General features: G+C 56.9%; 1 protein-coding gene and 3 long non-coding RNA genes across 12 annotated transcripts; 2 read left to right on the top strand and 2 right to left on the bottom strand.

Annotated features, from left to right (window-relative positions):
- Nucleotides 1-72,273: 72,273 nt before the first annotated feature.
- LOC147578776 (uncharacterized) lies at nt 72,274-74,841 on the bottom strand. Its single transcript, XR_015254352.1, has 2 exons — nt 74,312-74,841; nt 72,274-72,892 (listed from the first exon to the last, which is right to left on the bottom strand). It is a non-coding gene; the product is annotated as an uncharacterized LOC147578776 (long non-coding RNA).
- Nucleotides 74,842-203,298: 128,457 nt separating this feature from the next.
- On the top strand, nt 203,299-209,470 carry LOC147578775 (uncharacterized). The gene is made up of 2 exons (XR_015255658.1): nt 203,299-206,586; nt 206,822-209,470. It is a non-coding gene; the product is annotated as an uncharacterized LOC147578775 (long non-coding RNA).
- A 28,352-nt stretch (nt 209,471-237,822) lies between these two features.
- On the top strand, nt 237,823-525,825 carry HDAC4 (histone deacetylase 4). Of its 9 annotated transcripts, none has more exons than XM_086720110.1 (27): nt 237,823-238,063; nt 275,264-275,488; nt 379,178-379,249; nt 415,238-415,482; nt 434,039-434,189; nt 443,702-443,822; nt 447,799-447,920; nt 457,280-457,411; nt 460,657-460,769; nt 465,743-465,859; nt 466,002-466,149; nt 472,107-472,327; nt 475,291-475,548; nt 477,360-477,546; nt 480,619-480,752; nt 483,146-483,266; nt 489,954-490,000; nt 493,677-493,784; nt 495,659-495,714; nt 497,461-497,548; nt 499,812-499,931; nt 500,708-500,805; nt 509,737-509,855; nt 511,350-511,483; nt 524,056-524,140; nt 524,571-524,712; nt 525,089-525,825. In XM_086720110.1, the coding sequence occupies exons 2-27, from the start codon at nt 275,467-275,469 to the stop codon at nt 525,126-525,128; spliced, it is 3,201 nt and encodes a 1,066-aa protein (XP_086576236.1). In that variant the 5' UTR covers nt 237,823-238,063; nt 275,264-275,466; the 3' UTR covers nt 525,129-525,825. The 9 variants fall into 9 exon arrangements, with proteins under 9 accessions (XP_086576236.1, XP_086576235.1, XP_086576234.1 ...); XM_086720109.1 differs by having other exon boundaries at nt 237,825-238,063; nt 465,951-466,149; nt 475,306-475,548; XM_086720108.1 differs by having other exon boundaries at nt 237,826-238,063; nt 465,951-466,149; nt 483,146-483,251.
- On the bottom strand, nt 371,833-374,811 carry LOC147578774 (uncharacterized). The gene is made up of 2 exons (XR_015255657.1): nt 374,293-374,811; nt 371,833-373,618 (listed from the first exon to the last, which is right to left on the bottom strand). It is a non-coding gene; the product is annotated as an uncharacterized LOC147578774 (long non-coding RNA).
- Nucleotides 525,826-564,041: the final 38,216 nt, after the last annotated feature.

The following is a 564,041-nucleotide window of genomic DNA, read 5'->3' as shown; positions in this document are numbered from 1 at the left end:
CTTCCATATGTATGACACCTCACCACTTTCTCCTCCGTGTCCCTGTCTTCTGGATGCCGAAAGTGCTTCCCCAGGTTATTATGCACATCGCTGGTTTGGTTTTCCGCCTTATCAAACTGTTTTTGTACCTGATAGTCACTTTGTTTCCTATAATTTTTGCTTTTATTACGTCTTTTGTCTAGCCATCACCCCCCAGAGCATCGGACGACCTCTCTCTTCAGGATTGCCTGTGTCTTCCTAAATTTTGGGACGAGATGGCACAGACTTAAAAATGTCCTCTGCTTTCCAAAGAAACTTTGTTTTAAGTATGGTTTTTCTTTAATTCTTAGATGCCTGTCGGTGTCTCTAGGGCTGGCTTACTTGCTGACTAGTTATTCCCCCTGAATGAGAACAATCCTGGCCAGGCCTGGTCTTTCTACGGCAAGAAAGACCTGGTGTGTCCTCTGTGGTCTCTGTCACTTTCGACCTGTCTTCTGTTAGAAGAGCTTCACATTTTTAAGCCGAAACTCTGGTAGCCATGAATGCGTCTCTCCAGCCCCGGGCGGGAGGACGGTGGCACCGTGGGTCCCTGCAGGAGGAACTCAGACCTCCGAACCCTCCCCTGTGGCCTCAGCCTCTGCCCCCCCAGCCCCTCCCTCCAAGGAGACTTCCTCGAGGCTCTGTCCGGACACCCCGTCTGGCGGGTTCCCGTCCCGGCGTGTCCGCCCCGCTCAGGCCTCCGTCTACCACGGTCCATCAGCATGACCCTGGGCAGGAGCGCCTGGCGTGGGGACGGCACCGTCCCTGAGCTCCCACGCCCGCCGGCAGTGCCTGTTCCGTCTGCAGTGTCGCTGCCTTTGACCTGGGGACGGGACAGGCTCCCTGCTCACTCGCGTAGACCGTCTACACAGGGTGATTTCCCAACAGCTATGCGTTCTTCCTTCTGGCCTGGGGAGCACTCATCACCTGCTCCTGCTCCTGCGGCTGGGGGGCACTTTCTGGGCTCCCCTCAAACCCTGTTTCTTAGACTTGGTGTGATGAAGTCTTCAAACACATAGAAGTAGAGAGAGTCCACCCCAAAGGAAGAAAGCACACACCTGTACAGAGCCCCGCTCACACCCCCTGACCGCGGCCCCGTGTGGTCTAGCCGTGGCTGGCACAGCGCACTCCCGTGGGCTGGTGAACAGGGGTGTCCCCCCTCCCCCAAGCAGGTGGGCAGCTGCTGAGCCCCTGCCGCCTCTGCTGAATTCATTTACTTCGACAAGCGACACTTTCTGGCCATTGTTACTATGGGTGGTCTATTAGGCCAGTCTGTACCAAACCAGAGTGGCTCCAGAAAGGTCTTAAGTAAGCGGGCACCCGAGGCTCTAGGCCGGGCCTTGAAGCAGGCTTTGCCCTCCAGGCCGTCCCCCTGGGGCTCATTCTGGCCCGCGTGCGTCTTGGAGTAGGGGCGCATTTGACCTGCTCCTGCAGTGTCCCCCTGTGACGGGCGGGCCGGGGTCAGGCCCCTGTCCCCCAAGATGTCTTCACTGGAGCTGTGGCCACCTCGGCACCCACGCTCCAAGAAGACCTGCCGAATCCCTTAGCTTGGCTACGTGGGGTCTGGGCGTCTGTCCCGAGTGGGGTCAGACACCAGCGACAGCGTGCCTCCCCCAGCACCCACCCCTCCCAGCCCACACCGCTGACTTAGAGAAGGGCCTCACCTCTGACACAACGCTTCTCTCAATGTTCCTTCTGCCCCACCCGTCCCATAATAGGAGTCATACCGCTCTCTCTGGGACACCTGCTGCGTGCCCCGTAGGAGCGAAAGGATTGTTCTCTGGGATACCACCTCGGCTCGTGGGGTGGGGGAGGCTCTGACGAGTGGCCGGGGAGGGGCTTCGAGGAGAGCTGACCTGCCAGCCGACACCGAATCCCCCACTCTTCTGAAACGTCCAAGTAGACACGCTCTGGTCATCGGCCACCTAACCCTGCACGCAGCTTGACTGGTCCTGTCCCGTGCGTCTCTCCTCACCCCAACCTCCCCGAGCACAGAGCCTGGTGATGTTTGTTTTACCGGCCCGGTCCCGGCACCTGGACCAGCGACCTGCCCATGGTTGTGGACACTCAGGGTGGCGTAGAAGGAGGAGACGTCCAGGGCAGGAAGCACATTCTGGAGCCGGGAAGGTACCACGGGCGGGGTGATATGTTGACAGTCATGCCTCCAAATGTTTTTGCGAAGTTTTGCAAACAAACAGAAGCATTGAGAACATGTTGTAACGAACATCCAGAAAAAACCCAGCTGCTGTACCCGCATCATCACGTACCAACCTGCCCGTCCGTCTGTCTATCCCTTCATCAACCCGTCTTCTAGTTTATGCACCTTGAAATAAGTAACAGACCTCAGTCCCCATCTCCCCGAGGATTTTTGCATGATTAGCATTACCCAGAGCTCAATGACTGGTCATGGGTTTTTGTGCAAGTCCTACAGACAGTGAAATGATGTCTCTTTTCTTCTTAGCTGGTCTGGCTGAAGACTCGTCTGCCCACTTTCTCCAAGAGCCGACTTCTGGCGTTGCTGTTGTGCTCCTGCTCCAGTCATTCTGTCCCCTTCCTCCTCCGGCTCAGGGTTCAGTGTGCTCTCCTTCCTTCCGGTTCCATCACATGGAAAGTCGGCTTATTGATTTGAGGTCCTTCTTCTTTTCTCACGTAGGTGTTTACAGCTACGCATCTTCCTCTGAACACCGCCCCCGCGGCCTCCCGCAACGTGCCATTCGATGAGCCTTGACAAACCCTGGACTGGTGGAACCCAACCCCCACAAGACGCAGAGCATGGCCATCCCCCAGAAAGTTCTCCCTGACCCCTCCCTCACGGTTGAACCTCACCGGACCCCCAGAGGCGGCCCCTTCTCCGATTTGTCCTCCGCCGGTCAGTTTTACCGGCTCTAGGGCTTAACACACACGGGATTGGGCAGTATGTGCTCTGTCATGCGGGGCTCGTCCCGCTCAGGCTCGTTTCAGAGAATGCCTCACTGTTCTGTGTGCGCATGACTTTTCTCTGTGCAGCTGAGTCGTACCGCGTTGGACGGGCGTCCCACAGAACGTGATCCGCTTTCCGTCTGTTGATGGCTAACTGGACTGGGGCCAGTGCTCGGCTCCTATGAACACAGCTGTGGAACATCTTGCCCGGTGCTTTGGTGGAAATCCTGGGTCATAAGGTAAGTGAACGTTTAGTTTTACGAGTCAGTTTCGGTAACAGAGGCCATCTTGATCTCTTCTGTGACTGTCGTGCGGAAACCATTTCACCTGTTTTGGGTTTTTTTTGTTTTTTTACTTACCTCACCTCCAGACTCAAAGTCTCAGCTGGAAATAGTCGCGAAAATGATCAGAAAATCTGCCTGCTCTTCAAACATCGCCACGCGTCCCTCCACGGCAGCCCTGCAGCCCGGGCGTGGGCGCCAGGACAGAGACCCCGCCTTTGGAATCACTGAGTAGAGGCACCAAACCCGCCACTCGGGGCTGCCGGCTGAGGTCAGATCCCAGCGTCCTCAAAGTTGGCGACCACAAATGGTGAGTTTTCTGACTTTCTAGAGGCGGTGGCTCAACTCACCTTTCAAGGACATACAGTTCTTTGTCTTGGGAAAATAACCGTAATGGGCTTTTGCTTATGTGAAGGGAAAGCAAATATTATACTCTGCGGCAGAAAAGCTCTCGTCAGCAAGGAGCTAAATTGCTCTGCATAATGAGGTAAGCGGCTGTCTTCCTGGGGTGGGATGGCATCTTGGCGGATTATGTTTTCTTGAGGAAATTCCTCTTAAATATGGATTTAATCCGCACTGTTCCTGAAGATGACCGTTTGTTCTTAGAAGAGGTGAGGGTGCGTGGGTGTGTCGGCCGATGAGTGTGTGGGTGGGCGTACGGAAGCGTGTGGTGTATAAGCATGTGCAAGTGTGAACGTGCGTGTGAGCAAGTGCGTGCGTATGTGTGTACATGTGCGTGCACATGACTGTGGGTGCGTGTGAGCACCGTCCTCATCCCGCCAGTGCACAGGGACAGAGGCGCCTTCCGGACGCTGACACAGAGGCCCGCTGGGGGTCCGAGCTCCCTCCCCCTGGAAGGAGGCCCCCCCGCAGTGGCCAGGCTGGTGCCGGACGGGGCGCGCCCAGCAGAGTGGCCTGGTCTGCCCGAGCCCCCGTCTCCCAGGCCCTGCAGCACCCCCTGCGAGGGTCGCCACCTCCCCCATGCTTGTGCTGGCGTGAGCCTGAGGGCAGAGTTGCTACCTGGCACGGAAGGCCCATTCTGGACAGGACAGGTCATTTTCCCAAGGACCAGTCTTGGGAAAACACAGATCAAGGACAGAAAGAGTAGGCTTGGGACTAAGGACAGAGACCCCCGGTGTGGGCCAGGCGGGGCTTGAGCGTGGGCCGTAGGGCAGCAGGTGCGAGGCTCTCTGCTTTCCCGTGTGCACGTCCCCCTGCTCTCTGGTGGCTCCAGCAGAGTGAGGCCGGTCTGCGCTGGGCTGAGAAGCAGGAGGGGACAGGCCTGTGTCACTGGGGGTGGGGGGTGGGGCTCCCCGACAGGAGGAGCCATTGCAGGCTCGGCTTGGCAGAGCTGGCTTCCGAGAGACCCCAAAGTGGCCCAGAGGCCGGGACCACCTCTCGGAGTTGGGCCGGTGGCGGGCACCAGCCCCGGATGGACGTGTGGTTCACACGAGCCCCCCCCAGGATTCCCGGAGCCCTTGGCAGTAAACTCAGAAGGAGTCCCCGGATTTCCACCGTCCAGGTGCGGGAGCCCGCTGTCCCTGGGGCAGGCGCAGGGTCTGTCCCGGGGGCAGGCCCACAAACCGACGGGGCAGACAAATGCAGGGGGGCCAACGAGACCGGGGCGAAGGGCACCTGACCAGAGACCTGCATACGGAGGCACACGCGGGCCTGGTTGCCACCGCGTGGGCAGGTGAAGACTGCAGGGCGGTCAGAACGGGGGGCTCGGGGGGGTTCCCGATAAGGACAAGCTGGGGGGCTGGGCCGGGCCCCACCCAGGGCGCCCCTCAGAGAAGAGCTGGGCCCCTCCCATCCCATCTGGGGGCCTCTCAGAGAGACCCCTCCAACATAGCACTTCCCGCCCCACGTGAAAGGCCTCTGCTGGGTCTCCCTGGGTGGATGGCCGCCCGTCAGGACCAGACTAGCCGAGGAGCCAGGAGACGGTTCTGGAAGTCAGCACCAGGTGGACCTCCGCAGAGCGGGACCACGCGGGACAAGGGGGTGGAGCCAGAGGTGGTGTCCTGCTGGGTACAAAGGAGATCGGGGGACACGGGGACAGAGACAGAGAGAAGACGGACCTCGGCAGGCAGGTTTTCCACGGGGACTTGATCCCTCAGGAGCCGTCACTAAGTGAGCCCAGGGGGCTGGGCGCACTGGGCACGCGCACTGCGGGGGTGGGGGACGCCCCTCTGCTCACTGCCGGGTGCTGCTGGGCCGGGGGCGGGAGGCTGAGCCCCGAGGCCTGGCGGGAGGGGGGAAGGAGGTGCTCAGGAGTCCTTGCCTGGGTCCAAGGGCAGCAGTCTCCATTCTCCTGCCCCTGGGTCCCTTCAGCGCCTCGTGGACGCCCGCTCCTCGGGATGGCAGCGTGGCCACGTCGGCTTGCTTCGCATGGTATCACACTTCCTCCCTGCAGATGGGTGCTCTTCAACGTTGCCTGTTGGCCAAGCAGACGTCTCCACTCTGGACGCTGGGGCGGGAAGCTCTCGGCAGGGGGGTACCTGTGGGGGATCCCACCGGTCCCTGGCGTCACCGACAGGTGCCTCTCCCAGGGCCCAGGATGAGGGGCACCCCGACCTCAAGCGCAACATGGCCGAGCAGAGATCCAGCCCCCCGACAACTGGATGCATTGTCCCTAGAGTCCCACAGGGACAGCCACCCGCCGCCTTCCCGCCATCAGCCCCGTTGGAGCCCTGCGGAGGCTTCCTCGTCAGAGGCTCCCGCAAAGACCCGAAACCCCTCGGCCACCCAGGAGAACACCTGGGGACCTCATGCCACCCACGGACATGGCGGGCTGGACGCGGCCTCCCCAGGCAGCCGGGAGCGTGGCCCAGGCCCGGGGTGCAGCCAAGACCCCAGCCCAACTCCAGCCGCCTACAGCGCACAGCCTGAGCGGCTGGGAGGGGAGAGGCACAGTCTTCTCATCTCGCTGCTGCCAGGCCCCCGAAGGTATGTTTTATTTCTTGGATGAGGCAGGAGTGACTTGGGGGCATCGCCCTGGTGCCGTGCCTGCCTGGTGGGACAGAGGCTTGTGCGTGTCCCCCCCCGTGGCTGCACACATCCCTCGCGTGACGACGGCTCCCTCCAAGCCTCGTAAACCAGCCACTCCCCACAGACAGAGGGGCCGGCCGAACACCAGGCGCCCGAGACAGGGGAAACCACCTGTCGGGGCCGACCCCCAGCTCGTGGGGGGGCCGTTTGGGGCTGATTCCGGAGAGCCTGGCAGGGAGTTGGAGGCCAGGGATGCTGCTCTAAGCATCCTGCGGGGACTGGACTCTGTCCACACTGCCGTGCGGGCCACCAGCCTGCCGGCCCGTCCGTGCTCCCTGAAGAGGGGAAGGGGGCAGGGTCCCCCCTCCCCCAGGGAGAGCCGGCCAGGCCGGGGCAGGGCAGGCTGTGAGCCCACAGGGAGCCACAGGGAGTTGGGTCCCAGCCCATGTCACGGCGGACCACCCCACTCGGCCTGTCTGTAAAGTGGCCACGGCTTTGCCTCCACTCCGAGAGCTGAGAGGAGGCTCGGAGGAGCAGGCAGGCTCTGGTCCCCAGGCCTGCGGAAGCCGCCGACTTCGCCTCTGCTCACGACCCCTCTCCCCCTGCAGCCAGGGACCAGGCTCAGCACCTGCCTCGACTTCCTCGGGGTCCCTCCGCCGGGGGGCCCAGACACCCTGCCTGTCCCTGCCCAGCCAGGAAGGCTCGGGGACGGCTCAGGCGTCACTGTGATTTCCAAAACTGCACACACTGCATGGTGTCCCCTCTGATCCGGCCCCAAGTGCCTCCAGGAGAAACCAAAGCTCAGAGAGGTTCGCTGATGCGGCCGCAGTCACACAGGGAGTCATGTCAGCACTAAGCAGGACACGCCCTTTCCCCCAGGGGCCAAGTCTGGGAGCGCGGCGGGGACGAGAGAGGCCGGGTCCAGGCTTTTGCCCACTGGTGACAACCAGACACCTGGAAAGGGACAGATGTGTCGCTCTTCCTGCTGAGCGGTCTTGGCCCTGGAGGGCACGGGGCCCCTGCCCGGCACGGGCCGGGAGGGTTTCCTGGCACAGGGACGCGGGTCCCAGCGGCCGCCAGAGCCTCACGGCAGCACTTGCACTGATGACCCTGTGGCTGCGGACTCGGCCACGAGCCAGAATACAAACAAACAGGTGCCTGGTGAGGGGGCCCCCCACCCCTGCGCCCCAGGAGATGCTCGCCATTGCCCGAAGGCCCCACACCACCTGGAGGACCAGCCTTCCTGTCCCCCTCCTTCCCGGCTTCCACTGGAAGATTGTCCCAGCGACGCCCCCCCCACCCAACCCCGTGGGAAAGCCTCGCTGCTGATTCAAGGATGACTCAGACGTGATTTCGTGGGACTCACATCATGGGCATAAGGACCATGATGCAAATCTGCTGGCGAGCAGCGTGGGAAGGACAGACCACGTGGGCATCCAGATGTGGGAGGTGACCCCCGTCCGGAGGGAGACGGCTACGTAAGAGGGCCCACGGAGGTGGCAACGTTGGCAGTGGGCTAGAAGGACAGGCAGGACACGGGTAGAGGGGCTCAGGGGGCAGAGGGACCAGCAGAACCAGAGCCGGGTCTCCAGGTGCCAGCGGGGTGGGGGAGGGGCCACTGGGCTTGGCAGACTCCGGGCGACTGGGGTCTTTAGCCACAGTCAACACGGAGTGACCGTGGGGCAGGACCAGACGAGGAATACACATGGGAGAGAAGAGAGGTGGGGAATAATTACAAGGATGTTATCTACGTTTTCAGGCACTGATGAAGCCCCAGACATCACACCAGCCACTTTGCAGATCGCATCTGGTGGAAAGTATTATTACGCCCATTTCACAGAAGAAGAAACTGCGGCCCGGACAGCTCAGGGCAATCGCCCCAGGTCATACAGCGACTGGAGAACACAGACACTGCCTCGTTGCGGACCGCGGTCCGTGCTGGTGGAGGAGATGCCCACGCCTTTCAGGAAAGATGGCCCTCCGGTGCCCTGGGACACAGACTGGCTGATTGGACCTGGGCAAAGAGGCCCACGTGGGCAGGACACAGGAGAGTCTTGTCAGTGTTTACAGGGTCAGGCGGAGAAGCGCAGGGACGCAGTGAGGACACGGTTTCTCCCCAGGCCTTCCCCCCCGCCCCCCCACCCGCCACTCTGTCCCACGACAAGCCTCCTGCTCATGGCTCACAGTTTGGATCCCACGGCTGGGGCTGCCCCCAAAGGGGACAGGGGGCGGTGGGGACAGGTGGTTGCAGAAGTCACCAGAGGCCGCAGAATCGCCTCAGCCTCGGCCTTGGTCCCAAGACCCGGCTCTACCTAGGAGCCCCCACCCTGGGCCCCCACATCCCCATCACCCCGTGGGCTCAGTCCTACAAGCACAGAGACTGGACCCCTCCCGCACAGGGAGAGCCGAGGGCAGCCCGCGGGGGCATGAGCCCAACTCAGGGGACTGATGGATGCGGTCAGAAAGCTGTGGGGTCAGAGTAGGGACAGAATGAGAACAGCTTCATGGGCAGGCCCTCCTGTGAGGGTCACCTCCCTCAGAGAGCCCTCTCATCCCTCTGATGGGGTCAGGTGCCCTTCCAGACCTCCTTTAGTTCCCACACACCCGGCGGTTGACCGCGTTGACTGTACTGGGTGCACCTCTGTCTCCATCGGGTTGCCAGCTGCCCGATGCGGGGGCTACGCTGACTCTATCGTGCGTCCCTCATTAGCATGGCTGGCTCACAGTTGGGCTCCCCGAGCCCGTCCGGATGACCAGATACCCCCACGTCCCAAGAGGAGGGCCCCCCAAAGAGAAGCTGGAATCACGCCCACCGGGACAAGCCCTGAGATGAGCTCTCTTCATTCCAAACCCCCAGGCCCAGCATCGCCGCTTAGTTCTTTAGATAGATCAGCGTGCCTGGCCCAGCTCCGGGACAGGTTGGGGGCCCGGCTCTAGCATTCCGTGTCACCCACGGGGTCGGGCTCGACCAGCCCCGAGTCCTGGGGCAGCCCTGCCCTCTGGATGAGAGCTTGACCCAGGGTCTGGGAGAACTGGAGGGGCAGGCCCTAGCACGGAGACCTGTGACCTGTCACGGGGTGACCTGACCACGGACTGGATGGTTACCTGGTGCTGAGAGGTCCCATGTGTGTCAAACATGTCTCTGGGCTCAGGATGGGGGTACTCGTCAGAGCAAGCTGTGGGAGAACCTGGTCATTGGACGGCCAACAGAAGCGTAGTGGCCCGAGGGCTCAGCAGGTGGCCCTACGCAAGACCCGGGTAGGTAGCCCCATCTAGGACCCACGCGGGTGGCCCCGGCCAGGACCTATGTAATTGACCCCATGTCCAGGACCCAGGTAAGTGGTTCCATATACAGGACAGAGGTAGGGGACCTCATCCAGGATCTAGACAGGTGGCCCCATCCAAGACCAAGGCAGGTGACCCTATGCAAGTCCCAGACCGATGACCTCATCCAGGAGCCAGGCAGCGGGCCGTGCAGCCATGCAGGGAAAATGCTGGGGCCAACACCTCTGTGCCTGGTGTTAGGAGGGGACCCAGGTCTCTTGAGGGGCCGCTGCTGGTGGAGACAGCCCCAAGTCTACTGCTCCACTCCCCCCACCTATGCTGGCAGCTGCCTCCCCCCACTCGAGCTCAGGTTTATTCTGAGGCGACAGAACAGAGGATCCACGAGGGTGAATATACCTTCCCTTGCTCCTCGCCTCTCGGGTGCCCTCTGCTCAGTTGTCCCCGCAGCTCGTGTGGGGACTCCAGACCCTTGGAGTGAAGAAGGACCTCTCCCCTGGTGGGGGGGGGGAGCGTCCCCAAGTCCCACCTGCACTCAAGGGGCGCTGCAGGGAAGCCTTTGTAAGGCACCTGCTGTAACTGCCGTGGGCCGTGGGTGTGCCCTGAGCTCGAGGCCGCTGGCGTCTCCCCCGGCCTCTGCCTGCCTCGGCCTCTCCTGGCAGTGGGGAGGTGGCATGGGTGCCCACGCAGTTGGCAGGAGGGGCAGGATTGAGCCATTCCCAGAGACGGTTGAGGAACAATGGGCCGATCTCGGCAGCGGTTGTTTTCCCGCGCTCGGCCGACGGGCCAGCCAACGAGGGGCTCCAGCCAGGGCCCGTCGTCGGAAGGCGCAACCTCTCACCAGGCCCCCGCACCAGAGACCCCCTGCAGGGGGCGGGAGACGCCAATTAGCCTCCATTCTCAGAGGCTCCTTCCAGCCAAGTCCCTCGGGGCAAACACCTGCACGCCCACCTGTCTCCCGGGGAAGGAGCTCCCTGCTGATCCAGCCTTGGGCTTGGGATCCCCCCCACCCCGCAAGCCCCACGCCGCCCACGTCTCCTCCAGGGGAGCCGGGATGAGGTGGGGGGGGTCAGCCCTCGGCAGAGGGGAGGTGGTGGGAGCTGCCAGACAGAGGAACTCGGGGGGGGGACGTCCTCCCCGGCGAGGCCCCTGCAGCAGGCCCCGTGGGAGCCTCCGGGCAGCCCCAGCCTCGCAGAGCTGAGTGGGAACGGGGCCCCACCTGGCACCAGGGGTCGCCTGGGAGCCGGGCTTGGCCACACGCACAGCCATGTGGGACCAGCCCAGGACGGTCGCTCGGGAGCGGGCTCGCGCTCAGGCTCACAGGGGCTGGGCGCCGGGAGGGGGGGCCAGGCTGCAGCAGTCAGGGAGGGGTGCAGAGTGGGAAGGCCGAGCAGGACGCACAACCCTGGGCGGCAGCCTAGAGATGATGGGGGAGTGGGGGCCGGGGGTCCCGCTCAGCCCCTGACCCGGGAGTGTCGCTGTGGCTCTGAGTCTCGGGTTCGGGGTCCAGCGCCTCATGAGACGATCGCTGTCTTTCTACCTTAACGCCCCCTAAGGGCAGCTTCTGTACGTACGGGGGAGGGAGGGCCACTTCCTAAGGGATGCAAAGGACAGGGTGACAAGGATGTGCGTCTGCTTGGTGGGCGGTGAGTCCCGAAGGCAGTCCCCAGCCTCCTACCCTCTTGAGACACCGTGTGGCGGCTCCCAGCTCCTGCGCGGGTGTTACCACGACCCTGGCTAGGCCGCGAGGCCCTGTCCTTGGGCCCCTGCACTCTTGTCCCTGAGAGCTGATCCACGGCGTGGACACTGCGGGGCTCCCACTCTCCCTTGTGTCCATTAAAAATGTAGGCCACGAGCAGCACCTGGGTGGCTCCGTCGGTTGAGCGTCGGACTTCGGCTCAGGTCATGGTCTCGCGGTCCGTGAGTTCGAGCCCCGCGTCGGGCTCTGTGCTGACGGCTCGGAGCCTGGAGCCCGCTTCCGATTCTGTGTCTCCCTCTTTCTCTGCTTCTCCCCTGCTCACGCTCTGTCTCTCTCAAAAATAAATAAACATTAAAAAAAATGTGGAGCACGATGTCTCCACTGTGCCACGTGCCTGCCTCTCCCACGTATCCCCGGCCTGGGCCATCCACCACCTCTGCCCGACGTTCTGCTGGCCGCAGGGCAGGAGCCGTGTCGCCAGGCATCTGTCTAACACCAGGCAGGGGCCACGTCCCTCGGAGCTCCTGTGGTTCCAGGCCAGCCGCACACGGGGCCCCCCATGCTGGAGAGCAGGCCGGGGTCGAGGGGCCTCCCCTGAGTGGTGCAGCCGGGAGCTTCGGGGGCTGGAAGCCCATCCCATTCCCGCCCACTGTCACCGCTGTGTGTGCTGGGCAGGACAAGGACTCCCTGAGAGCCTGCCTGCTGGGCAGGACAAGTGGCTGTGGTCAGCAAGCACGCCCCCGCCCCTGCCCATGGCACTGGCCATCTCAGCGTCAAACCTGAATCCGCCGCCCGGCCCCCATTCGGGGCCAGGCCGGAGACTCCCCTCCGCACGCCTGTGGCTGGGGCGCTGCCGAAATGTCCAGTCCAGAGTCTGCCTGGCCGGGGCACCCAGTGTCTCCCTGGCTGCGCCCTCCTGCCCGATGGATGTCACCTGGGGTGGGTGCTCTCGCCCATGGGTCCCCCAGCTTCTTGCTTTCTCTCTGGGCCTCAGTTTCCTTATCTGTAACAGCAGAGATGTGAGCTATGGGACCGTCCGACCTCCTTCTCTCTCTAACACTGATGGGAAAGTTTCCTTTGAAAGTAACTTACAGCTTAAGCTGAGTTTCAAGAATATTACTCTGTTGCTTGGAAGCTAATTTAAAAATAAAGACGATGAGGTTGATGGGGTGGATCCTTATCTTAGGTCAGACTCTGGGGTGGGAGGTTACTGATGATTGGATCATGCTCGGGAAGGAACGGGAAGGAAGCGGGGGAGGGGGGTGGCATGGGGCTGCAGTGTGGTCACCACAGCGGCCTCGGCCCTCCGCCCCCGACTTCAGTGCTGTCCCCCCGGAAGGTGGGGTCAGCTTGGGCCTTGTGCCCTCGTCAACCAGTCATTGGCCATGGACGGCCCCCCAGGGGCATCGCCGTGGACGAGGGCATTTCCCGAGAGTCGGCAGCAGGGGCCCTGAGGGCCTCGCCCCTGTGGGAGACCAGGTGGCCTTGCTTCCAGTCGCGGACATAAGTGGACTTGGACTGAGCTGGGGGGCTGTGCACGGGGCCCCAAGTTGGTGAGGGATCCACCACGGGGGGCGGCCGCTGGAAAGCAATCCCTCTCTGAAAGAGTCACGCATCAAAAACCGAAACGAACTTGCTTTTCTGGAACGTGTCCACCGTCGTTCTGCTCTTTCCTTGTCTCCATGGAAAGGGGGAAAACCCTGGAAACGACAACATCTTCACACAGGCCAAGGATGGTCTTTAAATCAGCAAGCGCAGGGCATTAGCGTGTCTCCGCCCCCGTCCCCCCACCTTGGCCTGGAAGCCTCCCCCCTGGGCCAGCCTCCTGCCCCTGCCTCTCTGGCTCTCTCTCTCTGGCAGTAACAAAGCCCTCCCAGGTCTGGGCCCTGCTGGAGGCCCTGCGCCCACCACGGATACCGGGAGCTTCCCGGTCCCGGCGGCGGAGGCCGCCCCTGACCAGGGCAGCGCTGTGGTGCGGTCACTGATGGCTCGTCCACCGGCCCCCCGGGTCTCCCTGCAGAGCCACGGGTGGCCTCGAATGGAGAGGGTTTGCCCCGAAGTCCCCCCAGGGTCAGATTCTCCCTCTCAGGATGGAGTCCAGGGCAGGGGTCCAATCTGAATGGAAAACCTGGATGGGTCTGTGTGTTTTCCTGTTCCAGATGCATCGGCACCGGCCAGGCCTGGTGCTGGGATCCAGCTCTGGAGCCACTTGAAAGTGCTGCAAACAGGGGTGGGAAGGAGGAGGCGCACTGACCACCACGGAGGCCGTGGGGAGGGGGAGCGAGTGGGGGGATGGGGGTGGCGGCTCCTAGTTCATCCTTGGTCCTTCCAGTCTGGCCTCCGCCTCCGCAGCTCCGGACCGGGTGCTGGGAAGGAGGGCGTGTTTGCTCGGTTCTTCTGCTTGTGCTTGGTTTTCACTAGGTGTGCCCCAGGTCACCCCCCTGCCTGGGCCAGGGCTTCTGTGTTCTAGCTTCCCTTCGTCCCCAGGACGCCCCAGGAAGTGCGTTGTCCTGTCTTGTCCACAGAGGAGGAGGACAGAGGCCCCACAGCTGGCGATTCTGAGCACAGCTTTCCCGGTCGAGGATCCAGGGTTTCCTTCCCCCACCCCACCCCTCTGCCACAGCCCCTCTAGTAATGCCACTTTGCCCCGGTGGAGCACAGGGACCTCGGGTCAGGGCCGGGTGCACCTCTGTGTGCAGCATGCACATTGCCCCATGTGGGGACACGGGTTTTTCCCTCCCACTTTCAAATCTTTGAACGGGTCTTGTAAACGAGTGTGTAAAATTCACCTAAGTAATGTTTCTGTTTTCCTGAAAGATCCTTAGGGGGATGTCCTTACAGTCAGGCATCTTAAAAACCTAAGGACTGTGCTTTAGGGCTGGAAAGATCCCCTCGCGATTCGGCCCTGCTGTTTGCTCATGGGACCTCTCGGATCACGGCACCTTGCTGACCTGCCCCCATTAGCGCCCATCAGTTTCCACGGCAAACAGAACAGAGCGTGGGCGTTGGAGGAAACGGCCCCTCTGCCTCTTGCTCAGGATGCTGCTTGGCACCTGTTGTGGTACCTGGCGGGTCCTTGGAGTCCTGGGGGCCCTCCCCTCAGGCAGCCCCCCTGGGCCCCCACTTCGGGCTGGCGCCTGGGGTCATGCCGGTGGCCGGGAGCCAGCAATGAGTCCGCCTGGTGAGCCGAGACCCTATACGGGCCCCAGCGCCATCACCTGCGCAGGCGGGGGCCCCACCCTGGCCCTGCTCACTTTCCTTCTTGTGGTGCTCAGAGGGGCGAAAGTGATCGGCCACGTCCAGTCACGTGTCTGCCTGTTACGTGGTTCTTACCGTCACGGCCGATGCTGACATTGACATGAATAATCTCGGTCTGTGAGACCCTGCTTTTCCACGTGTGGAAACCGAGGTTCAGACAGTCCAGGGGTGCCCAGGCCTTGAGGCGCAGGCACGGGGCCCAGGTGGCCTGACCCCAGAACCCAGCCCTCCCTGCTGGGCCCTCATCACCAGCCACTGCCCCCTGGCTTGGCCCAGGTAGGACTCGCCGTGTGATGAGCTTCCCACAGGCAAGCCCCGCACCCGGGGCGAAGGAGGACATGCCTGTGTCCCCTCCTTCCCGTGGAGAACAGTCCCAGAGAGCGGGACCCTGGGGCGCATGGTCAAGTCACATGTGACCTTAAACCCCCCGGTATGTTTGCGAGGGGCCGAGCCCTGGCCTGGCTGCCAGGATGGCGATGCTGCTTCTGTGCGTCCAGAAAACAAGAGAATTATCACCGAACCCACTTCTTGGCAGGCCGGGCGGGCAGCTCTGATTCGAAACACACCCGTGGCTTCAGAGAGGGTAACTCAAGGGCAGCCTGGATGGCCAGGGGCAGGATCCAGCTGCTCCACTTAATGGTTTCAAGATCTCCTTTTAAAGCAATTATTGAAATCATCTGAAAGTCAAGTAAGAGTCACAAATCAGAAAAAGAATTAACAAGTAAAAAGGGGCTGTGGGATTTGATCTGGATGCATTTGCGGGAAATGGGCAGCGTCTGTTCCCATCTAGTCAGGCTTTGCCTCCCTGAAGGCCCCCGGGCCCGGGTCAAACCTTCCTTGAGCCGGGTCATGGAACTGGGCCTGACGTTTCCAGGCAAGAGCGCTAGTGAGCACCCAGCTGGCAGAGGGCAACTTGCTCACGGAGCTGTGCCGCCCTACAGGGACCCCGCCCCCTACAGGGACCCCGCCCCCTACAGGGACCCCGCCCCCTACAGGGACCCCGCCTTCCTAGAGACCCGCCCCCTACAGGGACCCCACCCCCTACAGAGAACCCGCCCCCTAGAGACCCACCCCCTAGAGAGACCCGCCCCCTACAGAGACCCACCCCCTAGAGAGATCCTGCCCCCTACAGAGACCCCACCCCTACAGAGACCTGCCCCCAGGGAGACCCACCCCCTACAGAGACCTCGCCCCTACAGAGACCCTACCCCTACAGAGACCCCACCCCCTACAGAGACCCCACCCCTACAGAGACCTGCCCCCAGGGAGACCCACCCCCTACAGAGACCCCACCCCTACAGAGACCCACCCCCTAGAGAGATCCTGCCCCCTACAGAGACCCCACCCCTGCAGAGACCTGCCCCCAGGGAGACCCACCCCCTACAGAGACCCCGCCCCTACAGAGACCCTACCCCTACAGAGACCCCACCCCCTACAGAGACCCCACCCCTACAGAGACCCCGCCCCTACAGAGACCCCGCCCCTACAGAGACCCCACCCCCTACAGAGACCCCGCCGCCAGGTCTGCGGCCTGACTGCCAGGGTCGCCACATCTTTTCAGAGCCCCTGTTTTAAAGCCCTGGGGGCCTGGGGGCCTCCCCTTCCGGCGAGTTTCCCCACGATGGGTGTCCGCCTGAGATGGGTTCGGATCCGAGGAAGGGCGTTTGCTCCTCACCGAGACCCATCCGTCAATCCCAACCCTGCAGGGCCAGGCGGTAACCTGGGAAGAGCAGGGGCAGGGGGGCGGGGGGACTCCGCGACATCTCGGTTCAGACCCCATGTCGGCAGGACCAGTGCAGACACGCGCGGAGCTCTCGTTCCCACCCACTGGCCCCTCGGAGCGCACGAATTCCCTCTCGGCTCTGACATTTATGCTGGCCTTGCTTTTAGGAGAAAGGTTTCCACTCTGTAAGATTCCCCCAGTTTCCAGAATTTCTCATGCATGCACAAACACACGCGTGCTCATGCACACACACGCGCACACACACGCAGGCATGAACTCCATCCCGGGGAACAGCCCTGGGCCCTGCCTGCCCGCTCCGGCACCGGCCACGTGGCTCCGTCACTGTGGGGAGCAGGTGTGGCCAGCAGCCGTCACGCTCTGCCCAGCTGTCCCATGGGGCTGCACTCTGGGTGTGAACAAGCGTGCTCTCACACTTGGTTCTCACCGTGCTTGATACTAAACACTCCTAAAAAGCCAGCACGTCAGGGGGTTGGCCCTGGGGCCTCGAGGACCGTCCCGGGCGCACCTGATCTGCGGCCGGCTTCCGGAACCTGTCTCCTCACACTTGAAAGCTGCGTGGAAAACCACGACGGGACGTTACCGTGGCTGATGGTCCGTGGCCGTCTGGAAAGGCCCGGGGAGGTGGGAGCAGACGGGCCCACGCAGAGCCCTCTCTTCCCAGTCTCTGGATTCCAGAAGGGCCCTGACTGGGACCTCCGGCCCCTCCCGGGGAGAGCAGCCTGTAGGACTGTTGGCACTCAGGTCCTGCCGACGGGCTGTGACCCTGGCAGACCTGCCCGCCCCGGCGAACACCTGGGGCCACTTGTGCCCTGGCAAACCTATCCTGAGGGGTCCTGTGTGCCAGTCACCCCCAGAGGGCCGGAGACACAGCTGTGGGTGGTGAGCGAGCGAGGGAAGACCCGGGGCAGATGAAGTGGTGGGCTGGTGGGACCTGCAGGGGAGGGAGTGTGAGGGCTCGTCTGGAAGGCTGTCCCGGGGCCCTGGCCTGGAGGACGGCTCCCCTGTCCCCTGGTCACTGAGCCCGCGCGGCAGCGAGCGTCCTTACGGAGGGCTGTTTGGCTGCATCTCACGGTCCCGGATGGAAGATTCGCCCTGTCCGCACGTGCTGTGCGGTGCGGGAACGTTGATGTTCACGCAGGGAAACGTGTCTGTCGCTTCCGTATTCTTCCCACGGTTTATGTTTGGAAAGGCTGTGCCCGTGAGGTCAGACACCTGTGGTGACTCCAGTCAATCTGTGATTCCATCTGCCCACGGCCTCTCTATTCTGGGTGGAGGGTACTCCGCGGGGGGACACGAAGGCCAACAGGAGGGTCGGGTTGACCAGTCACCCCGCCAGCGTCAAGCATGGGGACTCGCTGTGCTGTTCCCACCGGGCTTTGTCAGAGGCCGGTCCTCGGCAGGGCGGAGGGACGGCTGGGCCTTCACCGCGAGGTCCCTGCCACCGGCGCTGCCCTCCTTCAGCGCGGAACTCGACCGTGTCCACTGCCGTCGCCGATGCTGACGCCACCACCTTGTTTCTGCTTTGTCCTTACTTAACCCGCTTCCGCCAGTCTTCGAAATGAGGGGCGTTTGCTAACGGGGAGCAGTCTCCTGCGTCCCCTCTCCTTTGTGTTGCCTTGTTTCAAGAATCCTGTGTCTTCCTTTAATACATCTGAACACTCAGCCCAGATACGTCCTGTGTTCTAGAATACGCTTAATACGTTGGTTCCCTTTGGCAAAGAGGTAAGAAAAAGGGAAGGTCGCCAAGAGCAAGAGGGCGACGGAGGTGAATAAGCACACGAAGGCCGTTTTACCCCCACGAGAACCAGAACACAAAGTAACGTGTGAACGATTGCGGAATACGATTTCATCTGCTCTGCTGACGGATGTAGAGGGGAGACCCAACTGCTCTTGAGGGCGCATTGAGAAGGGGGCCCTCCCACACCCTGTAGACGGGCCAGCCGGCACAGCGTCGTGAGAAACAACGTGGCGATGGGGAACCACATGTGTCCTCTTTGACCCGCCACTTCCGCGTCTTGGGAATCGATGCTTAGGAAAAGCCGAAGGGGAAGATACAGCTTTAGTACGGCAGGGAACACCACCAACAGCGGCCACCCACCTCCACCACTGCCACAAAGAGCTTAGATGCCCCACAGGAACGAGACAGTCAGATGGGTCATGCCGCACCACGTCAGTGCACTGGAACGTAGGCATTAAAGATCACGTGAAGGGCTCCAAACGTGGGGGAATGGTCCTGACGTATTAGCACAGTAAATAGTGTGACCCCAGATGCACACACTCATTCTCACGGGCACACGCACTGCCCCCCCACTGATTTGGGTGCAGACGGCACAGTAAACAGCACCAGCATCGTGTTTTACGTATTTGTTTATTTTTATTGTCACGTTAGTTCGCCTACAGTGGAGTCTTGTCTTCAGGAGTAGAACCCAGTGACTCACCACCAACATACGACACCCAGTGCTCATCCCGACAAGTGCCCTCCTCGGTGCCCCTCACCCATTTACCCCACTCGCGTCAACCCTCAGTCCGTCCTCTGTATTTAAGAGTCTCTTATGGTCTGCCTCCCTCTCTGTTTTTATCTTATTTTCCCTTCCCCTCCCCCATGATCTTCTGTTGAGTTTCTCAAGATCCACAGATGAGAGAAAACCTATGATCTCTTTCTCTGCCCGACTTATTTCACTCAGCATAAGAATACCCTCCAGTTCCAGCCACGTTGTTGCAAATGGCAGGATTTCATTCTTTCTCGTTGCCAAGTCGTGTTCCATTGTACATAAACCACATCTTTATCCATTCGTTGTCGGTTGATGGGCATTTGGTCTCCTTCCATAATGTGACCATTGTCGATGGTACCATTCTCGGTCACTGGGCCTATTTTCTGGCTCCCATGGCTCCTTTGGGCTGATAGAAATGCAAATTTGATCCTGATTGTTCCTGAGGTTTGTCTCAAATAACCTGTCACCTCTGTCACCACCTAGAGACACCCACATGCCTGGGGTTCTGCAGGTCTCACGTTGTGCCATGAAGTTGGGATAGGTGGGGCTGGCCACCAGCACCCCTGTGGCGGTGGGGATGCCCCCCCGCCTTGCTGCTTGAGAAGGACCAGGGGAAGAGCCTCTGTAGTAGCAGGAACACCCCCCCACCTAGACAGGGGTCTCTAACGCCCTTCTCCGGTGAAAGGGACCCAGGCTCCTTGGCGAAGGCGGATTTCAGGAAATGCAGGATGTGGGTGCAGCATGGGGACTTCCTCCTGGAGAGCTCGGCACAGAGTGGAGGAAGAAGAGAGTAGCTTCCTGTTGGAGAAGCTGGCACACGTCTCTGCAACCAGCGGACAAGGGCCACCACCAGCAGACGTGTGTCATGTTGACAGCGTGCCCCCTGACGGTCATACGATGCGAATGGCACTTTGCCCCGTGGTCTTTCTACTAAAGACGTGCAATCCCAGTCCAACCGTGAGAAAAACCGAAGCCCAGCCCCAACCGGAAGACGTTCTGTCAGTTGCCTGGCCGGTCATCCTAGACACTTTCGTGGTCACCAAACACAGGGGAAGTCTAAGGAACTATCACAGCCGGAAGAACCCGAGAGGACACGAAGAAGTGTGATGGGGACCCTGGCTGGGGTCCTGGAGCAGAACACGGGCATCGGGGGAAACCGAGGGACTCTGGTCGCTAACGGGGCCGACACCCGTTCCCTCGCGGTGTCAAGTCACTGCATCGTGAGATGGGAACCCTTTAGACTGTCTTCGTAACCTTCCTGGAAATCTAAAACAGTTCTACAATAAGAACTTTGTTTCTTAAAAAGCCTGTAAGTGGCTCCTCCCTGATAAAATATGGTTATGCTCTCCGAGCGAGCGAGATCTACACGGAGGACCAGTGGCGGTGTGCAGCCGGAACTTGGGGCTGGAGGCTCCGCGGTCAGAGAGGGGACGGGGCTGGGGTGCTGCGTCCTGTCCGGGGTGGGGGGCACACGAGGCAGCCTGGGGACAGGGCATCGGGCCAGCAGGTGCCGGGTCTGGGAGGGGCTGTCCAGGTGGGCACTGCCGGCTTCCTCTCCAGCTCCACCTCTGTTTTCCTCTTCCTGCTCGGCTGTCTCCCCCCTGCCTCCCCCTCCAATCTCCTCCTTGTCTCCCTGCCCCTTCTCCACTCCCAGCTCCCAGAAGAACCCCCCTCCCTAAAGCCCATCCTCTCTTCAGCTGCCCTCCCCCCCACCATGACCCCTTCCCTCGGGGGCCCCTCTCTCATCCTGTCCTGTCCCATCAATGCCACCAGGGCCACCGTCACTCAAGGCGTCCCCTTCCCCGTCCTGCTCCAGGCCCCTCCCTTTCTCCACAACTGACTATACATCGGAATTTCCGTGTATTTTATTTTACTTTTAAGGTTTTACTTACATTCCAGCGAGCTAACCTACAGTGTAGTTATCAGTTTCAGGCATACAAGGTGGAGATTCTACAGTCCCTACGTCACCCTGCGCCCGTCACGCCAGGTGCCCTCCTTTATCCCGACCACCCAATTAGTGGTTCTCTGCTTGACCGAAGTTTTATGTTCTCCAATTTTATTTTTTTTTAATTTTTATTTTTTTTTAAATTTTTTTTCAACGTTTTTAATTTATATTTGGGACAGAGAGAGACAGAGCATGAACGGAGGAGGGGCAGAGAGAGAGGGAGACACAGAATCGGAACCAGGCTCCAGGCTCCGAGCCATCAGCCCAGAGCCCGATGCGGGGCTCGAACTCACGGACCGCGAGATCGTGACCTGGCTGAAGTCGGACGCTCAACCGACTGCGCCACCCAGGCGCCCCATCCATTATCTCTTTAAATACCTCTACGCTTTCATTTTCTCCCTTCTGGATTTCTGCTTTAGACACACATCACACTTCCTCACTCCCTACTTTGTATTTATTCACCTCTCTTTCATATTTTCTTTTTTTTTTTTTTCAACGTTTATTTATTTTTGGGACAGAGAGAGACAGAGCATGAACGGGGGAGGGGCAGAGAGAGAGAGGGAGACACAGAATCGGAAACAGGCTCCAGGCTCCGAGCCATCAGCCCAGAGCCCGATGCGGGGCTCGAACTCACGGACCGCGAGATCGTGACCTGGCTGAAGTCGGACGCTCAACTGACTGCGCCACCCAGGCGCCCCTGTTCTCCAATTTTAAAAAGCAAGCGAGATAAACATGTCAAACGCCGCCCCCCCCCCCTCCACCGGAGCGCAAAGGGAGGGAGATGTGTGAACATCGCAGTCGATTCTCGTCACGTGTGCGGGTGGAACAGGAGTCACCGTTTGTTTTTTTGTAAATCTACTTCATTTTCATTTTTCTTTTTCTCCTGGTTCCCATTAATATCCGTGGTTTACACAAAGATATTTATATAGCAAATAAAACTTGGTACTTTCTTCTTTTGTAGTTTAATATTTCTTTATCAGTCTGCTTTACCTTGGTGGCACACAATCTTTCAAAATATGAAAGCATTTCTTTTTTTAATATTAAATATAATTTATTGTCAAACTGGTTTCCATACGACACCCAGTGCTCATCCCAACACATACATGCCCTCCTCCATGCCCATCACCCACTTTCCCCTCCCTCCCACCCCCCATGGACCCTCAGTTTGTTCTCAGTATTTAAGAGTCTCTTATGGTTTGAAAACAACCTTGAATCACTCCCTGTCTTCATGCACCTCTCAGCAGGTGTAGAGAATGGGGACACCGGGTGGGGCGTCTCCCGCTCATTTTGGGATCTGATTTATGCTGGGACGTCTTTCAACTTACCAAGCTGCCCCTTAGGTCTGGGAGGAAGGCCTCTGAGGCAAGGCTGCGGAGCCAGGGGGGCCTCCGGAAGGGCCTGGCCGGAGCAGGAAGTGTCCCTGAGGGACAGCATCTGTGAGGGCACTGAGGAAGGAACAGGTGAGGTGCAGGTGAGGGCATCCCGGGCAGAGGCGGAGCTGCTCCAGGGCCTCATGGGCAGGAATAGGATTGAAAGTCTGGGGACGACCAACCACTTCTCCACAAAAGTGCCAAAGCAATTCACTAGAGAAACAAGCCTTTTCTTTTTTTTTTTTTTTTTTTTAATTTTTTTTTTCAACGTTTATTTACTTTTGGGACAGAGAGAGACAGAGCATGAACGGGGGAGGGGCAGAGAGAGGGAGACACAGAATCGGAAACAGGCTCCAGGCTCTGAGCCATCAGCCCAGAGCCCGACGCGGGGCTCGAACTCACGGACCGCGAGATCGTGACCTGGCTGAAGTCGGACGCTCAACCGACTGCGCCACCCAGGCGCCCCGAAACAAGCCTTTTCAACAAATGGTGTTGGGATAATGGGATATTCAGATGCAAAAAAAATTTTTTTTTCAAAGAAGTAGGACCTCTATTTCATACCACCTTAAAAATTAACTTAAAATGAAGAAAGACCCAAATTTAAGAACTAGAACTCTAAAATTCTTAAGAAAAAATTGGCTTAAATCGACATGACCATAGATTAGGTGTGACGGTCTTCAATATGATATTGAATGCACAACAACAAAAGAAAAAATAGACAAATCTGACTCCACAGGACTAAAACAACCATGGTGCTTCCAAGGGCACCATGAAGAACGGTGAAAGAAAACCCAGGGAATGGGAGAAAGGATTTGCAAATCATGTATCTAATAAAGGACTTGTATCTAGAATATATAAAGAACACTTAGAAATCAACAATAGACAAAGAGTTTGATTCAAGAACGGGCCAAGGACATAACAGACAAGGTTCCAAAGATATAAAACAAAACAAAACAGACAATCATCTCAAGATAATTGGCCATCAGGGAAATGCCAGGCACGGCCACCATGATATGCCACTTCACGCACACAAGGATGGCAATAACTTAAAAAAAAAGCAGATAATTGTAAGTGTTGACAAAGATGTAGAGAACTTGGGACTCTCACCCTCTGCTGTTTGGAATGAAAATGGAACAGCCGCTTTGGTAAATAGTCCGGCAGGTTTTCAAAACGTTAGGCACAGAGTGACCCGACGACAGAGCAATTCTTCCCCTGGGTTTTCCCGCGGGCGAAATGAAAACATGTCCACGCAAATCTGCACGTGAACGCTGACAGCAGCACGGTTCAAACAACCAAAGTGTCTGCCACCTTAGGAATGGATAAGTGTCAAGGGGACTTTTGCTCTGCAACAACTAGAAAGAGTGCAGGGCGCGGTGTTTCATACAAAAATGTTGACAGCATTATCTTCCGTGATACCGGTCACAGGATGCCACGTTTACAGGAACACCTGTGAATTACAGGCAAATCTCTAGACACGGAAAGCACGCGAGGGGTAGCCGAGGTCGGGGGCGGGGCAGTTAGGGGGAAATGGGCAGTTGTCACTAATGGGGCTGCTTTCTGGGGTGAAATGTTCTTTTTCTTAATTTTTTTTTTAATGTTTATTTATTTTTGAGAGAGACAGAGTGTGAGTGGGGGAGGGGCAGAGAGAGAGAGGGAGACACAGAATCCGAAGCCGGCTCCAGGCTCTGAGCCATCAGCACAGAGCCCGATGCGAGGCTTGAACTCACGAGCCGTGAGATCACGACCTGAGCCGAAGTCGGACGCTCAGCCACTGAGCCACCCAGGCGCCCCGGGGCGAAATGTTCTCAAGATGCACTGATGAGGACTGTGCCACATGTTGTGAGTAAGGGAAGAGCCACTGACTTGTCCACTGTACGTAGGGACACTGCACGCGAACAATGAAGCTGTTAACAAGAGACTATGCTACGCTGTTGTCCCCACTGATACAGCAAATCCCTGTGAGTTAGGAAGAAATAAGCCTCCGCTATGGTTTTCAAAGAAAACACATTGGGAACAATATGGTGGCTTTCAAAAAGGTCCTCACCAATGAGTTCAGACTCCATGAGGAAGGGTTTGCTTTGTTCAAGGAAGAAGGAAGGAAGGAGGGAGGGAGGCAGGGAGGGACGTGGAAGGACCAGAAGGGAGGGGAAGGACAACAAGACAGTTGGTCCCAGGAAGCACATGCGACACCTGTCTCATGTCTGGTATTTAAAGCACTCTCTTCCCTTCCAGAAGTTTCTGCCGTCTCCCTGTCTCCCCCTGATCTGGGCACGCCCCCTCCCCCGCCTCTCCTTTCCCCCAGCCTGGGTACCTGGACTCATGATCTGGGCACGCTGAGCCCCGCCCCCAACCTGTCTCTGCTGAGCTGGGTCACACCCAAGCCCGGGCGGCGTGCGGCCCTTGGATCCCAGTCTACACCGCAGGGCCTGCCCCGGGCAGCCGGGGAGGCAGGCGGAGGGAGGAGGCACAGCCCGCATGTGCAGAAGCCCAGCAGAGTCGGAGTAGGGAGCTAGAACGTCCCTTCCTCGGAAAAAGAAAGTGCTTGCCCTCGAGCAAGTGGTGGAGGGAGGCGGGGAGACACAAGCAGGGAGGCGGAGGGGGCGAGAGGACTTTGGGGAGACAGGAAGGACGCCTGGATAATTAGGGACTTGGGTTAATAGAAAAGTGTTAATGCCGGTTCATCAATCGTGACAAATGTAGCATCCCAGTGTGAGGTGTTCACAACGGGGGTTAGGAACTCTCTGCACTATCTTTGCGATAATTCCGTAAAATTAAACTGTTAGAAAATTCCGTTTATTTTAAGAGAGGTCTGGAAGGGAGGCTGGCCGGGCTGCCCCACTGACAGGCCAAGCAGAGGCCCCAGGGGAAGCACACGTCACCCGCAGCCGAGACCGTGTAGTGAAAGGCTGGACGCCAGAGCCAGCAGGTGGAGGCATGGCCGGGACCACGGGCTCAGGGGGTCGCCTTGGGAACCTGCAGTCTCCACGCGAGGGCATCGCACCCAGGCGAGGCGGCAGCCCCCGAGCCCAGCTAGAAAAGCAGAAGACCTGAGGTCTGTCCCACCCGGCCGGTCCCCGCACAGACTGGAGCTCAGGGCCGCCAGCTCGCGTGCTCCCCACACCGCGCCCAGGACCCCACCTGGGGACCCCACCTGGACAAACACCCAGCGGTCGTCCAGCTCAGCGAAACCAGAAGGGTGCGCGGTTCAGACCGATGGACGTGCAGAAGCTTCCCCGTCGCCCTGTGCGTCTGACGAGCGGGAGCTTTTGTCTCAGCCGCTTAGGACCCACGCGACCGCACCCCGACCTCTCCTCCATATTCTCCCGTCTGCTGTGACTTCAGATTCCACCGTGTGATGGACCCACACCCCCAGAAAGATCCACTAACCAGTGCACGGTGGCCTGGACCCTGACTGGTGGTCCCTCCAGGGCCCCTGGTGGCTTCCGGGCTCTACCTGTGAGACCAAAGCCTGACGTGGCCCACAGACCGACTCATCCGGGCAGGGCAGACAGGGGAGCTGCCTTCCTCCCCCAACCAGAGCTTCCCCGGGGGTGTGACAGCGGAGCTCACATGGCACCCCATTCCCACGGGCTTCCCGCAGCCTCCTGGTAGCCACGAGGGTCTCTGTGACACCCACGTCCCTCCCCCAGGCCCCGGAGGGCGCACGTGAAGATGAGAACCGTGCGGGCCGGTCTTTCTATGCTCCCGACATAAACCCGAACTCCAGGACCTGCCCGTCAAACTCCAGTCTGTCCACAGTCCACAGGTCACTGCCCTTGGCCTCCTCGTCGTCCTGATGGAGGGGTGAGAGGTAGAGGTCCAGACCTGGAGACCCAGGCCCAGAGGAGCAGGGAGAGGGGACCCCAGGCGCTGGGGGGATGAAAACAGGCTGGGGGCATGAATGGCAGTGAGCATGAGCCCGCAGGCCCGCGGGTCTTTGCCTCAGCCTGGGACGCGGTGACCACAGGCCCCTGTGTGCAGGAGGCTCCTGACTGTGCCACTGGCCCCGAGTACTGCTAGCCACATGGAGAATACAGGCTGCTCCCCAGGGGCCCTGGAGGGGACCCGTGTGTGGCCCGGTCTCCCAGCAGGCTGAAGCCCCTCACGGTGGGACTCGGGACCGCGGCCCTGGGAGGCCGGACCCCCTCCAAGCTGCTTCCCGAGCCAGCGGGAGCCTCCCCAGGGCTGGACCCGGGACTCAAGGAAAGGCAGAAAGGCCCCCTCCTCCTGCTTCAGGACTCGGCCAACAGGGACCCTCACCCTAACCTCTCCCTGGCTGCAGCCAACCCCAGGTCCCTGCCTTCCTGCCCCAGATCCTGAGGCCGCGTCCTGTACCCCGAGGTCCTCGGCTGCCTCGCCCCCAGATCTCGGCCTGGACGCCCTGCGGCAATGTGCGGATCCCAGTCACCGAGTCACGCTTGTCCGAGACCCAGGAGCGGCCGTGGCGGCCCAGGCAGGGCTCAGAGACTTCCTCCTCGGAGCTGGTGAGGCAGCGCGCACGTCCCCGGGGTGTGAGGGACGGGTAAAGGGCCACGCGGACGGCACGTGGACCCGTACACGGAGCTCCTACCCTCCGTCCCGGTGCCAGAGGCCAGGAGGACTGCGCTTGGGCTCACCGATGCTTGCGTGAGGCAGGGCCTCTGTGCATGGGTCTGAGAGTCCCAGGACCCAGCCTGGGGCAGGACCCAAGGACCATCCAGGCCACCACGGGGCTCGAGTCCTTGACCTGAAGGTGGTTCATCAATGACTATGTGACCAGAAGCCGTGAGAGGCCCGCTCAGCCCACGTAACTGGGTGTCCACACTTCCCCAGCACCCTGTGCTCATGCAGGGATGGGGGCTGGACAGAAGGATGTGCCCAGAAGGGGGTTGAATCTTGCCAGGAAAAGAAGCCTAGGATTTGAACACGCTGACCTGGTGTGAGACACAGGTCGGCCCTTGTTGACTTGGTGGCCCGGGGAGCTGGTTCGACCCTTCCGGGCCTGCCTCCCAGCGAGGCCTCTCCTGGGCAGCGGCAGCAAGGCTGGTCCCTGAGCAGTCCTCCCGCGGGGTGGCCGGGACACGTGAACCCAGCAGCCGACCTAACGAAACCCCGTATCTTTCTCCGAGTGTGGCAGCCAGTGCAGGTGGGCAGGCAGGCGGCCCCTGTCCGCTCTAACTTCCTGGGAAGGACCAGAGGCCCCAGCTGTCTCCCCGCTGGGAACGGGGGAGGCCGTGAAGAGGTCAGAGTAGGGGAGGGTCCCGGCCTGTCCCCACCGTGGCATCTGGAAGTGCCCCGCCCCCGTGTGCCCTGTCCCTGTCCGTGCTCGCCTATGGCGGGGACGTCATGAAATCCCACCCGTGCCTCTGCCAGCCGGCTGCCGTGGACGACAGCGGCCCAGGACAGAGGGCCGTTCCCGGCCTCCGTAAGGGACTGAGCTGGTGTGGGTCTTCATGGTCACCGGGGAGGCGGCTTTACCGCCATCCAGATGCTCCAGGAGGTGAAGGAAGTTGCCGGGTTCACAAGGCTTGTCGTGGAGAGACTGGCACTTGGGTCTAGGTCTCTCCTGTCTTTGGTACCTTGGAGCCCACACACCGGGATTCTCAGAGACCTAAATAACCACGGAGCCTCCCTGTGCAGGGAGAAAGAGTGTTGCCCAGGGGGAGAGGCAGGTGCAGGGAGGGGACATGGGGACACCTGTGCCAGTGCCCTCCAGGGACACCCAGTGGAGAGCAGACTCTGCCCAGAGTGGGACAGGGTGGCCAGCAAGCCCCCGCCTTTGCACCCCTACCTCGTCCCACTTCCCTTCTGCCCTGCAGACCACTGGACCCCAGCCCACGCGCACCATGGACACTCCGCGGTACGGACCTCACCTTCTCCCCGTCCCACTGCTCCCTGGCCTGGGCCAGAGGCAGGCCGTCCAAGAAGGAGCCGTCTCGGCCGTCCGTCTGCCCCAGCGTGAACCATCTGCCTCTTCCCTCCGGTGGCCCTTCGGACGCGAGCCCCTGCGGCCTTCCCAGCACCCCTTCCCGTGGGGAAAGTTCTCACGAAGGAAGGTGACCTCTCCTGGACGGGAGGCACCTTCCACTTTCCTCCTCCCAGACCGTCTGAGCGTCCCTGCCAGCAGCTCCACCTCCCGCCAGCGAGCCCTGATCGGCGGGCAAACAGACCCGGGCCCCGGTCCTGGGTCTGCTTTGTGGAGATGGGGGAGCGCCTACCATGGCCCTGCCCCCCAACTCCCGAGGCCGTAAAACAAGAGCAGTGCCCGTGAGCACCAACGTCCCAAAGACAGAATGGCACTACCCAGTGGACGCTGTCAGATGCTCAAAGCCAGCGCGAACACCGGGTCCTCGCAAGGGACGATGGGCAACTTTGTGGATAAAAGTATGAGATGCTTGTGCCTTAAATCCTTTCAGAATTAACCGTTCAGCTAAAACATTGTTATTACAAGGGTTAAACCAGGGGCGGAATTAAACTTAATAATTACCATGAATGTAAATCATCTAAAAGACAAAAACTCCCAGACTGGATCGCAGAACCACATCCGACTCTCAGCTGTCTACAGGACATGCACTTTTCATAAAAGATGTACACAGAACAGAAGCAAAAAGTTCTGAAAAGATATGCACGTAAACGCCAATCATAAGGAGGCTGGTGGGTCTGTTAACATCAGACACAGCAGACTCCTGCACAAAGATTTTTACGAGGAACACAGAGGAACATTTTTTCCTTCAAAGGGTTAATTCATCAAGAGGGTATAACAAATCTAAATACACGAGGCAAATCTGGAACAATTAAAAGGCCGAGGCTGCTAATCCACACATGCAGTCGAGACATCGGCATGCCTCTCACAGCAGGCAGAGGGAACAGACAGAAAATCAGCGAGGGTGCCAGGAGCTTCAACAGCCTGGCCACGGCCAGACCCACAACAGTTAATCGGCACTACCCCCAAGAGCGACGGAACACACATTCTTTTCAGGAAGGTTCTCCAACCACGGGAAGCCCGACACGGGAGAGAGACGGCCCTGGCCTTTCCCGTGGGGAAGGGATTCCGTAAGCGGTGCTGGGAACTTGTGTCCCTGCAGAGAAAATAAAAGAAAACCAGATCCCAGCTCACACAGCACCGAAAAATAAAATCCAGGTGGATTAAACACAACAGTGGAAAGTACATCTTTAAAACTTTTATAAGAAAATGTAGGGAGATATTTTGTGACTTTGCAGTAGGGAAAGATTAATTAAGGAAGTCCGAAAAAAACGCAAACCATAAAAGGACAAAAATGATCAACCTGCTTGTATTAAAAGTACAAAACTGTACATTGAAGGACATAATCACCAATTTAAGAAAACAGCGACATGTGGAAAAAGATGTCTATTGGGGTCATACCGCATGGACAGAACAGAAGGTATGTTAATGTAATATGGGTGTCATAGTCACAATATATTCTAACATATATTATATTTGTGTTATGATTACTATGTAATGTAATGATATAATATTATATACATAATTATATGCAATTGTATACAATGTATGTAATATATATTGTTGATATTCTATTACCCGAGCGACTTAGAGAATCTCCCGGTGCACAGGAAGGACTTGACGGAGCTGTTTGTGCCCATCAACACTACATCTCACTTACGGACACAGACATGTGATAAGAGTGCGATGAGGTTCATGGTGAAGATAAACGCTCAGCAGCGCTCCCGTCCTGGGGGACGATGGAGTGTAGGATCAGGGAGGGATAGAAAGGGTTGCCTGACTATATATGTAACGTGCTACCTTTCAAGCAAAAATTAGGATTTCGGCAAAACGTGTGTCCACCACCAAAAGCTTCAGAGCTCTCCGTTCTCTGCTGCGTAAAGATTTAAAGACAGGGTGATACTAGCGACTGGGATTTCCCGAAGTTGGACGATCAAAATGTCTTCCTTCGAAACGTGACATGACCCACTGAGCCAATGTTTCCCAAATAACAAGACATCATGTTACAAAACCCCGGGAGGGTAAGAGATCCACCCAATGCGTTTGGGTATAACATAGCGTTTCAGATCCACACTGCGATGAATCCTCAAGAAACTACCACCCGCAGTGTCGAAGAAGGATATCCACAATTGCCAGAAAAAACCATGAGGCGAATTTTTCTTTTGGACGACCCATCTGCCCTATTCTCGTCACACATTTCAAGCAAAATGGTATGTTCAGCTGGCGTGACAGGAACAGACGTCAGAATCTGTGGCCTCTAGCAATGCAGACCCTAAGGACGTTTGCAAAGTTATAAAGCGATACCCTTGTTTCCACCAAAACTTTTAATGGAAATAAGTTTGTTTTTCACGTTATTTATGTTAACATGCAGTTTTGTTTACAGTTATTTTTAGTGGACTGTAATTTATTAATTTATTTAGCAAATAAATAAATATTTTATTGCTCACTTTTCATGTTTTCCCCATTAATGTTTATTTATTTTTGAGAGAGAGAGAAAGAGACAGAGCAAGCAGGGGAGGGGCAGAGGGGGGGCGGACAGAGGATCTGAAGCAGGCTCTGTGACCACAGCAGTGAGCCCAACGCTGGGCTCCCACCCACGAACGGTGAGATCGTGACCTACGTCGATGTTCAACCAAGTGACGTTTAACCACCCGGGCACCCCAGTTTTAATTTCTAACATGACAAGTATTGATAGGCACAAGCCATAGGAGCGAAAGCTTTTCTTTCGAGGTCTTGGATGATTTCCGCAACCAAACAGTTGCACTCCCCTGGGACAAAGCGCACTCACGCATCACACTTCCTGTGATCGTCAACGTAAGGCTTCGCCGGACAAGTGTCCCCGGAAACACAACGAACGGGACCTGAGTTTTCTAGGAGCAGGTCCTGAGCGTGAGGGTGTGGAAATGCGTCCTCCACCGCGTGGCACACGGTTGTTTCAGGAGGGTGTGTCAGACGGCAGCAGCTTTGGTTCTGGTAGAGAAAAATTATGGGATTTCTTTTCATTCAGGGTATTTCAGTGGGAAATGCAGCCACGTGTAATCACGGCATCACTCAGTAGGCACTGAGGGACGGGCCACAGGATGGGGTCTTGGGGCCACAGGGAAGACTTTGCAAGAGCCTGGGTGGGCCACGGAGACGCCACGGAGAGGCCACGGAGACGCCCGGGCCTCGAAGCCCAGCTCCTGGGGCGCAGCGGCAGGAGGTGGGCTGGGGAATCGATGCTTGCGCCCACGCCTGCAGACGGAGGCTCCCACGCTCCCGCCTTCCTCACCGGCCCAGCCCTGAGCCCCGACCCCACACGGCACCCCGAGTTGGATGCCCACACATCCCTCTCCTCATGGGAATTCACTCTGCGGGGCAACACTCAGACGGTAAACTGCGAATGACATCATGAGATTATCAGCATCGGGAAGGAAACAGTGGATGACGGCTGCGGATGCGACTGAGGTCGGGGAAGGCCTCTCCCAGGGGCCGTCTCTGGCCCGGAGACTGGACACCCGGAGGGGGAGGCCGGGGTCCGGGGCAAATGCTCCGGGGCCAGGAAACAGGAGCTGGACGACAGGAGCGCAAGGTCAGGGGAAGCGGGTCCGCGGGGTCTCTGTGGTGACGGGAGGTGCGTTCCACCTCACGGGCCGGCAAACAGGCCTCCTCTGAGATGCACGACGCGCCGTGAGCAAAGGGGCCCGTGGTTCGTGCAGAAGCACAGCCTGCATCATGGGAGGTCCCCGAGCAAGTTCGCAGTGTTTCCAGGGACCCTGCCTAGGAGGTAGATCACCGTGCCCAGAGCAGAGTGCTGGCGGGGAGGCAGGGACGGCACCAGACGTGGCCGGACAGAGACGCCGGAGCCCTGGCATGTGGCTGATGGCCGTGTAAGGTGGTCCTGCCTTTGGCGGGGAGAACTTGGCCTTTCCTACCAAACTGAACAAGCCACTGGGCACTTATCCCGGAGAAAATAAGACACGCTCACACAGAAGCCTGTAGGCAATGCTTGCAGAGGCCTTATTCACGATGGGCCCAGCCTGGGGGCAACGCAGATGTGGCAGCAGGTGGGCGCTAAGGAGGCTGCGGTCCGTCCACACACGGAGCCCCGCCCTGCAGTAAAAAGGAAAACCACTCGCCCCCAAACCTGGGCAATCACAAGGGAGTTGTGTCACGTGAAGGAAGCGAATCTCAGGAGGTTGTGCAGAGCCTGAGACGAGGGCCGGGAGCAGGGAGAGGGAGGGCCGCCGTGGCCGTGGAGGGGACGCGGGGGCCCCACGGTGCAGCCGTCTCGGGTCCCGTCCGTGGCTCCGGATTCGTGTACCTGCGCGTGATTACCTCGTGTGACAGCAAACACCCACGCACCAGAGAGCGCACGGGGGCCTGGGGGCATCCGAATAAGGCGGGCGGGCTGTCGGTGTGGATTCCGCGGTTATGATACCGGGCGGCCTTCGGAGAAGACCGGTTAAGGATCCGGGGTATTGCTTCTTGCCACTGCATGCGATTTACAATTACCCTCAAAGTAAAAAGGTTTATTGTCTGTTTTTGGGTTGACTTTTAAAGAAGACAGAGACAAGTCAGTGGACGTCACACCATCTCCACAGGGAGTCCTGGGGGCCGTAGGGGCCCACTCGGACCAGATCTTGAAAGCCCAGCTCCAATCTGGGCATCCAGCTGCGAGCTACACTGACCGACGCCTGTCCAGAACCTTCTCGGCATTGCTGGGGCCCATCCCGGAGCCCGGAGGGAGAATTCGTCCCCGCCACCGTCTTTGGTTTGCGAAGACCGGAAATTTAACGGAGTGGGTGGGAACTGAGGACCGGCGTCCTAATTTCCTTTCCTTCCAAGAGCGTGGCCTGGGGTCAGGAGTTGAGGGAATGTCCCAAAGTGCCAAGCCACACGCACCTACAAGCCAATTTTAGACCGTTGCCAAACCCCTAAATTCCACAGAATACTCGATTTCTATTAAAGGCAAATAAAGGCATACCACGTGTGAAGGGGCTTTCGGACCCATTTCCCGGGTCCGTTCAGCGAGGCAGCGCGTGCTCCGAGGGGCTGGGGGTCGCCCCGTGCCAGCCTCCCTGACGGACCGTGCTCCATGATGCAGGAGACCCCCAGCCCTGGACCCGGGGCTGCATCCCGACGAGTGATTGAACCCTGCCAGGCCCCGGCGCCTCGTCCGTAGCGGATACAAAGCGCTTAGCGCCGGGTCTGGTGAGTAGCAGGCTTGCAGACGACCGCTAGCCCCCCGGGGCTGCCCAGGCAGGATGTCTAGAAGTTTCATTGGGAAGTTGCTCCCACGTAAAGCGCCCCCTGTGCTTAGAGCTGTGGCCTCTGTTCCGGGACATTCAAGACACTGTATTCCACGAACAGCCACGGGCTTCTGTTCTGGACAGGGATTGCTGTGTGAGTTGAGTCAGCGGGACAAGGCCCGCTCCGTATCAGCGCTGAGACCTCGTCTGGCCACGTGCCACTTGCGTGGCCCACTGTGGGTGAGGACACTCAAGGAGCCAGGCACGGATGGAAGATTAAAATGACCTCCAGTCTGGCCCTCGCCCTCAGCCTCCTCCTGCCCAGAAGGCCCATCTGCGGACTAATCTCGCCCGCCTGCCCCCGAGGGGACGTGGCCGGGGTTTGCGTTTTCTCTGGGGTCACGAATTCGGGAAACCCAGTCAGAGTCACACGAGCCTGAGGTGGCTGCTCAAACCCAGGCGGCAGCCCCCAAGGTGCCCAGGGAGGTCCCCGACGGGCCCACGGCACCCCAGCTGCCTCTCACGGCTGCTTCTCTCTGTGGGGACGCCGTTCACCCCCGGCCCAGCTGCAGAGCCTCCCCGCGTGGCCCACAGCGCTGACGGCCGTCTCCATGCTTCTGGCTTCCTGGCGTCCTCTGGCCAACCTTCTGGACTCTCAGCCCTCGGCCAATGGCACGGCTGCGGAGGTCGGTGGCGTGGAACAAGGGGAGCCTCTGGTCCACACGTTAGGGGAAGGAGAAGCTGTCCCCCCGCCGCCCCCCCCACCCCCGCCGGGGAGGAGGGTGCAGAAGATCCTGCAGATCAGAAAGAAACCCAGAAATGCCCTCTGCACACAGGACAGGAAGCGTGCAAGCATTTGTCAAACGCAAGACGCTGTATACGTCTATCTCCAGAGAAGATCCGCAGATGGCCGATAAACACATGAAAAGAGGCTCCACATCATTAACCGTCAGGGAAATGCAAATCAAAGCCACAATGAGATGCCACTTCACAGGCACCAGGATGGCTATAATCAGATGCAGATAATGGTGCTGGTGAGGGGGTGGAGGGAATCACAACGCTCGCTCACTGCGGGTCGCACAGAAACTGTGCAGCTGTTTCCGAGAGCCGTCTGGCAGCTCCTCAAAAGTTAACCGTGGAGTTTCCACACGACCCAGCAATTCCACTCCTGGGTCTGTGCCCCAGAGAAACAGAGCACGTGGACGTGAAGGCTTGTAGCAGCATCATTCACCGCAGCCCAAGAGCGCAAGCGACCCGAATCGCCCTCAGCCGGAGAGGGACAGACGGAATGTGGTCCATCCACAGGGCGGAATATTTTTTTTTAAGCTTATTTTTTATTTTGAGACAGAGAGTGTGCAAGAGAGCGTCTGAGAGTGCGAGCACACAGGCAGAGAGAGAGGGAGAGAGAGAATCCCGAGCAGGCTCCACACCTAGCGAGGAGCCCGACGTGGGGCTCGATCTCCCAGACCGTGAGATCATGACCCGAGCCGAGATCGAGAGTTAGACGCTCAACCGACAGAGCCACCCAGGAGCCCCAGAAGGTCCTTTGAGTGACCGTGGAAGAGCTCGTCGGACCCCAGGACACTGTCCTGTGTGGCCCCCATCCCCTGTCTACCTCGGCCTTCTCTCCTGTCCTGTCCCGCCAGACAGGGCCCCAGGTGTGGTCCCTGTCCCGTCCGTCCGGAGAGGTGCGGGTGCCCATCCCGTCTGTCCCCCGTCCCGTCAGTCCCGTGAGGGCCCCAGATGTGGTGTTCGTCCTGTTGGTCATGAGAGGGGCCCGGATGTGGTGTCTGTCCCGTCGGTCCCTGTCCCGTCTGTCCCGAGAGGGCCCCAGATGTGGTGCCCGTCCTGTTGGTCCCTGTCCCGTCCATCCGGTGAGGGCCCTGAACGTGGTGTCCGTCCAGTTGGTCCTGAGAGGGCCCCGGATGCGGTGCCCATCCCATCTGTCCCCCGTCCCGTCAGTCTCATGAGGGCCCCGGATGTGGTGTTCGTCCCGTTGGTCGTGAGAGGGGCCCGGATGCGGTGTCTGTCCCATCTGTCCCGAGAGGGTCCCGAAAGTGGTGCCCGTCCCGTCTGTCCAGAGAGGGCCCGGATGTGTCTGGAACCAGGCTGGTCTGCAGCTGCCTCACTCCCAAACTGCACATTTCTGCAGCTCAAGTTTCTTCTGGAAGCTTCATCCTCCTGGAGACCATCCTCAGATCTTCCCTCCTCTCAGGGACCGGTCCCAGCTCGGCCTGCATGAAGGTCACTGCAGGTCCATGCTTCTGGAAAGGACACTCAGATGGCCGGCTCAGATAGCATCCCTGGCCGCTGCTCAGGCCCGGGAGCGGCCAACTGCGCCTCAAGGCTCCCCTCCTCCACCCCGGCCCTCACTGCCTTCGATGCCTGGCCCGGCATCTGGTTGCAAAAGCCGTCACGCATCCCCTGTGAGAGAGGACGCTCCTCTTCAACCCTGCGGGCCAGAGTGGCTGACCGGGCACCACACGGGCACTCTGTGACAGCAAGCATCCCACTCAATTCTGAGAACGGTGGGTCGGACCCACGTGACCCCGGAGCTGGGACGGTCTGCAGCTGATAACGCAGCGGTGATGGGGCCTGCCTTCGGGCCCTTCTGTGGCTCCCCAGGGCTGTCGCCAGGGGAAAAGCTAAGGGTTACCTCTGCCCACCGTCGAGTGGCAGGGCCAGCCGGGGGCTCCGGGTGCCCAGCTCCGTCCTGCGGGACGCACCCTCAGGATCTGTCTTGTGCACACGCTTGGCATAGAACGTGAGGCGGAAAGATGATTCTCTGCATCTGCAATTTTTTTTTAAAGAGATGCTGATTCTTTTTCTGCTAAAGCAAAATAATCCAAAACATGACAGACCCTAATAATGTGAGACACAGTAAGACACGTGTGCAGATTCACACCCAGACCCGGCAGAGGGGCCACGGGCCCTGACAGGAAAGGCATTCTGTGCTTATTGTTTCCTTATCACTTTCCAAGCATCCCCAGCTTTTCTGACCGTTCTCACACCGGTAAGTGTGAGATTACATATATTTACCTATGTGTTCGTGCTGTCAGCTCAGCCTCAGCGGGAACCCCTCTTCCTGGTGCCTCTTTCTGCTGGAGGCCCCCGGAGCGGTGGGGCGGAGGCCAGCGGCTGGTTAACTTCTCGGCCCGAGTTACCCACGGGAGACGCTGTTTCTCCCGGAGGCCGAGCGAGCTGCGGACGTGCCCGCACTCACCCGTGTGCCGCTCAAGGTCACGTCCCGTCCCAGACGCAGGGCCGGACCCGGGCCCCCGGGGCCAACCGGGCTCCGCTGACGCACCTGACAGCCTGCCTGGGGTCCTCGAGGAGCCCGCACGTGGGGACCGCCCTCGCTCTCCCCTGACTTCAGCGTCATCTTTGAGCACACACGCGCACACGCCCGCTCACACGTGTTTTCTCCAGGATTCTTGACCGTTTCCGGCTGAGCAAGTTTTCGCATCAGCTTTGCCCATCGTGCTGTGTATAATATATATATTATATCTAATAATAAATCTAATAATAAAATATAATATTTACAAGTAGGAAAGTAAGTTTTACTTCTAAATGTATTATCTTTTCATGCCGTGTCCTTTGATGCTGGCCATCTGAGGTGTCTGGAACGGTGTCCTTGCTGGGAAGTGTGTTTCGGTACAAAACCCAAGAAGGTGCAAGAAAAGCCAAAAACGAAAGGGCGCCCGGGTGCCCTTAACCCGCTCGATGAAGGGTCTGATTTCAGCTCAGGTCACGATCTCACGGTTCACGAATTCAAGCCCTGCGTCAGGCTCCGTACTGATGGCTTGGAGCCCGGATCCTACTCCAGATTCTGTGTCTCCCTCTCTCTCTGTCCCTCCCCCACTCACGTTCTGTCTCTCTCTCTCAAAACTAAATAAACAAAATAAAAAGAACCAAAAGTTAAGAATAACCAGCAAAAGCATCTCCTTCTTAGTAAATTTAAAGTATGGGATGTTGCAATTCATTTCCAGAATTTATTTCCAGACACAAAGTTTGACGTCCCCTACCATGCTGCGCAAACAAAACACAAATGACCTCCCCCCCAATGCCGCCGCCCCGTGCACACTCCCTCAAATATGACTGTAACTGTGGCTGAGGCGGTCACTCCCCTGGATAGCTCAGAAAGGCACACGTCTCACCCCTGCACAGACACTGGGACGCACGCCTCACCCCCCGTGCAGACACCGGATGCAGCTGGAGGCCAGGTACATTGGGCCCAGATGTGGGTCTGAGGGAGCATGCCCTGACCTCCTGTGTGGGCCCAGCCCTTTCCAGTTTAGAGGGACCATTTTTAGCTGTGTGATGCTCACACCTGCACCGACAGTCAAGTCTGCCTTAGATGAGGACCCGACGTGAGCCCCTCCCCACTCAGGTGTACAAAGAACTCAGATAGACCACCCCCCCTGCCCTGCCCCAGAAGGGACCCTCAAATCAGCTATTCGGGAAAAGGAAATCTTTTCACCCACATTATTGTGGATCATATCACGTTCACTATTATCCTTAACTCTACTCAACGTACACACAGCGTTTTGAAAACTCTGTATTTGCCTACTTAATAATCCATCACACATTTGTCTTGTGACTCAATAATCCTGAGAACTATATTAAAGGCACTATAATATCCAATCCATTCAGGGTGCCATAAATTACGTATCCGTTCCCTGACGGATAGGCATCCAAGTTACTTTGTGAGTCGTATAATTCTGCAGTAAACCTCTTCATGCACAGGCTTTTGTCCATTTTTGGAATTTTCTTTTAGCACGATTTCCCGGAAATGTCACCACGAGGTCAGATGGAACAAACAATTTTACGATTCGTGTTACGTGTTGCCAAACGCTTTCCCAAACAGCTTTTGCCTCCTTTTGCCGCCCCCGGGGCACGTGTGGGATGGGGCAGGTGGAAAGGGGCTCCCCCGGAGTCGCAGATTGCTCAGAGAGCCAGGGGCGCTCCCGGTCAGGGGGTCCTAGAGGTGCTGAGGAAGAGGCCGTTGTGCAGGTCTGGGGGACGAGTCCAGCTGGCACAGAGCAGTGAGGCTTGGCGGTAGGAAGCACATGTCCCAGCTAGCCTGCTCGACCTCCAGGCTGGGGGAGGACAGGCTCCCCGTGGGGCTGAGGGAGGGGCACACCAGGAAACCAAGCAGGGAGCCCCCTGGCCTAAGTCTGATCCACTGGGATTTTATCAGGACAACTGTGAGCTCTATCACTGACCAGCCCATCCCTTTGTCCTGTGATCTCTAAGGCGTAAGTGGCCCCATTGTGAGAAGGGAGACGATTCATTTTCAGAAAGACCAAGTAAAAGCTGTGCCGTCCAGTTAACAGTAGGTTTACAACCCGTTGGAAATGTGTGTGAACCCTCCCCACAACGGAGTCCCAAACCCTTAGACGCGTCACTTCCTGGTTCTTCTTCCCCGCTGCATTTTGTGGGCACAGGTGACTTCCGGGTTGGGCTGGGACCTCTGTAGTGCTCAGCCAATGAGGAATTAGGGGAGGGACTTACCTCTGTAGTGCTCAGCCAATGAGGAATTAGGGGAGGGACTTATGTTCTGGGAGACAAATTGTCTGCTGTAACCGCCACCCAGCCCCCCCTCCCCCCCCCCCCCCCCCCCCCCCGCCACCCAGCCCCTTGCAAGAACGTTGATTAAAGCCTCGCTTCACTGTGCTTTGACTCTCCGTGTCCCTCCTTTGATTGGGCAGGTGGGCTTATTCCTCACACCCATGCGGGTGTCACCCAGGCCGTCTGTGTCACTCACACAACCCCTGGATGGCCAAATGGAGGACTGTTTGAGTGTCAACATAAATAGCAATAGTACCTGATTTTAACCCCCGGAATAAGGCAAGAATCCATGAGTTCGTGCCGATATAAAGACAAAAGAATGAATGAATGAGGGGAAGGAAAGTTCTTCCCTACAGTGGCGTGGAATGAACGAATGTGGACAGGATGGTGGAGTTCTAGAAGCACAAGTGGGTCCCCATCCTGGTTGTAAATGACTCGGACCAGAAGCTCCAAAGGCGTTGAAAGGGCTGGTTGAGAGTTGATAGGAGTCCCAGGCGGTGGCCTCACGCGTGCTGATTAGGCGGGAAGGAGCAAGTGACTTAGTGGAAAAGGCTGGGGACAGTGCTTACCACATCAGGCACACCTTGGGCCTCCTGACAGGCAGTGCCACCCACAGCCTCACCTCTGGGGAGGACGCGGTTCAAAGCCTGGGGCCATCCTGCACAGTAACTGCCCTCACTCTCCACGGGCGGTCACATTCAGCGAGGGCAGGGAGGCTAAGCAACCATTCCAGAGAAAATGACCCTGAGGACGCGTGGAATTCAAGCCAGCGTGTGATCCCTGATTGGAGCCTAAAGCGGGCACAGTACTGGGACAGCTGGCTAAAGAGGAGAAGGAACTTGGGTGTCATAGGAGTAGGATACGATTGCTTGACTTCCTGTTAAGAACATCTCTATTCTTAAGTAAAGGAGAGGATTCATCAGGGTAACAGATGGCAGAGTTGGGTCTTTGCTGTAATTCTGGGCTGTGATGTGATGGTAACTATCAGGCTTACTCCTGGCTTCTGCACCCAAGTCCAGGCTGTGCCACGCACTGACAAGCAGGGCAGGTTGGTGGATCTGTCAGAACGGGACACAACAGCAGCCTGGGGTGGGAAAAGGACAGGTGCCCGGTGGGGCGCAGGAAGAGGAGTCTCAGGGCGAGCCCTTGCCTCCCCCAAGGCACTGAGCCACAGTTCTCTGTCCGCAGCCACTGTGAGGCTAGTCAGCCTCCACTCAGTAGTTTAAAGTGGGAATCAGCAGCCCATTGGGGAAAGTTTTAAAGACAGTGCACTGCCATGGAAATAAGAAGGACAAATTCAACCCCAGAGCAGGCCCCTCCCGGGTGAGCGGCCATGGCTGACCCTTTACTTTCCCGGGCGCATTTCTGAGTCTGGGCAGAGGCTAAGGCTGGGGCTTGTCCTAGGCAGACAGACTGTCCTGGGGAAAAGGTGAGTCTGCAGGTATTTCGAAAATCATCGGGGCCAGCACAAGAGATTAATCCAGAGGAGACCAAACTGGGTGGTTGCGTTCTGCGTAGACTCCTCGTCCAGTGCCGCGTGGCGCTGGGGGGCCGGGAAGGCAGAGGGAGGCAGGGAGACCCAAGGTTGGCGATGGGACGGCCAGGTTTATGCATGAACTGCGCGGGTGAGGGTGCACAGCTGTCTGGTTACACTTTGCGTCTGGGGGTGTTTCTGGTTGAGGTTAGCATCTGAATCGGTGGCTTCAGTAGGGCGGATGGTCTCCCCAGGGGGACGTCCTCTGGTCCTCTCCAATACTTTGAGGGCTTGAGTAGAACAAAAAGGCAGAGGAAGGAGGAATCTGCCCTTTTCTTTCTGCCTCATTGCTTGAGTCAGCTCCTCACAATAAAACCTCCTTTTATGTCCCGTTGGTTCTGTTTCTCTGGAGAGCCCAGGCTACCGGAGAATCATCGCTCCGACTCAGAAAACAGAGAAGGACTAATTCCAATGTTGCATCCCCGTCCTGAACCAGCTCAGTTCCTGACTGGGCCGAGGGGTGTCTCTATCTGCCCCATACATGGCAGGGTACCCTCCGGGTCACTACATCAGCTCTAAAGCTATTATTTTCTTTCTTTTTCTTTCTTTCTTTCTTTTTTCAATTTTTTCTTTTACATTTACTTATTTTTGAGAGAGAGAAAAACAGAACGTGAGCAGGGGAGGGGCAGAGAAAGAGGGAGACACAGAATCCGAAGCAGGCTCCAGGCTCCGAGCTGTCAGCACAGAGCCTGACTCGGGGCTCCAACCCACGCGCCGTGAGATCACGACCTGAGCTGAAGTCAGATACTTAACCGACTGAATCCCCCAGGCACCCTAGTCTCTATTCCTTTCCTATTCTCCCTGTCTGGCCTCCAGTAAAAGCTCACGTCAATATGAGACCCAGGGACTTCCACAGAAAGGTGTGGAGAGCAGGGACCCTCCTGAGGGGCCGTGCCCGCCACCTATGGGGACAACAGATGGGACCAGAGCCAGTACCTGCTGGGGTTCTGGAGGGCAGGTGGCATGTTAGCCACAGAGAGGCAGGACCCGGTGTTTTGAAAGGCGATTCTGGTGGCCGAGTTGGGGACAGGACCGGAGACAAATCTGGCTGAGAACAGATGAGTGGCCAGCGCAGAGAGGGACACACAGGGGCCGTGTTCAGGGACCGGCCACGGGTGCGAGGAGGGTTCGCAGCAGAAGAGGAATCTCAGCCCGAAAGGTGCACCTGCCCGGATGCCTCCACCTGTCCCAGGACCTGGAATGCCACGGTGACCCCGGGTCAGGCCCGTCCTCCCGGCAGATGCCACAGAGAAGTGACAAGGAGCTTCAAGCCGAGAAAGTTAACGCTTGCAAGTACTTAACGTCTTACTATGAAAGTGCGCTTAGAGCCATTTGCATAGTTTTGACTTTTCGTTGCTCAAACAGGCAGAGATACGTACCCAGCAGTTGCTATAGATATGCTCTTACCAGGACTCGGTTTTATTTTTAAAAATAATTGGCTTTATTGTGCTAGAAATAGTCACGGTACATATTATATGCGTTTTTAAAGTTGGCTTGCTTCGACTTTCATGCGCCCGATAAATAAAATTAATTCCATTTTCCACGATGAACTAAGTTAATTTGTTAGGCAAATAACTGGATGAATATTTCGTGTTTAATTGCCCAGTGCTCCGCCGAGTGGCACCTCCATCCCACCCGGAACCCCCGGAGGCCAGGGTCTGGACCGTCTACTGCCCCGCGAGTGTGCACTCAGGGTCCCGGGCCGTAGCCGGGCCCGCAGGAAGCATGTGGGCTGCTCGGGAGGCCGCTGGGAGCGCGCGGCATCGCGCCACGGCTGTGCGTCCTGCGGAGAAAGGGCCTCTGACCTGCACGTCTCCCTCGTAGGATCTGGAAGACCCAGCAGCAGTCGTTCAGATCAGCAGTCAGTCTAAGCTGCTGATATGGCCCAGCGGAACGTGCCTGTGCGGATGGGCCTGGCAGATCGGGGAGGCTGCGGGCCCACGGGCGGTGGGGAGGCAGGCAGTGCAGACAGGAGACGTGATCCCGCATTCCGAGGACCTTCTCGCTCAGGGAGAGCCCCAGCAGTGATCATGGGGGCAGGGAGGAGGATCGCCCCGCTTCCCCTACACCTGGAGGTGGTTCTGGAAAGAGCTGCCCAAGGCCCAGATCCCGGGCCGGGGTACAGCGTCAAAGTCAGCACCTACAAGGGACAAGCGTTCTCTGGAGGGCATGTGGGGACCCAGTGACCATCCCAGCCCCCTTGGCATCTGCTCTGAGTGCAAGGCTGGGGGAGAGGTTCCCATCAGCCCCTGCTCTGAAGGGAGTGACCAAGGGTGTGACACCCCCAGGGGAGAACACACAAGGAACGGGGTGGTGCCTGAATCGTCTCCTGTCTGGGAGGTTGGACCCGTGGAACCAGACGGGGAGAGGAGACTGGGGTCTTCTGAGGCTGAGTCTCGCCTTGTTGACAACTGACCCCATCGGACCAGATGCCGTCTGTGGAAACTCTCAGCACGTAGCCGGTTAGCACGGCTCCTTTCCTCCCGCACAATGAGGGATATTAAAAACGCTGGTTTCGGAGCCATGGTCTTCTGTGTCCCAGAGCAGATGGCGGGCAGGGGATGGGCCCACACTTGTCTGGGTGGAGACCCGGGGCCCACTCCCGCCCTGGTGGCTTTGTTTTCTCTCCCTTCTCTTCACCGACTTCACGGAGAGTCGCTGCTCTACTGGCCAAGAAGTGCTGAAATTTTAGTCCTGTTTAAGAAAATAGTTTTATTTCCTGAGGATGGGCAGAGTGAAGTGCGTGAACGTGGGAGGGGATGCCTACATGTGTGGGTGAGGGGGCATGTGCATGTGGGATGTATGTGCATCTGCCAGCCCTGTGCATGCATGGGTGTGTGTGTGTGTGTGAGGGTGTGTGCATGTGGGGACATATGTACATATGGGGGATATGTGCATATGGGAACTATGTGCATGCATGAACGTGGGCATGTGTGCATGTGTGGGTCTGAGGGTGTGTGCACATGGGGTGTGTGCATATGGAGGGAGTCTGGCCCGTACCCATTCAGGTTTTCCCTCCCTGCTTGTCCCCTTGTGTCGCTATCCCTGACGTCCACACCTCCCACGGCGGGCCCCCGCCCAGAGATGGAACCACCAGACTGGACCTCACCTCCCCGAGGCCAGCTGTGCCGCGTAGAGGGCCAGGAGATGAACGGGCCTCAGGCCACAGCAGACAGACCTCCGCTACGGGCGGAGAGGGACCACGTGGCCCGGCAACTCTCCTGGACTCTCGCTCAAATTCCCACCCGATCGCTGCTTTTAGGAGAGGTGAGATCTCCCTCGGGGCCGAGCTCCCACTCCCTCTTGCGTGACCAATTACGCAGCAACTTCTGGGTCCTGCAAAAACCTCAAGCCCAGAAAACGTGTTCTCGGAACCAGATCCAGCTGGGAAGGGCCTTTGGACTTGTTTACTGTAAATACCTGGCAATTGTTTTTAATGAAACAAAATGCCATTGGAAATTAATTGGAGGGGTGCCTGGGTGGCTCAGTCAGTTAAGTGTCGGACTCTCTCTCTCTCTCTCTCTCAAAATAAATTAAAAAAATAATAAACTTAAAACAAAGAAAATTAATTGGAGATTATTATGTTTCCGAACCTTCCTTCTGCAGCAAGAAGGCATTCGTCCCGTCTGTGTGAATGAGGTTTGGGTGATTTGGCGGCATGGGCCCGGGGCGGGATGGGAGCCTGTGGGGCTGACCGCCACCCTCTCCCCTGCCCCGCTTCCTCAGGTGCTTTGTCAAGGTGCTGGTCACCTCAGGCCTCAGCCTACCGTGGCCCCGTCTAGAGGCTTCTCAGGATAGGTTGGCTGAGTGAATGAACGAACGAGGGAGGTGGTGAGGTGTTTCCTGGCTACAAGTCTCTTCTGGGCCAAGGGAGCCCTCGCGGCATCATGTGGCTGGCCAATAGCTCCCGCCTCTGTGGACTTTGGGACCCCTTGACTGTCCCCAAAGTTACTGGGGACCCCGAATATTCACGTTTATGTGGGTTACAGCTGCTGATGTTGACGTGATGAAAAATTAAAACGGAGAGCTTTTAGAATATTTGTAATTCATGTAGAAATAATAATAACCCCATTACATGTTAACATAGATAACACATTTTTATGATGAAAATAGCGTAGCTCCCCCCCAAAAAATTCAGTGGGAAAAACAGCAACATTTTGCATTGTTACAATTCTTTTTCCTGCTCTCACGGGAAAGACAGTATTTCTCTTATCTGGTTCTGCACTCTCTGTTGTGATGTGTTGGTTGGTTTGAACTGAGTGAAAAGAACCAGCCCCACACAGATACGTGGTAGGAAGCGGGGCCGGGGCGGGGGACACTTTAACGGCTTTTCCAGAGAATTGTGGATATTCTGCTTCGAGTCTACACCCAAACTTGACAATGGTAGGTCCTCAAAGCTACTTAGAATGTGGACGCTGAAACCATATTCGTGACTTTTTGTCCTCACTTGTATCGACATTCATGGGTCTCTCCCACGTTCTGAGCAGATCTTTTACATGGGCAGGATTCAAGGTCACCATGGATCATTTGGAAACCGTTTTGTCACGGATTTATGCAGCTTTCTCAACGTTGCTACATTTCATTATGTAATATTTAAGATGTTCTGTTCATTCCTATCACCGTCCATTCATCAGGAAAGCAAGCACTGGGGAGCTCATGGTGGGGACACCATGCTTCCCAGAATTCTGATTTTCACTTGAATTTTTGGCAACAAACATGGCCAGGTGTTTCCTTTAAGTAACAGGCTTCCTTGGCTCACTTTTGAGACAATATCTGCCCACGTCCAAGTCGGAACAGCCCTCCCCCATGTAGGTTGCTTTTTTGTGTGAAAACTGTGCCCGTGGCATCACGCACCATCGAGGAATTGAGCGCTGCCCTCCAGGCCACCGACATCTTCCACGGGCAGCCCAGGAGCCCCCCATTTTGTCCCACAGACTGTCACAAAGAGGGTCAAGATTTCATGCAAGAATTTTTATTGTTTATCGAAGACACCCTTAAGTAAAAAAAGTCTTTTAATGTTTATTTATTTTTGGAGAGAGAAACAGAGCATGAGCAGGGGAGGGGCAGAAAGAGAGAGACACAGAATCCGAAGCGGGCTCCGGGCTCCGAGCTGTCAACATAGAGCCCGACGTGAGGCTCGAACCCGCGAACAGCGAGATCATGACCTGAGCTGAAGTCAGAGGCTTAACCGACTGAGCCACCCAGGTGCCCCTGACTGACATTATTTTAAAAATGTGTGTGCAATGGCCTGGAATCCAGGGCTGCTCTGAGCTGTCACCTGGCTCCTGGCTAGGGCTGCCGGGTCCCCATCGTCGCTTTCACCGCAAGGAGAAGCAGAGAAAGGGCTTCTGCGTGCCTTTGTGGACACAGCTTTCCCGTGTGGACCCTTGAAAGGGCATCTCAGACCTTGAGAGTCTGGGCCATGGCGCTCACCGGGCCGAGGAGGGGTGCGTCTTCCAGAGTCAACGACTTCTGTCCTTTCACTTCACACAAACGTTGCAAATGTCCGCTCTGCGCTCTCCTGTGTGTTCGCATGAATCCTCCCACAGTGACGAATAAACACACGTCAGCCCATCGCTGACGCACAGGAGTGCCTCCAGGGCCTCCATGGGACCCCTGTCCTCTGCCCTGAGTCTCCGCAGAGCCCCACTCTTATCCCTGAGCCCGGAGGCTGGCGGCACGCTCCCAGGTCGGAGTGCGTGTGCGCGGGGCCCCCACCTGGCCTTCACCGGCTCTGGTAGCCTGTGCTCGTCTGGCCACGCGGGTCATCGGTGAGCACCCCCAGACCCCGGGCGAAGATGCTGCACTCTCAGTGAGCAGGGTTTATTTCCCAGAGACGTTGATGTTTTCTTTTGTTTTTAGTAAATACCTGACAGTTTAATTTCGATGGATTCTGCAAATAAAATGTTCCCAAACACGACGCGTTCTCCTGAGAAATGACTGAAAATACACAGACGTTTTCACAGCGTCTCACGCAGCTGCTGCGTGCGGACAAAGCTGGAACCGTCCACGGGCGGAGACCTCCTGTCGGTGGGCAGGGCGGTGCCCAGTGGACGTCTCCTGGGACGGGGGTCTTGCCCACGGGAGGCCAAGGCTCGCGCACCCTCTGCCCGGGAAGACCACCCACACGCCATGTCTACCCTTCCGATGGGGGGATCAGTGCAGCCCTCCCGGGCCGGTGCCCACACAGAGCGCTGGGTGTGTCCACTCTACTTCCGGAAGGCGGTGACGTGGGGGTGGACGCAGGCATAGCCCAGTGGGGGGTGAGGACGGGGTGGGGGGGGAGGGGTCTGGGCGGGCAGCGCCATGGAGGTGAGCCGGCCACACGGGGGGTTCTGCCACACCGGCCCCGGGGGCAACCAGCTGCCACAGATGTACCCCTGAGCTACACGGTGGCACCAGAACGCCAGGGGTTCCATTAAAGATGGCCAATGAAAAGATGGCCAATGAATATTTGTGGAATGAATGGATGCACAAGTGTACTGACCTCCACCGAGTGCTGTCCGGCGAGCGGCTGTCCTACTGGCCTGGAGCCCCGCGTGGGGTCCCGTCCCGCCGATGAAGAAGGGGTTCTCCTTAGCACCTGCTGTAAGAGGACACGTCTGGCCAGGCCGCCAAGGCCCAGCTGACCCGTCCCCCGCCGGACGGTACCAGCCAAGGCCCAGGCAAGGAAACGGAGAACATTCCAGGTGGTTCCAAGAAAAGGAATCCCATGGAAGGAACTGTTTCCAGCCGGAGGAGCTGTGGTCCGGACCTTGCGCCGGGGCTGGGGTGGGCGGGGGAGAGTCAGCCCTTCTGGCCCCGGGAGCCAGCCGTGGCCGGGGAGCCCAGACCCCTGACAGAGGAGCCGTCAGGTGGGAGATGAGGCCCTGGCTCCCGCCCTCATCTGCCGCGGTTGCAGCGACCCTCCTGCGGCATCCGCGGCCCGCGGCGTTCCTGATCAGCTCTCCCCGCGGCTGCCCCTCCAGACCCGCTGTCTACCCACTGCCTCCCTGCCCTGGCAGGAGGGGGGGGCCCGGGTGCGGTTCCTCCGGCCCCTGTCCACGGACTCGCAGGCTGGTGGCAGCGTGGTCCCTGTACTGGCCTCCGTCCCTGCCCGTGTCCCTCTCCTTTGCTTCCGAGCCCAGGTGACGCCCCGTCGTCGCTGGCCGAGGCTCTCCCCAGCCCTGCACACCTCAGACCAGGGCCCTTCTGAGCCTGCCTCCTGGTGTCCCGCGGGGTCCGGTCGACACCGTCCGCCGCCTGCTTCTTTCATCCACAGACGTGGCCACGGCGATCCGCACGGACCGCAGCCGGAGAACCGAAAGGGACGGTTCCGGGCTGCTGGCCTCTGGCCCCCGTGGCTCCCGCTCCCCTGGTGGCAAATCAGCTCATCTACTGGGTCGTAGCATGAACCCCCCAGCCCCTGGGGTCCGGCGTCCCACCAGGACAGGGACCCGCTCACTCCACGCTCAGGCCAGACCCCCTGCCGGCACCTTCTGTGGGTGGCTGGGGAGGTGACCGGGAGACGGAGGCCGGCGTTGGAACCGCCATCTCCGGGGTGAAGGCAGGCAGATGTCCCCGGGCCCCGAGGCCGCCGTGTACAGGGGAAGGTGCTGGGTGACTTCACGTGGCCACGTGGCCACTCCTGTCTGTGCCACCGAAGACTTGGCGACCTCCCCTCCCTGTATTTTCCGCTCAGGCAAAGGCCAAAGTTCGACTCGCCTTCAGAGAAACCTTTGTCCAATAAGCAGGAAACCTGGGCCGGAGCTAAGGAGGAGAGGGCGAGCTTCTCCGCGGCCCGACCACGCGCAGTGAGGAGCTGGCCTCTTCAGAGCTGCCGTGTCTGGCAGGATTCTGTGTGTGTGCGTGTGCGTGCGTGTGCGTGCTAGCATGTGGGGGAGGGCAGGCGCACCTGTGTGTGAGCATGTGTGTGTGGGGGGGTGCGTGTGCACCCGTGTGCGAGGGAGCATCGTGAGTGTGAGTGGGGGTGTGCATGTGTGTGGGCAGGCGTGGAAGGCTAGGCTACAGGGGCACCGTCCTGTCTTGTCCTCTCCACCTACGGGGTTTAAAGAGATTGCCTAAGCACATGGCCTGTGTCAACTCATCCCCGGGTTCTAATCGTGGGCAGGGTGTGCGTGCCAGCACTCCAATGACCGGATTTTTCCTGGGCTTAGGCAACCCGCTTCAACCCACGACTCCTTCTGGGGCGTCATCCTGGACGAGTTGGGTGAGACGTGACTTAAACCCAACAGACACCCCGTGCTGGAAAAGTCCAGGCCTGTGGGCTCCTGGGGCCTCTGATGGCTGTGGTTACGAACAATGAAATCACACGGCCGTCCAGGGGCCCAGCCAAGGCTTCTCACCAGATGGGGTGCTGCCTCAGAGCCCACAGAGGCTCCCTCTGGTTCTCCAATGGCCATGGTGGGGGAGGGGAAGGGTGGGGGAGGGAAGGGGAAAGGAAGGAGGGGAGGGGAGGGGACAGGGAAGGGGGAGGGGAGGGAGGGTCCAGAGTCTGAAGGAGGAGGCTCAGCCCTGGAGAGCTCCTCCCCTGCGGGCCCCACAGGGGCTGTTCCCAGAGCTGCGCCAGCCTTGGGAATGGTCCCACTGTCTTCATCAGAAATACATGAGCAGACACAACCCCCAGCCTGACTTGGCCGTCAGTGTTACCCGGGAAGCGAGCCCATTTTATGCAGAAAGGTTAACAGTGACCGGGGTGGTGGGTGCTGGGTCTTAACAACCTGGCAACAATAAGGTTGCTTTTTTTTTTAAGACAAAGAGCCCTGAACAGTAATTGACGATGCTGTTTTTGGAACATACAAGCTATTTTTACTGTCCCCAGAAGAAAATAGAAATTCTCTCTCTCCTGAACAAACGCCAGTGTTCTGTTTCCGCGGACCCCGTGGATACACGCTTGTCTCGAGACCCGTTCTTTAGCACCTGAAAAACCCCACACACCGTCCTTGGGTGGGGGACCGGGGCCCAGACACGGCCTGCAGTCAGAGAGCTGGCACGACACCCCCCACAGCAGCCCCCCCAGGCTTGGATTCCTCATCCACCCAAAGGGGACATCACGGCATCTGCCAGACCGTCACTGGGACAGATGATGTTTCCACTGGCCCGTGGCCCCGCACCCCAAGAGCCAGAGCTAAAACCAAATGTCCCCTCGGCTAAAACTAAATGATGACCGCCTTTACAAAAATTGATTTCAAAATTTCGTACATTTCAAAAGGCTAATGAACAAAATTCTCTTGATGTCCATTTTTTGCTCCCACTAATAAATCTGTCTCATGTCTTTCTTTGGTTCCTGCTGCGGCTCGACGCACCTGCCCCAGAGATACCGAAACGAATGGGCACGGGGCGCCTGGTGGCTCAGTCGGTTAAGCTTCTGACTCTCGGTTTCAACTCAGGTCATGATCTCACAGTTCCTGAGTTTGGGCTTGAGGCTCATAGCGCGGAGCCTGCTTGGGATTCTCTCTGCCTCTTTCTCTGCCCCTCCCCTGCTTGATCTCTCTCTCTCTCTCTCAGAATGAAAAAAATAAATAAATAATAACTTAACAGCAACAACAAAGACGACTGAGCCGGTCCCCTCGCTGCCGGCACAGGCTCTTCCCGCGGTAGAGGCACGCCTGGCTCTCAGGAGACGCGGAAAGAAGTCATTAGACCCCAGGCCACCAAGGGCCACTTGCCTCCCCCCTTCTCTGCCGCTCGGAACGGCGCAGACGCTCATCGGTGGAAACCTCCAAACCAGGGGTAGAGCTCACTTCTTTCAGGGCCAAGGCCCCGGGGGCACAGGTAGGCTCCCCTTCCGCCCACGTGGTCTGGAACGGGATGGTGTGTGGGTGAGCTCGGCTCAGGCGGGGGACACACGGGCATCCCTCCCCAGGCGCGTCTGAACAGAGGGCTGGAGAACAGAACAGATGGAGCTGTGATACGACGTCTCCTGGGGTGACGTGCCGGGCGTGTCCCCAGGCGTCCCGGAGCCCTGCTCTCCCGGCCGCGGCAAAGTCTCCTTTGGCCCCGTCGGCCCTCCTTCAAAGACCTTCTGTCTCCCTGCGAGGCAAGCCCGAGAGTGGAAGAAGGGGCGGGGAAGGCGGGGGTGAGTGAAGGGCAGGGACCCACCATGGGAGAGGTTTCTGGGTCTTGGTGGTAACAGGGTGTCCCCAGGAGCCGTCCCTGCCTTCATGCCCAGGGGCCGCCCCTGAAGAAAGCCCCGAAAGGCCAGGCGTCCGTGTGTCTCCCCCACCAGAGCGCTGCAGGGGTCCTGGAGGTTCCAGAACCCGGTGAACACCAGCTCTCAGGCAGAGTACCTGAAACCCCGCCTCCCGTCCCGAGTCCCCAGGTGTGAGGACGGGGGTGTCTCCTGAAGGGTTGGCAGGTGCACACCTGGGGTTACACCCTCATGTGTGTCCTCCTTCAGCCCCACAAGCCTGGAACCACAACTTAACAGCTGAGCACTCGGGGACTCGGACAGGGGCCGAGAGAAGCAATGAGGCAAGAACTCAAACCCGGGGCCCCACGTCCACGTCCCCGCCGCCCCCCGTGGAGTCCTCCGTCTGACAGCCAGACGGCCTGGCACTCTGGCTGCCACCCCCGAGGCCGGGCTGCCCCGAGAGCCGAGCTTGGATGGGTGCAGCTGTCTTGGCTGGAGGTGTCACAGAGAGCGAGGTGGACATACGTCCCCGTGGTCCCCGTGGGGCTGGCGTCTACCGGGAGAAGCACAAGGTGGTCAGGGCACAGGTGCCAGGGTGGAATCAAAGGTGGTGGCCGGTGTGGGCCAGCACGCCCAGAGCTCTCGCCCGGAGCTCCCCCAGGGCAGGCTGTGTCTTATGTCACCCCAACCTGATGCACTGTCTGTGGGTCTGTGGGGAGGGCAGACTGCCGTGCGCTCAAGGACTCAGCCCTAGACACGAGTGCTGAGGAGCACCCGGCCTGGGGAGGACGCCAGGACTCGCGGGTGGGCTCTCACTGTCTTCCAGGCCACCCAGGCGAGGAAAGAAGAGCCGTCACTGTGCTCAGGGAGGGCCTCCCATCACCAGGGCAAGAAACGGGCGGCCAGAACCCGCCATATGCCTGCAGGGGAAGAGGAAGAGTGAGGCTTGGAGGAAGTTCCTGGCGTTATGACAGGTTCCATCTTCCAGGGAGCCAGCCTGGGAAAAATCGGGACCAGCGGGCTGTGGGGACAAACCAAGGGCTCTCCCGGGATCAGCCTGGAGCACTCGCTGGGCCCTGGGCTACGAACCTTCTACGCGCCCGGACAGAGCACCGCACCCCGAATGGCAAAGACCATAATAAAAACAGAGCAAATCCCTCTGTGGCCGTTGTTCCTACGGGGGTGCTGCACGGGGTGATCCGAGTGGGGCTGGGATGGAATTGTGGAATCCCTGGGGGTCCCAGCTCCGCCACTACGTGCCGTGCACTTGGGGCATCGCTTCAGTGCTCTGCCTCAGTCTTCTCATTTGTCAAGTGAGGATGATACTAACGCCCATCAGTATCAAACAAGCATGTGACGGTGGTAAGCACTCAGCCCGGGTCCTGACACTTGGTATTTTTAAAAAGTCAGCTCAATGGAGACACAAGAATCCTCCAACGAATGAAGGAGGGGTTTCTGTTCTTTTTGGCCATCCCCCAAGCACTGCTGTGCGTGCAGGAACTAAGTCTAACACGGTCAGAGAGGGAAACGAAGTGACGTATCTTAGGTGCCGTGGCAGTGAGAGTCCCTTAGTACGTGGGGAATATGTTGACGCTGTGGCCTGAAGAGCACATAGGTGAAATCTTAACCCCCAAGGTGATGGCATTAGGAGGTGGAGGTTTTGAAGGCGAGTAGGTCACGGGGACGGAGCACCGGGATGGGACTGATGCCACAGAACTCCCTCGCCCTTCTATTGTATGAGGACCCAGAGAGCATCTGGTACTTTTGACCCACAAGGGGGATCTCAGCGGAGCCCAACCAGGCTGGCACCTTGGTCTGCACTTTCTGAGACTCGGAACTGTGAGAAATAAATTTCTGTTGTGTCTAAGTTCCCCAGTCTGTGCTATTTTTGTTATAGCAGCCTGAACTGACTGAGAGAGCTGAGGACCTCGGAGAAAGAGCAGAAAAGTAGAGCAGCAGAGAGAAAGAGATTCTTAGCGGCCACTGTGATGGGATAGTCCTTGGGGAAAGAGAAACAAGGAGAACGTTAGGGATCTTTCTGTAGGAAATACCACGTAAACCTCCTCTTGCGCACCTTAAAAATTTTTAATTATACCTTACATCTTAAGGTGTCTAGATTCAGATCAGTATCTTTGTCACACTATACAGAGACTGTACCATGTGGAGCCCCAGATGTATTTGGGTTGCACTGACCATTATTATTCTTTGATGGTAAGAAAATTGGAGACCTTCATGGTGAACGCTGCAGTGGGGTTGGAGCACCTGAGTCAGTTCCTCTTTATTTGTTTTAAATGTTTATTTATTTCTTGAGGGAGAGAGAGAGAGAGAGAGAGAGCATGAGCAGCAGAAGGGCAGAGAGAGAGGGAGACACAGAATCGGAAGCAGGCTCCAGGCTCTGAACTGTCAGCACAGAGCCCGACGGGGGCTCAAACTCACAGGCTGCGATATCATGACCTGAGCCAAAGTCGGATGCTTAACTGACTGAGCCACCCAGGCGACCCTGAGTCAATTCCTCTTAACTGGAGAATTTAATTCTGGTGTTGACCCTCCAGCCAACAGTAAGTGAAAGTCTTGGCTCAAGAACAGAGTCGGCATCCATCACCAAGTGGGTGAGCCAGAGACTGTGACAGATAAACTCACCAGCTTCCTGCCCTGGACGTTCCTCAGCTCACCAGAACCAGGCCAACCGGTTCGGGGCAGACTGGACAAACACCACAGAGCAGCAGCCAGATCCTTGGGCATCCAGGGCAGGTGGGCTGGGAGCCTTCAAGGAGGGAAGTGTGAGGGGGACCTTGGAAGTCAGGCGGAACATAGATGAGCAGACATGAAGGAGGGACTCGAGTCAGTGGGGGGAGAGGCGAAAGTCATCACAACACCGAAGAAGATGCTCTCCAACTTGTTCACCTTGGTAGACACCGCAAGGCTGCTTTGCTGCCTACAGCCTCTAAGGTTCACTGCCTACAGTGAACCTTACATCAGCATTAGTGAATTTAAATGCTTGACTTCTTTATTCCTAATGTGATGCCATTTTGATGCAAAGCTCAAAGCCACAGACCTAAACCGTGGTGATTACTGGAAGTTCCATGGCCCCTCTGTGATGCGCCCAGCTGGCTTCATCAGGGCTAATCACATCAGCTCAGGTTAGGGTCTCCCTCCGCTCTGCTTACGTCTCTCAGAGCACCGACTGACTCATGCTGCTTCGATTTGAGTCCACAACAGCACATGTTAAGGAATTTGGAGCAGAGAACAAGGAGTAGCTAAGCCAAGGCGTCTCAGTCAAAGGCTCATGGAGAACTCAGCCCCCAGCCTCCGCTTCCTGGTCTAGGGAGAGGCACCAGCCACACCCAGCTTCTCCTTCCTGCAAGGGATTTCTCTGAATGTAGAAGATGCAAAGGGCAAGTCCCTGCCCATGGAACATGAGCAGTCTGTGGAGACACGAGCTGCTAACATGTGAACACTTAAATGGCGGTAAAGAGCTTCGAAACAGCCCAGCCTCCTACTGGAGGACCCGTGTTGGCACTTGCATCTTGCCCATGAATTATGTGGGCAGTCAGCTCTGTGGATGTGGGTCTGGCACCTGCCTCCATCAGGGGGGAAGAGAGTGTTGTAGGTGGGGGGGGGGCAAGCATGAAGGTGGGGGCTGTGGGTCCAGCAGTGGGGGCAAGGAGCTAGTGGAGAAATGGGGGAGGGGGGCAGGGACAACTGGAGGCAGAGTCAGGGTCTCAGAAGTCAGCCCGGTCTCAGGGCGGGGGCCGGGGAGACTGCTGCACATTTATTGGATGCTGGCAACCAGAGTTTTGAGGAATCTATCTGCCAGAATGGTGTCGGAGCCTCTGGTGGGAGAGGAGGGGAGACTCAGGCAGCCAGTGTGGAGTGATGGTGGGACCCGGGCCTGGACCAGAGGGGGTGGTTGTGGGAAGAGAAAGTGGCGTCATCACAATGGATGGGGTGGCTAAACCCCCAGCATGACTGCATAGCCTGACTCATCTGGGGCAAGGAGAGGGCAGCGCAGGAGCAGAGTCCCCAGGCAGGGACTCTAGGAGAAATGAAACTGAAAAGTGAAGCTAGACTGGTCACGTTTGGGTGGATGGCAAGATGTCCAGATTCAGGGAGGAGGAGGAGTCTGCACTGCAGTTCACCAGAGCCAGGAGGAAGGAGTGTGGTTGAAGGGAAGATTCGGAGGGGGGGGGGTATATGTGGCCAAAAAGACAAGTTCCAGGAAGCCTCCCCCCACCCAGTGCTGAGAGTACCTGGATGGGGACCCAGGGAAGTCCTAGAGAATGAGAAGAAATAACCAGGTGTGATAAGAGAAAGCCATTGGTCAACCCCAAAAAAGCAGTTTTGGTACCAATCAATCAGTAAAGGATAGGAAGAAGCCAGATCCAAGAGATCAAGAAGAGAAAGAGCCAGTGAAGTGGGGGTCCTAGGGACAAGGGGCTGGCACCCCCACAGTGAGGGAAAGGTAAGAGAGACGGTGGGGCAGGAGGCCCAGTAGAGAAGCGCATCTGAGGTACCTGTAGATGGGGGTTGGGCGAAACAGAGAGGGTGAGCAGAGCTGGCCTGGCGCCCCAGCTTTGTCACTTGCTGGCCCCAAGGTCTGGGCCTTTGTACACCTGTCCTTAGTCAACATTGGATGTGGCTTCCTGGGAAAGGTGTGACCTTGGGCGATCTGGAGGGTCTTAGTGTTTGAGGGTATCTGCCTCCATCATGCCAACAGCTGGGGCAACAGTCCCTTCCTTGTGGGAGACCCAGGTGGACCATCCCCTGATTCATCAGACCAGAAAATAAAACTGGCTGTCAAAGAAACCAGGAACAACCCAACGTGCAGCTCTGAGTAGGTGCTGCGGAGAGATTTCTAAGACCTACAGAGGTCATTCTCCAGAATAGGTGGCTCAGCTCTGAAGTGTCCAATTGATGGTTACAATTGATTACTGGGAAAACCAGGGTCACGGGAGCCTCTCAAATCCATAGGGTGGCAGGAGAAACGAGGCTGTATAAGGAGCCTGGAAGGAAGATAGGTAGATGATGTTAAGAATGTAGCCCTGGAGGGGCGCCTGGGTGGCGCAGTCGGTTGAGCGTCCGACTTCAGCCAGGTCACGATCTCGCGGTCCATGAGTTCGAGCCCCGCGTCAGGCTCTGGGCTGATGGCTCAGAGCCTGGAGCCTGTTTCCGATTCTGTGTCTCCCTCTCTCTCTGCCCCTCCCCCGTTCATGCTCTGTCTCTCTCTGTCCCAAAAATAAATAAACGTTGGAAAAAAAAAATTAAAAAAAAAAAAAAAAAAGAATGTAGCCCTGGAAACCACACCACCTGAAGTCCCACAGCTGAGCCCGTATCTGTGACTGCGGGACCATGACAATGGGCTGCTTCTCCACCCCTGCCTCAGTTTCCCCTGATGTCAAGGACATATAATCAGGAGAGGAATACATGTGATAATCATGAAAAGCACTTAGAACAGTGTCTGTCATAACGAGCCTGTGATAAATATTCTTTAATTAGTGCTATTTTTAGAAGAAACTGGCTGCTGGTGCAGCTGGGTGGAGAGAGATGGTGACCGACCACAGTCAGCAGAAGAGACAAACACGAAGTTACCAAGTCTGAGATGCAGAACATGCTGTGTAAGCTGATCAGACCTCACTTCCACTCCGAACAGGAGGACCTAAGGTGTTCAGAGCAGGAGCAGAAATGAGCACCCAGGTGCTGTGAACAGGAGAGCTGGTTTTTAAAGATTGCTCTCAGGTGACATTTAAACAAGGCTGCTTCCTGCCCATTTTCCACAATATTCTTCAGCAAGATGCTCGCTGAAAGAAAGGGTCTCATTCCTATCTAAATACCAACAAAAGCATGCACACGTATCCTGTATTTTTCTCAGAAAAATGGAGGAAACAAAGATCGTTGCCATCAAAGGGCACAGGGAACACATTTCCAGAGAAGTGTGCTAGGAAAATATAAATATTTCAATAAAAAATTATCCATCATGCCAAAGAAAACTTAAAACACAGTCTTTTGGAAGCAAACACCGAAGGAAAAGATAAAAAGAATGGTAGGTCACAAAAGATAAAAATAAGTTGCTAAAGTTTAGACAAAGAAATGAAAGATACATTTTTAAATGTAGAGAAATAAAAGCCACCATAGAAGTAGAACAAATAAGAGTAGATATTAATAAAAAAAATAAAGAATATGAAAGAGCAGAATACAATGAAAAAAAAACCCCACCAATATTAAAATGATTAGAGAGAAAGTAACAGATCTGGAAGACAGACAGTAAAGGACATAACGTGCTCAAGTTGATGTTTCTGAAGACAAGAACAGAAAAAATAGAGCCAGAAGATTAAAGATGCAAAGATGTAAACTAAGAAAGGAGAAATTAAAGACCTGAATCTGCTAATTGAAGGTGCATACTATGCCCCAAGAAAAATTCAAACAGAACAAACATATCCCAGTAAGATGAGTAGGCTTCAAGAATAAAGAATCTTGTGAGCATCTAGGAATCAAATAGTAAGGTGTAACATCCAGCAGAGGACTCACTTCAGATTTCCTCCATGTCTACAGAGAATCTCTCTGGACACACTTGTTCACATGTAAGAAAATATAGAGACATTTTCAACATGCAAGGACTTGGGGAATGGTGCCCTTGAGAAACAGCCTCACATAATCCAGCAAGAGACGAGGGAAGATGTCATTAAGACACTGACAATGCTCTGAGCTGAAGGCAGAGCTATCACTAAATGTCTCTGTGAGTTTTCCTTACAGAGAAAAATCAATTTACAAATTTGCCAGTGGAGAAATCATTACCTAACAACAAAATCAGGAAATGGAGGGGGATATATAAAGCTGATAGGTCAAGTACTAGACATTTTAACATTTCACACAACAGGATAATCACAAGAAATGAAACATATAACAAGGTGAGAGCGTGAAGAGAGGGGAGCGAGCCAGGAGAAGGGATACTAAAGTAAGTCCCACAAGGACTTGGAAGAGAGGAGATGCTAACACTTCTCATCAAGAAATAGAGGATTTACTATATAACTAAAAGTTGTCGGTAACCATGAGACCATAAACAGGCAACGAAAACCCAAGCTATTCGAACGTGCATGTGTGCGAAAACACACTCAAGCAACACGAATCATTGAGCTCATACTAAACAAAGACTCTTCCAAAAGATAAATGAGAGAACTGGAAAAAATTATTTGCCACATCTTTAAACATACACAGGTAAACTGGCGTATTAATAGGGGAGAAAGGAGATCCTGGCCTTAAAACCCAAACTCACTGATTTGGTAGTACAAAAGTGTCATCTAAACACAGAGACCCAGGGGCGCCTGGGTGGCGCAGTCGGTTAAGCGTCCGACTTCAGCCAGGTCACGATCTCGCGGTCCGTGAGTTTGAGCCCCGCGTCAGGCTCTGGGCTGATGGCTCGGAGCCTGGAGCCTGTTTCAAATTCTGTGTCTCCCTCTCTCTCTGCCCCTCCCCCGTTCATGCTCTGTCTCTCTCTGTCCCAAAAATAAATAAATGTTGAAAAATAAAAAATTTAAAAAAAAATAAACACAGAGACCCAGGAGCAGGAAAGGAAAGGATGCTGGGAAAAGTCACAATGACAAGAAAAATGAAACAAAACAGAACAACCTGCAACGAAGATCGGTCAAGTTATTATTATGCCAAATAACGTAACATTAAAATGTGTAAAGCAGAAATTACAAGGAGAAGGATGCACATATACCTAACCTTCAAGAAACACTCCATTCTAATGCTCCCTGAATGGCTCCACGGAAGGTATACGAAAGGTAAATATCCAGATACGTTGTGTAAAGTTGGACAACAATAGCACCCAGAGCGAGCAGAATACACAGAAGGAAAAACTTGAGCACAATCTCCTTCATAAATATTAATGTAAAAAATAATTAGCAGGTGAAATGGAACAGAGCATTAAGAATGTGCTGCAGGACAGTCATGACTGTCATCTGAAGAACAAAGATTGATCAACATAAGGAAAGCTATTACATAATCCACTAGTAAGCAGGTCATTGGGGAAAACGCCATGTGTCTAGCCACTTAGATTTTTTAAATCAGATTTATTTTTAGATAATTGTAGACTCACACGCAAGCAACCATACCCAGACTCCCTGTACCCTTTATTCGGTTTCCCTCAATGGGAACATCTTGGAAAACCCTAGCACAGTATCACAACCAGGATATTGGCAGGAACAGGGCATTTCTGTCACCAGAGAATTGCCTTGTGTCACCTTTTATCATGACACCTGCCCTTTCCTCCCACTCGCACACCTGCCTTTGCCCCCTGGAAATCGCTAACCTGTCATGCATTCCTGTAAACTTGTCATTCCAAGAATATTATGTGAATGTAATCATATACTACGTGACTTTCAGGGTAAGATTTTTTCACTCGGCATGATTCTCTGAAGACTGTTTGTTGACACACAATTAATCCCTTTTAATTCTGAGTATTTATTCCCTGGTGTGGATTCACCAGGGTTCACTTAACCATTCGTTCCTTGAGGACATCTGAGTTGTTCCCAGTTTTTGACTACTAGGAATTAAACTGCTATGAATATCTGCGTACAGGTTTTACGTAAGTGTTAGTGTTCACTTCTCTGAGAGAAATGCCCCAGCGTGCAGTTGCTGGACTGCATGGTAGATGCATGTTTAGTTTGATAAGAAAATGCCAAACTCTTTCCCAGAATGGCTGCACCATATTACATCCCGCTGGCAGCATAGGAGTGGTGCAGTGTCTCTGCGTCTCTGTTGCTGTTTGGTGTTGTCATTTTCTTGTTGGCCATTCTGATCATTGTGCATTAGCATCCCGTCATGTTTCATTTGCATTTCCCCTATAGCTAATGATATGGAGCACCTTTCAGGTGTGCATTTGCCATCTTTAGTGTCAAGTTTTTTGCCCATTTTTAAATTAAATTGTTTACAGTTACTGCTGAGCTTTAAGAGCCCTTTATATGCTCTAGATGCAAGTCTTTTTTCAGACACGTGGTTTGCAATTATTTTCGCCCATTCCCTGGCTTGTCTTCTCAACCTCTTCAGAGAGCAAAAGTTTTTCATTCTGATGAGGTCAATTTATCAAATTTTCTTTTTTTGCTTTTGGTGTCAAATTTATGAACTCCTCACATTGTCCAGGGTCCCAAGGTTTTATCTTAAGTTTTTCTGAAAGTTTTGTAATTGTACATTTAAGTCCATGATTCAATTTGAGATTTTCTTTTATTTTTTATTTTTTAGTAAGGTCTGAGGTTTAGGTTGAGGGGTTTGGTTGTTTGGGTTGTTTGGATTGGTTGGTTTGATTGGTTTGATTGGTTTGATTGGTTGGGTCGGTTGGGTTGTTTGGTCTGTTTGGTTGGTTTAGTTGGTTGGGTTGGTTTGCTCGTTTGAGTTGTTTGGGCTGGTTGGGTTGGGGTGGTTGGTTTGATTGGTTGAGTTCATTGGGTTGGTTTGGTGGGTTGGGTTGTTCGTGTTGTTTGGGCTGGTTGCGTTGGCATGGTTGGGTTGATTGGTTGGGTTGGTTAGGTTGGTTGGGTTGGTTGGGTTGATTGGGTTGGTTGTTTTAGCTCATATTTTGCCCATGGATGTCCAATTGCTCCAACACTATGGGTTGAAAAGAGTACCTTCTTCCACTCAGTTGCTTTTGTACCTTTGCCAATAATAATTTTTGAGCTTGTAAATTGCAAACTCAAGTCTTAAACTCAAACTTAAGATTAATCAGATTGTCTATTTTCTTTTGGTTGAGTTTTGGTTGTTTTTGGTTTTTGAAAAGTTGCTCCATTTTTTTCAAGTTGTCAAATTTATGAGCATAAAGTTGTTTGTAGTATCCCTTAGAATCCCTGTAACATCTGTGGGATCTAGTGAAAACCTCTGCAATCATCCCTGACATATCAATCCTGATACTGGTGATTTGTGTCTTTCTTTTTTTAATCTTAGTCAATCTTGTTAGAGATTTATCGATTTTATTGATCTTTTTTCAAAGAACAAGCTTTTTGTTCCACCGATTTTCTCAAGTTCTTTCCTGTTTTCAATTTCATTGATTTCTGCCCCTACTAGTTCTTTTTTTCTGGTTGCTTTGGGCTTACTTGACTCTTTCTTTTCTAGTTTCTTGAGGTAGAAAACTTAGAATATTGATTTGAGACTTTTCCCTTTCTTCTAAGATAAGCATTTATAAACTTATAAAATCCTTTTTCAGCTCTATCTCATATGTTTTGATTTGTCATGTGTTCATTCTCATCCAGTTCTATGTATTTGTCTTATTTCCTCTGAAACTTGGTCTTTGACCCATGGATTATTTCAAAGTGTCTTGTTCCATTTCTGAATGTTTAGAGATTTTCCTGTTGTCTTTCTGTATTGATTTCTAATTTGATTCCCTTATGGTCAAAGAAAACATTGCCCATGACTTAAATCTTAAATATTTGTGGAAGCCCAAGATATGATCTATCTTGGTGAATGTTCTGTGGTTGCTTAAAAAACAATGTATATTCTGCCACAACCTGCAGAGTTTTCTCTGCATATGCACCCGATACCAGTGGTTGTCTTGTTCAGTTTCTCTGCATCCTTGCTGGTTTTCTAAATTCTGTCAGTTGCTGAAAGTGGGGTATTGAAGAGCCCAACTCAATTGTGGTTGTGTCTACTTCTCTGTCAAGCGTATCAGTTTTGCCTTCATGTATTTCAAGGCTCTGTGCTTGGTGCATACACGTTTGGGACTGTTATGCCTCCCTGGTGGGTTGATCATTTTCTTATGTGACATCTCTCTTTGTCTCTAGTAACTTTATTTGATCTGAAGTCTGCTTTGTCGGCCATTAGCAGGGCTGCTACTGCTTTTTTCTTCATTAACATTACACGGAGTGTACTTTCCCATCTTTTCATTTTTAACAGACCTGCACAGTCATATTTGAAGTGAGTTTCTTATAGACACACTGTTGTTGGATCATGGTGTGTGTTGTTTTTAATCCCTTTTCAGTCTTTGTCTTTTAATTGGTGTGTTTAGGCCATTTACATTTAGGTACATCATTGATAAGTTAAGGCTCAAGTCTGCCTTTTCCCCTCTGTTGATCCTTCTTGTATTTTCCTTTCCTTACTTCCTGTGGGTTACTGAAACTGGTTTTAGAATCCCATCTTGGTTTGTTTGTCGTGTTTTTGAGTCTGTCTCTTGTGTTCTTAGAGGTTACCCTAGGTGCTACAGTACACACACATAATTTACACTTTCTTAGTACCAAGGTTTTACTACTTTGAGGGAAGTATAGAAGCCTTGTTTTCCACAGAGACACCTTTCCCTGCTCCCTGCCGTAAGTGTTTCCTCCAAATGCGTCAAACACCACATCCAGTGAGGTTATAATTTTTGCTTCCACCATCAAGCACATTTAAGAGACTCACGAGAAAAAGGATTATCTATTGGATTCTCCCCTATTTTATCAATTCCAATGTTCTTCCCCTTATGAAATTTCAAGCCTTCTTCTGTCATCACTTCCTTTCTGTTTAAAGGACTTCTTTTAACCATTCGTTAGGGGCAGATTTGCTAGCAACAGATTTTCTTAGTGAGAACGTGAGAGGGTCTTTCTTCCCCCTTCATCCTGGAAGGGTGTTTTCACAGACATAGAGACAGAGGCAACAGTCTTTTCCTCAATACTTGAGAAATGGGTGCCCCTCGCTATGGGCTCCCACGATTTGAGAAATCCACCGCCACTCAAGCTATTTTCCCCACAGGGAGTGCATCACTGTCCTCATTCTGGGCAGGGGAACCTGAGTGGGCTGCCTGCTTCCACGGTGGGGTGGGAAGGGCAGGGCTGGGACGGAAGAGTCCCGTGCCCCTTGGCACTGGTTCACTGGGTGTTGGGCTGGTGTTGCTACTATTGGAATGCCCTGTGGCCAGAGGACCACACTGCTCTTAAAGCCTTTTTTGTCTATGCCTGTTATCAGTTTGGGGTTGGAGGTGATAAGGGAGCCCAGGGACTCCCTGTGTGTCATTTCTCCTGAGTTCTGAGTCCCTTGGCAGCCCACCTCCTTCCTTCCACTTTCCCCTCTTCCTGGGCCTGTTTGTTGTGCATGATGGAGATTTCTGGCTGTGACAGAGGGAACCTGGGAGGAATGGGGCTACTTCATCTGGGTGGATCGGGAGGTCTCCCCTCCTTAGATTTTGAAAGCTACTCTGTAAAGTTCAGTGCTTAATAAAACTAACAAGGAAATGCTTGGATGGCTCCTTAGGAGCAGCAGAATATTAATAATCTCAAACCAAACGCCAGAATCGTTCTTAGCAGTAAGAGAAAGTGAACGCTCTCTTTAATGTTGACAGCGAGGCTATCCCAAAGTACACATCACTTTTCCAGAAGCGCTGAGCAACGCAGGAAGAAAATGCAACGAAATCAGAAAGGCGGCAGCATCTGATTATTTGCTCTCCGCATGCAAATAGAGCCGCACATGTAATTGAATATGGTGAGAGCCTTTAAACACCTCACACGACGCCGGTCCCCTATTAATATACCAAGTTCTTCTACAAATAATAACCTATTTTAAAATACGAAGGAAGAAAGGACAAAAAAGAAAATACCCGGGAACAAATGGGACAAGAAATTGGCAAAACCACGTTAAGAAGAGTTTAACACCATACTGAGGTACAGAAAAATAGACTCGAGTACACACGGCAAGGCAGATCTGAATTTGGGGGCAGGAACTCCATTGCCAACAGAAGTGCTGCCTCCGTGATTTTGGGAAACCTTGGTGTGATCCTAACGAACTAGCAGCAGGAACCTGACAAGCGAATTCTAGAGTTTACGTGGAAAAATAAACAGGACTAGGGCCACGGAGGGTCAGAAAGGGCACAGCAGCGAAGGGTTAATTGCTCTGAGCTGCCCTTTCCCACCACCGTGGAGCAGCTGGGCTGGGTCATCTGCCCTCCCCAGACAAGCAACCACCTGGACAAAGTGTGGGAAACGGACGTGGTCAAGACCCTGGGAGTCAGGGCGGACAGGCCAGCGCTCCCCGAGGGCCGGAAACAAGGAGGGTGAGCCCTGGGACTGCCCCGGGGCCAACCTGACAGAGCAGCCCCACCGCGGGACAGGGAGCCAGGCAGAGCCGAGAGGAGAAGGCAGCACACAGAGAACATTCTGGAGAATATGCAGAGGCCACCCCCCTTGAGCTGTGAGCTAAGTACCCACTAAGGTGTGTGTGGGGGAGACCCTCCCCGCCAGAACCACCCAGAAGAACTGGGGAGGAACACGCCGGCTGCATGAGGCTGAGGGGGGCCCCTCTCCTGCTCGCCGGGTACAGCCCCCTCCCCATTCGTGGGCGTCCGGAACCCTGGGAAGGAATCTGCCTCGGGAGCGGGCGAATTCGCCCTGGATCCCACCCCCGCCACCGCCGGACAAAGACCCAAAGCATCAGACTTTCCCTATAGCTCAACTGCATGCCAGGGAGCAGCTCAGGAAAAGTTGTACAGTCGCATGAACGGAACCATTTGTTAACATTCCTGGAACCGCGAGTACTATCTCACTGTATGGTCATTTTCGAATTAAAAAATGAGGAATCTGTGAAGCGTTCCCAATTCTAGGTGTTTTTAGAAAATAAAGTGCGTGGGCGACTGACTGCAGGAGGAGGGCAGCCACAGGCAGGACACAGGGCTCACCAAGGGGCACCAGGAGCACACGGGGGGCCGACCTGCCCACGGGCTTGAGCCCAGTGACGGTTCCAGGTGCGTGTGCATGGGTGTGCGAACCTGCGTGAGTCAAATCGTGCACTTCGGTGCGTGCTTTACGCTCCAGGAAAGCTGTTACAACTGTCACGGACGAGCAGAGCTTCCAGCAAGTTGCACAGCGGCAGGGTCTAGACGTTCGTGACAACTAGAAATCCACGAGGACAGGGGCTGCGGGCTCTCCGGGCGCCCCTCGGCCGGGAGCTCGGAGCCGGCGCGTGAACCCTGAGCACGGGAGCTGCGTGTGCACACGTGAACACACGTGCACACCCACACATGTACCCACAGGACGCATCCCACCACACGTGCACACACCCCCCACACGTGTACCACACAGTCAGCACCCTTTGTCGCTGTCCTCTGACGGTCCTCACTCTTTCCTCAAATGCAATGCTTCGTGTTTCATTCCCAGCAAAGTCCAGCAAGACCCCGTAGCGAGAGAAACCTGCACACGAGGGTGCGGGGCGAGGGCGGGCGGCCAACAGCTGGTGAGCCATCGCCGTGGCCCCTGGAGGAACCGGCGGTGCGTCAGCTTACGCAGGGAACAGCATCGTGGGAAGGGCACGGGAGGGGGAAGGGGCCGTGGCACTGGGGGCTCTGGGGAAGGGGCCACGGGGGGAGGGGCCACGGCACCGGGGCCACGGGGGACGGGAAGCCACAAAAGGGGGGCCGGGGGTGGGCGAAGGGAGAGTCGGGATCAGGCTTGTGCGGGACGGCGTCGGGCCGCGGGGTGGCGGCCCAGCCGAGCGATCTGTGTGGCTCCGCGGTGTATTTAGACATCGCGATGACTTTTTTAAACAAAAAAGGAGACAGGCTTGTAATTTTACTTCGCGAACCTGGTTCTGGCTACGGTCCGAAATGTTTGTTTCACTCTGCTCCTGTTGAACAGGGAGATGAGAGAATTCCTTCTCTAATTGGCTCCTCACTGGAGAGTAATTAACCTCGAAACTGTTTACTGCCGGGGGTCGGCAGCATCTCTGAGATACGTAATTTGAAGGATGGGTATATGCTAGATTAAAAATCTTTCCGAGTTTGCCATTACCCTCTCTAAACATGGGAAGGCCCTTCTATTGAGGAGCTCAGATTTGGTATAATTAACTTTCAAGGGCTTGAACCTGTCTGGATGTGTAATTTCTTCCCGGAACATTTGGGAGCCATCATGGAGCCCATGATATCATTAACATAATTATTGTCAGCATTTCACATGGGAGCTTCTTCTTACAGCTGAAGTTGCATATACACCATCGTTTCTGTCCTCTGTTGGTCACATCGCTTCACTCCACGCCTCAAAACCTGCACGGCTTCCTATCTCCTGCAGAACAGAATCTGCTCTGCTTAGCGCGCGGCTCACCCGCCCCTCCGCTCCGGCCGCACAGAGAATCAGGCCCTCTGCTCCCACTTCTGTGATGTGGCATGTGCCCCCAGGACGCACTTCCCTTCCACCGTCCGGCTAATGCTGCCCCTCATGGCAGAGTTCAAGCGCCCCCTCCCGCAGAAAGCCCTCCAGGATTCCCACACCGTGGTTCCCGCAAGACAGAAGGGAGAGAACAGGGCTGCCCGGAGGTTCCCAGGGGAGCATCGGGATGATGGAGGTGTCAGGTCTGGGAAGAGCTGGGTGAAAGTTCAAGGTCAAAGTTCTGCAGGGTCGCAGGAAAGGAAGGGGCCCTGTCGTCTGGGAAGGGCTGGACCCAGCTCCTGCTTCCTCTGGTTCGTGATTGGTTCTCAGACAGTGTCCCTGCCACCCTCACACCGAGTTCCTGAAACGGTTCACGCTCCACGGTCGTGTTGCAAATCGGTCAGAGAAACGTTGTCGCCAAACTGGCCAAGAGACAGGGCTGGGCACCTATTTGCCAGGCACTGGCCAGGAGCCGGGCGTATATGTTTAGCTGTATTCGTGGATGGAAAACTAAAAGAGTGTGATTACTGGGGCGCCTGGGGGATCAGTCGGTTAAGCATCCGACTTCAGGTCAGGTCATGATCTCGCGGTTCGTGAGTTCGAGCCCCGCGTCGGGCTCTGTGCTGACAGCTCGGAACCTGGAGCCTGCTTCTGATTCTGTGTCTCGCGCTCTCTCTGCCCCTCCCCCGCTCATGCTCTGTCTCTCTCAAAAATAAACATTAAAAACAATTAAAATAGTGCGATTACTTGCTTTTTGGAACATCTTCTATGACTCACCAGTGTGTCCCCAATTTGCAATTTGAGGGGTTCCTCACCAGCAGAAAAATAAAAAGCTACTTTTAGTCACCGTTGAGGGTCTCTGGGAGTCTGGGTTATGAATGTTTGTAAGGTGAGGGGCACCCAGGAGGTAGCCGGACCACGTGGACAAAACATTCACCAGCCCAGAGCGAAATCCAGGGAGCAGGTGCTAAGCGTTTGCCACCAGGATGCCCCTGTCCCCACTCGTGGGCTTGGGGCACCCACCTGGACCTCTGTACGCCTTGGGGGCTCTAGGAGGTACCCGTCCGGGAGCTCGCGGTCAGCCGGTGACTGCCTGAGACGTGGCTATACAGCGCCGGCCCTGAGGACTCCCTGAGGTCAACTCCAGAGCTCTCTGCGGGATCGACCCTCACCCTAACCCCACCGAACTCCCCTCCTGGTCCCTCCCTCCCTGCCCTGCCCCTCCAGTTCCTGGCCTCTCTAGAGGGCACTTCCTAAATACACCCCGTGCACACAGGCTGCATCTCAGGATCTGCTTCTACAGAGCCCAGCCTGAGTCTCCGGAAGCCTCTGGAAGTTCCAGAAGCAAGCCCAGAGCCCAGAGTGGAGGGGCAGGAGAGGGGCGCGTCCGGGCAGCTGAAGGTGTGTGTGCCCACGACTCCCCGTTTCCCGGACCAGGTCTGAACCCACTGACCTTCCGACCCGGGGGCTGTAGGCGGGCACACGGCGCCCTCACCTGTTCGCGGCCCAGACCCTCCAGGACCGGGCCGCCCGCGTCCGACCCCATGCCTGGCAGAAGGCCGCAATGACAACGAACGTACCTCATGCAGGAGGCGTTTTAAAATAACAGATTACGACATTTCAGGTGACTACCCCCAGGAGAATGTTTCACGATGGGTAATTAGGTCTGCAATTTGAGGGCAGAGAGGACGTGTTTTCTGCGGAGCTCACTCAGGGCTGATGTCACTATCGTCCCGTCAAGGTGGGGTTTAGATGGCTCTGCTGCAGGGGCGGCGGAGGGCGGGTGCCAGGTTCCTGTGGGTCTGTGGGGGGGGGGGGGGGGCAGCGGGAACCAAGCCCACGTGAGCAGTGCCCGGTGTGCGGACACAGAGGCCGGGGCCTCGACGGGCAGACCCTCGGCCACAGCACACGCACAGCGGTTAGAGCGCCAGGGACAGCTTGGCTCTCCATCCTTCCGCACGCCGGATCCCGAGCCCCCGGGCCAGGTGGAGGGTCTTCTGACAGGGCCCAGGTTGGGGGGACTGGCCGTGAGGGCTGGGGGGGCCCCTCTGCGTTGACGAGACAGCTGGGCAAGGGCACCAGCACCTGCCCGTCCCCAGGGCCACATGCCGCACGTCCTGATGGGCACAGAGAGGCAGCGTGAAGTTCAGGAACTTCCTGCTTGTGTTCCAGATCATTCTGAGTGGCTTGCTCGGCAACCCAGGCAGACAACTCCGCAGTTCACTTTCCCACCGTCTCTCTGGGGGGGGGGGGCATTTCTGTTCCCTTTGGGTGAAGCACATTCTAGAGACAGTCCTTTCCCACCAGACACCCAGCAGCTTTTTCCCAAGACCCGACTCTGTTGAGACCCAGGCTCTGGACCATTTGCAGTCACTGGCTGGTTGGCTGTTGGCTTCTTTGTTTAACGTCCTTAATTTCTGGCTCTGCTTCTTCTGTCTTCCTGTTCTGCCTTGTAATCATTTTGATTATAGCTTTGTACCAACTTTTACGTGCGCTTTTCTCTACCATTTACAGGCGGCTCGGTTATTTCCATTGTTTAAAAAATATAATTGCCTCATCTGACCGCCAGTGGCCCCTCGGCGGGTTTTCTGGGTGTTTAGGTTCCAGGGAGGAGGGCGTGGGACCTCCTGGGAGCCAGAGAGGACAGCCCATTGCCCTCATCCGTTTGGATGTGCTGGCACTGGCTGCAAAGAAGGAGGGCCTCCACTGGGCCAGAGAGGGCATGTGCTCTTGGCCTTGGTCACCCTTGACCCTTCCCAAGGCCACCCACCTCTCTGCCTTTCCCCCAGCACCCAGGTCACCCCAGGGGGTCTCAGGCTTCATTCCCAGCCCCTAAAAATGGTGTGTCTTGGAGCCCTCCCCCGGCCCTACAGACTGCAGAAATACAGCAAGAGGCAGGTCCCTGGGCAGATCCTGAGTGAGTCACTCCTGCTTCCCAGGCAATGTTCTAAGTCCTAACTCAGAGCATTCTTTCCCAGCCCCACGGAGAGGCCAGCACTTTTGTGCACGTTGTGCAGATAGGAAAACGAGGCTTCGGGTGTGGAGCTGGGACGGAGGCGGGGCTGTCAGAAGCGGCCAGGCTGTACGACGTGCCCTGCGGACCTCGACCCTCCGATGACTGCTTGACTCTGATGCGGTGAGCTATGACTGCATCCCGTTGTTGCTGGGGCTGCGTATCAGATATCAACTGTGGCCTAACACGTTTCTTAAAAACCCAGCAGCTTGTGGGGCGCCTGGGCGGCTCAGTCGGTTAAGCGTCCGACTTCGGCTCAGGTCATGATCTCACGGTCTGTGGGTTCGAGCCCCATCTTGGGCTCTGTGCCGACAGCTCAGAGCCCGGAGCCTGCTTCGGGTTCTGTGTCTCCCTCTCTCTCAGCCCCTCCCCCACTCATACTCTGTTTCTCTCTCTCAAAAATAAACATTAAAAAAAAAATTAAAACCCAACAGCTTGAAACAGCAAATGTTCATTATCTCACAGAGTCTCTGAGGGTCAGAAACCTTGGAGCAGCCAAGCTGGGTGGTTCTCGCTCAGGGTCCCCCAGGGGCTTTCGGTCGGGCCGACAACTGGGCTGTGGTCTCATCTGAAGGCTCAGCTGGGCCTGAAGCTCCACTTCCAAGCTCACGCTCACGGTGGTCAACAGGAGGGCTCACTGCCTTGTCCCGTCGGCTTTTTCCCAGAGCAACGGATCCAAGGAGGTGAGAGAACATCTGAATAGAAGCCCCGGTGCCTGATACCTCATGTCGGAAGAGACAGGCCATCACTTCCAATCACTCGGGCGCAGTGGGGGGGAGACTGGGGGGGGTACCTGGGGGTCCTGTGGGAGGCAGACAACCACAGGCCACCTCCTGTTGAATTTGTAATGGGTTGGTAGCTCAGAATTCAGAGTATAGCTGAAGATAATCGTGGGTCACCCACCATATCACTTCACACATGGCACGAGCATGGGTCATACTGACTGCTGCTCATGCCCCAGCAAGGTGAGGTGGGCGCATCAATCAGAAAGGCCATCGCCGTCCAGCGACTCGCCCCTGGGGACCCCAGGGCCTTGCCTGCATTCCTCGGGACTCTCAGTGGTGACAGCGGGCACCTCAGCGGTAGGTGGTCTGTAAACTGGAAGGCGGGGTGAGGACCCTTCCCAGGCTCCAGCCCAAGCGGGAAGCTGAGCCTGGTGGGACCTGAGCGGTGACCACGCTCTAGACCCGCCGATGCCCCTGGCTCCGTATGTGGGCTGAGAGCTCCATCCGGGTGTGGGAGTTTCTGTACCTGACAAAGAGAAGGACCAGGGAAGTGGATCTGGGGTCCCGTGCCAAAGAAACAAGAGGAAATATCTCCGACCTGGTGGGGTTCTCAGAGACAAGGTCCCATCCCAGCCCCCAGGAGCCAGTGGCTTCAGGGGCTGATTGGTTTGCAGGAAGGGCCCTGGGTGAAGAGAAGAAGGCTGCCGTCCGCATGCCTGGAATTATAGGCCCCTGGGTGTCAGTGCGCAGGACCTCCCCGTCAGGCTGCCCGGCCCCCCATCAACACAGAGAGACTGCAGTCTGGGAGGTTAAGGGGACACCCAGACCCCATGAACAGTGAGAGCAGATCTTCATGACGACCAGACAAAGGGAAGGGGCTCCGCCTTGCACCTGTATCCGTTTGTCCCCACAGCCTCTGGGATGGGCACCCACGTCGCCTGAGTTTAAGGATGTGGGAACTCCGTCTCCAAGGTGAGCAAACCGCCCGAGAGCCTGCACAGCCCTCCGCCCCGTGGGAGGATTTTCCCACTGACTCCGTCTCCCAGTCTCCGGCCCTCTCGGAGGAGAGATCTGCTCCGCCGAGGTGGCCAGTAGATGTCTTTTCATGGGTTTATTTTCCCTTGACCCGCATCTTCAGTAAAGTGCATTTTGAAAAATGCCAACCTCTTTCCACTGAACTCACAGGAAAAGGAGACCACAGGAGAGAGGGTTAGGGGACCAGGGGAGTCCTCGCCTCAGGTGCCGCAGACCCTCACGTGTACCTCATGTATGGAAGGCGTAGGGAGCTGAGGCCCACCTTGGCCAAATCTGGGGATGGTCTTTACAGCGTCTGCCTTTGGGACTGAAGGGAAGGAGCGGGGAGGCCTCTGAATGGGTTTTGACAGGCTGGAGGGTGAGGGAGCACCAGGAGGGGGAAGGCCGAGGGCCTCCAAGGCGGTGGGGGAGGACTGGCTGCACGGAGGAGGAGCTGCGAGCAGCAGAGAAAATGCTAGAACCTCCCTTTGATTTAAACTCATCATTTTCATTCTCTCTCTGTGTCCAGTAAACCACAATGCACACTCTGCAAATTCATCAATTAAAACTAAGATGAGGGGTGTTCCAAAGCTCTTGTTTATAGGAGGCACAGTTTGGAGACCATTTTAGTACCAGCCCTGGCCCAGAAGTAGGCTGTCCAGTCTGACTCTTTACATCCATTTTAGATGTGCTCTGAAATTGTATTCAGGACAAAGGAAAGAAGCCGAGAGGGTCCAAGAGCAGGTACGAACCTTTGCACACCAGCTGTGAGCCAGGTGCTGGGCCACGTGTACCTGTTAGCTCACTGATGAAGCAGGTTTTCCTGCTGTCTCCTTTCCACCCACATGGTCTAGGGAGTAAGAACTCCTTCAGGGATGCTGGGTTTTCCTGGGAGGTGTTGAGTGCTGCTGGGGGGTTCGGGTGCTGCTGAGAAGGGTGCTAGGTGCTGCTGGGGTGTCTTTGGTGCTGCTGGAGGGTGTTGGGTGCTGCTTGGGGTTCTGGGTGCTGCTGAGAGGGGTGCTGGGTGCTGTGGGGGTGTCGAGTGCTGCTGGGGGTGCTGGGTGCTGTTGGGGGGTATTGAGTGCTGCTGGAGGGTTCTAGATGCTGCTAGGGGTGCTGGGTGCTCTTGGGGGGGGGTTTGGGTGCTTCTGGGTGCCATTGAGAGGTACCGAGTGCTGCTGGGGTCCAGGGGCTCTGGGCGGATTCTGGATGCTGCTGGGGGTTTCTGAGTGCTACCAGGCTCCAAGTATCAGATTTTCTGAGTTATCAGCACTCAAGGCCTTTTGCCATTTTCTGAGGGAATCGTGGAAGGAAAGAAGGGGAGGGGACGGAGGGACACCAAAAGGACGGAAGGATGGAGTCTCCCACCATCAGGATTAGGAGGAGACAGGGTTGTCACATCAGGCAAAATACAGTACGGGACCCTCAGTTAATGTTAATTCCAGATGAAGAAAAGATCCATGGGACATAGTGACACGAAAAACTGATTTCCTGTTTAACTTAGATACTCTTGGCAATAAATTATCTGCAGAACCCAATGGTTTTGACCCCGAGTGCCCTGACCCCGTACCCGGGCATGACCCATGGAAGGCGGGGTGTGGCGTGGCCCGAAGACGTGGGCTTTGGGCCGAGGACCTTCCGCCTGGCCCGACAGCAAGGCCAGCTGAGCCCCCGAGGTCGTGACACAGGTGGGAGGGCAAACCATTGAAGGTTTAATAAAGAAGCTTCCAAGATGAGAGGTTCTTCTGCAAGGGCCACACAAGGAAACCCGGGGGAACCGTGTGGGGCGATGCGGACCGGATCCCCCGCTGCGTCAGGAGCGTCTCGTGTTACTTGATGGATGCTACATTTTGCAGCTGTATCGTTGTTGAGCTAATAGGAGAATTACAATTCTCCAAGTCTCCATAACAGGTCTCATTAAATCTAAGCAAACATTTGGTACTTAGGAGCTCTGCATTACAAATCTAATTAAGACTCCATAAAATAAAATAATTCCAGTCTGCATCCAACCGTTCCATTATCTCACACGGTATATGATTGCTGCTTTATTAAACAACAACAAAGAAACACAAGTTCCAAGCGGATCTGTCCGCGTGTTTGGGAGAAAGAACAGGAAAGTGAATCACTCATAACAATGGGCCCCATCTTCTCGGGATTTTCAGCGGCAGCCGCACTGTGTTCTCCAAGCAGATTCTATGTGTGGGTTCCTGGAACCCCAGCCCCAAAATCACAGGCCGATGCTCCCCAGAGGCCCGCTCCGCGGCCCCACTCTGATGGTCTGGGATTCCAGAGATCCCGCTGGCCTGGGTGGGCTGGCGAGTGAAAGTGCCGCAGGTGGAAACAGCTTCACGGGTGGTTGGGGCTGGGGACGGCAGTCCTCCAGCGAACGGAGGGCAGGGGGCGCCGTGGGAGGACAACCTGAGGACACCAGAGCTGGGCCGGCTTGCTGAAATCAGTCACAGGTCCTGCGCAAAGTAAGAGCCACCTTAGCGCAAGGCCCGCCTTCCTTCCTTCCTTCCTCGGGGACGTGGCGATGGCTTCCTGGTGGTGTCCCGCCCTCCTGGGGGGTCCCCGGGACGGGTCTTGCTCCCCTGTGCTTCCCCGGCTCCAGGCACTGCCGATGGATACTCGCTGTGTTTGCAAAACAAAGTGTTTGCGACCTCGAGTTAATTTCACGAACGTCTTCACCACCCAAGCCGCCCATCGGCTGGTTCCTGCCCACGTCCAGGCAGACGTGACCTTCCACGCTCTACGTGCAACCCAACTCGAGGCACGTGGTTGAAAGCCACCTTTCAGAGGCCCTGGTCCCGCGGGGCGGGGGGGCCCACGGCAGCCTCAGCCGCCAGCAGCATGCGCACCACCGCGTGAACCGCCTGCCGAGGGGGCTCTTTCCTCGGGGCCCTGCCGAGGGACTCCAGCTGTCCGAGGGTGCTGGTCGCTACACAAGTCCGCTTTTAGGGGACGTGCGGCGGCGGTCTTTACCGTGAGTATGCACGACCACGGAGGCCTTTTCCTCTTCCCTGGCTTCCCTCACAGCCGGGGGAGAGCAGAACGGGTTACGGCGCCTTCCAACCACTCGCCATTCTGTCCACCTGCCTCTCCGCCCCGCCCCCAACCTTGGGAAGACGACCGAGCTGCCAGCTGGGATGGCTCCTTACGAATAGGAGTTTACGTTCGGTGGGACACGCTTTTCTGTTCAAAAGCAGCATGAAGTCTTTAACGGACAACCGATCGATCCGCCAGGAGCTGGGGCGACAAGTGTGCCCGCCAGTAAGCCCGGAAGCGCGTCCAGCTCCCGTGCGATAAGCTCCACGTTCATTTCTACCAGGCACATCCGGGCCAGTCAGAGCTCAGGGACGCCCCAGCCCCTGGCCGCGCACTTCGGGGTCACCCCGTGAGCCCGCCGCGCCAGCCTTCCGCTAGACAGAAGGGCTACTTAACGTAATAGTATGAGTAGGAGCTCTGGCACGTTACACCTCTACGAATGCCATTGGCTGCCTGCACCTGCTGGGTCCTTGTCGGAAAGCGGAAGGCGAGTCGCTGTGTCGAGGGCTTGTTGCTGAGATTAGCGACGAGACACTCGCCACGGTCCTCAGCCGCAGCCGGCGGTGTGGACGCTGGCTGGTTTAAATAGGAACTTGCACTCGGGGAAGCCTGAAATCGGAGGACTTATCATCCTGGAAGGCCCTGGGGGAGGGAGGCAGGGGCCACGTGGGAGGAGCGCCCCCCGGCGCGGGCTCAGCGGGAGGTGGGGACCCCAGAGCGCCTCGTCAGGGCTCCGTGTGGAGCCCGCAGGAAGCCGTGTGAGGGTTCAGCGGTGCATTGGAATGTCACCTGGTCACAGTTAGGGGGCAAGAAGGGGACCTGGGGCGGGGGCAGCCTTACCACACTGGCTGCCTGGCCACTTGGGCGGGGAGCCCGCAGCGCGTGCTTGGGGATGTCGAGGCGGCCGAAAAATAGGAAGTTTTAAAAGCGTACGATACAAAAGGGAAATGAAATAAGCCCTATAAAGTGCGGAATGTCCGCTCAGCTGGACTGCTGGAGTCCTACCTGGTTGTGGACGCCTTTCCTCGTGTCCTCAGCCAAGTTCCGAGCGCCAGTGTCGCTGGTGACCTGTGTACTGAGGCCGAGTGTCTGGAGCCCTCGGGGACGAACGTCTTGCTGGTCCGGGGGGAACCCTCTCTGCTGGCCTTTCTGGAACACCTCTAGGTGGCCCTCCTCTCGTCCTAGCGCTCTGTCCGGCCGGCAGGTGACTTCACTCCCTCGGCCGCCTTAGGTCAACCCCGCACTCAGCGTGGGCCAGAAAAAGATAAAGAATGATCCAGTATGAAAAAACACTCTGTGGAACTGCTTTTGTTTGAACTGTTCTGTTATTATTATTATTATTTTTTTTTATAAGATTTTACTTTTAAAGGGCGCCTGAGTGCCTCAGTCGGTTAAGCGTCCAACTCTTGATCTCGGCTCAGGTCGTGACCTCACAATTTGTGAGATACAGCCCCACATCGGGCTCTGTGCTGACAGCACAGAGCCTGCTGGGGATTCTGTCGCTCTCCCTGTCTCTACCCCTCCTCCACTCTAGCGTGAACCCTCTCTCCCTCTCTCTCGAGAAAAATAAACATTTTAATAAAAGATTTCAGGGGCGCCTGGGTGGCGCAGTCGGTTAAGCGTCCGACTTCGGCCAGGTCACGATCTCGCGGTCCGTGAGTTCGAGCCCCGCGTCAGGCTCTGGGCTGATGGCTCGGAGCCTGGAGCCTGTTTCCGATTCTGTGTCTCCCTCTCTCTCTGCCCCTCCCCCGTTCATGCTCTGTCTCTCTCTGTCCCAAAAAAAAAAAATAAATAAATAAAAAAAAAAAAAATAAAAGATTTCATTTTTAAGCGATCTCTATGCCCAACATGGGACCGGAACTCACGACCCTGAGGTCAAGAGCGGCCTGCCCCACTGACAGAGCCAGCCAGGTGCCCCCAAAACCGTTTTCTTATTTTTTAATGTGCTAACACGTTCATGAGAGTAAAAGGGTAAAGCCCCCCTTTTTCAGAAGCCAACTTTGAGGAGAGAAATAGGAGAAACAGCCAGCTCAACCCTCATGACCCAAGCACCACCCCTAACACCACTACCATCACCAACCCTCTGGGGGCTGGGAGCCAACATATGAATTTGGGAGGATACACGCAGACTATACCAGGGGCCATGTTGAAAACGTCATCTTGGGATGGTGAGGCCAGGGTGAGACTCCAGACTCTGTGTGGATGTGTCTGGTCCCTGGCTCGAAGGGACGTGTATAAGATAACTCAAATACCTGGATCATCTTTGGCATTGTTTCTGTGGTCTGTATTTTTTTCTTAGTTTTCTGTCATTTGGACCTATTTCCTGGCATGCTTGTAATTTTTTATTGAAAGTGAAATATTACGTACTGCCCGGGCTGGGGATGTGGGCAGGTACAGAGGGAGGACAGAGGCCACCTGCAGTGCTTCCCCTCCCTTAGCTCAGGTGCCTGTGTTAGTGTACACACATGCACACACACACACACGCACACACATGTGCACACACATGTGCACACACTCATCCTTGGGGGAAATGGGGAGATGTAGGCATCAATGCAGGCCCAGATCATTTTCCTAACCCCACCGAAGACTATGGCCAGTAACACGGAGAGCCTGTTGCATCCATTCTAGGAGGGAACAGATGAGGTTCTCTGCACACACGGGGTGGGGGGGGTCAACAGCGGTGTCACTGGCTCAGCACTTGGCTCTTTGGTTCTGGAGAAAGGCAAGGTGTCCTGAAATAGAAGCAGAGGAGTTCCTGTCTACCAGCTGGACAAGGCCATGGGAGACCTGAGCGGGGTTGGGGGTGGGCCTGCCAGCTGTGCTCGAGAAATGAGACAATGTCCCAGTTTATACATGCCTACTTTCTCACACAAAGAATCTAGCCCTGGGCAGATTCTGGTCCTAGAATGAAATTCTCTGGGACTTGGTGTCCCGATCGTCAAAATGAATATAATAACAATAGTTGATGCATAAGCTTATCATAAGAAGTGGTTGGACAATTTCTATCCAAGGGCTGTGAAAATTATCAAGGACAAACAGCAATTGTAATTCACCCAGGAGATTCAACCAGTGTTGAGAGGTCATTTATCAGAACACTAGGGAGAACAGTGTGCATCTGGAGCTTCCCAAGTACGAAATCCTGGGGAGTCAGAGGCACTGGCAGGAGGGTCTCCTCCCTCTAGAAAGATCTGCATACCCCAGGTGTTCTGCACACACCAGGCACTGCAATGGAAGAGCCCTCAAGGTCTTGTGTGTTCTCGTCAGACACTTTACTCATTTTGATTCAACAGAGACTGTGATGGGGAAACACAGATGCTGAGACACGACCCCCCTTAGGATTGTTTCTGCGTCTGCTATCTTAACAACTACCACACTGGGTGGCTCACACGACAGAAATGTACAGTTCTATCAGCTGTGGAGGCCAGAGGACTGGGATGAAGGTCCCGGCAGGGTGGTTCCTTTTGAAGGTGTGAGAGACACCCTCTCCTTGGTGTGTAGACCACCGTCCTTCCCAGCATCCTAACACCGTCTTCCCTCTTTCCATGTCCCTGCCTTCAAGTCTTCTTCCCCTGAGGACACCAGTCATGCTAGATTAGAATCCACGCCAGTGGGTTCTCAGTTTAACTTGATTACATCTGCAAATCATTACCTCCAAATAAGGTCACATTCTGAGGTGCTGGGGGCTCAGACACCAACATATGGATTTGGGGGGACACAATTCAGCCCTTGACAGGAATGCAAGCCCAAGGGTGGGAGACAGAGGCAGGTGGAGGGAAGCCAGGAACTGTGGGGGCTCAGAGCAGCTGAGATAGGCTGGCATTCCTAGAGGAGACGGTGTTTGAGCTGACAGCAAAGGGAAGGCGCACACGGTTAGCTGGTTAGTGCCCAGCAGGGGGAGTGTGTGTAAGTCTCAAAGGTACAAAATGGCTGAAATATGGGAGAAACCAGCTATGCGGACAGGGGTGAAGGTGGGCCAGCCCCCTTGCATCTACATGCCCCTACCCACTCCACACAAACTCTGACAACTGCTGGAGTTCACATGAACGAAGGAGACGCCATCCAAATGCTGAGTCACCTAGCACTGCTTTGAGACGGCAGGAGAGACACAGGGGCAAACAGATACCGTATATTCAAGGGGTGATCCATGAGGGCCGGTATCAGTTGGAAATGCTCGGGTAGAGGGGTAAGAAAGAGGACCAAGAATGAGTCCCATGTTGGAAAGATGCAGTGTGAGGTTCAGGATGTGGTGAAGATGATGGCCATGGTTGGGCCAGGTCAATGGCCAGACGCCTGGGGACACCACGGCAAGATGACGTGGAGTGAGGTTGGGTGACAATGTAGAAAGGGCATCACCAGGAGTTGAAAGTTACTGAAAGCTTGGGCTTGATGAGACCACAGGAGACTTAATTTGTTATTCACTCATTCTCTTATTTGCTCAGTTAATATTTTTTATTCTTTTTAATTTTTTAATGTCTATTTATTTTTGAGAGACAGAGAGACAGAGACAAAACATGAGCAGAGGAGAGGCAGAGAGAGGGAGACACAGAATCTGAGGCAGGCTCTAGGCTCTGAGCTGTCAGCACAGAGCCCGACATGGGGCTCGAACCCACGAACCGTGAGATCATGACCTGAGCCGAAGTTGGATGCTCAACCGACTGAGCCACCCAGGTGCCCCTGCTCAGTTAGTATTTAAGGAAAATCTATTTCCTAGAGGAGACAGTGGAGAGACCTGGCCTGGCCTCACATGGCATGGAGACTGGCGGGAAAGCCCGGGTTCGAGGATGCCCTTGGAAAGCACTTTGGCATCAGAGACGGCCACTGTAGGTGCACAACTGTGAGGGGAAGAAGGCTCCCACCAGCTGTCCTTCAAGACCAAAACATCCAGAAAAGTGGAAATGTCCGTCCAGCATAGAAGAGATCTATTACCTGTGATCAGCTCAAAGTCAGAATGCTCTCTAGCAGCGTCCAACCAAACACCAATGTGGATGGATCTCAAGGATATTATGCAACATCAGAAAGCATATATTTGGTGTGGTTCTATTTATATGAAGTTTTAGAATGCACAAAACTAGACACACACTGGGTAGGAGCACTATAAATAACGTAGTAAAACAAAATGAAACACAAAGGGGGTACTACAGAATTCAGGGTGGCAGTCACCTCCAGGGTGGGGGAGGGAAGAGCCCTGCACCTGCACACAGAGGGACTCCAGGACTTAATCTGGGGGTGGTTCACAGACAGGCAACATACTATAATTATGTCACGCACATAGATGTTAAATATTCTTTTGTATCAATTCAATATTTAAATTGAAAACCAAGTTGGTAAATATTCCCACAAATGCCTATCTAATGACACACTCCGATGGGAGCTAGAAAGGAAAAGAATAGGGTGTGAAATAATGACAAGGTGCCCCCTTCCATCAAGACACAAGGAAGGCCTCTAACGAGGTCACATGGAGCCCGAGAGCTGAAGGAGAAAAGGAGCCAACCCTGAGAAGGGAGAAGGAAGGCGCGTCCAAGGGAGAGGGGACAGTACAGACCAAGTCCCTGGAGGATGTGGAGGAGGCCATGTCAACACTGAGATTTTATTCTAGGATATGGGAAGCCCCTGGCAGACTTTAAATAGGAGGACATATGACCCCAACTCACAATTCTGCAAGGCATACACAGTCAGGTAGAGAAGCAAAACAAACTGGTTTCACTATAGAAAATCCAAGTATGAGCAAAGCAGTGTTTTTGACTGGCTCCAGGAACATGTGCGTTAGCATCCCACATCCAAATGCTGGTAGACAACAGGGGGTGGGGAAATCCCCTCTACCATGGTCTCAACAAGAATGGCACAAACACTGGTTTAGCAAGCAATCAATTGTGATCACATTGCCAATACTCGTTAAGGTAGATGCCAAACTATGGTGGGCACATGCTCTGGCCCTTAGCCAAGAACAGTGAGACTCACAAGATCACTCACTTGTGTCCAATGCCTGCCTCAAATCAACAAGTCCTTTGAGTAGATTCCTCAGCAATGGCTAAGCCAGGATAAAACTAGAAGATAGCGTGTCAAGAAAGAACACCTCAGATACCACTAATCCTCCTCCTCACCTTCTAGAAGGGGAAACAGGCCCAGAGAGGCAGTGAGATCTCCTGAGAGTGTCCTTGCAGGGTGGTGAATAGCAGAGGTTAGCAGTGAAGAACAAACAAGTACTGTGGATGGGAAGCCCTGATGGCTAAGTACAGACATGGCAAACAGAGCTCTTCATGAAACTCAACATATCAACAGTGTGAACCCCAGGGGCATGGTTGTTCTGTACATGTACCGTGATCTCTACTGTAAAGCCTCCTTTGATGGCCTTTCACTCCTGGACAGCCAAGTGTCATATGCTCTGGAGTTGACAAGAAGATAAATGGGCATTGGGGAGAACTGATATCAGTTTTAGCAATTTCTTGGGCCAGCAAAAAACAGGGCAGTACAGGAGACGTGAATTCAAAAGCCAACTTCTGGCTGTGACAGAACTGTTTGCATACTAACCCCCCTGATTTACAAAGGCTGATACATGCATGAAAGCAGTTGTTGGAAGTTTCTGGAGAACAAGCAAGGCAGCCAGGACTTTAGGGGCCAAGGTCCTGGAAGGAAGGGAAGTGCTTAGAGGTGAGGGGAAGCCCCTTGCCTCTCTGGTGTGATTGCTGGGTGGCAGCACAGGACACACAGAAGGAAGCAGGGTGGTGGCTGGAGCTTGCAGCAGTCACTGAGAAACTGACCTGGAGTTTGGGTTACCAAAGCAGCCACAGTGTGAGCACAAGATCCAGAGGAAAAAGAATCACACATGTGAGTCTAGAACACTGCAGTTTCTTTCAAAACATTTTCCAAAGCCTAAGATGCATAGCTCTGGGTGAGAACTCAAGAAACCAGTCAGACAGCGGCTTCTACGAGGTTAAGGAGCTGAATGGGGATTACAACAGTCTCATGGAGCTGGGATGACAAAAATTGTAGTTTGGGTCCACCAGAGAGGAGGGGTTCCAGCAACAACCTAAACCTTCAGTTGAGACGCCTAGAAGTATGGGCAAACTGCAAATAGATAAGCCCTATGTAGGTCATGGTGATCTTCCTAAACTCAACTGTCAAAAAATAATAATAATTTGTCTCTGGAAGTCAATAACATCTTTCAGGAGCTTACAGTTTTCATACGTAATATTTCACTTTCAATAAAAAATTACAAGCATGCCAGGAAATAGGTCCAAATGACAGAAAACTAAGAAAAAATACAGACCACAGAAACAATGCCAAAGATGATCCAGGTGTTTGAGTTATCTTATACAGAATTTAAGTAAGTATGATGAAGATGTTCAAGAAAACAGATGAAAAATTAACTTCATCAGAGAACTTGAATCTATAAAAAAAATACTGTATTGGAAATATTAGAACTAAAAAAATAATAAGATAATGACTGAAGTTGAAATTTCATAGATAAACTTAAAAGTAAATTAGAAGGGCACGTGGGAGGCTCATTTGGTTAAGTGTCTGACTCTTGATTTTGGCTCAGGTCATAATGGCACAGTCATGAGATCGAGCCCCACATCAGTCTCTGCTTAAGATTCTATCTCTCCCTCTCCCTCTGCCCCTCCCCTGTTCCTGCTCACTCTCTCTAAAATAGTAAGTAAATAAATAAATAAATAAATAAAAGCAAATTAGATATAGCAAAAGAGAAGATTAGTAAATTGGTAGAGAGGTTATTGGAAAATATTTCAGATTGAAGCATAGAAAAAAGTGGTTGGAAATGCATGGGGAGAAAAATAATTCACATAGGACATAGTGAAAAGATCTGTCACACATGTAGTTCTATTTCCAGTAGGAGATAAGACAAGGATAAAAGGGAAAGAGCAATATTTGAAGGTATAACCAGTGAGAGTTTTACAAAAGTGATAAAGTACCCTAAGCAGAAAAAAAAACTTAATATACCTACACACATCATAGTACAACTGGAGAGAAACAAAGACAAAAGAGGAAAAAGGTACATTGCCATCATAGAAGCAATAAGACTGAAAGGTAACTTTTCCACAGACATTATTGAAACCAGAATGTGATAGAATAATATCTTTAAAATGCTAGGAGAAAATTGCTACCAACAAAATTCTATATCTATGGTAGACATTCTTCAAAAGAAAAAGGTGTAGGGGCACCTGGGTGGCTCAGTTGGTTGAGTGTCCAACTTCTGCTCAGGTCATGATCTCGTGGTTCATGAGTTTGAGCCCCGCATTGGGCTCTCTGCTGTCAGTGCAGAGCCTGCTTGAGATCCTCTGTCTTCCTCTCTCTCTTCTACTTGCACGTGCCCTCTCTCTCTCCCTCTCCCTCTCAAAAATAAATAAACATTTTAAAAAGTGTATTAAAAAGTTTTTAGACAAACAAAAACAGAGAATTGATTACCAGCAGACCCTCGAGTAAACACTATAGGGAGATGTTCAGGTAGAAGGAGAATAACTCCTGGTGGAAATATGGCAATGCCAGAAGAAACTGGAAAGTGCTAACATTTAGATTAAACCTAAAGGAACATTGGGTGTTTAAAACAATAGTAGAAATGGCTTTTGGGTTTTAAAAATATATGTTGAATTCATGTTTATTATAACAATAGTACCAAAGTTGAGAGGAATAAGTTGGACTAAAGTGTTGCAAAGTACTCACATTGTCCACGAAATGAAAAATCTTCTAATTTGAGGTAGAATTGAATAATGATATGTCAAGGATGAATGCTGTAATCTCTAGGGAAACCAGTGAAGGAAAATAAAAAGTATAAATTACTAAAAAGCTAAGTGAGCCAAAAAGTGGAACAACAAGAATGATGTATCAATTCAAAAGAAAGTAATAAAAAAAATAATAAAGAACAAATTGCATAAGTAAAAATCCAATAGCTAGATGATACATTTAATCCTAAAATAGCAGCAATAGCATTAAATGTAAATGGACTATATTCTCTACTTAAAATGCAGACTATAAGACTGAGTTTTAAAAAATAATTATAAGTTGAATACGAGAGACACCTTAACTCTAACAACATAGACTAACAAAATAAACGACTAATCAAAAGAAAGCTGTAAAGATTAAATAAAATAAAACCAGAGAAGTTATACTAATATCAGGCAAAGTAGACTTTAGGGTAGGGAGCATTACTAGAGATAAAGGAGAATATTCCACAATGAAAAATTGGTCAATCTAAGACGTCAAACCCTAAATTTGCATATAACTAAAAAATAGCCTCAAAATGTAAAGACGAAAAGTGACAGAAAACACTGGAGAAAATGACTAATGTACAATCACACTTGAAGTTTTTCTCTTACTTCTCTCTGCTGAGCAACCAAGCAGATAAAAAAAAATCAGTAATGACATAGATTATTGGCACAAAATTAATTAAATTTACCTCGTTGACACATAAGACATTACACCAACCACAGTAGAATATGGCTTCTTTCAAGTGCAGCTGGGACATTTTCAACCTAGACCATATGCTGGGCCATCAAATAATTCTTACTAAGTGTCAACCGATTGAAATCATACAGAGCATGTTTCTGAATACAGACTATACACTATATCCCACCCATCAAGAATTAGGAAATGAAAATTCAAAAGTATTCTATACACATAGCAATAGCACCAATCAACATTATGTATCTGGGAATAATGATAGTATATCGTATATTACATTATTCATGTATTATATTATTATGGATTCCTGTATACAGAAAACTACAAACATTACGGGGAGAAATCAAAGACACTTTAACTAAATGTAATGACAGATTGTGTTGATTGACTGAAAGCCTCAATATTGTTAAGATGTCAACTCTTTTTCTTTTTTAAGTTTTTATTTAAATTCCAGTGAGTTGACCTACAGTGTAATACTAGTTTCAGGAGTACAATATAATGATCCAACACTTCCATACAACACCTGGTGCTCATCACAACAGGTGCCTTCCTTAATCCCCATCATCTGCCCCCCTCCACCTCTCCCCTCCCCTCTGGTGCCCAGCAGTGTGTTCTCTGTAGTTCAGAGCCTGAAGATGTCACTTCTTTCCAAAGAATTTACAGAGTCCAGGCAATTGTAAACAAAACCCCAGTAACCGTTTAGGTAAAAACTGACAAGCCAGTTCTAAAATGTATAACAAAATGTGAAATGTCAAGAACAGGCAAGATGATCCTGAAGAAGATTAGAACTGGGTGGCCCAGTTCTATACTGTAGTTCAACAAACTGCTCCAAAACTCAGGGGCTTAGAACAACAATTACTTATTTGGGGGCAAGGCCTGATGGGAATCACTTACCTTTGCTCCCAGTGTCTGGAACCTATATGGAATGACTTGAACGTCTGAAGGATAGGGTGGATGGGGACTCTGCAGGGAGTCTCAGGACCTCTGAATGTGTCCTCTCATATGGTCCCATGGGCACTGTGGCTTTATAGTAGTCGGACTTCCCATATGGATGCTCAGAGTTCCAAAGCAAGAGACAAGGACAAGAAGTTGAAGATAACAGTTTTGAAAGCCTAAGCTTGGCTCGGAAACCAGCCCAGCGTCACTGCAGCCACTTTCTTTGGTCCAAAAGGCACCGAACTTGCCAGGACTGATGAGAGAAATGTCAAATTTTCCACGGCATCACTAACCTGCCACACTGATGGACACATACTGAGTTAAAAAAAAATATTTTTAAGTCTAAATAAACATAAAAATAGAAGCACGGATAGATAACCAGAATAACAGAACAGAAAGCCCAGAAACAGATCCCCACCCATATGATCACATGCTTTATGACAAAGATCACCACAGCACAGTGAGAAAAATGGCCATTTATGCAGAAGGTGGTGTTCCGGACGGATATTCAATCTAATAAAAATAAACTTTGATTCCTACCTCACACCATACACAAAATTAAAACCACAGTGAAGTTCCACTACACATTCACCAAGATGTCTAAAACTTTAAAGATTATATATATATATGTGTGTGTGTGTGTGTGTGTGTATGTGTGTGATAAGTATTGGAGAGAATGTGGGATACTCTGCTATATGTGTGTAAATTGGCACAAGCACGTTGGGAAACCTTTTGGCCGTATTTCTAAAAACTCAGCACACACACACTCCATAACGCAATGATTCCTTCCTAAGTATATATCTGGACAACAGACACACATGTGTGAACCACAATATTCATAGCAACATTATTATAACAGGCAAACCCTGGAAACTATCCAAATGTCCTTCGATAATAGATTGAATGAACAAATTATAGTAAATTTATACCATGGAATACATCATGACTGAAAGAATGAGCCCCTGCCAAATGCAGCAAATGCACAAATATCGGAGACACAGATAATGTCGAGCAAAACCATCGAGACATAAGGCATGCATATTGTATTCCTGTATTTTTTAAATAAGATTCAAAAATGGCCAAATTAATGTATGGTGAAAGAAGTCACAACAGTGGTTGCCTTTTGAGGGGGTAATGACTGGGAATGGGCTCAATGGTTCTGGAAATTTCTATATCTTGACCGGGTACATTTCACATGCGTGTGTTTACTTTATGAAAGTACACCAGGCTGTACGTTTAAGACATGTGCTTGTTGATATGCACCTTGTATTTCAATTGGAAAAAATTATAAAACTCATATAAAAAAAAAAAGCACGAGACCTCTTCTCACAAGCCGTAGCTACAGAGGAACACTTGTGGCCTGGCCCTCTGGGAAGCAGATGCCAGGACGGGATTAGCGAGCAGGGGACATTGAGGGCCAATACCCGTGAGGGAACATGCAGAGTGTGTCCCGTGAGCCTGGCAGAGCCACCCGGCCACACGTGCGGCCCATCCCAGCGAAGGGGAGAAGGAATGAGGAAAGTTGTCCTCAAGCAGCCTGGGCTCGGCTCTAGCAAATTCTAAGACAGGGCCGACACCCTGAGGCCAGGCCACCCATCGGAGAACCGAACCCCCAGAACAGGCCTGCCTTGCACCCTCTGGGCTCAGTCATCCGTGAGGAGTGCCGTCCCCGTCCCCCGCCCTGCCGGGAAGGGCGGCCCTGGGGCCTCAAGCGAGGCGGCGGGAGGGTGGAGGTCTCCCCCCAAGGCGGAGTTCTGAGGCGCACCTTGCTACTGCTGAGGCACCTGCCCCCCGACACGGATCTTCTCTCAGGCTTGCCGGGCCTCCCTCGCGGGGTGTCGTGGAGGAGAGTGAGGCCCACGGGACGGATGGCAGTCGTCACTACGGTGGACGCGGGGCCACAGCATCTCCTTCCTCAGTGTCCATCCCGAACTCCCTTCTTCCGCAGCTCACCTCAGCAGGTGACGTGCTGTGACCCCATCCTTCTGTCCAGCGGCCATCACCCTGCTCAGGCCGGCCCGGCTGCACTGGGGGATGATGAGGAGCACCACTCGCCTCCCCCCTGCCCGCCGTGGGGTGAGGCATCCCCAGCTCCTCCTGTGCGTCAGGGTTTTCACCCCTGCATGGCCGGTCCGCTCTCCCGCTGCAGGCGAGGAGGGCCTGCCTCTGTCTGGGAGGCCAGCGCAGGCTCACGGACTCCGGCCAACGGCCCTCGGTCCCTCGTTACCCTTCCGCAGGGCCCCCACCCTCAGGGACGCCTGCCAGCTTCGCCGTCTGTGGCTTTGTTCGCCTCATCTTTGCTCAGGTGCTTACATCCCCGCACCTGCCAGGCACCTGAGGAATCTACGGCACCTGTGCGGGGGACGCCCCGGTCCCACCGAGCACCTCGCCGCCTGCCGGGTGCGGGCGAGCCGGGCCCAGACCTCCATCTGATCACCGCCTCGGACAAGCAGCACCGAGGTGGGAAAGAGCCTCAGGAGAGACACCGTAGGACCACGCCTGTGGGGGGAACGGGGTGGACACAGGCGGAGGCTGCGAGGGCTGACCTTGACCCCAGGTGCAGAGAGGGAAGGAGGAGCAGCTGGTTGGAGCCTGTCGGACCACGGTGCATCTCAAGAGGTCAGCCAGGCCAGTGGGAGTTTGCCCCCCCAGAGGAGTCCCTCGCCTGCCCTGTGTCCCTGCCATGGCCCATCCCCTGGAGCGGCCTGTGGGTACGGTGACCACCCTGCGGGTGGCATGACAGGCCGCAGCGCACAGGAGGGGGGCTGGCGAGGTCAGGGAGGCGCCTCACCTCCGAGGCCTCTGCGGCCTGTGGTCTGTCCTCCGTGTGGGAGGTCAACACAGAGCTCTCCCCTCCCTGTCACCTGTGTCCACACCCGGTGACCACTCAGCAAGAGCCTCCTATGCGTGGTGCCACTTGGACATCCTTTCCCATGCACAACAGGCCCAGTACGCTTCCCTTTCGGCCAGCACGGCCTGGGTACGATGGATCCCCGCATGCTGGGCCCTCCTCCCCACCCCAGCTGGGAAGTCTTGGCTGAGCCAGGGCGTCTGGTTCTGTATGGCCCCATCCCCCCCACCCCTGGAAACACAGAGGGTGCTGGCTTGGGATGCGCCCCTGCACGAAGCTCTTCTAGGCGAGAATCAACCGATCCCCCCAGCTCGAGCCCAGCCTGCACCCTTACAATTATTCAGCAGAAATCTGAACCCCGCCCCCACTGACGCCCCCACTGAACCCCGCCCCCACTCAAGCAAAGAGGGCGTCGCTGAACACAAGACGTCTGAGACTCCCGTCCCGGGCCGGCCCCTGCCCCCGTGAGTGGCTCTGCTGTGGCCCCGACAAACAGGACCACTGCCCACGACCACGGTTCAAGCCCGAGGGAAATAGGGTACTTTCGTCTAAGCAGAGGCCCAGAGGGATGGTTCTCGGTTCGATGATTTAGACTGTGCGCGGTCCTTCCGCGTCCAGATCAGCCCTACAGCTCCTACAGCTGCAAAGACCCACCCGAGGGGACCGGCCGGGCTGGGCTGCGGTTCTCGCTCGGGCCTTTCTGCAGCTCTCCCTTCGCTTAGCTCCCTCCGCCACTGCTTGACCCCCATGATTTGACTGGTCTGCCCGCCTTCCTTCTGCCCACGCTCCAAGGTGGGTCGGCACCGCGCTGGGCCCCGGGAGGTGGCCAGGACAGCCCGGCCCTTGGGAACCACAGCCGTGCCCCTCATTTGGCTCCTCGTCTGCCGGGACCGCTGGACAACGGCGCCGATCCGTAGTGACCAGCTCAGCATTCTGGGTGACGGCAAAGTCATGAGGTTCTTCGTAAACCAGCGGCGGGTCGGAGCCCAATGGCGAGTGTGAGAAGCAGCACTGACGGTGCCCTGGCAGGGTGAGTGGGGGCCGGTGACCCACCCTGCTGTCACTCAGCCACGCGCTCACCCCAGCTGCTCCGCGGGGACCACGGTCCTGCGAGAGGCCGCTGGCACGGTCCGCCGGGAGGCCCTGCGCCCTGCACCCCGCTCACCGAGGTCCCGCGGCCAACCTCTGCCGTCTGCTCCCGGGGCTTCCTCGGCCTCTCCACCTTCAACTTCCTTTCCTTCCTGGCTGAGGGGGTGGTGGGGCCTCGTCCCGGTCCCCCGGCCCATCTAACACCTCCCGATGTACAGTTAGTACTTCTCCCCTGGCCTCTCCGGGCCCTCAGCCGCGGCCACGACCCTCTACACTCCTAACACTTTTACACGTTTGATGAAATCCAGATGAAGAAACCTGTGCTCAAAGGGCAGTTTATGTTATCATATTCCGAGTAAATGACGGGCAGGAATCTCATGTGTCAGAATTCTAGGGTCAGTTTCAAAGAGATGAGATAAGAGAACTCTCAAAAACACATATTTTCATGAATAATCACTATCTCTCTGTTACCCTCCACTGTTAACATTTATAAATTCGCTTGTGTTGTTTTCATTTAATAGCGGAATCGTTATTAATAGTGACTCATTCATTGCCAGGAGCCATGATGTGAAAACACCATCTGCTGAACTTTGGGGAAAGAAACAAAGAGGGGAGAGACAAAGGGAGTGGGGGGGGGGAGAAGAGGAGGGAGGGGGAGGGGGAGGGGAGCAGGGGGCGGGAGCAGACACACAGACGCACAGGCGCCCACAGCCCCCAGAGCTTTGTGGTTTCCCAGGCATCCTTCCTCTTGACCGAGGTAGCGCTCCCCTGGCACCGGGGGGCCATCACCTCGTGGCCCCAGAAGTCACCCCCGCCGCCACGTGCCGTGCCCATAACTGATGGCCAGCACCTCATTTTCCCGCGCCCACCTCCTAACGCCCCTCGCCCCTCGCCCCTCCTCGTGCGCTGACACGGCACATCCTGGGCTCACTGGATCCAGAGCCCAGTGAACCAGCCACCTTCTCCCTGCCCTCAGCCCTCCTCCTTCCTTTCTCCCCAAAGTACGGGTCACGGTTCTTCCCAAAGTATGTGTCGCGGTTCCCTATTCCAGTCCCAATCACACATCTGCACTCGCCAACCTTGCCCTTGCTCCCTCAGCCCTGTTAGAGGGACTGTTCCACCTTGCCACATCCCTCCCCCACATCCCTGCACCGCCCTCCCCCACACTCCTAGACCACCCTCCCCTACACTTCTAGAACACCCTCCCCCACACTCCTAGACCACCCCTCCCCCACACTCCTAGACCACCCTCCCCCACACTTCTAGAACACCCTCCCCCACACTCCTAGAACACTCCTCCCCCATACTCCTAAAACATCCCTCCCCCACACTCCTAGAACACCTTCCCCCACACTCCTAGACCACCCTCCCCCACACTCCTAGAACACCCTCCCCCACACTCCTAGACCACCCTCCCCCACACTCCTAGAACACCCTCCCCCACACTCCTAGAACACCCCTCCCCCACACTCCTAGAACACTCCTCCCCCACACTCCTAGAACACCTTCCCCCACACTCCTAGAACACCCTCCCCTACACTTCTAGAACACTCCTCCCCCATACTCCTAAAACACCCCTCCCCCACACTCCTAGAACACCCTCCCCCACACTCCTAGAACACCCCTCCCCCACACTCCTAGAACACCCTCCCCCACACTCCTAGAACACCCCTCCCCCACACTCCTAGAACACCCTCCCCCACACTCCTAGAACACCCTCCCCCACACTCCTAGAACACCCCTCCCCCACACTCCTAGAACACCCCTCCCCCACATTCCTAGACCACCTTCCCCACACTCTTAGACAAGTTCTGCCCAAACCCCCCCACACATCCTAGCCCACGCTCATCAGACCCCTCACTGACCGGGTACAGGCCATCAGAGTGTTGTTGACCTTGCACAGCGGGGTCCCCTGCAAGGTGCTCTGTGGCTGTCACACGCAGTATGATCACAGCCCAACATGTGGTATTTCAAGGTTAGTCCATCACCGGTACCCGAAAAGTGTATAAAAATCTGAGAAAATATGAGCATGTAATTGTAGTTACAACTTGTTGCTTTTATAATTGCTTTAAGCTTTGATTTGGCCTTTTTCAAAATGTATACTTTATTCACAAGCTAAATTAGGGAAGTAAAATTTGTATCATTTTTAACCCCGCTATAGTGATTGCAAAACGATACACTCTTGAAACGCAGCGGGAGTGGCGGACCGGATGACAGTGACCCAAGTGTTGCCACAGGAAGGACACGAGAGGGTGTGGCTCGCTTTCCCCGAGCTCCGTTCTGCAGCCGTAGTTGCCGGGGAAGGGCTAACCCCGCTCACATGATTGCGGAGATTTAGCAGGAGCTAAAGAAGCAATAGAACTCTCAGCGCTTAAATGGGGGTTGTGTGCAAAACATAAACTCAGAACCAAAATTTAGTCTTTGAAAGAATAAGTACTACATTCAAAAGCTAAGAGGAGCGGATGCTCAGTATTTTCCGCAGAACTTAGTGCTTTATGAGTGTCCTGCAAAGCCACGTCCAGGGCTGCTGGGCCAGATTAGATCACCGGGCGCTGGGGAGAGACCACATCAAGGATGCTTGGGCGGGAACCCATGGCCACGAAGGTGGCCCGTCCCACTCTCCGGTGACGCCGAAGTTACATTCGGGAAACAGCTTGCGAGACGGAAGACCGATCCCTACCCCAGATTGAGCCAACAGAGTATTTTTCACTAAAATTTTACAAAAACGCAGATACGGCGAGTGGCGCAGTGCTTTGAGCATGTATGTGATTTGAAGGTGACACAAAGGAAGAAATCCGTTCAGCTCTGTCGCCGGCAAATGCCACCAGCTCTAAACTGTGCAAAACCAGGAAGGATTGCAGTGTAAACAGACAGGGAGCAGGTATGTATTGAAGGAGATTTCACCAGGATGGAAACCAGCACCCTGCTTTCTTCATCGGCAAAGTCTTGCTTGGGGGAGAAAAACACCAAACATCTGAGCTAGCTAGCGCTTAGTGGCACGGTAAACACGATGCGTTTTGTAGCAGTTGGGCACGGTGTGGCTCTGTCACAACAGCGGTTATCTCAAAGCCAGCCTGCTAACTTTGAAGGTAATCTCTTTGTAATCTAGGAGGCGGATTACAAACATCCGCTGTGATTCTTCGAATGCCGTTAAGCACCGAAGGGCAAGTTGTATCCGGAGTGTTTTATGTGTGGATTGATCACCTAGTGCCCTGAGAGATAAGAAACCAGCTTGGTCCCAATACTTTACAGAGCAGATTCGCACAGACAAACTTGTTTATTTCCATGATGCCTTTGGCATTTTTAAAAGTCCTTCCTGGGAGAAGAATGCACAGACTGAAGGAAGAAAGAGGCCCTGGCCACAGCTGTCTGTCCTCCACACGGTGGCCGGAAGGTTCCCGTGGAACGTGAGTCCGATTTAGCTGTGTTCTCTTCATAGCCTGTCCTTCCATTTGGAGAAATATCCCTACTCTTCTCTGAGGTCTCTTGGGTCCCATGGCCCAGCCCTGGCTCCAAGCCTGTTTCCTCTCCCCACTGTCCCTCCTCTGGGCCGCTCTTGAGTAAGTTCTGTGGACCTTGCCAGACAAGAGTGTCCCTGCCGCAGAGCCTTGGCACCTGCAGTCTCCTAGGCCCCGAAGGATCTCCCCAGTCCTCTGGGTGGTCCACGCTAACAATTCTTTCTGGTGTGGGCCACACCTTCCCCTCTTGGCGAGGTCCGCCACGCGGCCGCTGTCTGAACTAGAAACCCCGTGCGCATCATATTCCAAACCGCATCCTGCTTTCTTCCCTTCGGGACATTTTTCGTGGCCTGAACCACACCCACTTGCCATTTGTTTACTGTCTGGTGTGAAATTTTTTTAATGCATTTTTTTCTTGTAGCGGGGGGCAGAGGAAGAGGGAGAGAGAATCTCAAGCAGGCTCCACGCTGATCACACAGCCCGACTCAGGGCTCGATCTCACCACCGTGAGCCGAAACTGAGGGCTGGACACTCAGCCGGCTGAGCCACCCGGGCGCCCCTGTCTGGTGTGAATTTTATCTGTCTTGTTGGCGGTTGTATCCCAGGGCCTGGGGTGGGCCGGGAGCCATGGTAGGTGTTCTGCAGATCCTCCAGCATGAATAAACGAAGGAATGAGTGAATGAGTCTGCGTAATAGCTTCTGTCACCCAGACGGGAAAAATGCCTCGTTAAGAGACGACGGCCATCCTTTGGCCACAGACCGTGCTGGGCTCCACTCAAGGGCGTGCGTGTGTGCACGTGTGTGTGCATGTGTGCAAGGTGACTGGCAACGGGAAAACAGAGTTGGGCCGAACACGGCGTTTCGGGAAGCAGCTGAGTCTCGGTACCCGGAGAAGGGGGTACCCGGCTGGCGTCACCGACCTCATGGGCTGCCCATCCATTTTCTCGTCTTCGCCTTTAAAGACCCTGAGATATGTGTCATTGTCACCATAGCACGGGGCAGGACACCCGGGACATCCAGCGTCTCCCCAGGGACACAGAGAGCCAGGAGGCAGAGTCTGGGCAGAAGGAGCAGAGAGACGTCAGGGGAGGGTCTGGGGCCCTCCTGCCAGGCGGGGTGTCTGGACCGTCTGTCTGAGGGCGTCCTGCCGGCTGCGGCTGGTCCCGGAGGTTTGGCGCAAATGGAGAAACCGAGGGTGCGTAGAAGCTGGCACCTGTGAAGCAACACCCCGCGAGGGCGAGGCCAGCGTCCCGCCTCCCCCACGGAGAGCCCCCAGACCGTACGGAGCCTGCAAACCCTTTCCGAGCGCTGTGACCGGCCAGCCGTGAAGCCCGTCTGCTCCTGTAGCAGGAAGAGCAGGGCTCAGAGGGCTTTGACCCACAGGCTCCTGTTCTCGGGGTCCCAGCAGAGCCCCCCGCCAAACACACAGGGGCCAGGCGTTGTGAAAATCTCGCTGAACGAGGAACCAAGACAGGGTGGTTCCTGGGAGAAGACGGTGCTTTGCCTTTTGAGAGAGCAGCTTCTGTGCATAGGGAGCCAGCTGACCCCTGGGACGCGGGGGCAGAACGAGAGGGGACATGAAGCCCGGCCCGGACGGGCTCAGGAGCCGTCTGGAGACAGGCCAGAAACTGAGCCCAGGGTCCCTGCCCTCAGAGCCTGCCTCCACGTGCCCCATGGCGGAAACACGATTCTCTGGGTTTTGCAAACTCTGGGGGCGGGGAGGAGGTCTGGAAGGTGGCTGGGCTCTGGGGGAGGCGGGGACAGGCAGCATTCGGGGCTCACTGGGCGTCGGCCTGCACCTCGCACGTTTTGCGAGGTCTCTGGACCTAATTTCAACAGAATCTTCACATTCCTGTCTCCAGCGCCCCCACTTTACAGCTGAGGAAACTGAGGCTGGGAGGTGAGTGCTCCCGAGCCGCCAGGGCCTGCGTGGATATAGGTGACCAGAGACCCTGGGGGTGGGGACAAAGGCCAGGACACCTGAAGCTTGGTCACCCCAGGGCAGGGGGTCAATAACTGAATTTAAAAATTGGAATTAAAAAAATACATTAAAACACAGAAGAGATCATGACGAATACGAAAATCCACGCGTGTCTTTAAAAGAGATCCAATTTGAAGTTCAGAGAAAGGCTTTGCGGCCAGCAGGCCACCGGGACTGGGGTCCCTGAGTTCCAGCAGCAAAATTCCAGAGGCGGCGGTGGCCCTGGTGCCCGCTCAGGTGCCCAGGAGGACAGTGGGGGGCACAGAAGGCAGTGTCTGTCGGTGGAGGTGAGAGGGCACAGAGGGAGGAGGCCCCCACCGCGAGGCCAGCCCCTCCCCGGGACGGGCTCCATCGGCTGGGCCCAGGTCAGGCCGGCTCTGTGGCAGCTACATCCTCCTGACCCTCGGCCGTCGCCCGCCCTCTCGGCTGTGGGGTCCTCTGCCTTCCCCGCCCCCACCGTGAGGTGGCCTCCTCCAGCCTCCCCCGGGAGCCTCACTGCATCGCCCTCCTCGATCACCGGAAAGGGGAGAGAAAACTGCCCTCCCAGAAAAACCTCCGTCTCCCTTCGCCCCCGTGGTCTGTCTTGGGCAGCCCCCATGAGCCCACAGGCAGGTGCCCTCACCGTGTCCCCGACCCCCTCCTCTCCAGAAGCAGGGACGGGGGCCCGGGGGCCACTTCCCAGCTTGCTAAGTGGGCGGAGCCCACAAGAAGGAACGCTCAGCCCCAAGTCCTGCCCCGTCTCGCGATGCGCCTTCCTTGGCGACTTGGCCGTTTTGGGCAGCAGGACAGGGAGCCCGCGGCACGGGGGTCGGGTGCCCAGCACCTCCTCTCTCTCCCTGTGGACCCCCGGCCAGGGCAACTCAGGGACCGGGCTGCTGGCACAGGGCGGGGCCGCCGAACACATCGGTCCTCCTGCCGGAACCATCCAGGGGGTAGCAGCAGCCGCCAGCTTCCCTTGCCCCTGACAGAGCCCGCGTGTTAGATTGTCAACAAAGCCGTTAACGCTGCTGGCGGTTTCCAGTGACACGTAGCGACAGAAACCCCAGGGGAAGGGAAATAGGTCCTTCCCGGAAGAGGCGTCATTTCACCAGCTTGCCTTCCAGCTGTAGACAGCTTCATGTGGCCACACGTGGGGCATCCCACAGCCGGGCCGTGGAGTCGTGGCGACGCTGGTGGGAGGTGAGCGGGTGCCCACGACGGAGGTGGACCCATCACCCACAACGAAAGCGCCGTGAAACAAACACGTCTCCAAGACAGAAACATCACGTCTCTCGAGAAAGAGACGTTTTTCCAAATGGCAGGGCCCTGTCACTCCCAAGCAGGTAGACTCGGGCAGGCATGCGACGCCCCAGGAGTCCAGAGGAGGGTCGGAAGGAGTCTGTCCGTCCAGGGGAGAGCTGGCAGGACTCTCAGATCCCGCCCCTCGCTCGTGCATCCGCTGGGCAAACACACGGACGAGCGAGCGAGTGAACCCATGACGGTCCTGTGTCCTCCCGGGACAGGAGGGCCCGCCCAGAAGACAGTGTCATGATGACCGCGTGTCCCCACTGCACAGCACGCTGCGGTGGACGAGGCCCCAGACCCCGCCTGGGGGACGAAGCCATCGGGGCCGGGCCTGGAGGAGCGAGCCGTGAAGGGAGAGAGAGTCTGAAACAGACGGAGCGGTCAAACCAGAGTCTCGGAGGCCCGGTCAAGCGGGAGCACTTGGTGCAGGAGGACCGAGCAGATGTCCGGCAAAGCTGTCCCCCGACTTGGTCGGAGACAGCAAATCAGGGGGAACACAGACAGTCCGGGCAAATTCCATCACCCCTTTTGGTCGGAGCCCCTGAAGCGACCTGCATCGGCCCAATCGTGCTTTTTCTCAGCAGTTTCTCAGCGAGTGCAGCTCCTAGGCATCTGGATCCTCCCCGGGGGAGGGGGGGGCGTCTCCGGGGCTCCTGGGATGTCTTGGGTTCCAGGATACAGAGAGGAGGCCAGGCAGGGGGGTCTGGGGCACTCCCATCAGGAGACGCAGCAGGGGGGAAGCAGGCTGGGCCCAGGTGCAAGGACGGCCTCGCCTCACCGGCTCCCCGTCTGCTCAGCCCACCCCCTCTCGCCCCCTTGCTGCCTGGACCATGTCGCGTGGCTCAGCGGCAGGGGCAAGGACTCCTCGTCTCGCTGATTAAGCAACCGCCTGCTGCAAACCTAAGCCCTCCCCAGGCCCATGGTTTATTTCAGATGTTTCTCATCAAGACCCCAAGGTTCCTAAATTTTAGACGGGTTGCAGCAGAGTCATATTTACAGCAAAGAGGGGCGCCGGGGGGGGGCTCAGTCGGTTAAGCGTCCGGCTTTGGCCCGGGTCATGATCTCGCGGTTCATGAGTTCCAGCCCCGCGTCGGGCTCTGTGCCGACGGTGAGTAGCTTGGTTGGGATCCTTCCTGTCTGTCTCTCTGCCCTCTCCTCTCTCTCCCTCAGAAATAAATAAATAAAAATAATAAACGTGTTTGAAAAAAAGATGTAAACATTCACGACAAAGAAAGACTGGTATGTGTTTCTTCCCCAGCGCAGGAAGTGAGACCGTCTCACCCACGTGACCAGCGTCCCACCGCGGGTCACAAGGCGCGTCCAGACCCAGAGTCCTGCTCCTGCCTCTGTCGTGTACTTGCTGCCTGAGTTGGGTCGAGGAGTTGGTAGCAGAGAGGTTAAGAAGCGCGTTCATCTAAGCAGCGGGCATGAACCCACTCGCCTACTTAGCGTGTTGTTCTGAGAGACGTGCCGTCCGCTGCGTGCCCGCGGAGCAGGGGGGTTGTGATGGGCTCGGGTGAATAACCCCGGGGGCCGGCGGGGAGCTGCGGGCCCTCCCTGGGGAAGGAGGTCGGTGCCCTGGCAGGAGGGCTGTTCTCTCAGGAACCTCGTCCGCAGGGCGGAGCGAGGCGGGAATCTGAGGTTGGGCCATCGTGGGGGTCACCTCGTCTCACCAGCCACGCAGGGGCTCCCTGGGCACAAGCAGCACGTCCTGAGCCCCAGCCCCAGGCAGGAAGCCCGGCCAGAGAAACTCTGTCAGCTCTGGCCTGTCGGCCGGTGAGGGACGCTCCAGCTCGCTCTGGTGGAGCCTGTCCACCTTCCAGCTCAGCCACCGAGCCGGGAGCACAGGGAAGGCTTCCTCCCTCTCGGGGCACAGAGGTAAGACGCCGGGGACCCTCAGGGCACTCAGTAAGCAAAATAGAAGTCAGGGCGAATCTAGGCCCATCACCTCTATGTCGGTTTATAAACATGTATCCGTTAAAATCGCGAAACGTATCTCGGATGTGCTGGCCCACGAGCCCTGGGCCAGGCGTCTATGCCTCGACCCCAGACACGCACACGTGAACCTGGCCACGCCTGGTCCGATGCCTTTATTTCCTCAGACGTGCCAACGTGCGGGGCATGACACGGCTTCCAGTTCAGGAGGGAGGTCAGCGCGGGTGGCGGGTTAGGAGTCGTGCGCGGGAGGGGCCCGGGCGCCCCATGGGCCAGGCAGCTAAAGGCAGGCGGCCCCTGCCAGCTGGCCCAGGCCACCGTGCCCTGCTGCAGCAAGGACCCCCGGTATGGCGACTGCCCGCAAAGAGGAGAGGTCGCCCTGGTCCCCGACACCTGCCCCTGCTGCCGGTCGATGCTCTGCCACCGTGAGGGGAGAGCCAGCCGGGTCGGCGCACTGCCGGAGGGTTCGCGGGCCGCCTGGACGAGCCGGGCCCGTGGTCCGGCGCTCGGCCCGCCCAGCCCAGCGTGAGACGCCCCGCCCCGGCCGACACCCCCAAATCCACCCATGGCCACCACTGCAGCCCCAGCGGCTCCGTCCTTCGGGGCCTTCGAAGTGACCTCCTGACTCACCTCCCTTGTCACTGTGGCCCTCCTGCCGTGCGTCCGGGGAGACCCCGGGGGTGGCCCCGACCTGCCCCCCGCTCCAGAGGCTGACCCTGGCAGGACACTCAGACGCCCACCGCGGCCGAGGTGCCCGGTGAGCGGTGACGAAGGGGGCCGCCCAGTGGCCCCGGGGAGCCCTGCACGTGCCGCTGGACGGAGGCTGGAGCCAGGTGGGCGGTGGGGGCCCGGGGCCCTCCGACGGCGGCTCGCACGGCCCCGGCGGCGCCGAGCCTGGGGTTGCACGTGGGTGGAGCCTGGACGATGAGGGGTCTCCTCCCGGCTGGCTGGAAGCCGGCTACACCCGCCGGGGGAGGGGGGCGGCAGAGCAGCCAGAGAGCACCCGGAGGTGGGGTGGGGTCCCACTCCTGTGGCCTGATGCTCCCCAGCTGGGGGAGATTCAGAGATGGGACGAAACAGAAAGATGCAAAATGTGTCGACCCTGACCCACCAGCTCACCTGGGGGCGGCAGCAGGAGCCCCACTTTGGGCTTGTGGGCACTCCCCGTGAGGGTGGGCCTGGGCGCGGCCCTGGGCCCACGAGGCCGGGACGTCCCTGTCACAGCAAAGGCAGGGGCGAGCGCCGTGGGAGGACCCCACCCCTATACTGACTCTCATGTGGGGGAGGGGGGCGGCGCCCAGGCCTCCCAAAGAAACACGGTCACATTTTCCCCGGAAATTCTGTCAGGTGTTTGGAGAAATGCGGTTGTTTCTTTACTAAAACTGCCCGGGACCTAATTACAGGACGAGGAGTGCTGCTGGGCCAGGAAGGAAGAAGGTAAATGAATGTCAGGCTTCTTCTTGTGGAAAGAAACAGAAAGTGTTACCAGGAATCAGTGGGTGGGCCCGAAAGGGGGATAGAAGCCGAGGAAATGAGGCAAAGGTGGAGGCAGGGGCTCGCGGCCGAGCAGCAGAGAATGTGCTGGAAAATGCAGCAGACCGAGGCCATTCGCCCTCTGTGTCCTGGGGATCAGCGGAGAAGCTGGTTTAAAGTGTAGGTTCTAGGGGCACCTGGGGGGTTCAGTCGGCTGAGTGTCTGACTTTGGCTCAGGTCATGACCTTGCGGTTCGTGGGTTCGAGCCCCGCGTCGGGCTCTGTGCTGACAGCTCGGAGCCTGGAGCTTTCATCAGATTCCGCGTCTCCCTCTCTCTCTGCCCCTCCCCTGCTCCCGCTCTGTCTCTCTGTCTCTCGCAAAATATAAATAAACATAAATAAAGTGCAGGTTCTAGAACGTCAGCCCCCCTTCCTGAGCGCCAGGGTCAGGGGTCCCCTACTCCCTCATTCTGTGGCACCCAACATGGAGATCCCGGGGCGAGGGGAAGGGCCCTCTCCTGCTGTCCACACCCGCCCAGACTGGCCCTCCTCTGCCTCCCCCTAAACCTGCCGGGACCTGGGCCCTGACTTCCATTCCCCTTCCCGACCCCATGTGGACCCACATATCAGACCGCTTCCTGTCCCTCCTACTGGGCCCCCAAGCCCCGCTCCAGCCTCCTCCGAGCCCCCTTCGCACCCACCCCGTGCCAGCCCCAACTCCTGACCGCTCTCTCACTCAGGACCCCGGGTCCCCCTGCTCAGACTCACAGGCACAATCTTTCGCCTACCGCTCAGCCTCAGCAGAGGACAGAACAAGGTCCCTCCTGGGGAGAACCTCCCCGAGACCCCTCCCCAAATGCTTACCTTACGTCTCCCCCCCTCGGCAGCCCAGACCCTTGCTGGTGGCTCCTCTCTCTCTGTCATCGTGCGGTCACGAGGGGGTCTCGCAGCTCCCGGACAGCCATGCCCTCGGGAGCAGGGGTGCAGGGACCAACAGGGGAGACCTGGAGACCCCCTCAGACATCCACGAGTTACTCCACGGAGCCGTCATCCAGCAAGACGACCAGACAGCAAAGGACGCCACGGAAGGACCTCAGCCGCCCCTTGGTGGGGCCGGAGGGCACGCACCCAAATGACCTGGGGCCGACTTGAGCCAACTCTCCCCTCCAGCATGTGGACATCGGGTCCCCGGTTGCCAGGGCAACCGCATAAAGGACTCACGTGTCCTTCTGCAATCAAGCGTAATGTCCCCGGATGCTCGAGATGCCAGGTCCTAGTAAGACAGGACAAGTGTACCCGGGCGTCACTCGGCCAGGACCGCCGGCTGGACAGGGAGGTGTGGAGGCCGGGCTGACCCCTGAGGGCAGGGCGCCCTGGGCACACCTGACGTGCGAAGTGAGTGAGACGATTCAGAGAAAGTGGGATTTCGATGTTGGTGGGAAGGAGGGCCGTCATTTCATTCTTTCAATTTGTAAGAACTTGGGAAGGTTTTTCCTTCTTAGGTTTCTGTCTTTGCCCTGTTGGATATTCGAAGCCTTTAAAGAGGGAATCGAAATGTATTTAGTTTAGAAATGCAGTTTTAAATGTGTCGTGGAATTTAATTAGTGAAGTTTGTAAATAAAACCGAGATTTAATTTGTTCAGCTGGAATAAATCGAACAATAGGGGAGAGGCAGGGCGGGGGGGGGGTGGGGACAGAGGATCCAAAGCAGGCTCCGAGCTGTCAGCACGGAGCCCAACGCGGGGCTCAAACTCGAGAACCACGAGATCACGACCTGAGCCAAAGTCGGTCGGTTAACCGATGGAGCCCCCCTGACGCCCTTACGTCAGCTTCTTCAGCATGATTGCATTTTATAAGACACTTACTAGATTTATAAGCCGGATAAGCAGGTGTCTGGTTATGTAACTTTATTACATCGAGGGGTCAAGGGAGTGCTGGATCAGCCATGAACAGAATCTTCTCCGGCACGAAACCCGCCGTAGACATCGGACTCAGCGGGCAGGAGGGGAAGGACCGAAGCGTTGTCTCCCGGACTCACGTCGTCCAGCCAGATGCGCCACCACCGCCGTGATGGGAAGTGAGTGGAAGCCAGACGCTCATGAAGACATGACAGGATCACCCCCTGCCCGCTCCCCGCCCCCCCCCCCCGACCACAGATAAACAACAGAAGTGACTGACGGTGTCACATAGGCTGCCTCGTGACACGGGCTCCCACAGAGCTCCTGTCACAACCTCCCCCTTGGTCCTACCCCAATAACACTGCTTACCGCCAGTCCCTGGCCACCGAGGCGGCTTCCTCGTCACCCCCCAAATCCGGCCCGGCTGGGACAGGCCTGCCACCTCGGCTCCCCGCTTCTGCAGGTGCGGCCGCCACGGATCAGAAGCACTAGAAACGTGGCTTTGCGCCCCGGCTTCGCTACCTGGGCCGTGTCCCCAAGACAATGGGCCGATGTCACCTCCTCCTCCAGCCCCGGCACCACACCCCGAGGCCCGGCCGCCGTTCACCAGGCGCCCCCTCCTGAAACAGCACGGGTGTCTTCGGGATATAGGGGTTCCCACGGTGGGCTGGGGTATGGGCTCCGACAGTTTGCTTTTGGGGAGTCTGCTTTTGGGGCTTTGAGTCCTAGCTGCCTCCCCTGAGAGTTCACGGAGCCGGGGTGTGCACTGTCGCGGAGCGGGAGGGGTGGATCGGAGGCTTTGCTTCAGCCTCCACGCGTCACGTACCCTGCAGGGGCTGCGGGTCCCCCCACCCCACTGGGCAAAGCACGTGTCCTGAAGGGCCGGCGGAAGTGAGGCAGGCCAGGGAGGGACGTGCCGACTGGTTGGGTGGGGCTGATCCCACAGCCGCCGTCCGATCCCAAGTGGGCTAGCCTACCTGCCTGGGGACAAGGACCAGAGCCAGGCTCCAGGGGGGACCCCGGCTCTGCTCCTGGAGGGTTTTAAGCAGAAGAGGCAGAGGAGGCTGGGAGAGGCTGGAGGTGCTCCCGTCCTTGGCTCTGAGTGAGCGGTCAAGGGACAAGTCCCAGTATCCCGGTGCCCCCCTCCCTGCAGCCGGCTCAGAAACACCTTCCGGAAAGTGCCTTGCTCTGCCTCTCGCCCTGAAGCTACGAGGACTCCTCCTGTCCCAAGATCTACCCTGGGTCCCCGTCACGATTCCTGCGGGAATGTGCAGGGCACGGCAAAGCCTGGACAGACCCCCACTCAGGGTAGAGCCCTTCAGGGGGACCCCTGAGTGCTGGGGCCCGGGGACGCGGCTGTCAGTATGGCACCCGATTCTCCTCTAGGGCAGGCCAGGGTCCAGGGAAAGACCTCCAAAGTCACCAAGGGACCCCAGCAGCCGGGGCCACGGTTCCAGTGTGCCCGAGGGGCCCTTGCTGCATGTGGGCTGTGGTCCCGGGAAGCCCGAAGTGGGGCCTCCGGAAGGATGTCGCCAAAGGAGGCAGGAGCCAGGTGCAGGGGCCGCCACAGAGCCCTGTCTGGGTGCGTGCTGGGTGGGCTCATGCTCGGTCAGGGCGCCACGAGAGGTCAGCGCCCTGGCAACCCAGCCGCCTGACCGTCCTTCTGAACGCAGGGGATCTGGTACTTCTCAGGGACCGGGGTCTCCAAAAAGTTCACCTGCTCTGCACACCAGTGGCCCCAAAGGGGCCGTTTTTAGTTGACATCTTTGGGAGCGAGGCCCCCAGGCTGGTGCTGGTGAACGTCCGAGGTGCGGTCCCAGAAGTCTCTCTCACACGCACACACACACTTACACACATGCCCACACTCACCCCATAACGCAAACACGGGCACTGGCCCTGTGTCATCTGCTCCTCCCACGGGGTCCCCGGTGTCACCTCCTTGTTCCCAATGGGGCTGTGGCAGCACTCCAAGGATCCACAGAGGTAGATGCGTCCAGACGTGAAGGCCCCCGTCCCTGGAGCCCTTTCCAGGCCGCGGATCTGGACGTGAACTCAGCCGTCCGAGGACCTTCACGGTGGCGCTGCTGTACTTGGAAAGGTCTAGAACAAACTCGGCTGTCCACTTAATGTAACTAAATTGCTCCTGCAACTGCTGGGCCCCCAGCGCCCAAGAGTAATCGGCCCCAAGGGTCCGGCTGGCGTGTTATCTCCAGAAGACGTTCTGCGAGTGGAGAGCCTGGGGCGCGTGCCCACTGCTCGACCTCAGGGAAGATCCGACATGCAGACCCGGTTGTCTCCACAAAGGTGCTCAGCCCTCGGGATTTCTAACAGCGGGGCAGAGGGTCGTGAGCTCGCCGCCCTCCGGGGGTAAGGCTCCCGCGGCAGTCCACACATGCCGTGAGGCACTAAAATGAAGTTTCTGGTGGTGTGGGAAAGCATGCCGAAAATATTAAAAAGAGGCTGGGCAACATGAGCCAAATGGCATTTGTATCATGAACTCAACCACGGAAAGAAAAGAACTCTGTTACGCCGAGAAAAAGCACAAAAATAAAAGGTCATGAGCTAACGGTGCTTCCTGCTGAAGACGGGCAGGAAAAATGTTCTTCCTGTGCCTTTTTTTAAAAATTAAAAAAATAATTTTTTGACATTTTATTTGTTTTTGAGAGACAGAGAGAGCGTGAGTGAGAGAGGGGCAGAGAGGGAGATGCAGAATCCGAATGGGGCTCCGGGCTCCGAGCTGTCAGCACAGAGCCCGACGCGGGGCTCGAACCCACGAGCCGCGAGATCGTGAGCTGAGCCGAAGTCGGAAGCTCAACCGACTGAGCCCCCCAGGCGCCCCCTCCCTCTTCTTCTCAATTGTCTATATTATCCAGGGACATCTGGGTGGCTCAGTCGGTTAAGCGTTCAACTCTTGATTTTGGCTCGGGTCACGATCTCACAGTTCATGGGTTCAGGCCCCAAGCTGGGCTCTGTGCTAACCGCGTGGAGCCTGCCTGGGATTCTCTCTCTCTCTCTCTCTCTCTCTCTCTCTCTCTCTCTCTCCCTCTCTCTTTGCTCATCCCCCCTCAAAATAAAGAAATAAACTTTAAACAAACAAACAAGTAAAATTTCTATACTATCCAAACTTACCACAAAACATACATTAGCTTTATAATCTGATCCATTCCAACAAAGTCAGAGAAAATGGTAAATAACGTAAATTGTGAAAGTCGATGGCCATCATTAAAGTTCCTTCAATGTTTCTCTTTGAAGCATTACCCTGCTCCTGGTGCCCGGGGGAAAACGGGAGATGTGTCTACTTCTCTTCACAGCTCTGGTAACAGGGTGAATCCCGACAGAGCCCTCTCCGCAGATAGGGCATAAAACCTATCCCAGAAAAAACTTGGAATACTTTCTCCTTGGCTATCCAGCTAACAGGCAGAACTTCTACGCTTTGAGTAAACACCTCCACTGCTTTCCTTTAACCTTTTCCTTTAACCAACAGAAGACGGCAGAATTCACAAGACTCTGTCTTAAACACTCCAGTCAGTGCACCACGCGGGCAACCGTCCGTGTCCCACGGCCATCCAGGAGGGATCAGTCCCGTGATAAGGGGCCTCTGCTCCCTGCTCCCCATGCTACATGCTTTGCTCAGAAGCCACCGGAACTTGCCCAGCAGCCCGTGTGGAAGCCCTGGGTGCTCCTTCTTCTCAGGCAGACTGGGACGGGAGAGGAGGCTGCAAAATTCTCCACGTGAGCAGCTAGCTGCGGTCCCCAGGGATGAGATCAGACAGGCCCCTGTGGAGAAGAGTCTGGGGAAGACGATAGGGAGCAGGTGTGAACAAGATGGCTTGGGAGGACGGCATGTGCCCCTCCGGCCACCACATCCCAGTGAACGGGGGGAGCAGGGCATCTCCCAAATCTAGCCCAAAGCCAGCGTGCCCCCGCTAAATCGAGATGGCACAGCGTCCGGGGGAGTCGATGGGATCCTCAACCGGGAGCGCCCTGGGCCGCAGAGGCAGAATTAGGCCCTGGAACTGGTCCCGGGACCCGTGGCCGCAGGCAGCGCCCCCTCGGGTTCTTTTCCAAACCTACCTGATGGTCTCTGATCATCTCCGTTGCTTCCTCTTTCTTTAACTGTGTTTTCTTTTTAAGGCATTCGACACACACACGTTTTACGTTCTCTCCCTGATCAGGCCAATCTCTCGAACCCCTGCCGGTACGAATTCTCAGGTTTTCTGTTTGCTTTCCTTCCTCCCCTGCAGCCTCCAGCTCAGCGTAAGTCATGTCTTTGCGCACCTCCTGGCCTGGAAGGATGTGTGCGGGTGCCGATGAAGGGACTCCGTGGGGACCCGCAGGCCCCGGGCCACCGGCCTGTCTCCCAGGGGTGCCGCGCGGGCTTCTTCCGTGGACACGTCCCCCAGGCATCCGTTCCCGCGGTCACGGCGTCCACCTTTCCTGTCTCAGCTCACGGCTTGGGTTTCCCCCCATCTAGACGCTCACTTACTTTAGTGCAACCCCAGCCGTGTCTAAAAAGCGTGTTTCATTGTCAGGGATCTAACCGCACGTCTCACGGCGGAAGGGCAGGGCCACGCCGTCCCCCACGGCGAGGGCCCGGACTCCCTCTGTCTGTGTTCGTGAGAGTCCACACCTTCCGCGGACGAGGCCACTCCTCCCACCTCTGCCGTCTGTGGACCCGGACCTCGGGCAGACCTCGTACAGTCAACAAGTCCAGAGGGAAGTGATCTTCTACCTGCGCAGCCAAGGGACAAACCCCACACTCGACAGCCACGTTCTCCGTGGTTCCGTGCAGGCCGTGGGTGCGCCGGCCCCACGCAGCCCCGGCAGCTCTGGGTCTCACCGCCCACGCCCTGCACTGTCCTGCTTCTCTGAGGACCTTGGCTCCCTCGAGGCCAAAATACTCTGCCCACAGACCTAAAAGAGAAACAAACATTTAGTAAAAGCAGCAAATAGTTCTTCCTCCATATAAGGAAGGGCTCGGAGGCCCCAGAAGCCTCCTCTCCCCTCAGATGAAGCTTTGCTGCACATCCCTAGGAAAGGGGCCCCTGCGGGTGAGTCAGCCTGCGGGACTGCAGAGGCCAGGGTTGGGGAGGCCAGGGCTGGGAGGGCCAGGGCTGAGGAGGCCAGGGCTGGGGAGGCCAGGACTAGGGAGGCCAGGGCTGGGGAGGCCAGGACTAGGGAGGCCAGGGCTGGGGAGGCCAGGACTAGGGAGGCCAGGGCTGCGGAGGCCAGGGCTGGGGAGGCCAGGACTAGGGAGGCCAGGGCTGGGGAGGTCAGGACTAGGGAGGCCAGGGCTGGGGAGGCCAGGGCTGGGGAGGCCAGGACTAGGGAGGCCAGGGCTGGGAGCCCCGGGCTAGGGAGGTCAGGGCTGGGGAGGCCAGGGCTGGGGAGGCCAGGACTGGGGAGGGCAGGGCTGGGGAGGCCAGGACTGGGGAGGGCAGGGCTGGGGCGCCAGGGCTGGGGAGGCCAGGACTAGGGAGGCCAGGGCTGGGAGGCCAGGACTAGGGAGGCCAGGGCTGCGGAGGCCAGGGCTGGGGAGGCCAGGACTAGGGAGGCCAGGGCTGGGGAGGTCAGGACTAGGGAGGCCAGGGCTGGGGAGGGCAGGGCTGGGGCGCCAGGGCTGGGGAGGCCAGGACTAGGGAGGCCAGGGCTGGGGAGGCCAGGACTAGGGAGGCCAGGGCTGCGGAGGCCAGGGCTGGGGAGGCCAGGACTAGGGAGGCCAGGGCTGGGGAGGTCAGGACTAGGGAGGCCAGGGCTGGGGAGGCCAGGGCTGGGGAGGCCAGGACTAGGGAGGCCAGGGCTGGGAGCCCCGGGCTAGGGAGGTCAGGGCTGGGGAGGCCAGGGCTGGGGAGGCCAGGACTAGGGAGGCCATGACTAGGGAGGCCAGGGCTGGGGAGGCCAGGACTAGGGAGTCCAGTGCTGGGGGCCTAGGGCTGGGGAGGCCAGTGCCGCTCACTGAGGCTCACACCCAGCTTTGCTTACAGTCCAGTACAGCGGACCTCCCACTGCAGAGGCTGACATGTCTCTGGTGGTGCCTGGTGTGTTGGCCTCACCCTTCTGGGCTGACTCTCACCTGTAGTGAAGTGCAGTCATCAAAGTCATCAAAGTCAGAGCATACCTCGGCCTCAGTCAACGCCTCCTGCCCCGGCCACAGCAGGCCAAGCCCCACCCAACAGAAACCTTGCAAGCCGTCCACCTGTGCCACGTTTTCTAAATCCAGAGCTGGAGGCTGCACATCTCACCCAGCAACGCCCCTCCTCACCTGTGCCTTCTGCCCTCTCGTCACAGAGATGACGGGGGACAGCAATGCAAGTTCTCCCTCCTCCCGGATGGGGCCTTGGGGAGGCATCCTGGGGACAGGCTCACTCGGGAGCACCGACGTGGCTCTGGGGCCAGCGGAGACAAGGGTCACTATTTCCCCTGGCTGAGGCTGTGAGCCAGCGGTCGGCTAGGTTCTCTACCCCTCGGTCTGCCCGCGGAACGGCGCAGCGATCGGGGGACTCTCCACCCACTGAGTTGAGTGAGCGGCACCGCGGAGTGGAGAGTGTTTCCCACGGCGTGTGCCCCAACACGCCCCACGCCCACGTTCCTCCTTCCCGGAAACGGAGACCCACTCTGGGCCGGGGCTCAGATCCAGAAGCGTGCTGCGAACCGCCCCGCGGAAACGCCCAGGAGGGCCGGAGGGTCTGTGGAGACCCTCAGGGACCTCTGCTTCGCGCTCCGGGACCACACGACCCCGAGACACCCGAGCGTCCCTTCAGCATGTGACCACCCTGCCGGCCAGCACACCGGCCTCTTGAGGGCCCCTGGTGACGGCACAACGCCCCCCAACCCTGGGAGTCACCCGCAGTGACGGCGACAATGTGTGCACACAGTCGTCTGAACACACAGCCTTTTGGGGGCCCTCGGCTCTCCCTCCCCCATCACCGGGGCCTCTCCGAAGGGGGTGGGAGAGGGTCCCCGACAAGAATCATTGCACCCGTCCTGTCTCCTGTCCCCCCACCCCCCCCCCCCGAGGAACTTGGGAAGGGCTGGCCCACGGGACATCTGTCCTGCCCCCCCACAGCCTGGTGTCCGGGATGGGGCCCAGGCACCCTCCCTCCTCCTCCTCTCGGAGGCTGAGGTCTGACCACGCCCCCTCCTCCATCATTCGTCTCCGCCCCGGGCCCCGCCCCCACGGCCCGCAGCACTGAGCCTGCAGGAGGGCTCGCAGGGCCTCTCCCCACGGGCAGCCCTCGCTCGGGGGCAGCGCCGAGCCCCCAGTCTGTGTTGCAACTTGTAGCCGCACAGCCAGATGTTGACCAGACCACAAAGGGCGCTTTGATGTTTCTTCACCAGCCTCTGGGGAATGCACAGCCCCCGCTTCCAGGGAGATAAGAGCTACAGACGGCTCCCCTGGGTCTGCAGGGGAGAGGGCGGGTGGGTGGCGGCCGGGGCGTCACTGTCCCTCAGCCAGGGTGAGAAGGAGTAGGGGGGAGGGCCGGCAGGACGGGGCGCAGGCTGGAGATAAGGAGGGTGTGCATGAGCTGAAGGTCTGGGCCCAGTGGAAGGGCCCGAGACCCTGTCCCAGCAGACCTGTCCCATAGTGACCCCCACCTGCTCCCGGCAGGCCTTGCAGGGACGGGGGAGGAGACAGCGGTCCGGAATACTTTGGGGTGCAGATCCCGGAGCTCCCCGGGGCGTCCGCTCCTCCCCGATTGCCCTAAGGAGCATGTCATTAGGAGGGTCTCTGGGGTCCCGGATGCCACGCATGTGGGCCCCAGCCCTCGCCTCTGCTCTCAGCCAGCCAGGCCCCGCCCCCCAGCTGCCCCACACGTCCACTGCCCCCCTCTGTCTCCGTGGGAAGACCCCTTTTCTCACCACGGTGAGCGCTGTGGGTTGAGGCCGTCCAGCCACAGCAATAATGGGACAGTCTCCAGGTGACACTATAGTGCGTCCCCAGCTCTGCAACATGACTCTGTCATCCAGCCACCCCATCTCACTGCTGAGATACAGAGGTCCAGAGCAGGTACCTAAGCTTCTTGAGATCACAGAGCTAGTGAGTTCTGCAGCCCGGGCCCACACTCTCCCTTGGGGGTGGGGTGAGGGGGGGGGGAGCAGCTCTCAGCAGTGTGGGGCGGGGGGTGTACACGGGGTCACAGACACCGGGTCCTGTCTCCTGCCCGCACCCCATCCTGCCCTAGGGTCCCGGAGCCACACAACTGGGGTCAGGGGTCAGAGCCCATCCAGCGACTCACACACGGGTCCCCAAATACCCCGGGAGCCAAACGAGCTGCTTCGGTTGAAATTTCAGACTTTTCAAACACAAGCCAGGGCAGAGAAACCCCTTTGGCCTAAAACATACCTCGCTTTGGGCTACTGAGCCTGCCCCATTCTCTGTGTGGACACTCTTACCCAGTGTGTCCGGCCTATAAAGGTTCAGGGACTATATACTTACAGCGTGTGCCCTTTTCTGTACTCAATTAGATTTTAATAAAATGCCTTTAAAAAAAAAAACAACTGCATTTCAAGGCAATTTTCCCTAGAAAGGCCTTCCCAGCAGCTGTTTCTGAGACATTCAATTCCTTCCCAGAGGCTTCAGGCAACTAGAGCCTGGGTCCTCATTTAAATCGGAAACACGGTATTTAAAGGATAAATTTTCTTTAAAATGACTTCTAAATAATGGAGCGCTTTTACAAAGACTGTGACAGCTCTTTCGGAACTGATATAAACAAATCTTCAAAGCTCGCCGTCAGGGTGTGGAGTCGCGTATGTAACAGGGAGCCCTCTGTGTTATCTAAGAAAACGAAAGAAGAGAGAGTGTGTACGTCTGGGATTGTGTGTGCGTAGATGTGCCTGGGACACGGAGTTCTGATGCCTCTGGAAAGGGAAACTTCCAGACGGATGAGGGCAGGGCTGGGAGAAAGATAGTTCTTTCCCTCCTATCCCTTTTTCCGCTTTGGAATTTTGTTCCAAGTGAATTATCACTTATGAAAAATTAATTCGATTTTAAAAAGGTTAAGTCTTATAAAGAGAAGGCTGTGTTTTCTCTCATTACACATTCACAAATTCACTTCCTTTTCATGGGCTTCTCTTCCCTGAAAGGAAGAGTTCAGAAATGATTCCCACCAAGTCCATGTGTAATATCAGATGGCAAACACCATAATCTCAAGGGATCGGGGCTTAGTAGCTGAAACATATGTAATTATTTTTGTGTTAAAAATATGCAGGAATGGGGGCTCCTGGGTGGCTCAGTCGCTTGAGCTTCTGACTTCAGCTCAGGTCATGATCTCGCGGTTGATGAGTTCAAGGCCTGCGTTGGGCTCTGTGCTGATGGCTCAGAGCCTGGAGCCTTCTTCTGATTCTGTCTCTCTCTCTCTCTCTCTCTCTCTCTCTCTCCCTCTCTCAAAAATAAACACAAATTTTGCATATGATCCTATTCCACTCCTGAGTATATATCCAAAAAAAAAAAAAAAATGAAAGCAGTGTACTGAAGAGATATTTGCACACCCGTGTTCAGAGCAACACTATTCACAATAGCTAAAATGTGGAAACAATCCAGTGCCCCTTGATGGAGGAACAGATAAGAAAATGTGGTCTGTCTGAATAAGAGATAAGGTTCAGCCTTAAAAACGAAGGGCATTCTGACATGTTACAACGGGGATGGACCTTGGCGATGTGCTCAGTGACTAAGCCGGGTATAAAAGGACACATACTGTATGATTCCACTTACGTGAGGTCCCTAGACTCATCAGAGTATGGGGACAGGGAGCAGAAGGGTGGGCACCAGCGGTGGGGGAGGGGGTGGGGAGCAGTATCTCATGGGGACAGAGTTTCCGTTGGGGAAGATGAGAAAGTTCTCGAGACGGATGGTGCCACATTGCACAGCAGTGTGAATGTGCTCAGTGCTACTGAACTGCGCACAGAAGTGATGTGAGGTCCCGCCGGGTTACACCTGCGCACCGATGACCGACAGGAACCGGCTGCAGTGAAGCTGTGGGCGGAGAACACGCGAGGTGGGTGCAGGGTGACCCATACTACCGCTGAGCAAATTGAGGTCCGGAAAAGCGAAGCGATAGGAGGAGAAAGCTCAGAGCCCGAGGAGAGTCCTGGCGTCTGTTCCCGCTTGGCATCCTTCCCACCACACCAGCCACCCGTGGCTGGAAGTGACAGGTTCCCCCAGAAGTGAGAGGAGGCCCCCGAAAACCACAGCCATAGGAGCACCGGGTACCACCACCACCGCTGCCAGGAGTCCTGACGGCCCTGCAAGCATTGAGCTCCTGCTGTATGCCCGACTCGGTCACTGGATCCTAACGGGAGTACAGTTAGTTCTTGCCCTCAAGAGGCTCACAGTCGAGAAAAGAAAGATAAAATTGAAAATCAAGAAACGGGAAAGACGTCTAAAGGAGCTTCGATATTTGTTTGGTGGAGGAAACAACAACCCAAAGGATTAGCCCGTTTTTCCTGGACAGAAAGGGAGGCTCTTCAGGTGGAAGCGTTTGCAAAGTGGACCGAGTAGGAAGGGACGCTTGAGAGACTGGGGGCGGCTCGACGATGCAGCGGGGACGCCAGACAGAGTGCTGGGGTGTCCGACATGTTCGAGGTGCAGGTGCTTATTCCTCAGAGTGGAGAGTGGGGAAAGGTTTGGCCTGGGGAAAAAAATGGAAGCCAGAGGCAGGTCATGGAGAGCCCCGTGTGGCACACTAGGTGTATCAGTTAGCTACTGCCTCATGAGAAACATCCCCAAGCCCCGTGGTGAAAACAGCAGCTTTTCATCAGTTCTTCTTTTTTTCTTTTTTAAAAAATGTTTATTTATTTACTTTGGGAGAGAGAGAGAGACAGAGAGGAAGAGGGGCAGAGAAAGAGGCAAAGAGAAAATCTGAAGCAGGCTCCGCGCCGTCAGCACAGGGCACGACACGGGGCTTGAACGCATGGACTGCAAGATCGTGACCTGAGCTGAAATTAAGACTCAGACACTCAACCGACTGAGCCACCCAGGAGCCTGAGCTTTTCATCCTTCCCGACGCGTCTGCGGGCACACGGGGACAGGACGGCTCTGCGCTTTGGGCTGAGTCCTCTCGCCACTACTGGGCTCCCACTGAGCGAGGCCGGAGTCTGCTGGTGGTTGGCTGTCGCGGGTGGGGTCACCCGTCCGGTGCTCTCTCACCCTCCGGAAGGTTCGTGGAGGCAGAGGTATGCGGACAGGGCGGCCGTTAGGCCCTGCGCCTCTGCTCCTCACCGGCACGCCCCGTGTGCCCTGCACCCCGTGGGCCCCCGCAAGCCCCAGGGTGCACCCCGATTCAGGGGCTGGGCGCCAGCCCCGCCCTCTTGATGGCAGCGGCCACAGGCCACACTGCAAGGAGGCGTGGAGACTCTGAGCAGTCTCCCAACGCCCCACACCGCAGCATGGGGCCGCCACCGCGGGGACAGCCGTCAGAGGTGTTGAGCGCAATGGGGCAACGCGGTATTTGTTCTTAGGAAGGAAACCAGCCCGTCGGCCGTGCCTGCCATTACCTGGGTGACAAGCCCCGGTCCATTCTGCTGTGTCGCTTCTTGCCTCGCGGTCTGCCATCTGGAGGCATTGTCCTTCTGGAGGCAATGGTTCAACAGGCAGACGCCCAGATCGGAATTGCCACCGGTCCTCCGAGCACCCCCTTCTCTGCGGCAGGACCTGGAGCCCAGGCCCGGAGGCGACTCCTCCCAGGCCGCGGGCGTCCCCAGGGGAGTTGCGGAACTGGAGGGGGGCTGGGGCCGGGACTTCCCTGGTCTTTCAAGGACTCCAGCCTCACTCATATTTCCGGTGTGCTCTTTCACACCTTGGAAGAGGTGAGTAACAAAACCAGGAAGGCAGGTGGGGAGAGATCGGGAGACCGAAGCCCCAGTTCAGAGCTCTTGGACGTAAACGTGAAAAGGAACAAAAAAGAAGAAAAAGGAAACTTCAGAGTTGAAACTTTTCTAATGATGCCCTCGCAGCGTGATGCGCACACGGTACCTGCGGTGGGTCTCTGCCAGCTTTTCCCAGGCGCTGGTGCGTGGAGACAATGTCATACAGCGATTCAATTTTCTAAGAATCAGTTAGCAATTAAACCCAGAATGTTTGGGAACAGATATTAAATTCTAAAGAGAATTGCCATTTAAACTCTAACTTTCCCGAGCAACCCGCAGATCATGGGGAACAGCTAGAAAGGTTCTCTGGAATTTCAGTGAGGAAATTATAAAAATTGAGGTCAAATGCCCTTTGGGATTCTTTAAATGAATCTGTGACCTTGATATGCCGGTAGAAAGCGTCAAGGGCATTAGGATTGTCTTACAGGGCACTCATCTGCTCCAGTCCCGATGATCAGAGCCGGGGACATGCAAGGAATTCTTGGCGCGTTGGTTAGGGGTCACTGGGACCCTAACCGTTTGTTCTGAGCAGATGGTTCTAGAAATATAGTCCATCTACTGTAGGAAATAGGTACGAGTGTATTCAGCCAACGATTTTCCGCGAGCATTTGGAATGTGTCTCGTATGGGGTGCAAGCAAGGCCCCCAGAAAATAGCAGCGAGCCCTGTGTCAGGGCCCCCCTGCTTTCCTGGAGTCACCTGCCAGATTCAGAAACCCCAGGGAACTGCAGACCAGAACCACAGGAATGTGGACCTCGGGGCTCGAGGCTGTTAGAGAAACCCGTGCAGTACTCCCAGCTGCGTGGACGTTACCCCGGAACACAGCGAGCCTGACGTTGTGCCCGACGGTCTCCAGTCTCGCCAACCCCCGGGTGGTTAAGACCCCAGCACATCTAGCCTGAGCTCTGATAGATGCCTGGGCGCCCTCTCCTTCCGTCAGATGGGTCCGACGGGCTCACCCGGCTTTTCTGGGCCTCTGTTTTTGTGCGCACAAAACACTATGTGGGTCTTCTCAGAGAAGTGCTCTAGAAATGCAGTTAACTGTGGAAATTTGCTATTTGCGTTGACTACCGATTACCTTGAGTATGCCAAAGGTCAGCAACTTATTCAGAACCAGGATAATTGAGATCAATGAATCAAACATCACGCCCCCGTGTGCAGCCCCCGCACGGAGAACGGCATCATTACGGGAACTTCTGCTTGAAGGGGGTGGGTAACCTAAATTTCTATCAGGAAAAAGCGATCGTCTGAAAATTTTAAGTGCGAAAAAAAAATTTTTTTTTAAAGAGAAGGGAACAAACAGAACACTGTGGAGGGTGGCTGAGAGGACCCTGCATCCGCATCTGAGAGGGGAAGTGAGTGCACGCGTGTGGCCGTGGCGGAGAGCGGCCCTCGGCAGGAGCTACGGGAAGGTGAGGTTCGCTGCGCCCTGAGCTGTCTGGCAAGGGCACGGTTGCCTCAGGAAGTGGTGACCCCACCAGTCTAGTCTGCCCGTGAGCTGTCACCTTGGAAACGATGCACCTGCCTGGGGCTTCTGAGTGACAGCCACCTTTCACCCAACGCTCCCCACCAGGCACCCGGCATGCTCTCTCTTCCCTTCACTGTCTTCTAGAAAGAGTGCTCCCGTGAGCTTCCGCATGCCTCCTCCTTCTCCCTCAACCCTCCCAAGGCTGCTCCTCTGGCCTTCCCAGCCAGCCGCTTCCAAAGACACTCCAGGGTCTCACCCGGAGCCCTGGGACCCATGCCCTCCTTCTGGAATCACCCCACTCCCTTCTCTGCAGGGGCCACGCCCCAACCAAGTGCCCTTCTCTCCGGCCGCCCCTCCACCCCCCGCCCCCGGCGAAGCTCCCCTCCTCCACGTGGTGGCCAATGGAGTAGCTCTTCAGCGGCCAGCCGTGGGCCATCTCCTCTCTCGTGCCGAGCGAGTTCATCTGTCTCTGAGCCTTCGGTCACCACCTCTACGTGTGGGACGCACAGATTTATACATTTAGTGCAGGCTTCCCCTTTGAGCTCCAGACCCTGCTACCCCCCAGCCTGGGGTATCCGCATACGGATGTTGGCAAGGCAGCTCACGCGTGATGAGCCCAAACCCACGCACCTCCCACATGTGGTCCCTGCTAGGATCCCCATCTGGGTGTGAGGCTCTCCCGTGTGCTCAGTGCTGCAGTCCAGGGTCTTAGAAGTCATTCTACACATACATACCACACACACACACACACACACACACACACGCTGCCTCTTCAGCCACCATCACCACCACCGTTGCCATCACCATCATCATCACCGCCATCACCACCACCGTGACCGTTATCACCACCACCACCGCCATCACCCCATATCTAATCCAACACTAAACCATGTTCCTTATGGTTCCGATTTTTCTTTCTCCTTTGTAGCTATTTCTCCCTGTCTACCTCCAACTCCTTAGCACAAGCGCCCACCTCCTCTCCCGTGACATCTGCAGTGGCCTCTGCCTCACCTGCCTGCTGCCGTCTGTTCTCCACACTGCAGCCCGCTTGATCTCAAAACCCAAGTTCATGATGTCAGCTTCTCCCCTGGAAAACCTTTCCCACCACTCTTCAAATGAGGAACAGGAGCTCACTTGACCTGTCCACAGGCTCCAAGGAGCCTCCAGCCTCCTTTCATGCCAGACTCCCCACCCTCCATTCCAACCTGTGTCCCCTCTCTTCCCTGCCTTCTAGAAGGTTCTACGCATCTCTAACTTTGCCAGCCCTGCTGCCACCTGACCTCATACCTTCACCTAACTAACTACACACCCATATACGTGTCCTCTGCGAAGCTTTCCAGCCCTGTTGACCAGGCCAAGTCCACCACCCTCAGACTGAAAAATGAAAACTGTTTCTAAGATTTTTACAGCTGCATGCATTACATTTAAGTCTTTAATTCATTTTGAGTTGATTTTTGTGTATGGTGTGAGGTAGGGGTCCAACTTCCTTCTTTAGCATGTGGCTGTCCTGTTTTCCCAACACCATTTGTTGAGGACTGTCCTTTCTCAACTGTGTATTCCTGGCACCCTTATCAAAGACCAGGTGACCACGTGTGCATGGATGTATTTCTGGATTCTGTTCCATTGTGTTGCTCTCTATGTGTGAGTTTATGCTAGTATCATGCTGTTTTCATTACGATAGCTTTGTAATGGATTTTGAAATCAGAAAGTGTGATGCCTCCAGCTTTGTTCTTCTTTCTCAAGAATACACTCGTATTCTTTTGTGTTTCCGCATGAATTTTGGAAATTTTCTATTTCTATTTCCTATGAAATGCTGTTGGGGTTTGGAAAGGGGTTGGATTGACTCTATAAGACCGCATTCTAACAACGCCAAGGTTTCCAACCCACAAACGTGAGACGTGCCTCCATTCATTTCCATCTTTTCTGTCACCAATGTTTTGTAGTTCTCAGTGTATGAGTTTCACCTTTTCAGTTAAGTTTGTTTCTAAATATGTTATTCTTTCTGTTGCTATTGAAAATGGGATTGTTTCTTTATTTCCTTTTCAGATGGTTCATTGTTGGCAGACAGAAACAGCAGATCCTTGTATCTTGATTTTGTATCCTGCAACTTTAATGGATTCATTTATTAGTTGTAACAGGTGTTCTGATGAGTCTTACAGGTTTTCTACATATAAGATCATATCACCTGCAAACAGAGATAGTTTTACCTCCCCCTCTCCAATTTGGATGGCTTTTATTTCTTTTTCTTGCCTAACTGCCTCCTCTATAGCCTAACTGAAGTGTCACAGTGTCCCTTCCCCGGCTGTCCTGTCTGTGGCTTTCCATCACGCAGTGGTTCATCGTATCCACGACACCTATGCCAGCGACGCTATGTTCTGTCTGTTTGCGCGGCGAGCAGTATAACGGCCCTTTGGAGATGTCCACATCCTCTTCCCCAGCCCCTGTAATTGTATTTGGTTACTAAGCAAAGGAGGATTCACTTAATCCTTAATCCTTGGCCTTAAAACAGAGGGACTGTCCTGGAGCATCCGGGTGGGCCCAGGGTAATCACAGCATCCTTAGAGAGGAAAAGGGGGCACAAGGGAAGAGTCTGGGGAAATGTGGCTGTGGAAGCAGAGTCAGAGGATTGTGGAGCTGCAGGCTTTACAGACAGAGGAGGGACCTCAGGCCTCTAGAAGCTGGAAAAGGCGGGAAACAGCTTCTCCTTGCCACCTCCAGAGGGAACCAGCCCCACCAGCTCCAGGGTGCCAGCCCCGCGAGGCTGACCTCCAGAACTGTGCCATCATTAAATGTGTGCTGTTTAAGCCAGCATGTTTGTGGTGATTGGTTGTAGCAGGAACAGAAAACTAACTCGTGTCTATTTCTCTCTCCTTTTATAGGCAAACTCTGTGGGGGCAGGAACGCGGCCATTCGCCAATGTCTGCACAGAGTCTGGCAGAGCCTGGAATCTGATTGGTGTTCGGTGAATATTTGCTGAAAGAATAAATGAATGAAGAATTCCAAAAAACCAATTGCAAAGATATATATATATATATATATATATATATATATACACACACATACATATGGGAAAGCTCTCTCCCCATGTTTCTTGTGTCCCCGTGCTCTCCCTCTGTCCCCTCCTGCTCTGTCTGCAGAAGAAGCACACCCGGGTCCTTGGGAGAACTGGCAAACACCCTCCGGACGACCAACAGATGTTTGGTGAAACGTGTCACCGGAAGGCAAACGCATAGGAGGACAGGGGCCAACGTCAAGCAGAGGAAATGCACAAGGGAGAAGACCTTAAACCTAAATTATGTGTAACTCCAGTTAGACATGTGCCTGGGCAGGGTGACAGGGACACTTAGATGCCGATGATCTGCTGGGAGAAGCAGGAGAGGGACCGGTGAGGTGTTTCTGAGGAAACAGGGGGGGGCCTCAGGACGGACCTTGGGCAGCGGGGCCCAGGCTGGAGGCTGGCTCAGCCCCACACCCAGAGATGTGGCAGTGCCCTCGACCCGTCAGGAGTCCCTGTGATAACCGTGCCTGCTGAGCGGTGGCCAAGGAGACACCATCTGTGGGCACTCAGAGCTCTGTCGGAAGGGGGCCAGGAGCACAAAATGACGGAGGAAAGATGGTCCCTTGGAGGCAAAAAGGACGGAGAAAGGGGCTATGGAACTGGGGGTGTGGCCGCAAGAGGGAAGCGATGCGGCCGTTAAGGCAGGAGCCAGTCCTGGAGGCTCTTCCTGGAAGGTGACAGGTGACATCATAGTCCCGGGCTGACCTTTCCCCACCTGGGCACTTGGCCCTGACGCATCAGCATTTTGTGGGGGGCAGCCTGGGAAGACAGTTGACGAGAACAGGTGCCAGCGTGTGGCTCTGTCCCCTCTCCACTGGTCACCGGCCCCCCAACCTAGGTCAAGGCACTCAGGGAACTCTGCTGCCTCCCCACAGGGTCTGTCATTCTCTGCGGGGACAGATCAAGCCCTGCCTGGGCCCTGGAGAAGGGGAGGATAGAAAGACAGCCCTTGAAAAGACGGTCTGTCCTTGTCACTGGAGAGACCACAAGAGCAAAGGGAAGCAAAACACAGCGAAGAAATTCCATGCGGATACTCACCCTTCGATGAGTGGCTCTCAGAAACCTAAACCAGCGCTTTAGGCTGGGACTCCAGACACACTCGGTGCCCGGTGACTCTGAGGCCTTCTGCCCACCACCTCCTCCTCGTCTGTTTGTCCCCACGCCCTGGGCCTCCCAACTTCTCCTTAAATGCTGCAGAATCTCCTTGAAATCTGCATTTTCACCGGCAGCACATGACCCTGTTTCTCTGCACTGGATCTAACACCATCACCTGCACACCCGTCACCGGCCAGCACAGGTCAAGAACATGGGCCACGAAAAACACTAGGTGGCAGAAGGAGGGCCCAGAGCCGTGAAGTGAATGAACCGCATCAGCTGAATGCGCTCAGCTCAGAGGGCAGCCCGCCGTGGCACGCAGCCCGCTACCGTGGATGGACAAACACACACTCGCTGGGCAAAATGTGCTGCTCTCGTCTGCGGAAAGTACTCAGCGCGAGGATCGCGTATAGTAAGTAGGCTGTCGTGGGCTGTCGTAACAGAAATTATTTCGGAGACAACAAGGTCGTGATTTCAGACACAAATCGAAGCTCCTCGGGTCAGCCTGAAACACAGCATGCGTGTATGATCTGCCCGAGTGTGATTTAAGGACAGACTCTCTGACAAATAAACATGTCAAAGATTTATTTAGCTCGTTAATTAGGGAACCACCAAGATGGCCGAGCTGGTGCAGAGAGCATTTTGGGAAACGGGTATTTACAAGCAGCGGACAAAGAATGTTGATAGAAGGTTGCCAGGTCAGCGATACCCTGCAGGGCAATGGCACCATAAGGCTCGAGGCTCCCTTTCCTAGGTGCCGGGAGTCTTTTGCATCCCCAGCGAACAAAAATCTACAGGTTCACGTGAAATTTCACAGTCTGGGCACTGCGCCGTAAATAATGTGTCAAATACAGACTCATTCCTCTAAGGAACCGAATAACCTTCAGGTGCTTAAGAAAGACATTAAAGGGACAGTAAGCCACACTTCTGCTTTATTTACAAGGTTTTTAACAACAATTTTCTTAGCAGGATGTCGGAAAAAGGGAAATAAAGTTACCTTTATTTGCAGATGGTATTACTTACATGCGGACAATTCAAGGGAGTCTCAGAGAAGCCTTCAAAGCTTAAAATGGGCTGAACTGGTCCCCCCAAATTCATACATTGCAGCTATAGCCCGAGACCTCAGAGAGGACCTGTAAGGAGGTGAGGTAAATGCTAAATGAGGTCGTGTGTGTGGCCCTGACCCAGTACGCCTGGTGTCCTTGTAAGAGATCAGAACACAGACACAGAGGGACGACCACATGAGGACACAGGGAGAAGGTGGCCATCCACGCGCCAAAGAGAGGGGCCTCGGGAGGGACCAATCCTGCCCACACCTGTGTCCCCAGCAGCAAGGGTGCCTCTCACGACCGCGTCCCGCATTAGCCGCTGCGACTCCCAGGGCCAGCGCCATCGGCCAGCCCAACACGAAGGTGCCATGCAGGCCAGTGCGCCCCTGACCAAGGGCTCCGGGATGCACAAGGGGCTGGAGCACCCCACCAACAAACACAGAATGTCCCAGAAGAGAAATTGTGCTCAAATTTGGAAGAAAAGCCATAAAACATCTGGCAGCATATTCAACAAGAAACATGCCGAGTCTACGTCACGAAAATTATGAAACACTCCTGGAGGACGTACGGGCCCATTTAAACAAAGACATGTCCTGTTTCCGGATGTAAGATGTGCTAGGTAAAGATGTGAAATCTCCCAGACTAACTATTAAATTCGACCCAGCTCAAATGAACATTGTAAAGGAATTTTTTTTTACTTGAAACGTTGATTCTACCATTCTACTGGAAGTGTTCATAAATATGTAAAAATTGCCAAGAAACTTATGAAAATTAAGACCTGTCATGGGAGACTTTCCCTATTGTCAGTAAATCAAACTGTAGAGCAATATTAATCAGGACAATTCGATGTTGGCACAGAAACGCACAGGTGGATCAATGGGGCAGACAGACACCTGATATGTACTCCAGAATTTACTGTATTATAATATTATGTCTAATGTAGGTTTATTTCAGTTCAGTATGGAAACTATTCATTGAATAGGGTCGGAAAAACCTGCTTCCCATCTGAAAACCAGATTCTTCTTTCTATTCACGTCATACTCAAACATAGATTCCTGACGAATAAAATATCCAAATGTTTTTAACTATGAAAAAGCAGAAGAACATATAGGGAAATACAGTTTTGAAGTTTATTTATTCTGGGGGGGGAGAGAGAGAGAGAGAGAGAGAGCATGTGTACACATGGCAGAGAGAGAGGGAGAGAGAATCCCACGCAGGCTCCAAGCTGTCAGCGCAGAGCCCGACATGGGGCTTAATCTCATGACCTGTGAGATCATGACCTGAGTGGAAATCAAGAGTCAAGACGATCGACTGACTGAGCCATGCAGGCACCCCGGGAAATACACGTTTATAACCCCGGGGTCATGAAGGTCTTGACAATCAGAATATGAAATCCAGAATTCGTGAAGGAATACACTGGCAGTCTGGCCCCACACACGATTTAAACTTCCAGAGTTAGCCGAGTTGAAATGACAGACGCAGAGAGACATCGGCAGCCGTCGTGACGGGCGAGGGGTCAGTATCTCCAAAACCCAACTCACGTCCTAGGAGCGTCGTGTACCTTAAGTGTTTGATTCTGAATTGCTCCTGGAAGCATAGACGTCGACACGTTGCCAAGAAGATTTGACATCTCAGTAAGAAAAATTTAGAAATTTGTTGGGAAAAGTGCAGAATGGGAGATCTATTTGAGGCACCGTAAATATTCTGAATTTGGACCCGACGGGGGCCCCGCGGGGGGGCAAAGTGTGTAAAAATGTGTCAGACTGTACACACAGCTGAACATATTCGATGGTATCATGTGTCACCTCAGTAAAAATGGTTTGAAAGCGAGGGAAGATCCAGAGCTCGGAGAAGGGAGAGTTTAGACGCTGACGTGCGCGTTCTCACCTCTGCTCGTGTCCCGTGTCCCCTAAAGGCCCCATCTCGCTAGGTCTCACCCCTGCGGGGGCCTTCCCCACCCTCCCTGCTTCTGTAGCACGTCATCTGGAAAGCCAGGGAGGACAGGGCCGTCTCCTGGGCTCTGTTGGCTCGGGGAACAGCTGCCCAGGCGGCTTCCACTGGGATGCCGCCATGTTAGGGACATGTCTCTGCGTGACAGAGCCACCCTGCTGACTGCCAGCCCCACCCTGCCATCCCTCCAGGCCTCTCCCTGCCCCTTCCCGTCCACCTGGCCCTCAGCAACCGTCTGGTGCCCCCGTGGTTCCATGGCCACGTCCTCGGGATGGCCCATCCTGCCCAAAGAGAAGAAGAGGGCCCCTCCTGAAGCCACCTGTGCTCTCCTCATGACACGCAGTCTGGAAATGGGGTGCAGGAGCCACTCAAGGGCGCCCCTGCAAGCCTGGGGAAGCAAGAGATTAGAAGGAGCGGATGCAAGCAAGCAAAGGGCCGGGAACAGAGCACAGGGCAGGGGCAGAGCATTGGAGCCTGGCCAGCCGCCCAGGCGCCCCATCGGGGCCACAGCTGAGTCAACCCAAGGCCGGGCCGGCCTCCGAGAGGCAAACCCCATCTCCTCTCCTGCTGCAGGAGGACCAGCCGCTGGGCCTGGAGCCACAGGCAGGAGACCAGCCCTCAGCGGGTTCCACCGCGACCTGATCAACCTGCCCGCCCGTGCAGCGGCCTCACACCGCGGCAGTGCTCCTGGGCCAAGTCTGCCCGGGAGGGCGTGGAAATGGCCGGGTGGAGCGACAAGAGCGGCTCTAGAAGCTCCCACCTGGTTTAGAGCCACAAGGCGTTTGGTGGCGGTGAGATCATTCTGTTTTACTTCTCATTTTGTTTCAAACTTTTCTCTCTGTGGTTTGGGGCAAGGAGATGTAGCCTGGACTTTCTCGCCTGTAAAACAAAATGACTTTGTTTTTCATTGCCACAAATCTGTGGGTATCCGGTTAACAAGAGACAGAACCAAAACACGGACAGAAAGCCCATGAGGGAGTTTGGCTAAAGTGGGAAGTGTTCACACCAGAAACGCATGGATGTCATCCTATTTGTGCCCCTACAGTCAGGGAATATTGGAGGCCCTTTGGCAGAGGCAAGGGGTTGGTCATATCAGGGGGCTCTCTCCTCATTGGGTTGGGGTGTGGTCATTCATTAACAAGGACCAGAGGAGTCCTGGCTCCAAGGAGCCCCACCAGTGGGGACCCAAGAGGCAGGCCCTGAAGGACGTGCAACATGGAAGGGAGCCCCCGGCACACACGTGTGTGTACTGGGGCCACGATGTTGGCTGTGATACGCTGTCCTCGCTGGACACTCCCGGAGGACGCCTCTCCTGAGGTCTGAGGGCCAGCCTAGTGTGAGGAGTAGGCTCAGCTCCTCGGAGAGTCGGGGGTCTGGGTGTCTGGAGGGGCACGTGTGACAGGGATGGTGTTGGTGGTCTTCTCTCATGGAGCGGTTGCCCAGAGCTGTGACAGTAAGAGACCCTAGCAAGATCGTTGCCTCCAGGAAACAGCCTGCAGGGCCAGACGATCCCAATTTGCAGTTGTGGGTGCGTGTGTGCGTGCGCGTGTGTGTGTGTGTTCCTAGCCGAGAGGACGTAACCAGCATTCCAATCTGGTCCCGTCTCTGAGGCTGGGAGCAATGGGAAAATCAAGAAACAACCGTGATCATCCCACAGGTCAGCATTCAGGGAGGTCAGCATCTCCCCCAAGGGCCACTGCGATGAGGAAAGTGAGCCTTGGCACTGGATCCAAGGAGAAGGTCCCCCCTAGAGGAGCAGAGTTAGGGCCACGTGGTACTCTGAAAACGCCCCACACTCAGAGCATTTGGGTGCTATTTTTTATTAAGGAAAGTGATGCTTTTATTAAGAACATGATCTTTTATTACAACCTCATGCCTAATCAACAGAGGAGAAGAGACACCGAGATGCCCAGAGGCGCCCAGCAAGCAGGTGCTCTGTGACTCCCGGTCACCACCCTTCTGAACCTCCCGGCAAAAGAGTGTCTCCGTGGTGCTAAGTGACAAAACCAGATGAAGACGAAACGCTCCTTCTTGCATAGTCTATGCAAATCCTGTACAAGTCTCCTGGGCACATAAAGTCTCACACATGCTCTAAAAGCAGATTTTAGAAGAGAAATTTTTTGTAAGAAAAACCGGGAATCTGAAAGGTAAGATTCTTGCCTGAGGCCCCACAGCAGGTGGAAGATGCGGGTGCAGGTAAGGGCTGCTCTGTGTCTCTGGAGACAGCGGCCAGGGGTGGCATCAGAGGCCTCCAGGGAAACGCCCATCATTCAGAGCTGCCTGGCTGCACCTGCACCCCGCTGGCCTCCACAGCTGGGCCCACCCAAGGGTCATCAGCCCCGCCACTGGGTGCCCCCGGCCATCCTCGAGGTGGGACTTCCATGTGGCTTCTAGTCCACCACCTCTCGGTGTCTAGCAAAGTTCCAGCACGAACTAGTCCCAGAGCCCCCAGGAAGGCACACGGAGGGGAGGGCGGCCGTGCCTCACCACTTCGTGCCTCAGACCCAGGACAATGGAGCCGCACCTTGAAGCCTCAGGGGACTTAGTCCATTTGCTCACAGCATCCTCCTGGAGACACATTGAAATGAATTTCCATGTTTATAAAAGCATGAATTATTGAAAAGCACTCAGGAATTTTGTGTTCCATTTATACGAATCAATGAACAGAGAGCTATATTCAACCTCTGCTTTGCGGCTCATGGTTTATAAAGACAGTGCAAACCAACAATATCAAATATATACGGAGAGCAATTCCAGTCACAGTTGCGATAAACGCAAAGAACGGACTTTAAAAGAAAGATGCAGAACCTATATGACGCAAATGATTAGGTGAGTAGGTAGGTAGGTAGACTCTTTTTATAATTTTCATGGATGTTTTCAAAGGAATACAAGACCAGAGAGGACAGGATGATGAGCTCTCAGGAGCCCATCCCCCAGCATCGATACGTATCGTCCTGCGCCCCCCTCCTGTGCGTCACTGTTCCCCCCCTTCTTGAAGCACGACATATTAAGATGAATGAGCTGGAGACATGAATACATGCATACACATGCTGCAAACGTACATGGATAGAAATGTGAACGTTATAAAAATGACAATAATACATAAATGAGATCTATTGCGATCTCAATTAAAATTCCAAAGGGAGTTTTTTTACATTGTCAAAATAATTCTCAAATTCAGGCAGAAAAAAAGAAATACATTGAAACTGCTAAAAAACATTTGAAAAGAGGGCAAGATTGATGTACTACATATTAACGAAGAAAGCCATAAAAAGCACCCATAGAAAAAGTCGACCTTTTTTTAAAATGTTGGAGTAGCCTAATGCCACAGCCAAAAACCATTAAGAAAAATATTAACTTATTTATATACTTATAAATCTAAAAGAACTTAAAGATAAACGATTATAATACACAAATGAATTTGGTATAGTTTCCCGATATAAAAGTATGCAGGGGCGCCCGGGTGGCTCAGTCAGTTGAGCGTCCAATTCTTGATTTTGTTGCAGGTGGTGATTGCAGGGTCATGGGATTGAGCCCTGCATCGGGCTCCATGCTGAGTGTGGAGCCTACTTGAGATTCTTTCTCTCTCTCTGTCTCTCTCTCTCTCTCTCTCTCTCTCCATCTTCCCCTCTCCCCTGCTCAAGCTCTCTGCCTCTCCAAAAAATGAATGAATGAATGAATGAATGAATGAATACATAAATAATCAGTATGCACAGGTCAACTGTATTTGCATGTGAGTAACACACACACACACACACACACACAGAAATTCACAAAAAAACAGTATTTATCTGGGAAAAAAAAAATCTAACATAGGATGTACAGAAACTACCCAGAAATCCCCAGTACATTATTGAGAGAATCTGAGGAAGTTGTACACAAAGATAGATCCAACAAAGGATGTACAGAACTTCTAGAAATCTACAAAATGTCGCTGAGAGAAATGTTGAGTTCCAAATAAATGGAAAGCTTTTCTTTGGTGAGGGCAGTTCTCCCCAAATTAATCTATAAATTCAAGGGAGCCCCAATGAAAATCCCAGCAGATATTTGCAAGAAGTTAATAAGCTGACTCAAATACTCATCAGTGTCCAAGGTATTCTTGAAAAACAAGCACAAGGATGTTGTAAACAAGATTTATTATAAAGCTGTAGTTAGTAACTGAGCAAGTGTGATGTTGGCACAGGGATGGAGAAAGTGACCGATGGTATGAAGTGGGGTCCAGAAATAGACACATGCATACACAACGCAGAGAAAAGATTTTTCTTTTCATAATTGGATTTGAGCCCATATCTAAACAGATAAAGATACTGTGTGCATTTGAGGAAACTGTCTTCAAGAAAAGCCCTACAAACTTAAAGCCCTCTAGGAGGGAGTGAGAGCCTATTACATTTCTAACCATCAGCATGTAGGATCAGTTTTAAAAACTTTCCTAATTTGACAGCAAATAACTCTTCCATGGTTTGTGAGGCTGAACACTGCTTTCACCTCTTTGTGGTGCATCTGTGTTGCTTCTTTAATGAATTGCCTGTTCACGTCTGTTGCCCAGCTTTCTATTGGGAAGCTCAGTTTCTCTTAGTGATTTGTCCTGTATTTTGTCATCTTGCTAAGAATTAAAGGGTTTATTTCTTTATCTGGTGCATTTAAAAATGCTGTGTCAACTAATACTGACTGGTGGCACGTGCTCTGATGCTGCCCGGGCCCCTCCTGGCTGAGGCACTCCTGGCAGAGCTCCCCCTGGCAGCCCTCAGTGGGAACTGCCTCTGTGACCAGAAGCTACACCTTCCACAAAGCCCTCTCCCCTTCCTGGCCCACCTGATGACAAGTGGGTGTAGGGATGTGAAACCCAGTGCCAACCCCGGCCCCAATGAAGGGCACCTCTGAAGGGCCACCAGCTTCAGACCTCTCTGGCAGCTCAGATGTGGCTTTTGCTGACACTGCATCTGGCCCCACCCTCCCCCTCTACCCAGCCCTGCTTCTCTCACTTCCCTTCCCTGGCGTGGAACATCACAAGTACATCTCCTGCCTGCTCAGCTCCCTCTGAGACAGCTCCTAGGAGCCCACCCGGCAAGCGCTTCTGATGTAACAAAGACCTCTACGTTGTCAAATCTGTCAGTCTTCTGTTTTATGTCTGTCGAACCCTGAGAAAGTTCTCCCGCACTCCTGAGATTATGTGACTAAACATTTAGGCTGAGAGCATGAACGCATCTGGAATCTACGTGGGGTAAAATGTAGAGGAAAGAACTTCATTTTCTTACCCAATGGCTTAGGTGGAAGGTGCACTAGGACTTATTGAGCAAAACCTCCTTGTGCCACTGATTTGAAGCATCACCTTAATAATAGAGTAAATTACTAAAGAAACTTGGATTCGTTCCTGGGCTTCCTAATCTATTAATCTGGCCCATCGGTCTATTCCTGGGCCAGCCCCCTCGATTTTAGTTCTGTAGCTATTTGCTCAGCCCTGACAGGGCTGGCCCCCACGACTCTGCCTTTTTAATGAGTGCATGTTGTGCGGCGAACCGGCACCACGCTGCCCTGCTGTCTTACCTGTCACCTCCACACAGCCCTCCCTGCACGTGACCGCGCCCACTTGGGTCTCACCCCTGCTGCACCGCCTGAGCAAACCCTCAACGTCCACCTACTGGGAAATGACACCCGTGCGGCTCAGGACCCCAGCTCGGCGCCCACACACAGGAGCACTCGGTGCCTGGTCCTTCACCAGCGGGAAGGACTCACGCTCTCTCCTGTGGGGCTCTCCTCGCCACCCCACCCTGCCTCCCGGCAGCCACCCTGTGTCAGGACTGATTGCAGAGGAACGTCCTTGTCTCCGTCCACCGTTGCCCGAAGCTGGTAAGGCCAGTGCAGTCTTGTCACCCTTTCTACAGGTTTGGCCTCAGCTGCGCCCGCTCGTAATTTCCGCCCTCACGGACTCAAATATGAGCCTCAGGAGAGTCCTCAGGCGTTCACCCAGCAAATGTGTTCACTTGTCCCTCTGTATGCTTCCTGCTCCCTTGCTTTCTCTGTCCTCTTGATGCAGAAAAGGAAGGAGATGGCAAGACGTGCTCCAGCGGGCGGGGAAGGCTCAGCACCATCCGGCACGTGTCCCACCCAGCAGACACCCTCGGCTCCGGGTCCCCTTCACCTGTGGGAATCTAGACTTTTCTTTTTTCCACTGCTGCTTGGGCTACCATTCTGCTTCCGTGGCTGATGTTATCTCTCGCGCGCCTATTGTCTGGGAGTGGGAACAGGCAGGTCTCCACGGTCCTAACCACAGCGAGCACGAGAAGGTGCACCGCGGAGGGAAGCGGCAGTCTTCTAGAAAGAAAACTGCTAGCCTCGCTGCCTTTTCCAGGTCTGCTGAGGCTTTCCCTTGGTCCTGACCACGTGCGACCACCCGGCCCCAGAGCTTTACAGCCAACCGTCGGTCACCAAGCCCCATCAGCAAGACTGAAAGTGGGACAAGCAGGGGGTCTGTTGCCCCCGACGTGGCACAGGAACTTGGAATCTGCAAGACTCTGCCAAGGGCCCCAGGTTAGCCCACGAAGCCCAGGTTCATCATGCTCACGGGTTCGCCGGAAGCTCACGCGGCGACGGGCACACCCAAAAGCAAGCTGGGCTCGGGGAGCCGGCAGGGCGGAGGCACCAGTGGAAGGCCCACTGCCTCCCTCGTGGGATGGCCAGGGGGGCGGAAGCAGGGGGAGGAGGTTTACTGGGATTTGGAACTTACGAAATCTTGGGGCGCCTGGGTGGCGCAGTCGGTTAAGCGTCTGACTTCAGCCAGGTCACGATCTCACGGTCCGTGAGTTCGAGCCCCGTGTCAGGCTCTGGGCTGATGGCTCGGAGCCTGGAGCCTGTTTCCGATTCTGTGTCTCCCTCTCTCTCTGCCCCTCCCCCGTTCATGCTCTGTCTCTCTCTGTCCCCCCAAAAAATAAATAAACGTTGGAACTTACGAAATCTTATGAAACTCCAGAGCCAAACTGGTTCCGTGGTTGGGGAAATGTCCAATAAGGTGGAAACGCCCAGCCGGGCCGGAGCCAGCGACCCCGAGGCCGCTCTGACAGTTCGGCCGCGCACCTGCGCTTCCTCATGCGGTAGCCTGGGCCAACTGCGGCTCCCTGTCTCCAGAAGCACCTTAGTGCGTCCATTCGGCTCCCCGTCCGAAGTGGATGCGGGCACCAGATCCCCCTCCTGTGCCTCCCTGGGTCCTCAGCCGCATGTGTCCCCAGGCCCCTGGGCCGGTCCCCGGGTGGCAAAGCGGAGCGGGCAGACTGGACAGCCGCACAGTCACCGTTCCCCTCCCCTGAGCACAGGGCGAGCGACGCCGTGGAACTGGCCGTACGGAGGATGACCCACGTAAGTGCAGCCCGGGACCACCCCCTCCACCCCCGCATGGACCGCCCGAGCCGCATCACTCCTGCGGCTTCCCGAGGACCACTGCCCAGGCCTGGACCCCCTTGGGCACCGAGCCCTCCTACCCCCTCTGCCCCCTGCACTGCACGCCCCCCAAAGTGGCAGCACTTAAACACCCCCCAGGCTGTTTCTAGGGGTGGAGCTCGAGTGTGAACTGGGAGAAGTGAAACGTTAGCTGCCGGCTGACTGGCCTGGTGGCCCTGAGGGACCGTTCTCTCCTACCAGGAGGGGGAGAGGGGGAGACGGCGGATCCTTCCAGCTGGTCCCAGGGCCCAGGCGTCAGGGAGGCCTCCTCCTCTTGCCACCCCCGGGAGTGAGCAACGGCCCCGCCTCCCGCAGCCATGGTTTATCAAGAGGCACTAAATAGAGGGGCTGATGGACGGTGCAGGAACCATCGCTCCACTGAGAGCTGCTTGAAGGAGGGGCCTCAGAGGGTCCCCACGGGATGTCACCGCATGAGGACACCCCCAAGGTGACGCTCAGCCTTCCTCTCCTCTCTGGCCGGCAGCTCTCACTTCCAAGGCCGAACCCAAAATAAGCACCAGTAAGAATGAAATCCACAGGGGAGTAATTTCCCCACCTGCTCTGGTCTTTGGGTCTTCAGATCCCTGGGCTGACGGGCAGGGAGCCCCGAGGGGCCTGGCACGGCACCCTGCTTGGGCCTTCTGGGAGGGTCCCCCGAGGCCGAGGGGGCTCCTGGGGGCCCATTCCCCATGCACACTCAGCTTGCTCTCAGAGGAGCTAATCCCTGTGTCGCATGAGGCATGGACCAGGCAGACAGTTACAGAAACAACGACAGAAATTATAACAGATGAAGGATGGCTGCAGCTACGGGCTGCAGCCGGGGAATCTCACCCCTGGGGGCTCCGGGGGCCACTCTGATCCGAGCCCCCACCGGGGCGTGAGCCCCAGCACCGCCCGGGGCAGACAGAGTTGGTGGGTGGCCGGCTTCCGACTCACACAGACCTGAGTTCCGGTCACTAACCCGCCTGGTCACCGGAGACCTGTTTCCTCAGGCTGAGTGAGGGTCACGTGAGAACATCCCTTTGTGTCCTAAATATCAATAACATGACTTCTTTTTTAACCTTTCTGCTCTGAAATAATTTTAGGCGTCTAGAAAAGTTGCACACTACAGCACAGAGTTCCCGGACAGCCTTCCCCCGCTTCCCCCTGGGGTGGACGTTCTGCACGGCCGTAGCACGACGATCGAACCTGAGAGATTATGAGCGGTATGCTAGCGTTAGTTAAATTACAGACTTTATTTGGATTTCATCTGTTTTCCACAAATGGCCTTTTTCTGTTCCAGCATCTCACATTGCATTTAGCTGTCACGCATGACTTCCTGTAGAAAGCCTCCAAGAACTTGTTTATTTTTTCGTGGTGTCTTTCTGGGACCTCACACCATCTCCATGAGAAGGAAGCGAGGGTGTGGGCGTCATTAGAGGACAGTCCGTTACCCAATCCGGCAAATGTCCCTGCCCAGCATATGCCAAGGAGTGTCTAATCCAGCTTTTGCAAAACAGCTAAGTGGAGACTGACCGTCACAAGCTAGGCTCGGGTCACTGCCGTCCGTGGGGACGGAGGGAAGTGACCACCTTTCCTCCCGACCGGTCCAGATGGCCGACAGCTCAGCCCCACGTCACATGGCACAGGCATCTGGGAAGGGGCCCTAAACCTGTCCTGGGCTCCGGGAAAAATGGAATCTGGAGCCCATTAGGATACAGAGACGCAGCGACAGCCATTCTGCCCGGTGCATCACGGACGACCAGCCATCTGTCGCCAAGGCTCAGCAGTCCCTGGAGTCACTGGAATTCAAGGCTGCTCCCTGCGTTCTGGGGCGCTGTGGGGAGACCTCTATAGTCCGTATCTCTACGTGAAGCTTCAAAGCAGAAGCCAGCCCCGTGGTCGCCCGATTCCAGGGTGGCGGGTCAGCTGGACACAGGTCGAGAACTTAAAATTCCAAAGGAGATTAAAAAAAAGCACAACCCTGGCCCCAGAGCCTTTGCCCCGACAGGGCCATCAGGTCGAGGCAAGAGGTACTTCTGACCTGGACAAGCTGTGTGTATGCATGCCCCGCGACCCACCCGCTCCAAGCTGAGGTGGCGAGATGGTTTCCCCTCTTGCTGGGCTGAGCACAGGCACACAGCCCCTCTCTGTGCTTGGTGGCCCTCATCAGCCGGCCCCCTCCTCTGATGCAGCAGCCCTCTGTGTGGGGAAGGTCCATGTCGAGCTCCCGTTGGGTGCTCGTGTTCCCAGCCCTGGGCACAGGGCCAGGGACCGAGTGGTGTCCCCCGGAAGCTGGCCGCAGGAAGGGAAAGAGGGAGAGAGGAGAGGGATCAGGGACCACGCCATTTCCCCAGGAAACACGCGATGGCACCTTGGGCAGGACGGCTCACGGCAGACCGCAGCCTCTGCCGACTTTGGCTTTGGTGGGACCGCCCAGCCCTGTGCGCTCACAAGTCCTTCCCCCACCCCACCGAGGGACCTCAGAAACTTCTAGATCAGCTGCCCTATTGTCAGATGAGAAAGTGGAGCCCAGAACTAAGAGCTGCACCTACAGATGCCTCTCTTTAACAGTTAGGGACAGGCTCCCGGCAGCTGAAGGTGACTCTCCCACCCCCCACCCTGTGCCCTCACCTTGACTTCCGCACCAACCCGGTGCTCAGGCTCTAGACGGGTCTCCACTCTGGGAGGGGGGAGGCAGTTCTGCTAAAACCTCAGTTCGGGAGGAGCGGTCAGCAAGCAGGACAAGCAAGGGCCAGGAGGTGAGGACAGGGAGGACGGTCCCCAGAGGCCGGGCAGTGGGCAGGGAACTGGTTGGCTCTTGCACCTGTGGGCCACTGGCATCGCTGAGCGGAGCCCTGCCATGGAAGGTGGGACGGCAGCCACAGCGAGAAGGGGCCCGACACAGAATGGGAGGGAGGAGAGGGGCCGGAGAGGTGGGGCCGCGGCTGGAGGTTGGGTGTGTCCGCACAGGCAGGAAGAAGCGAGCGGGCACAGCTCCGAGGACAGAAGGACACGTGGGCGTCAGGACCAGCACCCCTCCCTCGGGCGGGAGGGGAGCCCGCAGGCGGGGCCGCCGAGCATCCCGCCCGGGCAGCACCCCCGCCAGAAGGGACGGTGCGCCAGGACCCCACTGAGTCCCCCCGGCGGGGCCGGTGCCCAGGCCCAGAGCTGGACCAGGCGGCCTGTGCGGCCATGAGAAGCCGCCAACTTCCACCAGCTCTGTGCTGATTAGTAACGATGTGTTTAATAGAAATTTCAAGGTTCATTACGGGATGTGGATTAATTAAATTGAGAGGGAAGATAATGAAGGATATTCCCACCGGACATGTAACAGTGCAGGCCTGCTGTGGCAGGAAGAGGGGGTGAAAGCGTGCGGACGTTCCAGAACCCTCGGACGTCGCCCGCCTGCCAAGGGGCCAGAGCTCTGCTGTGTCCTCCAAAGCGAAGACAGGGGCAAGGCCCCCGGGGGCGTGGGACAGGCTGGCCCCCCTGCGGTTCTCCTTGGGAACTGGGGGGGGCTCGGAATTACCCCCACCGGGCTTAGCCTCACGCGCCAAGTCGCTGATGAGCGTCCCCCCGGAGCGTGCAAATATTGCCGTCTGCAAATTCTTCACCATGGGTTCTGGGAGGCAGGAGGGCACCAACGGCACCAGAACCCATCGGGATGCGCCGACCTCGGTGGCCGAGCGGCGTGGCAGAAGGAGCAGCCGTGGATCGTGGCTCTGAAGGTTCTGCCGGCCACGGAGTCCCGGAGGTGTTCCCAGAGCCTTCTGGTTTTGAAACCCAAGCACTAAGATGTGAACCCCAGTCTCCGTGTGATTCAGGATTGAGAGTCCACGCACGCCCTCGGCCACGAGAGCCACAACGCCGTTCCCTATGCCCGCGCTCCTGCCCTCAGCGCCACGCGTGCGGAAGACCTCGTCTGATGCTCACAAGAGCCCGCCTAGAGGTGACACTGTAGCCATTTTACAGAAATCTCTATGGCAAACTACTGCCACAGACGCATGAATAAACCTGTTCAACAAAACGCACCAACACTGAGGGGCTGTGCGCCTGGCGTCACGAGCACACTCCTAGCAGAAGCGGAAAGGACAGTGGTCCCCTCTGGGCAGGTGGGGGGGTGCGAGCGGAGGAGGGGCGCGGGGGCCGCTGGGCCCCCAGCAGTCACATATCTCTTGGTGGACATGGTGGCCACGTACAGGTGTCTGTGCATGATCACGCAGCCAGCCCACCACTTGGGACTGGAGCCCTCTCCCGGGACACGTCAGTCGGAAGTACCATTTCAGAAACTACCCAGCACCGCGGCCATGACGTTGTCCGCGGAAGGCCGTGTTCTTCTATCCGTGTCGCTGTCTGTCCTGCCCAGTTTACCCCAAACAGGAAAGTGTGATGTGTCACAAAATAGATGTATTTCTGTTATAAATGGGTGGGGGAGTTTGTAAACGTGAATTCAGGCTCGGAGCGAGTGGTTCCGCCACGGCCTTGACGCAGGGCCGGCGTGGGCCTCGAATCCAGGGCTCTAAGTGGCCCATCCGGGGTCCTTTGCACCAGCCGGGACTGGGGGCGTGGGCAGCCGTGGCTCAGTCTCCACTCCCTGAAGAGCTATTCTGAGGGTGGCGTTTCTTGCGGCTCACGAGAGGCTCCACGCAGCCACAGAAATCACAGACTCTCGGCCCCAGAGAGGCAGCGGAAAGGCCAGGAAAGCACCCTGGCTCTTGACTTCCGGCCTGCTGGGCTGACCGAGTGACTTTCCATGCACCCAGTTGTGTCTAAATTCCCCTTCGTCCTCCTAAATGGGTGGGATTTGCCGGGAGGCACGAAGGAGGTTAAAATCCTTCTGCTGTGCACCAATTATTCGCGCCAGGCAAACCTCGTCCGTCAGAGATAAACTTCTTATCCAGTTTATATTCCATAACTTAGCCCTCTTTAAGTAGGAGAAAGTGGCGCCTGCTCCTGGGGGGACAGTCAGGCTGCACGGACTCAAACGACTGGGGCAGCTCGTGCTTTGTGTGTGCATCGTACTTACTGAAGTCTTCCAGAAGGACTCCGGGTGCAGGTTCTGCCGTGGTCTTTGCCACCCACAAGGGGACGGGACACGAGCTCGGAGCGAGGAGACGGTCGTGCAGGCCCACAGAGGGTGGGAGGTCCAGGCCAACACTGGCGGCCTGGAATCGCCCCCCGAGTTGAGGTCTGGGCCAGGCTTCCTCCTGTTGAAGGGGCTGGTAAGCTCCGCGGGGGAACACAGATGGAAGGGAGCCCAGAAGCCACCCGTGGGCCTCTTCCCTCAGACCAGTGAGGCAAGATGCACCCTCAGCCACCAGGAGCAGGAAAGGCAGAGCCGGACGTGAACCCGGGCCCCAGGAAGGCGCACATAAAAGACGGCCCAGAGCTAGTCAGCAAGAGGGGGGTGGGGGGTGGGGAGAAGAGGCCAACACCACGATGGAGACAGTGAGATACCAAGAGGACTTATGAAAATTTCAGCCAAGAACCCTGGGGAGTGGAGAGAGTCCACACTGTGTGGGAGGGGATGGCCAGGTGACAGTTTTCGTGTGCAACCCCAGCCCCATCCATTTATGCAAGGCAGCGACCGGGAGCCGGTGGTCTCTCTGCTGGTCGGTCAAGCCCACACAGAGAATTCGAGGGAAGGACGACCCCTCCTCTCATGCACTCATGGTGCGTTTGACACTTAGACCATCCTCAGGGTGACAGTCACTTGGGAGGGACACCTCCAGTCTATGCAACTTGTCCCATGGCTCAGTGCACATATCCTGAGCACGAGAATCACAAAGCAAGCAGAAACTGCAGACCCATCCCGAGAGAAGCCGTAAAAGAGGTTTTTCAGGGAAAAGTTCCCTGTCTTGGCGGCAGGGGGGACAAAAAAAAAAAAATCGGTGAGCAAAGACTAAAAACATAGTTAAATCTAAACACACAGCGGAAGCATGGAAATTAGGAGAGTGAACCCCAATCGGGTTAAGAGAGAAATAACACACTAACAGCAATATCACTGTTGGCAATATGATCAAAGTGACAACGGCTGGTCGATGTACGATGATCTCAAAACTAAATCATCTTGAAGAAGAAACCAAGTAGAGCGTCCATTCACGGTCGGAATTGTGCCCACAGCCAAAGGTACCAGGCAGCCAGTGATGTGGACTGTATGAGTTCCCGGGGCCGCTATAACAAATGACCACACGTTTGGAGGCTTAAAACCACAGAAATGTATCATCTCAAAGCTTTGGAGGCCAGAGGTCAGAAATCCAGGACGGCCACACCCCGCCAGCGCTCCTGGGAAGCGTCTGCGGCCACGCCTTCCGATCTCGGCCTCCCTGGTCCTCTGCTTCTTCCTCCTCCCCCTCTGCTCTTCCGCCTAAAATCTCCTCGCCTTTCTCCTACAAGGACGTGTGCCATTGGGTTGAGGGCTCAGCCGGATAATCCAGGACGATCTCATCTCAAGAGCCTCAACCCAGCTACATCTGCCAAGATCTTTTTCCCAAACAAGAGAACATTTACAGGTCCTGGGGGTTCGGATGTGGACGTATCTTCCGGGGACAGCTGCCATCCAACCCACCGTGTGGATGAAGCTACCCATGCCTTTGGTTTTGAGGGTCCCGGATGTGGCGGGACCCCAGTTGTGCAAAGAAATCTGCGGGACCTCAGAAAAAACCCAGACCCCACCCCGCCCACCCCGCGTGTTCAGCGTCCCATCCTCAAGGAGAGGCTAGCCGACGGAGGGCCGTGGGAGCTGGCTTCTCGCCGGATGAGAAGTTGCCCCTCTGAATCTTTCAGGAAGACCCCCCAAAGTGCTCCTTGGGATCCTGTAGCCACATCTATGGGAGCAGGAGGAGGAAAATCTTCGGGACTCGGGGTAGGGATTCCTTATTATATCAGGATTCCATATATCCCGATACGATAACCTTCAGCAGGAGAGGATACAGACGCGGCCTGGCTGAGCGCCCCGCCCGCTCCCCGCAGGCACCCGCTGATAAAGCCTCCCTGGAACCGCTCTCTACGCTGAACGTAAACCCCAAATGAGGAAATTGCAACCATTTGGGATAGTTCAAGTTTTTAATTACTCCAGGAAAAGTTAATTACAACTCAGTGGCTGCTTACCCTGCAGTTTTCCGAGAGCAAACAGACGCGAAGCCGCCAGATGTGGAGCCGAGATCTTCCCGCATTGGGGCCGCGTGGAACCCAGGACGCCCAGGTGCCGGCCAGGCCCTGCCACCGCTGCTGGGGACCCGCGGTCAGTGCTCCTTACCTGCCGGCGGGACGGGGCAGCTGACGGCAGGCTACTTTGCGCCCCGCACGCTGTCCAGTGTCCTCATGCGCGTGTGGAAGACAGAGGCTCGGGGATCGGCCTCCACCTCTGACCGTCCGTGCAGCCCCAGGCAAGTGACTTAAGCCGCCTGGGTCTCCATGTCCAAATCGGAGAAAGGGGAACGACAGCACAACCCGCCTCGCCGGGCCGTCGTCGGGGCACCTTCGGGATCAGTGAGGTCCCGCGCGAAGCCCCTGGGGTGACGTCCGGCACGGAGGCCATGCCCAGCGGCGGTGAGTGACGGTGATGATGGTGACCGTGCTGGTGTGTCCTCATTTGAGGCCGTTGCCCGAATAACACTCTTCCGGTCCTTCTAATGCCCACCCCGTCTTTGTCCCCACCCACCGTCTGAGGAACGCAGGCACACAAGTTCACAACAGAAAAGGGGCCGCTCAGCTCAGTCCAGCAGGAAGCTGGAGAGGCACGGCCTTTCCCTTCACCTCTGCAGGCCTGACTGGACATGAGCCTGCCCCCCACACCCCCACCTGCCCCACCCCCCACAGGCCTGCCCCCATCCCCAGCCTGCCCCCGCCCCCCAGCTAAGAGGCTTCAATCAGGCAGGCAAGGAGAGTTATGTGCACCCATGCAGCTTTCCACACATGAGCTGAACCCACCTGCCCCCATGGTGCTTCCTCACACAGAACCTCTCTGGGGGGCTTGGCTTGCTCCCTGACCTGACACTGGCAGGTCCCGGGGGCCCCCGTGTCTTCCCTGAAAGTCAAATCTCAGAGTCAAGAGTGCAATGCCAGAGGCTGAATCGGGCAGGCGTGTGCTCGTGCTCAGACACAGAGGGGCCCTGGACACTCGGACGCACCGAGGAGACTTCCACGGGGGGAAGACCAGAGGCAGAAAAGTGGGAGGCAGCCTGGCGGTAAGAAACGGAAATCGAGTCATCGTCAGAACAGAAGTCCCTGTGCCAGAGGACGTCCTCTGCCCACTCAGCCAGCACACTTAGGGCACCGCCTGTCATGGGCAGGTACTCAGGGCGCGGTGACTGTGCAGGATGAGGCTCCTGCCCCCAGGCACACAGTGGCACCACTGCGTGGGCCCCAGGGCACCCAGGGGATCCCTCTGTCCGAGGAAGGGCTCCGCCACGTACATCCCAGCGACAGGTGCTCCCGGAGAGAGCCCAGGCATCTGCATTTCAACAGGAAGCCCTGAGGCCTGGGTCATTATGGGGCATCAGGATGGGTTTGTCCCAGCGCCTTTCCATCTGGGGAGGAAAGGACCTGGCCCAGGGAAGGGGCCAGGATTCCAGGACAAAGGAGGCGCGTGGGGGAAGGTGCAGGGACACAAAAGGTTGGTTGTCGACGGCTGCAGGTCAGGACCCTGAATCCCCGGTGCCCAAAGCAGGGATCGGCGCCTAGTAGGTGCCTGATAAACTCAGAGCTGCCTGGTGGACTCCTGGATGCAGAGATGGTCTGGCGGGAGCAGGGACCAACCCTGCAGGCAGAACAGAACGTGCCGATCCGCAGGGCACACGGACACAGCGCAGGCTTGGCAGAGCGGGCGAGGGCCTTAGCGCCTGAGAGAGGCGACCAGCCCCCTGAAGCGGCACTTCCTCCAGCGGGTGGGGATGGCGGGGGAAACTGAGGCCAGTTTGTGTGTTGCCATCTTCGATGGCCCTCACGTGACCCCTGTGGCGGGTATCGTTGCTGCGGGGCCCCACGTCATTTCTGTGGGTCACAGATGCGCGGTGTGGGGGGTCCACGGGTACCGGAGGCCTCCCTTCCAAAACGGCCGTCACTGGGTTGGCAAGTGAGAGGAAGCTGCCTCTGCGGGCGGGGCTGGGGCTGGACCCCGCTGTCCCCACGCTGTCCCCAGGCAGCTCAGCCCGGCAGGCGGGTGCGAGTCCCAAGAGACAGGAAAGGGGCAGCCGCTTCTCACACCCGGGCCCACAGCTGCCCGGCATTGCCCTACTTTATTGGCCAAGCGGTCCCTGGGCCCGTTTTCAAGGGGAGGGAACCCTGACCCCGTCTCTCCACAGCAGAAGTGCCACAGAATCTTGAGACCAAGTTTCAACCCACCGCATGAGCGTGAACGCCTCTTGACCACGACGCTGAGCAAATCAGTTAGCGTGTCTACACCCATCGTTGTTCAATACCAGCCAGCACTTCCGTGTCTATTCCGTGCACATTCCGTGGTCCCCACGGTAACCCTACGAGACACTCACATTGTGCGCCCGAGCAAACGGGGGCTGAGGTGTGCAGTGACTTCCCGCAGCCACGGCCGCTGTGGGGTTTGAAGCCAGGCAGGGAGGCCCCAGGCCAGACTCCGCCCACTCCCCACGCTGCTCCTCCCTCCCGTGCGCAGAGCCTGGGATGCGCCACCCGGTTCACGGGCTGGCCGCGCAGTCGAGTGGACGGGTGAGGAATGAACCAACCAGCGCCCAGGGGGGACCAGGGTGAGATTCACCCAACGATCACGTCTGTGTGGTAGAGACGCACATCCAGGAAGGAGGGGCGTGGCCCTGGGGTTGGAGAAGAACAGTCACATCACCCAGACAGGAACACGGCATCACCGGGGGAGGGGGCGGGGCACGCTCACTTATCCCGCAGGAAACGTTAACAAGAGCGCGTCCGCCACCAGGGAGGACGCTGCCGCGTGGACTCCGGACATCCACAGTCGCCGTGGCTCGGCCCGCCGTTTCCGGGTGCATTGGGAGGGGTGGGACCGGAGGCCCCCGAGGGGGCTTGGGGAAGGCGTGCTGGAGGAAGGGGCCACGGAGGGGAGGCAGAACCCGTGGAATCTGGTGTCGCTGGGGAGGAGGGAAAGTGCGTGCTCCCGCAGACGGAACCGTGTGCCGAGCAGGGTATAGAAGACGCGAGGGTCACGGGAGGCAGGAAACAGCCCCTCGGGGCCAGAGCACAGAGGGCACGGGGGAGCAGGGCCTGAGCGGCGGGCGTTCAGCGCCCTGCCCTTCGCAGGGCTCCGGCAAGCCCACGTTCACATGCTTCCCGCATCTGGGCAAGAGGCACGAACCCGTCCACACCGCGAATCGGCTGAGATTGTACACCCGCCCTCTACGCCTTCGGGTCCCCACCCAGCTCGCCAAATTCTGACTTCAGGACACGTTTTGCAGTCCTTCGACAAACCACCTGTAGTACACAGAAGTAGTAATTAATCCTCTGTACCCCAGATTCTCCAAGCCGCTCTACACACTGGGAAACCCAAATGACGTGAAGCAGTAGTGCTGGGGAGACAGAGGGAGGCCACGTGGCCTGGCGGCTGCCCAAGCTCTGGGTCACATGACAGCACCACGCGGAGAGGGGAAAATTGAGTCGGGGCTGAGAGGACACGTGCGAGTTTCCCAGGCGGGGCGCAGGAAGGGTGCTCCGGGCAGGGGCGAAGCACATGCAAAGGCACCGGGGCACGCAGCCGGGACGGCGTGCCAAGCTTCCAAGTGACCTCGTAGCCCCCACCTGAATTCCTTTTGATCCCAAGAATGTGGAGAAGCAGACGGAGGGAAACTTCTGAGCCCTCGATAGTCAGAAGCTGCTCGGGCAGCTTGAGCTCACTGTTCTGATCCGCATCTCATACCGGACTACTTCCCGGGGTCCCCCCGCCCGCCACTGCCTGCCGCAATAGAACGAGCCTCTTACTGATTCTCCAGACACAGTCTCGCACGACGCCCTTCCCAGAAGGGCGCGTGGCCTGCTGTTTGGGAAGAGTGCCTCATGTCAGGGGGGGCTCTTGCTCCACAGAAAGAACCCCCACCCCACCCCCACCCATCCCAGCCACCCCCAGGACGCAGCAGACACCCGGGCCCATCAAGCTCTGCCCGATGAGTGCGAGGCCTTTTCGTGTGCATGTCTGGGCCCGGTTCCCCCATCTGTGAAATTAGACGATGAGACCACATCAAGGAATCTCAGACTGTCTCCCAGAGACGCTCAGAGGCCCAGGAGGGAGGAGGCGAGTGGGGGGCAGGTGGGGCCCTACGGACCGTCCGGGTTCTGCCAGCCCGGCCCCTCCCTGATTGCTCCGCTCACCGGGGCCCTGCGCGCCCGCGCACACACGAGAACACGAGGGCGCTCTGGTTAGACGGCTGCTCCCCGGCACCCCTCTGACCCCGCTCCTTCGCCCTGCGAGGCCGTCTTCCAGTCAGTGAGTCACAGCGCCGCACGAAATACGGAGAGAGGCGAAAGTGGTTTGGAAAGGTCAATGAGAAATGCATAATTCAGGAGCCCGCCTCCCCGAGGGACCCCGGACGGAGGAGCGGCGGTGAGAACAGGAAGTAGGTTTTCACCGCAGGAGGAGACGCCAGCCCCGCCTGCAGCCTCCGAGAACTCGCAGGGGTCCAAGCGCGCAGCCGGGCTCGCTCACCCGGGTCAGCGCCTCGGGCCGCTGGGCAAGGATGGGCGGAAAGCTGGCATCCGGGGGGGAAGCCGGCTGGCTCCCGCCTCCTGCTCGTGCACCCAGCTGTTGCCTGGCAACAACAGCCGGAGAGATGGGGTCGGACGGGGCCTTTGCTCTTCCTGGGTAACCAACCAGCTTAAAAGTCGTTGGTGTTGCCTGGCCCGGCTGCCCCCAGCCGCCCAGGGCTGGACCCCCCCAGGAACTCTGCGCCTCTCGGCTGAGTCGGCACAGCGTGCGGGGGACAGAGAAGGGACCCAGGCCAGCTTTCAGCCAGCACCGAGAGCTTGGGGAAAGGACTTACCCTCCTCTGCAAGTCAGCTGACTGATAGCGCGTGCCTCCCTCCCGCGCCCTCCCAGGGGCCGTCCGGTAGCCAGGGATTCGGAGCCGCCGAACGCGGCAGGAGGGAGGGGAGGCTGGCCGCTCCTGGCCCTGCGCCTTCGCCAGCGTCGCCCCTCGGGAGCCGCCAGGTGCCCGTCCTGCAGGAGACACGAGGCCCAAGATTTTTACGAACGGGTTGCACTCCACTTTTCTCCGCAACTTGCTCTCTTCCGCTAAGAACGCGCCTTGGGGGTCGCTCCGAGCCACGACCTGCGTGGAGCTTCAGTGTCACAGCTCTGTGGTACTTTCTAGTGGCGACACCACCAAATTTTCTCCTCTTCTTTGCGATTCAAAGACACGCAAAGGGGTGTGTTTCCCTTCTGCCGAGGACACACGTTTCAAATCTTCACGCACGGCCTTCTGCAGCCAGGCGGTTTTCTTCTGTCGTGTCTTTGACTTTTGTTTCTCCTGTTTGTGGAAGAGGAGTGGCTGACGTGGATGCTCTCCATCGGCCGGGATCTGCTCTAAGACCCTTACGCCTCACAACCGGCCTAACAGACAGCTATTAACCCTCTGCAGATGATACTCTGCACTCACAGAGAGGTCAGGTAACTTGCTTGAGGTCACACAGCCAGCGAGTGATGGGAGGGCATCCAGCGACCCCCCCTCCCTGCCCCCCCGTCTCGGCCAGGACCCTCTGCAGCTGCGTCTTCAGGGCCAGCCGTGAACTCCACACTGGACCCTGTCCCTCGGCCCCTACGGCGGACACCTTCTCTTCTTCCGTTTTCATCTTTCCTCTTCCACGGGCGCCCTCCTTGGGAGGCCTTCCACACACTGCAATCTTCTCTCCTGCGACTTTATTCCCAAGTGTACCTTCTCCGCCCCATCGGGGCCACAAGCCGCCTGAGGGGACCCGCGGCCTTCCGCCTCGCCTTCCTGCTTTGCTCCAGCCTTCTTCCTCTCTGCCCCCGTCCTCTGGCCGGGCCCCACCGGTGTCAGTGTCCTGGGGCTGTCGGGACAAGTTGCCACGAACCGGATGCCTTAAAACAATGGAAGTGCGTTCTCCCACAGTTCAAGAGGCCAGAAGTCTGAAACTCACCCTCCCTCCAGTCGCCCCCGGGGAGGGGGGCGGTCCTCCTGTGTCTTCCAGCAACTAGGGGCTCCCGGCGTCCCTGGCTCGTGGCCGCGCCCCTGCAGGCTCCTCCCCCCTCCCCTCTGCATCTGTGCCCCTTCTCTTTATGAGGACGCCAGTCCTTGGATTTAGGGCCACCCCTACCCAAGACTCTTCACTGCTGACATTTCAAAGACCATATTTCCAAGTAAGGTCGCGTTCTGCGGCTTCAGGAGGGCCTGCGCTTGGGCGGGACATCAACCCACACACCAATCCTTCTCTAGCCCTCCCTGAGCAGAGCCTGGAAAGATGAGAGGGAGGGGTGAGGGAGAGGAGAAGAGCCAACGTGGGGAGGACTCACCGCAGGTGGCAGGTGGGGAGGCCTCCCCGGAGGCGGGGAGAAGTGCTCCCTGACTCTTTTCAGCGTCCTCCGTTCGTGAGGCGGCGCCTCCCAGGGGCTTCTCCTGCCCGCCCTCTCCTACTCCTCCATGAGGCGAGTCTGCCCCTCCCCACCAGCAGGTGCCCCGGGGATGGGGTGTGCCGCCCCTGGGCCCCCATCCGGGTCGCTGCTGCAAACAGGACTTGGGGCGCGTGTTAATGAACTCGTTGCTAACTGTGCTCGCCGCACGGGGATACGCCTGTGGGGCGCACAGAGCAGCAGCGGCGGGAAGGGCCCCAGAGCCGCTGAGGGAGGGTTTCCGGGATTCGGTCACTCTGTTTTTGTGGAAGCGGGTAATAATGACCACCCAGACTGATGCCACTGACTTTGCTCAAAACAGCCCTGGTTCCTATTCCGGCTTCGGCTGAAGAAACAGCTCCACGACACAAGCCACTTCCCGGGGCCACGGAGGCAGATGGGAGAGCCGAGACGAGCTGAGGCTCCCCGCACACGTGCACGCGCCCGCTGCGGCTCGTGGAAGCACCTGATGGCCTTCCGGGGAGGCCGAGTCCTGCCGAGGAGCAGCCGGCCGAGGGGAGGCCCCCACGCGTCCTCGGGCCTGAGCCCGCCCCGCGCTCTCGCCTCTGCACACCCATCCTGGTCTCTGCAGGAGAAGCGCCCCTGCGTGCGACCTGCACCATCGTCTCCCCGCCTCCAGCCGCAGGGATGTGGCCGCTGCGTCCTCGTCCTCGGGACACAAGGACCTCAGCAGGACGGCAGGAGAGGCGGGGTGGTCCCAGCGCTCGCCCCGCTGGCAGCCTGCCCTGGACATCAGGACCCGGAGGTGAGAACAGCGAGAAGGAACCAGAGGCACTCCCCGGGGATCACTTCCACGGGAAATGCCTCACCTGAGGCTTGGAGTGAGTCCACGGCCTGCTCCCGGGACGCAGGCTCCCGCAGCCCCGAGCCGGGGGGGGGGCGCATGGTCTCCTGCTCCCTGCCGCCGCCTCTCACGCGCGCAGAGAAGCTCGGGGAAGGCTCGTAGCGGCTTGCACGCCCCACGCTCCCACGGGCATGGGGTCCGCCAGTGTGGCCCGCACAGCACCTTCGCCCCCCGAGGCCGGCAGACGCACCTGGACTCGTCAGACGTCTCCAGGGCGTGATCGCAGGCGTCAGCCCGCGTCGGATGAGGCCCTGGAGACGGCAAGTCCGGGCGCCCTGCGCACCATCGGCGACACCGTCTGCTCATGCGTCCGCTAAGTGAGCCCGAGGCCTTTGCAGGCGTTGACCAGCGATGCCCTCAGAGGGTCGCGGGGCTGGAGCAGGCCCTGAGTCCTCGGATCCCCACACCCTCTCCACCTGGACAAACGGGCTGACCTCCCGGTGTGCTCCTGTCCTGATTAGGCTGGGGAGCCCTGCCGCGAGGACGGTCGGACTCCCGTAGCCTTGCCGACCCGCGGACATCTGGCCACACTGAGCGCAGGTGCAGGCAGGGCAGGAACATTTGCCCCGTGAAGGTGCACAGGAACCAGATTTCTGTGGCCTCTCCTGACTCAGCACCCGGCTCAGCACCAGGGATATCCCTGATCTGCTGCATAGACGCAGGCCTGGGGTGCAGAGCCCGGAGCCGGACAGGAATCCCACCGTGCGTGGTTCAGAGCCGAGCCTGACCCGTGACGCCCCATGCCGCCCCTGAGCCCCCGTGCATGCTCCACCCCATCCCCCGTGCTCAAGCCGTGGGGGACGTGCCATCGGAGTGCGCTGGGCCGGAAGAGGCGTGGGGTGAGCCAGGCCGGCCCCTGATTTCACAAGGTGCAGAAATGGAAGCCCAGAGAAGTCCCTGCATGTGACCACACAACCACACGCAGTGTGACCGCACTCCAAGGGCCTGCCGGCGGCACCGGGTCCCGGGCCAGGGCCTCCATCGCAAGCATCCTGGGAAAACACATTTGCCAGCTCCCTGAGGAAATTTGCAAGCTTGTCACGAGCAAGCATCTTGTCCACAGAAGGCGCTGTCCGGGGCAGTCCTGAGGGCCACAGGTTCACACGCCCCAGCACCCTGACCCACCCACCCCTGCCTGAGGCCTCCCCAGAGTCCTACAGGGTGGGCAGAGCAACCACCCCGTTTCAGAGAAGGGCCACAGAGAATAAGAGTTTCTCCCGGGCAAAGCAGCCGGGAACGGGGAGCCGCCACACCGGCTGACAGCCACCAGGGCCGCTTACTCTGTTCCGGGCTCTGTGCCGTGCACCCTGCAAGCGTTACCTTTCGCCACCCTCAAACAAGCCTGTCAAGTACGCACTTGTGAATGTTTACGCTCTTCCCACGGATAAAGAACCAGGCTTGGAGAGGTTCAGTTCCACGCAGCACAAGAGGCAGAATGACTTCCAGCTCTGCAGGGCGGGGGTCCTGGGGTTCGACCCTGCCGCACACATCCTTGGGCCCTCCGGGGCGCGGGAGCAAGGCACGGCGGGACCCTGGTACGTGCAGCTGGGTCACAGGTCCACGGAGACGCCGACGCAGGCTGCCCTGCTCTGCCCAGGCGGGCAGGGAGCTCGAGCTGGAGGCAGGGCTTCTATGAAGGTGAAAATGTCCGAGTGGCGACAGACTCCCGAACTTGCTGTGGGCTCTGCGGCTGGGCGCACGCTCCCCTGGTGTCCTCAGCACAGCGATGCGCCAGGACGTCCGGCCGGAGAGCTTTGTGGAGACAGAGTGGAGTCAGGAGGCTTCTCTCTCCAAGGCGGCAGAGCTCTGAGCCTGCCTGTGCCGCCCTCGGGTCGGCCACTGGGCAGTCGTCTCGCCTCCCTCCTGCCGGGGCGGGTGTGCTTTCCAGAACCCTGGGTGCCCAGCAGATACGAAGCCCTGAGAAAGTCTGTGTCTCCCTCAGGAACATTCCAGCAGCTCTTTCCGGAAATCCAGAAGTGAAATTCCTGAAGCCCCCGTTGAGATGGCTGTTCTGATGGTCTTTCCGAACTACCTGGGCCACTCTGACTCCGGATGGTTCCGGCAGCTTTTCCCCTCCACCCTGTCCCCAGATTTTACATGTGTACTCCCATCTGCACAGAACATGACACCTGCTCCCTTTGTGGACACGGGCCCCTTTCTGCGGGCGTGGGTGCTGGACAGGACCCCCGGGAGCCCCTCCCACAGAAACTCCAGGGCCAACGGGCCCCTCCCGGGTGGGTGGACTCACAGCGTTTGGACAGACAGACAGCACAAGCCTGCATGAAGCCTGCTCCCACCTAACTACCGTCCTGAGGCAGGTGGGTGATGGCAGGAGGCAGACCCTCGGGAGAGTCCGGTCCCCTCCCCGCGTGGCAGCTCCCAGGGCTCCTGAGGGGAGATAGACAGGCCTCCCTCCCCTCCCTGGACGCCAGGCGTGGGGTGAGTTACACAAAACCAGTGAAGAAGGCATTGTGCTGCTGGTGGCTATGGAAAACAGGGGTGCGCCTCCGCGGGGCCCAGCCCAGGCCACGTTCTCGCCCCAGAGGCATGCCCACACCGCTCCCACACCGCAGGAAGAGGCCACCCCGTGCCGTGGAGCAGAGCACAGAGGTGGGGGCTCAGGCTACAGCGTCCAGTGCAGGGGACGCCCACAGGAGCAGCCTGGGACCCTCAGAGCGGGCCCTGGAGCCCATCGGAGCAGGACGGAGGCCACGCAGGCCTTTTCCAGACAGCAGCTGCCAGCTGGGTCTGCTCGCCGCACTGCGGGGCGGATGGAGGCTAGCTTCATTATAATTGTTCATCGCTGGGTTACAGCTCCGTGAAGGAGCTGCCGTCATTGTGCCCATTTCACAGATGAGGAAGCTGAGGGTCAGAGGGCTGAGCTTGTACAAGTTCGTACAAGAAGGGTGGAACCGGGGGACAGGCTGGTCTCAGGCCGCCTCACAGTGGAAGGAAGCTCAGGGCCGACCAGCCCTCAGAAATAGCTCACTCAGGGGCGCCTGGGTGGCTCAGTCCGTTGAGCGTCTGACTCCGGCTCAGGTCGAGACCTCGAGGTCTGTGAGTTCGAGCCCCACATCGGGCTCCGTGCCCACACCTCAGAGCCTGTTTCAGATTCTGTGTCTCCCTCTCTCTCTGACCCTCCCCTGTTCATTCTCTGTCTCAAAAAAAATAAATAAATGTTAAAAAAAATAAAATAAATTTAAAAAAATACAAAAGAAATAGCTCACTCAGGCACCTGCAGCTCCCGTCCAGCAGATTGGCGGGTCAGGTCCATCGTCCAGCAGATTGGCAGATCAGGACCATCGGACCTCCTGGGACACCCTCCGAGGGAAGGCAGAGACCAGGAAGGGACCTGGAGAGACAGAGACGCTACACAGAGCAGGGTAATTGTCAAGTAATTTGCAGTGAATATCTTCAGCAAAAAAAAAAGATGTCAAATCCCTGAAGCAAAAAGGATGGCTATAAAAAAAGATATGCAGAGAACAAAACAGGTTTGGGGGATGAAAACATACAGCTGGATCAAGAAAGGCTCAACAAGGGCGCCTGGGGGGCTCAGTCAGTTAAGCGTCTGACTCTCGGTTCCGTCTCAGGTCGTAATCTCACGGTTCGTGGGACTGAGCTCCACGTCGGGCTCTGTGCTGACAGCGCGGAGCCTGCGTGGGATTCTCTCCCTCTCTCTCTGCCTCTCTCAAAATAAATAAATATTCACTTAAAAAAAGGCTCAACAGAAGGTTTGAAAGAGGAAGTTGGGCTGATGTTGCAGAAAACGGCGATGGGAAAGAGGAGGGAAAGATAAGAAGATGAGAGCTTTTGTTAACAGTTGACTCGTGGAGGCCAGAGGAAGAGAAGACAACACGGAGGGGACGGACGGATTACCCAAGAATATTTTTTCCAAGAAGATGTCTCAAAATCGAAGGTCGTCTGTCTCCGTATTGAAGGGCCCCCAGGCCTCACCTTGAATCGTGCGGAAGACCCACCCCCCCCCCCCCCCCCGTCGGAATGGAAGAATCTTGGAAATAAAGAGAAAACTTCCGAGTCACCGCAGAGACAGAAGTGCTCCTGCAGCGGGAGCCTTCTGCATGCCACAGACTTCTCGAGAAGCCGGGGCTGGGAGAAGGCCCCGAGGGGAGCGGTGACAGCTTGATTAAATAACCCCGGACGCGCAGCTCACGCTCGGCTCCTGTACTAATCAAACACGAGAGGGAAAGTGTCCAGACATAAAAGGTCTCCGGAAACTAGACTGTCCCCGAGGCATAAACCTCGAGAAGAGGTGGCAGGGCTGCTGCATGGGGGCTGGGGCTGCGTGGCCCAGGAGGTGCCCAGGGTGGCCCAGGAGGTGCCCAGGGTGGCCCAGGAGGTGCCCAGGGTGCCCAGGAGGTGCCCAGTGTGGCCCAGGAGGTGCCCAGGGTGGCCCAGGAGTTGCTTAGTGTGGCCCAGGAGGTGCCCAGGGTGGCCCAGGAGGTGCCCAGGGTGGCCCAGGAGTTGCTTAGTGTGGCCCAGGAGGTGCCCAGGAGTTGCTTAGTGTGGCCCAGGAGGTGCCCAGGGTGGCCGAGGTGCCCAGTGTGGCCCAGGAGGTGCCCAGGGTGGCCGAGGTGCCCAGGGTGGCCCAGGAGGTGCCCAGGGTGGCCGAGGTGCCCAGTGTGGCCCAGGAGGTGCCCAGGGTGGCCGAGGTGCCCAGTGTGGCCCAGGAGGTGCCCAGGGTGGCCCAGGAGGTGCCCAGTGTGGCCCAGGAGGTGCCCAGGGTGGCCCAGGAGGTGCCCAGTGTGGCCCAGGAGGTGCCCATTGTGGCCCAGGAGGTGCCCATTGTGGCCCAGGAGGTGCCCATTGTGACCCAGGAGGTGCCCAGGGTGACCCAGGAGGTGCCCAGTGTGGCCGAGGTGCCCAGTGTGGCCCAGGAAGTGCCCAGTGTGGTCCAGGAGGTGCCCAGTGTGGCCCAGGAGGTGCCCAGTGTGGCTCAGGAGGTGCCCAGGGTGGCCCAGGAGGTGCCCAGTGTGGTCCAGGAGGTGCCCAGTGTGGTCCAGGAGGTGCCCAGTGTGGCCCAGGAGGTGCCCAGTGTGGCCAAGGTGCCCAGGGTGGCCCAGGAGGTGCCCAGTGTGGCCGAGACAGTGGGTGGCACGGTTCTGAACTTCGTGGCCACCAAAGCAAATTGGGCACAAGTTTCGAGTGGGGGTGGGGAGGGTGACAGAAGAGTGACGTATATGCTCACAACCCTTATTACTCTGGCCTCTACGCTTGTCCCCAGGGATCCGACCCTGTAGTGTCTGGGCCCTGGGATTTGGGGTGGCGGTTCCACCTGTGACCCCAGGCCTAACCGTTTTCCCAGCATGCCTCTGCAGTTGCAAAGGGCGCTGTGACCCCCGTGAGGCAGAAGGCGACGGAGCATGTGGGTGACAGTGACGGTCAGAGGCCTGGCCCTGGGTGGCCTGGTGAACAGGACCGGGTGGGAGGCCTCTGGAAGGAAGGTAGGCAGGAAGGAAGGTGGTTGTGGTAGGAAGTCACAGCTGCAAATGCCCAGCCAGACAGGGTGGGACCCCAGCAGCAGAGGAGGACCCCCGGGTCCCCACCCCTGTGGACCTCGGTTCTCCGGCTGCAAGCCAAGGAAATCGGACGAGATGGGCTCAAGGCCCTCCTGTGCCCTTGCAGAAGCCGCTGTGGGTCAAAGCACACCATCAGGTGCTGGTAAGGAGGGAATCTGGACGTCAGGGGACCCCTCCTCGTCAACAAGGTCACACGACTCCTTCCTTATCGCTGCAAGACGGCCCAGGACCATCCCCCCCGTCCAGGCGACACCAGGGCGCGTTTCCAGGTGGCCGGTCCCCCTCTCTGTGACGGGCCTGGGGCCCAGACCTGGCTTTTCCACCACACTCTGGAGGCGACAGGGCTCAGTGGGACGGTGGGAAGGAGCTCCCTCATCCCGGGCGGCCCGCGCTCTCCCCCCACCAGCCGCTGCCTCAGGCCCAGAGAAAGCTGAGCACCTGGAGCCCTGCCCGATGAGAGTCCTCGCCTCATACTTTACAGTCAGAAGCTATTAAAGATCCGGCAGAACACAGAAGAGCCGCCGTCTCTGGGGGGAGCAGCAGCTTACGTAAAACCATCGTAGATCTTTGCTCTTGACAAGAAGAGGGGCAGCTAGGGGCAGAACAGAATCGATCCCTCCTCCCGCTCGGATGGGTCCTGATGATTCCCTTAGACTCTGTCAGATGCTGAGCCACGGGACGTATCCCTTGACATTATCCTCTGGGGGTCTCTGGAGGTGGCTGCACACGGAGGGAAGCCGGGGAGACAAAGGAGCCCCGGGTCAGCAGGACTGCACGGCCACCCTCGCCCTGCCCACCTCGCCCTGCACATTCTAGCGGCCTTGCCTGCCTTCACCTGGTGCTGCCACAGCACTGGGGACACCTGCGAGTGGAACCGAGGACACATCAGACATCTGGCAGGTCACCGGGTGCCCGTCAACTGAAGTGACGTCCCGCGGTACACAGCCCCCCCCCATCACTCACCTCTGCATGCCTGCATGGCCTGCCCCCGGTTTTCCCTGTGGTCACTGGACAGCAGCCTTGGGGAGGAGTCAAGTCCTCCAGCCGGGGTCGGTCTTGGGGGACATCCTACAGACGCAGTCTCGGCGGCCTCTGGCCCCAAGCCCAGGGAGGACCTTATTCTTTCTGGGAAGAAGACCGGGAACCGGGCCCCGCCTAGAGGAGCCCACCCGCTCACAGGCCCGTCACCCCAATTCTCCACAGCATCCCATGGCCGCAGCTCGGGACCCGTGTCGAACTCTGAAGCCCGGGGTGGGTTGGGCAAGGGTGGGGGGTTGCCACGGGGAGGCCCCAGGCTCTGGGGACCACAGGGCTCACACACCGTGCCCACGGCCTTCCCAATTCACGCAGAATTTCTGTCCACGCCCTCCATGCACGTTGCCGACGGCTCTGAGATGGGGAACAGGCTCAGGATTGACAGCGAGGGATGAAGGGCTCTCTCTGGCCACATCCCAGAGGTGGGCTGCTCCTTGCGGGGCCCCGGGGGCCTCCCCACCCCATGAGCCAGGCTGAGCAGTCCAGCCCGAAGACTCTGGTTCCACAGATGGAGGCATGGAGGGAATTTTGTTAATCCACAACACTTTTAAGAGCTGAAAAACAGGTTCTCAGGTTTCAAGACGTCCCCCCACTGCCTTAAATGTGAAACAGGAGTCCTGAGTATAAAACGCAGGTTCTAAGGGTTAGGATAACAGAGCCTGTGCCCCGTAGGTCCCACCCCCAGGCCCGGAGCATCCAGCACAGCTGTTGGGCTGACAGGGCGGCTCCTGTGGCACCAAGCCACAAAGAGTCTGCAGAAGTTTCTGGAATCGGCTGCTTCCTCCTCTGCCCATCTCAGCCATGCCCCTGGTGCTGCCTAGTGAGCAGCAGAGTCCCAAGCACCCCGCTGTCCTGCCTGTGTGGTTGGGGTCTCGTGCCCCTGGGGTGCAGGGAAGTGGGGAGATAGCCTGTCCACTCAAGAGGCCTCCCCAGTCCAGCCAGGCAGGAAGCAGGGGCAGAGGGTCACCTCACCCTCCCCCGAGAGCCCCAGGACCTTAGCACAGCACCATACCCTTGGCTGGTGATGCTCCTCTCCCTGCACGACCCCAACACACACACACACACACTCCCAGCCTTCTTAGAAATATCTGCCCCGCCGCTGGAGAAGGCTATTGTCGAAACCCAATTAACCCCTGCGGTGGTTGATTTTATGTGTCAGCTTGCCTGGGCACGGTGCCCAGTTGTTTGGTCAAACATCTGTCTAGATGTTGCTGAAGTTAATTTTTTTAGACGTGATAAATATTTACCATCGGTTGACCTTAAGTGAAGCAGATTAGCCTCCACAATGTGGCTGAGCACCGTCCACCCAGTTGAAGGTCTTAAAGGAAAAGACCGTTCCCCACAGAAGGAGCGGGTCTTGCTTCCGGACCACAACATCGACTCTCGTCGATGGCTGTCCCCTGCCAGCCAGCCCTGCGGATCCCGCTTTCCGGACCCCACAATGTCGGGATGTCTGTGTCTGTCCTGTCGGTCCTGTTTCTCCAGACGAGGCTGGCTGATGCCTCCCAGGAGGCCCTGCTATTCAGTCGCAGATGAAGGCCTAGACATACAGACACTGGCACAAGGAGGCTTCGGATGTTTCTGTTTTCACGAGACGCCTGGGGTGGCCCAGGCGAGAAGGACCCTGAATCCCGTTGGGCCTTCGTGGGAAGGTGCCCTAAGGCCCCAGTGACGCCGGCCATGGAGGCAGGGGTGGGGCCGGTGGGGGGCTCTGTGTCAGAGCAGGGGGGCCGTGTGGGGCTTTCTCCCTTGGGAGGCCTGGAGTCTTGTCCACACGCTGGTGAGCAAAGCCCGGGCCGCCCCTCCAGTGCCTCAGCGCTCCGGAGGACGACCCCTGCTCTAGGCTGAGTGTGTCCTCCCCCAGATTCTTATGTCAAAGCCCCAGCCCCCACCGGGATGCTGTTTGCACGTGGGCCTTTGGGAAGTAATTACAGTTGGATGGGGTCCTGAGAGTGGGGCCCGGGATTAGTGCCCTGGTAAGAAGAGGTCCCAGGGCACTTCCTCTTTCTCCCCACGGTGTGAGGGCACAGTGAGAGGACAGCCGCCCGCAAGCGGGGAGGAGCCCTCCCAGGAACCGAGTCTGACCTGGGCCCCCAGCCTCCAGAACTGTGAGAGGTAAACGCGTGCGTCACACAGACCCGCGGATCCAGGCCGCGCCTCTCAGCCCGGCTGCCACGCGGCAGGAGTGCTGATCCCGGGGTCCAGGGAGAGGGGTTAGGACCAGACTCCGGAGCCCCCCTGGCTGGGGAACACAGGCCACGAGCACGTTCTGGGACCCCCTGTCTGCCCTGAACAGAAGGAGGCGAGGGGTCACCTCTCCCATTGTCGTTGGTGGATCAGACGAGGGGAGACGCTTTGTAAACTGGGCTGATGCTCTCCCTGGACACCGCCCTGGGCCCAGAACTGACATCCCAAAGGCACAGAAATTCATCTAAGAGGAGCCACCAGGAGGCCGTCCTGCTCATCACCAAGGCCCGCCTCGTGTCCAGGGGAGCTGCCGGCCGTGGGAAGGGCCGCCCGGGAGGCAGCGAGCTGTCAAGGGGCCCGTCCACTCCGCCCGGCACCCTCCCCACAGACACGAAGGGGAGGCCATCCCACCCTGGGTTCCTGTGCGATCGTGGGGGACCCTGGCTGGGAACGGCACCTGCCACGTGGGGCCCCGCACCGCGGCTGGCCAGGCAGTGACGAGGGACCATCTGACCCTCTGCTCTCTGACGGGGGAAGCCCTGGAGGTCATCTCTGAGCCCATCACCTCCCCGACCCAAGCACCCCAAGGGCCAGGACGTGGGGAGGGGCAGTGAAGAACGGGACCAGATGGCTAGTGCAGCACAGCCCGGTCCCCTGCCACTGGGCGTGGGCACGATTCGCCAGAAACGACGTGCACTCGGAGGCGGCCGGGTGCAGACGTCACAGAATCAGGAGCCACTGCCCCTCGTAAGTACAAACCCGGGGCAGCCAGTGCCCGTGAATTCGCCGTTCGTCCCTCGTTCAGCCTGTCAGGGTCGCCAAGGCCCTAAGGGTCCAGCCAGGGTGGCCGTGTCCTCGGCAAGTGTGGCAGCCGGACGCTGAGTGCCGTGAGCCAGCAGAGGAGTGCAAATTTGCACACTGGCTGTGAGCGCCGCTAATACCCACCCCAGTCAAAAGCCAGTATTTGCAGGCCAGCCATAGAAGCCCCCGACTTTGGGCAACGCTGTTTCATCCAACGGACATTTTGGAACGTCCTTGCCCCTTCTTACGTTCTAGTAAGCGAGTCACCCAGGGCATCTGTGACGTCACTGCGCGCTCTGAGGGCGAGGGGAGGTGGCCCAGGGCGGTCCGAGGCCCGGAAGGCCATCACCTGGGTGTTAGAGCCCATGAGAACAGCCACCCCTTGCCACGAGGGCGGACGCCTCCCGGGGCCGCTCCCGGGTTGAGGTACAGATAGAATCCCACGCCCCGTAGCTGCCTTCACAATAATCCCTTTTCACCACGTCAAGGGCGGCCGAAAGCTGCCACCTGCCTCCTGTTACATCTCCCCGTAACGCCGTGGGCGGCCGCATTCCGCAGGTGACAGATCACCCCTGGGGCCCCGGCTGTGCAGTTGACCCCTTTGGGCCGGGGGGACGTCCAGGAGCCCACGGGTCCGCTCCAGGGAGAAGGAAAAGGTTCTCTTCGGATCTGGTAGCTTCTGTGGCTTCCGGTGACCTTCAGGACGAACTCGAACTCCACAAAACGGCATCCACGGTGTGTCCAGGGGCCTCACTGCCTCCTGAGCCACGGGGACACAAAATATCCAGCCTCCAAGGTGAACCTGACCGCGTCTGCATCCGACCCAAAACCGTCAGGCGTGCAAACAAGCAGGAAAGAGCGGCCGCTGTGCAGCCTGTGCGGCGGGCCAGGGGCACCCCTGGGGTGACCAGGAAACGCCCTGGAGGGAGGCGCTGGGGCAGAGCCGGGAGCCCTAAGAAGCCTCGTGGGCAGGCGGGTCCCGGGCTCTGAGAGCCCGTTGGCCAGGGCAGGGGAGCGGAGGGCCCCTGCCGTTTCGCCTAGAACAGAAAGGCACACTTTCACAGACACGCGCTTCCGGGGACGAGAGGTGCCACACGGCAGTCTTCTGTTACCATCGCTCTCGATCAGACTTCACACTGTGCCCTGCGACAAAAATGGAATTCGCTTCGAATCTCATTTCAGGAGAAACGCACCATGTAAATAAAGAGAAAGAAATGAATGGCTAATTAAATCCTCTTTATATTTAGTATGAGATTAAACGGAAACTTATAGAATCTGCAAGTTGGCACGCGGTAAGTACCCCCCCAACCCCCAAAACTGCTAATTTGGAAGGGATGCATTTACTTAGCCGCGACTCAGTATTGCTATTCTGAATAACGCGCCCAGGGAGATTCCGAGTGAGGCCCCGAGGGTGAGTTTTATTCCTGGAGAACGTCCGCCTCCCCCAGAGGAACAGGCTGCCAGGAAGGGGGCCAGGAGCACCCTAAGGTCACAGCAGAAACCCTTTCGCCCCGGAACACGGCATCCAGAAATAAACCCAAGGGGAGAAACCAGAAGAAGGACAGGCGGGCTGGCTTCGCCTCTGCGAGAGGGGCGGGCAGTGGGGTGTTTCGGGGCGCCACGAGGGGTGACGAGTGCCACGGGGACACCTGCACTCAGGAACGCCAAGGCCACTCCACGCAGACGTCATGGAGAGGGAGCTGGTCACTGGGGCGCCTGGGTGGCTCGTCCGTTAAGCGTCCGACTTCGGCCCAGGTCATGATCTCACGGTTCGTGGGTTCAGGGCCCGCGTGGGACTCTGTGCTGACAGCTCGCGGAGCCTGGAGCCTGCTTCGGATATTGTGTCTCCCCCTCCCCCTCTGCCCCTCCCCTGCTCATGCTCTGCCTCTGAAGAAAAGGATCCAGTAGCTACACAACTTCGTGCCCTCCCTTAAGAATTCTAAATGGACACAGGGCTCCCGGCGGCTCAGTGGGTTAAGCATCCGACTTCAGCTTGGCTCAGGTCACGATCTCAGTTTGTGAGTTCAAAACCCACATCGGGCTCTCTGCTGACAGCTCAGAGCCTGCTTTGGATCCTGTCTCCCTCCCTCTCCACCCCTCCCCGCCAAAAATAAACAAAACGTTACAAAGAAGAATTCTAAGCGGGGAGGTGAGTCACGCACTGGGCCCTCCCTCGCTATTCAACCCTCCGCACCCCCGGGCGGCCTGGGCCCCTCGCTCTGGGCCTGGGTCCTCCAGCTCTGACCCAGCTCTGCACACAGGCCCTGCCTGGTGTCTTCACCCCTTCACTCCCTCCGCCAACCCGGCTCTTGTCCGCTTTCGATTCTGCATCAGCCGTCCGGCTCAAAGCTGGCAAAGACACGTGTGTGTGCACACACGTGTGCATTTGTGTCCGTGTGGGGGTGTGTGTGTGCACAGGGTTGTGGCGCTGTGTGCATGGACATGTGCACACACACATTTGATCAGGTGCTTTAATCAAATATGTAAACTAAAGATAAAAATCAGGCCTGATGCATTGTTCAAGGCACTTTTATTTACTTTCTTTTTAATTTTTTTAATGTTCATTTATATATTTGAGAGAGACACAGAGTGTGAACAGGGGAGGCGCAGAGAGAGAGGGAGACACAGAATCCGAAGCAGCTCCCGGGCTCCGAGCTGCCAGCACAGAGCCCGATGTGGGGCTCGAACTCATGAACCGCGAGATCGTGACCTGAGCCGAAGTCGGGTCGGAGGCTCAACTGACTGAGCCCCCCCCAGGTGCCCCTAGTTAAAGGCACTTTTAATCCAAAAATCTAAATTATTTATTAAAATTAATGGCCCAAAAATTAAATAATAAATAAATAAGTAAATAAATAAAACTGATGGCAAATCCAACCTACCAGAAATGTTGACAGTATTTCCTTCTTTGTTGAAGTGTAGTGAACATACCTGAGTTATTATCCGTAGGAGTCTCAGAGGCACAGTATGATGAGTCCACAATTCTATGCATCACCGTAATCACCCTGCTAAGTGTTCCTTTCGTCCCCTTCACCTATGTCACCCGCCCCCCACCCACACCTCCTCTGGTGACCACCAGTGTGTTCTCCATATTTAAGTGCTTTTGCGTTTGTCTCTTTCTGTGGTCGTTTGTTTCATTTCTTAAATTCCACGAACGAAGAAAATCACGTGGTTTTTGTCTTTCCCCGACTGGCTTATTTTGCTTCACATCATATTCTCTAGATCCATCCATGTTGTTGCAAATGGCAAGATTTCACTGTTTTTTACGCTGAGTGATATTCTGTGTGTGTGTCTGTACACGCACACGCGCACGCGCACACACAACCGCCTCTCCTCCACCCCTACTCATGTGTCGATGGACACTTGGGCCCTTTCCATGTCTTGGCTACTGTAAATCATGCTGCAGTAAACATAGGGTGTGCACACCTTTTCGAACTAGTGTTTTAAATATGGAAATTTTGACGGGAAATCATCTCAACAAAGCTGACCTTTTGTTTAACTGTTTGAAAATTAAATCCCTCCTCAGAAATGACACTTTGTTTTGCGAAAGTCACTTCCACTCATGCCGTCTGAGGAGGAAGGCTGGACCAGCTGGGTACTCTGTCTCGTTTGCCTTAGCACTTTGGCCCCCAGGCCTTGCCGGCCCCTAGGAGGGTTCCATCCCCGCGGTCCCCAGCTCTCCAGCCACACAGCTGGGACGGGACCGCCTCTTGTTCCCGGGACACAGGACAGGAGTGAGGGGAGCCGCTCCTCTGGGGCCTGGCTGCCCAGGCCCTTTAATACACGTGCGCTTTAATACACGGAGTGCGTGCACCTGAGTGTGCGCTGAGTGCGTGTGAGTGCGCGTGTGTCACACAGGGTGCCCGCAGTCGTGCAGAGCCCAGGCCAGTGGCCCCGGTGGCCGGGTGTAAGGGCCACAAGCTGTGCGTGCACCCATGCACACGTGTGCGAGGACATGGTGCCTGCATGTGTGTGTGCACAGGTGTGTGAGGGCAGGTGCCCGCGTGTGTGTGCCCGCACGGGTGTGGGTGCACGATGTGTGTGGTGCATGAGCACATGTGAGGGGCATCCGTGCACATGTACGTGGGTATCGTGTGCAGAGTTTGTATGGGTCTGGGGGGGGTGTGCACACTCGCGCGTGCAAGACACGAAAGGTGACGGAACGCCACCAGGCAGGACGCCTCCTACGCTGCTCAACTTCACGTCCCGGGGTGAGGACTTGTGTCCCCGGGGCTTTCCGTCCAGCCCTGCGAGTGTCCTGGGCAGTGTGACCTGGGGAGGAGTCGCCTGACCCCGGCTGTCCCCTGAGGGGCTGGGGTGGGGGAGCACCAGCCCACAGGCGGGGCGGGGTGAGTCTCCTCCCCAGCCACCAGGGGTCCCGGGGTGGGGGGGGGGCCTGTCTGAACCCTGGGACCCTCCTTCCCCCCGCGTTGGTAATTTCAGCCTCGGGGGAGGCCGTGTTTTCTGTTTGGCTTTGTTTTTTAGCTCTTGGTAGTACTTATTAATGGTTTTCATTTCCTCAAAAATTACAGCTGTTGTGATGTTAATGGAGCTAATTGTTACTATTCAGCAGCTGGAGTGCTAATCTAGCACCTGCTAATAAAGACACATCCCGGGAAGTTTGGAGAAAATGACCGGATCATCCAGTGTTACCATGTCACTCTGTGACAAGTGGAAATTATAAAGGCAGAGCATGGGGGGGTGTCGGTGTCTGAGAACCCACAGGGCGTGCGACACGTCTGCTCCGTGTGCATGGCATCTGCGTCGCACGGACGGGGCTGGTCTTGTGCAGAACACCGCGCACTGTGACGTTTTCTACGAGCGGCCGTCCCACACGCTGAAGAGTGCCTCTGTGTGTCGAGGGACAGAAACGAAGCCAGACCCCGGAGAGCACCGTGCGTGGGCCTGCCGGCTGTCCCCAGTCCCGGGCGGGCAGGGACCCCGGACCCAGGCTGGCACCCACCCGTCCGTCCTGGCTGTGGGGCCAGGCCCAGCGGGGAGGAAGGCGAGCCCAGCATCCTCTGTGGTCCGGGACAGCTGGCCTCCCCCTCCTGCCTTCCCTGCAGGCTGAGCATCCGCCTGCTCCCTCCCTCCCTGCAGAGCCCCTCCCCTCCCCTCCCCTTCCCTCCCTGCTCAGGGATCTCCATCCTGAGTTCTCAGGGAAAGGAGGATCAGAGGATGGGCAGAAAAGTAACAAGTGTGGGAACGGGCCATGAATTCCCTGGACAACTTTGCTGCCGTCCTCCCAAGGGGCCTCTCTTCTCTGGGGGCGACTCTCCTCCTTCAGACCCCCGCCCGGCTCTGCCTGGACACACAGGCTCTGTGCAAGGAGCTCACCGCCTCACTCCACTTTGCAGGGACAGAAATTGATTCCCCGGGGCCGCGGGGGCCACCGGCGGGGGGCGGGGGGGCAGAGTTGGTGCTGGACCCTGCACTCATGCCCTAAGGAGCTACCACAAACAGCTAGGCCTAGACCGATGGGAATATCTTGTCTCGCGGCTCTCGAGGCCAGAGCCTGAGGTCCAGAGGCAGGGCTGGCTCCTTATAGACCCAGCTCCGTGCCTCTGTCCTGGCTTCTGGGGGCGTCAGTAATCCCGGGTGACCCTGGGCTTGTCCGCTCTCCGCCTCCGTCTTCACATCCCCTCTCCTCTCGGTGTCCCTCCCCTTCCTTCTAAGGACACTTGTCATTGGACTTCGTGCCCACTGGGTAACCCAGACGATCGCATCTAGAAATCCTAAATTTCACCTGCAAGTTCATAGCTCAAGTCCCAGGCGGACCTTCTTTGTTGGGGCTCCACCACGCAGCTCACAAGAGAACCCCAATGATCAACTGCTCTGGGATGTGGGTCGGGCTGTGGCTCCCCACAGGCCCCGGGATGGAGCAGGAGCAGAGCGAGGAGCCGGGACGAGGAGCCGGGGGACAGGGCTCCGCAGAGCGACCCCCACCCTTACAGCGGGCGCTCACGGTGCTGAGACCCCTGGGCTCTGCGCGGCTCCCGCGCTGTATCGTTCGGGAAGCTCTGATCCAGGACGGCATCCGGCCATGACTGAGTAAAGCCCAGGGCTCCAGAGACAGAAAAGGCTGGGCAGGGGCAGAACCCCGAGGGGCCCAGAGCCAGGCCAGGAGGAAGGAGCAGGTATGTAAATGGCCACAAAGGAGTCACTAACGTAAACCTGGACCCTGTCTAAGATACCTTCAGGCCAAGAACATCAACAGTTTTCAGAACAGAATTTTGTCTAAGTGAATCCAAACCCAAAACGCTCTGGTCTTTGGATCCTGGTGTTAAGGTCAACCACGACAGGAAGTGGTCTAGTCTGCGGCCGTGGTTATCCAGGTGGGCCAGGAGGGGGCCCGCCCACAGTCGTGCACCTGGTCAGGGGTGGCTAGGACCCGGGTCTGCCGGTGGCCTCCAGAACGTGCCCGGAGCCGTCGGGGCCTGGTCAGAACACCTGCTCCTCCGGGCCCCTGCCTCCCCCGTTCTGCCTCTGCTGTCCAGGAAGATTCTTCACAGAAGGTTCTGGAACAGGCTCAGGCCTGCAGCAGCTGCTGCCCCAGGTTAGCCTTTGTCGCCCCGCCCTCTGAGCCCTCTGAGCGGTGCTGCTCACACACCCAGCCCCAAGGGGACAGTCCTGTCCAGATCAAAGCCACCGCTTGTGGGCCATCTGCCCTGGGACCCCCGGGGGCTGGCGCATCTGGCTCTCGGCACCTGCTAACAGCCTGGGCTGGGCCCTGGGAACCTGGCGGGCCCTGCCTCCCAAGCCGGCCACACTGAGCCTCAGTGCTGTCACCTGTGAGATGGGTACATAGGAGCCCACTTCACAGGCTGTGGCGAGGATCACTGGTGGCCACAGCGCCCAGCGCTGGCTCCATCCGGACATTCGTCCCGGGCTTATGGGCAGAGGCACATGGCCTTGTGCCAAAGGCCCCAGATGAGAGGGACATCTCCAGTGCCCCTGTTCCTACTTCCAGTCCCCCATCCGGATGGCTCTCGGGGAACCACAGAGCCCTTCCCTCTCAAGCCCCCAGCTCAGTCTCCATGCACCTCCCCCTCCCTCCCCCTCTCCTTCCCTCCCCCTCCCCTCCCCTCCCCTCCTCCTTCCTACCTCCTCTCCCCCAATCCTCTCCCTTTCCCTCTTCTCCCCTCCCCCGCCCTTCTCCCCTCCCCTCCCCCCTCCCCCCTTTCCCCTCCCCTCCCCCCACCTTTCCTCTCCCCTCTCCTACCCCCTCTCCTTTCCCTCCTCCTCCTTTTCCCTTCCCTCTGCTCCCCTCCTGTCCTGGCCTGGAGACACCAGCCCCACTGTAGTCCCCCCACTGCCTCCTGGACACAGGAGTGGAATTCACTATCCAGATCAAATTATAAGCACCCCTGAGCAGACAGCCCAAGAAACAGGAGAGGAAAGGAAAAGAAACACCAGCACACTAACACAGCCGTTTCTTTCTCACCAAGAACTGGGGCCGCTGCCTTGTGGGACTCCGGGGACAGGGCAAAGCCCAGTGGGGCTGGTGCCGCCTGGGATTCCTGCCAAGGAGGAGCCCCTGTGGGCTGTCCCCAAGCTTGGGGAGGACGGGCCGTCCTGATGGGTTTCCTGTTCTGAGGGGCCCCTACGTTCCTGTCACTGAAGACACATCCCTATCCCACCACCCACTACCAAAGTGATTTCCAAACAACAGAGAGGGTCTCTGGTGGGGAGGGGAGAGTGGGTTCATCCTGGCTCTTAGATCCGCAGGGCTGGAGATCAGTGAGCTTGCTGCAGAGTGGAGGGGAGCAGGTGTGGTAGGGGGAGGCGGGGCGGAGAGTGGTCTCCCATGCGAACTCCAGCTGGGTCTGGGGTCAATCCTCAGGACAATACTGAAATGTCAGCTTGAACGCAGCCACAGTGGGCATATTTAAACCACAGACAGAGGTGCACGGCTTCCTTTTATGGAGAGCCGGTTGCGAACCACTCAGCAGCACAACACTGGCCCGGCCTCCCTGGAAGGTTCTGTGCCTTCTGTGCGGGCATCCTCCACGTAAACAAATGCTATGCCCTCTTCCTGATTTAAAGAGCGAGAGCGAAATCGGAGGCTTCCAGGAAAACCAAACAGAACAGGAAAACCAACTTGTCAAATAGAACATTCTAGTTTTCTTGCGGGGTTGATAAGATCTGCCCTCAGCATGATCGTTTTTCTGGCTCAAGCCCTGAATGCCCGAGCTTTGTGCAGCGTTCCGGACCACCGGAGGCCCCGTCCCCGTGTCTCCCCGTCTGTGGCTGCGTCCCAAAGGCCAGCGTCACTGGGACATCAGCAGTGGCGTTTCGACACACAGCAGTTTTTTCTGACAATAAAATGTTAGTGTTAAAAAGCCCTAAGATGGAAGGTCCATGTTGAAGAGACTATCTAACTTATCACCTGTTAAAGCCATTCTATTGTTTGCACAATGAGGGGGTAAACTTACAATTTAAAATATAGCTTAGACGGCACCTTGGGAGGCTGAACAGCCACGTCTGTGGTGAGTGTGCCTGTGTGTGTCCACAAGCATCACTGAGTCTGTTTTCAGCGAGCGGCATTCAACGTGCCGGCCGGCGCAGACCTGTTTGTGTGGATTCGCTGTGTGCGAGGGTGCTCGCCACGTGTTCACCACACAGCGCGTTGCATCTCTGAAGGATAACCCCTCCGAACGCTGCGTGTTAGCACCTTGTACAGGTCTCCAGGAGCGGCCTCCTCAGTAAGATCAAGGCGGGAAGTGCTGGGGAGAAAATTGAATCCACCCCAGCTAAAGCTCAGGCTAGTATTGGATTTTCTGGGTGAATCAGATTTGCTTAGGGCTCCGAGGACTCAGAGCTGTGCCTGGGAAGGAATATAAGGAGTGAAACTAGCAGCCAGCGGGGCGTGGTGAAGTCAGAAGCCTCACAGGCTGGGCAGGGTCTCCCGGTCACCGGCCATGCGGCCTTGGACAGACCGCGGACCTCCCTGGGACACGGTCTGTGGACACAGGCCGTTCCGGGGCAACAGGAGTCGGCCCTCCGCCCCCCCCCAGCCCCGCCCCCTGCTGGGCTAAGGTGCCAGCAGGGGTTGGGGCCACTGACAGGTATGGAATAGTGGATCCGTGTGTCAGCTCAACAGAGCGCTCAGAAATTTGGTCAAACATTATTCTGGGATTTTTCTGGAGGGTTTTGGAGGAGATTAACATTGAAACCGATAGACAGAGAGAAACAGATCGCTCTTCCGAATGCGGGTGGGCCTCATCCAATCAGCTGAAGGGCTGAAAGGAACAACGAGACCGCAGAAGAAAGAGTTCCTCCTGCCCGACTGCCTTTGGAACTGGAATATCGGGGCTTCCTAAGTGTCGAGCCTCCAGCCTTTGGACTGGGACTCACACCGTCTGCCGTCCTGGGTCTGCGGCTGGCTGACCGCAGGTCTGGGGAGCTTGTCGGCCTCCATAATCACGTGAGAGCACTCCTTATAAAAAAATGCATGTGTCTGTATAATTATGTGTGTATATACTACATATATAGTGAATCGCGAATATATAGCTCTGTCTCTCTGGAGAACCCTCATCGACACAGGGCCCCAAGGCTGATCAAATGCCCCCTGGCTGTGGCCTCAGCCCTGGCTTCTCGCATGGGTGCCAGCAGGACCTGCTTGGTACCCACCTGCTCGGTGCCGTAGGCCCACCCCTGCCACCCACCGGAGGGTGGACACCTGTCCCTTTGTGCACCCAGTGCCCCTCTCACAGCCCCTGACGCAGTAGCTGCTGTAAAAATACCCAGCCCGGCCATTCCCCGATGCAGACCCACCATCCTCCCACGGGTGGGCACCTGCGCCCCCTTCAGGCCTGGCCTCCACTCGGGGTGCACCCAGCGGCCACACCCCCCATCTGGGCAAGTCCCGCCTGGGACGGGACAAGGTGACTTCGGGGAACGCCCTTGCCTTCCCCCTGCCCAACATAGGGCTGCAGTCCTACTCCTGCTCCAAGGAGCTCGTTTCCTAGAGGACACCCTCCCAGGCAGAGGAGGGCAGACCCCCAGGCTCCGGGCTCTGCCTTCCTCCTTCCGAAGCTACCCCCTCCCCCACATGTGCCCCAAGGTGCTGCGGGAAATCAGGGCGATGTCAGGAGATGCCGATAAGGGTGAACCTCGTGTGCACATCGACCCCACCTCGGATGTGACTCAGACGCAGAGACGGGACCAAATCGGGGTGTCCTCTGGCAGAAGCCAGCCCCCCAGATTTCCTGGCCTCTTAGGGAAAAGTGACCAGTCACACTAGAGCTGTTTCTGCATGGCTTCTGTCATAGGTTAACCTGGCCACCCGGATCCCTGGGAAACGTTTCTCAGCCTCTGGCAAGTCCTGGTAGAGCGCCCTGTGGGCGGGCACCTCTAGGTGGAGGTCCCCAAGGGGGAGAAGCCACCGCCTGGTCCGGGGATGGGGACCACGGAGACTGCCACCCCCACCCTGGCTTGAGGTCAGGAGGAGGCATGCAGGAGGGGCCGTGGGCTCTGTGCAGAGGGCGTGTGGGCCGGGGCACAGTGGGGGTGCGGGCAATCCAGAAAGTGTCACTGGGAGAGCTAGTTGTGACCCCACACGCGGCTTTAGAACAGCCATGCCAAACCCCTCCCGTCAGACCCTCACCTCCCGCTCCTGAAGCCGATTCCAGTTCTAATCGACAGGTCACTGATTAGGATTTGCGTGAGCTCCTTCATTCGATGCTTACTCTACTTGAGTTGCTGCTGAAGTGAGTGAGCATCCCGTCTGCGGGAGCATTCAAGCAGCAAAAGGCAGCCAGGATTTCAGCCAGACCTCTCTGCCTGGGTCAGGATGTCGGGCCTGGTGGCATGGAAGGGGTCCTCCAGAAGGAAAATGTACCTAGGCCGTCCGTGGGTCAGACGAGGGGTGCTAACGGGCTGGGGGTGGCGGGGGATGGGCAGAGCCAGTCGCCGGGGCAGTGACGGCTGAGCGCTGCTCCCCACGCCTGGGCGGACGACACCGGGACCTGCAGACCTGTCCCTGCTGTCCCTAGTCCTCAGCTCAGCTAGAAGAGCATCTCCAAAATAACGGGAAATCCAGGAAGGAATCCCCTCTTTCACCTGCCTTCTCAACCCCCTGCCAAGAGGTGGCTCCCCTGCAGGGGGAGAAGGGGAAGGGCCGCAGCACACTGAGAGCTTGCCACCTGCACCCCGTCCCACCTCAACCCTGCCAAGTAGGGTTACGAGGAGCTCCCTTGCCCAAAGCCACCCAACCACCAAGAGAGGAGAGGGGAGCCCGTGGTGCCTCTGCTGGTCCTGCTGTGCGCGACGGGGGCGGCCCGCGGGGCTGCCGGGTCCTCCCTGGCTCCTGGCTGCTGCTCCTGCCCCGCCCTCACCTCCCACCCTTGGGGCACAGGTCCTCATTTTGGGGCAGGAAGGTTCCAGAGGGAAGTTAAAAACGTAACGGGTGTGGATTTTCCTTTGGGGAAAGAAGCAGGTTTGGAGCTGGGTAGAGGTGGTGGTAATGTGTTTCGTGATTGTGCTAAATGTTGCTGAAATACACGCTTTGAAACCCTTCGTTTTACCTTGTGTGAATTCCACCTCAATTTTTAAAAAGAGGGAAGGGGCGCCCGGGGGGGCTCAGTTGGTTAAGCGTCGGACTCTTCGTTTCAGCTCAGGTCACGGTCTCAAAGTTCGTGAGTTCGGGCCCCGTATGGGGCTCTGCACTGACAGTGCGGAGCCTGCTTGGAATTCTCTCTCTCTCTCTCTCTCTCTGCCCCCACCCTGCTTGCTCTCTCTGTCTCTCTCAAAATAAATAAATAGGCTTTAAAAAGAAAAAGAGGGGAAAACGGAGACAGAGTAGCAGCCGCGTAAGCGGACGTGGAAGGGGCCAGGCCCGGTGTGTTACATCCCTCTACGTGCACGAGCTGAGCAGGTCGTAAGCCACCTGAGAGCCGGGGCCTGCGGTGGCCGCTCTGCACTGGGGAAAAGGGGATCCAGAGACCCCTGGGGTCAAGCGTCACCCCACCACGTCCATCAGTGCCCCAGAGCAAGTGACACAGCCCTGGACTCCCCGGGGATAAAGCTCCAGAGGACAGCACCAATCTCACGAGTCGTCCTTCGGGGCCGAGGAGATGCACGTCGGCAGCCGTGTCACTTGCACCCTGTGATGTGAGGGAGTCATGTGCCCCCAGCACTCGCAGAAAGTCCACCTGCCTCCTCCCCCATCCCCCTGAGACTCACACAGGCCCAGCCAGGGGCCACCCTCAAAGCTAAGACCCTGGCCCTGCGAGGGGACAGAAAAGGTCTCGGCATCCAGACAACGGAAGAGCAGAGACGGAGTCTGAAAACTCCTCTTGGTCCAGAAATCTGCTAAAGAAATGACTCATTACAAACAGCAGAGCCTTCAAGTGAGACAGATGGGGAAAACTCTCTGAAATGTGCCTGTCTGCCATATTTAGAATAATTGCAATCCACTACATTAGGGCATCGGGTTTTCAGCAGCTAGCGAGATGCTTGGGGTAAGAGGGGTGCACTTTTTTGGCAAATGAAGACGATGCTGAAAAGGCCAGTGTGTTGGCTTGTACTCAGTGCCTGTCACTCTCCCTTCATCTCCGTGTGGCTGTATCCAGCCCCTCGTCGTATACCGCTCGCTGGTCAAAAACAAACGGCCAGCAAATCGAAGCCTGGAACCCTAGACAGGAGAGAAGAGAAGCGGGCAGTCACGGCCTTGCTGGGCCCCAGGGGTAAGCACAGCCTCCCCGGTGCCCTCTCTGCCCCTGCACATCCGGAGAGCCTTGGCCCCAACTGGCCCCATGCCTTCCGTGCAACGGGGTCTCCACCCAGGGCTTGGCTCTTGACCCGCTCCTGAGATACCAGAGTCGTGTTTCTCCAAAGATTCGTGGAGGGAGAGTTTCACAGCGGGGACAGGACTTGCATGTGCCAACAACCTCACGCTACAGATGGGGCAACGGAGTCCCCCCACTCACGCCCAAGGGAAGGAAGCTGGGCCAAGATCACCAGAATCAGGAAAACCCAGACTTTCTCCCTGATGGTCTAGCTGTTGAATTCTGCTCCGTGAGGATCCAATGGAACCAGGGGGCTCCAGTCCCAGCCACGCCTTGTTCCCATTTTACTTGTGCAGATTCCTACCGAATCCCAAGTAACTAAATCAGTGCCGTGGAAATAAAACCAAGATGGCTCACCAAGCCGGTCATCGTTCTGGCAAGCTCCAAGTCCTTCTGACTCCTAGAGACTCGAGGTCCTTCCATTAAAACCCAACGCTAGGGAGTCCCTGCGGCCCGCAGGGTTCATGAAGGGTAGCAGCCACTGACTGGAACGCTGGTTTCAGCAGCTCGGCCAACGTGAGCTACAGGGCAGTCACCTGTGTCGTTTCCACGCCCTCAGAGCCCTGTCCCTGTTGTTCCACGTTCCCTTTCAGTCAGGGCTGAGCGGGAGTCTGTCCCTCTCGAGTTCCCACACAGCTGTCAGGTGCTACAGCCACCGCGTCCCAGGCCTCAGAGCCCCCGGGACCAGCCCCCTATAGAGTTCAGCCTTCCTCTGTGAAGGGGTAAGCGTCAGGCTCACAAATGTGAGCAAGGCGTTGGTCACACCCGAGTGTCTACATTTCTTCAAACCTTGCTCTAAATTCCTTGGCGGTCTTGTCCAGATTGTTCTCAGGACCCCGAGCGGGGCCTCACGCGTCGCACGTGTTCCATAAATGCCCACTGAATTGAACGTTGCCTTAAATGCATTTCTAATTACCATTTAGTTAAATCATTTAGGGCCCCGTTTAAATTTCATTTTTATGACTCCACCGTCAATAGCTGCCAGGTTGCCGGGCTGGCTCTACCCAGGGTCAGTTCCTGGGAACTGCCTGAATGGGTACTTTTACGCACAGGAGGACGACGCACCCCACCGGCTTTGCCCTCCTCCATCACACGGAACACAAGTGTGTGCGCTGCCCCACCCCCCGCAGCGGGCGCACGGTGCCTCAGCCACAACCCTGGACGTTCGTGCGGCCAATCACTGGCTCCAAAGCACTCTGCACCTCCTCCTGGTGGACCGTCACCGTGAATTTGGGATGCAGGTGGGGCCGGTGGGGCGTCCCCTGGGATGGCTGAGACCCTGCCAGGAAGGAGGCGCTGGGCTGAGGATCCAGGGTCAGGCTGCAGGCCAGTGCCTCAAGGGAGTCAGCGGTCAGCGGTCAGATGACAGACATGTGGGATGTGACAGATGCGTTCGGGTCTTCAATGCAGAGGCCAGTCCGGGGGGGCCGCCAAGGCCTTACAAGCACGGCAGGTGCACAGGAGCTCCGCTGGGACATCAGAGCTCCAGCCGCTTCCTGGACTCCAATCCCAGCGAGACTCTCGTCGGCCACTGTGGCTTCCAGACCACACAACGTGGCTACAGTGGTCACAGCCCCCACCTGTGTCTGAGCGTCCCTCAGGTCACCCTCCTGGCTGTTCCCCGGGCTGTCTCAGCCCCTGGACCACTGGGAGCTGCTGCAGCAAACAATCGTGTGGAATCGGAGAATGTGGGAAGGCACCGGGCAAACTACAAACGCCAGAATATTTATGCATAAGGCGGGGAGGAGTTTGGTTTTTGTTTGGGCTTCTACCGGGTGTTCTTTATCACCGGTACTTTATCCTTCAGGCTTTTTGGATAAAATTGAAATATCTGACCTGGTAGATTTCCTATAAAGCAGGTTTTCGAGCGGCTGCCCCCACCCTCTCTGGAAGCCGAGGGTGCTGGGAAGCGGTTGTCTCTGAGGTCCTGGCCACTAGGAGGAAGGGTGGGGCCGGGGAGCACTTCAATTCCCAGTTGGTCAGAGCGGGTCTCCCTCTGCCCTCAGCCCTCGGGTACATCCTTTGCTCTGGCCATAAGACTTCGGGCTTCACCTGAGCGCCAGCCCAGCTGAGAGCCAGCCCCTCCTCAGTGCCAGCCACCTGAATGCCAGCCCCTCCTGAGTCCCACCAGCCCCACCCGGGTCCTGGGCCCCATCTCCAAGTCTGACTTGCTGCCTGCCGGGAGGCCTCTTGGGGTGGGGCCTCAGCATGGCACAGACCCAGTGGAAGAGGCCCCTCAGGGTCAGAACAAACACCTGAATGAAGCGAGGGACAGCAGGCAGCCTCCCTGAAGCAAAGAGCCTGGGTAACGATGTCTGGGGACAGGATGACCTTCAGCCGTGGCATCTCAGCTACCCAAGCGAGACCGCTCTCGTAGCTTGGGATCGTAAGAGCTGGGCTACTACTGAGCGGCTGGCTTTCGGAAGGATGGGTCTTGTCATTTGTTGGCTGCGTTCAGAAGGCAGAGCTGTCACTGGCTGGCTGGCTGGTCTTCAGAAGGAGAAGGTAACCGCTGATTGGCTGGCTTCCGGAAGGGCGGGGCAGCCACTGAATGGCTGACTTTTGGAAGGGCGGGGCAGTCACTGATTGGCTGGCTTTCAGAAGGGCGGGGCAGTCACCGATTGGCTGGCTTTCAGAAGCGTGTGTACCGGTGGGAACTTGTTAACCAACTAGGTACAGTTTAAATGCAACCCGGATGGTTAGTTGTTTGCCGTGGCCAAAACATCACCAGACTTTTCCTGGGAGGAGAGCTCTTCTTGTTTACACGTAGCCTTCCGACAGGAACACCCCAAGCTGGGTCCCTGGACCACCGAGAGAACCGTGAGACCTCTTGCCCCGAAGCCCTAAGAGCTACCTTGCTCTAGTGCACACCTGGGCCAGGTGCTCACCATGACAGCCATTGGAGTTTGCTCTACTGTCACGGCTGCGGCCGAGTGTGACCCAACACACATGCACTCTGGGAGAAAAGCCTCAGTGTCTCCAGGAACCTGGGTTCCCTCATCCGCAGGCGGTGAGATGGCATGGATCTCTACCGGGACTGTCACAAGGACTCGATAGGACCACGCGTGTGAGGACTTAGTGGAGGAAGCCAGCGGGAGGCCAAGCCACCAAGGCTCACGTCTTCGGGGAGACGTCACCGAGGAAGCAGATGTGGTAGGGCTGGTCAGCCCCGTCTGCCAGAGGCATGTAGGGAATCCTACAGACCCCCAGCTGGCTTGCCCCGAGGAGCTATTCCTCCCACAGGATGTGCCCAGGACAGGTCTCCTTTCCCTCTCTTTCTGTTGGTGAGCAGTTTGGAAAACACTGGGAATTCACACCCCGGAACGTGATGTGCAAGGAAGGTCTCTCCTCCCAACAAAGATGTCCCCTTGCTTCCCACCACGCCACATCTGAATTCTGTGTTTGTGTTGGATCATAAGTAAGGCTGATCACGTTTTGTACCTAACGTGGAGTGACATCTTTTGAATCTCTGCATATTGCTGTTTTCGCTAAGCCACATGTAACACTTCAGAGCGCCAAATGCTTTTTAAAAAATAGATCTGGCTCTGAGAGAGTGCTATAGAACAACACTGGTGGAATATGGCTTTTATGAAAACACAAAATGTTACCAAAAAAAAAAAAAAGAAGAAGAAGAAGAATTGAAAGAGTTCTTTGGAAAGAGATGTTTTGCAGAGACGTTCGCTCCGGGGCGTACTCCAGGGCTGAGTGCCCCTGGACACGAGTCATTCCCTTCAGCTCTGGATCTTGAAAACCTGCACAGCTCAGTTCCCCAGACTCAGACCAAACCCCACTTTCCACAAAGCAGAAGCGTCCCGGGTTCTTCCGTGTTGCGCAGGTGTGGTCAGGATTAGTGAAAGGAGACGCGGCGTCAGAGCTCTCGCAAGTGGCCCTGCTCTCGCTTCGCAAAGCCCCTGGTCGACCTCGCCTTCCCGTCGCCACAGGCAACCCTGACCTTGCCCCGTCCTTCTGCCACACCAGCCTGGCAGCCCCAGGCCTGCATTCCAGGGGATTTGGTCCCTTACAAAGCATGGTCCCGGCCTCAGCACGTGCTCCCTGCCACCCGGCCAGGCATCTGCGTGTTCCTCACCTGCTCCCTGTCCTGTCCCTCCCCTGACTTGCTTGCACCCCCACACCTGCCCTGCAGCAGCCCCACCGCCTTCCCCGAGCCCCTCGCGGGGCCATCGGTGCCCTCCTGGGTCGCAGGCAGCTCTTGACCTCCCCTGCACACTCTCCTCTCCAGGCTTCCCAGGGGCCTTGCTCCGCCAGGCAGGCCCTCAGACGTGTCTCCTGACATCCCACACCCTCTTCTCTTCTGCTGCCCCCCCATTTACACACACAATGCATTCTCCCATCCTAGAAGATGAAACTACAGACACAGTGCCCGGACCGGGGGTTGCCAGGTTCAAGGCGGGGCACAGAAGGATATGGAGGAGGCACAGGGCACCTCCAGGAGATGGGCGTATAATAGCAGTTGGCAAAACCCATGCCTCTTTAGGGCACAAAGTGAACCCTGGAGTAAACTATTGACTTCGGTCAGTAATAATGTCTCTATCTTGGTTCACCCGCGTTGATAATGGCAACTAGGGCGGGTAGGGAGGACCTACCATAACTCTCTACTTTCTGTGCAATCTTTCTGAAAACCTACAAATGCTCTAAAAAATAAAATCTATTTTAAAAAGCCCTTCCCTTGCTGACTTTCAAGTAAATGGCACAGTAAGAATAAACGTCTAGCTCACAAAGTCCAGCGGCAAAGTCAGAGCCGGGGAAGCCAGTGCCCTGCGCCCTGGGATCTCTGCCGGGAAGGTGCAGGTGCGTGTGTAGAGGCTCCCAGAGGAGCGGCCCGGTTCAGGTGGACAGATGGCATTGCCCCACTGACACCCCCTGTCTCAGAGGTGTGGGACAGGCGATAAGGGACCGCACAGAGCAGAAGGCGCAAGCGACAGCCAGGAGCCCTCTCAGGCCAAGACAGATGTGAAAACAGCCGCTGCATCCCGCACAGAAAGCCGCTGCTGCTAAACTGGGGGGGGGGGGGGGGGGGAAGGATCCGCGGGGCCAGGTTCTCATGCGCCAGAGGGACACCCTCGGATGTGCGAGGTTCCCCAAGCACACCGCCCAGAGCCTTCCCAGAAGACTCTTCAGGGGGCAAACGCAGCCCTACCCAGAGCACAACCACGGGCCACGCAGGGAGCCGGACGTCACCATCACCGAGTCAAAAGTCCACTGGGAAGCCCATGTCACCGTGTCACCGTGTCACCGTCCAGACACCATCAGCATGGCTACACAAATGTTGACCAAGATTCCTTAAAGAGCATTAAGCTTCCCAATTAAGAGGCAAGACTCTGCTAGAAATAAATCCAGGATCCCTCTCGGCAGTAACTGGGTAAGATCGCTATCAACCTGAAAAACCCCGATAGTAAATTGAAAATTTCCCCAAACGAACAGCTGTGCCAGCTGAAAGACTAAAAACATAAAAATCATGAGCATTTCCATATATTAGCAATATTAGAGAAACCTGAAGCAAACATCCTGTTACTGGAAAACAGTATTTAGGGATGAATCTCCCAGGAATTCTGTAGAACCTGTTCATACCTGCCAACGTGACTGAGCACACGAAGAACATTTGAATCAGCAGAGACCCGTCTTTCTCCCTGTGGGTGAGGGCTCAGTGGTGAGGGGATACCTAGACCCCACCTGGCACGGACAGGTCACGTTTTGGGACCAACTTGACAAAATAATTCTAAATCTTATCTGAGAAAAATGAACTAGTCCGATTGGCCAAGAAACAGAATCTCGGAGGAGGAGGGACGACGAGAACAGTCTAGAAAGACGAAGAACAGTGCCAGCTATCAACTACCAGAGTGCTCTTCAAGTCTGTGATAATTATGTCCGTGGTCCTGACCAGGCCAGCCCTAAATCCAATGACAGATGTCCTTGTAAGAGACAGGAGAGGAGAAGCCACATGAAGACAGACAGAGACCAGAGCAGTCAAAGCGAAGGAAGCCAGGGGCCCCCAGAAGCTGGAAGAGGCGGGATGGATCTTCCCGTAGAGCCTCTGGAGGGAGCACGGCCCTGCCCATGCCTCAGACCCTCAAATTCCCACAGAACCTACAGCTGCCTTCTGTCGCGGATGTTTGCTCTTGGGAAAGGTCCTAGCAAGGACCCACACACACAGGGTCCACGTGGGGTCTGTGGACCACACAGTCAGTGTCCTGGGGGCACAAGAAAGCATCCTGCACCCCACAAACGCTGCTCATGAAGGCTGCCCCTAACTCAACACCAGTGCCTCCGCCCGTGATGGCCTGTTCATCACCTTTCAGGTTTCTCAGGAGGGATCGTTCTGACCCCCACATGCAGGGACACCCTTGAGCTCTCTGAGGTGCCTCCCTGGCTGGACCAGGCTCCAAGCCCACCGGGGCAGCTCCAGACATCCAAAGGTCGTCCTCCCAGATCCTCCCACCATGGCCAGTCTTGCCCTCCTCCCCAGACAGGTGCCCACTCCCTACCAGTCCTTCGGGGGGCAAGTCTAGCCTCAGTGTTTAACGTCGACCATCGTAACTGCCTGCAACAGACATAAAAACTTTCACTCTTTATGAAACTGACATCGGTGAGGAAAGGACGGATTAATCAAAACTGATGCTGGGGAAAATTGCCTTACTTCTTTGGGGAAAAAGTGAAGTCCATCCAGAGACAACAACATAAATCCAGACAGATGCAGAGTTTAACACTAAACATGAAACCACACAAGAAGCTTATAGCACGTAGGTGGGTATCAGTCTGTGTGATCGATCTGGGTGAGAGAAAAGCCTTTCTATTCCCAAAGCCCGAAAAAGAAAACCACCAAGGAAAACACTGAAAACCTGGCTACATGATAACAAAAAAAAAAAAGCCACTGTGGGGGTGCCTGGGTGGCTCAGTCGGTTGAGCATCCAACTTCAGCTCAGGTCACGATCTCACGGTCTGTGAGTTCGAGCCCCGCGTCGGGCTCTGTGCTGTCAGTTCAGAGCCTGGAGCCTTCTTCGGATTCTGTCTCCCTCTCTCTCTGCCCCTCCCCCACTCATGCTCTGTCTCTCAAAATATGAATAAACGTTAAAAAAAATTTTTTTTAAAAAGCCACTGTTAACTTCAAAAGTAAATTAAATAAAAAGGCAAGGAAAAAAATACCTTCTGCAAACATAACGAATACAGGTTTAATACCATTAATATCGAAAGAAGCCTCGGACGTGAATAATGTGGTCAGCAGTGTCTAAGATGGCCCAGGCGACCCCACCCACTGGGGCCCACCTCCTCCTGTCATCTCCTCCCGCTGAGTGCGGGCCGGTCCTGCGACTGCTTAGAAGAAAGATGATGCAACGAATGACAGTGGCGACGCTCTGGTTATGTTTCAAAAGACTGCAACTCCCCCTTGCTAGTGGTCTCACTGCCGCCCGTCGGCTAGCGTGCTTCCGTGAAGCCTGTGCCACGTCCGGGGCTCAAGGGACTGGGGGAAGTCTGTGGCCAACGGTCCACACTGCTGCCAACAAGCAAGTGAGCAGGGAAGCAGATCCGTCCCCAGGGGAGCCTTCAGATGAGACCCCAGCCCGGGCCTGCATCTCGTCTTGTAGCCTCGTGAGACCCTGAGCAGAGGACCCACCTGAACTGTGCCCAGAATCCCGACCCACGGAAATAAATGTGTGCCGTTTCAAGCCATTCCATGTGTGGTGATTTATTACACAACAATCAATATCCAGTTGATTAGTTGGTTAATTAGAGCTGGACGACCTCCCACTTCCAACCAGGATCCCTCTCGTGCTTTACAGGTGACCCCTCTCCTCTAAGGGAGAGTCCCATGAAACCTGCTTCCCAGAAGCGTCTGTGCCCACCCAGAAACAGCCTCAGCAGGTCAGGGGCATCTCAGCACTCAGTCTCTGCAGAGAGGGCTACAAGGCAGCAACTAAACCCAAAAGGGGCAGATTCCCTCTCTCTCTCCAGGAAGCAGGCCTGCGGGAGCACTTCCGGGCTGTCCCAAGGGCAAGGACTTCAGGGACCTCCCCTCACTATAGGGTACAGAGAGCTTCTCGGCAGTGGCGGGTGGGGAGGGTCGGATTCCCAAAGTGGGTGGTGGGGAGAGAGAGACACGGCAGCACGCCCAGGAGGAACACAGTCCGAGCTCGTGGGAGACGGTCTGGAGCAGCAGAAGAGGAAGGCAGGGGTTGGGGGTAGGTCCCCGCCTCTGCTGCCCAGGTGCTCTCCAATGGCTCCCCGTTCTCCTCGGTGCCCCAGCCCCACTTTCCACCCTCTTAGGGCAGCGTGTGCACCTGTTGGCTGGGGGGGGGGGGGCAACACGGTGGCGCTCTCCGGGCTGGGAGCGTCGGGGGCTGGTGCTGGACCACGGACACCGGGCTGGAGGACGTCCGCACGGTGCAGACCGCGTGAGGTTCAGGATTGTGTGTTTGTTGGGGGAGGGAGCAGGGCCATGCAATCTGAGCTCATCTTCCCAAGATCCTAGGGTGGAAACACATAATCTTTTAATTAAAATTTGACTGAATTTTAACTTGAATTTCCCCATCTGCTCCCTTCATTATGCCTAACCCTAAACCTAACTCCAAGCCATCTGTGTTCCTGTCTCATTAGGTTGAGTTGCTGGAGTGTTTGTCCGATTCCCGCAGGCACCGTGAGCCCCTCGCAGAGAGGAGCTGAGCCGGGGACGCTCTGGGTCTTCGGAGGCAAACACACGCCCGCCTCACCGGGGGTCTCAGAAAGGCTGTGGCACAAAGGCTTTATCAGCAGCGATCGGACGGGTGGACAGAAGCCTGGACCAGAATCAGTGCCAGCAAGGGCTCGGGCTCAGCGTGGACGCCCTGCTCTGATCGCTGAGAACGGACGAGGCAGGGGGTGCGTGACGTCGAGAAGCAGCGGGGTGGACCGAGCTGAGGGTCCTTATCTCACAAACATGACACCGGAAGCCGCCCGCCTGTCGTCAGGACGATGCCCCAGAAGCTGCTTGGCTCCTGGTCCGTGCTCCCCGCCGTCTACCGCGTGCTTGCCCCAGCGAGCACCCCACGCGTGCCCCCAGTGCGAGTCCCAGCGGGCGATCCTGCCGTCAGGCTGCCACACAGGAGCCGGCTTGCAATCCCGCCTCAGACCCGCTGTCTCGCCAGGCCCGCGCTTCCTGTCCGAGGCGGGTGGGCACCTGCCTCCTGGGATGTAGCCCGTGCTGTGCTGCCTGCTCCTCGCGGGACAAGGGGCTGTGGCGGGGTCCATGGGGCCTCGCCCCCCGGAGCGGACTCCTTAAGCAGGCAGACCTCATAAGCTCGTGGGCTGGAACCAGAGAAAACACACGCGCTTGCACAAAACTGGGCATCGCGGCTGGAGGATAATCCGACGCAAACGCACTCACTCATGCGTCATGACAAGTGGCTCCCGGAACATAAAAATGTCAGCGAAGAACAGAACATTTCTGGAAATTCTGGAGACACCACAGGGAGACCTGGCTTGATCGTGGGCAGCGTCACGGCTCCAACCTGAAACGTTTGTCTGGAGCCACTGAGATGTGGGCAGGAGGAGGCAGGGGAAGGGGTGGGGTTCTGCGGCCTCCTCCCTGCTCTCGGGGGGTCGAGGGTCCCCCCCCCATCTCTCCAGACGCGACAGAATTAAGTGCCGGGCAAAACAGCAGGGCCCTTGACAGGTGCAGCGCGAGCACGCGTGGGACGCGCGTGCATATGTGTGTGTGCCTGCTCGTGGCACTCACCCCGTGCCGGACTGCCTGTAGGCACAAACGCATCTCCCCCCTCTCGGACACGGGCACCGTCGGGTCCCTGCTTCGCGGATGGAAGGATGGAGACCCAGGAGCGGCCAGGTGGCCTGTGCAGCCACACGGGGTCCCCACGGCTGGGTCCCCACGGCTGAGGGCCGGCCACTGGCTCCATGATGGGCGTGTGGCATCAGCCAAATCCAAGTCTGGCTGATGGCGGCACCTTCCCCCCACCAGGCTCCTCTCCCCACCCTTCACCACGCACACGCACACACGCACACTCTTAATTCAGAAGGGTAACGCAGAACTTCAGAAATGACCGTTTTAAAATCACAAACGCCCATCAGTCCATTAAAAAACAGCTTATCCCCCGAAAGTAGGAAAGACATCACCCAAGAATAAAGATCAGAGCTTTAAAATCAACCCACATCTTTCATGGAGCGTGCTTCAGGGTCCTTGTCTACCTGTATCTCACTGCTGCTGGCTTTGAGGGGGTCCTCCCTGTGGGCAACAGGGGTGACTGAGCCTCCAGACAGACCCGCGACAGGCCAAATGTGCATAGGAGGTGGCCCTCCTGGCCAGGTGGTCGAAGCAAGTGGGCACTGGCCGGCTGGGTGGGGGCGGCCAGGGACAGACAGGGACCACACAGGCTGCCCTGGCCCGTGGAAACTTGGTGACAGTGGGTTCCAGGGGCCCGGGCCGCGGGGTATGGAGGGGACCCTGTGCCCTGAGGCAGGTCTGTGCCTGACGTCCTCACCATAGCGGCCCTTGTCAGTCCCAGACAACGATTCAGGGAGATCCGAGGCCACGAGGCCCTAACCCTTGGGCTGGATCCCAGCCCTGTGCCTCTGTGTCCCATGTTGCCCCTGAGAAACCAGAAGTAATTTCAGGCTTTGGCTGAAGAAAAGCTCGCTAATTATGGAAGAGGAGAGACCGTTTCTGCTCTCGGCAGGAGGCATATTTACTTCTTTGCATGAAGGTATTTCTAAACACAGGTAATTATAAAAATCATTACCCTCTCGAACCAGCGTGGTAAACCATATGGTCGGTAACACATTCATAAATAATTACCCTGTGCAAGTTCTCTGAAATAATATTTCCTATTTGTCTTACACCTTCTGCAAAAAATGATTCTTTCAGCACTCTCTCATTCGGAAAACAGGCTGACAGCACCCCTCTATCAGAAGAGAAGGGAATGACTAGAATCTCAGGCCCACACACCCCCTGGAAGAGAAGCTCCAAGGCCTCAGGGCCCAGCCTGGGAGCCTGAAGCTCGGCCTCCAGCCCCCCGAGGGCCCGGCTCCTTCCTGCAGGAGTTAAGCCTGATTAGAGCCCGTCGGGACCAGCCACGGGGCCTCTGCTGGTTGTTTTGTAGACGATGTTTGTCATACGTGACGGAGAAACGTCAGGCCTATGCCAGCGTGGCTATACGAGCCTCAGGACCCCGGGTCCCTCCTGCGGTGCCCGGGGAAGGGTCCAAGCAGTGAGAAGACGGCGCACTTGGGCCAGGTCAGGCGCAACGGTGAGTGAGCCACTCGAGGCTCTGGCCCCTTTCCACCCCACCACACCCTTCCCGCCACCTGCCTGCTCCCCACGGTGCAGGGTCCCGCTTTGGCTTTCTTGGATCACTGCCGGGCTGTGTCCTCCTTCTGGCTGTCCCTTCACCTTCCCAGGGTCTCGGTGTCCTGTATTTTTTGCTCAAATCCAGATAGCAAATACTATTTGTAACTCCGCTGGCGAGGACACAGGAGCATTCTGCAAACTTTTTTTTTTTTTTTTTTTTAATTTTTTGAGACCTGTTATGTGGCCTCATATGTGATGTGTTCTGGAGAATGTTCCACGTGCCCTTGAAAAGTATGTGCATTCTGCGGATTTAGGGTGGAACGTTCTGAATATGTCTGTTAAGTCCATCTGGACGAGTGTGTCATTCAAAGCCACCGTCTCCTCGTTGATTTTCTGTGTGGCCGGTCTACCCACTGACGTTAGTCCCCTCCTGTTATCGTATCCATTAGTTCCTCGATGTTGGCTCTGACCTGTTTTGTGTATGTGGTGCTTCATGTTGGGTGCATAAACACTCACAACTATTTTATCCACGTGTAGGGTTATCCCCTTTATGTAGCGTCCTTCTTAATGTCTTCTACAGTCTTTGCTTTAAAGTCTGTTGTGTCCGGCGTTAGGGGGACTTTCTGTCTGAAATGAGTCTCTTGTAGGCGGCAGAGAGATCGGTCTTGTCACCCATTCTGTCACCTGACGCCTTTCGACTAGAGCATTTGGTCTGTTTACACTCAGAGTAATTATTGACAGATACGTACTGACTGCCATCTTGTTACCTGCTTTGTGGTTGTTTCTAGAGATTTTTCTCTGATGTTCTCCTCTCCTCTTGCTGTCCTTCATGGTTTGTTGGCTTTCTTTAGCGGTATATCAAACTTTCTTAATTCTCTCTGTAGAGAGAGCGTTCACATTTGATAGAATCCCCCCAGCCTGCTTTTCATGGGAAACAAGTCTGCACCTTCGAGGCTCTCCCGGCCCCTCCCAACACCAGCTCCTGGCCTCCCCGTCTCTTCAGGGCCGCCACTCAGTGTGGGCTTTTGTGGTTTGCCCGGAGCGTGTTGACCTCTGCCCCTCCCCTCATCCGTGGCAGTGTTCACCCAGGAAATTGGCGCTCACAAGAAGGGCACCTGGCGGATAACCACGTGACAAGATGGCCACCCGGTCTCTGCATCTGGATGACTCCTTCCATGGGCAGAGGCCCTCTTTGTCCGCATCCTTCCTCCAACTTCTGCTCTTGTAGACCTTTCCAACGGGTTCAGTCTTCACTCCACAAACACGTGTTAGGGGGTGGGCTAGGCTAGGGGACCCAGCAGGGACCAGTTCATCACACATGGCTTCTGGAAGATTCTCTGTGACATTAAACTTTTTACAAGGATGCATCTTGTCCCATCAGCCTCTGCCGACTCAGTACGACAGGGATTCCACAAGCCCTCTTTTTCCAATTCCAAAAAACTCCCTTAACGATGTCACTGTAATTTCTGAGCTTTCTGATGTGGTTTTTTTTTTTTTTTTAACTTTTTTTAATGTTTATTGTTGAGAGAGAGACACAGAGTGCAAGCAGGGGAGGGGGCAGAGAGGGAGGGAGACACAGAATCGGAAGCAGGCTCCAGGCTCCGAGCTGTCAGCACAGAGCCCGACCCAGGGCTCGAACTCACGAACCACAGAACCCGATGTGGGACTCGGACTCACGAACTGCAAGGTTATGACCTGAGCCGAAGCCGGACGCTTAACCGACTGAGCCCTCCAGGTGCCCTGATGTGCTTCTTTTGAAGGCGCAGCCATTATTAGCCGGTTGGCTCTCTGTGCGCCAGGCTCAGAGCACTTCCAAATGCCGCTCCTTTATTTAAATTTATTCTGATACCTTTCTGTCCTGGATCTGCAGCCTGAGGTATCTCCTGTCTTGCTCACTGAAAAGGGGCGCTGCTGATTGTAACCACGGTTGTGATGGCCGCCGTTACTACCATGATGCACCTTTCCCGTCCAGACCCTCTGCTGTTAGCAGGTGCAAAACACACCTACGTTTCTTTTAGGATGAATTATGCCCATCCTCTAAGAGGCTTTTGTTGGAGAAACTTGAGATTAGGGCTGCTGGTTCCAGGTTCCAAGTGACTGCTTTTCTTCTTCCCATTTTACGGGGGAAAATTATCCAAAATTTTCTCCCTCTCCCTCTCCCTCTCTCACTCCTCTCTCTCTCTCTCTCTCTCTTTGAGGTTTCGTTGTTGATTTGCATGTGGTTCAATATTTCAGATACGAGTAGGACGGTCAGATCCTACTGGACGGTCAGATCCTGACGCACAGTAGGTGTGTGTGCTAATCATGGCACTGGGGTTGTCACAGAGCATCTGTTAGATACTCTAAGGTAACTGAAGGTCAAGCTCTTGGCATTATTATCCATTACTCCATCCCAGGGGCCTCTGGGCTGACCAGATGAAATCCTACTTGGAGAAGGCTCTTATGTGCATCCCTGAACTGTGGGTTTCTCTGGACTCGGTGGCCCCAGCTGAAGATGCTGGAGAGAAGAGAGCTGAGGTGGCTTGGTCTTTGGAGCCCCAGGGGCAGACCCCACCAGAGGCAACTATTGGACCAGAAAGCCACAGAGGTCCCCCACTGTCCGGAAGAGCACATACCACCAGTACCTTAGGAAACGGGCATCTGATATGTCCGCTGGGCAAGCAGATGTCCTGTTAGCAATAAGCCCGGTGCCCGTGGGTCGCAGCCCCACAGAGCCGTGTGATGAGGTGGTCTTGTGACTTGTAGATTTCTGACTTGGCGTGTTTTCCATTGGACACATGGTGAGTCTGACCAAGTGTTGAAGGGGCCTCGATGCCCGTTTCATGTTTCATCGTCTCCTTTCTGCCCTGGTTGCTTTCCTGCAGGTTCGTCTCAGGGCTGAAGATTATGACCAGTGAGGCTGCCCCTGGCCAGCGAGACAGCGGCAGTGTGGCTGCGGGCCACCCGGACGCATCGTCCGTCGCTGACGTGCCGTCTGACCTTGCCCTCCTCCTGCCGCGGCCCGCACTTCCTTACGCGGCACATCTGACGGCAAGATCGAGCTACATGAGCGTTGCTCAGAAAGTGACTCACACCCATGAAAATGAGGGGGTCTAAATAGCACTCATAAGCTATTTTTAATGCAGTATGAGCGATACGTCTGCTGACACAGAGATTGTCAGGGAAACAGATTTACTTAAAGTGTTGCGTAAACCCACCATAGCTACGACTTGGCACAGATATTGAGTATCTTGTATCAATGGGACAAAGTTCAGATAACCACCGTAAATGTGAATTTCGCCAAGACGAATCCATTGAGAATTAGCAGACTGATAAAGCAGGGCAGGACAAGTTGTTTTTCCTGAGAGGAAAGGGATCTAATTGATTGAAAATTTTCTCAAAAAAATTTTTTTAGTACATTAGTACTATTTTTCAGCTTTTTCGAGGTCTGAGAAATGAAAAGAGTGCTCGTTGAAGGGGGCAGTGTGAGGTTTTGAAGCACGTGCACAGTGACAGGGTCACCGCCACCAAGCTAACTGCCTCTCCATCCCGCCACGCCGCTAACATTTTCTTTCTGCCCGTCGTTTTTCGTGGTGAGAACGCTTAGAATCTACTCCCTTAGCGAGTTTCAAGTAGACGACACAGGGCTGTGCACATCAGTGAGCGCGCTGGCCGTGGGCCGCCCCGTGCGCGCCTCGCACGACGGGAGGCTACACCCTTTGACCAACGTCTCCCGGCTTCACGCATCCTCAGCCGCTGGCGACCACGGCCCTGTCCTCTGTGTCTGTGACTTTGACCATTTCAGATCTCACAGTTAAGGTGACGGTACGGAACGTTTGTCTTTCTGTGTCTGGCTTATTTCTCTTCGCGGAATGCCCCCAGGGTCCATCCCTGTTGGGGTAAGTGACAGGATTTCCTTCTTTTTTCTAAAGCTGAAGAAAATCTCATGTATGCTATGACATCTTTTGTTTTGAGAGAGAGAGAGAGCACTCGCGCACGTGCACGTGACTGGGGGAGGGGCACAGGGAGAGACAGAATCCCAAGCAGGCTCCACGCTCAGCCCGGACCCCCACGTGGGGCTCGATCCCACGACCCTGGGATCACGACCTGAGGTGAACCCAGAAGCCGACCGAGCCACCCAGACGCCCCTTTCATGGCATCTCTATCCACTGACCTGCCGAAGGACAGTCAGCGGTCTCCGTGCCCGGCTGTCGTGGATGATGTGCCCCAGCGGACGTGGCGGTGCTTGGCTCTCCAGGGCCCTCCTCTCCTTTCCTTTGGATATGGACCCCGAGTGGCGGTGCCGCTCACATGGCCGCCCTGGACACACCGTTCCGGGACCGCGGCCGTGCATGCCAGCGGCCCACGCGGGCTGCCCCCTCCCCACGGCCTTGTGGGCATTTGGCAACCTTCTGGCTGTTTGAGTCCAGCCACCCTGACGGGTGCGAGCTGGTGTCTCATCGTGGGTTTGATTCGCATCTCCCGGATGAGGACTGATGCGGGGCATCTCTGCAGAGCCTGCCGGCTGTCTTCCCCGGAGAAGCGTCTAGTCAGTCCCCATGTCCATTTTTTACTCAGGTTATTTACGGGTTTGCTCTCTATTTTGCTACTGAGCTGTAGGAGCACCTCACAGTGTTTGGATGTTAACCCCTTATCGCACAATCGGTTTGCAAGTCTGTTCTCTGATTTCGCAGGCTGCCTTCTCACCCTGTTGCTGCATTTCTTATTAAGATGTTTTATTTTATTTTTGAGAGAGAGAGAGAGAGACAGAGAGAGAGTGTGTGAGCGGGGGAGGGCCAGAGGGAGAGGGAGACACAGAATCCGAAGCGGGATCCAAGCTCTGAGCTGTCAGCACAGGAGCCCCACGCGGGGCTCGAACCCGCGAACCGAGAGATCATGACCTGAGCCGAAGCCAACGCTCAACCGACCGGGCCGCCCAGACGTCCCATGTTGCTACACTTCTAACAAGTTCCCTCGGTGCTGGTGCTGGGGGCCAGGGACCCCACTTCGAGAACCGCTGGCTCCCGGGGGGTTCTGGGCTCCGTGAGTCCTTACCCCCCACGTGTCAAACACACTCTGTGACGCGTACTCCCCGCTTCAGGTTGTTCTTTTTAAGTTTCAAGGAGAAACTTGCGGAGACGAGTCCCCCAAGGGTCCTAAGAGAGGCTGGTGGCACCTCACACCCTGACCGGGGTGCTCCCTGTGTGCACAGGCCCGTTCCTCTGTCACCAGCAGAAGGGACAACAGGCGTGTCCCAAACAGCCGGCGTCTGTCCTTGCGGGGTGGGAATGGGACCTGAGTACAGAGCCCCCAGGGACACGGACCCAGCATCACATGCACCCTGATGGGGCCCCGTGCCGAAGACGGACCTGGTTCGATCCGGCCCCCAGGGGTGACTCTGCCACAAGAGGCAGCAGGGCAGTGTGTTGGGGGGACAGGGGAGGGGACGCCAGAGCCTGTAGGAGACCCCGTGGCGGCTCGGAACCAGCCAGCGGTCATTAGGGTCCCTGCCCACAGCCTCCCCAGCAGCGACCCCACACAGTCTCTGCGCCCCAGTGACGCCTCCGTTTGCCCCAAGCCTGTCCCCAGGCACCCCCACCTCTTCGGTTTCCAAAAACGCTCAAGGAGCCAGGATCGTAAACTGGGTTGGGTTTGGGGAGGGCGTTGTTTTGTTTTGTTTTGTTTTTCGGTAATTGAAGTGAAATTCACACAACATCAAACTCACCATTTTGTAAAGTGTGTGAGTCAGTGGCATTTAGTGCATTCAGTGCCGTGCGAGCGACAATTCTGTCTGGTTCCAAGACACGTCACCCGGTCCGTTCTCTCCCCTCCTCGGCCCTGAGCGGCCACTGGCTTGCCTTCCGTGTCCACGACGCCTCCCATCGCGCATCCGTACCCTGCGTGGCCTCGCGTCTGGCTCTTTGACCAGGCGCCGTGTGTCCGAGGCTCCCCCACAGGGCACCCTGCGTCCACACCTCACTCCTGCCTGTGGCTCAACGGCCGCCCCCACGACGGGCAGCGCGTGTGACACCAGGACCCTCACCAGCCGCACTCCTGCTCCTCTGAGGCGAAGGTAGTCGCAATGCTTTTAAATTTGACAATGGGGGACGTGTTAATGACTGACTCATGCTGCTTCCACTGTTAACTTGTAACAATTAAGGTTAGCTTGGTTGTTGAGGGTGACCTGCTTCGGCAGACCCGTTTAGACGGCCCACGAAGCCGGCCGTGCCGCACGGGGACACGGCCCCGCTGCACGCTCGGGCAAAGTGCCAACACGGAGGAGCTGAGTGTGAGGGCCACGGCCACGTTCCACGCCCACCCCGCTCGGGCGCAAATCCAAGCCTGCGCTGCCGGGCTCTGAACCTTCGCTGGCTCCCCGCTGCCTTCTCACCCCAACCTAGCCGAGCCCTGTAGCAAGAACTTCTCGGGGCCGGTCCGGCTCGCCTGCAGCTTTTCACAGAGTCCCCCTTCCTCCCCGCCCTGCAGCCCAGGGTCTCCCCCACATTCCCTCGGCGTCTGCTTGTCCGTGCTTCAGCCCGTCCAAACCGCCAGCCCCCACCGCACCGTGTCGCCACCTCCCTGTGGGTCCCTCCTCCCACCCAGAGCCTGGCAGCGTGGACCCACCGCTGACACGCGTGCCGAGCGTCCACCTTGTCCCACGTCACCGTTCTCCCTGCTGACCTGGGACACTTCTCTGCCGACCTTGGGCGCCCCTGATGACCTGGGACCGCCAGTCTCCTTGCCTCCAGCTCAGTCCCCAGGCTCCTTTGATCCCATCGTTCAGGTGCGTGCTTCCGGCTCCCTGACCCCTGCAACCCGGGGAGAATAGAGCATTTGGGGAGCATCTCAGCTCCCCCGACTCCTGACCAGTGACGAGGGCACATGGCGTCTGGTGGGAGTCAATGACCCTCATGCCCACTGTTGGGTCCACACAGCGCCCTCCGGTCGCCACGTCCACGGGCAGCTCAGCGCCCTGGGTGTGCTGGTCACGCAAAGGCGACGCTGTTGTGCCCTGAGCGCGCTGTCAGCCGCCCCGCCTCCGCCTCTCCAGGGCTCTCTCCTGCCCCGTCTCCAGGAAACCCCGAGTCTGTCAGGCGGGAGGACGGACCACCCAGGTCCCACGGTCCGGAGCCTGGCGAGCGGGGCCTGCTCCGCACACGGCCCGTGGCCACGCTCCTGCCGGAACACCCGGGCTTTCCGTGGGCTCCCGGCAGAGCCGGCCCCCAGCGGGCATTCACGGGGTGCATAGGTGCTTGTCCTCGTCTGCCCAGGTCACCAGTCCTGCCAGCTCAGCTGCCACGCCTCCCGCCGTGTGCCCAGCTCCAGGGCCGCCACACGGGCTCCACCAGGAGCAAGAACAAGTGTGGCACCGTCCACAGTGCGTCCCAGATAGCAGCCAGTCGTGCAGGATCGTGGACAAGGGAAGGACCCCGGTCATAAGAGGCAGCTGACAAAGGAATCTGACCCCAACCGGGAAGCTTTGTGAGGGTCCTCCAAGAAACCAAGCCTGAGCTAAGATCTGGAGGAGGAGCAAGACTCACACAGAAGAAACTGAGAGGAGGGAAGAGCAGTCCCGCGAGGGTAGCCCGTGCAAAGGCCCTGTGGTCATGGGGAGCACAGCACGCCCCAGGAAAGGAAGAGCCCAAAGTGGCTGGGGTGCCCAGAAAAGGGGGGTCTGTGGTGGGAGATGGGGACAGATAGGCAGAGACCCCGTCTGCATGGAATTATCTATCAGGTCAATTAACGGTGTCAACCATTTAAAGGAGAACACCTTCAAAGAGAGTTTGGAGAGCCTGTAAGAACCCCACGAGCAGATGTCGGGTGAGGGGTGGAAGCCCAGAGAAGGTATCTGGGCAGGAGGGTAAATGTGGAGCCTAGCGCGCAGGCACAGGTGGGCAGGGGGCACGGGTTAGCTTGCCCAGAGAGACGCTGTCAGGGACGAGGGAAGGACGTGGCCGGTGCCTGGCTGGCCTCCAGCCTCCAGCCGCCAGAGAGACAGATGAGCCCACGGGAGCACAGAGAGTCGGGAGGCAGGAGAAAAGCAGGGTCACCACTACCTACCCCCCACTAACTGGGCCCCCACTTCAATAGGCTCTTTCTTTCTTTGCTAAGTTTATTTTGAGAGAGAGAGAGAGAGAGAGAGAATGGGGGAGGGGCAGAGAGCGAGGGAGAGAGAGAATCCCAAGAAGGCTCTGCACTGACAGCACACAGCCCGATGCGGGGCTTGAACCTACGAACCGTCAGATCGTGACCGGAGCCAAAATCAAGAGCTGGGTGCTCAACCGACTGAGCCCCCCCACGCGCCCCCAATGGGCTCTTTCTACGACCCACACACCAGCCGGAGTCATCCTCGAAAAACGTGTCCCCCTCCTCAAAATCCTTCCGAATGTTCCCACTGCAGGTGGAATCATTCTCCGTTTTCTTTCCCGGGCCCCCAAGCCCCGCGTGCCCCGCCCTCACAGTGTCGGTGGCCTCGTGCTGCGCACCCCGCTCTCCAGGTCCCCCGGCCCGAGGACACAAAGTACCCTCATCTCCCCCAGGCCTCGCGTTAAGGCCTCGGCCCCCCCCCCCCGCCCGTGGGGCTTTGATCTCGCGCACTTTGCGCCGGCAGCCCCCCATGTTTGCTTACTTAATACACGTCACATGCGTCCTTGGTAATGGCAGGCTGCTGTGGCTGCGTCTCACCCGCAGTTGGAAGGTCCAAAAGCAATTACCATGCAGCCTCCCCGCGCTTAGGAAGACGGGGGCAATCACTGCTAATGACACAGCACTTGCTGTGTGATCGCCCCGCCGCTACGCCGTAATTACTGTGTAATTAAGTGGTCACCAGTTGCCATGTAAACACGGCTGGCGCTGGATGCGTCTGTGGCTTAAACAGCCCTGCGCACTCGCTTTAATTGCAAAGCGCCGAATGGAAACCAGCGGGCTGGCGTACGCAGAAAACCCAGGACTGGAAAAAACGTGAGGACCCTCGGGAAAGAGGAAGATGTCACTTCGAACATCAGCTCCGCAGGTGTGGGGTCGAGAGGCACAACGCGGACCCTGGCTGTCCCCGCAAGAATACTGCCGGTGCCGTATGCAGAGCACTTTGCAGACTGCGAAGTGCCAGCCAAACGCACGGACCGGATGATGGCTGGGTGGTCCCTTTGGGACTTTAGTTTTAAAGAGAATGCATTCCAGACCGTCCAACCAAATGCCCTAAGAAGGACCCTCTGTTTCCCAGCATAAAAAAAAAATTCCTGCATTGGGCAGTTCGCAATCTCTGTTCCACGTCTTCAAAGCCCCAGGACTTCCAAAGAGCAGAGCAGAGGGTTCTTCCCTACATCCCGATACCCCGTGAGTGCCAGGACGGCAGACGCCCCAAGGACGATGTGCGGGGGGCAGACATTCCGGGGATTCTCAGTTCCCACGGCACTCGCCAGGCGAGGAGGGACGCACGATGGAAGCCATCTCGTCCCACGGCACAGGCCACCGGGCGTCCTCCGGGCGGGGGGACGGAGCCCCGTTCTCCTCCTGAGACCTCCACACCGCCCGTGTGCAGCGGAAACTGGGGTCTCCTCCTGGGGCCTCCGGAATGACGGAGGTCAGAACAGACCCCGGGGGACCAGGTCCTTCATATCCAGGAGGACCTCCTGGGGCCGCGGCACGGCCCGGCGGTCAGTGAGGCAAAAATGCTGGTCAGCGGACGACCTCCCCGTTGGAAAGGCAAAGCCAACGGCCACTCCTCGCTTCCCTCCACCCTCTGGGGTGATCGCTGACGTGTGTGATCACGCATCCAGATCACGTGTCCAGGGCTGGAAGCTCCGGCCGGACGCACGCCCTCTAGAGGCGGGGAGAGAACTCTACCAAGAGACAAGGGCCGGGGACATCAGTTCAGTTTGTGGGGATCCAGTGACCCGATCCACGCTGGGACATTCCCTCCAAAGTACAGACCACGGATCCTGTGCCTCCCACCAGGGAGAAGAAGGCCTCTCGGGGTTCTGGTCCTGCTCACGGTCACGGCCGCGGCGTCACTTTGGAGAAGCGTGCGTCCCATCCTCGCAAACTTCCGCCGCGCGTACCGGAGGTCCTGGCCCAGAGCGGCGCGCTTCCCCCAGGGGGCCAGCAGGCAAGGAAGGAGCCACCTCCCACCGGGGACCAACCTTGCCCCTCAGAAAGAGGGGCCCTGCTCTCACATGTGCGAGTCAGGCGCTCAGGCGATGCCCCGGGGCGGCTCGTGGTCTCACGGCAAGTGGTCTCACGGGTTCATCCTGACACCCCTCCACTGCGCGCCCCCGGGAAGCGGTGTGGACGCGGATCTTAAGGACGCGTTCCCAAATGGCATGAGCTCAGCCAAGGAAGCAAGGGCGCGTGAGCAGCGGGAGCGGAGGGAGGGGAGCGCAGGGGGCACCCCCACGTCCCCGGAGGGCCGAGGCCCTTGCCCAACTGCCGCCGCTCTGCACCCACTGTGCGGAGACCACCTCTGCGCCTGGGGACCCGACCTGCTATCCCAGCCTCCCGGGACTGGTTGAGGCCTGACCACCTGGCACCTCCCTCTGCCGCAAGGCTTTCCTCGCCCGCTGCACCCCTGCTCCGGGCACAGACCTCCTGTGCTTTGCAGCCTCTCCGGGCCCTTCCGGAGGACCCAGAGGGGAAATCGTCCAAAAGGGACACTCGCTTTTCCGCCCCCGGCCTGTTTCTCCCCCACATCTCCTCTGGCTCAGGGGGCAGAACCTCTCCTCATCCTTCCGTCAAACAAGACCCCACACCAGTGCCTTGTTCCCCACTCACACTCGCGCCCCCCCCACGCCCCCCCCACGCCCCTGTGCCCCCTCTGCCCCTGCACCCCCCTCACACCCACATGCCCCCCCATCTGTAGCCCCCCCACACCCACACCCAACACCCGAGCAAATGTTCTCAGGCCTAACCTCAAATCAGTTCAGACCTGCATACCTTTACCTCTGACTCCTCCACAGACCCCCTCATGTCTTACTAGGACCATTGCAGTAGCCTCTCAGCCGGCCCGCGTCCCACTCTTGACGGGCACCATGCACGTGCACCAGACCAGCTGATGGCAGGATGTCCCCGGGGGGTTATCTTCCCTTTTCTGGCTCACTCCGATAGTACCCAGATGATCCTGATACAAATAATTAACACCTTGACGTTTACCGAGGCAGGGACACGGGATCAGTGGCATGGGCACACCCGGGGGACCCCCGCTCCGAGGTCAGAGACGACGGTGGCGGCGGGAGGGCACCACGGGCACCCGCCGGTCCACGTCCTGAAACGAAAACCACACCCAGCAGTGGCCGGGTGCCCCCCGCCCCCCACCTGCACCCTTGTAATTAGCGGCCCCTCCCCCCATTACAGGCTCTGCGACCAAGGGGGACCAAGGGGGAGCCGGGTGGGCAGGATGCTGTGCAGCTTACGGGACCAAGAGGAAAGGGGCCATAAAGGGTTAATTAAAGGGGCGCGGGCGTCCCAGCCCCTCGCCGGTGTGGACGTTCACAAGCCTTTGTGAGGGGCCCCGAACATGAGCCACCCACCCCCTGTGGCTCACCTAGCATGGAGAGACCAGAACTGTCTGCCTGCCTTGCTCCCCCACCACGAGCCCTCTCCCCTCACTAAGGAACTGGGTGGTCTGGGTGTGGGTGGAGGGAGAGGCGAGATCTGCAGACGGGCCATCCTGGGGCCGGCCAGGTAGCCAGCTGGTGCCCGGCAGGTGCCCCTCAGCGGCACCCCGGCAGCCCGCCAGGCCCCTGGGCACTGCTTGTCACCCGCCACTGCCGTTCCCAGAGGCTGTTATCTCCCCCCCACCCCAGCACACAGAGGTGCATTCCAGAATCTCCTACTCCAGACATGGTTCTTAATGACCAGTGACGTTGCCATCCAGGAGCACGTTAGAAATGCCACCTGTCTACGCCCCCCACCACCGACCTGTCCCCATCTTCCTCCTGCTCCCAAGCAGCAGCACGCACGGGCCTCTCCCGTCAACCCAAGGCTGTGCCCGGCTGACCTGGGACCTCCCAGTGGGCGGTGGCACCGGGCCTCTCCTCGGAGGTGACCCGACGGCCCTGCCCGAGGGCCCGCGGCACCCAGACCTGCTCCCTCTCCGGGCTCCTTCCTTGCTACGGAGGGCTGTGGTCAGGTCACAGCCGCACCCTCCCCTGCATGGCATGCCCTGGCCTGTCTCCTCAGGGATATCAGGAGCAGGCAGTGCCTCTGTCTCTGCTGACATGGCTGACGGGTTTCAACTCGGCTGCGGATTCTGATTCATCGGGAAGGGCTTCCTAGAGCATTACGTTAAGAAGGATTCTGAGGCGGTATCTGCTAGGCTGGCCGTGCACGTCCTGGGACGGGGCTGCCCTGGGATCCAAGCGGTCCAGCTCTTAGAGCCCATGGTGGCCACAGGGCGTTCTCACCTCCGCGGGCTCCTCGAAAGCCCCTTCCGCCTGTCTGCCCAGCGGAGCCTCCAGGTACGTAGCTGAATAGGCAGGAGGGACCAAGGGGCCGCCCTTCGCCGTGACCCTGCCAGAGCAGTGGCATCAGCCTGAGACCCCGGTAGGAGTTCACACTTTCTCCATCCAGGAAGCAAGGGGCGGGGGTGTCTCCTGCACCCCTGGGAGACGGGTTTTTCTCCTGGGTGTGCTGTGCTCCCAGGAAGCGAGCCTCACCCTCTCCAAGGAGCAGGTGGGATCCCTACAGGCCAGGCGGGGGGGAGGGGGGGGTTCGGGCCTAGAACCAAGTGTCCCAGGGTAGTGCCCAGCACCTAGGAGATGCCTGGACTGGCCCTGCCTCTGTCTGGGAGGTCGTTGCCTACCCACCCCACTGCTGGAGCCTCGCTGCTCTCCCGGGACCACACGGCTTTGTGTAAAGGGCGCCTCTGAGACGCTCAGTACAAACCCCTCATTTGACGAGCGGCAGAGGGGAGCTGCGTGCAGTGCAGGCCGCGGGGAGCAGAGCCCTGGAGGCCCAGGGAGCTGCCCACGTCCGGCTCTCCCCGCAGCCGGACCTCCGTCTCCCCGAGGAGAGCACACGCCTCTTGCACGCGTACCCGGCCTCCTGCGCATCCAAAACCCACTCACGCTGCAAACAGCCTCCCTGAGCTCCACGCTGGGAGCCTGAGCGCCAGCCCCGTGTCAAAGAGCCTATTTAGAAAGATGACCTATTTTTAGCTGAATCTTCTGCCGGTTGCTAAATATCTGTTTAAATACATGAATTAACACATCTGTCAACAGTACTTAGAGTGGGACTAAAACACGCTCTCACGGAGGAAGGTAATTTAAAACAAAACACGCGGCATAATGAGCAGCTTGGAGCCAAGGCTCCGGGCGAGGCTCCCGCACGCGGCCCTTGTTCTGCGCTCCTGGGGGCCGTGCCCCTGGCAACCCGGGCCGGGCCGGGCCGCCCCTCAGGGCCAAGGGCACCACGGGCCGTGCGGTGCCCGAGCCGGAGCCGCCGGGGCCCAGTAGCAGCGTGTCTGTGTCACCCGGGGCCATGGACCGCACAGAAGGAGCCCACGGCTGCCCGGAACAGCATTTGGAGGGCCGGAACATCCATCCCGCCCTGCAGAGCTCGGGGTCATCCTGGCAGCAGGCGTCAGGACGGCCTGGAGCCCGCTGTGCTGGGACCCGACAGGAGCCTGCAGGGGGACAGGCCGGAGCCCTTTCTGGGGACCCCTCCCCCTTGCCTGCAGTCATCTGCCTTCCTTCCAAGGGAGCACCTTTGACCACCCCATGGCCAGGATTCTCAAAGGATGGACCCTGGCCAGTGGGGTCTCATCCTGCTCTCGATGGGGGTCCTTCCAAGCACCAACGCAGCCGGCATCAGAGAACCCGACTTCACCCAGACGTGCCACTTCCTTGTCACATGACCTCCAGAAAGGCACTCCTTCACCCGCTGCCTCAGTTTCCCCTATGGGCCGTCGCACTGATCGGAAGCACAGGGAATAGTTCAAAGGTCTTGGAGCGGGCAAATTGGAACATCGTCAGCGTTCCTCTGACAACACATTATGAAGCCACCTACCCCACCCCTTCCTTGCCTTAATTTCCCTCAATGGATATTGGGGCTGGAGGATGCAAAACGGAGAGGGACAGGGGCGCCTGGTGGCTCAGTCAGTTAAGCATCTGACTCTTGATTTCGGCTCAGGTCATGGTCCCACGGTTTGTGAGTTCGAGCCCTGCACCGGGCTCTGGGCTGACGGCCGGAGCCTACTTGGGATTCTAAATAAATAAATAAATAACTTTAAAAAAAAGTGGAGAAGGACAGACAGCGCCCTTGCATGGTGGGCAGCTGTGAGAGAGATGTGTGGGCCCCGGTGAGATCAAGAAAGACCCAGAAAACCAACAAAGGTGTTCCTGGTCTTCATGGAGGACAAGGGACTCCGGGCCAGGACTGGACAGACAGACAGCTGCTCCAGGGGCTCTGTAGGGACCTGGCCCGTCCACAGGTCCCTAGAGACAGGGGAGTCCCTTGTTCCAGGCTGAGCTTTGAGCCGGTCTGCTCCCGTGGCCCCCACACCATCCCCCCCTCTCCGTCCGCCTCCAGCCCCCTGCTGACGGCAGCAAGAAGGCCCCGGAGCCTCTCAAACAGGAGGTAGATGAGCACGGGGTCCGCAGGTGCCCCAGGATGGCAGAAAAGTGACCACTCGCCTTCAAGGGCTGCCAACGTGGCCCGTGGCACCGTTAGAGCTGGCCTCTCCCAGAGCCCTGTCTGCCTGTCTGGTGCCCGAGCCTTGTGGCAACCATCCGCTTGGGGGGAAGCCCGTAGATCGATACTCCCCAGCTCCCCCCCAGCTTTGGGGATAATAACCTCGTGACCATTGTCTTCAGTTGATGGGACAGGAGAGATCTGTGAGGCCACCAGGGGGATCGGGGGAAGGTGTGTTCTATCTTTTTACAATTACCTACTGTCATTTCTGAAGATGAGGAGTGATTTCCAGAATTACAGAGACGTTTAGTTACGATGCCAATAGAAGTGACACTGATGGGAGACATCTTGGCTGTGTAGACCTCCGGGAATCCAAAGGTAATAAAATCCACGTACGATGTTGTCGTCTAGAAAACAAGAATGCTACACAGCCGTGAGACTGTTTTTGAACAAATATACCAAATCTGATGTGTGTGCGTGATCACGAGAAGAGCCAGGACCGCCCTTGGGAACCACCGTTCTTCACGAAGTTCTACCAAGCGATGAAGAGGCTCCTTCTGAACTTTTCGTGCGGTGTGGTCCCCAAACCAGCAGCATCAGCATCACCCGGGGACTTGTTAGAAAGGTGGATTTTTGAGCCACACCCCAGGCCCATTGAATTAGAATCCACATTTTTTAACATTTTCTTTTTTTTTAATGTTTGTTTATTTTTGAGAGAGAGACAGAGCACGAGTGGAGGAGGGGCAGAGAGAGAGCGAGACACGGAATCCAAAGCAGACTCCAGGCCCTGAGCTGTCAGCACAGTGTCAGACGTGGGGCCCAAACTCACGAACTGCGAGATCATGACCTGAGTCGAAGGGACACTCAACCGACTGAGCCACCCAGGCGCCCCTAGAATCTACATTTTGATAAGATCTCCACGATGCTTGCGTGCACACTTGAGTTTCAGAAACACCAATCTAGAGGACCCTGCTATGTCTTAACTGTGGGTAACACCTCACCAGATGGCCTGGAGCTGGCCAGGTCTGGTTTTCCAGGTCTGGGGTCATCTTCTCCCACCTCCCCACACTCCCCTGGTGAACAGAGTCGTGTGTGGACAGGTCTGTTCATCTGTTTCTGTCTCTCCTTGCTGTTCCTGCCCAGAACTCATGTGGCTTCCAGAGACACTCTTTGGAGCTTCGACGGGATGGCTCCCCGGGCTTTAGATGGAGACAGATATGATCTGAGCTGACAGCTGTCTGCGGGACTTGCCCACTTTCTTGATACGAAATTTCGTCTCCGATTTCCCCTGTTTCCCATTAAATACCTCTCTGGCAGTAGCAGCTAGGATTGAAAACAGCCTGTCTGGGTTTTGCCTCTTAACTATGATTTTCCCCTCGTGTGCGTCTCTGCAGGTGAAGAGACAGGTGAACCGAGGCTCCGGGGAGGGACGCAAGACAGAGAGCTGGTGCTCAGACGGGACTCCCAGCCATCTCTCCACTCAGAGTCGAGCAGCGTGTTGACACTCCATCTCTCAGTTCTTGTTCGGTGATGGAGGGTTTGTCTATGTGTTGTTTGTTTTTCTGATCAGAAAAGAAGAGAAGAGAAAAGAAGAGAAAAGAAAAGAAATGAAAAGAAGAAAAAACAAAAGAAAAGAAGCGAAAAAACATACCAGACCTCAAACATCTTGTGCCCATGTGTGTGCCTCCCCTTTCTGAAAACCCACTGACATGATCAAATAAAGGTAAACTAAAATATAATCTGTAGCGATACCTGGAGACAGAGGACTGTCAGTGAAACAGACTTCTAGAAATCCTGGAACGCATGACAGACACGGGGTTGGTTGAGCACAAGGTGGGTCGGGGCAATCTGACCCGTGATTGGGTGCAGGCCCAGAGGGGTGCACGGGGAAAGAGCCACCAGAAGACCCCTCAGCCCAGAGCAGGCAGGACCGGAAGCCAGGAGGGGCTGGGGACGGTCTGAGAGATTCACACGGACAGACTTTGTGAGCCATGCCAGGCAGCGGGGGCCGTGGTGGGTGGCTCCTGCGCCCCCAGGCAAAGCCCCCTGTTGAGTGAAGACAAGGCAGAAGTGTGGCCACCCTCTGGAGGAGAAGGCACCAGAGCAAACACAGGGAAAGCAAAAGGGCCTCCTCGTGCCCTTGGCCCCCGCGTCCGTTCCTCCCTACCACGCTTCTGCAAATACGAGTCATTTCAGACACAGAAGACGGTGAGGCTTCACCAACTAAGGGCAGGCACGGAGGAGGAACGGGGAAGCAGTTCATGGGGAGCAAAGACAGGAAGCGGGAATTCTACCAGCGACCCATGTCCAGGGCAGGTGGCCAGCGTGCTGTCACCAGGACTCACCGGGAATGGACAGCACAGTGAGTGAAGGAAGCGTCCGTACCTTTCCAGCCTGTTGATGAACTGTTCCTGGCCGTGTAGAACAGCCACCCCCGTAGAAGGTAGAAGTAGACCTTCTACGGTCTAGAAGGTGGAAGGACACCCCCAGCAAGCCCACCCACCCATTCAGTGCACCTGGACACAGCCCAGCTATGCAGCCCACGGCACTGGGGGCAGACGGGGGAGACACAGCCTGATGGGGAAACGCAGTAGAGCCCACACCACGTGCCCACGTGGGCAGACGAGGCAAACTCAGCAGAAGCACGTGCACAGCAGGAGGGTAAAGAGGGGGCAGGTGGGCAGCGGTGAGACGAGGTCGGTGTGTAAAACAGGACAGAAGAAGTGTAAGGAATGTAAAACTTCTTCTTAGTGAAGAAGCCAAATTCATAGTCGCCAAGACATTGGAGAGGTGAGACTAATTCCGAAAGTCTGGCAGACAGGGAACATTTAGGAACCTACTGTTCTAATAGACTAGTCTCTTAACTCTGGTTTTATCTATTTTGAGAACTATAAGGAAATTTTGACGAACTTTATGCTAATAATCTTCAATAATACCTTTCTTGATTATTAATGAGCTAATAAGACTAAAGTTAATAGGTGTACGGAGTATTTTAATGCCATCATAAACATGCCTCATTTATAAGGCACATGTAAAAATCTGTCCTTAACAATTAAAGAAGACATGTTTTCCCCAGACACACATGAAGCACCTATATAAAAATTGACTGTGAATTAAGTCACAAAGCAAGTCTCACCAAATTTCAAAAACTGTCATGTTTCTTAGCACAAAGCAATTAAATTACAAGCTGTTAACCAAAAGACATGTGTGACTAATGATACAATAACTTACAATACCAGAAAAGGCAAACTAGGTGATTCTGGAAAATCCTCCCCTCTGGGGACAAATGGTGAAGCTGAATACAATTTAAGAAAAGCGTCTGTTTAGAGACATCAGCAGAATAATGAACATAAGATAGTAATTATAAGAATACAAGATAATATAGAATTATCAGACTATGATCTGGAAGAAGAAAGGCTTCCACAGGAGTGAGGACAACGTTTGGATACACTTTCATACTTTTGATGACTCAGGGGTTAGGGATACAGAAATTAGAGACAGGCCAACTGAGAGCAGAGGCATCATTAAGCCCGCCAACATTTAGAACCGAAAATGTTGTATCTGAAAGTAAGGGTGAATGAGAAGGGACGGAGCCCTTGAACAAACTGCAGGTGTTTTTGAGTTGTCTGGATAGCCCAGGAAATCTCATGCGAGTCCCATTGCTAGTAATTCTTTCTACAACTTTTCAAACACAATGTCTAGCACAACATCAAATATAAGCAGGCACAGGACATAAGACAATAGGAACAAAACCCAGAAGAAAAAACAGCCAATTGAAAAAGACAAGCATGTGTTCCAAACATTGAGATAAAAAGACACAGCCTCTGGGGCGCCTGGGTGGCTCAGTTGGTTAAGTGTCTGACTCTTGGTTTTGGTTCAGGTCACGATCTCACGGTTCATGAGTTCAAGCCCCACTGTATGACTCTGAGCTGACAGTGCAGAGCTTGCTTGGGATCCTCTCTCTCCCTCTCTCTGCCCCGCACCTGCTCACACTCTCTCTCAAAATAAATACATAAATAAACTTAAAAGAAAAAAGACACAGTCTCTGGAATAGTTATGTTCAAGAAGGGTAAAGAAAATATTGAAAACTTTGGCAGGGAACTGGAAAATATTTTTTAAAGACTTCAGAATTGTGGGGTCCCTGGGTGGCTCAATCAGTTAAGTGTCCAACTTCGGCCCAGGTCATGATCTCACGGTTCATGGGTTCAAGCCCCGCGTCAGGCTCTGTGCTGACAGCTCAGAGCCTGGAGTCTGCTTCAGATTCTGTGTCTCCCTCCCTCTCTGCCCCTCCCCTGTTCATGTTCTGTCTCTCTCTCAAAAATAAATAAACATTTAACAAATAATTTTTAAAAAGACTTCACAATTGTAAGAAGTATTGAAAAATCAAATAACCGAATTTTTTCCAAAAAAAACAAAAACTAAATGGAAGAGTTTGACAACAGTTTAAAAAGCATAGCCGAGAGAATTGTTGAGTTAGAAGACAGACAAGAAGGAAATATCCAAAATGAAGTATGAAGTACAAGGCAGGTAGGATATATGGAGAACTGAGTGAGAAATTTTAACATTCATCAAGTTTACATAGGAAAAAAAAACAGGAAGAGAAAAAGAATGGGCAGAAGCAATATTTGAAAAGAATACGACTAGGAATTTTCCCTGATGAAAGGTATCAATTTACAGATAATTCACACGGTTTAGGGAGCTCCAAACCGGATAAATAAAATCATACTTCAACACTTCACAATGAAAATTCAGGCAAACAAAGCCAAGAAAAACTAATTTTTTTAGTTGATTTGTTTTGATAAGTCATATGGAGAAAGACAGATACCATATGTTTTCACTCTTATGTGGATCCTGAGAAACTTAACAGAAGACCATGGGGGAGGGGAGGGGGGGAAAAAGTTAGAGAGGGAGGGAGGCAAACCATAAGAGACTCCTAAAAACAGAATAAACTGAGGGTCGATGGGGGGTGGGAGATGCGAGGAGGGTGGGTGATGGGCATTGAGGAGGGCACCTGTTGGGATGAGCACTGGGTGTTGTATGGAAACCAATTGGACAATAAATTTCATATTAAAAAATAATTTTTAAAAAAGGAAAGCACATAGAACAGCTTAAAAAAAGTTAACTTGTTTTCAGAGAGATCGAGAAGGTACACATGCACGTGTGGGGGAGGGGCGGAGAGAGGGAGGGAGAGAGTGGGGGAGGGGCGGAGAGAGGGGGGAGAGTGGGGGAGGGGCGGAGAGAGGGAGGGAGAGAGTGGGGGAGGGGTGGAGAGAGGGGGGAGAGTGGGGGAGGGGCGGAGAGAGGGAGGGAGAGAGTGGGGGAGGGGCAGACAGAGAGGAGGAGAGAGAATCCCAAGCAGGCTCCGCACTGTCAGCACGGAGCCTGACTTAGGGCTCGATCTCATGAACCGTGAGATCATAACCTGAGCTGAAATCAAGAGTCGGACGCTCGACCAACTAAGCCACCCAGGCGCCCCAAGAAAAACTATTTTAAAGCAACAAGGGGCAATGAAAATATGTCGGCAAAAGAGCACCTATTAGATGGACCACTGGTGTCTTGGCAGAAACAGTGAAAATGAGAAAAGAAAGGATTCGTGTCAAATAACTATCAGCCTGACGTCATAGTTGCAATGAAAAAATCCTTGAAGGATAAACACGGAATAATGACCAGATGCTCTCCGACAAAAACTAGATAAGTCCAAACTATTACTCTTATTAAAGAAAACTGCAAAGTTTTCCTCCGGAAGAAAGAAAATGATTTCAGAGAGAAAGATAGGAATGCAGAGCAGTGAAATTAGTAAGCATGTAGATAAATCTGAGCAAACGTTGACTTTAAAGTTAACAAGGAGAAAACAGGATTTTAACTGGAGGAAGAATCCAACGTAAAAGAACAAGGACGTAGGAGATGAGAGGGGAGGAGGGGGGGGTGAAGTAAAATTGCACCCCCCCCAGGTCCCATCCTTCATGTCCCCAAAGTTTGGACCACGAAAGACTCTGTCCTCCTGGGTACGGAAAACCCAGAAAGGCTTGGCAAGAGAACCACCCTGGTCCTGACCAAAGTGGGGCAAATACAGTCCCTGAGAAATTGTAGCCAAGTCCACATCATCTGTGTGGTTCAGAAAACCTCAAGGTTTGAATTTAAAGTGTTCCTTTGCTAACAACGTCCCTAAATACTGGACGGAAATGGAAGCACATTTTCTCTCTGGAGGAGTAATCTTCACCTCAGGCCTCGAGGAATACCCACCCACATTTTCAAGAAAGGAGTGCTTCCCATGAAAAATGAATGAAGCACAAAACAAAACAGGTCACCCTCAGTGAGACACATAGAAAAAACATTGCAGACTCAGACCTGAAAAGCTTCAGACCTTGTCATTTTCAGTCACTGATTTAAAAACAAGTCTATGTACTCTGTTTACATTTTTTAATATTTATGTATTTTTGATGGAGAGACAGAACATGAGTGCGGGAGGGGCAGAGAGGGAGGCACAGAAGCCGAAGCAGCCTCCAGGCTCGAGTTGTCAGCACAGAGCCCAATACAGGGCTTGAACCCACAGACTGAAAGATCATGACCTGAGCTGAAGTTGGACGGTCAACCGACTGAGTCACGCAGGCGCCCCTATGTACTGTGTTTAAAGAAATAAAATACAAGCCTGAGAATCTGTGTAGTGCATGGGAAACTTTACTGTGTGACTCAGCAAACTTGAAAAAGATTCAGATAGAGCTGATAAAAATGGAAAATACACTAATCAATATGACAAATACAAGGGACGAAATTAACACATTGTTGGATGCAACCGAGGAGAGGATTAGTAAACTGGAAGAAAACCCAGAAGAAGTTATGCAGAATATACCACAGAGAAACAGAGAGAAAATGTAATAGAAAGGCTGATACACAAACATTAAGCACGGAAGCAGGACATGCTCTGTAAAGAGACTGCATTTCACTCCAGACGAAAGAAAAACCTAAAATCTGTAAGAGGAGAAGCGAGGCTAGTCTGTTCCAAGGAACAGAAGTTAGCTAACTTAGTAACAACAAAAACTGAGGCCAGGGAAAAGTGGAATGAAATCGTTCATGTGTTGAGGGAGGAAGTGGCAATATAGAAATCTAGATCACCACGATCAGAAAATACATCTTTCAGGAATGAGAAAGAAATAAAGACATTTTCAGATAAACACACAAGACATGACAGAAAATTTCCCACCAGTAGACCCCCACTAAAGGAAATTTCAATTTTTTTAATGTTTATTTATTTTTGAGAGAGAGATAGAGCAAGAGAGAGAGAGAGAGACTGCAAGTGGGAGAGGGGCAGAGAGAGAGGGAGACACAGAATCCGAAGCAGGCTCCAGGCTCCGAGCTGTCAGCACAGACCCCGACGCGGGGCTTGAACCCACGAATTGCGAGATCATGACCTGAGCCGAAGTCAGACGCTTAACCAACTGAGCCACCCAGGTGCCCCGGGAAATTTTCAAGGGAAAAGAAAATAATTTCAGATGAAAGATTGGAACCTTCGGGAGTAAAGAAGGTGAAGAAAGTGGTTGTAACAGTGTACCGTGGGGTTTTAAAAAAGACAGAAATAATATACCTGACAGCAGAATATTACATTCATGTATACCTCACTACATAGTGTGAAAACATGCAAAGAAAAAAGAAAATTTTAATAGAACCTCAGCAAAACAAATACGTACTCATAGTGGGAGACTCTCAGGCACTTCATTCAGTAACAGGTAAATAGAACAGATTGCTCATCGGGAAGGATGCAGGTTTGTGTAATAACATTGACAAACCCAGTGAACATATATGGAGCATACTGCCCACCCACAGCAGAATATACATTTTTCTCAAATACTTAAGGAACAATTCCCCGCCCCTCCCCCCCCCAGATTGGCCGTGAAGCGAGGGCTGAATCTCAGAGGTCAGAGATTAAGCCACAAAGTAATAAACAAAGGTAACTAGACATCCCCATATGTTTGGAAATTAGCACACTTCTGAATAACCCATGGGTTTGAAACATCACAAGGGCAATCAGAAATTATTTGTACTGAACAATAACAAATACCACATAATACAACCTGTGAGACGCAGCTAATGCTGTATTTAGAGGAAAAACATTGCCTTATGTGTCTCTAGAAAAAAGCCCAAAACTGTACGCGCTTACCATCTGACTCAGGACATTGAGCAAAGAGCACCAAAAAAATTCAAGAAAAAATATCAAGAAAAAATAATATTAAAAGACCACAGATGAATGAAAGAAAACAGAAACATTTACTAGAGCAGATAAACACATTGGTTATTTGAACTAACACATTGGTGGGGCGCCTGGGTGGCTCAGTGGGTTGGGCACCTTACTTCGGCTTAGGTCGTGATCTCGTGGTTTGTGAGTTCGAGCCCCGTGTCGGGTTCTGTGCCGACAGCTTGGAGCCTGGAGCCCGCTTGGGATTCTGCGTCTCCCTCTCTCTCTCTCTGCCCCTCCCCTGCTCATGCTCACTCTCTCTCTGAAAAGGACCCAACAACAGCAGCCCTTGAATGAAACTCATAAATATAATTCTGAATAAAAGAAGTAAAGAACAAAAGTACACGTGCAATCAGATTGCATTGATTTCAAATTCAAAACTCCACCATGATGAACGGAGACGCTTGCTTTCCAGGAAGGCAGACGGCCCTCCCGAGGCCAGGACCGAAGTAAGAGCTTCTTCTCCTTCAGAACTGAACTACGCAATTAATTCTGGGACCGGAAGCCACCTAGGACACTAAAGTGCGCATAAACATCATGTGTTTATACCCTGCCTTCTTCCTTCTCCACCACTTACTCATGGCCTGGTACACAGTAGGCGCTCAATAAAGTTCCGCTGGTGGAAAAAAAAACTACCAGTCACACTCCTCAGACTCGTTACCGGTCCCGATACAGAAGCCCTGGCTGTGGCCGTCGGGGGCCGCTGAGAATAAGGAAGGGACAAAAACTTCCGAGATACAACCTGGAAGTCTCTCCACGTCCCCTTGGATAGAAATCTCCCATTTGACATTCCTGACAAATAAAGCCCCTCTTTAACTTCCCTTCGGTAAAAGACAAGAATTCCTAGGGCTCGGAACACGTCTCCCGTCAATAACCAGGAAACATCCGTGCCTCCTGCGGCTCCCCGTCACCCACGTTAGTGTGTGTTAAAGATGTGAGGTACTATGGCAGTACTTGGGAGCAGGCTTTCTGATTATAAATTGGGCTTTTCTCTACTTAGTTATCTAATGGGGAAGTCCCACATTCTTAGCAGATTTTTTAGAAAAAAGCACTCTGTTGCCAAGAAGTTTTCAAAAGTTGCTATTTTTGTACAGCCTATAAAAATGCAGCACATTCTCCCTCCCTGCTGACTCTGCAGAAGCATTTAACTCATGGGCCGTATTTCCAGAGCCTGGTTGCCATCTGGGCCCCGCACAGATGTTTTAGCAGGACAAGAACCCGCCCAGCACAAGTTTTTGTTCATTGTATTAAACAAAAGCAGCCCTGTTAATCTCGGTTTCATTCAGGACCGACTTTGGGGTGGGGGGGGAAGAGAATCAATATTTGCTAAGAGGGGAAGAACCAAATCAGTAGGGGAAAACAATTATTTGCTGGCTTTTCAGAGAATATTACAAATAATGATGGTTCAAAACCATAAAAAAACTGTTCAAAGAGCGGCCCGACATGAGCCCTTTAATCTGTGGTTCAGTTTACCCTCTGGTTCATTCTTTCTATGAACAACTTGAATCCACGAAAATTTTTGTAGCAATACAAACTAATTGGTATGCAAATACCACCCTTCTCGGGTGCAGAATGGTTTCAGTTGGAAGGGCTCACACAACAGCCAGGCTCATCACAACACGCTCGGATTGGCAAGGGGGCGGAAGACGTTTGCTGCGCGCAGGAGGGAGGGCTTGGGTGCCTCCTCGCCAGAGAACCAGAGCACGTGTCACAACTCCAAACACCAGCCACTCCGGAAAGGGAACCAATCCCAGCGTGCTCCTGCAAGGTCAGCCAAGAGAAATGTGTCTTCCTTCTACGCCCCTACGACAGTCTCTTCCTGAAAACTCAGGAAAGCGTAAGCCGTGTTGGAAGAGAAAGTCGTGGTTCACCGGAGAAGATCGTTTCTGACTGGGGGATCACTCAGCAGAAATCATCTTCTCCCTGGAACGAAGGCGTCGTGAAGCCCAAACGGGAGTCACTTTATTAACCTTCCTATGTTCCTTCTCACTGTGGGCCAGGTTTGAACGCACAGCTTGTAGGCAGAGGATCGAGGGCCAGGACGCAGCCCGTGTGACTCCCAGGCTGGCGTCTGGGCCTCCGTGAGTGGGAACCGGCTGGCCCGCAAGCCCCAGAGGGCGAGCCATCAGTGGGCAAACCCGTATTTCCTGCCTGGTTAGTCACGACTCCACCTGACCTCGCAGCAAACACGCCGGCCTGGGAGATGACGGGGTGATTTTGGCTCTGGGAGCATCTAGGCTCCTCTGGTCAGGGCGAGACATGGAACCCCGGCCCGTGTCAACTCCGGGGAGCACTGGGCAGCCGCTGCGGGCCAAGGACTCGGCGACGCAGGAGGGAGGAAAGGCTCTGCCCTCGCTGTGTCTGCCCAGCGGGGGAGGCCAACTCTCGAACAAGCGGTGTGAGAGACACAAGGAGGGCTGTGAGGTCACAGGTGGTGCCAGTGGCACCCAGAGCAGCCGGTGGATGGAGCTGGAAGACTGGCCGTCCATCTGGCATTGAAGGATGGCAGAAAGGAGGCCTCCAGCCCAAGAGGGCAGCCGGCAAGGGCACCGCGGTGGCCCCAGGTGCAGAGCAGTGGGCCAGAGGCTTCAGTTAGGAAAACGGGGGTGAGACGGTGGGAGAAGCCGCGGAACCAGCAAAGTCAGGCAAAGGACATCGGTGCCAGGGCCCTGGGGCTGCCAGCAGGCTGTGCGAGGGCAGGTCCGGGGTTGAGGGGCGGACAGGAGCACCGCAACGATGCTGGGTTGTTATCATGGGCCAGTCTGGAAGCTCTTTTATTGCAAAAAATCAATTTCGGAGGGATTTTGAGCAAATCTCCAGGTTATCGGTGTACGAAGAGGAATGCATTTCGGTTCGGGAATGCGAAGTCTGGGTTTCCCTAGGGACGCCGTCTTCCCAATCCCAAGGGCCCTATTTAAGCAGGACGGCGCTCCAGATGGGAAGAGAGCGGAAGTGAGGAGCTTGGCTGCAGCCGAAAAGGCTCACAGACACTGGAAGCTTCTCACAGCAAGGAAGGAGACGGCATTTGGTGGAGGTGACGAACACAGAACAGCAGTGGAAGGGGGGGCGGTGAAGGGAGACGGCCTTGGGACCAGGGAGGAATTTCTCCAATGAATCCAAGGGTCCAGCGACGCTAGGGCTCCCCCGCGAGGCCCAGAGCTGGAGGAACCCACCCCCCAAGAGCGCTCATCAAAAGGAGACCGAGGGATTCGACTTTGACCTAGAGATTGAACAAAATGGCCTCCGTCCCAAGGAAGTTTCCTGGTGCCGCTGAGGTGCAGGGTTGGGTCAGAGAGGCCGGGCCCATCTCTGCACACACCCAACACCCGAAGCCCGATGGGCCCCGTGCAGTGGCGGCTGGGGCCTGCTTGCTCCTGCTCCTAGCATGTGACGTGCCCCGTGGACTTTACCCTCGTGAGCCCTGTCCTTGCTTGGCCGGCGTCCCCGGGCCAGCTGGGACTCTCAGCCGACTGTGCCCCTTCCCAGCCCTGCCCGCAGTGAGATCACGCCGGCCGCTGAGCATCTGCCACGACGGGAGTATTTGCCCCAGGGAAAGCGGCACGTGTGACGAATCAGGGCTTTTCTCTCTCCTTTTCGGGGAGCAGGTGGTGAAGCGTGTCCCAGCGGACACCAGGGGAGCCAGGGCAAAGCCCCTGGGTGACCCAAACTCCATCCTGCTCCTCCTCGACGTCCTGTCCAGTGCTCTCCACACGCCTGTGCCTGGCGTCTGGGCTCGCGCTCAGCCTGGCTTCTGTCAACTGGCCCTGGGTCCTCTGTCGCTCTCTCCCCAGCCATTCACGTTGTCTAATGGCGCACACTCCACCGGAAGCATCTGCCTAGCGCTCGCCGTGCGCCAGGGGCCGAGGGGAGCGGTGTGCACACGCGTGAGCTCACGGCCGCCCCCGGCCACCCTTGGCAGGGAGGTGCCCTCCTAGCCCCGCCCCCACGCCACAGAGCAGGAGCCGGATGCCCTCTGAGGAGACATTCCCCAGCCCACCGTAAGAGGCACAACATCCAGATCGTCCAAAGTAATGGCTGATCCAAGGTGGCTTGTCCTTTGAGGAGGGGTGGACCCCAGGGCCCAGTGAACCCTGGCGGATTTAGCGTCCTACAACCGGCACCTTACCCACTCCTCGCTGAGACTGTGCCCCAGGGCCAGCGGGAGACCGAAGCCCAGGATTACGACTTGCGGAAGACAGTTGACACAAGGATCCTTTTGAGGTGGGTCCAAGGCACACACAGAACGTGGCGGAACCCGTGTTCCCGCTCGCGCCTGGGAAGGAGAGGAGGCTCCCTTCAGACGCACTCCCGGGTGCCTCCCTGAGTCCGATGGGATTTGACCGGTGGCGGGAGTGGGCTGGGGCAGCTCCAAGTGCCCAGGCTGTTTCTTCACGTGTCAGGTGGGATGACGCCCTCTCCCTCCAGGGCTGCGGGAGACCCGAGAACAAAGTCCACACAGACGTAAACCCTCCGTAGACGTTGTTCCGCGGAACTTGCTGAGCTGCAGTGACAGCCCAGGGGAGGCCGTGGAGGCTTCCGGGCGCTCCAAACAGAAACACGGTGACCAAGGGCTCCTTTGGACCTCAGGTCCCTGTGGACACTTACGGGAGGCCCAGATCAAGTTTGTCCGGCTTCCGACGGAGTCTCTCCTCCGGGTGCGAGTCGGGAACCCGACAGCTCGTGGCCAAGCGATTGTCCTCGACGGGCAGACGGGGAAGCGCCAGCAGGTGAGGCCTGAGGTCACTGCATGGCCCTGGGAGGATGTGAAAACCCTCCGTGTGCAGGGCTGGGGGCCCCGTCTCCACCTTGGACCCGGGGGCGGGGCAGGGGGGGACGGGGCAGGCGGGCCTCCCTCCGAAGGCTCTGGAACGCCTGCTTCTGTGCTCACACACCCCCACCACCTCTACCGTTAGCGCAGGCTTCCCGCTCGGGCCGGGAAGAGTGACCCCGGCGAGTATTTTCACAGCTGCCGGAAGACGTGTCCACTTGAGTCTTTAAACAGAGGCTGTCATCTCCCGCGGGAAGAGCGAGCCGGGCAAGGCCCACACCTCCGTCCAAGTAGAAGAGGCTCCCGGGCACGTTCTCTTTGTTTGGGCCTCGTCAGCCAACCAGACAGAACCTAAGTCCCCGTCCGCTCCCAAGGGTCTGATGTGATTCCTGGTACGTTGTCTGTGGGGGCATCTCGGGGCCCCGGGTGCAGGCGTCCGGCGCCCTTGCTGGAGGAGACGGGCGAGGCCCCTGCCCCTCTGGCCTTCAGCAGCTCAGCCTCGGGGTCGGCCCCCCTCACGGAGCCAGCCGAGGCACCAGGGCCGGCCCGATTCAGGCTCAGCGTGGGTGGGCGGAGCCAAGGAGGGTCGGCCCGGGGCCAGCTGCCCCCCGAGCGCTGCGCCCCCCACCCGCCCTGGCCTCCAGGACCAGAGTCCTTCTCAGGGAGGATGCGAGAATACCTCACACCCCATCCTGCCGTGCGGCCGTTTGCCAACGAGACCGCGTGCAAAACAACCCTGCTGCTCGTGTTGGTCAGAAAACAGAGACCGCGAGGGGCAGCCCCCGGGCCAGCCCGGCGGACCCCAAGGCAGCAGGGATGCCCCTCGCTCAGTCCTCTCTGCCCTTCTCCCAAAGCCGGGCCCCTGGCGGACCACGAGGTCAGATGCTCAGAAGCTTGGGGAGGTGTCTGCTATGAGCTTCAGTAATCCTCCAGAGCAGCCCCATCGGGACCCGGGTGGTCTCCCCGGGAAGGGGCTCCCCAGCATCTGGGATCTGCCCAGAGGGCCTACCTGCCAACTCCTCAGGGTCAGGCCTGGGGTGGCGCAGGAAGAAGCCAGGGTCTGCGTCCGGAGGGGACAGAGGCACATCCCCTGGTTGATTAGCTGGCACTTTCAGATCCCGGCCGTCCTCCCACCGCTGCCCGGGAGCTGGGGTTCAGGTGGGGTTTGCACTTGCTCAGGAGCTCGGAGGCCAGGCGGGGAGACCGGCGAACGGCAGAGAGGGCCGGCTAGGGCGCGGGGGCTCCAGCCAGCCACACGTGCGGCCGCGGCTGAGGGCCTGCCGGGTAGAGGGGGGCGTGGTGGTGCGGCCGTAGGGAGGACGGCTCCCGGGGATGACCCAGCACACGGGCAGCAATTTCTGTCCGAAGTCTTGTGCCAGCGCCAACACGGACTGTTTCCATCGCACGGGGGAAACCGAGGCAGCAACGGCTCCGGGTCTTTCGTGAGCTGCCCCCATCAGCTGGCCATGGGCACCGGCGCCCGTGTTAGGGAAGACATCGTCCTCCCGACCTGAGAGCGGTGGAGACACAGAGGCTCCGGAAAGTCAGCAGTTTTGCCAAAAGTCACCTGGGAGGACAGGGCGGAACGGGCACCAAGCCAGCCCGGAGCCCAGGCTCTTCGCAGGACCTCCCGGAGGCCCCGGAACCTGGGCCTGGAACGGCCACGTTACGAGGCCGAGGTGTCCAGTGCATTCCGGAAGCTCTTGCTGCCTCCGTGGTCTCTGCAAACACGCACGTTGGGAGCACGTGGTCTGGTCCTCCCTCCTTTCCAGTGAGGGAAGACGGCCCGACGGGAACAGCGCAGGCTGCCCTCCGAGATCGTGCTCTGCCGAGGGCGTCAGCCTCCGTCGCTTGTGTCTGCTGGGACTCCGAGGCCGCCAGAGGCCCGGGGCAGCCTGGCGGTGGACGGAGGGGAGGCCCCGGCTGTACCCTGCGTGGGGGCCGCGGCCTGGGGGCTGGAGTGGGGCAGCCTCGGGGCGCGCATTCAGCTTTCTGGGCTCTGTCCTGAGTTGGAAGTGGGGACAGGCCTCAGGGAAGCTGGGGGGGGGGGGGTGGCTAATCACGTCCTGGTCGTTCGGGGCCGACCGTCGCGGGGACACTGCTGGCTTCCTGGATGGGCGCTGGAGACGGAGGTCCCACCCCCACCACCGTAGCACACGTCCGACTCCTGGAGAGCAGGCGGGCTTCCCGGGCTGGTCACCGTGGATGAGGAGGCGGTCCCCTGCGGGTTGTGGGCCAGGGTTCTGGCCGCTGGCCCTTTGCACATTCAGCCTGTCACAGGAGACCCCAGCCCTGAACACAGCCCCGCAAGCCAGGGGCCAGGGGATAACGGGGGCTGCCCATGAGGCGAGTGGGTCTGGGAGAGCTGCCTCTGGGGCCTTCCGCAGCCCCACGGCCGTTACTGAAAGGCTGTGGGTCACTAAGTACAATTTCATCCCGGGGCCTCAGGCACAGGCGGGAGACATGACGGCTCCATTCTTCAGGCTTGAAACCCAGGCTCCGTCGTTCCGGGACCCTCGTCTCGGTCTCCCTGCTCTCCTGGGGCCTCCGTCCCTCACCACATCCCCGGTGCTACCTGCACGACTCCTCCTGTCTGGGCTCAGGCAGGACAGCCTCTGTCCCCAACGTGAGCCTGTGGCCTGGCAAGGCCCCAGTGGACTCGAGGTTGCCCTGTGGGTGTCTTCCTGACCCCCCAGCAGCCTCTGCGCTCTCCTTGGAAGTCAGGACTGACCACCTGCCCTTCCCCGGGGTCGGCCTGGCCCTTGCCCACTGCTGTGATGCCCATCGCTGGGACCAGGCCGGGCTGGGCTTCTTCAAGGAGCCCTCACCTCTCAGGCTGTACCTGGGCAGTGAGCCACACAGCCTCTGCTCCCCTTGTGAGGCCCTAAGTTTACGGGGGGCTCCCACTGTCAGGGTGTAGAGCCAGCAAGGGGTGGGGTCGCAGGGGCCTCACCTCTTGCTCTGGGCTCTTCTTCCCGACTTTTCCTGAAGCTCCGCCCCCAGCCCCCTGCTGGTGACTCCCCGTGGGTGTTGGCCTGCCTGGTGTCCCCACTAGGAGAGGGCGGCCCAGGTCAACAAAGTGGGGACGCAGTTGCCTTTGCCTCCGCAGGGGTGGGGGGAGGCTGAGATGGGGGGAGGAGACTCTGGGACTTCCCACCGCATCACACGCTGCCTCCCTCCTCTGCAGGGACTCACCCAGAGAGTGTCCTGGGTTCAAGTTCCGCCCTGGGGTTTCCGGGCTGGACCCCGGGGGAGCTTTACTTACTGTCCCCACGCCTTTGTCGCCCGGTCTGAGCAGTGGGGTGATGTCGTGAGGGAACATCCACCAATCTCTTACTGTAAGTTGTGCTCCATTGTTTTGCGACAGCTTTTTTAAATTTTTTTTTTTTCAACGTTTTTTATTTATTTTTCGGACAGAGAGAGACAGAGCATGAACGGGGGAGGGGCAGAGAGAGAGGGAGACACAGAATCGGAAACAGGCTCCAGGCTCTGAGCCATCAGCCCAGAGCCTGACGCGGGGCTCGAACTCACGGACCGCGAGATCGTGACCTGGCTGAAGTCGGACGCTTAACCGAGTGCGCCACCCAGGCGCCCCGCGACAGCTTTTTTAAACTGGGACATTTTCGAGGTAAAATTGTAAAGTGAAGATTGGCCATAGGAGGGCCCCTGTGGGGCAGTGTCCTCGTGTCACCAGGGCCTCCTGGCTGCCACCACCACCGTGGTAATCACCCGCCCCGTCCGCAGCAGAGCAAAGCATTCCTCCAGGGCGGCCAAGCACGGGGTGCGGAGCAAAGCTGGGGTGCAGGGACTGGAGGCCACCAGCCCTGGGCTCGCCGCTCTGTCCAGTTCCAGCTGGACTCCGTGTTCCAGTGCTCCCCACCCCTCGTTCAGCAGCAGCCTGGAAAAGCCCCACCCGAGAAGCATCTGGGCCCCCACATTTGTCCCACGCGCCCCAGAGTCCCTGGGGATTCAGACGAGTCAATTCTCCTTTACCTCCAACAGCAGCGAGAGTATTTCATACCCACGCTTCACAGTCACTTCTCTGCAAACCCGGGATGGCCTGGGAAATGGCACCGGCTCCCGCCTGCCGCGCTTTCATACGGGGCTGTGGGACAGGACGACCTCATTAACAAAACAAGATGGAAGACAGGGGGCTGGGCTGGGCCCATAAACTGTGGTTTGCCAAGATCTTCAGACGTGATCCGTTGTTGAAGGTGAGATGAGTACACTCTTATCTCTGTGTGTATACACACATGCACACACGCGTGTATCTACGCGACTAGATATCCATGTATTTTGAAAATTTAAAGCTGGGGGCGCCTGGCGGGCTCTGTCGGCGGAGCGTGCGACGCGATCTTGAGGTTGTGAGTTCAAGCCCCACGTTTGGCGTAGAGATGGCTTAACAATAAAATCTTTCATAAAAAAGAAAATTAAATTAACAGGTAAAAAGTTTAAAGACCACAGACTTAGCGTAAGTATGTTCATTACAAGGCTACTTATCGCTTAAAAGCTTTGACAGGTAACCTAAAGTCCGACAACAGGGAATTGACTGCGTTAGGTAAAGCACACATTGGGGGATCTATGCAGCTATTAAAAATTGCACGGCAGGAAAGTGCAAATAACATGAAAACAGCTTCTCAATACGCGTGTAGCAAGGAGAGAAAGGTTGTAGGTGCTGGTGTTAGTGACAGAGCGTGAGAGAGGACAGATAACCCAGCAAGCGCCACAGTGTCCCCGAGGCCCAGGGGCCACAGTGCCGGGCCCGCTGGAAGTTTCCGCCGGGGGTCCCTGCTGCCCGGGTCGGCACCCCCGGAGACACGCCCGCCAGGCCTCGGGCCTGTGCTCAGAGGCTCCTGGAGTCGGAGGCTCACCCCCCGCCCCCCGAATCTCCCACGCCACCCTCCCGGGATCGCCCACACGTTAAACCTCCAGAAGAGACACGAGGCAGCAAAGCAGTTCTGCGCACATGCAGCACGGCCCCTTCCAAGGGCTCTGGGCGAGGCGGCTCGGCGTTCTGCCTGGTGCGGCTATGAATTAAAAGCTTCAGACTGAACCGTCTCCAAGATAGCTTGAGATTTCGGGGAGAGGATTTTTCCTTCCTTTCCCTTGTTCCTTTTCACTTGCCTTTTTTTTTTTCTCACTTTTAAAAAACACAGTCATTAAAGGAGGTCCCCGAGGAAATGAAACACAGAGCACTGTGTTAAGATATCATAGAAGTTCTGACTTTCAATACCCAATTCCCCAGAAAATTTTGAATTAAGCCAGTGAGTTCCACATTTACAGAAACGCTGGAAATTTTCGGGGGAAATTATTCAGAATGAAAAGAGTAGCTGTAGCTGACAAGAGTCTCTCTCCCTGCTCCCAATCTGCCCAAAGCTGTTCTTTCCGTGATGAAATTTTTATGAATGAAAACACCAAGGCTACCAACGGCTCCAGCAGCCGCAGCCGGATCTCAGGTGGGGCGAAGCTTTGAAACGTGGGGTGTGGGGACGCTGTCGGGGTCGTGCGAGCCTCGGCCAGATTTGTGCCCTAGGACGCGCCCGGACATTTTAGGGAAGCTCAGAAGACAGATGTGGCTCTGTGCCGCAACAAATGACCTTACAAAGTTCACCTGGTTATATAAGGTCATTAGTTTCTAAAATCACGACCCCCTGCCCCGTTTCAGATCAAAATCGCATATACGATTGTTGCCGGTTCAATAGTAAACCCTCTCGGTGATTATAGATGACAGGAAATTCAAGTACGTATGTATTTTGAAAATACTTTAAGGTAATATAATACCTAAGTCCAATTAAATATTTTAGTTCAATTGAAATGTAATTGAAATATAATTATGGGAATTTACTGCATAATTGCATCGCATAATTGTGTAATATGAGACAGTGATCATTTTAATAACTCTTTATGCTTCATAATTCCTCAGGAAGAATAATCCTCATCATACCAAAATAGGATGTTTATTATAACCAGGATATTTTTCCAAAAGGCACATAGTCATGTAAGTCTAAAAAGACATTACCTGATAGTATTCTGTTGTCATATCCTTGTTTGAGTGTGTAAAATGTATTTTTAATTTTCTAATTAGCATGATAGAAAATGGACTATGGACTTTAAACATCTAAAGAAAAAGAAGGCTTTGCATAATTCGGAAATAATTCTCCTCAGGCGTTTGTCAAACATCGATACAACATATACATTCTGAAATTCTGTCTTACCTGTTACTATAGAGTAAGAGATATAATCCTTAATAGTCTAAGGACAGCCAAGAAAACAAAGATAAATGGAGAAAAGCTTAAAAAATGTATTTTTGCAGACAGCTCTGGATCTTTGACTATAAATACAAAAAAAGATAGAGAGGTCGTGGGACAATTTCTTTTATTATCATTGTACTTGCCAGCTCTGTTCAAAATCCTTCATGGGTTCATCAACATTATAAAAAATCTAGCTGTGTGCTATCTCTACGAAGTATCCCTTGAAATAAATGAAAATAAATAGGAAAAGGTAAAAATGTAAAACAATTGTTTACATTTTTTTAATGTTTATTTATTTCTGAGACAGAGAGACAGACAGACGAAGCACGAGTTGGGGAGGGGCAGAGAGAGAGGGAGACACAGAATCTGAAGCAGGCTCCAGGCTTGGAGCTGTCAGCACAGAGCCTGACGCAGGGCTGGAACTCATGGACCTTGAGATCGTGACCTGAGCTGAAGTCGGACGCTTAACTGACTGAGCCACCCAGGTGACCCTAAAATAATTTTTAACAAGTCCAGAATGAGTGATCTTTCATGCAAGTTAATAATCATTAATCTTTCATGGCTGTGAATGAGGGGGTTGAGTCTAAGAAAAGTAATAACTTCCCTTATAAAATACGACCTTCTTATTCTTCTGGGGCTAAATCCAAGATATTTTTTATTTTATCAGACTCCCTAAGGTCACTTCAATAAAAAGACGACCAGGCTTCAAGTGTGTATCACAAGACGGAAGGAATACAATCCTCTTGGCAGCTAGAACCAAACCTGTGTTGGGGCCGCCTGGGGTTCAGTCGGTTGAGCGTCCGACTTCGGCTCAGGTCACGATCTCGCGGTCGGTGGGTTCGAGCCCCGCGTCGGGCTCTGTGCTGACAGCTCGGAGCCTGGAGCCTGCTTCCGATTCAGTGTCTCCCTCTCTCTCTGCCCCTCCGAGCACACACTCTGTCTCTCAAAAATTTATAAACATAAAAAAAAAACTGTGTTTAGGACAAAATCCACTTTTATTGTAAATTGTCTTACAGAAGGTGAGTCTTTATGGGAGACGGTGGGACTCAGAATCTCCTGAAAGTCCACCGGGGAGGTAAGGTGTGGGGCCCTGAGGAACCAGAACATAGAGCCACACTGCCCGGGAGGGCACCTTTTCCTAGCCCCCATCCCTGCGGGGAGGAAACTCACCACTTCTCCCAACGCTTTGGAGGAAATCCAGGAATCTAAGTGTTTATGGGAGATGCCTCATTTTTAAAATGTTTTTTTACAGTAGGCTTCAGGTCCAGCATGGAGTCCAATGTGGGGCTTGAACTCAAGACCCTGAGCTTAAGACCTGGGCTGAGATCAAGAGTTGGGTGCTTAATCAATGAGCCACTCAGGCGCCCCCCAGATCTCTCATTTTTTAAATGTTGACTCAACATTTTTAGAAAAGAGTGGTTTAAAAAAATTTGTTTTCATGGTTATTTTATTTTGGGGGAAGAAAGGGAGACAGAGCATGAGCAGGGGAGGGGCATAGAGAGAGGGAGACAGAGAATCCAAAGCAGGCTCCAGGCTCTGAGCTATCAGCACATAGCCCAATGCAGGGCTCGAACCCGTGAACCGCGAGATCATGACCTGAGCTGAAGTCAGACGCTCAACCGACTGAGCCCCCCAGGCACCCCAGCCCCCTTGTGAGCTGAGGAAAGAACCATACGCTATGAGAAGTGAGCAGAAAGGTGGAAGGAGGCTGGGCCTTCAACATCCTACGTGGGTAGCTTCACTGTCCCTACCTGTGTAACCCCAGACTTCTGCTTAAGTGAGAAAAACAGATGCTATTCCTTATTCAAGGTCACTTGAAAACAGAGCTTGAAGCAAGGGTTAAGTGCTAGTGCATAGCCTGCAAGAATGAACAGAAGAGGCAATAGACCATGGCATGATGAGACGGGGTCAAGGCAGTGACACACGCCCCATGCCCTCGGCCTCACCCGGGGACACTGAGGCTGTTTGTCAGATGCTTCCAACTGAACGCATGGGATGTCTCTGGACAGGCTAGACGAATAAATGTGTGGAACAGCCTGTTGGAGGAAGGAGGAAAAGGAATCTATCTGCCCAACTCCCTCCCATCTCTGATTGCTCAAAAGCTTCCCCACAAGGTGTTGAGTCAACCGGATTCTAGGTTGCGTCCTCAGACCCTTCTGGCAACTGTCCAGGGCCGGCTCACATGCCCTATGAAGGGGCAGGGAAACCCCAGGGATACAGCTGGCCACTCTGACTTCACACACATGAGCTGGGGGTGCCTGGCTCTCCCGGGGCAAGTGAGTAGTTAGTCCTGGTGGCAAACACCCGGAGGCTGAGCAGAGTCAGTGTTGCCCAAGGGTGGTGAAGGCGGAGCTGAACAGAAGTCTGCGGGCGGCCGTGCCAGAGGGTCTGAGACCCCACCCGCTCAGATTGGTGACATTTCATCATCCACAGCTGAACACTTCCTCGTCGATGTGCTCTTTGCTCCGTACTACATTTTTAGCCAAGTGTAACAATCCCCAAGATTCCTGGACAAATAAGATTTCTTTGGGAATTGTGTGCATGTGCACGTATGCAGGTGAGAGGCTTTTTGTAAAGCTAAATATGTCTATTTTAATTTTTAAACGTTCATTTTTTCTTAAATAATACTGTTTTCGTTTTATCAGTTTTACTATGTCCTTTCTTTAGTGACATGTTGGTGCTGGTAGATGGTCAAATGGATTCCTTATATTCATGTGTATCTTATTAAATAAATAAAAGACCTTTCCTTCCCTACGTTTTTTGCATCTGTGGGTTTTCTCTTCTGAGTTCTGTTTTCTGTTCCATTTATCTACTGTTCTGAACCAAAAATAGAAATAAAAAGAAACTGAATAAACTATAAACACGAGAGAGGCAATGTTTGCAAATCACACATCCAACAAAGGACTTGTATCCAGAATACATAGAGCACGTGCAAAATTCGAATGAGAAAATAAATAATCCAGTTTTAAAATGGGAAAAAGAATTGAACAGACACTTTACCAGAGAGGATAGACAAATGGAAAACAAGTACATGAAAAGGTCCTCAACATCACAAGGAATTAGGGAAATACCAGTTAAAATTATAATTAGATTCCATATTATAATTAGATTCCATACACTGTTATTGGAATGGCTAAAATAAAAATAAACTAAATGCATATATGCATATGCAAGCAAGTAATAAACGAATGGAATCTGACAGCATCCGGTACCAACAAGGATACAGAGCCTCTGACACAGTCACGCACGCTAACAGGGATGCAAGATCGTTCAACCACCCTGGAAGACAGTTTGGCGTTCCTTACGAATTTGAAAATACATATAACATGTGACCAGCCATCTCTCTGCGTTTGTTCTAGAGAAATTCAAACGGATGCCACTCAAAACCTTATACGTAAATGTTTGCAGCAACCCTGTTTATAATTGCCCAAGCCGGGAAACAACCCACCACGTAGGGTGGCTTCCGCACCAATAGACTTTGACAGACGTGGAAGAGGAGGAGGAGTGTGGTTTGTACATTTCACAGCCTTTCCAGGCTTGGAGGATAATAATTGGGGGCTGGGCCCACCAAGGGCAGAAAGCGTAGTAAACAACCGCACATTTTAGGTAGAGACCCCGAAAAGCTGAATTCTAGGAGCTCTCATATGGTGACAAATTTTCAGCAATTGGCTCTAGAAGATAAAAAGCCCTGATTTAGAACATTTCCTAATTTCCATGGTGTAAATACTCCCAGAGAGCCAATTTCAAGCTACCCATATGACCTCACTGAACACAGAGCTGGGAAGGTCTGAGCCCAATCAGCTCCCATGAGCCAGTGCTAGCTGGCTCCAGGACACCACTTCCTAGAAGTCAGGATGCCCTTGAGTAAGCTGCTTCTTGGATCCGGCTCTGAATCATCACGGCACAGAAAGTCTCTCAAACCCTGGAACTGGATTAAAGTGATCCGTGGCTTGCCGGTGACTCCCAGGGGCCTCACACATGACTCATACGAAAGACAGAAGAAAGCACAGCACTGTTCCCAATCTTCTTCTTAAAAAACAAAACAAAACAAAAAAGAACACTGATCATCACACCAGCCAAGATAACCAGGCAGATAAGTAAATAAGACATCATGAATGAAAACCAACACAAACAACAGGCGAGAGAAACAGGCCTCCAGGTGCTGACAGAGTAGAATGACCAGGAAAGAAGCCAGATACCGAGTCAACATGCTGTATGGTTGGTTCCATTTACATACAAGTCAAAATGGCAACATGAAATTACAGTGTTTGGAGACGCAGAGGTTGAAAAGGATAAAGAAAGCAGAAAGTGAGTGCAATAAAAGTTGGGATTGTGGCTGGTTTTAGGGGTGAGTGGGGCTGTGACTTGGAAGGGGCATGCGGGTGGGGGTTCCAGTTGCCTGGATGGTGAAAACTCTGGTGCTCAATGCATAGTAATTTATTAAAGTGGAAATGCGTGTTTTATGCATTTCTCTCTATATTACATGTATGTCACAGGAAATATGTTAAGAATAATACATCATGCCCGAGTACTCTTAATCCAAGTAATCCAGAGGTGATTCGGCATTTGAGAAAAATGTCAGCATAACTCTCTACAATAATAGATTAATGGAGAAGAGCATCTTAATTTTTATTTTTGACAAACAAAAGGGCCTTGATGGATTAAAACCGCATGTGCATGATTGAAAACAAGGCTCTTAGGAAACCAAGACCAAAAGAAACTAAAACCAAAACTAAAAGAAAAAGGAAAAATGTGCTCATTCTCCTCACTCTCATGCAGCATTTACTAGTGGATTCCGCCAATACCAAGGGGAGAGATGGGAGCGCAGAAGAGGAAACAGAAGAGGAAAACGTATGTCATTCTTTGCCGATATGTGATTGTCCACAGGAAATGCAGGAGAATGAAGCGGTCCCGCCCAGGCGCTCACCTGTCCGCGCTGCTGCTTATGCAGAATGCGATTTGTGATGCTCTACGGGTGGTCCACCAGCAGCCCTCATTCCCAGTATCGACCAAAAACTATAAAACGTCTAAGAACAGATCCGACCGGAAGTGCACTTTGTCTATAGAAAACTGTAAGACTGCATGCAAGGGTCTTTGTTTTTTTTGTCTCTTTGTTTAAACTGACCTTAATAAAATAGAGAAAAAATCACATTCATTGACGAGAAGACTCCAGTCATACAGATGCTAACTCTCCCCTGAATTGATCTAAAAACTCAGTGCAATTCTGACAAAAATCCCAACGAGCTTTCACATGAACCCTGGCAAACTGTTCCTGAAATTCATGTGTAAGCACACGGCGCACGGAGGGTTAGGATGATTTGGGAAGGGAACCACGGGACACTCCCCAGCCACATATCACGATGCATCACCTGGGTGACACAGCGGGCGCTCAGCCATGAACTGACTCATGGGTCAGCTCACCCTACTCCTGGGGACCCGTGGAAGCGCTGGGTTCTGCCTCCCCGGTGGATGTGGGAGCGGCCTCACACAACAAGCCGAGTCGTGGGCAGGAGCTGCCGGCGTTCCTGTGTCTCCGAATCCACAGGTGTGCCCAGAAATCCCGTGGAAGAATCTAGACTTTACCAGAGCGTGGAGCTGGGTAGCAGGAGGAGCGGATCTTTAGCTGCCAGCCTACCTGGGCGCCCACCCGTGTATCCCCCGTTTCAAGGGACGGAAGGCCACGTGGGACCCCCCGAGTCAGATCATTTATTAATAATCGCATGGACTTTTTCTGAAATGTATTTTCCAAACACCCATATTGTTTTCATTTTTAAATTGTACTTATTTTTAAAAATTTTTTTTATTGTGGTAAAATGTAAAACTTGCCATTTTAATCCATCTGAAGTGTGCGATTCAGTGGTATTAAGCAGACTCGCAATGCTGTGCAACCATCACCCCTCGCCTCCTCAGAACTTTGTCCATATCCCAAACTGAGACTCCGTGCCCATAACACACGGACTCCCCAGCCCCTCCCCCAGCCCTAGGCACCTGCCACACTACTTTCTCTGTCTCTGAACTTGACTCCTCTAGGGACCTCATGGAACCAGCACTATACAGTAGTTGTCCTTTTGGTGGCTGGCTGGTTTCACTCAACATGATGTCCTCAAAGTTCATCCATGTTGTAACAAGAGACAGAATTTCCTTCCTTTTTAAGGCTGAATAACATTCCGTTGTGTGGCCGGACCACATTTTGGTTTTCCCGTCCGCCATATTGGACACCTGAGCCGTTGTGAACAATGCTGCAGTAACATGGGTGGGTAGGTATCTCTTTGAGTCCCTGCTTTTGTTTCTTTTGGGTGCATACCCAGAAGTGGGATTGCTGGCTCATATGGTCGGTAATTCTGTGTTTAATCTTTTGAGGAATATTTCAGTTTTAAAAAGCATCGTTAATCTACCACAGTGTGTTGTTGCTGTCAAACGTATCCGTGTACTTTTCTTTTTTTTTTTTTTTTTTTTTTTTTTGGTAGTTTAAAAAGAATCCCAGAGCTTGGGATCGTTGGGGAAAGGAATATTTGTTCCAGATTCAAATAAGGTATAATGTGGCATTTGTGGGACAAATAAACTGCTCAGGGCGGTGGCTGAGGGGGTGTCTCAGCCTATCTGCTTTCTCAGTCTACCTGTCATACTTCAGGAAGCTGAGGACTATACCTGGTGTAGGAACGAAATGACAGGAGGACAGCAGCCAAGGGCCACCTTCCCCCACCCCCCATGGCCTGAGCTGCTTCGTGGCCTCAAAGCCCAGCTACACGGGGGTGGGGGGAGGGGAGTGTCCCCTGCGGAGGTCGCCTGCCCCACCCCCGCACCCACCCCCTGCCAGCTCCACCCTGTCCGTGCCCACGCGCTCAGCCTAAGAGGGGCAGCCTTGAGCCCGAGGTCTCCACTGGCAGAGGAGGAAAGAAGGTGGCTTCGACGGTCCCCCCGGGTCTGCGCCCGACGCGGGGAGGGGCCCAGGTTTGCATCTACTTTCCATGGAACCCGCTGTGCCGACTGTGAATCAAGAGTTAAGGGAAATTTTAAAAATTAAATCTGAAACCACAGGATATGTACAAGAGGGTGATGATGATGCCTGGGAGTTTTTATCAGTCACAGCTGTTCCATTATGTTTGTTTACTTTCGGGTAGAAATGGTCCTTTGAAATACATGACCAAAATAAACACACTGGCAGCTGCGGTTGGCATGGGTGAGCGAGCCGGCGGAACCAGACCCGGGAGGCCACCAGCTCGCCAGCGCCGTGTCAACGGCAAAATAAATAACCCCGATGATACCCAACAACAGAAATCGCCTATGAAAAATTCTATTGGAATCGAGGAATCATGAAATTTTGTGGAATGTTGCAATTCCGGCAAAACCCCAAAGTTTATTTTGTTTTTAAATACTGAATCTGGCGTTCAACATGAAATGTGGTGTCACAAAGAAACCACCATGATGGCATAATACATTTCTACTGTCAATAATTATTATATACAAATATTTATTGAGCACTCACTACACGCTAGGCATTCGGCTCTCTGCTGGGCACCCAGAAGTGGAAAGGAAAGTCAAAATTCCTCTCTCACTGCGACACCTGGATGGCTCAGTTGGTTGAGTGTCTGACTCTTGATTTCTGCTCAGGTCATGATCCAGGGGTCATAGGATCGAGCCCCTAGTCAGTCTCTGCGCTAAGCGTGGAGACTGCTTAAGATTCTCTCCCTCTCTCTCTCTCTCTCTCTCTTTCTCTCAAAAATAAATAAACATTACAAAAAATTTTAAATAAAAAAATTGGCAAGAAGACCAATAATAACATAATTTCAGGTAACAATTAATGACATCAAAGGTTTCAATCATAGGGGCACCTGGGTGGCTCAGTCGGTTGAGCATCCGGCTTTGGCTCAGGTCACGATCTCACGGTTCGTGGGTTCAAGCCCCACGTCGGGCTCTGTGCTGACAGCTCGGAGCCTGGAGCCTGGTTCGGATTCTGTGTCTCCCTCTCTCTCTCTGCCCCTCCCCTGCTCATGTTCTGTCTCTCTCTCTCTCCTTCAAAAATAAATTTTAAAAAAATTTAAAAAAATTTTTTTAAGTTTCAATCATAATTAATTTAAATGATTAAACTTGGTTGATCACACATGTATAAACACACATTAATTGAATTATGATAGAAACTTTATATATCATACACCCCAAATCATCTCTAACCACAAGTCCATAGAGGAAAATAAACGCAAAGGAATTCCTTAAGGGACTTATGTTCTCCTCATACCCATATGAACGTCTGCACTGTTTATAAATTCACAATATTTCACCTCCTTTACATACATTTTGAAAAAAAGTGCAAAGAAGTTTATGGAAACCGACATTTTTCATTTTGAGGAAAACTGCTGAAAAACTAAATTTGAAGAGTTGGCGTTTGTGTCTCCATCTGAGATCGCGAAATTACGGTTTCTGACAGGGTTTTTCCTCTGCTCGTAATTGAAACCCCTCTATGAATAAGGAACCACGTATAAAAACGTGCGGCGCTGATATTTCTGCTTCCATGATATAGGGGATCTCAGCGCCACAACTGTTCCTGGGGGTAACGAGCAGAGAAGTGACGTGGGCTCGTTTCCATTCCCTCGACGTGACCCGCATCGGAGGAGAGAGGACAGACTCTGCAGGACCGTGCGGGGACTTCCCCCGATCGCCCCGATTCTGATTCTGGTTTCGCTGGAAGAGGGCTGGTTTCGCCGGAGGCAGTGCTCTGAGCGCAAGACCGGAAAACGAACCGGAGGCAGAGAGGTGCTGTTGGTCGTAAAGTTACCAAGAACCGAGTCGAATTGGTGACGTCACACTTCCTGCCAAGCACCGTCGTCTCCCCCGGGGGCTTAGAGGGTTATGAACCAGGCACACACCTGAGCGTTAATATCACTCGCCAGAAAGCACGTTCCTGGGAGATGCTGACCCCCGGTCCTCAGGGTGGGATCTGCGTTTGTTCCCATATGGGATACAGACTTGTCCACGGGTTAAGGTGTAGACAAGGTGTTTCTTGGCCTAGATCAAAATGTGAGCCATTCCGTAGGACTTTTCTAGAGCCCTGCTGAGAGAGCTAAGTTATATTCACCAGGGCCCTGTTACCTCTGAATATATGTGAAAGGATGTGGTTTTTTTTAAACATTTTATTTATTTTTGAGAGAGAGAGAGACAGAATGCGAGTGGGTTAGGGGCAGAGAGAGAGGGACACAGAATCCGAAGCAGGCTCCAGGTTATTTATTTATTTATTTATTTATTTAATGTTTATTTTTGAGAGAGAGAGAGACAGAACACAGGCAGGGCAGAGAGAGAGGGAGACACTGAATCTGAAGCAGCTCCAGGCTCCGAGCTGCCGGCACAGAGCCCGACGCGGGGCTCGAACCCACGAACTGTGAATCATGACCTGAGCCGAAGCCAGATGCTTAACCGACTGAGCCACCCAGGGGCCCCAAGAATGTTTTTAACTATACTTTCTGCCACTTAGGAATGGTTCTGGCTACAGAGACAGGCGGTCCAACCCAGCTGCTTCCAGTCACCCCACACGGCAAGTCTGGAGGTGGAACGGCCCAGAGCTCCTCCTTGGTGCTGTCCAGGAACGCAGGCTCTTCCCAACATCCTGTGCCACGTCCCTAGCAAACCAGCGCTCATCTTCACGCTGTGTCTCCTGAGGACAGCAGGCTGCAGTACACCCAGCACCACACCCATGTTCAAATAAAAAAAACAAACAAAAATAGTGAGGAGCAAAGAGTAAAGGAGGGAACTCTTCCAAGTCTAGTCCATATTATCTGGAAAGCAAGACATACCTGGTGATCGACTAACCCCCACTCACAACCTGTCAGCACTGGGGCTCCTGCAGATCCCAGACCAACCACTGGCCAAGAGAGAGGAGACACCGAAGACAGGCTGAGGGGAGTGCGGTCTCCCTGAGACCCAGACATCGCAACCCCCATCTGGACAAAATGGCGTTCTGTTGTCAGAGAAGAAGGAGACACGGATGCTGGGGGCAGAGGGGAAACGGCACCTGTCTTTGTGCTCCTGGAGACCACCCAGAGCACTCTTGTGCCCGAGTCTTCTCTGCACGATTGCTCAAAAGGGGACCAAGGGGAGGACTCTTGTGTCAATTGTACAAAAAATCCAAGTGACATCAAGGTAGCGGGTTGTTTTCAGCCAAACCCTCAGGGAGGGAGCTGTGATTTCTGGGAGGGGCTTCCGTAGGAAGGGGGACATGGGTGTGTGTGGGTTAGGCCCCCAGAGAGGCAGGGCGAGAAACGATAGGAAGGACCAGGTCATCGGACTTGCACCACCACTAGGTGGGTAAGGCCCTGGGACGCCTGCCAGCCTCACAGCCGCCCAAAGGCGGCTGGGCTTCTGTGCGCCGCACCCCGAGGGGGCAAGAACCAGGTGGAGGCGGAGCTCCCCACCCCACGAGGGCCTCCCCCTCCAGCTCCCTGGATCTTCTGCAAAGACTCAGGCCACAGAACGCCCGAGTGGGAGTCGGTGAAGCCAGCGGAATGGGGAAAGGGGAGTGGACACAGAGGAGCTGTCCAGGGGGGTTGCATTTAAAGTCGTGGGATTAGGGTTTAAATCGCTCTGGCCAGCACCGTGGGGGACCAGGACCCCAGCCGACCTCCGGGCTGTGCCCGGCGAGGACTGTGCCCACGGGACTGTGGGCATGGCCACGGCCTGGGGACAACGGGGACCTTGCCCCAGAACACCATTGGAGGAGGAGCACGATCACAGCTGAGGCAGACGGGAACGGGTCTTCACATGTGGAGCACCTGCTAGGAAACTCCATTTCCAAAAGCTGTTGCTGGTACCACATGCTCCGAGCTTCTCCACCTGGTGTCTCAAGTCTCTTGCGAGCCGACGTAGAAAGATGTCAGACATGTCAGTATTGCTGGGGCATCCCGGACAGGGCGGGCTCGGAAGCTCCTAGATGGGGAGCACGGGAAGCCAGACCCCACACGGGGACAGCACAAGCCTCCTGGTGCCTGGGGGCAGCTGAACAGAAAAGCAGCGAGTGTCCTCAGATGCCGGGTGCCCAGGCCTGGGAGCGTCTGGGGACGAGAACCCTCCACACCCAGACTTCTCAGCAAACTGTGACTCCTGCCGAGGCTGGTAGAGGTTTCTCCGGCCTTGTCCAGAGATGCTCCCACAATGCTCTTCTGCGGGCCTCTTCCCAAACCTCTGGCGATCACCCGGAGGCCTCAGAGCAAACGCCCAGAGAACACCGTGTCTTTTCTCTGGACGCCGGCTACTCAGAGGACAGACAGCCAAGCAGCACTGAGCTGCGACCTTTGCCCCACTTTGTCCCCAAGGCCCTTTTTCTCCAGCTTGGAAGTCGGCCGTGCTGCGCGAGCCGCTGCTGGGACACGGCTGACTGGCTGACGGCAGCTTCTCTCCCTGTTAAAAATGTCACTATAATGAGTGCAAGAGCTTCCTTGCTCCTAGCAGCGCCCTGCAGGTCTTGGGCTAACCCTCCGACAAGTCACGTCTCTGTCTCGCACGGTCCCCGTGCAGTGCAGCCCCTGAGAAAATCCTCATTTTCACGAGCATGTAGCACTTAGTGTTCTCAAAACCGTCCTTCTCTCTCCTTTCTCTAAAATTGCCTCCGATAGGGGCGCCTGGGTGGCTCAGTCAGTGAAGCATCCAACTTCAGCTCAGGTCACTATCTCATGGTTCGTGAGTTCGAGCCCCGCGTCGGGCTCTGTGCTGACGGCTCGGAGCCTGGATCCCGTTTCGGATTCTGTGTCTCCCTCTCTCTCTGCCCCTCCCCCGCTCACGCTCTGTCTCTGTCTCAAAAATAAATAAACATTAAAAAAATTAAAAATAAATAAAAATAAAATTCCCTCTGTGGCATAAACGTTTTCTCTCTTGAGACCTTATTCTTGGTCTTAGTCTCATAAATAATGCTTCCAGATCTCGCTCTCTCTCTTTTAAAACCACTTAAAGAAAAGTCATTTTCCAGCGGATTGGACCCTATGCCCCGGCCCCAGCCAGCAGGCTGCCCGCAGCGTTCTGCCCTGTCCAGCAGCCCTCTCCCTGGCAGGTCCCCAGCCCCCGAGCTGAGAATCTCTGGGGCCGGCTCGTGCTGGATGCTCAGTCTCCAATGGGGGACCCCTGTGTCCCAGCAGCGGCTCTAAGGGTGGGCTCACAGTCGTCCTGTGGGTGAAAAGCCCGGGGCCCTGGGAGGTGCACAGCCCCTTGGCTGACCAGCGACAGCTGCTGAGCCTCTGAGCTCTGTGGGTTGCTTATTCCGAACCCTCAGAGAGCATCCCCTGAAGGGTCAGGTCCCTGGCGGGGAAGACGCTGGCCCTCTGGGGCTCCCCACAGCCAGGGGCAGTCACAGTGAAGGCAGAGCCGACCATGGTCAAGGCCACTCTCGAGAAGTCTTCTGAAGGAAATGACTCAGGGCTGTTTCTACACGTGTCCACACCCACTTGTACGGACCCTCTTTGCCTGTTTGATAGTGTTGTCCTGTCCTCTTTCTTGACTCATATTCTGCTTTAGATATAACCTAATACCAAAAACTCTTAATAAACACCTGGATACATATCAAGTGAATTTTCTCCTTAGATTTTAACTCTTGCCATCTTTAGCGAAACCTTGTCTTTCTTTTTTGCTCTCTCCCACGCCCGAGGACTACATCCTCTTGGAAGCACCGGGAGCCTTTTTTTTTTTTAACGTTTATTTATTTATGAGATAGAGAGAGACAGAGCATGAATGGGGGAGGGTCAGAGAGAGAGGGAGACACAGAATCTTAAGCAGGCTCCAGACTCCGAGCTGTCAGCACAGAGCCCGACGCGGGGCTCGAACTCACGGACCTCGAACTTCATGGACCGCGAGATGGTGACCTGAGCCGAAGTCGGACGCTTAACCGACTGAGCCACCCAGGCGCTCCCGGGAGCATTTTTAAGGGATTGCTTTTGCTTCCTGGTTGGCGTTGCCTCCTGTGTACGATTGCGTGTGTCCTTGGGGCCTGACCGTGGGAAGGCCACCTGAGCAGATGTCACTGGGGACACACGACGCGTCCCATTAAGTTTGCTGACTCCCGTGTAAGTGTTCGCAAGCATGCTTTGCCAAAACTAACATTCTCACAAAGACAGCAAGTCACATTCCTGATTTCCCAGTTGGATTTTGAATTCACCAGGACACCTCTCCTGGGGGCAAAAAAGAAAACCCACAAAACCTTCAGTATTTAAGAGAGTCTCTGGTAAATCGAAAACTCCTCTCTCACCTTGAGTCCAGATCGTCCTAGGCCCGGATGCGGCCTCACACCCCCAGGGGCTGTGTTTCCCGGCCGCGTGTAGCCGTGGGAAGGCAGTGTGCTGTGTGGGGAAAACCCTGAGGAGTAGGCAGAGAGCAGGCCCGACCCCGGCCCTCGCTTCTCTTGGCTGTGTGACTTTGGGAAGCTGCGCGGAGTCTCTGAGCATTCGCCCGTCCTCTCTGGAAAAGAGGGGTAATAATACCGAGTGACTGAGGGTTGTAGGAAGAACCGCGTGTCCCGTAAGTGAAACGCCAAACACGGAGCCCGGCAGACGGTAGAGGCTCGTAAACGTAAGTTCCCTCTCCTGCTCCTCCCGTTCCCTTTACACCTCTCAGCCTGAACCGTAGGAGTCTTACTGGGTGCAGCAGCCAAGTATCTGTAAGAAGGCTTCCCAAGTGACCACCTTCCGTGTGACGCTGCCGCGTCCAAAAACCCAGCAGCGCTCCCATCCCTCTCCTCGGTCGGGTCACATCCAGTTGAGCTGGACATTCGAGAAGAATGGAGAGATCGAGACGATGCCAGATCAGAGCCCAGGCCCAAGCGGTTCATCCACACCGGAGCCAGAACCCCTGTGAAATGGCCACGAAGGGGGCTGGGAATCAGAAGCGAGGGGGCCCGGGGGGGGCTCCCCCAGCTCCGGCAACAGGGTGGGCCCGGCCCCCTCCTCTGGGGCTGGAAACCCGATGCTGTTGCACCGGGATGCCGCCCTGCGAAGCCGGGTCCAGGTCCTGTCTTCTGGGCTGGCCCTGCACTCTCCCCCCCTGCCCAGACGTCTGGGGCCTCGTCTCTGGGGCAAATGTTTCAGCCACACCAGTCCACTGGAGACCAGTTCCCGTCCTATGTCCTGAGCCTGCCTGGCACTTGTCAGAAGCCCCAGGGGATTTCGTGACTCGCAGGTCACCTAGCACAGCTGTTTGCAATCTTAGGTGCCCACTGGACTCCTCGACGGGCTTCCCAAAGTACTCGATCCCAGGCCGCGCTCCCAGAGGTATAAGGCGGGTGTGCGCTGTTGGGAGGGGTGTTGGGAGAGGGGGAGAACAGACACTTAGTCTGAGAGCAGGAATGCATGCGTGCACGTCACCATCACACACGACTGGAATCGTTGGGCGTGAAAGAAAAGAAGGCTACGTTCCCAAAAAAGCTGCGACAAGAGACTTCTTCCGGTCGAGGGAGCAAGAAGGCTTTATCGAGACAAGGCGTTTCAACTTGCCTTTACACGTGAGAAAGACGGGGTGTCTGGACACATACGCGGCCTTCCAACCATCTTGTCGTCTCGGGGTACAGGCACACACATCTCCATGGTTTTTTTGCTGGTTTTTTTTTTTTTTTTTTTTTTTTTTTTTTTTTATGAGTACCTTGAGCATGTGGAGTTGGCATTGAAATACATTTTTACAGATTGAGGACATCTTAGAAACTCACTCCACAAGACCACAGAGTAGTCTCCCGTCGTTACGAAGTGCTTCGGAGAGCAAAAACGATCCCGGCATCCGCTAAGGGCATCTGCTTGGGAAGCGATTTGGTGAAAACAGAGGCTCCATGTAAACAGGAAAGGCGAACCAGACCACGTGTCTTCCCATCCCACGGCTGGAATCGCTTCGTGCCCAGGTAGACAGCAGCAGCTTGCTCAATGTCAGTCACGGGCCGCAACCGCGTGAGGCCAATGGATCGACGCACGGCTCGTGGCACTGACCTGACTACCTGGTGGTCTGAGCATTCTGGAGTCTGGCACGGAGACCCCATTTCACGTTGGACATTTGTGCTTCACCTGGTGTTCCAAATGGCCCCGTCTCAGTTAGAGTGCTGACAGGGATCGCTGCCATGTCCTTATATGTGCCTCCCCCCGCCCCCATCCAGACACAGCCCTTGGAAAGGACCGCCACCATTGGCTTGCATTTGGGAGCAGTAATTGGCTATGAAATCCCTTGTGAATCTGTTTTGAGAATAAAAGAAGTAAAAAAATTCAAGGATCGTTCCGGGAGCTGGCAGCCTTTGTCTTCCCTTCTGCCCCATGTTTTGGAGAGCACTCCAGTCCCCATCGTGCTCTGTAGGGATGAATTGTTATCAAGAGGACATGTGTTGCATAGGACCTTCAAGGGCAACAGACAAAACGCACAGTCTTTTAGGGCAAGAGCGAGGATTTATAGGCAAAATGCAGCTATTCTGAGACTCCCCAATAAAGATATACAACCTGGACAAAAGGTAAGTATTTCACTCAGTCTGTGAAAGCCTGTGAAATTTATTTTTTGCAAGCTTTTACAGTCCACGGCCCTTCCCATTCAATCTTGAATAATAGCATTGAATTGAGCTGTAAAAGCTTCCGAAGTTTGAAGCCTTTTGACAAGTTAATTTAGCAGTATGGTAAAAAGTTTTTCCCCAAGATAGAATAAAGCCATCATATCATGAATGTAGCAGTCATCCAGAGGAAAGAAAACACCATTAGGATTAGAAATGATGTGCTTTATGGAGATAGTTTGTGGTTTCGTGTAATCTACCATCAATATTTCAGGAGAAAGATGTTCCACTCATCAGTCAGCTGGAAGTCAATATCTCCACTTAAAACCAACACCCAGGGGCCAGATCACATCTATCTTTTATTGGAAAAATAACATTCTCTCTTAAGTTTTCTTTCCCTACAGTTCTTGAGATTCTAATTGTGGGGTGGTTTTTGTGTGTAGATGGATATATGAAGCAAAGAGGTTTTTCTTGTAGAAAAACACAAGGAAAAGGCAGAAGCAATACTTCCCTTGTGCCCGCCCCCATCTCCCACCCCCGTCGCCCCCCTCCGGCTGCTGGAGGGTGCTCTCACTTGACCATTCGAAGTCACACAGAACGAGCTCAGTCCGTCTCACTCGGTAAGACGGAGGCCAGCTGAGGGTGGGGTTTTGGTTGTTGGCTGCTTTGTTGTTTGTTTGTTTGTTTGTTTGTTTGTTTTAAAAAATTCAAGCCAGTAACTCAGAGTGCCTGTTCAGGTGTTTTCTCTGTTTGACGTTGTGAAGACAGGGCAGACAGGAAGCAGACCCGAGCTCTCCCTTCTGGCATCTCCGTGACTATTGCTGAGAATCTTTGGGGAAGAGAAATATTCACCTATAAATAGGATGAATGGTACAGATCTGGCTTTGTCATGTAGGAGAAAAAAGCCAAGAAAAATTAATTATATGTAACAAAGAAATGCTTCAGACGCCATTTGGTCTTGTGCCCTGAATATAAATCTCCAAATGTTTCTCACTCGAATATTTTAGTAGGGAAAAAATAAAATTAAAATTAAAAATCAGATGCCCTATTGTTACGTTTCTATAGTAGTGCAGGGCGGCTGCAAGGCGTGCTCGGTGGGTCTCACGCTGCGAGGCTTGGGCTGGAGGGAGTCTCGGGTGAGGACTGGAGACTCCCCACGAGCCCCCCGAGGACAGGCTCCAAGCTGTGCATCAGGCAGAAGGGGAAACTGTTTCTAAATGATTCCTACCTCTGGTGTATGGAGCAGAGAGTGATTTTTCACTTCAATAAAGGAACGACTATTTAATTATTCCTATTCTACTACATTTTAGAAAGAAAATGCCTAATGGGTCAGGGTTGAAGAAGAGAAATAGCCAGATTTATGGTGCTGATTAAAAAAAAAAGCGAATGCTTTGAATCAGCCAGACCCGAGTCCAGTCTCTACCATCATCGCTTCATAGATGTTTCTAGAATAATCCCCCCAGCCGATGCTCTGAGTGCCTACCCGTGCTGGGCAGTATGCTGAGGGCTGGGGCCACAGCAGTGAACAGAGGACAGATTTGTGTCCCCACCCCTCTCCTACCCAGACAGAAGTCCCAGTCTAGACACGTGTCCTCAGGCAGCGACTTCTGTCCCCGAGTTGCCTGGCCCTCGCCAGTACAGTGACTAAGAGCACCTGTGGGGTAATGTTGTCATGAGGATTCAACGAGAGAGACCTCCCTGGGTGCCCTCTATGTAGTAACTGCACAGACGTCTAAATTACGAGGAGACAGGTCTGCTCATCAGTCTAAGTTATAAGTGATGGCAATATTTTGGGCATCAAATGTTGAAAAGATTCACATAATAAACAATATTTTCTTTTCTTTTAAAAGAATTTTTCTTTTAATTTTTATTCATTTTTGAGAGACAGAGAGAGAGAGAGAGAGCGAGCACGAGTGGGGGAGGGGCAGAGAGAGAGGGAGACACAGAATCCGAAGCAGGCTCCAGGCTCGGAGCTGTCAGCACAGAGCCTGACGCGGGGCTTGAACCCGTGAACCGTGAGATCATAACCTGAGCCGAAGTCAGGAACTTAACGGCCTAAGCCAGCCAGGCGCCCCAAGAATATTTTCTTTTTTGAGAGAGAGAAAGAGAGAGAGAGAGAGAGAGAGAGAGAGAGAGAGAGAGAGAGAGAGATTGCAGGCACCAGTGGGGGAGGGGCAGAGGGAGATCTCAAGCAGACTCCATGCTCAGTGAGGAGCCCAACTCAGGGCTCGATCCCATCACCAGGTGTGAAGTGGTATGTCATTGTGGGTTAACGTGCATTTCCCTAATGGTTAATGCCGTTGAACAATGATGCCAAATTTGTTAATATTTCCCTTCGTGTTTATGCCTTTTGTGTTCTGTGTCATACTGCTTTAAAAGAAGTCCTGCCAGGGGTGTCCGGGTAGCTCAGTTGGTTGAGCGTCCGACTTCGGCTCAGGTCATGATCTCGCGGTTCATGAGTTCAAGCTCCACATCGAGCTCTGTGCTGACGGCTCGGAGCCTGGAGCCTCTTCGGATTCTGTGTCTCCCTCTCTCTCTGCCCCTTCACAGCTCACACTCTGTCTGTCTCTTTCTCTCAAAAATAAATAAAAACATTAAAAATAAAATAATAAAAATAAAAAAAAATAAAGCCCGCTTCAGATTCTATGTCTCCCTCTCTCTCTTCCTCTCTGCCGCTGGCACTCTGACTCTCTCTCTCAAAAACAAACAAACAAACAAACAGGCATTTAAAAAAAAACAAAAAAAACTTTAAAGTTTCACTTTTCACATATAGATTCTTTTTTCTGGAATATTTATGTGCTTGATGTGACTGTAAATTACAGGACCTGTAATTTTTTTTTTTCAGGGTGGTCAACCATTTGTCCAAGCATCGGTTGTTTAGCAGCACCTCTTCCCTGCTCTGTAATGCAACCTCTGTCCCGGATCAAGTTTAAACTGATACAGCTCCTTGATGGATTGTCCCTCTTGCCACTATGTAGTGATCACCTTTGCCTCTAATACATTCTTTCTTTATAGTCGATTTTAACTGATATTATAGTAGCAGGGACTTCCTTTTATTAGTGTTGACCTAGAACACCGTTTTTTTGCCCCTGAAGACTATAACTTTTCATGTTTAGGGCTGTCATTTAAAAACAGTAGGAAGATGGATTGTATTTTTAAACCCAAACTGACAATCTGCCTTTACCTGGAAAATTTAGTCTGTTTATATTCATTGTGATAACTGATCTACTTCGGGTTAGTCCCGAGTGTTGTTCTGGGTTTTCTGTTTCATCTTCTCTTTCCATGTTTGTTTTATTCTTCCTCCCTACATCCTATCAGACTGATGGTTTTTCTTCCCGTCTTTCCTTCCTTTCTTCTCCTCTGCCCCTCACTGCCGTGGAAGCTGTCCATTCTGTTTCAAGTCTTTTAGTACCTTCTTTAAAGTTTGTGAGACGCACTTTTTGCTTAACAAAATCTAAAGTTAAATTCCCAGATAATACAAGGATCTTAAAATGCTTAAACTCTAACGTTCCCTGCTGCCTTACCAGCTCTGCCTTTTTATTAGACACCAGAAAGCATCCATCATTTGACACCATTGTTTGCTCTAGCTCATACTTAGCATGCGCTTGGATTTACTTGCGCATGTACAATTTCTCTGCTCAGCATTTTCTCGCAGCTGACTTATCATCTTGGCCAGAGCAGTGGGGGCACATTGAGAGGTTTTCCTCTCGGCCTTTCCTTCTGTGATAACTATTACCCCGCAGGTGAGGGAACAAAAGCAGGGGCTCTGGTGTTTGCCAAGTTCATCCATCCCAAGCTGAAACTAATGTTCACATATTGAAAGAATTCTGAACTCTTAAATTAGCAAACACAACTTTTTCCAGGCAGATATGAAACATTTACGACCACTGGCCATGGCCCCACGCTAGGCCACAGAAGGAATATTAATGTGTACCATGAATTGATAACATGCATGCCTGGGGACTGGGGAAATGACCACAGGTTAGGTCTGCAAACCCCACCAACCCACGGTGAGACAGATGTGCTTCTGGAGGAAGAACTCCTATGTGGTCCCTCCGTTCTCTACTCCTGAAATACCCTGTTCAGATCAGATGCCCCAGGAGCACAGCTGGAGGTGAGGATTCTTGTGCAAGTTATTTTTGAGGGATTTCTCTCAGGAGGAGGGAGGGTCAGCGGGACAGGGCAAGGGAGGAGCCGAGCAAGTTACAGTTACACTCAGGCCTTGGTTCAGCCCTGTCCCATGGGGGCTCAGAAGCATGCCTCCTACCTTGGGGGTTGGCCCTGCCTACCCCTGTCAGTCAGACATCGCTGGAGGGCCCCCTGGAAGGGGAGGGGTATGCTCCCAAGCATTTCCAGGTGAGGTGACTCCCCTTTGACCAAGGACAGCTCTCTGGAGAAGGATGCAGCTGTGAGCCATTAGCAGACAACTCTCGCAGCATCTGGGGCTGAGGCCCCCTGGGGTGGAGAAGACGGGTTCAGGGTTCCAGTGGATCCACGGCTCTCCCAGGGATGTTAGCCTCCACCCCCGTCTCTCTGGTCCCCATTTGCATAATTTCCCCAGATCTGTCTTCCCATTTGCGAATAACATTTTCTGTTGTTTCTATGTTCTGATCTTTCTCACTGCATGTTTAAGTTTAATGGCTCCATTCTTCAGGTCTAGAGGTTTTGTTTGTTTTTTGAAAAACTCATCTTTTTTTTTCCCCCTAGTGCCTTATTCTTTTGTTACACATTCAATTCTTCCTTAACTTCCTTACACCTATCTAGCACATATGTATTAAACTCGGTTATATTATCTCAGCGTCTTGGGGCGGTGGGGAGAAGATACTACCCTGATCTTTACTCTTCTGCTGACTCTTGCCCATGGTGAAATACTTCTTCAGGGTTTTATAATTTTGGGTGGAGAGCTCATTTTGAGTGAGGCTTTATCTGTGGGCTGAGGGCGTTTTCCTTGTTACAGCTGTTTGCTTCTGCCGGGCGCCCCGAGTATCCCCTACCTGGACTACTCTCCATGTGACTTTGTTGGCCTGAGGGTTCCTAGATCCCGTAGGTCGTATGCACTCAAATCCAACCGAGGGCAGGCCCTGCAACAAGTCCTCGGGGAGCCTCGCCCCACCACCCTGAGAGCCAAGGCGGACAGGAAAACTCTTTGTCGTCTGCGCCCCAAGGGGCAGATTCCTTCCTAGCCCATCCTTCTGCGAAGGGTGCCATGCTTGAGAACGTCTCACACGGGAGCCTCCGAACCAGCTCTCCAGCTGGGCATGAAACCCACTCCCTGGGGTTGAGAGGCCGGTAACGTTTTCCTCCTAAATGTCCAGTCTAGCCTATTCTAATCTTTGTTTCCTTCCCGGATTTGGTCTCTGGGATTTCTCTTGCTTCCTTGTGCACTCAGCCACGTGTGTTTTAAAGTGCTACCTTTTAGGTACGTTCTTAGGTCTTCTGAAACGAGAATGTTTTCGGGTGGACCAGTCAGCCACTTTGCCAGAGCCCTGCACTTGGCCCTGACCTCCGCCACTGAAATCTCAGGCTGCGGGTGACAGCCGTCTTCCACACCCTCTTCCAGTCCCTTCCACTAAGCCTGCTGATGCATTGCACTGGAGCCCCCATGCCTCCGCTCTACCTTCCTATCTCCAAGTCCCTTTCCTGCCCCAGCCAGCCTGCACCCTGTGACGACTCTCATCCACTACTGCGGCCAGTACCCCGCGGTCCTCATCCAGCCGCCAATCTTGCATCACACACCCATATGGTTCTTTGCACCTCGGCTCCCGAGAGCTACCAGAAAAAACAGACCACGTGGCTTTGTGCCACAACAAAGACACTGCCTTTGACTCTGGCTGGGTCCTCGGCACTACTCAGCAACCCTTCTTATATTCCTGCTTGGCTCCCGTTCGGTAGCCCACCAAGGCCGTTTCCAACACGCAGGGCTCGTAGCCAGAACGTTCAGTGCTGCTGGTTGCTGTGATTAGCCTGTCCTGGCCCGTTTCTCAGGTGCGACCATGTCTACAATAAGGTGCAACCCTCACCTCCTGCCCCACACCGAGAACATGTCTATATCTGTACATACACTCCCCCTTACCCTTTAGAGACTTCTCCTGCTTAAGGTTTCTTCTGCCTGGGCTTTCCAGCACCTCCCTTAGACCTGAGCAAGACGGCCCCTGGCCTGGGCTCATGCTCTCCAGCGCCCACCCCCTCCCCTAGCATATCCTTCTCCCAGGTGAGGAGTCTGCGGCCCGGGCTCCCTGTTCAAGGCTCTGCTCCACACAACTGGAGCCCGTGAGTCCCCGCCCAAGTGGTCAGAACCCCTTTCCTGGACCCACGCAGGGGCCCCTTCCTCAGTCCTGCCCTCCAAAGGCAGCCGGCACCACAGGCTGCCCCCCTCAGGGCCGAAGGAGGCCAAGTGCAGTGGGCTGGGGTGTCCAGCGTGTGGGAGCAAAGTGCCTCCAGGTGGTAGGAAGAGAAAGGGGACAAGCCGGGGCAGAGGCTCCCCTCTGGCACGGGAAGCAGGGGGGCGACTTGAAATTCCAGTTATGGAGCAAGCGTGTCAGAGGGGGACACGCAGGGCATATCTGAGGGAACGGTCTGTTGGCCTGATTTGCTCTTTTGAAAGTTTTAGACCTGTGGCTGTGTCCCTCCCCAGCCCCTTGCCCCAGGACCACGTGTTAGGGACAGTCTGGAGCTTCCACCCATCCTCCAGGGTGCCCTCCGGGACCATCTCGGGCTACCACAGTCTCCTCCTCCGTGGCCACTGACAGGCAGGAGTCCCCTGCCCTGGGAGAAAACAAAATCCCACCCTCACGTCTTCCCATACCGCCTCCCTGACTCTCTTCCTCACTGCCTGCACTGGCTGGGTGATCACGTGGCTTATCCTCTGTGCCCAGACACCCTTGGGGCTGCTTGGGGCTGCTACAAACAACTTCACAGGGACGGCAGGTGACCCTGAACCTCCCGGCTGCCTGCATGCCTGGCTCGGCCGTGCAGTTCTCCGGGGGCCGCTCCCATCCCAGCCACTGCTACGGGCTCCTCAGGTGCCCCCCGCCAGGGCTCCTCTCTAGGCCTGAGTGCCTTTGGTCTCCTGCCAGAACTGTCTCTGATGCTCAGGGTAGGGTGCTCCCGGGACCGTCTTGGGACTTCTGCTTGCCTGACCTGCAAGTGTGGGGACTTCTCACCCGGGCGGTAACTCTTGAGTAAATGCACCCCCTTCTCCCAGGCGGACGGTTCCGGTCAGCCGGCGTTGGCTCTCCCTGGGCCTGGTCCCTGGCCCTAGCACGCCACTCCATCGCTCTCGCCCTGGGATCGCACTCCCGGGCAGCTGCTGGCACCTGAGACCCGTGTCACACTCTGCCGCGCGGGACCCAGGCTAAGACAGTTTGCAGCTAAATTCCTCAAAACAGCAGCATGCTCAAAGTTATTTTCTCATTTCTCACTCAGTCTGCTGCTTTCCTGGCGCCCTGGCCTCCAGGCGTGGCCCCCCTCTCTCCGCCCCTTGCCACATCTTCCCCTCTGCTCACACCCCGGCCCCCTCCCCTGGTCCTTCCCCCAGGCCGGTGACCTCAACACTATCTCAAAAAGCAAAAGAGACGAAAACAAACAAGACCTTCATCTTTGGTAGGTTCGGACGGTCTGCCCGGTCAAGGTCAGCTCCGCCCGGCTGAGGATCCAAGCCCGGCGGAGGTTCATAGCGGCCGCTCCCCTGCTCCTACCCCTCTGCGTCTTTGCATCGGAAACCTGGTAGTGGCTCTCCCCGCCTGTCGGCCAGCCCTGCACTTCAGGGACCGGTCGGCTGACCCCCTCAGCTCCTCGCCCCACAGCTTCCTTAGTTAATTTCATATCCCTCTAGAGATTTCTTTTTTATACGCAAGTAACCCACGTTTACTGGGGGAATTGAGAAAGCTGGGACGAGCGAAAAGTGAACAATGCTGTCTCGTCTCCCGCATCCTCAGAAGGAAGCGCTGGGAACATTCTGATGGGCGTCTTCCTGTCTTTGCTGTGTCTATAAATGTATTCATTTATAAAGACTGTGCCATGCTGTAATGATGTTTTATAGTCTTCCTTTTCACTTGAAATTCTAATGTGGATTTCTTTCCATAATATTAAATCCCCTATTTTTGGAAACTGGGAGATAGATATTCCTACCTCCGTATGGATCTGTACATGAATTAATGTATCTTCCAATCATTGTTGCTGTGAATCTTTCATCTAGATCTTTACCAACGTCAATTATTTATTTCATTCGAAATAACGAACTTCTAGAAGTGAAATCATTAGGTGAGGGAACATGCACGACGTTAAGGATTCATGTACGTGTCCTCTTCGGTAGCTAAGTTTCTACCGGTTGACACAGCTAACGTGTGATAGCATTTATCTCTCCACATACTGCTTTTATCAAACAGAGAAAGTGCTGTATTTCCTTTATTATCGGGGAATGGAACATCCTGTCGCGTTTATTGGGCAATTCTCCTTTTGTGTTTGCTGTTCACGACTCTGCTTTTGCGACGTTTGTTTCGTGTCAGCTCTGAAAGCTGTCTTACTGTGAAGGAGATTCAGCCTTTATGCAACATGAGATGCCCCAGTGATTTGTCCTCTATTGATCTATAGTTTGGATGCACAAGGAGGTTCTACCCCTGCCCCCCAAATTGGGGCAGCTACTGCCTCCCCTGTTGTTTTCTTCTGAGGTAAAATCTCCCCGTGAAAGGCACAACTCTTAAATTCACTGAGTTCAGACACCTGTTGACTCCTAAGTGCCCTCCACCCCAATCGGGATGTGTGCCATTTCCTCGGCCTGAAATGTTCTCCAGACGTCTGATCTCTATCCCTGTGGATCCTTCAGGCTGGCACCTGAATTTCGTATTAATGGAGTCACAGTGTCTTATTTTCCTGTGGGACTTGTAGATGCTCATCTGTCTCAGCAGCTCATTCTCTCCAATGGTCGAGTAACATTCCTTTGCATGAATGTGCCACAGTTAAAATTTATCTATTTCTTTGTTGATGGTACCCCAAATTTTAACTGAAGCACAGTCAAATTTATCAGTACTTCCCTTTACGATTGGTGGCGGTGTCCTATTCCATAATCCTACGGAAGTGCCCGTAACAGATTTTTCTTAGTACTTTCGTGACTTTTCTTGTTTAACACTTGAACCTTCATCTAACGAGGCAGGAGCCCAATTTTTGTACTCTTCTCCCCAGCTGATGAGCAGGTGCCCGACCACATCACTTTCTAATTTGAAAAGCTGCCTTTATATTCAAATCCTTACAGGATGTGATGTTCTAGCTACTTGCCAATTGCTGTGACACAGGCACTGACCAGCCTGGAAGGCTGCCCATCAGGAGCTGGGACAGACCACGCGCACGTGCCGGCTACACCTCAGCTTGTTTGCTTGGGGATGCGTCTTTACTTTCTAGGACTTTCCATCCATCTCAGCCGGTACCACGTTGCTTTCATTATGGAGCCTCGGCAGTAGGTTTTGTTTTCTGGAAGCACTTTCTCCCCCATTACTCTTCTTTTTGACTGTTTTCAAATGTTTATTCTTCCAGGTGAACTATTCAACCACTTGTCAAGTCCCATGAACTTCCACTGGGGTTTAATGTTACAGTTAGGTATTTATAATGTTCTTTTGCTGACGTGACTGGAAACTTTCCGTCATGTTTTTCTAATGCATATACAATGCCAACCACAATGCTTGCCATATAGCAAAGCTTGGTAAATAGTAGCATTTATAATTATTGATTGAATGTATATCTGAAAGCTATTGGGTTTTTTTTTTTTCTTTTTTGTATATTTATAATTGGCCACCTTGCTGAACTTCTAGATTTTTTCTTTTTTGAGTCTTTGGGGTTGTCTTTATTTTTGATCGAAGGATTTTTTTTTTTCCTTATTTCACACTGGGATTCACTTCCTTCCTGAAACAAAACCCTCTGAGTTTGGGACTCTCTGTAAAACGCCTTTATATGAAGCCCCAAGTGGATGTTGCCTGGTGTTTGGACTGTTTTTCCACCCGCCTTCCCGGCTTCAGTGTTAGAGACCTTCCTCTCATCCTGCGAAACTCTATGGTCCTTACCAGCCGTGGGTGGTCTCCTTCAGCAGGTGCAGCTGCTCAGGCTCCCATGTTCTTCAGAAAAGGTGAGTGGGGTTCTTGCCTCACTCCTCTGGAGGCGCTCTGGGGACCGGAGGCGAGGCTCCCTGGCACACCACAATGTGACTGCTCATCTCTCTGAATGCAATTCTACCTTCCAATTAGTCCCCCCTTGGATTATACCCCAGAACTATTCCATGTGACTCTTTCTTCAGGCATGTGACTCTCATTTTGTACTCGTAAAATTAATTTTAGTAGACTTGTACCCATTTCCCCTGCATTTTCTGATTATTGTACACTTTTAGTTATCCGTGAAATAACTTTGTAACTTAATTTTTATCATCTGAATGTCACGCAGCCACTGACGGTTTCACCTTATATGAACATTTCATAAATGTACCTCCTCTATCAACGGCCAGGTCGCTAGTGGAGATCTTCAGCTATGACTTCTGTTTTAAAATTCTGAAATTCACCATTCGCTTCAAAGTAAAGCTATCTTATGACACACCGTCTCTACTTAGCATGTCCAAGGTTTTCTAACCATTACTTATGATTTCAATACATTTAATATATTATAAAATTGCACATTTTCATTTTGAAAATTCTACATTTTTTCCCCTCCAGGCGCCAACGATCAAGAACAACATTAAACACTAATCTCTGCTCATTTCTAAAGAGAAAGGCCCTCAAAACAAGCAGCCACACATCTCTGCCAGCACCCCACAGGCCAGCTTTGTCACAGACACTCCATCAGGCTTCACCACTGTTGCCTCTAGGATTTTTCTAAGATTGATAATCAAACTGACCTGTTTTCTGATTTTAAGTTCTGGAGATTTGACAGGGGAAAAAAAAAAAAAAACCCGAAGTTTTTTATACTACAAATAATACCACAATGCATTAATTTTCACTAAAACAGAAATCCTTCTAATTTTCTCTCCTGGAAAAACATCTGGGCCATAAAAGCTGGAAAGGCCCAGGTTTCAGTGGATGAGTGAAGTGTACCCGTGTCTCTGTTAGATGATGGTGGGCACCGAGGGCGGCCAACGGTGGGGCAGCGCAGGCCTACCCTCTCCTCCCCCAATCTAGTGGGTGACTTCCGAGGACCAAATCACCCCTGGAGATTTCTCCATGGACTTTTCTTCTGTCATGACCACGTTGTCAAGGCAGGTAGCATTCCCGTTCCAACGGACCTGCCTGCGTATCTTCGCGAGAGCTGCAGTATAATGCGAGTGCAGGGTCACTTTAGGGGAGCCTGACCAGTAAGTACGTTGTGGCACTGGAGCGGGGAAAAATCCCTTGGGTTAAATGATCTATCTCTTTAGAGTCTGCTTTCTAGGAAAGAAGCTGCTTTAGTGATGAGACAACGTATTTAACGAACTTTGATTATTAAGATCTCAAGTTTTCTCAGTCCCTAGTTTGGGCTGAGAAACACCTTGCGAGGTTTCTGAGCATCCTGCCAGCTGCGAAGTTTTCCGGAAGCAAACTAACGTCACGCAAGCTGCAGGTGCCTTGCCGAACTCTGGCTGGAGGAAGCGCCTTCCAAACAACTCCACGGAGCCCGGGCCCTCCGAGGCCGTCGCAGCGCGGTGCCAGCCCGCCCGTGCCGCCCGCGGGCACCCGCACGCTCCTCGCGGGTGCTCCCTCCCACGGGGCCACAAACGCCACTCCGGAAAGCGGGAGGCGCACGCAGGCCGCAGGGCGAGTACCCTGCTGCGGGGGGACACAGGCCGGGGGTGGTCGCAGGTGGCTTTCCGCGCCCGCCGCCGGGCAGCCCGTGGGGTCTGCAGGGCCGGCGGGACACGGAGCGGCCACACCACGCGGCCCAAACCACCCCGACACGGCAGCTCACAGCCCCGGAGCGCTGGGTGCGGATAGGTGGCCCGGGACCACCGCGCGCGGACTCTGGCCGGCGGAGCGCACCGGGCCCGCTCCCCGCCCGTCGGGGAACAGCCGCCGGCCAGCGCCCCCTCCGCCCAGCAGGCCGCGTTCCCGCCGCGGGGCAGGGCGGGGCCCACCGCGCCTGCGCACTCGCCCTCCGCGCCGCCCGTGCGTCTCCCGGAGCACGCCGCACCACGTGACCGCCGCCAGTACCCAAGATGGAGGCCGCGGCCAGGCCCGAGCGGCCGCCTGTCTCAGCCCGCGCCCAAGAGTGCGCTCGCTAGGCGCGCAGTCCCGATCACTAGGCCGGCACAGGACAGCTCTTCGGGGCTGCCGAATGGAGCTCGCCAGGACCAGGGCCCACGTTTACAATCACAAGCCGCCCGGCTCCCTGCGCTTTCTCAACCGCGAAGCGCCCAGCGACTGGCGCCTGGAGCGTCCTTTGGTAGCCACGCCCCCCAGGATTGGCAATTCGAGCAGCCAACGGGGTCCAGGACGTGTGCGGGAAGGCGGGCAGAGGTGGAGCATCCCTGCCGTTTGTGCGGCGTCTGGCCTAGCGGTTGGCCGCCGCGGGACGAGGGGCGGGAGCACACGGGGCGGTACCCGGGGCCCCAGTGGACCAATGGAAGGACGGCCGGGCGGCCGGGGAGGGCGGTCGGAGGGCGGGGCCGAACCGTAATTGACGAGCTCTTCGTTAGAAATCGGGCAGAAGGGAGGGGCCCGGGAGGGGAGGTGATGCAAGGCTGGCGCAGCCAATGGCTGCAGAGCCGCCGGCTGGGGGGCGGGGCCGGGGCGGCTGACGGGCGTCGGGCGGGACCTATCAGCGCCCGGCTCCGTGCTGGAGGGGGGAGCGGCATCATGGTTCAACGTGGGTCAATTTTTTGTGAATGAGGAGGGGAGGTTGTGGGGCCGCCGCCGCGGAGCACCGTCCCCGCCGCCGCCCGCGCCCGAGCCCGCGCGCCCGCCCGCGCCGCCGCCGCCGCCTCAGCAGCCTGGGCCCGGCGCGCCGCGGCCGCGTCCTCGCTGTCGCCGCCGCCCGAGCGCCCGCCCGCCCGCCGCCGGCGGTGGTGGTGGTGGTGGTGGTGGTGGTGGTGGTGGTGGTGGTGGTGGTGGCGGCGCAGGCTGAGGAGATGCGGCTCGGAGCGCCCGCGCGGGGCTAGAGCGCCCGCCCCGCCGCCGCCGCCGCCGCCGCGGTAAGCGCAGCCCCGGCCCGGCCCCGGCCCGCGGGCCATTGTCCGCCCCCCCGTCCGCCCCCCCCTCCCAGCCCGCGGGCCGCCGGCCCCACGCCCCCCGCCGCCGCCGGCCCGGCAGGTGGACGCCCGGGTCCGCTCCCCGGCCCGGCCCGGCCCCGACCCCGTGCGCCAGGCCGCGCGTGGCGCCCAGCCCGTGGGTTTTCCGGAGCGGGCGCCGGAGCCGGGCCGCCGAGGCCGGGCCAGGACGGCCGGCTGGCCTCCGGGGGGTGGGGTGGGGTGGGGAGCACGCGCGGGGCGCCCGCCCAGGCCGAGCCCGCGGCAGGTGGGCCGGGGGCGCCCGGAGCCGGGCGGGCGCCGTTTATGTAACTTTGTCCAGGGCTGTGAGTTTGCAGAAAAACGTCCCTCCCCGGGGCTCGCGGCGCGGGTGCCCCGGTCCGTGACGGGAGGGGTGGGGGTGCTGCCCGCGACCCCGGGAGGGTGCCCGCAGGATTTCCACGGGCCGAGCTGTGGCCCGGTCCTGCCCAGATGGTGGGAGCCGCGTTTCCCCGCGTTGCAAAAACACACCGCGGGATTATGAGCAAATTATCTCGTATTTACATTTAACGTTGAAATATTTGACACTGTTACAGCACGAGACCGTGCGTATCAGTTGGAAAGGCCGGGGGTGGAACCCAGTGTACTCATTTAATGCACATCAAAAATTTGTAATAACTCGCAGCAGCTGATATGAGTGTTTTCTTTATTGCATGTTGTAAATTGACCTGCTGTGACACAATTTTCAAATAAAGCGTTGCAGAAATTAAACTTAAGTTATTTTAAAACTAATGACTTTCTTAACTAAATCTTAATTGCATTACTGTAGAGACCTACCTAATTGCTTGCTGAGGGCGGCTCTGCCCTCGGTGAGGGAGGAAGGGGCCTGGGCAGTTAGTTTGCTTCCTCTCTTTTCTCCACTCAGGCTTTTCTGTTTATTCCCACAAACCACCTAAGCATGGAAGGCCTGGGAGTAAACATGTAAACAGCCCTCACCCAGCGCCAGCCCGGCAAGATCGGGGCAACGCTGGTGGGTTTGCACCTTGGCCTGGTTTCACTTTTTCTTTTGCAATACGATCGAGGTTGCCTGGAGTTTTAATTGCTTCTGGTAATTCCGTGCATTATGTTAGGGATCGTCCTATGAAACTGATGTGATTTCAGAATTGAGCCAGGAAAGGTGGCGGTTAGTGGGGATCGGGGAGAGGAAGAGGCATTGAATTAGGAAAACTCAGCTGCTTGTACACAAATATACACTACAGCAATTACAAAGCAACAAAAGTTATTGCAGAATTTTGCGGTAACTATGGCAACACAATTACTCCATTATAATTGGAAATGCAAAATGCCACCGTGCTAGAGAAGTTTCATCAGAATGGAGTTTTGGATATCAAAAATAGGCGAGATTTAATTTTTTTTTTTTTCCCAGGTAGCTCCTGAGAAATCTAAGATCTGTGTTCAATTGTCTATTTTTAACGCTGATCCAGCTTTCCCAGATACTCTACTCCCTTGGATCTGTGGCATCTTTCCCCAGAATTCACATTTGTGTGGGAGGGAAGTATTTTCCTGCCTTAAAACCACACACCCTGACACATTGTAAGACTTGTATAGCTTTCTGTGTTCTGGGCTTTTATTTTAAAGATCAAATACCTTCGTAAGGAGAGCAGTAATCAATCAGAAGAGAAGCAGATTTATGCAGCAGGGAGATGTAACACTGCCCTCTTTAGGGTTAGTCCTTTCTCCTGCAAGCTGGCAGCGGGAGTGCCTCTGGGGGAGCCCCGGGGGGCAGAGGGGGGGGGGATGACTGTGGACTACTGTAGGCCTCGGGACCAAGGACAGATGTGGCCTAAGCAGCCCTGAGCCAGAATGTTCTGTGGTCAGCAGCGTCACAGCCATGCAGAATCAAACTCCACATGCCATGTTCTCCGAGGCCTCAGGGGCGGTTAGGGCAGCAACGTCGACAGAGCAACACGGCACCCTGTCCGCGTGCAGCTGGGGCGGCCGAACTCGCCTTTGCGCGGTCAGAGACCTGCTTTATAAGGGTGCCCCTCTTGGTGTTTACCAGGGGCACTCTAGTTCTGGAAGTTTCCAGAACACGTTGTGGGGTTGCTGCTGTTTAATTTCGTTATAACTTTCCTTTTAACTGCTGCCTATTTATGCCCAGTAATCGACTTCCATTTTCCAGCTTCATTGTGAGGCTTCAATGCAGCATGAATGGCTTTGAATTTCTCATCCTTTGATGTTGGGGGTGGCACCAGGGCAAAGGCGACTTTGTGCAGTCTTAATTGCCGGAGCAGAAGAAGCATTTCATCACTCCTGTAGAATCCGTCCATACCGTTCTCTATTGAAAACGGCTGGGCTTTCATCACGCAGAAGCTGCCCCGGGTACGAGATTAATACCTGATGCAGGGAGCGAGGGAGACGCACAGAATGAGAGGCAGCTGCTGGCCCAGAGGCCGCGGGCGACGGGCTGTGGCCAGGCTCGGGCTCCTGGACCCGAATCGGTGCCTGCAGCTGGGGGTCTGGGCCGGCCCGGCCCGGCCTCGGTGTGTGGAGGCCTCAGCTTCGGCCCACGCTCTGCGGCCTGGGAGGCCGGGCCTGAGCCCCCTGCCCCATCGGGTTGGGGCAGGCGTCAAGTCGGGAGGGGTTTTTGTTTCAATCTCAGACAGTCTGCATGGGTTCGAGGCTGTTGTCGGGCTTGACCTTAGGGGAGGGTGTAGCGTCCTTTGGTTTAAGTCAGACGGAGGGCTCCCTGTCAAAATTGATGCTCCATTTTAACAGACCTTTGCAACATATGTTACCAGAGCGTTTCCTTTGGGGGGAAAAATGTCCTGAAGGAAGATCTGTGAGTTCTCTTCCTAGGATCAGTTTTCTCTTCTCGGGGTCTGTTTAGGGGTGCGGGGTGGGCTGTGGCATCCGTGGCCGCTTGAATGCCTTTTCTGGTGTGCCTCGTCCTGCATTTCCTGGAAAAGAAATGGTCCAGGGCCCTCCACAGGTGACCTCTCCTTGGGATCCTCCATGTAACATCGGGGACAGATCATCTGCCTCAGTGGATGCGGAACCCAGAATGTTTCCTAGTGAGGAGATCCGAACACTAGCGATTGTGGCGTAGCCCGCTAGCTAACATGTAACAAGCCCGTGTTGTAAAGGACCCCTCCTCATGACGCGGTTCCCCTGTACCCGTTTCGCAGAGGAGGAAACGGAGCATCTGGTCCCCGTGGCTGAATCAGGTCCCAGATGCCGATTCCTTCTTCCCTTCCATGCCTCTGCTTCCAGGCCAGCGATGGTCTTGAGGCTGGAGTTCAGCGTTGTCGAGGCTTTGGGGAAGACATGGCCTCTGTGAGAAGATGACAGTTTGGGGTATCTTTTGGGTTCAGTGGGGTGTCGACTGTTGCTGGAGCGGCTGTCGCTGACACCTGAGTTTCGGTAGGGTCTGGGAAGTAATTCTGGCTTTCTCGTGCTGTCTGCTGGTGTGTGTGTGTGTGTGTGTGTGTGTGTGTGTGTGTGTGTGTGGCATTGTAGGACTGGAAGGGATCTTTTAAAAAAAATTTTTTTAACATTTATTTATTATCGAGGGACAGAGAGACAGAGCGTGAGCATGGGAGGGGCAGAGAGAGAGAGAGGGAGACACAGAATCGGAAGCAAGCTCCAGGCTCCGAGCCGTCAGCACAGAGCCCGGCGTGGGGCTCAAACTCACAAACCGCGAGATCATGACCTGAGCCGCAGTCGGACGCTCGACCGACTGAGCCACCCAGGACTGGAAGGGATCTTAACAGTCTTGTTAGCTGGTGTCGGGTATAGCCCATGCTTAAGATCTTCTGAGCCTGCCTGGGGGCTGGTGAGGATAACAGAGAACACCCCGTGTTCCACATCCATTCCAACCAATGCACTTCGGCCTTAACTGTTTTGTCGGCAGGATTGCCTTGGAAGATTTTATTGGAAGAAAGCATTTGAAAGATCAAAAACTCTGAACTACTAATGTAATCTATCCTTATCGTAACACCACGCCAGAAACCTTCAAGAGAAAATGTTGACAGATAGAACCGCGTGAGAATGGAAGAAAATTCTTTTTGGCAAAAGATTCCGTAAGTGAGGTTAAGAGACAACAAGAGAAAAAAAAATACATAACAAGATGTGCCTACATGAGCTTAATAGCCACCATGTAAAGAATTGTTGCAAACCAGTATGAGCATCTCTATTGTGAGATGTGCAAAGCCTATAAATGATACAAATTACAGTAGCTAATGTAGAAAGCTTAGCTTTATCAACAGAGAATTTTAGGTGAAAGATTTCATTTATGCCCATCATATCAGCGAAGGTTGTTTGATAACACCCCCTTGGTGGTGATAACAATAATTCCTATCTTACAAGGTTTTTGTGAAATCGAAATAAGTTATTATGTGGAAATTGCTCAGAATAGGGCTTGGTACACAGTAAGCACAATACAAGTGTTGGTTGTCGTTACTATTTGTTCTCTGGAGAGCAAACTGATTACTTAATTACTCTCCAGAAAAGTTGGTGAGTCGAAAACTTAAATGGTCATGTTTCTGATCCCAGCAATTCTGTTTGTCGGGACTGTTGATTCTTAGGAAAGAACGTGAGAAGTACTTAGGTGTCCAGATGTGTGCGGGAGATCTTTTGTCCGTTGTTCATAAAGGCGATACTTCTTAAAAACATTTCAGTATTTTCTTCCCTGGAATGTGCGTGCACGGGCTCACACGTCAGAAGCGTGCAGTGTGTTAAGGAAGCAGGTCCTGAGCAGTACTCAGGGTATCTATCTATCCATCTATCTATCTGTCTTTCTTTCTTAACTACCTGGGTCTCTAAAGTGATGATGGCGGTCCTCTGGGGTGTCAGGGAAATGTCCTGTGAGGGACTCTCGTTGACTTTTCGTAAATGTTGGTGTTGTATACGTGTTTGCTCCAAGCATGCGTTACTTTTTAATAGTAATACTTTTTTTTTTTTTTATCCCTGCTATTTCCACTGGTGAAAAAAACGCTCTTCAGCTTGATTATTTATAAAGGAGAAAAACCAGGTCCTTGGGAAGTTGATAAATATGCTTAGCATTAGAAGAATTTAGGGGATTTGGTTCTCCGACTCGCCTGCAAGCTCTCCTCTCGGGGAGCTGGCCTCCTGGGTCTGGGCTGTTCTGGCACAGTCCGTATGCTGTACGTGGTATCCTCAGTGGTCTCTACCGAGAGTAGGCCTGTACCATTCCTTCCCTTCTGCAAGACCCTGTTATGGCCTCCCCTTGTTCTCGGGATCCTGGAAGGCCCGCCTGACCCTGGCCTCTGTTTTCCCTGCCGCATCTGGTAGCACCTGTCCTGTTCCCTGAGCTTCGGTCTTTTTACCTGCTTTGCTTCGCAAGCCCCCTTCGACCTGGAGACTGTCCACACCGTTGCTGGCCCTTGGCACTACGTTCCCTCGTCTCCCTCTTCCTCAACCCTCATCCGTGCGAGGAACTGTGACACGTAAGCCCAGCATCCTTTTTTAAAAAAAAAAAATTTATTAAAAAAACTTCCTTAATGTTTATTTATGTTTGAGAGAGAGAGACAGAGCATGAGCTGGGGAGGGGCAGAGAGAGGGAGACACAGAATCCAAAGCGGGCTCCAAGCTCTGAGCTGTCAGCACAGAGCCCGGTGCGGGGCTCGAACTCACGGACCGCGAGATCACGACCTGAGCCGAAGTCGGACGCTTAACCGACTGAGCCCCCGGGCGCCCCAGCCCAGCATCCTTTTGATTCCTTGCTGACAGGGTCCAGCGGTGGAATTTCAGTAGCTCGTTGGGCCAATGGCGGTTTGGTGTTCTCTCTTCTTACTAGCTGGGGGCTCCAGGGGCTTGAGGGGCTCCGAGGGCCGCATGCCTGCTGCGTGTGCCCAGTCCTGGTGGTGGAGTTGCTCCATGAGGGAGTGGGGGAGCGGCTGAACAGGGGGCACGGCGTCGGCCTGGGTGGAGAGCCTGGTCGGGGACCGGTCTTCAGGCCTCGCGGCATCTCTGCTTCTGCCCGTGCTCTGGAATCGCCCGCTTCCTCCCGGCCTCAGTCTGGAAACTGCTTGGTCCTGATTTGGAGATGACATACTTTTAAGTGGACACCATAAACACGAGTCAAGTGGATTCTGGCGACGCGGCGAAGTGGCACATGGGGCCGCCGTGTGGGGCCAAGGCCTGTGCGCACAGCCCGTCCCCGGCCGGGTCCGGGGCTCCGGTGTCCCAGAGGGCGAGCCGCGGCTTTTATTAATGACACTTCGCCGTTTGTCTCATGTCGGAATTAATGGCATTATTTAAGTCATTTCTTACCTAACCTCATAATTTTAGTATGATACCCTAATACGAGCCTGTGTGTAAACGTCTTGTGGTCTGCTCCGTTTAGAGCGGTGGATGTTAGGCTGTGTTAGTTTACTATTGTTTACGAAGTACTCCGTCCGCGTGAGTCAAGTGCTTTTGTTGGACTGAAGTTTGAGCCTGAGACAATAAATCAGTTCTTACGGCCGACCGCCCGAGCTGGCCTTCCAAGTGGGGGTGCCACTCAGGCGGGGACCCGGCCGTGTGTTCCCGCAGAAGCGGCGTCATCTGGCGTCTGCCGTGCTGTTGCCGGAGCGGGTCTATTTCAGACTTTGGAAGAGAAGATTCTGTGGTCCCCGCCCCCCCCCCCCCCCCCACCCCAGGCCCTCTTTGCTGGGGGTGTGGCGGCGATGTTGTGGTTGGGAGCTTGTTCCCTACAAGTTTCCAACGGGTCAGTTATTATCTTACAGGTGCTCAGCCTGCCCCCACCCCGAGAACGGGCGTCCCTCACAGGGGTGGCGACGCACTGTGACCGCTCCTTGCCTTGGGGGGCCTCGGGGGCAGATACAGAGGCCCCCCGACTTGACCAGGAAGCCCCGGCCTCTGCTGCACAAGCTTAGACGTCGGTGGGGACAGGAGGAAGAGGGGGCGAGCACACACAGGTACACCGGGGCGTGGGAAGCTGGGGTCACTGGGGGCCAGTGGGTGCAGAGCCTGAGCCCGGTGAGCCAGAGCCGGAGTTGTGGGGCCACGGTGGCCCGCTCTGGGGGCTCCGAGGCCGGAGCGTGTGAGGAAGGGCCAGCTGGACAGACCAGGGGGCTTGTCCCCACAAAGGGCGGTCTGCTTGTACCTAATTGGGGAATCGGGGTTTCTGCGTGCCTCTCCGTTCTGGTTCCTGCGAGGTGCCGTGTGTCTGGCTTCTCTTGGTCTAACCTGGTGGAGGCAACGCGGTTGGGGAAGCGGTGTGTGTGGGACCTGCCACAAAGCCCCCCGGGTGGCCTGCTGGCCCCGTGTGCTCCCAGCTCACACTACGGGGGCGCGGGAGGGCCTTCCCTCCTGCATCCAGTGTCACTGAGAGGACTTTTCTGGGTCCAGGACTCTTTAGAGTAGTCGTGAGGGCCCAAGCTCGGTGGGAAGCCAATGAAGAGAACATTCTGGAAGGGACCTGAGCCAGCCTCTAATCCAGCTGTCGGTTTCGTATGTGGGGACTCAAAAGCCAACTCTGAGCTCCACCTGGCCCCCTGCAGGTTCTTTTTCCACAGGTACTGTGTCCTCAGAGTGTCCCGGCCCAAAGCAGGGCCCCGGCAGGTGGACAGATCACGGCGGGGGTTGCAGGCCCTTCCGGGCTGGCTTTGGAGGCTCTCCCCCTTAGACGTGCTGTTCCAGCCCCACCGGGGCCGAGGGGTTGGAGCGTTCTGGTGAGCCTAGCCCCCACTTCCCCTTTGGGGCCGTGGACGCCTAGAGGAGGTGAAGTCGCCCGGTGACTCTGCGGGGCCAGGGCGTGCAGTTGGGGTGGTGACCGGTGTGCGTGTGAGGGCGGTGGCCCTCAGCCAGCGTGGGCCTTCAGAGCGAGTCATGAGGAGCCGTTGGGGAAGCCGTGGTGCCTGAAGGCCCACTCTGCTCTCAAAGTCCTGCATGGTGCTGCCCTGGGAAGGCTCTGGGTGGCTCCGGTCCCCGTTCCTTGGAAAGCCTCGCTTTGCCAGCACAAGGGGCCGTGTCATCATTCCCTCCTCAGCCACCGGACTGGAGGGACGCATTGAAGGACGCGTCCCTGGACCCCTCGCTTCTTTCCTCCGCCCCGGTGAGTTCTTTGTCTGAAGTTCATCGTTGTCCTTGCACTTCGAGCACGCGGCTGGTTTTGCAGCCGCCCACACGCGTGCCCTGTGGCCAGCCTGGCCCGCGGTCCGCCTGCGACACCCACCTGCCGCGCACTCCTACGCACCCTGAGGAGGCGTGGGCCGGCCGCGGGGACCCCCAGCCGAGGAGCGCCCACTCCCCTCCCGGCCCTGACGGGAGAGTTGACTTCTGGGGACCTGGGGTTACAAACAGCACTGTGAAGTGTGCCCCCGGCTCCTTCCCCAGATCAGAGCGCCCTTCTGTGCGGGCGTGGGTAACGTCCGTGCACGCGTGTGGTGCGTTTTGGGGAAGCTGTCGTTTTCACAATTCTTGGCGTTAAGTAGCAGCCGGGGCTGCGCTCTGGCGTCGGGCGCTTGAGTCCCAGGGCTCCTCCAATGGACTCTTCCAGGTGCGGGCGGGGGTGCCAGCTCCATTTCTGTGGTGCCCGTGGGCCTGCGGTGTGCGGGAGGGATTTCCGCAGGTGTAGACGTGTTGTTTTCTGCGGGCAGACGTGGGTGTCGGGTCAGACCCGGGTCGGGATCTCCGCTTCGCTGTGGTGACCGTGTTGCCTGGTCTCCACGAGTCGGAGGTGCCGGCTGTAGGCGGGAGGCCGAAGGGGCTGCTGCGGGGTCGGGGAGCCTGTGCCTACGGCTCGGCCCTTCTCCCCCGACCTCCACCAAGGGGGGGGTTGGTGACTTTGGTGTCCCTTACGTCACTTCAGGGCCCCCTGAGGTCCCCGTGCCGGCTCAGGGCATCTCTGCCTGTGTCGGCTGAGGTCACGGCAGGGTGAGCGCCTCCCCGGAGGACCTCAGTCACGTGTGGGAGCCAGTCGTCTGTCCGGGTCTCCGCAGGTGCTGTCTCTTAGCCTACAGAGCTCTTGCCCTTGACCGCTCACAGCACCCTGCACACAGCACGCCCGACACCGGCAGCTCCGAGGGCGCCGCTGTGCGCGTCAGGGACCCGGAGGGCCTTCTGCTGTCGCACACGGGGCTTGGGGCATGGCGGCGGCTGTCCCGCTGCGCCTGGGCCTCGCCCACGGTGTGCCTCGTCCCCGGGCCAGTGGTGCCAAGGTCCCCAGCCCCGAGGGTGATCCGTGAACATAAGTGATGGACACCTCATGCCAGGATTTCACCGTCCGTGATGCTTGCTGGCGTTCTGGAAAAGGGAGCAGCCCCAGGGCCACCCGGGTGCGTGTTCAAGTCCCGTTGGGGGTCGGCCCCGTCTCCGCTTCTCTTTGCTGTTCCACGTGACATGTCAGCTACAGGACTGGGTATCCCTCCCCTCCTGCCTCCGTGCTGCTGTGCTCTCCGATGACCCTCTGCTGCGGGCTGGCGGCTCGAGGGGACCTGTGTGGCCTGGGTACGGAGGTCCGGGCGGAGGGGCTGCGGGTGTGGGGCGTGGGGAGCAGGGGACGGTGGTGAAGAGCTTGGCGGCTGGGTACTTCTGGTGCCCTGTGGGCACAGCCTTCTGTAGGTGGGACCGCGGTGGCCTTGTTGTAGGACCAGGTAGCCTGTGGTGAAGAGAGGAGCACGGAAACAGGAGACCAGATTATGTCCTCTCGGGGATTACGGGAAAGGCCGTTTGAGGGATTCTCGGGAGTAGCTCTCAGCCTTGAGCAGGAAGATGTTTCCGGCAGTTGGCCGTCACGTGGGATCTCTCCACGGTGGATCCACGGAGCACCGTGTGCTGCAGGGAACGGATTGACTTGCTTTCCCGGGAAGTCAGGTGAAGGGCTGGCAGGGTTCAGGCAGGGCTTGATCCAGCTCCTCCGCCTCGTCCTCAAGACGGGCTCGTTCTTTCCCCTGCTTGGGAGCGTCCGTTCCCTCCTGAGAGGGGCCTGTGAGCTGCTCTCGGAGCTGCAGGCACACTGGGTCACGCCCCCGGGAAAGAGTGTGTTTATCCCAGCAAAGTCTTGGATCCCTTCTGCTTGCTGTGGCTGAGGTCGCTTGTCCACCTCCGAACGGTCACTGGCCGTGGGTATGGGCCGCACGGAGGGGCTCGGCCTCTTCCGGAAGCGGGTTGGGGAGTCAGCTTCGCTTGTGTGGAAATCGCCGTGGTTGGAAGGAAGGGGAGAGGGGCGGGTGCTGAAGAGGGACCTGGTGGACAGCAGCCGCCAAGGAGCGCCCTGCCCTCTGCAGCCCTAGCAGCAGTTCCAGAACAGCCTTCTGTGGGGGTCACGGGGGTCGAAGGGCTCAGCAGGGTCCAGAAACGAGGCGCCGACCAGGACCGCCGTGGCAGCGGCCGCTGGGGCACACCGGGTGTACCCCGGGCACCGGAAGTCCGGGGCATGTGGCTAGAGCTGGCCTGTTGGCAAGGTGGGTAGGGGGGATGGGAGTTCATCAGGGAGATTCCTCGACTCTGGCCCTCCACCGGCTGACCTGCTGGACCCGCCACCCCTGGGGGGGCCCTGGGAGTGGGGACAGTGGAGCCACAAGATGGCAGGGGCCGGGCCTCCTGATGCCTGTCGAAGGACTGACCCCCTGCCCTCAGGGGAGTGTTCCCGGGCAACCCGGGAGGACCAAGGCAGGTATCTGAGAACGCTCTGGAAGGCGTTGAACCCGTGTCAGCTCTCCTGCCCAGCACAGAGGCGGGCACACGCTGAGGGTGTCCTTGAGAAGGCAGAGGGTGAGTCCTGCCTGCTGTGGCACACTCGGGCCTGGTGGTTCCTGGAGAGCCCCTCCGATCGCATCCGCCTCCCTGCAGGCAAGGGGTCCACGCAGAGAGCGAGCTTTGGCATCAGGTGGATGTGTCGCAAAATCCCCCTTCACATCCCTCCCACCGTGTAAGCGGCCAGATATCCAGCTTCCCTGTGCCTCAGTCTTCCCATCAGCAAAGTGGGCGTGAGGGGCTCCGCTGGGGAGGACTGTTGTCATGATCAAGCGACGTTCCGAGGCCAGTGGCCTCTATGGGTTGGGAAGGACGCCCGGCTGCATCCCACGGTATTTCTTCAGCGCCGGGCACCGCAGTGTTATTCAGTGTCATCCGTGGGTCCTCTCCGCCTCACTTCCTCCCAGCTGACGGTAGAGGAGGCAGGGTGGTGGGACGGTGGGCAGCTTGGGTTCGAGCCAGGCAGCGCCGAGCCCAGGCCTCTTTCCTTACACACTACCAGGAGCGCACAGCACAGCTGTCTGCCCCTCGGGCAGAGGCGCAGGGCTCGCTGTGCGGTGCGCTTCTGGGTCGGAAAAGCAGTAGCAAGGGCCCGGCATTGTGAAAAGGGGGCCGGGTGTGCGTCCTGGCTGGCCGTGTTCAAGCTGCACCCTGGCCGTTGCCGGGTGCGCCCAGGTCTGCTTTCCGTCTGCACAGTCAGCACATCGAGCCCCTGGCCTGGCTGAGCTGCGGGGATTAGCCGAGGGGTGCCCTGACGGCCCGGGGGCCTCGGCCTGGCTCCAGTCGAAGCCCCTGCTCCTGCTGACAGAAAGCTGGGCCTTGTCAGCTCCCCAGGTGGGGAAGGGTCCCGCCCCAGGAGGTTTTACTGCCGTGGCAGGTGCACCCTCTCCCGGCTGTCCTGTTGGTGGTGACGGGCCCTGTGGTCAGGTGCACAGCTGGGTCACGTGTGGTGGAACTGAGCTTGGAGGAGGCAGTTGTCCGGGGCGCGGGGGGGGGGGGGGGGAGTGGGACACCCGGTGCGGCCCCTGCTTGTGGCCACGCTGGCTCCTGAGGGCAGGGCAGCTGCGCCCGAGGTGGCCTCCTCCTGGCCCTTTGTCACCAGTGCCCCGTCTTCCCTCTCTTCAGCTCACGGTCAAGTTCTGGGATGTATGGCCCCGGTGCGTGCGCCCCGGCCCCGTGCACATGCCCACATAACGTGTGCACGTGTGGGCACGCCCATAGACACACGTACGTGTACTTGTGTGTGCGGAGGCACGCACACACACGGGGGCACGTGTGAAGTCTGAGAGTCTGGCTCCTCTCGTGATTCCCGTGGACGGAATTCCGCCGCTCACCTCGGGCCGCCCACCCCTTAGCGAGGAACGGCAGAGCTTCTGGAACGGTGGTGCAATGAGGTCCTCCCTCCACAGCGTGCTGTCCTCACCCCCTTGCCCAGCCCTGAGCACGCTCACGATTTCCATCCTCGGCAGCCCGGCTTGCTCAGGCAGGGGCTGCGTGCTCGGGACCGTAGCTGTGCACGCAGGAGTTTTCCTGGTAAAGGGGCTTGGGGTCCTTTTGGGCCGGGCTCTCCCTCTTCTAGACTTGATGGGTGCTTCTTAAGGGGGTCCAGCGGTTACCCCTGGAGCCACCCGCTTTCCCCTTTTCTGGGGCCGGGCGCCCGCGTGCTCCCGTCGATGGCTCCTGGCTCTCGGTCAGCGAGTGCCCTGGCCCCTGAGGCCTCCAGCTGCCCCGGGCACCCACAGGAGCCGCTTCCCGGGGCCACACTCGTCTGGAGCCTTTCCAGGGCACGGTGCCCCTTTGTCCACACCAGCCGGTGAGGCCTGGAGGGGTGGCGCGGGGCCCGCTCGGAGCTAGGATTCTTGCCTGGCTGTGGCAGTGGCCCCCTCGCCTGTGGTCCCCGCCCTGTCCTCGCTGTGCCTCCGTTCCTCGTTCTCCCAGCATTTGGCCCTCCACGCCGGGGCCCTAGACCGCCACCCTGAAGCGTGCTCCCTGGGACCCTTGCCTCTTTTGCCTGCCTCCTGACCTCATCAGCCTTCTCCTCGCCATGTCACGGCACACCTGCGTGGTGGTCACGGCTCCCCGTTCCCGAATAAAACTCGGTCCTGTGCCTCACCCGTGGGGCTCTAGGGCTGGGTCCAGCTTCCGTTCCCCACATTCCACCATCTGTGACCTTTTCCCGGCCGCGTGGACCTGCCTCGACCTCGTTTCCTGGGCTTTCCTGCCCTCGGCCTTTATGAATGCCCGCGTCAGGCTTGCTTGGGTTCCCAGGACAGCGGCAGGAGACTGCCTCTTTTGGGTGGCTGGGCGGCTCCCTTTTGATTCGGTACAGAGAAGGTGCATTCGTGACCTCCTGCTGTCTCTGAGCCTGACCCTCGTCTCTCCTGGACTCTGTCCTCTTCCCGCCTTGTAATGAATAACAGATGAGGCGGCCACGGTTAGGGGCTCCCGAGTCCTGCCTTTGTCATGCCGTCCTCTGGAAGTCCCCAGGGGCGAAACCAATAGAATCGGGCACTGTCTCTGAGCCTTGGCCCCAAGGCTGGGCTGTGCAAGGCGGGGCTCTTTCCTGGGCTTGAGGTTGAGACGTAAGGAAGCAGGTGGTGTCTGTGGCCACCCGTCCCCACGTTCCCAGGGCCTGTCTCTGCCCCCAGTTCCTCCCACTGTAGGGCTGGGCTGCGAGTGCCGAGCTCACGGCTGGAGCCCCCATCCTTCGGCTCTTGTCCCCAGCAGCTCACCCCCTGTGCCGAGGAAAGACCGTTTTCTTAGCTCTCCATGGCGCGGACAAGGTTGGGAGGCCTCAGGCTACGGGAAACTGAGGTTCAGAGTCTCTCCCAAAAGGGCCCTGGGCCTGTGACCACACCAGGCCCACGAAAGACTGGGCAAGAGAGCCGAGGTACCTGTGCGAGTAGGAGGGGGTCCAGAAGAGGCCTTTCCCTCGGACGCCCGCCCCGTGATGTGCACCGAGCGCCCACACCGCCGTCTCCTGCGCCCGGGCCGCGAGGAGATGCTGAGAGCAGCTCCAGGTTCCTTGACCCACAGGCTAATGTACTTGGGAGTTTTGTGGAAGCTGCAGAATGTTAAACTGTTGTGCAGCTAGGCCCCACCGTTTTCCTGACTTTGCACGGCAGCGGGGGACACCCGTGTTCCTCTTTTTTCCCCGGGGTGTTCCTGGCTCCCCGATCAGAAAGGTGGAGGCGGGCCACGCCCTGTCACTCGGAGTGAATGCTCAGATGATCACGCGGTTCGCCTTCCGGTGGCCTCCCCAGCCGGGGTCCCCTTCCCAGTTTCCTCCCTGCCACGGGGCGGCTCTGTCCTTGCCTCCTCTGCGCTCCTCAGGCTAGCATGGCCTTCGGGTGTTGGGGTGGGGGGGGCGGCAGTGGATGCCGGAACTGAATCCGAGTCCTTGTGGGGTTACTTTACTTGCCACGGAAAGGAATGGGCAGCGGTCAGCCGGCAAACTTTCGGCGTGCTGGATTTGGAAAACGAACTTTTGCTTGTTCCTTCCCCGTGGACACGTCTGGGTTCTCAGAGGCGCCAGCCGTGGAGGCACCTGTTCTGGCCGAGGGGTGAAGAGACCGGCCCTGGCCTCTCCTCCCGTCCCGGCCCTGCCCGGTGCCATCAGGCCCGTTCTCCGAGCCGGGCTCGCTCTCCCAGCTGCCAGCGCGAGTCTCCCTCCTACGGATTCCAGACCCCCAGACGTCAGACCTCTGAGCTGCGGTGTGCGGGACCGGCCCGACCCGTGCCCGCACCTTCACCGCAAGAAGAGGGGTTTCGGAGCAGCGAGGGCAGCGGGGGTGCTCCGCGAGGCGGGCACCGGGACGGCCACGGGGAGCGGCCGTGTCTTCCTGGGCACCGGACTGGCCTGAAGGGAGAGAAACCAGTGAGCCGGACGGTTAGTGAGGTTCGGAGCCGCGGGAGTAAAACGCAAACGGGCCCGTGGCTGTGCCACGCAGCAGGGGCGCACGCCTCACCTGGGTCTGCGGGTGAGCCGCGAGCTGGCACGGCAGAGCTCCGGCCTGGCCCTGCCCGTGGGAACACTGGTTCTCCCCACCGTGGGGGAGACCCCCTGCCCGGGGCCCTCCGCGCTCAAGCCCGCCTCCGACCCGTAGCGATGAGAGCCCCGTGGCCAGTCTCTCGGGTGGCCGATCTCGGCCGCTGCGGAGGGGTCCCGCGGTTGCAGATCAGAGAGGCGTCTCGCGCCAAGCCTTGCTCTCGGGTTGCCTGAGAGCTTCGGAGCACAGCGCTCCCGATCTCGGTACCGGGAAGGGAACCGAATGGGGAGAATGGATCAGCTCTACAAACAAGCGGTTACTGTAATTAGGGAAAATACTAATGACTTAATCCGCAGCAGCACGTTTTATGACTGCCTTGATGAGGAGAGACAGGCTGGGTATCACACACATGCGGGCAAATAAATCCGGTGATTCTGCTGTTCATTTAAAAAACGGTATTTCCGGCTTTTGCAGAGACAGTTTAATAATTAGGGTGCCTAATTTTAATCTGCTAACGTGGGTGCGCGCCCTGCCTCGCTTGGGAAGCCAGCTGCTGTCGGTGTGGTTCTGTGTAGTTGATTGCCGCGGGGAGCCAGGGATCAGGGGACCTCAGGTAAAGTCAGGCTGTCGCCTGGTGGGGCGGTGTGAGCTCTGCGGCACTCGGGTCGTCCCTCGGGTCTGGTCTGCCCGGGGGCCGGGTGCCTGGGGACCGGTTTGGTGCCCAGTGAGCCTCTGTCAGCTGACGGAGCCTGTGTCACAGGGGACCGGGCGGTGGCTACGTGACCGCCCCTTCGGCCCGAGTCCTGCACGCGGGAGGCCACTGCAGGGGTCGTCACCCAGGGCGGCTTTGATGTCGCTAGTGAGGCTCTTGTCCTCAAGTGCAGAATACTTTTAGGACGAAAGTAAGCGACCACGTGACATGCATCTGGCCCGAGATGGGTTTGTTTCCGCTGCCCAGAGATAGAGCTCGAGCAGTAATATTGAAACCACTCAGGGTCAAGTTACATACCTCATTTACCAGGTTGGGGTGAAGAAATGGAATCAGTTTTCATTTGTGTTTTTCGCATGTGAATGAAGCGTACCTTATTCTCTCTCTTTCTTTTCATTTCCCTTTCAGGTTTGAAAAATGGGTTTCCATCCCCCAGAACTTGCATTTTCCTGGCTAGACTGTGTTTTGCATGCAGATGTAGTTAGAGACAACAAAGAGGCATGTTTGTGTGGTAGTGACTGCATAAAAAAGAAAGGGTGCTGCTGAATTGGAAATCGCACGTTCAGAATCTGCTAACACCAAGCGCGAGTCGTTTGTCCCCGGCCCAGCCGGCTAGCTGCGCACTTCATTGTCCTGATGGAGGGAGGCAGGCCCTTGACCGCGGCCGTCGCCCGAGCATTGCCTGCTGGTCACGTGCTCACTCGTTGCAGATGCACTTCCCACGTCCTGATGGGGGTGCGGGTGGGGGCTTGGGCCAGTCCCTTCCCGCCGTTTTCTTGGGCGATGGGGACACGAGTGTCTGTTTGCTTTGCCGTAACCCGGAGGTGCCGCTGACCGGGCACCGCCGGCTCGTAGTAAGTGCCCGCTGTGCTCTGGGAAGTCAGCCGGTGCGTTTCCTTATTTTCGCAAACGGATTGTGAGGCTCAGGGGAGAAGTCCACTCAGCACGCGCGGCTGCGAAGTTGGGGACAAAGAAGGGAAATATGCCATGCGGTAAACCGCTGGGGCAGTTCACTGAATTTGTGTGCGTGTGTATCTAGCTCCCAAAAGAGATCTTCATTTTTAACTGCGGTAGGAAGCACGTAACTTAAAATTTGCCATCTTAACCGCTTTTCTGTGCGCAGCTCCGTGGCACCGAGTGCGCTCTCCTTGGTGTGCAGCGGATCTCCGGAACTTTTTCCTCTCCTGAAACCGAACCTTCGTACCCATTAGACGTCACTTCTGGTTAAAGACCGGTGGCTCTTGTTGTTCTGTCGTTTGCCACCTGTGGGGGAGGAGATGGGAAGAGACAAACACTTGTGTATGTGATAATTATACATCTTTGCGAGTATATAAAACGTACGTGTACACGTAAGTACGACACGTGAAATACCGCGTTGCGTATAGAAAGCACAACCCACTGTGTACGATGTATCATTAGCGTCATACTGTCTAATACGTTAAGTGTGCACGTGCACGTGTGTGCACGTATGTGCTCATGCTTAACTCACGGGGAGCCCTTGGAGAATGTCGTCAGGCCTTCTGCAGCCTGTTCCTTCCAGTTACCGTGTTCCACGTTCCCAAGCCTGACCGTGTCATTCCCTTTCCCTAAGGGACGTGGCTCGCGGGCCACAGATTGGCCCGTGCCGCCTCCCCGAGCCCACCTGTCTTCCTGCAGCACCTGCCAGACTGGCCGGAACCCTTCTCCTACAGCAGTTGCTCTGTAACCGGGAGGGGGCTTAGCTGACTGCACCCCGGCCCTCAACCATCGGCGCCCTGGTTCACGGGCTGAACTTTGCTCACGGACGTGATCGCGCTGAGGCAGGGCTTCTGGTCCAAGGCACAGAGGACCCTGCAGTTTCCAGTGGCAGGGGCGACTGAGGGTCCCTGTGGTAGAGGGGAACCCCGGGGAAGGGCAGCACCCAGCCTGGGGGCTCAGCACGGCTACGTGGCGTTACGGCCAAGGCTGGGGGGCTGGGCGGAGGAGGGAGAGTGTTCTGGATGGAGAGGTAGTGGAGTGGAGTCGGGTGGCCCGACAGCTGGTGGGCGCAGGCTGGCTCCGGCTTTGTCCCGTGGGCCACGGGGAGCAGGGCCCTGAGGGACTGTCTCTGGGGGTGCAGAGGAGTGCAGGGCGGGGGCGGGGGCTGGCCCCGAAGTTTAGGAACCACGAGGAGGCCTGGAGCACCAGACAAGTGTCAGGGTGGGCAGGTCCGGGGTGCGTGGGGACCTGCTGAGGGGAACGGCGTTTGAGGACTTGTCCGTGGATAATCACCAGCCTGTCTGTTGTCAGTGCGTCCTGTCTTTGTCCCCGGATGTGGCCGCTTGTGTGTCTCCGGTGCTCCCACGCCTGCCGTGGACCCCAGGACTTGCACGAGCTCCTCCTTCCTGGTCGGCCAAGCCCCCTTTGCCCCAGCTGGCCGGGGAGCAGGGGCACTGGCACGTGAAGACGCGGCTGCACTTAGCAGATGGCCTTCAAGCCGTGTCCATGGCGCGGACACTGGTGGGGCAGTGCTCCCTGGTGACGTCTTCCTGGGCTTGACGGAGACGGGGGTGGAATGGGACGTTTGGAGGAAGAATCTTCGGTACCCTAGGCCACCCTCACCCTGGCCGTGGTCCAGCGACAGATGCCCCGGGCCAGGCCGAAGGGTCCTGTGAGTGCCCCCGGCTGCGGTGTCCGGTGTGGCGGCCCAGCCTGTGAGGACGCGGTCCCTGTCCCAGAGGAGCTGACTGGGAATGACCCCCCCCCCCCACCTTCTCCGTAAAAGCCTCTGCTACGAAGCCTCTGGTCTGTGAGGCGCTGGTGCTTTCTCACTGCCGTCATGGTGCCGGAACATTCTGCCTGGGCTTATTCGTGGAGCTGGGTTCCACAGGGGTCCCCCCCCCCCACCCCGCACCCTGGTCTGCACTGTCACGTTTGTGACAGCAACACAGTACTCCCTTGCTGTCTGCTGGGGTTTCCTCCAGGTTTCTGGAGGCATCGTTGGCAAAAAGGATTGTACATACTTAAAGCGTACAGCGTGCTGATTTGACGCAGGTTGTGAAATGATCCCACGTTGGTTAATCCCTAAAGACGTCCCTGCCCCCACACGACGCTCAGGACCCGCTCTCTGCAATCTCCCGTGCACAGCGCAGTGTTACTACACGTCGTGCCCGTGCTGTGCGTCGGGCCCGTCCCATCACGGGAAGGGTGTGCTTTTGACCAACACCTCCAGGGGCCCCCGCCCCAGCCCCTGCCTGCTGGTTTTCTTTAACTGTCCCCCAGGCGTGGTCACTCGGGTCGGAGCGGACAAGTATCAGGGTCCGAGCTGGACGGGGCGATTGGGGGCAGAGGAGTGGCACCTGGGCCCTGATCTCTGTCTGGTCGTGGCTGGTGGGCGTTAACCATCTCGGCCTGGCCCACGGGGTGCAGCGGCTTCTGGGGGCAGGTCCCGGGCGTGGCCGGGAGGCGAGTGGCGGTGCCGCAGATGGAATGCCACGTCATCGCCCACGGCGGACACGTGCTTTAGGGCCACGGCAGTCATCAGAGCGTACCTCCTGCTTCATGGCCTGGTGACGGTCCAGAGCACTGTCTAGAGGGTTCTGCCGAGGGGGCCGCGACCAGACAGCGCCTTCCTGGGGGCAGCGGGGGTGGGGTACCGGTGCCCAGCATTTGCCAGCCCTGCTCTAGGGTGAATGCAGTACGTGCCGAAGCTTGTGGGAACAGCACGTGTGAGTCGTTGGGGGGGGGGGGGGGGGGCGGGCTGTGAAGGTGACAACAATGTGACCTGCAAGGGGGGGGCGAACCCCGGACACGCGTCCTCTTCTCTGACACTCCCTCCCCGAGGGTTGGGCCGCGTCTGGGCCGGATGACGGTGCCCGCAGTGCAGGTGGTGGTAACTGGCGAGAGGTGGGGCCTCCTGGGGACCCGCATCTGCTTGGTGGCGGGGCCTCCAGACCCCTCTGACCTCCAGATGCCGCTGTGGAAACACCTGCTAAAAACCCCTTGTGGTGCCGGTGGTGGGGGGGTGCAGCCCACAGCGCCCTCCCCCTTGTAATCTTCTGGATGAGACCTCTCCTCCGTCAGGCTGTTTGGAAGCTCGTGTTGACGTGAATGTTTGGAGTTGCCTGTGGGTGGGTGAGGGTGTGGGAGGAGGGGCGGGCAGCTGTGAGGATAGGTGGTCTGCCTGCTCCCGGGGCGTGTCGCTGCCTCCTGTCTCCCCGGGCAGTGGTGCCCGGCCTGGCTGTTAGGACAAGCGGTGAGTGGCCTGGCCCAGGACACCAGGCACAGGGCGGGCGTTCGGGGAACGTTTCGAGGAAAAACAGGCGGAAGGGTGGGGTCGGGCCCGGTGGGGAGCTCAGAGACGGGGTTCTGCCGCCCCCTGGTCAGCGCCGGTCCCCGCGGCCTTCCTCTCACACCTGTGGGTGCCCCTCCCGGGCCTGGGTCCCGGGCCTACAGCCCCCGGCCCCCTCCTGCGTGGCCGCTCTGTCCCGCTCACCGCGTGGGTGGCCGTGCCCCCAACACACCGGTGGCCCTCACACCCTGCGCTCCTCGCCGACGGCTCAGCCCTCCCAGGTCTCTGTTCGTGCCTGCGACCACAGGTCCCCCAGTGCGGGTCCAGCTCGCGTCCTTCCCGGCCGCGGACTCGGGTCTTCAGCCGCCCTCCGGATCTCTCCCCTTGGGTTCCCACGGACGCCACACGCTTCCTTCTTCGGCCCTGAGCCCACCACCTCTTCCTGCCCTCCCCCCCAGATCCTTACGGGCGGCCCCCTGCCTTCATCCGCACTGCGATCTGGTCCAGGGTTCCTGATTCAAAACGACTTCCCTTCCGAGCCGCGAGGCCGGTGCGGCAAAGGCGCAGGAGTCCTCTGCCCGCGCAGGGCGCTTGCACATGCCAGGTGCTGGCCGGGCGCTTGCCGAGGCCTCTGAGCGCTGGGGCCGCCTCCCCCTCCCCTTCCCCCCTCTGGGGTTTTTCGCTTGTTTTCGCCCTGGTCCCTCCTTTAGCGAGACTGGGGACGGGGTGGTCCCATGAGACCCGCGCGCGGGCTTGGCGCGCTGGGTCCCCGACAGCACGGCCTTCGAAGCCCAGGCCTCCGTCTGTACTGGCCTTCAAAGCCCTGCCCTGCCTCTACCGGCCACGCCAGGCCAGCCGGGTCGCCAGGCCAGCCAGGTCTCCTGTGCTGGGCTGCTCGTGTGTGAGTGAGGGCACGCGTTTGCTTGTGGGCGCGGGGGTGCATCTGCGCGTATCGTTGTGTGAGGGAGCGTGCGTGAGTGCGGTCAGTGCATCGAGCAGGCTTATGAGTGGGCGCACTTGCGAGCGTGACTGAGCGCGTGCATGTAGTCGCGTGCGCGCACATCATCGAGTGGCTGAGTGTACTTTTGTGACTGCGTGTCAGCGTGCGTGTGTCCCCGCTCCGAGCGTGTGTGTTTGGGCGTATGGGTGAGTGTGTCTGTGAGCGTGCACGCGTGCACGCACCTGTGCAGGGCCCGGCGGCAACGGCAGGTGGGCCCTGGTGGCCGGGGGTGGGTCGGGACTCAGGCCGATGTCGGCACAGACGCGGGGGCGGGGGCGGAGAGCGGGGGCTGGCGCTGGCGGGCACGCCGAGGGTGCCCTGGGGTCCGGTGGCTTTGTGGGAGGCCCCGCCGGGGACAGCGGCTGCTCAGGCCGGGGTGGGGGGGGAGCGGCCCACACCACAGCTGTTGTCACTTACCCAGTTAGGAGACCGCGCTGTGTCGACAGTCCTGGAGACGCCGATGATGTATTTGGCTGTCTGTAACCCATCCCGACGGTGGTTTTGAAGCGATACCTTGGGAGAACGGGACCTCAGGCGAGCGATGCAGACCGGTCCCCAGGACGAGGGAAGAGCCCGAGAGCAGCGGGACTTGCCTGGCCCTTGAGGCCCTGCGGGCACCTGGCCTCCCCGCTAGGCGTCCGGCCGGGAGGCAGATACGGCCGTGGCGGTCCCCAGGATGGCTGTGAACAGCCGGCCACGGTGTCACCTGAGCGTGGCCAGCCCCAGACAGCTGCGCTTGCTGCCTTGGGCGCCTGATCTTCTGGTTCAGACGTTTCCAGAACGTCGGTGTGTTCCCGACGGGGCTGGCGGCGGGGGCGGCGGGAGGGGTCCTCCTTTCCCCTTCACCCTCTGGATGGCTGTTGGTGTCGTATCTCCGCTCTTGAAATCCCTTTCCCTGTGTGGCCCCTGGGGCAGATCGGGATTCTGCTCCGGACCTGCTGGTCACGGGTTTCCAGAGCAGGATGGGGGGCTTGTCTGGTGACACGCGTGGCCTGCCAGATCGTTTTCCAAGAGCAGGGGATGGCAGTGACGAATGGGGTGGCACCGGGACTCTGTCCCCCGGGGGACGTGGGAAGCGCGCCCGAGAAGGACGCGATGGTGCTGGGGGCAGGTGCTGTCGGGCCCGAGCCTTCTCCCCTCCGGGACGCCCTCTGCTTTCGAGGTCGTGACTTAGGCTGTGTTTTATCAAAGGCTAACCACAGTCCTCCGCGTGTCCTCTGGCAACAGCCGCAGGCCCACCGAGAAGGGACACGTCCGTCCCCGGCGTGCCTCGCTCTCTGATGCCTCGATCTGGCAACAGCAGGTACTAACAGGTGCCTGTACGGTGGATGCCCTGAGAGAAAGCAGAGGTTGACTGTTATTCTGTGTCTTCATTGTCCGTGGCACTTTCTCTTTCTTTTTTAAAAATAAAAACAGCTTTGTTTTTTCCCTTCTGATAAAAATGCTCCCTCCAAACAAATAGCTTCGACGATAAGTAAGTTCAGAAAGCGGGAGTTTAAGGCACCCTCCTCTGCCCTGACAGTCACGGTCCTGGGGAATGAAGCCTGCCTGGAGGCGCTCACTGGAAGCTCCCGGTGAGAGGCCAGGGCGCCCGGCAAGGCCACCGCGTGGCTAGGGCCCCGGGCATCATCTGACTGCAGCGCGGCCGCTGGGCTGGTGGTGCTGACCCTGGCGGTCGGCGTGGACTTGGGAATGACCGGGGTGACTGGGCCCCCTGCCCTTGGAGACGGTTGCGTCTGACTCAGAGTGGGTTCCCTTGCTTTGAAAAGTCCAGAGGATTCGGGGTTTGGGAAAGCCCCCTCCAGATACAGATACCTCGCCTGTGGGAGACAAGGACGTGCTGCCTGCCTGAAACCCTGTCTCGGGCTTTGTGGGGACCTTGCACAGCCCCGAGGCACCGGCAGAGGAGGACTGTGCACCGGGACCGTGCAGGCCAGTAAAGGAGAGGCCGGCCTGGGGTGACCAGTGGAGTGTCAGTGTCCCTCTTCCCTTAGGTGCCAGACACCCTGCCCCCTCACCCTGCCCCCTCCCCTCGGGGACCTCACTCTCCAGCCAGAAGGAAGCCCGTGGGGCCGCTGGCCGAGCCTGTCCACTTCAGCCCTAGCAAGCAGGTCGGTCTGCCTTGGGGAGACCACGTCCACGTACAGAGTTGGGGGGTGGTATGCACCAGGTGGGGTTCTGCTGTGGAGTGTGGGGCCGCCCACGATCTCCCGTGCCCTCCATCTCGGCTCCCCAAATCCGGCCCCGGCTGAGGGCCTTCGTCTCTGCTGGCTCCCATCTCTTGTATCCGACACCTAGAAACGCAGACCTTCTCCTGAGGGAGAGTGTTGGGGATACGTCTGCAGGGCAGAAGTCTGGTCTCAGGATCCCTTTATGTCCTGGAAAATTAGCGGGGACCCCAGAGAGCGGTTGTTTAAATGGCGTATGTCTATTGATACCTAGGGTATTAGAAACTGCCACAGAAATTACAAAAACATCCATTTCAAACTGAACCCATTACAGGGTAATATGACAGCGTATTTTTAATGAAAATGATTATTATGTAAAACAAAAAACATAGAAGAGAGGCATCATTTAGCATTTTTGCCCGTTTCTGTAATGTCTGGCTTGGTGGAAGACAGCTGGATTCCCATATCCGGCTCTAACATTTAATCTGTTATGATTTCTGGAACATTCCACCGTACACCCTTGAGGGAAGAAGAGGGAGAAGGGCAGACAGCATCTTAGTGTTACTATGAAAGCAATTTGGGCTTCTCAGACCCCCTGTGTGGGTCTGGGGGGTCCCTCAGGACCTGGTACCACTCTTTGACCATCCACTTTTAGAAAAAGTGGTTTCTTTGTGGTTGAGGGAAGGATAACAAGGAGGTTCAGCCTTTTATTAATGGGAGCCGACCAGGCATTTGGTTGACAGGAGTCTACTGTCACCGAGCTGTTTCTCATTCTCGTGTGACCGTTGGTGGTGGCAGGTTCCTGGCTTGTTGGTGAAGTGAGGTGTCCTTGCGTTTATGGCGGTGACAGTGGAAAGGTTAGGCTGCCTGTCGCCTGCCCCGGGGGGTCCCGTGTACGCCCCGCCCTGAGTCCTGCTTTCCTGCGGGGGTGGAAGCCATCTGCCTGGGGCACCCTGGCCTCGGCCGTCTCACGTGCCTTCACGGCCCTTGGACGTGAAATGATCCCCTAATTCTGGGGCCCCCTGCCAGAATTTTTTCCTCCAAAATTATTCAGCAGCTACAGGAAACAAGTATTATCTGGAAGCTTTATCCATTTGAACCCTTAATCTAAAGAGTTTATTTTATCAAGAAGTCTATACGTGTTAAAACGAAGATATGGGGGGCGCCTGGGTGGCTCAGTCAGTTAAGCGTCTGACTTTGGTTCAGGTCATGATCTCACAGTTCGGGAGTTCGAGCCCCATGTCGGGCTCTGTGCCGACAGCTCGGAGCCCGGAGTCTGCTTCGGATTCTGTGTCTCCCTCACTGTCTACCCCTCCCCTGCTCACACTCTGTCTCTCTCTGTCTCCAAAATAAATAAAGATAAAAAAAAATTAAAAAAAAACTAAGATATGGTTATTTATCACAAAAAAAAATAAAAAAAAAAACTAAGATATGGTTATTTATCACAAAATAGACGTAGCCATCTGGGAAAAGGATCCAGAGGGCTGAGAGGCTGCTTTCCTTTATATTTGAGAGAGAGAGAGAGAACGAGAACGAGAACACAAGTGGGGGGAGGGGCAGAGAGAGAGGGAGACACAGAATCTGAAGCTGTCAGCACAGAGCCCGACGCGGGGCTCGAACCCACGAACCGTGAGATCGTGATCTGAGCCTAAGTCGGATGCTCAACTGACGGAGCCTCTTGGGCGCCCCATAGGCTATTTTCTTTTGTAGACAGAATCGGGTGTTGTATTGTTCCTGATAGGTAGTTGTTCTGTGTATGCTTGAGTTACTATGTGACTGTGTGCATGAACACGTGCGTGTGTGTGCAAGTGTGAGTTCACCAGTGTGTGTGTGCACGAGCAGGTGCTCGTGTGCACATACATGTGTGCTTGTGTGTGTGCAACTGTGTGTTTGTGTGTACGAGTGTGTGCTTGTGTACGCAGGTGCCCTTGTGAGCTCGAGTGTGTGTTTGGGTGAGACCCCGATGACCTGGCGGTGCTCGCTGGCAGTGTTTCTGCCTTGATTGTGCCTCAGGCCATGATCCCAGGGTCGTGGGATCGAGCCCCGCATCGTGGAGCACGCTTAAGGTTCTTGCTCCCTCCTTCTGCCCTTCCCTCACTCGTGCCCTTTCTTCTCTCTCTCTCTCTCAAAAAAAGAAAATAATAAATTATTTCTGGATGTTTTTCCTGCCTGATACCCTGACCTGGGGTCTCCGTGGGACTTCCGTACATTCCGTCAGCTTGAATTGCCCATCCTGTACTTGTGTCATCAGGATGAGTCCCTGTCCCGTTTCTGTGAGGTTTAATTGTCTCAGGAAGGGGTAATTTGGCAAATACTTCCTGTGTATGTGCTGATTGTAAGAACATAGTAGCAAGAACCGTAAAATATCTGTCCACTGGCCAGAAGATCTAAGTACGATAGTCCGAATGGAATGGGTATTATTTTGGATCTTTCTTTGCTGCAAGGTGGTCTTTGAGTAGCTGACGCTCCCTCTGGCCGCCCAGCCAGAAGGGTTCAGGTGTGTGAATTTCTCACTGATCTTCACTTGGTTTAGGAAGCAACGTGACCCGTACCTGTATAAGCCCCCCTTCCTCCTTCCACTTGCTTCCCGACCACTTACTCCCAAGGGCAAGTGTCTTGTCTTCTAACAGCACAGAGTGGTTCTGCCTGCTTCCAAGTTGTATACACATGGAAGCACGCAGCCTGTCCTCCAGTGTGTCTGTTGGCTCTTTGCCCAGCATTGTTCGTGTGATTCATCTGTGTTGTGCGCATAGGTGGAGTTTGCTCTCGTCTACCTGTTCTAAGTTGGATTATGTCACAATTTATCCATTCTGCTGTGGATGGACTTTTGGGAGGTTTCCAGGCTTTGGCCATCACAGACAGGCTGCTGTGTCCTTTTTGTGTGCATTTCTGTTGGGTATGCACGTAGGAGTGGCTCTGCCGGGGAACAGGTAATATCACTAAGCTGTTTCCCCTCGTCGTGGTGCGTCCACACCCTCGTGGCTGATATGAGAGCTCCAGTCCTTCCACATCCTTGCCAACACTTGGTTCTGCACGGCTTTTAAGTTTTAGCCATTTGTAATATGCCCTCGCGGCTTTAACTTGCATTTCCCTGTGATCACAGATGCCGAGCACTTCTTTATATGGCGATTGGCCACTTGGAATCCTCTTTTGTAAAAGTGTCTGTTCATATCTCTTGCCCATTTTTTATCTGGGTCGTCTGCCTTTCTCTGAATGATGTATACAAGTTATTAATAGATCATGGACACCAGCCCTTTGTTGGATGTGTGCGTTGGGCAGATGATCCTCTGCTCTCTGGGTTGCCTTTTTCTTCCTCTGCTGGTCTTTGGATAAATGGAAGTTCTTAATTTTGACGCAGTGAAATGTATCATTTTCTTTCCTTTATTGTCAGTTTCTTTAAACGTGTTTTTTAAAGATCAATTAAAAAAATCTTTGTCTACTTGCAGATAATTTTCTTTGTTGTCTTTTAGGCTAGGCCTTGTCTGACCCGGAGCTAATATCCATGGCGGGGTGCTGCCTGGGTCCTGGCTCTTTTCTGTTTCCATGTACTTAGCAGGAGCCCAAGCCTCGTCCGCGGAAAGATCCCATTTCCCTGTGGATTTGGAGTGCAGCCTTTGCCGTAATCATGTTACTATCTTTGTGTCAGTCTGTTCTAGAATATTTTGTTCCTTGTTTTACCTGTTCTTATACGAGCACCTTAATTACATTAGGTTTATAGTAAATCTGGGTCTTGAGTAGTTTAATTCCTCTGTATCTGTCTTTTCCTTCAGGCGTGCTGTTCCATGTCCTTTGTACTTCCATGTAAAAATTAAAATACACTCGTCCAGTTTCAAGAAAATTCTGGTGGGATTGAGATTGCATTGACCACCACTCGGTCTGGGGATGTGGACGTCGTAGCCACAACCGTCTCCCGGTCCACGTGTGTGGTGTGCGTTTGTTGAGATCTGAGATCTCGCGTTTGATGTTCCATAGCTTAGCGGCCAAAGTTCTCACACATCCTAGGGCAGATCTGGGCCTGGATATTTGCCGATCCTGGGTGCTACTGTAAGTGGCATCTTTTTTCAGAGCTTATTTTCTATTTGTATTTTTGCTGGTCTGTAAACATACAATAGTTTTTGTATATCGACCTCGTACCCAGCGATCTTGTGAAGAGTAGGTAGGAATGTTAAGAGTTATTGGTGCGTTATTGGGGGTTTTCTGTGGACACAGTGTACTGTCTGTAAATAATGCAGTATCTTTTCCCTTTCCAGTCCTTGTGCCCTTTGCCTCTTTTTCTTGCCATGTTATCCTGCCTCACGTCTCCACTGCCGTGTTGAATGGACGCGGTGAGGGGGGTGTCCTCGATTCAGGGGCTGGCTCTCTGACGCCTCCAGCCGATGACCTGAGTCCTCCTTCCTGCATTGGGGTGCGATCTGAGCCCTCCCTCCTGCATTGGGGTGCGGTAGGCTGCTCTGCACCGGGTGGCTCTTGGCTCTGTTTTTGGTCTCTTAACAGCTTGCTGTTCACCCACCACCTGGCAGGCCGGGGCCGGGGTGGGGAGGGGCCCGGACTTTGAGCTGTGGCCATCCTTTGCCCACGTGACAGGGTGCAGAGGACGCAGTGAGTGGGGAAGCATGTCCTCCTCGCGCGGCCACATTTGTTTGTGGCCACTTAATGAGATTTCGAAAAGAATGTTCCCTTAAGGATTTCTAGTTTCTAAGACTTTTACTCTTTGGAAGGTTTATGGCTTATTTTGTGAAATCGGGTCAACTAAGATTTTTAAGGGCAGCTGCAGGAGAGAACTATAGGTCATCCTAGATTCTAACATTTTGGTGAAGGAAGCGTTAGCGTACATTTAAGCTGTGGTGACGCACTTCGTTTCATTTATTCTGTGTGGAGCAGAAGTAAAAATAAAGAGAAGTCCGTACATAAATATGTGCTTAGTGTCAGAGATTGTCCAGTTAGCAGGGCGCCTGTCTTTCTGGAGGTGCCTGTGAGTCAGAATTACAGAGTCTTCTCTCCTGCTCACGTTTCCAAATGTGGACTTTTTCCCCCCCTTTTTTTAATGTGTCAATTGCTTTGGGTAGTATAGACTTTTTTTTTTTTTTTTTTTTTAAATTTTTTTTTAACATTTATTTATTTTTGAGACAGAGAGAGACAGAGCATGAACGGGGGAGGGTCAGAGAGAGGGAGACACAGAATCTGAAATAGGCTCCAGGCTCTGAGCTGTCAGCCCAGAGCCCGACGCGGGGCTCGAACTCACGGACTGCGAGATCATGACCTGAGCCGAAGTCGGCCGCTTAACCGACTGAGCCACCCAGGCGCCCCAGTATAGACTTTTTAAATTAATTCATTTATTTTTGAGAGAGCGAGTGAGCAAGCTGGGGAGGGGCAGAGAGAGTGGGAGACACAGACTCCGAAGCAGGCTCCAGGCTCTGAGCCGTCAGCACAGAGCCCGACGCGGGGCTTGAACTCACGAACCGTGAAATCATGACCTGAGCCGAAGTCGGACACTTAACCGGCTGAGCCCCCCCAGGCGCCCCAAGAACGTGGGCTACCTCAGGAGAGAATGCCGTCAAAAGAGCGGTTGTGTCTCAGGTCCTAATATGTGCAACGTTTGTTTACTTTTATAAGGAATACACAACTTTAGTCAGTACACACACCAGTTCGAACCACTCTTCCCCGATCGGTTTCAGAAACGTTACGCGCCTATAATTTTTGAGATCTTAGTACCATGTGCTCTGTGTGTGTTTTCTTAGAAAAGCAATGATCTCTTGGTTAGCGAAGCGTCGTTAGATGCTTACGTCCAGACAAAAGGAACTATCTCATGCGTGAATTTTATTTTATTTAAATAGCTCCTGGTCCATTTTTATATCGTGAATATTGCACTGGGTTGTTCAGAAACCTTCCACCTGAAGAGATGCCCATGGCAGGGGAGGAGAAGGGGGGAGATGGGGCGTACATGTCCCACAGCTCTGCTGGGCGCTCCTTTTGGCCTGGGGAGCAGGGGCCTTGCCTCCCTTGTGGGGTTGAGGTGGGAGTGTAATGGCGTCCCCCACTCTACAAGAGTTGGTTCTGATCACCTGGATCTTTCTCTGCTGGGTCCTGCCACCTTCCTGAAGGTGTGCCCGTTCCTCGTGTAACCTCGCTCCTCTGGCGGCCCGAGGGCTCGCCTTCCTCTGTCTTCCCCTCTCAGCCCCCCGCCCACGAGCGTGGATTTCTGGAATCTTCCCTGTCAGGCGCGACCCTTAATCTTGATGTGGGTCTTGCAGTTGGCTTCTGAGCTCAGCCCTTTTGCAGTGATTTCTCAGGTGGATGCAGGAAAACGTTTGGAGAGTTGATTCAATTCAGCACATTTTTGTCGCACGCCTGCCGTGAACCACACCCTCTGCCGTCGTGGGGCCTCCAGCCAGCCTGGAGTGGCCGGGAATGACAGTGGAAAAACGAACAAGTGACTGTGTCAGACAGCAGGGTGATGGCACCAGTGTGTGGGAGGGCTGGGGACTGCCATCTGGGCGCCCAGGAAGTTGGAGGGAGCCCCGCGGAGGTGTGGGGACGGGGCCCCAGAGAGAGAAGGTGTAGGAAGTTCAAGAGCCATGTGCCTGGCTATTCAGGGCCCGTGTGTGTGTGTGTGTGTGTGTGTGTGTGTGTGTGTGTGTGCGTGTGTGCGTGTGCACACACGCATGTGAGTCTAGAAGTGCTCTCGGTGGCCACCGAGCCTTCTTCCCTGTGGAGTCTGTCCCGTGAGGGGCCCTGGAAGTTTCAGTGAGTGTGGCCTTACTCCAACCCAGGAATTTCACGGAGGCTGGCCCGCGGCCGTACAGCCCGCTGTGGCCTTGCTGGGTGGATGGGGCTCGGACCTCCTCACCCAGTGCTCCCCTGGCAACGACGGGACAGTGGTGGCAAGGGACAGACGTGTCCTGCTGGTTTTCGTGGAACTCACGGCCGGGCCAGTAGGTGTGCCGTCACGGACCGGCTGGAGCCCGCCCGCTGGGGTCCTGTGGGGGGCAGGTAGGCGACTGGGGGGGATCCTGGCGTCCTGGCCACAGGGAGCCACCGTCTGAGCCCTGTTCCCCTGTGGCCCTCTGTGGCATTTACTGCCCAGTCCCTGCCTCCCCCTGGTGATGGCCCTTCAGCTTTCCTCCGGGGAGTGACTCCTTTTCTGTGAGGTTCACTCTGGCTGCCAGTCGCCATGTCCTGCCCTGCCCTGGCCAAGGGGACTCACACGGCCCCGCAGATGGGGGCCCCTGGGGATGGGAGTCTCAGAAAAGGGTCTTAGGGGGACTGCCTGTTACCTCCCGCCTCCGGGTCTCCACCAGGCTCTCCGCCACCCAGTTTGCTTCTGGGAGTTTCCTGTGCTTGCGTGGATCACCCGGTCCGTCTCTCCTGCCCCTGACACAGGTGCCTTTGTTCTCAGCTGCCTGCACCCCAGAGCCCCAGTTCCTACCTCCTGTGGTTCACGCGGGCTCCCCGACGGGTCTGGTGGCCGTGAAGATGCACTGGTCGTGGGCTCTCTCTTCTCGAGCGAGTTCGGCAGCTTGGGTCTCATGAGGTGTTCGGTTCATCTAAATTGTCAAATGTATTGGCATAAAGCTGCTGTGATATTCCCTTACTGTCCACTTAATAATATCTGTTTGGTCTCTGGTTAGTTGCTTCTTGCCTTCTTGATATTATTAATTTGTGCTTTCTTTCTCTTTCTCTTTCCAGGCCAGGTTAACTAGAGGTTTATCCATTGGATTGTCTCAGAGGATCAGCTTTTAGTTTCATCGTGTATTTTTTTTTCTTTTCAATTGCACTGATTTCTGCTCTTTGTTATTCTTTTTTTTCCTGCTTATTTTGGGTGTAATTTCTTCTTTTTATAGTTTCTCAAGGTGAACCCTGAGGTCATGGAGTTGACACCTGTTCGGATGTAGACATTTGGGGCTATGGATTCCCTCCAAGTTACGCAGATTTTGATATGTGCTCTTTTCATTTTTATTCACTTCAAAGATGCCTTCTAATGTCTGCTTTACTTTCCCCTCCGACCTCTGACCCATGAAGCGTATCATTTGATTTCCGAATAATTGGGAGTTTTCTGGGTATCTTTCTGTTTTTGATACCTCGCTTCGAATGAGTCAGAGAACATGCTTCGTATGTTTGACTTACGTCCTTTTAAATTTATTGAGATTTGTTTCATGGCCCTAAAGACGGTCTGTGTCGGCAAGCATTCTGAGTGCTCCCAGAAGGCACACGGAGAACGTGAGTTCTGTTGGTGGTGTTCTAGAAACACTCCTGTGGTGCGGTCCTCTCCGTCCTTGCTGGTTTGGGGTCTGTTTGTTCTCACAGTTCCTAAGAGCAGAGTTGGAATGTACAACTGGAATTGTAGATCTGTCCGTTTCTCTCTACGCTTTCATTAATTTTTGCTTCACGTGTGAAGCTCTGTGATCAGGTTCCCAAAGGTTTTGGTTATGTCCTCTTTGAGATCGTGAAGTGATCTTCTTTTTCCGATGATATGTCTTCTGTAAAATTTACTTTGACATCGATGTAACTGTCACAGCTTTCTTTTGACTAGTATTCGCATGATTTACCTTTTTCTGTCTTTTGCTTTAAGCCTATTTATATCTTCATGCTTAAAATGAGTTCCTTGTAGGCAGCGCATAGTGGGTCTGTAATCCCTGGGGAGGATCTGTTTTACAGTTCAAAGCGCGTGCCCTTCCTCTCTCCAAGCTATGTCAGTCCTACTTCTATGACTGTGCTGCTTTCCTGTCTTCATTTCCACTCCTATGGGTTAGGACGTGGGGCACAGAGAGGTCAAGTGACTCACTCAGGGTCACATATTACGATGGTGGTCTGATCATCAGACCCCGAGCCCAGGACTCTGGCAGTCTTGGTTCTCACAAGCCCGTGCTCTTGGCCATCATGCTGTCCTGTGGACCAACAGCTGACTGGAAGTTTCTGGTAAGGCCTCTTTGGCTTCAGCTAGAGACCTGGGGCACAGAGTGTGCTGATAAGCTCGGTGCGGCCGAAGCCAGAGGCACCTGGCTGGTGATGCGGTCGGTGGCTCACCTGAGAGTGCAAAGGAAACCCTCCAGAACACCTGCTTGTCAAACCCTATGCCTCTGCCTCAGATCTCTCTCGTTGGTACTGGTGGCCTCCAGGAAGAGGTGGTCTACATAGATCGTGGTCTGGGTCTGATGAGGGCATTGTGAAGTGATGGGGGCACATTGTCTTCTGGAACCTTCGTTCATACAGCGTTGGATGGGCTGGTGTGGGAGCAGTCAGGAAGAGCCCATGGGCGGTGCCTACCGGCTGTGACGGGCTGAATGGTGTCATCGTGGGACCCCTCCCCGAGAAGATATGTGGGGGTCCCAGCCCCCAGGACCTCAGAATGCGACCTCATTTGGACATAGGGTTGTTGCAGATGTCATTCGTGCAGATGAAGTCATACTGGGTGGGTTGAGCCCCTCATCCAGTATGACTGCTGTTCGTACAAGAACGTCCAAGAACGTGGCCGTGTGAAGGCAGAGACACAGGGAGAAGCCATGTGGTGGCGAAGGCAGGGTGCCAAGGAGTGTCAGCGATTGCCAGCAACCAACCACCAGAAGCCGGGAGAGGCAAGGAAGACTTTCCCTTCAGGTTTCAGAGGGAGGATGGCCTTGCCGACACCTTGACTGCAGACTTGTGGAACTTTCATGCGTCCAGAACTGTGAACAATAAATTTCTGTTGTTTTAAGCCACGTGGTCAGTGGCGTGGTGCTGTGGCAGCCCTAGGAACTGGACCCACTTGGTGCACACTCTGTCCCGTGACAAGGCCCGAGTGCTGCTGGTTCCTGGGAGAAAGAGATCTGTAGTGCACAAGTTGAGCTGGGTCAAAACATACTTAGGTTTTTCTGTATGTTGATGATTTCTGTCATCAAGGAACAGTATTTGAATGTGAGGGACTCTCCTGCTGAGCGTGGTGGTCCACGGAGGAGGGTCGTGGCGCTCGTGGTATGCACGCGTTCCCTCCTTGGCCCTGCCTCCTGCCCGTTTTGGCCATGTGCTCTGTCGCGTGGTTTTCCCCGTTATTTTTTTTAAAGCTTATTTATTTTTGAGAGAGAGACAGAGACACAGCATGAGTAGGGGAGGGGCTGAGAGAGAGGGAGACACAGAATCCGAAGCAGGCTCTGAGCCGTCAGCACAGAGCCCGACGTGTGGCTCAAACCCACGAACCACGAGATCGTGACCTGAGCCGAAGTCGGACGCTCAACTGACTGAGCCCCCCCAAGTGCCCCGGTTTTCCCCATGATTGCATTTTTGTCCCCGATTCCATAAATCAGAGGCTTCAATTCTACCTCTATTCTCCCTCATAAAGCCGTTGCCACCTTTTTTTAAAAGAGAAAATTCTACACTTGCAGCACCTTTTATTTATTAGGAGCTTTATATGCCTTTTTACAAAACCTGTGGTAATGTTTTTATTGGTGTCATTATTGATTTCTGCAGTGGCCTGGTTATCAAACTGCAGTTTTGAATAGTCCACTCCAATCTTTTTTTTTTCTTTTCTTTCACACAGTTTCAGTGTAGTTTTGCAGAGCGTGAGGTTCTTCTAGAACTTGTACGTCGTACTGTAGCAGAAATATCTGCCTTCTGTTTAATCTGCAGTTGCGAAGAGAGAGTGCGTCTCAGTCGGGCAAGGCCGCCCTAGGCCAGAGCCTGCTGGGCACCGGGCACTGGGCTGGGGACTGTGCATTTCTGCTGCCAGAGGTGTAGCTCCAAGAAGCAGATTTTGGCTCTGGGAAGCAGTAGACGCAGGATGGGGTAGGAGCAAGTACGCACGGCCTTTTGGCCAAACTTGGGGTCTGGACTAGAGCTATGCTCATCTGAGGATAAATAAACAGAATATCCCCACATGGGGTCTCCCAGAATATGGTGAATAGGGAGGTACCCTGGCATGTAGAAGAGGAATATGCCTCTGAAAATGATTCACAGTCAAAATCAGAAAAAAAAAAAACCAAACTTGACGAGACCGTGGTGGGGAGAAGACGTGGCTCTGCAGGCGGGACACCCAGTGAGGAGCAGGCGGTCTGCTGGGCAGGAAGGATAAAGGAATGAGTCGCAGAGGCACGCGGCCGAGAACAGGGAGTCTGGGGCTTAGTTAAAACCTGTATCAGAGGCCGTAAGGAATCCAAGTGATAGGGTGGAAAATAGCCCTGCCGTGGAGAACATACTTGAGAAGATGCCCAGGAATGCAGAGTAAACAGCACATGTGCCGGTGGCGGGAGAGGCCAGAGACGAGGGCGATGCCAGCCGCACAGGATCGGGGTCTCCGGGGAAGCCAGAACAAGTCTAACAAAAACAGTAACCCAAGCCCAATTGAAGAGCATTCTGAGCAGGAAAGAGACCCGTGTGTATTGAAAGGTTCAGGTTTGGAGCAAAATAAATGAAATGGGACTCTTACCATGTGCCTTTTTGGATTTCAAGATGAAAGGAAACCGTTGCAGTGGAATCCAGACGGCAGAAAAATGGCAACAGCCTCTTCACTGAAACTCAGTCCCCAAAGGGAAGGAAGTGTCCTTAAGCAGGACGTGGGGTTTTGGGCAGGGCTGAGGGTGGGGCAGGGTCTGAAGGTTTCAAGGGAGAAGAGGTGTGCTCTAAGACTTTTATACCCAGCCGAGTTGTGACTTGTGTGCGAAGGATACCGAGCCATTGGAGATTTGCCAGACAAACCATTTACATCGTCTTCCAGACAACGCTGTTTCCTTCTGGTCAAGAGATGAATGAAAAGTTTGAACCTGAGATAAATAACTTACTGTGTTTTCTAAGGAAACCACCAGATACAGAACGATAACTGTGAGGCTTTCAATCCTAGAGTTATGGATAACGCGTAATGGAAACCGCCAAAATGGCTAGCCTTGAGAGAGTGGTACTTCTTGTGACAGACTGGTTACGATTCTTTGATTATAAGCAATGGGCAAAGAAAGGATCCTTGAATAATTTAATCAAGAGCAGGAAACTGTCACATCATGAAAGGAAGAGATGACAGAGGCCTCAGAGGGGCCTTGAGGCAGGGTCAGTAGGAGACTTGCCATGGTTACCACGTTCTGAGTTTGTCTCCACTTTCTTTTTCTTTTTTAAGTTTATTTATTTATTTCGAGAGAGAGGGAGAGGCAGAGAGGGAGAGAGAGAGTCCCGACAGGGTCTGTGCTATCAGCTCAGAGCCCGATGCGGGGCTGATCTCATGAACCGCGATCATGACCTGAGCTGAAATCAAGAGTTGGACGCTCCAGTTTGTTTCCATTTTCTGATGATGCAATCACAGGCGAGGATTAAAGATATCATCCGTGATGCCACCCCAGAAGCCAACAGTTGGTGGTAGGAGTTCTTGTAATTGTCTCCGGGCCCTTCTATCACGTGGCTCTGTTTCGTGGGGGAGACTGGGCTTGGGGAGAGGATTTGATGAGTGTGGCTTGTAACACGTGCCAGCCTAGTTGTGAGGAGGGGTAGGCCCGGCCGTATATGGACTAGGAAGCAGCCTTCAAAGCTATGTTACCGAGAGAGAGAGTCGCACCATTCCTGGCTGTAACGTCAGTACAGAGAATAAGACACACAACCACAGAGCTAGCAGTCTGTGTGGGCAGAGGGCAAATAAGAACAGCAAGGAAACAGGTCTGAACCTTACCATGTGTTGGCCTCTGTGGCAGCATCATGGATAACTTGAAATACTCAGCTGTGGTGAGTGTGTTACTACTTTTGTAATCAGAAAATGGAAATCAGCTGAGAAGGTGGCCGTGATGAAGGCGGAAACTCGGGGAGTTACCGAAGGTGCAGCATCCGGTGAGGAAGCTGAGCGAAGGCTGGGGAATGTGGAGCACGGATATGGATGTACGGATATGGTGTTTGTGCACATATGGACCGCTGTGCGGATACAGATGTCTGTGCGGATATGGACATCTGTATGGAATACCATGGCTATATGGGTACAGTATCTGTACAGATACGAATGTCTGTACGGATACAGTGTTTTTGCAGATACGGGCCGCCGTGCGGATACTGGTGTCTGTATGGATACAAATGTCTGTGCAGATACGGACGTCTGTACGAATATGGACATCTGTGTGGATACATATGTCTGTATGGATACGGTGCCTGTGTGGATATGGATGGCTGTGTGGAAACTGTGTACCGATACGGTATCTGTGTGCATACAGATGGCTATGTGGATATGGTGTCTGTACAGATACAAATGTCTGTGCAGATACTGATGGATGTGCAGATATGGTGTCTGTACGGATACGGACATCTATGTAGATACATAAGTCTGTACGGATACGGTGCCTGTGAGGATATGGGTGGCTGTACGGATACAGTGTCTGTACGGATACGAATGTCTGTACGGATACGGTGTCTGTGTGGATACAGATGGTTGTGCGGATATGGCGTCTCTGCAGATACGAATGTCTGCACAGGTATGGTGTCTGTGGATATGGATGTCTGTATGGATACGGACATCTGTGCGGATACGATGTCTATGTGAATACCTTGGCTATATGGATACAGCGTCTGTACGGATACGGTGTCTGTGTGGATGTGGACATCGGTACAGATGAGAATGTATGGATACAGTGTTTGTGCACATATGGACTGCTGTGCAGATACAGGTGTCTGTACGGATACAAATGTCTGTGCGGATATGGACATCTGTACGGATACCGTGGCTATACGCGTGCTGCATCTGTACAGATACGAATGTCTGTACAGATACAGTGTTTGTGCAGATATGGACTGCTGTGTGGATATGAGTGTCTATATGGATACAAATGTCTGTGCAGATGTGGATGGCTGTGGATACGGTGTCTGTACAGATAATGGTGTTTATGTGGTTATAGACAGTGGTGTGGATATGGTGTCGGCGCAGATATGAATATCTGCACAGATACGGATACATGGGCAGATATGGTGTCTGTACAGATATGGTGGCTGTACAGATACAGACGTCTGTATGGATACGGTGTCTATATGGACGTGGTCTCTGGATACGGACGGCTGAACGGATACGACGTGTATGGATATGGACGTCTGTGCGATGGGCCAGGTGGAAGTACGCACAAATGAAGAACCACATGGTGGGAACAGGCTTGTGTAGATTTTTCTTCTAAAATGTTTCGCGTCGATCCTGCCAAGGCTTAGCGCCGCTGCTCTACAACGTGTTTTCACACCTATTTACTCACAAAACCCCCAGGTGGTTTGTATCTGGAGAGCCGATCCCACGGCAGACCGTTTACCATCGGTAGTAAAATCCGTGAGGACAACTCAGTTGTTTTGCTCAGTTGTTGCTGTCGGATGAGAGCCTTCACACCCTCACTGACACTGCTTTTCCTTCTCTAACCACACAGGTCACCTCCTGAGAGCCCGCCTCTTGGATGACCTGGCCTACGACGCGTGGTCAGCAAGACTGGGAGTTCTCGTGGCCGTGCGCCAGCACTCCCTGCTGCTGTCCGTGTATGTGTCCGTGGAACTCGGGGGCTCTTTGGAGCTGTTGTTTACGTGGAAGTTGTGAGCCGTTGTGAACCGCTTAAAGGAGTGGACGTTGCTAGCAATGAGCTCCCAAAGCCATCCAGGTAAGACGCGGCCCTTTGTCTCTTGGCAGATGGCAGGGCCGTCCTTTCGAGATGAGACCGCGTGGCCGCTGCTGGCTCGATGCATGGCCACTGTTGGTTTGTGACTGCCCAGTGCAGAGTAGGTGGTGGGTTCTTCACCCTCAGCGGTTTGGGGTCGTGTCTTTGGTTTTGATTTGCACGCAGCCAAAATGGCGTGTGGTTTCCATTGATGCGAGGAGAGGAGGCTCGTGGTTAGCAAGGTGCCATTTAGGCCGGTCTGTGATTTGGAGAGTTAATTCCTCATCCGGTTTCTTTGGTTTTGAGGGGACTTGGTGGGGCGGGAGTGCCTCTGTGATGGGGCACCTGGGCTGGGTCTGAGGTGCGGCACCCGATCCGCACCTGTCTCGGTGGCCACGGACTCGCTCCTGGGTCCGTGCTTTGTAGTAGGCACTGCACGGAGCATCTGGCTTGCACAGGGTTCTCACAGGGCCCTAAAAATCTCAGACCCGGAGGGAAGAAGTGACTTGCCTGAGGTCACAGAGCTAGTCAGTGGCAAAGTGTCACGGGCACGTGCACTCAGGGCTTCTCCTTCTGCCCTTGCGGAGCCACAGTGTGTGTTCCCGCGTAGAGCCCGCGGTACTGTCCCGCCCTGTCCGCCGGGACCGACCCCCCTCCAGAGCCAGCACTGTCTGCTGCCCAGCCTGCTGCCTCTTCCGGTGCAACGTGGTCTTTAAGGGCACTTAGAGATCAGTTCTGTCTTGCATCCGTGTGAGAGAGGAGGTGGGGCTCGCCTGGACGGATGCTAAGTGTCCCTGTGGCACCCACGTCTCTCTTAGTGTGCCTCGGGGCTTGGCCCAGTAGAGTGGACGTGGAGGGTCAGGGTCTGGGTCTTCCCCTTTGGGATCGCTCCAGAACATTTTCACACCTTTCTTTGGCTCTGATTGGAGTTGCCAGGAGCCTCAAAGAGCAGGATTCCCGGTTATATTTAGATAGGAAAGCTTTATTGATTTAAATTGTTCGTGTATTGATTGCTGTAAAGCGTAAAGCAAAATTAAGCAGTCTGCATCGAAGTGTGTAAGGTAGACGCGAGCGGTGCCCAGCTCCCCCTCCCACTCCTCCAGCCACCGCTGTTGAATTGGGGGTGTGCCTTGTTCCTGTGTATAAACATAGAGGGGTGTGGGTGCAAACATTTTACAAGAGTGTAATCATTCCATATGTGGGGTTCCGTGTTCTCTTTTCAATTGTAATATGTTACGAGCATCTTCTGATGTTGGTATGTCTGTCAATCTTATTTTCGATAGCTTATAGGTGGACATCCATGCGGCTGTAGCACTATTTATAACAGCCCCAAATTGGCATCACGTAATTATTTTGTACAGACGCTTCTGCAAGTCGTCTCCTGTGGATCAGTTCCACGAAGTAGAATTGCGAGGTTGGGGGCATGAGCTTCAGACGCTGGTCCAGACACGGTCTTAACTTACCTTCTTAATTACAGTTTAGGAGCACACAGAGTGTTCCTTTCTTCATCTGCCCCGGCACTCGGTGGATTTAGTCCATTTCACTGTTGCCACTATGCTACGGGAAATGATTGTTTGAATTTACATCCCTGTGTACATGGGGGTGCACGTTTTGGTATAGACATGACCTGATCTGGTCCGTGCCACCCACGCACTTGAAGGGCAAAAATGCTCTTTTGTTCCTGTTTTTGTGCCTAAAGAAGTTCGTATGTGTATAAAGTTTTCTCGTGCGTGCGTATCATATACTTCTATACAGGAGTGTACGTAGTCTTTGTGTGTTGTTTATCTATGAATGTTACCTTCATCGAGTGATTTAAAGCAGCATAGCTTCACTCTTTGGTGCTCGATTTCTACAAAGATGTGAAGTTGTCTATTACAATTGTAGTTTGCAGTATTCTTTTTGCACGGCTGATCCTTTGGTGCTTTACGTATTTTGGTGTGTTTTTCTGTGCATAAACATTAACGGCTAGCTCTTGGTGATTCAGTTCTTGGAATAGAATATATGGTATTTTTCTTTGTTTCATGTTTCTTTGCCTAAAAGTTTATTATGCCTTTAATTTTTTTTGAACGTTTATTCATTTTTGAGAGAGAGAGAGAGAGAGAGACAGAATGTGAGTGAGGGAGGGGAAGAGAGAGAGAGAGACAGACACAGAATCCGAAGCAGGCTCCAGGCTCCGAGCTGTCAGCACAGAGCCCGATGTGGGGCTCGAACTCACGAATATTATATCTTTTAAAAGCGGTTCTGCCCTGGCTTCTTTAGCTGACAGACATGTCTCTACACACTTATCTTAACCTTCCAGGTTTGTCTCACCAAATGGCAGAGTTCTCCTTCCGAGAGCCTTTGCCTTTTATCTGGAGAATTCGTCCACTAATGTTTATTATAGTCGTTGCCCTGTCTGATCATGTGTGCCCTGTCGCCCACTGACCCCTGTCATCTCTGTCCCTCTCAGAGGGTCAGGGATGGTGTGGGCAGGGCCACCGGGCGAGCCCAGACCTCCCTGGTCCCTCCCGTGTCGGTTCTGGTGTCGGTGGTGTGGGGGGGAGCCTGAAGCCCCGGGGATGTTCCCCCTTGTAGCCCGGGTCTCCTCAGGCCTCTGCCCCCTTCCCAGAGCAGTCCTGCACGGCCCGGCACACCGGACGCCCCTTGGCCGCCCTGCTGCCACGTCCTGGCACTGCGCCTGGCACTGTGACTCTCCTTCCCGCCTCGGATGGGATTGTTGTCCCGTCCCCTTGATCCCACGGGATTGGGATTTTCTAGCAAGTACCCCGAGTTCCTTATTACTTTATGCTGCCATTTTCTCATTACCCAGCTTTACTGTGAATGCTTTCATGTTTCTATTTATGTCAATTTGAGTGGATTTACGGGAGGTAGGGAATAATGGTTGTTCAGTTTGCTATCTTGAATGGGAAACTTCTAGGAGTTCTCTGTCGCTTTTCCCGAACACAAGGGGCCGAGACCTGTTTCTGGCCGCCCGGTGCGCAATCTCCCTTGTCTCCTGGCCGTCCCCGCCCTGCCGTGCTCCCCTGTGGCCCGGGGACAGCCCAGCTGCCTTCGGTCCCCCCTCTTCATACTTGGCAGTGTGAGTTGGCTTTGCCCTGATGATAAAATGACCTTTTTGTCTGATGTGTATGATTTTTCTCTCCCCTGTGTTTCTTTAAAACTCCCTCTGGTGCCGGGTGAGGTATGCATTACGATTTTATTGCTGTTCTTTCTGAACTTTGCCAGAGCCGGGCCCTGGTTCTCTGACGTAAAACTGTTCGCTGTTGGGGTTTTATTGCCCTGAATAACTATTCCTAATGATGTGAGCAGCCCGGGGAAAGGGCCTGGGCGATCCAGCTACAAGGACTCCTCTTCGATAGCGAGAAGAACAGAACAGGTACAGAAATATCCTGCGTCTTGCCTCAGCCAGCGCCCCAAACCCTTCCCTGTTGGGGACGTGCCGAAACAGGCCAGGATGGGCTTATTAGGACACAGGGCGTGCGCTTTGGAGGTGAGTCCCCGGCCCAACACTGATGGAGGATGGACACACGTGGGATCCTCCCGGCAGGACAAGCAAAGGCGCCCTTTTTCCTCTGCCCTCCTGCTAAATCTCAGGGAGCCCGCAGTGGAGTCCCTGGGACCTGTGTCCCTCCAGACCATGCCCTTGATGGAAAACTGGTTGAGCAGGACTGGAAGTGAGTAATTCAAGTGCCCTATCTCTCTCTGTATCTTTGAAAAGGGCATATAGTGTTGAGTTAAAAACAGAATAACTATTTTGAGGAAAACTCGTGTACGTAAGATCAGCGCTTTAGTTTGGACCGTTCTTTGATTTCTTAATATTTTGTTCAGTGTGAAATACCCCATCCGCATAAAAGCAGCCAAAAAGTCTGTGTTGACAATAACTTAGTGATTGGTGAGTTTCAACATAGTCTCATTTCTTCGAACTGTCATAAAGTTTTAATCCTGAAAGTCTCCCGGGACAAGGCTCTGCCTCTGGCTGGTCCGAGCTGGGGCTCTGGGCTTCCTTCATCCGCACACTCGGGCTTCCTTCGTTTGATCCTGACTCTGTTTGTTTCGGCCAGTTTGGCTGCCAAGGTTGTTATATTTTAATACAGAAATTATCTCAGAAAGGAACATTTGTATGTCACTTACATCACGCTTTGCAATGATTGCACGTCTCAGGGATGTTGCGAAGTTTTAAGGGGAGGAAATGAATTTTGAGGACGTGTGATTAACACAGGGAAGGCGCGGATTCGGAGCTGCTGGTGACAGGTGGTGACAGGTGGGCCGTGGACCCTGCGCGAGGCCTTGGGCCGCGACAAGCAGATGGGGAAGTCGGCAGCCGGGAGCGGCCTTGAACGAGGCCCGGGGAAGCCCAGGCCTAGGCTTTCAGGAGCGCTGCTGTGCAGCCAGTGGGCACAGCCGGCCGACGGGGAGTCCTGCCGCTCAGGTCAGGGGACTGGGCCACAGGAGCAGCCGGTGACAGCTGGAGAAGAGCTTCCTCGTGACCTTCGGGGAAGGCGTGAGAGAGTCCACAGCGGCTGGTGGACCTGGGGGAGTTCTGGGCCGGGGGCAGGACCCGGGGCTGGGTGCGGTGTGGGGAGTAAACCAGTTCCTGACGAGGGCCGAATGCAGGTGTTCCAGAGACGGGGGCCAGGAAACGCCTCAGTCCTTCCAGCTGATTTTCGGATGGGAGATGCTTGTGCCTCTTGTACCCCGTACTCCTCTGCTTTCTCAAAGAAGGCGTTCAGAATGGCCGGTCCGTCTCCCGTCTGCGTCTCCCAGGCCTTCCCGGAGCGCCCAGTGCGAACATTTGCAGCTCGTGAACCACCACTATCCCCGGTCCCCTGCTATCATTATCTGGGATCTCAATCAGTCAAGGTTTGTTCTGGAAATGATGGAGACATAACGACTTCTTTTTCAACCTACTTTTTTTTTTTTTTTCTTTAAATCCTCAAATTGTGTTTTGTCTTTTAAAAATCACGGATACTCAGTCGTCATGAAGAGCTCGGAAAATTCACTGTCAATGGAGCATTGATGGTTTGTTTTGGCAATTCTCTGAAAATTCTTATACAGTATGTGGAACATTTGCATTTATGTCCTTTTTTTCAAAGCCACCATTGTAGAAATGCAAATTTCTGAGTTCTGAGATGCTGAATGTTGGATGATTAATGATATTGAAATTTAAGAATGAACCCCGCGCTATGTATTTGACACAGAAAACCCAGCACGAGAATGATTAGAAGCCATTGAGTGCAGCTCGGCGGCGGAACAGAAGGGCCGTGATTGATGCGCCCGGTGGCGGGGGCGGGTCCGGCGTGGACAGGTGCGGAGCCGTGTGGCGCCACGGATCCGGCTCTGGTTCACGTGTAGAACTTATCATGGCGACAGACCCACGTTGGTCCCTCGCGTACTCCAGGTCAAAACCTGACGTGCTTTTCGGAGGCCGACACGAGCGGTGTCTTCGTTCTGAATTGTGCTTTGCAGCTCTCACGTTCGTTTTGCGTGACAGCCCCGTGGAGTGGGCCAGAACGCCGTTATTCCTGTTTCGTAGATGAGGAAACTGGTTATCTACTGCTGTCCGGTGCTTAGCCTGACGTCAGGCAGACGATCGGAGGCCAGCCTGGAACCGGGATGGGTCCTCCGCCCTTGAGGGACGTACGACGCCCCGTGCTGGCGGACGTTGTGCGCACCGGGCCGGGTCAGGAGTGGAGGCCGCTGGCTTCCGTGGAGCTCGTGGGCCGTGTCGTGCAGTCCCTGTGGTGAGAGGGGGTGGGTGGGGGCGCGGAGGCCGCCAGGAGGGATGCGCGAGGTCAGGACGGGGGAGCTCACCTGCCCAGGCGGGGCACGTGGAGCTGGGCCTAGGGGCCTGGAGGCGAGAGCTTGGTGTGGCGCAGGCAGGAGACTGGGAGCAGAGAGACGGGCTCTGGGGTGGGGGGGGCGACACAGTCCCAGTTCCCTGGGATCTGAGACCCCGCACGTGTGGAGAAGGCACCGTGGCTCCTGGTCTCTTGCCCCTAAGCACCGTGCCCCCTCCTGGGACGCACGCTTTGTGTTCCATTGGTTTAAATGAACGGGGTTTTGCCACGGTCGAGCCAGGCTTTGGTGCCGTTTGCGATGTGCCTTGAGTGTATTTCTGAACTTTTTCTGGGCTTGTCTTTGCCCCGTCCTTAGAGCCTGGGACCGGAAGACCGGCCAGGTGACTGGCGGACCAGGGCACTTGGGGAGATTTGGGTTGAAGCTTTTTTCCTGCCACTTAAGAGCCTTGTATTTGGAGGGCGCCTGGGTGGCTCAGTCAGTTAAATAACTTACTCTTGATTTCAGCTCAGGTCATGATCCCAGGGTCGGGGGTGGAACCCCACGTTGGGCTCCCTGCTGGATTCTCCCTTTCCCTCTCTCTGCCCCTCCCCTGCTCATGCTCTCTCTCTCTCTCTTTCTCTCTCTCTCTCAACAAACAAACGATAAAAACAAGGAACCTTTTATTTACTTATTTTTTGAGGACACGATATAAAATAGTGACTTTTAGGAAAATAATGATGAAGAAAAATTCAGATCTAAACTTCGAGCTTCTGGAAGCATCTCTGGCTTTGTGTTTTTAAATTGGTCTGCTTTTAGCCACTTACTAAGATATTGGGAATATTGGCTTTTAATGAGTGATAAGCAGTGTATGATGAAAGGAAACCTTCTGTTCCACATTTGCCCCTCCCTTCCTTCCCCTTTCTACAAAACAAATGGAGGAGAGAGATTCTGCCTCTCACGGATCCAGGGCGCTGGCCGAAGGGAGAGTGGCCCTCTCAGGGCGCAGCTGCTCTCCAGGAGGGCCGGCTTGGGTTCCGGCTCTGGGTCGTCTTTCAGAGTCATAAACCCAGACGTTGTACGGGGGCCTCTGTCCTGTTGGACTTCGGACCCCCTGCCACCCTCAGTCTTTGTCACCCCCTCCTCCGCCCAGTGCTCCTGCCTCTGTTCTTGAATGCTGTGATCCTTCCTGACTGGGACCTGGAGCATTCCATGCTGAAGTGCACCTTCAGAGCTTCGGGGATTGTATCGTGGACAACAATGTTCAAAGTCACAACCATTTTCTCACTTTTACTAAACGGTATCCTTCGGAAAGGTGGTAGGCGAGGTTGTTAAAAAGTTGTATGACATTTTATGGGGCGCCTGGGTGGCGCAGTCGGTTAAGCGTCCGACTTCAGCCAGGTCACGATCTCGCGGTCCGTGGGTTCGAGCCCCGCGTCAGGCTCTGGGCTGATGGCTCAGAGCCTGGAGCCTGTTTCCGATTCTGTCTCCCTCTCTCTCTGCCCCCTCCCCCGTTCATGCTCTGTCTCTCTCTGTCCCAAAAATAAATAAACGTTGAAAAAAAAAATTAAAAAAAAAAAAAAAAGTTGTATGACATTTTTTTTAATGATTTTTTTTTTTTAAGTTTATTTACTTATCCTGAGAGAGACAGAGAGTGAACAGGGGAGGGGCAGAGAGGGAGAGAGACAGCATCCCAAGCAGGCTCCGAGCTGTCAGCACAGAGCCGGACTCGGGGCTCAGAGCCACAAACCATGAGATCATGACCTGAGCTGAAATCGAGGGTCGGATGCTTCACCGACTGAGCCACCCAGGCACCCCAGAAAAGTGATAACGATTTTTAAAATAAAATACATAGATGTCTTGTATCTAACAGTTCCATTTCAAATAATATTTGTAAAGAAATCTGCAAAATTGGTTTGAGCCTCTTGATGTTAAGTATTTGGCCGTCACTGATGGGGGGAGCGTGGTTTCTGCGCAACACTAACTACCTGCCACGGCCACGTGGGCTCCTCCACTCTGTGCTTCCTGTGTTTGTTCAGGGGGTCCTTTTTCATTGGTAAGCCCTCGTCCTCCGAGTTTTTCTGGGGACCTTTTGCGGTGGGTGGCTGGTTGTTCACTTTTTAAAATTTTCAACTCCTAGGCCATTTTAGGAGCTTGCTTCTAAGACCCGGTTGTTGAGGTCTGAAGCCAAGAGGAAACCTTGCGTTTGAAGAGCTAAAGATTCTAATGTGTTCCGCTCGCAATCATGGCCAAAGCTTCCTCCTTTCAAGATGTCTATGCGTTTTCCTAGGAAATCCTTTGTAGAAACTGGGCGTTTATTAGCGTCTTGTTTCTCATTGACGCGTTGGTCCCGTGGGCTCTGTGAGATGCTGTTGGGATTCTACGTGGGATTCTACAGCTGTTGAGAATCCCCAGAGAATCGCATGGGCTCTGTTCTCACCTATAACTGAGGTTTTCTAGGCGCTGTATGGGGAGTCCTTTCTCGCCCGCTCACGCCTCTTAGGGGGAAGGTGCAGGTCGCGGAAACCCTCCGCTCGGTATCGAACAGTCTCGGGTGCAGAATTCTCGATGTGTCTCATGTTCACGTTCATGTGACCCAGACCAGGGGCTGACCGGCTGACCCATAAAGCCCCATCTCCCCACCATGGTCTGACACACAGAACGCAAACCCGCCTGCCGTTCTTTCGTTCTCCCTCTGGCTCCTTTCTGCTCGAGAAGCCGCGTGGCCCCAGCTGTCCCTGCCGGAACGCTGCGGTCGCCCTGTGGCTGTGCGAGGGCACGGGCGCTTTCCATCCTGGGCCACCCGCGTGCAGCCACACGGCACCGGCTGCTGTATGTCAGTCTCCCAGACAGGACCGGGGAAAGGGAGCAAGGCAGGGTTAATGGATTTCTTTCTTCGGTACTAGTAGACAGAAAGAGTTGTTAGAACGTTTGAAATGGTGTTGGGCGAACTGGAGACCTGGGCAGCAGAGATTTTCGTTGGGAGCAAGCTGTCCGCTCCTACATGGTGATGTGGTCCCTTCTGCTACTCCCTGGACATCAGGGGCATTTTGTACGGCATTGTTTCTCATAGAATTGGGGTGCAAAGGTAGGCGGGGCCGTGTCCACACGGGCAGGTGAGGGACACAGGACAGCCTCCCCGTGGCCGGCACAGACGTGGTTCTCAGAAGGGCGGGGAGCGTCCCGGGCGTGACGGAGCAGCAGCGCCTGGCAGGTGACACCGCCCGGAGCTGGAGACCGCGTGTCCTGCGCGGCTGCAGGGACCGGCCCGGCCCGGCCGTGTTGGAGAGGAAGATAGCGGGATGTGGGGAGCTTCCCACTGTGCCCTGTTCAGCTTTCCGGCCTCGGTGTCACGGCCCATCGTGATCCGTGCGTGTCAGCTGGCCAGCGCCTTTGTCGAGGTCAGGCTCACACGGCCTGGTGGCCCTGGCTGGATGCGGATGTGACTTTCTCAGTTCTCGGTTGGGCTTTCCTTGAACTCTCCAGGGGCCACAGGGCTTGAGGCGTGAGAGCCACAAGGTGGGATGTCTGTGGTTGTGGGTGTTCTTACATCTTCTGATGTTATGTGGGTCCTGGTAGGCGTGGATTTGGCAGACCAGTTTGCACGAGTGCGGCCTCAACAGCTGTAGCTCCTGGGGAGGTGGCCTTTTTAACCCTTTCCTAGCAGATTTGGGGGGATCTGGCCCGCGCGTGCGTCGTGCCGTGGGAGGAGTCTGCTCTGGCCGAGGGATATTGTTTCGACCGTCGGTACCATCCGTGAGAAGAAAAGTGCAATTTGGGTCTTTCTTGACTTGCGTAAGTTACCCGAAAGAACATCATTTTAGCATTTCTCAACAGTTTCCAGTTCTGAAATATTTGGGCTTTCGCTGGGGGCTGGGCAGGGGGAGGGACCGGGTGAGCCGCGGGGCAGAGGCAGCTCTGTGCCCACTGGCTCCTGTGCCAGTCGTGACCCCTCTGCCAGAGGAGCGTCGGTGGGGCTCGTTGGCCTGGCCCCGTGGTCCCCGCACGGTGGGGCCATGTTGCCCCCTGGCGGGCCCTGACCCTTCAGAAGGGCACACGTGGCTTTGGCTTTGGCCTTCAGGCCAGCGCCTGCGTTGTGGCTTTGTAGAGGGTGGCGGTATGGCTGACAGATGGGTGATCTTGTCCTTCCCCCTTGAGAGGCCTCCACCGGGGCACTGGGTACAGGGTTCCGAGGAGGGCGGCCCCGTATTTAGAGTTGAAAGCAGACCCTTTGGCAGTAGACAGGGGGTGGACGTTCGGAATGAGCTGGGCCTGGCCTGCCGCACCTGGAGGGATGACCATCCTCGTTCTCACCTGGACGAGTTTGGATCCACGAGAGCAGCTGGACTTCACCTGGACAGGGGCGGACAGGTGGCCTGACGCACGAGCCCCCGTATTCGTCGTGGGATGTTGTTTAAAATCATTTACCAAAAAAAAATAAATAAATAAAAAATAAATAAATAAATAAAATCATTTACCAAGAAAACCTCTTTACTGTTGTTTTCTACAAAGCCAGGTTCTATAGTTTCTGGCTTTGTGTAAACTAAAAACATAGTTTTCGCAAGTTTTTGTTAAAAACGGCTGTCCTGTGCCTTCACGGTTTGGGGGGATACCTTTCAAGTCGGTTCCACACAGTTGTTCTTGTTGGAAACAGAACTCAAACACCGGGAAGCTGCAACCAGCCAGGGTAGACGCCGTGTGGGGCGAGAGCTGTGAGGCTCGGGCCAAGAATCCTGCTCTAGAACTTTCCACCAGTGGCTTTGGAAATGTTCTCCGTGGCTGCGTCTCCCTTTTGCCTTGGGTGCTTATGGAATCTTCTGGATGGACGGAGCTGAGTCCACTCTGTCGGTCGCGGAGTGTGCATGTGGAAGTCCATGCAGACCCGTGGTGACCGCAGCGGTTAGGAAAGAGCCCCAGGAAAAGGAGAGCAGTTCACCTGCTCGCGTTTTCATCGAGTGCCATGGGAATTCGGAACATCAGATTCGAGTTTGGGGCTTAAAAGACAAACACATGAGTAGACTTTGAATGTGGCTTTGTTACTCAGCAGCACGCGAGTTAGAAAGTCCAGGCTGTGTGACGTTTACGCTTGGGGGGCGAGGGGACAGTGAGTTGAGGGTCAGGCCCAAGAATCTTGCAGAATCTGGTGCTTTCTGCCCGGGTTGGAAAAGACAACCCATAAAAGGGGTTTTGGGTCCTTCTCGGGTGAAGGGAAGCAGGGGCGGAGGTCAGGCTCGGGCAAGAGGAGAGGGCGATGGGGGAGACTGCCTGGCCGAGCAGAGGGAGGTGGGGGGGCGGTGAGGAGAGCACCAGTCCTCGGGGATGCGTCAGCTTTGGGTTGCTGGGGTGGGGGGGGGGGTGCCCTGGAAGGTCACAGGGCAGTTCGCTTGGGGTCAGAGGTGGGACAGATGCAGCTGGTGGCGTGGACCGCCCGGCTGGGGTCAGCTCCTCCCCCCAGGCACTCAGCGTGCTCCCGTCTGTGCTCAGACCCGGCTCTGGGTCTTCCTCTGGGCCCGGCCCCTGGGGTTAGGGATGTGAGGGTGCCCTCCTCTCTCCTGTTTTCTTCTCCTCCCGCAGGGAGAGCAGGAGCCAAGCCGGCATTCCCTGTCCTTGCTGTTTGCCACTTGTCCCGCCTGGGCTGGTCGGTCTGGCCGTGGCCGTGGCCCGTGCCGGTCCTGGAAAGCTTGCTCGCGCGCGGCCGGGTCCGCAGGGTGCATCCTGACCCCTCCGTCGCCGTGTGTCGGAGCGGAAGCTGGCCCTGGGCAGACGCGGGTGTGTGTGCCGTCCATCCCTCCTCCCTCTCGGACGCAGGTTGTGAGCTCTGGGGAGAGGAAGGAGGTTTCAGGCCCGGCAGCGGCCATCTGACCGGGTTGCCGATCACCACAAGGTGTAATTGAGATGGAAACGTTCGATTCCTCCTCCTCATCTGCCACATTCAGGCCTCATTGTGTTCACTCGACTGAGCCCCGATTTCTTCCCATTCAAAAGGAGGTGGCAGTGGGAGCACGTCCGGGGCACAGTGGCCACTCCCGGCCTTGCCAGCGTGGACACAGGAGGCTCTGTGCACCTGCCGGTGCGTGTTCGGAGGGCGCCGGGTGTGCGACAGCTGGCTGTCGACAAGCAGGGGGGTGAGGGGAGGGATCGTAGGCTGTGGGCCTCGGACGGTGTGTGTGAAGAGACCGGCACGTTGCCCTTGCCGCGTTCCTCCCTCGTCTGAGCGTGAGGGGAACGTCCGTCTCCAGTGGACGCACGTCCTGTGCTACACCTGCCGGCCGCCCGGGACTGTCCGGGCCACCACACACGAGGATGGTCTGAGAACCGCCGTGGCCGAGAGCGGCCTGCGGAGACCCGACGCCTGAGTGCCGCGTGCGACCCCGGCTTGGCTCCCGGCGTGGGAGAAGACGCCGGGGGAAACTGAGGCCGTCTGAGCTGGTGCTCGTCTCTGAGCGTCGGTGCGCTGTGACTGGTGCTCCCAGCAGCGTGGGGTGCTCCTGACGGGGTGTTCCGGTCTGCTGATAAAACGTGAGCAAAGAAAATAAGATGAGTTCGTGGCTGGTCTCTTGCTCGCGCTGGGCACGAGTGGCTGGTGTGCAAGAGACGTCCCGGCACCCAGCATTCGTCGTCTTCCCTTTGTGGAGTCTCGTAGATTAGCGCGGAACACGTTTCCTTATTCTTTGTCACGGTTGTCCGTGGCCGCAGTGTCGCTCGTCGGACCGGTCCGTGTTGGCAGGTGTGGCCGCGTTTCCAGTCTTCCTGCCGTGGCTGCTGTGAACGGCGCTGGTCTGGAGCACCCGTTCCCGAGCCAGCTTGTCCCTGAAGTGTCACAGGCGTCCCGTGGAGGGCAACTGTGGCGCTTCGCTTGATAGATTCGCACCACGGGACCCTCGGAACTGGCGTGCACATCAAGGAATTGGAGCCGTCCAGCGCCCAGACGCCCTTGGCGCCCTTCCTGGCTGCCGCACCGCCCCTGCCCCCTGGGGATCAGCGGCCTCGCTCCCGACACCTTGGATCCGTTTTTCCTCTCTTTAAACTTTCTATTAACACGATCGTCAGACATTGACTCTTTCCGTTCGGCTTCTTTCACTCAACGATGTCTGAGATTTACGGGGGTGGTTCACTTCTGTGGGTTGTGGCATCTCGCCGTGTGAGCACGCCACGGTTCACGTGTTCTGGTGTTGAGGGCTTAGGGGCGGTTTCCCGTTTGGGGTTCCTACTGGGGCGCTCCTACGGCATTGTCGGGACAGCTGCCGTTCCCCGCGAAGCACGCGTTTCTCGTGCCAAGACGTGGACGTGCCATCAGTTTTCTTAAGCAATCCAACCCATTTACGCGCTGACGCACAGAGGCCCCCGGCCCGCCCTCGGCCACGCTTGGTGGCGCTGTCCTCTTTCACAGCGGTGTCTGCGCCGCCCTGATGGCCAAGGGTGCCGAGAGCAGCTCTGCGTGCCCGCCGGGCCCCTGGGTGCCCGCTCCGGTGAAGTGCCTGTGCGTGTCTTTTGCTCATTTAAAAAATCGTGTGTGCTGTCTGTATTTTTCTGACTGGTTTGTAGGAGTTATTTATATAGACGAGAGGCGAGTTCCTCGCTAGTGATTTTCTTCGCTATTTTCTCCCTTAATTATTTTTTTGGTGAACAGATGTTTTTAATTTTAACACAGTCCTAAGTTTATTGGTGGTTTTATTTATGCCGACTTGAAGGTTGTAGAGATGCTCTGTATTATTTTCTAGAAGCCTCGTTGTTTTTACCGCTCACATTTAGATTTGCAGCCCACCTGGAATTGATTTTGTTTTTTTAAGTTTATTTATTTATATTGAGAGAGAGAGCACGAGCAGAGGAGGGACAGACAGAGAGAGAAACCGAAGCAGGCTCCACACTCAGGGCGGAGTCCGACGCGGGGCTCATAGTTTAATGAACTGCGAGATCGTGACCTGAGCCAAAATCAAGAGTTGGACACTTAACTAACCACTGAGCCACCTAGGCACCCCTGGAATTGATTTTGAAAAAGAATATGATGTGAGGTGGTAATTGAAGGTTACTTTTCCCATTTGGACATTCATTTGGCCCAAAAGATAGATAGATAGATTTTTTAATTTTTTTAACGCTTATTTATTTTTGAGAGAGAGAGAGACAAAGCACGAACAGGACAGGGGCAGAGATAGAGGGAGACACAGAATCTGAAGCAGGCTCCAGGCTCCGAGCTGTCAGGACAGAGCCCAGCGTGGGGCTCAAACCCACGAATGGTGAGATCACGACCTGAGCCGAAGTCGGATGCTCAACCGACTGAGCCACGCAGGCGCCCCGGCCCAAAAGATTTATTTGAAAGATTCATCCTTTCTCCACTTCTCTGCAATTGCCATCTTGCCCTCAGTCAGGTATGCGTCTAGGTCTGTTTCTGGAGTTTGTTCTGGCCCGTTGGTCTGTTTGTCTGTCCGCATGCCAGCACAGCATTGTCTTAGTAATTGTAGCTTCGTAATTGGTGCTCCTGTCGGTCATGTGCTTCCTCCAACTTCTGATCATTTTAAAGCATGTCATGGTCCTTCTTAGCCCTTGGTCTTTCCTTCTGACCTAAAATCAGCTTTTTGATTTCAGCCAAATACCATTGTGATCTCCTTTGGGAATATATGGATTTGCCTTAAAATCAGCTTGTTTCAAATCTTCCAGTCCATGTGTACGATGTATCTTTTTATTTATTGGGGTCTTTAATTTCTTCAGTCACATTTTGTAGTTTTCAGGGTAGAGGCCTTTCATTTCTTTTGTTAGATTTACTTCTACTTTTTTTTTTATAATTTTTTTTTCAACGTTTTTTATTTATTTTTGGGACAGAGAGAGACAGAGCATGAACGGGGGAGGGGCAGAGAGAGAGGGAGACACAGAATCGGAAACAGCCTCCAGGCTCCGAGCCATCAGCCCAGAGCCCGACGCGGGGCTCGAACTCCCGGACCGCGAGATCGTGACCCGGCTGAAGTCGGACACTTAACCGACTGCGCCACCCAGGCGCCCCTCACTTTTTTTTTTTTTTGATGCTGCTTTGTTTTTAAAACTTTATTTTTTTGTTGTGTGTTTGTATTTAGAACTTAATTTTTGTAGAGCCGCCTTGTCTCTAGACCACTTGCCTGTAGATTCTTTCGGGCTTTTTACGACAACTGTCCGTGGTAGCAAATGTTTTATTTCTTCTTTGCTCATTTTTAAACCTTTTGTCTTTTTCTTGCATCGTTGCATTGTCTAGGGCCCTCCGTCAGATGTTGAACAGAATTGGTGATAGTGGTCGTGGTTGTCTTGTTTAACAATCAAGGGGAAAATATCCAACATTTCATCACCATGTACGAAATGTGCTGTAGGCTTACGTAAGTAGGCTTCATCACGTGAGTGCATTTCTCTTCTGTCCTCAGCTTGCTGAGTTTTTCTCAGAAGTAGGTGTTCAGTTATTAGGTTAAACCATATGATAGTGCAGACATTTGCTCTTTTTTTTTTAGTCTACTGAATGGCACCTTTGATTTAGCGGTGCCAAATCTACTATATTAGATTTTTTGAATCTATTAATCATGATCTTTTCTCCTTTGCTTGATTTATGTCGTGAATTTTCTCAGTGGAGGCTTGAATGCTAAGCCTTACATGTGTTAATAAATCCAACTCTGGTTTTAATATATTCTCCTTCTATACTACTGGATTTGTTTTGCTTATATTTGGCTTAATTTCTTTCACGCAGACTCATGAGTGAGATTGACCTGTAATTTTCTTTTCTTGAAATAGCCTTGTCAGGTTTTGACGTCCAAGTTGTGCCGGCCGCTTAAAGTGTGGTAAGCTGGTTCCTTTTTGTCTCATCCTGGGGTGGACAGAGTTTTTCTTTAAAGAGTCAGATGGTAAACATTTTAGGCTTTGTGGACCACATATGGCTTCTCTTATGTATTTTTCTTCTTTAAATTTTGTAAACAGCCATTTAAAAATGTAAAGACCAGTCTTTCTTAGCAGATTGTGCAAAATCGGGCCACAGATTGTATTTGGCTTCCAAGCCATAGTTTGCCGACCACTGTTAAATTCTCCTGAAGAGTTTATATGAGATTGATGTTATTTGGAAGAAGATACTGGTGAAGCTGCCCTGGAGTTTTCTCGGTCTCAGAACCTGTTTTCTTTGTAAGAACGTTTGTAAATTGTACCCTCAACGTATGCAGGACTATGCAGATTTTCTGTTTTTTCTCGTGTCAGTTTTAACGTGTTTGGGTTTTCCAAAGAATTTTTTTTCATTCCGTCTCAATTTTTAAATGTATTGTATAAAGTTGTTTAAATACTTTTGCATTATCTTTGCAATGTTTTGACGTCTCCTTTTTGATTCTTTATTAATAGTTTTCAGCTGCCATGTTTAGTTTTCTTGATTATCTCTATTGGATTAAGAAATCAATTTCTGCTCTTCCCATTGCTTCCTTTTATTCTTTGGATTTATTTTGTGTTTTTTGTTTTGTTTTTTGGTTGTTGTTGTTTTGTTTTGTTTTTAATGAAGTGTTTAGGTCACTGAGTTGTTGTTGTTTTTGTTTTTGTTTTTGTTTTTCCAGACGTTCTTTTGTAATACATGGATGTAAGGCTATAATTTTAACCTATATGGCTTTAGCAGGATTGCGCGAGCATTTTGGTGTGTCATTTTTTATTATAATTCAGCTTAGAATGATATGTAATGTCCCTTTGGATTTCTTCTTGGATCCAGGGGTTATTTAAGAAGGTCTTTCTTCATTTTACCTTTTTGTGAATTTCTTATTATCTTGCCTTTGTTATTGATTTCCAGTTCAATTTCACCTTGGTTGCTGAATTTCCTGTGTATAATAATTTCGATTTTTGAAAATTCCGTGAGGTTTGCTTTGCTGCCGTGTGGTCGATTTTGTCTGTTTCGTGTATGTGATCAGAGAGTATGCCAGGAAGACTTGAGCCTCTAGGTCGCCGTCGAGCGCATCAAGCACGCTGCTGGCGGTGCTCGGCCCCCCCCCCTCCCCGCCCCCTGCCCCACTCCACTGGTCTGTGGCCCCCTTTTAGTGCCAGTTGCCATGAGTGGTATTTAAACACCCCGCTGTGATCGCGGGTTAGCGGTCTTCCTCCTGTTAGTTCTGCCTGTTGCTTTTGAATATTTGAAGCTATTTTAAGCCCATCTAGATTTAGAATTTTACACTGTCTTGTTGGAAGAACCATTTTATTTTCATGCACCGTCTGATTTCGGTGTCCGCGAGGGCCAGCCGAGTTCTCCTCGTCCTGAGTCCTGGTGTGCGAGGAGCCCTTCCTCTCCTTACTCCTAGTATCTGCCTCCGCCTTGGCAGGCTCTGACCCCATTTCCTTTCCCCAGAGTCTGCTCAGCTCCGCACCCTCCGGGGTGAGCGCACGCCTCTGGGGGAGACACGGGCGCAAATACGCCCTCCCCTCGCTTTCTTCCTCTCACGCGTTGGCCCCTGCAGTCCGTGCTGCCTCAGTAGCGCTCTGATTCGGAAGCTTTCACGGTGCGTGCGTGGAGCACCGTCGTCAGCCAGGCCTCCCCGGCCTTGGCTGAGAGGTTAGTGCGCCGTAAGCTGGTCTGCCGTGGGCAGAGTGGGGGGTGAGATTAATGTGTCAGTGCTAGTAGCGTGTTCCCAGTGTCACCGTCGAGATGTTTATCCCCCCCCGCCCCGTCCACGTTGGTTCTTATTTAGGTTTCCCAGGTGACCGAGCGGGCCGTATTGATCTTTATGTTGTGGTCAGACAGCTGCTGGCGCGTTTTAGGGTGCCCGAAATTTATCTGCACCGCGAGCTGCTCTCACGGCACTTCAACTCCGGTATTTCACGAGCTGGTTTCCGTCCCACCTTATAAATGGCGAAGTCTGGCAGATCTGGGCGCACCGTGCGCTTGTGGGACGCTTCCTGCCCGCCTGCCCTCCCCCGCCCCCTCCCGCCTTGGTTTCACCAAGTTGTGTTTTTTCCCACAATACAGACGCAGAGCTCATTGTGGATTCGGTCCGGGGAAGAATTTGTAGGCCTTTGCTGCTCGTGCCTTCCGTGTCATGACTGTGCCGGCATCGGGTTTCCCTCCGGACAGGGCAGAGCTCGAGTGTGTCCCCACGTCTCTCTCGGCCTCGTTTTCATCATGCTTTGGGGGCGGGGGGCTGTATTCAATGGTGTCTTCGTTCTTCCCCTTCCCCCGAGATTCCATGATCCTCATGTTCGAGTGGAAGCCAAGGCCAGAAGGTTGGAAGTAAGCCAGAGGCTGGCACATTTTTATCCTGGGGGGTCAGAGGGTAACACAGCTTCTCCTTTTCAATGATTTTTTTAGTGGGGGGGGGGGCTTTGGGAAGGACTCTTTCTCCACATTAAATTTTACCTTTTCTGTTTTGTAACTCGTGTGTTTCACATGACATAGTTAGGTCATAAATACCATGCTTGGTCTGTTGCGTTTGGAAGTACGTTATGTTCATGTAAGCACTAATTCAAATCCTTTAAAAATAAGTACAATTTCACTTTCAAGTGGAATTACAGATTGCTTACTTTTAAGGAAGCCAGGCTTTTCTTCTCCCCGCAGGAGGTGAGGCCTTATGACCAGAAGACCATCTCAGCGCTGCTGTAAGATGGTTTCCGGAATGTGCATCCTCCTTCGAGATAACAAAACACACACAGCGTGAAGTCTGGCCGACTTGGAAACACTTGGCGCTCCGCAGGGTTCGTGGCGGTCTGTCTCCCTTGCCGATAGAGAGTAGACGCCGGAGTGGTGGGAGGGGACGGTGGTCATGGAGGCAGGACTCAGGCATGGCTGCTTAGATGCCCTTCTGCCCGGTGCCTTCCGCGGCCCTGGATGCCGCGGGCGGGCACTGAGGCCTGTCTCCGGCAGCTGGCAGGGCTCACGGGAGTCCTCGGTCAGGCCTTTGTGACTAGGCAGGATCAGCGGCTGTCACTCGCTGCGCTTGATCGTTCCCGGTGCCTCCTCTCAGACTCAGGGGCCCTTTGGAGCACGGGCCCGGGACCTGCCCCCTCCTCGTGGTGTCTTGGGGGGCCTCGGTCCAGGGAATAGTCACCCCTGCAGCTGAGCCCCCACCTGTGGCCCGGGGAGCCGCAGCCTGTGCCAGTCCTGCCTCCCTTGCTCCCCTGCCAGTGTCCACGGTGGTGGGTGCGGCCCCCGTGACATCGTGACTTGGGGGCCTCTCTCGAGTAGCTAGGAGTTAGTGGGTCGTTAGTGAGCGACGGCAGAGGCAGTGCCTGCTTGACCGCGGTGCCGTGGGGCGATGGTCCTGTGTGCGTCCTTTCTGAGCCGGACGGTGACACTCCGACAGATCTCGGCGTGACACGAGCGCCTGTCCCGTAGCTGCCACTGCCCCTTCTCAGTGACGTCCTCACAGCCAGCGCCGTGGAGCAAGGGTGTCGGTGTGCAGGTTGACAGGTGGGGGCACGGGGCCAGAGTCAGGACCACTCACAGTGCCCTGCCTGAGTTTTCCCCCCTTTGCTCATCACATGCCGCCTCTGCAGGTGGACTGCCCAGCCTCCGCCCCCAGCCCCTCCCCCAGGGCTCAGAGACCCTCCCTCTGGGCTTGGTCTCCTTCTCTGAAAACCCAGGACACGAGAGGCTTCACCGACTGATGTTGGGAGGGTTGCGTGAGGCAGGCACGTCGCCAGGGCCCGGTCGTGCCCAGGATGTCCGCTGCTGTCATCCTTACGGGAATCCAGAACCTCCCAAATCCCAGAACCAGTCCCAGAGCATCTGGCAAGTTTCAGCTTTGTCGGTGCTGTCAGACTCCTGCCCTTTCTGACAAATGTTAATACCTTGTTTGAAGGTGTTCCCACGTTTGAGATTTCAGGATGACTCTGACATCATTTCAGGAAGCAGATTTGAGGAGGGGTGTTTGCACGCGTCAGCCACCCTCCCCCAGCCCATGACCTTGCTGAATGGTCTCCACCCGCAGCGGCTGGCTGCTCTGCTCCGGGCACAGGCTGTGCAGGGGCGGGGGCGGTGGGGGGGGGGGGAGTGAGCAGGGAGCCCTGTGAGTGCAGGGATGCAGAGGACACGGCCGGAGAGACAGAGAAGCCTGCCGCTCTGGGTACACGGCCCGGCCCGGCCCGCGGGGAGGCTCTGCTGAACCCACGTGATGGACCAGGATCAGACCTGTGTGTTGTAGGGTTTTGCCCTCTGGTGACTGATGATAAAACAGGACTCTTACGAAAGAGATTTTACCAACAGATGGCAGAGCTTGGGGGCCCCCGTTATTCCAATGGGAAAGTCTCCGCAGGGTCTGGCCAGCTGGCTGGGGTCCACTCAGACCGTCACGGTGAGGCCTTCCGGAGTGGCCTGGGCCCGGAGAGGGCAGGTGCGCGCTCCTGGCTTCTGTTTGGGGAGCTGTGGTTAATGGTGTGGGGCGGGGGGCGGGCCCCGCAAGCGGACTCTTCACCCCCGTTCTGGGGGGCCTGGGGCCCTCGTTTCCCCGGCGCGTGTGCCCTGCCTGAGCCCCGGGCCCGTGGCCCGTGAGTCCCGGGTGTGCTGCTGCTCCCTGGCGGCCCGGGCCCAGAGGAGGAGCTCAGCTTACACTCGGCCTTTCAGGCGGGGCAGTGGCCGCCAAGTGGTTTCTTAAAAAGAATTCCTCTTCCCCTGATTAATTTCTGGCGAGCGGCAGCGGGGCGCTCTTGCGTCAGTAAACGTCGTCATAAACCCTCCGCTGTCTGGATCGGACGTAAACACCAGGCTCCTGACCCCCGGCCCGCCCGCCCGGCTCGATCCGTCGTGTTCTGGGAGGAGCCCTTCTCCAGGACGCTGAGCTGGCGGGCGCGCTGCACAGATGTGCTCTGTTTACTGGGAGGTCCGTGTGTCCTCCTCCCGCTTCCCGTGTCCCCGTCGCGGGGGACCTTCTTTGCCTTCTTCCAGCAGGTCTCCTGTGACCTTTAGAAAGGCCCTGCGCGGGCGGTTTCAGGACGTTGTCTCGGCCCCTCTGGGACTCCCCGAGGTCGTGCGGCCCACCCCTCGCGTGTGGGGCCCTCAGGCTTCCCGCGACACTCTGTCCCACTCCGTCGGCAGCACGGAACAGCTCCAGAGAGCCGCCGGGCTGCCTGCAGCCGGACCCGCCTCGGTGGAGGCCTTTCCATCTGAGGCCCTTCGCAGGCTCTGCCCGGGTCACAGACAAGTAACTGCTGTCCCCACGGCCCTCAGTTTACGGGTCAGCGTGCGGTGGCCGGAACTGAACAGAACGCCCCTGCGTCACGGCTCCTCCTGGGTTATGGGGAGAAAGAACTTGCCTCAGGTTTTCTCATGGGTGGTTTGGGCAGCCGGCCAGGGGTGATGGAGCCCTGCCACAGGTGGGTGACGCAAAACCCTGGCTTCCAGGGTGTTTGCGAGGAGCCTGCTTTCCCACTGGGCACGTGAGAGGATGGCTCCAGGAGGCAGCAGCTGGCAGATGGTGAGGGACGCGTAGCGAGGGCCTCGTGGATGGGGTCTGGGCCGGGCCTCCACGGACCTTCAGGGGGAGAAACGACGGCCGTGTGGCCCGCGGGGTGGCCGGTAGCAGCCACGCTGTATCAGGCAGTGTGCAGCTGGCCATCCCGGGATGCTCGCTAGGGTCAAGAAGGAACTGGCTGGGACTTGGCCGTGCCCTTGAACTCGGCCATGGGGGTTGCTTTGGGTCCCTGCAGGGCACAGGGCATGCTTTGGGGTGTTGTTCCAGCGCCCATAGATGGAACGGCAACCCCCAAGACCGAGTCCACATCCGGCCGGGGAGCTGAGCTGACTGCTTTCAGGGTCTTTGGTTTCTGCTTGTTTTTAGCCTGTGCACGCAAGCTGTGGTCAGGATCAGAATTTTAAGGAAGAGTCATAAACGACAAACATCAGAGGTGTTGATAATATTAACTTCTGTGTAAAACTGAGAGGAGTCTGCTCTATTCTAGTTGAGCAGCCGCGATCCGAGCCTTGCTCGCTGAGGACCGGGCTCTGCAGTGCGGCCGGAGAGCAGGTGCCTTGTACCCGGGGTATATTCTGTCTATTCTAGCGCAGGATGGGAGGGAGGGCCACCCCGCATCTGTGCTGTATCCCCTGTTCCCTCGGGAAGGAGAGGATGCGTACGAGGGCTAAGCCCGCTTCATTCATGCCAGGAGCTCATCTCAGTGGGCCGGGCGCTACCTCTGTCCTCTGTCCCAGGCAGGGACGGTGAGGCTAAGCCGTGTGCTTGAAGAAACCGGCGGCTGGTGAGGGCAGAGCCAGCACTGGGCCAGCCTGCAGCTCCTGCTGCTGCCTTGGGGCTCTGCGTATCGGAAAGTCTGAAACATTTGCTCGGGAAGGCCGTTAGTGAATCGTTACAGCTCTAGTCAAAGCGTGGTGTTTTCCAGAAACAGGTGCAGATTGCTAGGAACCATGAGCGAGTGATGTGGTCTCCCTTGTTCTTTGTGTCTTGCGTTTGAACTCACAGGGCTTGAGAAGGTGGAGTCTGTGGGTTTGAGTTGGCTTCTCTTTAGGAACATTGTGGTGGGGGGGGTGTCTTCTGTGTGATGGGGGCTGGTGTGCGGACCGCTCACCTGCCCCGCGTCGCCGTTGGGAGAGTCCTCAGGTGTTGTGCTCGTGGTGCTCTGGGGACGGAGCGCAAGCAAGCTGCGGGGGGCGCTCGGTGGAGAGGCCCAGGAGCCCCTGAGTAAACCATGCAGGTTTCAAGGAACGCTGCCTTCTGTCGATTTTTCTCAACTGGTTGCTCTTTTCATTTGTTACTTCTTGAAGCTTCTTCTGTATCACTTACTTAATAAAGCAGTCCCTTCCTCTCTGCTGACACGGGGATGACTGACAGGCCTTCTGATTTCTCTGTTCACGGTGCTTCTGTTGTTGTGAAATACAAACAACATAAAATTGAGCGTTTTAGGTATGTTTAAGTGTATGGTTCGGGGGCACTGAGTACGTAAACAGTGTTGTCTAATCCGTGTTATTATCCGTCCCCAGAACTTTCTCACCTTCCCAAACAGAAACTCTGTGCCCGCTAAACACTAACTCCCCAGCCCTGCACCCCCAGCCTCGAGAAACCTCTGGATTCTTTCTGCCTCTATGAGTTTGTCTGTTCTTGGGGTCCCACAGGTGGAATCAGAAAATGTTTGTCCTTGTGTGTCTCCTGACATAGCATTTTCAAGGTCATCCATGATGTAGCAAATGTCAGAATTTCCTTTCTTTTTAAGGCCGGATAATACTCCATTGTGTGGGTGACCACGTGTCGTCCGTTTCGCCATTGATGGACTTGCGGGTTGTCTGTACTCTTTGGCTGTTTTGAATTGTGCCGTTACAAACGTTGGTGAGTCGGAAGCTGCCTCTGGCACACGCAGACGCCTGGGTTTTGCCCAGCACCTGCCAGGGCAAATACACAATGACAGTGGGCTTTGCAGGATTGATTTCTTCTATTTCAATGTGTTCAAGCACCACTGCTCTGTATTTAATGGCAACTGCTTAAAGACCCAGGTGGCTCTTGTCCTCTTGCTCTGAGTTTTCGCTCTGTTAACAGCGTTTCTGTCTCGCGGAGCGTGTGGTGTGGACCTCTGTGTCGGGGCCACAGCGATGGGTGGTGGCAGAGGCACATTTCTCGTGGGACGCCTCCGGGCCGCGTTTCTTTCGGCTCGTCGTGGTTGGGGTTTTGCCTTTGCACGGCTGGTTGGGGTTCGAAGTTTAGAATCTTCTTACTTGTGCTTGGAGATACTCCTCAAATACCCGGTTTCCTGTAGCGCTGTTCCCGGGCCTGCCTGCTCCTCCAGTCCGGGCTCGGGAGGAACCCGCGAGAGAGGTCCGAGGTCAGCACTCAGAAGTGGTTCTTGCGCAGACCAGACTTTCAGAGGACGGGCCAGTCGTTGATTTTGTGTTTGTGAAAACGGTTTATTCAATAAATGGGAAGACACGTTCCTCCCCCTGATTTTAAAAGTTAAGGTAGTCTCCTATTCGGACAAGGCCGAAAGATACAGGAAAGAAAAGGAAACACCCTCCTGGCCCCAGTGGCCTACGGGTGGCTGGGGGGACAGTTCTGAGAAGACTCGCGTTAAACTGCGTCTCGATCCTCCACCTGGGCCTCTGTGCGCACATGCACACCTGTACCCACACCTGCCGTGTGTGCCGCCGCAACCAAGCGGGCGTGGGGATGGCTGCGTACTATTTCAGTACTTAAAGGTCCTCTACTAGAGGGACCTCAGGGTTTTAGACTGTAGTAAATATACTTCGGTGGGACGTTCTTAGACCTCCATCTTTGCATTTGTGGCTGATGGCTTTTATTATTCTCGTTTTATCGGGATAAAGGCTCACAAATGGCACTGTTGGGACACACGCGAGTGACACATGTCTCCAGGCCACCCCTCAGATGTGAGCGGCCATGCGGCCCCCGGCTGTGCGTGAGGATTCCGCTCCGATGCCCGGCAGCAGCTGGTCTCAGGGTTCCTTCCTGAGAGACAGAGAGGAGACGTCCGCAGGAGTTTGTCCGTCCCAGGTGTGGGGCTGTGGGGGATGGGGTCAGGAGACTGGCCCGGCTGCTGGAGTGGGGCGGCCCCACACCAGGGCAGAGGGAAAGTCCAGAAATATCCCAGAGCCTTCCTCTGCTGCTGCTGTCCCCACCTCACTCCTTTGATCGAGGGACACTGATCGAGCCTGTCTTGTGTGCCCGGCTGTCCTAAGCACCAGGCTCTGCTGGTGAACCACACGGGGCAAGTCCCGCCCGGTGTCACCTGCGCTCCTGGGAACGTCACACAGTAGGCAAGTAAATAACTGTGTCATAGTAAAAATAGCTAACGTTGAGTGAGTCTGTGCTGTAACGGATGCCTTTTCTACGTGCCCTCTACGCGTTTGCGGATTTAATTCTTGTAACGGCCCAGGAGTGGGCTCATGATCCCTACGGTATCCCCATTTTCCAGGTGAGAAAACTGAGGCGCTGAGGAAGGATGTCGTCTGCCCAAGGAACTCTGCCAGGCGGTTTGTGCTCTTAAGCGTCACGGTTTCCCGCCTCTGAACCTCGTGTGATTTCAGGTGTCGCTGGTGACGGTGAAGCGGGGTGGGAAGTAAGAGCTTGTTCGGGGAAAGAAGCAGTTCGCTGATGGCTCTGAGGGGCTTCGACCAGGACGGTGACGTCTCAGTTTTCACAGTACACGCCTGGGTGCTCGGCGTAGTTTAACTCCAGGGAGGGGCGTGAGTGACAGCAGGGCCACCTGTCCCTGAGGTGACCTGTGTGGGCGTGTCCAGGCCAGGGAGCGCCTCTCGGGCAGGACGGAGCCCAGGGCCGGGCTGCAGACTGTGCTCGAGAGCTTGCGCTGGGCCCGGAGGCGCTATGGAACAAGGTTGTGGAGACCGACATCAGCCTGATCTTGACCTGGCCTCCCCTCCGGGTAGTAAGCCGTGACCACCCCGTTTTCTTTTCCACGTAACCTTTTACTTTAGCCAGCGGCCTCCTCTTTTCACCTCGCTCGGGGATCCCGGTCTTTACCTTTGTGGAGCGTGTTATGCTTTATTGTACTTCTGTGCTAAATGAACCGCGCTCGAGGTGTGGCCGCTGGGCCCCTGGGGTCCCTGGGGCACGTCAGGTGGTCTGGGCTGTATCGGTCAGAGGACGAGATGCAGCCTTCTCGCCGAGCTGACCGAGCCTGTCCTGGTGGCGGGCGGGCGGCGGGCAGGGCTGCGGTGCCACACAGGCCTCGGGCCACGCTGCCTGGCACGCGCACGGACCCAGCCACTTTCACCTGGGAATGTTCTTGATGAGGCGGGGCGGTTATTCCTTTCATGAGGTATTTACGTCTCCGCCCTGGAGGTACGCGTCTTCGAGTGCTCCGTGTGCCCAGGTGGGACGGGCTGGTGTCCTCGGCCCGCCCGATGCGTGCTTCTTCCGCGGACACCGACTGTGTCCAAGTTACCAAGGGGTAACTGACAGGTAACCTGTGGGTGTTCACGCCTGGGCACTTGCCAGACACTTTCTTAAAGATGGTGCTAGGCTGTCCCTTTAAGGAAAACAGCTGACGATGTGTGTGGCCGGCAGTGACATTCTGGCTCTTAAGTGGAAATGGGAATTTGGGAGCCCGTGCACCCCCCCCCCCCCGCCGTTGTCTAATGACACATGTCAACATTGGGGAGGGCTTGGGCCTTTCCACGTGACCGGGTCCTGATGTCGCAGACTTGGGCGGGGTCGGGAGCCCTCGTGGTGCTGCCCCGATGCTGCTGGGTCCCCGGAGCTTGCTGGCCAGGGTCACGGCCGCCCTGCAGGTGACTGAATGTCCCGGCCCGGGGCCCTGGTGCTACTGATCCAGAAAGCCCACAGGCCCTGCAGCCTGGGACCCTGCTCCCACTCCGGCCGCGTCCCTGTGAGCTGGGCCACCTTTGTCTCTTCTGCCTGAGCAACCTGTCCCGTTGGACGGCGCACCAAAGCAGGTGTGACAGTCCCACTAACGGCCTGAACCAGACCCCACAGATGCTTACAGATGGAAACAGCACCACCCTGCTCACTAATCGTTTTGTGTTTTTGGAAAAGGTACTTGTGTTTGCATAAAAATAGGTAATTTATGTTAACGTTCAGTGACACTATTATTTTCAAATGAACTAAGTGAACATTTAAAAAAAAATCTCAGTTTTAACGAGTAATATGGCAACTGCTGATAGGTATAGCCACCTAAGCAACGCCCTCTGGGGTCCCCAGGAATTGTTTTTGAAGCTTTTTTAAAATGTCTTCTATTTATTTTGAGAGAGAGAGAGAGAGAGAGAAGGAGAGAGGATTCCAACCAAGCTCTGTGCTGTCAGCGCGGAGGCTGATGCAGGGCTCGAGCTCACAGATCCTGAGAGCAGCACCTGAACTGAAATCAAGTCGGTTGCCTAACTGCTGAGCCACCGAGAGGCCCCGTGTCTTCAGTAATTTTCAAGAGGGTAGAGGGGCCCCGAGACTAAAAATTATGAGAACTGCTGTTCCAAGCCCTCTAGTGTTGATAGGCATCTATATTTTAAAAGCACTTAAAATCACTTTATCCCTGGTGTTCTGACCCTCAGGCCCTGAGGAGGAGGGATGTGCTGTCATGGGGAAGGGTCAGTCTTATGGGGGAGGGGGTGTACCTATGTGGGGGCGGGGCCCGGGGGAGGCTGGGCCTCATGGCTCCGCCTTGGTGGGCAGGCAGGCTCAAGGATGAGCCACGAGCTGAGCCCCCTACAGCGCACGGACACCGCTGAGTGGGAGTTAAAGTTGTTTAAAACAATTGAGTTTTTTTATGTACACGTTGTATTTATGTTACATTTAATTATAAATCATTATAACTTGTGTAAATAAATTGTAGCTGATGAAGAATGAATATGCTAGAATTTTTGGTCTCACTTAACGTTTGTCACTCTGCAAATACCCAGACTTTAGGAAAGACCGTAGACTAGTATGGACCTTTAGGACACCTCTTCTGACCCCAAACTGTCAGGCAAATGCTGAAAATAAATGATGGCAATGTTAAAAGTGTCGAGTAACAAAGAAAACGAACCAGAAGAGCCAAGAGAAATCCAAGACCAAAGAAGAAATACATCCAATGGGAAATTTGGATAGAAACAGTCTCAATAAATGAACCCTTTCATTGTTGCCGTAAAAGTGAGAATTCACACTGTTCTTGGAAACTTCAAGTGCAGCCTCCGTGGCCTGTACCTGTCCCAACGGAAGTGGGCCGGAGGCTCGCAGGGCCGTTTGGCCTAGGGCACAGGTCCGTCAGCGGCGAGGAGGCGGGTCCTGTGGGCTGCCACACGAAGGGACCTGGGCACAGTGCGAGCAGTCAGGCTTCTGCGGGAGCAGGAGGCAAGGTCACCTGGAAGGAAGGGTTCTCGGCATTTATCTGGAAAGGTAGCTCGCTGCCCTCGGAAGTGTACCAGAGTATCCGTACCATCCAGTGTCTCGACTGAACGCAACGGGGGACTCGTGTGGGCTTGGGACTGGATGTGTCATAAAAGTGCCTACTCCTTTAGGGAGCGCTCCGCGTTTTCTCAAGTTGGCGTGGCGTCCTTTCTCCTGGCTTCCAACCCTCAAAAAGTGTTAACTAACTTTGTGGGGTGAAAGTACCCTCATTGTAGAACCTGTAGGAAACAACAAAAAAAAACAAAAATTATCAGCAAACTTTACTTACGAACAGAGATAAAAGCGCTGAACGGAACGTTGGGGGAAAGAGCGTGAGAGCACATTCTATAGTTGTTTGTCACCAGGAGTGTCGGGGCAGAAGTGTCATCGTTCAGTGGGAACTACGGCGTTCACGTAAGTACAGGAGAATGTTCAAGAAGAAGGTTAGGTAAATCATTTTCATAATTTAGTTGAGAAATCTCTAAATTGGGAGGAAACACATAGTTGCTATGAGTAGGTGAGGGATCATTGGGAAGCGGCAATAAGCTTCCCCACGGCCGGAAAAGTCTAGAGGCGCTAACAGCAACAGGGGCCTTAACACATGTGTCAGTATCGTTTCAGATGCCGGAAACTTCTTTAGGGTGAGGAAAACCAATGTAGATGGACACAAAAGCCGAAAAGACTCCGTAAAGAAACTCACTACAACCCATCCATTTTGTATTTGCCATTCATTCGTAGAAAAGTTCAAGAACCACGTTGATGGTTTCGATGCTCTTAAGTTCCAGACTTCTGGCTGACGGAAGCCTCGCAGGTTACAGGTTACGTTTCCTGTCTCCTCGTCAGCACAGTGGGCGGCACTCGGCTGTGTCCTCATCAGCGCTGGTGGCACTCAGTGCTCCGCTCTGGGCAGTTCAATTCACATTTAGTTTTTGTGATGCTTTATCATTCTCCTGGCCCGCTTTGTTGTCCTCTTTTTTTCCCCACACGTTTATTCTGAATTTAATCGTGAAATATTTCACCTGGTAATGAATACATGTACCTAGACCCTGTGGGCATCTTTCTGGTGTCTCTGTCCGCTCCGGGAGACAGAGGCCCTTCTCAGAGCCTTCGCGTTTGTGCTTGTCATTCCTTGGCTTAAAGAAATACACGTGAGCACGTTCCTCAACAGTATGAGTTTCGTCTTGTAGGGGTTTGAGCTGTGTATATAAGTGAAACCACACCGTATGTTTTAATGATTTTTTTAAACAGAACTACTTTGGAGGACGGTTCAGGGCCCCGCTCACTGATGCTCTGTTCTCTGCACATCCCGTGTGAGGTTCCAGCTGCCCAGAGGTCCCGTTTCTGGGGATGCTGGCCCTGACCGCTTGGTTACGGTGGTGGCACCGGCTTCTCCCCTGTAAAGTTACTATACTCCCCCCCCCTTTTTTTTAAGTTTAATTTTATTTACTTTGAGAGAGGTAAAGAGCAAGCAGGAGAGGGGCAGAGAGAGAGGGAGACAACCCCAAGCAGGTTCCGCACCGTCAGCACAGAGCCCGACTTGGGGCTCGAGCTCAGAAACCGTGAGGTCATGACCGGAGCTGAAATCAACAGTCGGCCACTTAGCCGCCTGAGCCACCCAGACGCCCCTCTGCTTCCCTTTATAGTTGATGAGTGTCTCGTGTGAGATGCTCTGCAATCGTGCTGATACCCTGTTGTTTCCTGAGCACTCGCCTCTGGCTTCAGCAGCCATAGACGGTTCTTGCCTGCGTCTGTTACCGTGATGGACAGTGGTGCCCCCAGCTTCAGCAGCCGTGGGTGACTCCGTTGCTGTGACAGTGGTGGCCCCTAGCTTCCCAGCAGCCATGGCCGATTCTTACCTGCATCCGTTCTGGTGACGATGGCGGCTGAGAGGTGGTCTTCTAGTGCGGTCATTCTCGTTACACGCGGTGGTTGGCTTCCTCCTCTACAGAAAAGGTTTCCTTCCTTCCTTATTTATCACCCCCCCCCCTTTCTGATATGGGAAGGTAGTCTGGCCTCCCCGCGTGCACCTTCCCTGCCGCGCACCTGGAGTCGGCCCTTCCTCCAAGGAAGCGTGCTGCTGTCTCTCAGGACCCAGTGTGTAGAAAGCCCGGTGTGCACGCTGGTGCGTCTGCTGTTTCCACGTGCCGTGGACAGGTGGAGTGGGGAGGTGCACGCGTGTCCGTGGGCACACGCCCCACCCCCCCCATCTCGTTCCGCGTAGACACGTAAACTGCGGAGCTCACCCTGGTACTTCTAATTCCGGTCCAGCCTCACGGGGTCGATGGACCACCCCCTCTCTTCGATGGTCACCCTCCTCCCACGGTGGGAAACTGGGCTTCCGGTTTCTGTAATGCACGTACTTATTGGCTCAGAAACTGTTCATCTGGGCCTCTGTAAGAAAGAAGCCCGCTAGCCGGAGTTCAGGATTTGTCTGGGGCACATGGTCCAAAGGCAGTCTGAATGCCGGGTCCCAACGCCGCTTGGGACAGCCCTACCCCCCGGCCCCTGCCCTGTGCAGTTGTGTTACTCACTTGAAATGTGGTTCGGTTCATTTGTTTCTATTTGTATTCCCTTTTATTACCCTCCTCATGCTTTCTTTATCTCACTTCTTTTATTTTTGAGCGCATGAGACACGAGTGCCGTTCTTAAAACCAGTGGTATCCCTGCCTGGCCTGTGGCCGCCCCCAGCCCCGCCCTCGCTTTCCAGATTTGCCTTCTGGACAGTCAAGCAAATACATGTACTTTATTTTGGATTCTCTCTCGCACCAAAGGAACATCAGACAGGCGGCTCTCTGGCACGCGGTCTTTCCGCACCAGAGCAGGTCCCGGAAGGTCCCGGAGGCCCAGCCATCCCTCCACGGAGCCCCTCTCCTGAGTTTGGGTGGCTAGCAGGTTCTGCACTCGAATAACCTCGTGCCCACGTCCCATCCTCCACGGGACCTGTGTCTTCAGACTTCACCTACGGAGAAAGCTCGCTTCAGCAGCTCGTATACGGGCTGCACCTGCAGAAGATGTGCAGAGATGCAGTTGGGCTCGATTTTGCCAAATTTGCCCGTGTAGAGCTTGGACCAGTTTGCTTCCGTGTTCCCACCCGTGAGGCCCGAGCGCCCGCTCCCACACCGTTTTGCAGAGCAGAGAATGTTACTTTTTGCCAGTCTGGCAGATAAGAAATGGAATCTCAGGGTGAGGGCCTTTTTCTGTCTTTATGCCTTTGGCCTCTTTTTCTATCAGGAGCTTGGTCATTATTCCCACAATTTTTAAGAGTTCTTTGTACATCAGGAATATTAGTTTTTATCTGTGAGACCTATTGCAAATACTTGCCTCCAGTTTGTCAACTGTGTTTTCGAATGCTTTATGGTGCTTCTTTGCCATGTAAAAGCACCCCCCCTCCCCATTTGGTTCTTTCTTTCTCTTTGTTTCTTTAACTGCTTCTGGCTGTTGAGTTGCAGTCACAAAGCTTTCCTCTGTCCCCTGAGCAAGAGGAACCCCCCTGTTTTGTTCATTCTTTACAGCTAGGTCCTTGGTGCACGTGTTAGGTTTGGATCTAATTCTGTCTTTTCCCGGTGGTTACCCGGTCGTCCCAGCACCGTCGGGTAAACACCTCCTCCGTGTCCCTCGCTGCTCCGTCTGTCTGCTCATGTGCCCGTCCCACACCGTCTCCGGCACAGGGGCTCCCAGGGGGGTTCAACGTCAGGCTGGGCTCTTGGCCTGTTCTGACAGTGTTCGTGACCCTCGTGTGCGTCTGCTGGCCGCGTCTCTCCCGCTGCCGCCCTCGGATTAGCGCGGCTAGGGTGCCTCCCACCCTCCGTCTCCCCGCTTACTCTTCACCGTGTGTCTTTCCTTCCTGGTTGTTTCCTCCGTGCTGTTTGACTGCTCACCAGTTCTCTCTTCAGCCCTCGCCAACTGGTTACTCAATTCACTCATTTAGTTTTTAATTATTCAACAGTTTTTTATTTCATCTTCGGACGGGCCTGACCGCTTTTGATATTAGTGATAACAGGTGATACGTAATCTCGTTTACTCCAGGGGGCAGGTTGTGGCTCTTACTGTCCCACTTTGGCAGGGGGCAGACTGAGGCACAGAGAGCGATTAGAGGATCCAGGGCTGTGCAGCTGCTGAGCAGTGGTCCCCGACAGGCACTCACCTCCTCCCTGGATGACCCCGTTCGTTTCTTCACGCCTGCTGTCGAGATGTATTTTGTGGCCAGATCAGATTTTCCTGTAACTGAAGTCTGTGCTGGCCTGACTTCCACTCCCGGCCTTTCCCCTGCTTTGTGATTTTAGATTGTGACTTTATGCCTCGTAATGTTTTGCAGACATTCTTTTGGGGTTGATGGCGTGCCCGTCAGGGGAGGGGATGTGTGTCTGTGTCTGCCTAGGGCTAGCGCAGCACAGGCCCGGGCCGCCTCGCCTTGGATGCACTTGAGGACGTATTTGCCGCGGTGTCTGTCCGGTCTTGGGGCTGGGCGGGGTCTCCCCCAAAGCCCTGCCTGCTGATCCGTGGTTGGGGGCCCCCAGGGGCGTCTCCTTCCTTGATCTGCTCTCCCAGCCAGTGTCTGGTCTGGGCACGGCTGTGTCCCTTCCACAGGGATGTTCGCCACCTTCCCCGATGGGGGTCCACTGTCCACTCCCCTCCGGCTCAGCCCCCGCCTTGGTCTCCTGGCCCAGGTGGCCTTTACCGTGACCAGCGAGCTGTGGCCGAGTCAGGTGGCAGCCGCAGGATGGGCCCCGGTGTCCGTGCCGTTTCCTGTCTGACTCGGCCTCCTCGAGGTCTTGCCTTCCGAGGGCTTCCTTGCCCTTCTGACCCCTCAGCTGTGTTTAGAGGAGGTTGTGAGAGCTGGACACCGCACTGCCGGAGTCCGAGGCTTCTCTTACCACGGTGAGCTGGCTTTCTTTTGAGGGCGCGTGTTTTCACAGGAGACCAACTTTGTCTCCCCTGATTTCAGGCGGAGAGGCTGGCAGATCTGGGGGGCAGGGGCTGCTGAGGCCTGAGCAGCCACATCCGCTAAGTGACGTGGAAAACTGCAGGTAATTTCTAACCGCCACTGCCCCTGGAAAGCTTGTGACGGTCCGTGCCGCCTGTCAGAGCTCTGTGCTCACAGCCCCGCCCCGACGTGAAGCGGGGCCGAGGCAGGGCCGGGTGGCTCCTCGCTTCGGCGCCCGGCTCTCTGCCGTCAGAGGACGCGCCCAGGGTGCGATCGCGTCTTGGGCTTTGTCTGAGCCCGTCCTGGCACGCTGGCTGCTGCGGGGACATTTACGTCCTCTGGTCTCGTCAAGCACTTCTTCCGTTAACAGTATGTTTAAAATTGCAACATGAGTTCAGGCAGAAGCCAGACCCTGTTGCTAAGTAAGCGTGTCTGTGTGCCGGTAGGAGGGCGTCCCGCCTCCCTGCCCTCACGTTCCCGTGCGCACAGGTTGAGGCTGGGCGAAGGATTTCTTACCACCAGCCTCCTTTAGCCCCTGGCCCGTGGGCGCCCTCGGTGTGCTGGGCGAGGGCCACCACCGGATGCGTCTTCCTGGGATGAGTCCTCCCCTCTGCTTGCCCCGCGGCCCCGTCGGCGAGGAGCGCGGGGGTGCAGAGAGCGCCTGCCGGCTCTGAGGGCCTCTGTCCTCCAAGTCAGCAGCTTTGTTCTGCAGACGAAGAAGCCCAAGGGGTCGCAGTTTGCCCAAGGCCACCTGCCCGGGCCTTGGCCCAGGGGCCCTGCCTCCCGCTGAAGCCCTGTGCCCCTTTGTCCAGGCGGCGTGCGTGGGGCCAGAGCAGACGGACAGGCCGCGGATTCGTGTCGTCCGTGCTGCGGTGCTGAGTGAGGGGTGAGCGCCCCGAGGGACTGTCCCAGGAAGAGGAGCGGCACGTCCTTGGGCCATGCTGGCAAACACGTCGCAGTCGCTTTCATTTTTATAGAAGGCAGATGTGAAAGTTTTAATGTAGTTGGACACAAGGAAAAGTACGAATTTTTCCTCTGAGCAGTAGAGCGGGTCATCTTTCTTAGCAAAACTGTAAATAACAGTCAAGCGTTTGCTTTAGAATGGAGGACGACAGGGGAAGTTTTTACTCCTGGATTTTGATATCTGGCCTTGGCCTCCTCAGTAATGGAGGAAGGAAGGGCAGAATGTAAAATCGCGTATGTGTGCCTGTGTGTGTACGTGTGCCTGTGTTTGACCCCTCGGTGACCACAGGCGCAGACGCACGCGCCGTGCCGGGTTCCACGCAGGTTCCACGCGGGGCGTGTGCCGGCTGCAGACAGGGGCTTGCTTGCCTCCTCCCTGCCCGCGGGGGAGGGATGGTGGCGTCTCTTGTCGTACCCGCGTGGACTCGGAGCCCAGGGCAGAGGGCGCGGTGACGGCCCTGGGGCTGCTTAGGTGAGAGGGAGCCTCTCCGGCCCCACGCACGCTGGCCTGCGGGTCTGCTATCCAGCCCCAGCCCACGGTGCAGCCTGCTCGCGGTGGGGTTAGGCCAGCAGCGAGCGTGTGCCGGGGTCTGGAGCCTTTTGACTGATGGTGATGATTTTATCTTACCGTGAAGATCCCTCACGTCCAAGCTGAGAATATCTGTTTATGATTTTCGTGACTTTGGAGTTTTCCTTAGGACTCGTGTTGAGCAGTGAGCACATCACGTGGATGCTTGGGGGGATCTCCGCTCTGGGGAAACACGTAGGTAGTCCTTTCTGAGCTCTTTAGGCTCCGGAGGGGCCCGTGGGGCGTGGTTGGCCCTGCCCACGGTCCCCCGGGTGCCTCCCCCTGGGGGGGAAGCTGCTGGGGGCTTGTTAGAAAGTCTCAGCATGGGAATTTTGTGTGCAGTGAAGTTTAAAGGATACGCTTGAATGTTTGTTTCAAACGGGAACAGGAGTCCTGTCACTTGTGTAACTGTGCGTGTGATTTGGGCAGGGCCGGGCCGCCCTCGCCCGCAGTGCTCCCCTCTGCCCCTCGCCTGGAGAGAATTACACAGCCCTTCCCTGTACGCGTGGGTTGTGGCCTGTGTTCCAACGGAGTCCTCGGTGTCCAGTGTCCCTTCCTCTCTCGAATCTGTCATTGTCCACCTGCCGGCGACACCCAGGCTTCTCCGTTTCCCGGAGACGAGAACGAGACGCTGGGTGTTGCGTGTCTGTGGATCGGGACAGCTGACGCCGGCCGAGGACACTTCATCCTGCCGCCGGGGCCGCGTGTGGCCACTCGCCTGACCGCCCACACCGCCCGGCTGGGCCGCGCTGCCCGGCCGGTGCCAGACGTCGCGACATGGTGGAAACGAGCGTGCCGAGGGGTCCGGTCGTCTTTCGCTCGCATGCCGTGGGGGTGCCCAGCCGCCCAGGAGCACAGGGAGCTCGGGGCGGGGCCCGGCGCTGCGACGCCCCGGCAGACTCTGTCTCCTCCTTTGTGAAACAGAACTACTGCCGCTCGACCCGGCAGAAAGCGCCAGGGCCAGACAGCCATCCCGCGCCGCGCGCTTTTTTGTAAACGTGGCTGAACCCCCCTGGCGTCCGTGGCAGGGAGGATGGTGGGATTGGCTTGTAATGCGACCCGACGGGCATCCGTTCCCTTAGTGGCTGTTTGAGGACAAGTGGAGGTGGATGCCAGTGGCTGTCACCTTTGTCCCGAGGCCCTGAGGCTGCCTGGTGGCCCTGCTCAGGCTCAGCTCCCGGCAGTGCCCAGGGGCACCTTTTCCTGGGGACCTGGCCCGTAGGCTCTGTCTCCTCTAGCGTCCTCGAGGAAGGCTCGGACACTGGCTTCTTCTCTCTTCGCTTACTTATTAATTTTTTCTCGGTCTTTATTTTGATAGGGGGTGCACCCCCCACCTCAAGGGAGGAATTGTGGTCTTGGGTGGGGACACCAGCGACAGTGCTCCGCTCTGGGAATCCTCCAGACCGGAGCTGGGGCAGGAGCCCCCTTCGTGTCTACTGGCTGCCGGTGTCTGGGGAGCTGCCGTGGGAGGTGGGCTGGCGGGCAGGCCGGCCAGCGGTCCACGGGCCTTGGACGCTTGCTGATGCTGGTCCCCCAGGCTCCTGAGGTGCCCGGAGCCCGCTTTTCTAAAGAGGCATGGCGGTGGGGGGGGGGGTCCTCCAGTTTCCAGGAGCTGCCCCAGGGGCTTTCCAGCCAATCCTCCTTATTGTGGGTACAGGTGTGGCCTTCAACCTTGGCAACCGACAGAGCCAGACTTTTACCGAATCAGATGACGAATCTGAACCTGAGGAGGCGGGAGCGGAGAGGAAGAGCGTGTCTGTGGCCACGCCAGCTAACACGCAGACACTGCCACTGGGGTCAGACCTGGGCCCTCCCGGTCAGTGGGGAGGGCCCTGCGGGACAGAGGGGCGGGCATGGGGAGGGCCCAGGAGAGCCTGGGAGGGGGAGCTGGACGGGAAGGGCGGGGCATGCCGCTTGGGGCGGGGTTTGCTGCTCTGGCCCCTCAGCCGCTTCGGGCCGTCCCATCTTCCCACGCTGTGGTTATGAGGCACGAGTCTGCGGTTGACCCAACGCTCGAACAGGTGCTCCCGTGCCCTCCAGGCCTGCAAAGCTCCCTGGGGGCCCTGTTCGTGAGGGGAAGAGGGTCATTTACTGATTTGCTTTTGGGGGGGCTTTTCCTTTGTTTTGGTCTGACTGCCCCTGGACAGAGATGTCCATAAGACCAGAACCTGCAAACAGTTGGCAACGTTCGAGGAGCTTTGAGTGAAATCGCACGTCGTTCAGCAGACCTACCGGCAGCGGACAGTGTAGGTATCCACGGAACGTTTATAGGCGTTTCTTCACGTAGGACAGTCTGTTGGCCCAGTAATAGGGCTCAGGCAGGTTAAAGACACGGTTCCTTTTCTTGAGTGGCCAGTGGCCATGGCCTTGGCAGTGTGTTCGGACCTGCAGCGGGGCAGCGGTGAGTCGGGTGGCCAGTCAGAGCTTTTCACCCGCGTGTCTGCTTTGGAGAAAGGCGTGTTTTCGGGGGCTCCCAGGAGACCCTGGCCGGCCTCCCTTGCTGGCGTAGGTTGGCTTTTCTCTGTTGTTCCCTTTGAGGCTGCCCTAACCCGATCACCCCAGCAAGCAAAAGACGGCCCGGCTGTGCACCACGTAGGACCCTCCCCCAGGTTAGGAAAACGCGGATCCATTTAGAGGACCTGTTCCAGAAGGCCCTTACCAGTTAGCTGGGGGCGTGGCCGTCGCCGCGTGGGGCTCCATAATGTCCTCCGTGGCTGTGCTCCTTACGCACGTGCACCTTGTCAGCTCTGTGGTGTTAGGGTGAGTCACAGGCCTTGCGTTTTGTCTGGGGCCTCTCTTTGCGTGTCCCCTTTCACGTGCCACGGGGGGCAGAGAGATGGCCCTGCCTGTGCGTGGCTGCCCAACGCCGTTTCCTGGGCCTGGCCTTCTGAGCCTCTGCCCACGGGGCTCAAGGAACGTGCTGGTCAGTAGCCAGGCCTTCCTCCGGCGCCAGCCGCAGGCCCTCCGTGACCTTGCACTCCCGGGGGGACCGGACCGGGCCCTTGCCTGCTAAGTGTTGCCCCTGAACTAGCTCTTCCTCCACAAACATCTGCTGCCCCTGGAAGCAGCGAGGAGAGGGAAATCTGAAGTCCCCTGAACACCACTGCTGTCCTTCCACATCTGAGGGCTTCTGTGTGTGGGGCCGTGGACACGGCCTGGGCCACGTGTGGTAGCCCTGGGGCTTCTGCCCGGACCAGACCGCCAGGTGCACTGGTCCCTCGGGTTTCTTCTTACCAATCAAGTTGGCTTTGCCACTACTGTGTATCAGTAAGAGAAGGTTGTACATTCTCACTTCCCCTTGTGCAGAACGGTTCGCCAGGAGGCTGGTGATGGCCCTGGGCCACTTAGCTGAGGAGACTTTCTGTGGCTTAGTGGTTTGATTTCTGCCCCGCATGAAGCCTCTTAGGTGCTGCCAGATGGGGGACCTCCACCCTGGGGTCTGATCCTTCTTGGCCACAGCTGCTGGGCCACTCCAGGCGACCTTGCAGATACCGTGTGCCCCTGGCACCCTTGTGCTTGACCCTGGCCCGCCTGGTGGCTCGGGCCGGTGGAGAAGGCAGCCCGGGGTGGGGGCGCTCCTGGCTCGCACGCCAGCCGTCACAACCTCCACGGCCTGGAGTGCGCGTGGAATCCTCGCTGCCTCTCGTGTCAGCCGCGGAGGGTCTGCTCCCCGGTGTGGCTCCAGAGCTCCGCATGCCAGAAGCGTGTCTCCTCCCCCCGCCCCGTGGACCCCACCCCTCCCCTTGCTGGCGGGGGCTCCCGGCCCTTTCTCATTCGGATCCTCTGTTGCCCAGCGGACGGCCACTTCCCCTTCCCCGCAATCTCCGAGGCCGAGGTCTGGAAAACCAACCCCTGGCCACAGATAACTTGTGGCGTCCTCACATTTGCATGTGGAACGGGAAGAAGAGATTAGGAGTGAAACTCCGTTTACATGCGAGGTCCCAGGTCCGAGCAGGGCTGCCTCGCATCTTCCGCGGGCATTTGCTGTGCGCGCGGAGTTAAAGCTCAGCCCCGCGGCTTCCGGGGGGCACTCACCGCCCGGCGGAGACCCGGTTCTGGGGCGTTCTCCGCGAGTCTGGAGATGGAGTCTGTGGTGATCCCGCGTATCATCTGCTGGTTATGTAATGTGACAACATGGGTGTGAAATAGAAACCAGATGTCGGGGCGGGGCGACAGAGTCCTCATCAGTGGGCACCAGCGGGGCCCGGCTGGACTTTCCTCCTCTGTCCCGGGCTCACTGTCCCGGGAGACCCGGCTCTGGAGGGGCTGCTGGGGTCTAAACAAAAGGCTCGACTGAAGGTAAGGTACAGATTCAGCGCGATTAACTCTGTTACGGAGCTTGTCCGGGGTTTTCCGAGCCCCGTGGTGGAACCGCGGAGTGCCGTGCTGCGTGGCCTAGTGACTTGCTGTCCGGGGTCGTCTCAGAACGTTGAGCCTCAGCGCGTGGCGAGCAGTGGCCTGTCTGCCACGTCCTCCGGCCCCCGTGTGCTGGGGCAGGGAGAGAAGGGGATCTGCGTTTCGCCCGGTGAGGGGCTCTACCGCGCGGGGGGGCCGTGGGGGCAGGTCGCTGTCCAGGCGCTGTCGGCGCGGGGACCGATCGCCGGCCCCCGTGTCCTCTCCCGGGGCACCTGAGGCCTCGTGCAGCGCGCCCTGCGTGCGCTGCTCCGGGAGCGCTGACCTGTGCTGGAAGCGGGGCTCCTCCCTCACGGGAGGCCACAGCGTCCACGGATGGTGGCTGCGTGTAAACCAGAAAACCTCTCCTTTACCATTACTTTCTGTTGGTAGCTGATCTTCCAGAGAGATCGGTAGGGTCCGTACTTTGCTCGGCGGACCTTTCGGAAACAGAAAACCCAGGAATCTTGGCTGTCGTCTCAGCCCTGGGCTGCTTTAAAGCTGCATGGGCTTGTTGAATTCTTGTTGGGGAAATCTGTGCTTGACTGCTGCTCACGTTGTACGGTTGTCCTGTGCCCCCAGGGAACCAGCTCGGTGAGGGAGGCAGAACCGGGTCTGTGGCTCCTTCTGGTCCGAGTACAGACGTCCCCTCCGGGTTCTCAGCTCTCGTCTCTGAAACGATAGCCAGTGTTCATGGACTGCTCTCTGGATGCTAGCCCAGCGCTAAGCGTCTTAGTGAAATTCTTACGTAATCCTTAAAACACACCTGTAAGAGTAGGTACTTTTATGACCCGTGTCCCAGTGAGGAAACTGAGGCCCAGAGAGGGTGGACGCCGTGCCCAAGGTCTCACGGTTGGGGGCTGTGGCTGGGGATCCAGCCCGGGCAGGATATCTCTGGCTTTTTCCCCACTCTTGGCTGTGTGGCCCTGACTTCCTGGTGGACGGACGAGGGGCCGTCTCTGGGTGTTTGCTCCTGGGCCATGTGTGTTCAGCGTGTGCGGGACGTCAGAAGCCAAGGGTGGAGGTCCTTCCCTTGACAGAGCGAGATGTGACGGTTCCTAAGCCCCCGGTCCGGGGAGAACAGGGGAAACACTCCGATGGCCTTATTGCATTTTGATTGTTCTACAAGAGAACTTGCGAGAAACCCACCCAGTGGTGTTTGGAAGGCCAAGTGTGGTTGTTGGTAACTTATCCAAGTAAGTAGAACTTCTGAAATCATTTTCTCAAACAGGAGTTGCCCTTTGACCGTTTAGAAAACCATGCTTGGAATCCGTGGTGAGCTGTGAGAGCCTACGAAGCAGCAGCACCCTGTTTTCCAGGAGAGTGTGGGGCTGCTGTGAACGTGCCAGGGACCCGTCTTTCTCCCCAGCCCCCGGGACCTCCAGCTGGTCTGTCTGTGACCTCCAAGGCCGTCTGGTCCCAGCAGGGGCCCCAGGGCATCACAGGGAGGCCGCTCTCTTGTCTGGGTCTCAGGCTCTGCCTTGTTTCTAAATATAACCCCTTCCTTGTGTTTCTCTGAGGGTCTGGGGTGTAGACACCACCCGGCGGAGGACGGCCACTGGGGCACGGAGCCCACCCTAGGTGCTAGACTGTGCGCCCAGGGCTCTTGTCCTCCTTCGTGTCAGGTTTGCAGACCCCTCTGGCAAAGTGTGCGTGGGTCCTGCCCGAGAAGGATCTTCTGACAGTGTGGCCTCTGGAGTGTGTGAGACCGGAAGATGAGCTCGAGCAGAGCAGCCAGCACTGCGCCCAGGTCTGCGGCCCCCGTGGCCCCCGCCGCTCCGTCACACCAGACTTGGGGTGCTTACCTCCCTAGGCAGGTGGAACAGGAGGAGAAAGGTGTTCAGGCCCTCCTCATGCACCCCCAAACGTCCCATGCATATCAGAAGCCCCTTCCAGAAGGTTCTCTCATGGGAGAGTCCCCATGCGGTGTGGGGCTGGGTGGGAAACAAGGTGAGGGTCACCCGTACCATCTGGGGTAACTGGGGGCTGAGGGTCCTGACTTTGCTCTTTTGTCACCGCCCCACCCCCATTGCCATTTAAACCAGTTGAGTGCTGGGGCCAGGCTGTGTCTTGTCTGAGGGTCTCGGTCTGCCGTCAGCTGGGGCAGCGTGGGGACCCTGCCCCAGGTGGCCTGCCCTGCTTTTGAGCAGGCATATGATGGTTTGTTTGAAATCAAGAGCATCTTTTCCAAATTATGTTTTTTTGTTTTGTTTTCTGTGTGTGTCTGGGGGGGGTGGGGGGGCTGAAGGCCGTGAAGTTGGAGCACGGTCAGTGCATGGCTGTGAGGGACACCTGTGAGGGACAAGACTGTGTGAGGGGCCCAGACGTGTGTTCACCCAGGACTGCCGGGCCTGGGAGCAGGTGTCAGACAAGTCAGCCAGGGACTCTGAGGACCTCGGTGTCCTTGGTCTCAGTCCGTGACCTTTGGCTCCGGGCCAGCAGCCCACATCCGACGGTCGGTCCCCGAGAGTCACCACGGGAGCCGAAGCTCTCCCACACGTCCCTCTAAGTGTAGCAAGAAGTGGAAACACTAGGAAGACTGCCGGAATCGGGGACTTCTTCCGAGAAGTGACTTCCTGGGGGAAGAGCTGGGGTGCCTGTGAACCCAGATGCATCATCATCAGTTTCCGGAAGCGAGACTCAACGGTGGCATTCTCTGAGACCTTGAATCATCAACTAATTATTGAAGTGTGCTGATTCTCACACGTAGGCCGTCTAGAGCGGCAAGGATAATTTCAGCTGTGGGGGAGGTCACCGTAACTCCGAGTCTGCCTACAGTTCATTACGTGCAACACTGGTAACCTGATATTTCTCTGTTTGCTGCCTGCATGGTCATCCCGAACGTCGTTCGGATTCATGGCCCGTGAGGACAGTGACAGCTGCGTTCCCAAATGTGTTTAGGCAGCGGGCTGCAGGAAAGTGTTTGGTAAGGATTTGTCTGCACAGATTTCCCTGTGTGCGCGCACTTGTGTGTATGTGTGCCTGTGCGTGTACGAACAGATTTACATTTGAAATGCAAGTTTCATTGGTCCATTTGTCCAGGGACGGCTAGAATTTAGTAACTAAATGAAACTAGGCTGCACATATGCAAATAATTTGGACGTGATTGAAAACCAGACCGACTTCTTATGTATCCTGCCTGCAAATCTGGAAACTTGTAGAACTTGTTTTGGCATTCCTCTTTGAAAATAATTCATGCAGAAATAGTGTTATTATGCAAAAATACAAAGAGGGATAAAGAAGAAGTGAGAGAGCCCTTTGCCGTTTTCCGGGCTCCGGCAGAGTGGCTTCCACGAAGAAAGGGGCAGGAGCGGGCTGTCCTGCCCCCAGCTCTGAGTGCCCCGGGGAGGACACCTGGCCTTCAGGGAGACCCAGACTCCCCGGTAAAGGGGACGCAGACCCACAGGGCACCGAGGAACCAGGCCCCACCAAACAGTGTAGAAGGAATAAGGGATGTTCGTGTCATCGTCCAGAAAGTGTACCGAGGATAAAGGTTTGCCAGACGGACCCTCCGCGCCAGCTACTGATGCACCTGCTGCCTCCTGGAAAGACCGACCCGCAGACCAGCAGCTCGTCGTGTGAGCTCACCGCTGGGTTACCGTCCTGGTAGTTAGGGAACATAGCAAAACCGAAAAAAAAAAAAAAGAGAGAGAGAATGGATGAGTGTGGCAGGATCCGTGCTCTTCACATCGGTCGCTCGCTCGTGTGTGCCTGGATTGGAGAAACACTTACCCAGCCTTCGGCCCACTGGGAATGTGCTAGATTCCCAGGCTGTGTGGGCCTCACCGTAGGCCTCGGGCTGGACCCATGAAGACCTTGGCCCCAGATCATTTTCATCCTCTTTCTTTCTTTCTTTCTTTCTTTCTTTCTTTCTTTCTTTCTTTCTTTCTTTCTTTTTCTTTTCTTTTCTTTTCTTTTCTTTTTCTTTTTTTCTTTCTTCTTTCTTTCTTTCTTTCTTCCTCCTTCCTTCCTTCCTTCCCTCCTTCTTTCCTTTTCTTTTCTTTTCTTTTCTTTTCTTTTCTTTTCTTTTCTTTCTTTCCTTTCTTTTCTTTCTTTCTTTCTTCTTTCTTTCTTCCTCCTTCCTTCCTTCCTTCCTTCCTCCTTTTCTTTCTTTCTTTCTTTCTTTCTTTCTTTCTTTCTTTCTTTTCTTCTTTCTTTCTTTCTTTCTTTCTTCTTCCTTCCTTCCTTCCTTCCTTCCTTCCTTCCTTCTCTCCTTCTTTTCTTTTCTTTTCTTTTCTTTCTTTCCTTTCTTTTCTTTCTTTCTTTCTTTCTTTCTTTCTTTCTTTCTTTCTTCTTTCTTTCTTTTCTTTCCTTCCTTCCTTTCCTTTCCTTTCCTTTCCTTCTCTTCTCTTCTCTTCTCTTCTCTTCTCTTCTCTTCTCTTCTCTTTTCTTTGACTAGCTTTAGAAAACCTGTTTCTGCCTGAAAACAGACATTAGTGACTGTTACTCCGAATCCCTACTAAACCGGGGAGGAGCCAGTTACCATCAGTGTCTGGGCACGAGGGGACAGCCCGGTGGCGGTCAGGCTCCTGACTCCTGGGGCCTCTTAATGGAAAACGGCGGTGTTTCTGGAGCCTGCAAAGGGGAACATTGTCACCTGCAGAAAACTTTTACTCAGACCGGGATCTCCTTTTAAACCAGCGTGCCTTTCGAAGGAGCAAGAAGTTTAAACAGATTAATTAATTAATTTGCTATTTAAGCAGTTTATTTTGCACCCTGAGTTTTTAGGGTGTTTTCACCTAGGCCGTGTGATTCCCTCCGAGCCTTGCGGGAGCCTTGAGAATTAAGCTGGGCCCGGCCTGTCAACCTGCTCTTTGCATTATTAGTGATGAAGGAGCACTGGGCCATCAGCCGGGATGCACTCCGCGCTCACACGGCGCATCTCGTTCGACCCTCGAGGCGGGTAATAAAACCTTGGAACCAGGTGCTGGCCGTCGGCTCCCTCCCCCCGACCCCGAGGCCACCGGATTGACGGCTTCCTGGGCCCCGCTTTGTGCATTTGCCACCTTCATTTCACTTATGTCCAAGAACACAGGTTGAGCGCCTTGTCTGAGGTCAGCACCGGGAAGGGGGGTTTGAGGCACTGGCCCTCCGAGGTTGGTGCTGGGTGGGGGTCTGCCAGCTTGGTGCCCGGTGTCCCGTGAGGGGGGCTGGGGCGGGAGGGGGGAGAGGGAGGGCCTGAGGCGGCCACGGCTAACAGAGACCAGGATCCGTAGTGGGTGCTCCATGCAGAGCATTGACAGGGGCACCAGGGCAAGGGGACCTTGGCATCGAGGGGCTTCCGGCGTCCCCGACCAGAGGTCCTGGCCCCGGGCCCGCCCAGGAGGCGTGGGTGAGCACAGTGCCCTGCCGTCCACGCAGAGGGCACAGCTTCTGAAGCTCCTTTGTAAGAATGACGAACAGACGCTGCTTGCCGAGGGACGCGGTTTGCAGATGAGCTGTTTTTAGTAACCTGGACGGGGTTCCGGGCTGACTTGAAATTTTCACTTGATTAGCAGATAATTGAGGCGACACCTCAACTCTTGGTTTCCTCAACTGTGAGTCCCCCCCCCCCCAAAAAAAAAGCACCTTAGGACCGGAGTGTTTCAAGAGAACACAGCGAAACAGCTGCAGTGAGAAAGCCCGTGGAAAAGCAGCTGGCTGTGCCCGCGGCCAGTGGCCACCTCTCCGCTGGGCTGCGCGTCTCCTGCCGGGGCCCCACCAGAGATGTTTGGGGACTATTGCAAAAGGCCGAAAGCGCCTGCCTCCCTTCATCGTAGACGGCAGGTCGAGTGAGGAGAGGAAACGAAAGTTCACCCAGGCACTGGACAGGGACAAAAATGAATATGCTAGTGTAGACTGAGAGCAAGAAGCAGGTGTTTCAAATCACCAGGCCTGGCGGCTTCCCCGGAGCCCCGTCCTTGCCCCGGCTCGGCCGTGGGGCCGGCGTCCCACGCATCTGTCCTGGTGTCCCACTCAGGACGGTGGGGCGATGATCGCTCCGGCCCTTCCTTGCCTCGGGCTCCCCCTCTCCCCCTCGTGGCCATACAAGTTCTTGTGCCCCGGGTGCCCAGCAAGGACCCTCGGGTGGGGAAGAATTCAACCTGAGAGCCACTTTTGGGGAGGAAAAAGGGGACTTTGCCTTTCTTAAGAATGAGTGATTTCTAGATGATTTCCTCTGACAGTTTCCCCAGAGGGGGTGCTCGTTTGAAAGGCCTCCTGCCCACCCTCAGGTCAAGCAGGAGTAGAGGAGGGTCCAGAGGAGGGTCCTGGCTTCTGGGGGGGGGGGCCTGAGGCCTGGGTTAGGGGGCTGGCCCTCAACACCGGATGTCGCTGGGTGTCCTGCTTCCTTCCGCTGCACAGCCGGAGAAGGGAAGATTCTGGTTGAGATGCTTGGAGCCCTCGGGCCAGATCAGCACGGGGAGTCCCTCCCTCGAGGGAAGCCCTTCTTCCCAGACCTGCTAGCTCGGGTGTGAGTTACCACGAGGACAGCGGACTTGCCCACAGACCTGGACCCCATGCGGGGGCCTTCACTCTCTGCCCCTGCCTCGGCTTGCCAAGCCTCAGAGGTGGGCCTGTGGGATGAGGGGTCCTGATTGGAGCCTCGCATGAATTTGCTGGCATCACTCGCACCCAGACCCTGAAGCGGGCTCACCCAGAGGACCCTGGAAACTTCCCCCTGACGGCTCCTCTGGCCGAGTCAGGCACCTGGGCTCTGGCCACCTCCCGCCGTTCCCCGCAAAGGGTCCGCGCGCTCCTTTGGAGAAAACGTTCTCCAACTCAAACGGAGACCGTGGATTTTCAGTGTGAGTCCCGCGGGGGTCACAGCCTCCTTCCGTCCACAGACTGAGAGCCATGGCGTCACAGGTGTCTTCTGGTCAGTTTGGTGAGCTGTCTGCTCAGAGCCTCGTTACCGGTTGTTGGTGGCACGGAACCTTCTTTCCGCCTGCAGAATTATTCCAGACTCCACAGTGACGATGTGCTGGCAGTGGACTCAGAGGCCTTATTTATGTATTTATTTATTTACTTACTTTATTTTTAAGAAGGAAAAGGTGGGTGGCCTCAGTCCCAGGCACAGCCTCTTGGACACTAGCGGTGAGCCAGTCTCCTGTTGGAGGAACAGACCGTGTTCACGTACTCTGTTCAGCAGCCACGGTTGTGGTCGCACCGTGGCATCGGTCACATCTTTCTCATATGTGTTTCACGAAGAGCGAGGGGAACGGGGCCTCCGCAGGGTTCAGAAGCGTGGGCCTGCGTGGAAGGCCTGGCTTGGCGTCGTTCTCTGGGCTTCTCTCGTCCGAGACGTGTGGTTACTCTCAGAGCAGATAGAGGACGGTTACATTTGGACCAGAAGGCAGGAGGAACGTTCCATAGGAGTGAGAAACACATCGACTGTAAAAATACGCCACAAAACCCGTTACCACTTCTGATAGTGGCTGGAGGGAGAGACTGACTTTTCGGAGCAAGAACACGGGAGAGAGGGGGTGTCCCTTCTCCAGTCGGTGCCTCCGGCTGCTGAGTAGAGGAGGTGGGGGCCCTTGCCTGAAGGGGCTCCTGTCGGAAGGTCTGTTCTCTACGGAGGCTGAGGGAGGAGGTCGGGGAGCAGCCGTGGGGACACAGAGGCACGTGGGGACCCGCCTGCCCCCGGGGAGGGTTCTCCAGGGCCCCATGGCCACCGGCCCCCCCCCCCCCCCCCGCCAGAGCCGCATGGGTTTACTCGGATAGACTGCGCAAAATGAGTCATGGGCTTCTCGCCTTTTCCGTCTCGCTCCTTCGAGCGATATGCGATCATGGAAAAGGAGAAAGCAAGAAAAACGCAGTCTGGAAAAAGTCTGTAAGAACCGGTGTAAAGGCTGGGCGTTTTCACAGCTGCCGGCGTCGCAGGGAGGCCGAGGTGTGCTTGCTCCACTCATGTGTTTTCGTTCCCTTTCTGCCGGAAAGCTCAGTCCAGCTTCACTCACATTTATAGGACACAGGCCGCTGTGCTTGGGACGGTGTTTTTTCCTGCTCACTTGGAGGAAGAGGACAAGACACGGGGACACAAAGATGGCTTTGTGAAGAGGGGACCCTCCCGGGTCCTCTAATCCAGAACTTGCCGAGATGGTGGAGGTGCCCCGCAGCTACTCTGCCGGGGCACGGTAGCCACTGGCCTTGTGCGGCGACAGAGCGCTCAGATGTGGCCGGTGCGCCTGGGGAGCGGAATTTTACGTTTTATTGGATTTGAGTTCATTTTAAGTGGCCACATGTGGCTACTGGCCACTTAGAGTGAGCACCGAGGAGGGCTCTAGACCGAGGACTTGAGGATCTGTTCTTTATTCGGTTGTTTGAAAATAGAAGGCTTAATCCTTTTGAGTTTCCTGGTTGGGATAAAAAAGAGGATTGCTTGTGTTGGGAATATTTCAACAGTGAGTGGCCTGGGCGGTGTCAGTGCGGTGCCGAATTTATGACCCTTCTCAGGGCTGTTTGGAAGATGGCACGAGAGAGGTCCTGTGTCACAGACGGGCACGCTAACGGTTCCAGGCGGGGTTCGTTTGTCCAAGGAACAGACGTTCCCTCGGAGGTGCCATGGGGTCCGTTGATGGAATTCAGGAGAAATTCATAGAACACAACTGACGAAGTCCGCAGGCAATATTACCCACTCCCCCCTCCCACTCTCCCCCTGTCTCCCCCCCTGCTGCTCTCCCCCCTCCCTCTCTCCCTCGCTCTCCCACCGCCCCCTCCATCTCCTGATTTCCCCCTCTCCTCCTCTCCCTCCCCCCTCCCCCCTCTCCTGCTCTCCCCACCTCTCCTGCTCTCCCTCTCCCTTTCTCTCTCTCCCTCTCCCTCTCCCCCCATCCCTCCTCCCCCTGATGGCCTCCCTCCCTTCCCATCTGCTCTGTCCTCAGCTGTGTCCCTGCACTGGTTTGGCTTGTCTCCTGTGTCCCTCTCGTGTTACACACCCGGTAGCAGCCAGCTCGAGCAGGGCAGGGCAGCTGGACACACAGGCAAACGGACATCCAGATGGACTTCACAACAGCTCGGGGTCTGTAAAGTCAGTGGGAGCCAGCCAGTGTAGACAGACCTCACTCCGTGATTCCCCCCCTTGACCCTTCTTGTCACTCGGGGAATCCTCTTTTGTTGACCTGGGCACTCCTGAACGTTACTTAGCCAATAAGTAAACGCTGGTCGTTAGCTGTTAAACACCAAGTGACTGCGGGGCACTGCCGTCTCATCGCCCCGTGTGCGAGGGCGGCCCCGAGTGAGCGAGTGAGCGAGTCCTTGTTTCGGCAGCCCCGTGCCCGCTGCACCGGGGGGGGGGGGGGGGGGGGGGGTCGGAGCGTCTGTCTGGGGCCGGACCGCGTGGGTACTTTACTGAAGTTCAGAGGAACGACCGCGCCTTCTCTCCAGGTACAGCGCCCCGCCACGCCCCCCGTCTAAAGCGGCTTTGCTCCACAGTCATCTTTCTGCTGTTCAAAGAGACAGATTTGATCACCGATGTCTTGACTTTTGGGGACTGTTCCTGGTGACAGGCACCCCCCCCCCACCCCCGCCCCGTCCCAATTTTTAAATATTTGACAAAGATCCTGACACGGTATGTTTTGGAGGAGACGATGTTACTCATCGTTAAGTCTGCGTGGAGACAGTTAAGTCTGTGAGAGGCTCTTAGTAATTGGATGGAAATAATTCCCAAACGTTATGTTGTGTTACGGTGGATGCCGCCTCCGGCCCCTGGGGGTGACGTGTGCGGCTTCCCGCGCCGCTGCGTTCTGGACAGTGCGCTTTAACCGTCATCTCAGAGCTTTGGCAAACGTGACAAATGTTTCTGCTCTCCCTCCCGCTCTCCCTGTTGGCCATCGTGTGTGCTCGTTGGGCTTGAGATCAAGCAGGGTTCGGAGCGAGGACGGTGGTGGGGCCGCATGCCCTGAGGGCATCTCCCACAGACCCCTTAGCCCACGGGACTCATGCGTTCCAGTGGCCGGGTTCACAGAGGGTCCTGACGGTGAGGGTGGCTGGGCCCCGGGGGTTTGCCGTGTGTCCACGCTCGAACTTGAGGTGCCCCGGTCTCCCAGGGTGAAGGGCTGTCGTGTTTCTGGGTCCCTACTAGGAGTCAGGCTCTGGAAGCATCTTCTCTTGTTCCCCGCGACGCTCAGGTGGCGTGCCAGCCGGTGACAGGCCACAGCTTGTCCAGGGGACCGGCCAAATCCGCCAGGAAGACTGGATTGGATCCCAGCTTTGTCTGCTTCCGGAATGCCCAGACATTCCCCTACTGTGCCCTGAGCCTGCTTTCCTCCATGCCTTTGGTTACAAGGATTATGTGGTTTGGTGTTTCTTGTTTTTGTTTTAGGCCGTTGACTTTTTTTTATCGTGTGACTCTGCCGTGTGTCTGCTCTCCCATCACGGTTCCATCAGATCGACCGAACCATGATACTTGAGCCTCTTCCTGGCACCTTCTCGGCGGCCTTGGGGACAGCGGTGTTGGGGACGGGCGCACGCGCAGCAGCAGCCACGAGGGGCGGGCCGGAGGCAGCTGTGGAACGGACCTGTGGCTCCTTAACTGGAAGAATAACCATTTACCTCTGTGCTGTGAAAATTGGCGGTCATTCACCAGGTCTCCATTTTTCCAGAGTTCTGGGGCGGTGGACGCGGTCTTCCTAAGACTGCCTTTTCCTTTCTGAGGTCTCGAGGAGGCGTGGCCCGAGCCTGTGTCCGTCCCGAGCTAGGTCTTGGGCTACGGTCGCTGGCGTCTCCGTGGCGCGGTGGGTTTCTGCAGGGAAGGTGCGCGTGCTGTCTGCGTGGCCTGGCGCCTGCGAGCTTCGTTCGCTAGTGGTGAACGGGGTTACCCGTGAGCAAGCCGGCACGCGAGGTGGCCCGGTCACGTGCGTGTCTCTCACAGGCAGGGAGTCTGCCGCGGACTCAGGTGACCGCTGTCTCATGGCCACGCACACCGACCGGTCGGCCTGCACCTGGGCTCCGAGCCCTCCGTTCCGCCCCGGGCTGTCAGGACCGATCGGTGTCTGGACCGATCACAGCAGTGCACCGAACACGGGCCTGAGGGCGGAGAGCTCCACACGCGTGTGGACTGCGATCCTGCTGCGCCCCAAGCCGCAGAAGTGGGTGCTGGGTGCTGGGTGGGCTCTGGGGTTCCGTCTGCTGAGCCAGGGCCGGGTGTGGGGAGGGGGCTCCGGACCAGACGGCTGTGCTCCCAGCCCGACCGTGGCACCTGGCCACTTGATCTCCACCGGCCTCTACTTCCTCACTGGATCGCGGGGCCAGCGACCTTGGAGGGGTCTGTGAAGACCGCGTGGGGGAAAGCCCTGGAAGGCATGGCTTGGCGCCTGCCGGGGTGGCTTCACTCCACGGGCCCGGCCACCTGCCCTGTGCTCCTCCTCCGTGGTGCCGTCCAGGGTTGCTTCTCGTGTGCAGAGAGCGTGCCTGCCTCTTGGGGTGACCTGGGCCCACAGAGGGGCTGGGGAGAGGGTGGTTCTCAGGGAAACAGTTACGGGCAGGCAGTGGCCCACCTCAGAGCGACTCCGGTGGGGCCCGGCAAGCGTGGGGCCAGCTCTCAGGGCCCGGCGGCCTCGGTCATACAGTGGCACCTGCCATCTTGTCTCAGGTGGCTGCTGTTCCAGGAAGCGGCCTGGCTTTTGCTTTTGCTTTTGCTTTTGCTTTTTCTTTTTCTTTTTTTCTTTTTCTTTTTCTTTTTCTTTTTCTTTTTCTTTTTCTTTTTCTTTTTCTTTTTCTTTTTCTTTTTCTTTTTTTCTTTTCCTTTTCCTTTTCCTTTTCCTTTTTTTCTTTTCCTTTTCCTTTTTCTTTTTGTTTTAACTCTAAGGAGGATGCAGGGAACTTTAGACAAAAATTTGAATTAAAAAAAAAATTGGGGCCAAGCTCTGAGCCAATTAGACTAGTCTGTGGGCTGCGGTGAGCGTTTGGAAAGGGGCAGCCGTTGGCGAAGAAAATACCAGTGACGCTACTAGGTCTGGTGGTTTCCCCTTTCACATGCGTGTGTACGTGTGTGTCGTTTTTAGATAAATCTTGGGAAGAGCTTTGCTCCTGCTTCTCCCGGGAAGCTCCAGGGAGAGATGCCCCAGGCAGGTGCGGCTGGCAGGGCCCGGCCTCCCCACCACGGTGCCCGGTGCCCCCAGCCCACTGGTCCTGGTGCCCACAGCTGCTGGGCTGGAAGGGAGTCTGTGCGGTGCCGGGCACAGAGAGGGGGCTGGTGGACTGTCCCCCAGTGGCAACAGGGGCACCAGGAAGAGGGGTGGCTTTTTCTAGAGTGGAATTACCGTTGCTTCTGGAGGGGAGTCCTTCTGTGTGACAGGGGCCCCAGTAGCTCTGCCCTCAAGCCCTGGCACGTGTCGACGGACAGACCGCTTTTCTGTCGCGCTTTGTTTTAAAGTTTGCTCTTGGTCCTGTCCCTTTGGTTGCTTATCTAGAGGCTTCCAATTAGGAAGCAAAACGAGAACAGCTCCCTGACCATCGCATGGCTACCGGGGGCAAAAATAGAATCTCCTGTGGTTTGGACTCGTCGGGGGATGGCGTCAGTCTCCTCGAGGAGGCTCAGCAGTGTGGCCGCCCCCATCCCCAAGTGGTGTGGCCGTGTGGCGGCCTCAGTGTTTGGGACAGGGGTGCTGTGCAGCCTGGGGCCTGGCCACAAGGGGCCGGCGAAGGCAGGGGCCGCCCTCTCTCGTGGAGGGGGTCACCACGAAGCCCGGGAGGGCTTGCACCCAGCTCCCGGTCACCTGGGCACCTGTGAGCGAGGTGCGTCTGCGTCTTGTGGTGGGTCAGGGGCGCCGCAGACAGCGGGGGCTCCTCTCTGAAGTGCAGGTGACCTTGGGGTCTCACCCCTGGGCTTCACGGAGCTGCAGTGCCCTCACCCTCATTTTGGAGGTCTGCGTGGCCGCCTACGGCTCGCGGGGATTCTGAGGGTTCATGCTGCTCTGTCCGGGGAGGGGACCCAGGCCCAGATGGCCCTCTCGTGCCCCCCCTTCCCCGTCCTGGCTTCGGGGGGACCTCCCCGTGTCCCTGACATGGACCGGGGCGGGGGCGGTGGGGGCACCCACGGCAGCCCAGGTTTTCTGTTAAGTAGCACGGAGATGATTCTTTTCTTGAATATAAAAATAAACAAAAGTGAAAGTTCTGTTATTTTTTTCCTGTGCCCCAGGGAACATCTTTTGGAAGCCATCTAGATCACTGTTCCATTTCTTTGGCAAGAATAACCAAATATTGAATGTCAAGGGAAATGAGCAAACAGCTCTAAGATCCTCTGATGTAGACCGGCCTGGTGAGCTGGTTTCACCATTAGTCCAGGCTTTCCTAGGTTTATCTGCTCCCAGAATCTTCTGGGCTCTGATGGAAACTGTAGTTCCTCGCCCACCTGCAACCCCAGGGAAGCCCCCCGGGCGCATTGGGAAGGACTGTGAGGTTCCTTATTCAATGACCGTGTTCTAGGAGAAAGAGCCAGAAATCACCAGATAAATGCTAAGTCCTTAAACAAACAAACAAACTCCTGAGGCTTCTTTTAAATGCCAGCCAGTGTTGTGACCCTGATCCCAGGAAGCCCTGAGAGAGTATCTGAGGCCACGGAAATGTCATGATCTTTACAATGTCCTGTGCTCAGCTGGTTGTCTGCATTTGAAGAAGAGAGACAATACCCACCAGAGGAGGAGAAGGCTGGGCCGGACCTTGGACTTTGTCCCAGGGTGGTAATGAGGCCCCTCCAAGAGACAGCAGCAGCTTTGGTCCCCGAGGCACACCTGTGGAGCCCACTGTGTGTGAGTGACGCTCCCTCTGCACACACTTCCTGGCCGTGCAGGCACAGGGTCCAGGGAAGGTGCTGGCGTCCAGGTGCTGTTCTTTCCCACCCAGGGACCTGGAGCAGTAGCCTGGACCTGTGCCTCGGTGTCATCAGATGTAGAGGAGGGACAGTAAAGATGCTGCGGTCCTCAGCTCTCTCTTGGGTGAGGATTGGGTCCCTTCCTCGGAGAGCTCCAATTGCTGACCGAGGGCCAGGTTGGGGGGGCGGGGCAGGAGGAGGGAGTATGAGTTTGCCTGGAGCTGGAAGCTTCCAGCAAGGATGACCCAAGTCATGGGCTTCCCACTTCCTAAGAAGCTCGTTGCCCGGTCTGGGAAGGGGGAGGCCGGGAAGAGGCAGACGGCCGCTCCTGGGATGTGTGCACGCAGAAGATCGTTGGTAGTGGCTTTGTTGTTGCTGTGGGTTTGGGTGAGGACATTTTACTTAAGAAATAAAATTGAGTTCGGGAACAGTAAATTGGACACCAGACCAAAGCTTTAGGGAGGCGCAAGCACGAAAGCAAAAGTGATGGGAACGTGCTCTCTGAACTAGCAGCGGCACTTTGCTTTAGTTTGTTTTTAATCATAGAAGTAGGAAGCGTCTGTTTTAGGAGAGCTTTAAAAGGAGACACATATTTGAAGATGGGGGGGGAAACTCCCTCCTGATGCTCCGTCCGATCGGCCACCATCCGTCACCGCCACGTTAGGGTGTTTTCTGCTGGGTCCCTCTTCGTGTGTTCTGTTGTGTCTTGTCGGTTTCTCCGTAACCGGGTTCTTGATGAAGATAAGATCTTGCTGGTTTGCGTTTTACGCTTACCGTTTTTCTATAACCATCTTTCCACGTTGTAAGAAGACCCCGCGTGGACGGACGGTGAGTGGCCGTGGGTCTCGTCCCGCAGGTGACCCACCCGCTTCTCCCCCGTTGGACAGGTGGAGTCTCCTTGTTGAGTAGGCGGACCTCTTGGGTAAGAACAGGAGCAGAGAGTTCCTTTCTCTCTCTCTTCGTTTTTTAAGTTTTATTTATTTATTGTATTTTGAGAGAGCCAGAGGGAGAGAGTCCCAAGCAGGCTCCGTGCTGTCAGTGCAGAGCCCAACGTGGGCTCGATCCCACGCCTTTCCGGCTCCACGCGGTGCTCCCAGTGTCCCCGAAGAGAACACGGAGGGGCTGCCCGGGAGGTCGCCTGCCCCGTGCTCCTCTGTGTCCAGCCTGCTCTCTTGCCCGAGCCTTGCACGTGGAGGACTCTGCGGTGCCGGAGAGCACTCCTCAGCACCCCTGTGTGCTCCCGGTCCTCCTCCCTCGCAGGAGAAGACCGCCTCGCCACACAGAGCCCCGGGCCCAGCAGGACCCTCTTTCTTCGCCCTCCACGCTGCGTCCGTTTCCTATACGCGTCTGTTCCTGCCCCTAAAAATCCATAGAAGCTGTCTGCTGTCTCTGTGCCCACTGCCACCACCTTCTGGAATCTCCCGTCAGCCTGTCCCCTGGCTTCCAGGGACATCTTTCTGGGATGCGGGATGGGGGGGGGGCGGTTACCATGGCCCTGCTGTGACTCCCCTACGCCCCCAGCCTCAGGGCCTGTCTCACTGCCCTCGGGGCACACATGTGGCTGGCGTGTCCCTGTGTGAGTCATGTGATGGAGCATATGCATGGGGCCTAAACGCCCCCAGCCTTGGAGGGAGAGAGTGCAAGAGTGATAGAGCTCTTGTGCGTGCTCGCTTCAAGAGAAAGGGGCATGACTAGAGTGGCCCAGCTCTTTCTGGAAATGTCTTCTAGGAAATTGGCTTTCTGTGTCTCACTGCAAGTGGATGATGTAAAGCCCCCCTGTTGCTTTTAGCACGCGGGAGCCCTCCGCAGACCCTTGTCATTGGCCGTCTTCCCGCTGAAGTCTTCGGAGGCGGGATGGAGCGTGCGGGGACATGCACCTGAACTGTGTGAGGCTGTTGTCCCAGTGCGGGGCGCAGATGAACCTGAAGGGGACAGGGCTTGGGGAGGGCGGCGGTCAGGGCACGCCCAGTGGTGCCCTGTGCGTAGTGGCCTCTTCAGGAGGAGGGACGGGGCCGTCCCTTTACAGGACCGTGGTGGTGGCCCCAGGCTCCTCTGTGGGCCTGTTTCCTGCCTCTCAACCCACAGCCCCTCTGCCTGGTTCTCCCCTGCCTCTGCTCTCGTCAGGTCCCACTCCTCCTGCTCAGTCTAACCTAGTCTGGCCACACCACTTTAGCGACTTGCCCCAAGACCCTCATGTGTGAGGGCCCCCCAGACCCCACTTTTCTGCCTGGGCTTGCCACTTTGGGACCCTGCCTGCACCGTCCCCATGGTCAGTGGGAGCCGTTCTCAGGGGTTTGTGTCCACTGGGAAAGTGCCGGGCACTACTAAAATAGGGTCTTCTGGAACCCCAGGGTGTTGCAAGATGTTAACAGATTCACCAGGAAAGCTAGGCAGGGGAAGGCAGGCCCTGATCTAAGAATTAGGGGAGCTCATTCTGAAAGAGGCTTTTCTGGCCCATTTAGGGACCCGTAGCCTGTGGCCTGGTGGTCTCCTCAGGGGCACTCTTTGGGAAGGACAGTTCTGGGGGGCTCGGCTGAGCAGGGGTAACGACTGGGAAACAGGAAGCTGCTGCCGGCCCCAGACCCCAACCCGCAGGCCAGGTAGGCAGTTCTGTTTTATTTCTAGAAGGAATTTTATAATTAAAAAAATTAAAACTAAATCTCATAGAGTTTCCTGTTTATTGTTTGGGTGGTAACTGAAGTTGAAAACCCGCTTCCCCGCCTGAATGGGGTGCTGCTTTGAGTGCTAATGGGCTGGCTTTAAAGGGGGCTGTCCACTCAGAAGTCCCGTCAAACAGCCTCCTGGGCCCCGGGAGCCCGCCTCCCTCCCACCCTCGTTCCGAAGAAAGAGACAAGACACAGCATCCACCCCTCACTCAGCTGTACTTCCCATCGTGGAAACTTGGGGTGTTCCAGAATCGCACAGATTATGTGACCTGACCCGTTATTTTGGCTTTGGTGTTCACACGGAAAGCTGTCACCAGCTCTGCTGGAACTGAAGGTCTGCATTTTGAACAAGAGGCGGAGAGGCCTGTGTTTTTCTGACCCTGCCCAGTCCCCAGGCTGCTCTGGTTTCCTGTTGGGACGGCTCAGGGAAGACCCCCCCCCCGCCGCCTTCCCCCCCCAGCCAAGATGGATGGCTCAGGGAAGGCCGCCCCCACAGATGGACGGCTCAGGGAAGGCCCCCCCCCCCAGATGGACGGCTCAGGGAAGGCCCCCCCCCCAGATGGACGGCTCAGGGAAGACTGCCCCCCCCAGATGGACGGCTCAGGGAAGGCCCCCCCCCCAGATGGACGGCTCAGGGAAGACTGCCCCCCCCAGATGGACGGCTCAGGGAAGACTGCCCCCCCCAGATGGACGGCTCAGGGAAGACTGCCCCCCCCCCCCAGATGGACGGCTCAGGGAAGACTGCCCCCCCCAGATGGACGGCTCAGGGAAGGCCCCCCCCCCCAGATGGACGGCTCAGGGAAGACTGCCCCCCCCGCAGATGGACGGCTCAGGGAAGGCCGCCCCCCCCCCAGATGGACGGCTCAGGGAAGGCCCCCCCCCAGATGGACGGCTCAGGGAAGGCCCCCCCCCCCCAGATGGACGGCTCAGGGAAGGCCCCCCCCCCCCCAGATGGATGGCTCAGGGAAGGCCATCCCCCTAGATGGACGGCTCAGGGAAGGCCCCCCCCCCAGATGGACGGCCCAGGGAAGACTGCCCCCCCAGATGGACGGCTCAGGGAAGACTGCCCCCCCCAGATGGACGGCTCAGGGAAGGCCCCCCCCCCCAGATGGACGGCTCAGGGAAGACTGCCCCCCCCAGATGGATGGCTCAGGGAAGGCCCTCCCCCCCTCCAGATTCCTTGGCCCAGCGCTCAGCTCCGATGCTGTTTACCCTGACTGCCTTTCTCATTGCAGCCGCTCTCAAAGGCCTTTGCGTCACGCCTGGAGCAAACAACAAATGCCGAGAGGGTTTGTGTTCTTGCCGCGGAAGGGCCGCCAGAGCACTCTGTTTACTTGGAGGCCTCTGCGTATTGAGGAGAAGGGGTGGCGGGGCAGGTGCTCCTGGAGACCAGGGCTGTGCCTCCAAGGGCGCCCGTAGAGCACCCCACGACCAGGGCCCCAGTCGCCTTTACGGTGGGGTGAGGAGGGGCGTCTTGTCCTGTCGTGGGAGCCCCCGCCCCTGCCCTGGCGGGGATGCTATAGACACAGCACTGGGCTGCAGGAGTGGGGACTCTTTACAACAAAGGTTCTGTTTTCATGCAAATGCAGCCACCCCTTCCAGAAGCCTCCACCCTCCAGCCCGAGTTCAGCTGTACCAGGCTATCTGGAGCTGAGGCCCTTTCTCTAGAAGGTGCGGGGGGATGTTTTACATGTTCTTTACGGTATTTAAAACACGTGGCCCGAGAAGAACAAAATAAAAAGCACCCACACAGACATCTCCAGTGCTGCACCCCCCACCTGCCAGCCCGTGCTGCGAAGTAGAAATTAACCTAAATTAGGAAGATAATTGTCCCCGTGTTAATTGCAGGTTGTCCTTTAGAGCTGTTTTCATTTGCGAGGCCTCAGCAGCAGGCTGGCTCCGGGCCCTAGCGGGGCTCCCAGCTCGGTGGCTCCCCTTAGAGCCAGCCTTCCGGCAAGCAGCCACTTCCTGAGGTGTCCTCTGCGTCCCGGTCTCTGGGTGACATTCTCCTGAGGTCCCCGTGCTGGCCGCGTGGCCCCCCAGGCTCCCTCCCCACCCCCCAGCATCCCTCCCGAAGGCTGCGAGGCTGTGTCTCCAGACAGGCGACCAACACAAGCTCCCTGGCTATTTTCGGCGCCCCGGTTGGTGTCACAGCTGTTTCGGCTGGCCGCAGGCCTGCACTTGGCCCTGGGGGCCTGGGCCAGCTCCGGCAGGCCAGGAGCCGTGACCTCACACCTCGCCCCCTGGCTCTCGGAGTGGGCGTCACAGGAAAAGCGCTGTTGGCCCTCGAGACGGTCCTGTCCGGCTTTTCTGTTTGGGAGAAACGGGCGTCGCTGCCCTGGGCGCACCACCAGGTGGACACAGGGACCCTCCGAGTTGCTTTCTTCCTGTCTCCATTGGTGGTCGTGCTGCCTGGCTCACGTGCTCGTCAGTCACGACTGGATGAAACTTTTGAAGTCAAATCCTCGATCTCCGTCCTCCCCGGTGATGCATAATTGCCGAGTGAGCGATGGAACCCCCTCCTTGTCTCCCCAGTGGCCGTGTTGGCAGTGGGGCAACAGGACGTAGTGTGTGTGTGTGTGTGTGTGTGTGTGTGTGTGTGTGTGTGTGTGTGGTGTGCAGGCCTCCATTTCTGCAGCTCACCCTGCCTGTCTGTTGCTCTGAACGTTGACCCCCCCCCCCCGTGTCCTCTGTCCCTCCCACCGCCCTCTTGGTGGTATCGAAAGCCCCAGACTTGTCGGTTTTATCACCCACCTGCTGTCACACACAGAGAAGTGTCCTTCAGCAGTGTAAGATGGGCTGCTCATTGCTGTGGGGTGTCCCATGACGGGTGCTGTGTGTGTCCCCATCATTGCTGCGGGGCGTCCCCGTATTCCGACCTTACAGTCGAGGAGGAATGCGCTCAGAAGACAGAGTAAGGCCAGATAATATGGAAAATGTTAGCTCATGTTTGGAAAAGAAAGAATGGGTTGAATTTAGTAAAAATTGTTGATACGTTTGGGGTTTCAAGTGAAGAGGCTTTCTGTTGATAAAGCCAATGTTTGGAATCCAAACCTGTATTAACTTTTCCAAGCTTTGCTCTGTTTGGGTGCTCTGATTAGGGAACAACACATACCGTCTGTAGCTCCGGGCCGCATTGCTTTTCATCTCCCATTTGCTTGACCCAAAGCTGAAATGGTGAGTAAAGTGGCGGGGACCGCCAGAGGGGGGCTTTGGAGCCGTCTAAGCCAGACTCCGCAGCCAGAGCTGTGGTAGATCTGTGCATACCTGCTCAGGGCTGGGGTGCCAGGTGTGAGGAGACGGTCCCTCTCAAGGCCCCCAGGGCTCAGCGTCCCGGGCTCTCGCCTCGCTGGGTGACCTTGGGAAGTCATTGCGGCTCCTTGTGGGCTCAGGTCTCTGAGCAGGCGTGGACGGGACCTGCTTTCAGGGATGCCTGGCGAGGCCCATGTGGTAACCGCTGCTCACGCCGCCGTTCTGTTTATCCCGTCTACACGTGCTGCCTCTCCTCCTTGACTTTTAAGCATCCTCTTTCCTTTTTCTATGGCACTGTGCTGGGCACGTGGTTGCAACCAAGTGAAGGCTTTGTGAGCGAAGAAGGAACAAACTGTTATTTAAAACATTTGCGTCAGCTTCCCTTGTCTGGAAACACACAAATGTGCGCATATTTTAATGCAAAGCAAGGGTATGTGCAAAAATTGTTTTTCCTAAGTGACAACTGGCCTAAGCCGAAAGCAACCCTTTCCTCTTATGGCTGATGCTCACCGGAAACAAAGCAGCAGGAGAAACCTCCCAGACAGACCTCCAGGTCATAAAGGAGACTTGTGTATTTTCTCCTGACTGCCTCAGTTTTGTCTCCTGTTCAAGTCTTTGATTTTTGCGTGTGGTGCAAGGTAGGGACCAGTTTCCTTTCCTTTTCCCGTTTTGATAACATTAGTATGAAACTTGCTACCCTTTCCCAGGATTGCCGCACTGCCGGCTCGGGTGGAGGTCAGGTTAGGTCTGCTTCTGGCCCCTCTGCCGGCTCAGGTGGAGGAGGAGCCCGTCCTCGGATTAGCGAGGCAGCGGCTTCTTTAGGGGCTTAAGCTCAGTACCCACCTTTCTGCTCCATCCAGCTCCTCCTGCAGGGGACCCAGGGCTCCCCGGGTGTGACCCCTCCAGAGACGGGAGCTCCCTGGACAGGTTCCATCCATCCATCCATCCATATATACACACCCACCTGGCCAACCAACCAGCCAACCAACCAAAGTGGGAATTTGAGTGGAATTGCATTGAATATATAGGTGCATGTGGGAAGAATTGTCATCTTTACAGTATTGGGTTTTCCCCTTCCTTTGTGTGCTTATCTTCCGTTGATGGCTAAGGTTTTAATGTCTTCCAACAGGTTTTTATAATTTTCTTCAATAAAGGCCTTGCACGTATTGCATGAAATGTATTCTTTGGTAGCTTTTAGGGTTTTCTCCCCTGTTGTGGACAGTATCTTGTTTTTAAAGTGAAGTTTTCTTTTGCTGGTGTATGGAAATGCAGTTGAGTTTTGCATTTTGTTTTTATAGCCACTCACTTTCCTAAAATCACCATTTCCAGAAGTTTCTTCTGCAGGTCTTTGGGGTTTCTAAGACAAAGAACGTGAACTGCAATGATAACAGCTTTGTGTCTTCTAATTACTGTGTTTATTTTCCTCATCTCACTGTGTCGGCCGAGGATCCCAGTTCAGAGATGAGCGGGAGTCGGAAACTGGGCTTCCTTCTGTCATCGTTGACGTTAAAGGGAAGACCTCTGACCTGTCCCGGTTTCAGAGGGGTGGGTGGGTGGTCGCCATAGGTTTTTGTGGATTCCCTGCAATGAAGTTCACGGGTGCGTATGTTTTCGGTAGCCGAGAGCTTCCACTGGTTAGCATGGTATTCAAAGTTTGGCACAATTCTTAGACTGTTTGAGGTTCGTGTTTTCTCAGTGGGTGGATTTTTTTAACTACCGGTTTGTTACCAATAGTCTGAATTTCTAATTCTTGTGGTATTAAGATTTTTTTTTTTTTTTTTTTTTTTAAGGAATTGGCCTATTTCATGTAAACTTTGATTTTTATAGCCGCGGACTTGTTCATGATATTTTGTTTTCAAATCTCGACTGGATTCGTAATGTTATCCTTTATAATTTCATGCATTACTTATCCTTCTTTCTGGTGTGTGTTTATTTTCTTGCGTTTTTGAGAATCACCTCTCGACTTCGTTGATTTGCTAGTCTGCTTTCCAGGTTCTTCGTGTCTGTTCTTGTTTTCCTTGCACTTCCTGAGGGCGTTGTTGGCTGTCCTTTCTCTCCTGGGGTCAAGTGTGAGCTCGGTGACGCTCAGCCTGCCTCCTCCTGGGATAAGCTGGACAGTTCCGGAAGTGGACAGTGTGAGGTGCAGCCTACAGGTTTGACCCCTGGCACTTGCGTTTTCAGTCTGGTTTTGGAAAGATCACGTTGATAGTAGACACCTTTGGTTTGCGGTAAGGAAAACGACACTTGGTCTCGGTGGTCTTCCTTCTGAAAACACGCACCTTCCGAAAACACCCCACCATCCCAGCTAAGGGACGTGCAACAAAATACGTGGCCTGTACCCCTTCAAAACTCTCCGAGCCATCAAAAACAAGGCAAGTTCGGGGAATTGTCACAGCCAAAAGGAGCTTCAGGAGAACTGACACCCAGATGCCACGTGGGTGCTGCGCAGGTTCCGGAACAGAAAGAGGGCAAAGCGGGGGCCTCAGTTGATGGCCGTGTGTCGGTGCCGGCTCCGACTCCTAACAAATCCACCATCGCAGCGCGAGATGTCGACAGCCACCGGCCCTCCTCCAGGATGCTCGGCCCCAGAGCCCCGTGTTCCCGGCCGGCGTCGTCTCCGAATCCCCTCGGTGCCCCCAGCCCTGCGCACCCCGGGCCTCCTCCGGGTCACCGTCCCTCCTTCCTGGCACACAGCCCTGAGGAGTAGCCAAGCAGCTCTGTTGCTGGGCAGCTCTGTTTCGGGTTACCTGAAAGTGTTTGACTTGCTTGCCCTCGTTCTAGAAGGATTGTTTTACAGGTTCTTTAGATGATGCTTCTTTTCTCCTTTTGTGCCAGTCTGGCGAGCCTGCCTCTGTCCTCTGGCTGCTGGGGACGCCTTTGCCTTCGGCAGCTCGGGACTGTGTCGGTGCGTCTAAGACACTCTGCACTACTCTCCTGGTGTGCATTTTCCTTCTGTGCCTGTGCCCCGAGTCTCTTACCAGTTCTAGAAATCCTCGGCCACCGCTCCACTGTCTGTCCCCTCCCCTCGTCCCAAGCAGGGGTGCTGGGCCTTCCCACTTTGCTCTTCCTGCGTTTTCCCTCCTTTCCAACTAACTTCTTCATACCTGTTTCCTAATTCACTTTATTTCATTTTGGGGTTCGCATGGTATCCATTGAGTAAACCACCCATTGGGATTTTTTTTAGGAAATGATTTGAAATTCATCATTCATCAATTCACTTAAATTATTCTTATTTTTGCAAGTGTGTTTTGTTTTTCTTCGGTGACTAAGTTTCACCGTGGTGTTACTTTCTTTATTTCTTAATGTTTACAAGTATCTTAGTAAATGTTTTATTGACTCAAAACACACATGCAGAAAAATGCACTTAAGTGGATAAAACACTAACGGTAGTTTTTCCCTTAAAGTTTCAGAAATAGTAACGCTATATCCTGTTCCCAACAATGCTTGTGTCTCAAGTATGTGTTTGACCCTGTGCTTTGATGCTTTGCCTCCTTCCAGTCATTTCTTTGTGTGTTTGCTTGTCTTTACCCGGAGCTCATGTGTGGTCTCCCTTCGTGGAAAATGTAGGCATGGGAATGGAGGAGAGGCTGTTCCTCAGGAGGCCTGTGGGCATGGTCAGGGAGACCCTTGGGAGTGCCCCGCCGGGAGTGCCGTGGCCTTGCCCGGGGGTGGGGGGGGGGCTGCCTGATAGCACCAGGCACCCGTGTCCTGAGCCCAGCACCTCTGGGTGTGCCCCATGGCCTCCCCTCACCCAGCCCATACGCTCTCTGTTCCAGGCTCTGCCGTCTGCCCAGCTCGAATTTTTATCCGAGTCATTTCTGGCTCCTTCGGGGGTCCCTTCGCTGTGGGTGAACCCAGCCACGCCGCAGAAGCTGTACTTTATTCAGAATCTGGGTTTTCCGCAGCACGAGAGCAGGGAGGCCAGCCTGCCTGCCGTGTCCCCACGAGCCTGGCCTGGGGCCCATGCACACTCGGGCCTTTGGATCCTTCTTTGGTTTTCTCCGTGGCACCCTCACTGGCCTCCGCCCCTGCGCCCCACCTCGGTCACGCTCACCTGCCCAGTGCCGCCTCCACTTAAATCTTGGGTCTCCACGACGCCCTCCTTCCCCAGGAGGGTGCAGGCTGCGGGAGCCAACACCCACTCCGCTTCCCGGTCTCTCCCCAGACTTCGCACCCCAACCCTGGGGGCTCTCCATGTCCGGCCCCACGCCTTCCCTGCCCCTTCCGTCCTTGGACTTTGAGCCAGGCCTTGTAGGTGCCCTGCAGGCGGCCTTGTCGGGACTGGGGGGTGGGCGTGTTTTGCTTAGCGGTTTTGCTGGATTGCTGCGTAAATCTAGACACACGACGACGTGTTGACTTCCTTCCTGCTTTTGATCCTGTTCTCTCCTTTCCCCATGAATTCCCTCTCATTTGTCTTGAATTTTCAGCCACTTGCTTGTCTCTGGCTTGCTTTCTGAGAAAGCTGGGCCTCTAAATAGGCCCTGATTGCTTACATTGAAAATTACGGGGGAGTAGAACTTCCCAGCCTGCGCCCCCTCCTGCTCCCTCTCCGTCACTTCCTGCTTGGCTTGGGTGTTGGCAGGATGCTTTCACGCGTGGCGTCCGAACGGAGATGCTCCTCGGTGTGGCAGGGTGCACCGGGACGTGCCGCCGGCCCGTGTCCAGTGCCACCGTGGGTCCCTGGCCTCCCCTCCGCTCCCGTCCCGCACCACAGGGCCACCCACGTCCGCACAGGCACCAGCACGGCCTCCCCTCCCGTGGCCTCTCGTCTCTGCTTCCGTTGCTGCGGATGCCCAGGGGCACCTGCTGGGCTGTTATGCACCCCCCTGGCCTGGGTGGGAGCCGCCCCTCAGCGCCGCCCTTGAGCCTGGGCGGCGGGAGCCAGCGGAGGGGTGCTCGCCCCTTCCCCTCCCCGGGGAGACAGTCCTGAGATGCTCACCTGTGGCTTCCGGCTGGGTGCACTCGAATGGGTCACGCAGTGGCCACCTGATGACGCGTCCTTGAGCCGGCCCGCCCGCCCTGCCCTGCTTCACTCCTTGCCCCTCACCCCGGCTCCTGCTTCTGCTCCTGCCCCGGGTGAGACTGCTCTGGAGACGCCGGGACACGCAGGCCACATCCGTGGAGAACACGGCCTTCGTGACACCCGCGTCCTCATTTTCTGTTCCCCGTCAGCTCACTGACGTCACGCGCGGGGTCCCCACTGCCCTCCCTGACTGCAGCGACCCATTCCGGGGATCCTTCCGGTCCTTCTCAGTCTGGCCGTGGCTCCTGATGAGCCGGCGGGGGGCGGGGGGGCCCTGCCACGTGCGCCCAGGGCTGGCTCTTCCGAGGGGGTGGCCGTCCACCTCCACGTCTGGAGGCAGCTCCGTGTGACACGGCTGACCCCACGGCTCCTCCCCGTCACTCCGGGCCCAACGTCCAGTCGAGGTGTGCAGGCCAGGAGTCCAGGAGCGGGTTCCGGTTTTCTCCTTCACTAGCCCAGACCCGCTGTCGGTCACCCCTCCCGGTGGCTCCTCCTCCAGGACTCTGGGCCTTTCGGGCGGGCGGCCGCTGCTGCTTCCTGCAGATTGTCCAGCACGGCCAGCATGAGATGAAATGCCCAGAATTCAGGGCTCACACGCGCCAGAAACAGCGGCCCCGAGGACTTGGCCTCACCTCCTCGCGTTTGCCTGCGTTGCTCTCCGATCCGTCTGTGGTGGAAGTGCCAGGCGCGCCGGGCCACCTTCCTGTCCGGCCAGCGGGGGCCGCCCGGCACCCTGACGTGGTCCCCTGGCCTGCGTGCGGGATGCCGCTGCGGCTCTGAGACCCCTGCGCTCCGGGCCTCTCCCTCCGCCTCCAGGCTTTCCCTTCCCGATTTTGGGGGCTCAGAGGTACCCGCGTGGTTCAAGGCTTAGCGTGAATCCCCACTCCCGAGGGGGTCCCCTCCAGCCACACCCCTGCACACTCGGTAGATTGTCGTCAGATTCCTGACAGCGCTGCGGGTCCTCTGTGCCCCCCGCCACGGTTGCACAGCCTGCGTGGACGTGCGTGGCTTCGGTGGGCGAAGGAGCCACCCCAGAAGGAGCGTGTTGCTTTTTAGATGGGGTGCACGCACACCCCTGCGTGGGGACAACAGGAAGACTCTTGTAGTCAGCTGTTAACCGCGGACGCTGGGGGACCGTCGGTTTCCTGGCGCAGGACGGGAGTGCCCCCCGGGTCTCTTGGCAAGAGGGTCCGCAGTGCGGTCCCGCGGGGATTAAGTTCCTTCCCCACCCTCTTCAGGTTGCTTTGAGGCTGAGCGTTTGGAGTGCGCGTCCCCCGGTTTCGTCCATCCGTGTTCTGTGGCCCGGCTCTGCCCCCCGGACGGACCCCGCGGCTCGGTCCGTCACGCTCGCCAAGAGCGCTTAGTGCGATGGCAGCTTTGTATTCGATCCGCAGTCCTGGCGGAGTTGGCGTGAAGGACGTTTGGGACGAAAGTGTCTGAGGGTCTGGGGCTGGCTTTCTTCGGCTGCGCAGGAGGCACAAGGCTCACTGGCGCCTCACTTTTGTCCTCGTCTCGTAGGTTGTTGGCATCCTCACAAGCGAGAGAATGAGTGTAAAATGTAAATTTCCAGATGGCGTGTTTGTTTGTTTTTTGACCGACATGTTTTCCGTGGTTGACAAAACAGGGCGAGCGGGCGTCTCAGGTGATACGCGGCACTTTGGGCAGGCTGCGCTCAGTCCCTCGGCCGCCATCCCGGAACCCAGCGTCCTCGGCCACAAATGTCCCCGGAGAGCGGGGTCTTGGGGTCTCCGTGCAGGTTCACGTGACGCGGCCCCCCTGGCAGGGGACGCACGTTCTCCGTGGACCGTGGTTATTGATTCTGGAACGTTGGGGGGACTTCTAGGTGTGGCGCTCAGCGCTCTGCCCTCCGTGACAACACGTGTCGAGAAAGCATGCAGAAAGCCCACCGGGGGGGCCTGGCGTTTGTCGTTTTCCCAGAACGAACAGCTCTGGTTCATTATGAGGCCTGGCCGGCCGCCCTCTCTGTCTCTCTGCCGAGGGTGCGGGAGCACCTTCCACTTACCAGCCTCCCTCCGTGTCTTCCCCGCGGCCCGGCTGGCAGGGCCGGCTCCGCCCCGCCTGTCACCCCCTCGCAGGAGACTGTTGGCCCCGTGGGTGTTCGCTGGAGGTTTTCTGCTTTGCTGCTTGCTGTCGTTTGCTTTCTTCTTCAAGCTCACGCTCCCCCGTCGCCCGTGTCACACCGCATTCTTCCAGGCAGGCCTGTCCTTCTGCGCTGGATCTGGGAGAGAGGACTCTGGTTTCTGCTGGGGCAGGGAAGACGGACCAGGGTCCGCAAGACTGGGTCAGGGCGCTGGCTTTGCTGTTTGGATGCTGGGGACATGTCTTCGTTTCCCAGAGCCCTGGTTTTTCTCATCTGTAAGATGGGTGCATATACCCAACCCGTGCACGTGTTACAGGGCTTAGAGGATTGAGGATAAGCCTGTAGTCCGACCAGGGAGATGGTCTGCACGCTGATTCGTTGAGTAGTTCACGGGTTCGCTCATGGTTCTCGGCACGTGGAGGTGAGGCTCTGCCGCGGGCCCAGAGCTCAGGCCTGCTGTTCTCGACGCCAGCCTGGCAGGGGCACCGCCGGTCCTGGCCTCGCTTTTGCCAGTAGAAGCTGTTTCTAGATTGGAGCTGAAGGTGCTCCGAGGCCATGTTCTGAGACCCGAGGAGGGTGTGCGTGCACGAGGGCTGCGCTCTGGTGAGGTCACCTGACTCCTTCCCCAGCCTGGGGACCTGCGGCCACACCTGCTCTGCCCTCTTCCTTTGCTTCCATCCCCATTCTTTGTCTTTGGAGCATGCTGCCTAAGTGTTTACAGGCAGGGAACTGAGTTTTGAGGGAGCCTCTAGAACCTTCCTAGAAGGTAACTTAGAGCAAACCAAAGCTTTTGGCAAATGACTTTGATACGTGGTAAAAGGTGTCTCTGTACTTGAACGATTTTCTTCTTCTTTGCAAATTAGAGTGTCAGGTATCTTTAAAACCAGCGTAAATAATTCCTATAGCCTCGCAGAAAACCCTGGTTGGCCGAGGCGCCTCTTCCGGGAAGACCCCCCCATCGGAGGGCTCTCTCGAAGTTAGCTGACCACACCCATCCTCCCCCAGCTCGGCTTGAAGCTCTCTTGCTGATCCGTTTTCTCTCCCTCTCTTTTCCGTCTCTCCTGGAGGGCTGGAAGACTTCAACGGTCTGAGCCGGTGGTGATCGCATGCAAATTGCTCAGAGACCCCAGTGTCCATCCAGGTGACTTTGGCCGCTAGGTGCTCCGCCGGGAGAAGAGTCCTCTCACTCACGCGTCTTGTTTCCTCCGGACCCGAGAGCCCGAGTGCTGGTGGTTCCTCGGGCCAGCGGCCCCCAGACGCCATCCCGGCTCCAGGATGGGACCGGTGTGGGGGACAGTGCGCTGTCTGAGCGGCTGGGCGCCCGTGGGGGCGGTGGGAAGGCCTTTCCGTGCACATGCCACCAGGCCGGGGCCTTGGGGCTGGGCCGGCCATGTGCCCCGGGGCTCCCTCGTGCCTGCAGGGGTTCTGGCGTGCCTGCAGTGTGGTCGGGCTCTGAGGAGTTGGGAGTCGGCCGTACGATGGGGTCGGCGGTGGGTCCCTGCTGGGCGGTGACGTCACTTTGCAGAGACCCGGTCTCTCTGTCCAGCCTGGAAGGTGCGGCCTCACGTGTCCGCCTGGCTCTGCCCACCTTCCCTCCCAGCACCGGTCCCCCCAGCCCCGTCCCCTGGGGAAGCCTGAAGAAGCCGATATGCTGGAGTTGGGCCCTCAGCCGCCTGGAGACACGGGGATGAAGTTCTACGTGATTTTTCCTCTTACTCCTCCTCCAGCAGACGCGCAGCCCCTGCTGCGTCTGGCGGGGGTGGCCCTGGGGCACCGAGGTCTGGTGGACCCCGCGTCTGCCTTCGGGGGTCCCTGCGCGGTTGAAGATCGCGGAGGATGCCCACCGTGCATGGTGCCTGTGCTGCCCGCCGAGCTGTGGCGTCCCAGGGGCTGTCGCTGGCAGGGGCACGGGGAGGCCAGGACTCCTGAATGGTGTGCCCCAGGCACCAGAGGGGCGTGCGTGTGCTTGAGCGCCTGCGTGCGCGTGTGGCCAGGGTCGGGGTTTTGTGGGTTGGTAAGAGAAGGCACAGTGAAGACGGCCCTCAGGCCTGACCACTGGGCCTTGGTGTCACCCCTGCTGACTGTTGTCAGGCTCCAGGCCTGCCCTCCTCTGTCCTCGCTGCTCCGTGGCTCACGCATGCGGCTGGGCTGTGTCCAGAGCGGGCACTTGGCTGCTCAGAGCCTCACCTCCAGCTGGGAGCCTGACCTTGCCATCGCTCGTGAGTCAGTTTTGGGGAAGGCGCCCATGGCCATGTGGGGGCATTTCCCACTCGGCCGGGGGGGTCCGCCAGGACTTCTGTGATGCAGAACTCTCGGGCTACCTTCCCCGTGCCGCCAGCTGCCCCGAGGACCAGGGTCTAGGCAGGCAGGATCGTGATCTGACAGCCCTGCCAGGGGAGAAAGGGAAGAAGGGGCTGGAAGCAGCGTAGAGAGTAAACCCCTCCATCGTGGGTGCGCCTGATCTGGCGGGCTCTCCGACAGGTGTTTTTACACCGTCTCTTCCGCCTCGGGCCCCTTGGGTGCCGTGGGTCAGGCCTCGCTGCCGGTCCGTCTGTGTTTCTGGCGTTCCCGGCGTCCGAAGTCAGGCAGGCTCCGTCACACCCTCCATGTGGCTCTCCCCAGCCGCGGAGGAGCACATCGAGGGCCCCTGGTGCCTGCGTGCGGTCCTCGGCCTCGTGGACTGCTGCCGCGGGGCTCACCGCCCTGCACCGCGTGCTCTGAGCCAGCTCCGCCTCGCACGTGTGTTCCAGCTGCCCGGAAGCGGCTCGCCCACGCGCCACCCGGGCCGAGCCTGCGCCTTCTCCGACGCCTCACCTTCCCCGGGACCCTTCCCCCCCACCCCTGCCTCTCCCTTGCCCCTTCCTCAGCCTCTCGGGCGGCACTTGGCGCTGTGGGGCGATCCTCCCCTCCCTGGGGGCTCCCGGAGGGCAGGCACCCCGCATTTCCAGCCCACCTCCACCACCCTCGGTGTGCGTGGCGCCCGAGGGGCCGAGAAGTGGGCGCTGGCGCACGGGACCCAGCGCACCGGCCACGCAGGCACCGGGCTGCCACCGCCCACGCCTCCCTGCTCCAGTCCGCCCCGCCCCGCCCCGCCCCGCCGTCTGGTGCAGGGTAGAGTCCGGTGTCGCCTTCTCTGCGCGGTGCCGCTGCTGCCTGCATCCCATCTTTAGGAACCCGTATGTGCCATAGATGTGAAAGTTCAGACCGGCAGGGCCTCCTGGAACTCGGGGACGGTTCTTGGTGACTCAGCAGTCTTGAGCCCCTGCCATTTCTGTGTGAGCCCTGTGCTTGGACGGTTATGAATCATCTGCTCGCCTCTTGATTTGCGTCAGTCAAACCACATGTGAAGAAAGCAGCAGTGAGCGAGGCTTTGCCGGCAGCTTGGCATCCAGCGTGGGGGACACTGGCCAGGGACGGCCTCACAAGGCCAGCCCGCACTCGTCCCGGTGGTCCGGGCTGCGGGCCTGGGGTGGCTTCCGGCCTGGTCCCCCCGCCCCCTCTCTTCCCCTCCCGAAACCGCTGTTAGCCACGCAGGAGATGGGCGCAGTGGTAATTAAGGCTCTTTCTGCCCTTTACTGGTTTCCTATGTGTAACCCTGTGGCCAGCAGGACATATTTACAGTTATGGGAATGTTTACTGTTTCAGGCAAGGCCGCTGGTCTTTTCTTCGCTGTCACAACATCATTTTAGGACATGGCTCTTTGAAAAGACTCCTTGTAAGAAGGACTTAATTGAAAAGGGATGTCGCTGGGCCCCCGCCCCCACTACGCTGGAGAGGGTTGCTCCAGAGTGGGCGGGGGCGCCTCCGGAGGTGACACGGGGCAGCAGGGAGGTTGGCCGGGAGCGGACGGGACTCGCGAGCCTCTCCGGCCGGCCGGAGGAGCGCTGGGTTGAGGGTCACGTCGGTGCAGCTCTGCCTGTGGCCGCAGAGGAGGCCCTGGGGCTCGGTTCCCAGGACAGCCCCAGTTCCCTGGCTTGGCTGGCTCGGTTTGGTGTGAAGTAGGCAAATGACGTTGCCATTTTACCGTCGAGCTCACTTGTATTATGATTGTAGTTGAAATCGTGGCTGACGTTCTAGTTACCTGGCTCATCCCAGCTCGAATAGCATTTCGGGAGGAAGTCCGCCCTGCCCCCGCCTTCCCAACGTCACCGTCTCTCTGGCAGACCCGTACCTTTGCCCTCGAAGTCAGGTGGGACTTCAGGGCACGTGGGGTTTATCCGGGGTTGCCCCCTTCTGGCAGTGAGCCGCTGTGCACGTAGGCCTGCTCCAGGGACGTTGGGGGACCTAAGTCGCCCTGCTTCCTGAAGTTTCTCCGCGAATCGGCTTGGAGAGCATGACCTTCTGTGACCGTGAGCCCGGGGTCCCGTTTGCAGCAACAGAGGAGTACCTGATCCAAATCCGGCCCTTTCGTGGGGGAGTCTCTGTGTTCTGCACTCTGTAAAATCTCAGACATTTATAAAGGCAGAAGAGAGAACCACGAAACACCAGGTGGCCTTGCCCCGGCTTCCTCGACGGCAGATCAGGGCCAGGCCTGCCCCGCCTGTGCCCCAGGTCCCTCAGCGGCCTGCCCGGAGGCGATCCCTGCAGTCCTATGGACTCTAGAAGATCGGGCCTTTTTCAACATAGAATCGTCTCCCCTCTGGCGCAGCGGACGCGGACCGTTCATTTCTGGCAGGCAGGTGTGGCTTCAAATCCCTGGTGTCTCAGATGTGCGTTTTTTCCCAGGTCGTTGGTCAAATAAGTGTTAAATGAGGACCCGCGGAGGCCTCTCCCGCTCTCTGTGTCCTGGGCAAAGTGGCTGCTTGTCCTGTTGAGACTGCCCGGTGGGGAGCCCCCTGCCCGTGCCCCCTGGTGCCATGTGAGTGCCTTCTCTGAACCCCGCTCCTGGGGGCTCGTGGGGGTCCCGAGGCTCCGTCAGATTTAGGTCCGGGTTCGGCTGCCGTGGGCGGCGTGGGGCTTTCTGCTTTGCACTGGGCGGTTGGAGGTCGTGACGGTCACTGCCCAGCTCCTCTGGTCCTTCCTCGGGGCTGTAGAGTGACACCGGGGCGCCTCGTCCCCGCCTCGTGTGTCAGATAGGAGATGAGCGCAGAAGGGGTTCGGATAGGAAAGGCTCCTTCATTTACCTGTTTTCAGAGAGACGAGCTCGCTCCCTTGTTATCTAAAGGTGACGGGTGAGTTCTGTCAACCTCCCCATCCCTGGTGTGATTGCGGATGCGTTTAGGGGTATTTCATGTATTTTCACCCTAGGTCGTCACTGCCCTTATTGTGGCTCAACTTGCCCCATCCTTGGCCAGTGGGAGCCCCTTAGGTCGGCCCTTGAGTTGGGCGGTAGGACCCTTGTCCTCTCGACAGCTTCGTTGCTCTGCTGTGACCGCCGTCAGCCTCCGACTCCAAGAGCCTCGACTTGGTCACCTCTTCCAGGTCCCCTTAGCCATCCAGGGTCCCCTGTTTTCGGGTTCTGGAGATGAGGCCGTCTTTGGGGGGGGCATGCCTTCCCTTCAGACATAAGGTTCTGACCTCTGAAAGTGCTGGCCACCTGTGGGGGCTTCTGTTCAGGCCAGCAGGTCAGTGGGGGGAGCCGTTTCAGGAACGCAGGTGCGGCTCAGGACCAGAGGGCAGAGCAGGAGTGCCGCCAGCCTCAGGACCCCCTCCGAACCCGCAGCCTGGCGGTGCACCCACCACCCAAGTTCAGGCGCGTGGGGCGGGTGTGCCCATGGTGGGGGGGCGGGGTGAGGGCGACGCTGCTGGCCGTGGTAGCCAGGAGCCTGCTCCTTGGGACCCCTGTGTCCCCGATACACCGCTTCGGTCAGGGTTTCCTGTCGCTCTGTCCTCACCCGCGTCGTAGTTGTGGTGCTGCTGTTAACGGCGAGCCGGCCCCAGCACCAGGACATTCCCGCCGTGTCCGTCCCACCGGCTGCTCCTGCCTCTGGCCCTTTCCTGCCCATGGGCGCCAGCACGGGGCTCCCTTCCACCGAGGAGAGGAGGGTTGGGTCGGTGCGCAGGCGTTCGCAACCTGGTGGTGTTTCTCCCCTGGCCTCCCGTCAGGACTTGACGGAGAACCGTCTTTCTGCGTCTCCTTGGAAGCCGGGCTTTCCTTCTGGGTCAGCTGCTTGGCTTAGGCGCTCTCCCCACGTGCAGTAGGCCGGCTTCCCGAAGGTTCTGTGTGGCAGCCCCCATCCAAGTCCGAAAGCCATGGCCCTGGTCGTGCTTTTGGCTCAGAGAAGGGATGACCGAGGAGAGCTTGCGTGAAGTTGGCATTCACGCTGGGTGAGCCTTGCAGCGTCCCGGGCCTGGCTCCGAGCTGGGCCTGGAGATCCCCGCGCCTCGTGCAGGGGCACAGAGGGAGGGTGGGAACGGTGTCCGAATAGGCAGCTTGCCCCCAGAGGCAGGAGGGGTGGCTGGGGTGTCCCTGGGGGCCCTGAGAGGACCAGAAAGCTCCTGGACGCCTGGCTCGTGCCGGGCAGGCCTGTGTGCGCTCCGAGGCTGCAGGGGGTCCTGGACGAGGGGCACCATCACAGGTCAGCGGGGGATGGGGGGGGGCTTGCAGTGGGCAGAGCCTGTGCCCGGTGCTCTGCGCTCAGCCTTCTCCACCAAGGCACCAGGCAGGGTGGGTCCCCTCGCGCAGGGCCACCGACTCTGGCCTCTGTGCCAGAAGGAAGGTTCTCCCGGGTGGAAAGAGAAAGGACAAGGAAATGGAGACATTTATCGGCAGGCTAGCTTCTGCTCACCGCTTCACGGAGCCGAGCTCGCTGCCCCGCCACCCCTCCCAGCTCAGGCGCACCGTCTGTTGGCCCCTCAGTCAGGTTTAGGTCCACACTGCTCACTAGCCGGGACTCCCGTCTGGACCACCCTCCCCAGCCCCGGGCAGCACGGGGCTGCCCGCTGCCTCTCCAGATTCGTCTGTTCTGGGCCTTTCATTTCGGCGGAGCGATGCAGGATGGGATCGTTTCGTGAGTGGCTTCTTCCGTGAGCCTGTTTCGTGGGTTCATCCCCGAGTAGCGGGGTCCGACACCCGAGGGACACCCCGTTGTGTGGATAGGCCACGTTTCGCTCATTGGCTCGTCTGTTGACGGACGTTTGTTTCTACGTTGTGGCTATTCTGGTCTGTGTTTCTCTGGACATTCCTCGTGCAGCTCTGTTGGGAATACGTGTTTTCGTTCGTCGTGGGTACATGCCTGGAATTGCTGGATCCTGGGTTAACTTTAGGTTTAACTATTGGCAAAACCGCCCCCGACTGTTTTCCGAAGCAGCCGCGCGCCCTTTGGCATTCCCGCCAGCAGCGTGGGGGGTTCTGATTCTTCCACATCCATGTCGACACCTGTATTGTCTGTCTTTGGCTCTAGCCAGCCTCGTGGGGGTGGGTCGCATCTCACTACAGTTTTGATTTGCGTTTCCCTGATGACGAATGACGTCCAACATCTTTTCATGGGCTTCTTGGCCATTTGTACATCCTCTTCGGAGAAATGTCACTCAAATCCTTTGCCCAGTTTTTTAATTGGGTTAATTGCCTTTTTACTGTTGTGTCGTAAGCGTTCTAGTGTTGCATATCCTAGTTACTACTCTTCTATCAGATGCATGGGTTGCGGATATTCTGTGGTTTGCGTTTTCATTTACTGGACAGCGTCCTTTGAAGCACAAACGGGTTTAATTTTGACGAAGCCCGTTTGATTTTGTCTTTCGTCGTGCGTATTTGCGCTCTCAGATCCTCACTGGAGTCAGATGGGGCTGGGAAAGGCGGTGTGGTCCTCCGCCGGCTCCTGGCTCTCTGCTTGTGTCGTGTGTGAGTGCTGAAAGTCTTTTCTTGGGCTGTCACGTCCTTGCCTGGCTGGGTTCTGCGGTGCTCTAACCGTAATTCGCTTTTCCCACAGTTGTTTTTAATTGAATGTCCGTGGGAAAATGGCCAAGCAAATTGAAAGCTTCACAGAGAGAACTGAGTTTCTTTGTTGATGTTTTCACCGCAGTTTTTCATCTTTATTGTGTGCGCTTTGTTGGAATTTGGCATCCTGTTGTGAATTTTCATTGAGACTGGTCTTGCTGAATATCCCAGTGGTAGAGAGGTCCCCCGACTCGAAAGAGAAGTCCCAGAGCAGTCCGCAGGCTCTGGGTAACGTGCAGATGGACGTCTCCCTGGCTGGGGAGGTTGACCGCGGGGCACAGAGCCATCAGAACTCCGTATGTGGAGATGCCCGTTCTCAGAGGCAGCATGAAGTCGGGACCCTGCAGCCTGCCCGTAGGGTGTAGACCCGCCCCCCGGCCCCCGCCATCACCGGGCCTGGCCACCAGGCTTCCCGTTTGCCGGGTGGGAGCCCAGAGGATTCACCCCCCCGTGGGTGGGGACTCCCCGGAGGGCACCGTCCTCACTGTGAATTGTCACCCTGAAGGCGGGGGCGCTGCACGAACCGTGGGTCCAGTCCAGTTGGGAGAGTGATAGCATTTGGCACTTGGGATCCGGTCTGTGGACCCGGGGTAACTTCAGAGTAGGCTGCTGCTTCTCTGGCCGTTTAAAACCAGAACATATCACACGCCAACCTTCTCACTGGTTTTAATTTGGAGATGTCACATCCCTCGGATAGAGGAGAAAGTGGAGTTTTGTGTCTTTGCCAAATGAACTCAGTCCTTTGCTTCGCGAGTGGTTTGTGAGCTGTGTGACTGGTGCGGCTGTGTTTGGTATGAGCCCCAAACGCTCACCATCGTCGAGAAAGGCTTGCTCTGCATGTTCTCGGCCGGAGCCGGCGCACCGGTGTCCGAGTTGCTCCCTGCTGGCGCTCTCCAGGGTCTGCGCGAGTGTTGGTCTCAGCGAAGAGCCCCAAGGCTACCTGAGCTGATCCCTGGACAGACTCACGTCTGTGCGCAGCACCCGGCAGCTCGCCTTCTCCTTCTCGTTCCGTGACTGGTTTAGTGATTTAACAACACACACATAGTCCCCTCTTTGCTTGCGTGATGAATTCTAGAAATGTTGAGCGAAAGTGGAACTTAGTTGTTAGGCACAAGGGACAGCGGCTCAGTCCCCGGGAGGCGAAAATGCATCCTCGGACCCCTAATTAGGGTACAGATGTGCAGCTGGCCCCCAACAGCGAGCACTTCTTCTCGGTTCTTATTTTCGACGTCTCCTCTCTACCTTGGCGGTTAGGTCTGTCACACGGCCTCCTTTCCTGGTTCTCGCCAGCTTTGCTCTGCCCCTTCCAGTGGAACACTTGAGGGGAGAGCTGGGCGGTGCCCCCCCGAGGCTGCAGGCCTGTCCCATCCCCTGGCTGAGAATTTCCCTGTCTCCGTTGGGATGCCATCGGCCTTGATGCATTCTGATTTTATTACTGTTAATTTTCACACATAACCCACACAGGCCAGGCAGCAGCGTGTTCCCAAGGTCGTTGTGGTGCCGCCTCCAGGGCGGGGTTCCTCATCCAGGGTCGGCACCCTGGGGATGTCCAGGCTCCAGAAAGGCGGTGTGGCTCTGTGACCCCCAGGGGCACCTGCACGGAGCTGTTGCCTGTGTGTGTTTTACGCCAGGACGTCAGTCAAGGGGACAGATCAGGCACGACCGCTGTGCTCGCTTGAGAGGCAGGTGCCTGGGAAGCCTTGTCAAGCCCTGAGGAGCGGTCAGGGAAGCGGGAGGGGACACAGGAGACACATCCGCCATCGCTGGCCTTGTAATGACACCACGGCGCGTGGACCCTGTGCACATTCCAGTCCGGAGGGTCCCCGCGCGGTTGTGGTGTCTGTGTGCTCGGGTCATTCGAGTCAGCCTCCTGCGCGGATCTCCCACGCAGGAACCCGGCTTCTGAGCATGTGGTGAGTTGGGGGGCTTCCGAGAGGGGGAATCGGGGCCACGGACTTGGGGACGCACGCAGCAGACCTTCTCCCTCCTGAGCTGGCGGGAGGGCCATGGTCCCAGAGAATCAGTCGAGGAAGCTGAGCTAAAGGTCGGGCCGCTCGATGCTTCCCCGGCACCGGTGCCGCGGCTCCCAGACCCCTGCTCGGGCGCGCAGACCCTGCGCTGTGTGTGTTACACGCGTGCACGCGCGTGTGCGCACGTCAACGCCGCCGTGGGCGCCCACGCGAAGCCAGACGATGAGGATGCTTGGGTGACTTCCGTCTGTCGGGAAACCAAGTGTTGACACGCACCCGAGGAGTGTTTTCGGGCTGAATTTCCCAGAAGCAGCAGCTGAGAATAAAGTGACTTCAAGCTGAGCCAGTCGAACCGGCCCTTGACGCTCTTGCCAGTCCTTACAAGCAGCGGGGTTCTGTCCTTCTGCCCAGCTCTGTCTGCACCGGTTTCGTTTTGGGGGGCTCAGGACGGATGGGGCACCCCCAGGTCTCTGATCGAGTTGAGGGCCTGCCTGGGCTCTGCCTTGGTCCCAAGCCCGCGGGGGCCCCCACGAGCCTCTCTGCACAGATGCTGAGGCTCGTGTCCTCTCGGGCCCTCGTTCCTCCTACTCTTTGGTCCCGTCTTGCTTGCTGGGCAGTGAAGCAACAAGAATGACGGGAGACATCCGCTGGCCACCCCGTCACCACCCAGCACCTCCTGACTTCCTGGGCCTCCAGGCTTCTTCCTGCTCGGGGTGGGCCCTGTCTTTTCGGGTCTTTCTGAGATAAAGTGGGGTTGTGGAAAGTCAGCATGCAGGGAGTGTTTTGATTTCTTTTCGTGACAGCTCAGAGTTCGGGAGAGCAGTGTGTGGACTTTCGTGATGGCTGTCTTCATTCTTGAGACGTGGCTGATTCAGGCAGCATCGTTCAGACTCACACTTTCCCCCGAGAAATTCTAAACCCTCTTCCATTCTCTGCGATCTCTTGGCCGGCTTGCACTTGTCACCATGCGGAGTGGCCCCTTTCTCTGTCCCCGAGAGGCTCGGGCCTGCGGTGGGGTCCCGGGGCCGCTGAGAATGGGTTCGCCTTCTTCCCGCACCCTTTTGCTCCTTGTGAGGAAAGGATCTCAGAAGAAGAATGAGGGAAGAATGAGGCAGATAAAAAAAAAAAAAAAAAAACAGCCGGATGAATTATTTCCTGATCCTTCAATAAACCTTTGGTTTAACTCAGACAAGAATTAGAGAAGATTCTGGTTGGTGCATAGAATTCAAGTACAGCTTACTGCTTGGTGTGCGGTGTTTCGAAAAATGCTTGATAGTCTTTCTTTGTAGGAAAACACCTTCATTCTTAGATGGCATTTCAAGGACTGCCTGTCAGCCACGCGAGAGATCAGCGGCTAAAGTTGCAGGAGCTAGGAACAATGAGGAACAGTAAAAATCGACTTTGTGTTCCGGATGGGGCCAACTGGAGCGGTCCCTGGTTCTTGGTGGGGGGAGGCCGTCGAGGGCGGTGCAGGAGGCCTGTGTGCGGGAGCGGGTGCCCCGGGGAGGGCCGCTCCCCGCCCGACGCTGTGCACTGAACACATGGAGGCGGGGGGGCTGCCAGTGCGCAGGCCCTTTCGTGTGAGAGCCCTCGTGGTCGGCCAGGCCATTCACAGCCCCTGGAGCTCCTCTCAAGGAAGCACTGTGGGCTGTGGTTTGACATTTCCGGCCCGGGGCTGGTGTCTTCAGTGTGCAGCCCTCTCTATGGCTGCTGTAGCGTGTGGAGGCCCTTCCGGGGAGCCGTGGACTTGTGCCGCTTCCCCGTGTCCTGAGGGGTTCGGAACCGTGGGTGGTGGCCAGGCTGTGACGTGGCCCTTGTGGCCCTGGCCGGGTGCATTTCAGCGTCCTCAGCTTTTGCGCGAGACATGGAGGGAGCCTGGCTGCCGGTGAGAGCCGGACAGCTTGTCCAAGTTAGTACAAAGTGGCTGCCCCATCTGCTGTCACTCGCCCACCTGGGGCTGTCCATGCCGCGCCCGGAGCTGCCCGGGGAGGGCCAGGCGGCTCAGCTCTGCAGCGGGGAGGCTGCTGCCTGGAGGTGGCAGACCGAGGGGTTTTCTTTGTTTTGGGAAGGCCTGTGAGCCCTTGGCTTCTTGGGAGGAAGGATTTTTTTTTTTTTTTTTTTTGAATCCACACCCATTGACAGTGTCCCTGATTTCCTGATAAGAAAGTCTGTTGCTGTATTTGCTGAGAATTCACAAGTTTGAAAAGGAAGCATTTCATGACTTTGGGGCATTGTTAGAAACTGATTTTTTCTGACTGGTGCGCCTGACCCTGGGGTCAGGTGGCTGTGTGCTGGGCCTGGGCCTGGTGCGCAGACTGACCCGGGCCATGGTGTCCTTCTCATGGGTGACACCAGGCTGGGAGGTGAGTTCACAGCAGCCCAGGGGGGTGGGCGGGCCCTGAGGCTCCCTCCCCAGATGCCGGGCTCCCAGCCCCTGCCTGCCTGAGGCCTGCGCCCTGGTGTCTGTCTGCCCATCTGTGGCCTCCGGCCTGCTGTGGCGGGAGAGGGGAGTCTAGCCTAGGGCTTCTCTGAGCCTGGAAGGTTCTGAGGCAGCTTCCTGCTTGTGGACAAAAGAAACACAAATCCCTGTGCTCCAGTCAGCGTGGGGGTGCCCTCATCAGCGTCTTGTCAGTTCGGAAGTAGGGAAAGGGGAGGGATTGCCACAGCACCCCGCCGCCTCTGAGAGTGGTCCCAGGGCCCCCACACGGGCATCGACACCCCTGACACCAAGGTGCGGCCTTCTTAGGGACACCCCGCTGGGCCTGGAGCCTGTGCCCCCTCCATCCTGGGGTGAGGACGGCGACACAGGTGCTTACGGAGGGCTTCGGGCTGCACTGAGAAACAGGGATTTGTTCTTACACAAAGCGCGGCCCACGCCCTCCTGCGCACCTGTAGGCGGGCCGGCCTGCGAAGGTGGCATTGACCCAGTCCCTGCTGACCACACGGGGTTAGGAGACGGGTCCGCAGGCCGCTTCTCTCGCTTCCTCACGTGTGGCTGGCCGCCCCGTCGGCACCATGGGTAACCACATTTCGTTTTCTAAGATAAACCATCGTGTCTGCGGGTGACCTTCACACGAGGAGTCTTGCATTAGCACATTCTTAACAGACATTTAAAAACCAGCCCAACAAAGCCCACTCCCTGCCCCCACACGCTCTCGGCACGCTCCGCTCGTAAATGTAAATTGCCTTTGGAAATGCCTGTCTGGAATCTGCAAACCGAAGCCTAATTTAACCTTCTTCAGTGATGCTCCGGCGTCTTGGATGGAGGCGAAGTGTAGGCGTCTTGGGGAGCCCTGCCTTCCTCCTCTGGAGTTGCAGCGGGCGTCGTGGCGGGTTCCCGTGGGCGCACGGGCTTTGGGAACGTGGGGAGGCCAGAGACGACCCTCAGGTCAGGCTGAGTTGGACCCCCAGAACCTCCCCATGGAGCTGCCCTCCTTCCCAGGACCGTGTCCTCTTAGAATCTTCCGTTAGTCCGCCCTCCTCGGGGTCGCTGGCCAGGAGGGGCTGTGCAGCCCAGCAATGGCGGCCCAGGCCAGCTGCTGGCTCGCCGTCCCCGTGCCCGCCACAGCAGCTCGGGCAGCGTCGCCTTCTTCTCCGCCCGTCGGTCGAACCTTTCAGATGTGGTTGATGCCTGCTGAGGCCCTCCCAGCCACCCTGTTTAGCCTCCTCTCCGGTGCCCTTCCAGAACATTCTTCAGGCCTTTCTAACGCTGCTCCCTTCGCCGGCTCCTCTGTTCTCTGACGGTGGCCACAGGCAGGTGTTCCTTTGGGCCCAGCGCTATTTGTCTGGTGTCAGTACCAAGGGCTGCGGCCCGTACACCTGCCCTGCATGGTGGCCCCCGCTCCGCGGAGTGAGCGGGTCAGGGTAGCTATTCAGTGGCCCCTGAGTCCCGGGAACAGCTCTGATGCCTGGGTGCAGAGGCTGGCGCCCAGACAGTAAACAGACACGAGGAAGCGTAGTGTTTTTATTCTTTGGCTATGAAGCAGTGACCCGTGTGTGACAGCCACAGGGTCTGTCTGGAGGACGAGTCCTCGGTCCTTGAGTGCCAAATGTGTTCATGCGCACGGCATTTTGGCTGCTCCTGGGGGGTTACCCGTGGCCTTTCGTGGAGCACAGAAGCTTCTAGACCATCGCACGTGCACCGGCCTTCCAATGGGAGAGTCCCCTCCCTAGCCTGACACTTGTCCTGCCCACCGGGCCACCGGCTCATCGAAGGGATGCCGGTGGGTTCCTGAAGTAGGCTGTCCGGTTTCCTAGGCGCGTCAGGCCAGGCCTCAGAGCCCTGCTCCGGCTGTGGACGGGGTGAGGCTGAGTGCGGTCGTGTCGGCACAGAGCGCCTGGGACAAGCCGTGTCGCTCGGAGCTCTGGACTCCATGGGGCACAGAAGGGCCTCCTGATGACGGCGTCACCTCATCTCTGCTCTGGTCACCCAACGGAAAGCGCTGTCGGCAGGGGTCCTAATCTGTTTCTAATTAGATTTTGATCTCTTTCACAAAAGCTTCTCTCTCTCCTCTTCCTCCTTAATTATTTTTAACATCACCGGGAAAACACAACCCTTCGTTTGTAATTCCAAGGAGAACCAAATTGCTACTCTGTCTCCAAAGTGTGCTATTGTGGCCTCTGGTATTAAGGCAAGGTTTTTGTAATCCCGCTAAAATTCTATTTGCATCATGGAAATTTAGGATTCCCCCAAGGAGACCCCAGAGCAGGAAATGGTTGCCCTGGTAGAGCTGGGCAGCGTTCCCTTCCCGGCTGTTCCATGCCAGCCCCGTGGAGGCACCGGCCATCAGCCTGCGTCCCTATGGGGCTCACGGGCAGCTCCGCCCACCAGGGGGACATTGCCTCTCTAGGGCACCTGCAGACCTTGAACCTTCAAGGGGAAGTTGCCTCCCCTTGGGGGTGGGACCTCACGAGGGGACCGTCCCCCCAGCGCTCTCGTGGCACCCAGATGACCCAAATTTGGGCCCCTCTGCACAAGTCACAGGAGGCCTCGGTTGTCACAGGTCACTGGCAGTAGAACATGCTGTTGGGCTCGGGGGAGCCTGCCCCTCTCGTCAGAGCAGAGGGGGAAGTTCTGGTCCCAGCTGGCCGGGAGGTGGTCGTCCCCTTGAGAGCGGCCACCACACACTCGGACCCCTTCTGGCCCTGGGGCAGTAGCTTCCGTCTCGGCCTCGTCAGGACGCCCCTGTGCCCTCGGAGGAGGGAGAGATGTGCCCACCTGGCCCTGTTCTCTTACGAGCCTCGGGTTGAGAAAGCAACCAGAAGCTTCCCCGTGGACCTGGTCTTCCTTGGAGAGGCTGCCGTGGACCGTCCGTGTCCGTGCGGCGGGCCAGAAGGTAGCGGTTTTGGTAACAGGTGAAAAGCGCCTCATCACATCCTCTCGGGACGCTCTCCCGATGCGCAGAAGCGGGAATCCCCAGGACTCCTGCCTTCATGGAACCCGGCCTCACCTGCGAGGATACGTCAGTGCCGGCCTCCAGGGGGTGATTCCGGATCGTGTGTCTTCTTCCCGCTTTTGCTCTGAAGACCTCCCAGTCTCCCTCCCTGTTCTCATCTCTAGCATATTCTGTGGGTCCTAACGTCTGCTCAGGAGGGAGTCGAGTTTCTGAGATGTGGTCTGAGCTCACTGAAGACTGTCCCAGGACGCTTTTCTGGCTTTCTGTTTAGCCTTTCAGGTGGGCCAGGTGACGTGGCCCTTATCCCTGCCCCCACCTCCTCCCCCAAGACACATGCACAGGAATGGCGAGCGAGATGTCCACGTGAGCACGTGGTGTTGACCCTGAAACTCGGGAAGGTGTGCTTCGTTCTGAGAGGCAGACCGGGTTCCTCGGGCCGCTGGCTTCTCTGCCGCTGTCACTCAGAGCGGCCCCTGCCCTCCTGGCTGGGGCTGCCCTCCAGGCTCTGGGTGAGAGTCCCCAAGCCAGGAGGGACAGACGCATTAGCACGGTGCCGTGGAAGCCGCCTTCCTGCTTTCCGCGGGAGGATGAGGTGGGGCTCGGCCGCACGGTGAGGGCACGTCAGCGGGAGGCCTGCCGGGAGACCACCGTGGGCAGGGCAGCCGTGGCACTGTGGCCGGGTGGGCCGGAAGAGCCTCTTGTGTCCACTGAGGATCTCAGACCAGGTCCTTCAGGTGCTCCCGGGAGCACTCTGCTCTGTCACGCATCACCCAGAGGCGTTGCTGGCCTTAGCGTTGTTGGGACTGTGGGAGAAGAGGCGTGTGGTCAGTGGGCCGGTTTGGGGCGTCCTGTACTCTGTCGAAAGATGATAGCATCAGTCCGTTGATCTAATACTGCCTCGGCCCTGTTCCAGATGCTTCACCTGTAATGACTTGACTAATCCTCACAGCAAGGCCGGGCGATCCAAGCGTGTCCTCCCCGTTTTATCGCGGAGAGGCCGGGCGCTTAGAGGGCAAGGGACGTGGCTGTGCTGACAGCTGCCAGGTCGAGGAGCCTGGCTCGAAGTCCGCGTCCAGCTCCGGAGTCCTGTGTGGCGTGGAGCGGGTCATGACAACCTTAAAACCAAGGAGAATAGAAAATACCAAATCGCACCCGAAGGAGGATGAGTTACCCTTTGGCGGAATCGGGTTCAGCGGCACGTGGGTCGGCGTGTGCGTGCTGGGTCTCTGTAGGAATGTGCGCGCCGTGGGGCCCGGCCAAAGGCTCTGAAGTGCTCCTGGCTTAGAAAGATCACTATGGGAAGAGGTTCCGAATGGGGTGGACCGGAGGAGGAGGTGGGGGGTGCCCGCGTCGATGTGTGAGCGAGCCGTGAGGAGGCCGCGAGCCGGGCAGGTACCCCAATCGCTGGGGCCTTTTACTTCCGTCGCCGTGCTTCCCGTTTTAGGCACAGAAGGCTGCCACCTCTGCTGTTGGGTTTATTCCCAGGCACCTGATACTTCTTGATGCGGTTACGGTGGGTGTCTGTTAGTGCTTTTTATTTTGTCTTTGTTGCTAGTGTTCAGCAATACGACAGATTCTTGTATACTGACCTCTGGTTGACCTTGCTGAATTCTAGCACCGTCTGGAAATTCTTCTGGATTTTCTTCATGCTGATGGCAAACAATGGCGGTTTTATTTTTACTTTCGACTTCTTTTGTTTATTTTTCCTGACTTGGTGCGTTAGCTGGGGGCACTGGTGCAGCTTGAATAGTGGGCGTTCTTGTCTGGTTCTCGATCTCAAGGGGACCGTTTTCACTGCATAGGTATTGACCAAGATGTCTGCAATTCGTTTGCTTTACAGAGCACAACCCTGGCTGGCTTTCTGTTCCCAGGGCCCTACCCACCCACCCCCTCCCTCCTCCTATCCCCCAGATCCCCCCCATGAAGCTGTGTTGAATTTTGTCAAATGTTTCCATTGTCTCTGTTGAGATGATCTACACTTTCTTGTTTTGTTAATGTGGTTAATTACACTGATTATTTTGAATAGTAAACAGACATTTCATTTCTCGGCTGAAATCTTACTGACTGAAATGGAATATTCTTTCTATACGTTGTTGGATTTCGATTGCTAATATTTTATCGTTTCTGCTTTTGTGTTAAAGTTTGACACTTAAGTATTTTTCTTGTGATTATCTTGTCAATTTTTGGTATCGCCGTGATACTGTCTCATAAAAAAAGGTGAGCAGTGCTTCCTGTTTGTATTCTTGTTGATTCTGTAAGATTGGAATTATCTCTTAATTGAAAGTCTAAATAGATGTTCCTGTGAAGTAAGTCATCTGTGTCTAGGTTTCTCTGTGGGAGGTTTCTTTCTTTGTTCTTTAAAAAATATATTTTTTAATGTTTATTTATTTTTGAGAGAGAGAGAGAGAGACAGAGGGCAAGCAGGGCAGGGACACAGAGAGAGAGGGAGACACAGGATCTAAACCAGGCTCCAGGCTCTGAGCTGTCAGCACAGAGCCCGATGCAGGGCTCAAACTCACAAATCACGAGATCATGACCTGAACTGAAGTCGGGCGTTTAACTGACTGAGCCACCCAGACACCCCTATTTTTAATTTTTTTTTACGTTATGTATTTTTTTTTTCAACGTTTATTTATTTTTGGGACAGAGAGAGACAGAGCATGAACAGGGGAGGGGCAGAGAGAGAGGGAGACACAGAATCGGAAACAGGCTCCAGGCTCTGAGCCATCAGTCCAGAGCCCGACGCGGGGCTTGAACTCACGGACCGCGAGATCATGACCTGGCTGAAGTCGGACGCCTAACCGACTGCGCCACCCAGGCGCCCCACGTTATGTATTTTTGAGAGAGAGAGAGACCGCGTGAGCAAGGCAGGGGCAGTGAGAGAGGGAGACACAGAATTGGAAGCGGGCTCCAGGCTCTGAGCTGTCAGTACAGAACCCACCGCTGGGCTTGAACCCACAAACCACAAGATCATGACCTGAGCTGAAGCTGGATGCTCAGCTGATCAAGCCACCCAGGTGCCCCTCTTTTTTCTTGTAAATTACAGATTATCTTTCTTTAGAAACTGTTGGGCTATTTGGGTCTTCTATTTCTTCTAGTGTCACTTTTGGCAAGTTGTATTTTTTGTAGCCATTTTTCTATGTTATCAATACAGTTGACCTTCGAATAACACGACAACCCTGTGCAGTTGGAAGTCACACGTAACTTCTGACTCCCCAAAACTTACCTGCTAATAGCCTACTGTCCACCAGAAGCCTTACTGATAACATAAAAAGTTGATTAACACATTTTAAGGAGAAAGTACATTACGGCACTGTCCTGTATGTATCGAAGACAATCTATTCATAAGTGGACCCATGCAGTTCAAACCAGTATTGTTCAAGGTTTGCTATTTGCATCACGATTCTTATAAGATTCTCCTGTTTCTCATTTTAGTTCCTAGTAAACTAACTAGTAGTAGGACCTAGTAACAGGGTTCCTTTACCTTGTCACTGTTGACATGTCAGGCCAACGAGCCCTGCCTGGGTGTCGAGGTGCTGCCCTGTGTGTTAGGGGCCATGTGGCAGTGGTGCATCTGGAATCGCCCGCCAGATGGAAGCCATGTTCCCTCTTGCCAGATGTGACCATCAGAATCTTTTTTCACATCATTTTTCACAAGAGATCTTTCCATTTTAATCTTTTGAAAGAAACAACTTTTGGTCCTGTTAATCCCAACTATTTATGTCTCTTCTGTTTTATTAACTTTTGCTCTTTATTATTTCTTTGCTTTCTTTGGGTTTTATTTGCTGTTCTTTTCCAAACCCCGGAAACAGAGCCCTACTGTGTGCACCTGAGGCCATGTTCCTGTCAGCACGACTTTACCTTGCCGAGCTCTCCATCGTGAGAGGAGTCCCGGTGCCCTAGTTCCCCCTTACCTTGCACTTGTGTTTTCTGAAGAAGTCAAGTTTGACCATCAAATATTGACGTTCCAAGTATATTTGGTCAAAAACAAAATCCCCGTTGTGTGAATCAGAGGGAGAGAGGAACAGCATAAGAGGGGCAGCCGTGTGTCTGGAAAATCAGGCTGCTTGAAGTGAACTCATGGCTAAGTGAATTATTAAAAGGGGTATTAGAAGGTCTAGTCTGATATTCACTCAAAGAACAATTTCTCCAAATAGGTATCTTGGAATTGTAATGGCAGATTTACATGTGAGTAGGTATTCACCATCCATCCGTCTGTCAGTCCGTCCGTCCATCCGTCCATCCATCCATCCCTCCATCCCACCCATCCACCCATCCAGTCTCTACCGTTGTTGAACTCGTCATTGTTTTAGGGTCATGCACACAAAAATTAACAAGATTTTGTGCCTTATTAGCAGCTCTCGAACTTAGGGCAGAGTCAGAAAAGCATTAGTCCGGCAGTCTTAGGATGTCTGTGCTGTCAGGGAGCCTTCTGGATCAGCACTCTCATCTGCAACAGGAGACTGCTTCTGGGGTGAGGTGGTAACTTTGTGAGAGGAGCCAGCCTTGGTTCTGGGTTGGGTGCTCTGAGGGAAGCCTGATGCCGCCCAGTTTTCCCTTCTCCTGAGTATATTTGCTTAGCAAAAGAATTTATAAAAAGCAATTCTAATTTTCTCCTTATTCAAAACTGTTAAAAAAAGAAAAATCCCCCACACAAAGTCAAACCTCTCCAGAAGTAAATTCCAGAATTCATTCTTGGATTTGTTTCTCTCTCGCCTCAAGAGTGAAGGAGGCTTCCCAGGAACCCCACCACACTCGCTTGCTTTCTGTTGCCTTCGGTGAACTTTTCTTGACTCTGGCTCTCTGGAAATCTGTTCCAAACTCTAAAAGGCAGCTGGGACGCACTGGAGCCTCTCAGCACGGAACTACAAAGTGAAGGCATTGCCTGCAAAGCAGATGCTGTTTGCATTCAAATAAAAGACAAACATAATATTTGCATTAATAAAGAGCCTTTGCAAAAGTATTTGCATAAAGTGGTTTATCCTTTTCCAAGAGCTGGTTACTTTTAACTAATTTCTGAGTGTAGCAGAGGATAAGCAATCTTTTGCTGATTATTTTTCACAAAGAGTCGCTTTTGCACAAGCGTAGCTGATTTCACAGAAGGGCTCTCCACATGCAAATGTGGCGTCAGGTGGAACACTGCACTGATTGCTGTCAGTCACATTCTTGGTCGATTTTTGTGTTTAAAAGTGGGATTGATGAGCTCTTCCCCTGTTCTCGGTAGTACTAAACTTCGCTTCTGCAAAGAATTTTGCAGAGTTACTGAAACTGGGCCATATTTCAGTGCTCGCCTCCTTTTTATAATGAAAAGGAGCCAGACGGTTGCGTGAGTGCTTTGGTACGTACGGAGTGCAGTGGAAAAGACAGATAAGTTTGATTCTGACTTAAGTAATGAGGACTGTGTAAGAGGAAAGATAAAGAAACCAGAGCACAGGAAAACTGAGGGTCCACCGAGGGGAAGGAGAGCCCAGAAAGAACATGTCCTAAGTCCCGCGTGGTTATTCAAACACAAACTACCAATTTGCCCCTGAATCTCCCAGTTGTCGAGGTGAAGAGAGAACCTTGTTTGTTTTTAGGATTTACATTGTTCTTAAGAGGAAGCCGACCGGGTGTTTTTGACAGCGACTTAGAATCACACACGGATGCACACACACCTGAAACACAAGTTTGAGGAAACGGCATCATACGTAATGTAAGTCGTCTCTGTAACACGGCACTTTGCGTCAGCCTTGCACCCCGTGCTCGTCTGTGCATATGTGTGTTGACCTGTGGCTTACCTCACAGCCGCTCTCTGCGGCTTACTCTTTCCTTCTGGAAGTGAGTTTCTCCTTTCTGAAATGATACTCTAGTTGTTAATTCAGCAGTGGTTTCTGATTGGTAAACACTCTCTCACACTTTGTCAGAACATTGTCTCTTTCCCCTTCTTCCTTGAGTGCTGGTTTAGCTGGGCATAAAATTGTAGGTGACCCCGATTTCACCCTTTCACGTCTTTGCTTTGAAGACGTTTTAGTGTCTCCTGGTATTTTGTGTTGCCGTCAGCTAGTTAACTCTGGGTGTAATAATTGCTTCTTCCTGGCTGATCTGTCTTCTCTGTCTTGGGGCTTTCTGGCCATGTTTGATGGGTGTTCTGACATTTTGTTACAGTGTGTCTGGGTATGGATTTGTACTTACTTATCCTGCTCTGGGTTACCAAGCTTTTTAAATATAAGGACTCCCGTGTCTTTGGGGTTTGGGAATAGTCTCCTTCATTACCTATTTGAATATTCCCTCTTCTGCATTTGCTCTATACTTCAAGAATCCGTGCCAAACCTAGACTGGACCGCTTCATTCTTTCATCCACACCTGTCTTTTCTCCTTTGTGTGCTGCATTCAGGCTGCTTAGGGAGGTCTCGCATCCTCGTTCGTTATTCCTGTCTTTTGCTAGATCTAATCTGCTCCTTTCAATTCTAGAAAATTATTTTTATTCTTTTAAAACAACTTTCTATTTTTCCAGGGTTTCCTTCTTTCATTATATTCTTTCCCTTCTTTAATGCCTTACTTTAAAAAAAAATGCATGTTTTGTAGTCTTTTCCACATTTTATTAATATTTGTAGATGTTTTAAAGTCATTTCTCTGTTGGGTTGGCTATTTCTGCTGTAGTGGGTGATTCCCATGCATCAGTTGTGGTTTTCAGTTTTCTTTCTATTTTTAATGTTTATTTATTTTTGGGTGAGACAGCATGAGGTGGAGAGAGAGAGGGGGACAGAGGGTCTGAAGTGGTCTCCACCTTGATAGCAGAGAGCTCAATGTGGGGCTCAAACCCACAAACTGTGAGATCATGACCCGACTGAGCCGCCCAAGCACCCTGTGATTTTCAGTTTTCAGTGTAGACTCCTTTTATTTAGGAGGGTTTTCCTCTCCTTCCCTGCCTCCCTCCTCCTCCTTTCCTTCTTCAGGTATCTCATGAGAGTCATTTTTCCTTGCTTTCCTGGGGTTCCAGGCTTTCACAATTCTGGACTTGTTTTTGACCCTAATTTCGAGGACCAAGGATTCTAGAGCTGCCTAAGTGATGTGACTTTGGAGGTCACACCCACATGGGTTTGAAGTTCTTGCAGGAGACTCCCCCCAGCTCTCGTCCTCTGTCACCCTGGCCTGGTGGGCAGGGTTTTCCGGCCCCATTTTCATAGTCCTTCCAGAGTTCTGGCTTCTGCAGGGTCCCAGTTCAGCTCTCTGTCTGGGACAAGCTCATGACCACGTCACCCACCTCCTCTGGGCCAGTTCTGCTGACTCTTCGGCCACAGGGACAGGCAGCTGGATTTTGGTGTACTTGCCAGAATACCCTTATTTTGTTTTTCCTTCCTTGTCAGTGGGACTTCTCTTTCTTTTCAGCTCCAGTGTGTATGTGAAATTGGGGCGGTATCGTATTCAATCGCATAGCTACCATTTCTGTATTCTTGTCGTGGGAGGTCAGGGGTCGTTAGTAGAGCGGGATTCGGGGACCTAAATTTCTGATTAGCTTTGCATATCGCTCGCTGTATTTTGGACCCTGGTGGGATCTGTGTCTTCCACACTGTGAACCTGGGTTACGCCACAGGTGGCCTTGTTCATTCAGAAAAGCAACCAAGCAGCACAGATTCAACCACTGTTGTTTTCTGGTTCCTCTTTGTTTATAGTCAGGTTAAAGGCTTGCCCCTTTTTCTTATTGTGTGTGGATATTTCTGTGCTGGATCGGTCATAACCAAGTGCCCACCTAAGGGTGCTCGTGGTACGTGTGTGTGTATGTATTCCCCTCCCCCACTCCTCAGGGGCACTCATTTTAATTAGATTGCCTTCATGCCCGCCCAGTTGGACAGAATGTGTCTCTACAGGTGTAAGAACCAAAGAAACTGGTTAGAGAGTAAGAAAGGCTGCGTTTGTGTTTCATTTTGGTATAATTTCTGTTTCCTTGGTCCCTTGAATCTGTGCATTGTCACAGCGAATACAGTGGCATGTGATTTTTCATCTCGGTCAAAGGTTGAACAATATGAAACAAGCCTATTCCTAGAACCGTAATATCTTATAAAGTGAAGATACTGAAGATATCCTTCAATTCAACATAATCTATAAAGCAGGTGCACTCCGGGGATGGGAGCGCACCTGGCTCCTGCCATGCTTACGTGGCTCTGGGTGTGCCCAACGGGACGCTCTCTGACCAGTGCCGGGTGCTGACAGGTGGAGCCTCCAGCCGCCTGGGCCACTGGGCTTCTCATCGTGAGACCACGGCCAAGCTGAGCTCAAACTGTTGGTTTGCTTGTAGAGAACAAGAGTGGATGGTCGGAATCTCCATAATGAGTGTGCGCACATACACGCTTTTTTCTTTCTTTCTTTCTTTCTTTTTTTTTTTTTAATGTTTATTTATTTGAGTGGGAGAGAGAGAATCCCAAGCAGGCTCCACACTGACGGCACATAGCCCGACACGGGGCTCGATCTCAGCAACCATGAGGTCACGACCTAAGCCCAAATCCAGACACTCAGCTGACTGAGCCTCCTGGGCACCCCTCTACTTTTTTTCCCCTTAATTCAGACATTACTTGATTATAAAACAGAAGATGAGCGATTATAGTCTAAAAATGCGGATGTGATTTCCGTTCTTAGGACAACGAAGCTTTCAGAGTTTGGGAAATCTGTTTTAAAAAAAGCCACATGTAACACACTGGCCATTTAGCAAGACTGTGCGGCTCTGCACTCTGGCATTGCGGTGGTGTTCGTGCCCTGGAGGCAAACGGAAGGAGGGTGGTGGGCACACACCTGTTGGCCCCTCTTGAGAGGGACTTCTGTGGGACATTGGAGCTCTCGAAGGCAAAAGCTTCCCTCTTGCACTGCTCTTACGCTCCTGCCTTTTGACGGGCAAAGCAACAACCTTCTGATGACCGTGAAGGTCGGAGCTTCGGTTCCCCGTCGCGCACGATGCTGCCGCTGTTTGTGAGCAGGTCCCGTGAACAGGGTGTCGGGGGGGCCGGCATCCTCTCGGTCCTGTGCGGTGAAGAGTGTCATCGGACCCATTTTACAGATGTGAAGAGTGGCGGCGGGAGGCCCACACTGGTCAGGTCTTTTGTGTGGTCGGGGGCCCTTGGCAGAGGAGCCAGGCATCGGTTCCAGGCACCCAGGCTTCGCGCTCTCGGCCAGAACCTGGGTGCCACGCGCCGCAGGTGCCCAGCTCCTCAGTCGTGCAGAAACCGCAGGCCGCAAAAAGTGTAGAAAGGACAGAAATTCATGCCCTGTCACTGACGTTAGCATAGTCAACATCTAACAGCCACTGCTGCTCCCGCGAGGGGCTCTATTTTTAGAAGATTAAAATAGAACCCAATACAGTGCAATCACTGTATTTTTAGAAACTAAAGTTAGTGTTGTACGAAAACAGTTATAAAAAGAATAATGATAAGGTTTAGTTAGCCTTGATCTGGGGGAAGTTGTGATTTGTAGAGTGTATCCATATTGTGCAGAACGAAAACATGATACTGATTTCCGCAGACCGTAGACCAGCTTTTCCGAAGGCCCGGGGGGGGGGCGGGGGGAGGGGGCAGGGGGACGGGCTAGCCTTGCTGTCACGGGAGGTGTGCCGTGGTGTTCTTGAACTGAATGATGATGACGGGGTTATCTTGAACACAGGCACAGAGCGGGAAGGACCCGGGGCCCATGCAGCGGCTACACTCGGGGAGTGTGGAGCCGGAGCGGTGTCGGGGGTTACGGGGTGGCCCCAGCTGCACGCAGAGCTGCCGTAGAACCCCAGGGGGACTGGTAGGTCCACACATCAGCCCACATGCCGGCAGCCTGGCACTTGGGTGCTGTGATCTGTGTGTCCCCCTGTTCTAAAATTATGTTTTAGACATTTTAGAAGATAACACTTTCTACAACGGCATGTTCTCTATTATTAGATAGTACCAAAATGGGAGAAAGTAAACTTGTTTTTTTAAACGTTCATTTATTTTTGAGAGAGAGAGAGAGGCAGAGGGAGAGGGGGAGAGAGAGGATCCCAAGCAGGCTCCGCACTGTCAGCACAGAGCCTGACGTGGGGCTCGACCTCACCAGCCATGAGATCTGTCTCACCTGAGCTGAGATCAGACAGCTGGACGCTTAGCCGACTGAGCCACCCAGGTGCCCCGAAAATAAAACTTACTGAAATGGTTTAAAGCTTATGACAGAGAAACCACTCCTGCTGAAAGGCCGTCTTTCCCTTAGCCCATCACCCCCCCAACCCCGCAGACCCCTAGTCCCTCAGCCCCACAGGCCCCCTGCCCAGCACCCCCCAACCCCTGGCCCCCTAGCCCCTCAGCCCTGCAGTCCCGCAGCCCCACGGGCCCTCAGCCCTGCAGCCCCACAGGCCCTGGGCCCCCAGCCCTGCGGCCCACCGCCCCTGGCCCCCGCTCACAGTGGGGCCCTCAGCCCTGGCATGCTGGCTCACTGCTGGCACTCTGAGTGGGCTCCAGGCTCTGGAAAGACCAGGTGCCCGTGAGGAGGCCCTTTGCAGACTCGATGGCTAAGTTGAGGCAGGGCTTGAGATGAAAGGCGGGTCACACGGTGGGCTTTGGAGGTGGGAGTGCCACCCGGGCAGAGGGAGGCCTTTCCAAGCGCCAGATCCTGGCAGAATGCACGAGACAGTCCTCTCTTGTCCCCCGTGTGCCATAGCCTCCAGGCTATGGCAAATGACCCTTCCTGTTCAGGTTGCTGGCAGGTGAGTGGAGCACGGCAGCGTCCAGGGGGGAAGAGTTGACGTGGCCGGAGAGCCGAGTGGAACGTGTCACGGCACATAGCGAGGGACTTCCGGGTGCTTCCACGCCCATGGCCTGCAGTTTGGAGCAGTGTTTTGATTCTGCACCCACTGCTCCGGCCCCACGGTGAGCTTGAGGGGAGGCTCGAGCCCGCGGCAGCCAGCAGGCAGCTCCGGGGTGAGGACAGGTAGGCAAGTGCGTGGAGCTGCCCTCGCTGTCCTCGCTGGGTTTGGGTCTCAGCGACGTGAGTCTCTTGTCACACTGGCGCAGCCTGCGATCCGTCGTCACCCCTGCTGGTTCCAGCCGGGGGGTCTGGGTTCTCCGGGTGCGTCTGCAGGGTTGGAGACCTGGGTGTCTCACGTGCCCGCTCCCCGCGAGGGCTGACTCCCACGCGTCCTGCGGGGCTGGTCTCCGGGTGCCGTGTTGCCGGCGCGCCTGGCTCCTGACCGTGTTTGTCAGAGAAATGAATGAAATTAAACCAGGCCGTTGTATGTAACCAGAGGCCGTCTGTGCATCGCAACGCGAAACACGCAGCCGCTGGGAAATGCGACAGGTGCCGTCACCGCGTTGCATGCCTGAGAGATGCACCCTCATCGGCCGCACGGTCCCGGCCGCGTCCTGCAGACGGGGTTGCGTTCCAAAACGAGGACCTTGCGCTCGGATGTGGTCCCAGCGAGGACACACGCCGCTGTTGGGGAGACACCTGAAAACCGGAGGACGCGGCCCGCCTGGGAGGAGGACACCTGTTTTCCCCCCGAAGTGTACTTTACGCGCTCTTCCCCGGCGCGAGACGGCAGAGATTTCTGCGCGGGGCGCGTGTCACTTCGTAGTCGGTTCCCTCGGTAAGAGATGCGCGCGTGGTCCGGAAGCCTCGAGCCCCTCCCGAGAAGCTGGGTGCCGGTGGGTGGCGGGAGTTGGGTGGGCAGCAGCCGTAGGGCTTATAAACTGGCAGCTTGGGCACCACGTGCCATGACGAAGTACGTAGTAGGTCGCATTCTGAACCGTAGGCACGATTCCCGAACGCGTTGGTGCCCCGCCCCAGAAAGTCCTAAAGTAACGATCAGAGGTGGCTTGGGAGTTCTGTTTGCTCTTCGAAATGACCAGTAGGTCGCTTAGAATTAGGCTCAGGGCAGCCTGTGCCCCGGGGTCTTCTGTCCCAGCCCGCACGAAAGCGCCCACCCACCGGCTTTTCCCTGTCATTTCTGAGTGCTTTGCCTTGTGACCCCCACGTCTAGGCCACTGAAAGTCCCGGTGGATTAGCCCGCAGCACATATCCCAAGTCAGCGCACGTTTCCTGCTCCATGCCGACCATCCTGTCCAGCCCTGGACCTCGGAAACGGCCCCCTGGGCTCCTCTTCCCACCCCCATTCCCCTTCTTCAGGGCCCCTGGAGCTGGTCACTCTTCTCCATGGCAGCGAAAAGGAGCCTTTGGAGCAAAAGTCAGAACTTCAGTCTCAAGGCCACCTTCAGGAGCTGTGGCCTGGCGCCTCCCTGGCCTCGCCCGTGTCTTCCCACTTTGCTCCTGCTGCACGGAGCCCACCCAGCTGTTCCGCCTCAGGGCCTTTGCACTTGCTGTTCCCATGCCTCAGATGACATGGTTGACATGGCTCCCTTCCTGTGTGTCCCCCGGGTGTCACCACATCACGAGGGCCCTCTTTGATCACTTTATCGAAAGGAGTCACCCCCGGTCACATTCTTCCCTTGTGAAGTTTGTTTCCTGCACATGGTACCCCACGATCTGTTTCTGTGGTCGCTTTCTCTTCACCAGCGGCAGGTTGGGGTACGGGGACTCGACACAGTTCAAGGCTGTATCCCCAGAGTCAGGACAGCTGCTCTATAAGCAGTTGGGTGAAACTTACTGAACACGCGAGTGTGTGATGTGGTGGGGCCTGTGTCTTGAAGGGGTGAGTGTGGAGAGGCAGGGCCGCAGACTGGGCTTCCCACCGTGTGGCCCCCGTCCTCTCTCTCTCTCTGTCTCTCTCTCTCCTGGTTCCTTCGTCTTTACAGCGGGGACAGCGTAGAGTTTATGCCCGTTTCCCTGCCGAGGACTGAACGGGTTGCTGGGGTTGCAGCCCGCCGCCCGGCGCCTGACCCGTAGCGAGCGCCTGGGACGAGGGAGCCGTGGTTTCTGATCGGGGTGCAGATGACACTCTTGTGTCGAGTGGCTCCAGCAAGGTCCAGGCGAGAACAGCGGCTTAGAGAAAGGAAGTAAACTGGAAGAATTGAAGCAGGCACAGCCCTAAACAGCCGGGGGGAAGGCCTTCCCGCGGGGCCACTGTGGCGCGCTTCCCGCGAGCATCCGCTGGATGTGGCCGCTCTGGCCGCGTGTCCCTCGGGCAGGTGCGCTGGGGGTCGGCCCTGGCGGCCTGCAGTCCCTGCAGGGCCTGGCGTGCTGAGCACCGCTGGAGGCTGCTGCTCAGTTCCCTCTGAAATGTCACGTTAGAGGAAGAAAGGCCGAGGACCCTTTCTCCGTACGAAGAACACGGGAGGCGTTTAGAAGCGGCGTGGCTGGGGAAAGCGTGAGCGGGGAGCCCGTGGCTGGGCCTCCTGGGGCGTGTGCCTCCTTAGATGCAGTCCAGCCACACGGTTAACATGCCTGCGTGGACGTTCTCCAAGTGGCCATTTTCGGATCATTGTAACGGGTCTGTGAGTCCTTTCTCGTGAGCTGCTCATCAACGTGTACCTATTTTCTGGCTTCCTGTCATGTAACCACAAACACCTTTCGGCTCATTTTTAGTGCCTAGCAGTGTGGGGAGTGCTCTGGGGGCATGGCTTCTCCATCCAGCGGCTTTAGTTGCTGACTCGCGTTTTCAGGAGACGCTTTGGCCGCAATCGGGTGCCTCGACTTGGGCCGGAGCCTACGTCCCGGGCGCAGACGGGGCTGCGCGTTAGCGTCACGCAAGGGCACGGGCGGTGCCCTGATCTTCACACGAGTCATTTGGTTTCCTTTTTGTATCCATGCACAGATGAGGCAACTGAGGCTGAGTTTAAGCAGCATGACTGCCGATGAGGCCGCACGGGGGCGTAGAAGCCACCGGGCCTGTCTGCCTTCGAATCCCCCAGGGCCGCACGTGGCCTCCCTGTTCAGAAAATAGGACGCCTGCAGAAAAACAGCAGCGCTGGGGCACCAGGAAAGGCTGGCCTTCGGGTTTCCATGCACGTGCAGGGGGAGAAAGTGTGCTGTCCGCAGGCCGCCTCCCCGTCGTTGCCAACGGCCACGTTGCTCTGTGTCCTTACTGATTGAATTCGTAAGGGGCCCTATCTAGAAAACTCCCCTGTCAGTCACCGGGATGCTTGCGGCTTGGCCGTGTCCCTTTGCAGAGTTCCGCGGGACTGGTGTCTGTTATTCCTTACGTGGACTCCGGGGAGGCGGCACGTCGTACATCTGAGGCTACTTCCCCCCCCTCCCCCCGCCTCCAGCGGTCCTCAGACAGCTTTGGGGTGACTCACCAATTACGTTCCCCCCGCCCCCCCCCCCCGGGGCAGATGGACAGCCTCGTAGGAGCTGAGCCGGAGCTGTTTTCAAAGGCAGGCGAGGACATTTTCTCCTGATCTTCTAAATCGCTTATTGCCACTCGAGCAGGGCCGGGCTGTCCGGAGGGTGGGGACGACAGTGAGGACAGCTTCCCCGGAGGCCCGGCCCAGAGACTTGCTGGGAAGGTCCCTCCAGGATGCATGGCCCCCGACCAGGGGGAACAACCAAGCCTTTCCTGGCCTTCCAGACTGCGGCAGCCTGCCCCCTGCCTCCCCGATGTGGGGACTGCCTCACACCTGCCCTCCTGCACTCACACCCTCGTCCTGCTCTGTCCCTTGCTCGCTCGCTGTTATCCAGCTCAGTGCCTGAGCCGGGACTCGTGGGTGCGTGACAGACCCGCTCTGCCCTCGCCCCCCCCCCCCCCCCCCGGGGCACAGACGTGCCGTCTCCACTCTCTTTCTTCCCCCGCGTGTGTGCCCGCCACGTGCTCCTCCCCGTCACCGGGGCCGTGGACCCTCCCTCAAGCAGGTGTGGCGAGCCAGAGAACTTTCTGGAGAAAAGTCCCGAGGAGCAGGCCGCGACCCTTCCCTGCGTGGCTCTTCTCTTCGGCTTCTCTACAAGCGGTCTGCATGCCCGGGCCGAAGCAGCGTGGACGTTTGGGCCTGCTGGCCCTGATCAAGCCCCAGGTGTCGGGGGGCTCGCCTTGCTGGGGGTGTGGAGAAGCAGAGTGTGTCTCCCGGGGACGCCACGGCCCGTGCCACCCGGACCCCACTCCTGGAGCAGGCGCGGGCCCTCGGCCCTGGGGGCCGAGTTCGGCGCCCTGTTTGTCCCCATGTCTCGGATGCCCACGGCCCGTTTGCTGACTTACACGCAAGTTTGCTCTCGTCTGCGCAGCCGGGGCTTGGGAATAACTGAAGGTTGTCGGGCTCGTCAGGGAGAGAGAGCTGCTTAGGCGATGACCTGGCGGGAGTTCAGCAGCGGCAGATGCCGTTCAACAGAAAGGGGGGGCTCATGTTTATTCTTGGCATCTCTTGAAAATACCATGAAAAATTTCAAGCGTGGATGAAAAAGGAGAGACGTTAACGCATAGAGGGCGCCCCCGTGCCCGACTCCAACCTTCAGAACCCTGTGATTTGGGGCCATACACACTTGATCGGTCCCCGGCCCGGCCTCTGTTTCCTGCAGAATGTAAAACAAATCCCAGATGCCATAACATTTTCCCGTAAATGCCACAGCATGTGTTTCTAACAGATAGAAGCCCATCAACACACTCAACAAAATGAATAATTCCTAAGTATCATCTCCTACCCAGGTGATGCTCGGTTTTGGCCGGTGGTCTTAGAAAATGTCTCTTTAGTCGTTTGTTCAGACCCAGGCGCAGAGGTCGGGACTGACGGACGGGTCTGGAAGGGCCCCTGTAGCGGCTCGGCGCCTGGGAGGAGCTGGGTCACTGTCCTGGGCCACTTCCCACCCCGCAATTGACGGGGCTTAGCCTCTTGGTGTCCTTTGAACACGTTCCTTTGGACTCATGTTTCCCATAAACAGGTAGCTAGAGATAGTTTTGACTTTTAGGTGGAGGAGAGGAGTATTTTCTAGATGAGCCTTGACGTCTTACAAGTCTCTAAGGGGAAAGACCGTGTCTCCTGATAAATACACGTTCACATTCTCCTGATAAATACACATACAGCAACGTTGGACATGTCTCAGGAATTCACGGCATTTAACGCATTAAAGTTTAATTCACATTAATGGGCGGATACAAGCTTTATTGCAGAACTGGGGTAGTTTTCGGTAACTCGCGCGAGGAGGAAAAGAAACACTCGGCACCTGCTGCTGGAGGCAGAACTCGCCAGGGAGTGCCCGCTGGCTCACCGTCCGAGGGGTGCGCCGTCCAGGGGGTGCTGGCCTCCCCGGGCTCGGGCACCACCGGGGGTGGGCTGTGCCAGGGCGGGCGGTGCCCAGAGGGCAGGAAGGCGGAGGGGGAGGCCAAGTCCTTTTGGGGAGTGGGTTCAGGTCATGGGGGGCCTGAGGGAATTTGAGTATTTTGCCCGCCTGATGAATCACTTCCGTGTCTCTGAGCGGGGACATTTCAGCGTAGCGAGCCCCCTTTTAGAATTTCATTGAACAGGGGGGTCCGACTTCCAGGTCACTAATCGTGCAACTCTCTCAGGTTAGATGCGGGGACTTGCTGGCCTCCCGCTGACGTTGGCACTGAGCCCAGGCCCCAGTGACCCCACACTGACTCTCACGTGTTCCTACCGCGCCCCCCGGAAGATGGGGGCGGGGTTCAGGGGGGCGAACCCCTCCGGTGGCGCTTCCGTGCAGGCACCTGCTGCGTGCCATAGGCCAGAAGCTGTGCTGCTCGCGGCCTGGCCTTCCATCCTCACACAGGCCAGAGACCAGCCGTCCGCCACCAGGCAGGAGAGCCTCCCAAGCTTCGGCCCTCCCTACGAAGGCTCGCCCATGTCTTGAAAGCCTTTCTCCTTCGTCGAGCTTCGTACCGACACACACAGGAGCACACGTGTCCCTGCGGCAGGGATGCGACTTTCCGTGTTAAGTAGGTTTCTACGTGAACCCAGGGCTTCTCTTGTTCAACGTGAGACCCTGGGCACTCACTCGTACGACTCGGTGCCCCCCAACCTGGGGACAAGCCGCCTTTACCCCCACGGCCCCAGTTTCTCGTCGAGCCGCACGTGCTTCCAGATTTGGAAGGGCAGGAAGGACCCAGATGCCTCCCTCTTGGGCTGCGGCCCTCGTTCGGAACGCAGCGTGTCACGGCCGCTCCGACTCCAGGCTGCCTGGCGGAATGGCCAGCGGGCACCCAGGAGCCAGTGCCCCCTCGCCCCCAGAACCCCTGCTCGTCACAGCGCGTGTGGGGCCACGGCAGACCCGGCGGCAGAGGGCAAGCCAGGATCCGGCCAAGACTCAGACTGGAGCTCACGCGCTTTGTAGGGAGGAGCCCCTTCCTGTGCATACATTCTGGCGTGTTCCCTCTTAGATTTGAGCTCACCCCGGATTAGATGACGGGGAGGGGGACGGGCGAGAGGGAAGGAATACCGTCATTGTTCCTGCTGGAAAGTCTGCTGACTGCTCCCCAGGCCCAGGGTAGGCCCTGAGACACAGGATTCGTTCTCAGCACGTCTTCAGGGTGGCCTGAGAGAAGCGTAGACGGAGCAGCCCGGGGTCTCGCCTTGGGCGCGGGCGGCACGGGCTTGGAGCCAGGCCGGTGGCACTGAAGGCCGGCTCCAGCTCGCAGGGCGAGGTGGCTCAGGTGCGGCTCCGCCCAGCCCTGCCCTCCGCACCACGCTGCCACCTTCTCCTTCGGGACCCGGGGGCCAGGCTGCCTCTGTGTCTGGTGTTTCCTCGCCGTGTCCCCGGGAGCGCGCCCCTCGTGCTAATCCTGGGAAGTGGACACTACGGGCTGCCCACAGTATTTCAGCAGCACGGGCTCCGCAGAACGGCCTCGTTTCAGAGAGTGCTGTGTGGACAGGGACAAAAACAGCACCTTACAGTGGGGAGGCTGGCCCGGTGACCGAGGGGACCAGCCCCGGCGACCGGTCATGTTGCTGGTGTGTGATGTCACGTGATGAGGAGAGCATTGGACAAGTCCTAGTGGCGGGCCAGTCCCCAGAGTACCTGACCCCCCTCCACACTGTCCTCTCATCCCACGTGAGAGGTCAGAAGAAGCGTCCCAGTGCAGAGGGAGTCCTGTGGGATCCCGGGCTGCGGCTGGGACAGAGAGAGGGCAGCAGGGAGCACAGGAAACCTGAGCCGCCCCGTCCCTGTCCCCGGGCTTCAGCTCAGGGGAGCTCGGGCTGCCATGCCCACGGGAGATGCTCCCCGCGGGGGAGGCGGCAATGTGACAGCTCCCCGTGCTGTGTGTAATTTTTCTGGAAATCCACAACTGTTCTAAAATAAAAAGCTTGTATAAAAAAATAAAAATGGATGGGGAAATTGGCTGGGACGGAGAGTTGAATTATCACTGCTGTCGCATACCTCGGACTCTGTGACCGCGAGTCAGAAAGCAGCTGTGCCACGGCCGCGCCGGGCGCTGGGTCCGCGGTGGGGGGGAGAGTGTGCTGCCCGCTCCCGTGGCTTCCCCGCTCGCATCAGACACCCCTGTGCCGAGCACAGTTCCGGGGGTGCACTTACCCCGATCTTTCACGTTCACGAGAGCATCCCGGCTGTCCCGTCCGCATCGCTGCCGCGAGCCCGTGGGTCCGGGAGGTTGGGGCGCGCGCGGGGCAATGAGGGAGGAAGAAGGGGGAGGTCAGAAATGGGACGTGGGTCTTTCTCAGCGTTTCTGTTCGGACGCACCGTCCGTCCCAGCCAAGGATAAGGCAAGAAAGAGAAATAAAAGGGAAAACAGACTGTCGCCGTCATGGGCAACGTGATCCTGCACGGGGGAAAATCCAGAATAACATCAGGGAGCGGATGACAGCGAATGTGAGTCTCGCAAGATGCTGGGACACAAAACCAGCGTGTGGCGAGCGATGGCGTTTCTGTGTCCCAGCAAGCAGAAGCTGTCTAGGATGTTGTGCTCAAAATACCAAATACCTAGGCATAAACCCAAAGTGTTCTGATCACGCTGGGCTCAAAATTCTAAAACACCTTTGAGAGGAATGAGATGAAGTCACAGTCCCTGTTCACGGATGGGAGGCGCAGTCCAGCCAGTTAGTTCGCTCCCTCCCTTTCTCCCCTCCCTGCCCCTCCCCTTCCCTCCCTTCCCCCCCCCCCTCGTCTCTTTCTTTTCTTTTTGTCTTTCTGTCTTTTGGAACTTGACAAGCTGATTCTAGGATTTATGTGGTAAAGAACCCATATCACGTTCTGAAGAAGAAAGTAGGGATTCTTGCCTTGCTGGATATTAAGGATTATTGTAAAATGGCAGTATGATTATTGGCACAGGTACAAACACATCGGCCAGTGGGGCAGAGGATTGGCGGAGCTGGGGTGCCAGCCAGCAGCCGATGTATGATGAGGCACTTGGCTTTCCATTGAAAACTCACACACAGACACACACACACACACACACACACACACACACACACACACACACCCAGAGAACCCTCACCTTCCTCAGGACAAAAACCAAGAGCAGAGAGAGAGGAGAGACCCACGTGAAAGGCAAGGCCGCGGGACCGGCCAGAGCCGGTTCCGGGGAGCATCTCTGCCGCCTCCAGCTCCGGAGGACCGTCCTAAACCTGCCCCAGAAAGCATAAGCTTTGACAGGATCGACAGATGTGACCTTGAAGACAGACGGTCTCTGAGCTGAGGTCTGCAGCAGGCAGCCGGCAGAGGATTCGCCGTCAGGGTTTGTACAGAATTCCCCTCAATCAGGAAAAAAGACAAAACCCGGTTGTTTAGAACAGAGCAGAGGACTTGAATCCAGAACAGCTCAGGGTCAGAGGCCCTCAGGGAAGGGCAGGTGTAACCTTAATGAGACACCTCTCATCCCCACCAAGGAGGACAGTAGTGTGCAGGGGGGATGGGGGTTCTCTCCCCTCCCCTCCCCTTCTCTCCCCTCCCCTGCCCTCCTCTCCCTTCCTCTCTTTCCTCCTGTCCTCTCCCTTGCCCTCTTCTGTCTCCCCTTCCTCTCCCTTCCCCTCCCTTCCCTGCCCTTCCTCTTTTCTGCCCTCCCTGCCTGACTCCAGCCCTCACCCTTCCTCCCCATCTCTCATTAGGTAACCTGTGTGTGGATTTCCCGTGTACTGTGTTTATTGGTCCGAGAAACATAAGTTTTTGTGCAGACCCCTTTTAAGTCTATCAGGAAGGGGCTGAACCTTTTTCTTCAGTGTCTGAGTTTGTTTTTCTGTTTGTTTTTTCTTGTTGTCCTGTAGATGATGTGGGACTTGTCACAGAAATTGCCTCAGCGTCCACACTGTGCAGGCGTGGGCCGGCCAGGCTCTTCGGGGTGAGGCGGTGGGGGGCCCTGCTGTCCCGGGGCCGCAGCCACAGGCGCAGGCCTCCGCCGGGGTCTTACGGCCTGTGGCCGTGGCTGCGGCCGGTGGCCTGGGTCCTGCCCAGTGTGTGGCTCTGGTACCTGCCTGACCTTCCTCGTGGGTTCCCCGGGAGTCCCCGTGAGCTCAGGGGGAAGAAGGATACGAAAGTGCATCTGGTCAGAGTTCACACCCCCCCTCCCCGTGCAGGCCCCGGGTCCACGGTCCCAGACCACGGAACAGGAGCGTCCTTGCCACACAGCCACGTTTCCCGGCACGCCCACTCATCCAGACATGCCATCAACGTCTTGCTGGTGACTCGGGGGGACGTACCCCAGTCTGGCGTCCAGACATTTTGGGGATGGGCCGAGTCAGCGAAGCCCTACTTGAACTTAGCACTCAGGGGCGATACTTGGGGATGCACTAAGGACCACGCATCTTTGAACTTGCGCTCTGAATCGAGCGCGTTGAGATTGACACCCCTTCTCCCTTGAGCGTGGACATAAGTGACGTGTTATTATGCACCGTTTGTGCGTTTGGCTTTGGCGTAATCAGACCTCTGGGGCTCGGGGCAGACATGAACGGCTCAGGACCGCACTCGAGAGGAGGTGTTCCCATAAGCTGGGGCGCTGGCCCGGCACGGCCACTAGCCGGTCCCAGGATCCGCAGTTTCCTCACCTGTCAACTGGCTTCTCGGTTTCTAAACTCTTTCTGGTTCTAGAGCCTTGGCTCAGATGGAAGTTGAAGGCGGACTTTGGGAGGTGACTCTGGGGGTCCGTTCCGGGGGACGGGATTGCAAGGTGGGGGCTTCCTGCGAACCTGGTTGAGAGCCCTGAGTGGGATGGTTTTCTAAGCACCGTGCTCCTGACCCTTGTCCCTGGGAAGCTACAGCTAGAGTAGGATTTTCAAAAGGGCCTTTTGGTGTCTCTGAAAGTATTTACAGTGGGATCCAAAGTTTTTAAAAATATATAGTATATGGGGGCGCCTGGGTGGCGCAGTCGGTTAAGCGTCCGACTTCAGCCAGGTCACGATCTCGCCGTCCGTGAGTTCGAGCCCCGCGTCAGGCTCTGGGCTGATGGCTCGGAGCCTGGAGCCTGTTTCCGATTCTGTGTCTCCCTCTCTCTCTGCCCCTCCCCCGTTCATGCTCTGTCTCTCTCTGTCCCAAAAATAATAAACGTTGAAAAAAAAATTTTTAAAAAAAAAATATATAGTATATGAATTTCTTATTGTTTTATGGAATGTGTGAGTAGGGGAGAAGGGGGGGTGGAGGGGGGGGAAGGAGAGGGAGGGAGAGAGAGAGAGAGAGAGAGGGAGAGGGAGGGAGAGAGGGAGAGGGAGAGAGAGGGGGGGAGGGAGAGAGAGAGAGGGAGAGGGAGAGAGAGAGAGAAGCTCACATATGCTCTGCACCCAGCACGGAGCCCGACGCAGGGCTCGATGCCGCCACCGTGAGATCACAACCTGAGCCAAAAGTCAAGATTTGGACCTTACCCAACTGAGCCACCCAGGTGCCCCCAGAATTTTGTATTTTTGAAAGTGAAAAACTTTGTTCGTAAACGAAATACATTTCACCTGTGTATTTTCAGGAAGAAAGGTTCCAGAGTGCTTTTCCGTCACCGTCTCACAGTCTCTCTCAACATGGCAGCCAGGGAGCTCACGTGGCAGGCGGCAGGCTTATGGCTCAGCACTCGGGCTGGCGAGGGGTCCCGGGCTTTGAGAAAAGGCCCTCGTGCAGGTGTTCGGTGTGACACGGGCTGTCGGTCCCCCCGCCTCGGGGAGCCACGCACCGTCTTAGCCCCGAATGCGCCTGGCGTCTTCTTGTAGCCACGCAGACACGCTGCCAAGTTGGGGAAGGGGTGCCAGTTGAGGAGAGGCGTCCCAGACGCCCCGTGGTGGCTTCTCCCCGTGGCCCGGGGTGGGTGGGGGGGTCTCGCGGTGGCTTGTTCCTGTGTGCGGCTGCCCCTTGAAGGCCTCACGCCTTTCCCTCAGTCGGGGCGGGGGGTCTTCAGATGTCAGGAGCGCACATCTGGAGCTCCTCCGAGGACTTCTGTCCTTGGACTTGGAACGTGTTCCGAGACACGCGCGGGGTTGGCTGACGCAGAACGGGACGGCCGTGCGAGGCGTTACCCGCTGGAGATAAAGAGCGAAGCGTTAGCACCGCGGCTGATCCGATGTCCTCCGTTCGGTCGTGATTGGAAGGTCTGCCTGAGGGAGCTCACGGCTGCTCTGTGAGACTAGCACTTTCTCCTCCAGGCAGTCGCGAGAGTGACGCCACGTCATGTCCGTCACGACGCGCCTGTCACCGCAGCCCGCTGCGCACCACTTGCCCGGGGCTAATTTTAAACCCAAAGTGTGATCCCTGGAGGTTTTGCCAGAGTTTTCTGGCTCTTCTGCCCGGGAGGAGATGGGGAGTCTCAGGCGGCGCGACAGCGGCGGCTCCAGGCTTAGGGTGGTGGCCGGGAGCCAGCTCCGTCTCCGCGCCCAGCCTGGGGAGCGAGAGACGGTTCCCGACTACGGGCCCAAGGTGGGTTCGAGAAAATGATTCCTTAAGCTGCGAGTAGCCGGCCGGGCATCTTTCCGAAAGCGTGTCTGGGCGTGTTGGTGACCTCGGGCGTCCCCCCGCAGCACGCCGCACAGCTGCTCTCGGCCGGGCCCCCCACCTGCGCCAGGGCCGCGTTTCTGCTGTCACCCCGGCCACCTGTCAGCATCCGGGAAGAGGGCGAACGGTTCTCCCGTTTCCATCATCTCCGGGCTCCCGGTCTCTGCAGAAAAGCTGTGCCGATGAGCACGAGTAGGTGGAACGTGGCTGGAAACCGAAGTGAACCGGGACGGCCGAGCTGGGTAGATGCCCTCAGGCCAGAAGCTGTCGCCCGCCCTGTTGCAGTCCTGTTGGAGGACTCTGGCGTCCTCCAAGGGGGCTCTCGGTTTCTGATGCGGCAAATAAAAATAACCTGCGACGGAATTAAAACTGTCCTCCTTTAAAAACACGAAGGCCGCTTGCCTTTCCATTGTCTGCGAGGAGCGTCCTCGCAGACTCTGAGTGTAAAGCATTTTCGTGGAAACGCGCGCAGTTTCTGAAACCAAATGCTTTCTCTGTCCTCCAGATGGACTTTCTGGCCGAGACCAGCCTGTGGAACTGCTAAACCCTGCCCGCGTGAACCACATGCCCAGCACGGGTAAGTCGGCACGCCCCGCCTGGTGGGCACGGGCTCATCCGGGGGGCGTTCGGAGGCTCCACCCACGGGGGGTGTGGGGGGGCAGGTGGGCCATCAGATCCGAGGACTCCTGTGCTCTTTTCCGGGGGTGAAATAGGCCACCCGTTGAGGAAGTGCGTTGGGCGTTGCCTTGAGGTTATTTCAGTGGCCAAGGAGTGAATCTTTTCCGTCTTGAGCTCCGAAGGGCGTGTTCTTCCCAGAGGGGCCACCTGCTTCTCTTAGGGGTGACCCTGGCCCCTGTCCGTAGGAGGGCCCCCGGGAAAGAGTTCTGAGCCCAGGCCGGGGCCAGAAGTCCCCCGCCCGGCGTGGCCGGGCTGCTGGCCGCCACAGGACCACGGGCAAGTCCCGCCTCACCCACGGCCCGGGCTTCTCATTGCTTTAGCCGCTCAGTGACAAGGTCTCCCAGTCGTCTTGTCCTTCTTTCATCAACTAAAGAACGTCAGCCGTGATCAGGAGTCTTTGATTCCATGTATGAGATTTCCAAATATTACGCCTTAAGCAGCGTTAAGCAGCGTTTTCCAAATCTAGATGGCCGTGGAAACATTTTTTCCAGTCTATTGCTTTCTGTGAAACACCTGCCCCCCATCCGGTGTCCTCCAGGACTTCAGCTCACAGCCTGGGCGCCTTCGGGTCCCCCTCACAGGCTGCTCGGCCGTCCCTCCTCGGGGCCCGGGGTGTGAGTTGGCCGCAGAGCCCCGGGCCGGCGTGTCGAGGCCAGCGCCGCCGGACCCTTGCCTTCGCCGAGGCCTGTGTCTGGGTGGTCCCCGGCCTTCGTGGGCGCCACCCCGCCCGCTCCCTCTGTGGGCAGCGCCGGCGGACCCCTGCCTCTGCCCCGGCCCCCGTCGGGCCCGCCCACCGCCTCGCCGTCCCCCATGCCCTTGAACGAGGCTGGAGGTGCCGGAGGAGAGCCGTCCCTGCCTCTCCTTGGCGTTTCCCCAAACACAGCATCTTGTTGCTTCTCCGTGGTGCTCCTGGACGGTGCTCGGGCGCTCCGTGCCCCTGGGGCCGCTCACGGCCCGCTCCAGCTTCTGCTTCTTCCCCCCGCCCCTTCACTTGTGACCCCGCGCGGAGTGGGGGGCAGGGAGGCTCCACGGTAGCACAGGAGGTGCCCCAGTTTTGGTCCGTGTGGAGCAAACCGTGCTGGTTGCGACTTGCTCTTCAGCTCCTTCTGCCGGTGTTATTCCTGTTTAAACGCGAGTCCCCGTGTGGCCGGGCATGTTGAGACTGGCTCCTAGAGCCCACCCAGGGGTGGGACAGAGGAGACTGTGCAGATGGCCCGACGCATCGAAAAGGGGGTAGGTACGTGTCGCTTCCACGTGAGCCACAAAGAGGTGGGCTGCAAATGGATTTTCTGGCTCGGTGAGAACATGCTGCCTGTTGAGACCCGGCTTGGGACTCGGCTTAGTGTCAGACGGCCCGTGGGCTTCGCCTTTGGGCTGAGGGGCCCCAGGATCCCGCCGACCCCTCGGCTATGGCCTGAGGCCGGTTGCTGAGTTTCTGTTTTGTTTTGTTTGCTCATCTCTTAGACGGGGATACTAATGCCTTGTCCGCAGGATTCTCAGAAGGATCGAATGTACAGGTCTGATTTTTAGTAGTTCCTGGACAGATGCCATCCCTTCGTGTCCCATTGACAGACACGGAACACGGTGTGTGGCGTAGCTGGGACAGAGCCGGGTCGGGTCCCAGGAATGTTCCCCGGGCCGTTCCGCCTCCTCCCCTCCTTTGCGGGGAACCGCCTGCCTCGAGGAACACGCCTTGGGGAGTGTGCCCCCAGGGAACCGAAGCAAGTCCTTTCGCCTCCTGGGAGCCAGATCCCCGCGGGCCGAGTCGGATACTGCTGCATTTTCTGGTGCTTTTGCTTTTTCTGTGTGTGTCACCGGTGGTGAGTGCTTGCAGTGGGGGAGCCGTGCCCGTGGGGCGCCAGCGAGGAAGGGGGCGCGTGCACGCGGTGCCAGGGGTGTGACGTCGGCCGTGAGGCTTGCACGCGAGGCGCCGCAGAAGCCGCCGTAGTGAGGGGGCGGGGCCTTCCTCACGGGTCCACGCAATCGGCCGGGCCAGCCCACAGTCAAGTACGTCACACCAAAAATGTTGATTCAGGTTAATGAAGGATCTGAAACTTAATACGAAAACTTCCTTCACAGCCACACAGTGATGATGCGGGAGTAGCAACGATGTTCTCTGTACTTCTCTGTCCATCCCGGTCTGCCTTGGTGGGTTCTCTGGCAGTCGAGTTTAACCTCGGCCCTCTTTTGACACGTGGCAGTGTGGACGCAAGCTGATCCGTGACACGGTTTGCAGGAGTGACTGCGGCGTCCACCTGGGGAGCCGGCTCCTTGAAGCAGTAGCTTGCGCACCGAGTAGGAAAGGGCTCGGGTGGCCTCCCCCACCGTTGACCTGCACGCACCTCCTGGCTCTTCCAGGTTGTGAGCAATGGTGACCTCAACGCAGGCTTCTTCTGATAATGGTTCTCTCTAAATAGTCCTTACCAAGACTGACTTCAGATAGAAAAGCACTATTCCCATCTTTTGTGTGCCCTCTTGAATCGAGACCTGAGGTAATTCTTGAAAAGAATAATGTCTCGTGGCAGAAAAGTCTGTATCATAGAAGGAAAAGGCCAAAATTCTAGTCAGTTGGGGTTACTTCTGATTTCTTAACCTCCCCTGCCCTGTAACTTCTCATAGGTAAACAAGCCTTTCCTTCTGCTTTTCCTTGTTTTAAAATTTGTAATTGCAGGGGCACCTGAGTAGCTCAGTCAGTGAAGCATCTGACTCGTGACTTCGGCTCAGGTCATGATCTCAGGGTTCGTGAGTTTGAGCCCCACATTGGGGTCTGTGATGACAGTTCGGGGCCTGCTTGGGATTCTCTCTCCCTCCCTCTCTCTCTCCCTCTTCCTCTCTCTCTCTCTCTCCCTCCCTCTCTCTCTCTCCCTCCCTCTCTCTCTCTCCCTCCCTCCCTCTCCTCCCCCTCTGTTCCTCCCTTGCTTGTGCACGTGTTCTCTCTCTCTCAAAATAAATAAATAAATGAAGTAGAATTTGTAATTGCAAAGTAGTCGTATCTTAGAAGAAACCATATAGCCGCTTGCCCACCACTCAGATACAGCAGATCCTGTGCTACTGTTACTCTAGGTGAGCATCGTATTTCTGTTTTCTGAAGTGAAGTAACACCGTTACGGGCGTGGCTGCAGCTGTTCGCCCTTCCCGGAGACTGTCATTTTCCTTCCCGGGTGGGAACCTGGGGCACAGACGCCACAGCCGGGCGGGGGCCCTGAAGAAGCCACGCCATCAGCTCCGTCGGGTGGGGAGAGGTGTCGGGGATCGAGGGCAGAGGGGAAGGGGAGAGATGGGCGTCTTGGGGAACAGGAGGCCCCAGGACCGCACACCCACCTGCATCAGGTGCTTGGGTTCTAGTGCCCTTGGAAGACGTCTAAGTCACTCATTTCTGAATCGTCGTAACTGTTTTGAAGTTACAAGCTTCTCCCTCTGATTATAAAAGCGACGTCTCTCAGGGGAGAGACACGGGGTGCCAGACGTGCTGGGTGCTGGCTCCCAGAACTGGGAGGGGGCTCACTCGGGTGCTACCCGGTGTGGACGCTCAGCAGCCCTGACGGAGGGAACGGGGTCGAGGGGAGGCCTCGGTCGACCAGGAGCAGAGTGGAGGAAGCGAGACCGGAGCGGGAGCAGGACGCATATTTGAAGCACACCGCAGTTAACCGACGGCGCGCACGGGGCTGTCCACCAGGCGTGTGTGCTCGCCACGGCAGCCACGCGCCCTCGCTGGGCACCCGGCATACGAGTTATGGGGCAGGACCCCCGTGTTCCAGTGCTGCTGGAGAAGAGACCGCCTCAGACAAGGTCAGGCCCCCGAAGGTTCCGCAGCTACGGGATGCAGGCACCGTCGCCCGTGATACACGCGCCCCTAAAGTGCGCATGTGGGTCAGCTGGGGAGGCTCCTTAGGAAGGCGGTATAACAAAGGTGAAATTTAATTTTTCGAAGGAAATTCCGGCCTCTTGAAGAAACTACAGAAACTCCCGAGAACTTACCCAAATGAAGGCAAAAAGCGAGGACTAGCTTTAAACATGGATTCCCACGCCGTGAAGGGTATTTGACCAGCACGCTGTCGAAGTGGCGACGGAATTTCTTACACACGTCTTGGAGTTTGGAGCAGGAGCTGTCTGGGCTGGCGCGAAGCTTCTGGTGCCTCGCAGGCACGTTGGTTGTGCCGTTTGGTTTCCGTGAGAGGAAACGCATCTCGTGAGGCAAACGCAGACGTGAGACGTATGTGACCCCGTGCGACCCGGGGAAAGCGCCAGAAAAGCTCCCTATTGGCACCTGAGCTGATTAGTTACTTTAAGCAGTAGATCCCCTGGGAACAAAGCCCGTGTGGTAATACTTCTCACATGATGCTCCTTCGTGTGTGTGTGTGTGTGTGTGTAATGTGAGGACGGGGTGCGGTGGAGGACTGGGCTGCCTTGTGTGGCTCCTGCTGGGTGCCAGGTGGGGTCGGGGATTGTGCTCATTGATCTCCTGGTTCTGGCGCCATCGGGACCCTGGACGACCCTGGGGCTGGAGGCAGTGCCCCCCGGGACGCGCTCCGTCGTGGCCGAAGACGGGCCGCCCTTTGCCGCAGGTGGGCCCGTGCAGGGGCGCGTGGGGGGTATAGCATCTGCCCCGCTGTCCCAGGGGCCTGCCGCACTCCTGCTGCTTGCTTGTCTGCTTTCAACTTGGGAGGAAAAATGAAACCCAGGACGTAAAGATGCCGAGGTCAAGTTCTGCAGTTTGAAAATCTGAGAAGAGTCCCAGTTTGATTTGCTCAGTCTAAGCAAATGCGGAGAGTTTTCCTGCTTCCCTCCCCGCACAGGCTCACCCGAGAGCCCCTGTGAGCAGCCCTGACTTAGCCCGGACTGAGGGGCCTGGGGCCCACGGAAGCCGGAAACCTGAGCGTCACTGGGAGGATCCAGGGAGGCCGCACAGCTGTACATGCGGCGGGCACCGTGAGCTGTCTGGAGGTGCCGTGGGTGACTTTAGAGGAGCAGGTGAATCCACGGCCGGGAGCAGTTCCGGGCAGAAGGGTGCCATGCTGGGGTGTCCTGCTGGGTCGCTGCCTCCTTGCCCGGGCGTGGCGCAGAGGAGTCCTCAAGGTGCGCTTTTCGCATCGCGGTTGAAGTTCATCACCAGTCCCGACTGTGAAGAGGCATCGCTTCCAAGGCCTGCCCGTCCCCAGCCTCCCGCTCCGGTCCTTTCTGGGCTCCCAGCCCGTCCCCCTGGGAGCGGTCAGTGCAGCCTGGCTTCTCCACGCCGGTTGCTTCTCCCCGTCCCTCCCACCGGGCCTGTGCCTCCCGCGGGCAGTCCGCATGCAGGGGCGCGCCGCCGTGCCAGGAACAGCATCTCCCACGGCGCAAGCACGGCGTCTGTCCGGTGTGCTCCCTTCCCTGCCCCACTCCCGTGCTCCACTTGGACTCCGGATTGAAGAAAGCGAGTGCAGGGTCGGGCCTGGCAGCCCAGCAGCCCAGGGGGTCTGCGTGGCCTCGGGCAGACTCGTCCTCTGATGTCACGTGACCACTCGGCCTGGCGGAGGCACCGGGGACCGGGAAGCATGGCGGGTGACTCTGGCACAGCGTGGGGCACACGGGAGGGAGCCTCGTGCGGCTCTCTGCCGTCTTCTGTTTCGTCTCCTCCCGTCTGCTGGTACCCAGGCTCTCTGCTCCGCTCCGGGGTGACCACCTCCCTCCACCAGCCCAGAAGCCTTTGTGATCGCACCCCTGGGACCTCTGTTTAAAATGAAGCAAAACCAGCCCGTGCAGGGGACCTAACGTGAAAACGCTTTGGGTTACGTCGCGAACGTCTCCCGTGAGGGTTCAAGGCTGCGTGGGCTTTTCCTTTAACTCTGTCGTAGAAGGTTCCAGCCACGCCTGAGGAGGTACCAGACCTCCTCAGTGTTTAGCGCGTGTCTCTCTGGGACGCCGGGCCTGGCGACCGGGTCTGGGCCCCCAGAGGGGGACTCCTGTCTCCACCCGTCACCTGGCAGGCCCCGGCCTCCTTGCCCTCTGCCGTGCAGGTGCACCCGGGGGCTCGAGTCCTGTTCACAAGAACTTGAGAAGCGGAATCTGAAGTGGAGGGCGTGGCTGCTGACCTGCAGGGACAAGGGCGACCGAGGCTGCTTCAGGACGCGGACCACGGCACGGCCGCTTCCTACCAGACGCCTCCCAAGTTACCAGCAGGCCCTGCTGCTTTTCTTGGGAGCCTGACGAGTTCACTTTGGGGTGCAATTCACACAAGAGAGAGTGGATTCTTTCCCAAGGACGGTCCTTTATGGGGTAAAGCTTGGGGTAGCGTGCTTTTGTGCTCCAGGACAGTGTTTCCAGAGAAAAGACAGGCCTCCCTCTCTGGTGTCTGCTTTTCTGTCCTGTTAACCTAGCCCCTCTGCCCCCACAGTCCCGACCTCGCTCATGGACACTGGCCTCCCTACGTGACGGAGCACCGGGCCCTGCCCCGAGGCCCTGGGAGCTGAGCAGGATAGGAGCCCGCAGCCCGGCCTCTCCAGGTCCCAGAGCTGTGGGCACATCCAGGGGTCGTGCTGATCGGCTTCTCCGGGCTTGTCACAGGACGGGGCACACAGGGCCTGCCCTTCAGGCTCCCGACCCACAGGAGAGAGGGAACAGGCAGCAGGCACTGCCCGCTTTCTGTCACTCACCCCCCGGCCGCTTCTTCGTGTCTCTTTTCTTTCTCTCCTACCCTCTCTCCCTCTGCCCTGTGCCTCCCTGTGTGTGCCCTTGCCCCTCCCCAGACCAGGGCTCTCGGCGATACGTGTGTGAATGGCCGCCAACTCTGGAGAGAGGGACGTGGCCCTGAGGTGCTGGGGGCCGAGCATGTCACACCTGGGCGTGACACCGGGCCGGCGACGGCCGCCTCCTGGCATGCTGCTGCACCTCCGGGATGGAGCCTGCCATGGGGCTGAGGCAGCCCGGGGCAGGAGGGCTGCCCTGTGCGCTCACCCACGGCCCTGGGGCCTCATGTGAGCGGAGGTGACCCGGCACAGCTATGACGTGACATTTGCCCTCAGAGTGACGATGTGATCTACTATGTGGCTTGTGCACTTGGGCTTTGCAAACCGTTGTCCCCCCCGAATACTGAGGCATGGTCCCCCTACCTTCCCAAGCCTTGCCCTCCATCCCCACGGCCGCCCGGATGGCGTGTCTGTCCTTCTGTCTAGGACACTGTCTCCTTCTGCATTGTGCCCTCCCCTCCCCCCAGGGTCCTGTTGTCCTGTTTGGGTTCTGCCTTGCATGATGAGTTTTCCTGACCGTCTGGCGACCCCACTGTCTGCTCATCTTTGGGGAAGGCCACCAGGAGGCTGGGGGCCCTTCGGGGCGTGGGTGGTGCCGGTGGCTGGGGGCCCCCCTAGCCTCACTGGGACGGTGCCGACCCGGGCCGCCCACATCCTGGGTCATCAGCCATTTCCACGCTCTCAAGCCCGGTCAGTCTGGGACCTTCGCCCTCTCCGGGAAGGGCAAGCAGGAGTGCTCCCGGGGTAGGTGCTCCATCTCCTGGGCTGTGGGTTCTGGGGCCACAGCGGCTGAGTCCCGGGAGGCTTTGCGGCTAAACGCAGACCCTCCTCTCCCCGCCATCGTAGAGTAGGATGGGGTTTCTTGTGTCTGATAAGGCAGGTACCTGTTATTCACCCATGTTCTTTCTGTTTTTTTTTTAAGTTTTAAGGTTTAAGTTAAATTTTTTAAATTTAGTATTTAATTATTTAACTTTATTAATTTAATTTTTAATTAATTTTTAAAGTTTATTTTGAGAAAGACAGAGACAGCACAGGCAGGAGAGGGGCAGAGAGAGACGAGAGAGAACGAATCCCAAGTAAGCTTCACGCTCAGTGCAGAGCCCGACGCGGGGGTCGATCCCACAAGCCACGAGACCGTGACCTGAGCCGAAGCCAAGGAGTGGTTTGCTCGGCTAACTGAGACTGCCAGGCGCCCCTCACCCATGTTCTTTCTGACTTGGGGAACTATGTTCTCTCTCCTGTTTGCATTTTGTCTGCATTTGTGTGGGTGATTTTTTTTTAAAGCACTCCGTACTGTTTTAGTGGGATCTTAGGGGAGCAGGGAGCGTCCCCGATGGTGTTCAGTGTGACAGTGATCGGTCTGCCGTTCCTAACCAGGAGTGCCCCCTCGTGCGTCTCCGGTGCTGCTCCGGGCCTGGCCACCCCTCTCCCGGCCGGGCTCTGTCGGTGTCCCCCGCACTTGAGGGAGGAACTAACGGCCTTTCCTGTCCTGGGTGGAGGGGAGATTTCTTGGGCTGTCGATGTTTATCACGAGCTGTTCCCACTCCTGAAATTCCGTGTGCTGCTGTCGCCGTAGATCTCCATGCAGAGTCACCACGAGCTTGCCGTGTGGCCTGCGGAAGGGAACAGGAGCCGGAAGAAAGCCAGCGTTTCCTGGTTGCGGCACGGGGGGGACTTGGGCATCTGAGAGATGTCGCCCTGGGCCCCAAGCCCGCCTCACGTCCACACAAGCCCGGGTGTGGTGGCGGCACAGGGACCCCAAGACCCGGCTTTGCTACAGGAAGCGGAGAGCCGCCCCTTCATGTCCTCCCAGGACGTTTGACAGTGATTATTAGGTGAAAGGAAGGGTTTTTCTAGTGCTGGCTTCCCTGTTGCTTGTGAGCACAAGTGTCCGCAGTCGCAGGTGTGTGCCCAGGACTGACCGATGTGTCCAACATCGGTATCTCTGGTCTTACCAGCTTTGTGTCCTGCACGTCAGGGCAACGCAGGGGGAGAGGGACGTGCCCAGAGTGTCCGTGGACCCTCCTTCGCGGGCGTCGTCCGGTGCCTTCAGCCAGGGTCAGGGACGTGGCCGCGTCAGCCTTGCCCGCCTGCTGTGGTTGCCGTCTGATCGAGACGGGACTTACCGTCCAGCGATCACGTGTACTGTGCGTGCTGGTCGCACCGCATCCACCCGCTTTGGAGAAGGCCCGTTTCCGGAGTCTCCCGGCAGCCAGCACCCGCCCCGGGTGCCCGAGACCCAAACCCAGACCCTTCTCGACTCCAGGCCCGGGGGAGCGGGCAGGTGCCGTCGGGGCGGGACCACGCAGGGGCCCGGTGTCCGTGTGGCTGCCTTTCTCCAGCTCTCCCAGCGGACCCCACCCCCGGGCACCTCTGCAGGTGGCAGAAAAGCCTCGACGCCTCCCTGAGGAGCATGGGGACGTGCAGGTGGGCCGGTGGTGGAGCCCAGCACGCTGTCGTGTCGTGTCGGCTTTGTGTCTTTACTCTCCCTCAAGTCCCGCCTCTGCCCGGGGACCCTGGTCCATGGTTATTTCCTGTTGTGTTAATTCTGCATCCCTAAGCCTGTGCGTTTTGTCGAGGTTTGAGAGCTGTGTTCTCGGTCCAGCTCTGGGCGCTGATAGGCGAAATGCTATGCTGGGCGGCACCGAGTTGTGTTAGAAGTAGAAGGAGGGCGGTGGGAAAAGCAGTGAAGGGCAGACGGCATTCCCGTGGCACGGGGTCTGCAACGTTGAAGAACGTGGCCAAGGAAGGCCTCGTCGCACAGGCCCTGGGCTCCCCCACTCATGCACTCATTCCTAGCGATCGGTCCTAGCATCCTAGTGACTCAGGACGCGTGTATTTGTGGCCGAAACAAACAGCCGTCCTGTTTGCAGAGCTCAGGTTGTACCGGGGGAGAGGACAGCCACCACACGCGGGATGCCGGGCAGGGGCAGGAGTGGAGATGTGGAACCTTCCGTACAGGGCAGTAGGCCTGGTGGACGTGACGTGGGGATAGCAGACTCCCCCGGGAGGAGGAGCAGGTGAGGACTTGCCGGTGGGGAGAGGGGCCGGTGCAGAGGCCGGGGGGAGTGCGTGGGGCCCGCGAGGAGGCAGGAGAGGAGGAGCGTGGTCCGCAAGAGTTGAGGGCAGGGGGCTGTCACGGACTGCCGGGGACTTGCGGCCACCCTGCCAGCCAGGGTTTTGCCCGTGAGTGAGTGAGTGGAGAGCTCTCGGAGGTTCTGAGCAGAGGAGGGACACCCCTCACCTGATGCTACGGACCGTGAGGGTGGTGGCCGCAGGGGGCAGGGTGAGGGACGGGGAGCCTGGCCCCAGCAGGGCAGAGACAGCAGGCATGATGACCATGGCTCAGATTCTAGAAATACTAGAAGTAGACAGCATTAACTGGAGGTGTAGGCATGCCGTGAGGGAAGCAGAAGAGGCCCGAATGACCTCAGGGTTTGGGCATTGAGCATGTGGACCGTGGAGTTGCCGTGGATTTCGGTGGGGACGTGGACGAAGCTGCCCTCGGGGGGCAGAAGAGGTCTGGTCCCGGATTGCTGAAGAGTCGTGCGCCATTGGGGATGTTGAGAGCCCCAGCGTGGGGGGAGCTGAGGCCCAGGCCCTGACGCTGGGACTCGGCCTACAGAGGGCATGGAAATGAACCCTCCCACGGGAGCGGATCTCCAGGCAGTGTCTGTAAAGTGGACGTTGTTTATACTTCTTTAATAGACGGTGTTTGCTTAGAGTTACCGGTGCGTTTTCTACCAGGTCATACTTGGTGGGGTGTCCCTGCTCCTCAGGGGCTCGTGTCCTGCACTGAGAGCCCATGTGTGTCCGCACGGGAGACCAGACTTGCTCACCGCCTCGAGCAGGACTCCTGGGCTCCAGGACAGCCGATCGCTGACCGTTGTGGCAATAATGGCGGCCGTGACAACAGAGGGGTGCTGTCCCTGCCTGTCCCCCTTCAATCACGTGGGCACCTCATGCTGCTGGGACTTTAATTCCCCCCACGCGGACGGCAAGCAGCTACCAATCAGAACCCAGGTTACACGCACGGCGAGGAGCCGAATGTCTAACACACACGTCCAGGTGTCTCTTCCAGACGCTCACGTGTGAACCTCAGCGCCCCAGCGCACACCGAAGTCCCACGTCTCCAGCCGCCCGCGACCCACAGACTCTCGAAAGATGCTGCGTTCCTTGCTGGATATGTGGGGTGGGGTGGGCACCTCCCTTTCCGGAGAGCCCGGCTCACCCGGAGAAACGCAGCCCCGCGTCAGGATGGCCTCTTCGCTGCCCTCTTTCTCCTTCTGCCAAGTGGAAGAAACACCTTCTATTTTTAAATATTTCAACTGTCAGTATTAGGTAACACTGGCCCTGCTGCAGCCCAGCTCTTCGGTGAAATACATAAGCAAACGTTTGGAGGTTGCTAGGAAGGAAATTCTGAAATGCATTCTTGTTCGAGTTACGTAAACTTGACCTTACGTAACCGAAACGGCAACGACAATTGTAGAGATTTGTGGCCTTCCTCGACCACGGGAACTATTTTTAATTTTCAAAGGCTGTATTTTTATCCGTTGAATTTAGGATAATCGAAATGGCTTTCAGAGAATAACTTGCGACGTGTGCCAGTGTGAGCCCAGCCCAGGCCCGGGGTGTGGGGCAGGTAAGGGAGGCGGGGACTGCGGATTTGAATGCAGGTGTCCGCGCTGACTGGCCGGGCGACCCGGGCAAGCCGCTAACACCTGTGCAGCCTGGGTTTTGCCATCTGCCCTAGCCGTTCACTCCTGGGAGCACTTCCCCGCGGCAGGGAGGAGGGAGGGGGCCCTCCGAAGCACTGTGGCGGGTGCCGCGCCCAAACCTTTGTTGCACCCAGTGTCCTGCCGCTGCGACGTGAGCGTGCGGACTTGGGGTGCGTGTCCGGTGACACCGTGTTTCCAAACGCGAGACAGCGAACTTTCGGAAGGGTTCTGCTGTCCGTCGCTTCCTTCTGAAGTCACGTTTGCCTCTGATAGCTGCACTTACACATGAGAACTTACAGGACGGCTCACCATTTCTGCACGGGGCGCTGCCTGCTGCTATTCATAGTTTGCCGGAAGTACATTTGCGCACTTCTTGAAAGCCAAGTTCCCAAGTGCATGCCAGGTTTTATTTACAGCTCTTGCTCAATTTGAGCTTGCAAATATTTCCAAAAAGCCGTTTTTCTTCCTGCAGGATACAGAAAAATGAGAAACGTTACAAGGGTTTTCTAAAGAGCTTTCAGGATGGGTCTGAAATAGGGAGTGGGGGAAAATCTAACACTTGCTTCATCGCTAAATCGCAGAGCATAGGAGTACAGATGGCTTTGCTCCCTTCAGATAGAGCCCGAGCTGGTGCAGCCAGCGCACAGGAATTTCTGCACACAAGATTCCTTTAAAATAACCTCACGGGCTGTCGTGAAGGCCAGGAAAATCGAAGTGAGAAGTTGCATGTGTTTCTGGACTAGAATTACGCGTGGCAAGGTGGTTGGTGTCCCTCTAGTACCTTGCATAGGAGGGGTCATTGGAGGCCGCCCCCCCCCCGCCCCCCAGATGGTGGCCTGTGTGGATCGCCGTTTGTATTTAAGCAACTTTATTTTCTGTAGAGTCAGGTTTGGAACACGTTTCTGAGCGAAGCTTTCTGCCTCGCGGGTCAGGTTATTACTCTGAAGAAAACACCATTTCAGCGGTCTGTTACGGAAAGGTTTCTTTCTCCAGGGTCCGTGATATCTTCAGTACTTTCAGCTTGTCATTTAATAGGAGGTTTTGGAAAACTACTCAGCAGAAGAGCATCCAGCCAAGTCGTATGGACAGCGTCGAGATGGCCCCCCACCAAGGAACAGTGTGGCCGGAAACGAGATTTTGAAGCCCAGATTCGTTTCACACAACCCTTGGCATCGACAGATGTGGGACCAGCTATTCGTCAGTGTGAAGCGTTCATGTAGCTGGCTCTCGGCACCCGCTGCCACCAGCTGTGGGCAGACCTGGCCAAGGGGGCCCTGGGCCCTGGCTGTGCCGTCCTCGCAACTACCTGTGAACAGTGTTATTTCTAAAATTCCTCATCTTAATGAGAAGAATCTGTTTTCGAAAAGAATGTGCCTCACCTGCTTTCCATCTTAAAGTTGAGATGCTTTACTCCGTGGGATTACAAAGAGAAATGGATATTAATAGAGGAAACAAAATGGCAGATGCTGACCATTGTTCACGCCGGATTCCCGCCTGCCCGCCACATCCCTCCGTGTCCCGTGCACCACGGAAGAGTTTCATAATGAAAGTGTGTTTCGTTTCGTTTGGTTTGAAACGCTGGGACTGGTTCCTGAAAGCCTGGGCGTTCGTCACCTGCACCGTTCCCCATCCCCCCCACCCCTGCCGTTCCCACCAGTTGCCCCGGGTGTCCGTGTCCCAAACCAGCAGTCCCTTTAATTTCTGTCATCTTCATGATTTTCTTCCTCTTTTTCCTTGAACAGCATATGGTTTAATTTTCTGGTGCTCCTTCTAACTTTGAGAGTCCAGCGCCTAATTTATTTGTTTCGATTCCTTTTTTTAATTACTCAAGTGCGTAAGACTATGAATTACTTTCTGAGCTGGGCTTCAGGCGGTTCCTGGAATTCTCGATATGCGATGTGTTCATTTGCTCTGTTTTACACATTTTCTTCATTTTCATGCTGGATTTTTGAACGTTTAAGAGAAAAGTGTTAAAATTTTCCTCTAGTTGGATTTTTGTGTCTGCGTGTTTTATTAATTTCTCATCCGGTGGCAGTGTGCTCAGGGATTATAGTCTGTACTTTGTGGGGTTTCGTATGTGTTTGGAAATTTTCTGTGTTCTCCATGTGGCATTGATTTTTGTGAATGTTCCGTGGGGGCTTGAAATGAAAGCATAAATTCTTTCACGGTACAGAGTTTGAAGCGTATCGTAGCCTAAGTGTTGGTTACATTATCCCTGTCTTCTGCGTCCTGCTGTGGGCTGTCTCCGATGCCCTACGCGCAGAGGAGCTTCTGCGGCCGGCGCCGTCCCTCTGCCTGGTTTTCCCTGGGTTTCTGTGTGTTCTCTGACCTCTGTCTTGAAGGCACCACGCATCTCTACAACAGCCGTACTCTCCTGGTAAATCGTATACTCCAGACGTGATGAGATGGGCCTGTGCCTTATCTTGCATTTGCTTTGGATTTAGTCTCCGTGATACTGATATTTTGACCTTCGATTTCTTTCTCTTAGTACTTGCCTCTTGTGCCTTTTTGTCCCGTTCAAGCTGAGTCTCGTAGGCCTGGCTGCCTTCCGGGTATGCAGTACATTGTTCAGTTTTGTTTTCACCCAATCTGATCATTTTCAAGGGACTCCGTGAACAGTGAGTGTATTTGGCCGTATGTTTTCTGTCCGTTTTATGTTCTGTTTTCTGAATTAAATGCTTCTGCTCCTTTGGCTTCTGGGATGTAGGCTTCCTCTGGCCTTTTGTCTGGTTTGGTGTGTGTAGTTGTGCTGTTTTTCTGGTCGTTCGTAAGGCCCTATCCTCTTTTTAGATCTTAGGGGACCATTTACAAGTTCACATATTTGGAGAAATAGCTATTTCTTGATACGGCAGCTTTGAGCAGAATTTGTTGATGTCGTGGGAGATTAGATAATTTGCAAGCTATGCTGTCTCTGGCCCCTTTCCTTCACTTTCTGATTTCATTAGTGGTAGTGTTATTTTTAGTTCTGGTAATTCTCTTCGGGCCATAAATAGTGTGTGTGTGTGTGTGTGTATATATATATATATATATACACACATACATATCACTACCATTTATTGACTTACTAACCTTAACGTGGTGGTGGTTTTTGCCTGGGAAAGGTGAGAAACTGAACGTGTGTGTCTCTTCTACCACGACTTGGTTTTTTCGCTTACGCTTTCCCTTACAAGTATGAAGCATTTTAAGTTAACGTTAAGGTTCCCAGAAGTTGGGTCTAGAGATGCAGTCCATTTGATCATCGTTAAGGGGAGAAGAGGACCCTGTGCTCTTCAGGCTTCTGGAAATCTCTTCCAGCCTGTTCTGTGCTTGGGCTGTGCTGCTAGGGCCCCGCGGGGCTGGCGGCCGCAGATCCCCACTCCCAGGCCCAGTGACCCGGCCAAGAACACACTGGCCTCAGCCACCGTCTCGTGCCGTAGAATGTCTAGTGGCTGGCCCCAGTCTTTGAGACTTCGGGGCAGCCAAGGGGGCCCTGAGTGAGCAACAAGGGCTTTGAATGAGCCTCTCTTGGGGATTGTACGCTCGCAGGAGGGGGAAGTTTCAGGAAATGGGATACTTAGTGCTTACTTCTGCCCCGCCAAGCCAGAGACTGGGGCGTTTAGAAATTCTTGGGGCGCCTGGGTGGCGCAGTCGGTTAAGCGTCCGACTTCAGCCAGGTCACGATCTCGCGGTCTGTGAGTTTGAGCCCCGCGTCGGGCTCTGGGCTGATGGCTCAGAGCCTGGAGCCTGTTTCCGATTCTGTGTCTCCCTCTCTCTCTGCCCCTCCCCCGTTCATGCTCTGTCTCTCTCTGTCCCAAAAATAAATAAACGTTGGAAAAAAAAAAATTTTAAGAAATTCTTGAGAGTGAGGGGTGCCCAGAAGGAGCCGCCTTCAGGGGCAGGTTGTGCACCTGCTGAGAAGGACCTTGGGAAAGGCAGGCGGAGGGCAGAAAGGAGCCCCACCCTTCTTACTGGTGGTACCGACACGAGAAGATGCCGTTTATTTGCAGGTCCCAGTGCCGCGCCCCCTCGTGGGATGGTCACCCCGCAGGGTCTGGTGCCAGATCCCCGCCCGCCGCTTCCTGAGTAGGGACCCCAGCAGTGCAGCCCTCCCTGTCCCCGGGCCTGGCGGGACAAGTCCCCCCAAGGGGGAAGGAGCTCAGGGACGGAGGGAGGGCGGGTGACACACTGCAGGAAGGAGACCTTCAGACGTGGTGTTTTGAAAAGGGCACGGTGTTCACAGACTAACCGCTGAGTGCACGCGCCGCGAGCTCTCAGCACGGCGTGAAATTACCTAGATTCAGCAAGCCTTCGCTTCCTCAGGGGGTCTGGGTCAGCAGTGACCCGGTGGGCTGCTCTCTCACGCCCCCCGGGCAGGCCTCAGTACCCCCCCCCCCCCCCCCCGCCATGTGGCAGTGTCATGTCTGTGCTTGACCGGACTGTTTGTGCGAGTCGTGCGTGTGCGTGTGCGCGCCTGTAAACACGTGTGTGGTATAGAGATGATCCACCGTGATTACGGGGCGAGGGGGGTACCTGGCGTGGCCCCAGCTAAAGCGCGTGAGCCACGGGCACTACACGCATACGTGCAGATGTGTGTCCCTAACGCTGTACGTTCAGCTTTTTAAACAAATTAGGATTAAATGTGTTACAAATAAATTTTAAAAGTAAACATGGGCGTGTGACCACGGATACAGCACAGCTTTTGTGAGTTGGGCCAAGGGAATAGGTAGGTGTCAGTCAATTGGGGATTTTAGTTCACGTTCCCAAATTGCGTTCCAGAGAGCGGTCGTTTGTTCACGGTGATTTCTTTTTTTTTTTTTTTTAACACTTTTTTATTTTTTTAATTTCTGAGACAGAGATAGAGAGCACAAGCAGGGGAGGGGCAGAGAGAGGGAGACACAGAATCCAAAGCAGGCTCCAGGCTCCGAGCCATCAGCACAGAGCCCGACGCGGGGCTCGAACCCACAAACTGTGAGATTGCGACCTGAGCCGAAGTCGGACGCTCGACCGACTGAGCCACCCGGGCGTCCGCCCCTATTCACGGAGATTTCTGACGAACCTACCTTGCACCGAGCTGTCGCAGCCCGCGGCGTGGCTGTCTCCGTGATCCCCCCCGTGCCAACGCGCTGGTCCGGCCAGTGTGCCGCTGGCGGCGGGGTGGCTTTGCAGCTTTTTGTTCTTGTTCCTGTGTTGCTTGGCGGGAGTGGGGTGGAGATCTGGAGAGACTTCCAGCGTTTCCTGGGGGGGTGTCTCCCAGGGTCGCTGCCCTTGGCGTTGTTGACCTAGAGAAGAAAGATGCGGTCGAGGTGGCTGGTGCTTTATCTTCCTGCCCCGTGAGCCCTCACCCGCTTCAGATTCGGAGGCCGCGTTGGTCTTTCACGCTGCCTCACCATTTCCAGGTGAGACCAGCTACTGCAGCTTGGCTGTGCCCCGCGCGACCCCCTCCCCAAGGGTCTGCAGCACCTCACAGATAGCCCAGCTTTCCCTGGTTTCCAGAACAGAGTCCCTGTTTTTATGTTCACGGATGACTCCTTCTTGCCAAATCCCAGAATGCCACGTCCTAGCCCTTATCTTGCAGGGCCCCTCTCCAGTATCGACTCACAGGACTAACCTCTTCTAGAAGTACCTTGTCCCAGGACTACACGCTCCTGGTACCCGTCCACTGCCCTGGCCACTCATCCTCCAACCCCTGGGCAGATGTTTCCCCCATCTCTCCTGTCCCCAGGGCTGGCCTTTGAATGGCTTCTCATTCTTGTTGACTCCTTGCCTTGGTGATCTCGGTGGCCCCGTCTCATCCATTCGTACCCCCGAATACCACCCTGCTGCTACCGTCGTTCAGAGTTCTTGCTCCCGCCTGGATCTCACGTGATTCCATATCCAAGAGCCAGCTGCTTATTTTGAGGCCTTGCCTGGGCGTTTAATAGGCATCTCAGACTTCAGTGTGTGAGACCGGACTGTTGGCTGTCCCATGCCAACCCAGACTCAGTGGGGCCTCCGTCCTCTGAAGCCCCCAGATCACCCTTGAAATCCTGTCCTGGGGCGTCTGGGGGGCTCAGTCGGTTAAGCGTCCTACTCCGGCTCAGGTCATGATCTCACGGTTCATGAGTTTAAGCCCCGTGTCGGGCTCTGTGCTGACAGCTCAGAGCCTGGAGCCTGCTTCAGATTCTGTCTGTCTGTCTCTCTCTCTCTCTGTCTGTCTCTCTGTCTCTCTCAAAAATAAATAAAAAACATAAAAAAAAAAGAAAAGAAATCCTGTCTCCTATCCCACATTCAGTCAACTAGCAAATGCCATCAGCTGCCCCTTGAACCATGTGAAGGAGGACTCACCTGAGTGATGGAGACATGCTCACATGGCTTCATGGTGACGCTTTGCACATCTTGGTAAATGTACTGGAAAATCACTGAGGTGTGCATTTCACAAGGGTAAAACGCACAGTGTGCCTCGGGAAAGTTACTCAGTATTGTAGAGCCCGGCTGCTCACCTTCTCCGTCATCAAGGATGGCGGCCGGCCCACCACTGGCTTGCATCCACAGCCGGCGGCCGCCTTCCACCTGTCCCTTGCCTCCGTCCTGGCTGCCCTGTCGGATCTCAGCCTACAAGCCAGAGCCAGAGTAGTGCCCCCCGCCAATGACCGCCCCTGAGTTCAGAATCTGTGAGTATGTGACCGTGCGTGGCAAAAGGGACCTTGCGAGTGTGATTTAAGGATCTTGACGTGGAAGATGACCTGGGATCATCTGGGTGGGCTCGGTGGAGTCACAAGGGTCCCTCCAGATGGAAGGCAGGAGGGTCAGAGTCAGCGGTCAGACGGACGCGATTAGTGGCTTTGAAGATAGAGGGGGGCCAGGAGCCAAGGCGGGAGCATGCCTCTGGATGCCAGGGCACGCCGGGAGCAGTTTCTCCCCTAGAACCTCCGGAAGGAACGCGGCCTGCTGATGCCTTGAGTCTAGCTCCCGAAAACCCGTGTTGACCGCTGGCCTCCAGAACTGTCGGAGCCGCTGAGTTTGTAGGAACTTGTGCAGTAGCCACAGGAAACTAATGCACATGATGCCTTTGTCAACCCTCCCGTGGGGCCGGGCTCAGCTTTTCTACTTCCTTTTCCCTGTGACCTATGCAGATGTCTCTGCTTCTCTGTCCCTCCACTTTCCACATCTGTCACACGGGGACTAGAAGGTGGTTGGGAGTGTCTACCTGTCCTACTTGCCACGTGCTTCCCCCGCTTATTTCGTTTCCACCTGCTTCCCCTCTGGACTGTGTGCTCCGTGGAGGGCGGGCCTGAGGCTTGCGTTTGTCCCCTGGGGACTCTCTGGAGAGGTTCTAGAAGGCCCAGCACCACCGCATCAGCCAACACTCCTGTGCCGTTCTCACTCAGCATGTGAGCCTGCGGGCTGTCCGGGCGCTGGATTCTAAGTGTGAGCTAGAAAGTAGGCGGGTCCCCAGGGCCCGGGAGCGGGCAGGTGCACCCGCAGGCTTGCTCGAGGCGAGCCCGGGAGAGTCTGGCCCTGAGGGAGCGTACCATTCGGTAGCATCTGCGGAGAGCGGGCGGGTGAGGCGGGGGGCTCACGCACATCTGCAGCTGTAGGTGACCCGGGTTTGGTGGAGCGTGTTCTTGTCAGACTCCCACCGAAGATGAGCCTGTGGCCCCTGCTCCAAGCAGGTCCCCACCGTCCGTGTGGCCGTGGCCCCTGGGTCCTTGTCTGCCCCGGCCCCAGCTTTGCGGGGAGTTCTCGTGGGGTTTGAGCACCTCGCGCTGTCCTGCGTTCTGGGGCGGCCACAGAGAGCAACGGGACCACCCGCCACCCACAGGGGTGACTGAGGGGCTGTGCGGACAGGGCTCGTTTTCAGTTGTTTCCGTGTTTCACATTAGAGGCTTCGCTAAATGCTTGGCCAGTATCTAAGTGTGCGTCTCTGGCAAGCGGGCGTGCGTATTCACTGGCCCTGCCCCCTGGCCAGGTGCTGGGCAGGGGCCTGGTCCTTCCCTCGGGGCCCCAGATGTCCCAACCTGTTGCCCTTGCCTCTTGGGCTGACGCTTTTACCGCAGAGCACCCTCCCCGCTCCTTCCGGGGCTGCAGGCCTGGCCCCGCGTCCCAGCCTCCGGTGTCGCCTTCACGGTTCCGTCTTGGGCCCGCGCCCGGCTCCGGCCCTCAGCTGGGCCCTTCTCTGGGGGTCCCTGCATGTGGGGGTGGGGTGTGGTGGTAGCTCGTCCCCCCCGACCTCAGAGGTGCCGGCATCCAGGGGGCATTTCTTTGCTGGGCCAGGTCAGGCCCCCCCCAGCTCCCAGAATCCTGTGGCTGTTGTCTCCCTGCGTGGTCATCTGCTTTTTGGAAAGATTTAGGTCTTTTTGCTGTCCCCAGGGTGGAGTTTCCAGAGGGGCCGGCATACCTCCCATCAGCCTGTGTTCTTGACGAGCTGTTCTTCGGGTGTCAAGAATGAGCCCCCCTCGGCCCAGCCGGGAGGCGGGGATGGGGGTGGGGGTGGGGCGTAAAGACCTTTTAACTCGTGTTTTCACAATGTAAGTTAAGGATTAATTGGACTCCTAATAATCCTGCCGAGATTTTAAACACGTCACTTCACATTGCCTCTTACCATTTCTTTTTAAAAACCCTGTCCCTGGGTTTCAGAATGGAAATCTGCAGGAAACAGGGGACTGTCCTTCCCTTCACTGGCCGCTTCGGGAACCGACAGAAGCCTTTAAGGGCATTTTTCCTTTGGAAAGGGGATTACGACGTGCAGAACGACCGAGCTCCGTGAGATGGCTTCTGTGGAACAGGAGCCCGAGGAGAATGGACTGCGTCACCTTCACACCGGAGTCTGAACTCGGTGCCCCCCGCCTGCCCCCGCGAGGCTTCTCACTGACGCATATCGCCACCGGCTTCTGTTTCAGGGGTTGTCGGCGGGCATTGTCCAGAAATGGCACGAGCAGCTGTACGGGTCCGGGAAGACCTGGGTCGTGGGGAGGGTGGCGAGTCCCTGCTGGGACTGAAAGCTGTTTCTGCAGCCCAGCTGCTGGATAATTGGGGTCCGTGACCACAGCCCTGCCTTCGGACCACGCCCCCGAAATGGGGGTCTCTTGCGGCTGGCAAGTGACCACATCCCTCAAGTTGAACAGCGTTAACTGGAAACGCGGTGTTTTCAAATGCAGGTACTGTCGAAGTTTGTTTTCCAAGCAGGTAAAACAGTGCTGTTGTTTTCTTTGTGCACACGTACCCCCGGTCGGGGTGTGGGGGGCCCTGGACCGTCCTGGGGGACTGTCACTCTTAGAAATGGGACTTCCAAGCACTTGAGTGGCTCAGTCGGATGAGCGTCAGACCTCGGCTCCCATCATGATCTCGCGGTCCGTGGGTTCAAGCCCCGCGTCGGGCTCTGTGCAGACAGCTCGGAGCCTCGAGCCTGCTTCAGATTCTGTGTCTCCCTCTCTCTCTGCCCCTCCCGCACTCGAGCTCTGTCTCTCTCTCTCTCTCTCTCTCTCTCTCTCTCTCTCGAAATAAATAAACATTTTAGAGAAATGTTAGAAATGGGACTTCCAGCTCTTTTGGAGAGGTGGCGACGCCGGGCCCTCTGGAGGAGGGACATCCTGTGGTCCTTTGTAGCTTTCTGGAAGCTGGATTTTATACTGCTTAGTGATTCCGTATCATGAGGTTACCAGTTCTGTGTTTGTACTATGAAAAGGAGTAAGACGGAAGAAATAATGTATTTGTTTCCTTCTGTCGAAAACGTCCACTCAAAATGAACTTGAGTAGGTCAGTTTAAAATGGAATTTTCTGGGAGGAGGTGGCTGTGGGCGAATGCAGCCAGGTGATTTCGTCACACAGTAGTGCTTCTGGTTCCCGGTTATGTAGCCCGAAGATTTCGTCACCTCGCCTGCCAGGAAATAGGTCTTCACAAGCCAATGTCTGCCCCCTTTTGGGCGACCTATGGAAATATAAAAGACCCCCGCACTTGTGGAGGGTGGCTTAACGGGTCCTGTGTGTCAGGATCCGTGCAGTGAACACTCTGGGACCCAGCTGGGGAAGGGCTACTACGTTTTCTCGTTCCTCCTTCCAAGGCGCCCAGGCAAGCGCCGGGTTCCCCGGGGAGGGTCTAGCCCCCTGCCAGCCTCCTTCCAGAGGAGCGTCCCACACAGGCCGTGTGCAGACATCCCTGTGGCACACATGGAGAGCACTCTGTTCCTGGGTCCGGAAGGTGGAGTTTTGAAATGTCCTTCCTTGATTATCAGAAGACCTTGTAGCCCCGTGTGAGTCCTGGCTGGTGCGGAGTGGAGCCACGCAGTTGCCTGGGCTGGTTTCTGCGTGGCTCACCTCCCCGGGGGGGCCGGAGCCCCGTTGGTCGTGGTCCGGTAATGAATGCAGGCTCTGTAGTCAGCCACACACCCGAGGAACCCTGTTCTCACTTTCGTGTTTGCCGTTGACTTGCTGTCTTTGAAAGGCTAGTTCCGCCACGTACGGATGCTTCCTTGGACAGCGCACCGTTGACAGCGGGGTCTCCCGACGCCATCTGGGGCATCTTGCTTTCGTCCTATCCAGTTTCGTGAATCTTGTTTCGCCGATTCACGTGCGGCGTTCTGTGTCCCCGCTGTGTGCCCTGACACGCTCGTGGTCTCCCACTGCTGGTCCGTTGGTGGCCATCCGGACCGTTTCAGTGAGTACCGCGACGTAGGACAGCGAATCTCGCACCGGTCGTGTGCGCACACGCAGGAATTTTCCAAGTGTGGCCACGCTTAGGAGAGGGATTACTGGGCCACGGAACCAAGATTCAGCTTTATAAGGGAAAGCTGATGATTTTCCCGAAGGCCCGTCCCCACTTATGTGCCCCATGGCTCTGCTCAAAGCTGCAGGGCGGGGTGGCCGTCAACCAGGAGCTCGCGGAGTCTCCCGCTTTCCTCGGTCACTCAGGTGGTGCGGCCTTTCAGCCAAGTTTCCTCTGCCTTCCGTGAGAAGCCTATTTTTGTTGCCATTTTCTGTTGGTCTTTGTCATACAGAATAATCGGAATCACTTACACGTTATAGACACAAGTCCTTTGTCAGTTCTGTGGTGCCCACCACCCTCTCCAAAGGCTCAATCTTCCACTATGGTTTTTGTTTTTGTGTTTTTTTTTTTTAAATGTTTTTTGATTTTGGCGGGGGAGAGAAGGGCAGAGGGAGAGGGAGACACAGACTCCGAAGCAGCTCCAGGCTCTGAGCCGTCAGCACAGAGCCCGACACGGGGCTCGGACTCACGAACCGCGAGATTGTGACCTGAGCCGAATTCTGACGCTCAACCGACTGAGCCCCCCGGGGCATCCCGATGGTGTTCCACTTTTAAACTGTGTCTGAGGAGCAGAAATTCTTAACGTAGCCAAGCTGATCAGTTTTGTCTTGTGGGAAGCACTTCTTGCGTCTTGAGTTTTTCTGAAGTTTTGCCTTTCAGAGTCTTAGTTGCCGTGGAATTAACTTTGGCCTGTGGTGTGAATGGGGGTGGATTCCGTCTCCTTCACGCACGCGCTCCGCACTCTGTCTTTCCTGGAGGGCCCTGGCCGAGGACTCGTGGCTGCCTTCTTCAGAAGCGCCTTGACTGCTGGGCTCTTTTCTTCCCTGTGGTTTGAGGTCCCTGTTCCATTCCTGGAACCCTGTGCCTTGGATCCACGGACCAGCCTGGAGAGGATGGGGAGCTGAATGACCGTCGGTCTTCTTGTCCCCGATTTGGTCCATCTCCCCACTTACTTCAGTTGCTTAAAATATTTCCCATTAGTCTTTATAATTTTTATCCATGCAATTTTGGGGGCTTTGTTTTCCTGTAAATATTAGGCCTTCTTGTTTCACATCGAAACGTGTTAGCTCTGTCATGTTGATTTTACCTAGCATTTCACGGAACGTGCTTGGGAGTTCTCCTGATTCGTCTGTAACTCACTTCTCACGGGCCGAGGGAGGAGCTGTGCCCGGGCAATCCTAAGGCTCTGTGGATCCCGATGACTTTGCCTCTTCCCTCTCTGTTTGTGTTCTCATTCTAGCAGCTTCTCTGGGACGGTGTTGGCTAGAATCTTGTCTTGTTCAGGGTTCATCATTAAAACCAGTATTTGTTGGGGTGCCTGGGTGGCGCAGTCGGTTAAGCGGCCGACTTCAGCCAGGTCACGATCTCGCGGTCCGTGAGTTCGAGCCCCGCGTCAGGCTCTGGGCTGATGGCTCAGAGCCTGGAGCCTGTTTCCGATTCTGTGTCTCCCTCTCTCTCTGCCCCTCCCCCGTTCATGCTCTGTCTCTCTCTGTCCCAAAAATAAATAAACGTTGAAAAAAAAAAAAAAAAAACCAGTATTTGCTGGAGCGCCTGCGTGGCTCAGTCGGTTGAGCGACCGACTGTGGCTCAGGTCATGATCTCACGGTTTATGGGTTCGAGCCCCGCGTCAGGCTCTGTGTTGACAGCTCGGAGACTGCTTCGGACTCTGTGCCTCCCTCTCTCTCTGCCCCTCCCCCGTTCATGCGCTGTCTCTCTCACTCTGTCAAAAATAAACGTTAAAAAAATTTTTTTAAGCCAGTATTTGCTGTGGATTTTGTTTTTTGTAAAGATCTTTTTTTTCAGATTAAAGAAATTCTCTTTTATTCCTCGTTTGTTAAGAGCTTTTATAATGTGAATAGTTGTTGGATTTTATAATATGCATCGTTTCATTATTAAGGTAATCATTATTAGTGTAGTGAATTACATTTATAGATGTTCTGTATAGATGTGGCATTTCTCAATTCAAAATGGCATTTATTTTGGCCTATTATCTTTTTTATAGACTGCTAGATTAGGCTTGCTAATAATTTATCTGAGATTTTTGTGGCCATATTCATGACAGAGACTATAATTTTTCTTTCTTATGCTGTTTTTGTCTGTTTCTTTAACAAGGTTTTATACTGGCCTCATAGAAGGGGCTCAGCAGTGCTCTCTCTTTTTCTGTTCCCTTTGAAGTTTTCTTTAAAATTGAATGATCATTTAGTTGAAAGGTTAGTAATACTGTCTCTACCACGGTCCTCATGGGAAGATTTTAAAGTGTCGATTCATTTTAGTTTGTTATGATAGGGTTACTCTGTTTTCTATTTTTTTTTTTTTTTTGTCAATTTGGGAAAGTTACATTTTCCTAGAAATGTGTCCTTTTTTTTAATCTTTAAAAATATTTACGTATTATTTTCAGAGAGCTAGCACACGGGCAGGTGAGGGGCAGAGAGAGGGAGAGAGAAAATCCCAAGCAGGCTCCACACTGTCAGCACAGAGCCCGATGTGCGGGGTTTGATCTCGTGACCCAGGGATCATGACCTAAGCTGAAATCAAGAGCCCAACACTTAGCCAGCTGAGCTCCCCAGGCGCCCCGAAAGGTGTCTGTTTTGTGTAGGTTTTTAAAAAGGATTGGCCTGAAGTTGTTCATTACAGTTTCTTGTATTTTCGGTCTCTGCTGTACCTACAGCCTGGTCACCTTTCTTGTTCCTCCTTTAACTTGTGCCTTTCTCTCTCCTTCTAAACCACTCCCAGACGTTTGTCTGTTTTATGGGTCTTTTTAAAGAACCCATTTTTTGTGTTGGTATATGAGAATGTGCGTAACGACTGTTTTCCATTTCTTCTGTATATTTATTATCTCCTTCCGTTTTCCGGGCATCTATTCCGGTGTTGGTTTTTCTTCTTGGAGACACATCTAGCTCATTAGTTCGCGTGCTTACTATTGTCGAAGGTAAGTATTTAGGGCTGTGGGTTTTCCTCTGAGTACCAGAAGAGTACAAGTTTGCAACTGACTGTGTAGACTGTTTTCATGATCTTTCCATCCTAATTCTTCTTAAATGGTTGTTTTGATTTCTTCTTTGACCCATATTTAGGAAATGTGACTTAAAAAATTAACTTTGTATCACAGAAAATGTTAGATCCATTCCAACGTGCAGAAAATACTAGAAGGATCCTGCTGTTCCCATCAGCCAGCGGAGGCAGTGCCCGGTCACGCCCAGCTCTGTGTTATCTGCGTCCTTACTCACTCACCACCTCTACCTTCATGAGCATTTTGAATTAAATCCCACTCACTGTATCATCTCGTCTGCAGCTACGCCAGTGTCTGTGTCTCTAAACGCTAAGAACTCTGTTTTAAACCTAAGGACGATGCCGTGTTCGTATTCAGACAAGATTAACAATGGCCTAATTTTATCATATATTCACCCAGTGTTTATATTGTCTCTGGTGGTGGTTAATATATACATATTTAGTTTATCGTTTGCCTCGGGGTCCAGTTGACATGCACACGGTGATTGGTATGTCTCATAAAGTCTCCCTCCCACTCATCCATACATTCTCCTCCCGGCCTGTTTTACTTGTTTGTTTTGACCCTTGAAGTTCATCTTTGAAGACGCTCAGTTGTGTGTCTTGTGGACTTTTCCTGTGTTTTAAATCCTGCTTGATTTCACCCATGTCCCGTCTTATCATTTAAGATGGACCGCTGTCGTCTGTGTTTCCTGTAAATTAGCACTTAGATCGAGGGGTTTGGTCAGATTTAAGTGTGATTCTTTCTGGCAAGACTTTATAGTTGCGGTGTGCACCTGCATCGGGAGGTGCCCAGCTCTGCAAGTGTGTGTGTGTGTGTGTGTGTGTGTGTGTGTGTGTGTGTGTGTGTGTGGTTAACAGCCATACTTCTTTTTTCTCCTTAAAATTCTTTTTGATCGATCTCGGACCCCCACTGGTTTGGAAGTTAAGTGGGAAACATTACTGTTACGAAGGCAGAATGTCTGAAGTCGGTATTTTCTGCCCCAAGCGTCTAGAACACTGGTAACTCTTGCCACGCCTGCATACCTGCCCCTTGCCCAGTGTTTTCATGGCCTTTTAGTTTAGGTGGTCTTGTTCCTACTTTGTGTAGACAGTGTTTGTTTGGACTCCCCTTCTTCAGATTCGTGTACATTTCTCTGCTCACCTTCTCCCCTACCGAAGGCTTGATGGCGAGTTCCTGAACTCTCATTTTTCTTCTGACACGTGTCTGTGTGCATTCTGTGCTCGTTCTTGAAAGACAGTTCCCGGAGCACACAATTCCAGCTTGGCCATTGCCTTCTCTCGGCACTCGGGGACCCATCGCCCTGGCCATTACCCCATTTCCCCTGTAGAACAACCACACTTTGATTTCAAGGTCTTTGGAACTTTTTCTTCAGTATCGGCAGTTCCAGACTTGTTTGACTCTTGACTTATTTTTTGTTTTCTCCTGCTCGGTGTGCTCTCTGTGTCTGCAGATTGAAGTCTTCCGGCAACTCAGACCCTAGCGGAGGCTCGCGGTTAGGATCGTAGTCTGGAACGGGACATCCAGGACTGAGGCAGGCTCTGGCAGAATACTGTTTTTAGCAGACAGACGCAGGGGGTAAACCAGGGCCTAAAAGTGAATGCTGCTCCCTTCTTGATTTCTAGAACCCTGCATGGAAATCCCATGCACAAAAATACAATTCAAAGGGTTACCTTTAATACAGTCTGCACAAGACGCATATCTCTCCCTGTCCCACACCAGAGTAAGAAACTTTCCCATATATAGAACCTATAAAAATCCACGAGTACCTCTATGTACTATATTTATTCTTTTACATTTTGATCTCAGTTGAAAACAAAACAATATAAAACCAAATCACCTCTTCGTGTGCCATAATCCTTTTGATTTTTCAGGCATAAGGTGACTTGTAGTAAATTGTTAATATAAGCTTATTTCTTTGGCATTGCATGTAGACGTCTAAATGAGACACACAGAGATGATACACCCATATATGCTTAGCCACACACGAGGCTAAGGCCACTTACGCTGTATGCATTCCCTAGAGACTATTTTTAAGTTTTTACATCTGAATCTTTACATGTTAAACCTTGACCTCCACACCTCATCTCCCCCTTACACACACACACCCACACACACCCACAACACGGTGTTAAATAGAATAATTTTAATGCATTTGAGACCACTTTGGGGGAAAGCGGCATTACATATAAATCAGTATTTTGTTTTTTTGTTTTTTGTTTTTTTGCTTTTTTTTATAAATCAGTTTTTTGAATGCAACAGGACTATGCGTGTTCAGTGCTTTGGAATGATATTGTCAACGGGTTCCACATTCTGACGTGCCACAGAGAGATGGCAGGTTGAACACAGGTGTCCAGTCTTTCGCCCGAAATTCACAAAACCCCCAGAAAAGACCCAGGTCACAAGCAGAGTTCGCCTGGACGCGACGCGAGGGTGACACGTGGGTGTGGTCTCTAAACACTGCTTCCCACCAGAGGGACCCAGTCCTCCTTGGAGCGGCACCTGATTCCACACAGAGATCAAAAGTGTGCGAGAATTTCGCGGCACACCCGGTCACGGTGGAACGGAGGACTGCAGCGGGCGTCCAGGCGGCTTCCGGGCCAAACTGAAGGGCCCTCGCTGTTCAGGGAGGGGGGCTGCCGTGCACTCTATTGACCTGGTCTTGAGAAACAAAACCCCTCCTCGTCGCTCACATACGGAGGACGCTGGGACCAACTCGTTGTTTTCAGAAATTGGCAAATAAAGGAAGAGAATCAGGTGCTTGCCCTGCCTTCCTTCTGGAAACTGTTTGTCAGAGTGGGAAGATGGTTGGGTCGGGGTCCCTCCTCGGTACTGAAATAAGGTAGCGAATCCCTGGACAGGTGCACCTTACCACCTGACCACGTCACCTCAGCAGCCATCTGGGCAGAAGAGCCACGGATGCGCAGGAGCTCAAGGAACCTCTGTGGGGAGGTGGTCTTGCTGGGAAATCGGGCTCCAGAGCTCACAGGGCACCACGTTCACCTGCAGCCCAGGCGCTGTCCACGACGTCCAGAGCAGAGCATACTCCGAGGGACAGATGGACAGTGTCTGTAGCCCATAAGTTGGAGGGGGTGCCGGGGTAGGGGGGAAGGGGAAGCCTTTAGAGCAAAAGAATTGAAGACACCTATCGGCCAATAGAATGTAAGGACCTTATGTGCGTCTTAATTTGAATATAGTTTAAAAGGCATGTATGGAACACTCCTTGGAACGTGAATGCTTTGAGGCCAATTGATAATATCATGGAAGAGTTGTTCATTTATTTGGGTATATTAATGGGATGTGATTGTGGTTTCAAAAATTTTTTTTTTTTAATGTTCATTTATTTTTGAGAGACAGCACGAGCAGGGGAGGGGCAGAGAAACAGGGAGACACAGAATCCAAAGCAGGCTCCAGGCTCTGAGCTGTCGGCACAGAACCCGACGCGGGGCTAGAACTCACAAACCGCGAGATCATGAGCTGAAGTCGGACGCTCAACCGTCTGAGCCACCCAGGCACCCCGATTGTGGGGTTTTTTTTTGTTGTTTTTTTTTTTTTTTAATTTTTTTTTTTAACATTTATTTATTTTTGAGACAGAGAGAGACAGAGCATGAACGGGGGAGGGTCAGAGTGAGAGAGACACAGAATCTGAAACAGGCTCCAGGCTCTGAGCTGTCAGCACAGAGCCTGACGCGGGGCTCAAACTCACGGACCGCGAGATCCTGACCTGAGCCGAAGTCGGACGCTTAACCAACCGAGCCACCCAGGCGCCCCAAGATTGTGTTTTTTAAAAGAGTTCATTCAGGGATACTTTCTGAACTACTATAGAAAAAAACACCTTGACAGCCGGTGTCCCCCAGTGTAATCCAGAACGGAAGGGGGTGGGGTTCACGCAGAAGACACGAGGTTCGCCATTAGTTGGCAGTTGTTGGAACTGAGGGACGGACCCCTGGGACTTGATTCAACTGTCCTCTCCACCTCTGTGTGCTTCTGAGAATTTCCATAAAAAATTTTTAAAAACATACTGCAGAGAAGCGTCATAGGCCCCAGGCACAGGCGAGTGGACGAGGGAGCATCAGCAGCGGCCCGGGATGGGGGTCAGAAGGCAGGTGCATCAGTCAAGGCCCGTCTGCCAGACCCTCGCCACTCCCCCACCCCCACAGATGCGCCGCACACGCCCCTCCTGGGGTAGCAGCCCCCATCTGCGACGGGGCTGGGAAGGGCGGCCAGTCAGACACGCTAGACTCCTGGACGTGCTCCCCACTGTGCTCCGGAGTGAGCCCCCCCCACCGGGGGTGGCCCGCTGGAGGATTTTTCCTCCGGGAGAATGTAATCCAGAGGCCCTGGCGGGGGGACACCAGCAGGTGGAGGGCGTGGGCACCGTAACAAGAGCAGGGGCATAGCTGCGTTCCCGATGAGCGCCGAGCACGGAGACCCTCACTCAGTACCACGCCAAGGTGGGAAGGCTCCTCCCCAGGAAGTAAGGCCACCCCACGCGGACAGTCTTCTGGGCAAGAGCCCCACTCTGCCGACAGCCTGCGTGGGAGTCCCTGCCAACACCCGTACTCGGAGCAGCCTGGCGGCCGGGAAGACGAAGGCAAAACAGACAGATGTGGGAGGACCGAGACTGTGCAGGGTTATCGGTGCCGTCCTCCCAGACCAGAGCAGGTACCTCGTCCACCACGTGAGAGCACGATGCTCTTAAGGGGCCGTTGTTCTCTGAACGTGGCGGGTGAGTCGTCAGTTAAAAACGTCATAGCTGAAATGGTGCGAAACCCGATGAAGAGGTGAGAATACGTGTGTAAGGAAGCCTCATAAAATTGAGCACAAGCAAGAAAGAGAGAAAAGCAGAGGATCCTTCAAGATCTACCGAACATAAGAAGTTTCAGAAGCAGAGAGTGCAAAAAGGAAAGCCCCGAGAAGATAACTCAAGGCTGTCCCCGGGGGAGGACAGAGGCTGCCTCGCTGACCGGGCCAGCTGAGTGCCCCGCCCTGGCCGGAGGAGAGCCAAGCCCTGTCACCGTGAACTTGCAGAACCCTGGGGACCAGGACAAGACCTGACAAACTTCCAGGGAGAAAAATCTCGTCCTGTCAGAGGATCTGGAATCCGGATGGCTTCAGTTTTCAGTAACCATGTTGGGAACAGGAGGGCCAGACAGTGGTGCTTCTAGGATCCTGAAGGACGTGAATTTCCGGCTGGAGTTCTGGAGGTAGCAGTGCATGGAGGGGAGATGACCACAAGCAGAACTACGAGGGAGAGGACTACTCCCTCCCCAGGCCTTCTCTCGAAGGCACCCTGGGAGCCTGAGATCCTGCAGGATGAGAGGAGGCGACAGAGACGGAGGAGGGCGTCCCCTGGAGGAGATGGAGGCCGACCCCCTGATGGCAGCTGCTCAGGGGAGCCTGGCCCACCTGGCCGGGCGGGAACTCTCCGGCTTCTGGGCAGGTGCCTGTGCCTGGGGGACCTGAGCCCGGGAGCCTGCCCCAGACCCTTCTCTGTCGCTGACCTGTCTGGGCCAGGCCCTCCTGCTCCCTTCCCTGCCCCGCCCCCTCGCTCCTCTGCTCGGGGCCTTCGCGGTGGCTCGTGGCCGAGGGTGGAGGCTGGCCACCGAGGGCGCAGGAGCAGGGCCTCTGCATCCGCCGCACCAGATGCCGCAGTGGGGTGGCCTCTGGCTTCCTGGGGGTCACTCGTGACCTCGTCCCAGACAGACCTCTTTCTGCCAGCTGTCCCGGAAGCCGAAGGCAGACGGGACTCCAGCCTCTTCCCTCTTCCTGGGAGTCTCCGTCACCCTCTTGTGCTCACTGCTGTCGGCCAAAGAATGGGTGTTTGGGCACACGCGCGTGGATGGCATCACCATAAAGAAAAGCAGGGGATGCGTGACCAAGCCAGAATGTTGTGGGGGGTGGGGGGGCGGGCACACGATTTGGGGCGATTCTCTGATTCTTCGTTCACTCTTGCTCTGCCCTGACTACGCGTCCTTCAGCATGCGCGAGGTGTTTCACTCTACATAAGTTATGCATTTCCAAGAGTCCCCCACCCTCCTCCTCCCTCCCCCCGTCACACACAGACAAAATGTCAGAGTAAGAGGAAATCATAGTTACATGCTTGAAATATCTATTATTTTTCCCTGCGTCTGAATGAGTCATTCTTTACTTGAACAGATCCTAAACTTTGGCCATGTTTTCTAGAGAATAGTGCTCGTCTTTATTTCGCATCTGTATGACGGCGTTTAGCGGAGAGGATCTAACCCACGTAATGGAAAACTACAGTGTCCTTTTTGACGATCATTTATTTTAAAACATAGAGACTGGCAGATTTTTTTTCGCTTTCCGATGGCGAACTTGTAATTCAGACAGCACAGCCGTGCCGTTTCTTATCGAAACGCTGAATATGGTCTTTGTGCTTCTACTAACGTCATGAGTCCGACCGTATTGCTATGTTTCTCAAGGCACAACCTATAAAAGCAATTTTCTACTCCACATAAAATATTCATGAGAATACAGGCTTTTTGTTTGGATGCTGCATTCTTTAAGTAGAGAAGGTTGTATTGTTTTCTTCGGGGAGCTTTGGGTCAAAAGCTCTGGCAGCTTCTGTGGAGAATGCCTGGCCTGTCAAATGGTTTTTGATACAGAAATAGTGCGAGTCGCATATGATACACCCGCCAGCAGCTGGAAAGAAGGGGGACTGTGGCCGTGATCCCCCCCCCGCACCCCGGCTGCACCAGGCCTGGGACAGCGGGGCTCCGGCCACATCGCCCACCCGCCGGGCCCGCCTGACTGGCCGCGCAGGAGGGATAAGGAGGTGGCATTTCTCTGCAGGCCTCGCCACGGTCTCCTTGTCCCGCGTCCGTTCCCACACCGCCTCTCGTGTCTACCTGCAGACGCGGTGTTGTTTCCACCGGCGGAAGCCGCTTACGGCGCCGCTGACCTGGGTAATGGGGTAGCTCTTCCTTCTGTGTGCCGTGCTCTTAGCCTTCTTTAGCAGAAGAACGGAGTTTTGTGTGAGTTTTGTGTGGTAAAGCGAGCAGTAGGCCCTCCCTGGCTAAGAAGCGGTCAACGCAAAAGGAACGGTGCAGTGAGAACAGCACGCCGTCCCGCGGACACCCGCACGTGTCCCGGCTCTCACCCTCCACGCCCCGCTCACGGGCCCCCTCCGTCGTGTGCGGGCCCCTCGCCCCCGAGCATCCTCTGACCTCGGCCTTTCGTGTCTGGGGAAGGACTAGCGGGGGCTGCCGGGCAGTGATCCCTTGGAAGATTCCCTATGCTTCCAGCCTCGGAAGGATCTGGAAAAGGTTTGAGGAAACGAAATGAGCTCCAGCTTGCATGTGGCAGATGTGCACAGCCCGCCTCGGCCCGCTGCTGAGAAGGAACCGTCCAAACAGCCTGGTCCTGCCCCGCGCCCCCACCTGAGCGCTGCTTCCCCTGCGGTGCCCCTCCCCCCCGTGCTTCCCCGTGGCAGGCACCCCACTGCCCGCCCTTCTCCGTCTGAGGCCCGGCCTCCCCCGCACTGTCACCCGCTCTGGCCCCGCACGGACGCTCCAGGGTTTGCGCGTGAAGACCCTGCCCTCTGAGTGGGGGTTGAGTTTTCCGTCAACCTGCGTCCCCACGCCCCTCCACGTACACCCTGACCTCCGGCCCTTGTTCACGCTGTGCCCCCGTGTGGATGAACCCCCCCCCCAGCCCTGTTATAGGCTGGCCTGGGGGTGTCCCCGCACCCAGCACAGAGCAACAGGGCCCCACACAGCTCCCCAGTAAACGAACGTGTTCGTAGAAAAGTTCAGCCCGCCGTGTTTTTGAAGTTGCTAAAAAGCTGCTCTGTGGTCAGCACCTAAAGGGATTGACCGCTAGACATTTCTGATGGTCCCCTGAGCCCCTACGTGAAAAATTGGAGTAATGAGGGGATCTGCTAAATGAACAGCAGCCAGGTCTTCTGCCCGGCGGCTCAGGGCCGGGCTCGGTGCCACGGAAGATCTCGGGTCCCCAGGCAAGACGGGACCCCTCGCACATCTTCTAGCGGGGGGCGCACGAAGTGGGGCAGCTGACACCGCGCAGGGCGGCGTGCTGATGTCATACGCTCTCTGTGGCTGTTTACTTAAGCCAAAACACTGTCGCTTCGCCAGGCAACCCGGGGCTGCTCTCACCCGGAAAGGGAGTCGAACCTTCTCGCCGCGAGGCTTACGGGCTCAGTGCGTCGGTGCCTGCGTGGGCGTGTGTGACCCTCCAAGACACAGTCAGGTTTATCCTTAGAGAGCAAAGGCTGACTAACCCGGGGAGGCCTGCCCCATGCTCACCGGTGTCTGCAGCATAAGAGGCACGTTAGCGGGCCCGCGGACAACAGCCTTCTCGCTGCACCCGTGGCCACACAAGGGTGAAACCGGGTAGCCATCCGCAGTAACGGTGCTTCCGGGAGGCGTCCCGCATGGCCACCCTCGGGAGCGAGGGATCACACACTCCCTTGAGAGAGAAGAGTGGGCGTCGAGTCCTGTAAGGAGCCCAGTGACACCCTCTTTCCTCCACGTTTGCTCACGGAGCTGTCCTCCCTGCCCTCGTGTGTGTTCCTTAAAAGAGAGTCTGAAGCAAATGGAGGAAGATATTGAGGTTTTTCTACAACTGCTATTTATATGATTTTCCCATTTTTCTATATTTCATAATAAAAATGATCAAGAAAGGCAACTGATAAAATCCAGCCTTTCCCAGCTCCGCGCGGTAGGAATGGGTAGGATAACACTGCTCCCTGGTCCTTCCTGCTCGTGAAAAACAATTTATTTGTGTAGATTTTGCTCATGTAAACAGCAAATAAAACCCTCTTAATATATCAAAGCTTGATACGCCATTAGAAATAATTGGTTGCATGCATTTTCACAGCTGGAGGGTGCATCTCACTGATTGGGGGAAACGGAAGATAAACAGTCCACTGGCATTTTATCCTGGCCTTGTCGGGGCCCAAAGGATAGGACAATGGAATACTTTCTAAGAGGGTCGAATACGGAGTATTTTCCAACCACCCTCTGGGCAGCTCTGTCTCTTCCCTCTGTTCCCTGGGGGTCCAGGGTGAGGCACTCCTCAAGGTAAAGCTGGTCCAGGCCCTGGGGCCCCTGCCAGCCCTGCCCCATGGGCCTCGGAGAGCTCCAGGCCCTGGAGCCTGAATGGCTCCGGGTCCTGGGGGTGGAGGAGACCGAGATTTTGTGGAAGAGCCGGACGCCCCGTCCTGGGCAGCATCCAGGACTCCGCCTATGTGAGCCGCGCCCTGCAGGCTACACGGCCACGTGTTTGTCCAGGACACTGGGGCTCAGGCCAGGTGACTACAACGAGGGCTTCTGCCAGAGCTGGGCCTCTCCCTCAGCAGTGTTTCCTAGCCTTGCCTCATCAGAACGGCAGGGCTGTGCCCGCGCAGTGACCACAGAAATGCTCCGTCCTGAGGGGCGGTTCCACGAAAGCGCCAGTTTACCGGGAGCTCTGGGCTTGTGTGGTTGCGGGGTACCGACTCCCCAAGGAACCAGATGATGGCTGGAGTCGGAGGGCCCTGTAGTCTGGGCATCAGGTCCCAGGGCACGTGGGCGGGCCAGTCAGGAGACCCTGGAACAAGGTCAGGTGCATAACGTGGCCCCACCGGCAGAGGATCCGGCCAGAGGTGGCCCTGATGGTAAGGAACTGGGGTGGCCTGCCTCCGTTGAATTTGAATTCCCACCTGAGTACTGAGCTCCCTGGAGCGGAAGGCCCCAGTCTCCTGCCCCAGGGCCCTGGGTCTGGTGTGTCACTTGAAGAAAGGGGCCAAGAGCAGGTTGAGGGGAGCTCTCTCGAAGGGATGGGGAGCTCCTGGGCCTGTGAGCTGCAGGAGCACGGGGGTGGGGGGGGCAGCTGCCCCTGCAGGGGACTGTTCCCCCTGCCTGGCCAGAGAAGCAGCACTCACGGCCTGTGCTTTTCAGCCTCGAACCTGCCGTAGGAGGAGTCCCCCCGTGGTTATGGGGTGATGGCCAGAATTTAAAACTTTGTGCACGCTTCTCCTGTCTGCAATTTGATATTGATCTGTAAGCATCAAGACTGATTTCGCTTCTGTTTCTAATCGGAATCACTTGAGCTCAGTACATTAGTAGGAGGAAGAAAATCCACTCCTTGGTGGAGCGCAGCGGCCCAGGACCCTGATGCACGTGCCGGGCGGGCGCTCACTCGCTGGCCGCGGTCGGGAAACACGTTTTCCGGGAGGGTGCGCGCCTCTCCACGGAAACGCGGGGCTGTCGCGGCCGTCGGGACCCCGTCAGCGGCGCACGCTCTTCTGCGCTTCGCGCACACAGGCCCTCAGTGGCTCCGCGAGGAGGAGGGAGAAAAGCGCAGGCCGGCTGGCCTCTCCGCGCACTCGCGTTTAGCTCTCTTTACAGCCAGCTTCTTTCTCTTTCTCGGGGGACTTTCGGGGACGACGTCAGGGCGGCCGCTGGGTCCCCCGGGGGCCTCTCCTTGCAGGGCGCGGGGCGGGGCGTGCGTCTGGCGGGCGCCTGTCGCGGCCTGACCTCCCACTCACTCTCACCGTCTCTGCCCTTGACCACCGGAACGCCCCAAAGGCCTCCCGAGCCCCGCATTTTGAGCCGGTCTGGCAAGGGGGGGGGGGGGGGCGGGGCAGCGTGCTTTAGCCCAGGGGCGCCCCTGGGCATCGGGCAGGGGGCGGGGAGGGGCCCGGGGACGCCGTGCCGCGGCAGTGACCGGCGCCTCTGTGCTGTGCTCTCTCCCGCAGTGGATGTGGCCTCCGCGCTGCCTTTGCAGGTCGCGCCCCCGGCGGTGCCCATGGACCTCCGCCTGGACCACCAGTTCGCGCTGCCCGTGGCGGAGCCCACCCTCCGGGAGCAGCAGCTGCAGCAGGAACTGCTGGCCCTCAAGCAGAAGCAGCAGCTCCAGAGGCAGATCCTCATTGCCGAGTTCCAGAGGCAGCACGAGCAGCTCTCCCGGCAGCACGAGGCCCAGCTGCACGAGCACATCAAAGTAAGTGGGGCGGCGGGGCGCGTGCGCACCTGCGGGGGCCTCCCCCGCGCCGGGTTCCTCGGGAGGGGGGCGGGGGGGGGGCCTTGCGCACCAGCCGGACGCCGCGATGACGCACAGGACGCGCCTTCCTGTGCTGATCCCAACCTGCCGGAGGCCCGCCGGTCGGGCTGATTGTGGTGCGTGCAGCGCGTTGTGGGAAAGTCACCGAGGCACAGGGCAGGAGCGGGCTTAAGGGACGCGCTTGACGTTTCATTTCATCCCAAAAGATAACACGTCCCCAAGTAGAAAAATTACCAGCGAGAAGAAACGCCAGAATCTTGATGGACGAGTGACCACCTCTGGGTGGTGCATTTATAAATCCTTTGCATTTCCTTCTTGGGACTGGTCTTTTCTCAGTTGTCCCCATTGATCCTTTAGAATTGGAAAAATAATGGCACTATTTTCTTTTCATTTGAATTTAATAAGAAAAAACTAACAGGTTTATTTCCTTACTTATTTACTGTAGTTAGTCTCTGTAAATATTCATCCTGAGCCCAGGGTTAAAATTAAATACATTGGAAAGAACCACGTGTTAGTAACCAGTAGCAAAGCTGTGCTACATTGTGGACAGATCACTTGTGACAGCTGTGACCATAATAGGCTCCACTGTATTTAGCACCACGGAGAGAAGCACCGTCCGGGAGATACAAACAGGGCAGATTAAAAGCGAGAGAGAATCTTACCTTTCCCGGTAGCCAGCCTGAAACGAAACAGAAACCCCCAGGTTGTATAATTCATCTGTTCTGTGTGACAAAACACCCTAACCTCGGCGATTTAAAGCAACAAATGTGCCTTAGCTCATGGTTTCCGTGGTCAGGAATGAGGGGCAGCCCAGCTGGGGGTTGTGACTTGGGGTCCCTCATAAGGCCAGGGCCGTGAGACCCTCTTCCGGGCTCACTCACGTGGGTGTGGACGGGAGGTTCAGGCCTCGTCACCAGCAGAGCCTCCCACAGTGAGCACCCCGAGAGACCAGAACGCCAGGTCCCAGGTGCAAGCCCCAGTGCCTCCTGCGGCCGTCTGGGAAGTGACGCAGCCCCTGTCCTGCCTTATTCCACTGGTCGCGTGCAGCCCTGGTGCATCGTGGGAGGGGCCCAGACAAGGGGTGAGTAGCAGGAGGCAGGGATCCGGGAGTACCATTGGGAGCCTGGCTACCGGAAGGGGAATGTGAGTGTGTCTTAAGTAACCTCCTGTTTCCAAACTGTTCTTTCAACGTCTAATGTGTTAAAGGTTTTGTTTATACGCATCTCGGGACACCACCGTGGACGCTACGCACGGAGCGCGTCTCCGTGTGGACTGGCTGCATTTCCAGCGCTCCGGGGCCACGCGTGGTCCGTGGCTACTATGCGGGACAGCACAGCTGTGGGGAACTGAGAGCCCTCACCCTGTGCTACCGGATGCCCCCGAGACACCCTTTCCATGGAGACGTGCACGGCCCGTGGGCGACAGCGCTCAGCCCCAGGCTTGGCTTTGTCAGGTGCCAGCCGGCCCCTGGGCGGTGTGTGCCACGGGGGCCACGCGGAATCGTTGGCGGGTCTGTCTCCTCCTGCTTCCGGCCGGTAGTTTCTTCCGTCGCAGGGTCTCAGCCACCCCTCCCGTACCCGCAGAATACCGTTCGAAGTATCCATTGAATGGCCGCTGTCGACGGGGTGGGGGAGACGTGACTGTGCCGGGGCCCGTGGCCTCGCGCTCTGTGTACCCATGCCGGCGGGACCGCGGGGCAAGGCCGCCCAGTGATGTCACGTGACTTGGTGGGCCGCATCACAGATGCGTGAGCACCGCCGGAGGTGCGTCGCGAAGGCTGTGTCCTCGGGCCTCGTGGGGCTGGGCCGGGCCGGGCCGCGGAGCTGCGTGGCAGGCCCTGGGTCTTGGGAGCTGTGACGCGGCTTCGCTTCTGGGAGTTTGGGTTTGCTGTCGCCGCGCCTGCCGCTCTCGCCCTGAGGCGGCCGGCCCCCCGGGGTCAACACCGGATCAGCCAAGGCCAGACGGTTCCCTGAGCTGTAGGAGTCCCGGCCCCGTCGTCTGGACTGTAGCATTCTAGGTGGCCTGCGGCCGCCTCGGCCACCCGCAGCCGTCGTGACGGCCGCTTCTGACAGGTGTCCTCGGGTGTGCGGTTTGGGGGCCCACGGACCAGGCGCCCCCCCACCCCCGGCTGACCCCACGCGTGCGCCTGCTGGTGGCCGCTGTTCTGCGTGGTGGGTGGGCGAGCGGCGGGGTCTGGGTGAGGCGACGTGCCCGTGGGGTCCAGGTCTGTGAGGGCGGCCTCGGGAAGCGGTCGGTTGCCAGCGGGAAGTCACGAGTTGCCGCTCTTCCCGGTGACCGCCTGCGGCCCGTAGGGTGGTCTTCCGCGGCGTGGCGGGAAATGAGAAGAGCTCCTCAGCGGGCCGTTTGTCTTGTCCGTGAGGCTAGAGCCTCCCCTTTCTGGGAGTCCCAAAGGCAGAATCTTGGCTGTCCTGCGTCCGGCACGCGCCTCCAGCCCCGCCAAGCCCGGGTCCCCCCCGCCCTGTGGCAGCCTGGGCTCGGTCACCTGCGTCGTCACCCCGTCTTGGCATCTGGCGGGTCACTAGTCTGCCTTCCCCCGTCCTTCCAGGCGGGTCCCCTCGTACCCGGAGGCCGGCGGGCCCCATCGCTGCCCCTCGCCTTTCGAGGCCAGAGCGCCGTGTGCCCCGGAAGGTCCTCTGTCCCCCGGTGACGCGGTTTGCGGCCCTGCCTCTGCTGCCCTGCAGGCCGCGCCCGGCGCCTGGCTGGGCAAGGAGCTCGGGAGCCGCGTCCACCCTGCCCCCCCGGGGCCCTGCGTGCATGTGACGGGGGCCTGCGCTGCCCGCGGACCCGCGGGGGTGGCCTTCTGTGCCCGCGACGCCGAGGAAGACCACGTGTCAGCTGAATTTGTAGCTGTGGCCGGAAGATGAGAAACCGAGAATAACAAGCGGCTGAGAAGAAACGAGGCCCGTGCGGGAGAGGGGTCGTCGGGAAGCAGGAGGAAGCAAGAGATGGGAACTCCGGGACCCGTCGGTGCTGTCACCTTGGGGCGGGACTGGGCTGCCCGCCTGCCTGGGGCCTCCGCCTCGGGGAGGGGGCAGGTCTGGCTTCCCCTCCCTGACCCCCTGTCCCCACCTGGGGCTCTAGGGCTTTGTGTCACTACTTTGGAGGTGAAGGGGTCTCCCTCCTGAGTCCTCACATCGGCGCCCGCGAGCTCCAGAGCAGCTACCACAGAGCCTGCGCAGGAACCCCCCCCCCACCCCCGGTGTCGCAGAGCCTGTGCGGGGAGCCCCCCCCCACCCGTCCTGGTGTCAGAGAGCCTGTGCCGGGACCCCCTCGTGCCACATAACCTATGCATTGACACGCCCCCTGGTTCCACAGAGTCTGTGTGGGGACCTCCCCCCCCAGTGCCACATAATCTGTGCTGACCACCCCCCCCCCCCCGGTGCCACATAGTCTGTGCGGGGACCCCTGGCCATCAGGCTGCTCCACATGCCAGGTGTGCCCCTGAGAACTCCCCTCACACACAGGGCCAGATGCTCTAAGAGGTGCCGGGAGCCCCACAGACATGGCTCTCACAGACACGACCCCCCATAGACGTGGCTCTCATAGATGTGGGACCCCCCCCACAGATGTGGCCCCCACAAATGTCAGGTGTGGCTGTCACACATGTGCCTCCCCATAGATGTGGCCCCCACAGATGTGGCTCTCACAGACACGGCCTCCACAGACATGGCAGTTCAGATGCGGTCTCCCCACAGATATGGCCTTTATAGGCGCGGCTCTCGTAAATGTCCCCCATATAGATGTGGCCCCCAAAGACACGGCTCTCATAGATGTGGGTCCCCCACAGATATGGCCCCTACAGATGTGGCTGTCACACACGTAGGCCCCCTCCATAGATGTGCCCCCCTACAGACATAGCTCTCGCAAATAGACGTGGCTCCCCCAAATGCGGTTCTCACAGATGTGCTCCCCCACAGATGTGGTTCTCACAGATGTGGGCCTCCCTGTGGCTCTCACAGACATGGCCCCCATGGACGTGGCTGTCACAAATGTGGGCCCCCTCCATAGATGTGGCCCCCACAGATGTGGTTCTAATGTGCCACCCCACAAATGTGGCTCTCACAGACATGGCCTCCGCAGACATGGCAGTTCAAATGTGGTCCCCTCATAGATGTGGCCTTCATACATGTGGCTCTCATAAATGTGCCCCCCTCACAGACGGGGCTTTCACAAATGTGAGCCCCCCCATATATGTGACCCCCACAGACTTGGCTCTCACAGATGTCGTCCCCCCCCATAGATGTGGCCCCCCACAGATGTGGCTTTCACATACCTGCCGCCCCCCCCCCCACCCCGAACGTGGCTCTCACAAATGTGGCTCTGGGCCCGGTTCTCAAAAGCACAGGGAGAATCTCAAGTTTATATGTTCTCTGCATTTTAATCATGTGTTTTATTTTTTTAGAGATCATAAAAGCTGTTTAACCTCTGTAATTGAATCATTACATCAGTTGGCTTTTATTTGGATGATTTAAACTCTCTTCATGAGCCTTCATATTGTTGGTGACATTCGGCAGTGAAGTTTGTCAGACAGATTTCTTCCACACACAATCTAATTAGTGTCATTAAATCATCAGTGCATTTGAATAGGATTTTATAATTAAAAAGGGAATAATGTTTAAAATGTAACTTAAGGGGCGCCTGGGTGGCGCAGTCGGTTGAGCGTCCGACTTCAGCCAGGTCACGATCTCGCGGTCCGTGAGTTCGAGCCCCGCGTCGGGCTCTGGGCTGATGGCTCAGAACCTGGAGCCTGTTTCCGATTCTGTGTCTCCCTCTCTCTCTGCCCCTCCCCCGTTCATGCTCTGTCTCTCTCTGTCCCAAAAATAAACGTTGAAAAAAAAAAATTTTTTTTTTAAATAAATAAAAAAAAAAATAAAATGTAACTTAAATCGCTAACTTTGGGTAAATGAGGTCTTTCATGAGGTTTCGGCTGCCAGCGTAGCACTTTGTACTTGATGCGGTTTCTTGCCGGTTGTGGCTGATTCAGGTACCGTGTCCCGTGTCCCCTCCTTCTGTCCTGAACAGTGAGTTCTCTCCGGAAGAGGGTCCCAGGTGAGCGGCATAACCGAGGCAGAGGAGAGAGCGAGCTTCCGTGGGGCCAGTGTTTACGCCCAGAAGATTCTTTTTTTTTCTTTTTTTTTAACATTCTTATTTATTTTTGAGAGGGAGAGAGACAGAGCACGAGCGGGGGAGGGGCAGCGAGAGAGGGAGACGGAATCCGAGGCAGGCTCCAGGCTCCGAGCTGTCGGCACAGAGCCCGACGTGGGGCTCGAACTCACGGAGCGCGAGATCATGACCTGAGCGGAAGTCAGACGGTCAACCGACTGAGCCCCCCAGGCGCCCCGTTGGAAGATTCTTAACCATTTCGTCAGCCGGGGTCGCATATGTGATGGAAAGACCATTGTCTAGATCTGCCGCTTTGGGGGTTAGTTGCGTTACTTTAATTTGTAAAAATTTTGTCCGAGAAACACACGTTTCCGATGCCTCAAGTTGAAAAGTAGCATCGCGCTAACCAGTAGAGCTGGCCGGCCCCGCCTGCCGCTGGGATTCCCAGGCCTCGGGTTGGTTCTGGTCAGGTGTGCTCCCCATCTCTCCCTGGCCAGCTCTGTCCTTCCGTTGAAGATCCCACGTGGTGAGGTCCCCCTTGCGGAAATGACGTGGCTCTCTTGCCCTCCGTCCCTCAGCACGTACAGACAGACGCTGCCACCGCGGGCGCCTCCAAGCACTCAGACCACGCTCTGATTCGAGAACTATCCCGGGTCTCCGTTCTTGTGTCTGTGGCTGCATACACACCACACAGTGACCACGTGCCCTTGGGCTCAGCTCCTGGCTCTTCCGCCCTTCCCGTTGTTGGCCTCGTTTCCGTGACCCCGATTCAGATCCCGTCCTGCAGCGTGGACGCGTGTGAGTTCTCACTGTGGGCGACCGCTGGTGATCACACTCACGGAGCCCGACCCTGGTTTTAAGTGTTAACAAAGCGGGCACACGATTTCCACGTCTGAAGGTGTCTGCGGTCTGAATCGGGCACATCTTTAGCTCAGGACCGACGATGGAAATACTCATTTTATGCAGAAAGGACAATGGTTGCATCGTCTAAGCCGGCGCAAGGCCCTTCGTGCTCGAGGGGCGACGGCCGCCATTTCAGAGAGGCTGCAAAGACCGTGTCGTGGGGTGTCTTTGCTTTCGCCCCGTAGCAAACCACCCAAGTCCAGCGTTTGGCACAGCCTCTGTCCGGTTTGCAGAGTGGCGTTGGGGGGGGGTGCTGCAGGTGTGGGCTTGCTCTCATGCTTCTGTGACCGGCTCTGGCCGGCTGGTGGCCGGCTGACCTGGAATGGCCTCACTCTGTGGCCTGGCGGTTGGCAGGACGTTAGCGGATCATTTGCTGGTCTCAGCGTTCCGAGCTCACAAGAAGACGGCGTGTTTTAAGCCTCTGCCGGAGTCCAAGATGCCGTTGCCTGCTGGCCAGGGCAAGTCTTGAGGCCAAAGTGAGGATTCACCTGGAAATCTACCCCAGGGAATGGATGTTGGGGGCATGCAACGAATAGGGGCCAGAAATGCCATGATCTTCTCCAGGAGACCCTGCCCCGTTCAGAGGGCGCCGAGCTCCCTGAGTCAGGAGCACCGAGAAGAGGAGAAGCGGACAGGGCTGTGGGCCTCCCTGTGTTGGCCGTGGTTCCATATTCGGCGTGGGTCCCTTCACCGCCATCCATGGGCAGTGGAATTTTTATAAACGTATTTTTTCCCCATGTTTTGCACAGACGCTTTTTTGTATCGGGAGCCTGGCCTTCAGCCTCACTGATGGAAACGCTGTGAGCACGAATGGGGCGGGGTTGACACTGGTACCGGGGCCACCGTCTCGGTTCCCCAGTGGCGGTCACCGTCTGCTGTGTTGGGGACACGTCCCCGTAGACCCTCCTGTGTGGCCCACCGAGCGGACAACCCTCTGTGCCCCAGGAGCAGCCGCCGACTGGCCCCGGGGCCCAAGCGTCCCTGGGAGGGAGAGGAAGGCCTGCGCCCCGGGGCCCCTGTGCCCGTGTGTGGGAGAGAAGCGGGGGCCTGTGTTCGCGTGCGGACGCCGCCGTTTTCACAGGGAATGTTTCCACGTAAAAAGTGTCTCTGATTGTGTAAGTCGCTGATGTTAATTATCGATTAACTGGAGATTACAAAGAGGAGAATGTTACTCCAGCGCTGCGAGCTGGGAAAGCTGTCCCTGTCATCTGAAGCGTGTCCCTGTCATCTTCTGTAAGTTGTGTGCGTGTCTGTAGTTTCACGGGATTGGGATCACGCTCTGGCACGCGTTTTCCATTTACTGTGCTGTCACCATTCTCTTTATCGTGGCACCTACCTGAGAAACATGATCGTAATGGTTTATTGTGGCATTACAACGAGCCATAATGAATTTAAATACCCCAAAACAGTTGAAGACTTGGACGTGGAGGTCATTTCCAGCTTCTCCTGTTTTCGCATCCTTGTGCCTCATAACTCCGTCTAGACAGAACAGAAATGCTATTGCCGACCCAAGGTCAGTACCTGTCTCTACTTCTCGTTACCTGTTGCCGAGTTCTTCCTCCCAAACCTGTTCCAGTCCTGAGTGAATGTGGGTCCGTCTGTCTGTCTGGGTCTTTCTCACCCACACCCACACGATTTTTCGATCGGCAAAATATTAAAGCAGCGTGAACCAGGACAGGGAGCATTTACTGGCCCGTCCTGGAGGGTGGTGCCCGTGCTGGGTGCTTGCTGGCACCCTCACTCCTGCCCAGCCTCTCTCCCACCCACGGGGAGGCCGGGCCACGCGGTGACTCTGCCTCCCGGCGGGGGGGGCGGGCACAATGGACCCCCGGCAGCGTGATGCACTGGGCTGTACTCGTTCACGGTACGTTTCCATTCTGTCTCACATCCTGTCTGCTTCCTCGATGGGGGGTAACCGTATTGCTATATGTTTATTAACTCGTTTCGTTGTTCCGTACTAATTGTCCTTTGCTGTTTTCGTATTGCCGTGCTTTCTTTTTGGTGTATGGTACCCTTCGTAAATTAAGGGCGTTGTTTCAGTGTCCCTCATCTGTTGTCATTTGGCTGTCCTTCTTCGTGAACCAGGCATTTCTCTGAACCATTGAACTGGCGCCTCTCCCCTATGACAAGCACGTGTTTGTTTGGCAGACCGCCTCCAGCCTCCCCCCCGCCCCGTGCCGACCCGACACAGCTCTCACCGGGAGCCTTGCGTGGCGCCATCCGCCACCCTCCTGGTCCACACGTTTGTTCTGCACGTGGATTCAGCGCCTTTTCTCATGGGGTCTCCCCTGGAGAGCTGCTTTGAAGGTGCAGCGGGCCAGTAAATTAGCAGGACGTCTTGTAGTAAGTCCCCAGCGTTGAATTCCTAACCCAGGAGTGCACGTCACCCTCTGATGATGTGAGGCTTCTTCTGTCCTGGCGGAAAGCCTTGTTTTGTTTTTCTCACGCAAGGCTTACAGGTTCTGTATTTATTGGGGATATTTTATAGATTGTGTTATCAGAATGGAGTGTGTTGCTTCCCTTTATTTACTGCCTGGCTACTTACCGTCAGTGCGTAGAAAAGCTCTGGATTTCCCGAAGTGCGTTCAATTTTCTCATTAGTCCCAGTAAATGTGTAATGGGTTATCTCATGTGCTCCCGGTAGACGATAACGTCGTCCGCAAATAATACTTGTCTTTTCCTTTTTTTCTTGAGCTGCGTTGACTAAAACTTCCGTGATCACGTAGCGACCTGACCCACTCCATGGCAGCACACGGTGGGGGTCCTGGGCTCGTGGCTTGCGGGAGCAGCAGGGAAGGCGGGACCCTCCTCCTCCATGCCGCGGTCTCCTTCAGGATTGCTCTGGGGCTCCGTCTCCGGGCCATGTCACCACTTGCCCTGGGCTGTTGAGTCAGGCACCCCCCACTGGCTGGCTCCGTGAGCAGGTGGCGGGCGCTCTAAGGGCAGAGGTCTTCCCTGGATCCTGTGTGGAGAGACCCTGGCCTTCTTCTGTTGTTGGATTAAATCGTCTTTTGAGCTATTTTATAGTTTCCTAATGAGGATCTTGGTCATCTCCATTACAGAGGGGCTTTTCCACCGCCTCTGCCAGTTCAGGGTGTCAGGCAGGATGGAGCCCGCGATCCAGAACCGAGGCTCTGCCTGGGGTCACCCAGCCTTCCTGTGCTGCGTCTGCGGTAACCGCCCCACTTCTGCTGAGCGGCCATGAGCACGTCTGAGGGCGGGGCAGGCAGCGGCCACGCGCTCACCTGGCAGAGCCAGCCGGGAGAGGGACACCTCCCCGTGGCGAGTGTCTGTTCGCGGTTTTCCTTGTCTTTATTTTTTTTTTAACTTTTTTAATATTTATTAATTTTGAGAGACAGAGACAAAGCATGAGCGGGGGAGGGGCTGAGAGAGGGAGACACAGAATTGGAAGCAGGCTCCAGGCTCCGAGCTGGCGGCACAGAGCCCAACATGGGGCTCGAACTCCCGAGCCGTGAGATCATGACCTGAGCCGAAGTCGGGCACTTAACCGACTGAACCACTGAGGCGCCCCGCTTTTTTCCTTTGCTTTAATAGAAAATACTTAGTTTCTTCCTCATTCATTTTTTCATGGTGGTGAAATTCACATATCCTAGGTTATCATTGGCCATTTTAAAGTGTATAATTTATACATTTACAATACCGTACAACCTTGGCCACGATCTAGTTCCAAAATATTTTTGTCACCCCAAAAAGAAGCCCTGAAGCAGGCACTCCCCGTCTCCCCTGGCCACAGCCCCGGCAGACCGATCTGCTTTCTGTCCGTCAGAGTTCGCCCGCTCGGGATATGCCGCGTACGGGTCGTCACGCGCTACGTGGCCCCTTCACTCAGCGTAAGACTCTCAGGTCTCATCCACGGTGCGGCTGTGTTAGGGCTTCCTTCCTTTTTCAGGCTCCGCGATATTCCCTTGTGTTTTGTCTGTTCATCAGCTGATCTACGCTTGGGCTGTTTCTGCCTCTTCGGTGGCCGTGCCTGGCGTAGCTGTTTGAGCATCTGCGCTCACCTCTCGGGGTGGGTACCTGGGGTCGGGCTTGCCGAGTCACGTGTAGCCCTCCGTTGAACTCTTAGAGGGACCACTAAACCCGACTCACTTTTGTATTTCGTATTTCGGGAAGATACACAAGAGCACAAAATTTACAGTTTTATCTGTGTTTGTTTTGCCACTCAGTGGCCTTAAGCACAATCACGTGGTCGTGCGACCGTGAGCACCACCCATTCCCAGGACGTTCTCATCTCCCCACACAGAAACGCTGTCCCCATGAAACACCGACTCCCCGTGCCCTCCCCTAGCCCGGGGGCCACCCTTCTGCTCCGTGAACCGGACTCTCCTGGTACCTCCTGTGATAACGTCATGCAGTGTTTGTCCGGAGCAGCTATTCTCCGCGTGGGTTTAACGGTAGAGTTCAAGGGCCCGGGCGCTCAGAGTTGTGTGCTGCTAGCAAAGTAGCTAAAATAGGCAGGGCGGTCCGGCAGGCGAGGTCGCTGCCACGTGGCTGTGTCCAGACCCCTGCATCTGCACCCCTGATGTGCTCACACCTGGGCACAAGTGCGGACCACCACTGCCACTGTCTCTTCCCGTGGCCAGCCCCACACTGGCACTGGGGGTCCCCCAAACTCAGACCGTGGTGTCTTCGTCACGTTGCTGACTTAACGTGTGTGTACATAAGTACTCGAGTGGATAAAAGTCAAGCCCGCCGTGTACTTGCAAGAATGTTCTGTACCGCATGCCGGATAATACTGTTAGGGTGGGAAAATAAGATGAACTCTGTTCGGTTTGCTAACGTTTGCAAGCGTTCCGGAGACTGAGCCACGGTCCGTCCTTGGGCTTTTCTAAGAGTACGCACCTTTGGGGACTGATCTTGGTAGGTAAACCGAGAGTTAAATATGAACCCAGAAGTTGCTGACTTCCGGTTTAACCACCGGTCATTCTGTTGTGTTTCCGATAAGAAAGACAGACCGAACTGGGGCAGCAGACTGGACCAGACCCCTAACAGACTGCCACTGCGGGGGATCCCCACATCCCCGAGGAGTGCCTGGTTAACGGACTGAAGGAGGTTTTGGCTGGGGACCCCTCTATCCAGGCTGGGGTCATTTTTCTCCTTTCCAAGTGATGTCAGTTCAAGGGAACCCAGGGCCAGCTTGTGGCAGCTGCTAGTGGCACTCCATGCTTCTGGAAGCTTCCCTCTTGCATTTTGGCCCTGATGCCTCTGGGAAGGGTATGAAGAGGGAGCATATAAACCTGTGTGTTTAGAGGGTCTAGTGAGTATCAGCAGGGGCAGGTGTGGGGAGGCCCCCAGTGTAGGATTGCCCCCCCCCCAGCACATACCTGGAGTACGCTGGTCCCCAGTACATACCTATATTATGAAGACTTTCGTGAGCCAAAGTGGCATAACGCAAAGAAGAATCACCACTAATTTATATGAAAACCTTTTGGAGTGCGTCCACATCGAGAAAATCGCCTCTTAGGCTTTTCTGATACTTAGGACACGTGTTGCTAGCGGATGCACAAAATCAATCGAGATCAAGCCCAGATGCTCACAGACACGGTTCAGAGCTCTGGCAGTGGGGCAGGGAGACAGAGGGCGGTTCCCAGGCAGGGCTCGGCGGAGCCCCTCCTGCCGCCCCGGGTGTGTGTGCTGCCCCTGGACCGACTTGCAAAAGAACCAATGCTTTTCACGTATCTGCTCCCTTCTCCTTGTTTCAAGAAAGTGAAAATCTTCTTCACGTTTCTTTGAAAACGGGCCCTAACGGAGGTCTTTCGCAAAAGCCGAGTGACATAATGCAAACTTTTCAGAAGCAGGGGATACCTGTGCTCCCTGCAAAGGTGCAGAGGCCTCTCGCTTCCTGGCCTCAAAGGCCAGGAAAAAAAGTCTAGCAGGTGAAAAATAAAAATTATCCCCACGCATGTGCTTTTTTCCTAGCAAGGCTGAACTCTGTGTGTGTGTGTGTGTGTGTGTGTGTGTGTGTGTGCGCGCGCACGCGCGCGTGGAGATGTAAAATCTGTCAGTGTGATCTGTGCTGTTTGCACGGGTAGGAGAGAGTTCTAGAGCCATTCAGCTGACAGTGTGAGTCCTCGCCTTGCAGGCAGAGGGATAAGATGGAAAGGAAGCCTGGCTTTATGGCCCTCGCAGCCCAGCCCTGATGTTTACTCTCATTATTACCTGTCCCGGTGGCTGCCCCAGGCCGGGCTTCCAGGTCACCTGAGGCAGCCGCTAATGAGCCAGTAGGACACTCCGGGTTGTCATCCCTCCTTCCCCCTCCCCTGTCCGGGCTCTCGCTCCTCAACGTGATCTGGTCCGCGACTCCCCCAGGCTCGCTCTCCTGCCCAGGATGGTGGGCCTGCCGCAGCCAAGGGGCCGGGGGGCAGACACAGTCTGACCTCTACACAGCCCAGAGCCCTCACGGGAAGTGTCTCGGGCAGAAGCCCTGGACGGGAAGGAGCCAGGGTCGCCTCCGGTGGGGTAAGACGTAGGCCTCACCGTGAGGCAGCTTCTGAGGTCAAGCCTTGACGAAGAGCCCAGAGTTCCAGCAACAGAGACGTGATGGGCGAGGGCAGAAGAGGTGCGGGCCGCCGGGCTCGACTGGCCCTGCCCTCACCGCCCCCTGCTCCCCTCGGCCTGGGTGCGCAGCCTCTGGGGGGCCCGCTGTGCCCCAGCGCCGGGTGTCTGAGGCAGACCCTCCTCGTGGTACTGGAGGGCGGTGGTACCCTCGTGGGTGCTTTTGACCACTGCTGGTTGTGCCACAAGGCAAGAGGGAAGAATGGTTTTGAACTTACGGAACGTGCCCTTTTGATTGGAACCGGGAAACCCAGTGAGCTAAAGCTGGAAATGGCCCCATTTTGTGAGGACGCCGTGGGGAACGACACTTTGGCCCCAGATGCTCACTCAGACCCACGGCCGAACAGGATGTGTTCCTGGAGGTCAGCCCCCAGACCCCGAGGTGGGAGGGGACACACTCTTTCTCTTGCTCTCGGTCACACGTTGCGTTCTGCGGGTGAGGGTCACGGGGCCTGCCCTGTGCTCGCCCCAGGAGATGCGCGGGATGATGACTGAGAAGGCCCCGGAGCATCTCGAAGAGTCGACACAACATGCCCCGGGCCCGGCCCTGCTTCCACATGGAAACGGCCTTGCGGTCTGGCATTTCATACCGGGCCCAGTTCTGGTTCTAGATGGAAATGGGCCTGGGCCTTGCAGCCTGGCTTTTCATACTGGGCCCTTCTGTGGCACTGAGCACACCAGGCTTTTACAGTGTTGAAGAAGCATTTAAGGTCTGTGTTTTATTTTCAGTTTAGCCTGTTCTAAGTTATACTGGGAAGTAGGTGGCAAAGGCAGTTACTCGTGTCCGTCTGTCTGTCCTCCTGTTAAGTGCTGGCAGGTACCAGGCCATGGGGACAGGCAGGCTTCCTGCGGGGGGCACTGGGGAGAGGCGCCCGCGGGCCTGCACCCTCCCTGTCCCCTTCCTTTTGAAAGTATCTGTCCCTGAGGAAGTTCCAAGGGACTTGCTCAGGGCGAAGAGCAGGCCCAGGCCAGCCTCGTGTGCTCGGTTTGGACGTGCCCACCTGAGTCCCGGCCCCGGGCACCAGCCGTCCGTGCGTGGAACCTGGTCCCTCTTCCTTCCTCTCCTGCTGGCCTGGTTGTCCTGTGTTTGGGGCACATCACCAGCCTGGGCCACCGGCAAAGGAGGAAGAGAAACAGAAGGGGAGGCAACTGTCACCTGTGCTCGGGGTCGTGCTGAGCGCCGTGAAAAGAGCCCCGGGAGCAGACACGGGGCTGAGGCTGGCTGGCGGGTCCCCGCATGTCCCCCCCCCACCCTTCGCCGCGGGCCTGGCATACTGATGGGGGCCGCCTTGCACAAAGCACGTTGGACCCTTAGTGGCTAATAAAAGTCCAACTTAAGAATATTTCTGTTGAGGCCAGTTAGCCTCAGGGAGATGGGAGGATGCTCCTGGTTGGTTGGCTGGTTGGTTGGTTTTTGTTTGAAGCCAGGATTTCGCCGTGTGATTGGCCTGAAGGACTCCCGGGACATCCAGTCCGTGTCTTCTGAGAGGGAGGGTTGGAGCAGTTTCCTTACTGTTTTAATTTTCACATTTGCTGCCTGAGTCTACAGTACGTTTAAAATCAGGAGGCTAGGGGCCCCTGGGGGGCTCAGTCGGTTGAGCATCCGACTTCAGTTCAGGTCCTGATCTCACAGCTCGAGAGTTCGAGCCCCGCGCCGGGCTCTGTGCTGACAGCTCAGAGCCTGGAGCCTGCTTCTGCTTCTGTGTGTCCCTCTCTCTCTGCCCCTAACCCACTCGCATTCTGTCTCTGTCTCTCTCAAAAATAAATAAACATTAAAAATTTTTTTTTAATCAGGAGGCTATCCTTGACCTCAAAAAGAAGCCCACTGTTCGTCCTTGGGGCCCCCAGCCCCTCTGGGGGTCCTGGTGTGTGGGGGGGTCCTGGGTAAGCTGTGGTCCTGGAGACTGTGGCCCACGCTGGTGCACGAGTGGCCCTTGGGTCTCGCCTATGTGTGGAAAGCCCAGACCTGCCCCACCTTCTCTGGGAAGCACCTGTGGCACAGGGCACTTCAGGCCCCAGGGAACTTGGCTGCTTAGACGGCGCGGCCTCGGCATTAAGTATTTTGCAGAACCCGGGGCCCGAGAGATTGGAGTTTGACCCGCACTGTGAGCAGTCCCCATGTTAATGACAAGAGGGTGTATGATGTGGTTCCATCGAGCCTGGCTGCTGCAGCGTGTGACCTGGCCTGGAGATAGGCGCTCTGAGCGTGTCGGGAGCTCGCTCGTTGGGGCCCGGGGAGTGCTGGCCCCTCGGCAGGGATGGTGCTTGAGTGCCTGGCCCACTTCTGTCCTTCAGCCTGGCGCCTGGGTTTCCACTTCAACGTTGGTAATTAAACTCCAAAATCAGAGTCGAAGAAAACTGAACCCTAGAGATCCAGTATCTTACCCCGCACTCGGTGTTGGCTCACGCGTAAATTCGGTGTTAAACTCTGGTTGGAGTAATGGTATCTGTTATTATCGGGGTTTTTCCCTTAGAAAAATTAGGTAGTAGATATCTTTAAATTGCTCAGAAGAGTTTCAATCTACAAAAAAAGCAAAAAACAAAAAAAGCCCCCACCTTCTCCACACTTCTCCTCCGCCCATAGTCTGACCTTAACGTATGTTGGTGAGGTACCAGTGGCAAATACGTGTGTGGATTTTACGTGACATAAAACTCGGCATTTTTCCAAGTCCTATTTTTCATAGCCATAAGCTGCCTTCCTCCTGCACCGTTGTTCTTCCCCAGGGAGGGACGGCTCACAGCCTCCCGTCAGGGCCTGACCGCGGGCAGGCACAGAGTGGCCGCACGGCACGGGCAGCCCCGTCTGCGCAGAGCTGCGAGCCAGCTCAGGAAAGTGAAGCAGGTGTTCCGCACCTTGTCCACCGTCCTCATTTTCCAGAAGCTGGGAGCACAGAGGGTCACTCCGTCCAAAACTCCGGAGGCAAGCCTGAACTGTGTGGTGACACTGGGGGGTGGGTGGGGAGTGTCCCAGCCTGGTTCGTTCTCGGCGCCTTTTTTGGAGGGGCCTTGGCACACGGGTCACTGCCTTCCGCCTGACCCGGGACACAGAATGAACACCTGTAGACGGGACGCAAGCGGGACTGAGACCCTGCAGTGTTGCGGGGGGGGGGGGGGCATTCGTAGGGAACCCAGCGCGTGTCTGTTAATGGCTCCTCCTGAAAACCCCAGGGCAGTGTTGCTTCCTGGGAGTTTGGTCTCCCTGTGAATTTTAATCACCACTGTGTGCGGCTGTTTCCGTCTTTTTGTAACGACAGTTGAAAGATCTCGCTCTCCTTCTGGGTTCTGGCTGCAAAGTAAATATTTTGAGACTATATTAAGTGACTTTCTGCCCCTTCCTCATTTACGCATCAAATGAACACGGAGCAGTTGAAAGGGAACCCAGGGCTGTACGAGGGCAGCTTGAGGGCGGGGGTGATACCCGGAGAGGGGGCCCCCTAGATTCTAAGATCTGTCGTTCACCAGACCACCGTGCTGGTTTCCCGGCCTGAGCGGCACCAGGGCGCCCCCCGGGCTGCGGGCTGCTTACTTGCGGACACACGGGAGGCGCACGGCTGCAGCCCGGGGAGGGTGTTCACCTGTGCCCGCAGCTGTGCGGCCCTCGCGCAGGTTCTCGAATCCGCATCCGAATCCAAATGGGTCAGCAGGCACTACACCAGCGGAAAGACCTTCCTGGGGCGTGTGGAGGAGCGTGGAGGGGGGCGGGGGATTGGGTCCGAGGCCGGGCGTCTGTGCTCCGCACTGTCCCCTGACTGCCCAGCTGGTGCCCTCTTCCCCCCCGCCCAGAAGTCCCCTGGCAGCAAGGGCTGGGAAGGTGCTTATTTCTGATAGTTTCGCTGTCTCCACGGAAGATGGTTGGAATGTAACTTTTTCCACAGGGAGGCTCTGCAAAGTGCCCGTCAGTGTCCGTGGGCCCCACCGGTGGGCACCGAGCGGGGCCCCTTCCGCGTGGCCCCTTCCGCGTGGCCCTCCCCTCACAGCTGCCGCGTCAGTTCCCTTCCGCCTCACACCGGGCCTGCGTGAGTCCCAGGAGCAGCAGGGAGGTGTGCGCCCTGTGGGATCTGGACGCCCCACCCCTCCTCCGCCCTCCTGGTTCGAGGCCTAGCCACACCTCACACCTCCCTCTGCTGGTCCACCCCGGTGCCCCTGGCTGCAAAAGGGTCCCCTTCCCCACTGTGGAAGGTAGGAGCCGGCCACTGTGGACCAGGGCTGTGGGTCCCCTGCAGTGAGAAATGCCACCTGATCGCTGGAGGCTGTGTGTGTGTGTGTGTGTGTGTGTGTGTGTGTGTGTGTGTGTGTGTGACCCTCTGGCGAGCCGCGCCCTGGCTCAGTCCCGTGGGGCTCTGCCATCAGGCCGCCTCCCCGGGCAGGGCCGCCGTGGGGTGTGTCTCATGGAGGCTGGCACGGGGCCAGCCGTGTGGGAAGGTGTGGCCCGGCACCTTGCCCCTTGGGCCGCGCACATGGGCCTGGCATCCTGCACCTCCTTCTGCACGCACGTTCCCCACATACCCGCCGGTGGTTGGTTCCTGTCCTCGTGCACTGTTGCCAGCTGCTTCCGAAGCTCTGCGGAACGTCCTTGTCATTGGCCGGCACGGCACTCCCCCTCCTGGGCTGCAGGCTTTACTCAGAGAGGGAGTGTGGACTTCCATTTTACGAATGTCTGTAACTGCTGTTCTTTTTCTTTCACATTTTTGCTATAACGTGATTTGCACCTCGGAAGAGTCACAGACGTGACGGGTGACATCTTGCGTCTTTATAGAGAAGGGCTCTAAGCAACCTGAAATCCCGTTTTCTTAATTTCTTAATCTATGTGCTCTAGTTGGTGACAGAAACCGGGTGATTTCCCTACTCTGGCGACAGCATGGTGGGAACGGGGCCCGGGAAGCCAGTCGAGGGTCCTAGTGGTGGCACTGCTCCCCATTCCCTGCGGCCTCTGTGGGAAAGACATTTGATGGCTCAGATGTGGACACTTGTGCCCGATTTCCTTGCTAGAAAGTTCCGGGGCTGCCCCCACCCCTGTCCCACACCAGAGCAGGATGGCCACCCGCCCGGGAGGGGCCACAGAAACAAGACGGACGATGACAAGAAAAGAGGGCGCGTACTCGAAGCGATTCAGGCCTAGCGCGGACGCAACCCTGGGCTTTGCCGCCGTGTCCCGGGGCGGCCCCCGCCACCACCTCACATCCGTGGAATCTGAGGGCCGACCCTTTCCCCACGAGCCCGTCGGCACCTGCACACTCATGACACTTGTTCCGGCCCATCTGTGTTTCTCATGGATCGCTGCCTCATTCTGCCTCCTCGCCGGGTGGATCTCCAGCGACGGGTGCGCACGGTTGGCCCGCGTGTTGGGCTCTGAGGGCCGTCGGAGCGTGTCCAGCCCGGGTGTTGGGAGCAGGCCGCCGAGCGCTAGTCGCACAGGCCTGGCACGGACGTGTCTCTGGGGCTCGGGCTAGCCCGGGACCTGCCGGCCGGGGTCTGGGCGGACGCGCACCTGACTCGAGGAGGTGCCAGTGGTCTGCCAGGGGGGCCGTTCCGCGTCGCCCTCCGCTGTGCCATTCTCAAAGCACCGTTCCCGGCTTGCGACATCACCCAAGCCTCCTCTTTCCTCCCGGCAGCTCAGGGGCGTTTATTTTCATAATTTCTAACACGTAGAAAGTCAGCTGGCATCCGGGGCTTCCAGCAGCCACGCTTGCTGTGTGGACCGGGCCGAGCCAATTCCCCCCTGGTTAGGGGTGCTGGCCGTGCAGAGGACAGCCTGGCTCTGGGAGACACGGTGCGGAGACCTGTGGCCCTTGGCCGGTCTTCGGGGGTGTGTGTGTGTGTGTGTGTGTGTGTGTTTTGTCCCGTCTGGGAGCGAGGCTCTGACCGTCTTTGTCTCCTCCTTCCCTGCTCGCAGCAACAACAGGAGCTGCTGGCCATGAAGCACCAGCAGGAGCTTCTGGAGCACCAGCGGAAGCTGGAGAGGCACCGCCAGGAGCAGGAGCTGGAGAAGCAGCACCGGGAACAGAAGCTGCAGCAGCTCAAGAACAAGGAGAAAGGCAAAGAGAGTGAGTGTGCGGAGGGGGGTGGGGGGGACGCCGGGCGGGCTCCGGGGCCTCCCCGACATGGCTCTCCCCGTGGCTGCCGTGCTCCCGGGCCTGGCGGCAGCGGCCCAAGCAGGAGCCGGTGTCGTCCGTGTCCTTGCCGCAGCACCTCGTCCGGGTCGCCGAGAGCGTGCTGAAGCGCGCTGGGCAGGTGGGGAGCGGCTCTCCCCTGTGAGTTCGGTTCCGTCCTAAATGTTTCAAAGTTCTTTCCTCTCACAGGCATTGTGGGAGCGCCTCAGAGCCAGGCCTGGCTTGTGGGCTACACCGGGGGCCGAGCGGGGACGCGGGTGCCGACACGTGCTCTCAGGGCCCTAACGTTCGCCCCTGTGCTTGCGTGTCAGAGGACCGGGGTTGCCTCCTAGGAGGGGCCCAGGCTCGATCCTAGCCAGGGGGTGATTCCATGTGCTGGTCCCCTTTGGGAGATTAGGGGGACTTCCCTCGTGTCCCTTGGGGAGGAGCCACGGCCCCCTGCTGCCTGCCAGACGGAGGGCGGAAAGCACGTCCGGCGGGCGCGGTGAGGGACCCGTGTTTGGGAAGCCTCGTGGGTCCCACACACGGCACTGTGGCTGAAGGGGCACAACCCTCACGTGCGCCCGTGCCCCTTTCTTTGGGCAACTTGCTTCCAGTGACGCGCCCGGGACCTAGAAGGCAGAGTCGGCGGGTGACATATTCGCAGGCTCAGTTTGCGTCCGCCTGACACATCCGTGCCGAGTCGAGCCTGTTTGCTCCCTGGTGATGATGTAGTCAAGGTGTGCATTTGTCTCCTGTATCGGGTTTTGGTGTGGTGATTCTAGGGTGATTGACTCTTCCAGTGCTCGTGAGTAAAAATACTAGTCTTCACACACTTCAGGAACACACATAAACCTCACAAAACTAGTGTCTTCAGCTACTGAAAATGGTCAGTCATCCAGACAAACCATCGTAACAGTCCGTCGTGTGGACTTTAATCTACCTACACACGACAGCATAAGACGCATTAAAAGATTCTTGTGAAGTCTCTTATTTGAAATTATTTAAGGATCTTTTGTCCTGGGGTGCGATATACATACAAAAGGCACACACCCTGTTCCCAGGCTCACCTCCCAGCAAAGCATCTGGATCAGAACGGGAACCACATCCGGGCCCCTCCCTCCTCCACAGAGTAACTCCTCCCTGGCACCTAACAAGGAGGGCAGGTTTGCCTGCTTTTGAAGTTGATGTCAGTGGCTTCATGAATACGCAGGATTTCGTGTTTTGCTTCTGTCACTCACCATCACACTCGTGGAGTCCGTCCTTGCTGTCCTGTGTGGCGGGAGATCACTGATTCAGGCTGCTGCCTGTGCCCCACTCACAGGCGTCCCACCACATTCATCCAGCCTGTGGTTGGTAGGTATCTGGGTGTTTGCTGACCCACACTGTTAGAGACAGTGCTGGCACGTATGTCCCCGGGCACGTTTCCTGGTGCGGACAGGTAAATGCGAGCTATGCACGTGCCCCCCCCCCCCCTTTCCTGCGTGAGGCCTGGCCTCCTCCAGCCTTGTAGGGCAGCTCCCGTGTCTGCTTCCCCACCAACCCTGGTTGCCATCAGCACTCTGAGTCTGGCTGCGAGCGGTCGCCCCTGTGGCTTCAGCCTCACAGTCTGATCACCGGTGAGACTCGGTGCGTTTTCATGTCTCCTGTCAGAGGGGTATATTCCTTTCCTGGGAGAAGTGCCTGTTCAAGTGTCTTTCTCATTTTTGTGGTGGGTTCTCGCCCTTTTCCTCGACTTGGGTAGTTCCCTTGACATCCCCGCACAGAGCTCTCCCTTGGTGTGGTGTGTCCCACATGCTGTCCTGTGCTCTGCTCTGTCTGCTCTGCCTCATGGCGCCTTTTTTTTTTTTTTTTAACGTTTATTTATTTTTGGGACAGAGAGAGACAGAGCATGAACGGGGGAGGGGCAGAGAGAGAGGGAGACACAGAATCGGAAACAGGCTCCAGGCTCCAAGCCATCAGCCCAGAGCCCGACGCGGGGCTCGAACTCACGGACCGCGAGATCGTGACCTGGCTGAAGTCGGACGCTTAACCGACTGCGCCACCCAGGCGCCCAATGGCGCCTTTTAAACAGCACAGGCTCCCGCTGCTCCGGCGGCCTGATCAGTCTTCTCTACACTGGGTTCAGGACACCTTCCCACCTGTGTTCTATATACATTTTTATAAATATTCTCTTTCCAAAAGGCTGTTGGTTTTTTCCTAGAATACGCAGCTAGTGTATCACTTTTGTGTTCAGTTTGTCTCTCCACTTAACTATTTTTAAGTTCTTAGTAACTGGTTTTATACATAAAAGTAACAACTTTTATGATCGTTAGTTACTAACGGCGTATTTTGCTTCTGAAATCATATACTTTAATGTGTTTTTATTCTAATGGCCTGGTTGAGTTTCGATGTAGAAAGCATGTCAGAAGAGTTTTTACTACATGTGAGATCTGATTTTTGTACCAGTATTTTAAGGTAATTCCTAAAGCTGAATGGTACACCTCATTACATCACACCATTCGGGTAAGACGATGGCTTATGGGGTCCGCGATGGCCCATGATGGAGACTCCGGGCATGAGGACAGGAAGCCGTCAGGAGAAGATAAATTGCAGATTTGGGTTGGCAACATATGCCCTTGGTCTTTGAGGGCAGACTCGTATCTGCGGTGGGCTGATGGGGCAGGCGAGGCGGCCATGCTCACGGGTCACTGCCCAGCCCGCTGGCTCAATGACACCGTCCTCCGTTCCCACCTCCGCACCAGCCCAACCACTGCCTGTATTGTGTGAGTGGACTCCTTTGTGTCCAGGGTCCCTCCTGGCTGAGGTGTGGCCAGGGCATGACCACCTTTGAGTGGTGTGGCATGTGAGGTCAGGAAAATGCCCCAGATGTCCTGATGCACTGGTCTGGAGGGGAGGGTGGGCATCAGCGCTGACATTTCTAGAACTCCCTGGATGATTCTCATTGCAGCTGGGGTTGGGCCGTGAGTCTAGGTGAGTCCGCTTGCTGTGTGTTAGGGATCTGTCGTAGGGGCTCCATGGCCTGTCGTTGGGGGCCGCCTTCTATGCTGGAGAGCCGCCCGGTACATGACAGCACCTGGCGCATATAGGAGCCCTTCTCCTGGGGGCCCAGGTGTGCTTGGTGGGGTCGCACGCACACAGCGGCCTCTGCCTTGGGGCCTGCTCCTTTCTCCTCTCTCAGGCTTTGCTTTGGCCTCAGTGGTACATCCGACTTATGTTTTGCTTTCGAGGAGGGTAATTGTTGTTCATCAAAGGATGGACGTTAAAACTAAGCATCAGCTAGTTGATGTATGCCACAACGAACCAACAAATCCAGGTTTTCAGATTTGCTAAAAAGCAGCTCAATTGGTTCCTAGTAGTTTACCAGAAGCTTCCAATAAAAATAACATCTTAAGCCTCACAAAATGTGAAAAGATTTGCCTTCGGAAAACATCTTAGATCTGTTTACAAGTCAAAAACAATTTCTTCTCTACCTCCTAAATCCCCCCCCCCCCGACCCCCACAACTGGAGCGTTGGAATGTTCTCTGCTTCCCTCCTCCTCGCTCGTCACTCACAGCAGCCCTGGTGGTTTTCAATTTGTGGATTTGGGTGGTCAGGTTTTATTATTAATAATAAACTGTGTACAGTGTGGGTATTTGGCTCGCTTGTGTAGGCTTTGCAGCCCTGAGTGTGGTCTTGTGAGAAGGCAGGCCTGGCAGGCCCCTGTGCCCCGCGCCACTGGGGGCAGCCCTGCACCTATGAAGGAGAGCCTTGTTCCCACCAGCTTAAAGGGCGTTTGTGGGGAAATGCAAATGGCCTGGGGCGTCTCCCGTTTGTCAGCATTTGAAAATGCAGGGCAAGGCATCTGTTTAGTTTCTTGGGGTTTTTTTAAAAGGGAATTTCCTATTGAATATTTAATTAAAGTTTTGTTACATTGATAAACATTTACTGTACTTTGAATTTAAATAATTCTGCAGTTTTCTTTTGCTTATTGATAGCAGTCAATGCTGTTAGCTCTAAGGAGCAGTGTATTCTTGGAACTTGTGGCAGGTTTCGTCTCGTTCAGCATGAACACATGATCTTTCGTCAGGGAACTTTTACTTAGATTAACTACATTTAAGAATCTAAGACATACCGTCTTTTAACACAAATTCAAAGGGAGAATCAATCGAAGGCAAGTCTTTGTTCTCTGGGACGAATACAGCTACGCTTTTCGCTGTTATTTACAAGCACAGCCCGGGTGGGGAAAACGTGCCATCGTTTGAGGCAAAGTCATTCACTTTATTTTAAAAAGGAAAAAAAAAAGAGTGGCTGAAGAGGCTGGAGTTAAAAGACCCAGCGCCTGGTCCCACGTGCAAAGGGGAGCTTCCTCAGAGCCCAGCGGGGCGTGAGAAGAAGGAGCCAATCCCGGGCAGAGGCCACATGGAAGACCTGCGACGGGCCGTGTCCAGAGGCACCTTCTCCTCTGCCTGCGCCCACGGGTGCCTGGTCCTTAGATCCCCTTCCCTGTGAGGAGGGGACTTCATCTCTTGTATTTTATTTACATCTTTATCCCCATGGCCGGATCAGACCCTGGCGCATAATTACGTCTCTGGAAACCCTGTCAGATGGATGCGTGATAACCAAGGGAATACATTTTTTTTAAGTAAAAATGAAAGACATTTGGTATTTGTTTATCGAATGTGTTTTATTGACTCTATAATTTTGGTTTAAAGTGGACGAATCTAGGGGCGCCTGGGTGGCTCAGTCAGTCGAGCACCGGACTCTTGACTTCGGCTCAAATCGTGATCCCAGGGTTGTGGGATCGAGCTCCGCATCCGGCTCTGCACTGAGGTTGGATTAAGATTCTCTCTTAAGATTCTCTCTTCCTCTGCCCCTCTCCCTACCTGTGCTCACTCACTCTGTCTCTCTCTGTCTCTCTCTCTCTCTCAATCTAAATAGATAGATAAGTAAGTAAATGAAGAGGAAGCCGGAGGAGCACAGAGTAACGTATGGAAGTGTGGAATCGCTATATTGTACACATGAAACTAACATGACACTACGTAAACTAAAATTGAAATTAAAATTAAAAAAAGAGAGAAGAAAAAAATTTTACTCAAGTATTTTATAAGTGTCAAAAGAAGCGTTTTGCGATGCATGTTGGATTGGAATTGAGGACACAGTTAGAATGCAAAGATTTCAACATACGTGACCAGGACAAACAACCTGCAGATAAGAAGTCAAGGTGGCAGAATCTGTTGAGAGATGGGTCAATGACTGGAAGGATGACAGCTCCATTTGGAATCGCCTTCACGTAAAGTGCCAAGAAGAGAAGACGGTCCCTCTGTGGCCCAGCGTCACACACCTGTGGCCCGGCGTCTGCCGTGGGTCCCGCGTGTGTATGGGTGTGAGTCGTGCCCACCTCCCCTGTGAGGAAGGGCCCGGTGCGTCAGCCTCCAGCCACAGGTGGCCTGGGAAGGGCCAGGGAGGGTCCACCCTTCTGACCAGGTCACCGTCTGCCCCCTCTTGGAAGGTGGACTCGGCCCGACGTGCCCAGGAGGTGCTGCGGCATTCGTGTGGTGTATTTATGTCGGAACCTTCCTGAGCTCAGGGAGGTGGCTGGTCCTGATTTGGTTCCACAAGAGCCTGGTAAGGTGCCCTGTCCCGGCCCGAGCTGGCCGAGGGACCCCATGTCAGTCCCGCAGACGTATGTCCTGCCGTGAGGACACAGCAGGCAGCTCAGGGCACAAGGCCCTGCCGGTGGCTGGCAGGTGCCACAGCCCTGGCCAGCAACAGGGCCAGGGTCTCCTCCAGGAGGGGCCGCTCTCCTTCGCCACGTCCCGCCGTGCTTGCCTGTCGCTGGGATTTGTCGCGTGCACTCCCTGCCGCGGTGGGGCGTTTGTTCTTTGCCCTCCTTTGAGTTCTGGAGCCCGAGACATCAGCCAGGGCTGTGGCCGAAGCAGGGAGAGTCAGAGGCCGCCTAAACCTGGTCCTCGGGGCCAGCTTGTCCCCAGAGGGCCCTCAGGGGAGTCATAAGCATCCCCCCACCCCGTGGAGGGCAAGTGGAGCCACCGGGCCGGTGGTTCTGGGGAAGATCCGGTGAGCTAACGCACAGTTTGGGTTTGCTGGGAAACTTTCGGGAACAGCCTTGCCTGGCCCACCAAGAGTGTCCGCTGCTTGTCTGCTATTTTGCGTGGTCCGCTCTTCCGGAAGCAGTTTTGCAGGACCAGGAGGCCATCTGCTCTTCCTCCGTCCGGGTCTTCCTGCTCCCCCTCCTCCCGCTCCTCCTCAGCAGGAAGTCTGATCCTCCCTGCGCGGCCAGCAGCCCGAGAGGGAACAACCAAACTCCTCGTTTCACTGTGGTTTCTTTCATCTCCGCAGGTTGCGCGTATCTCGCACATTTATTGGCCAATTCGCGTTTCCCCTTCGTCAGCGACCCTCTGCGTCCCCTGTCCTTCGTCTCACTCCTGGTTGCCAGGCCCGCCGTGTACGGTCACGGTTAGCCCTTGGCGTATGTTCTGCCACCCTCCTGGTGCCCCTGCGCTGTCATGAACGCCACGTGACTGCATGCCCGGGCACGTTGTAGGCAGGTCTCTGTGTCTGCACGTGCGATCTTCTGACACGTCCACTTGCAGACAGGAAACATGGGCTCTGCACGTTCAGAATCTGTGTTCCCTCTGGCACTGGCTACGTTTTGGGGGACTGAGCCGCGCTGCCCGGAAGCAGGTGTGACTTTGTGCCTTTGGTCACCCCCCACGGCCCGGCCTGTTAGCGTTAGTCGTCCCCCGTGCCCTCCTCACGAGTGTCGCCGGGACACCGTGCCCGCTGGCTGGCACCCGGCACGTAGAGGGCTCTGGCAGGCTTTTCTTCTCACGTGCCCCTGGGGACATGTCCCCAGAGCCTGGGAAGGCCCAAGACACAAGTCCGTGTGTCGTGACGGGAGCTTCTGAAGGTGGTTTGGGGTCGGTTTGGTGAACCTGTGTTTCCCTGGATGATCTAATTCAGACCCTGTTCCCAGGGGTCTGTGCTGTCTGACTGTCATCCACGACACACGCAAGGCCCACTGTGACCTAACTGCGGGGGACGCTGCCCTGGAACACGGCAGACATACGTACAGCTGGACAGAATTCAGTGTGCGGATGATAACAGTGGGAAGAAAGATGGTTTCTCTGATGATGCTAACAATTCACGAGCAACCTGTCAAAATACCTAGAGAGTCACATACACCAAAATCCATTTCACACGCATCAGAAAGAACCGTGAACACATTGCAACAGCAAGCACATAAATGAATGAAAGCCCAACACCGGGGAAACAAGGATAAAATAAAACTTATTATTTACCAAACCAGCGAAAGGAAGATCAATTTCAAAGCTTCCGGGAAATGGGGAAACCAGAGCAGATTACGTGCAAACAAGCGTTTGAATATCAAATTTGGGAAACAACCAGTATTTCCCTCCTCTGTTGGGAGGAACCCAGTTCTTTCCTCCTGCGTTTGCCCTTTACGTAGACCCATGCGGACCCGGAACGCGACGCTGCTGGGATTGCCCACGACGCAGCGCTCCGTTACCCCCGGCTGTCCTGCAGCCCTTCTGTTTGGACACTGCTCAGCTGAGGGCTCGGTCCCACAAGTCCCCCCGGCAGACGCCGGTTGCCGATCCAGACTGTCACGCGAGCGTCTGACCAGCCGCTGTAGGTCCTCAGAGGTTCCCACAGCCCCCTCCTTGCTTGTTGAACTTGCCGGCCGGCTCACAGCACCCAGGGGGAGGCTCCTGACACTCCTCGGTTTAGTAGAGGACGTGGCAGAGGACAGAGATGAGCAGCCAGGAGAAGCAGCGCGTAGGACGAGGTACGGGCAGGTCGCGGGCGTGGGAGTCTCTGTCCCCGTGGAGCTGGGGCGCGTCGCCCTCTCAGTACGTGCATGTGCTTCCCAGTGTGGACACCCTCTGCACCCCATACTGGGACTTTGTATGGAGGCTTCCTGGTGAGCAATTATTAACTCTGTTTCCAGCCCCTCTCCGCCCAATCCAACGGGGCTGAGGATTCCAAGCTTCTAATCACGGCTTGGTCTTTTGGTGACCAGCCCCTCCAGGAGCCTTCCGAGAGTCCAGCCAGGGTCACTGCATCAGAACAAGAGATGGCCCTAGTGTTCTTACCACTTAGGAGTTTACAAGGGTTTTAGGAGCTCGGTGCCAGGAACTGGAGGCACATGCGCGTGCGTGCACACCTGTAAGTCGTGTGGTGATCCCAAGTACTGAGAGAGATGGGGTCACGTGGTGATCCTGAATACTGATAAGGGCATGGTCAGATGGTGACCCCGAGTACTAATAGAAGAGACAGGGTCACATGGTGGTCCTGAGTACTGGCAGAGAGACTGGGCCACGTGGTGATCCCAAGTACTGATGCAGACCAGGGTCACGTGGTGATCCCGAGTGTTCCCGAAGGTACAAGGTGCCTGCCTCTGGTGCATGGCCACGGTTGGCTCGTGGTGGTCAGTGTACGGAGGCATTTTGGGAAGCAACTAGAAGGTGCTTTGAGGGGCTCCTGGGCGGTTCGGTAGGTTAAGCGTCTGGGTCTTGATGTCAGCTCGGGTCAAGACCTCACGGCGTCTCAGATGGAGCCCCGGGTCGGCTCCGGGCCGAGCGTGGAGGCTGCTTAAAATTCGCTCTCTCCCTCTGCCCACTCCCCCTCCCTCTCTTCCCCCCTCAAGTAAATGAGTAAATAAACATTACTATTAAAAAAAAGCACCGCTGGGATTCTCGACAATAACGGGAAGCATTGACGCCACTTGCAAGGGGAAGGCAGGCGGTGCCGCACGGGGCGCTGAGAACGGATCGGACGGGGCAGGTCTTGCGTCAGGGTGGTGGCTCTGGACTTGGATCTGTGTGCGCACGTCTGTCTCTCCCATCTGCAGCTTTCGGTCCCCGGGGCTGTGAACAGCCAGCCCCCGAGAACCCCGCGAGGCGCAGGCGCTGCCCGCATGCAGGCTGCCCACACGGGCCCCGGGGAAGCGGCCCAGGAGCAGAAAGCCGCCTTCCCTCGGGCGCGAGGCCGCCGCGGACACGCGCGTCACGGCGCACCTGCTCCCGTCTGCTGGTGGCGGTGCGTGCACACAACCTCCGGGGCTCGGCCACGTGTGCCGTAGCGGGGACGGAGCCGCGTGCTGCCCGCGCCCGTTCGCCACATGCTTTCACGTGAGGGTCCGAAAGTGCCCCCGGCGGCCGATCCGTGTTAGGTGACAGTGAATCCGTCTGCTGGTTACTTCTCCGTGGTCGATGGGGCGCGGTTCTGCGAAATGTTCGTGGGAGGAAGAGCCCTTCTTAACCCTTCTCCTGTCCTTCCCCTTCCTCTGAGAAGCCTTCCTGGCACCAGCAGCGTCCCAATTTCGGGTCGATTTCGGCTCACAGGCCGGGCTCCGAGCCGCTGCTCCCTCCCCAGCACAGAGCTGCGCATCCGCGCCGCTGGGCCGCCACCCCCGGTCACCTGTCCGTGCTTTCTCCCGCGCCAGGTGCCGTGGCCAGCACAGAAGTGAAGATGAAGCTTCAGGAGTTTGTCCTCAATAAAAAGAAGGCGCTGGCCCACCGGAACCTGAACCACTGCATCTCCAGCGACCCGCGCTACTGGTACGGGTAAGTGCAGGGGTGCGGGCGCCCGGGCCTGCTGTCTGGGGCCCCAGTGGCCGGGCATCACCCGTAGGCCGGCGCGGTACCGGGTCTTCACCCTGAGAGGCGGGGGAGGCTGTGGGCAGAGACTCGCCAAGCAGGGAGCGGGCTTGCGACAGCTGGCGCAGTCCAGCGGCAAATGCCAGGACGGTCACCCAGACAGAGTGGGGCCGGTCTCTGCATGACAGAGGCTGGTGCCTGGCCGTTACTCTTCTCCCGTGTATTTTGGCCACAAAAGGAGCCACCTCACTGGCACCGCGGTCTAACTTGTCCGTGTGCACCCGCTGGATTTCTACCCGGTGTTTCACTGACTGCTAGGCAGGTCCGTAGCATCTGTGCTGTTTTTCATGTTCACGTGAGGAGCCCTTTCACAGAGCCCACGTGGTTGAGAGAGGCCACAAGAGAGCCTCGTTCGTGCTAACAGCCGGAGAGGCTGGCGCACCGCGGCAGGAAAGTCCGCGACAACGCCCGCACGCAGAGGGATGTCCCCTGAGCACCAGCCCGTCACATGGGAGCTGGCCCCGGCACAGGCCACGTCTGGAGCGGAGGAGCGGGTTTATGTGGCCTTAAGCAATGATCAAGGGTGCTTTGCGGCTTTTTGCTTTGAAATCTAGTTTTCTCCCGTTTTCAGGGCTGATTTCATCTCTCACAAAATCCAAAAGGTGGTTTTCATAAATCAAAATATGATTACCTTCTGTTTCATTGGGGGAAAATGTATTATTCTCAAGCTCCCAGCGGACAACTGTGTGGGCTAAATAAAAACCCCACCACATTCCGCTGAGATGATCCCGAGGACCTGGCAGGTGACACCAGTGACCAGTCAGAAAGTACTTTGATTCCGAGGCAGAGATGGTGCCCTCGTTCTGTGTGCAGCCATCGCTCGCTGCTCGGTCCCTTAAGCTGCACTCATCGAAGCATGCTGCTGGCGTGCACGCTGCTCAGCCGGGGACACGACTCACACGGACGAGCAAAGGCAACAGCGTCCCCGAAGAGCCACGGGTGACACCGTGAGCCCCAGAGCCACCACGTGGAGGATTTCTTAGAACGCTTGTAGCGGCCCCCGGGGGCCCACGTCTGGCTGGGGTGCTTGTTGTGGGAAAGCTCCATCCTCCCCTGGGGTTGGGGGCTATGGGCTGATGCCCCACGGAAGGCGGTTTGGGGAGCGGGTGAGACGGTGTCCGCGGGGTTTGCGCTGAAGATGGCAGGAAGGGAGCGGGGGCGGGGGCCTCAGACCAGGAGGCGCTGGGGGAACCCGGGACCACAGGCCTGTGGAGGCGGCAAGAGGGCAGGGGCTCTTGGGCCTGCTGGCGGGAGGGAGGCTCAGATAGCGGGGCTGCAGTGGTCGGCGGGCGGGGAAGCACCAGGTCTGGGAGGTAAGGCTGGTGAGGGGCCAGAAGACTGTGAGCCTGGAGGAGGTCACGTGGTGGCAAGCAGGAATCGTGGGTTGACCGCGTCCGAGTGCTCGGATGGTGGCCGCGGTCGCGGCGGAAGATTGGGGTGGCCGGTGCCAGGCTCCCCTGTGAGTCGGGGGGATCCTGGGGTGGGGAGACCACTGGCAGGAGCGGAGGCTGCGGTGACGGGTTCATACGTGACAGGACAGAGCCTGTGGGCTGGGAGAGCACGTCACCTCCCGTCATGGAGGCTGCAGGGAAGGGGGCGGTCCCGGCAGGAACAGAAACAGAGCACTGAGGAGGGAGCTTGGAGTTGAGGGAAGGGCCGCAGGGTTGAGGGCAGGTGAGGGTCCCAGAAGGGGTTGACAGGGACCGCTCCCTGAGCAGGGCTCCCCGAGGTAGGGCCCCGACTGGACGAAGCTTGCTTGCTCTGGGTTCAGGTCCCTCGGAGGGATTTGGGGCACACAGGCTGGAGTGCGGAAGAACGTGGTCTCAGGGAAGTCAGCCAGGGGACAGCGCTGTTTGCACGGAACTTGGCCTCTGTCTTGCTTTGTCACCCCGAGGCCGACATCGTGGAGTGACTGTCATGTTCACTTGCTGTTGTGAGGGTGAAAACTGGGTCTTCCTGGAGAAGGAACTGAACTTTGACCCTAGCTTCGCTCCACCCACAACAATTACACAAATGTGAGAGCGCATCGGCGTGCCGTGCCCGTGCGGCCAGGGACTGGACCCGGGCCTAGAGCGACCACATGTGCCCGGTCCCCAGGAGGGTGTGACGGGGGGGGTGGGTGGTTTGCCCTGGAGGGGCCCCGGGGGCCTGTGCGGCGGGCACCCCAGGGCCACAGGCGCCAGGAGCTGAGCTGTGCTGCCGGGAGTCACTCCCTCGAAGTCTCCGGCCCGAGACGGGGCAGCACCAGCGGTGGCACTGGGGCAGCCTGCGCCCGGACCCTCCTGTCGAGGCTCCTCCGAAGGCTGGACCGGGGGTCAGGAGGTTTAATGCTGACAGCGTCTCGAGACAGCAAACCGGAAGAGAAAACCTGCCAGGTCTGAAGCGTAGCGTTTCCAGCTTCTGGCCGCATCGGAAACGATCTACAATTGAAGTCTCTAGCGACACCAGATATTATTTGTAGTAACGTCCACCGATGCGATACCCCGTCAGTAACTATTACTTCGCTCTCCCGTCCCCTCACGCACACACAGGTCCTCCCGTGTTTCTCACGGAGGAAAAGGCGAGTTCTTTCCCACGTCGTGGCTTGGCCCTGAGCGACTTGGAGCTGACCGAGGGGATCCCCTCTGGGGATGTGAATCCGTAGAGAGACAGTGCTGCCCTCAGACCTTTCGGGAGACCCTGAGAGAACGGCCCCCGAGGGGAAGCCTTCCCACCCGAGGCGGCGACCCCCCGCGCGGTACCGGTGTGTGGGTGCACCTGTCCCGGGAACGCGAGCGCGTCCTGAGGAAGGAGCCGCGCTCTCGCTGCTGCTGGCAGGCGCCCGGCGGGCCGTGTCCGGGGCTCTCTGAGCACTTTGCTGCCACGTAGCCCGGCCGGGCCCCACGGCCCACGTGTCAGGGCCACGCTCACAGGGCGGGTCTCTGCGAGCGGCACATTCTCCGTGAGCAGCACCAGTCTGCGCTCAGATATTTAAACATCCACCTGTAGGCATTTAAGAGCCCACAGTCTCCATTCAGACAACGCCAGGTGTGTGCGTACGCGGTGCTGTGGATCCAAATAAACAGGCTACCAAATGCCAAGTAAAGTAAGTTGGCAAATCGTTTCAGGTCATTAAGTAGATCACGCAGTTGAAAGACGCAACGGGATTCATCACGCCTTGCGTGGATGCTTCCAGCAGGGCCCAGCCGGCCGTCCCACCGAGGCCAGTTGGCCGATGGTCTGGCCAAGGGCCAGTGGCACCGCTTCCGCAGCCCCGACCCCCGCTCCCGCCCCCCTGCACCTCCTCCCGGAGCCCGACCCTGTCTCCCCGTGTTGAGGATTGAGTCATGCCTGGCTGGTCGCTAGGGGCAGGAAACTGCACAGACCAGCTTCCAGGCACAGGGTGCCCTAGTCCAGACCCGTCGTCCTCAGAGAAGGGGGCCGACTGGGTGGCTTTGGTTCCTCTCGAGGTGCAAATGACGGTGTTTTCTGCTGAAAGGACGTCCCTTTGGGGACCCCAGACCTCATCATCACCAGCTCCAGACACACCCCCAGATCTCAGTCACCTCTGACCGCCTTTGGTTCTGTGCACATGCAACCCCCCCCTCCCCCGACCCGTCTGCCCCAAGGACAGGCCCTGTGCGTCTGGCGGTGAGCCGGTGGGTGGCCAGAGAGCAGTCAGTGCAGGGAGCCCCCAGGCGGGAACAGGATGACAGTGGGGGGTTGCACGGGCCCTCGCCCCTCCTGCACCAGGGTCCGGCAGCGGAGGTCGTGCTCGGCCTGGGTTCCCGAGTTTGGTCTGGCCCCCGCCAGGAGGCCGGTCTCCATGCGCGGCCACAGCTGATCCGGGGCTGATGTGACACCCTGGCTAACTCGGCCGTCTGTCTCTGCCTCTTCTCTCCAGGAAAACACAGCACAGCTCCCTCGACCAGAGCTCCCCGCCCCAGAGCGGGGTGTCGGCCTCCTACAACCACCCGGTCCTGGGAATGTACGACACCAAAGACGATTTCCCGCTCAGAAAAACAGGTCAGTGCCCGGGTCTGCTGCTGCCTGAGGGCGGGGCTCCCAGCCGGCCCCTCCCACATCCCCAGACGCTGAGCCAGGCTGGGATGCGCACTCAGAGGGAATCCCAGCTCATTTTTAAGTATTTGGGGTTTTTTGAAATTATTATTAGAGCATCGTGTTAAAATAATCCTTAAGCGCTTCCTGACGGTTCATACCAAAAGCAGCGAACCTCACGTAAGTACAGCTGCCCTTTAACACTCAAGCTCATTCGTGAACAAGAGCCTAGCTCATGGCGTGCTGCACTTTGTCACAGCTCGGAGCATCCCCTGGTGGGCCCGGGACACGGCAGCTCCCGCCCACGGGCCCAGGGTCCTGCCGGAGCAAGGCAGCCAGTGTTCGGCCCTCAGCGCCGGCTCTAGGCAGGGCCTGGGCAGCAGGGGCGGCCGGGGGCCCCAGGGTAGGAGCAAATGTATTCAAGAAAGGACCTCATTGTGTCCCGCGAGGACATGTCAGCACGACGCCTCAGGGTGTGTGCGGCTCTGTCTCCAGCAAAGAAGGGCATTCAGACTCAGGCTCTCTTGGACTCTGTCCAGCGGTGATGGTTTCAGCGGGCAGTGGCTTTTAAGAAAGATCAGAGCGGCTGTGGCTGGGGCATGAGGGTGGCCGGAAGGGCAAAGGCCAGAGGAGTGCCTTCCAGAGGCTTTGCCTCGAGAGGTGAGGGCCGGCTGTGGCCACGGGCTACCCTGGTCACAGACGCAGCGCGTGGAGCCCGCGGGTGCAGAGCATTGTGGGAAACTCCAGGGCGCCCTGCTTGGTGGAAATGAGGCCCTTGTGGCACAGCTTTTTCTTTGTAAACACCAATCTTTTTTACCCGGAGGATCTGGGTTGACTTTTGACAGATACGCTTTGAGGCAGTCATATCAGCATCTTTACGCGAGTGATGAGGCTTTGGGGGACGGGGCTGGACGGCTCCCCCGCCGCCCCACCCTAAAGACAGAAGACTCGGGGCCTCTCGGTAGTCAGAGCTGTGCCCCGGCGGAGTCGGTGTGGCACGCGGGAGCAGACCCTGAATCCAGAGCCAGAAATTGTGGGGAGGCCCCTCAGTAGTGCTTGACTGACGGTCCAGGTGTGTGAGATGGAAGGACCGCACCACGAAGGCCACGGGCCTGGAGCTGGAGCCCAGAGTCCCCGACCAGCACCTCGGTGGGGTTGGCCGAGCCGAGGCGAGGACCCTGCAGGCACGGGCAGGGTTTCCTTTCTTGGCGAAAGGAAGGTGCCACTGCGGTCCTCTTCTCCTCAGTTTGGGGTACGTGGCTCTCACTCGTCCGCTGAGAACGGTTGTGGGTTTGCCTAGAGAGAACCCACGCGCTCTCCAGAAGCGCGTGGTGGCCGGTTCTCCCGGGCTGGCCCCCCAGGCCCCCTTCTGGAACTTGGTGCTGTGTTTAACCACACTCACATCCGCAGAGCAGGAGGTCATGGGCAGCAGCGGGCACCGTGCCGGGAGAGGGGCCAAGACCGGGCCTGCCCCAGGTGCTCGGGGCCCGGAAAGAGTGAGCCGCCGGAAGCTCCCCTCACCCGAAGTGCGTGGGCAGGTTGTGGGCTCCCCCGTCCAGCAGCTCGGGTTGGATCTTTTCACTGGCTTTGAAGCTCTGTGTGCCCTCTGATGGATTCCTTAGGTCCCCTTGGCCTCAGTTTCCCATCAGTGACATGGGGCCCTGCACCCCCATATCTACCCCGCCGTGGATACACTGAGCAGGCAGAGCTTCCTCCTGCCCCGGGTTTGGCGAGCGTGGCCCCCAAGGTCCCGACGGCGGAAGCAGAAGTCCGGGGACCTGGCCGCCAAGCAGAGCCACCCACCTCTGGCCCAGGGGCCTCACCTCGCCTCTTCCCCCTGATGTCCCAGGAAAGGACAGAGAACGTCACCTGCCTCTGGTGGCACTCACGCAGCTCCCTGGCCTGAGCCCACATGCCCCACTCTGAGCAGAAGTGGGGGTGCCCGTCAGGGGACGTTTGCCCCGGTTCTGTCTCCCAGCCGAACGAGGCCGGCACCACCCGGAGACGGGCCCCTGTCACAGGACACAGAACCCGGCGGTGACCTCTTATAGCCAGGGTCCCGGAAGACTCCGGAGGCGGGACAGTGAACTCCACTGCTGACCCGCTGCCATTCCCCAGAGCTGTGTGGCCCGTGACCTTTGCCTCACAGGCCCCGTGACCTCCAGTGTTTGTGCCTGCTGGCTCCCGTGCTGCCTTGGGCTTCTCTGGGGTCTGGAAACAGGGCCTCTAACACCTGCTTGCCCGGACCTTGTGCCACAGCAACCCCCCCACCCCCGCCCCAGGTCCTGTTCCGCTGAGAAACGAAGACTGTCCTGGTCACAGTTGGGGAGGTGCCGCTGAGCACGCGGCGTTCCAGAAGAACTTAATTAAGATTTGATTGCGGGATCCATTTTTTAAAAGGGCGTCACCAGCACATTAATAATATTAATAATATAAAGATTTCAGTGGAAACATTTAAGCCACTTAAGGGAATAGAGTGTAGTTAGGTGTCCTGTATCATTCTAAAAGTGTCTTTCCAACACTCGATGTCAGTAATTCTAAATAATTTATAGCTGCGTTTCTGTAAGAGTCGGTAAGAGGAAAGACTACAAAAATGGGACTTTGAGCGCACCGACTCACCCACGCCCCTGCGCGTTCAGGGGGTGACTTCGCCCTGGCTTGGGGGCCGTGGCTGGGTTCAGATCCAGCTTCCTTACTCACTTCCCAGAGGCTGGGTCATAACGGGTGGGTCTGCTCTCCAGAGCAGAGGGAAGAAGGTGGCGCCTGGTGGGTCCAGCCCCGGGCAGGAGTGCATGATTCCGCTGGGTCACCCACCCAGCAGGGGGCGAGGTGGGCCCGGCACCGGCTCCCCTCCCCCGCCCGCCCAGGCAGTGCCCGTCCTCACACTGTGAGGCTGTGCTGCTGAGCAGCACCTGTGCTGCTGTCACATGAGCATCATGAGGGTCATGGTGCATCGCCCCAGGACCGCACCCAGTCACTTGGTGCTCCCCTGGTGCCTCCTGAGGTGCCCTGACACCCAGGGGATGCAGTCCCTGTCTGTGGAGAGCCTGCGTGTCCTCGAGCGGCTCCCCACGGCTGGCGGTGACCCCTGGGGGCGGATTCTGAGGCTGATTGCCTTGCCCAGTCACACCGCAGTGAGTTGGGATCCAGACTCAGTTTCCTGTGCTTGACCAGCAGCGCCCTGTGCCTGCACCAGGGCGACATCCGCTCTGCCCCCCGATTTCTGCAGGGCGGTGACTCGGTGAGCGTTTGCCTCGTGCATCCAGGGTGCTGGGGTTCGAGCTGCTGTGGTGGGCGGGGAGCAGGACCCCCTCAGCACAGGGGCCAGGCCAGGGAGGGGGCCCAGGCACGTGAAGGGCAAGGCTTGTACCCCAAACACAAAGCAGATGGATTCAGGCCCCTTCTGACACGGTCACGCTGGCCTCTGGGCACCAGGGTCCCGTTCCGAGCCCGCAGCCCAGCATGTCCCTGCCGCCTTACAGAGATCTGCCAGAGCCTTCCGTGGCCTGTGCAGAGCCAGGTGGGTTCTCTGTGCCCTCCGCAGCCATGAAACATACCAACAAGCCAGCGAATTTTCCCGTGTCCTGGCGAACCGAATGACGTTCGTGGCATTTGGTTCCGTGTCCGTGTGAGGAGTAGGCTGAAGTTACCAGGACACGGAATGGGCGCGTTTCATACACGACGCTTGGCTCTGCGGTTCGGGAAGGGGCTGCTTCCCGCGCTGCGTGCCGTCGGTACCTTGTTCTGAGCCGCTTCGCAGAAACCCCTGTGCGGGTCGGTAGCAGGGACAGGAGGGGATGATGCCCACGCGCTACGGCCGGTCGCCTGTGATAAATGGCCCTCGAGCTCCTGCTCGGGGCTGGGGCCGCTGGCCTCCGCCCTCTCCGAGCGGTCTCCGAGCAGGGTGTGGGAGGCCACCGCGGCCTGGGCAGTGCTGGCCCCGCCGAGCACCAGCTGCCAGGTGGGCAGCCTCCCTCGGCACTCAGGGGCTGTGTGCTCTTTAAAAACCGGGTGTGAGTGTTCAGAGAGCTCTTCAAAAGGCTTTATTGTGTTTCCAAAGGAGAGAGAGGGTGGGTGTGGTTAAATGCCAGGCAGCTTCTGTGCAAGGAAGTTGGCTCACGTGTTCTGTGCTCCGGCCTTTCGACCTTGACGACCATCACCCTTGGCCCTCTGATATGCAGAGCACCAGCTGGGATCTCGGACCGGTCTCTCCGAGAGCCACGTCCCACCGTTCAGTGGCACGTCCACACTGCTCCCGGTGGCCAACGGAAATCAGCTGGGGGACACGACACCTTCAAGCAGCGTGTGGTGCTTCTTTTCTTTATTAAAAGATCACAGAATGTGTGCCTGTAACAGATTAAAACACACATCACACACACATCCTGAAGCTCAGTTCCCAGAGGCTGCTGCTATTAGCTTGGTATCTGTCTGTCCAGAGACCTTCCATCCCTGCGTGTGGCAGTGTTGTCCGTGTGCGCCGTGAACACGCAGGCCCATCTTTTTGTTAAGAAAAACGCTTGCTTTGCATTTTGTCCTGTGTTTTTATCTTTCAGGCAGTATGTGTTGTTCACACGATTCCATTTCGGGGTAGAAAGATTGATACCTGTTTCTGTGTTATTCTCACGTGTGGGTATAAATTGCAACTCTTTTGTAGCGTAACTTGGCCAACAAATGTGGGTACCTTTGCTCGCTTGTGCTGGTGTCTCTGTGGGATGGGTCCCTAAGGACGGGGCTGCCCGCCTGAAGGGCTGCGCGCTCTGAGCGACGGGGCGGATCACACCACATTGCCGCCCGTTTGTCCCCATTTCGTCAAGCAGGCACTACTGTGTCCGTCCTGGCCCACGCGACGGATGAGTGCACCCTGCTTCCTTTGACGTTTCCAGGAGCGGTTCCGTCACGGCTAGTAAAGCTGGAGCATCTTTGTGATTATTTTCCATCCTTCCTCGTAGAATGTGAGCTACTTGCAGTGGGGCCCTGGGTGGCCGTGTCATGTAGCCGGCGAGCTGTGCAGAGCTCAGAGTGCCTGCCGGCCAGGCCGGGGCTTTCTTGTCCGTCCCTTGGGCACAATGTCTAGAACCACACTAGACAACGGGCAGGGTTCCTAGGTGTTCAGTGGATGGAAGTCCAATGGCCGATCTCTCATCCGTTTTCCTTTGGGTGTTTTCTTGGGACTTTGTAGGAACTCTTGATATGTTAATACCAATCCTACGTCAGATACATGTGCTACAAAAGTTATATTCCAGTTATATTTTGGGGGTTTTTTCTTTGTTGTTTTCAAAGTAGATAAATGCACGTCAATCAGAGAGCCCCACTAGGCTCAGGACGGGAACACATGCCCCTCCCTGCCCTGTGACAGGTGACTTACAGAAAGTATACACCAACATGAAGTGGCCCTGCCTGCATTTCTCTATTTACACAACTTGTTTGTCCTGAAGTTGCTTCGTTTTCTGTGTGCCTGTTATTAATCCACATGGAGGAGCCCCTGCATAGCACGTGGTCCAAAGGCCCCCCTGGGGCCTGGGGGACATGCTCCCGGCCCCCCACCCTCCTGGGGAGGCTCCGCCCCTTTCCCAGGACCCCAGGGGCTCCTGCGCGGCCCCTCCTTCACCTCGCACGGGCACAGGAGCTTGCGCCGGATGCGAACGTGAGTCCTGGCATGCTGGCGGGTGTCCCCACTGGCTCACATCTGACCGATGACGTGGTCGGGTGCAGAAGCCACTTTCCTGCAGGACTTTCGCGTCTTCGTCTTGCGTCCGAGTGACCGTTGGGGAATCCAGCACCGCTGACGAGGCCCACCCCTGGTGCCCGGAGCTCCAGAACCCTGCAGGGCCTGCCTGGCGAGGGCCACTGTGAGGCCTCCTGGGCAGCAGGCCTTCTTCAGATGGAGCACAGTGTCCCTTCAGTCACCTTGTTAGCGACCTTCCCCGCTCTGCCCTGTCTTGGCTCTTTGTCAATCCAATGTCGGACCTTTGCACTCCCGTTTTCCAAATTTCTCACCTTTTTCTCCAGATGTCTTCTTCCCACACTTGCACTTCTGTCCTGTGCCTTGTCCTGGGTCTCAGGAAGGGGCAGCTGGAGGCACACGCTCCGTCCGCGTGCCCGGCCGAGACGGCGTCGTGGGCATCCTCGGTGGCTCAGGCCCTGCTCTCCTTGCTGGGTGTGGGGGCAGGCCCACACACCAGTGACTGCTTCCAGAAGGACCCTCCTCTGTGCACGCGCCATGGGCACGTACGGCCCCTGTGCCCACCTGGCTGTTAAACAGTAAAATGTTCCCACCCTGAAAGCGGTTTACGCTGTGACCGACCCTCAGGGAGAGCGCGACGTTCATAAACTGGGTGTGGGTTAGGGTTTGTCGAGCGCGCTCTTCGTCTCGGCCGAAGGCACTTCCTGCCCAAGGAGGGGCGGGTGCTGGGGAGGGGGTCGAACTTTAAGGCAAGATGAGGATAGCTTAGTTTGACTTAACCTATCATTTACCTGATCGCCTCTGAGGAGAAACCTCCCGGCTCCCCACGTGCCCCTGGCAGAGCAGGCACTGTGTCCGTGGATCCGGTCAGCGTCCTCTGTTTCGTCAGCACACGGCTGTGATCCACGTCTCCCAAACACCTCCCTCAGGCTCTGGCTCTCGGTCTGCCGCGGCTCTGTTTGAAGGAACACATCCAGGCGTATCCTTCCTCCTGCCAGCCCCGTTGGGAGCTGGCATGCGTCCTGAGGACCTCAGAGGCCGGCAGGAGCTGCTCGTTGGGGCCTGTGGGGGTCGCGCAACCCTGCACGTGGCGGGTGCGGTCTCCAGGGTCCGCTGTCTCGCCGATGGCCTGCCGTGCAGAGCGGCCTGGGTTACACGCTTTCGGCAAATCTCAGGAAATACGCTTAGGAACGGCTGGAGTGGGGGTCACCGTGTCTCCTCTGTGGGGTCCGCACGATTTGTTCGAGCTCGCGCAACGCCTGGGCCCGTGGCTGCTGGAGAACGTGCCTTCTCCAGAGCACAGGAAGGGCAGGAGGGCCTTTGCTGCACCTCAGAGCCCTTTGCAGCCCGGCCAAGGTCTGGGGGCAGGTGGGGGGGGAGGCCGGCCCAGAACCTACACTGAGAGGTGACTGCCTTCTTTCCCGCCTGGTCCCCAGCCTGCTGCTCAGCCCCTGGTCCTGCACCTGGGGGTTCCATGGGGAGGCGGTCCCGGGCGCCCCAGAGGGACAGGGAAGGGCCCAGACCGGTGTGTGGAGCCCTTCTGGTGCCTTAAACTGGGCTGCGGGCGGGGCACACCCCGCTCAGTTTAATGCCCTGCTTTCATCTTAAATGAGACGTTTGACATCTTGAACACAGTGTCCCTCGTTTCGGTTCTGCACTGGGCACCGCACATGAGATGGGGGCCCGCGGAGGGGCGGGCGGGGGGAGTGTGCTCAGCTCCCAGGAGGCGGGGCAAGTCCTTCAGACCGGCCTGACTTTCATGTTCAAGCACGGGCAAGGGGGAGACCGGCAAAGAGACAGATGAGCAGAACCCTTTCAGGGGCCACCGTGAGGGGAGTGTGGCCGTCCCACGGTCCGGACAGCGGGGCCAGCAGCCGCGTGCGGTGGGAATGGGCTTGGGGCCTGCCCGGCACAGGCTGCAGGTCACAGGGAACCTGGGGTCCTCGGGGAGGATGGTCCCGGCCGGTGCCGTCGCCCGACCAGGTGTCGGGAGCGTGGTGACCCTGCCGCCCCCGCCCCCACACCCCATGTCCCCAGGCGCTCCCCGCCGAGGGCCGCGCTGTCCTGCAGTCTCGGGGGCAGCTGCCGACCCCTCCTCGGACAGAAGGTTGTTGAGAGGACCGTTGGTGTCCTTCTAGCAGAGACCTTGGTGGCATTAGAAGAGCTGCTGTTTTCTTGCCGGTTAGCCACATGGGGTCGTGGCCTTTCTCTCACGCTAAGTAAGGCCGAGAAACCCCGCGCAAACCCAGAAGTGAGTGAAACACAGGAGTCTGCGTTGCCCGCAAAACAAGTGTGAAAGCAACGAACGTGGATCCTCCGCCTGTGGAGAAGGTGAACCCCTCCCACTTCTCTTGGCCGCGGAAGTCCTACAAGTGGACGGGCACCCGCTCTAAGCCCAGATACCGCAAAGGGGAAAGGGCCCGTCCCTGCCTCACACCCTCCAGAGCAGGGGGGCCATCGGGAGCATTCTGGCGGCTTCTTCAAACACACCTTCGATTCCTCCGGGAGGCGGCACTCAGGTGCCCGGCCGCGCCCTCCGCCCTCCAGGGCCCACAGAGCCGGCCTCCTTCGGGGAGTGGGGTCCCCAGGCCACTGCCCCGCCCTCCACGCTCCCCAAGGGTCGGAGTCACGGTGCCCCTGAGATGCACGCGTGGCCTGCTTCTTAAAACCCAGTCGTCTTAGTTGTGATTCCAGAGGGAAATTCGACTGCATTGCGTGGCACTCTGGAGAGCAGTGAACTTCCTGTTCCAGAAAGATTAAAAACAGCAGGGGTGCTGATTAAAAACAAACAAACAAAAAGGTAAAAACGAGCTAATTTGCAAACGCACAAGTCGCAGGAACTTGAAAGCAGTCAAGTAAAACCCCAGAACGCCAACGTCTCCCAGTGGTGCTCTTACCCCTGTCCTGGCCCTGAAAGCTGGTGGCCTCGTGGAGTTGGAGATTCCTGCCCAGGTGTCCGGACGGGGCACCTCTGGGTGCAGTAAGGCACTGCCCAGGCAGCTCGCACTGGGGTGCCCCCCACTTCCCCAGAGGTGCAGCTTGATTGGTACGCGGGGTGGTCTGGGCTCCGGGTGCAGAGGCTTGGGAACCACTGTGGGCTCAGATTTGCAGGTCTGCACAGCACAGGGCCGTTAACAAACCAGACCAAGCCGAAACACCTGTGTCCCCCGTTCAGGTGGACTCTGAGGGAGGTGGGCTCGTTCACCTACACGCAGGTGTGGAGGGCTGGTTGGCCTTAGGACCCCATGGCGGCCACTGGCAGAGGTCGCCGGGAGCCCCAGCAAGCAGCTTGTTTCCAGGTGGTTAGACGTGGGAGGAATTTCTGATACGCAGGTGAATGAGGAAGTGGAGACTATAGAAGCCGTAACAACATTTGTGGGCCGACGCCCCGAAACGACCAGCACAGATAGGTAACCCTGTCCGAAGAAACGGAGCCGAAGGCGTCCGACGGCCTTTGTGCATCTTGTGGGACTGAAAAGATGCTGCGTAGGCCTCAGGAACGCTGCCTTCGCTCTGCCCTGCAACAACACAGCAGGGTTGAGTGGATATTGACCTGATGTGCATGGTTTTTTTAGCTGCCAGTGAGATAAACTTGGTCCCCGTCGTGAGTGTCTGACTATAACGACGTCTCCTTTTTGTGCAGCCTCTGAACCCAATTTGAAATTGCGGTCCAGGCTAAAGCAGAAGGTGGCCGAAAGACGGAGCAGCCCGCTGCTACGCAGAAAAGACGGGCCCGTGGTTACCGCTCTAAAGAAGCGTCCATTGGATGTCACAGGTACGTCCCGTGAGTCGTGGAAGCCCGGCCACCGCCTTCTCCGCGAGCCGCTGCGAGCCTTTCCGAGACCTCCTCCGAGGCCCTGCGTCTCTGCACGGCACCTTGTCCCCGGGGCGCCAGCCGTCCAAGAGCCACAGCCAGTGCCCTGGCAGGGGTCTCTAAGCACGCCCCCGCACCCCTTGTCTGCTCCAGGCCTCAGCCACGGAAAGTGGCGTCCACCGGCCTGGGTACGGTCAGGGAAGTCCTGTCTGACGTCGCACCGGGTGTTTTCAGGAGTTTTGAGTTGAGGTTCCCCGATCCTGCCCCGTCCATGGTGAATCACACGGTTGTGAGCTGCTCACCGCCCATCACGCTGTCTGGGCCACGGGGCAGGGGTCCTACGGGTGGGAGGGGGAGAGAGGAGGGCGACCGCTCCTTTCCACTTTCCTGGTGAGCGTTGCTCTCGGCCCCCACCTAGCGGCGGACACGCAGAAGTACGCCCCCGGCAGAGCCCGGGCCTGAGGGGCGGCCTCCTTCCTGCGGGTGCCGCGCCCCCCACTGCAAGGGTGCACCTCGCTTCCAGAGGGCCCACCCCGACCCCAGGCACATCCCGCTTCACGAGGGTGGGCCCCACCCTGAGGCTGCGCCCCGCTGCAAGGGCACACCCCAGCCCGGAGTGTGTGCTCCCGCTTCCTGTGGGTGCCCACCCACATGCCCGAAATCAGCACCCCGAGAGAGGCGCCGCTCACAAGTGGCTTGGGGGCGAGGCGGGAGGGAGCCGTGTTTGCGGCAAGCACAGGTCCTCCTTTGAGAGGCAAGGCTGTAGGTAGCGGCCTGTCAGTGGTAGGTTCTCAGGGCCCGAGGAGGGGGGCTCCCCGGGGCTGGTCCCCGTGTGGAAGCGGCTAGTGCCGCGCACACGGGTCGGAGCTCCGGCGCCTCTGAGTTAAGGTGAGAGCTCTTTGGGGCCCTCCTGCCCTGTCCCGCTGCGCTCCAGGGCCCGTTAGCCAGGAAGACACCCCCGACGTAAGCTCCTGCCTCTGAGCATCTGTGGGAAAAGCGGAAGCTCTTCGTGTTTCGGCGCAGGGTTCCGCGCCGGGTCCGTCGAGGACAGACGGGCCTCGTCTGAGGAGAAGAGCGTTGTCACTCGGAGTCCCGGAGTCTCCCCAGCTGGGGGGGTCCCCTTCGAGGCTGTGAGTGCAGCTGTGTTTCCTCTGACGGGTGCCTGGCGTGGGCCGGCCGCCCTGATGGACGGAGGAGCCCGTGCAGTTATTTCTGGCCACGGACTTGGTGAGGCGGGGCCGTGGGCAGGCTCCTTCCTGAGCGCCGGCTCTCGTGTTCACGTGGTCAGCCCGTGACGGTTTCATGCTACCGTGAGTCCGCACCAGGTTACACGTAAAAGTGGGGGCACGGGTCCTCGCCTCCACGGAGCTCAGGATCCGACTTGAGAGGCCAGACCGTGCCCGCCCCAGCCGACGGGTCCCGGGTAGTGCTACCGCAGAGGAGTCCGGGGCGGGCAAGGCCGGGGGGGGCGCTTGGCAGATAAGTGCAGCTGGCAGAGAGACGAGAGGAGATGGGCTTCTGGGCCCCACAGACCCCAGGCAGCCGGGGTAGAGCTGGCTATCCTGAAGGCAGAATAAGCAGTTCAAGGAAGGTGGTGAGGGTTCTGCAGCAGGGGCGCGTGGCGGTGCAGAAGGAGGCCCACCGGTGTGTGTGTTGGGGGGGGGGGCGGCTGGGGGCCCGGGGGGGGGCACGGCCGGGCGGGGCCCGGGCTGCTTCTCCCCGGTGGTTAAAGCCGCGCGTGCGGCAGGAGCAGAGATCTAGCCGGAGCCGCTGCTGCTCACTGTGGGGCGTGTTTCCTTGCAGTCTGTCTTCTGTGTGCCCGTCCCGCCGCCCAGCCCATGCCACACGGTGCCCCGCTTGTGCTGATGCGAATAACACGATTACACACTTGTGTTCGTCTCTTACACCACTTTCCCGCAAGCGGAGCGAGCAGTAATCCGCGTAGTTGAGTGGGAAACGGTTGAAGAGCTGGACGTGTATCTTTATTGCCCCAGTTTCTCACCCGCTTGCGCGAGAGGGTCTGTGTGGTGACCCTGCAGGGGACACACGTTCGCAGGAAGTCAGTGGAAGCCGGCGTGTAGTCTGGGACGGGAGCAGCAGGGATGGCGTCCAAGGCGGGGCCCCGGGGACCGCCCCCGAGGGCCAGGAGGCCTGGAGGAGGCGGCTCTGCCTTGTGCACGAACTGTAGCAGTTCTTCCCCCCGGGCCCTTCTCAGCGGCTCCCAGTCCCGTGACGTATAAGGAGCCGTGACCCCCAGTGAAGAAGTAAGCCCTGGATTTGGTGTGGGGGCAGCAGGGACCCGGTCTGAGCTCACGTCACTGTCTGGGAGGCCTGACCGTGGCCAGGCTGCCGCGGCGAGCCCGAGCGGGTGTCGCCGGGCCGACGGCCGGCCGGTCGAGACGGCCAGGGACCCCAGAGGTCACAGTCCGTGGTGAGGCCATTGTTACGATGCCCACGACACAAGAAAGCAGAGAGAGCTGAAGAGACGCTCCCACAGACACCGGTGGCACGGCGGCTCCGGTGGCGGTGAGAAGGGGGCAGGGTGAGCACGTTCCCCGGTCTCAGGCAAGTCGCCGTGAAGCCTGGGCCCGATTGGCAGGGCGGACCCACCCGTACCTTGAAAGTCACTTGCAGGATAAACTAGTGTGCGATTCCAGGGAACCCCGACCAGTCACAGCAACCAGGGCGGCACCTGCCCTGGGCGTCTGATGTCGCCCAGGAAAAGCGAGAGGCTTTCGTTCCAAAGGAGCCCGGCGGCCCGTGGCTTTGCTAGCGAGCGCGGTAAATCTGACCTCTCCCTATTCAGAGTTCCTCGGCCTCTGTGGTTCCCAGTCTCCTGTTGTCGGGTTATTACTGAGCATTTAAGGGCTTATCTTTTTGGTGTAGAGGATCATCTCGAGGTTCAAGAGGAATAAAGTCGGTAACGTGCGCAGCTTAAAAGGCTCAGGCGGGGCCTCCACAGAGCCGTACGTGTGCAGAGCTCGCCAGGAAGTCAGTAGCAAAACCAAAAATAGGGAATTAGCCTCACGGCCCCTGTTCGGGGACCGCGGTCAGGCTCTTTCATGATGTGACTTGTGCCGGTCAGCAGGTGGGAAGCAGAAGTCCCCGGGAGGCCCTCGGCGCCCAGGCCCGGGTGGGCACCTGCCACGGCCTCGCCCAGAGCCTCTGCGCGGAGCGTGGCTCACGGATGTCTCTCCGCCCCACAGACTCGGCCTGCAGCAGCGCCCCGGGCTCCGCGCCCAGCTCGCCCAACAACAGCTCCGGGAATGTCAGCACCGAGAACGGGATCGCGCCCGCCGTCGCGAGCATCCCCGCCGAGGTCAGTGCGGGCTTTCCGTTCCTTTCTGTTCCCTGCGCCGGCCTGGTGCATTCAGATGGTTGGTTCCCTCGAGGTGACCGAGGTTTGCGGGTGCCCTTCGGCCCGGACGGTTGAGGCCGGGAGGCACCCTGGACGGGGCACCGTTGGGACTTCATCCCTCTTGCCTGCCACTGACCACTGCTTCTCCTGCAAACGTGAGCCCCGTGTCCAGATGGGAGAGCAGCTCCGAACCCAGCCTTTCCTCCTGGCCTCCTTCGGAGCACGTTCCATCCGGCCGATTCAGAACACAGACGCGTGGGCCCGTGGGGTCCTAGATGCCTCGCTGCTGTGTACCCCTGGGGCTCTGCACGGTGGCCGAGAACCGTTGTTGGAAGAGAATCAAAGTGTTTGTTGTGCTTTAGAAATACACAGGTTAAAACGTCAGCCAACAAACACACATCCGTGTGTCGTGGGGGAGCAGAGTAGCATGGGCAGGTGGTCAGGAACCCCAGAGCCGGCGTTTCGGAGGCGCCTGGGTAACTAACCACCAGCCTGAGACACATGGTCAGGCCCCCGCCCCCAGCTGTGCCACAGGTGGAGAGGGGCGTGGGCACAGAGAGGGTTCTGGAGGCACTTGGCAGAGAGGACGGGTGCTCCAGGGGAGACAAGGGGCCCGGGGCTGGCTGCCGGTTGTGCCCTTGACCAGACCTGGGTGACTTTCCGGGCAGTGGTTTCCAGGACCTTCCTTCCGTGCTTTCTTTTTCTACCTCGTTCTCTTTGCCCCAGCTGCTCACTGCACAAGTGTCCCTGGAGCGCCTACCTCGGGCCAGCCCTGCACCAGGCCCAGGGGCCAGAGGGCCAGAGGGCCGGCCAGCAGCCTGCCTCCACACAGCAGGCTGTGCGGCCTGGGAGAGGCAGGCTCTGGCCGGTGCCCAGGAAGAGCAGGGGAGCTTCACGCTATCGAGCGAGGCCACCGGCAGGGGGCGCCCTGCGTGGGGAGCCGCCTCGCTGCGGAGTTCACGGAGAACGGAGCCCGAAGCGCCGTCTGCTTCATGCCGCAGACGGCCCCGCCGAGTGGGAGGTCTTTCTGAGTTCTTTTTGAGTTCCTGCTGACTTACAGGAGGGTACAGTTGAGTACACGTAGTCACTTAACTTTCCCCCTAGATATTTAGCAACGAGTCCTCCCCTCCCGCAGGGTTGACAGATCTTACTCGGGGTATATGGGCGCCAGGGCTGAGCCTTTCCGCCCCCTGTTTGTAGACACCCGTGCGCACAAGCACGCGGCAGAGCTAAGGTTGGCGCTGGCTCCTCCGCTCCCCACCCCCCCAGGTCTCCCCCTGCCCCTGCTGAAGTACAAGTCCCGTGTTCATGTAAATTGAGCTGCTGCAGACTCACCGATAGGAAAGGGCCATCCCGTTTACCGCCCTCTGGTGGGCAGGGGTGGCCTCTGACGGTCAGGTCCACCTGGGGGGCCTCTGGGGGTTTCGGGCGCTGGTAGAAGCTGACCTCTCCTGAGAACTCGCAGGCCTCGTGACGCCCCCGCTGGCTGCAGCCCCTCGGGCGCAGGGCGACGTGGGTCCTCGCTGGAGCGCCTCCTTTCACTGCTGTTCTGCCAGGGGCCCCGGGCCGGGACAAGGTCCGCGGCCTACACACGGTGGAAGCAGGCGCCCCGGGCCTGGAAAGGCAGCTCCCTCCAGCCCAGAAGGCCCGGCGTGAAGCGGGCGTGAGACCAGGCTCCGATTTTGGGCGGAGCGCGTGGGAGCTGATGATCCTGTCGCCCCACGGACGGAGACCACCAGCGTCACGCACGCGGGCAGTCAGCCTCCGAGCAGTTCTCAGAAGGCTGCGTTATTTCTAAAAATAAATTAGGTTAAAAAAAAAAAAAATAGAGTGATTATAAAGAGGAAATTATAACGTTGCAGACATTGGGACGTTTGCTCGTTTCGTCCCTGGGTGATTACAGCCCGGTGGTGCCTGCTTTCCTTGGCCGTCTCCATCATGTTCTCCTCGGCACAGCGTGTCGGTATTTCTTCTACTTGGACCAACGGTTTTTCTGTCTGGGAAAAGTGCTTTCCACGGTGGTCGTCAGCTCGTGACTGTGCAGGGTCACGGTGAGTGAATGCTTTGTAGCCCTGTGGTCTCTCCAGGACAAGATACACCAGGCGCCCCTGCGCGAAAAACGCTTTCCTTCCTGGTTTGCGCTCATGGCGTCCAAACAGACCATAAGGTGTGTGTGTTTCCAAAGGACGCTGAAATACGACCGCGTTAAACAGCACCTCAGGGATCCTGTGAGTTACGGATATTTGCACACACATGCCGTGAAGCGGTACAGGCACACGTCTCTTTATCGCGCATCACAGGTGTTGCCCTTTCTTACGAACCGAAGACACCAGCCTTCCGTGGAGGAAGTCGCTGCCGATGGGGTGGAAACAGCAAGAGAACCAGAATTGCAAGCGGAGCCTGATGACGGGACTGAATGTGTGGCCGCGGTCTTGGGGGAAATCTTGAACGGAGGAGGAGTTGCTTCTTGGGGAAGTGGTTTCTTGAGGCGGAATCTGCCGCCGGTGACGATGCCGTGAAGACTGTTGACGTGACCACAAAGGATCTGGAAGATGCATACACTTAGCTGATAGAGCCGTGGCTGTGTTTGAGAGGACGGACTCCGGTGTCGAACGATTCCTACTGTGCGTAAAATGGTGTCAAACGGCATCACGTGCCACAGAGAAATCGTCCACGAAAGGAGGAGTCACTTGATGTACCAGACCAACCTCGTTGTTGACTAATTTAGGAAACTGTCACAACCACCAAGCAGCCGTGAACATCGAGGCAAGATCTTCCTCCAGCGAGAGGATTCTGACTCACTGAGAGCTCAGATGATGGTTAGCATTGTTTAGCAATAAAATACGTTTTAGCTCAAGTCTGTACATTCCTGTAGACATGAAGCTGTTAACACATCTGACACACTACAGTGTCTCGTAAACACAACTTTCACGCGCACGGGGAGACCAGTGAGCTCACGGACTGGTGCTGTGGTGTCTGGGACCACACCCAGCGTCTCCGAGGCAAGCCGCAGGCGGCCCCTCCCCACCCCCCCAACCCCCAGCAGATGAGGAGGCTGTTTCCTCCCCTGGCCGGCACCCGGTGCACCCCCACGTACGGCCACTTGATGATAGCTTTCAGCGCACAATTTTCCCCTCGGATGTGACATTTTAAGGCACCCGGACGTTTCTCGTCATTAGTTACGTGCCCCACTGCGAGAGGAGCTAAGAGGAGACGGTCACACGTCCATCACTCCAGTGATTTTCTCGTTACGTGAAACTCCGTTTCACAGACTCCGTCTGCCGCCTCCCACTCGCCGGCCTGGTGGCCAGGTCCTTTGTTCCTTCTGTCTGTCTGCTCCCTGGTTCGGCACACTGACCAGGTACCTACTCCACAGGGGGCGTTGCGTTGCGGCAAACAAAACAGCATCCTTTGGAGGGAAGAATGTTCTTTCTAGAAGCAAAAAGATGTTAAATAGCACGGTAATTCAGATCCTCAGAGAATGCTCCCACTCCCCCTTTTCTGTCTGTCCTTCCAGCCGTCACTGTCTGCTTTTGAACGAGCAGACCATCCCGTACCTTGTTTTTCCAGCCTAACAACGCATCATCGGTGGGACTCCAACCAATCCAGATTTTTCCCGGCCTCCCAAGGGCCCGGTGCATAAGTGTGGTTCATTCGCTCCACCCGGGACACGGACATGCTGCCCTTCCCTGCCGTGGGCATCGCGGCCACGACATTCCTGGGACCGTCTCTGGTTTTGCCCAGCACCGTTTCGTAAGAGCCACCCGAAGAGTGGAGTTTTAGGATCAAAAGTTAGATAAATTTTTAAGGCTTTGGACACGGATTGCCCAGTTTTCCTGCAGAAAGAGTGCACCGCTTGATAAACCCGCCCAGCAGCGTGTTTCTGTTCCTCGGGGCCAAGAGAGTATTCTCTTTTTAAAAATCTTTGCCAACTTGATAGGTGTTTAAACATGTTTTCTGATTACTGATGGTTTTGAGTAATTTTTTCAGGAGTTCTCCCGTAATACTGGTTCTTTGTCATTTGCCTTTGACGAGCACTTTTGCTAATTATTATTTGATCTGTGAGCTCTTTACATAGTTACCTTTCTCTGTCCTACATGTTGCCCATATTGCCGTGACCGTTGTTTATTATTTGCCTTTTCTGGGAGGGGATGGGGCGGAGAAAGGGAGAGAGAGAGAGAGAGAGAGAGAGAATCTTCAGCAGGCTCAGCATGGAGCACGACGCGGGGCTCAATCTCACAACCGTGCGACCATGACCTGAGCTGAAATCAAGAGTCGGATGCTCAACCGACTGAGCCACCCAGACGCCCAAAAGGGATTTTTTTTTTTTAATCAATATCTTCTCTGGTTTCTGCCTCTGATGTTATATTTAAAATGACATCCCCGGGGCGCCTGGGTGGCGCAGTCGGTTAAGCGTCCGACTTCAGCCAGGTCACGATCTCGCAGTCCGTGAGTTCGAGCCCCGCGTCGGGCTCTGGGCTGATGGCTCAGAGCCTGGAGCCTGTTTCTGATTCTGTGTCTCCCTCTCTCTCTGCCCCTCCCCCGTTCATGCTCTGTCTCTCTCTGTCCCAAAAAAATAAATAAACGTTTAAAAAAAAAAATAAAATAAAAAAAATAAAATGACATCCCCAACCAAGAACGTATTCTATAAGACGTTATCTTAGATTTTCCTGATAGTCTACGATGATTAAACAGTGTGAATAAAAACGAGAGCGTCATGGATTGTGAATCCATGTTTCGGGGCCTGTGACCTGCTTCGAGATTCTGTGCCACCTCTGTGCTGCAACCTGTCACTGTGTTTCTGTGCTGTGGCGTCTCGGGACTCTGCGTGGCCTGCCCTGAGGCGCCCTCAGCTGTCGCTTCTCGTGGTGTCTGTGGCCCACGCTTGTCGCTGGCAGACTGTATGTGACGGCCATCATGTGTTCTGTCTGCAGACCAGCTTGGCCCACAGGCTCGTGACTCGAGAAGGTTCCGTGGCCCCGCTCCCCCTCTACACGTCACCGTCCTTGCCCAACATCACGCTGGGACTGCCCGCCACTGGCCCTTCCGCTGTGAGTAGGCGTCGGCGGGTCTGCGTGGCCAGCGGGGGCGGGGGGCCGTCACGGGCCCTCGGCCCCGGGCGTCACAGTTGTACCTCTCCAGGGGACGGCAGGTCCGCAGGAGGCCGACAGGCTCGCTCTCCCCGCCCTCCAGCAGCGGATCTCCCTCTTTCCCGGCACGCACCTCACCCCCTACCTGAGCACGGCGCCCTTGGAGCGGGACGGTGGGGCTTCACACAACCCGCTGCTACAGCACATGGTCTTACTGGAGCAGCCGCCTACGCAGACGCCCCTCGTCACAGGTGAGCACGGTCGGCTCGGGGCCCAGCAGGGAGGCCCGTCCGCACCCCCGAATTTCTAGCCACGGCCTCTCCCGTGTTAAGGCGTGGGAGTCGATAAACCGAGTCTCACTTACAAAACGAGGTAGACAGAGTAAAAGCAGGTGTCGCTTAGACCTTCTGGAAGCTTCTCCAGAGAGACGGCTTCTCCCGTCCGCTTTTTCATCTGGGTCAAGATGAGGGGGGACGACCCCGGTAGATCGTCAGTTCCCATTCGTGGCGGAAACGTCTGTCGTGTGCCCCGCGTAAGGGACGCTCACACTTAGGAATAAGTCAGGAAATGGGGCCGGAGGTTTGCACGGCAACTGTTCCTTTGGGAGGGACGAAGGTGTGGGGTCTGCTGCGGAACAGGGAAGTACCTGCTGTTCGTCTGCAGCACCCAGCCTCACGCTCGGCTCCCTGGAGGTCTGCTGATTTGTTGGCGGTTGGGATCTAACATGACCTCCTTGACGCTTTGGTGGGAAGTGCAGGTGCGAGCGGGTCAGAGTCCCGACCTGTGGCCACGCGGGCCGCGGGCAGGTGAATGTCTTTTGTGCCCACCGGTCTCTCTCCAGCACTTGGTCCTGAAGAGCCGTGGGGCCAGTCTGGGCGTGAGGGGCCCATCCTGCCCTCTGTGTGTGTCCGTGTGGACGGCGGGCTTCCATCTGTGTGTGTGTGTGTGTGTGTGTCTGTCTTTCTGTCTGGGCCCCCCAGTGCTTGAATTCGGGGTCACCACCCTCTTCAGAGTTGAGGGGGAGTAGAAGTGTCACTGGGCATCTCCCCGCCTTTCAGATGATGGGTCATGAGCACAGGGGCTCAAGGGTTCCGTCTGAAATCGCATCTGAGTCTGTGCGACACCCAAAGTCAGGGCCCGGGGTCAAGAGCAGTGAAGGATGCCTGAGTTTCTGTCCTATATCATTTATGTAAACCTACAGCTGACCCTTCTTGTGACCCCCGGTCCCCGAGCGTCTGCTCGTCACCCACCGTTAAAGAGCATTTTTCGGGCACATCCCTGAGCTTCCTGTGAAGTAACGTTTTTTGTTTTTAAGTAGGCCCCATGCCCAGGGTGGGCTTGAACTCAGGACCCTGGGATCAAGAGTCGGCCACTCTACTGACTGTGGGGAGTAGCCTTTTCCCACAGGACTTGAATGACAGTCTTAGGTAAATCTCACCTCTCTGATAAACTTGCTGAACCTGACTCCTTCGTGATTGGCCACGTTGCTGCTTCTGCCCTTCGTGTGTGATCCGGTGGCCCTTTCTGTGACAGCAGCTGCCGGACGGCTTGCCTGTGGCAGTGAGACTGGCTGGGGCACGACTTCTGGTCCAGCACCTGTTAGCTAGCACTGCCCTCCCCGCCCCCGAACCTGCAGGCCCCTCCCGGCCCCCGGACACCGGCTGCAGGTGCTGGAGGCAGGGCCGTGGCCCAGAGCACAGGCTGTCTCGTCTCTGTCTCATCCCAGCTCAGTGACCTGGGAAGTCTTCCCTCGTGCCGTGCCTCAGTATCCCCGTATGTGAAACAGGGGTAACGCGAGTGTCTGCCTTGCTGAGTTTCTTCGGGGTTAAGTGAGGTGTGTGTTAGTGCAGGATGGGCCTGACACTGGTGAGCCCCCTTCAGGTGTTAGTTGTGTGGTCGTGGTGGTTACTTCCCAGTTCTTCCCAGTTCTCGTGGCCCCTCCCAACCCCCTCCCCGTGAACTTGGCCCCGATTCGGGTCTCTGGGATCACCCTCCAAGCTCCACCCCTGCCTGGGTTTCCTGCCCCTCAGGGCCTGAGAAGCCCTCTCCGCCCAGAGCACTGCTGTCCTGAGCTGGAGCACTGGCCGCGTGTGGCCCCTGATGTTTAAAGTGGACGTTAAGACCCAGAAGCAAAGTACCCGTCTGGTTTCTCAGTCCCACGTGGGACATGGTGGGTGCCCGTGTGGCTGGTGGCTGTCGGGGCACGTGAGCGTGGCCTATCAGGTGGTGCCGGCCGGCCGTGACGGCCTGGCTGCCAGCGGGCACAGGAGCGAGCCCTCCCCTTCTGGTGTGGCGCACAGGGGTGTGGCTCCCTCTTCGCCAGAGGGGGCCGCCCTTTCCCCGGCAGGCCCGGCTCCCAAGCCGGCTGTCCTGAGGCCTGGTCCCGACCTGGGCCCTGCCCCCGCCAGACGTGGCCCTTCCCCCTCCCGTGTGCTCTGCTGAGCTTCGCTTCGGTTTCACTCCCCTCCTGCTCACCTTCCCTCGCGGAGGACAATCTGCACATCCACGGCATCGCCCCGCTCTCCCGGCCCCTGTACGGGGGCAGTGCGCCGCAGGCCCGTGGTAAACGTCTCTGGGGGCAAAGCGAGAGACACTCGGGGTTTCTGAGGTGGCTTGTGTCTGAGCAGGATCAGGGACAGTCCCCAGGTTCACCTGCCAGCGGCCCTGCTTTTCCGTGAGTGCTCGTGGGCAGACGGACACACGGACAGAACGGCTGAGCCAGAATAGCCGTGTCTCACGAACACTGGAAGCAGAGGCCGCAGATGCAGAGGGGTGAGGGGGGACGGGCGCCAGGGCCGTGTCCCTCCCCGAGTGGGTCCGTGGGATGTCCCACCTCCGTGTGGCACTTACCTTGCTCCCCGCTGCCCCAGGAGTCGTCCAGCCGAATCTCCTCCTGAGAAGAGTGACGCGCCCTCATACGCTCCCAGAGGTTGGGCCTCTGAGCGACCACCCGAGGCAGCGGGTGGGAATGGAACCGTCATCTCGAGGCGAGAAGGACACGTGTGTTGTCCGGGCCTCCTGCTGTGTGGCCGGAAGGCACAGCTTTCAGCCCAGCGTCTCCCCTGGGCTGGTCCTCCGTAGTCGGTCTGGACGCTCAGCCGTGCAGCAGGGAGGGCGTAGGGAAGGCTTCCTGGAGAAGTGGCATCATTGCTGAGGCCTCAGGTGAGGGTCTCGGGAGAAGGACAGGTGGGGGGAGCGGGTGTTGCACCTGGTGGATGTGGGGTCATTCTGGCCTTCAGGTCACTCGCTGGGGCTGCCCCCCACGGGCTGGCGGAACCGGCCGTCTGCCCGTGGCTGTGCTTCTGAGCACGGGGACGGCAGCTGGCTTCCGCAGCAGTGATGGCACGCTCCCCTTGGTACCTGACCTCTCCCAGGAGGCGCGTGGGGCTGCCGCGCCTGGGGCCTGGCCCGCGATTCCCAACCCTGGCCAGGCCCCCAGAGCTCCAGCGAAGCTGACAGGTCCAGGTGGGCCCCTGCTCTGCAGGGATTTTCTTGCAGCGCTCAGGCTGTGCCGATGTGCAGCCTGGCACACCCCTGGCGAGAACTTAGCCTTGTCCGGCTGTCACTTGGAGGGCCTTAAAGAGTCCCACCCTGGCGCATGGGGCAGTGGGATGCCCCATACGGATTTCTAAGGGCACAGGCCATACTCACCAGTGTGAATTCGCCTACTTTACCCGAGCCCCGCAGCACCAAGGCCAGCACCTCAGATCTGGGTCCGGAGCGCCAGGACCCAGACTCTTCGCCTGTTTCCCTCTTGACCCCCACACTGGCTGGGGCATGTGGACGTGGTGCCTTTGTTTGCAAACTCGCCAACCTGGATGGCCGAGCGAATGCTGGGGATTCCCACGTGATCACCGTTGTGCGGTCACCGTTGTGCGGTCCTGCGTGGACTTCCGGTCGCGCCCCCCCCCCCCCGGTCCCTCTCTCAGGACCAACATGAGGGGCAGGCGGGTGTCGTCCGTGTCCTGGAGCCCCGACAGACTTGCGCCAGCCCTGTGGGCGGGAAGAGCGAAGTGTCTCCCAGCCCGCCAGGTGCTCAGGGAAGGAGGCCCCCGGCAGCCCGGTCCTCCCTGCCCAGAGCAGGGTCCGCCGGGCGGCACAAGTCGGGCTCTGTCCCTGCACGGTGCCCATCTGGGCACAGCGGGCCTCTGCAGGCAGCTGGGTCACCCAGGACAGAATTGGATCTTCACATGGTGTGTTTTTATGCATAGAAGTCTTTTACGTTGTATATACCGAAAGCCAAATAAGGGTCTGTCATCAAAAGCCCTTGTTAATGACCTGAGGGGTCAACTTTAGGTTCTGAATTGGAAACCACCTGACCAGTAATGGGTTTGCCACTCAGAGGTTAGGAGTCCGTTTTCTGAAATGCGACCAGTCCCCGAGTGGGACAGCACTGGAGTTCTGTGCCCCAGGGGGCCCATTGTGAATTTTGGGGTGAGTGGGGTGGGCCCAGAGAGGGTAAGGGTGGGGGCGGGCCAGAACGGGGTCCTCCCGCTGTCTGTCCATGTCCCCATGGGGATAGTGGCCTGTGTCCTCAGGGCAGTGTCCACCCCGTGTGAAGGCTCACATTCATGCATGTTCCTGCTCCTTTGTCAGCCCTGGAAGCTGCTTTCCTTCCGCAGAGCCAAGAGAAGCTTCTGTGCGGAACCTGGGGCGGCCGCCCCGCTGATCGCGGCGGCCCTGCGGTCCCAGTGTCCTGCGGAACCTGAGAAGCAGCTGCTCAGGAAACCCTGTTTTAGCTTTGTGTTTTCCGAGGCGCGACCCTCTTGGTGACTATGTCACCTTTGGTCCCATAAATGCAGCTTCGTATGGCTGGCTTCCAAATTTTCATCCTTGCGACACCTCTGTCAACAGTGGGTGAATTCTGAAACACCTTCTTAGGATGATGGGTTTTTTTTTACCTTTTCTTTTTTTTTTTTAGCTCTTCTAGAAACTTGAGAGGGAATCAGTCTAGCGTTTGAGTTACTAACTTTAACTTAGCAGCCAGGCAGATAATGGAATTTAACATAACTTCTCCCAGAAAACAGCGAGCTGGACAGAAGGCGATGGCAGTTTAGGGGGCTGGAGTTGGCTGACTTCTTGAAAAGCAAATCAGGGACAACTTTGCGAGGGTTGAACCTTTTCCTGGTGTCTGCTCTCTCTGTCTGCATACAAAATTGTGGTTGTAATTTTGCAATCTCCAGCCCACGAAGGGACAAGGCAAATAGGCTGCAGTGACCCCAGGGGTCTCAGGGACCCCCCTGGAGGGGGATGGGCAGGTGTGCCTGCCTGTCGGGGGGCCGGCCACTTGAGCAGTTCCCAGGGCCGTGCTTTTGGGGAGGCAGGCATCTGCCAAGGTCAGGTACGTGCTGCTCCCCCTCAGGCAGGGGACCATGACCCGCGTCAGGTTCAGCCTGAGCCTCGTGGGTTAGTGTGCATCCAGCTCGGGCCGCTGGGGCAGCCCGTTTTCCAGTAGCAGGGAAGGGTTTGTGAGACTTTTGCCCAAAGAACCCCGGAAAGATGGTCAACTACCTAAGCCCACAATTCGCAAAAGAGAAGGTACAGGTGGGTGGAAAGTTTACAGAAGAAAAAAGGTTTGGCATCTGTGTCCCCTGCACAGGGTGCATTTTAAAAGGAGATTCAAATGCACGTTACAGCAGGATCACATATCCATCCAGATCTTGAACACTCAGTCCAGGTGCGGGTGCAGGGGAAGCAGCTGGTGGGCATGGGGGGAGGCAGCACCTTTGCAGACATTTGTAGAAGATTCTGACCGCAAGCGCCAGGATTGTGACAAGTGTTAACACCCCCTTTGTGAATAAAGTCACCGCTTGAAGAGACCTTTAAAGGATTTGATCCCTCAGGAAGGGATTTTTCCCTCACAGCTTGGTTTCTGGGTCAGTTAGGGGAAGAGCCGTCTCCACGGTCTTCTAGAACGTGCCGGGCCACCGGGACCTCCGCAGCCCTGGTCAGTGTGGCGCAAGCCACTCCGGCGGCCCCGCGATGCCGCTCGGACCGCAACCAGTCGTTGTAGGGCCCGGGCCTGTCTGAGAGGTCGTGGGGCCACTGCCGGGCGGACCGGCCGCTCCGGAACCTGTGACTCGGAACGCCTGCGCACGGCGGCCCCTGCTCACTGAAGCCCACGCCGGCGGCTCACGGCGGCCTGCGTCCCGGGCTTCAGGGTGGAGCACGGGGGGCCCCCGCGTCACCTTCCGACGGTGTCTTTCAGGCCTGGGCGCGCTGCCCCTGCACGCGCAGGCGCTGGTGGGAGCGGACCGCGTGTCCCCGTCCGTGCACAAGCTGCGGCAGCACCGCCCGCTGGGGCGCACGCAGTCGGCCCCGCTGCCCCAGAACGCGCCGGCCCTGCAGCACCTGGTCATCCAGCAGCAGCACCAGCAGTTTCTGGAGAAGCACAAGCAGCAGTTCCAGCAGCAGCTGCACATGAGCAAGGTGGGTCTGCGGGCGCGGCCGGCGGAGCGCGTTCGGCGGGGGGTGGGGGGGGAAGGGGGTGCATATCGCATCCGCGCGCGGCCCCGCGGCCCCGAGCTCCCTGGGCGCCCCTCTTCCCGAAGCGGACCCGCCTTTCTGAGCCCCTCGGCACCTGCGCGGGCCTGCCCGCCGGGACACCCTGCTCGCGGGGTCTGCGCCCTCGCACGGTCCCGAAGGTCCCTCACAGAGGGGGGTTTGGGCAGGAAATAGGGAAGTTCGGTGTGGTGGTGCTGGTCATCAAAACTGGAAACAGTCAGCGTCCCGTGAAGACGGCGGCCGCCAGCCGCCTGAATGCAGCCCGTGTGACCCCGCTGCAGGGTTGTGGGGACACGGTCCCCCGGCACCCTGCCCCTGAACGGCCAGATGCCCAGTGCAGGCCGAGCTAAGGCCCCCGTGGGAGACGGGCTGTCCCCCCCCCCCCCAGCATGTAGGGCCAGCCAGCACGCCCTCCCCTGCACAGGAAAGGCACCTACTTACTTCCTGTGGGCGAGACAGGCTGTCAGTCTGTGCTCCCAGCAGTAAACCCCACTTCACGTTCGTCTCCCCAGTGCCACCCGTGGCTTCTCAATTTTATCGTGTCACTGTCTGACTGATAGGGTAGGAGGTGTTAGGAAGACGGGAAACACCTATTCACTCCTGGTACAGTCTTGAAAAGAATGATTGAGAAACTGGGTAATCTCCCTAGACTCTATTCCATGATTGATTATGAGCGTGAACGACGGGTGATTGAAATGTTTGTACAGCGTTCTCCTGGGATCTCGGGGAGCCAACGACGTTGTCTAGTGCCGTCTGGCACCAGTATTTCTGCCTTTCGTCTGGGAGACGCTGTTCCTAAGGGGCTCCTTACCCGAGGGCACGAGGGCCCAGCTCCCAGCAGCCCTGAGACCTCCCATCCCGCAGCCCTACTCGGGCTGCGTTGGGGATCGTGGCCGTTTCCTGCATGATCTACGGCCCGTTCAACCCCTGCCTCCGAGTGCGTTCACTTCACTGACGCCCCCCCCTTAGGGAGAGCAGCCATGCACGGCTACTCCAGTCTTCCCAGGGTCACTGGCCACGGAACCGAACCGCTGGGCCGCCACGGGAACCGAACGCTGGGCGGCGGAGCCTCTGAGAACAGGAAAGACGCGCCCGGGAGCCGGCTGTGCTCACCTGTTTTGGCCCGAGGTCGGCACACGGTCACCGGTGCTCTGCGGCTGTAGTAGCGTCACTTGTGAGAGCCCGGCACCTCGTGTGCCGTGGTGTCTGGTGAAGGTCCGCCAGGTGAAGGGCCTTTCTGGAGAACGCATGTCACCGGTGGGTGGCGGAGCCTCGAGCTGTGCAAGCGGCAGCCGCCCCCTGCAGGCCAGCGAGTGTGGGTGTGCCCTCTGGCGGGTCTGGGCGCTGTGACGTGGGAAATGCGGTGGCGGGACGCGCTCTCCCCCCTCTGTGGGGACGGTGCTCCGGGGCACCTGTTGCCCCCGCAGGACAGAGGCTTTGCTGGGGGGAGGCTGTTCCTGTCGCGGCTTGAGCCCCGTGCTCCCGTGGGTCGGGCTGCGTGCCTCGCCGCGGACTTTCCTGCTCACCTCCGCGCTCTCGGCGCTGACCCTGACATCCGGGTCCTCCGTCCGGGCGGTCCGACCAGGGGCACGCCCACTCATCTTCCAGCCCTGGCCTCTCTACTAGTTTGGCTTTTCCCCCGACCCGTAGTCTGGCTTTAGCAAGGGCCCCGCTCCAAATACAGACGTGCGTTTCTTCTCATGCCGTCTGGGGAAGGGGCTCCTGGAGTCCGGAGGGCGTCGCAGGACACAGCTGGTTTGCGTGTCGCCGACAGTGATTGGCCAGCGCGCTGGCTGGCGGGAGCCTCGCCCCCGACGTCGGCTCCACTGTGCCGCCCGCCCACAGCCCGGCTAGCAACCCCAGAGCTGCATTTCGAAGGCGGCGACAGGCCTCTGGCCGCGGCCGTGGCCCAAGGACACTGACCGCACAAGCCCCCTGCATCACGGGGAGTCTGCGGCTGTGGCCACGTGCCTCCCAACTCCCTCCGCGCTGCGGCCTGAGAGGCTGAGGCCGCCTCGGGGGGGTGGCCTGCGCCCCAGGGGTTGGCGGCACCTCAGGTGCCTGTGCTCCTGCCCCTGCCCAGAGCTCCCCGGGACAACGGGGCCGCTCGACCCGGCCTCCGGGAATCCTTCACGGAGCTGGGCTGTCTCTCGTGAAGCCCAGGATGGCTTGACTCCCCTGGAGGGGCCTGGAGGCCTCTGCTCAGATGCCCTCACTTCCCAAGGAAGCGGAGAAAGCCAGAGAGGGAGTCCGGGACCCTCGCCCTGTAAGAGGCGGGTCCACGCTTCACCCCCTAGCTGTGCCCTCTGAGGGCTGTGGGCACGTGGGCCTCAGGGAGCTGCTTGGGAGGGCTGGGCCCTGGGGACAAGCACACGGAACACTGACACTTGCACACAGGCGTCCGCCCAGTCCGACCCTCGTCACACCCACAATGTGGTGGTGTGGGTGGTGAAGCAAGCGGTCTGGGAGGACTTGCGTACAAACGTGCGGTGGCCAAAACGTGTTAGGCATCCTCGAAAACCTCTCCCCTTCTGGAAACCGAGTCGGAGCGTTCTCCACAGCAGCATAGTCAGGGGCTTTGCAGACGGTCACATTTTCTCGGAGCCACGGCGCCGGTCCCCCAGGAGCCTGGCTTGACCGCCGTGACTTTCATACCCCGCGTCTCTGCGCTTGGCACACGGGTGCTTGTTAACAAATGCGCGCCAGGCGCTGGGCTCTCCTTCCCCGGCCAGCCCGGCGCCCAGGGTGTTGGGGGACAAGCATTGCCTGCCGGCTCCAGCTCAGGCCCGGCAGCATCCGTCCAGGTCGTCCGTCCCTTTGCTCTGAGGCACAGAGCTCGTGCTGTCACGTCGTCTCCGCGGCCCTCATCCCTTACCTCTGCCTTATAGATTATCCCCAAACAGAGCGAGCCGGCCCGGCAGCCCGAGAGCCATCCCGAGGAGACGGAGGAGGAGCTTCGTGAGCACCAGGCCCTCCTGGAGGAGCCCTACCTGGACCGGCTCTCTGGGCAGAAGGAGGCACACGCTCTGGCCGGCGTCCAAGTGAAGCAGGAGCCCATCGAGAGTGATGACGAGGAGGCGGAGCCCCCGCGGGAGGTAGAGCCGGGCCAGCGCCAGCCCACCGAGCAGGAGCTGCTCTTCAGACAGGTGACCGCGCTGGCGGGGGCCAGGCGGGGTGGGAGTCGACGGACCGGGCGGGCCAGGAGGGACAGGCCAGGCCCTCTTTCCTCAAGGGGCGGCGCCGTATGGCCGGCCGTCGGTGGACACGGACGGGCCTCTTCCTCCCGGCCCTTCCCCGGGTGGTGTGGGAGGCGGGTGCAATTTGCTCTCTCTTTTACGTTAGCTGTGCCTAGAGATATAGACCGTCTGTCCACGGTGGGCATTTGTGCACCTGTATTCCAGCCAAATGCCAGCTTCAGAGTCCCTAGGGAGAGTTTTCTTTCAGATCTGTAAACTGTAGGCTCACATAAATCCAAGCGTTAGTAGGATTCAGCATAATCATTGAAGGTGGAGGGGGTTGGAGATTGATTTATTTTTTTTTGTTCTTTTTTTAAATTTTTTTTTTACTGTTTATTTTTAAGAGAGAGAGAGAGCACAAGTAGGGGAGGGGCAGAGACAGAGGAAGACACAGAATCTGAAGCAGGTTCCGGGCTCCGAGCTGTCAGCACAGAGCCCGACGTGGGGCTCAAACTCACGAACCGTGAGATCAATACCTGAGCCGGAGTCGGACACTTAACCGACTGAGCCACCCAGGCATCCCAAGGGAGATTGATTTCTCAATTGATCAAAAAGGTAGTCAGGGCCTTTGGGGGCCCGAGAGGCAGTGGTGACCAACTTTACAGATCTGGAAAAACGGTGTGACGTAGTTCCAGGCACTGACACACAGGGACCAAACCCACTAGAGACTGATGAGTAAACTGATGAAAGATTTATCAATTTATAGTGAAAAATAAAACTTCCACGCCCACGAAACCACTAGGGCAGCCGGCCAGGGGTGCGCAGGAAGTGGAATCCGATCGTAGCCTTGAGCAGCGGAGCTGTGTCTGGAGCGTGGCAGCTCCCACAGTCCGTGGGGGGCGTGCTGCAGGCAGGCGGCATCTCTCGTGCTTTTTCTGTCGCTCCTTCGGAGGGGGTCCCTCTGTGGCTTCTGGGTCCACGTTATCAGCACCCCGGGCACCAAAGCGCCACCCCACAGAGGCGGTCTGGACAAGGGGCGGTCTGGACAAGGGGAGGGGCTGCCTCTTCTGTCGTGCAGACTCCTGGCATCAGTGAGCCCGGCTGGCCAGCAGTGCCCACACCACGCTGCCCATTTGGGGCCCTTGTGGTATTGAGCCCTTATCAAAGCCGACTCCTAAAAATACAGTTTTGTGAAAAAGAGGCATTTGTGAAAGTATGTTTAATTGCTTCACCTCCTTTTTCTTCTGGTTATTTTTGCTGGAAGGCAGCCAACGTGGGGTCCTGGGCATTGTCCATCTGGGTCCCCACCCGTCCTCAGAGAGGCACATCCGCCCATCCCTGCTCCCTGACACCCGGTCGGTCGGCCGAGCCCCGGGCACCTGGAACCTGAACAGAACATTTCTTTGCCTCAGTGGAGCCTTTCTGCCCTCGGGCCGGGGTGTGGGACGCCAGGAGGCCGGGGAGCAAACGTGGCAAATGGAAGAGTCAGCCGTTCCACCCTGAGGCGTGCTCTTCTCTCACGTCTCTGGCTGCGCATCAGGGACTCTTGGTCAGAGCAAGAGCACAGCAGACTCGCCCGGGAGGGCTGCCTGCAGGTGGGGACTCCTCGGGCACCAGGCAGCCCGTCCCGGCAGCCGCCCCAGCGAGTTCCTGAACCGTGCGCTGCATGCGGGTGCCCAGAGCCGTTAGAGAAGAGATCCGTGTAGCCCTTCAGCCGGGGAGGGGGCAGGTGACGTGGGGGCAACAAGAACCTGTGTCTTCTCCCCCCCCCCCCCCCCCAGCAAGCCCTCCTACTGGAACAGCAGCGTATCCACCAGCTGAGGAACTACCAGGCGTCCATGGAGGCGGCCGGCATCCCCGTGTCCTTCGGCGGCCACCGGCCTCTGTCCCGGGCGCAGTCGTCCCCGGCGTCTGCCACCTTCCCCATGTCCGTGCAGGAGCCCCCCACCAAACCGAGGTTCACCACAGGTACCGTGCACGGGGGCGTGTGGGTTGGGGCGGCCGACCGGCACCTGCGGGCAAGACTGGGGCGCAGCCGGAGCAGACGCAGGAGGCCCGCCCCGGGCCGCACTGTCCGGAGGGCGAGGGGATACCCCTGACCTGGTCTGATCTGCGCCTGGGCAGAGCCCTGGCTGGGGGACTGGCTGGGTTGGTCACTGAGGCTCCCCACCCCTTTCTCTGATGCTGCGGTCTCTCCTGGGTGCCAAAGCCCATCTCCCCTTTGCTGGAGAACCCGCTTCCTCCAGAGGCCGCCCACCCACAGGCCACCGTGGCCGGCAGGCCGGGTAGCTTCCCATCCATGGTCAGCAGAGACCGCGACCTCGTGCTTTCTCACCCACCCTTCTATGAACCGAAGCTGCAGGTGGGGCCTCGGCTGTGAGGCCCAGGTAGCTTGTGGGCACAGTCGGGACAGCTCAGGCAGCCTCCGGGTCTCGCCCTCTGGATCCAGCTGTCCTCCCTGCCCCACCCCTGCGGGAGCACGGTGACACCTGCCAGCAGGACTGTTTCTGCTGGACCAGCACTGCCCCCTGCAGGCAGGGACGAGGACTGTGTGGCCGGGCAGGCGCCCACCCGGGCCAGAGGCTCTGGGCTCTGAGTCGGGCCCTCCCAAGTAAGGCAACGGGCTGCACCCCCGGCGTCCACGCTGCCCAGCTATGCCCGGCCCGGGACAGAGGGCGGCCAGGACGGCTCTTCACGTCCTTCTCGGCTGCTGGTTCTTTCTGGTGACAGACAAAGAGCACAATCCCTAAAAACACAACGGTTTCGTCCTTCAGACAGACCTCTAAGACGTCCTGTCCGCACGCTGTAACATGGAACGTCTGAACGTGCCCAAGTTCCCCTTGTTAAAAGGATACTTTTTATATTCAGAGGAAAATTCATTAGTACTTATCCAGAGGCCGAATCATTGCTTTTCAGAAAGAAACCAGGAAACTGCAGAGGGTCACAAATAGAGTCAGCAGGTGACTAAGATGGGCACGTCCCTAAAAGACCCCAGAGACCCCAGTCCCTGTAACCATGGTGGAAATGTACCCACCGTGGGGGCCAGGGAGGCCCCCGGGGCGCCTTGGTGCCTGCGCGTCCCCTGCAGTGGCCTGGCCAGTGGCCTCATCTGCCTTACTGCTTTTTGAAAATGTATAAAATAGGACGAAAAGAAACAGGAGAGAAACACCGAGAAATTGACAGTTGCCTGGAATCCCACCCCCCAGAAGTAGCCACCCTCAGGATCGGGTTTAAGTCCTCCAGATCTGTTTCTGTGCACAACTGGACGGACACGTTTCCAAAGACGGGACTCGGCTGTCGCCGTGGGCTTGGCAATTCTCCACGCCCTGCCTTGGCGGCATCCCGTGCACGTGGTCCTAGCTCGCCCTCGTGGCGGCAGAGCGTCCTGGCTCCTCGGCTCTGCAGACTCGTGCAGTTTCTCTCTGGATTCCAGGTTCCTATCTGTAAGCGGGAGTGACCTGCGGTCACCTCGAAAGTTCCCGCCATGGGATCAGTAAAGACTAGCCGACTGTTGTGTCGGGATGATGCCACGTTCGTCTTGTTCGTGTACACGCATTCCACCCGTGCACACGCGTGCACACGTATGTATGTATGTTGCCTTTACAAACTGCTGAACGCACCCTCTCGGGTACACGTGTCTTGTACACGTACTTTAGCGCGTGGGTGGTGAGCGCGCTTGGTCCCATAGGCCTGTTCTTCGCCAGCTGCTTTTTTTACCAGAAGTCCTCCCTGCCCCACCCAGTCTTGCTGGTATAACCCAGGAATGCTCCAACACGAGGGGACTGACTCCCGTTAGCCTGACTCACGAGAGACTGAGAGGCAGTACTGGGCCCAGTACGTCCTGAGGCCAGGCGTCCAGCTTGGCCCTGTAGAAGCAGGCTCATCCTGCAGCCCTGTTCCTGTGTTTGGTGACGCTGCCTCCGTTCTCCAGCATCAGGAGCATAGAAGTAGCCGTGGGTCTGACAGCACAGCTCGTCTCACGGGGTCCCCACCTTTCTCTGCCCGGGGAGCGGGTCTTAGCCACACATGCCCCTTCCCAGGCCCCTGCCTGCCCGAGCGGGTCCATTCAGCCAGCCTGACCTTCCGGTTGTGCCCCTGGGAGACCGGGTACGGGGGGACTACAGACAGTGCTGCGGCAGGGGCAGCGGGACGCCCCTCCCGGCAGATGTCACGTGGGCCCCGAACCTTCTCCACCCACTGTGGGGGGGGGGGACATAGAGCAGGTGCGCTCAGCACGCCCCTGCCCTGCCCTCCCCTTTCTCCAGCCCCGTGTCCAGATGCACAGGATACGTCCACCTGCATGAGATTTTCCTGGCCGTGACATCAGTCACTCTGGTCTGGGAGCATCCCCATCCCGTCTGGGGGCCGGCCGGACGTCGCTCCTCAAGGGCCACCCCATCCCCAAGGCTCCCTGGCGCCCCGCTGTGCCCCCAGGGACGCTGCAGACCAGGCAGTTGGTTACCCATATTCTGTGTTAATTCTCACCACACGTGCTTGCCCGTGTGTCTGTGTCATCGCACACGTGTCCCAGCCAGTCCGGAGGGTTCTGAGAGTAGGAAACAAGTCTTACCTTTTTTCTGAGCCCCCACAAACCTTGGACGGTCCTCGGAACTGCTTGATAGGCTGCTCCCCGACAAGAGGGACTTGGATTCGGGGCCTAAAGCGTCTTAGTTGGGGGGACAACAGCGCCATCCTGGAACATGAGTGCCACACGGCTTAGGCTTGGGAGCGGGCTGGGGCATCTTTTCTTGTCTTCCTGACTTGCCCCGCCACCCCCCACCCCGGGGACCCCTGGGCATGTGTGGTGAGCCGGCACACGGCCCGTTCCCATGTCTGTGAACCCCACTCGGCCTCCAGTGAACTTGCGGTTTCCAGACAAATCGTCCTAGGAGACGCGGGGCTACGCTGGCCCGGCCGCTCCCAGGGAAGTGGCAGGTTGTCCCGCCGGGTAGCTCTCTGGGTGGGTGGAGGGCGGCGGGCCTGCTGCCAGAGGCCCCCGAGGGCCCCGCTGACCGCGGCCAACTCCGCTCCCGTCCCCAGGCCTCGTGTACGACACGCTGATGCTGAAACACCAGTGTACCTGTGGGAACACCAACAGCCACCCCGAGCACGCGGGGCGGATCCAGAGCATCTGGTCTCGGCTGCAGGAGACGGGCCTCAGGGGCAAATGCGAGGTAAGGCCGCCCCCAGGGCAGCTGCTGGGCTCCGGGCGACAGGTCGCGACAGGCTGGGGGCGCCCATGAGCGTTCCCGCCAGGGCATCAGGCACCGGTGTGTGGGCGGGAAGAGGCTCAGTCTGCTTTCCTGAACACCCAGGTCCTCCCTTGGGGGAGCCTGCCTCTGTCCTGCCTCCTTGTTCCCCTGTCACTTCTGTCCCCTCTATCCCCTTGCCCTTTCTGTCCCTCTATCCCCATCCCTCTCCATCCCTGTCCCCCTGCTCCCTCTATCCCCGCCCCCTCTGTCCCCCCTTTCCCCTCTGTCCCCGTCTCCTCTATCCCTGTCTGTCCCCGTGTCCCCCGTTTCCTCCGTTCTCCTGTCCCCTAGCCTCCCCTGTGCCCCCCTACTGCAGGACAATGGCGGCCGGCCCCCCATATGCCCATCAAGTGGGGACCTATGTCCATCCCGCAAAAGCAAGGACGGGATGCGGGTGGCACGTACTTCCCTGCACAGTGACCCAGGCAAGAGCCCTAGAGCAGACACGTCAGGGCCGTGGGGGCAGCAGCACCCCCTCTGTGTGTCCATCTGTTCTCCTTCAGAAGCTACAATATTTGGGAATTTAAATTCGTCTGGTGATACAGGATTTTGGGAGGGGAAAGGGGCACGAGAGCCCCACGGTGCCCTCTGGGGAGGACGTGACCCTGCCTGGTTGGGCAGGACGGAGGACGGCACCTGCTCTGGGGTCAGGCTGGAGGCTGCACCACCGGGGGGCAGCAGCGCCCTGGCAGGCACCCCTCCGAGGACATCTTCCAATGCCCTGGTGTCCTGGTCGGCGTCCCTCGTGGGACCAGGGCCCCGGCTCCTCCTTCAAAGGACCGCTCCCCGTGACTGCTCTTTACCCTCTGGCCTCTCCTGGAGGGTCCCCTCAGTCGGGGGCCTCTGGGGGCTTTTCAGATAGAAGATTGCACAGGATCGGTAGGGATAAGACCATGAGACAGAACACGTGGGGAGAATGGGACCCTCGTCTGCCCCGAGGCGGAGTGCTGCCACTTGGTGGCCGGCGGCTGTGGGGCATCCTTGGACCTGTGGACGTGGACACCAGGGAGGAGGGGGTCTGTCAGACGTGGGGTCAGACCTGAGTCGGCAGGACGGCTGGGAGGAGGCCCGTGCGAAACACACAGTGACACGCGGGACGCGGAGCCCGGTGTCCCTGACGTGCGGGGACACTGACCTCAGGGTACACCACCTGCTTCACGCAGCCCCGAGGGATATGGCGTCCCTGCCTCCACAGGCTCCCACACGGGCCCCCAGGGCAGAGCGCAGGGCCCAGGTGCTGCACACGGGTGGTGGGTGTCAGCCCTTGACAACAGAGGTTAGAGGGACTGGCAGTGCCCGGACTTCCCAAGGTCCCCGGCCACTTGGAGACCAGAACCTCCTGGTCAGGGCCCCCCGATCCAGTGGACAACTGAGGGAGCCCCCAGGGCCGGGCTCCCCTCCCTGTGCTGCCGCGTCGGCCTCTGCTGGGCAGCGAAGGGCGCGGGCTCACGGCCCCGTCCACGCGGGGAGGCCTGGCTGGCAGACGTGGGGCCGCCGGCCTGCACCTGCCCGCTCCGCTCCCTTCATCTCCCGCGTCCACGGCGTCCCTCAGGAAGCTGTCACAGCCAGCAGGAGCAGCCCCAGGCCTGCCTTGCGCTCAGGAGCCCCACCAAGGCCCCCAGGGTCGTGTAGACGCCCGTGGGACTGTCGCCCTCAGAAACGTGAACTTTAATCTCGCTCCATAAACTGCCCTCCTCTTAAAAATTTAAGTAAGCGGAGCTCCTGTAAAGAACGGTGAATTTTATGTTAATTTCTGGGGGAAAACGTGGACATCGCTGTGGAGTCTTGATTTGAGGAATTTCCAGACCAAAGGAAAAGCAGAGGGACAGGCAGGTGATGAGTGAAGGTAGCCGAAGGGCCCAGCAAGGATGGCGGGAAGGGTGTCTTTCTCGTGCAGGGGCCTGGTGCCCCGCCCCCCGCATGGGCGCTAGAGGAGCAGCTCCCACAGCTTGTGGCAAGCCCCACCCCCCATCCCCGACAGGGGCCCCAGCAGTTAGAAGGCAAAGTGGCAATTTGATGCCAAATCATGTGGGTGACAGGGAAGGTTAAAGCGTCGAAGGCTGGAATTATCTTTCTAAACGTTTTCAAAGTTATAATTAACGCGTAAAGCCTCCAAAACATTTTTCAAATATTTTTTAAACGTTGTGTTGGGTGCTGTTTACTTTTTGTTTTGCGAGGACCAAATAACCGTGTGCCCGTGCACGTATAAAATTCAGTTTCCTCCGGGGTGACGGTGTTCGTGGAACTGCCTTCTGTAGACACGAAGCCCTGAAGGCACAGGGAGACGTGCGCACCTGTTCCTTCTGTCCCCGCAGTGCATCCGCGGACGGAAGGCCACCCTGGAGGAGCTGCAGACGGTGCATTCGGAGGCGCACGCCCTGCTCTATGGCACGAACCCCCTCAACAGGCAGAAACTGGACAGTAAGAAACTTCTAGGTATTTCAAGGCCTTCTTTACCTTTACCGCCCGCGCTCGCTGGCCCCGCCCCTTGAGCGCCGCCCACCGGGCGTGTCCTGCGCCTGCGCGGGGCCTGCACCAGGTACTGAGGGGAGGGTGGGCGGAGGCTGCTGGTTTCGTGCCTGGGCCGCGGGTGCTGCGGCCGCGGCGGGCGAGAACCGCCGGTCTTGCGGAACGTTCCGTGGCAGGGCGTAGACACTGGCGAAGATCGGGGGATACTCCAGCCGCGGACCTGCTGCCAGCCCTCTCCGGCAGTGAGCCCGGAGTCCGGGAGGCCGGGGCAGCCCCACGCGGGCTCCCCGCGGGGTGCGGGGCTTCCGCGCTGGTGGGCTTGAGCGAAGGGACTTGCTGCCATCAACGCCCCAGGAGGTGGGGGGGTCTGAGCAGGGACCTCCGGCACAGGCAGGTCCGGAGCCTCCGGAGCCTCGGGCTCCTGGGCGCAGACCCCACCCCCGTCATGACCTGTCCGGGGCACCTTGACCCCAGCCTCCCAACCACCTTGAACCTGGAGGGACGCGGGGGCGGCCTCCTCCCGCCTGTCACCGAAGGCTCTGCTCAGGCTGTGCTGCGCGATCTCACCACGTTGTGGCCGGTCACTCCCTCCGTGCGCGCGTGGGTGTGTGCCCTGCTTCACGCGTGCAGTCGTTTCTTCCCTCGGGGAGCGTGTCTTCTGTGCTAGAAATGCTGTAGGCGTTGAGGTACCTGACACCAATGAAGCGCTTTAGTCTTTGGAGGGGGTGGAGCTGGTGGCCAGGAGGAGATCGGGGTCCCGTCCTAGGGCGGCCAGTCATATTACTCCCTGAGCCCCATTGCCCTGTAGTAACAAGGCTTGCGGACGACGCGAACCCTTGTTCTGGGGACATAGGAGCCAGCAGCACGGGAGAGCCTGGGGGCTGGACGGCAGGGGGACGGCAGGTGCCAGAAAGTGCCTTCCGGAGCTAGGGCTGGGGGTGGACACCCCCAACTTGGGGGGGCTCGGCTTGGCCACTGCAGAGACCTGGGCCCGGGACAGAGGGCGGAGAGGGGTCACATCTGGGGCTGGCCAGAGGTTCTGAGAGGCCTCCCCTGCCCCAGGCAGGCATTGCCGACACCTCCTCAGAGAATGACCGGCCCTACGGAAGCTGATGGGATCCCAACGGGGAGCCACCAGTTCGTGAGCCCACCGTGTGCCCGGAGCTCCCAGTGGCTCTTAGGTCCTCAGTCTTATGAATAGATGACCAAGGATTATCCTCCCCCCCTCCCCCCCCAGGGAAGCGCTTAGTGGGAGAAAGATCCTGAAACAGGGCAGCTCAGAGGACAGGTTTCTGGGACAGATCGGGGACACTGTGAAGAAAACTGCAGCTGTCGTTACCCATAGAGAGAGCTACCACGTCCACGTAACGTGGACAAGTGCAGCCAGCATGGAGGAGACCCAGAACACTCAAGCCACATCAGACAGTAGAGAGTCCCAGGCTGGAGGGGAGGTGGGCTCCATCCCCTAGGAAGCAGAGCAGAACAGGGGCAGGACCTGGACAACAGGGAGAAGAATGAGAAAGTCCAGGCAGCGTTCCTGCCGTGCAGAAGCTTCCGGGGAAAGTGCGAAAAAGGGAGGAGAGCATCATAAAGCAATCATGGGCGAGCCACGGCTGCCCGGACCCTCTGAGGGGTGGCAGGGACAGTGTTGGAACGGTGGGAACAAGGGGACATGAGGAGGTGCGTGAGATTCCAGGGCGAGCGCCCCACGACATGGGTGCCGCCTCGCCGGTTCCGGGCAGAGACCTTCCCCACCTGCAGCCGTGGCCGAGCCAGGAAGGGCGAGGAGGAGCTGAGCGGAGGCCTTTGCAGACACCCTTTCTCCAGGAGGACACGCAGAGCGAGGTCGAGGGGCCACCGCCCCTGCCTTGTCCGCTCCGGCTGCTGTAACCAGGCACCACAGACAGAGGCCAGAGTCTGTCGCTTACAGGCCGGCAGCGGGAGGGCTGGGATCGAGATGCCACACGGCGGGCGCAGGCTCTTTCAAATCACAGGTCTCGCTGCCTCCTCCCTGGGGTCCGAGGGGAGGGAGCCTGGCAGGGTTTTCCAAAGGCACTGACCACGCCCACCAACGTGCAACCCTCGTGACGTGACTGCCTCGAGCCCCGCTTGTAACACCACCCCCCTGGGCGTCAGGGTCCCGTTGTGTGAGTCCAGTCACAGAAACCAGCCCCCAGTGGGATTTGCTCCCCACGTGGAAGCATCCAGAACACCCTGGAGCAGTGTGGCTGAGGGCTTGTGCCGGCGTCTTGTTGGGCTCCCTCCTGCCCTGCTCCCCAGACCTTGCTGCCGGTGCTGGCTGGGGGCTCGCTTCTCCCACCCGGAGGGGGAGCCGGGGCCTGGTGGGCTCAGAACGACACCAGAGCTGCTTGTCTTTCTGGCCACATGGTGGGTCTGGTCCACGGCCCGGCCAGGTGCTCTGGCTGCCGGGAGCTCTGCTCCCCAAGACCCCCTGGGAACCCCAAGAGCGCTGGCGCCAGATGTGCCCCAGAGACCCTCCCACCCCAGCCTGTTCTGTCACAAGAGCCATCACCCCGCAGAGGGACTTCTGTTCTCTGTTTACACAGCAGGGTTTGTCCTTGCTACTCAAGTCGGTTTTTCAAAGCCCAGCCGTCGTGGCTTAGGGTACGCTGTAGGAGGTGACACCGTAAGATGTGTGGGGACAGTTGGCCAAAACGGGAGGGAGGTTCCCCAGCTCCCTGTGGAGAAGGGCGTGCTGTGTGCTCTGTCCCTCAGTCGCGGGGTGTTCGTGTGTGGACTGCAGTGTGCCCAGGGCCCCGGTCCCGGCGGTCGTGGAGTGGAACTCGGGCAGAGGGTGGAGGTCTGAGCCGCTAGCTCCAAGGGCAGGACTGCAGGTGCAGGAGGACAGGTTGCTGGTGGAGGGCTTGGGGACCGGCGGGGCGAGAAAAGGTGGGAACCCGGGCAGAGCATGTCCAGAGAGGGGAGCTTCAGAAAGGAGCCTTCCAGGATGCGGACAGTGGGGAGGTGGCCAGTGGCCTCAGGGACGAGCTGAGCAAGGAGGCTGCGTGAAAAAAGGCCAGTGCGGCGCGACAGGCAGGGCGGCACCTCGGCTGCCTGGAACATCTCCAGTACGGGAGAGGATCCTGTGGGCCCCGTCGGTGCCACCGAGGCACAGCACCAGTAAAGCCCCCAACCTCACGGTCCCTGGGGCCGGCTGGACGGCCCCACAGTGGACGGCAGTGTCTACTCTGTCCCAGGCGAGCGCACTGAATGGCCCCCGCGGCTGTCCCCACTCTTAGCAGGGGGCTCGTCCCAGCTCAGCCCCTGCTCCCTTGCCTGCCGCCAGAGGCCCGTGTCAGCTGAGCCGCCACCAAGGGGCCTTTTGCACTTGTGTGTTGTCTTCTGACCGTGAAGTTGGGCGGGGAGAGGCGGGCCCGGACGCTCCGGCAGGGGAACCGGCCAGGTCTGGGAGCTAGTTTCACACTCGGTTTAGGACGGATGGTGAAGGAGAGATGCGGCGTATGCGGGGTCTTCAGGGAGGAGGGCCTGGAGCTCTCCTAGTGGCTGGCCCTGCAGCGGTGCCTCCTGGGCCCGGGTCCGTGTGGGGTTGCCCCTCCTCACTCAGGCCCCCGAAGCCCCCCGTCCTGTTTGCGTCGTCCTCACACCTGCTCCTCCCCCGCCACGATGCAGCCGTCCGAGTGAGCTCCGTGTGTCTTTTGTGGTGGCAGAGCCTGTGTCGGCAGCGCGTGAGCGTGTGCGCGTGGGTGACGCCGGCGAGGCCCTAAATCGTCGCTTCCTTTTGCTTCCCCGCTACACGCTGTTTCGAAACCCATTCCCATCGCTCCGGGGACACCTAACCGGCTACCTTCTCTCCGCTCGGGATCCGTTTTGAGAGTCCCGGTGATTGTGCTGGTAACCAGGCATCCTGTCGTCAGTCTGACTGTTCCAGACCTAGTACAGTTGGCCGTTATCTTGTTGCTAACAGAACCCTGATCGGGCACGTGAACACCACCGTGTGAGTTCCCTCCCTCTTCAAAGCGAGTCTTCTAAGCCGTGTGCGAGAAGACCCGCGAGGGCGCTGAGGTGCAGGGCCGCTCGGCTCGGCCGACGCGCACCATGGACGCTGAGGGGTGTGGGTCTCGGCCTTCTGACGGCCGGCCCCTGGAAAGGGAGCCTGGTCGGATGGCCGCGTGGCGCCTGGCAGCGCTCGGGAGGGGTGAGACCCCATGTGGGGAGCAGCGGTGCCTTCCCCACGCCCGCGGGCCCACCAGCCCACCTCTCGGCAGCTGCGCTGATTGGAAAAGCAAGGTGGCCCTTTGCGCATCCGCGCCCGCTCCGCCCGGACGTTTGTGGCCTTGCCGAGGTGATGGTGGCCCCGGACCACGGGAGGCCCGAGTGAGCCACAGGCGAGGAGGTGGCTGGGGACAAGTGAAATTGAGCTGTGCTGAGAGCCGGCCACGGTTCCTCGGGAGCTGTTTCCGGAACCGCTTTCCTGTCCAGAAGCACATGCTTAGCGCCCACCCAGGAATGCATGAGGATCCTACCTTTTCTTTCTATTTCGGTCTTTGGTTGCTGGCTAATGAGCAAAGTCACAATATTTAGGTGATTTATGCTTTTAACGTAGACAGTATTGGCTCTGATTTCGAAAAGAGAAATCTAGTCTCTTAGCAGAGCCTCCTTCCACTTGGACTTAGGCACCAGATGTGTCCGAATGCATACACACGGGCCTGTGGATTATCTGGGAGGAAGCTCTTTAAATCCCCCACACCGTGTTCCTGTGTTAGAATCACCCGTGGTGGGCAGAGAGCCCGTCATGAAGCCCCAGGGCCTATCGAGGACTCCGCACCGGTCCCAGGACTCAGTCGGTGACCTAGGCCATTAGGTGGGCCTCTTCCCGGACACGGGGCAAAGCAGGACGGCAAGAGGCCCGGCGTCCGTGCCCTCTGCTTCCCCGGGCCCGCTCCCCCAGCCCACCTGCTCCCTGTGGCGGCTCCCTGCAGAGGGTCCCTCACGGTGCAGGCCGGGCAAGCCCCTCGGGAGCCACCCTCCCCTGCCCTGCACGTCCTGCCTGGCCCCCCACCCACTCACACATCTGTGTGTTCCTGGCTGTGGGCCGGCCGTGGGCACGAGGGAAGGCAGGCAGACGCGTCCCCACCCTCACAGGGCAAACCATCAGAGTATGTGGCGGCGGGAGCCGCGGATCCAGGCAGTGGCAGTCAGCAAGACGTGGCACGAAGAGAGCAGGCGGGGCGCAGGGAGAGGCCGGTCTGAGGTCGGGACCCCGCGGCCAGGCATTTCAGAGGTGGGAGGGGACGGGTGGCTGTAGGGTGCGCCGTGGCCCCGGGTGAACGCGAGCGTCGTGTGTCATGTGAGCAGCGGGAGGGTGCAGGCCGGGGCTGGCCCGTGACGTGGCCCCTGGTGGCTCGGTGCCTAGTGTGGTCCACGCCAGGAGTCGGGATGAGGTGGGCACGGACGGGGCCAGAGTCCGGCCCGGGCCTGTGGTCCCAGTGGTATGGCTCACGGGCATCTAGAGCAGGAGCCAGTGTTCTGGGGCAGGCAGAAGGGGGGAGGGGCTCCCCGCAGTGGGCGCAGCCCTGCCACGTCCAAACAGGAGGCCGGGGGTGCCTGGTCGGCTCAGTTAAGTGTCCGACTCAGGGTTTCTGCTCGGGTCAGGAGGTCACGGTTCCTAAGTATGAGCCGCATGTCGGGCTCTGTGCTGGGCACGGAGTCTGCTTGAAATACTCTCTCGTCCTCTCCTCTCTTCCTCTCTCAATCTCTCTCTCACTCTCTCTCTCTCTCTCTCTACCCCTCTCCCTCCCTCTCTCAAAAAAAAAAAGAGGAGTCCGAAGCTGGCCTAAGGAACCCGCCAGGGGAGGCCTAGGGGCCACGGGGGCAGGGCGCATACAGGAGCAGCGGGCACCCCAGAGCGGGTCTCCTGGGCCACCTCCCCAGGCACGCGGCCACATGGAGCCCTAGGGGGGCAGGTGCTGTCTGTCCTTTGTGACAGGGGAGTCGTAGGCTGGTTGCCAGCCAGCGCTGGATCACCCTGAGGAAGACAGTCCTCGTCTTTGTCACCAGGGCTCAGGCCCGAGCCCCGTGGGAGAGGGGACTTGCCCCGGTGCCACTGGCCGGGGAGGGCCTTCCGGGTGGCCAGCTCCGCTCCGTGTGGTTTCCTAGCTGTGTCCGTGTTTATAAGTGGGGAGGGGGTGTCGTATTCACATCCCCCCGGGATGCTCCGCGTGATTCCGGGCCCTTCTCTCTCCCTTGTTTGTAGCCAGGGGGCAGGTGGTGCTGCCGGAGCCGCGAACCTGGGAGGATGAGGGCCGGCGGGGGGTCCGGGTCAGGTTGCTAAACAGCGAGAAGTTCTTGGGACACCGCCTTTCGGCTCGTCCTGTGCACGGTGCGCCGGCTCAGGCTGGAAGGAGAGCCCGCCTCTCGGTGCGGACCCCCAGAGGGGTGACCGTTGCCTCGGGGAGGGGGAGGTCTGTCCACGGGGACTGTCCCCCAGCAGCCACACGGTGATGCCGAGGTACCTGTGACGCCAGCGGGCCCCTCGGAGTGTGGCTGTGTTGTGCGCCTTCCGCAAGTGCCAGCGCCCCTGGGCTCCCCGTTCCCGGAGCCCGCGCCACGCTCCCTGTAGGCGGGGCGCCTGTGACCTTGCCCTCCTGACCTTGACTGTCCTTCTCCCCGCAGGCTCGCTAACCTCGGTGTTTGTCAGGCTGCCCTGCGGTGGTGTCGGGGTAAGTATTTCTTTAATGTGTAAATAATGTCCTGCTTGTTCTCGGGCCCCAGTGGCCGCAGAAACCGCTGCCCTGTTTTCCGCAGAGTGGATAATTGCTGCCAGGTGTTTTCCGTAAACAGGGTCTGGCGGGTGGGGCCGCCCCCCCCCCCACCGGGCCCTCCCCCACCCCCCACCCCCCACACACGTGTGGCTTCAAAGGCCCGGGGCCTGGGAGCATTTGTAGGCTGGAGTCGGGCACCTTCCTCCGGGAAGGCCGTCTGGCACGCAGGCGCGCCGTGGGGAACAGGTCGGTCTCGCCTCCCAGCCTGCGGAGGAACAGCCTGTCTCGGCTCAGGTTGCGGTGGATCAGGGGTGTGTGCGATCGCTGTATCCGACCGCCAGCCGGGGGCCCCGGGGAACCTCTGAAGGCCGTTGTGTTGGGGAGGTGGGGGGGGGGCTGCTGCTTTTCTGTGAGCGATAACGCCCTCAGGCCGGCCTGCTCAGGAGAGCCAGCGTCCCTCACGATTTCTGGTCTGGACGTCCACCCTGCCCGCGGCGCGGTGAAGGTCAGGTGTCCACGGCCAGCACTTCTTGTTAACGGGGAGAGGCCCCCATCCCAGCCCCCGGCTCCCGTCGCCCTGGATGACAGAGGGGTGGGGGGGCGAGAGCGGAGCCCGGGGCTGCTGGCCATCGAGGCCGCGTAGCCCGTGAAATAGCGCAGTCGGCCGCGGAGGGAAGGGGCCGGCAGGACACCGCGGACAACAAAGCCGCTTCGGCGGAGGCCGCGCAGGGGCAGAGTGCGAGCCTAATTACAGATCGCAGGGTGAAGCCCCAGGTCTGGATTCTGTTATGGAAATGAAACAAAATTGTTTTCTTCCTGAGTCTTTACAAAACTCGCTGCTTTGAAAATTATCCCGTCAGAAAGAGAATAAACGGCATTTACTCAAACCACCACCAAGGCCCCTAGAGTTATTTTATTTTATATTGTAAGTAGGCTGCAATCTCTTAATTCGGGGCAAATTTTTGGCCAGACTTGAAAAGGCTTGGATTCGGCTGCCCTGCAGCCAGCGCGCTGTGCGAGGCAGGATTTGTAATTTGCAAAAGGGAGAGAGAGCTCAAGTCGGGCCTGGGGCCTGGAGCCAGGCAGCCCCCGCCGAGGGGGCATCCAGATCTGAGCCCCTGCAGACCAAGCAGCACCCACCTTCACATCCGGGCATGAGAGCGCTGAACTGGGTAGAGGAAGCCTGGGGACTCACTGGTAGAAGGCGTGAACCGTAGGGTCTTTCGGGGATGGCTGTCTTTCGAGGCCTCTCCATAATCCCCGCTCCCAGGAGGGTGGAGAAGCACTTTGCGTGTGTGGGCTCGGCGTCACTGGTGGGGTCTCGGGAGAGCCAAGCAGACCCCGGGAGCCTAAGTGTGGGTGGGAGTGTGGGTGTTCTGGGTGCTGACGCAGGTGAGGAGGGGCCTCTCCGCTTTTCCTGAAAGTTATTCTGAATTAACATTTAGGGTGTGGAATGGTGTTTTCAAGTTGTTTGCAGACCCCTTTTCCCTTAACTGTGCTGAAAAGAGAGTTTGAAGTCAGTGGAAGCTTCTTTCAAACCAAATGAAAGGATCCGCTGCTTTGCTCACCTCCTGATCTTTTCCATCTTCCCCTTAAGGGGACGTGGTGTGGGTGAATCCCCCTCCCTGCTGGCCCTGTGGCCCCCTCGCTGGCCCGGGCGCCCTGAGCAACGTGGCTCCCCAAGGGCCGTGGTGTGCCCGGCACCGGCCGCCTCCGGTACATCCCTTCTGAATCTCTGCAGGAAGTGTCCTCCAAGTTTTCCTCTGCTGGAAGAAACGTAGCAGCCCATTTGCACTTTGGTTCCTCGTTCGAGCTCCTGCAGTGGCAATGGCCCTCCTGCCCCGCCCTCCCTGGGGCTCTTGCCCCTGGAACTCAGGGCCGGAAGGCAGCCATCCCAGGCTGGCCCAGCAGTGGCAGCCTGGGACTCCGTCCTTCCCTCTGGACAAGACATCCCAGGGCTTCCGCCCTGGGGTCACACACACAGACCCGTCAGAGCACGTACCGGGCTGGTTCCCTGGGCTCAGAACCCAAAATCCTCACGTTTTGAGGAGAAGTAACCTGAGTGGTTTTGCGTAAACTGCCTTTGGTCCTCGGGGGCAGCATCCGCGCCAGCCTGCCCTGGACACCCTCGTCCTCCCTCCCGGGAGGCTCAGCAGCGGTGGTGGGATGCCCCTGCCACTCGCCCGAGGACCATCCCCGTCGACTGTAATGAATCGGTTCTGCAGCTGACGTAGGTTGGCCCGGGCCAGCTCTGTTTGAAAAGCTGCTTCCGTGACTAGCGGGACGGTATCGTTTACAACAGAAGCCGCTCTTTGAAAGTCGAATATTAATGCCGTGCAGAGTCGGCAAAGTGCAGAGCATTCTTTTGACATTTGGAAACTGTTTAAAGAACACAGAGGTTTGCTCACTGCAGAGAATAGCCGTCCTCCGGAAATGGCTTGAACCCCTCATAAATGTATTTTCAGTCATCTCGCTTTGAAGACGAAGCTTCACGAGTTCATTGCGGGAAATGCAACCCCTGCATAACGGTCGGTGTCTTGGCCAGGCAGGCAGGAGCCCAGCTGCGCCCGGACGGACCTGGGCAGGCCCTGACGGGGCTGTGTCACCTCTGCGTGTCACTGTGTGGGTGGCCTCGGTCTCTGGAGTCCCAGAGCGTTCAGCGCTCTGAGGGGCTGATTTGTTGGGGGCGGGGGGGGGGCTCTCAAATGGACTTCGCAGGCACCATGCTGCAGGTAACGGGCTTGTGACTGCACTGCTCCTCCGAACCTTGATCGGGCGGGGTGTGCCCCAGGAAAGGCACATGAGCCCTACGTGTGCACGGCCGAGGCTCCGATCGCCCCGCCGCAGATGGCGGCTCGGGGGCCCTTGGCCTGGCACCCGGTGGGGGGAGGGGGGCTGTGTGCTCCATCTTGGGGCTCCGATCCCGCCCAGGCCCCCACAAGGTGACTTCCGGAACTGGCCGCTCCAATTTCTTGGTCGTCTTCAATGCCCACATCAGCCAGACACGTTGGACGTGTGTCTCCGCAAACAAACAAGCCAGGACGCAGATGGGAATTACCTGACCACGTTTTCCCGTGCGGGGTGCGCGGCCCTCCAGGAGGTCCCTCGTGGGCTGGCTCCTCCCTTCCCACCCCGCGCTCCCATCAGACACGCAGAGTGGCTCATTCTCTTCAGCACAAAGTGAAGTCAGACTCTGGAGGGACCTGTCGTTCCAGTTTTTCTTAGGTTTCGTTTTGCTGTTAGCATCGCTCACCTGCCATGAAACCAAACGGGAACAGAGCTCGGTGCGCGAGACGCCCCTGCTCTGAGCCTCGCGTACATCGGGGCACTGGAGGAAAGCAGGGGCACCTCGGGTAGGGGTAGAGGTGCGCATGTCCCATTCGTGCTGCGTTTATGGTTCTTTTCCCGTTCGGTATTTTCTGCCGTATCTTAAAAAAAAAAAAAAAAAGGTGAGGCCGAATGTGAGCTGGGTGTGTCCTGTAATCGGTAAAAGAGAAGCGAGCAGCCCGTACTGGGATTTTGCGGGGAGAGCCCCCAGACTCCACAAGCCCCCAGCTGCACGGCCCCCACAAGAGTCGGGGGGCGGGGGTGACAGGCCGAGACACGCCTCACCGCAGGGCCCTGGTCTCCACAGGTGGACAGCGACACCATATGGAACGAGGTGCACTCGTCGGGCGCGGCCCGCCTGGCCGTGGGCTGCGTGGTGGAGCTGGTCTTCAAGGTGGCCACGGGGGAGCTGAAGGTCAGTGGGGGCCCTGCAGAAACCGGCCTGGAGGAAGGCTGCCAGAGGCTTTCCAGGGTGGGGGTGGGAGGACGGCCCCCGGTGGGCCCCTCTAGACAAGGAGGCGGTGACTGGGGGAGGGTGGCTCCTGTCCAGGGGCGAGGGTGGGCCCTGTCCCGTGGGTCCCCACTCATCGACGGGAGCACCTCCGGCCCTGGTGAAAGTGCGTGGTGGCACAGCGGCTCTCGAAGCTTCGGTCTCGGGAGCACCTTACACTCCCGACAACTTTGAAGAACTTGGAGAGCTTTTGTGTACGAGCTGTGTCATCACCCCGACCATACGAGAGATTCAAGCGGGATTTTCAAAACTGCTTATTAACTTGAAAATAGCGGCAACGCCTGTCTTAGTGGATCGGGTGGTCTCAGACCTGCTCCTGCACGAGACTGTGGCCCCACAAGACGTGGGCGTGCGAGAGGGGACAGCGTTCGCATAGCTTTATCAGACAGCGGTGCAGATTCCTCCTTGATGCTCCACTGCGGTTCCGTACGTGGAAGTTTCTGGAAGATGAGTTGCAGTGCAGAACCTGATCGGTAGCAGTGGGATCCTCTCCTTGGCATGGAACCCACTGGTCTGTTGCAGGTTGGACAGGGCACCCGACCCAGTGCGGCTCACTTGGAAGCCCTGGCTTATGAGTTAGGCAGACACCTTCCAGAATCTCGACACAGTTTGTTGCATAGTATTTAAAACATCACTGATTTTCGAAGCCGTTACTCTGGGCGCCCATCTCCTCGGGAAGGTCATCTGAGCGCAGGCAGGAGCTGGCCGTGGGCTTCTCAGATGACGCTACGGTCTCACCCTGCACCCACTTCCCCGTCCTTCCCTTTTGTTCTCTCAACGGGAGAACTTTCACGAAGTCAATACGTTTGATCCCGGCATCACACGTCCTCGGGCAGAGCTGCTGTCCCCTCGAGCCTGCTGGAGAAAACGGGCAGAGGGCCTATGCGTCCCTGGCATTGCCGGCTCCCGTGGCACCAGCCGCCTGCCTCCCTTGCCCTGGCACCGTGGTGATGGAGTCTTAGGATGGGGGCATGGAGACCCCCAAGGGGGTGCCGCCTGTGCTCGGAACCGGGTGCGGGGCCCGCGCGTAGGACAGTGTTGAGAGTGCGCAAAGCGGGGGCTCCCGTGTGAGCGCGTCCCTCCCCGAGCTGGTCCTGCAGCAGGCCCCGTCACCAATGGTCAGTCCGCCCCGGGGGGTCAGTTCGCCCCGGGGGCTGTTCCCAGCCTGACCACACAGCTCCCCGCGGGCCACACAAGAGGTGCCCGTGCACATCATTTTCCGTGGCTGCTGAGCAGTGTATTATGGTTCTGTAAAGCACACGTGACTTACGGGTCCCGGGGGAGGGGGGCACCCTGTAGCCTCTGAGCTGTTTCCGCTGAGTAAATGGGTCACTTATTTTCTGCAGCACCCGTGCCCCCTCGATCTGCGTCCTTCACGTTCAGCCCAAACTGGGGCAGGAGCCCCTTGCGCTCTGTCTGCACCCAGGGTTCCCATCAGGTGGCTTCTTGGGGATACCGGTCACGAACAGAGGGGGACCCAGGGTGCCCTGCCCACTCCTACCCAGATCCCAGAGCTGAGCAACTCCAGGCCTTCTCGTGGGGGAGCCGTTGAAGGTCAAATGTCAGGGGTGAAGTCACCTTTCATCCTAGTAACCATGACAACCAGTAGACCTCCTTAAGAGCAGGACCAGACGTCTGCCCCGTATCCTGTCCCACGGCTGTGTGCCCAGCTGTGCTGTGACTCTGTGTCCTCGTGTGTGGTCTGGGCTCATCTTCTCACTAACGTGAAACCCGTCTTTCCTCCCTGTTTGTCCCCACCTGTCTGGTGCCGTGTGCAGAACGGCTTTGCCGTGGTCCGCCCCCCAGGACACCACGCGGAGGAGAGCACGCCCATGTAAGTAGGCGCGCGGCCGTTCCGGGCAGGGGCTGCAGGTTTCCGGTTCCTCTCATGGGAGGGCTGGGCTGCACTGGAGTGAAAATGGGGCCCCAGCTGGCACAGCTCCAGAGCCGTACAGGTGACCTTCACCCACCAGCTGTGGCGAGGTGGTGGCCTGAACCGGAGGGGGCAAGGAGAGGAACCCACAGACATCTCTAGACATCTTCAGTCTTGTACAAAATTGGCTGGGGACTTAACCTGCACCAGAATGAGTTCATGTGGTGCTTCATTGTTCTAGAACATTCCATCCAGACCCCTCAGGTCATCTCACGTGTGGCCTTTTAGCTGACCTGCTTGTGGTTTGATACCAACGAGACTGACGTTTCAAGGTCGTGACCACAAGGGCCAGCTAGGTCTGGACTCCGTTTGGGGCTAGGGGTGCCTCTGACCGTGCACACATCTGAGGCGCTGGCCGAGGTAGCGGGCGTGGCACGCAGATTGCCCCAGGTTTACCTGGGAGAGTCGGTGGCAGGTAGGGACGGACCCACCTGGGGCAGAGTCACGGGGACCGGACCCTGGGCCTCACCAGTCGTGTACCGAGTGCCTTGGTGCCTGGGGGTGGGTTCGCCGTGATGCCATCTCGTGGGATGTGGGAGGGAAGGGCCCTGACGCCGCTGGTGTCAGTGGAGGTAAGAGAGGGGACGTCCGGGCTGTGCCCCAAAGAGCAGGGTGGGTCAGACAGCACAGCGGGGACCGTGCAGACGGAGCACGGCTGGGAAGCCGGGAAGCGCGGGGAGGCGGAGGCAGACCCTGTCTTCAGGAGCAGCTAGAACAGGCTGAGGAGCCGCAGGCCAAACCCACACTCGTGAAGGAGCCTGGGGTCTGGCAGACAGGCGAGGGGGAGCCCCGTGTCCTCTAAATCTGGAAGCGAGGGCATCAGACCGCGGTCTGAGAGGGAATCTCCTTCCCGCGGCCTCAGGGAGCGCGGCCTCACCTGAGCAGCCCTGTGGCCTGGGACGCCATGACCCAGAACGCTCCGTGGCATTTGGGAGCAAGATCCGCCTTCCCCTGGAGGCCCTGTTCTGATTGGGGTCTAAGTGGTTGGGTGTCCTGAAGTGTACGAGCCGCGTGGGCTGGAAGGAAACGGACAGCAGCGTGCCGGGTGGGCTCCCGCGGGTGTTCGCACGAGCCGTGGGTCGGGTCCCGGGCCCGGAGGAGCCCGCCAGGGGAGGGCTTACAGGTGGCTGGCCCGGATTCCAGAAACGGACCCCCCTGGGTTTCCCCACCTTTGTGGAGATTTAGGTCAGGGGGCAGATGTGGAGAGTTTCAGTTTTACTTGAATTGGTTTGCCTTCTCACCCTCCTGAAGACTCTCAGGGTCAGTCAGTCACGGGATCGATTCTTGTGTCGTCGTCGCATGTCTGAGAACGTGACAGATGTGCAGTAAGCAAGTAACCTTTGTGACCTCTGGGCCTGTGCGCCGTAGGGCCCCTGCAGAGGCCGGCCCGTGCGCGTTCTGCGAGGTTCTGGGGCGAGGAGGCGGGGTGTTGGTACATCGAGGGAGGGGTGCCCCACCCCGGGGCACCTCGGTCCGCGTGCGGGAGACCCGTGGGGGTCCGTCTGTGCCTCCGCGGCGTCAGTTAACAGAGCCGTGAGTTCACCAGACCCTCTTCAAATCTCACAGGGCTCTAGATGGTTCTGTCGCGTCTTGCGTAAAGGCGGATAAGAACCCGTGTTTCCTCTCCGTGTCTCCTCTCATCTGCAGGGGGTTCTGCTACTTTAATTCCGTAGCCATCGCAGCCAAGCTTCTCCAGCAACGGCTGGACGTGAGCAAGACCCTCATCGTGGACTGGGTAAGTGGGACCCCTTCCCCGAGAGGGGCTGGGGGCCGTGCGCCCCCCTGCTTCCCCGAGCAGACAGCATCCTGTGTGCGTTTCTGCCTCCTTTGACCTTGCATTTGGGGACCTTAACTTCCTGGAAGCTACCTCAGAGACGCAGGAAGTAAAAGCTCAGACTTGCTCCGAGTCCGTTTTACAGGTGCCCTCTGCCCGTCCTGCCAGTAGCCGGTTCCTGAAATGTCTAGAGCTGTGCCCGTGACTGAGGGCAGCGGCCGGAAGAACTCGTGGAGAGGAGGGTTCAGGGGGGCGGTGCCGGCCTCGACCTCACGCGTCCACCGCAGGGCCTGGGCCAGGCCCTCCCACGGCCAGATGCGGCATGTGCGTGTCAGACCCTCCTGACGGGAACTGGGTGATTACGCCCGTGTAGCCGCTGCCCCGTTTTCCTGCCGGGCCTGCCGCCTCCCCCCGGCCCCACTGCCTGGGGGGTAAACTGCGGTGTAAGAGCTGTCGGTCGCGGCTGAGCTCCAAAAGCCGTTACGCGAATGCTTGTCCCGGGGATGGTCGTGGACGGTGCTTACTTTTTAATTCTCCTTCATTCTGTTTGGCATTTATGATTTATTTTATAAAATTTTTAAGGGAGAAGAAAAGCAGATAGATACCCAGGGGGGATGATCCTTTGTGCCGCGGACTCCTTCCCAGTTTGGGAAAAGAAACACCAAACCCCAGCCCGGCAGAAACCGGCAGGCTCTCAGGGGCCGGGCACTGGCCAGGGGCGCGTAGATGGCAGAGGCCGTGCTTAGCGTGCTCGGGTCCTCGTCCCCGTGTCCCCATGAGCCCGGCCTCCACTCCTCCCAGAGGATTAGTTAGGGGTGCTGCCGAGGTGTTAAGTGTGGAGCGGTGCGTGACCACGTGGCTAACATCCCCTCGGTCCACGACGCAGGTGTGGCCAGGACGTGGGGGGAAGTCGATGGTTGTAGGGCTGCTGACCCCGGGTGTGCGCCCCCACGGGAAAGGGCACACGCGCGTGCAGGGCTGCGTCAGGTGCAGAAGGTTCCCGTCCCCGCAGCCTTGGTGCACGTCTGCTCAGCTGTGGTGGCTTTCTGGTTGATGGGATCAGGTGTCTGTCCTGCCACATCTCTTCTGGTGAGCACAGATAGCTTTTACGTTTTTTTTTAATATACTTTTTTTAACGTTTATTTTTGAGAGACAGACAGAGACAGCGTATGAGCAGGGGAGGGGCAGACGGGGGGGGGGGGGTGGAGACAGAATCCGAAGCGGGCTCCGGGCTCCGAGCCGTCAGCACAGAGCCCGACGCGGGGCTCGAACCCACGAGCAGTGAGATCATGACCTGAGCCGAAGTCAGACGCTCAAGCGACCGAGCCACCCAAGCCCTCCTCACAGACAACTGTTATAAATAACAAAGATACCAAGCAGTTCCCAGGCTTTAAAGTCACTGACTTGCCCACAGCTTCTCACATGTGTGAAGCCGGCTGCCCATCCTGGTGGCCCTCTCCAGTCCTGACCCGGGCCGTGCATGGCCTCAGGCCTGGCAGGAAGCCTGGCTGCCCTGCCCCACTTTTGTGCTTTTAACACGCAGGCATCGTGATCAGAAGCGGTTTGGGCCTGGGTGGCTCAGTCAGTTAAGCGTCCGGCTCTTAGTTTCGGCTGAAGTCATGACCTCGTGGTTTCGTGGGTTTGAGCCCCACACCGGGCTCTGTACTGACAGCACAGAGCCTACTTGGGATTCTCCCTCTCTCCCTCCCTCTGCCCCTCCCCCTTCATGCTGTCTCTTTCTCAAAAGAAAGAAAGAAAGTTAAAAAAAATTTTTTTAATATAAATAAAAATTAAAAAAAAAAAAGCAGTTTGTTGTTCGAGCCTGGGGCCCGGGACCCCCGTGCTATGTGCACCTGTCCCTCCCGGCCCCACGGGATGGCCTCCTGCTGTACCCCAGTATCTGGCACAGAGCTGACACCTCACACGTGCTCGAAGGGGAACGGCTGCAGTCCGCTCCCTTCTCACAGACGTGGCAGTGGCCGGACAGTTTTGTCTGGGAAACCGTGGCCTCTGGGTGGGGCTGAAACGCCGGCCTCTTCCCCCTTGCCGGAAGCTGCACTGTGGCACAGTGCCGAGGGCGAGGGAGGCAGACGAGGACACAGCCTGGGGCTCTACTTTCTGTCCCTGGGCCCCGCTCCCTCAGGGCCCTGCGCAGGCGCCCGGCCACGCTGGGAGCCCAGAGGCGTCCCGCTAGCGCTGGGTCCTCTGCTTCCTGCTCTCCCAGGACGTGCACCACGGAAATGGAACCCAGCAGGCCTTCTACAACGATCCCAACGTCCTCTATATCTCCCTTCACCGCTATGACGATGGCAACTTCTTCCCGGGCAGTGGGGCGCCAGACGAGGTGAGCAGGGGCCACCCACCCGCTCGTGTGCCGGGCCGCTCTGCAGGTGAGAGGGCAAGTGCGCGCAGCCCCTGCACACGCACAAGCTAGGCCTCCCTGCTCGCGTTCATCCCAGCGACGGCAGGCAGGCGTGGGCTGAATTCCATCACATGCCCACGGGGGCTTTATCTGGCCTGCGGTTCCAGTGACAGACTGGCCATCACGTCTGGCTCCAACGTAGGCAGATGTGAGAGAGCCCGGGCACCTTTCTTCCTGCCCATTCCTCTCGTCCGTCCGTTGGGCAGGGCGCTGTGCTGTCCCTCAGCTGTCCAGGGCCACACGGGAGGGGGGATTGGCGGCTCACGGGCTCCTTCACAGCGCCCGAGCCCCCAGCAGAGCCTGCCCTCGCCCTGAACACAGAGGCTCTGACACCCGGGGGAGAAGTTTAATCAGACTCCGGGCCTTATTTCCTGGAAGGAGGTAGGGAAGGATAGCCTCCTGTACTCGCATTTCTGTGCCTCTGTTGGTGTCTATGCCGCAGAGCCACAGGCCTTCAGACACTGCTGGGCCGTGGCCAAGGGAGAAGGGCGGCCCCACACCCCTCCAGGCACAGGTGGCCGAGAGCCCTCTGCCCGTTGTTGGGTCCTCGTGTCAGGGGCCCTGGGAGCACATGCTGGGGAGCACGGGACTCAGGCTTTGCTGCCGGGCCACTGAGCCAAGAGCCCCAGGCCTGTGACACTGGGGCCAGGTGCCCTCCAGTTGAGGGCCTGTGACACGAGCTTCTCTCTCCCACTCAGGTGGGCACAGGCCCAGGTGTGGGCTTCAACGTCAACATGGCTTTCACTGGCGGCCTCGATCCCCCCATGGGAGACGCGGAGTATTTGGCGGCCTTCAGGTAAGTGTCCCTTCTTGTCCCACAGGGCACTTGTCAGACAATTGGAGGTTCCACACCAGTGTCCCCAGCTCTTGCTCGGTTTTACTGATGTCCTTGGACCTTCCTCTTCCTACACACACACACACACACACACACACACACACACACACACACCCCAAGGCCCCTCTCTGGTAGGCCCCTCCCCCGGCATCCCTAGGGGCCCCGCACAGGGGGGGCATTTCTGTAGCAGCCTTTTCTCTTAGTTGGTTCTCAGAGCCTCAGCTGGAGTCTGAGACTGTCTTGTCACCTCTGTTCAGCAGCGGGTCCGTCTTGGGCTTTAAGGGAGACACGGGAACCCTTCTGGGTTTTGACAGTAAGGAAGTGACTGAGGCCCGGGTGAGGACTTCAGTGCGGGGCTCAGAAAGGTGGATGCTTGCTTCGGAAAGATTTCATGATCTCCCAGCTGTCCTTCCAGTGAAGTCCTTGTGGGACAATGAGAGGCAGGAATCCGTGTCCCGCCTTCCCTGCTGCGGTTCTAGGGAGGTGCGTGGCCGCCGTCTGCCCCGCTAGGACAGCTGTGCGCCGGTTCCTTTAAACAGAGTGTTTGCTTTTGTCATGAAGTGGTGATTTCTCCTTTGATCTGGGCCAGGTTGAAGTAGTTCCTGCGACCAAACACAGACCCTCAGCAACGCGGGCTTTCTGCCGCTTGTTTTAAGTGGCGGCCTCTCCCTTCTCCCCAGAATGTGGGGCTCTGGGGCCCCAGGGCCCCGTGAGGAGAAGGGTGCTGTTCAGCGTGCTAGGTCTCTCGGTCGTCGTTAGAAAACACTGTCGGTGCGCTGGGAATTGGAGCCCCGTGAAGTTTCCTCCCTGCCTGTTTCTCGAATTCCCTGCTCTCCTTCTGCCATAAATCTAAAGCACACGTGTGTACGCATGATGCCTGTGTCTCTGTGGACATGCGTGTGCATGTATCCACGTGCACAGGGCTGTGAGCGTGTAGGCACGTGTGCAGGTGCGAGAGCGTGTGCATGCGTGTGTGTCTCTGGCGGGGGTGGCTCCGTAGGAGGACACGTCTCTACACGTTCTGCCGTAGCATCCGCCGTGTGCTCCGGGGGGCCCCGCGGGGGCCATGGGACCCCTCGCGCTCGTCTCCGAACACAGTTCTGCTCCCCAGACTCGGAACGGTTGTTGGCTCTGGCACGATGCATCGCTGTGTGGATAGAAGCTCCTTCCCAGCTGCTCGTGGTTCACGGAAGTAACGGCTCAAATTTGGTTAAGTCGAGGCAGCAGGTTAGCTTCTCCAGCAACGAAGTTGGTTTTTACAATCGCGTCCGTCACCTCCCCAGCTGGTTTCTCTGCCCTGGTTTCCCCGAGTCACTTTTTCCTTTAATCTCATTGAGTTAATTTTGATGTGTCTTCCTACCCCTCATCAGATATAATGTAATTTTGACAATCGCGTGCCTAATTTAAGGGAGAGGGACTCCCCCAGCGGGTACGGGATCTGGCAGTTTGCCCGTGTGCCTGGTTAAGAATCCACGGCACGAAATCCGAGCCCGTGCAGCACCCGCAGCGGGGGCCTCGCTGCCGTCCGCGGAACGCCTGTGCCACCTTGTCACCCCTCGGCCCGAGAACCAGCCCTCTCGGAAGGCCGCTTGGAAAGTAAAGTGTCTGGGCACCTGCCGTGAGGACCGTTGGTTGGCTGGGGACCCCAGGGCACGCCGCGGGCAGAGGGCGGTGCTGTGCTCGGCTGGGCTGGCCGCAGCAGTGGGGGCAGCTCCGTACTTCACGTCACCCCTGCTTTCGGTCGGGCTTCAGCCTCACTGGGTGCTCTGGGTGCTCTGGTCCCGAGACGGGGACGCCCAGCACCGGGAGGTGGCCCTCCGGCCGCGGGCGACCCCCCTCCCCCAGCCGCCCGCCTGGGGCCAGCCTTTAAGATGAACCTTTCTCTCCGAGTTGCTGTTGACATTGTGTTTTAATCTTCTGCCAAGCGCGTACATGATGATACCTTATCAAATGAACTTTTTAAAGCTTAAATAGCCTCTTTGAAAACGAAAATTGTTTCAGGGTTTTTTTGGTGTTTTTTTTTTTTTTTTTTTTTATTGATTTCAATGTAAAGTAGCACTTTGAAGTTTACAATTTATGGTTCCCTGGGCATCGATCGGCTAGGGGAAGAAGGGTCAGGATCCGTCTTCCCCTTTCTTCTGTGCGTCTCCCCCTTTCGGGGGGCCCCTGGGGACAATGCGGGCCTTAGAGGCAGCACCTTGTTACTCAGACCCACGGCCTGCCACATTGCGTTTCAGGAGATCAAGCCTGGGATGAAGAAGAGATAAGAAAATTGCCCCTAATGAAATCCAGAAGTGGCGGCACTTTCTCCTGGGGCTCAGACTTGAGGACAAAAGGCAACCCTAATTCAAACCAGCCCGTGCCAGACGGGCTTTGAAGTGCAGAAGCAGGGGCGAAGGCCCCGTGGATGGAGAGGATGCACTCTCCTTCCCCTCCCCTACCTGCCATCCGGTGTCAGCGCTCGGGAAGCGAAACTGGGATTACGTGTGCTTTTAGATCACAGCTTTGCTTTAAATGTGCTTTTATAAAGTGTATCAGAGATGTCAGTGAAACTGGATATTTTGAAGTGGTAACTTTAATCTTTTAACGAGTCGCGATTTGCCTTTAAATTGAGCCACTGGGTAGATTCACGTCCTTTTCGCCAACCTTCCAAGCGTGACCCAAAGACGGAGGCTCTCGGAGCTTATGTTACTTCATAAGCTGTTTTGTGGGAGTTTGTTCCTTTTTCTTCCTAACGAAAAATTCTTTACAAAATCGTTTTTAATTTTTATTTATTGTTGTGAAACGTGCTTGGCACTTCCTGTGTTAGCCATGGGGGTGAGCACAGCTCGGAGGCACCCACCGCGTGGGTCTGTCCACAGAGGCTCTAAGAGTCCAGGCCCCATTGTTGTGAAGACGTTGGATCCAAACCCCCGCACCTCGTTTGCTAGAGGCAGTGATGGCCCTGGGAGGGCGTCCACACCCCTTCCCGTGTGGAAACTTTCCCGGAGGACGTTCCGTGGTGACTTAGAAGCGGAACGTGGCAGGTCACGTTGACCCAGCCCTGGTGCCTGCCCTCAAGGGCAGGGCAGAACCGGGACAGCAGGGCCCCTAGGCTGTGGGGCTCGCAGGCGGGTGCAGTGACAGCCGTACTTGGGCACCTGCTCACAGGGGCATCCCTGCGGGAGCACACCTCCCAACACAGACCTGCCTGTGTCGGGGGCCACCTCTGGGGGCCAGGACCATGGCCCCATTGGTCAAGCGTGTCAAGGGCTCTGACCAGGTGACCAACACGGCGGGTCTGTGTGTTCCACGGCTGTGCTGCGGGAGCCCCGACGAGGACTCGGCTGCAGAGCGGTCAGCTCATACCTGTGGCTCGGAGTCGGGTGCCGGGGTGAAGCCAGAGTCCTGCCCAGAGCGAGGCGGGAACCCGGGAGAGAGCACAAGGGTACTGAGCCAGAGACCGAGGTTGGCTTTGCGGCAGGAAGAGGGGGCAGCTGGGAGAGGCCTGGGCCGCGGTGCCTGAGGGGACGGAACTGTCACGCGCGGCCCGGCAGAGACCTGCTCCTCAGGCCGGCTGTGGGTCTGTGTGGCGTCCTCAGCAGCCCCACCGCCTCTGCTGCTCGTGCCCAGGGGTGCCCCGTGCTGGGGAGTTGCAGGGGAGTGCTGAGATGGGTGGAGGTGGCCAAGAGTGCAGGCCCGGGGACAGGCCCCAGGAAAGGAGCAGGACGGAGCTGGGAGCACATCGGGATGGGACATAGAGCTGGGAGCCTGTCCGTCGGGGTGGACCAGCCATGGGGAGCACGTCGGAGCAGGGCAGCCTCGGGGAGCGTGTCAGGACAGAGCTGGGAGCACGTCAGGGCCCGACAGCCTTGCAGAGCCCGAGCACAACTGGAGACGACGGTGGCAGTGGGGCCGTGGGCAGCGAGGGACGGGTACCGTGCTGGCAAGACCCTGGATGGTGAGGGGTGTGGAGAAGCCGGCAGAGCTGGGTGCCCCACTTTGCAAATGACAGCCAGACAGGAGCAGCAGGGGGGGGCAGGGCTCAGAGCAAGGTGACCTCCCCGCCCTCTGAGAAGGCAGCAAGGGGGGCAGAGGGACATCCCTGCCTCCTGAGGGCAGAGTCTGGGTTGAGAGAGCACAGAGAGCCTGGAAGTGGGTGGGGTTGCAGAGCTGGGGGTGTAGAGGAGACGGGGGCGGGTGAGGGCCCGGCCTCAGTGCCCAGCTTTGCCCTACCCACCCACCCACTCGTGCTGGCCGCGGGGCCTGCGGAGTGGAAGGAGCAGGACGCGGCCATGGACGTGACTGTCAGGGACAGCCAGGCCAGAGCCCGTGGCTCCCGTTGTTATCGTTGCTCTGACCCTGACTCCCAGCAGTGTTCGAGTACTGGATGGGTAGGCACTCCAGCCGCGTTCCGGGTGACCTTGGTGAAAATGACAGATCTCGGTGGCTCTCAAAACATGGAGCTCTGACGCCCCGAAGCCCCAGAGGCCAGGCCCAGCGTGCAGGTGGTGGCAAATCCAGATGTCAGAGCAGACACGCCAGCCCTCACGGCAAGGATGTGCACAGCATCCAACAGTAGGAATTTTCAATTATCAAAATGCCATGGCTGTTAAAATCGTGTCATCAGACACCCAGGGCACCGAGCTCCCGTGAAACCGGTTCGGGCGATTCAGCAACAGCTGTTGTGTGTCCGTCAGGGGGCTCCCGCTCAGGTCAACTCTGGCTGCAGACCTTTAACTACAGGACCGAACCCAAAATACGCGACGAGGACAGGGCAGAAGGCGTTGTCGCGAGAGCCCTCGGGTGCCACGTGACAGGGGAGGTGTGTGGGCCGGTGGCATGGACCAGGCTCCTGGGGCACATGGAGGCCACCCCCCAGCTCCCCAGGTGCTCTCGGGCACAGGTGGGCACGGCCCCTGGAGGCAGCGCCACTGGCCCGAGGCTCGTGACCACCGCGAGTTTGGTGGGTTTTGCGTGGGGCCCTGGTTGGGGGACAAACCAGAAAGGCCATTTCCTGCCAGAAGCAGGAACCAAGGGCAGAATCGGTTACTGCACGTGGACTCCCCTGTGGGGTTTGCAGGTGGCGAGTTTGCATGCCTTGCGTGACCAGACGTCCCGGGGTGGCTTACGAGGAACGTTTCTGTTAGGTGTGAGTGCCCCATAAATCCGCCTGGCTGTCGCTCCCACAAGGCAGCCGGGACTGGGAGCGAGCGTCCCCCGTGGTAGCAGGAGAGTTCACGCTACCCCCCCACGCCAGCTTGCGCCTGTCCTGGGCACGCAGCCGTCCTCTGCGGAGATCCGCGGTGCGGACACGGACAGACGTGTGCGCCAGCTGGCGGGCGCAGAGTGGCCGGTGAGCCTCAGGCTTGAGGGAGGGCGCAGGCCTTGGCCCTGCCGAGGCCTCGGGAAGGGAGCAGGCGGCGTCCCAGGGCCTCCCGTGGGGCTGCGCTCGGGGCGAGCGTGCAGCGAGGCGCCAGGCTCTGTCACTCAGCACTGCTCCGACCGTCTGAGCTCCAGCCCCCAGGGCCAGGCCATGCCGAGGGGGCTCTGGGGCCGTGGGACCCGGCGGTGTGGCTCCTGAGAACCGGGTGCCCTCCGCTCTCCCGCAGTAAGGGGTGCACCAGTCACGGGCACGTGCCCATCTCTTCTCTGGGAGACCCGCCTCCTCCCGCGTCTAAGCAGACAGTGGGGAGCGTGCGGCTCTGGGAAGCTCCCCCCTCACCCCTCTGCCTTCACGTTGCCCTAAGGAATGTCCACGGTGGCCCCACAGGAGCGCTCACCTGAAAGTGATGATTTGACAGAAGGCCTGCAATAAATACTGACATCTTGTTTTCAGAGACCGAGTTGCTTGTTAAAATTTCATTCTAGAAATGAAACCTGAGGCCAGAATACCATTTTCTTTGCAACACCGTGAAACATAGATGTTTCGCACGGGGGTGGGTCCTGGATGGGATGATGACGTGGGGGTTCTAGAAGGCCGATGGGACCGTCAGGAGGGCACATTCAGCTCCTTTCCTAGAGGCCAGGAAGCAGAGTCCCATGGAGCGGAAGTGACCTCTCCCAGGGCCTACCTACCGAAGACCGGCCTGGAGACCCACCGTGCGCCCGCCTGGCACTCACCACGTCTGGTTTTCGTGGCTTTGGCAGGCGATTGAGATCACAACCTGCGGGGCTCCAAAGCTGGTAAAGCGAGAGTGTGTGCTCGTACGTCAGCTGCCCACGCTTGCACGTGGCCGATGGGCCTGTGCCCCCCACACCCACACAGACGCGTGGGGTCAGCCTGTTTCGCGTCTTGTTTTTCACTGGCTTTTCAGTGATGCCACACAGCCAGCCAGCGTGGGCGCCGGGCGCGCTCTTGGTATTAACTTCCTTCCGTGCTGTTTTTGTTAACTTTGTGGCGGGGGGATTAGGAACAAAATAGCTCAGCAGTCCTTCAGAGCAGAGAACGAGGCCCACAACACGCGCTGGCTTCAAAACGGCTGCTGGAGCCCTTTGTGAACGAGCCGGCATCTACAGAAAACGTCCGTGGTTCTCATCGCCAAGATGAGCACAGGCACGTGGCTGAGACTGTTCGGCCTGAAGACAAAGTTCAGCGAAAGCCGCTGGCAGGCAGGTGTCGATCGGCCTGGGGCCGCCGAGAGCCACCGCGGGCGACCCGGGTCCTCAGAGGGGACCGTCCTGTGTGGGCGGGAAGGCGGAGTGTGTCCCTGGTCGTGACGTGGACACGGGACGAGCACCGGGACCTCCTCGCCTCCGGCCTCCGTGGCAGGGCGCCAAACCCCAGCTGTGGCGCCTGTGCTGAAGCGGACGGTTTGTATAAAGACTGCGGTTTGCACGTTGCATTCACAGAATCTGAGGGCTTGTGCTGCAGCGTCCCGGTGGGCACAGAGAAAGGTGCTCAAATCCAGGGCCGGTGTCTGACGTGAAGGATGCTAGCAACGTCATCGCGGCAGAGTCTGAGGCAGACGTGGGCCAAATCCCACCTCGAGTCTTTTTAAGTTTGAGTGGAACGGGCCACGCGCATGTGTTCCCGTGTGGCTGTGGCTGTTTTTGCACGACCAGGGCCGTGTCGGGTGGTGGCAACAGGCCCCGTGGCCCAAAGACTCCGTTTCCTCTCGGGCCCTGGGCGGGAACACCTGCTGGTCCAGACTCACTTGCGGTGCCCTGCAACCCCTGACGGACGGTCCCCACGGCGCAGAACCTGCTGGAAGCTGCCCTCACCAGCCCGTGGCTGAGGCCGTCCGGACACAGCTGTGCGAACGGGGCCCAGCCTCAGGGGAAAGAAAAGTAGACACCGCGAGAGCCTCCAAAGCCAGCCCTGATCTTCTGGGCCTGCCCAGTGGGAGGTCCCAGAAGCGGGCTCCCGGGCCGGCCGAGGGCCTGGGGTGAGGTCGGTGGCGGACTCTCTCGGTGCCTGACGTGATCAGAGGGAAGCCCGGAGGCTCCTCCCGCGTCACAGACGCTCTCCTCCCGGACGGGCTCGCTCGCTGGGTCTTTGGGCACCGGCCCGTGCGCGTCTGGCGGGTCTTAACCTCGTGCGCTGGGGTTTTCGTCACTTCTGCTGCCTGAGGTCAGAGGGACGTCTCAATGCGGTCACGTCCGAGAGTTGTTCCCGAACGGAGAAGCAGTTCATTTTTGGTTCTGCTGGCCCAAGCTGGTGCCTTATGGAGTTGACTTTGCTGACTTAAGTGGCGCATTTCGTGGCAAATTTTATTTTATAACACAAAGCATGAGAGACTGAAGGCTCTCCCACCAGCCCTGCTGCCCTCTGGCCGTGGTGTTCCCGCTGAGCAGGCGTGAGAAGGGCCCGGGTGGGCCTCCGGAGACCCGTTTGACTGAGTTGAGAGTCTGACATGAGCAGTGGGGCCTGTGGGCCTTTGGAAGGTGCAGGACAGGAAGTGGCCTTTGGTACAGCACAAATGTGGTCCGGCCTGCGCGACCCTGGGGGAACCCAGTGACGAGTTCCGCAGAGGCGCACCCAGCCTGCTCCAGTCACCCGGGCCCCTGTGTCCGCAGCACTGCCCGCCTCGCCCAGAGGGAGGAGGGAGACCCGGGAAGTCTGGTGATGGATTCAGAATCGAATAGAGCAAGCTTAAGTGACGGATGAAGTCACATAGCTTCCTGTTGTGACACGTCCTCCATTGTAGCCGGGCGGGTGTCATTAGACCACGTGCAAGTGGTTGTTTTGTGTCAAGAAGTGTTTTTTCCACTGTTCATGGGGCCGTTTTCCTCATTTCCCTAATGTAACTAAACCACCGGACCTCTCGGTGGGTGTTTACACCTTTAGCCCGTCCATTCTCTTAAATGTGCTTATCTGGTATCCCCGTAAAGATCCCAGGTGTCAGATTAACCCACTGACCGTGTGCCTGCCGGCCATCCAGTCGCTTGTGGCTGGCGTGCAGGAGCGAGCGGGGGCCCCCTGCGGGCCAGGGCTGCTCGGGGGCTCCCTGTCCTCTCAGCCCCACAGCTGTGGGTCCCTGGTGCCGGGGGCAGTCGGTGACTGTGCCTGTCTTGAATCCGGACCACGTGAAGGGGGCATGGGGGGAACAGAGGCACCCCTACCTACAGGAGCGAGACAGGACCTACAGGGAACAGAAAATGAGGCGCGGGGAAGATCTTTAGCAGTCTGGACGGCTGGTGCTGCGGGGGTTATAGGTCCCCCAACATAATCAACCAGCCTCCTCCAGAACCCCTGTGCGGTGGCTTCCCTGGGCATTCACGTCGGGGCTTAGTGGTTCAGGCTTTGAGGGTGCTGTGAAACGAGCCGTGATCACCTTCTGGGTGCGAGTCCTCCGATCCCAGCCCCCGTGCGGAGCCCTTATTCCGCTGACCTGGGTGGGAGATGGGCCAGTCTCCTCCCGGCCGTGCCCCCTCAGCTAACCCAGTGTCGCCTTCTCCTGCCCTTCGCAGAACCGTGGTCATGCCCATCGCCAGCGAGTTTGCCCCAGACGTGGTGCTCGTGTCTTCAGGCTTCGACGCCGTGGAGGGCCACCCCACGCCGCTCGGCGGCTACAACCTCTCCGCCAGATGTAAGTCGGGTCTGCAGATCGCCCAGGAACACAGTCTGGATTCTGCTGTTTTTACGGTTAGGCGTGCTCTGCATTTCAAGCCTCCGCTTTAGCAACGATAGGAGGAAACTGTCCGTGTTACATCTTCCCAAAAATGTGACCGTGCCTGCCGCCCCCGAGAACACAGGGCAAACAGTGGATGCACCGGGTGGCCCTCGCGGGGGCTGTGCCCCAGCACAGACCTCAGAGCCCTCCCTGATGCCGGCCGGGGGCCCGGGGGCCCACACACCGACCGGGCAGAGGGCCAAGCGTAGCATCACGCCCAGCGCCCCTCTGTGCGTGGCCAGCCTGCTGCTGGCCGTGTTCTGAGCTTCTCCTCTTACAGGCTCCCCTTGGAGACCATGTGGGTTCAGGCCCAGGCCTCCGCGACAGAGCAAGGCCGGGGAACGTTTGGGTTTCCCGTTGCAGATAGAAGTTAGTTTACACTACCGTGTGGTCTGTTCGGCGTGCAATAGCGTCACGTCTAAAACCACGTATGTGCCTTAATTGGAAGTTATTTTATTGCTGGCTTTGCGGGAGTTGTGACCACTGATCGCCATGACAAACGCGACGATGATGAACAAGTTAGAAATACTGCAAAAATTACCAAAATGTGGCGCAGAGACACAGAATGAGTCAAGTGCTGCTGGAAAAACAGTGCCCACGGACCCACGGACTTGCCCGACTCAGGCTTGCCCCAGACCTTCCCTTTGTAGAAAGTGCAGTAAAGGCTGAGGCGCCTGTGGCCCTCAGGGCAGCCTCGGGGCCCCATCACCGTTCCCGTCAGAGATGTAGCCGAGGCTCTGGGAGGTCATGGCCCAGCGTGGTCTGCTGATGGCGGCCTCTGACGGGGCCACTGAGGGCAGCACAGCTTTTGCCAGCTTGAATAAACATCAGAACGTGCTGGTGAGGACGGTAATCACCACTACCCGTCATGCGTTTTCTCCTGGTGGGAGGGGAGGTGGGTGCAGAGGGCATGCTGTGGCTCTTGATGAAATCCAGACACGCCAGACGTGGTGTGTGAGTCCGGGAGGGGCCCGCGCCATGGCGCGTGTGCCCGTGACCGTACGTGCACACGCGTGTGCCCAGCACACCGGCCGACCAGACCCCTGCGCCTCTCCCTGGCCCCGAGGCTCCCAGGACACAGCCTCAGGGGCACATTCTTGGTGCCTCTTCTGTGGCCCCAGCCCAAGAACCGAGGGGCTCCTCCGGGGGCTCCTTCCTTTCCCCCAAACGAGATGATTTGCGGCATTATAAAATCAAAGCACCAAACCGTAATTCCTGCTCTCGAACAGATCAAACAGAATCCCAAACCGAAATTCTTCAATGAATTTATTATGATCAGACCTGGCTTCTATTATGTGTTTCAGAGCGCCAGCCCCCTAGGTCTCTGTAACGTGATGTGATGCGTCTCTGGGTGCTTGGATCCGCGGCCCGCCCTCGCCCTCCGCTCACGCCCCCCATTTCCTGTTGCAGGTTTCGGGTACCTGACGAAGCAGCTGATGGGCCTGGCTGGCGGCCGGATTGTTCTGGCCCTGGAGGGGGGCCACGACCTCACGGCCATCTGCGACGCCTCGGAAGCATGTGTTTCTGCTTTGCTGGGCAACGAGGTAGGAGGCGCAGGGCGTCCGCGGCTGCTCTGTGCACAGGCTCGGGGCTCGGACCCTGGACCCGTGGGCTCTGGTGCATCTGTACTCAGGCCGGGGTCATGTCCCCCCCCCCCCCCCGCACCCCGTAGCAGGACTGCTGAACACTTGCACAGTGCCCTGGTCGTGGCTGGAAGGGTGGGAGCTGAAGGGCTACCCAGAACCCTTTTCTCTGTAAAGGTGGCTTGGGATCCTGTGTTGTAAAGGTACCCGCCTCTGTGTGTGGGTTTTCTCATCTCCCTACTTCCTCCGTGGACAGTCCCTTCTCAGAGGGGTTCGAAGGTAAATTCTGGGGGCAGCGTCACCGTGCAGGTTTGCAGACTGGGGCATGGGGTCCCGGCAACACCCAGTCTTGGGGCCCTGTCCCCACCCAGGCCACGGGACAAAGTCAGGGGGATGCTGGCTTGCACAGCTGAGCTCGGAGGGTCTGGACCGGAGAGGGAGCCTCTCAGGGCTCAGGGGAGAGTGTCCCCGGGAGCACTGTATCCCAGGGCAATGCTGGGCCGGGCTACCCTGGCCCGGCTGGGGCCGCAGGTGGGGAGAGCTGCCCAGCCGTGGGCGGACGGAGGGCGGGCGGGCAAGTGCCGCCTGCAGCGTCTGAAGTGTGACCCGAAACTGTAGTTCCCACTTTGATTTTCCGAAATGTGCTCCTCCTGAAGTTTTAAAGCCATCCTCAGGCCTTCGGACATGGGGTCACACGCCTGTATCCTGACCGCCTCGGAGGAGCGCGGGGCAGGTTCCGGTCCCTCACAGCACAGCCTGTTCTCGTCGCTCACTGTGGCATCGCCGCGCGGTCTGAGGCCAGCCGGCCGGTGTCTGGGGGAGCACAGGCGGGGCTCCCTAGATCACAGGCCCGACCTACAGCAGGGAGGGGCCGGGGGCCCAGGCTCACCAGACACAGGGCCCACGTGGGGGACGTCCGGAGGCGACCCACGAGGTCTGCAGTGTGCGAGGACACGCTCCAGCCGGGCGGATTCCCTGGGCGTCCGTGGGGACGCCGCCGTCCCCTTGTGGGTCTCCCTCCCCCTGCTCACCTGGACTCAAGAGGAGCCTGAGTGACAAGGCCCCGAGCTGCGGCTGGAGGACGCACGGCTCAGGACTCCGCCTGACCGGAGTGGTGCCTGATCCCCGGGCCACTTGTGGGCGCTCCCAAGAAGATCTGGAAGGCAGGGTGGCCCGGAGGATTGGGGCGGGAGGCCCAGGCAGAGACGGCCCCTGTGGCTGTCGGGCTCTGCTCTGGGCTCCAGTCAAGCAGGCCCTGGTGGGGAGGGCGCCCCTCCCGTTCCACTGAGCCCTCTGTCGGGAGGCCCAGAAGCCCAGGGAGAGGGTGGTGCTGTGCAGAGTACCGGCCAGTTCCCCCGTGTGGGGCTGCCTCTGCCTGGCCCAGGAAGGCCCCTGTTGAGGCCCCTTTCTTGTGCTGTAGACGCCGCGTCTCAGCCTGGGAGCTTGAGCCAGTTAGGCACGTCTCCCAGAGCGGGCTCTGGCCCACCGCACGTCTGCCCTCCTAGACCCCCGTCGGGATCACGCAGCAGGCAACAGGGCCCACACGGCGTTTGAGGAGGGCTCCAGTGGAAGGTGCAAAGTGGGGCTCAAGCAGGCACTTGAGGGCGCTTGTGAAATTTGACTGCATCCCACGGGACACGGTGGGACGACAGAGCGCAGACAGGTCTCCAGTGACAGAATGCGGGGCTCTGTCCTCCGGCCACTGGCGGTCAGTATTGTTCCGTTTGACTTGGGTGAGCCGTCAGCAGCACGCTGTGGACACGGCAGGGTGAGACGTGTGGCCTGTGCCCCTCCAGGCTCGGGGTGGACGGGGCTGACAGGATGACATTTGGAGGCAAACGTGAGGTCTGAACCCCAAGGCCTAGTTGCAGCCACGCGAGCTCAGGGTCACATGTGAGCACGGCCTGTCGGGGGTTCGATCCTCGGGCAGCCCTGTGTGTGTCCTCTGGGTGAGGTGGCCAACAAGGAGAGGAAGGCAGGTGACCCTGGGGGGTGTGGCAGCAGGGAGGAGAGCCACAGCGTCTCGGTCCTGGGCCCACACACCCGGAGGAGGGCGCTGGCCCAGGGGGCTGTCCTAGGACCGCAGCGGTGGAGACCCTCCCGTGCTTCCTGCCCAGCAGCCCTGGATGGCCAGGCTCAGGGTCTGGAGGAGCAGAGTCACCGGCACCCAGCTCCCGGAAGGACTTGCTTCCACGTGCCCCGTGGCGCCCGGGCCGTGGCCAGCGGTGGGGCGTGGGCGGTGGGCCTCAGGGGGCTCTGTGTTCTCCTGACAGCCTTTTGTCACACGTGCTGTGTAGACCACGGAGCTTGGTGGCAGACCTCCTTTCCGGTCAGGTTGTTAGCAATGTGCTGGGCTGTTCTGGAATAAAAGACGGGCCTGCTTTTTAACATGTCCACACGTCACCACCCTTTCTTCACAGAAAACAGCCCGCGCCCCCAGACTTTGTGCGAGAGTTTAAGAACAGCTGAGTAATATACTCAGACCATCCTGAAGCTTTTCGATTGTTACAGCTAGTCGTTTTACACAACGATAAAGCCCAGGCCCGGTCCCGCTCCCTGGGCGTTTCCCTTCTACGAAGAAAACGAAGAAAACGTTTTCCTTAAGCACTAGTTGTATCGAGGTCTCTTGAAAGTCTTTCTCCTGCAAGGAAGCTGCACTGAGCCCCGCTCTTCCTCCCTGCGGGCTTTCCGGGCTGATGCTCCGTGTGTGGGACAGTTTGGCACGCAGCCGCCGCGGCCTGCAGACAAGCGGTTGGACCGTCACCTGGGCCACCGGGCGACCGCCGTCTGAAGTCCGGCCTTGCTCCTGAGAGCCGTTTTACGTGATGGCTCCAGCTTTAGGTTATTTGCAACCATCGGTGACAGTTGACGATGGAAAATCGTTTGAATGTGCCACTTAAGTATTATAGAGGAAGCAGTGTAGGCAGACATGCGGGGAGCCCAGCAGGTGGGCACGGAGGCCTCCGGTCGGACTTGGAGCAGTGAGGGGCCCGGGGCACGGGCCCCCACAAGGGTAGGGTTCGTCTGGGCAATTTCTGCTTAATCATGGCGTATTTCAAAATTACGTGCTGCCACTCAGCCCAAGTCCAAGATCGGTGGAGAATGGTAGGGTGTCAGGTGAGACCGACGTCGAGGAAGGTGTGGGGGGATCTGGCCCCTCGTTGCACCCTCACGCTTAGGAAAGGAGCCGGTGCGACCACTCCCAGTGGTCACAACAATTGCGAGTGAGAGATGGGGACACGGAGAGACACAGAGATGGGAACAGACAGGTAGCGAGACCAGGAGAGACAGAGGCACAGAGATGGGGACAGAGACACACAGGGACAGGGACGGGGAGATAGTGACAGCCTGACAGCCAATCTTCATTCTCTCACGTGCACCCTCACCTGCACACGCCCTCACATGTGTTCACGCTCCCAGTCAGGCCCCCTCAGGCCCGCAGTGACCATCTGGGGGGGCCAGCAGGCGCTTGTGGGGGACACAGGATCTCAGATTGTGTGCACCGGGGCCAGGGTGGCGAGTCACCCGCTGACCAACATTTGGAAGGGCAGGCCCACGCCGTGTTCTAGAAGTGGGGAGAGCTGTACCTGCCCTGGCACAGAGTGTCCTCCTCGCCCCGTCATCGTGACAGTGGGATGAAGGGCGTGTGGTGACAGGCCGGCCCTCCCTGGCCCCCTTTGTAGAGCGAGGATGAGGGTCCACGCGGTCGCAGGCTGCCTGGTTCCGCTCCCGGGGTGGCGGCTGAGCAGGGCCCGTGAACTGCCTGTCTGGCAGGTTCCGTTACTGACCGCCACGCTCCCACTGCGGCCCTGGCAGCAAGAAACACTGTTCACGGGGCTCACCTTCGGGGGGGTGCTGTTTTCAACGACTCCCCCTCTTCCAGGAGGAGCCACAGCTACGAGGACAGAGCCAGACAGAAGGCGGGGCAAGGGTGCGGGGAGAGGGGAGACGGGGGAGCTCTCTGGGGTCAGTCCCAGGACACGGGACCGGGTCCTCCGCACGGCTGGAGGGACCCCCAGGGGGCTGCCCCGCACGTGCCTGGGGAGGGGGCCACCAGCAGCTGTCCGAGAAGGCTCCGCGACGTTGCAGGCACGGGGACGCTCTGAGCCTGTAGCCACTGCTTCCCCAGGACGATGGGGCCACTGCCTGGGCCTGACACGTGGTCCCCCAGCCCCCTGCAGGCGCCATCCAGAGCCCACTAAGCTCCCCGAGCCCCACTGCCAGGCCCTGCCGCCCGCTGTGTAGACCAGACGTGGTGAGCCCACCTCACCCGGGCTGTGGGTTAGCAGAGGTGGTGCTGGCTGTGCGTCTGAGCCCTTGACCTTTTCTCAAAAGGAATCGCGATTTCTAGTTCTTAGTCCTCCTATGGCTTGTGTTTGCATTTCAAAAACTTTGCTGGAAACCAGCCCCTCGTGTTCTACAAGCCTTTGTGTTTTCCCCGGAAGAGCTATGGAAAAGGCCTCTGACAGAGACGGTTAGGGAGTTGTGGCCGCGCCCCCGCCACGGTTCCACACACCACGGCTGCCCAGCCCGAGCGGGCAGACAGCAGCCCTCCCCACGCTCGGCACGGCCGAGGAACCACCGCTGACGTCTCAGGTGACCCCCAAAACAGCCACAGTTGGGGACAGCCCTGGGGAGCGTCCCCCCTGGGCCCCAGCCGTGAGCAGCTGTGGACGTGCTCGGGGACGGCAGGGATCTGGCCGAGGATGCCACTGGCACGTGACGGGGGCCTTTAGCCTCAAAGAGTGACCAGGCAGCGACCCAGGGCCCCTGGAGGCCCCTCTGGAGGCGGTCGGCAGGGAGCCCCCCGGGGCATGGTCAGGGTGCCTGTGTCCTTGGAAGGATGAAGACTGAAATCTGTTCTTGGGGAGCAGCCCTGCTGAGGCCAAGGAGGCTGGAGTCTCCCTCAAGAGAAGGGACCCACCGCACTCGGGGAACAGAGAGGCCGGAGCCTGCTAGCGGGCGCGCTGCTATGGGGAGCTGGGCCCGGGAGGGGCCGGCAGAACAGCCAGGGCCTGGTGTGGGGGTCAGAGCTACAGGTGGGCCCCCTGTGACACCCTCTGGCAGGAAGGAGGCCTGGCGTGCCTGCTGGGTGCCGGCAGTCTGGACTCAGAAGCGGGAAGGAGACCGCGAGGGCCAGAAGGCTGCCAAGCTGACCGACGCGGCCGGGTGGCTGCGCAGGGGCTCTGGCGGCCCAGTGCGGGCCAGAGAAAGGCTCCCAGTATGGACGGGACGGGCGCCCCCGTGGACAGGCCCCGGCGCCTCTGTCGTGGAAGTTTTCCCGGCCGACGCAGATCTTCCCACGTGAGGAAAAGCACGAGCAACGACCCAAGTTCTGCCAAGATGTCTTGAGCACCATTTTCTCAGGCCGTCGGAACCTGTTGGTTCTTGAGCGGCCCTTCCAGACTGTGGAGCAGAAAAAGGCTTTCCCCTCCTAACAAGACTCAGGAGCTGAAGCCCTAAACAGCTGTCACCAGACCAAGAACGGTCTGCAAGGGCCAGACGTTTGTCATCGTCAGAGTGGGACACGGAGTGTTTTCCTGCTCACTTGTGCTGAGACCAGCATCTCAAATACTAAGCTTAAGGTGTGCTTCTGAAGTGTTCCAGACCCAGGCATCAGGGCGGCTTTGGGAGTCTCCTGTCTACAGCCGGCCCATTTGCTCCCCCCCAAAAGAGCCGTCTCCCAGAGGAGGCCCGCAGTGTGAGCATGAGGCTTTGGAGCTCAGTGACACATCTCCCCGGCTGAGCGCCCCTTCCAGGACACAAAGGCCCGGGGACTCCGTGAGTCTGGCACGTGGGGGACAGGGCCACCCTCCCTCCGCTCGTGTTGGACGGCCTTTCTGTTGGGGGGGGTTCCGCCACCCATTTCTCTGCTCCCCACCTCAGCCTCCCGATGCCTGCACCCCCACCTGGCCCCGTCTCCAGAAAGGTCACTGCTGCCCCGAGGGTGGACAGGGCAGCCCACCCCCACACCAGCCTGCCCTGCCCTCCCCTCCACCACTCTGCCCCCTCCCCCTGCCCGGCCACGCCTGTCACGTCCCCAGGGCGCCGTGGCTTCGCCCTCCCGGCTTCTTCCTGGTCTTTGCTCAGAGGGCATCTGCTCAGGACCACCCTGGCCGCTGCATGGACACGGCAGTCCCCCCACTACACCCTGTGTCCCGCGACCCTGCTCTCTGTTGGATCTACTCCTCCAGTAAGGCTGTAGCTCACCTGGCGGTCTCTGCCCATCGCTAGGATGGCACCCTAAGGCTGGGGGATGGGTGGCGTGTGCTTTGTTCACCGACGTAGCCCGGGTTTGTAGAACAGCGGTTCGCACTTAGCGGGCCGCCCCCGCTAAATGAAAGAACAAAATCGGAACTGGTCAGGGGGAACACTCTGAGTCCTAAAATTTCTCCCGTTTCCCGGCCCTTTGTCGCCACGCCAAGGCTGGAGGCAGGCAGCCTCGCATCTCCGGCCCCGGAACAGAGCCCGGGGCCGGGTGCTGCTGGGTGGCTGCTCGGGGCCCAGCTGACCAGGGGCCAGCCTGCAGGGCGATGCTCTGGGCCGGCACCCTCTGCCCCTCAGCACGGCCTCGCGCTGGCCTTGCAGCTCTCCGCCGGTCGTCACGGGAGCAAACCACGTGCCGCCGGCGACACGCTGCCACCTTGCTTCCCTTCTGTCCCTTTACTCCTTTCCTCCCGGAGACCCCACAGGAGCCGCCCACTCTTCCCAGGGGCATCCCCTCGGGCTTCTGTGCAAGCCCACGCCGCGGGCGGTGCTTTGCCCCGAGGTTTCTTGGGATCTTTCCCCTGAATTCCGCGTAACTTCATGACAGAGAAGGGACAAGGTAGCCAGCACGGGGGGGACATGTCCTCCCCGTGTGCTCCTCATGCAAGCACGCAGACACCTCACCTTCCAGAAGCCTTCGCCAGGAGCTGGGACGGAGAACGAGTCCCAGGCCGCAGTCGAGCCACAGGCTGATCCCCTGGGGTGCCCGAGACAGGGAGCCGCCGCGGGAACGCGGTGGGGACAACGCAGGGACACGCGCACCGCAGCGCTTGGAGGGGACGGTGGCAGAGGCTGTTGTGAAGGGAGGGTGACGTAAGCCCCTGGAGGGCCAGCCAGCCCCGGAGACTGGCCGTGAGGAGCCTCCCACCCCGAGCAGAGCCAGTCACGACTTCCTTGCCCTGATGCAGCCCTCTGTGTCAGAGTGAGACTTTACGGAATGAGTTGGGTTTCTGAAACCGTTTTTCTCTTAAAAGCGGGAGATCGAAGTTTCTGACAATACTGGAGTCGGGCAGGACAGACAGGGCTGCGCGGCTGTGAAAACCCGAACCCGGCGCGTGGAGCCCGGGCTCCGCCCCTCACCGCCGTCCACACAGGACCTGGCCAAGCAGGCTGCCCGCGGGGACGCTGCTGTCTGCACACGGGGGCCCGGCCAGGGGGAAGGGGTGCTGGGGGGACCGTCCCGCTGTGGCTCTGATTCCACATCTCCCCACCTGGGACCCACAGGTTGTCGCGGGTCGGCGGTTCCCGCGAAGTCCCCGCGCGGGGCCTCGGCGGCACTCGGCCTTCTGACGTTCGACCTCTGCCCGCCTGAGGGGCGAATGGCACCCCAGGCGGGGTGGGCCGTTTCCTCATCACCTGCCGGTTCCGAGCCTGTCCTCGGGGACCTGTTGGCAGCCCATGCTTTCTTCTCTGGTGAAGCTCATGGCTTTTGCCCAGTTTTCTACTAGGCCAGTGTTTTCCCATTTATTCGTGGAGGGGAAGATAGGACGGATGGGTGGGTGGGTGGATGGCAAGACGGACGGGTGGACAGGGGATTGGACGGGTGGTCAGCTGGACGGATGGATGGGTGGACAGATGGACACTTAGGCATCTTCTCCTTTTCTGTCCTCTGGAAGAGCGAGTGCAGGATCAGAATAATTTCTTGCCTGGAGGGCTCTCCTGCGCCCTGGGTTTCCTTTGCAGGAAAGTTCTAGGTGACTGACTGCGTCACTTCTGTCCCTTCTCGAATTAGTGCCGGGAGGTCACGCCGTAGCAGATTCATCCACCTCAGCCAGGTTTCTTCTTGCCTGTGGCACCCCAGCCGTGGCCCCCTCATCTCCCGGCTCCGCTTCTGTGCCTGGGTGGCGGCCTCGCCCAGTCCCGCCACGACCCATCCATTTAAGTTGTTTCAGAGAATCAGCTTTCAGCCCCAGTGGCCTTTTTCTTTTCCAGAATATGTTTCTGCCCCTTTTCTGTGTGTTTTCTTCACGTCTTTGCCCGGCCCTGCTCTGTCCTGTCGCTCACCTCTTAAACTGAGCACCTGCTTTTTCTGACCTGTGTGTGCCTCAGACGGATACGTGGCACTTGGATTACTTTTTATTTCTGAGCATTTCCTGAGTTCTGTCGATGACTTCCTTGACCCGTGATTGGTGGGTGTGCGGGTTTTTGTTTGTTCGAATTTCCAAACCTAAAGGCTCACAGCTCTCGTCTGTTACCGGTTTCTTCCGGCTCGTGCATTGGCAGGAGCAGGAGGTATGGCTGCAGGGACGCTCCCGGTGTGTTGAAGGAGCACGCCTCCTCCGCCCGTCTCCCTGGGCTCTGTCCTCTCCTCCGCGCCTGTTGTACCGTCCACATTTGGTTTTCTCTGTTGACTTCTGCCTGCTCTTTCTAAGGAAGACGGGCCACCCTCTCCTCCCACGGCGCGCCTCTGTCCACCCACTTTGGTTCTGGCGACATTCACCTCCTACGTGTTGAGCAAATTTCGCCAAATGTGTACAAATTTTAAGTCCTGTGCTTTCGGTGAATCGAAAGTTGTATCACTCGTAGAGCCCTCCTTTATGTCCAGCCACGGTTTCCCGCTCACGCACGTGGTGTGGACCACTGACCGTGTCCTGAGGCTCCTGCTCTGGCTTGTCTGTCTCTCCTCCTGCCTTCCAGCCCCCTCCTCTCTCAGCATAAGGCTGGATTTCATTCTGATTTTTATTTTATTTTATTTTATTTTTTAATTTTTTTTTTCAACGTTTATTTATTTTTGGGACAGAGAGAGACAGAGCATGAACGGGGGAGGGGCAGAGAGAGAGGGAGACACAGAATCGGAAACAGGCTCCAGGCTCTGAGCCATCAGCCCAGAGCCTGACGTGGGGCTCGAACTCACGGACCACGAGATCGTGACCTGGCTGAAGTCGGACGCTTAACCGACTGCGCCACCCAGGTGCCCCTCATTCTGATTTTTATAGCCAGTCCGAGGTGTGGCCCTTAAGTGGAGACTCTGGTCCTTAAATGTCCTTTGTTGCTCTGCTGCTTTTTCCAGACTCGCGTCCACATCTCGCCCTGCCCTGCGCTCCCCCGGTTTCCGCAGCACTTTCTCACCAACGGCTTCTGGCCTCCTCTCGCCGTGACGACCTGACGGGGGGCTCCCCGCGTTCCACCTGCCCCCGCTGCATAGGAGGGCTACACAACCGGTTGTGGTTTCCAGTAGTGATCTTTACACACACTAACACGTACCCGTGATGTGGTCAGTGGCCTCTTCCCTCCCCCTGCCCCCTGGACCCAAGTGGGGCCGTGCACTAAACGACACCCTGTTGGACGTGGTTGTACAGAAAAGCTACGTGCTTCCCGTAACTGACCTGTGCCTGGTGCCCTGCGTGTTTATTTGCTCTGTTGGGAGCCCCCCCTCCAGCCCCCTCCCGGGTCACGTGCAATCCCTGACCGGCAGCTCATGCCTCTTGCTTGCTTTTTTTTTTTAGCTTCGCCGGGATGGCACCATTCCCGTGGTGTTCTGTGGTCCCTGTTTCTGTGGCCTTTCCTGCATTCACGTTCTTTGCTCATTTCTTCTCGCTTCTCAGACCGTCACCTGGGACCACTGTGCCTTCAGCACGAGCACGCCCCTTACGTGTCCCCGGAGAAGGACACGGCCGTCACCTTCCCCCGTTTGCCTGCTTTTATTAAAGGCGTGATTTTACCCTCACGCGTGAGTGAGCAGGGGTGCCCCTCTGGGTTGGCCGTCACTTTCTCTGGGCACACTGAAACAATCACACCCTGTCTTGTTGCTTTCTTTGCTGTGAAGCAGCCAGTGCCTGGCTCACCGGCTCCTTTGCACACCGTGTTCTCCGGCTGCTATCAGAGCTCTCTGCTGGTCTCTGATGTCGCACAGCCTCACTGGTGTGCACAGGGGTGGGTGTCTCGTATGATTCTTCCTGCTCGGGTCTCATCCCCCCTTCTGGACGGGGGATCCTTCCCGTCAGTCAGTCCTGGAGACGCCTCGGCCGTGGGCGCCCCTAACGACCCCTCCCCACCCCCTGGACACTGAGCAGATGAACGCAGCCCTTCCCCTCTGCCCGCTCCCCTCGTCCCTGGTGCATTCAGGCCACCCCTTCTGCTGTTGCTTCCAGGTTATCAGTTTAATCCTGGATAGCTGACCCTTCGGACGGTTTCCTCTCAGCCCATCTGACCTCAGCCTGGGAGCCAACCCTGGACGGCACTGCTCATGCCCAAACACGCCCAGCATTCGCTCGCCTTCCCACGACTGCCCCTCCCGCATCGGGCTCCATGCGGGACCCCACCGTGCGACCAGCCATGCCCTGTCCTTACCCTCTCTGGGCTGTGGGGGCCTCTCAAGCTTCCCTTGGTTGTCATTTTTGAAACGTTGACAATTTTTGGCAATCGAAGAATGCTACTCAGGTGTTTTGTAGAATGTCCTTCAATTGATATTTGCCTGGTTTTTCCTCATGATTGGACAGGGGAAAAAGACCGCGGGGTCAGGTGCCCCCCTGCTTCTGTCCAGGACAGTGCCTTCCCCGGGCCTTATCTCTGCCGAAGTGAACCGTGAGCCTTGTGTGAAGTCCCCTTTCTCCACTTCCACACGTGCTCTGTGGTGGATGTCGGGAAGAGGGGCTCAACTCACACTCGAGGGGACAGATGGGAAAGTGTGAAACTCCACGTCTTGGAGAGGGGGCGTGTGCAGAAGTTATTGAAATCCCTCTTCAGGAACATGTCTCCTCCCCACCCCCCCCCATCGATTTGTTCAATCGCTTTTTCCATCGGTATGGACTCCTGGACACGTTCATGCTCTGTGTGAAGTTCAGTACCCCCTGTGTGTCTCCCTCCCGATGGGCCTCGTGCGCATCCTGTCGGCACCACCTGCCATCTGGTCCCTCGAGACCACCAGGCCCTTCTCAGCCCTGCCCTGCACCAACCTTGGAAAATTCCATTTCCCCAAGGAGCCTGGTGCCCTCTGCTGGACAGTGATGTGCAAGAGCTTGTTCTCCTGACCCCAGTCCACGCTGGCTGACCTCTGTCTTACGATGTTTTGACTGGGCACTCAAGGAACTGAGCTGGCATTCCTGGTCGGCGGCCTGCTTTGGGGACGCAGTCCTCACGAGAGGGTCTGCGGCTGCTCTGCCAGGCACCTGAGCACTGCAAGCAGCGGCCTGTAAACCGGGCTGATTCTCAGGGGGCTGTGTCCCTTCTCCGCAGAGCCCAGGCCAAGAACCAAATCCTGCCCTGCAGTTGTCCACGTGAGGCCAGCTCATCTTCGGGGGGTTGGGGGGCTGTCCCAGGACGTGTGACTGCCCTGGGCAGGTTCTGCTTCCTTCTGGAACCCAGCACATCTCCCTGCATTTTAAAGGCTTGTCTAATCCTTTAAAGTTTTTTAGAATTACTTTTGTGTTTTCGTGATGCATTTGAACCAGCGTGCTTGGTTGTCATGTTGGGGACGCTCCAGTCTGCCCTGTGGCCCCTCTGGTTGTCTTGTGTTTCTTTCCTGATTATCTTCTGCTGCCTGCACTGAAGGAAAATCTTGCAGCAAAAGGTCCCTCCCCTCTGAGAGATTCTGTTCACTTTTCTTCCTTTTACCCTTTCCCCATTTTTGGAAGAACATCGTCAATGGGGCGTTCAGGCATTCTTTGTAAGACTAGGGACATGAAAGCAGTATTTCCGAAAAGTAGCCATGCTTTCCCCTACTGATGAGCCTGTGGTGCAGTGTCCCAGGAGGCCCCAGGTCTTGTACACCAGCCACTCGTCGACACGGTGCCTCCCGACGCAGCAACTCACAAGTAGACCGGACGGTCTCCTACAAAAATTACCCTAAAGAAAATAACTCTAGGGGCAGGTGTCCGACTTCAGCTCAGGTCTTGATCTTACGATCCTTAAGAAAAAAAATCTACCTTTGTTTAAAACAAAAATCGTATAGGGGCACCTGGGTGGCTCAGTCGGTTAAGCGTCCGACTTCGGCTCAGGTCACGATCTCATAGTCCGTGAGCTCGAGCCCCGCATCGGGCTCTGTGCCGACGGCTCAGAGCCTGGAGCCTGCTTCCGATTCTGTGTCTCCCTCTCTCTCTGCCCCTCCCCTGCCCATGCTCTGTCTCTCTCTCTCTCAAAAATAAATAAACGTTGAAAAAAAAAATGTTAAACAAAAATCGTACAGTAAATAGCAAAGATATATTTGGGTTTTTCCTCTTCTCTGTTAGCAAGTACGCTCAGCAAACAGGTGCTGACTTTGAGCGTCCCGCTTCAACACACATGGGGCTATATCTGTATTCACAGTGTGTTTCGATTTTTTTTTCTAGCTTGATCCTCTCCCGGAAAAGGTTCTGCAGCAGAGACCCAATGCTAACGCTGTCCGGTCCATGGAGAAAGTCATAGAAATCCACAGTGAGTTGCCTGGGCCAGCTCTCAGCAGGAACCTCCCGGGGGCACGGGCTGACCCACATCACCCGGACTGTCTTGCGGGCAGGCTACGCCCTGCACTCCCTGTGCAGACACTGGGTCCCCGCCAGCCTCCCTGCTGGGAAGCCCCTGTGTGCCAACAAACGCTGAGGGGGTCCCTTAGGCCCACCGCCCCCCGCCCATCTCAGAGGGTCTGTATGGGAGGCCCCTTCGCACGGGCAGTGCCCGAGTCGGCGGGGAGGCCCCACTCCCGAGGACTTGGCTGGCAGTGTGGGGGAGCCCAGCGTTTGTGAGCCAGGGGGTACCCCGGCTTCTGTCCCGCGAGAGGGGTGCTCTTCAAGGCGCCCGGGAGGAGCGCGGCTCGAGACCCCGGGAAGGCGGGTGACTCCCGGTAACAGCTCTTCCCTTGCCCCAGGCCAGTACTGGCGCTCCCTGCCGCGCCTCTGCTCCACGGTGGGACACTCTCTGGTAGAGGCCCAGAAGTGCGAGAACGAGGAAGCCGAGACCGTCACCGCCATGGCCTCGCTGTCCGTGGGCGTGAAGCCCGCGGAGAAGAGGTGAGCGCCTCCGCCCTGGCCCGGCGGGCCCCCCCGGGAACTGTGCCCCCTTCTGCACACCGCCCCAGACCTGGCCCTTGTGTCTGAGGCGCGTGGTTTCTCCCGCAGGCCCTGCCTTACGCACCGGGCCTGCCCCGGAGGGGTGGAGGGCGGGGGTCCCCACGCGCACGGCCAGCTCTTAACGGCGCCAAAGACCCAGAGAAGCACTTGGAGACCCTTCACTCGGGAGCGGGGGGCCCGCCGCGACCGCCCTTGGGGGGCAGGGGCACAGGGAGCACGGAGCGGGCAGCAGGTGGGCACCCCCCCGACCCTCCCCGCTTCTCTCTCCCTCTGCCGTGCCCGCCGCACCCCTGCTCCCCCCGGGGTGCCGCCGCAGACCGGACGAGGAGCCCATGGAAGAGGAGCTGCCCCTGTAGCCTCCCCCGGAGCTGCGGTTCTCTCGTCTGTTTGTCCCTGTCTTGAAGCTCCGCCAAGAACAGCTCCTGTTTCTCTGCGGCCTGCCCGCGATCTCTGGCCAGGGCGTGAGCGGCAGCGGGGAGCCCTCCCTGCCCGGCCCCCGGGCCCCCCCCCGGGCGGGCAGCGTTGCGCGGAACCGGGACAGACGCCGGCCGCGCAGACACATGGACACACACGCGGCCAGGCTCTCGGCTCCCGGAGGGAAGCCGCGGAGGAGGGAGGCCCGTGCGGCTCGCGGCACAGCCGCCCACTTCGACGCCACGAGGGAAGGAAAACGGAAGTCAAAGATCTGATAACACAAAACGGACTCGATTAAAACTGGTGCTTACAGTTGATTATCACCCACAATTCCACAGTCTCCGTGTAAACCACTCAACTCATCCCGTAGCTTCTTTTTTTCTTTAACGAGAACGTTCTCTAGGCCCCGGCCGCCTCCGTGGCCCGCAGCGGCGGGGTCTGCGGCCGGGCGGGGGGGGGGCGGAGTGGACACGCGCAGGAACGTGAGCCTGCGGGACCCGGCTTTGCTCTCTCAAAGCCATCGGAAGATGCGAGTTTGTGCCTTTTTTTTATTGCTCTGATGGATTTTTGTGGCTGGGTTTTCTGAAGTCTGAGGAACAATGCCTTAAGAAAAAATAAACAGCAGGAATCGGTGGGACAGTTTCGGGCCTGGCGGGGGAGGGGGGGTGGCCCACGCGCCCCGAGGCCGCTGCGTGCTGGCCAGGGTGGGGGGGCGCTGCTGGTGAGGGGGGGGGGGGCTGCCGTCCCGTGGCCCCTGTTTTGCTTTAGTGCTGTTTAAGAGACGTGCAGGTAGTTCCAGCAAAGTGGCAAATACTGTTGGGGGTTTTGAAGTCCGACAAATTTTAAATGAATCCAAAGTGTTCTTTTCTCGTACGTCATTTAACAATTGAGCATCTCCATTTGGTTGTGAAGCATGTCCTAGGCTCACTTCCAGTGTTACGATCGGAATGCTTTTCATTAAAAGCAAGTAGCATGAAGTATTGCTTAAGTTTTAGGTATAAATAAATATATATATGTATAATATATATTCCAATGTATTCCAAGCTAAGAAACTTGATTCTTATGAAATCTTGATAAAATATTTATAATGCATTTATAGAAAAAGTATATATATATAATAAATGCAGGTCGTAAAGGTCCCTGGCGAATGAATGACGTGTGGACTAGACATCAAGGTGCTTACGGAAAGGGATCTAGTTTGAAACTCAACGTATTTTTGAATTCCAGATTGGATAGCTTCCAGATCGCCAACGAGTCCGCCACTGGACGGCTGCCCTCGGGTGTGAGCTGTCCTTCCCTCTCTTTCCGGACGGGACCCTCCTGGTCCGAGCCTCCTCGCACATATTTACCTAATGAGTTTTTATAGCAAAGGATAGACATTTGCTGTTGATTTTTGTATGAATTTTCCACAAGGAGATCCTGAATAAGCATTGTTTTGTGAATTTTACATTTTGTTCTCACCATTTAGCAGTTTCCTGAATGGTAATAATGTCTAAACCTTTTTTCTTTCTAAATTCCTGCTTGTACATTTTTTTTTTTAACTTTTAAAGGTTTTTTTTTTATTATTATTTTCATTGTTGTTTATTTTCGTACAGCGAGCAGTTTGCTGCGGTGCACGGAACTGCCCTCGGTTTGTTTTCAGAAAGTGAGCTCGAGGTGGGGGGGGTTGGCGTGCAGGCTCCTGGCCGTGACTGGCTGTCCCAGCCCCGCCCCCCACGGCTGCGCCCATTAGCGAGGGGCTTTTCTTCCCTCCACACCGGTAGTGTTACAGGGGGTGCTGTGTTTTCCCCTCGGCAGCCGCGCGGGGAGGATCGCAGGGTCACTTGCCAGACGCCTCGGGCCGTCAGCACTCATGAAACTCCTGTTTCAACTTGCCTGGCCACGTTGTCAGGATAGGATTTTAAATTCAGTTTTCCAAAGACCTTTTAAAGCATGTCAGCAAAATGCATGGGGCCGGAGTGAGGCCCACACCTGTTCTGGGTTTTTCCGCCGCGGCCACACGGCCGGGGGCCGGCCAAAAGCAGCAGGCCCCGGATTTTGGAGCCTGTGGCTGCGGGAGCCTAGGGGCCCCCGCCGCCTGGCGAGCCTGCAGGGACAGCACAGATTCCTGACCAGGGCAGCCAGTCTTTGCTCTTTTTGTCTCGGACAGTAACTGACCGTCACTTTTTACTGGTAACTTATTTTTCAGCACTTGAAGACACCAGTTTCATTCCAAAGCATGTAGTGAGTTCAGAGCCGCGGGGAGAGTTCAGGCACGGCGCTCCCGTCAGGAGGGAGCCCCAAGCCACGCTTCGGAGTCTGGTCGCATTCACAGGGTAGCTTCTGAGACACTGATGCAGGCGGACTCCTGACCCAGCGAATCCAGATTCTTAGGTTGGCTCGGTCCCGGGGACGTTGGTGGTCAGGTCCAGGACAGCGGCCTGAGAGTAGGACAGAAAGGTCTTGGGGCAGGTGTGACTGCGCCCCCTCCCGCCGGCCCCTCCTTGCTGCGGGGCCCAGCCCACCTTGGCGGGAGGAGCCGGTGCTCGGGAGCCAGCCGGGCCATCCGGGCCGGTGCGGAGCGGCCCGTGGCCAACTGGGGCCCTGCTCCGCACGGCCCACGGGCCCCCCCCCTCCCCCCCTGCCGCCGGCCGGCCCCGGCTCTCGGAGAGGAAGAGGTCATCTCACGCTTTTTACAGTGACTGGGTCAGGGAGCCGTCCGAGGGGGGCTTGCTCCCCGTCTCCTGCGGGGAGACCCCTCGGCAGAGAGGCCTGGGGGGCGCGGCTGCTGTGTCCGCGCGCCCCAGCCCCACAGATGTGCTTAAAGCATTACCGTGTAGCCTTTTCTTTTCTTTGAAGACACACTCGGCCCTTCCCCGCCGCCAGCCGCCAGGGTGTGCAGGACCCCCGCGCCGAGGGGGGTGGGGGGCGCCTCCCATCTCCCCTCTCCGGTCCTTGCGCCTAATTTAGCCTTTTTCTTCCTTTGCAAAGGCCTCGGGGGCACCGGCCGGGGGTCAGCGAGCGAGCACTTTAGGTCCCTCCGCGGGACTCCCCACGATGCTGCCGGGGACGCGTGGCGCCCGCCCTTTCGGCTCCCGCCGCGCCCCGGCGTGCCCGAGCCCCACCAGCAGGCGGCCGCCCGGCTCCGGAGGGCCGCTTTGTCAGAGTGTTTCGGTTTTTCTCCACTTACTTTCGAACACCTGTTTCCAGAGGAAGGACCGCCGGGTGCTGCTCCGCACGGAAGCCAGGGCGGCAGAGTTTGTCGGTTTTAATTTTCGATCAGAACATTCCTCCTTCGCTGGTCACAGCCACGTGCTCATTCCATTCTTTTTGTAGACTTTCGGGCCCACGTGTTTTATGGGCATTGATACATATATAAATATATATATAAACATATATGAATCTATTTTTTTAAGTTCCTACACCTGGAGGTTGCATGGACTGTGTGGCCGGCATGTCTCTATCGTACACAGATTTTGCACGCCAGAGTCGGCAGCTTTGGGGAAGAGGAAAAATGCCTTTTTGTTCCCCTCTCACGACATTTGCAGATTCGACAGATGGGAGTTTTTCTGTAAAACAAAACCTTGAAGGAGAGTCGGTGGGGGGGGGGGGGAACGTTTGCGTCTTACTGAACCTATTCTTAAGAAATTGTACTTTTTATTGTAAGAAAAAGACAAAAGGACTACTTAAACATTTGTCATATTAAGAAACAAAGTTTATCTAGCACTTGTGACATACCAATAATAGAGTTTATTGTATTTATGTGGAAACAGTTGTTTTAGGGAAACGACGCAGAATTCGAGGTGAACTGCCCGTCTCTCTTCCGTTGACCTGGAGGCATTTGCCTCGCTTTGTTTTGTTTGTTCCTTGGATCTTGCACAGGGCCAGGCGCGCGCGCTGCCCTCCGGCCGGCCCGGTGGCCGCCGACGGTGACGGTGCACAGCCCCGGAGAGCCCCTTTCCGCACAGCTGTGGTGACTTTCTAGTTACTTGTAGACCACGCGTGGCCAAGATGTCACTTTAAGCCGAGAGTCGTGACCTGTGTGAGCGCCGCGGGTTCAGAGCCTCCTTCGCATGGAGAGGAGACCCTTTCTTCCTCGCCACGACGCGGAGCTCGTCCCCGGCCCGGCTCGCCTCGTCCGACGTGACGACAAGTCTGCGCCCAGAGGAACGAGCAGGCGGACACTTTTGTTTGTTCGGGTTTTCGGTGTGTGTGCCCCGCAGGGGAGGCGCTCTTTCCCAGTTGATGAGAATGACCCGTATCATAATGTATGCAAGGGGGGCTGACCCCGTTTACCCAAGAGCTTGCACAGAGCTGCAGCGCCGCCGCGGCCCGCGCGTGGCCCGTCGGCGCGCTCCGGGCCGGGTCCTCGCCGCGGCAGCCTCCCGTTTTTTTCTGTGACGTAATCCGTTCCCTCCGAGCGTCTGGACCTGCCAGTGGTCCTTTCTTTCTTTTTGCTCCGTGCAGCTGGAGATTCTGTTCCCGGCTTTCTCATTCTCGTTCTGTTCCGTGTGGGCGGGTTTTCCCCGACGGCCGTGTCCCCTCCTCTGACTGCCGACTCCACTTCACCCGGAGTCCAGTGTTTGTACCTCATCAGACAGCTTGTTGCTCTCGTGGTGTAAATAAAACAGCATCTCTGGTTTCTGCCGTGTGCTCGCGTCCTCTCTGGCCCGCCCGCCCCTGCCCCGGGCTCCCCCATCGTGGGACGGGAATCGCCGCAGCCCCCGCGGGCGGCCCCTGGGACCCAGACGCTCGGACCTGTCGCCCTTTGCCCGTTTCGGGCCGGTCCCGTGGGCAGATCTTCGCTTTAGATGCCCTCCTACCATTCCCTGAGCTATTTGGCCGCCTCCCCCCAGCCGGCAGGCGCCTCCCCAGAGGGGGCGAGTCTGCAGACCCAACCACAGCCACCGCCCCCCACCCCCGGTCCCCCAGCAGCATGTTGTGACCACCCCACTTCCGGGCCCCCGTGCTCAGTGACTAATGAGTCGGGATGGGGGGTGGGTGGAGGCCGGCCACTTGGGCCCCCTGAGGACAGCTGGGGCCATTCCCCTCCCCGTGGGTTGTCAGCCTCCTTCCTAAACACTGCGGGGTCTCCCTGACTGTCACCAGCCCGTGTCTGGGGGCAGGAACCTGGGCACAGCTCCATGGGAGGCCTGTGGCCTGAGGTCCCTTCTGCAGGTGCAGCCACAGTGTCGGTAGGGCTCACGTGGGGGACCCGCCTCCAAGCACACCCCCGGTGGTGGGCAGGCCCCCTTCGCCTGCTGCACCGACCACCCTGCGGGTTGCAGCCACCAGCCCCAGCGCAGGAGACACAGGTGAGGCAGGGAGACCCTGAGAGCGCACCCGAGAGCCGACACAGGCCTTCTCTAACCTGATGTCACAGGTGAGGTGCTGTCACTTCCCCGCCTCCGTCAGCCGTCACTCGAAGCCAGCCGGGAGGCCGGCCCACACCCCCACCCCGGGAGGCAAGGGCCATGCAGCCTGCCCACACCACACCCGCCTCTGGCTTCGTTTGGTTTCTCTCAAATCCCGACAGCTTTGCCTTCAGAATGTGCCAGTAATTCACTCAACTACCTCCCGACCCAGCCCCCTTCTCCACACCGGTCCCTGGTGCCCCCTTCCCCTTAGCCTCCCCAGCACGGGAGCCAGGCTGACCCTCCCAAGGCTGCATGCTGGGCAGGCTCACCGACGTGGTCCTGCTTCTGTTGGCCTGTCTGTCCCCCCCACTAGAGTATAAGCTTTGCACCTGCTACGGTCACTCCCATCTCCCCAGAGATTAAAACCTACTAGTAGCTCAACAAACAGGGTGGAATGAATGTTTCTGGGGCTCAGTCCTCTTGGCCCATTTACCTGTTGGTTATCAGAGATGAGAAGTAGAGTTTTAAAATATATTTTGGTGCTAATCCCTGGTCGTTTCTAAATTTCAAGTATCTTCTCACCTGGGGATTCTTTCCTCTCTCTTGTTAATGGAAACAGTCCGAGATGCCACCGTGCCCCTCCGCCTGTTTCGGCGGCTGCGAACAACATCCCCCCCCCCAACCCCATTCCAGGTGCGTGTGGTCTGAGCCCCTCCTCACAAGCAAAGCCCAGATGGCCTATCATCCATCTGCAACGTTTCCGTGGACATCTCTTAGAGATGAAGACTTTTTCCTTAAACATGACCTAATACCGTATCATGCTCTAAAAACTGGCGGTTCCTTAACAGCCAAGATCCAGCCAACACAGATTTCCCCAGGTGTGTCACTGGTTTTCTTGTTTGTTTGCTTTTTACACTCGGTTTGTCTTCATCAGGATTCACACAAGGGCCTCACATGGCATTTGACAGGTGTGTCCCTTACGTCTCTGACCTGTGGGCTCATCTCCTTCTTAATTTCCCTTGCAATGTACTTGTGGAAGAAACTGGCCGCTCGCGGACCCCACCGTGCCCTTCAGTCTGTGGCTCCAGCCCCGGGAAAGGCCCCTTGGACGCAAGCGTGACCACAGGACCCACTATTTCAAGGACAGTGATGCTTTTCACCATTCCTTCTCCACAAGGGAGACATTTCAGGGTGTTTACATAGGCAGTAGATAAGCAATTATTACCAAGCTTCTAGCCCCAACACCTTTCAGAAAAAGTAAACACTCAAAGGCCGAAGTTACAAATTAAAAGACTTTCCATTCAGCATCCCAATACTAAATCTTTCAACCAAGAATTCAAGGGTGGTAGAATTAAATAGTTTACATAAGCAGGACTTGATTTTTAATTTTAAAATGCATTTAACATTCCTATTTAAGCCCTTTGGCAGATTAAACTATTTTGTTGGTTGAAATGTACAAGGAACATCTTTTGCTTCTTGGAAGCAGTGAAAGTTCCAGTTTTAACACTGGATAGGAGTGTGGCATTTTGATCCGTACAAGTGTTGGGATTTACGCACAGAACCTAAAGCGGGTGCAACTTCCTCAGTTTCTCTCACTGCTTAAAAGTCCTTTGATAGTTGAGCATTTGAAAATGTAAGCTTGGATTTACAACTAAATTGTGTTATAATTTAAATACTCAGGTCTTTTTTAAAAAATTTAATATTTGTTTTTATTTTTGAGAGACAGAGAGGCAGAGTGTGAGTGGGGCAGGAGCAGAGAGAGAGGGAGACACAGAATCGGAAGCAGGTTCCAGGCTCCGAGCTGTCAGCACATAGCCCAACGCGGGGCTGGAACCCACGAACCATGAGATCACGACCTGAGCCAAAGTCGGACACTTAACTGACTGAGCCACCCAGGCGCCCTGTCTTTTAAAAAAATTTTTGAGTGTTTATTTTTTTTTTTTTAATTTTTTTTTTTTCCAACGTTTTTTTATTTATTTTTGGGACAGAGAGAGACAGAGCATGAACGGGGGAGGGGCAGAGAGAGAGGGAGACACAGAATCGGAAACAGGCTCCAGGCTCCGAGCCATCAGCCCAGAGCCCGACGCGGGGCTCGAACTCACGGACCGCGAGATCGTGACCTGGCTGAAGTCGGACGCTTAACCGACTGCGCCACCCAGGCGCCCCTTTGAGTGTTTATTTTTAAAGGCAAGAGAGGCAGAGCATGAGCAGGGGAGGGGCCGAGAGACAGAGAGAGGGAGACACAGAATCCGAAGCAGGCTCCAGGCTCCAAGCTGTCAGCACAGAGCCCGATGTGGGGCTCGAACTCACAAAACATGAGATCACGACCTGAGCCGAAGTCGGACGCCCAACCGACTGAGCCACCCAGGCACCCCAAGAGCTTTTAAATCTGATTATTGAAAACTGTGAGGACCCATTTGTTCTGCTGACCCCTGGGTGCGGTTTGGGGTGTTACGTTTCCCCAACACATTCTTGGTACCGACCTGAGTTCAGTCAGCCTTTGAAGTCAGCTGGAATCCCTGGTGAACAGTCGGGACTTTGGGCTGCTGTGGCGTCGAAGTTCAAAGCGAAGGCCCCTTGGAGATTAACCGACTGCTGGCAATCGGCCGTTGCACGCACCACAAAGTGCTTCCTGGTGACAACGCTAAAAGGCCTGCACGGCCGGGCAGGAAGCATCGACCCAGCCCTCCGCGGACATTTGCACGGCCTGCAGCCACTGTTCAGATGGAGACTCACATGTGTCTAGATACCCAGAAGGTACAAACACGTTCAAAAGGTGTTAAACGGAAATATATTCTATCCCCCCCAACATATACACCTTGACAAATGTACATCCTTAAAGACCAAGGAGGGCCAGGCTAACTGCACTAAAGTGTCCTAGAAGTCCTGTCCCTGCTGGCTGGGATTATCCCTCACCCCTCGTGGGGCCTCCTAGGGCCTCATCGGGCCTCCCAGGACCTCCCAGGGCCTCACCCGGCCTGCCAGGGCCTGCCCCAGAACCCAGAAGGCCTCCTCTCTGACATTTACCAGACTCACTCTGCACACACGTTTTGTGCTTAAACCTCCGGCCATAACGTGGCCACACGTGGCTGTGGGGGAAGCTGGGACATGTAGTCTGCACAGCCAGCGAACGTGTGCCCAGCAGGTTCCGATGCTCTGTTTTGACAGAACGCAGGAAGAATAGTTACTGAGAGAAACAGCCTCTCTGCCACACAAGCCAGGCACAGGAGGGACATCGTGGCACCGGGGCCTGGGGACATCAAAAGGAAAATGGTGCAGGATCAGGACGGTCCTGAAACACGAGGTCTGCTCACTCGGAGCCCAGATACCCATGGAGTATGTTAGGCGAATCGTTACAGAAACACAAAAAGACATTTCAAAGAGATGTCACAGCGGGGTCTAGAGGATGTCATAGAGAGGAAGGAAAAAGTGTCTAAATGATGAGAGGCGTTGACTCTCGCAGACTCAGGGGCAGGAGCTGCTGACCAGGCCACCGAAAGGGAATCAGAGACACAAGCCGCCAGCCGGCACCAACACCACACCAGCCAGCCCCGAGAGGCCACGGCGGCTGATGCAGAGGAACTTAGAATCCACAGACCAATGACCATCCAATTTCCTTTGAATCCATTCTTACTCTGTCTCGAACCAGAAGACAGTTTTCGTCCAAGCCGAGGTTAGTAGGAAGGAGAGAAGGTTCCACAGCATTAAGGTTTGCTCTGATCGTGCCCTGGACGTTGGCTTGAAACCACACAAATAGACACATGTCAGAGGAACATGCTTCTGCTGAGTGTGACGTAGGGAGGCATGTCCGTGTGCTGGCCACCCAAGGTCCGCATGCCCCCCGGGCGTGCCCGCCGTCCACGCGACGCTGACCGCCGGGGCCGTCACTGATCTGGCGAGCTCGCTGCGTGCAAACAGCCCGGGAGGAACGTACCCAATGGCTTAGGTCTGCCAAGCCAGACGTGTTCCCGAGGGAGACGCCGAGACTGCTTGATTGTGTTCCGAGCACACGGCAGAACGTGGCTTTGTGGGCAGTCTGGCCCACGGGTGAGCGGCACTGGAGGGGTCAGTACGTCCTCCAGGCCCATCCTGCTGCAGACGGGACCACCCACACGGCCTCACTGAAACGTGTGAGATCCAAATAGACGGAGTTAGGAAACGAAGGCGTAATTTCTCCTAACAGAGAGCAGGCTCCTGGATGCCTGTGGCTGGGGGCGACACCCAGCACGGGGGCCAGGCGGCGGTGGGGACCTTGGTGGCGGTGGCCCCACCCCAGCGAGTGCTCACGTGTGAGGCCCTGCGTTAACTCTGCTAAAGTCTAAACCCACGCGAGTCCATGGGGAGTGTTCTCACACCCACTCACACCCAAAGAAACTGAGGCTCAGCTCACTTTGCCTAAGCTCACACAGCCGGTGACAGGGGGAGGATCCAAATTCAGGGCTACTTTGATGCCGGGCCCCTCGATCTAATCAATGACATCTGTGTCCCAGGCCACACTGTGACTCCCAGACTACAGTGACTTTGGAGCAGGACAGGCCGCACCAGCACCGCTTACTGAGGTGTCTGCACCGGGCCTTGTCCGCGCGGCACAAGGGACATTCGGGGCCAGGTCATCCTCGTGGTGGACTCTCCTGCCCCCTGGACGGTGTGTGGCAGCATTCCCGGCCTCCGATCTCCCCTGGCACGCATACCCGGCCCACCCAGGGGGAAAGGGATGGGTGTCAGGATTCTCTCTTCTGCCTCCGCCCAGCAGCCTCAGTACAATCCGATCAGAAAGCCGAGCCTCCTGGATGGAGCGTTCTGGCCTCACCCTCCTTCTTAGCGCCCGTTCAGAACCAGATGCCTCTCAACTCCAGCCTCTGGTGACAAGGGCCTCTCCCCCACCTGGTGGTCCAGTTCACCTCTGGACAAGCCCAGCTGGGAGGAGGCCCTTCCTATCTCCCCCGGCCTGGGGCCCAGCGTGTGGAGCCCCTCCCAGGCACCCAGGGTGGGCTGGATGCAGACCAGGTACAGGTGGGAACTGTGGTCCTTGGGAGCCTCCAGGGACACAGAGCAGGGCCACCGTCCCTGCCCTGGGAACTTCCCTCCGGCCCTGCCCCTTCCCAGCTAAAGCTTCCCGGATCCCATATTGGAAAGGGAGAGTCAGGCAGAGATGGCCTTGAACCAAGGCAGGACCTTTGACCTCACGCAGCCTCAGGGGGCAGGTGGCCCCTCAGGTCCTCTGTGTCCCCACAGTGTAGAGGAAGCTCCTGGGGTGTGATTAGAAACTGGCTTGTTTTCAGTTTTTAGCGGAAACTACACCCGCACTCTTAACTACTTCCCACAATATGTTGCTAACGGGGGAAGGGGGGGCGTCTCCGAGGCGATCTCAGCTCAAGACTTGAATGAAAACTGGATGTACGCATTGGGGAGGCAGAATAGCAGATTCCCAGGGTCTGAGAAAGGAGAATGAGGGTGTCCCCTGGGCAAAACTCAATTTTTAAAAGCCACGGACAAGTCACAGAAGGTGCGACACAATTGTTCGATACACAGAAAACTAGTAACCCGTGTGAGTCATCTAAAAAGTCACTGGGAGAGAAGCACTCTTTGGAGGGTGTATATATTTAAACGACTCAATCCATTAGATGCCGGGGACGGTGCGTGGACACCAGCGAGTCACAGAGCCATCGTTGGCGGGACGGTCGCGGCTAGAGACAGACGTGAACATTTTTGTTAAGAACCTTCCAAACGGCCGCGTCTCCACCCGGTAATTTCACTTCTGGGAATGTGTCCCAAGGACATAAATCTAATTACAGAAAAGGTTCTGTGTCCAGAGATGCTCACTGCAGCATCGCTTAAAGAAAAGTGGGAAACTCGCGGAGCTGGTTCACAGTCGGAAGCGGCCGGTGCCCACGCGCCCGGCCAGTGGGCGACGCCCATCCAGGTGGGCTCAGCACGGCTGGCTCCGCGCCCGCGGGACCGTGCGCATGCGTGGCTGTGGGCGGCGACGGGGACGTGCGCGTGCGCGGCTGAGAACCCGGATGGGAACGTGCGCGTGCGTGGCTGCGGGCGGCGCGAGTGTCCTGTGGGCGCGCACGTACCCGCACCCCAGGCGGACAGGCCTCCCGAGAAGGTGCCCGGAGGGGAAAGCGAAGGCGAAGGGTCGCCCTGCGGTGACGCACGGCGGGCGTCGGTGTCCTTTTCCGAGAGCGAGAGCGACAGGTGTGCGCTGCTGTGGGCTCGTTTCTTTTCGTAGGTGGAGATCGGCTCGAGCCGCCCTTCCCAACCTCGGTCCCGCAGAACGCGGGTCTCAGCCTCACAGCCGGTCCAAAGAAAAATGTGAAATGCGGGTGTTTTCTAGCACATTCCGCGGAGCTCCCGCCCCCGAGCCCGGAAAGCCTCCCGGTGGCACTGTCCCGGGTGCAGGCGACGCGCGGAGGCGCGCCCCCAAGTCAGCTGGGCCGGAGGGCCCCTTCCGCGGGGGGTGGGAGGGGGGGAACAGCTGTCCGGTAAAGCGGCCGCAGGGGTGTCCTTTCAGCGCCCCCACCCCACCCGACACTGGCGCACAGTGGGACGCTCGGCCCGGAGCCAAGGGTCAGGTGAGGCGGCCGGAGCGGAGGCCGGCTGAGCCCCACCTGTGATGCCGAAGGTGAAAGTACCGAGTCAAAGTACCGAGTCACCGCGGCCTTACCCTGTTGTTGCCTCCCCCCCCCCCCCCCCCACCGTCTTTTCAGTTCTACGACTTCATTGTAAGAGGCTCGGTGTAATTGAAAGAATTTAAAACAGCCCCTGGGAACAGGGGCGCTGTGGGCCCTGCAGCACTGAGGGAATGACCCCCACCCTGCTGGAAGCGGAGCCCCTCAGCCCCCACCGCAGGGCCGTCATGTGCGGCTGGGGCCGGTGGGCCCCTGAGATGGGGCGGGAGGTTCCTGCCATGGGGGGAGGGGTGCGGTTCCCTGCTGTGGGACAGGGATCCCAGCCGCAGGACTCCCCACAGACTGAGGCCTCTGTGAGCCCAGCGTCCCCTCCGCCCAGCCCTGCCGCCTCCCTCCCTCTCCACGGCCCGGCCCAGCCCACAAGCACCTCCCAGCAGAGCCAGCACCCCAGCTCTGCTTCCTGGGGACCCCAGACTGCCACTGCCGTGACATCCGGTGCTGTCGTCCAGGAATTCGTATCAGGAAGGGGGACACGTGATGAAGGTGCATCGCGCAGAAGACAGCAGAGTGATGGCGTCTCAGGCCACAGGGCCAGGAGCTCACGCCCACGGGGGCAGGTGGGGAAGGGGTGCTGGGTGCCGACACAGGTGACTCTGAGGTCCCCCCTGCCCCGGCCCTGTATCTTGCCTCCGTCCCCCTCCTCTGCCCGCCCGCCAGCTTCTGGCTGTGCTGCACCCACCTCCTCACCAGCGGCCTGGCCCAAGGGTCTCCCAAGACTCGGCCTCTGGCCCAAGTGCCCACGGCCCCTAAACAAGGTTCCTGCCAGAAAACACCTGCTGGGCCCGTCCAGCTCCGCCTGGGCCCGCTTCGGCCCAGAACACAGGCTGTCACACACATGAGCCCCACCAGACTCTCGGGCACGGAGGGACCCCCCACCCCCACCCCCGGGCTCGGAGGACGTGCTCCATGTTGCTGACGGGGTTCCTTGAACCCACCACAGGTCTGGCCTCCCGGCCTCCCTGATGCCGTGCCCTCACCTGGAACGCTTTTCCTCCACATCTTCTCGGTGACCCTCTCCATCCTCTGATCTACCTGGTAAGTGGGGCTTTCCTTCTCCCCCACCCCAAACCCTTTGCAGAGACACAGAGATGTGGCAGGGGGAGGCTGGGCCATCTGCTTCCTCCAGACCATGGCTTCAGGCCCAGCCCTACCTTCCGGTTTCCCCCTGAGACCACGCCCCAGACCCTCTGGGGGGCACACGGGATGAAGCAGGGTCGTGTGGCTGGTCAGCAGCGGGGATCCGTTCTGAGCTCCAGACCGCTCTTGTTCCCAGATGGCCAGAGACTGCTGGTGGCAGCCAGAGCCATGAAGGGGTGACTGGGTGTGGTGGGGGCTGGTGATTTACGGCCTGGGGCCGAGCCCTGCATGTTCTTGATCCTCGACCCTTGATGCGGCCCCTGCCTAGACCGAGCTGGGTGGGGGTAGGTACTGCGTCCTGACAGCCAGCCCTCTGTGGTGGCCCCCAAAATACATGCTCACATCCTAAGCCCTGCTAGCCGTGAGTGTGACCTCAGTTAGAGAAAGGGTCTCTGTGGGTGTGATTAAGTCACGGGTCCCAAGATGAGATCATCTTGGATTAACCAGTGGGCGATACACCCAATGACAAGTGTCCTTACGAGAGACAGAAGAGAGACCCAGGGGCAAGGGGAGGAGATGGTGGGTCGTGTAAAGGTGGAAATACGGACACTGATGTTGGAGGGAAGCAGCCACAGCCCAGGAACCCCCAGGGACTCCCGAAGCTGGAAGAGGTGAGGGCCCTCCCCTGGCACCCTCGGAGAGAGCGCGGCCCCGCCACCCGTGGAGGGGGCTGGGTGCCGTCATGGGCCTGTGTGACGTCCGTGTGCCGTGATGGGGTGAGAAGCCAGAGAGGAGTCAGGGCGGGCAGCCAGATGAGGTGCCAGGGGCCAGAGGGGGGTGTGGCCCCCAGAGTCTGGGACCCCGGCCTCGCGGCCAGGGTGCTCCCCAGTCCCTACCGGTGGGCGCCCGTCAGGTCTTGCTGTGGGTCTTGATGGGAAAACCCTCTCTCCTGCAGCCGGCCAGATGCCAGGCTGAGTGCCAGGACCCGGCCGCTTGCAGAGTCTCTAAGGACGCGTGGGTGGCCAGCCTATCCAGTCTGTCCCACCAAGAGACGCCGGTGACAGGAACGTGTGACTGCTGCCAGGCGCCCCATTGAGGATGCTGTAAACCTGTGCATTGGGGGCTGTCGGGGCGGGGAGACACCTGCCAGCCCCCCTTTCCTGCAGGTTCCAGGCCACCTGGCAGAGGGGCTGGGACACCAAGTGTGGGATGTACCCCAGCACGTCTGTGTCGAGGTGACCAGGACCCTGCCTCCACTCCCTCCTGGGCTGGGCCTGCTAACGTCCAATTCCTCCTGACCCCCCAGAAATGCTGGCTCGGGGAACAAGGCTGCTTTCCGGGCCTTGGGGACTTGGAGGTTAGTGTCGTCGATCTCAGGCAGCTTTCCTGTAATTCAGTATGTCCAGTCCCTTTGGCCAACTGTGAAAGACACTTTCACACATTGCTAACTTTCCCTGATGGATTTGCACAGGTTGCAGCCAGGGCCCGGTATGTGGGGATGTCCAGGCTCCTCCGTGGGGGGTGGTGTGGGACCCTCACCTCCCTCACCAGGGGCAAGAGGGCAGCAAGGGGACAGCGTGGACACGCTCAACTCCCCAGGCTTCCCGAGGTTTGGGGAGACTGCATCCACCAGAGGCGCCCAGGGGAGAGGAGGCTACAGTGCCTGGGGGACAGTGGGGAAGTGGGGGCCTGCTGGGAGCCCCCCACCCAGCAAGGTTCTGCTGCGGGGGGGGGGGGGGGGGGCGCCGAGGCACAGCTCTCACCGACCGACACCTGGAGTCATTCCCCGACACCCTGGCGCACAGAGAAACCGAAAACAGTCTCCTTACCACCTTTGGGGGAGCTCTCCTGTCCCCGGCTCCGCTGGAGGACCCCCGGCAGTGCCCCCCGCCCCAGGGTGAAGCCCCTCGTTTCCAGGCGGCGAGGACCCCGGGAGCTCTGTGTCGGGCTGGACCGAAGGCCGAGCCCTGGGCCCTGAGGCCCCACAGCATGGGGCTGGTCTCCGCCGTCCTCTCTCCAGCGTAAGCCAGCTACTTGTGGGTGGACGGGACAGATGTCGGTGCAGGGCTGGCATTCCGGCGGGGATGGGAAAGCAGACACACAGAACGGAAAGGTAACTTGTCTTGCGTGCCGCAGCACTGGCCTGACCTCTCCCCTGAACGGCGGGAGGACTGTCCCACAGCCTGTCCCCAGGTCCCCCACGTGGCTGGGTAGAGAAGAAGTACAGCAAAACTCGTGTTTTCTGTGGGGAGCGCCGTGTGGGGAAGGCGGGGCCGGTGCCGGTAGGAGGAGGGTGCGGTCAGGGGACCAGAGCGGGGGCTGCCGCGGGGCAGGTGCACGGAGAGGCCGTGATTCACGGTCAGACACTCAGGGACACGGGAACGAGCCCCAGGTGAAAGCAGTGTGCACCTGGGGCCCCTCCTGTTGGTGGCCGTTAGTGCTAATTCGCTTCTCTCAGCAGGTCCGGGACGCGGCACCGCGTACGAGCTGGACTCTGAGACCACAGCGCAGGCCGACCCTGTGGATGCAGAAGGGGACAGAGGCTCCAGAAGCCACTAAGGAGCCGCCTGACTTCCCTGACGACATCCACCCATCAAGGGGAGTGTTTTTCTACTCCGTTGAGCACACTGGGCCCACGGGACCCTGGGGGAACGTTCTGTGCACAAGCAGGGCCTCTGTGTAGCAGCCTGGCGTAACCCCTCCGTGGGTGCCGTGTCCCCTTCAGCTCGAGCTGGAGCCCCAGCAAAGCTCGGCCTGCGCCTCGTTTCTGTTGTCGTTGGTCCGAGAACCTGACTCCGGTAACAGTCAGATGCTGGATGCATCTAGAACGTTGTGGGGCAAGCTTCCCGGTGACTTCAGTGTGGGGCAGGTAGGAGAGGGAAGTGGGCTGCCGAGTGGGGCGGAGGGGCGGGCATCGCCAGGCAAGCCACTTGGAATGAGCTGAGTTTGCCGATTCTGTTGGGTTTCCAGTTGGGGACAGTGACAGACACCCGGATGCTCGATTCTCGGGCTTGAGAGGAGCTCAGTAAGCTGTTACAGCCCAGCACTGGGTGAGGTCAGCGGGGGATGAGGTCCCCAGAGACGAGAGCGAGGGACTTGGAGGTGACAGGAAAAGAGAGAGGTGGGGGACCCTCGGGTGGTGTCAACACGCTTTCACCACAGGTCCTGTTGTCTGAACCCCATGCGGTGAGTTAAGTGGTGGCGAAAAAGAAGAAGACACGTCCCGTCCCTCCTCCCCGGAAACTGAATGTGAAGTTGTGTGGAGAAGGGGTCTTTGTTGGTGTAATGAAGTTAAGGGTGTGGAGGTGTGATTGTGCTGGGTTGGCTGGGTGGACCCTGAATCCAGTGAAGGTGTCCTTACACGAGACACCAGGGGAGGCACACAGCAGAGAGAAGAGAAAGCCACGTGGGGACAGAGACCGGAGTCATGAACCGAGGGTCGCATGCGGCCCCCAGAAGCTGCAAGAGGTGGGCAGGACCCTCCCCTAGAGCCCCTGGAGGGACCGCAGCCCCGCCAGCCTTGATGTGGGACTTCTGGCCTCCAGGATGGGGAGAGAATAACCGTCTGTGGGTTGAAGGCCCAGGTTTACGGTACTTTGTTGTGACAGCCCCAGGGCGCCAATGCGCCCCTCCTTTTAACCCTGAGGAAACTGAGCCCCCAAGGGGCTGCTTGCCTGCCCAGGTCCGCCCGCAGTTGGTGGAGGAAAACCCAGTCACTCTCACACCACTGCTCTGCCAGGGGCTTGGCTACGACGGGCAGGGTGTGACCCTCGCCTGGGACATTTCAACTGTGTAGTTGCGGATGTCTGTTCCAGCCTGCCAGGATCTTTGGGGATCAAGTTCCGTTTTGCAGCTACTACTGTATTCGGGGCCATAGGCACCCCGTTAAAGGACTGTATCTCCCACCCTCCCTTCCAGATGACTGCGTCCAGGAGGCTCAGTTCCGCCACTGATACGAAAGAGAAGTGAGCGTCAGACAAGGGGGAGTGTGTCAAGCACAGGTTCAGAGCAATCACTTCAGGCATTAAAAGCAGAAAGGGAGTTAATATAGGCAATAGAATTTAAAACTCCCTGAGGGTCACAGGGGTGAACGTCAGGGCCCAACTTGCACCGTTGGGTTAGGTGTCCCGCCAAAAGCCAAGACCGAGGCCAGGAACCCATTGTTGCTAACGCCGCCACCTTGGCCAAGTTTGCCTTTCACCCGCTAAGCTGGCGTGCAGACACTGAGAGGCAGACTCTGGTCCCCAGGACGTGCATGCTTGCTAACCTTGCTGCAGCGGTCACAGCCGCTCACTTCTGTCTTCCACGTCTCACCCGAGTCCTTGCAAGTAGGACTTAACCTGGATTCCAGCCAGAAGGGCAGGTGCAAGGGAACCTGGGGGTGTAGTTTTCCAGGGCATAGTGGTGAGGCTATGATCGCTGCAGGTTGGTCTTGCTACCAAGTGGAGGTGGGGTAACTCACAAAGGAGGGGAAAGAGAAGGGCGCAAATCTACGCGGGAAGCGTCTGCCCAGGGCAGGGCGTGAATATAATTGCCACGGGTGGTGAAGAGTCAGCCCTGTCAGCATCAGTACGGGTGGGCAGTGAATGCCACTTTCAGGATCCTGGGACTCAGCTTGTTGGACCTGAGGACAGGCACCCCCCCCCCTTGCTGCCAGTCAGAAGGAAGGACGTCAGGAGCACTGGGGTAGAGTTCCACAGACCCAGCTGCATGAGCCAGGCAAGGGGTGTCAGATTCCTCAGTCGCTTCCCTTACTCTCGTCACCGCTCCCTGCCTCCGAGTTTAGTGTGGTTTCGGAAGATGCCTGTTCCCTTTCTCTTAAATTTCTCCATATTTTCACAAATTTTGTCCATATTTTCCTCGATTTTACTTAATATAGTTATACTGAAGTCCTTGTCTAAGTTCTGCCATTGAGTCTAGATTATCCAAGGGTCTGCTTCTATTGGCTGTTGATTCTCTTGACTGTGAGTGCATTCAGCCATCCAGCCCAGCAGGAAAACGGCTGCCTCTTCCTTAGGGTTCCTGACATCTTAAATTATTACAGTGCTCCACACAGCCTCTGAAGACTTTTCTGGATCCTCCCCCCCCCCCCCCCGGTAACACTACTTAGAACTGTTTGGTGTACCTGTTACACACATATTTTGAATGATTCCCATCAGTGTGTATGTACAATTTTCTGTTCAGTTTATTTGTTTGATTCAACATTATTTTGTATTCTCATTTTCATGTGTTGATGTATTTGGTATATTGCTGAGGTGATTTTCTCTCCTGGTTTTTATTAGAAACAAATATATATAGATAAATATTGACAGTTAAAGATTCTGGTTGATGTGAAGGACTGCTAATTTTATTTATTTATTTATTTATTTATTTATTTATTTATTTATTGTATATTTGTGATTTTTCAAAAGAAGCCACTCACACCACAAATATCATACCATTAAATAAATTACCAAAAAAGTTAAAATTTATTCATAGTGAAAAGGCCTATAAAAAGTAAAAAAAAAAAAAAAAAAAAAAAAAGAAGAAGAAAGTAATTAGAGATCTTCCCACAAAAAAAAAGCCTGGTGGTTTGGTTTTCTGGTCAGGTGGTTTCACTGGTGAATCTTATTAAATATTTAACCAAAAATGTCTTAATCCCTCATAAACACTTTCAGGAAATGAAGGAAGAGGCAAAATCCTTATTTTATGAGTATTACTCTTGCACAAAAGCCAAGCAAAGATAATCACAAGAAAACTCCAGACCAGTATTCATGAATGTAAACTGCAAGACCTTTAATATCAACAAACTCAATCCAGTGACATATAAAAAAGATTATAAACCATGACCAAGTGGGGTTTATCCCAGGTATGCAAAGTTGGTTTCACACTTGAAAGTCAATTAGCATAATTGTGACGCGGTAAGAAATATGTACATTGGTCTTTGCTCTGAGTTTCTGCTACTACTTGATATTTGACCCTGGTTCCTGACACAGAGCTTCTAAAAAGCTCATAATTTCTTGAGTAATAGGGAATATCTGCCAAAAGCTCTTAAATCCCTTGGAATTTTCTAGGTGACAGGAGCATCTTTTTTTCCTAATGAGTCAGCTCTTGGTGGAGGGGCCCTGGATGGGGCCAATGACCAGAAAAATCAAGCCATATGAGTGGACGTCTGCCCCATGCCTGTTCCCTGGAGAGGGGAGGAGACTCCAGATTGAGTTAACAGCCCATTATTTACAGACGTTGTATGTGATGAACCCTCCATAAAAAATCCTGAAAGGGTGGCGTTTGTAGGGCTTCCAAGTTGAGCACATGAAGATCCTGGAAAGGTGGCCTGTTAGAGAACCTGAAAGCCCACACTCCTTCCCCCGTGCCTTGCCTTATGCCTCTCTTCCATCGGGATCCTTTATTATATCCTTCTTTAAAAAAGATTTATTTTGAGACAGAGAGTGCAAGTGGGGGGGAGGGAGAGAATCCCAAGCAGGCTCCGCACTGTCAGTGCCGAGACCAGTGTGGGGCTCGATCCCACGAACCGTGAGATGATAATCTGAGCCGAAAGCAAGGGTCGGATGCTGAACCCACTGAACCCCTGGGTGCCTCTCATGTCCTTTTATAGTGAACCAGTGAATGTAAGTATTTCCCCGAGTTCTGTAAGCTCTTCTAGCCAATTATCAACCTGAGAAGGGAGCCAGTCAGGAGCACAGGTAACAGGCATCCGAAGGGGAGGGGTCTGTCTTGTGGGACTGAGTCCTTCCTCTGTGGGGTCTGTGTTGACTCATCAGTGTCAGAATTGAGTTGAACTGTGGAACACCCAGCTGGTGTCACAGAATTGTTTGATGTGGGGAAAACTCACACATCTTGTCACAAAAGTGTTCTGTGTGAGTGTGTAAAGGAAAACAGTGAGTCTTTCCAAGGCAGTAATACATCACATTACTAGCATAAAGGGAAAAAAACCACATGGTCATCTCAATATACACGTAAAAAGCACATGAAAAGATACAATACCCATTCATGATAAAAAAATACCCCAGAAAATTAGGAATAGAATGGATGTTTATTATTCCTATAAAGGGCACTAAAAATCCTACAACTAAGATCATACTTAATGGTGACAGACAACGCTTTCCACAAAGGATTAGGAGAAGGGCAAGAATATCCATTCTCTGCTCTAATAAGGCTAGAAAAGTTAAAAGCATCTAGATTGGAAAGCAACAAGTAAAAGTATTATTGTCATTAGTCCAACTGACATAGTAGAAAATCCTAATGAATACACATAAACTGATTAATAAATGAGTTAAGCAAGGTTATTGGATCAAGATGCAAAAACCATTTGCATTTCTATATACTAGCAACAAGCTATCCAAAAATAGAACTAAAACAATTCCATTCACAATTGCCTCAAAAAAGAATAAAAGTTCTTAGGAATAAATCCAACAAAGGAAATGCAAAGACTATTACATAAACTCTAAAATATTGCTGAAAGAAATTAAAGAAGATCTACATAATTGGAAAAACATTCCGTGTATATATATTGGAAGGCTCGATATCCTCAAGATCATAATTTTCCCTAAATTGATTTATAGAGTCAATGAAATCTTGTAAAGGTCCCAGCAGGATTTTGTTTTTTAGAAATTGGAAAACTGACTGTAAAATTTATTTGAAAATGCAAAGGATTCAGAATAAGTGAAATAATTCTGAAAAAGAACAAACTTAGAAGGATTTATACTGCTTCTTTAAAGCTACAATGATTATGACCACATGGCTGTTGGCATAAGGCAGACATAGAGGTCAATGGAATGAAAAGAGTGTATAAATAAATGCTTACATTTATGATCACTGATTTTCAACAACAGTGACAAGGAAATGCAATCGGGAAAAGAGCGTTTTCAACAAACGGTACATCTTAGGCCTCACATCATACACAAAAATTAACTCAAAATGGATCATAGACCTAACTTAAAACTCTGAGAAGAAAGCACAGAAGAAAATCTTTGGGGGCTTGACTTAGGCAAAGAGTTCTTAGTTATGGCCCCCAAAACATGATCCATAAAAATAAGAAAATGATACATTGAAGTCCATCAAGATTAAAAACTCCCTGTCATAGGACACCATGAAGAAAATGAAAAGACAAGCCACAAGACTGGGAAAATTTATCTACAAATTATGTATCCTGCAAAGGACTTGAATCCAGGATACCTAAAGAGCCTTTAGAACTCAATACAAAGACAATCCAATTTAAAAATGGGAAAAAGATATAAACAGCTATTTCACCAAAGAAGATGTATAAAATGGCTAATAAATACATGAAAAAGTGTTCGATATCGTTAGTTATTAAGGTTAATACTATCAAAATCACAGTGAGAAATTGCATCCACTAACATGGCTCTCATCAAAGAGGTAGACAACCACAAGCGACGACAAGGATGTGGAGAAATCGAGACCCTCATTCATTGCTGGCGAGAATGCAAAATGGAGCAGCTGCTTTGGAAAACACTTGGTGGTTCTTCAGAATGAAGAAGAATGATGTCTGTCGCCATGGGATCCGGAGATTCCCCTCCTAGGTCCATACCTGCTATGGTCTGAATGCGTCCTGCCCACATTCATACGTGGAACTCCAGACTCCCAAGGTGATGGTTGTGAGCTAGAGCTCTCAAGAAGGGGATCAGTGATACTGCAAGTGCTCTTGCAAAAGGGACCCCAGTTTGCTCCCTCACCCCTTCTGTCCCGTGAGGCCACGGTGAGAAGACCGTCATCTATGAACCAGGAAGCGGGTCCCCATCAGACACCACGGTTGCCGGCACCCTGATCTTAGACTTCTGGCCCCCAGAACTGCGAGACGTAAGTGTCTGTTGTTTATAAGCCACTGATTCTGTGGAAGCTGTCACAGGAGCCTGAGCAGGCGAATATGGTACCCAAGAGAAATGAAAACACGTGCCACACAAGAACGTGTAGGACAGTGCCCAAGTGGCGTTTTTCATAAGAGACTGGAAACAACCCAAATGTTTGCTAACTGGTGCCTGGACAAAGAGTGTGGAATAGTCGTACAACAGAGTCCTATTCAGGGTAAAGGAAACAGGGTACCACCACATGCCACAGCGCAGATGAATGTCAACAACGTCATGCTTGGCGAAAGAAGACACATGTGGAAGATTTCATACTGTGTGATTCCGTTCATGTAAAATGTGCAGAAACAGCAAATCTATGGTGACAGAAAGAATATCAGTTGCTTCGGGCTGCGTGTGTGGGAGCAAGGATTGGCTGCAAATGGGCACAAGGGAACTTTTTGGTTTGGGGTGATGAAAATGTTTGAAAAATAATTGATAATTGGAGTGTGGCGACAGTTGCACAGCTCTGCAAGTTTACTGAAAATCATTGAATTGTACTCGTACCGTGGGTGACTTCTCCGTACGTAAACTGCCTCAGTATGAACTGTGTTGTAAAAGAGAACTTCTCCATGAGGTTTTACCCAAGTGAAACTGCTGTGCGGTTTTTCTAGGCTCTGGCATGATCCGAGTGCTTGCTTAAGTAATTGAGACAGCAGATCGGAAGCCATTTTCTCTGAGGATGTGCAATTCCATGCCACCGAGGAGTCTATCGTAGTTCAAGGCAGGAAACCAGTCCCCTCAGATGCTTCAAGAGGCAGATTTCCACCCAAGGAAGGAGATGCTTACAGTCGTTGGAGGGGCTCACGCCTCAGGTTCCAGGGTGGACCTCCTGCCCTCTATCTCCGAGGCCAGCTCTCAGTGGCACAGGTCACCGGGAGCTGGGGGAGGCAGCACAGGACACTGCAGCAGAGGGTCTGATGCTTCCAAACCCAGGCACCTGCACAGACCTCATCTCCACAGCCTTCCTTATTCTCCAGGGGATTCACACTCCAAACCCAAGCTGCAGGGAGCTGTGTGGCCCTGAGCTCTTTGACCTTTCCCAGTGGAGCTGACCCCCTGGGAGCCTCTACGTAAGGGGAAAAATCATCCAGCACACGTGGGAGCTGCCTCACTCCTTGATGGGAACCTCTATGCCGTGGAGCCTCCTCAGGAAGCTTATCGGTAAGGGCATTTTATTTGGGGAAAATGACTTCCGGGAAACATCAACAAAGGGTTTGTTTATTCGTTAATGACACGCTTCCCTGGACCGAGTGGGGTCTCTGCCCCCTGCAGCCCCGGCACCCCCCATTCCAAATCCCTTGTGATTCGCACTTTTAACGGCGTAGCCAGGGCTGAGAGGTCAGCTCCCAGCTCACTGCATGTTCGGTGCAGCCTCTGGGGAGAGGGTCACCCTGCACCCCCTCGTAACATCGGTGTTTAACGTTTGCACTTAGGTTTTCAAATCCTAGGGGTATGCTGCTTCCATAGGGTTGTTCGGGGCTCAGTTCTTTGCTGTCTGGGACATATTGCCTGTTCGGGGCAGACGCCCACTCACACGTGTCTGTTCTCACCGGCTGTTTCTTCTTGGTGCAGGTGACACCTGGTCACTAATGGACACAGTCGATAACTTGCATCAGTAGCTTATTGACATGCGTGACGTTCCCCAGTAACAGGTGTCAGTTTCATTCCTGTGTCTCGACAGCTGCTCACATTCTTGAAATCCTGTGTTAAAAAATGTCTTGATTCTGACCTTTTTGTGACATTTTCAGTGAGTCCTCTGGGGCCTGCTTTGTCTCTGGCCACAAGTGGCTTTTTAAATTCGATCTGAATTGATTAAAGTGAATGGAATCAAAGGCCACGTACCTCGGGCACACTAGCCACCCGTGGCTAGTGGCCGCTGCACCAGTTACCGCAGTGCCACTGGAGCCTCGTAGCTGCCGTGCTCGTGCAACACTCTGCACAAGGCTTACCTCCAGCTGCGAAGTCCATTTCTCTTTGAGAAGCAACTCTTTTTTTTCTTTTTTTTTTAGTGTTTATTTTTGAAAGACAGAGCATGAGGGGGGAGGGGCAGAGAGAGAGAGAGAGAGAGGGAGACATAGAACTGGATGGAGGCAGGTGCCAGGCTCTGAGCTGTCAGCACAGAGCCCGACGTGGGGCTTGAACTCCCAAATGGTGAGATCAGGACCTGAGCCGAAGTCGGACGCTCTACCGACAGAGCCACCCAGGCGCCCCAGAGATGCACCTTTCTTTAGGACAGTGAGAGTGTCTTACCTTGGGGGGCATAGAGCAGATACTTGTCTGTGATTCCCGAAGGAAGGAATGGCTTGGGGGGTGGTTGGAGGGAGGAAGGCAGGGGCTCTGTGAGTTTCCGATTTGGCAAGAGGACTCCTGTGTCCCGGAGAAGCCTGGGGATAGATAGAAGGTGTGAGAAAGGGGGCTCAGGCTGAAGGGAGGGGCTACTTGTTTCTGAGGGCCTGCCGGCCGCCACCCCGGGAGTGGATCTGGATCCGGGATCTCCAGGCTCTGGACCCCAGAACACCCCTTCCAGACTACGGTGGTCCCCGAGTCCTGAGGACAGCCTTCCGACGTGCTGGCCAGCAACCCTGACCCTCTGACCCCGTAGCCAGGCTCACGGTGACGTGCCGGATGGGGAATTTGGCAATTGGAAACCAAGGGCTGAGTCAGCCACTGGGAAAGCTGAGCTGAGAGATCATGAGGCTGTGTTGGAGCTGGGAGGCTTTGGGGAGCACCGGGCAGAGGGACAGAGGGAGCGACGGAGCAGAGCCGGGAAGACAGAAGCAGCCCGAGGGTGGCGTCACTAGACCCCCATGTCTCAGCCTGTGCCCTGAGCCAGCCTGAGTTCGGCCCTGTGCTGGCCCTTCCCCTGTTTGGAGAAACAGCTAGTTCTGATCGTGTCATCCGAGAACATGGAACTCTCCTGGGTCGAGGAGGGAAGAGCGTGGTGGCCTGGCGTCCTCGCGTCCCCACCCCACGGGAGCGGGCCTTCCACGGCTGCTGACGGCCACCTGCCTGGCAGGACCTCACCCAGTGTGGCAGCCACGCCAGGGAGCCGTGAGTGCACACAAGCCTGAGAAAGTGAGAAATGCCAGCCTGCACCAGAAACTGAGACCCGACACGGTGCTGACCAGATCAGAGGCGGCCGAGGGCTGGGCCGGCCCCCCTCGTACACACGGGGGCCTGGAAACCCGCCTGCGACCCCGCTGGTGCCCTTAGCTAGTGGGGAGGTGGGGACAGTCTCTGATCAGCCTCGCGGAGGTCGTCCTGAAAACCCCGAGACCTTCCGTGTCGGCGTCCCCATGCCCCGAGTGTCCGCGCAGAGGGGGCCGGGGGTCCTGGTGGTTCCATCGAGAGGGTAGCTCAGGCCAGTTCCCTCTTTTTCTCTGTTCTTTGTTGTCTAAACCCTTTGTTGTTGTTGTTTTTCTCATTTTTCCCAGTGTCGTGCAAGTCCTGCCAGTGTTTCCAAGCACACTGCCTTGAATCAGATCCCAGCTCTCCGAGGCTCGGCCAAGCGGAGCTGTGTGTCCTGGGGAGGAATAGGAAGGCGGGGGCGCTGGCAGCGGGAAGGGGGCATCTGAGGCCCGTCATCCTGCTCCCGCTTCCCGGGGCGCACGGTTCCATCGGAGACGACCTCCGGGCACAGGCCCCCGGGAAGGCACTTCACGTGCTCTCTGGAAGATGAGTGTGTCCTCACTGCTGAAAGCGGCCGGAGGAATTTTGTCCTTCGGCATATATTTAGCTGTGTATTTTCCTTTCCTGTCGCCACGGTCGAGGTGACATTTGCCTGAAGCCGTGCAAGTCAGTGCAGCTGGATGGTAGGCAGTGCCCGGGCTGGGGGTGGGGGGGCCGCTGCCCTGGGCCCTGGCTGCACACGGAGAAGCGCTCCGGCCGGTGGCGCTCGCGCTGGGGGTGGGGACCGCGTGGCGGGCGAACCGGGCAGCACCTCGCACGGCCAGGACGTGCGGCTGTCTGTGCTGGAGGCAAACGCGGCCTGCGCGTCTGCCATGGCTTTGACCTGCCTCTTGCTGAGGATCACAGTCCGGAAGGGCTACGGGGCCTTATTGCAATTACTAGGGACCCATCTATCTTGTTGAGGTCTTACTTACAAAGTCATTTCATGTAACACAGATTTTTTTGTAATGTTTGTTTATTTTTGACAGAGAGAGAGACAGCGCACGAGCAGGGGAGAGGCAGAGACAGAAGGAGACACAGAATCCGAAGCAGGTCCAGGCTCCGAGCTGCCAGCACAGAGCCCGACGTGGGGCTCGAGCCCACGAGCCGTGAGCTCATGACCTGAGCTGAAGTCGGCTGCTTAACTGACTGAGCCCCCCCCAGGTGTCCCCGCACAGATTCTGTTTCACCAGAGACCCTCACCCACTCTGTGGCCCCAAGTCTCAGGGGTGTGCTCACGGCCCCTGGGGAGAACCCATGCCCGGGGACTCACGAGGCCAGGCCCTGGGACGCAGGGCGTCCCGGAGCCCGGGGGGAGCTGGGGGTGGGGGCCCGGGACACAGCCCCGGGCCGCCTGTGGGGCTCGCACACTTTTATTTACGAGGCTGCTCCGGGCCTGCCAGAGCGGGAGGAGCCCCCAGGGTCTGACCCCCGGCCCGGCTCTGAGCGAGCCGCAGGGACAGACCGGCCGCAGCTGCAGCCACCCACAGCGGAGGCCACGTCCAAACGTCGGGGGAGGCGAGCATGGTAGAGTGGAACGCATACTTCGGTCCTAAAATAGATTTTATCTGAAAAAGAAAACAGATGGAGATGGAGGTGATGTTGTTTTCTTGCGTGGAAGGCACAGGAAGCAGCATCGGGGCGCGGGCCGCTGCCCTGCTGCCCCGCCCCCGCCCCCTAGGGAGCTTGGCCCCCGCGGTTAAGGCCCGGCCAGGGGTCGGGGCGCTGGGGCTCGGCCGCCGTCAACCCACCCGGCCCGCCGCTTTTCCCGTCTTGGCTCTCGGCGGGACCCTGCGGTGCAGGTGGCTTGGCCAGGTCGCTGACAGGTGAGGGGTCTGCTCTGGGCAGCAGGGGCGGGGGGTGGCCGGGGGCCCGTCCTTGCCGCGGCCAGCGGCCGGGCGGGCAGGGCGATCCCGGCCGGGATCCAGGCCCTGGGTTCTGCCGTCGGGTGGGGGGGGGCGCCGAGCAACATGGGCGGAGGGAAACTTCCAGAATGTGACAGAGAACGATTTTGCCAATAGGCTGACTTTTCTGGCTGCCTTTTACAACCGCCGGTAAATTCCTGTTTGGGGAAAGTCTTAGAGTGTTAACAGGTCTGTGTCATGATTAATGTTATCTGGGTAAAGCCTCGATTCAGCAAAGTTCCTCCTGACTCAATTTGTTGTCATATGACTCACCGTGTGACCACCGAGGGAGGAAAATCGTTAAGTTTCTCACTGCCATGGCTGCACTTCTGTGTTAAACTTGCTGTATTTACCTGGGATGATTAGGAGGGTGGGTCACAAACATAACTCAAGATTTTATGGCCGGCAGTTAACCGGAGGTATGGGTTTCCCTCGCTTCAACGGATTATGGATTTGTACCGAGGAGTTGAAGTTCAGCACACATTTCCTCTCAATAGCGCCCCCCACGGGTGTGACACTGAAGGCGTGTCTGCAGCAACAGAGCTCGAACCGCGTCTCGTCTGCAGAGGAGGGGTCTCAGGATGATCTCAAGAAATTCATGGTCGTTTACAAAGCTTTGCCCAGGGATGAGAGCAAACCAGCTTCCGAACAAAACGCCAAAAAGCAAATACCGTGAAGCTTTCCATAACGACGCTTCGCAATGGCATACGGCGTATTTTTGTCCCAGGTGCTGCGACCAAAACACAGCCGTGTGGCTGAGGCTGCAGCCTCGTCCCACGGCCAGGAGGGAGGGCCCGGGCCGCCGTGCCGGGGACAGAGATGTTCTTTCACACGGCCGTCTCAGAGGGGTGCAAAGCCCGGAGACACATGATTTTGAAACTGCAGGGCACTTTTGTGTGCACCCCAGACGGCCTGAGCTCCCTGCCGGCCACCAGAAAAGAGGAAGCGGAACCCGGTGATGCGGAAGTGTAAGGGCCGAGGACCCAGGGCCGGATTCTCTTGTCCAGCGTGGCCTGATTTTTGCTCTGGGAACAAGCACGTCACGACCGCAGTGGTGATGGAGGCTTGCCTCCCCTGGAACACAGGGTGCACGGCAGGACCCCGTTCCTAAGCAGCTGAGAGACGAGTGGGGCTCCCCTCGATGCACGGAAGACGGGGTAGTGTGCAGGCTTGGGGAGGAGGGAAGCACTCGGCCTTCCCGCCGCACACGGGAGCTCTGCCCAGATGGGAGCAACCAGGAATCCAGCTCCCACGAGCCCCACGCCTGGGGGAAAGGGTGGGGCTTCTTTATACACGGCGGGTGTATTTGGAAGGACCTGGAAGAGGTCCACGGTTTCCACCTAGGGAGTGCTCACAGACCCTGAACGCCCTTGTCCTGGAACTGGACTCGGTCACACCCCCGCTGGTGGGGGAGGAAAGCCCGAGGCAGACCCAGGGTCCCTCGCAATGGTCCCACCTGCCGCCCCAGACGTCCCTGAACCACCAGCCGACAAGATGGATGCTCTGGATGACATGGGGGTGCAGAGGAAGAAAGAGGAAATGATGAGGAAAAGAGTCACAACAGAATCCAAAATGCACACCAATGGCCCTGCTCAGTTGCTAGGAATGGGGTGGGCTCTGAGCTTCCTAGCAGTCAGAGCAAAGAGGAAAACTAGCTTCTGCCCATTTCCCCAGAGCCTCCAGGATGATCCTCGGGGGCCTTGGGGTCTTGGCTCATTGTGCTTAGGTCTGGGGTTTAAAAGAAGGAACAGGGTGGGGCGCCCGGGTGGCTCAGTCGGCTGAGCGTCTGACTTCGGCTCAGGTCGTGATCTCACGGTTCGTGGGTTCGAGCCCCTCGTCGGGCTCTGTGCTGACGGCTCGGAGCCTGGAGGCTGCTTCGGATTCTGTCTCTCTCTCTCTGCCCCTCCCCACTCACACTCTGTCTCTCTCTCTAAAATAAATAAATGTTAAAAACCATTAAAAAAATACAAAAAGAAATGCGGGGCAGCGTTTCCACGAGGCTCCATCAGTGGGCAGTGATCTGGACGGATTTCCTCACCCGCACCCTCACCCACGGTGGGTGTTCATCACTGAAAGGCAGCTCAGGCACACCTGGTGTGACTTCTGGCATGGGTTTGACTGTGACTCACCACGTTCCAGACAGGCGTTTATCAAACGGGCTGTGACGGAGGGCCGGCGGGTTAAGACGTCTGATGCCTCGTGGACGGATCCTGGCCATGACAGTGTCATGGCCAAGTCAAAAGGGGACAAAAGTCTCTAGGACCCTTGGCCCTGTCCGACCTCAGGCGGCCGGCTCACAAAGCGCCCCACCCCCCCCCCCCCCGCAGGGCTCTGGGGAGCGGCTCCAGCTCCTCTGGGGACAGAAGGGGGCTCCTGTGAGCGCCGTCCGGGCCAGAAGCCGAGCTCGTGCTGAGGAACCGGACAGCCGGCTGGACAGGGATGCGGTGTGCGTCCCCTGACCCTCTGGCCTCCCGGTGCTGGACTCCAGACATGTCGGGTTGACTCGGCGCTGAAGCTCTGGGTCCAATGCGCTCCGGGCAAAGTCGGCCACGAGGACCCAAACGTAAGCCCACAAATGGTGGGATTTCAGACATTTCTCCCTCCCCAGCTCGACGGCTTCTCCTATTCATGACACACGCACGCGAATGCAGAAACTTTTCTTGCTGACAATATTTCCAAGCGAGAGAGAAGGAACGGGCGGCAGGAGCAAGCCCGGAACCCCAGGCCAGCCTCCGGGTTCTGGGGGACAGAGCACAGGCCAGCTCCACGGGCTCCCCCTCCAAGCTCGCCCCTCACACGCCGTCCCAGGGGCAGGCAGGAAGCTGTCACCTCTGTGACGGAGACCCGATTCCGGGTGGTCCGGCGCTGCTATGTGTGAGTCACTTGGCCAGGGACTGAGCCAAGCTGGCTCCCTGACACCCACATGTCCCCACAGCCCGATTGTTTTCTGTATGGCTTTGTATTCGTAAGCAAATCTGAGGGACGTTTATGACCTTGTAAAAATACAGCGGTCCCCTGCAGACATGCACGTCCAGGTTGAAACACTATGTAAATGCAGGATGGCTGGGCCCCAGGGGGAGGGAGGGCGGAGGCGTCACCAGGAGGCAGCCCCCCCGTTCGGTGAGACTCGGGTCCCGGGCTCTCCCTACCGGTCCCGCCTCCCCGGGTTCGGGCCCTGGGCCGCAGCCCCACACCAGCCTGCCTCACTCAGCACCACAGTCCAGCGTGTTGGTCTAACAGCGACTGCAGCTCCTGTGTCCCCCGGGGGGCCTCCCCGGGTGCGAGGTCTCCGGGGGCTCCTGGGTCTCACGGAAAGGCCGCTTCCGGCACCGTTGGCTGGCCACCGTCTACGGCTTCTCTTCCCAGCTGCTAGTAGGCCCTCTTGCTGGCAGAAATTCCTTGCCATCCTGGCGTGGCAGGAGGCGGAGGGGGGATGTTTCCAGCCTGGCCAGGGGCTGGTTATGTCGGTCACCTTTCTGCCATCTCAGTGGGGCTCGGGGAGACGGAGAGGGGACACGTGGACTCAGCCCACCGTCCCCGTCCGGGCTCCTGGCTGTGCCACTCACCAGGGCGTCCACAGCCCCGCACTGTGGAAGTTCCGCTCTCCCAGCACGGGGGGGGGGGGGGAAGTAAGGAAAAATACCCCCCCCCCCCCCCGCCTTAAGGAGTGGGCCAGTCTCACTGCACAAACCCAGCAAAGGAGACAGGAGACCCAGCCATTCCGACGCCTACAATGTGATTGAAGGAAAAGCCTGCGGGTCACAACTCACTCACAAGCAGATATTAGCTCCTTGTTTCCAATGGCAAACAAACCATCAGGTTCTGCAGAAGGATCAGTTGGGGGGGAGGGGAGAAGGGGGAAGGAGGAAGGGGGAAGGGGGGCATACTATAGCTAGTGGTTTGCGGATGGACAGAGGCTTGAAAGTGGACAGCACCCACCTCTGAACGCGCAGGCCGTCGGTCCACCCGGGTGTCCCCATTTTCGTGAACTCTCACCAATAGATGCGCGCTGCTTTCTAAGAAGAGAGGCTATTAGTTAAAAAACAACCACTGTTCGAGCGAGGTGGTGGCTGAGCTTGGACTGGACCCTAGATCGTGTTGGACCAAGTTTATGTACAAAATCCGAGCAGCCTGCAGCCGGGTGGCGACCCTCTAGGCTTCTCCACCTGAGGACTTTCCCCTGGAAAACGTTTCCCTTCGGGAAGGCGCAGGAGCGCTGGCCGAGGCTTCCTGGGGGCCGGAGTTCACTGGGGTCCAGGGACAGGAGGGCGGAGGTGGACTCAGAGCCTGCCCTCGGGGCGCCAACCAGCTCAGGAGAGGCCAAGTATGGGAAGAGCAGAGCCCGGGGAAGCAAAGAGATCGGATGCCTCCTGCAGTCACGGCCACACTGGCCTGTCCACCTCCGTGCCCAGGGTCCAGCCTGGGCCAACACAAGGAGCTCCAGACATGTTTGCTGACTGACTCACGGACAGACCACCCTCCCAAGCCCTTCCCTGCCCACACGGCTGACCCCTGCCCAGGAGCGCCTTGCACTTGGGAACGGAACTCTGCCGCCCGGACGTGCAAGGTTAACACGGCACCTGGCAGGGCGTGCCAGTCCCCCGCCCTCAGCTCTCTGGGACCCTCTCCCTTCTGCCTTCCCCTGAAGGGACACCCTGGACCCCGCTTGGCAGGGGGCTGGGAAAACGAAGCTCCAAGTGCAAAGGGGAAGCATCTGACCCAACTTTGAACTTTTCTGGCAAGGAAGTGAAATCCATGAGGAAATATGGGGAGTCTGGGCTTCTTCAGGCTCTGCAGGGAACCGTCTTGGGGGCGGTAAATCAGCGTGGGAAGGAGGCAGGAAGGTGGGGAGGAAGGGGTGGGTGCATGGGGGCTTTGAGTCGAAAAGGTTTGCTTTCTGGGAGCTGTGACGTTCTGAAGAGTGTGTGTGTGCGTGCACGTGGGCACGTACGTGGTGTGCACACGCGTGTCCTGAGGCACACACATGACAGCCTGTGTGTGTGCATCTCTGTGCAGATGCATGTGTGCACGTGCACGTAGGTGGCTGTCACGCACGTGTGTGCAGTCGTGACGTCTCCTGCACAAGCTGCTGGCGCTGGGAGAGCGGACATCCTCAAAGGGCTGCTAGATCCCTCTTTTCATCCCTTATCCACAGGAGGGGCCCCCAGATTTCTCACCCCTTTCCGGGGCCTTTGGGGACAGACAGTCCACAGGGAAGGTTTTGTGTGGGGTCCCCATGGAGGGTAGCCCCGTGCCCGGGGACAGATGCCTTTGGGAGTGCACACCCCATGCCACTCCATCTTCTCCGTCTCTCCCCCCTGCCCCTAAACCTTCCCCTGCCCCCCCCCCCCCACCTGGGAGCAGAAATCCTGGCTGAGGGCAGGGAGGGGAGGCATTCCTGGGTCAGTGGTTTCTGGGCCTTTGTTTCTCCTCGGTGTGGACTGGCGGTGCCCCTAAGTCAAGGCAGACTCAGAAAGAGCCCCGATGGACTCTTGGGGACACGACCTGAGATGCTCCCCACCCCGTTCCTATGTGGCCCAGGGGCAGGCCCGGTCTGGCTTTGAATCTGATCTCTGGCCCTTCCTGCCCCTGGCGACTTGCTCCAGTCAGCAGAAGCTCAGGCCTCCCCTCAGGGACCGTGGTCACGCCCACTCGGTGCCCGGGGCCTGCTCTGTGGGCCTGTGCCAGGGCAGCTGGTCACTCAGCCGGGCGACAGGAGCCATCCAGGCCCTGGGGCGCCCCCCACGCCTGGACTCTCAGGACCCAGCGCACAGCACCCCCAGGCCCCCACCTCTGGACTCTCAAGGACCGAGCGCACGGCACCCCGGCAGGGCCCCCACCGCGGTGCCCTCCGCTCCTGGAGGCTGGGGGTGCCCTGCCTGTGGGGTCGGTCCTCCTGCACAAGGATCCCTGTACCAGTTAGAGAAGACCTTCCCTGGGGAGCCTTCGTGGGGCACCTCAGGTGATTCTGGGATCAGCACTGGTGAGCATCCAACCTGCAGGCACAGGCTGGCGATCACCTCACAGCCCAGCAGCCCCAGCGCCTGAGATGAAGGGCGGCCCGACTGTCCGATTCGATCAGAATCTCGCGCGGCTGGGTGATAGGACGAGGTGGGCGCGGGGGGGCAGGGACGCCTCCCGTGGCCACACCCCAGGTTCAAGCAGATGCCGTGGGCTGGGGTCTTCCTGTGCCCGGGCGTTCAGTCTAGAGGATGCGGTGCCTGGACAGACAGCCCGCCCGCGCCCGGCCTCGCGCGCAAAGCCAGATGTTCCCGAGGTGACGGAATGCTGGTGTGGGCAGGGGCAGGGGCGGGGGAAGCCGCCGGGACCTCCAGCCAGATTTCTGACATCCTCGCAGAACAGCAACATTCAAGACCAGGGCCGGACCTCCTCCCTGGGGACAGAGGATGCGGGAGCGGCAGGGGAGGGCAGGGGAGCCGGCCGTGGGGGACCGGCCGGCGTGCGCTGGGCCCTTGGCGTGGCCGGGAGGGGGCGGTGGGGTTCGGCCGCCGGCCTGGACTCTATCACCGCGAGGAAGGCGGGAAGTCCGTGGGAAGGAGGTGGGTGGAAAGAAATTTAATGGGAGTTCTTAAAATTCCCTTCCACTTGCGAGGGTGTTGTCCCTGCCCGCAGGGAGAAGGGATGTGCGTGGGCCCCGCGCAGGCCCGGCTGGAGCCCTAAATGGGAGGGGAGGGAGGTCAGCACCCCACCTCCGCAGCCCGCGTGTTGAGCAGTGTGATGTTCACCCCTCCCCAGCGCGCCTGGAGGCGGCCCGCCTTCCTCCGAGGAAGGGACAGAACGGCACTGCGTCCGCCACACGCGTGGCAGGTGACGTGCACAGACGTGACACCGACCGCCCCTCCCCCACACCCGCAGCACACGGGTGGCCTTCTCCTCCAGCGTCTCTTCCCATGGTTGCCACCCGAACACAGCCCTCGAGGCAGAGGGACGGAAGTCCCAGTCCCCAGCGAGGGGACTGAACCCCTGTGTCCACCCTCCCGTCAGCCAGTCCCGCCGGATGCCAGACGTGGCACGGCTCTGCCCTTCCGCGGGCTGGCCGCTGCCGTGTGACGGTGCCCACCCTCTGTCCACCTCAGGGTTAAACTGCTATCAACACGAGAGAGGCCCCAGGCTCTCCCTCTGCCTCGGTCTGTGGTTGCAGCGTGGCCCCACGTGTGTGGCCCCTGAACTCAGCACCAGGAAGAAGCAAAGTCTCCCCGGGGCTGGTGATTGGCCTGCGGTCCCATTGCTGGAGAAGGAGCCTTGGTCAGAAGCTCAACATGTACAAGATGCTGTGACAGGGGGCTGGGAGCCACGGTCCCTGGCTCCCGTGGGGACGGTCATCCCAGGGGTCGTCGCACGGGCCTGCGCGGGGCCCAGGCATCGCGGGGTGAGGGCTTCTGGGCTGGGCAGCTAGGCGCGTGTGCGTCTAATGTGATGCTCGACGCTGTGTCTGGTTCTAGAAAACCCGCTGACGGTTTCTAAGGGCCGTGTGACGTTGCTTTGCACAGACGTTCGACGGTTTGTGCCTCCGTTAGAGCTGAAAGTTTAAGTTGTTTCCAGGCTCCCACTTTGGGGAGGGGGGTGTGCTTTTTGCTAAACCTTTACGTGCATTCAAGTTTCTCGTTGCTAAAGAGACTTTAAAAACGGCCAAATAAACGTCCGCTCTTCAGAATAAATGGAAGCAACTTTGAGGTCACACATAACCCTCCTCCAGCCCCGATCTCAGCAGAAAAGTCAGTGTGTGTTTGGATTTGCCCCATAAGTCAAATGCTGAGAGCTCAGCTCCCCTCTGCCTCTTTTCTGACTCATCCAAATCCCAAAGGTGGAAATGCTTTGCTGAGCAGATTAAAGTGGTTCCAGATTAACGAACCTGCGTTGGCCGCCACGAGCTGCTGGGAAGAGAAGGTGAGACCGAGGGCTCATTCAGAGCCGTGCCCGCCGCCAGCCAGGGGTTGGGGAGGTGTGAGGTGGCCTCACAGGCATCAGGATGAGCCTCTGCCCCGGTCCCCAGCCGCTCCCCGGCTTGTCTCGGCCCCAGCGGGTCTTCCCCGGGAGTGGCTCCCATGGGCCCTCTCCGTTCCAGAAACTTTCTTTCCTCAGCTTCACCCGGGGTGGCAAGGCCTGGTCCTGCAGCGAGGTGTCCAAGGCCTCTGTCCGTGATGAGGCGCGGGGAGCTCTGTGCGCTTCTGCCACCGGCCCGGCCAGGCCACGCGCGCCCGAGGCACGATTCTGGTTTGTGTCCCACGGAAGCTCTGGCTCGGGCCCCCTGCTTGTCAGAAGCAGAGGGGGTCCTGAGCCCCGCTTTCCATTGCTGGGGCGCCAACCTCCTTCCCAGCTTGCCCCCCCCCCCATCCAGACAGCAGCCCCCGCACCCAGACGGGCTCTGGGCGGCAATAGGGGCCTGGGGAGCAGGTCCCACCTGATTCTGGTCCCTGAAAATGGTCAGATGTTTGAACTTCACCAGAGGAATGTGCCAGATTTCCCCGTGAGGAGACAGAAGCGGAGAGATGCTCTCTAGGTGGGTGAGACCGTAGAGATATGGGAGGGTGGTCTGTGTGCATCCGGGCATGAAGGCCAAGGACACCGCCAGAGGCTCACGGGTCTTAGAGCATCACTGAGCTTTCCTGGAATCAGGTCTCTGTGCCTGCCTCCTACCTGAGTTCACAGCACTGTCTTCTCCGCCTCTCTGTGTGCCTCTGTCTCTGTCTCCCTAAGTCTCTCTGTCTATCTCTGTCTCTGTCTCTCTGCCTCCCTCTCTCTGTCTCTCTTTGTCTCTGTCTCTCTATCTCTGTCTCTCTTCTCTCTGTGTCTCTATCTCTGTCTCTGTGTCTCTCTGTCTCTGTGTCTCTATCTCTGTCTCTATCTCTGTCTCTTTCTGTCTCTGCCTCTCTCTGTCTCTGTGTCTATCTCTGTATCTATCTCTGTGTTTGTCTATCTCTGTCTCTCTTCTCTGTCTCTGTGTCTCTATCTCTGTCTCTATCTCTGTCTCTGTCTGTCTCTGTCTCTCTTTCTCTGTCTCTGTCTCTGTCTATCTCTGTGTCTGTCTATCTCTGTCTCTCTTCTCTGTCTCTGTGTCTCTGTCTCTGTCTCTGTGTCTCTATCTCTGTCTCTCTCTGTGTCTGTCTCTCTATCTCTGTGTCTATCTCTGTGTCTGTCTATCTCTGTCTCTCTTCTCTGTCTCTGTGTCTCTGTCTCTGTCTCTGTGTCTCTATCTCTGTCTCTCTCTGTGTCTGTCTCCCTATCTCTGTGTCTATCTCTGTGTCTGTCGATCTCTGTATCTCTTCTCTGTCTCTGTGTCTCTGTCTCTGTCTCTGTCTCTCCCCTCACTGTCTCTCTTGCTGCGGCTCTGGAAGAAATGGCTGTGAGCGCGCCTACGGGACGGTGGCAGGTCAGCTCGGGGACGGACGTTGTCAGTGAAGTGACACCATGCCGTTGCAGCTGTGAGGGCGGACGTTGCCACGGCCGCCTGGTCTTCCCAAGGTGTTTGAGGCGGTTCTCCCCTGAGACGGACGGACGACCCCCCCCCCACACACACCAGCGTTTTCCGAACCGGGCTCCCCAGCCGCCGGCCCCCCGCGGCGTCGGCGGCTCTGCTGCCAAGCGAGGAAGTGCCACATGTCCGGACGGGTCCGGAAGCGCCGTCCCGGGCCGTCTGGGTGACGTGCGGCCACGTGTCCCAGGACCTGGGGCGCACGGCAGCCGGTCCGGGGAGCCGCCCGGGGACACGGTGCGAGGCGTCCCCTGAACCGATTTCACCAAGGGCCGGCCCTCCCGCTGCCCTCCCTGCCCAGAGCATCCGCCGGGACGGTGCCCCGTGGGGCCCGGCGTGGGAGAGCGGGGGCCACGGTGCGTTGCCGCCCAGGCGCGCCACCCGAGGAGGGGCCCGTGCGGGGACTGACGGGTCACACGCCGGCCGACGACTGGGAGCCGGACGGCACGACAGAAGCTCTTGTGCCGGGACCAAGCCTGAGGCCCCAGAGGGTGTGCTGCCTTTTTAACAGAGAATCTGGCCTCACCTGGCAGCACCTGATGGTACCCGTCAGCACCAGAAGTTCCTGCGTGCACCTGGCAGGCCCCAGCAGCACCCAGCAGCACCCAGCAGCACCCAGAAGTCCCCAGCAGTCCCCAGCAGCACCCAGCAGCACCCATCAATACCCTGCAGTACCCAGCAGTACCTGGTGGTACCCACAGCACCCAGCCCACCACGGTCGGTCAGCCAGGGGTAACTGGTCTGCATCTCTACTCCTTTGCCCAGCTGGGAGGGAGGGTGGCCTGGATCGGCCCGGGCACACGGTCTTCAGGGGTTACAGCTGATCTCCGTGTGGTGCTCGCAGGGACTTGTGGCTCCCCGTGTGGCCTCTCCATTCTGGGCGTCCCCCAGGCCCTGGAGGACGCTGCTCTTGCCTGTCAGAGGCTTCAGGTCTGGCCTGTTGAGAGCCTGCGATCGGTTAACCCTTTGGCCCTGGGTTCTGGCTGTCCTGGTGCAGGCGTGCAGAGCTCTGCCCGTGAGCCTCTTTGGTCCGTCCCATCCACTCTTCCCCAGTCCAGTCCAGGCTGGCCACATCTGCTGCACCCCCGAAGTCCCTCTGAAGCGCCTGCAGGCCAGGGCGGCCCGGGCTGGCCACACGCAATCTCTCTGTGGCTCTGTCCCCCTCAGCCCCCTCCCAAGCCCACACTCTCCGTGCTGAGGCTCCAGAGGAGGGGTCCCGGGGAAGAGGCCGGAAGAGCAGGGCCAGAGGGATGGTCGGAAACAAACCGGAGGCAATTTTCCCGGCCTGGGGATAAAGCAGCGAATGTCGGTTTGAAGGGACACCAGAGAGAGGGAGCCCAACCACTCTGACCAAGCCCCACGTGCTAGAGTGAAATCTCCGTAAAAAAAACAACCAGCACTTGGGGCACCTGGATGGCTCAGTCGGTTCAGCGTCCATGAATCACGCAGTTTTCAACCCCATCCACTAATGATGCAAAGATCTTGGTTGAAATTTTGCCTAATCAACGTCCATGTTCCCCGATGTTAATAATTGGCTCCTGCAAATTGGGAGGAGTTGTATTTAAAAAAATTTTTTTTTTTTTTTTAGTCAACGGATTTACAGCTCACTGGATCTTGTTGTCATTTGGAAGATTTTCAAGTGGGTTAGAAAATTCTGTCCCCGAGTTTTTAAAGTGTCCAGATATGAGAATTTTTGTAGATGACAGATACTGTTTTCAGTCACGAGAATACGGAACAGTGAAAAAACGTACAAACCTTAGTGTTCAAAATACAATCTCCATAGAATCACTTTCTTAAAAGAATAAGAAAGAGAAGAAGCCACTTTTTCATCCTTTATTAAAATGTCAGCTTTACCTTGAAAGGCAGATTGTGTTTAGTGTTCCAAAAAACATCTGCAAATAGCATACAGCTGTTGGCCACTGGTCATGTAGAAAAGGCCGGCAAACAGAGAACGCTTGTATTTTATAAAAGAAAAGTGTGTCAGTTCATCCCGGTGGTAGAGAGGAAGATAGGAGGGTGTTGGGGGCTCCGAGGCCCCAGCCGGCCCCTCGCCCCTCCCAGCCCCTCTGCAGAGCCCAGTGACTGCTGGGACCCCGGCGGCTGCGAGGATGCACTCACCCCTGCGAGCCGGGGGTCGGCTAGCAGAGTCAGGGCCCAGGGGGTAAACCGAGGAGCTGCGGAAAGCTGGTCTGAGAACGAGGCCATGAAGGCCACGCGGCGAGATCCAGGGGGAGCTGACTTGTGCGTTCAGTCTTCTCTCCCCTTGATGTGAGGACGGTAGGGAGACGTCCTCCAGGCAGGTGCCCAGGAGGGGCTGA

Source organism: Puma concolor, chromosome C1 (assembly GCF_028749965.1).
Source record: "Puma concolor isolate L17-30 chromosome C1, mPumCon1.1.hap2, whole genome shotgun sequence".
Lineage (NCBI taxonomy): Eukaryota > Metazoa > Chordata > Mammalia > Carnivora > Felidae > Puma > Puma concolor.
The sequence above is the reverse complement of the archived record's forward strand: the minus strand, read 5'-3'. Positions and strand labels throughout refer to the sequence as shown.

What these genes read in the sequence shown, in the direction of transcription:
- HDAC4 (XM_086720107.1), top strand. Translation starts at nt 275,467, where the DNA reads ATGAGCTCCCAAAGCCATCCAG. An exon ending in AGCAGCTGCACATGAGCAAG is followed by an intron (nt 472,328 to 475,290) that starts GTGGGTCTGCGG and finishes TCTGCCTTATAG; the next exon opens with ATTATCCCCAAACAGAGCGA. An exon ending in CTACAACCTCTCCGCCAGAT is followed by an intron (nt 509,856 to 511,349) that starts GTAAGTCGGGTC and finishes TTCCTGTTGCAG; the next exon opens with GTTTCGGGTACCTGACGAAG.